The sequence below is a fragment of the Zonotrichia leucophrys genome, chromosome 5 (genome assembly GCF_028769735.1).
Source record: "Zonotrichia leucophrys gambelii isolate GWCS_2022_RI chromosome 5, RI_Zleu_2.0, whole genome shotgun sequence".
NCBI classification, from domain to species: domain Eukaryota; kingdom Metazoa; phylum Chordata; class Aves; order Passeriformes; family Passerellidae; genus Zonotrichia; species Zonotrichia leucophrys.
Window position 1 is genome coordinate 9,330,608 of NC_088175.1, and position 576,716 is coordinate 9,907,323.

The following is a 576,716-nucleotide window of genomic DNA, read 5'->3' on the forward strand; positions in this document are numbered from 1 at the left end:
CCTAAAATCAGAACCATCTTTTAAACACTTTCGGCTGATTCTAAAGTGCTATGCCTCTGCTAGCTTATAAATCTGAAATTAAGAGCAGTGGTAAGAAAACTTGTTTTATTTATTTTTTAATCCTTAAAAATAGTTTTAAAAATTAAAAAATCCACTAGTTGTATTAAAATATAGGGACTAAATGACATTGTAACTGAATTCTTCAGCACCGTCTTTCAAGTAGAAAATAAGTTTATTCTGAGACACTGCATTTCCCTCTTTAGCTCCTGTCTGTTCTAGCAGGGCTGGAGCTCTGACTGAGAGATGTGGTCTGACAATTGCTAGGGCTGCAATACACTCTTTTTCAAGTATCTTTCAGTATTGCTAAAATATGAGCATCTCCTCTAACTAGACAAATATTGTCATCTTGCACAATGACTTCTCTGTAAGGCAAAAATAAAACACACCCAGTTGTACCAGCTACTGAGGGAAACACAAACATTTAGATGACAGTGCACATGGGAGCATCTGGAAGCCCTTCTGTAAGGCATGGAAAGGACCTGGATGAGAGTGGTGGGTGTTAACCAGATTGTCACCATTTTAGCAGGGGTAAGGAAAGCCTGTAGAAGTAATGTTTATAAGTGTTGCCATTCTTTCTGACACTGATGTCTTTTTGTCACTTATTTAAGAGATAAGGGATCCTTTCTATTAAAATTGGAGATCTTACTTTATTTTTACATCATTCATTCATATTCTCAGAGGATGTAGTAATCCTTGTGGAGAAATAAACTACCAAATCAAGTAAAAGTCAGTTTTGGGAGGTGCCATTGCTGCTGAGAGAGTACTGCTAAAGGAAAGTCATTTTATCATTGGGGATAGTAGGATTTTCTCAAGTTGCACCCACTGCTGTGATATCTGTGATGTTTTGTGGTTTATTTCCCCACTGTGATTATAATCATGCATCTATTTTGTAATACAGGATTTTTCACTGATAGCTTCTGTAGCTTTTGCTGTGGAAGCAGGTGGAACTAAGCAGCAGGGGAGATGTTCTGAAAACACAGTGCAGAACAGCTTGTTTCCTAGGTGAAGTTATATTTGAACACTATTATTACCCTCTCTCTGCATTCACCTGAGCTCCAGGACAGCCAGGCCACTTAAGCAACCATGACAAACTATAGTGATCCTCTCTGAGCTTGTCTCTTCCTGCCAGCCATGAAAGAGCTGTGTCATTGATGATCCCTAGGCCAGACTGAGATAAGGATGCCCAGCAGGGCTAACTCATGTTTCAGCAGGTTTTGAAGTGCATGGACATCCCACAAATGTGGGGGAATGGCCTTACTCCTCCTTTGTTTCCTATGACCACAGTACTGCTCTTCAAGCAAAAATGACAATACCCCACCAAAGAAAGCCTTTTTGTAGTTAAAGCACTGCACTGTCTGAATCTACCGTAGGTCCTACAAGACAGTCATTAATTCTCTTACTCTTTGTATTTTTTTCCCTGTTGTAACATTCTGGATGATGCTGGATTTTGTAGAAAGACTGAATTTAACCCTGACAAAAGGTTGTGAAGTAGTTTAGAGGTGTCTCCTAACCATGTAAAGACTTATGACAGAGAAGTGGCAGGCTTGGCCTTGCACCGTTTGGCAATGGCAAAGAAAAATCTGAATGTGCAGTATCTGCCAATTGCCTGCTCAATGACCATTGGAGGCATGATTAAAAATGGGCAGAAAGCAAGTTCACAGGGATGCACTGGCTGTTGGCTACAGCCAACTGGTCTGAAACACTCATATTTCAGATAGACATCTGCTATGACTGAGATGCTCCAAAAAGTGGCTGCATTTCAAATAAAGATGTTTGATGTAGTAGTAACATCAGTTCTGGCATAGTTAATTTACCCTCCTACCATTGGATGCTAATTAGTGGGAGAAAAATAATGCCTGAAAAAATAACATCTGTTTAAGGACAAATAAAATACAGGTGTGTATTTTATTGTGTATGAGTGCTTCAGAAGGATGTTTGCATCCTTCCTCCAGCACCCCAGTAATGTGAGGTATGATAGCAAGCCCTGCTAGAGCACACTTTTAACTGCACACGCACACAGGGCTGAACAGATTTGTGTTTCCATTCAGCACATGGTGCTCATGCTGCTTGCTCTGCCTGTGCCACTCTCAGGAGACTGGAAAGTGTGCCTTTCTCATTGTTGCACAGATGCTTTTCAGTCTTGGGGGAAGAAGTTATTTTAGGACATGGCAGTTCACCAGGTGAGACTGAATGAATTTACTCACTGGTCATCTTGGCTTCCTCCTTCCCCTAGATGATTTTGACTAAATAATTTGTTTTTCCAGATCTTCACAATAGCTTTTAGACTCTTCATCATGCAAGGCTGTGATGAATTTGAAAGTTATAAGCAGTCAGTTCTTGTTACAAATAAGAGCAGCTTGAATCTAGGACAAATAAGAGCAGTTACTTGAATCTGGGGCAGCAAACACAATTGCAGAGTATGTGTGGGATACTTGAAACCTAGCAATTCCCTCCTAAAAAAAAAAAAATAAAAAAAAAATAATTCTCTTGGCTTCTGTTGATGTCAGTATTAAACTGGTTCATATTTCTGAGGCTGAGTGATTTATAATGACTGTAATAGTGCTGAGGGCAGAGATAGAGCAATAGAGCAATCTCCATCTAAGCTGAAGGCAGAACCTGGTAGAACAGATTTCTTCCTCTAATACAAAAAGGGTTTAAACAAACCCAGAAAAATTATACGACATTAAGGTAAAACAAGAACAAATTTATTTTTCTTCTAGCTATGTATGCAAATCTGTCCTTCCCACTTAATGGGCATGTGCTCAGGAAAAGGGTATTAGGTAAAATAAGGACAGACAGATAACAGTGGTAGAGTGAATGGTATTTGGAGGTGTATTTTATTATCCAGTGTATAATGACTTCCTTTAAATGCTATCAGTTTTGTTGGCTTAGTAAAGAATATGTGAGATTTAAAGTGCCCTGTCCTATATTATCATAATTTTAGCCATGTGTTAAGGAAGGTAATGAAATTTTGGATCTTTCAGGCTAATGTTTTATGCCTGAGGCCCCACAGATTTCAGGAACAAAATCTATTTCAGAGAAAAATCCCTTATCAAGGAAGGAAGCACGGGGGTGTGCGGGGGTGAGGATTGGATTGTTGGACTAGATGTCCTTCAAAAATCCCTTCTAACCAAATATATTCTATAACTCTGTGAAAATGAATCCTCATCTAAGCCTCATGATGGCCAGATCCTGGACCTGGCTGGCTGGGACATGTCTGCCCCAAGGCTGAGGTCTGACATCCCGCTACTTAACAGCTTATCAACCCTTCAAACATCCCTGTGCTTATTCCTGCTCTTTGTGCTGCCTTCCATCATTCAGGAAAGCTGTTTGCAGCAAGTATGACTGAGATATTTTGGAGAACTGGTCTGGTCAAAGGGCTACAAAACCCATAGATGGATACAATACTTCAATTCTGTCTCCACACTGCAGCATGAATGATCCAGCAGCATTTGCCATCCCCTCAGCTGCCTCAATGCAAAGAGTGCAGGGCAAGATGGAGACTCTGCCCCTCCTCCAGTTAGCAAGTTAGTTACTGCAAATATCTTGGAGGCATTTAAGATTATTAGGAGTGCAGATCAAGCTTGTAAAAAGCTATATGAGTGCTCCCTACAAGACATTGAAATAAACCATTGGCTCACCTGAAACCGCTGCTGCTACTAACTCCTCTGGTGCAAAGAGCTGTCAGGAGTTTGCCTTAATGCTCTTCTGATGGTTGTGATAACAGCACTAAACAACACCACCATGACAACCTGTAAATACAACTCTGAAGCAAACCCAGGTGGAATTTATTCACCTCACAGAAAGTACTGGCTCTCACATTACAATCTCAAATTACAAGGGCTGCTTTTCACACAGCTGGTATTAGTCTGAAAATTTGACAGCCTAAATCTCCATGTTGCTACTGTATGTGAATTTTTGAATTACCAAATTCATGGTTAACTGGCGTTTTTACTTCTGAATGTTCTTAAAACCAAGAATATATACAGATATATATTCTCATAATACAGATGTATCTGCATGTACATGCAGATCTGCATGTGTTTGTATATCTTCATAAGCAAAAATATAACATTAGATATAGGTTGCATTTTATAGCCAGAAATGTATGCATGCTCTCTTTTGCTCCTATCACTTTGCTTTTACCATTAATCTGATCTTATTCCTGTCTTCTTCTAGTTGGACTTGATGCACAAAATCTGAACATCTTTAAGAACTAGATCAAACTTCAGACTCTGAGTCTGCATGGAAAGTGATACTTCTGCCCACACCTTGTTCTGGTGACAAGTCTTGGAGCACAACTGCAGAAACTGCAGCTGAATCTGCACTTGCTAGCCCAGCTCTCAGCCAACTAAATTGCTTATACTGGTTAAAAAGTGCTACTGCTGAATTGCTGGGTCCTGCTAAGGTGGGAACTGCAGCTCCTGGTTTGCCTGCAGGTGTCTTCATTAACCACTGTGGTTTCAGTAGGTCTGAGCTAATTTAGGTGGGGGCGTTTGCCACAGCTATTTTTGAGAGTAGTGTCATCCACTGGCTTCCTTGTCATTTTCTGGACATGGGGGTTAGAGGTGGGTGAAGATAAATGTTTGAGTGAGAAGGACCAAGAGGGATTTCTTTTGTTTTTGTTTATATTGCTCATGTTTATACAGATGACATAACCTCCTTTTGAAATTCAGGGAGAGCATTAGTGCAATTTGTGTATGTGTACAAATGTTTTCAGCTACCTCCAAACAGTAATTCAGTACTGATGTTCTGAGATAATGGAAAGTTGAGGTTTGCAGGCAACAGGAGCTGGTGTCCTTGCCCCATCAAGCACTAATAGGTCATTAAAAGTTCAAGTTCTGAATGTGAGGGAGTAGCTTCCTAAGCAGCCTCTGCAGGAGCGAAGATCCACACCACCTTTTTCTCTCAGAGACACTGAGCTGCAGTCAGAACCTGTCCTTGCCTTTTGTTACTCAAACATCCTTCAGCATGAGTTTGCCAATTTCAAAGTAAAAGCAAGTAAGAATGTTATTGCCATTTTTGGTTTAATTTCTTGTGTTTAATTAATGAGATCTTGTGCTGGGAATATTTTTTTTTTGTTTGTGTATTGACAAATAGATAATTATTCTTCCTGGCTTCTGTTTTAAAATGGTACCATTGCAAAGGGAAAAAATTAAACAGTGAATCAAAATACGTTTTATTTACCCACAGGTGGGTTAAGAAAAAGAAAAATCTGGTAATTTTTTCATCTGAAGTGTCTGATTGAGAAGAAGTATATTAGTTTGAGAGGTGAGCATGCTGTACACCAGCCTTGTCTTGCCATCTGTGGGAGTATCTGAGTTCCTTTTGAGTCACAGGTGGAAGTGCTGCAGCTCATATCAGCTCCAGAGGTTAAGAAAAAAATTGGGTTAATAATAGGTTGACTAGTGTTTAATTAATTGTGGTCAGCTGTTATTTTAACCTTTGTTCCTCCAGTTTTAAAGATAGGCAGACAGGTGTTATCCATCACCACTGATGAGCATATCTAAGAGAAAACAGGTAATGACTTCTGTAAGAAGCTCTTGGCAGAAATACCAGGGTTTTTCCCAGTTTCAGCAACTGAATATTAGTAAAGCAATGATGTCTCTGCATGGAGAGCTCTGCTAAAGTAGTTTTTAGCTCACCAGGAGTATGAATAGCATTGGTAGGAAAGGGTCCTTTTATTGATTCTCTTGCTTCTCTGCCATCACGAAAGGCAGCTGATTATCAGAGCTCCATTAAATTTTTGCATCTCCTTTTGTTTTTTTAAGAGATGTTCTTTAACATTTGGGCCCCATTTAAAATTTCCACCATACACTTCATCAGCTGAGGAGCCAGCTGCACCTGACAGTTTCTCATGAGGTAAAAACCTGGGGTGCTGCACTGAAGAACATGCAAGGGATTAAGGGAAGCCAAAGAGTCATCATCTCTCTGTAACACAGGCTGAAATGTGATGTGTTCTGCATTAAAATCTAATCTCAATTGAAATCTACAACAGTGCCTGTGCTAGTTGGTTGTGTCCTGTGCTATTCAAACATGTCAGAGATTTGTTTTGCATTGTTTTGTCTCTTCCATTTGACCTCCATGCAAGTAGTCACAAACTGGAACAAGTCAGAGCTGTAAATTCTGTCCCACAGCTCTTGCTTCCCAGGCTAAAACTCTGAGGCACTCAGTCGTACCAAAACATTTATCTCAGAAATTATTGCTGATGTATCACTGGATAAACAAAATGTAGATTTTCCAAGGGGACATAATTTGCTCCTTTGAGGCTGAAACAATGTTTGTGTGGTTAGCGCTCACTCACAGCTGGAAGTGCATATTTGGTCACACACCTGGATGTCATTAAAAATACCAATGTAAATATTCCTCAGAGACATATTGTCAATGTAGAGTAATGAATAAATAATAAAATAAATAATAAATAAAGTACTAGCCTGTAGGCAGACTCTAAAGCTCACCTTGGATTTCTAATGCCTAGAATAGTGGTTGCTATAGAAAAGTGTGAGTTTAAGACAGAGTTTCACTAAAATTAATGTGCACTGACCAGAAGTGAGAAATGTGACAAAGCAGCAGCAGCTGGACATGAGCACCTTCCTGGGACAGTGGCAGCTGTGCTGAGGCCATGCACAGGCAGTGGCAGTGCCAGCTCAGGGCTCTGTCTGGGGCTCTGAACAGCTGCTCCGTCTCCTGGCCTTGTCTCTTTACTGACTGATGCCTCCTCTTAGGGCAAGGCCTTGAGTAACCTGCTTAGCAAGCCAAGGAGAAGGGAGAACTGCAGCTCAATTCAGGGCTGTAATTTTCACTGCTCCAGTGTTCTCCCTGTTTACAGTTAGTTTTTAGTACTTTGCAGGGCAGGCAATTTAACTCATCATTTGTCAAACAGAAAAGATCAGTTTCTCAGTAGCTCCTCCTTTTAAACTTTGCAGCTTCTGTGGGGGCTCCTGTTTGTTTTGCCGTTCTGGGCAGGGCTCTCCTTGCTGCACTAGCTGAGCTCTGTAGATGTCCATCCACATCTGCTGTAGGTGCTGTCTCTGGGGGAGCAGGAATTGCACATCTGGCAGATGCAAGCCTGGTGCTTGAGGTGCCTCTTTTGTCTGGGTTTGATGGAAGGTGGGTGGGAAAACAGCTGAGGAGGATTTGCATCAAGAAGACTGAAAATTGGGAAAATAGTATATAGTAATAGAAATAGTATAGTATAGTATAGTATAGAAATAGTGGGAAAATACTTTCTGTAAATGGGCATTTGTATTTTATGACATGTCCAGATTACCACTGCTTTCCACAGATTCTGTTCCAACCAGGAAAAAGGAGAACAAATGAGTTTTAAACTTCTCCAAATATATAAAGACACTAAACCAGAACTTTTAGTGGTACTTTCAGATTATGTCTATTTTCCAATTGAGTCAGGAGGCAAGTGTCTTACACAAGCTAAAATTTTATCAACATTTAAAAAGATATTATGCATTAAAAAAATCTACCTGATGGTATACTTAAAAATAAGAATTTTTTTCTTCTATTAGCATAAAACCTAGGTCTTGCTATTTTCAGTGTTGGGACAAACTGGCATTCTGCTCATCAAGTTTTTCATGGCAAGATTCTGTGATCACTTTAGAAATAAGACACACTGAAGTCTCTCTCCAGCTGAGAGCAGGCTTGTGTCCTGTTTAGCAGTTGGCAGTGCTCTCTTCCTTCTTGCAAATGCTTTTCACTGGTCCCTCAGGATGGGGATCAGCAAGCTTCAGTCACTTGGCACTTATCCCTACAGTGGAGCTGTGGCAATGTCCTGCTCCTGCCACAGCACCTGGCACTCAGTCTCCCCAACCCAAAGGACCTCAGGCATTTCTTCATTCTTTTACTATCACAAAAATTCTTTTGCTTACACTTAGTTCAAACACTTGTATAAAAGCAGGTTTAGTGAAGGCAAATTAGCTATTGTCCATTTTCTTGAAAATTTAGAGTGGAAGAACACAGAGCAGTTTTACAAGGATGTATGAGGATGTAATTATTCTGGGATAGAAGCAGAAATGTGAAAGTTAAAATTCTTGTGGTGTTGACAACTCTTGCCCTGGTTTCATAGTCACTAGCCTTTGCCTGAAAGCCTAGGGTCCTGGAAATAAGAGGAAAATATACACAAACTTGAAATTTCTTAAGACAAAAATGTTTCTAACTCCCCTGGAGACAGACCATATCTAGGTCAGATTTTATGGTGTAAAGTTCAGATGTGAAAAACCTGGAGACAAACAGAAAAGATGTCTCTTATTGCTTTAATCCAGATCTGTGACAGCTGCAGTGGACAGCACCATTTTTGTGTGAGGACAGGCCACCATAGGTACACAACCTGTGGGGAGGGAGGAAGCCCATTTTCCATTGGGATTGGCTCTGCCTTCATTTTGGATGTGTTCCCTCCTCTCACTGCCTTCAGCAACAGTCAGAACACGGTTCTGTAAGCTCATGGTTCTAAGTCAAATGAATGAATTCCTTGATATTATGCATTTAGTGCAGTAGCTCTTTCAAATAAATCTTGATAAAGTGAGAAAGCGCCACAGTAGCTTTGAAGATCAGGATACCAAGGCAAAGAGAGCTCAGCATGCCAAGGAAGTGCAAAGCCATTCTTATATTCATGCAAAGCAACAGAGAAATTTTTGATCTGGAAAAAAAGTTAACCTAAAATGATATAAAATGTCAGCCTACTTCATGGTAGGTTGCTCAGGATGAGTCACACAGAGCCCTTAGGGAGGGGGAAGTGGAATCCCCTACTAAGTTTAGGGTCCATAAACAGGCCCTTTGATTTTTATTACTTTTTTTCCTCTCACATTGGATTTGTTTGCAGTCATATTGGTGAACCACACACGTTTCCTTATTTAGGCTTCTTTTATTTATTAGTTTGCTGAGCTGCCCAGAACCCAAGATGGTTGTAGTTGAGACAACAATCTGTGCAAACTAGGAAAAAAAAAGCACAACCAAATGAAAAACAACTCCCCCTCCTTTCACAAAATGAAAAAGAAGTGGCTAAAAAGATAGTTAAAATGAGTAAGAGACAGATTGTGAATTCTTAAATCTGTGTATTGTTTTATAGGCAGTGAAATTGTATAGATGGAATGTTTAAGAGCTAAGAGATGGACTATAAACCAGATTCCTAATGCCACCATTATATTGTTTCAAGGCCTCTGGGAGAAGCAGACCTGGGGAATGAGCAAATTGCTTTTGAAAGGTTGATATGAGCTACATTACCTGAAGATTTTTAATAGTGTATCCTGTTATTTCTCATTTCCATGGCTACATGGGCTTCAGGCTGGATGCTGTAAAGGGGGCACCCCAAGTTTCAAAAAGATTCTCAAGGGCTCAGTTACTAGCAAAAGCAGGTAGAGGAAATGCCCTTTCTCCCACTGTTAGGACAGCAGTTACAGGACCTGTAGAATGGTGTTTTGTTTTTTCAAGCTAGGGACTTTCCCCACAGAACTAATCCAGAGAACTTCAGCAAAAGAAGCAGATGAAAATCTGAACACCTGGGTACCAAAAGAAGATGCCTCCTCTTTTTCAGGGAGATTGTACAAGATTTTACTTGAAAAGCCTGAGCTGGTTGATGCCATGAGCCAGGAAACATGGGGGCTGAAAGCACTCCCTACCTTCTGAAATCAGAGCTGAAAAGTTGCATATTTTACTTCCATTTTAATTCTGATCAGATAATTTAGATGCTTCTCTTCCTCTCTAAATGCTGTTTCAAAGAAATGAGCTGGTTTTCAAGGCAAACCATTTCTGATTATGCATTAGAAAAGCAGGATCTCAGCTCCCAGAAACTTGTGGAAAGTAATCAATGAATTGAGGATACAGAATTGCTCATTAGCAGCTGTAGACTTAGAACAGCAATTTTCATTACCTTTATTTGTCTCACCCCCTCCTTTTGTGCTACTGCCTTACTTTTCAAGGCATACATGATGAGGGCAGTGAAAGAAGATATGAGGTAAAGAAACAAGCCTTAAAATTTGAGTTGTTCATGCCAAATAATAGGGACTAGAATTAAAACAGAAAGGAAAAGGGAAATCAGCTTATATGTTATTATAATTAATTGGCCTCATGTAAGACTAGAGCAACTGGTATACATCTCCTTCAGCAGTTTTAATTTGATTTCTCCCCCCATCTGCTAGTATTCCAGGTCAGAGAGGAATGATGGCACTGCACTGTGACAATGCACTGTGACAATGTGCTCTGTGAATAAAGTTATAGGGAGTCCTGGCAAAGAGCTGTGGGGTCTGGAGAGACTTGTTAGTCTGGAAGAAAAACTAACTGGTTGTTTGGCTATACAGTAGCCAATGCTCAGCAATTCCAGGCAATTTATTCAAAAGGCAAGAACAGCAAGAAGAAAGAGAAATTTAAGATGATCTTAAGCAACTTTGAAGAAATGGAATGACACAGTATTTTGCATATACACTGTAGAAGCACCAAACCTGAGATTTGTTGTGTTGGTGAACTGTGTTCTCAGGGCAAGAGGATGATGAGCCACCTACTTGGTTTCAGCTGGCAAGTATTTGATAGTCAGGAGACTTCACACAGCTGATTTGCTACAGTTGGCCTGACTTCTTTGCTTCCTTCTCCCAGCTATGCAGAGCAGATCAAACAGCAAGATTTCAGCTTCAAACTCCAGCCTGGCTGAGATTCCTTTTGTGCTAGCCTGTGCTGACCATCCACAGCCTATCTAGAGTCCCTTGTGCAGCCTGTAACCTAATTACTTTCAGATGGGTTTGCTGCGTTTTCAGTGGACCAAGGGACTGAGTTACTTCATTAAAATTGACACTGCCTAAGCAATGATAAGAACAGAAATCTGATTTTGTGTCAAAAGAGGACACCATCATTGTGGCCACTCAGTGGCTTTGTTCATGACCCTATTAATTTTATCCAGACTAGGGTCACTTATATTAAATACAGGATCAAGCCAAATATTCAGTATTTACCTTAGATCTCCTAACTGTGGCTATTAAATACTCAGTAACACAACTTCAGTGCTGCTTTAAGATTCTGTACCCACTTAGCTGTTTCTAATGCCAAGGCCACAAGGTCCTTAACAGGGCTTCTGGATGGACCCTCAGCAGTCCATGGTAAGGTCACAGGGTTGTTTAGACCTGAAATGCTGCCCTGATCCTTGTGCTCAGGTCCCTCTGACGAGAGAAGCCACTGGAGAGTTTCTGTGCCCAGGGAGAGCCTGCAGAAGTGTGAGGGTGAATTCTGGCCTCTCTCTGTTGGCCTGTTCTCCTCTGTGTGTGATAACTGGCTGATAAAGGAGGGAGCTTCAGCTGTCTTATCACATTACAAGAGCTGCGCTTGAAAATGCTGCAGCGGGCAAACAATGAGAGGTTAGCATTACTTGGGGATAAGCAAGAAAGATGATTGCAGTTGAATATAGTCAAATTTGAAAGGTCAGTGAATAGTATTAAGCCTAGAGGGGGAAAAGAAAGCTGCTCCTAATGGAAATCAGTGGAGTGAAATTCCCATCACACTGAGCAGAGATACAGGACGGAAAACAGAGGTTAACAGGGAGCACAAAGCAACTGTGAAATATAATTGCATTTAATCAGACCAAAGTGAGTTTAATTAGACCAGCTAACTGCTCAATTTTACTTCTCATTCCTTTGAACATAGGACCTAGCACTGGAAATGAGTGACTAAATTTTTACACAGTGTCTTGGACTTTTGTTATCCTTTTGTTAAAGGGAAGATGGAGAGGGAAGTTGAATTTCTCTCCTCAAGTGGAATGAAGCCACGATCATTAAACCAGCAGTTATTGAGAATAACTAGGTGATAGAAGATAGGGGAATAGGTCCTTACAGAATAAACAGCTTTGCAAGGGGAAAATATTCTAATGTCTATGTTTATCACACCATTTTGTGGGAAAACAACCTCATTAATCACAGGGCTGCCAGAGAGAGGATTATGAGCAGGTGTGAGTGATCTAATATGAGTGGGGACTATCACAGTTCCTGCTCCAAAGAGCTCAAGGACCAGAGATGAGTGAAGTACTGGGCAAGAACAGGTGCAGGCTGAAGGAGCAATTAATTTCACTTTTGTTCTCTGTACTTTCAGGATTGGGAGTGGATCTGGAGTGTACTCCACCGAATTTATTTGGGAGGTGATGAGTGCAGGGTGGGGAGGAAGGTGAAGGACTGCCTTTCTTGAAATTGGTGTTAGAAGGCCAAACATGAGAGAAAAGTCTATGAGACTGGGAAATGTGTGTGTTTGTGTAAATGTGTTAGGGAATAGGTGGGTTTTTCCTTGTTTGATTTTTTCTACTTTTTATCATGATATATTTTTCTGATTTTAGATCTGTCATACTACATCACTTGATAGAAGCATGAGGTGAAACCAGCTTGTAACAAATTTATCAAATAAATCCAAAATTTCCATTAACCCAGGATTGCTCAAGGATGCTAATATTTGTAACTATGTTTTAAGAGTCTGCATGTGGGAGTTCTGACTCAGACATGTGCTTTCTTGACTTGGGCTTTTATTGCTGTGACTAATTTAAAAGCTGTTCTTGTGTGTCTCTATATCTGGACTTGCATTTAAAGTTCCTGTGATTAAGAGCTGACATCACATGTGCATGTAGTAGAAATTCACATTTGTTTACATACAGAGCTGGAGTTACATGGTGTGTGTGTGTGAAGATTTACCACAAGGCATTTCTCTGCTTTCTCTTTCAAAGAGTATAAGGCAAACAAAACACAGTGGGAAAACTGATTTCAGACTTTGAACAAAGCATGTTCTTCAGTTCTTTTCTGGTGTTAATTCTCTGTTCAGACACAAAACATAGAATATTTCCTTCTAGAAAGATGGAATCAGCTTAAGTCATTGATGCTGAATTCATTGGGAAGGACAGGAAACGAGTTAAAACTATATTTTACCTGAAAGAAAGATACTTGTCTGGCATTGCAGACATTCTAAATATTGATTAAAATATGCATTTCAAGTTCTTGATTATTTTCTTGGTCTCCTCCCTTATGCAACAATTGAATCCCAGCTAACAGGGTCTTTGAAGGAGAGTTCATTTGTTGATGAAACCTATTCATGAGTGTTTTGTCACAATAGACTGTTACAGCATGACTGTAATTCAAAGAAGTACATAAGTGGTGGCTTGACTTGCAGACAGTCTGATGAATATTGCTTGCTATTCCTCAGTTTAGTCTTGCTGTTTGGCTGTTCTCTAATCCATTGTGTAAAAGAAGGATTTTCTGCTGGAAACCCTTAGTAAGACCTATCGGTGTCCTGTTTGCTCAGCAGTTTGGCCTCCAAGGAATCTGCACCTTGAGCAGCTCACTGAAGAGTTCATTCACTCCCAAAGTGAAGCCAAAACCCTTTCACACACTGTCACAGCCATTGCTCCAGTGCCACAGCAGGGCTGGCTCACCTGGAGTGTGCACTGCTCTGGTGGTGCGTGGTACTGAGCAAAATACTCATAGTGTGGTGTACAAGCAAAAGCCCTGATTTGGAGCCAAGCAGTAAATATATGCCTGTTTAAGTTTATCCTCCACATTTCAGGCCAGTACATTTAGTAGAGTGAGCACCTGGATCTTAAGTAATTGAGATGAAACAATCTACAGTAGTAGAACTTGGAAACTAAATTTTTATTTAGGCTGCATTAGGGTGCAATCAAACCTTTAGATAAGATGCTCTCTGTAGGACAGCTGCATATGGTAGATCATAAGCAGAACTCAAGGCTGCTGAAGTTGTCTGAAGTTGAAAGCTGGATGATTGCCACCACTGAGTTTGGCTTTGCCTTTGAGTGAAACAGAAAAGTAATAATGCCCTGTGCTGTGCAGAACCTGACTTTAAGAAGTCAGGATGACCTCACGTCCAAATAGCTCATACCCTCAAGAAGCATTTTCTTATTTTCTTTTTGAGGTTTTATTTTGGACTGAGAATTGCTTCTAAAGGCTGAAGGGATTGTATTTTGTCTCCTATTATTTGGTATAAACTGCAAGTAAATTGTATATGTCCCAGCACTACAGTGCAAATGCTTTCAACTTACTGTCTGGTTTGTGGTTCTTTTATTTGGCTGGTTTGTTGGGATTTTGTGTGTGTGTGTGCTTTTAGGTTTTTTTATTTGTTTTGTTATGGTTTTTTCCTTTTCTTTCTTACTCTTATAAAGTAAATTGAATAGAAGTGGAGGCATTGTTTATTTATGTGTATTTATATGATGGTGCCCTGGTTCAGCTCAGTTTATGCCAAAAAAAAGGTAATTTTTTGTTTAACTATTTAACTTAGAATATATATAAGTTCTTTGTGTAGCACTAGTTCCAAGAAGTATCTGAATAAGGTATCTCTGGATGAAGTGGAAACACTTGACACTTGGAGGCATAGCAAGAAATGGGAGTTATTGTTGCTGACTTGCTGACATGGACTGTTCCCTTTGCTAACATTGCTACAGGCTCTTCATAATCTTCCTGGGCATCCATTACCACAGGTGGTGCAAAGATGCAGGGCCTGATTAAAATAAAGGGCTATTTGATTATAAGTCATTTTTGGGCTTAAGTCATTGCTGATTTAAGTGACCCTATGAGGCAAGAGCACCCCTGGTACACGGACTGGGCACCCTCAGGGGCTGGGGGCTCACATGGGCAGGTCAGGGAGGCAGCTGGGAGGGTCCAGTTCATCCTCTCTAGGTATAAATATCTACTGACACTTTCTGAGGCTCAGAAAACTGATTTGCAATTCAGTGTCTCACTGCCTGCATCTAAACTACTTGTTTTCCTGGGATAAGAAAATCTACTGCAAAACTTCTCTTATTGAGCACAAGGCTTTGAGAAATATGAAAGTTTAGCTCTTGGAGGTGAACTAGAAGAGAGTTCAGATTGTCTACCCTAGGCTCAGAAACATGAAACCTGCTACAGACAAAAATAGCAAATGCATTTTACTTCCACTAACTTTTGTCTAAAAAAACATACGTATAATGAACTCTTTCCAAATTCCAAAATAAAGCCAAATTTTTGCTTGTTTCTATTTGGACAGCAAGTTGTTTGCTGGAAGCAAAATGGAAATCCATTTGCCATATAAATAGGAGGAAAAAAATCACAAGCTTTTCACTTTTCAGTCAATGTGGAAGAGAACACATTTTCCCAATGCTGTTGTACGTGAATCTTGGCCAAGAGATGTATACAGCAAAAAGACAGAGTGCTCTGAAAATGCTCTAGAGAACAGAAAAAAAAGGGATTGGCATAAAGGAATTTGTTTTATAGTTAATTTCTTTTCTTATTTGTTCAAACCACTGTAATGGGCATATTAGTACTTGGGCAGAGAGCATCAGATTTGATATATACCAGAGGAGGAATGGCAAATTAATCCCTAAGGTGTAATGCAGCAGTTCCTGTTGGTGGAAGGCAAATCAGCTCTCACCCTGATTATGGGGAGAATTATAGTTTTACAGGATGCAGCCTGGTTTTTCCTGACTTCTTGCACAGAACAGCAAATGAGGAAACTGCCCTTGGTGGGGTAGTGGTGATGGAGCATATCTGTAATGTGCAGGGAGGAAGTGAAAAAGGTGGGATCATTCCTTCCCATTTGAACCCTGAACAGGGAACATAGTCCTTATAAAAAAAAATTGAGAGGCCTTGTTGACAGCTCTGTTTAGAAAAGGTCCACTGTGAAGCAAAGGATATAATTTCAGAAACCTCTGGATCTTGCAAAAAAAAATTTCTCCAGCACATAGTTGCATGCTGTAAACTTACCCATGGAAAGCTTTCGACTAAGAAATTATCTTCTCTCTTGAAGACTATAACAAACTGAGAAAAAAAAAATTGTGCCAAGTCCTCATGTTTTGGAAAAATCGTGCATTTACGTTTAGCGTATCTCCTGTATTGGTACTTGGGGTACTCCCAGTCAAGTCTCTGCTCACTGTGAAAATGTAAAACTTTCTTTCCCTGGCCCAGGTTGTAAATGTGATCCTACAGCCACCACAGAAAGGAAGGTTGGGCAAGGCTTCCTGTGTTCATGTGCTGTCTCTGAATGTACACAGGCACATCCTATTTGGTGTAAAGCAACTTAAGGGTTATGCTAATTTTTGGCATTTTATGAATCCCTGCTTTTAAAAGATTGATGTTATTTTAGCGAGAATGGGTTAACCTCTGCCTCACAGTTCTGTAAGTTTCTAAAAGCTTCTTGTACCCATTTGGACAACCACAGGGCCTAGAAACACTTGTGGTTAGTGAGCAAAACAAATAAGTGCTCTGACTATAACAAATTTCAGAACAAGTGATAAATTAGCAGACTGATTTCTCAGCTATTTTAATACTATCTGAAGAAGGTGCATAAATAAATAACAGCTGAATATACTTACTTTAACAAATTAAAATTGTCTGTGATATTTCCAAGTGCCACTTAATAGAACTCAGGAAATTAATAGCAGTAGTAAAAATAAAACTCTGTTCAGGAAGCATCTGGAAAGTCACCTACTCTTTGTTCATGAGCCCCCTTTCTTTGCTTTTCTGACACAAGGAGTTAATCAGAGTCAAGAGTGGTACTTGTGCACTTAAATCAGGGGCATGGTCATTTCCAAATTAGTGCAGACACAACCTTCTCCTCTGCTGTGCATGTCTGAGCTTGACTGGCTCCATCACTGCATTTCTGATCCTGTTACCACATGTAAATATTAAAATATGGGTAACTGATCCAATCTCTAGAGTCTATACTGTGCCTTTATGTTGCTGGATGGAAATGTACCTGCTTGGGCAGCTTGGTTTCTGTGTTTCCCTCTCTACCATCCTTGCCTTGGGCTGGATCTAAAAGCCCATAAGAGAAAAAGAAGTGACATGCACAAGGTCTGTGAATGGGGCTTGGAGAATCTTGCTCTGGTTGAAGCAGCTCTTGCTCCTTGCAGTGGGGTTGGATCAGTTGTCCTTCAAAGGTCCCTTCCAACCCAAATTGTCCCATGATTCTGTGAAAAGTTAAGAAATTTTTATCTCCATTACAAGCCACTGTGTGTTCCTCAAATGCTGAAGCAAAGCACAGATACACAGGAGAAAATGGTTCAGGTTTCTGTCAAACAAAAGATCCAAACAGAACTGGGCTTTAGCTGACATGATATAAGTGACTGATGGTCCTACACTAATTTCTTCTCATAATCAGAATTTTTATGAGGAGGGCCATATCTGTCTGGCTGTTGTGTCTGATGAGCTTATTTTGGGAAAACTATTATATGATGGAACCACTAGTGACTGAGCAAAAGGTCTCAGGAGGAATTTAGATTCCTGTTTTCACTTTGTTTTTCTTCTCCTTCCCTCCAACATGTTTATTTATGGAACAGTTGAATCTGGGTAACACATGAAGCGCCATGGAAGGGCTGGAGATGCTTTGCTGTTCTGAAAGAAAAGTTAATTTCTTCAGGCAAAGAGTCCCTCTTGAGAGGCCTGAAATTGTACTGAATGGCTTTAACATCTTACTCTCCCCTGCTTTATGGCTTAGTTTGTTTCTTTTTTTTTTTTGTTGCCAGCTTTCTTCAAGTAGAATGTGATAAAAAATAATTCCTGTCCTGTTAATAGGAGAATGATCTCTAGTGCAGAGTTAAATGGAAATATACCCACACTTCTCCATTAATTTAATCTGCTTTCATTAACTGTAGGGTAGGTCTGCTTATTATTTTCTAATTCACGGGGTTTTATTTTCAGCATCCTTCTCTTCCTGTCTCTGGGGCCCAGATCAGATAGATAAAATCAGATTTTTTTTCTTATTTAATAAGCATTTCCTGTAAAACAGTAAGTCCTGAGTGATTGTACCAAACAATTGAGAGAGTGGAAAGGGAGGATGTAACAAAGCAGGGTTGGGGTGTGTGCAGCACAGTCATCAGATGCAGGGATATTCTCTTTATCCCAGCACTTGGAAGCTGCATCTGGAGTGTTGGTTTGTGGTATTACAAAGACATTCGCACACTTGAGAGAGCTTAATGGAGGGCCAGTAAGATGGAGCACAGAATGATGATAATAAATTTAAAAGGTAAGCTGGACAAAGCCCTGAGCAATGTGATAGAGTAAGATGATTCCTAGACATGAGTTTGAAGATGATTTGTTATATAATTCTATGATTGATGCAATCCAGATAAACAGGATATTTTTTATATATTCTGTTGTTCAAAATGTTTACAATAAATGGTGAGGTAGAAGAAATGGGATTAAGGCTTCAATCATTTTAAGGAAACTGTGAGAGACTAGCTAAAATGACCTCCAAGATAAAAAATCAGAGATTTTGGCTTGGTGCCATGTAAAGACAAGACAAAAGCTGTTAGAGAAGAGCAGCTGTCCTGAGAACATGCTTTTAGGATGTTTCATGGGGGGATTTGATAGGTGGAGATGAGTGAGTGTCATGGTCTGTAGAAAAGGAGTCTTAGAAACTACAAAGAAATGAATTGAAATGTTAAAATGTTTGGGTGTTGTATTATGTCTTCTGATGTCCAAATACAAACACATTACCCAACAAATTAGCTATTCACCCTTTTAATTGTATGTACATCTATGTCCACATGCATGTAAATCTATGTACAAATATAACTCAAATATATAAATACATATATATATATATATATATATGTATATAACTAGTATTTCTGATCATACTGCTAGTGATTTAATGTGATGCAATGTTAAATGGGCCTTTTCTAGGTGTGTATTTTACTTTATTCCCCAGTTTGGTTTGCATTTATGCAAACTAGGCCATGAAGAAATTGTTGTGATGAACTACCCGGCCACTTTATCATCAGACATCTTTTTAACTAGCAAGGTAACTAAATGAAGAAAGCAATATCTGGCAGTGGTGCCAATTGCCATAACTCTCAGCATAAATCTAGGAATGCTAACGATCCCATTAGCCTGGTTCAGTAAATCATTGATTGGAAGCAGCCTGAAGTTTGGATTCCAACTTCTATTTCCCATGTCATATCTGCTGAGATGAAGCAACCCCTGGAACAGTCTGTTCCCTTGCATTCTGGAAATGGTAGTTCATCTTCAAATTCCAGTGCCCAGTACTGATCTAAACAAACACTCCAATTTTCCTTAGAAAAAAAGCTTGATCTATGCCTCCCTCATCTTCTTGTCAGGATTTTCTTGTCAAATAATGGATCATGACAAAGTTAAGGCCTATTACACACACTAGACATTGTGTTCCTTTCTTTTTGTCCTTGTTTTGGCACAAGAATTGGGGTATTTCTAAATGCTGGAAATCCCTTCATGTCTCAGTTTTATTATGATGTCTAAAAATTAATGAGTAAGGCTGATCTTGGAGCAGCATCAGCATATGTTTCACCCACAAGCTATCTGCAAGTTTAGAGGGGGTGCTTTTTTTTGTTTATTTCTTTCTCACCCGACCTTTCTTATACTGAAAACTGTGTAGCTGTTGGAAGGCATCAAATAGCATCAAAAACCCCCAAGCCAAGCCAAAACATAAATCAAAAAAAACGCAATTGGATTTCCAAAATTTCAAGCCACATCCAGGCAGTAGCTCAAGCACAGTTCAGTGAAGTGATGATGACTTGCTGTGGGTTCAGGGGGATGGCACTGGGGCACAGGCAGTAGAAATCTGAGCTGGCTTCCAGGACAGCAGCCCCTGCCCCTACACCTGTGTGCCAGAGTGCACACATGTGCTTAACAGGGATTTGTAAGATGAAATTGGGAGCATTCCCAGCATGGAGGAGCTTGGGTGGAGTTGGCCCAGCCGTGGGGAGACTCTACTTTGTACCAGGGTGAGAGCCCCAGAATCTATAAAGTTTCACCAAATGGCTATACCAAAAGTACAAATTTGTGGTTCAGATGGAAATCTTGATGTGGGATTTCTTCAGGCTGCTTAATAGGGCTTGATGGAATGCTTATGTCTGTTTTTGGAGATGTGTTCTCAAGGGAAAGAAAAATTGGAAGATGAAAAATGCTCTTCAGCCTTAGAGATCGTAGAATTCTGGGAGGTGTAGTGTTCAGTGTTTGGACAAGGCACTTTTATTCAAAAATATTTAAATTTAAGGATGTGCTGCTCCCACAGGGAAAAATGCTGATGAGACTGGAGGATTAGAAGACTTGGAGTGCCAGGAAAGGGGAGCTATGACAAAGTGAAGGCAGTGCACAGAAAGTAGCCAAGTGTCCACTTGTCAGAGCTTTTCTCAATCACACACATCTTGCTGCTAGCATCTGGGAATGACAGCTGCCTAACCTGGAGTCCTTTGGCTGGAGTCAAGATAATGTTTAGCCACATGCTTCTCAGGACTGAAACAGCAACATGTGAGAATTTTAACCTCTAGGTTGCACATGGCTGGGTGCTGGAAAAGGACTGCTCCAGGACCTGTGCTCCTCTCACTGGTGACTTGTGCAGCCTCAGGGCAGGAGCTGCTTTTGCTGCTTGTGACTATGCAAGGTTTGAAATACTGAGGGGTCTGCTCTGTGCCAGGTTTCCAGCTGATTACTGGGTCAGCTGTGGACAGCATCAGATTATTAAACTTCTGAGAAAAGAATGGGCATTTCATAGGAATAAATCAGACACATCTTCTACTGGTCATAATACCTGTCTTTGGTAGTCTTCCAGCTTACTGGGATATTGGAGCTTGAAATGAGACAATCAGAATTCTTCAGGCCAGAAGGTCCTGAAGAGGGTGAAGTGACAAGTGAGTTACAAGACAAAACACTTTTCCCATTGAAGGTGTGCTCTGCAGGTACCTGTTGAATACAGGGCAATTGACTCCCAGGGCTCAGCTTCCCAAGAAATGGGCACCAGGCAATGTGCTGTGGTTGCTGAAAAGAAAATCAGAATCCCTGTGGACTTTCGTAACCTGTTTGTAATTTTTTCTTTTCTATCTGTGTGGAAAAATGAAAAAATGATTTGTGAATATGCTGAAGGTCTGGGGCTGGGGAGAGTTTGTCCCTGTTGGTGGCTGCATGGCAAGATCTTAGACACAGGCATTGGAAACAGTTCCTGGTGTGAGATAGCAGAGAAGGGGCTGAGGATTGCTGCTCAGTGTTTAAGTCAATGAATTTTCAGTCTGTTGGCTATTCCCTCTCTGCATCTGTCATTGCTGATGAGTGGTCTCTTTCCTGCAGAGAGCTTGTCTGCCTTTCCCTGTTTTTATTGCTCCCACTGTCCTTGTAGTAAAATGGGACAGGTTTCTGTACTGCAGGGGAAAAATAGTGATTGCAGCAAGTGAGGAATAAGCAGCAGCCATGGCCAAATGCTCCTTGACTTAATGTGAATATCCAAACAGAAACATTCTCAGTAAGCAGGAAGGAAAAAAGCTCCACAGCCACAAAGAGCAGAATCTAGAAACTGTGAGACTGGATGGGGTGGCAATTCTTTTATTGTCTATGTGGGCTTTGAGGGAGTGATTTTGAAATATGCATAAAAGGAATTAGTAGAATGCACAAATAATAACAAATGATATCTAAAATTTAATTTGTATGCAGTCTCTCACCTTTCACTCCAGGGAGCTCTGCAAATAAATTTTCATTTAATCTCTTATTTTATGTGTGAGGTGGTTAAGTGTTGTCTCTGTCTCACACATGAATAAATTATGATGCCTCAGGGTCCTGTTTCCTTGCAAACTCTGGCACCCTTGGATGCCAGCAGCCCAGGTGGCTGTGACTCCAAGGCTGGGAAGGGAGTGCAGCTTCTCTGAATTGCAGAGAAGCCACAAAGAATGGGGTAATTGAGGAAAGTTGAAAGAGATCCAACAGAAATGTTACAGCTGGGTTCTGGTATCTTTTATTTAATCCTCCTAGGTTTTGCTGTTTTGTTTTAAAGCAGACATTTACATTTTCAGTATGGAAGCTGAATTCCCCCTCTTCTTACAGTGTGATTTTTGCAGCAAGACTAGAAATTATGTCCCAGTTCTGGAACTTTCAAAGACTTGGCTACGTTTTTCTAGTAACACCATTCTTCATCTCCACAGCAAGCACAGGATGTGTGTAACAGGCTTTGCTGACCAGGTTCTGCATTGGATGAATAATTCTCCCTCAATTATTATTTGTCCCAGAGCCCCAGACCCCAGAGCTGTCTGGGGCAGGACTGAACAACACTGCACCAAAGACTGTGGTCAGGACAGAGGAGGGTGGCAGCTGCTGATTTTTACAGGAGCAACTGGGTCTACTAGCAGGATCCTTCTTCTTATTCTTCTGGATCTTTGAGTTGCTGAAGGCAACATCCAGCCTTTTTGCAATCCAGCTGGAGGCAAATGCACATCAGCAGCATTGCTGCTCCACTACCTGGGGTAACTGCTTACTTTGCCTGTGTCCAGAGCTGGCCTTGGTCTGATCAGAGGTGAATAAGAAGGGATGGTGCAGACCAGTTTCTCCTCAATAGCATGTGCTGTGAGGGTGTTTCATCTCAGGGCTAGAAATAAGCAAACTTCAACTGGAGTGTGGCTGTGTAATTGTGAGCTCAGATGAGGGCTGGCTGTGTCCCTGTGAGGGATGCACAAGCATTTTATTTTCCTTCTTTTTGTTGTACTTGAGTTTTTCCATAGCAGAAGTGATGCTGAGAAGGAGGTGAGCACTGAGCTAGCAACACAGCAGACTTACAGTGTGACTGCAGGCCTGGGAGAAACATCACAAACATCAGCAGCACCAAAGAAAAATATAGAGCAATTAGTAAATTCAATGTCCACAATATGTTAGATTCTTCAGCCCTTTCCATACAGGGTAGTGATTCTCCATTACACTGAAGAACAGGTGCTAAAGAGCAAATTGCTAAGGCTTTAGTGTTGTTGCTTGATTATTATTCCCAAAAACTGTCTTGGTACGTCATAGTTCAAGATGATAAAGGAACAAACCACATTGTAATTAATCTGGCTTCCATTTACTATTTACAGTAAAGAATATATCCAGCTTCCTTCTCTGATTTTGCGTGCATCTGATGGATGGATGTACTTTGCATTCATGGAACTGATGAGGCTTTTCCCTCTTACTGTGCTAAGACTTTTGGCAGAGACTGACAAGCCTTTTGCCTAATTTCCCTTATTTATTTACTTATTAAGGTTCATTTCTTTGAGTTTTTTTGTTTTGTTTCAAATTGGGGTTTCCCATTAGAAGGTCTGGCCCCTGCTGGCATAGTCCCATACAATTCCCACACCTGACTGCTATCCTGCACATCACAGCACTGTGGTTTCCAGAGACCATTAACCCTGAAGACTTATAGTCCAGCAAAATCAAACATGTTTCATGCCAGCCTTTTACTCTAACTGCCTAATTTTTCAGTGTTTCCTCATTATTGGAAAAAATTGGAATGGAATTAGAAAAATTCTTTAGTTTCACCATATGGCAACTTTCAGAAAGATGGGAATGATTTGAAATGGAAATACAAAGTAGGGAGTAAGTGTAAATAGGATGGAAGAGATTTTGAATATTCTTAAAAATATTTTTTATTCACAAATTTTGGTTAAATTTTCATGGAAAATCCCACTGCAGTTTGTCAACTGCTCTTAGGAAAAGAGAAGAGACCATGTGGGAGCCACATGAAGGATTCACTGATGATTCCACTGATTGTGGTTTGTTGTAAGAGGTTTGCCTGCAGTGTTGGATCTTGCTCAGAAAATAACTCATTCAGCACTAAAGACAGTTAAAACTAATCACCAGATAAGGGAAGGGAGAGTGATGCCATATGCCAGTAAGAAACAGATCCATGCTGATGAAATTTAAAGGTTAAGCACAGGTTTTTATTTAATAACAGATGACCATAGCAAATCATTACTGAAAGTGCATCTAGAATGCTCTGACAAAAGGCTTAACATTATCTACTACATTTTCCATGTTTGCAAATACATTTTAAAAGCAGTACATAGAAAAATGTCTCAGTGTTAATGGGGAAATAAATTAAGGAAACTAAATTACAATTATGAATTTTGCTGTGAAGCCATCCTCTGCTTTCCCTCAAGATACTGGAATCAGTAATGCTCCTTCTTTCGGTGCACATCTCCAAATCCCCACTGGCCACAGCATAAAGTTTTGCTGCTGGGCTTTTTGCTGTTGCTTTATGGGGAGGACCATGAACTTGATTAAACTTCTAAGTTTCCATGCTTACATTTGCACCTCCAGCACAACTGCATAGACATTTCAACCTGAAGATTTTTAGTAGTGTATCCTAAGAGTCCAAATATATCAAAAGATTTTGTAGCTAAAAAGGGTGAGGGCAAAACTTCCAGCAAAACTCCCATTGTTGTCTGGTGCTATTATGGAAGTGTTCTGACCTCAGAGGAAATAGCATTAGGTGTATTTGTTTCTAAAGCAGAAACAAACCCAGCCTGTTTTCTGTGTGCTCTACAATGCCTGAAGCCCACCACATTGTGAGTGATAAGCAGCTGCAAACATCACCAGTCACTTCAGCAAAGAAATCTCTATTAGTCTGATAATAGATTTTTATTCTGACCGCTTGCCAAATAAGCATCAACTCTGAGTACTCAGGGGGTTTTTACTGAATGTCAGCTGAGTAAAGCAAGATGACACCTTGGGAACTTCAGCCCTCGACAGTTGGTGATGTGATACTTCTGGAGGGACAGGAAGGCTGGGAGGTAATGAAGCAGAAGGGCTGAAGTGAAGATGGAGCTGGCCTTGACAGGATTGTTTGTCAGCATTTTCTTGCACAACCCACTGGGAAGGAAAGGGATGGCAAGGAGGATAGTAAGAGTCATAGCCAGAATTACTACCCTGCTTAACTGTGTCTTCTGTTGTGCTGCTTGATGCTTAGTGCAAGAATCAAGGGGGAAAACTCACACACAAAAACTTGTAATGCAAAGAGGTTGCTTCCCTTCCTTTTCCTACCAGCCTTGATTTTCTTCTCTGTATTCCACTCCTTTTCTAACCCCTTCACATCCCATGTCCTCTAGCTCTGTTCTCCCTCCCTCATCCTATCTACTGTGATTCTTCTGTTGAAACCCCATCTGTCCTCTAGCTTCCACTCCTCTACCTTTTGGTTCTTCTTCCATACCATCCTCTCATACACTGTTCCTCTGTAGGCTCTGTCCTGTTTGACAACTGAAATAGCTCAAAGGGGTCTGCAGCTGGGGGGAAAGGGAAGGATGTCTTCCAGCAAGGGCAAAGAGAAGGAAAATTAGGAGTGTTTAATACCCAACATTTCAAAAAATGAAGCCTAGTGACAAGGCCTCTCCAATTCCCTGCCTTCTTCTGCCAGTGTGTGACCATGGGAGCTGGCTATGAAAGCTGCAGCAATGAAGCCCTTCAGAAGCAGTTTAATGTGCGTGGGGGCCTGGCCCTGTGCTTGGGGTGCCACCCTCTGTATCCAGGGCATCACTGCTCTGCTGCTGCAGGGGTGAGGAAGGGAGGATGGAATGGATCAGACAGTGTGAGCACTCAAACATCCTCCCTGTACCTTTGCTCATGTGTGTTGCCATTAAAGTGCAAGAATTCTATTGTCATTACGTTGCAAAGTTCCACATTGCTGGAGTTTTGTACCTCCTTGATGTTTCTCGTGGGCAGCTCCTCCAGGCACTGACTCTTCCTCAGCCTCACAGCAGCCAACTGACTCCAGTTCCCTCAGCCAACCAACCCACTCTTGTATAACACTCTTCTTATTGGCTACAGCTGTGGCCTGGTAAAGTCTGTTCCCAATCTCTAATAATTGGCCCAGCTGCAACTCCTTAATGGGGTAAGATTACTTTCTATACTACCTTTAGATTCCTATATTGTATCCCCCTGCAGATGTGTGTGCTGTCCTGAGATGTTTTAGGAGGAGGGAGATCAGCCAAGCACTGGTACAGAACTGGGTACTAATCCTGGACTTCAGTTCCCTGGTCTGCCCCAGGCTGCCACAAGATTTTGTGTCTGAGAAAAGTGCTGAAGCCTCCAAACCCACTGGTGTAGTAGGACTTGAGGGTATTTTCCATTAAGGTTTTGTGTGTTGGCTTTTAAGTCACTGCTGCTTTTTCAGTGAATAATGGAAGCCTATACCCTTCCCCATACTTTAATGCTACACAGAAAATAAAACCCATGCAAGAACCATAACTTCTAATAAGCAGATCTGTTTGGTGGGGAAGGCTCATAAAAGATAGATTTTGAGAAAATACACAGTTCTAAATCAAGCTTATTTTTCAGAGTGGCATTTAAGTGATGGCTAACAACCCCATGAAAAGATTTTTCTGTAGCGCACTGTGAATATTAAATATTTATGGCTAATAGATGTGAAAGGTGTGTGCAAGGAAAAAAAGCAAGAGAGAGTATGTGTGTTGATGTGAAGGAGAAAAATAGGCTTTTGTTTGTTGTTCATCTGTCAAATAATTTTAACCTTATGTTAAATGCAAAATAGAAAAGAGAGCTCTCTCTTGTGAAGGAGAGTGATGGGAATGGAACAGGGAAGAAGAGCTGTCCACAGCTTTACTTGCCCAGTGACTACTCTTATTTTTGTGTGTGTCCTCTATGCCTTAATAATCCTAACATGACATTTAGTTCCCATTTAAGGAGGGAAAGAAAAATTAAAGAAAAATATTTTAGTCCTAAAAGTTTAAAATACCAAAGAGGTTTCCCTTCTAATTGATCTGTTTGTATTTTCTCATGGAACCTGAAGAACAGGGAACTATTGGCAGTTTTGGTCACATGTAAAAGTTCTGATTTCCCACCAAGCTGGGATAACTGGTGTCTACCTTGTTATGAAATATGACCCAGATTTCAGGATTCTACATTTGGATTGCTAAGGAGAGCACTTCCATGTGAAATTTCAGTCCTGGAAAATCAGCTTCCTGCTGTTTTGATGCAGCAGTTTTCCTTGCTGTGTTCAGAATGGTGCTTGCTGGCTTTTCTGCAATAAGTGGGGGACAGCAAGAGACAAAAACCTCTGTGTGACTTGTGAAGAAGCTAAGGATCACTGGTGGTGTTCTTTAAAATTTTTCTGTTTATTGTAAATAAATGTCAGGCTGCATTTTCATGTGCGTGCCTTATTCATTTTGTTTTCAAGTTAAATGAAAGAGTCTTTATGTTGTAGTTTTTGTTGCAAAATGGGAATGGTTTAAGGAAGAGGTTCCACATTAATTATTTGAGAAATCTGCCCAGTCCTCCATCTGTAAATATGTGTGCAAAGTATTTCTGACACTGAGAGTTAAACTAAATGGTCAGCTGATTTTATTGACATGGATTTTTTATTTTTTCTGGGTTGATACAAATGCTTCAGTGTACACAGGACACCAGGCAAGATATCCAGCTGCATGAAGATGCATCCACATTTAATAATAACCTTTCATTTCCAATTTTGGAATTCAGAACACTGCCAGGTTTCATCTGGAGTGAGGTTTTGTAACACAAAAATGGTTCTTGAAAGTCCTCTCTAATGGAGGAATTTTTAAAGGATAAGCTGGGATATCTTTCAGTGAAGAACCTGAGAAATGAAAATGAATGAGATGTACTTTAAGGTCCAACACAAATCATCCTATGATTCTATCATTCTGTCTGATCTGGATCAGGCATTTCAATGCCAAAGTATTCATACCTTGCGTGTAATTTATGGTGTCAGAAAATTTTTGGAGTGGTTACAGCTGGGAAGTCAAAATGATAAAGAAGTGCAATTTGTGTCTCACTGCCTCTCACTACTTCCTGGAGAAAAAAATATTTTTCCCTTTTTCTCCAAATATTTTGTTTCTTTGCTGGCTTGAATTAAAATGGATCCTGTCTTCAGGTTTTGTTTGATTTGTCTTTTTCAAGCTGCCAAAGAATTTTTGCTCAGAAGCTGTACCAGTGCTCCTGATGAGAAAAAATTTCCCCAACTGATAAATGCTTAAGACTATGAAATGGATCATTTATAAAATTTATTTATTTCTTTAACAGTTAGTGTCAATTTTTTGTATAGCATAAACAGGTGATGAAGACAAGATGAATATAAAAACCATCTCATCCAGACTGGTGCAGCTCTTGTTACTTATGCTAACTGCAAAACTAGCTCTGGTTATCCACTGTGCTTTCTGTTAAACTAAACCCTACAGAACACCTCCCCACTGGCTGACTCATTATTTCCCCCACTTCAGTATCAATTTGCAAACATGCACTCTTTATGACCAAGATTTTTCAGGCAACATTTCCCCATGTGGACAAGAAAAATGTTTCTAAAATGATTTATTGTCAGATTTAAATTTAATTGCTAAAGATTATTTTGTGCCTTGCACTTGGGAGTTGGTCTGCAGGGCATAGTTACTGATATCAACAAAAGTTAAATCAGAAACATTCTTTACCCAGTAGGTGCATTTTCAGTGCTTGTAGCTTCCAAACCAACAGATTGTACTTGTTGCTGCATTGTGTTTTCCATCAGTTCAGCACTGCAAGAATAGAATTTCTATATTCCAATGCTTGAATTTGTGATAGTTGGCTTAATCTAAGATAATGTAGTCCAAATCTTGGCACCAGCCATGGAGAATTGGTCATACTATCTTGTTTAAGATTAAGACACTAATTTTGGTGAGATTATTTCAGTCTTGGTTGTGACTTCCTCTACAAGCTATAATACATGTATGGATTAATTAATTAACCTATATACTTTGGGCAAGTATTTTCAAGCAGATATAGTCTAACCATAGGGAATATTTAGATTACGTGGAGGGCTGCCGTGTTCTAAAAGGAATGTGCAAGGCTTGCAAATGTCTTTCAGTTTTCTGCCATTTGACCCTGACAATGTACATCATCTGTTGTTGGTAGCAAATTGTGTCTGGAGCTTTCCTCAATGCTCTCCATATTCCTTGAGCGCATAGTAAAAACAAACAGTAAAACATCAGTATGTTCCTTCTCTGTCTTCCACAAGGCAAAACAGCCCAAAAGCAGAGAGTGAAGTCTTATGAATTGATATGATAATTTTGGCTCACTCTACAGTATTACCTTTTTGTTGTTGTTGTAGATTATCACTGAAGTACTTTGTGATGGGTATGGTATTTTATTATCCGGCTACTTGGTTAAATACATGATTATTGGTTCTTTCAGTTGCTTTTCTATTGAAAGTGATTTCTCCTTCTGAGATGGCTTTTGCGTGGTCTGTGTCACTGGAGGCTGAGCCTTAGTGTGCTGCAACTGAGCTCTGCTCTTTGCTGTACCCATTTTGCAGAACAGTCTCAGTAACTATTTTTAAGGAAAGCAACAACAGTGCCTGGAATGGTAGAGTGGTGTCTTGCTGTGACTCAGTCTGAGGTAGCACTCAAAGGCTTCTCTGCTTTGTTCTCACAGGATGAGGCACTTGAACTGTGCAGCAGTTTGCTTCAAAAGCAATGCTCAGGATAATCTGCCATAGTACTCCCTTGCATGCCTGTCATGGGAAGGGTGGGTACTGACTCTCCTAAAGATCACTTGGACAAATCTTCTCTTCCTTTCCACCCTCATAAGCAATGAGAAGAAAGGGTTTCCACTGCATAATTTAACTTAAAAGAAAATCAGTTTGCATGTATCGAAGTGGAAGTCTGACACAGGATTCCACTGAAATAATTCATCAGGCTACAAGCAAATAACAGCTAAGAAATCATTAATATTTTAATATTTCCATCAGAAACACGGAAAATAAATTTAAAGTTGATAATAGTTGATCTGCTGGAGCTGAGCCTGAGGACAAGGATATTCTTTCTGCACAGTTGAGCTAATTCTTCTATTTTCAATCCATCCTTTGTCTTAAAATCCTGATTTTCAGAAATCTCAGTGTGAGAAAAATGTAATGCACTAATGACTAAGTCTGTTAAAACTCTCTTTCAAAGAAGTTGTTTCCTATCTGGTACCAGTATTAAATCTGGTGCTTTTGGGCTGGACACATGCATGGCTTTTTGTGCCTGTGGAATGCAAAGTGAAGGACTTGGACATGCAAATTTCAGACTCCTTTGAGAACTGCTTGTACAGCTTGCAGCACTGAGGTCAACTCCAGTGTAGAAGTAGCCAAGGCAATGATTCTCTGTCTTTTGGGATCTGACCAATATGCATTTAATCATCTGAATGGGAAAATGTCTCGGATAGACAGTAAATGGTCTTCAAACTAAAAACTTAAAGCAAAGCTTTATTTATCACACTTCCTATAAAACTGTTTCTGCTCTCCCAAATAGCACTTTGTGTGGCTCTGGTCTGTGTCAGTGTCACAGCTGCACTCAGCAGCACAATAAATCATACAGTGTAAATCAAATTACACTTCAAATCTGGAAGTTCAGAAAAGTTCAAATGATTTTAAACTAAGAGATTTGCACCACTGATTTGAGTTCATGAACTTTTTTCTGTTACTTACTCATTTCTTTTTTTGAAGGAAGATCTGATTAAGAGCAAACTGTAAATGCTTTGCTGCTAAAAGGAAATGTGTGTTATAGCTACAACGTGTGCCTGACACAGAAAAAAAAACTGGTTGGTGTGTGTGTGCTTGTAATCCCTCTTACTGTGACATTGCTTCATAAAAGCAAAAGAGCATTTTAGACACATTATTTTTATTGATATCACTTTTGCTGAATAAATTAAGCTCCTATAGAAGAAACACTTTTACCATGATAGCTGCATTTCCTCATGTGCCTTTGCTGATCATGAATATCACCTTTCTACAGTTCTACAGAACTCTTCATGTCTTAGTAAGGATAATCAGAATTGAAATATGTCTTTCGTTTTGCCAAGTATTCCCCCCAAACTAGGATTTCTGATTTGACTTTCCTGCTTTATATATATATATATATATATATATATATATGTATATATAAAATTTTGCCTTCCTTTTGTCTTTGTGTGTGTTTGCCTGGTAGGCTGAAGTGCACTTTTATTTGTGTTAAGTACAGAAGTAGTGTAATATAAATATATTTCCTACCTTCCTTTGAAGTCACAGCTCTTGATGGCAGGGATGAAGGTCTCTGACTGCAGGTCCCTTCATGTTTTCTGTAGGTTCAGATCATTGTCTCAGTGCTGCTGCTTGCTGAGATGTTCTGCATCAACCTTACCTATCTCACACCCTGACAAAATGTGAAATCCAGGGAAATGGTGCTCCTAACTTCAGCACCACTTTGCACCAAGCTAGGGGGTGCCTCACCCAGGAAAGAAGAAAATACCTACAAAATACTGAAAAGTGTCTGGGTTTCTTACCATTCCCCTTTCCAAGTGTTATCTTCTCCCTGCTCCCTTACCCAGTTTGTTTTACTGATCCATCCTCCCACACTTAGGGTTTCCATCCAAGCAGAATACTTTTCCCTAGGGCTGTTGGAACAAAATGAAGATTTAGCTGCAGCTTAATCTTGTTTTATTCAGATATGGTTGGTCATAAGGGCAGATTTGATATTCTGCAATTGAAACTTTCTGACTCCTCTGTCATGGTGCTGAAAAATGGAGATGGTTCTTGGCCAACTCCGGCACACACTTGAGTTTTTCAAAATACTTTGATATTCTCCCATGCAAGCTGCTCTGCATCTGTGAGGAAGGGATGGAGCTGCTGTATCTCACAAGCACTGGGGAGCAGCCAGAGCAGGGGGTGCACACAGGAGCAGGAAAATGGTGTGCACCTTCAAATCAAAAGTCAATCTAGGCCTTTATCTGTCCACAGCACTGGCTGAAGGTCTGAACTTACAGAATAAAATAAGAACAGTCAATGTGTGGAAAATTCTTCTGAACTTAAGCAGTTCTAGGATTTCTTAAACTGATTTCTGTGTCTCTATAACCTTACTAAATACCTCTAAATAAATCTGTCCCCAAGACTATATCTGCTATAGGCACTGGTGGAAAATAACTATATCCAAGTAATGTATTTTTTTAAATTCAATCTATTTCTAAGAATTGTTTTGGGGTTGTTTTTTTTCTTTTTATTTATAATTCCAGCAATCCATATTTAGGCCAGACACTTAAAAAATACTATATATTTTATTGTCTTTGTGGACAAATCTAAAAAAAATCCATCCAAACTTTATCCTTTATTGCTTATTTTCACAGAAAATGGACATTTTGTGCTGAGCATTTTAACACTGAGAGATATCTGCCTGGGCTGGAAAGCACCTACAGTCATGGTTCTCAAGGTCTGAGATCCCTGCTCAGCTCAGTTATCCTGTGCATTTTGGTGCATTTTGGAAAGCAAAAGGCCATTTCTGCCATTTCTGTAACAGAGGAGGAGAACAGCAGTGATAAGAACCACAGCCCACACAGGGTCACTGAGGACATTCAGAGGGACAGAGCTTCAGGACAGCTGTAATGGAAAGCATTCCTGAGTAATTAGAAGCCTCAAATTTGTTTTAAATTATAAAAGGCTTATGTGAAAGTGAGCAGCAAGCAAGAAGCTGCTAGAAGAGTGTCTATCTAAACATCTGTGTTTAAATTCCCATTTCAAATAAGAACAAGAAGCGGTGTCTGTGTTTGTCGGGATCCAAGGCAGTGTTTTGCTCCCCTGTTGTTTGGAGAAGAGTTACCACATCACTGGCTCGAAGGAAGGGACTTTTCATGAAGCCCCATGTTGCTGACCCAGAGCGAACTCCTAACTAGATTGTGTCCAAATGGGCCACCAAATCACCATCTGAGGCTTCTCCTGTTGCCTTAATGGCTATGGAACCAGGGGTGTAAGGCTGTGTGACTCTGACTCCACCAGGCAGGTGTGCTCCCACTGCATGTTGGTGCTCTGGATTAGCCCAGGAAGGGGAGCAGCTTCCATCCCATCCCATCCCATCCCATCCCATCCCATCCCATCCCATCCCATCCCATCCCATCCCATCCCATCCCATCCCATCCCATCCCATCCCTTCAGGAAGCAACGTGGCTTCCATCTGGTCCTCTCCAATGGACAGAGGGTGGGAAAGCACACAACCCTACCAGGATCTTTCAGGTTTCTTTGACAGTAATAATCAGATTTAATAAATGTTGTGCTGCTGTACTCAACTGAGGGATGTTATAGATAAGTTTCCAAAGGGTGTTTCTGGAACTATGTGGCTTGTGCCTGACACCATCCCCGCAATGTGCAGCACAGATGTGACTGCAGGGTCTGGATGTGTCATGGCAGCCTCTTTTAGAGGGACTGCTGGGATGAATTAGCTTTTTGACAGTCCTTTAGTATGTATAAACTGTGCTAGGATTAGTTTCTGACACATAAAAATACCCAGTAGTCTGGCCATTCTCACTAAAACTGGACAAAACTAGGAATTTCCCCCAGGAAATTAAGAGTAACCAGCCCACTCTCCTGCCTCCTCTTGCTTAGAGAACTAAATTTAATTTTTCATGGACTCTAGCCAAGAAAAATACTTCTCAGGGCAGTTTCTCTATACAAGTAAGTAGAGATAGGTGTGCCTCACAAAAACCACTCTCATGTGTGACGGGTTTTTAGCCCAATACAGTGGTTAATGGTCTGATTTCTGCTTCTATTTACAAAGTGCTAAATAAAGCTCAGAAGTATCATAATTTTTGTCTTTGCAGCAATTGCTGGCACATGCATGTATATGTACACAGGTATTCATACAGGCTTCTTATTAGAAAAGGCCCTTGCATGCTTTTACCAAGTGCTCCAAGACAAGTGCCCAGGTTTTTGCAACTGCTTAGCTCACTAGATGCAGAGACCTTTCAAATATTTAGAGGAAAATACTTCTGTTGGATTGCTGAGAGCTTTGAGCACATGGTTGGAAATGCCCAGGTATGATCCAAACTCTCTTCAGTATCACACATACTATTAAATGTCATATCTGCATCTTTCTGCTATATTGGCCTCACTGAATTAAGAGAGGCAGGGTCCTGACTCCTCTTGAGAGCCACTGGCATTTCATTCCTCTTTAGAAAGTATTGGGAATGCAGGTACATTTTTTTTCAGCCTCACTGAATTCAAAACAACTACTGTGAATCACGACAGCTCCCTGTTTCTGGGAGTTCATACTGGGATCAGTAAACAGGATAGACTTTATTAATTGCCCTGGAAAAGCAGCAGGGGAAGAAATCCAGATGGACTAGCCAGCCTTCACTGCATCCAAGTGAGTATAAACAACATTCAGAGATGAGAGAGACAAATGCAATGCTGCTGTTTATGGCCAGATTAAAAGCATGGGATAAATTCCAAGCAGGGCTGAGAACACCCTTTGGCAGGAAGGGTGTTTCACTGCATGGAGAACCCGGGGATGTGCATTTGTGAGAAAGGTATTTGCTTCCCCTTGCCTTGCCCAGGGCCTGGGCAGCCTCGAGGTGTTTATAGCAACTACAAGCAAGTGTACAGAACTTGTTTCCCCCAAAGTGGCTTGGGATTTCAATGAGTTCTAATATTTCACCAGCTCATATTTTGATGTATTATTTCACCAGTTCATATTTTTAAGTATTCTAAGTGTTATTTATCACTAAATTGAAGAGTCAAGTTTTTTTAATCCTGATGCAGTCCAGACCTCTCTGTGCTGCCAGGAAACAGGAGTGCTTGGTTAGGGAGCAGCACACAGGGAGCAGAGGAAACCACTGACCCCACCTCTGCTTTCCCCAGGCTCTGGCATGGGCCCAGGCCTCTTCCCCTGGGGAAGGGACATTGTAGCAGGGGAGGGGTGTTTGTCACTCTCTGGGTGTTTGTCACTCTCTCTGGGTGTTTGTCGCTCTCTGGGTGTTTGTTGCTCTCTCTGGGTGTTTGTCGCTCTCTCTGGCAGCACAGGGCTGTGACCTGAGGCAGGTGAGGTGATTTGTGTGCATGTGGCAGGGCAGACACAGGGTGTGACCATCTGCCAGGGACAATGTGCAGCAGCAGGTTGGACACAGAAGCCAAGCACCAGGGAGGTGATGGCCTCCTCCTCCTCACCCCGCAGGGAGGTGAGCTCAAGGCCATCCTTTACATGCGAAATAAAAGCACTGCAAACACAACTTCCTGTCTGCAGTACTTGAAGTGAGTGAATAGCATTGCAGTGACATTCTTTTTCATAAATTTGTAAATTCTTTTTCTAATTTGTAAAGGAAGAACCAAACAGCTGGTAACTTATTTCTCATTTTCATGACGTACTTATGTCGTTGAGGGTCAGTGGTGTCTGAAACTTGCACAAAGCAGGCACAAATGTGCCCTGCTGGTGACCACCCTCATGATGCTCACTTATTATTTTCGCTCACACACCAGCAGGGCTGACCAGCCCATTTCTTAGTGCAGTCCAGCACATCTGCTCCTGGTTGTGAGATATGGTGGTGGCTCTGTGGGCAGTCCTGTCCCACTTACCCTCCCCTGAGCTCCAGCTCTGTGAAGAATTTCCCTGCTAGAGGACACCTTTTGGATGATATGCAGTTGTGGTATTCAGCTCCTTTGCTTCTTCCTCATCCAGGTTTAGCATGGAGGATTACACCAGGGTATGCTGCAGTGTCTGACCTTTTGTGAGCAATTTAGTCTGCAGATTTTGTCCCCAGCTGTAATGTATGTAAGGGTAACTGGTACTCCGGCCAAATCTCTTCTTTTGACAAGCAGTTTATTAAGGAGCTCAAAAATTGCTCGACAAATTTAATTAGCATCAGAATTTGCATTGGTAACAATGAAGAAGCCTCAGTATGCACTAGAATTTTGTAGAAAGATTTTTATCTCTGGGCTCAGAGTTTTAGGGACTCATACGTGTCTAAACTCTGTTCCTAAAAAAAATATTTTTATCTCAGCTTTCATTCTCAAAATATGTGGGGACCTAAGTAGTCTTTTGGGCAGTTCCATCCATATAATTAGGCACACTCAAAATTCCTTGGGCTGAAGACTTTCCCAGAACAGCCATTTCATCTGTGCTAACAAAATGTTTTCTTCATTTGGAGGGACCTTCATTCAACATGGCCAAAATTTCACTGTATAAGCAGGGAGAACTTAAGCAGAGACTTTCTGGGAAGTTTGGTGACAAAAGAAATCAAAGCCTTTTAAGAAAATTATAGAATTCTTTAAAAAGAAGCTAAAAATAAGCATTTATTTAATATATTAATATATCAATTTAATAAATTAATATATCTTTATATAATTATCTTAATAAATATATTAATAAATATATAAATGTATTATATTATATTATATTATATTATATTATATTATATTATATTATATTATATTACATTATATTATATTATATTGCGTTATCTATAATAAATATATTAGATTATAATTATATTATAAATTTTTAATATAATATAAAATTAATAAAATAGATATATATTAATAAATCAATATACTTATACTATATATTAATATATTAATATATTTATTTAATCTATTAATATATTTAATTTCCTGTTCTTTGATAGCTGTGACCTCCACCATCACCACAGAGTGTTCTCTTGGAGCTATTCATTACATCACTGAGCAGGCTTTGAAAAACTGTTTGCCAACTCTCTTCTTGTTTAAAATATGATGAAAACCTTGAACACTTTTTCCTCCCAGGCAGAGGCATGGCTTGGGAAGCAGTGTATAAACAGGGGATTCAATGTCTGCAAGGCCAAGGGCTCCCAGCACCCAGACTGCCCCTGCCTCTCTGGCAGACCAAACTTCCTCTCAGTCTGCCCTCAGCACAGACCTGAAGAACAATTGTCATTATTGCTCCCCTCCCTCATATTGCTGCACTTTTAAGTACTGCATTGCTATTGTGTGATTCTCCAGTTCCCTCCATGGTATTGAATTCTATTTTCTGTTACAAAGTTAGGACAAGACTGAGTGTTTATTTTCAGAAATCCAGCCCCAGAGGAAACAATTCTGATTTTCCTCTTTTTGGCCATCTGTCTTGCTGATAATTTGTTGTGTTGCAGACAAAACTTATTTTTAACTAATTCTGAGCTGCAGCATTTGGCTTTGTTGCCCAGCACTGTTTTGCCTGTTTCATGATAATTTACCAAGATGTTTCTGCATAATAAGGTTCCTACAGTAAATATCTCTCTGAAGAAGCTTGTCTCCCATTTCACTTAAGTTACACTTGACACTACGCAAAAAGTCTCAGATTTCTCATTGAGGGTGGAAATGGCAGTCTTGCTGACTCTGATATTACAATTTTTTATTTCATTTTTTATGCCCAACATATTTTATCACAGACTCATAGAATTGTTTGGATTTGAAAGGGACATTATAGAATATTTATTTCCAACCTTCCTCCCATAAGCAGGGGCATCTTCCACTAGATCAGGTTGCTCAAACCTCCATTCAGGCTGGCCCTGAACTTCCAGAGACTTGGCATCCAAGATTCTGAGCAACCTCTGCCAGTACCTCACCATCCTCACAGGGAAGATTTTTTTCCTAGTATCTATCTGATCTAAACCTACACTCTTTCAGTTTAGAGCCATTACCTCTCATCCCCTATCTGCCCTTGTAAAAATTCCCTTTCCTGCTTTCTTGTACATCCCTCTTTAGGGAGTGGAAAGTGCTATAAGGTCTCTCTGGAGCCTTCTCCAGGCTGAACAACTCCAACTTTCTCAATCTGTTTTCATAGGAGAGGTGATGGAAATGAAAAGAATGAAGATGAAAACAAAAGCCAACCCTGAACCAATAAACAAGAGATCCCAAAGCATAGAGTCTTCTTACTCTTTTTGAGATTTTAGAATGGATTATTTCATTTGGAAGGGACCTAAAATTGAAGGTTTGTTGTGGATGCTGTAGATTTAAGGAAAAGAAAATAAACAAAAAAACCCCAGATGCCTCAAAGTGGCTCTCAACATCTACAATGATCACTATAGATTTAAGATAAGAGCTTCTACTCACTGAGTTAAGATTCTGATGCTTCCTGAATGGTGACTCCCAAACTGTAGAATGAAACCTCACACATAGAAAGGGACCAAAATTAAAAGTAAACATCGTGTAAGAAGGTGACAAAAACTCCCTTGCAAACAGCAACTCCTCACCCCCTAAAAAAAACCCCAAAACAAAGAAACTGAAAACAAATGTAAGATTTGTTAACAAACAAAAAACAGAAGATGCACTGAGTATATTTTTAAAAGAAAATTTTAAAAGCAAGGAGAAAGTTTGATCAGAAATATAATGTCCACTAAGGTGCTATTTCTTTTGATGGGAAACACCAGAAAGAGGAAACCTTTTATTTTTATTTCTTGCCCTAGTGAGTCAGGATATCACTCATGGAAAAGTGGGAAAGCAGTGTCAAATAGTGGCGACAGGAAACATAATAGCCGCAAATTTCTTTCAAGGGCCACTGATCTTGGGGTGGGTTGTTTCAAAAATCTGAAGTGACTGAAGGACAATAGGCATCTATTTGTGAGCCAAGCAGCAGTTCTCATATCCTTATGCAGAGAATTTTCCTCCCATTACCTTCAGGGATGTAGGTTTCCATACCAAAGGAGGAAAAGTACTAGCAGGATGTGAGAAACAGATTCACTCTTTTAATATGTTGATTCAAAAGGGGAAAGCTGAGTCACTATTCTGCAAATAGAAACATTTACAGGTATCGTGGCAATGCAAAAAGGGAAGATTTCCTAATTTCCCTGGGTTTTGAGCTTGCTAAAGAATAACTTGGGAGAATCCTTTTCCTCTCAGTCATGCACTTAGAAATTTTCTGGGTGGTATGTCAAATAAAGGGTCTGACTTTGAGTTTCCTATTAGTAGCCCTAATCAAGAAGGACCCTGCTGAAGCCAGCATTGCACTGGGTACAATAATTTGAAATGTGTGTGGAGAAAATGAATAAGATCATCTTTTTCAGATATTATCTGCTGAAAATATTGCTCAATTTGCTCCAATCAGTAGATTATGATGCTGTTTTGAATAATAGAAACCAAATGCTCATGTCCTTGCTTTCAATGATTCTCAGCAAACTACAAAGGAAGCCACTGAAAAGAACTTTTCTGTGTTTCTAAACTGCAAAAGAGAGGAAAGCTTCAAGGCTGTATTATAGACATTCAACAATATTTCAAAGGAATCCTTAAAAGGATTCCAAAGCTAGAGGACACTGTGATTATTTTACTGGATCTTGTATATAAATAGAGCACAAATTTCCAAACAGTGCCGAATCTTTTCCGTAAGTGAGTGACATTTGTTGAGCAGGAACAGCTTTTCAAAGCAACACTGAGTTGAAAAATGAATCTAGGAGAAGAAAAGCAGTATATTTTTGTTTCAATATCTATTTCAAGTCTGTGATTCATCTCTACATAACTAACATGACTGTATCCTAGGTGACAGGATAAAGCAAGCAGTGAGGGGGGTGGCGAGTGCCTTCTGTGAATTCCTCATGTAGTGGTGAACAGATGGGATATAAATCATGTTTTCATAGCCTATAAAGAAAAAGACTCATCAGTCACTGCAACTGTGATGTGATATAAGGATTAGTTCATGGTAGATAATGCAGCATTCCAGCAGAGTGTTCTAATGCTGCCTCAAGGCTAAAATATTACATTGCACACTGTTGGTTACAGATGTGACAGAAGGGAAATACTTCGGTTAGGATTATCTCAAAGCTACTGGTCTCTCAAACAAGATAGGAAAAATATCACTTTAGATTTAGATTGTGCAGTCTAGATGGTTTTCATTAGGAATAAAACGTCAATCTCATGTCTCAGCTTTGCAGCTGTCCAGGAAAACCCATGTACTTTTCCAGGGTCAAATTATCTTTGAAGAATGGAAGGCATTTGTGGTGTGTGCAGTAACATAACTTAAAGAAGACAGGAGAGAAAAAAGAAGGTAAGTAAATATCATTATAGAATGAAAATAATTTTTATAAATTGTAATGTGTTGAGGTAATATTGTAGGTCAAGGGAAAAAAGAAACATGGATAGCCTTGCATCTGGAAATTAAGAAATAGAGGCTTAGAAGCTGCTCTTTCTTGGAAGCAGTTAAAGATTTGCCTCTGATTTCATAGCAAAGAAGAAATACCATTTCTAACTTCTATCAGTACCTCATAGCCAAGTTAACTTGTTTCTCAGACTAAGGAACTGGAGATACAGACACTGTAACGTTTACATGGAATGGAATGGAATTTTACAAATGAAAATCCAACAATCAGAAGAATTACTTCAGTCCTCATTAGAACAAGACATTTTTTACAGTTTCCTTTCAGAAATCTCCCTTAGTTTCTTTAAATTCCACTTACAGAAACCATGATGCCATCCTCTGACAGCCTGACAGATTGCACTAAGCCAATTAAATTAAACAAACCCTTTGCACAGACACTGAAATCTGTTACTCCAAAACCATATTGTCTTGAATCTTACTATTAGAAAGATTTCCATCTTGAACAGACAACATTGTTATAAATAATACAGTTTACTGGAAAAAAACATACAGCTGAATATCCTAACAGTGATAGAAATCAAACCAGTTGTGAAGATGTACTGATTTTTAATGAATTTCAAGTATAAATCTATCCATAGGTAAGACTTAGGCATCCAAGTGGCTTCAAAAGAGTTCCATAATAAAGCTAAGTTTCTGAATTCTGTCATCAGTGTTTCTATCTTAAAAAATCACAATCGACCAACCAAAAAGAACCCCAAAGCTCCAAATTCCCCAAAACTTCAAAATGTAAAACCTTTAAATCTCTCCTGGAACCTGGGAACTCTCCAAATATTTGTGGGTTCTTAAAGCCTGCTTTGGGATACCACCCAAGGGAAAGCTCTTCTGATGATCCCAAGTGTGCAGCTTGTGTTCCACGAAGGACAGATTTAATCTGTGAGATTCAATGCACCATAGAACTAATCAACCATGAAAAACTAATTTATTATATTCTTTCTCCTTCCTTCTCCTCCCCCAGCAATGTCCAGCAGTCATTGTCAGAGTCAGCACTTACCTGACTGTGGAGGAGAAAGCTCAGATTCCCCTTCTGCACATGGGGAGGCAAACACTGATGGTTCTGAGGCCAAGGCTGCACTCACTGAGCTGTAGAATACTGTTTGCTATACTCCCATCTTAGTGCTTTTAGGCCCTAAAGAGAGATTAATTGGACAAGAGAGCAAATGCAAGTGTTTTAGTGGTTAGGAAACTCAGCTGGGAGTAGACAAGTCAAACTATTTCTCCAATTGCATATTTTAAGAGGGATTAGACAAAAAGCACTAATATGCAGTTTTGCAGACAGAGTTTATTAATGCACCAGCTGTGATCATTTCAAATTTCCTAGAAAATGCTGTGCAGATTTCCAGCTGATGAATAGACAACTGAAGTTATTTAAAGGTTTTCATGTCTTCTCCTAGCCAGTTTTTTTCTATAATGGTAAGTGGGATGGATGCTAACTCTTCAATACCTCCCCTGAGATGAAGTGAGGATCGAAATCAGAAGGAGGCAGAGAAGGTGAGAGCTATTTTGCATGAAAAATCTTATTGCCTTCAAATATCCCCAGCCAAGTGATTACACTCTTCAAGTTGGTCAGGAGAGAGAAATCTCAAAATGACACTGTGGTAACCAGTAAGACCAGCTAAGAATTTTCCAGCTGACTTGGCCTCAAGTTTCAAGAAATGCTTCAGAAATTATTACATTTTTAATTTAACCTGAGCTGTTAACCACATGCATCCTATCATTAGCTGAACCTATGCTACCAAAAATTTCAGCTGCAAAAACTTCAAGGTGAACAAGTAATAATCAGTCTTTAGGTTGCATTAGATTTCACAGTGGAGACTTGAGATATTTTTGGCAGTTTTTCAGTGAAATCCTAACACTGATGTGAGGCAAACACATCAGGATAAACTATCATGGTTGTAGGCATGCTAAATAAAGTGGGAGAAATGTGTGCAATGACATGATCATTAACTGGTTATGAAAATACAATCTTATTTTACAATCTTTGTTATGAAAAACTTGTAACATGAAGTGGGAGATGCAAGAGGAATGGGAAGTGATGTCCCTTGGAAGGTGCAGTCCATCAAGGGTGTCCAGAGGGTAAGTCAAAGTCATGGCCAAGTCGCTCTTGCCATTGAAGTGTCAGTCACAGGATTGCTCCTGGACTTGTCAGAGTTGCCCTTCCAGCAGCCTACAAAAAGTACAGTCTATCCTTCAAGGGGACAGTCAGAATAAAGCCTCCAGGCAAAATCTGCCTTTCTGTGCTCAGAAACTGCCTAGGGTTTTTTAGTGGGTTTTTTTCCTGTTTGTATTTCTTTTGTTTTCTTTTGTGTTTTGAGCTGGCTTGCTTGTTTGTTTGTTTTTTCCGTATTAAATCTTGTTATTGTGCTATTATTTTGTAACTGGGATGTGCATGGAATAGGCATTTGATAGCTGCAGTACAGGAAAAAGACTCCTGATATTTGGATTTTTAATTTCCAGTTGTGGAATGGCCCTGCATTCTAGTTCTGATTATCTGATGTGATAGCATTTTCCATGGCTTGTATTATAGCATGGAGGAAATGGTCAAGTGGCTTGAGAGACATTATCCTCATTTCTATGCCAAATTTGCTTTGTTGTTTTTTTGATGGGGATTTTTGGTGCTGCTTTATTTTAATATAAAACATTGTTCCACCACTTGATTTAACAGATATTCTTTTCCCGCAGTCCTTTCCTGTTACAATGGATGTGCTGCAGTGGAAGTCTCTTACCAGGCTGGTTTAAAGGAGGCACTTCCTATTTCCCTGGAGTGAGTCATGGGGTTTATGAGGGCAGGGAAGATGGGGTGACTTCCAGGCAAGTCCCAGGCCAGCTGTGAGAGGCTGCCCAGAGCCTGCCCTTGCCCAGCCCCAGCCAGGAGCCAGCACTGAGCCCTCACTGCCAGCCCCAGGCTGAGCACAAACCCGCAGCAGCCCTTTGTCAGAGCAGCCCTGCTGGGCTTTTGTGAGCACTTGTGACAATTTCCTGTGCTCATCAGATAATCAGTCAGTTCAGAAGCAGAACTTCGTGGATCCCTACTTAATTTTTTCATGGTGCATCAGGTTTCTGAGACAGCTCTTCCCTTCTTAGCAAGAATTAAAGCGGAGGAAGTACAGAAGCACTGAGGATTGCTGTCAAGCTATAAAGTATGGATGGTTCTCATCTAACTTAAATCAGCCTCACTGCAGAAAGCATTCTTAACTGGGCACTTGAACACACATTAAAACACATCCCATGAGCTGTTTTTATCACAGAACAGATAATGGATTATAAAAAATACAGCATAATTTGTCACAGTGTGCTGTTCACTTACTGATATATATAAAAATTGTTTCAGTGGCAAGATTATATTGAAAATTTTAGCATGTGAACATCCAAAGCTGTTTGCAGTTATGATGTCCCATTGTACTCCACTAAAAATGCTCGGATTGTTGTCATATCAGAGGTCTCAAATCTTATGGATAAAATCAAAGCTCAACAAAACTATTCTGAAATAGGACAAAATGTTGTTAAGTTTTATGTTTCTTTATTTTGTTTTTTCACATTTAGAATATAATTTTCCCAAATTTGCTTGAAGAACAGAAATTCTTGATTGTGATTGGAAGATGAAAAAATTAAGGATTCATCTAGAATATCCTCAGAAGCGAGGCAAGGGGGACAACAACTTTAAGAATTCAGTCCTACATATCCTTGAACTTTAAAGAAATAGGAAGGTAAGGAAAATTCTTACAAGGTCAAAGTTTGAGTTTGATTTTAGGAAAGTCCAGTTAAGATGTACTTCAAAAGATAGGACTTGCCTGAAACAAAATCAAGTAAATAGTAAGCAGAAATTATTAGGGAAAGTTGCACAGAGGATAGAAATGAGTTTGCTACGAGCAGCTGGTAGTGGTCACAAAAATTATTTAAATAACACAGAAGCATGAGACTTTCAAAGGAATGAGTGGGTGCTTAGATTTACCCAAAGGTGAAAGAAATAAGTACTTTGTAAGCATTTTGTTTCCATCAGCTGTTATTGTAGAGGACTTTGAGGTATATTTACTCAGTCTTTTCAAGTAATAAATATTGATAAGGATCAAAAGAGATTGGGTATTCACACTAGGTAAGAAATGAAAGAGTAGAGAGATTAAAAAAAAATAAATTAAAAGCACCAGGTACTTGGAAGAAGAGCTGAGCTGCTAAGAAAATAGAACTCTGTTTAAAATTGTTTGCTACACTGAAGGCCCTGGGAATCATAAATCACTTTACCTATCCTTTAAGGAGTCACTAGGGAAATTCAGAGAGCAGTAAGCCTTTTTTTCTATACCCAACTAACATCTGTAGGCATCAAAACTTTGTAATACCCAACAGAAATCACAAAAACATCTTTATAAAAGGAGTGTCTTTCTTGCCTCTAATGAGCAAGGATTGTCTGAATATACAAGGGAAATACAGAAATTATTTGATCTCATAGATTCAGAATCACAAGGTCTGTCTTTACAAAATGTACTACAAATTTTGTGGGTGATTTGCTTAGGTCAGAACAATGCCTTTGCAAGCAATAGCAAAAGGCAAGCTCCTGTTTGAATCCAATGTTTCTGTTAAGACAGGAGGCAGGGGAACAGATAGCAGGTTGTTTATAGAAGAGCTTCACCTATACCCAGGTAAGATATGTGCCTGCTGCAGTTAAAGCCATCTGGTCTGATTTGAATTAATTATTTTTATCCTAAAGAAACCTGTAATGTAGCATTAGACACAGCAAAACATGTCAGTTGAAATGCCACAGTGGACAGGCTCTCTTGGGCTAAAAGAATGATGTTCTCTGTTAGTGTCACTACAGAGCAATTTGCATTAGCAGGCAGCTTGTTTATATTGATAATGCTGTGCAAAAACCAGTGCTGGCAATTTCAATTGGTTTTATCAGTCTGAACACACATAGCTGGATTTTTAAATGACTGTTGAACAGAACATTCTCTTCCATTCCTAGATTATACTCATTTCTTAATATTTTGCAGAATGCAGAAATGAACAGAAATGTGATCTGCATGATTCCATAGTTGCAATGGAAAAATGAATTATAATTAGATATTGCTGTAGTGTAGCAATTACACTGCCCTGCATTCTGATGGGTAAATTCTGGAATATGTAATGTTGCTAGATTGATAAAGACTGGGACTAGATAAAACATCCCTTTTTTTTAAATTTATTTTTGTATTTTTTAATTAATTTTTTTTCAGACTTGCTATCAGGATTAGTTCACGTATCTTCACGAACCAAGTTTGCTACATTCAAAGGTAAATAAGTTCCTTTATTTTAAATTGTGCTTAAGAGGTCCTTAGCATGTCCTTTTGCCATGCTTTCAGCAGATCTAAACTCAACTTGCCTCATTGAATCCCTTTAGGAGAATCATAAGGAAAGGCCCATAATAATCTGTATGCTGCAATGCATTAGCAAAGTGAAATGTTTTCCGTTCTTCTTATTGCCTCTATCTGCCTTGGTGAGGCTTGCTGGACATCCTGCAGCAAGGTCTGGTATCCCCTTAATTCCCCAGAAGCCTTTCGTCAGGATTTTGGAGCCACAAGGCCCCTGCACAGCTCTGGGGGTCAGGATGGCCAAGCTCAGCTGGGGAGAGAACCGGCAGAGAGCAGTGACACGAGGGCTCGGGGGTAAGGGCTGATGAGCTAAAGTTTGAAGAAAACAAGATTTTTTTTGGCTCCCAGATGTGTTGAAGCACTTCTCGAACTTTGAGAGCTGGTAAATACATTTCTATATAAATAGCCACAGTGCTATTCCATGCCATTCAATAGAGATCATTTCCCAAGGGTACCAAATCAGGCAGATTGTGGGATCTCAGCACCTCAGGACTGAGGTGCCGAGCCACCGAGACCACCCTTGGGGGGCTCGGGAGTCCTGGAATGTTGCCAGAAGTGTCTGGTGGCTGGACTTTGATCCTACACGGGAGACGACACCTGTATGAGGATAGGAGGACTCCACTGGGGTGAATGGTGAAGGGATTAGTTAATTAGAGGGTGAGACACAGGGTTTAAGATTGCTGTACAGGGGGGTTTAGAGAAGTAAGATGGAGGAATTGGGGCGTGTCCTGTCCTTCTTCTTCTTCTTCTTCTCCTCCATCTTCTTTGGTGATGGTGGCACTTTGGGATTGGTCATTACTAAAAGTGCACCGGGCAATAAGAATAAATGGTATTGGGGAAAAATGATAAATATTGTACACGTAACAATGGGTATAAAGATAGGTGACTGTCCGGAGGGCAGCAGAGTGTGCTCATGGCTGGCTGCTGAGCAGACCTCTGTCGGGCCGAAAGAAAATCTTTTAGATAAACATTTAATAAACATAAAGACCGAAAGAAGAACTGAAGCCTCTTCTCGTCCTTTGATACGCGGGCTGCCCCAAGGCCACTCCGGGCCTTTCCAGGCCCTTCAAACAGCCGAAAACCGGACAGCAGATTTGTAAACTGCATGAAGTAACTAGTGTCAGAGTACCACTGGAGGTAATAATCAAATAATGCAATTCCAGACTTCTAAATACTCTCAAGTGAACTGAGAAAAAATTGAAAAATCACACACTATTATCAATTTGAAGAACTTTATCCAAAACCACAATTTCCATCTGATATTAACAAAACTTGTCATTTTCACCATAGTAAAGGAATAAACCAGTACTAAGTACACATATAGTGAAAGCAGTCAATAACTGGAAAAGAACATATCAGGAGCTTAAAAGAATACATTTCTCTTAACTAAATTTGCTAATTACAGTAAACTTGGAGAAAGCAGAGGGCATTTTTAAAGTTGTTTTTGTCTTTACAGATAGAGCTCCACAATCCAAGAACAATGATTACAACAGTAAAGGTTTTTCTAGAAACCAACCCATGTATTACAAAAACAATACACAGAATCCCTGCAAACCTGATAGTGTACAAAACAGGATAGATAGCAGAGAGAAAGCACAAGAGAATTAAATTGTTCAGGATTATTAAGAAAAAGTAACAGTGCATACTAAAGGGCTCCTGTAAAGCTGCTTTACATGAACTGAAGAATATAATTTTCATATGACTGTGATTTTGTGTGAAGCACAGATGCTTTCAGAAGTGTCACTATTTAGCTTTTTTTGGGAGAAAAAGCCCCAAATAATTAGACAGCATTTGAGATAACTGAAAAACAAACGTAATAGGCTATCTCACAAAGCTAACAACCAGATTTATTTACATAAGCTTCACACTTCACTGAGACTTTGTACTCCACTCCTTCTGAACTTCCAAACTTCAGAACTGGAAGAGGACTTAGAGAAAGAACAAATATTTCTCAGGTTGGGTACTCATACTAGGAAAAAATAGTGCAACTGTTTGCTACATTATATACCCTTCCAGCATATCTATCAAAATATTCAGACTTGGTTTTATTACCTTCTCATTTAAAAAAATACAGCATTCTGCTTTCTTTCTTGCTTTTGATTAGGAAATTACAGACATTTTTACATTTAAAATAAAAACCCCAGCAATCCACAGCGAGTCCTGCAAACTGATCCAGTGAAGCAGATGTCAGAAGTACAGCAGAAGTGTTATTAATGCAGTTAACTCCAGGTGGAGGCAAAGGTCCCTCTGGATGGAGCAGCATGCAGGCTCAGGAACTTCAATCATCCTTATGAAGGCAGCAGCTGAGATGGGTTTTGGGCCTAGACTTGAAAGAGTTCAATGTTATTTGTTCATTGGTGGGAGTGAACTCCTCAGGAAATGCGATATCGGTAATGGCTGCAGCTCAGGAAGCTCCCAGAACACCAGGCTGCAGAGCTCCCTCAGTTCTGGCAGAAGAATGTGCTTTCCTTTGGGTACAATGGCATTTCTAAATGCTCAATCTGGCTGTAGCAGCTTGGCTGTGTGTCTGAGAACTGCAGGTGTGATTAGATTTGAAATAGCTTAGTACATTGTGCCTGTTTTTCTTTACTGAATAGGCTGCTCTTTAATGGCCCTGACCCCACAGTAAATCTCATGGAGCTTTTCTGTTCTCCTCAGGGCCCACTCCCACTGCCCTCACCTGACCCCAGGAGCATTTCCACCGATTCTGATCTGCTAACAAAACAAAGGACTTTGGGTTGGGAAAAGCTCAGTTAAGTGCTGGCTGCAAAACTGTGCAGTGTATCCCTACAGTCTGAATTTTTGAAAGGTAACTTTGCATTGTATGGATACTGACAACACAGTTACCAAGCTTCACAGCCACATCTTGCCCTTCTGCTTAGGGCAAACAATGTGGTTTGCTAAGGCAGATAATGATTAAGATTTTCTCCCAGAAGAGGCCTTGTGTCACTGCTCCTTGCCCTCACTGTGGAAGGTCCTTTCTTTCTCATCACTAACCTTACTCTCAGAGGTCAGCCAAGGAGCTGGCTACAAAGGGCTGAAGAACACTGCTGGCTTCCAAATGCTCACATGCTCTGACACCAAGGAATGAAAAAAATACAGCAAAGACAAGGGGAGAAATAAAATGAAGGCATAGAGACTATGTGATGGTGGCAATGAGTTCAAAGAGATGGATGTGAGTTCAAGGGTAATATGGGGAGGAATGAGGAATGATAGAGACTAAAGGATTGGGCAGTGACTTTGGAGACATTCTGTGATTCTCTTGCTTGTTTCTTTTCTCAGCATCTTTAAAGTCTGGATAATAGGAAAACTGAAGATTAAAATGAGACAATGCTACTGTACAGATGATACTTGACTCCTTAACGTTCCATGCTTAAGAAAATAGGGTTGGTTTTGCTTTTGCAGGACTAAGCAGAGCTTTGGGAGGTAAATCCTACATGTATCCTACTAACACAGGAATGTTTTAGAGTATTTTCTACAACAGAAAATAGCAGCCTGGGAAGGATAGAATGGGTGGCACAATGAATTCCAGAAGAGGGGGAGACTGTGCTCACACAAAAGGGCTTTGCTACCAACAGCTCAAGTCTGCCTGTGTTACTCAGGAAAAACTGCCTTAGAGACATGTCCTTGAGATGATTGTGACATGTTTGTCTTATCAGGGTTTTCTTTTCCAGTTCATGGCTGTGTTGGTGTAATTTCCAAACCAGCAAAAGTAGTTCTGCCCATGTTGTTTCAGCGTAAATGCTCTGGGACAGGCCAGAATGAGATAAAATTGTCATATATTTTGTTCTGCAAAGGCAAATATTTCCCTGGAACTGCTTATGTAGGTAATTGGACACTTTCTTCTTTCTTTGTGCCTGAAGAACCACAAACTAAAATGGGACATGGCTGGTCCATAGCTGTTAGGAGTTCCCTACATGTCCAGAGAAGAGCAGAGTGGTGACTTCATTTTCCCTGTTTTTGTGCTGGAAAAATGAGGTAAAAAGCAAAGATGGGTTGTAAGAGGAAACACAAAAAGTGTCAGATTAAGGGCAGTAGAGACTTTAAGGTTCAGGATGCCTTGACTGCTTTAGGATGTTCTCAGACAAGGGGTAAAGGGCTAAAGGCACGTTAAACCACCCCTCTTTTGACCTTATGGTTACTGAACAATGTACCAGGAACAATGCAGCTAACAGAATATTGATCTCTGGCTCTTCTGTGATTAGAACAAATGCTTGTTTCCCTGAGGACCAGCAGGCTGCGAGGGGAGGAGGGACAGGCTATACCTGGAGGTTCAGCTCCCTCTCAGCCCTGGCTGTGTGTCCAGGGAGCCAGCAGGGCTCAGAGGGACGCAGCAGCAGCTAACGAAGCACTCAGCCCTGCCTGTCAGAACCCTCGTGGCTGACATTATCACTAGGGACCTCACTGCCCTTTCCTTCCTGCACATTAATCACATGAAATCCAATTCTCCAGAGCTCTGAATGTTCCAAAGGCACAGATACATTTTGATCTGGGATTCTGATCTTTAGTCCATTTACCTCAAATGGAAATCACGCCTAAAAAGAGCAAATTTCCAGATTCTACTCTGTGATTAGCCACATGAAACTCAGTCAAATTACCTTGGATAAATGGACAGTGCTACATGAAATTAATAACTCTCAGCAGCCTACAGAGAAATGTGAAAAGGATATTACCAACTGGAATTGCCTGAGTATAGCAAAATGAAAGCTTTTAATAATAGACAAAATACAGAACAACCCAGAGACTGGAGGCTCCTGTTTTCACTTGGTCCCAGAAACAAAGGTGTATTTTTTTTTATGTTCAAAGGGTGTACAGGGCAAGATAATAATGGCTGGATGCTTCTCTTCACTCTTGATTTGGGGCTGATTGTTACAGTCTGCTTAGCAGCTGGGTGGGATGCTGACTGCCCTCAAGTCCTATTGCAAGTGAGGATTTTGGAGCAGGGATCTCATTACTTCTGAGATATTTATGACCTCATCTGCCCACAAAAAGGCTAAATGCCTTATTTGTAGCAGATGAGTCTTCCTGCTACTACTGTTGCATCCATTTCGAAATTGGTTTTTCAGCTTTGCAAGTGTGCTGACACAGAAATACAGGTTGTTAATGCTGTGGGCAAACACAGACTCCTACTTGCAGATAAAAATATGATAGGAATAGCTCTAGTGGGTTTGCTCACTCAGTTCTCCTTTCTAATGTGCCATTGTACCCATCTGAATAATTGTTCAGCCTTTAGTCTCTTTGCTGTGGTGGCTGCACAGCTGCTGTGTCGAGCAGGTGGCAGAAAAAAAATCCTTTAGAGGGAGTTTGATTATTTGGTATGTTGCCATAGATCCCTAGATCCATGGCTAAAAGGGAATTATTAGGGCACCCCAGTTTGTCTTCCTTGGCTCATTGATAACTTTGCAGGGCAAAGTTGCTTCTTGTGTTTGGATGATGAGGTTGCACAAGAGAGCTGAAGGTAAAACACACCTAGAGGTAGAGCATATAGAAAGTGGTTTGCTTCACCTCTCACAGAATGAACTGCAGTCGGGATTTCCTAACTGCTATCTGTGCTACACATTTTTAACTGAAGCACTGTTCAAGTGGAACCTTTTCTCAGGCTCATACACAAAGTGCTCAGCAAAGCACAGAACCCTGTTCTTTTAAAGAAAGGCTTCAGAAAACAGCTCTGGGGAATGTGTCTGGGCTTGGCTTCTTCATCACTCCTCAGTGAGTGACATCAATTATCCAGCTCCTGGCTCCAAGGAACAGAGAAACTACAGTGCTCCAAGTCAAGCTGTGTTGAGAGCTCAAGAGGCAACATATTTCACAGGACCATAACTGTGAAACATCCTCCACTCAGCCACTGCTCCATTCCCTTCTGCAGCTTCTCTGAACTTATTGATGAATTAGTCCCCTTATTTCAATGGTCTAATTTAAACCTTCGCTAACCTCCCAGAAGAGAGAAGTGGTTGTAGTGCACAAAGCCAGAACACAACATCCAGAAATACAGTGTGCATATTGTCACTATCAAAGCAGAGCAGAGCTGGAACCAGCTCTGCAATTTGGGGATCTTCAATACACCTGACAATATTCCACACTCACATGCAGTATCCTTGTACCTGCATCCTAGAAGTAATTTTTTCTCCCAACAGAGAAGTCATACAGTTAGTGTGCAGCTTAACTATGAGGCAGGAATTGCCTGCACTTGCTGCTTGCACCCAGCTTGCCATGTCACCCTGTCAAGCCAATTACTTAAATTAAAGTTTTGTCTGGCCCTTCTTGACAACACAGCCTCTAACAATGAAAATATGTATGATGATGATCTGGATGCAGGAGGTGGAACTCATTGTTTTCCAAGGCTCCTGCTATTACTATCAGTTTCACATGAAAGTAGGGCATTTTCTTTGGGAAAAGCAACAAAAAAGTGTCACTTGGTTTCACTAGCAGAATAGTGGGTTTTTTTGCTGTTCCCTCTCTAATGCTTTTCTTCATGGTTGAAGAGTTCAGTCCAGTGCTCTGGGAGAGAGATGCAAACATTGCTAATTGCACTAAGATTAATATTCTAAGAAATTTAAGCAAAGCACTCCACTGGCAAATTCATTAGGCAGCAGAATAATCCCACTGGGCAAGTACCATTGTGTCAAACTGGTTTTAGTCATGGTGGAAATGTTTTGCTCTTTATGCCAAAATGCTTGCAGGATCTGGCCTAACTAGACAGCCTGCAGTAACAATGAAGACAAGTCCATGAGTAACTGATACAATTACAAAGGCAACAGAGTATCAGAAAATGGTTGGGGACAGTACCTTACACTAAGCAACATTTTCACAGATCCTACATGTTTACACACCCGACCTTGTCCTGCTGAATTCTTCATTGGAAACTTCTCTGCAGCTTTCCAACATTTTCCTTTCTGCTCAGCAAGAATAAGGAGGGATGCAAAAACAAACAAGGTAGATAATTTATGCCGCTCCTCTGCTTTTTGTTGTCCTGTGGCTATGAAGGAATTAATAGCTATTTTAAGAAATGAAAATCATAATTTTTCTATCATCCTTAAGACTACAGTTATTTTATTGGACAGAATTTGCTTTCTTTCCCTCTGATATTCCAGAACTGGACTTCTCAAACTTTTTCCCAGTATAGGTCTTGTCTGTCCTCAACCATCTTCACAAAATCCTGCCTCCAAAAAGGGAAATAACAACACACACAGAAGCTCATAATTGTTTTTCTCAGCTTCAAAATAACCTAATTTATTTTCTTCCCACTGCTAGCTCTGTTTGCCTCTTTCTTAGCTTTAAAGGACAGTTCATAGAGAGGGAAAAAATATACACAGTGACTGCTGAGTGGTTATAAAGACTGATTTGGGGCATGCTGCTTTGATTCAAGTAACTGTCCACCAGCCCTGCAGGAAAATGGGTTTAAAGAGAAAAGTGGGAAATCCAAAGCTCTCTATACATTCAGCAGCTCATAGCCCAGCCTCAAGCTCAGTAGCAGGCAAGTGTCAAAAATAGTCTCTGTTCCTGCAGACAAGGCTTTCTGGAATTAGGGTATTAGCTGTGTGAGACAGAAAACCTAGACAGTACATGCAGACACAGAGGAAGAATTTGTCTGCTGCTCTCAAAGTGCATACATTTTGTGTATTGTTGCTTAATTTTTATGGGGGTGAAGGAAGATTTCCAACAGTGGTAATTTTTTTTTTTCTCTCAAGATTTTACAATTTCTCAAGCACAGAAAGCTACAGCTTGTCTCAAAAAGATACACTCTTGAAAATGAAATGCCCGTGGAAAAAATGCAGTAAAAATGTTGCCTCTCAGAGGAACAAATCCAAAGGATAATCAGTCATTACCTAAAGCCAGTTCTAAAAAAAATCTCATCCAAGACCCTCACAAGAACCCAGAGATATATTAATATACTGAGATACAAGCACTTGCACATCTGACACTTATTACTTTTCTTGTGTTGTTTCTACCCCAGGACATATGTGACTCTTGAATTCACCCCTGCATAAGCACAGAAGTGAGCAACCTTTCTTTCAATTCTATCTTTCTCATAGACATATTCACTATTAATTAGGCTTTACAATTTTTCCATCATTCTTTCAGTACATCAATAACCTTATGAAAGCACACAGCTGCTGTAAGAAATCTGGATTGCAGTCTAGTGAGATGAGAAGTGTGGTATTAGGCTTTTGTTTCCTGGAAGGAATGCATATACAAACTGCTGCAAACCAGTACCTCTAGACAGAAATGGGAACTTGTGCTGCTACTCTGTTTAGCATTTTCTCCTCTGAAATTCAGAGCAGAGCAGGAGTAGCTGTGCCTCCTCCTGAACAGCAGGCAGGTTCAGCATAAATGTATTGATTACCAGCTCCAGTTACTGAAACTGGAAGGCAGGTAACAGACAGCCTGCATCTGCCTGTCATGGCTGTGAGACTGATGATTTTGAATACAGCCCAGGAGTCTGCAGCCATGCTGAAGACACACACATGATGAACTTGGTCTTCATCAGAACTGAGCCAATGCCAACCAGGGTCCGTCAAGGAAATTAAGATGTCCAGAAAACACAACCTGGAACAATTCCATATAATGTTATACCACAGTAAAAAATGCACACACAAAAAGAAAAAAAAAAAAAGCTGACAAATTGCAGAAGAGCTGCTAGAAAAATCTACAGTAAAAAATAAGCACTTTCTATATAAATATCTCTCTGTATTTACTATACCCAAGTTGATCTCTCTTTTATTACATTTCTATACAAAACTGCTATCGGCTCTGTTCTCAAATAAAGCTCTCACCTCCACACAATTTGCATCCAAACTTTCTGGCCTCAAGACTTAAGATGATTAACTTGCATTTCATTTCCATGACTGTGGCAGCACTTAATCAACAAAGTCTCTAGTTATATGTATTTATATAGATATACATGTATATATACACACATACATACATACATACACATGACAAATACTGTTGAAGATTTCCTTTCTTCCAGTGTTTGTACTGACAGTCATCCTAGAAGGTGAAGGCATACACAACTCCCACAACCACAATATTTCCAATTGTTGCTATTATTGCAATCCATAACAATATGGCATCATTTGAAGAACGGGATGTCTCTTCTGGTGGATTCTGCATGGAAGAAGCTGCATGGACGTTGGCTGATGAGTTGAACAGGGAGTACTCTGTACTAAAGTCCTCGTTGGGTGAGTCCATAAAGGCTCCTCCCATAACAGGAAGCTGTGAAGAAAAACATGGCAGAATCAGACTGAATGCTAATATCTGCTTTTGCATTGTCTCAAAGTCATTATCAAAGACTAACCATTAGCTAACTTGCAAAATTACTGAGATTTTGTGTACATGGTGCTAACCTCTCAGGAATGTCACAGATTATAATATTTCTGCCATTTCTGTTGGAATCACTATTATTGAAGAAAACCTGTATATAATACATGCAATATACAAAAGACCTCACATGCAGGCTTCAAGTCAGCCTAAGTAATCATATGTATTTAGAAGAGATACCCATATACACAAAGCACTCACATACCAGAATTTGAATTGGTAGCAACAGGATTGTTTTGTGACTACCAGCAAAGGTATCATGTCACTGCAAGACATTGCACAAGCACAGAGAGGATCTGATGCAGAGAATTTGTGCTCCTCTTATGCATCACTCAGAAGCAAACTCTTGGTTTATGTAGAGATCATGTAAAAAGTTCTTACTGTAAAAGAGCTGGAGTGTAGTCAGAACTTCACTTGCAAAACATAGCACTGCAACAATCCAGGATTTATAAATCAATACAACAGAAAACTTCAAAATGGATTTTGAAAGGCTCCATCACAGTGCAGTAAATGGCAGATTTCTAAAAGTTTTTCCACACCAGAAAATGTTCTGGGTAAGATAACAGTTACTCAATACACTTTGCAAAAGATAAAGGAAGAAGAAACTGTTTAACCATGTCCTTTTACATGTTCCAGTTGTCTTTCCAACTTCATCCTAGATCACAACACATATTCTTCAGGGTTCAAGAACTATTTTATCTCTACATAATGTTATAAAATGACATCCTTCTGCAAATGAATGGATTCCTCATTCAGGCAAGAGAAGGATACCTACTACAGTACAAAGACCATTTACAACTAAAAAAGGTTCACACAAAAGCTTTTTGCTTCTATCCTTGTCCCTTGTATGTTTAGGAATGCAGAACCGTAAGAATCTCCCCTGACTCACTGAGTGCAGGCTCCAATTCTCATGTAAGTATAGGACAATGTTTCAGAAAAAGCTGCAGAACATCTATTTCACATATCTATAAATGCTCAGGACACAGGTTTCTGAATACCCTGTAAAAAACCATGAGCAGTGGGGGTATGGAAAAGCCCAAGTCTCTGCAGTACTCTCTAACCAAACTCTGTCAGGACTGTAGCACACAGGTAGACCAAAACCACGTATTTATGGGATAAAAAAACCCCAGAGTCATATGTCTAAATTTCTCCACCAAAATTCCATCATGGCATCGATGATTGGTTTGATCTTGAGCAATTAGTAAAACCTAGACATCAGTGCATCTTACCTACATCTCCCTGTGAGTCCAGGGCTTCAGGAAAAGCTGAAAACATCTGTGAATATTGTCCTTAGGAACACCCTCACTGCAACACCAGCCAACCTTTCCTCCCTCATAGTGGTTTCCATGCTGCTGCTGTCATCCAATCTTTAGACACAATCTCCTGTTTTACACCCTATGAGTAAGTGCCTTTGGGGTTTTGGTATTAATTTTCACCTTTCTCAATAGGGCTCTCTTCTACTCTCACGTCAGCACTACTGCTGCTGAAGTCACCACAGCCTGTGAATAACAGAGGAACAAGCCTTGCCTTCATTCAGCCATATCACAGGAGGCTGCTATACCTTCAGCCCTAAACTTCCCTGTCAATACTCACTGGGTTGAAAAATCATCTCTTTCAGCACTGTGTCCTTCCTCTCCTGCATCACATTTTGATTCCCTCAGCAACCTCTCCCTTTGTAACCAAACTACACCCATTCTGGCTGTGTGCAGCTGTGCTATGGAGGCTGCTGAAATGGACAGCATGTGAGGATAAACCACCTCTGCTCTCTATACTGGCTGAAATCTACAGACAGCACTAAAGACTTTGATAGTCTGAGAATGAAGTAATTTTTTTTGCTTGCCATGCGTAACGTTTTAGAGAGACATAAAAGACGGGCTCTTTTTCAAAGCTGACTGCTGAACAAATTTCATCTGTACTAGAAAATATCATGTCACATTCAAAATTAAACAGAGAATGATGAAAGACCACAGTGGATATGTCATGCTACCTTATCCACATTAAATAAAATTATCTTTGATATCAGATATGATTAGACAAAAGCAGTTTACAAGAAACCAAGCAGGAAATTGCAAAAGTAATGTCTGATACGTTCTCCCTGCATCACAGATTTTTGCTGGCCATTTCAACACAGTGCAGTTTAAAAGAGAGCAAAAGCTTCCATTTCAAAATCCCAGCTTGATCTCTTGATTCAAATTCCACCGGCCTTTTTTTATGTCTTGGGATTTGATAAGGAAAGCATTTTTCAGTTTTATCAAAATTTCTTTTTATGTAGAGATTGCCATAAAAGGCAGCTCTGACTTCAAACAGAAGTGTATTTATGCAACAATGATGCCATGTAACAGCTACAGAGACTCTAATTAAAGATCTCTGCTCCAAATGACAGTAATACATTTACCATACTGGCAGCAAAATGCTCAACCAGAGGTGCTTGCCTCCTTAACAAACCACTTTAAGGCTATCAGCATTTAGGACAGTCAATTCTGCAAAATCTTTCAACTGAATCATCCCAAGTATAGAGGTACACACACAAGTGTATGTGTCCAATATGGTGGGAGGTCATAAACACAGTTCTGGTGATTGATACCTGGATTTTGGGCCAAAAATTCTGTGCTCCCAAGCAGTTATTTGAAATGACAGGTTTCCACCCTGTTAGTTCCCCTGCTGCTGTCACAAAGGCAGGGAGCATCCATGTAGCAGCACAGCTACACAGCACGCTGTAAATTATGTCAAATCCGAATCTCCTTGTACTGTCTAAGGCTCAAACAAGCTGTCTGCACCATCTGAGGGGAGCACATGGTGAAACAGCTCATCTGAATCTCTGAAAGGCTTGAGGTGACCTGGTGTAAAGGACTGACATTCAGCATCTGGCACAGCCTCTCTCTGTAAGACTGAATTCCAGTTTTTCTGTTTGTAGGTCAGTAGCACTTCACCACAAATCTGGAAATAAACCTTCCTGCCAATTTCCCATTTGCAAAAATCATCTCTTGCTAAATGTGCATTCCCCCTTCTGACTGCTCCAGCAGCCTCACATGAGAGCAGGAGGAACTGCCATATGGTGTCCGAGAGAAAGTCCATCTCCCTTGGGTGGGAGTGGCTCCAACAGTGGCCATAAATAGATGCTTGGAGAGTAACAGCACAACAGGAGAAACATGTCTGATACTACCCCTTCATAACTCACAGCCTCTGACTGTTTTCAGCTTAGGAAGATCATAAGCCAGACACCATTGCTATGGACTTAATAACTTGCAAAGAATTTTGCTACCATGAACTTGTCCAGACTATATCTGATCTCATCTGAAGCTGAGCATCCTTCTCAATCTGGCCTCTTGGTGTGCCACTTAACAGTCAGGGTTGCTCAGTGATTAGAGTCATGTAAATCATCCTTGGGAGATATGCTATCTCTCCACAGGAGAGAGGGATGATTAGTATCAGTGGCAATCTATCTTTTTGGTAGATTAAATTCAGTGAAATGAATCTCATCCTCAGTCTTTATGTCTTCATTCTCCCATAAGGTACAGTATCTTCCCTCTGCAGTCTAATTTGAGATTTTACTTATTTGATACCTCCAGACCTGACACTAAGGGGAGTTGTGAAGTGCTTGTGATTAACAGTAGGCGAAGGACAGAAACCTGCAATTCTCTCTGTGACTGCTCTACTTTTCTGCCTGTGCCTCTGCAAAGCAAATACATGCCAATTTACATCATCCAGAACCTTCACCCATGTCACAGCCATTACAGTGACCTGCAGTCTGTTTAGCCCCAGAGGGTATTTATAGTTCAGGCAAGGCTGCCACCCTCCCCAGGAGCACAGGATGAGGAGGCCAGGGCAAAGGGTTAACTGGGAAACAGGACAGTGAGGGACAGGACAGGAGCAGACCAAGGGGTAACCCTGTAGCACACTGTTTGGAAATGAAACTCCTTTCCTAGAGACTGTGTTGACATTGTTAAGTAGCAGTAATAGTACATTGCTTGCTAAATGGCTTCTGGGACTGGCAAAGAAAGAATTGAAATCATTAAATAGCAACAGGCAGAAAACCAAACAGCAAAATGTCAAGTGGTAATGAGAACACCCACTGTGCTGAATACCTCCCACTGGCATGCTCTGGGGTCACGAGGGGAGCAGCCCTTGAACAGTTCTGTGATGCACTTCTAGTTAGCAGAAAAATCCTATTTTATAACCAGAGTGATCCACAGGAATGAAAACCAGCATGTCAGGTACCAGTCACTGATGCTGTAAGTATGACAGCATTCTTAAGCAGCAGCATATAAAATCCATCCCTTAGTAATAATATTGTTCCATTTCTTTGAGAATCAGGTGTCTGACATTTTTTCATAGTCAGATAGAGAATTGTGACACTTGGCTGCTGCCACCTTGTTGGGAACCCAGGTTAGGCATAGATATTTGAAAGCACAGCTGAATCTTCTGGTGAGAAACTAAGAAACCTCAGCAGCACCTTTAACAGCTCTGCTGTACCTTTGCCGTGGTCTCCCCAAGCATCACTCCAGGAATGGGATGTTAACAGGTGAAATGTCACCACAGCTCAGGTGTTGTTTTGTAAAATCCATGTTGCTACTTCAGAATATCTAACTTTCCAGTGTTTCTTTTTTGTTAAATTTGAGATATCATCTTTTTACAAGATGGCATGATTTGAATACATAAAGTGAAATTATTATTTCCTTCTGCCCTGGTAGGATGTCATCACTGCAGTGCATATTTGTGTCTGAAAACATTCCACCTGCACTCATAAATTAATCTAACACAGTTGCCAAAGGCACTAGCAATGTATGGGTTCACAAATTCATCATAACAACATCTTGATTCTTAAGCTCTTTTTAAATGAATGTTTTTTACTACGGAGACACCCCACATGACCAGTACTCTCTCCACAGTAATTCTGTCTCACAGAAAAATGCATATATAGTCTCCTTACCTAAAGCACGCATTGTAAATGAAGATGTGCTATTGGCTATTATTGATTTACAGGTAATATCTGGAGAACCAAGTTCTTCTGTTCACTGTTTGCCAGAATATCACCCTGCTGTTTAGAATGCAGGCTGGGTGCACAGTGACAATCAGGACTTGTTCTATGTTCACTGCAAGTGGATCCATTTGAACACATTAAAACTACACACAAAATTAACCACTGCCTAAGGCAATCCTCTTTAATTTAATTAAATATGTCTAATTCTGAAGAGGAAGAAAATGTTTTATGCACTTAGCTTCACATTCTCATTTTAATTGATTCAGATTCCTGCTTCACCCTGAAATCACAGTCTTAGATTGACAAGCTTAGAAAAAACAGCTGCTTATTTTCAAAATACAGTTGTCAAAATGTTCACCCTACCAGTGGCAATGGAAAATTTTCACTCTGACATGGAGGCATCAGGATTTCACCTGTTATTTTAATCCTGTTAAAAACTTTCAACTTTATAAATCTCTGCTTTTCTTCCAATCCATTCTATTCCTAGGACCTGTGCATTACTTCCTTCACTGCTTTCCAATCCATGCTAGGCTAGATACAGGTCTTTGTCCTTGTAGCTTATAGCACTATTCAGAGTTGTTCCATACCAGCAGTATCTCAGATGCTGGAGGTCTGAGCCTTGCTGTTGAATCACACACTCTAGGAGCTGCCTTGATCAACAGATGTCTGGATGTTTAGGAAGGAACAACCCAAGATGTTCCAAGATGCTGCAGCAGACACACCAACTCTGAGTTGCTTCTGGCTGTAAAACTGGTTTCCCTTAACTGAGGTATCCCCACAAGGAACTGAGCTCAGCTAGATCAGCTGGCCCTAAGCTACTGCTTTTATGAGCACAGGTCCTGGGCAGGCAGGCTGCAGCACCTCTCTGTGGAAAGTTCCCCCGCTGAATTAGCTGCAAAAAGCAGTGTAGACACCTGGCATGAAGACAAGTGAAATTTTCACTCTCATATTTCTGCATAGGTAGCATCCAAGATATCCTAATGATAAACATGCTGTGATTCCACTCCTGCAATTTACATCTGCCTAGTGCCTCGTTGAAATAGCTTTTTTATTTCAAAGATCCCTACTGCTTTTAAACTATTATTTTCAACCAACTGCTGCTGGATTTCATCTTCCAAGTGCATAAGACTCAGAACAAACAAAAGCCTTTTTAATAAAAAAGTTGACAGTAGCTGACAAGTCTCAAAAGGATACAGAGAAGTTTCTCATACCACCCCTGGCCCCAAAAGTTCCTCCTCTCTTTCCAGCCAATGCCAGCAATGATGCATCAAGGAAAAGAGCAAGCTTTGTCAGCATTGAACAAAAATTCAAATTGCTGTGAAGAAGCCACAACTCTAAGTCACCCATAATTTATATTGTGAATCTGTATACCTTAAATTGGAGGGAATTGTGAATATAACGAAAGAGTGCATGGCAGCCAAGCAGACTGTGCTTCATACTACCTGAATGTCTGTGGAACAACTCAAAAAAAGCAGCACTAGCTGACCTTCTATATCTAATCCAACTGATGTCAATGTCCTATTGTGGACACCACGGTGGGGGAAAAGATGCCTGGCCCCCATGTACAGTTACAACTTTAATGCTTCCAGGAGAACATGAACATAAAAGAAAAATATATAAACAGAGGGAGCCTGAAAGGCAAGCATTTATCAAAATGGAAAACCTCAGTGGGAGGGTATAAAACTGACCATCAATGTTATCATCAGGAGGAGCTATTAAAATCTGTTTACAATTTCCCAAAGTGGAAAACCAGAGGACACTTCACATCATGTGTAGTCACACTGGGAAACTCACGGAGAACAGGAATTCCTTTAGAGATAAGAGCAATTTGCAGAGTTGGAACAGTTTAACACAGAACATCATTCTGGAAGACCTTCAAACAACAAGCCTCAGAGTTTAAACTCTACTAATACATGAAAAGAAAGAGGTCGTGATTATCTCACTGCTTCCAAAATTTTGGCATTGGTGACTTCAAAGCCAAACTGCAGGATTTAAGTGGACTTAATTGTCTCCTGTTTTGATCCAGGCTGGCAATTCCTTTCTGGCATCAAGTTCCTCTATTACAAAAACCACCCTGAATTAAATAAACAAGCAAGCAAGCAACCAAGCAAAAAATAATCCTGGGAGGAGAAAAGGAATAGTACCTTTGTGTAATGTTTTGATGTCCCAAGGGACAGCTTTTGGGGCAGCAGGCTGTATCACTGACAGGAAGCAAGCACATGGCTGCACAGTGGCAGGTTCAGTTCTTATGCACAGAGTAAGTGGCATGTGCCAGAGGGTAAAGAGGAAAATAAGAGTAACACAAGCTGATTGTAATGGCACTTCATATCTGCTGAGAAAAAGGCATTCCTACCATAAACAGAAAAGCCACATTATGGGCTGTAAGTAGAAAGCCAAATAGCAGAACTCAAGAAAAAATGTATTGGAAAATAATTGAACAAATCCTAATCATATTTCTCAGAGTGAAAAAGGGCTACTCAGATCCTTCCTCCACTGTAATCTTTGCAGCCCTGTTCATCTCTAAAAAAATGGTGATGGCTCATTATCAATTTGGTGATGTGGCCAAGATTCTGGGTAGCAAAGAAAGAGACTGGCCCTCATATTATTTCGGTTTTCCTTCTGCTCCCTCTCCTCTAGCCTAGCAAGATGCTCAGGCTGTTCTCCAGGAGGGTGGGGGGATGTGTGGAGAGATGGGAATTGGCAGCCATTCACAACAAGGGAAGCAGAGACAATTTCAAAAGTAGAACTACTTTGAGATGAAAAATTGTTTAAACCATCAGACTTCAGGCATGGGCAAAAGTAACAATTTTGTAATTTGCTGTATCCTTCAGTATTTTGTAATCAGGATGCTTTTCATAAACACTAAAAATAATTTTAAGGGGCAGGTGTTAGGAGCTGGAACTAGGAGGATGCAGCATTTTGGACATCATGTTATTCCTCTAGAGGAAAAAAATAACTGCACAGAAATTCCTCTATGTTGCATATGCTGACCACTGCTCAAACCAAAACCCAAGAGCAATAAAAAAATCTTGCATGTTCCTCCAATCCCTGCTACACGGCCCATGAAAAATTAATTGGCTGAGATTTAACTAAGCCATACTAACAGGCTTAGCTCTATTTCATCACAGAAATTACTTACTATTCCATGTAGACTCAAAAGCTTTCAGACCTTCCAAACTATAAATCTCATGTATCTTATGTTACACAGCAATGGCTGTACCGCAAAGACAAGTTGAGATACATTTATCTATTGAGAGAAACAATTACTACCATTGCAGCTCAGATGTATCTAATGATGTAACATAAATGCCTCATTTTCAGCATCTTTGGGATAGCCACCTTGAACCTATCTTCAAATATGATAAGAGTTAGGTCACTGTAATAATGCAAACACACTGGGAAGAATTTTATTCTATGACGACTTCCAGAGATTAATTCTCTCATGGAAAATACTTGCAGGCATCCAATAAAAACCCTCAGAATGGAAATTAAGACAATTTAAGGGATTCAACTTATTCCATAAAGATTATTTTCCTTAAGCCTATATATTCTATCAGAGTCTCTGAAAAAACAGCAGAGAGAGAAAACTGGTAACGATGTCTGAAATATTATTTTGGCTATGCAGCATTTTTATCCAACATTTTTTCCTATTTATTTTTTCTTTCCCTTTCATTCTCATGTTGCATTACATCCTCACAAACAAAGCAGTGGGGAGGCCTGAGGTATGCTGAGAGAATATTTGAGGTATCTCTCCTATGCCTTACGTAAGGCTATTTTTGTAAATATTTTTGCTTGTGTACTTGGCACCTAGTTCAGGACACACAACAAGCCTGAGAGGCAAAAAAACAAGGTATTCCAATTGAGATGGACAAAAAATGGAGAAAAAACTGACACTATGCTATTCCTCTTTATGTCTGGAGATGCTTAGGGTAGCAGGCAGCATGAAGAACAAGCAAAATAGAGAGCTGCTTCCAGGAAGAAAGGAGGACTGCCAAATGCCCCTACTGCATACACTTCATTTGATGGAATACCAACATGTGTCAGGCTGGCATCCATCGTGATCCCATCAGGCATATTAGCCTCAACATATGGCTTGAGCAGCCTACAGACTACACATTCCTCTCAACTCATTCTGTAAGTAGCAGTTTATAACTAAAGAGGCACAATTTGCTTAAAAATTAATCCTATTCCCTTGCATTTTTTGTCTTGTGAATGAGCCAATCACACATTACACAGGAGAATAAAAGCTGGAAGTTGAAACCATGTTGATGATTTCCTAATTTCGGGTATTTGAAGAGTAGTATTCACTGGGCTTAGAAAAGTTCCATCCAACATTAACTTTTTGTTGAATATTATGAAGAAATAAATGCTTGATCAAATGTCAATCTTGAGTGCTTAAGAGCTCAGTGCCACCAAGCAATCAGTTCAATCATCTAGGATTTACTGTTCCTATAGCAGAGCCCAAGGAAGAGAAGCAACATGTATTTCTCTTCCCCTTTGGTGCAAGATCAGCAGGCATGACAGGAACAGAACTCACAATGACTTAAAATAAGCCTGGCTCACTTTGCTTTGAAGCAAAAGAGAAGAATCCATACAGGACATTTCACTGTCTCTTTGGAAGGGCAGGAACCTTCATCAAAGTGTGAGAACAGCCAGCATCAGAGCCAAATATTCCATATGTTCTCACCAACCCAGATAGTCACAACCCAGGTTTTGCTTGTGTACCAGGACCATCAAGGGATGATTAAGTGTGGCTGAACTAGACAGCAGCTGATGACAGCTTGATCACGCCAAACAAACACAGAACAGCCAAGCCATCTGTGTTTGTGTGCTTATGTTTGAGATTGTTCAAACAGTTCAGAGCACATTACAGAAAAATATAATAAATTATGCATTGATTCTCTCTAGATAAGCCTGTCTATATATGTATAGGCAAAATAGCAGTCAGTGCCTGAGATACTTAGGATGGGTACAAAACAATGTTTAATTTATTATACAACTGTTTGTAATTCAATACTTGTGCTTGGAACTCTTGGGGCTGCTCAGGATAATTAAAGCCATAGATATGTAACAGTTTTCCTCAGGAAGTAATGTTTTCCGACCCAAAAGTGATTTCTGTAAAAGCTTGTTCAGTTATTCTTGTGTTATGGAAGGCTGAGCAGGGAACAAAGAAAATAAAGTCAAAATGTATTGTATTTGCATTTTCTTCTCATTTCACTCAGTGGAATATGAATTATGGAATCACTGCTGGCCTGGAGAACTGGAACAGTTGAGAGCGAAGTGATTTGGTATTCTCACATGCCTGATGGAAGATGCAAGTTCACACTCCCCTGGAGTCTTAGGATCTCAGGATATTTGAGGAAATGTTTTGAAAGTACATAAACAGGAGAGAGATGTTATTGTCCCTGAAGTTGACAGCTGTTCCTGAGTATGCTGCAGTTTAGGTACTGAAGAAATCCCCCCACCAGAAGAGAGCACCAGTTGAAAATCTTTCAGGTAAAAGGTTTTGAAAAGTAATCAGGAAATGAGCTGGCTCCAAGGTCAGGCAGGCTTCCTCCACAGCCTGAGAGCCAGAGTAAATGCAGAGTCCTCTGCAAGCTGAAGGTCAGAGCCTTCTGAACCTCAGATTGGCAAAGGAGCAAAGCAGCAAAACAGCTACAGGATACCTTTAAGGTGCTTTAAGAGACAGGTTCACACTGAAGCAAGACACATACACCCATGTAACTTCCGACATTTACACATGCAATTTTGTGATGGTATCTTGCACCTACAGATCCAATTAAAACACAACACATCTGGCCAAAAGCAGTCTAAGACTGAGAATAATTATCAGCTATGGGAACACAAAAAGTAAGGTGTAGTACCAAGCAAGTGAATGGCACCAAAATCCAAAACTCTTGCTTTTTTAAACTCTTAGTACAAGCCCTACAAAAACAGTTGGGGAAAAAAATAAATAAAGCCTGGCAGAAGCACAACATTCTCAGCCCCAGGAGATGTGCACATGCATGGCAGTGCAGCTCCCAGCCCTTGGCTGGGTTCTTCAGTCCAATCTTATATATTCAAATAATGAACTCCCTCATCTAGATTATAATACTCTTACCCATGCTGAGGTTTTATTTATGATCCCTCTGAACTCAACTTAATTAAAATACCACCATCTCATTTTATCAAGGCAGCAATGAGTGCACCATAAAAAGATTAAATGATGGAGGAGACAAAAATTGGAGCATCCACACAGATTTTCACCAAGGAGCCACTAGCTCTGAGACAGGTGCAGATCAGTTAACAACAGAGTTTGGTATCCCTGCATCATTGCATCATTCAGTGCAGCCTTAGAGCTTAATGCAGCCCCTGATAAGGGAGAATTTTTAAAGAAAAGTAACAGGCAAAGGAAATGTCATTGGACATAGCCCTGTAACACTCTGAAGGTTTCTGCATGCTGGGGAGAAAGAGGGCTCTCCCTCACCCAGTGGCCTGACAGGTTCCCATCTGCCATAGAGGGACCTTCCCCAGCCACAGGGAACCTGAATTGCAGCTCAAGCCTTTTTCAAGCTGAGCATCACTCATCAAAAATCCAGAACAGAAATATTAAAAAGCAGCATGGGAGTAGTTCAGTAAAACAGTGCAAATATGTAGTACTTGCAAAAATGCAAGCATTCCTCTCATCTTTAATCATTTCTATTTTGAAATGCTGGATTGAAGATCTTCATTTCAAAAATATCTCCAAGAGACTTGTGCATCCCACACCACCATTCTGTGTCTTGCATGAATAAATCCAAAACACAATGAGGCACTGAGAGCTCAGGAAGAAAATTCACAAAGAAGAATTATTACAGTGGATGCCACAAGAAACAATTAAAGCCATCAGCAAAAAAACCTACAGAAGGGCCTAATTCCACCTGGTTTGCCCCCTCAGAGATGCCTCTTCAAAAATATTCTCAAAATTACCATCCAGTCAAAAGAAGGTAAATTTAGGGATTTAAATTGGACATGAAGAGATCTCTTGAGAAGACATTTATTGCTCTCCATTGGCAATGTATGGGAAGCTAAGTACCTAATCCTAAGGCAGTGCACACAGTGCTTATTTGAAAATCGGTACAAAACCTCAAAAATGTATCTCATTACATGCTGGAATGGGAACTTATTATCTATTCCTATTTAAGGATATTTCCTTACTTATTTCCTACTCATTTAAAGTTTCAGAGTTGCAGTAAAATTGAAACATATATCTAAAATTAACTACACAGAACCATTTTAAATGTAACTAAATCAATAAACTAGTAGTAAAAGGAATAGCAGATAAAAATGAAAGATTTTTCAAAAGTAATTGCAATTTCTCCAAATCAGTTTTGCATTTTGGAAGTGCCCTGCAAATCATGAGTGTAATATGAATGACTGTACTTGGAAAGCACAGTCAGAGGGAAAAAGACACATTAGGTGACACAGAGGTGACCATAATAAAAAGATTACCACGTTCACTCAAGATAAAACGAAATCAAGTCAGAAAGTTTAAAACATTTGAAAAAACCAAAGTTTTCTATGTATTTGTTGGTAGGGCTGAACTAAAGATTTTACAGAGCTTTTCTAAGGCCTGAGTAAGATCTTTGCAACATGGATGCTGCTTTGAGTGTTCTCCTCCTAGCACAATTCAATACCTGATCAATTGTCCCATGAAAATAAACTGGAATCCATGCTGCGAGACATTTCCTGACTAGGAAGGCTACATCACTGATCCCTGCATTACATCCTACCAAGTACCACTTACCAAGTTAAGGCATTACATATTTATTGTTGTGTGTATAGAATTAATTACAGAATAAAACCACATTTAATCCATCTTGTTGCTCAAAGAGCATCGTGGAAATATAACTGATAAAATGCAATACATCAGTGCAAGATGTCCAGATTCAGAACAACCTGAAACCAGAAAGTATTCCCCTTGGAAAGAACTTGAACATATTCAAGAAGGTAGTTTCATTATCCTGAAGGGAATCTCTGAACAAACTTGTTTGATCCAGCCTGTAATACAAGACACATTTATATGAAACACACATACAATGATAAAATGTAGCAAGTCAAAGCCCTCAGAAGGACCTCAAGAAATGTCCCTGTGATCCCTAAGAAGGACTGGGTGCCAGTAAATAAAAGAGCAAATGCAGCATGGTTAAACTTTAATTATATTTGGCTCCCTCAAAACAGATGCTCCCAGACAGATTTCTGTTTCACCCACTAATGACTGTCATACACAATCATGTCACTGATTTCAGAGGGCTGCAGGGTTTGCACGCTTGCAGGCAAAACCAACAAGACACAGCCAAAGAATATTCACAAAATCCAACACCCTGCTTCAACCAACAGGGATATTCAGCCACTGCAACAGAGGGAAGAGAACCAGACTGTGCTGTGCTTTTTCAGGAAGGGGAACAATTGTCAGACTGCTGGTGTCTGTCACAACCTCTGCCTGCAGGAGCAGTGCCCTCCTGACTGTGCTTGGGAGGCAGCAGTGTGCTGCTCCTGCTCACCCTCCGGTCTGGGCTCCTGCATCATCACTCACTGCTGAAAGGATAACACAGGAGTGAGATGAAAAGACAAACACAGCTAGGCAGGGGGGCAGAAGGAAGAGCAGCATCACAAATATGTGCAGGGGAAGGCAAGCTGTTAGGACATCATATATGCATCGGGTATTTCCCATTGTCCCAGAGCAAACCCCTCCCAAGAAATCTGTTTTTCTGATTACTTCAGATATGACCCCCATAAGATTTAGAATGGGTCTTGGTCAACTTCAGCTTTCTGTTTAAAGATCTACAAAGAATGTGATGGGAAAGGGAAGCACTCATTCCCAGTCTGAGGGTGTCTCTCACGCTTGGGTCTTACCAGCTTGGATGAGAACTCCTTAAAGTGGAGTTTGAGTGTGGAGCCTGAGTCTGGTGCTCTGCAGCACTGCTGTCATGAAGCTCATTTCATTAATTTTTATTAAAGTCAGCTTGTTTTTCTTGCAGCTTAAATAGAGAAGTAATAGGAAACAGAAACAAACACTTCTGTCCCACTCCTTTGGTTCTGGGGGTGGACAGAGCCCTGGTGTGACTACACACCAATTCCTACATTAGGGACACATTAGGGACACATTAGGGACACCACTGAGTTTAAACATGTTCTTCAAATACCAGGTAGAGATCAGATCCCACCTGTGTATCCCAGCTCTGCCCACAGCAGCACTTTTTCCCCACAAGGCACTAAATTACTCCAGCACTGAGGTAACAAAACCAGTGCCACCACCTCCAAGGTGAAAGCAGAGCCTGGATTTTGCAGAAGAGTAAGATTCCACCTCTCACCTTCCATCATAACCCCCTTCCTTCTGTAATCCTGTAGTGCAAGCACCATCTGTTTCCCCAAAGGGAAGGTGCTTGCTCTTTGAGGAATGTATAAAAACTGAGGATTTAAGAACACCACAAGTACCCCTTGTCCATATAGTTATACTCCCTGTAAATCTCACCAATACCCATCCTTTCTATTTCAAGCTTCTTACAGTTGTACCATAAGAAAAAAAGAAGGAAAATTAACAATTCATCCAATTCTTGATGATCTGATGGAAAAAAAAATAATAAAATTTCTAGAAAGCATTAGAGTGCACAACTCATTACTGAGGAAATATCATTGGGTCACTCTGGCCTTTAGAATAAACCACTACCTTTCAATGGAAAGTATAGTCCAGATTGTGTTGATAAAACCCTTATCTATTACTTGGAACCAAGCCCTGGCTGCCAATTGACTGTGGCCTGTGAAGGCTTATAACAAGATGGGCCCTGAGCCAGAATCTGTTCACATGCAGAGAAACATCAGCAAAAACATCAGCCAGTCAGGATTTGTGTCACAACAAGATCTGTGTTACAAATCTGATTATTTGCACAATGAAGGAGGAAGAAAAAGGAAAAGTGGAACTAATTTTCTTTATGGACTTTAATCTTCTCCTTTTATTCATATTTAAAGTTCCTTCTTGCCTTATCTTGTCTGCTTTGATTGTAAGCTCTTCAGGAGTTTTTGCACATTTTCAGTGTCCACCACAAGATCAGCGAATGAGTTTAAAATATTACTAGGGTTCATCTCACTTCCAATTCCAAAACTGCCTTAATCCTTAATGGACTAGTGATATTCTGATGTTAATTTTTAATCATGCTCATCTACAGCCTGTTTCACTAATCCTAATGAACCAATGGCTTCACAACACTGAACAAAATCCAAATACAGCAAGCTATTCTCCTGCTGGAAGAATACAAGTAAAGCCAAAAGCTGATCTTGAACAACTTTCACCAAGAGAATAAAATACAGGGGCATGCTCATTCTTCTTTTCAGAAAACACAGTGGCTTTGGTCAAAGGCTGCTTGGCATTCTGGGGCTGAAAAGTGCACAGCTGACCCCTGCTGATCTCTTGTTATGACAGCAGAAAAGCAAAAAAATGCAGCATTGGCATCTGCCAACTGTACTTGGGCATCCACAGACAGAACAAGATGAACCAATATGATTTGACAGCCTTAAAATATTTATCTGATCCATATTATTTTCATCTTGGGCCTTCATTTAAACCTGAAATTTAGATGATGACATGTTTCTTTCCTTTGCAGAAATGCAAAGATATTTTACACGTGAAAAGTTTAACATTAGCAGAGTGAATTATAGGGACATTGATGTACTCTGATTTCTCAAAAGGTTACTGTGATCTTTTGTTGATTAAGAGACATGATGTCACTGAGATAAATGCTTCAGTTGCTATTAACAACATCTCCCAGTGACACATCAAACATTTTTACACAAAGTGCTGGATAACATAAGGAAAGGTTACTTTTCATGTCAAAGAACAAAGTCTGTGACCTTAATGATTTTGCTTTGCATTACAGTAGAAATGTAAATGCTTGGTTTAAGCAATACTGATGCATTATTCTTCACAGTTCAGAAATCAAGCATTAAAAGACACATGTAAGAAAGCTTTTTCCAGGTGATAGCCTTTGCATCTGCTGGCCATCTTGTTCTTTCAAGTGAAAAAGATATGAAGGAAAAGAAGCTACCAGGAAGACTAAATCTATTTTTAATAAAAAATGAACTGCTGTTTTCTATCATGATTTCAGATGATTATATCATGGCACAAAGTGATGAATGGTAGATTCATGATGAATCTGCCTCATTTTCCCATAAAGATACTCAAAGTGAAAAGAAATTGTTCTAAATCAGACAACTACTAACTGGACCCAAACCACTTCAAGCCTATCTGACATAAAACACAGAGGTGGTGACTTCAGTTCAAGGTGACAGCTCCCTCTTCCTAGACATCCTCATCCATACCTCCCACACAAGCTTTTTCTACCCTCTCCAAAATCATGGAGTCAGCATAGAATGAAATACTTGTCTTCAGGGCTCATGCATTTGTTGGAAAGATACAAGACAACCTCATCTTTCACACGGCCTACAAACTCCTACTGGGTAACCTGAACTTGTTGCTCAAAGGATTTGGTTAAAAAGATGGAGTGAGGGGGTGCAGAAAAGGTACAACCAATTATCATTTGATCATGGAAGGCCTGGAAAGAAGAAAATACATATTTAGTCCACCTTGCTTTTAAAGACATCATTTCAGTGACAGGGTGAAAATCTAATCAGATTAACCTGAAATGGACTATGCAAATGGAGTCCTTGTAACGCAGTGATGCTGAAAACCGGATCTGAACGCGTGCTTTGGAATCCAGATCTGAGAGCAGATGCATGTGTGATGGCACAAGAATGTTTTTATCTCAATTACTAAAAATGCTGCACTGAGGGAAGAGGAGGGGCATGCTGGCAGGCAGCTGCAAACAGCTGTGAACAAGCTGCCCTTCCCCACTCACAGGGTGCTCAGCAGGACTGCCCAACCAGCAAACGAAGAAGCAGGGGAACTCAGACTGCTTCAGTGAAAGGAAATTTGCACGAATAAGGATATCCACAAAGCAATGATTCCTTTCTGTCAGCTTCACTGCATTGCTGCTGAGGTGAGAGCATTAAAACTGAAGGGCTAACAGGATTTATCAGCACTGTAAGCAGCTTTCGGAATTGCTCTCTAGTTATCTCTGTTACTTAAACTAATTAATAAACTAATGACAGTCTCTTTATTGATTGTCATTTTAATTGGTTGTTCTTTTATTTGTTTCAGGCTAAACCCCTGATATGAAGTCACTGAAAAGGCTGCCCAAAATGAGATATACACAGGCTGCTGTTAGGCTCCTCTGTAACCCAGTTCATTGCTTGGAAGAAAAGGGCACTGCTATCTGGAATACAGCAGCTGGGTGATAAACAGCCAGTGACTATGGAGCATTTTTGGGAGAATCACTGTCAGACTGACAGCTTCAGACATATATGGCTTTATGTATGGGAATAAAATTATGCTTAAAAAATCCTTCAAAATGGTGTCAGTGGGCTGAATATTCAAATATCTGTGATTTGAAATGTCTTAATTTTTTTACTCTATCTAGGTAGTAACAATTCTAGTTAAATATAAGGATCTCATAGAACCTGTGAAAATAGAGAAAAAGGTCTTGATAAAAACCCAAGAATAAAGGAATGGGAACAGGACAAAGATGGAAATGAAACAGAAGTCCAGCTGTTGTGACTGTTACACACATCAGCAGTCCAGCCATGGCCCAGTATTTTACCAACTTTAAAAAAGGACAGTTTTCAGCAGGTATTGTGGAAAAGACCCCATAAAGCAGCTTTGCTGTTTGTGTGAAACTAAATACAAGGCTGAGGACATATTTGGGAAAAGGCAGCTCTGAAATATAAAAAGTGATTAATGGATGAGACTATGGCAGCTGGAATTAGATGAGATTTGGAAGGGAAATACAGAAGAATGGATGAGATGATTGATACAAATGTTCATTTATTATATAAATAGTCCTCATTTGAGACAGATGAAGAAAATGCCAAACATGACCTAACAAAACAATTGTTTGTTTTTTTGGTTAATATTTTCAAGTTTCCAAATCTTCACAGCACTTCCAGTTTGCTCTGCATTCAGTGAAGCGCAGAGTACGCATCACTCGCTTGTTATTTCCTCAGCTTATATTTTTCTCTCCACAGGTCTGTGCAAAGCTAATTTGCCTTTTACTTATGGATTCTGAGCAGTTTGTGGGCACTGCACTCAGGCTGCCTGCTCTGCTGCAGAAGCAGCTATCACCAAAACACCCCTGACACTGCCTGCAAGACATATTAGTGAGCGGATTTACATCTGCTTGTGACTCCTGTGTGGCTTTTTTCAGTTCTGCTGTATGTGTCCCACATGTGACAGCTGTAACACAATGTTTTCAGCATTGTTTCCTCTGGATCATGCCTATATCATGCAGGCAAAGCCTGTGTTTGTTCCCACCGATGATTCACAGCTGCTCTGAGCATTGAGCATTCAGTGCACAGAGTCACAGACCTGGCAGCAAATGTGTCACAAACACCCCTCTCCTGGATTGCCCTTTTGCTCTTCAGTGAAAGGCACTTCTGCTCTGGCAGACAGGGGCATTCATGCTGGTGGGCAGTGGCAGATGGGCAGCAGAAGAGCAGTGCCAGCCCCCAGTGCTGCTTGCCCACGTGCCCCTCAGGATGCAGGGACCCTGCTCTGCCCAAGGCTCACAAACAGGGGCCACCCACTCCTGCACGCTGGCACCATGGCCAGGGCTCACCCTGTCCTTGTGTGGCAACAGGGTAAGGTGGCATCCTGTCGCTGGGAGGCTTTCCTGGGCAGGGAGGAAGGTGAGGGCTGGCTCCCTCTGGTCAGCATCGGGTTTATATGACGTGAATGCACATATGCCCCCACTGCTGCTTTGCTTCCTGCTTTTTAACCACAATTGTTCCCATCAACCTGTCTCCTTGAGAATGTATCAGGTTTTTCAAAAAATACATGTGGATGCTACCTAGTGGCTTCTGTAAAATAGATTAAAAAGGAAAAAAAAATCCAGTACTGGAGGATTCAGGTTTTTGCTGATGGCTCCCACAACATAAATCCAGTGCATGGTTTGGGCAGTATAGGCCACAGTTAAATTTGACCTACAAAAATAAATGTAGCTCAGACTGTATATGAAATAAATAGTCCAAAACCAGTTCACATCACATTTGAAAGATGACTTGGAATTGTGCTGCTTGAAGCACTGGTTCCAGTAATTCCAGGCATCACAAAAGCCTACTTTCTGATTAATTAGAAAAAAATTAAGTGGGAGGAGAAAAAAAGGAAGACCAAATATGCTGACTGCTGACTTTTATGCTTTGGAAGTTACAACCCGGTGTCTCCAGGGAAAGGCAGAGCTCTCCTAATGCTGAACTAGTGAGACTGACATCACTGACATACACATCCAGGTATGAGACCCTACAGAGAATATAAGTTACTGAATAAATACATCCTTAGTGGTTCTCAGAAATCAGCACTCACATTATTTGATACTAGGCAAAAAAGGAACAGTACCATCACACAGAACCATGGCAAAGGAGGGTCAGGTGGCAGCAGAGATACTCAAACTCTGCCACATGTTGCTGTGACTCAGGTGCAAGGCTGCAGCAGCCTGTTAAAGCAGGGTGGCAGTGAGAGAGATGAACAAAGAACAAAGGGTAAAATATTTCATCACAGCCCTGAAGTCAGGCCCCTGAAAGCACCATCCATGTTGAGCTTTTAAGCACACACAGCCACACTGTTTCCCACACACTTCAAAGACAGAGGGCTAGGTAAGTCCCACTTAGGAACACTGACAGCAGGCCTGATTACAAAGGCCCTCTGTAGCTGCCCCTGTGCTGACGTGTCTCTCCAAGAGAGCTGCTAAGGGGCAATTAGCACTGATCAGACCATGTAACCAATCTGGTACACTCAAGGGATGATGGCACTCAACTCCAAGCCAAACATACAGATCCTGACATGAGATGCTTTTTCTGTGTGGTCCCCTCCACAGCTTTGAGGAGGAGGAAAGCAGTGACAACAGGAAAACCAGAGCACAACATCCATGTCCCTGTGTCTTCATGGGATATTATGGACTCGCCCTCCTTCTGTTTATCTGGGATTGCTCCACTTCAACCCCCAAAACAGATCACAGATTTTAATCCTATAAACTCTCTTGACTTACTGTTTTTTTTATATATCTATTGTCAGCCACTGTTTGACTTCAATAAAGATTTACTGACTAAATACAACAAGTTTCATGCCCACATTTCTGGGGATGCAATGATGGAAAATATGAACTTCTCCATTTGTTTCTTGGATATCCAAGACAAAGTGTTTATATTTTCAATTTCTTTCCTCCTCCACATTTTCAAATGAAATAGGAAAGCAATCTCTAATTGTTATTTCTTTAAATGTTTGCTCAACTATGAATTTACTTGGCCTTTCTTACAGTAAATATCACTTGCTTACATGTGAGAATTACTCATCACTACTAAGCAGGTAATAAAATCAGTGAATACAATGGCAACAGCAGACAGGAATCAGCATGTTCCTGCATTTGATGAGCCACTGCTCTTCTTGATACCACTTCACTCAGAAGAGAAATGTGTGCTTTCACCAGGTAAGTATGTGGCCTTGACCTTAGCTCTTCTATTAAGTTAACAGAGTGAGATTCTCAGGTCAAGCAGTAGGTTGCAAAACACACAGAAAGTGCTGACAGAGCTATTTTACCTGTGCCTCAATATTTTTCAAGTGACTGATTTTAAAAATAAATTGCTAACAATGCAACTGCAGGAATATCATGTTTGTTTATTCTCACATCAGTGACTGAGAAACTGTAAATAGGTGTGACAGCTGCTGCATCTCCTCTGTTGTCACCACTCTGCTGCTCCTGTGAGGCAGGCAGTGAACAGGATGACTACTAGGACTGACAGGAGCATAGTATGATCCTGAGGCAAAGAGCTGTACATGAGCTCTATTACTCCTAAACTGATGGCAGGGTTTCTGTCAAAATCAGCACGCAGAAAGATGCTGCTTATTTTTGGGGAAGAGCACACTCTGTTCTGCTTGTTGGCCAAACTTTACTGCAATGGTCCAGAGTCTGAAAGTCCCAGTTTTCTAAACTTCTGTGCAATCACCTGCCAGATTCATTTTGAAGGAAATGACACCACAGTTTAAGAAAACCAAACAACAAAACAAAACAACATAAAAATCAGAGCTTGATAGTCATGAGCCCAGTACCAAAAGACAGAGCTACAAGCTTCAAGCATAACTTCATTAACATCTGGAAAAACTCAAGGGATGCTCTGAGCATCCCTGATGGACCACCTGACTGCACATGTGGAGGAAGAAGGATTTGCTGCTTTGCCTCTGCAACCAATGGCCAGTTTGAGGTTCAACACTAAAGAGCACCAAACTGGGAATAAATGCTCACTGAGACCCTTATCTCCTCTGTGGCCTCATGGGACAGTCCAGCCTTTCTCTCTGTATCCTTTAATTTCAGATGAAACTTCACACTTTTCATGAGAAGTTTTGATGTTTATGAGAATGAAAATCACATTAGAGGTTTAACTCTGTAAGCTGTAGGTCACTGCCGGATGCAGCAGGTGGACAACAACCCTAAAATACAGTGAGCAACAGACACAGCTCTATCGTGTGTGTCTGGCTGCCACCCTACTTGTGCTTGCCCATGCTGGCCCAGCCTGTGGTCCCTCACCTCCCTGGCCATGCCACATTCCTATGGGACAGAGCAGAGGCTCCACAGATCATCAGTGTGTTGGGGTGCAATGTCCTTATCATGTCTCACACAAATTTACAGTATATGCCTGATGGCTACTTATATTGTAGTGCCCCTGAGATCTCTAGAGTAAGTATGGAGATGCACACATATCCTAAATGCTACATGTTTCTGCAAAAAAAATATCATGGATGTGGTGGAGTCCAGTTGAATTACCATCATAATCTATGGGCAGTACAAGACATTGATCTTTTTTTAATAATTAAAAAATCTAACACTAAGAAATTATTGAATCTGTTTGCATTAATGAACTTATATCCTTGATTAGGCAAGGCTAGAGTGTAAAACTATGTGATTAGTTTTCTAACAGCAAAGATCAGGCGGCAAAACAAGACCAACTGTCATTACAGAAGAGACTCTCCTATTTATTGTTCTCTAGAACTGAGTTTTGAGATTTTTAGTAACACTTGACTTTGCCATTTCCAAAGCCAAGGGTCACAGAAATAATGAGCTGGCTCCTGGGAGCTGGTCGGCATTCTCTACACCAGTTCAAATTAGACCATGTTGTGTCCTCAAGGAAGACAGCAGTCTGGCCAAACCTACCTTTGCTTCCTCCTCCCATTTCCCTTGACTCATCAGCATGACCCATGGCATATGCTGGCACCTGAAGGCTTTAAGGCACAGCAAGGGATCATTATCATGGCAGCCCAGACTGCAGCTCACATCAGCACATTGTTCTCTGCCTTCTCCATGCCCTCCCTTCTCCAGACATGCACCGTGCAGAGCAGAGGTCAGGAGACAAATGTTTTAGAGGCAGCAATGTTTATTTAGTCATCCAAACACCAATCTTTAAAGTGTGTTAAGGGTATTATGTACACTAAAGTGATAAGCAAGATGTGCACCATGAAAACCACCCATGCTGAAAACTGCAGCTGGCTGGGTAAAGAAGGTTACCTGTGAAAGTGTTAAGGACAGTTGTAAGAGAAGTCAGGAGGTTCATGTCTCTTCTCTCACTTGATAAGATTACAGGAGAAATGAGTTGCAAAACTACCTTGGAGAACAAGGGAGAGAGCAAGCACAGCAATTCAATTTCTTCTGCTTCTGTTTCATGTCCTTGAGAAATGCCAGAGAACACACCAGGAGAATAAAACATCTGCCACCCTGACAACAAATTTCACTGCCTTGCTCATCTGCACGGTTTCACCGCATGCTCAGTCAGACTGCTCAGAGACCAACACAGAATGAACCATTTCACAGCCTGGATCCTATCACAGAATAACCATTTGGCATGTCTTTATGTTAATAACCACATATTTAATGAAGGTGACCCTTAGGTCTGTAGGGGAAGGGTATCATAGCACAGGCAAAGAGAGAAGAGTGTTTGTGAATGAATTTTCAGCATCTTCTGCACAAGTGACTGCTGGGCTCAGCATCTAGAGGAGAATTCAGAACTCTTCAGATTGAGATCTAAGCTACTCTGCTCTAGCTGAAGAACAACCAAAATACAGAACAGAGCAAATGAGGTGACATTTCCATTCCTGATATTTAGATTCTATGTCAAGTACCACCAATTTTTTACTAACCTGCAGCCCAATAAAGACATACTAACAGGCTTCTGTCTTTAGTAAGGCAACTGGAAAGTTTCTGCCCTGTTGCTTACAGTTTCAGTGATTACAGCATTTTAGTTGCTCCTCTGATGCATTTGGATCTCTTGTCCCTCAGCAGGAGAATTTTTACACTTTCATCCCCATCTTCCAGAACTAAAAGATTTCTGTAGGACTTGGACTGGACCTAGTGCAACTATAGCATCTGAAATAATTTTCAGAAGGTAAGGATGGAGGATATGAGAGACAAAGGAAGAAGGTACCCAAAGAGGAGAGTATACCTGAGTTGGAAGGAAAAATTCTACACAGACAAACAAGAGAAAAGTTGTGAGGAAGCCCCTGAGAAAGATCCATAAAAAACTTATGTGGTGCATCAAGGAGGGTAAGTTAGAAAGCCAAAAGGAGAAACCCAACATATTTCAAGTGGAGCTCACTTTTAAAGAAGATCCATTATAACACCTCAAAATGCTTTGGCACTTATAGCAGATTACCAAGACATTTAATTATACACTTCATTTAAGCAGAAGGGGAGTTCAGAGAATTACACATTTCAGGCATACACTTAATTAGGGTCCAGATATTTAAAGGAGATCAGTTGCTCCATGTCCTTGGGTTCAGCTGACATCTTAGAAATCCTTTAAAACTTTTAATTTTAATATTTTTGTTTCTGCATTAGTCCTATTGTTACTTTTTCTCTCTGAAAAAAACCCTCTACACATCAGTCAAAGAGACACAGGTGTCTTTTTTCCTTCCATGCAGCAACTCTGGTATTGGTCTCTTTTACCAGTCACAGAACCCAGCACACCATCCCACATTTTGCAAATGCTCTTCCAGCTGTTTTGGCAGGAAAAAAAAAGCCACAGTGGAAGTTTGTTTTGTTTTAGTTACGCAGGCTCATTTCTAGGGTGTTCCACCTTTTGTAATATTAGAAAAGCTTACAAACAAAATTACAACAAACAGAACCAGCTGAGGTTAACAGCTTTTAATATTATTATTTTTTAAGACATTTCCACACGAGAGACAATCACTTTGTAAAACAAAAGGAAATGGCCCTGCATCCAGCAGCTTGCTTCATAGAGGGGCTGAGCTTTTCTGAAGTGACCATAATAGTAATGATTTCTAATTAGCTGCTGCTTGGCAGGTTTGGGCTCTGGCAGCTACCAGGAGAGTGGAATTCAGCTAAGACCAAAGATTCAGTGTCAGAGTAGATGTCATTTCAAAAGGCTGGTGCTGTGAGACAGACTGAGAGCACCGTGTGGGTGTGTGAGCCAGCGGGGAACGGGCGGGCAGCGAGCACCGATCACAGCTCCAGTTCTGGCTGCTGTGTGCTCGTGGTTGTACTCACAGGGAGAGATTGTCACCCTGCTGCTCCCTGTAGTCCTGCCAGCATGGAATGAACACAGTCAGTAAGTGCTCAGCTCCTGGTCTTTGTGTCACAGCTGGCCATGTCTTCTGTGCCTAATCAGTGCCCAGGCCTTCCTCACTGCAGCACCAGAGGCGACAGGACTGCACACCCTGACCACACAGCACCTTCAAAAAAGATGTCAAGCAGTTCACACTTCATTCTGCCCCTTTTTTGCTCCAAAGTGCTCATAACTTGCATATGAAATGTCAGGATCCTGTTTGCCAAAGGCTTCCATTCCACGGAAATGGAACAATCCCAACATGTTAACCAGCACATGAAGTAAATCAAGCCACTGATCAAGCCACACAACTATCATCAGTTTATAACCAATTTTCAAGGATCTTCCTTTCATACTTCAGCATGTATCTGCTGGAAAAAAAAATGTTTATACCAATCACAGAGAGCCATCAGATTTTCAAAAGATACCTTTAAAACTCATCACTCCTGTGAGAAGAGGATGGGTAATAGCAATTCTGTGTAGGATACTATACTCATCAAACCAAGATGTCTGCTGAAACAACAGACAGAGGACTACAACAGACCTCACTAGCTCAGGCAGAAAATGCAAGTCATGACCAAAAACACTTCCAAAGAAACTAAAGTCCAGCAGATTGGATTGCTGCTGTAATTTTCTGCTTTCCACATCACTGCATTCCATTGAAATGATCTAATCTTTTATCAATGATTTAATTTGATGGTGTATGGTCACCAAAGGATCACACTGCTTTTCTTAATCCTATATAACCCTTTGAATAATTTGGATATTTTTGCTTTTGTCTGTTATGAGAATGAGGTTAGGAAGATGGTGAAACTAGCTTCCTAATGGCCAGCATCCATTCAATTTTCAACAAAACTTAAATCAGAATTTTCACCCTCATGTTTGTAGCTCATCAATGAATTGAGAAATTCATCTGAAATTAGCCAAAACCAAGATTACACCACCACCTCCATCCAATCTATAACCAGTTAAGATTTTCCAGCCTATGGATTCTGAGGACTCAACTGGGCTATTCAGCTGCTGCCCAGAAACTCCATTCTCATCATGTCTCCCAAGAGAATCATTGCTCAATGTAGGACAGGGTTGGGTTCTTACTGTTCCAGAAAAAACAGGCACCTCACCAAGCAATTGGCATGAATGTAGTGCTGCTTCAGTCTTCATTCCTCTTACCTGCCGTCTCTAGCTATTCTTTGTGTACAACAGGACCACAGCTACTGCTGCAATAAAGAGTTGTGAAATGCTTTATGTCTGTAAAACATGTAAATGTCTTTGCTATTATATTACAACCCTCCTTTCCACATTCAACAAAGATGGAAATATGTGACGTCTGCTCTGTGGAGTTTTTAGCATATAACTGCTGAAAACCATGTAAATTTTTTCAAAAAATATTAAGTGTCACAGAATTACTCTCACAGTTAATGGGCACATGAAACACAAATTATTTCCAGTTTCTTCTAATCCTTGTTAGGTGCACAAATACGTGTGCCACATCCTCCTTTCCCTTTCCCATCACCCACCTCCTACCACATCCTCCTCTTCCAACATGTAAGAGCTCCTATGAGAAATTAATCATGCTATTAATTGAGGAAAGCACAGTCACTCCCAAAACACTTAGTCTCAGGCTTCCCTGAATTAATAACATGACCAACAGTAGGTTTTCTCTTGCTCTCCTAGGATATTTTTCTATGAATTGCAAAGCATTCTCTCTCCATCAGTGCCAGGCTCTAAGATGCCTCATTTTCAGCAAGTGGACAGTCCTGCTGATGTTACTGGAACAATATACACGTGTTCCAAGTGCAGTAAATGTTTAAGTGTTTTGCTGGATTGGAATCACTGCTTTTAACATCTTTTGACAGCAATTACAAGCAGAATCCTGGAACAACAGCCTCCTCCAAAGTGCAGTATCAACACTTTATAAAAACAGTACGCCCAAATCTCCAATGAATTTTCAAAAGCTTTGCTGGAACAGAAATTTCTACTATACAAGACTTGGAAATGTAGTCTGCAGTGTTACTGCAGTGATAAGAAAAGTGAAGGGATTCCTCTTGTTCCCCACACTAATAAAAATCTAATGCAATTGTGCCAAGCAGCCAGCAGAAAGAAAATGATTCTCACCTCAACTGTTGGCAACATCCTGGATGAGGGCACTGATTTCTGCACACAAACCAGGATTTGGGCAACATCTGGATTATACAGCTGGACCCTTTGGCTGTGCTGTACCACAGCAAGACATCAGGACTTAAGATTGAACCAAAGCATCCGGGAACTCCTTAGTTAAATTCACATCTGCTGGTTTGATTCTATTTATTATAAGTCAGGACATTCTGGAAGAATCAAAGAATGCCAGAGAAAATGACTTTAACCTTTGGAAGAAAGTGGAGCTGGTAGAGCAATGGCCAGTGCCCTATTATGCAGATAAGTGAGCACTGAACTGGTTATATAAAAGAATGACTACAAGCTCCTAGCTAATATTATTAATGTTTAATGATACAGATCAAAGAGGTTTTGTCTTAGACTATAATCAAGGCAGTTTTTGACAAGGAGTTGTTCATGCATCTTTTAATCCCAACTCTCCATTATTTTGGCAAAGAGATTGCTTTTTGGTGATACCACTTTTTACAGAAAAAAAACAGTCCTAAGCAAATGTCCCAAACCAGTAATGTGAAAGCTTCCAAATGGCCACCATTCAGCACTGTCAAAAACAGACTCCCCAAGTGCAAGCATGGCTGAAAGGTCTGTCTGTCTTTCTCTGGAGCTTTCTTGGCAGCAGAGAATGGACACACAGACACCTGCAGCTCATGTTGAGCAAGCAGCCTGGATTCTGTTTTGAGCTGGTGGGAATAACCTACCCAAACCACAAATCTAAACTCTCTTTTTTAATACCTTCAGATTACCTTGCTGTAAGAAAGAGTACAAGCTAATAAAGGCTCTCAACCCCTCAGAGGGAGAATAGATAAAGAAACAGCGGGAAAACAAATGCAGTTATTATCCTGCACTCTGGTTCCTCTGTGCTGATGCAGCAGAGTACAGCAGATCCTAATTGTGTATCCTCTAACATCCAGAAATCTCATTAGAAAGGAATTAAGGGATACTGGACCTATGTCTGGGATTTCTGGAAATGCAGCAGCTCTGTTCAGGTGGCTGGGTGTCCAAGAATGCCAAGCACACCCTCTGTGCACACACTGGCCTTGCAGCACACACATGGGCTGTCCTTGTCAGCTGGAAAATGTGAGTATAAAGCTAGTGAAGGGTCTGAAGCACAAGTCTGATAAGGACTGGCTGAGGGAGCTGGGAATGTTGGCCCTGAAGAAAAAGGAGGCTTGGGGGAACCTCACTGCTCTCTACATCCACCTGGAAGAAGATAATAGCCAGGTGGAGGTTGGCCTCTTCCTCCAAGCAACAAGTGACATGGCAAATTTGAAACAGCCTCAGGCTGGGCCAGGGGAGGTTTAGATTGGATATTAGGAAACATTTCTTCATGCACAGTGTTGCTACATGTTGGAACAGGCTACCCAGGGAAGTGGTTGAGTCACCACCCCTGGAGGTAGCTAATAAATGTGTAGATGTGGCAGTTAAGGACATGGTGTAGAGGTGGACTTGGCAGTGCTATGTTAGTGGCTGAAACAGATTTTAAAAGTGTTTTCCAATCTTTAAGTGATATAATGACAATGACGTTATGATTCCATAAGTCAAAATGAAAGGATATTTTAAATCAAAGCTTGCAGAATCTGCTATTATAGTATTTTCTCAATAAATAACTTGCATGATATTATTGACCCTACAGGAACTGAGTTCATCCTGTGTATTCCAGGGCTTTTCAGAAGCTATATAGCTTTTAATAATGTATGTTTCATGTGGAACCAGGGATTGTTATTCTCCCAATATGGTTTCTTCAAGATGCAGCAATGACCACCTCCCTGTTGTGGGGAAGGTGATCTGGATTACTGTCAATGCAATGAAAGGCTTCAAGTGACTCAAATGATCACTGACTGGACGTGAAATCCTAGAAGAGTAATAGAGAACACAAAAGCAATGACATTATCTTTATTTTATAATGGTTTTGCTTTCTGTACCCAACTTGCTCATTTGTTTCTCTAGCTCTTGAAGCATGGTATCACTTTTCATGTTTAAAACAAACCCCTATTATTCCAATTGAAATGAAAGATTATTAAAATACAACTTTTAATTATTAAACTATACACAAACAATTCAACTTCTTGCACTTCAGATCCTCAGAACCTGTTAACAAAGAGGTTTTGAACATGGAGAATCATCAACTATGTGTTATTTACTCAAAAAAAATCCACAGAAATACCCATACTCCCAAGACTCTTGCTACCTTTTCCCTGTTCTAAACATAAAAGAAGAAAAGACCATTTATCTGACAATTAAAATTATATTTTTACTGTAGGGAGACATACCCGACCATAAAAACACTGCAAATTAAGGAAATTAAGACTTCATTTTCAATATGAAACAGAAAACACAGGAAACGGTTCAGGAAAATTAAATTGCAAACATAAATCTTAAAAACGTATCAGTAACATTATGGCTGCAGGTGCTGCCCAGCTTATATCAATTTGGACCATACTAAAGACCATGACATCATTTTTTATTTCTCTGTCTTCCTTCCCATTTTTTTCCCACTAAAAGCTTCTATTTTTTTTCAGGTTGAAGACATTTCAACCCTGCTCCCATTAACATTTTTTCCTCAGCTGGCTGTTAAATCAATATTAATTGTAGCCTGTCAGAAGCAGGGAGGGGGCAGCTCATCCCTGGGCATCTGGCAGCAACCCCCTAACCCCTGATACAAGCAGGGAGTGCTCTTAGCCTGGATGCAGCACTCAGCACCTCCCAAAACCAGGCTTTTGTGCTGCAAGCAAAAGTCTCTACCTATGAGAAGTGGCTATTTCTGAGGTTACCTAGACTACAAGAGCGCTCTCAAATCACTGAACAACACAGAAATGAGGCTGTCACACAGCTCAGCAGTGGCTGAACATCTCTGGCACAGCATCCTGAGATGTACAGCACTACTTTAACTAAAATAGGGATTTAAAATGGAAACCCAGTGCTAACAAGCTTTGACTAGGTGTGATCCTGCTCATTAGCACAAGGGACCTTAAACCAAAGCCAATTAGAGCACCAGCAGAACAGAGGACACCCAAGCCTGCTCAATCAGCTACTGACTGGAGATGAACACACTGATGCAAAAGGGCTCATTTAACAACAGATTTAATAGTTACAGTCAAAAGCTGTTCTTCATGGCACAGCTAATAAATACAATATAGCTGAGGTGCTCAGCTGGTTGCTCAAGCTGCACTTAGGAGGAGGTCAGATTTTAACTGTTCATAACACACTGAGGCTGCCAGTGGTGACCAAACTTACACTCTGCTCCTGTGTTTACATCAGAGGGGCTCTGACATACAGGTCATTTATGCTGTCTCACAAGACATCCAGCAAAGCCAACTTGGGTCCACAATGAGCAGTGCAAAGGTGTGAAAACACACAAAAGCAATTTATAGGAACACAAATACTCTTCAGTATCCTGTAAAAAGAAACTAACTTGAGAGGTAACCACTGCTTGTACGCCTTTAAGCATCTCAGTTTAGGTATTACCTACTTTTCTACAAAATATGAATGTGTGTGGTATTCATCAGGTAAAATGTGATACCTGCTGCAGGTGGATGATAATGAGAGTGATAGCAGAGTATCTTTAAAAGTGATTATGAGCAGGAAGCACAAGCCAATAATTCTCTTGTATTCTCACTCATTTGTTATTGAAGATATCTCACTGGACCACACCACCAGAGATGCTACAGAAATGATTCAAACAAAAAACCCGAGAAGATATAGCAGCGAAAAGAAAGTTGAAGAAAAGCAGTATCTAAATTAAAGAAGTGTCACACTGGGGTTAAATGCCACTATGGTGACAGGAGTGGAAAGGGCTGACAGTTCAGAAAGGTACAAGAGGCCTGTGATGGGGAGTAACAGGGGTAACTGCAGCCTCTGCTGTACACAGGGACCTAAGAACTGAGATAATTTCCTTCAGTAGAAAAGGAGCCCAGGAAATCCTCTTTTACAGCTCATCAAAGGTTAATAATTACACAAATACCCCCTGGAGGAATCTCCCACATGCCCTGTGCAGACCCCATGAGCTCTATGGCCCTACTGGGAGGGATCTGACAGCCCTGACTGCTTCCCACCATCCTCATCCAAAGGGCTTTGAGGCACACAGCTCCAAGGTATTCCAGCCTTTCTTCCTGAGGTGTACTGCCTTGCCTTCACCTCACACTGAAACAAAAACTATCAATTCACACTTGTGACAAAGGAAAACAACAAATTAACCCAAAGGATCAGGGAGAAAAGCACATTGCATTAATAACCTTAGGAAGTGTAAGACAAATCTGCACTGGGAACTGTTGAGAGAAGCAAAGCAACAGTGCTTTGTGACTCTTGCAACACACAGAATTATCACAGAAGTTATGTAGAATATGGGACAACATGAATAAGGGAGAGTATAAAAAAGAGAATGGGCAGCACTTTGGCACACTCCACTCTGATTATGGGTAAAACCTGCTGCTGTGCTGCACCCCTGCTTCTGTGCTGTGGGGGCATTCCCCTTCAGCTCAGGGCTTAGGGAACAAAAGATGGACACAGGGAGCTCACTGACTGTGCTGGGAAGGACCATAGAAGGAAAATGGTCTGACACCTGCAAAATTTCTTTTGAATACTCCAGTTACCAGGAGGATCTCATATCAATACAAATTATGCTTTCCTCCCCACTGTGGTTTTCCTTAAAAAAATTCTTAGAAATACATCCAAAAGGAAGAGATTGGACAGCCAAGTGCTACCTTCAGAAAGGCAGAGCCTGACACCCCCTCAGAAGTAGACTTTAGGAAGAGAACAAGACAAAACAGCCATTGCATTAAAGAAGCAGAACAACAGCTCTGGGATTAGACTTGATTTCCAGCTGAAGTTAGCACTCAGGCAGCAACAGTGCAGAAAGGCATTCCTGGCCCTACTCCCCCTCTAAATGGTGGGTGATGTTTTTTGGCAAAATCACAAATTATTGGATCCAAATTATTCTTGAAAAAGGCCAGTTACACTTAGGTACCCACATTAATAGAAGAATGTATCCTGGAAAAGGTAATGGATGGTCAGTGAGTGTGGCTTTGTCTCAAGCACAGCACTTTCTGTTAAAAACCCAATTCACCTGGATTCACCATGATGATTTTTGGCTTTGGGTGGCTTATAGCCACTACATACTTCTCTGTATATTAAGCATGAGTACACTGAACACCAACACCCACAATCACGCCTCGAGCTGGAATCAGAACTAAGCTGCAATTTAAAAAATTTGTTCATGCGAACAGAGGAGTATTTCTATACACGCCAAGCTGCATTCTGTATGCGTAGACAACAACTTAAAAAAAAACCCCAAAACCACAGCTGCACATACAGTCGCAGTATGGAATGGGGAAAAAGAACCGAGAAATCACATCTCCGATTTCCATTTACAGGCGGTCTGGGAGGATGGAGAGATGGTTCCCCGCCTCGCCCAGCCCGGAGGCGGGCGGGGAGCGGCAGCCGGGCCGGGCCCGCCGCCGGCCGCTAACAGGTGCTGCGCCCCGAGCTGCGCCGCCAACTTCTCCTCAGCAGCGCCAAGCCGCCTCATTTTCCCCCTTTTTTCCCTCCTCCTCGCCCCTTCCCTAAGATGCGGGGCCACTGAGGTTTACACCCGCGCCACGCAACTTTGGAGCAGAGGGGACCGGAGCTGAAAGCAGAGGAGGGGATGCGCGCCCGCCGCCCCCGCCCGGGCTCCCGTCCCGCCCCGTCCCGTGCCACCGTCGCGCACCACCTGCGCGGCCATGAAGGAGAGGTCCATGGTGCTGCTGCTGGAGCTGCTGGCGGAGCTGGCGGAGGTGCTGAGGCTGCCGCTGCCGCTGCTGCTGCTGCCGGGGGCGGGCGGGGCGCGGGGGCGCGGCGCGGGCACCGCCTCCCCCAGCAGCGGCGGGCGCGGCCGCGGCAGCGGAGCCGACACCGGTACCAGTTCCAGCTCCGGCGGCTCCCGGCACGGCCCGGCCCGGCCCGGCCCGGCGCGGCTGGCGGGCGGCTCGACAGGGGGCGGGGGCGGCGGCGACCCGGCCCCCGCGCTGGGCTGGGCTCGGCCCGCCCCCGCGGCGGGGGGAGGCCGGGGCGGCTCCGCCTGCCCGCCTGCCGGCACCTGTGGGGCGGCCCCGCTCCCCTTCACGGCCGGCGGCGCCTGTGGGGCGGCCCCGCTCCCCCCACGGCCCGGCAGGAGCCCCTGGGCCCCGGGGCTGTTTGCCTACGCGGAGCGGCTCCGCAGCCCGAGCCTGGGTGCGCGGGCACGGCCGCGGGCCCCGGGCTGGCTCCCGCCGCTCGGAGCCGATGGCGGGCCGGTGCTGGGGAGCGAAGCGAGGGGCGAGTAAAGCAGCGAGGGCAGATGCGGCTCGGGCGGCTTGTGCCGCTCCTCTGCATCACTCGCGCCTCTGGGGATGCACACCTGGCGGCCACACTGCCAATCCATCCTGCTAACCCTGCCCAGCTTGCCGATCCATCAGCCTGGTTTTAAAATACTCGGTTTCCCCTCTCACCACGGCTAAAAAGAGCTCCCGACGGCTCAGTGTTACGCCTTTCCATGGCTAAGCTGTTGGAACTTTATTTTCAGCTTCTCTCCTCCTTGTTCCCAGAACTTACTGTTCATCAATACACAACAAACACATTTTGTCCCTTTTCTTATGCTTTTCTCTATTCCTCACAGACACTGTTATCACTTTTAACATGAAAAATTCAGTGTATTCCTTCACAGGTTGCTTCTGAAAAACCTTTGACCCCAACACAAAAAATTAGGATAATAAAAAAGTGCATCTTAATGCATTAAAAGCATTTTTGTGTGTGTGGTTTTTTGTTTGTTTTTTAACCTTTTGACATGTCCATGTTAGTTTCATCTGCTAGGTTGAAATCTTTGACCATGTTTTTACTACTTCAGCCTGTTGCAAGGGTCTGAACCAGGGCTGATGAGAATACAAGTGTATGCCACCATCAGAAGTACATGGAAAGTCAGCTTTGCAGTGGGATTTTAAAGTCTGGAGGAAAAAATAGACCCTGCTTCACCATGTGTGCTGTGAGCTCCATGCTATTTTGCCTGCTGTTGCACTGCTGCAGCAGGAGGTGATGGAAAGAAAATAAGTTGTTTTAAATCAGTCCTTTACTTGAGTGACAATTAATGTGTCTGCCAAAAATGCTTTTATGTCAAGAGGCCCATTAAGTAAACAAGTAAAATCCCAAAGAGGCAATGTAATTTTAAGATTTTTTAATTCAGTTGTGTAAATAATGGAATTGTCTCTTTGTAGAGTCTCTCCAAAGTTTTGAAAGGATATTGATGTGTGTGTCAGAAGCCATAAATTAACTTCAAAACAGTGTTAATCTTTCATCATCCAAATAAATTTTAAATGTGCTGGGTAAACATCTCGTCATAGCAAACATGGCCTGGTCAGTCACAGCATCTGCAGCAACAGAGAATAATAAAATAGTTCATGAGAATAAAAACATAGTTGAAGTTTCAAAATCAGTGATTTCTGCACTCATTTAATTCTGAAGAGGATGAGAATTTTAGAACAACAGAGCTGGAAAGAACCTCAGGAAATAATCTAGTCCATGCATCTGCTTAAAATGCAACCAGTGACCCTCCAAACAGGGTGTTTCTCTTTACCCAATCTCTTCTTTAAAGTATCTAAAGAGGAATGTTCTATTCCCTACCAGGCAGTGCACAGATTTATTCCACTGACCATTCTCTAAGGTTGTGTCAAATGGGAACATGAAGAAGAAATTACTTCATTTGGAACAACAACATCTGAGAACTGCTCTTTGTCTTTTTCTTTTACCAGTCATATGGTATTTTGGCCTTTCCATGAAAGTGCTCAAGAAGGACTTCTAATGGTACAAAGATTTGCCAGTCATGTTTCCAAATATTTTACTGTGATGTTCAACAAGTTTAAGAAATTAACACTAATTCATATTTCTTAAGCCTGACAAAGGAAATAAAAAAAAAATCACTGTTCAGTTTTCACTTTTGATTTTCCTCTGGTTTACTGCCATGTTTGTGGAACAGCATGGTTTGTACTGTTTAAGATACAAATAACTTCTGAGGAACACCAAATTATTTGTGTTTGTAGAATCATAAAGGTTCATTAAGGTTCATAAAGGAGCCATTAAGGTTCAAAAGACCTCTAAGATCATCAAGTCCAATTGTTAACCTGACATTGCCCTGTTCACCACTAAATTATGTCCCCAGGTGCCTTGTCCAGATGCTTTTTGAACAATTCCAGGGATGGTAATTTCACTAATTCCCTGGGCAGACTGTTCCATTGCCTGACCACCCTTATAGTGAAAAAAATTTTCCTAATATGCAATCAAAACCTCCTGTATTGCAGCTTGAGGCCATTTCCTCTTGTCCTGTTACTTGCTACTTGGGAGAAGAGAATGACCACCAGTCTATTAAAACCTCCTTTCAGGCAGTTGTAGAGTACAATGAGCTCCTCCCTGAGCCTCCTTTTCTTCAGGACAAACAGACCCAGCTCCTTCAGCTGCTCCTCATTAGGAGCTCCTGCTCTGTTGCCCTTCTCCAGACTCACTCCACTGAACACAGCATTTGAGGTGTGGCCTCACCAGTGCTGAGTACAGGGGGACAATCCCTGCCCTGGTCCTGCTGGCCACACCAGTGCTGGCCCTGGCCAGGATGGCATTGGCCTTCTTGGCCACCTGGGCACAGCTGGCTCATGTTCAGCTGTTATTGACCAGCACCCCCAGGTCCTTTTCCACTGTGCAGTTTCCCAGACATTGCCCCCCAGCCTGCCCAGACCCATCTGAAGAATTTTCCCACCCTCTGGTAGATCCCACCCAGCTTGGTGTCATCTGCAAACTGCCTGAATGCTATCAATCCCCTCATCAGATCATTGATAAAGATGGTTAACAGGACTGGCCCTAGCACTGAGCCCTGGGGAACACCACTGGTGACCAGCCACCAGCTGGATGTAGCTCCCTTTGCCACCACTCTTCAAGCTTTTAACTATGATACTGCAAAATACAAAGCTTTGTTTCTTCATCTTCCCCCAAAATACATTTTTGGGGTATATAAATTTGTGTGGATATAATTTTTTTTAATATAAATTTTGGATATAAATTGCTTTATCATAGCTCTGTATGTTCTGTAAAACAAATATTTTGGATGTGCGTCTGTCTTTCAGTAATGATAATGCAGAGCTTGAATGAGATCTGCCAGCTGTCCTGCCCACCTTGTGTCTGGCTTTATCATCAAAATATCTAGACCACTTAAAAAGATTATGTCACAATTTGCTATTTCTGTGGACAAACATTGTAGCACCCAGCTAAAAATGCAGACATGATTGTATAACATGATTCTTAAAAACAAGCAAAGATGCTCTTTAATTAGCATTAAAGCTGTTTGCTAAAAAGACCACATTTTTCAGTACAGTGGAACACAACTCAATTAGAGAATAGTTTGGTTTGTGAGTTTTCCTGGGGCATAGTAGGAAATCCTTTCTTGCACTGCATGTGCACATAAGCTCTGCCTTTGCTTCACAAAACAGACCTAACAAAATATGACAATTGAGTCTTGCTGCCAAAAAGGATTTTAAATGGGTTTGTATCTGTACAGCCCCACTTACCATATGCTGTATTTAGATACCCTAGGCAATGCAGTACCAATTTTTAGCTTTGCATCCTGATATCACATTTAAATCTTTCATCTATGCAAAGGGAGACTAAGTTCCCATTTTAAGGAGAGAAGGTAATATTGGTTTTTTGCTGCATTTTAATATAGTTTTATGCTATTTTCTCTGAGTCCCATTTTAAACCTACTGTTGCAATCACACATTAAGGCAATTAATTCCCTTAATGAAGAATCAGCCACAGCGACATGTTGTTATCTATTCTTAGGACAGAGTTCATTCTCTGTGATGGACTCTTGCTGCTCAGCATATCATAAAGGAGGCAAAGGATGCTGAATTTTGCACATGAAGTCTGGCTGGACTGAATCACCAAAAGGGAATTCACTCAGAATCTTCCTTCCTTCCTTCCTTCCTTCCTTCCTTCCTTCCTTCCTTCCTTCCTTCCTTCCTTCCTTCCTGCCTTCCTGCCTTCCTGCCTTCCTTCCTTCCTTCCTTCCTTCCTTCCTTCCTTCCTTCCTTCCTGCCTTCCTGCCTGCCTTCCTGCCTTCCTGCCTTCCTCCCTTCCTCCCTTCCTCCCTTCCTCCCTCCCTCCCTCTTTTCATTCAGGAGCTGAACATTGATTTTATTTGCATTTGGTCTTTCAACAGAAAACGTTGACACCAGGAAATTAACACAGTACAGCCCTTAAATTTCAAGCAGCCAATTTCCCTTCATGGAATGCAAATGCCCCATCTTGCTTCCTGGGTCTCCTGGGCAGCACTGGGACAGTTACTCAGGGGGTCACTGTCGAAGTGGGAATGGAGGTGGTTTGAACTGCTCATTAATAACAAGTAAGATCAGATGTGTGCTTAAATACTCCTTTACAAAGCTCAAGTGCTTGAAGCCATGTTGCAGACTGGTGCTTCCTCTAGCTCCAGGTCCAGCATCGCCTCTTTAGAATATGTCATTCATCTTTAGAATATGTCAGAAGGGGCTCACTGTTTAAAAGGATAAACCCAGAAGAGGGAAACTTTGGTTCTGTGGCCTGCCAACCCCAAGATGAACCAAGTAGGTCCTGGTTCCCTGGGTGCATATCTTCTACTCAAGTGTGGCACTGGGAAGCAGATCTGCTCCCCAAACCACATTGGAGGCAGATGTCTCTGTAGAAGGACATGCAAGTCACCGCAGAAGAGAGAAAGAGCTTGGGGGACTCTGCCTGTACCCAGTGTTCCAGCACCCCTGTGCAAGCAAAGCAGTCTGATAAAGAACTGGGAGGAGAGTTGGCTTTCATGTTAGGTAGTGCTGGGCAAAGAAGTACAGAAATGACTGCAGGAGAAGACAGGCACTGCAGTGCTATCTGTCCAGCCAGAGATATCCAGACCTAGTGAGATGTAGCATGTGAGCTCATACTTTCTCCTCCTTTACTGTGGCAAATGAGATTACAATAACAAAGTTTCATTTTTTTACACAGTAATGTTTGTTAACTTCCATGTCAACATATTTAAGTTATCAAATGGTCAGGATGAGGCTGGGATTCTTCCTTTTATTTTTCTTCCTCCATGGCTGGAAATGGATCTGGCTGCATCAGCGTTGGGAGCTTGGAGGTCAGATCTATACCTACCAATTTCTATGGCTTGGCAAACAGCAGTGTCTTTGTAAGTCAAGGCTGCATCATCCCTGCTGACTTTCTGATATATCACAGTAATCTCAAGAGGGAGCAACACTGCCTGACAAATTTGGTGTGGATTACATCCCTTTTGATTGCTATAAAATTCCACTATCAGCAGCTGTTACATATTGAAGGGCTCACTCACACATAACATAATGAAACTGGTTAGTGCCAAGTAATTCAGGGACAAATTAAATTTGTAACTTTCTGTGTGACTCCTTGATCCCCACAGCTGCTCACACAACAATAGTAATAGTCAGATATTACTCTCAAAAGACTTGTGGGCAAAATATTCCTCACAAAAGAGATTTAGACTTAAAACTCTTCTTAAAACTCAAAGCAGTATCGTTAGCACACAGAGAAGCCATAATACTGCTCAAATTCCTAAGACCTCAGGTTTTTAACTTCATGTAGGATTTAATTCTAACAGGCAAGAACACTTCTGAAGTTCAAGGAACTTCTCCTTGTACTGCTGGCATTGCAGCTTTAAGAGCAGACAATCCAAATTCCTGTGGTACAGGGGACAAACAGAGAAGAGCTTGAGCATAGATAGAGGGAACAGCATTGCCTTCTACTTCACTCCCAGTCTCCACCAAGGGCAGGATGGGCACTCATCCCTGTTGGGGCTCAGCCCTATCCAGCTCCTTGGCTGCTCCAAGTCTTGAAAAAATTGTCATTGCTTTTTCTCATTTATGAGAGCTGAAAATGCAACAGAAGGGGCAGCAAAAGCAAAATCTGGCTCCTCAAACTAGGTCAGTCTGCCTGGCCCACCCCTGAGCCCAGCCATAGGGTGCCTCTTCCTGAGGGAAGGCTGGGGCTGCTCTCTGTGTTTGCAGCCTGGCCCACACCAGGCACTCTCAGCTAGAAAGAAGCTGGGAGAGAAAAGGTGCCAGAGAGGTGGGGAAGTAACCAGCAGGGAGTTACCTCCCCTCAGTGGAGACACACATTTATTACAGACAGATAGCAAATATCTCTTGCAGCCCTGGGGCTGACCCCTCATGGCAGTAGTGGTTGATAAGAGTAAGGGATGTATTGTACAGCCTTCCTTCTCAATTACAGTCTTCTAGGTACTTCGCTACAGAACCATTTGTCTTGGAGATTGCATGTTCAGGTAATGGCTTCAAATCAGTTCATTTCATGTTACATGACAGAAAGATTCATAATGGATCTGGAAATTGGCACTAATTTAAGAGGCACTATTTTGAGATGAAGGCAAAACAGGAAATGCTTCATACTTATACATTATTAAAAACTTGAGAAGTGTCTTGGCTTTTGAAAACATTCATTCCCACCCCAAATTTACATTAGCTGGTACAAAGGAATGAATAAAAGATTGCTGCCAGCAAGGCTGGAATTCCCAGTCCAGGGCAGATTTTCCCTGCAGTAGCCTCCTCTAACCCTGAAGGAAAATCTGTCTCTACCAGTTCTGTTTGTCATTGAGTTAAATGTCTATAAAAAAGCTTTTAACAGTGTAAAACATTCCTAGTGGAAATAAACACTACTTTTTTACTCCATTGAAACAGGCTTTTCACCTGTCCTTAGATCATCCAATCTGTTCAAGGAGAGCAATGAGCTCTGCAGTGTGTTTCCTGTCACAACACATTTCATTTCTTGACATTGACACGCTCTGGACTCATTGAAACAATATATTCATCAACCATAATGTGAATTCAGTTCTGAGTAAGAAATGTCAACATACATTTAAGAATCAAATTCCATGACATAATTACAAAGATGCTAATGAAAAATATTGGAAAGAGGACATATGGCCTTTAGAAGGAGAATTTTATGGTCCCCACTGCAGTTCTCAAGAGAATTAGTTTGCAAAAGGGACTCCTCCACAAAACTGTAAGCATGTGTGGACTTTGTTAAGATAATCAAATATACAGGAGAAGACAGCACTGCACAGAACTTTAAGAAATTATCTACATCAGTCCTCTGCCTTGAATGGGGATGAATTATTATTCACCAGCCCTGGCCAAAGAGGCTTCATCTTCAAGGATATCCCCTGGAAGAGCTGGGCTGCCATTCAGATCCCTGGTACCCCACCTCCTCTCCAAAATAAAAACCACAAACAGACACTTTCAATGGTAGATGGTAGAAGGTAGAGTGCAGAGTTGTAATTGCATCAGGAAGTGAAATTTTAAAAATTATTAAATTAGGTGTGATTGGCTTCTGACAGTTGGGTTGGGTTTTTTTAATAAGACTTGGAGTGAGAGGACAGGGAAAAGCTCTGTGTTCATTGCATAAAGATTTATATTTTCCCCCTCTTTTCCTGGAACACTATGCTCATGAAACACTCAAATTGAATTTCAATGTTTCTGTCACCTGGCAGTTTTCTGATACAATGTGAATTTTTCCATGGTATTCAAGCTGAGCTGAATTTGGGTCACCATCAGCCACTTAATTTTGCTTACCAGTGAGGCAAAGCTAATGAAGATATCTTTCAGAGCAATGTAATATGTGTTCAATGTGTCAGCACTTGTGAAATTGAGTTCATTTCTTCAAAAGATGCAAGGAGCTTTTAAATGCAAGGAGGTAACATAATGAATAAAATGTGAACATTGTGACATTGAACTTTGTTTGGAGCCATTAAACATTTATACCACATTTCAAACATTCCAGCAGGTTACCCTACAGTCATAGGGTATCACAAGAAGATACATCTTGCTTCTCATCTCTGTTTGAATATTGCTGAAGTGAAGCTGCTAAAGAAACTTCAAAAGGAGTGTAAATTATTTACAGGCTCTGGGACTTCCACATTAGAAAATACAATTGGAAAAAAATAATGAGATTTCAGCTCCCCAAACACTCAAAGACAAAAATGCTACATCAAAGATTCACCTTCTTTTAGCTTTAGATGGCATAATACAAACAAGAATTAAAAATATGGTGAGAAGAAGACACCTAGGGAGCCAAATTAATTCCTGATGTCTTTCATGAAGTGTCTTAAAATAGTTTTTCTTTTAAATATGTTGAAGCATTATTTTCACTTCTAGGGCATCTACATAGTTTTTTACTTCTACATATCTTGAAATATTTCACAAAGACAATGACACTGAAAGCTGGAAGACAGGATCATCTCACTAATCACTCTGTAGGACAATGCCCAGCATTCTATTATGTATATCACCCTTTTTTGAGACAATATTCCATAAGCTAATGATTTTCAAGAAGCTTTTCTTGAATTTAAGCCTGTGAAAATACATAAGAATGTTTTTCCCCTGCACATTATCTACCTTTTCCCCACAATGTCCAATAGTTTTTGCCCTTCCAAAATGTAAGGCAGCCCCATATGGCCTTGATGAAGCAGAAAACTTTAGAACTTTATGAGACAAGTGCAGGGACCCCAGTCCAGTCCTCATCAGGGACTTTCCCACATCTCAGAGAACATCAGTGCATCTGGTACTGAGTGGGAAATGAAGTAGAAAGATCCAGCTCTGATTAACATCTGCAGATACTGACAGGTCAGTATGTTCTTCCCATCTGAAGGCAAATTCTGTCTGATTTGGCAGCAGTAATTGTGCTGGGTTTTGTGGCAGCTGTTTTCTGATGCTGATCCTCTTCTGATTTGTCATGATTAAGGCATTGTTCAGCCTGTCTTCCTCAGACATTCCACACAAAGGAAAATAACAACCAGGCACCCCTGTGCAGAGGCTTCCACTGGCAGACAGAAGGTGCTTGGCACCAGTGAGAGGCAGGAAGAGAAATATTCTCTGTCACTGCTGGTGCTGCATCTGTGGACAGGGTGTCACTGTCTGTGCATTGTAATGATCTCAGAAACAACCAGAAACTTTTTCTTTCTTTGTTTAAAAATGAAATTATACAAACAGAAGAAGTAAGGCAATCTCATATGCAGATATCACAGTAACAAATACCTCAGTTTATTGGAGAACCAGTTGCTGTTCCTGACACATCAATGCCTCCCACTGCATTTTATGAGTGAGGCACTTCAGTGGTGATGTATGTAAATAATACAAAATAACTTACAAGAGAAGACATCCGTTTTTTCCTTCCTCCCACTTGCCAATGCTTGTCATGCCCAGCTTCATTAACTTTAATTAAAAGACCATGAAGTCATTAAAGGGAGATGATAGTGAAGTGCAGGATTGCATGATGGAATTCACAATGATGTAAGCAAAGCTAATACTTTTTTCCTTGTTGAAAAAGAAAGCTACTAATATGATCAGCAAGGATTACACTTTGTTTGCTGTCCCCAGTATTTTAGGTCACAAAGCATATTGCTCCCTGAATGCCAAAGCTGACCCTAGGGCTAAAATCAGTGGAAAATGAATGGAAGAAATTGGTTTTTTTGTTTCCTCCCTTCTCTTGGATGTAAAGTAATGAATGCTGAACAGACAACAAAACAAATAATACTTTCCTGGAGTAGAGCAACAAGAATCCTCCTTAAAATAGGACAGGGATGAATCTGGAAAAGGCAAATTTTCCTAAAGGCACTGACCAAAGAGAACTGACCAAGTTCACACATTTCTGGTTGCTGCCAGCTGCAGAATCCATTTGAATGTCTCACATCCCTTTTCTCTCTGGTACAGAGACACTGCTGTTCACCCTCCCTGGTTTGCACCTTCTTCAGAAGCTGACATTGCGAGATTGGTAGAAAAGGGTCTCTCTTCTTTCAGATAGATTGTGAGGTAATGTTTTTGTCTTCCCAAGTAGAATTCATTGCAACTGTATTAATGCCAGATGAAGAAAGGCAAAAAAATGTCAGAAGAAATATAGATATTGAGATTATATATTGATGTATCATTTTGGGAACACTAAAGCAAAGGTCCTGAAATAGGGAAAATTGGTCCTTTTTCCTTCTTCCCCTTGCCAGAGCTATGCCAGTCTTTCACCTTTGAAGTCTCTGTGAGCTACTGCATCAGGCATTATTAGACCTTGTGAGACAGAAATTCTTCAGTAATAAGCTGGTGAGGCACTGGAACAGGCTCCCATAGAAGTTTAAGATGTCCCATCCCAGAAAAGGTTCAAGGCCAGGTTGGATGGGGCACTAAGCAACCTGGTCTAGTGGAAGGTGTCCCTGCTGGCAGGGGGGTTGGAACTAGATCATCTTCAAGGTCTCTTCCAACCCAACCCAAACTGCTATATTATCCTATGGAGAGCAAAATCTTCAAAAGATGCAAACTCCTTTTCTGGTGGCATATGTCAGAGCTTTTTGCTTTATAACAATATTAACTTATTTCATTATCTGTTTTGGGTTGTCATTGTGTTTTACTTTAATAATAGACCGAATTTGCCATAAACAATTAGACTTGGACTGGTTTTGGCAGAAGTTCCAATTGACTCTTTGATTGGTTTTGGCAGAAGGGTCCCAGTGGAATCATTGCAAATATTTTTTTGAGGTGTTTAAGCCCCAGGCAGCTGCTCTCTCACTCCCCCACCAGCAGGACCAGGAAGAGAATCGGAAGGGTAAAAGTTGGAAATCCTGTGGGCTGAGATAAAGACAGCTTAATAGGGAAAGCAAAAGCCTCACACACAAGGAAAAGCAAAAACTTCTTCCCACAGGCAGGCAGATGTTCAGCCATCTCCAGGAGAGCAGAGCCTCATCTCAGGTAATGGTTACTTGGGAAAATGAAATCCATCACCCTAAATGTCTTCCCCTTTCTCCTTCCTCCCTGCACTTTATATTCTGTGCATGATGCCTCATGGTCTGGAGTATCCCTTTGGTCAGTTTGGGTCACTCAGCCCAGCTATGTCTCCCCCCAGCTTCACAGGCCACCCCAATTTCCTGGCCAGCAGGGCAGTGCAGAAAGCAGAAAAGGCCTTGGATCTTCCTAGTTCACATGCTGCTGTCAAGGGTATGTACCCACCAGCAGCTGAGAAGTCCAGGGATAAACCCAGGCTAGATAAATACTACAAACAATACTGTCTGTCTGGTTGCAACAGGAATAACACAGAGCTGCCACCAAGATCAATGTCAATCATTGTTACAGCAGGTAGCATTTGAGGTATACAGAGAAAGTGAGTTTACTGAGCAAGGAGTCAGCTCCAGAGAATGTGATCCAGAGTCATCTCACATGCTCACGTCTCGGAGCTCTTGTATTCAGAAGGGAGCTGCTCTCTGATGTTCCTAAGGTGTCCCAGGTTCTTCTGCTTTCTGGGAGAAGGAGAGGCTCTATCTTAGAATTAACAACTTGGCCCCAAACTGAAGCATATAATGAAGAAAAAACCAAAACACAACAGACCTAACAGATAGAGGGCTGGCCTGCAGGATGCAGTCCTCCCTCAGACTTTTGTCTGATTTCCCATCCTTTTTTTGACAATCTACATTCAGCTTAGTCTCTTGGTATATTAATTATAAACTTTAAACAGGCTACTCGAAATGACTGTCCTTAAAATCCTTCCTTTGTTTGAGATGCAAAATATTCACAGGTATCACTAAATAGTTTTTTACACTTCACAAGGAAAGCAGCTATGGTTGCAAGCATTTGAGTCTGCTCCATCTGTGGTGGCTGCAAAAACTGCAGCGCACAAATTGTCCCAGTAAAATATTTTGTGGGGAACAAAATGTGTACCTGTAGCTGTACTGATGGAGCTGATGGAACTGTTAGAGACACAGAAGATTAAAAAGGGCCTGAAGAGACCATTCTGTTAATTTTTCCAACCTTGGCACAGAATTCAGTGTTCTCCTGAGATGTTTAAAAACATCCAGTGATGAAGACATGGTGGAGATCTGCAAACTGCCCAGGGATATATTTCAGTGTTAACTACTGAATTAATTGTTAGAAAGACTTTCCTAATACCAAACTTTACATTTTCCTTTTTCCTCTTTAAGATGATTGCTTTGCTCTCATCCTCAGTTGAAATGAAGTGTAATTTATTGCCTTCCTTTTCATAGCAAACATTCAGAGATATAAAGACTGCTCTGATTTTTCCTTTATTTTTCTTCTTTCCTGTAGATCAACAACAAATGTTTCAGCATTTCTACACAATTTACATTCTCTAGACCTCACAGGCTTTTCTTGACCTCTTTTCATTTTCCTACACTCTTGAAAACAAGACAGTGTCTAGAATGACATTTTATACATCAAGGATGGACTTAGAAGTGACACCCTAAAACTTTTTTGCTTTAGCTTTACAAATAATGAAAAAAAAAAGTTTGTATTGAAAAAGAGAGCAGATTATCTGAGCCTGTACACCATCAAGACAGTGAAAGCTTCTCCTAAAGAGTCCACAAACATGGCACAGTGACATAGGCAAGAAACAACACTAAAAAAATTAATAACCAAAAAGAGAAACACAGTACTGTAATTGATAATAGATGCTACATACTCTACTTGTCAGTAAACCTAAACCAAAGATAATGAGGAAAACAATTTGTTTCTTCAAAATTTGAGAAAAAGTTTTGAGAAAAAAAAAATCGAATTTGTGATTAGATACTGACAATACACCTGTATTTGTTAATGCATGCAGCCCCTTGGTAAGGGGAATGGCCCATGCCTATCCAAAGTGAGCATCTCACAGAGCAGCTCACAGAAGTATCAATGGTTTTGGCTGAGCTCCAAGCCATGTCACCTGTCCAAACTGATCCATCTTTTGTAGACCCATACGTAATACCCATCAAGTCAAATAAACTATGATCTAATCAAACCAGATACAATGACTATACAATGAAAGAAATCACCTATGAAGGAAGTCAGAATCTGAATGAGCCTGAAGATGCATTCAGGACAGAAATTATTTTGCTGTGGCAAGTGTCCTACTCCAAGGTTTAATATTTTGTTCTAATCTTGAGGAAAGTTTCCCTTGCTTTATTGAAAATTTAGTGAGGTTAGGCTCAAGTTGGTGAAAAAAAAAATCCATTTTTTATCTCTTGTGCAATGAAAAATGCTTTTCATACCTTTTGAAAAAGTCTTCCATAAAGCAAGATGGTGCAGTTTTTAATACAAAGTCAGTGTTTTTCCATGAGGAGTTGTGGAGAGCAGTAAGATCCCTTAATCTTCTGGCTGAGCAATTCCAGGTCTCACAGTCTATTTTCATATATCTTGTGCTCCATTCCCTCAATTATCCTACAAACCCTCTGCTGATCTTGCTCTGTTCCATTGTGTTCCCATCTCTCTTGCACTGGGGAGCCCCAATCTGGGTGCAGTGCTCCACTGCAATAAACCCTACATGTGTAAATTTTCAAACATGGGTCATTGAGTGTTATTTCACTCTAATCCACCCCAGTGGGTCTATTAAGAACCTGAATTACCCTCTTCTAGGGTGGGCTGTACCTGTGAGCCTGAACTATTTTCACAAACCATTTTGCAACAATTGTTTAGCTCTCACATATGTAGGCATGTTCATTTATATCCAAGGGTTTGACCCTCAGCCTGTTCATTCATACAACCCATGTAATTTGCTTTAAACATGGGAAACATTTTTGCAACAGTCAGAGTGTATTTGAATATATTATATCTGAAAAAGAAAAGGTATAGATCAATTCTTCTACTTGCTGTGACTTTGGACACCTTTCCCAGAATCTGGCAGGTATTTATTGTGACATTTCATTTTAGGGGCTGTGATGTTAAATAGTCAAGTACCTAAATTTAACAATTTACTGATGTAGAAACTAGGGAATATATCTCTGCTTCCCTTAGTTGGTGCTATAGCTACTAAATACTTGGTCTCTAAAGGGCAGTGCACTCCATGGGAACCAGAAGTAACAGTCAGGTCCCCAGTAAACCAGTCATGATGATCAGGAGAGGTCAGGAACAGTCAGGTCCCCAGTAAACCAGTCATGATGATCAGGAAACTCTCCAAAGAGAGGCATAATATGTGCTTACTTGGACAGCAGAGGAAGGATGAGTATTTTAGGTGGCTTTCAGGGGAGAAAAGGCTCACTGCTGTTCCAGAGAGTGTTTTATCTGGCAGCGTGGGCTGAGACAATTATGAGTTTGAGCTGTCACTGAAAGAGATGGCCACAGAAATGTCTGTGAGCCTCTACAGCAACTGGGCAGATTTGTTTGTGGGATAATTGCTCATGCTGCCAAAATGAAGGTGGGTCTTCACCTTCCAGAATGAGAGATTCAGGGAATCTGCCCACAGCAAACATTGAAGCATTTGTAGAAATTAAGCAGGGTTTTAAAGGTGTAAGTATTGGGCATAGGATAGCATCAGATAATTCTTTATTCAAGTCTATCCCTTCCTGATTTTTAATTGTCTCGTAAATACTAAACTAGATTATTTTGTATAGTTATTCTCTACTCTTCCTCTTGAACATGATATATGGAATAGGGTAGATGTAGGTTAGCTATGAAAAATTCTTTACTGTGAGGGTGGGTGAGGGACTGGAACAGGCTGCCCAGAGAAATTGTGGATGCCCCATCTCTGGGAGTGTTCAAGGCCAGGTTAGATGAGGCTTTGAACAATATTCCAGTGAAAGGTGTCCCTGCCCATGGAAAGGGGGTTGGAGATGGATAAACTTTAAGATCCCTTCCAACCCAAACCATTCCATAATTCTGTGTAAAAAGAACTCCACACAGAGAGATGGAGAGCCCAATAAGGTGCTTTAACCATGTTCAGATGGCAGGAACACGGCCTTGCAGGCCATGATTTCTGTTGTCAGACTAAGGAATTCTGCTACATTTTATGGGACAGCCCCTCAGAGCAAGACACCAGGGCCTCAGGGCGGTGGGTTCTAGGCATCCCTTAAATATCTTGACCAAGTGTTACTGTAGATGGTCACACACATCTATTCCAGGCAGAAATTGGGATATTATTGTTCTTAGAGTCTTTGAAGAATGGATTATCACCAGTACTTTTTTTCAAAAAGTGACTGGGATGTTGAAATTTTGAAAGGCAGGACAGGGCAGTCATTCATTCAATGGATATTATATGCACTTCATATTCTCACACATGTAAAAATTATAGTTTTTGAAATTCAGACCCCCAAATCAGCTACGGAGATTAAATCCAGGGTTTTCAAAAAGTAAGAACAAGAATATGTATGCATCGATAGTATATTATATAAAATATAACATTACTAGGATATGCTACACACATATATATTATATTTATTAGTTTATGTGCTTCTTGGGAAGGTGATAAATGATTTTGTGCATCCACCTTTGAAGAATTCAGGTCTGGTTTTGGGTGCCTCAGGCAGATATCTTTACATCCTTGATTTCTTCTAGCAAATAGGGCATGATAAACAAGGGGACTTCAATGTGCCAGTGCAATTTTTAAAGCAGTTCTTTTCAAGAAGACCCAAAGCTGAGAGCCTTTTAAAGAAAAGTGTCCTGGAGATACAGACTTGAGATACTGTCAGATTTAACAAACCAGCTTTTATCACTTGTCACATACTGTTGTAGGGAAGCCCATTTAGAAATGTCATGCGGTAGAGCAGCTGTGTAGGTGTACACTGGATGTCAGAGCCTGTTCCATTTGCTGTCTTTCCTCAGAGTGCTCATTAAGGGACTATAGTCACATCTTCCAACATTGTAATTCCGAGTATTAAAGGCATTTATGCATCCAAATAAAATATTTTTATGCCGTGTCAGATGACAATATATCTTGTGCTCCATTCCCTCAAGTATCCTACAAACTGCAAATTTAAATGGTGGTTACTGATTTCATTACTGAGTCCTAAGTGGAATCATTTCATCCAGAAAAAAAAACAGTGGACATAAGAAAACTGGTATGAGTGTAAATTTTTGTCATATATAGCATGACTAAATATTCACCATGTAGTCAGTATGTGATCAGATTAAATTTCTTATTTTTGCATGGGACTTGCAGAGAAAGTGTTGTTTTCTGCACCACCAAAAGCTCAGTCCCACAACACCGTGCACCATTCTTGCCCTCATTGCTGGTGTTTGCTCTGGGTGTTCCCAGGGAAGCAACAACAGCCCAGCAACACCTAAACTCAACTCTTCCCGTTCCTCCAGTGGTTTTAATTCAGCTGGGGGGCTGATCAGTGTGCCCTAGCAGGTTATATGTAGCAGGATTTAAAGCATCTGTCTCTCAGATGGCTACAGATTCTCATGTCTTAGACAGCCTTTCAAAAGTCAGTGTTGGGTGCTGCCAATATGCTAAAAGTTTTTAATGCTGATTTTCTCCTACTTCTGCACACACCAGTCTTAGCAAGCTTGAGGTTGGGACCAGCAGGTGTGCCTTAAGACTCAAAATGGCTCACCTTTTTTAGGCCAAATTCTGTTACATTCTGCTTCCCCTAAAAGAAAAAGCAAGTGGCAGATGCCTTTAGATCTTCAAACACCAAAAGTGTGGTCATTATTAAAATTGAGACAGGAAAGTTTTTGTCAATCTGCCTAAAGCTAGAGAGTCAGGACAGTTTTCCAAAATACCTTCTTCTTTCCCTCCCAGTAATGTGGTTTCATTCCCTAATACTAACACAAATAGAAAGTGCACTACCTTCTCTTCATGGCTTGAGGGGGGTTCATTAGTTTATTACAGATGTTCCAAATTAACCTTCTACCCCAATACAGCAGCTGTGGTTTTACCCTGTGCAACTTCAGCATGATAATATTTGCTTTCTAAAACCCAGAATGTTTTCCAAAGTAAATTATCATCTTGATTGCATCATCATGTGTTGGGAAACCTTCGTGAGTGTTTATGAAAAGGGCAGGAAATGAGAGGTAAAATTGCCTGTGTTTCAGAAAAGTTTATAGTTTATCTAAATTTCCTGGCCTGGAGGAATTCAGTGACTCTAATGCAGCACTGCAGTAGAATTAATTGCCTTGGATATTCTTTTTAATGTGAATGTAATGCTCAGACAAATACAGCTATGGAGAAACCTTGTAATATTTGGTTCACTTGTGTAACCAGAGTGCCTGTAGATGCCAGGCACGGGCTGGGGCTGTGCTGCACCCACCAAGGCTCAGGGGCTGTGCAGGGGCTGCCAGGCTGGCATTTATGCATCACATTCAGCACTCCTGGCTCTCTGCTGCAGGCTGGAAACCCTCCCACCTTTTTCCTGTGCTCCCAGAGGTGCTAGGGTAGGGAAAGAGGTAGGGGCTGGCTTGGTATGGGGGATGTGCTAGTGGTGTGGGGTATGTGCCCTCTTGGGGGTTTGCATGGGATCCCACAGAGGCACCCCAGGACATGAGCAGCAGAGATGCTCCCCTCTGACACCACAGCACTGCACTGAGAGCAAAATGCCTTCCCTGCTTCACAGAGCTGACAGCCTGGGTGTCTTGGGAGCAGAGTTAAATATTTACTTGCTATTACACCATCCACAGATTGCTCTTCTCTGGGGAGTTGTCATCAAGCCTTTAATGCAATATTCAAGCTCATTAACAGCCTGTGAAGACAGACTAAAAGAAAGAGGTCAGAACCCAGTATTTGACTGTATGATGTCTGCACCTGAGGAAAAATGCAATAACCAGAAAATATCCACTCTCAGAAACAGTCTGCTTGTTAACAAGAGCCATGCTGATGGCACAAACTGAACATAAATGAATATGTTCTACATTTTAAAGGGCAGACCCCAAAGCAGAATTTTTTAGCCAGAAAGCAAAAGAAAGCCAAGAACTTTATGAAGTCTGATAGAAGCAGCTACTGCTATCAATATAATTCAGTAAAAACTAAACTAGAATGGTAATAGACATGGACAGCTCTATAAAACCTCCAAACTTCCAGAGAGACAGATAATAGCTTACAAGTAAAAGACTACACAAAGACAAAAGCTTAAAGTAAGAAAGAAGGGGCAAAAAAATCCTCAAAGAAATTAGAACAAAATACTAAATATGCAAATATCAGTCAACTAAAGTCGAGGATCACGGCTTTGCTCCTAGAGCAAATTTACCTTATGTGGCATCAATTAACTAATTCTTTCAACCTGACAAGATCACGGAATTAGTAGGGACTTCAAAAGACTCTCTCTTCTACAATCATTTTGATAGGATGTTTTTCACTCTGTTCCGTAATTAAAATTCCATATCCTTCCCATGAAATCGTTCTGTTTCACTGGCCTCACCACATGGCTGGCTGATGTTTATCTTCCTTATGACCGTTTAATCTCATGCTCCTCATGCTCTTCAAAGCCCACACTGGAGCAGGATGTTCCTGAAGGACTGCAGCCCTGGAGGGACCCAGCCAGGACTGTGCCTGGGGAAAGAGCCCTGAAATGGAGTAGGGATACAAAGGGAGGATCACAGGGCAGCTGAGGTGAAAGGATATGAACTGACCACTCACCCAATTCCTACCCCTGTGCAGCCCAAGGCAGAGCCAGGACTGAGGTCTAGCCTGGGAAGAACAAGTGGGAGGGGGTAGAGGAAGTTTTGTCTTTTCTTCTCACTATCTTAATCTATTTTTAATTGGCAATAAATTGATATAATCCTCCTCCTCTTTTGCCCATGCCAGTAATTGCTAAGCAATCTCTCATCTCTATCTCAGCTCACAAGTCCTTTCATCAAAGCTTCTCCTCCATTCACTGAGAGGCGAGTGCTTGGTAGGCATCTGGCAGCCAGACAAGGTCACACCACCACAACTCCTCACAGCCATCTCTTCAGCATTTAGAGAACATTATGATGCCATTTTATAGAGCACATGTACAGTATCTATCCTCTTCAGTCTTAAATGAAGTACATTTTAACTAAAGGAAGCTTTAGGAATAGAAAACAGAGAGCAATGACAATTATAGATCGCCTAAGCCTTTCCTTGGCATTATTTAGCATAAGAAAAGCTTCTCAGAGAAGAACAGGAAAAAACTCTTCAGAAATAAGAGATGAGCTTGAATTTTCTAGAAGCCTAGTTCATAAAATGAGTTTAATTGCAAATAACAATGTTATTAGACCCACTTATATTGCAAAAACTCAAACAGTTTTATGTGACTGGAGTGGTAGGCAGGAAGAGCTTCCCTCTGAAGCAGCACTGCTTTGGGGCTGAGTTCATCATGGCATGGCTGGCCTCAGAAATTATTAAGTCTTCTCAGAAGCTTTAGTTTTTGAGTATCAGGCAAGCTAGTGAAACTTTAATCTCCAAAGTACTAAGCATCATTTAGTGATTTTTAAAATACAGATACAACCCTTTATTTTAATTACTTCTTAGCATCTTAATGTGTACACATTTGTTTATTAATCTATTGTATCATACTGGTCTTCCCTTTTTTGTGTTGGAGTTTCTTATCAGAATCTTAAGATAAGGTTGCTGGGGTTTTTTAAATTGCACAGTCATAAAAGCCCAGCTTTGAGGGTGGGTCTCCTTGAATTCTCCTGCATCTCACATCCATAGCAGGGAGTCAAGACTCTTTTATATTCTCAGTTCTTTAAACTATTGATACAGTTTAAAGTTTTAATATTTTATATAGTTAAAATTTATGAAATTATATGTTTATATCTATATCTATATCTATATCTATATCTATATCTATATCTATATCTATATAATATAATATAATATATTTATATATCCCATTGGTCTGTATCTTGCATGGCCACGCTCAAGAGTGAATAATGTACCTGAGCTGAATCTTTACCAATGAGAAGTACACTGGAAGGAATTATTTGACATACTTTACAAGTTTTACCCCTGGCAATGCAACCTCGGATGACATTTCCCATTTTTGTAATATGACATGGTTGACCAGTCCATACTTGTCCAGAGCTTTCTCTTCAAAACTGCTGAAGAAAGTTCCTCCCCGTCCTGTACCAATAGGGATGATTCATCCCACTCATATAGCATGCCTTTGGATAATTTTAATTCCAGCTTCCTTTTAATTTAATCTTATTTTTAATTCCATTTTCAACTTTGCCAGGAACATTTTTGAGCTCTATTTTTGTCATCAAAAGAATTTCTGGCTTTAGTGGCATTTGCAATTTTAATTTAAGAATTAATTACTAGAAACTAGAAACCATCATCATTAGTGCATTACAAGATGAACCAGTTTTAAATCCCTGAAAAAAAATTAAGATTTCATGTCATGCCACCTCTAAATTGTAATAAAGGTCACACAGATGTGAACTCAAATTCACTTTAGACTGATGAAAGAATAAGTTATTTTCTTGTCTCCAGATTTTCTGGTGTCTCAGGCTACCCAGGGGTCTGGCCTGTACAAAGATCTGTCCCTTAACACCAGGGGAACATGCAAATTACACCAAAACAGAAGGGTTTACTCCTGATTCTGTTCACCTTTCATGCTCTTGTCTATGGGTTTTAATTTTTTACATTATTGTATTACTAAATTATTAGTATTGCTATTATTCAATTCACCAATAAATTAATTTCTCTGTTACAATAAGGGTTTGATTCAGCAGGCATGCATTACATTAAGGAAGGAATTCAGCTAAGTTCTTCAGGGGCTCTGTCTGTCCTTTGCATTACATGATAAATGAAATTGTTTCTAAAAATTGTTCTAAATTTTTAGAATTTTTTTTCTAAACAAAACAAGTTTTGTTTGTAATATATATTTTGACATAGTTATTGAGCATTATGGGAAAAAATCAGTGACTGTTGAGACCTCTGAAGGAAAGGCCTGTTTGTTCACTGAGACGTTCTGGAGCCGTTTGGGGTGGCTCAGCCTCTGTGCCCAGGGTTCCTGCTGGAGCCCATCTGCCAGCAGAGCAGGGCTCTGGAGAGCAGCAGTGCACAGGGGGCTGGGCTGTGTGCCTGCCACATCCAGAGCTGCTGGCTGGAAGGAGCAGACTCACATTTGGATTTCAGCTTTAAAACCAGAGATTTATGTAATTTGATGGAAAGAGAACAATTTTGTCATGCTGCTTTGAAGTAATTAGAAACAATTTTGGAGCTAATTTCTGTGCGTAGATAGATTTGCAGGACTGATGTTATTTGTGTGTTAAAAATATTATGCCATAGAGCCATAATCCCAAAAATTCTTGTATCTTTGCTTTAGTATTCTGGCCTCAGTGATGTTAACAAAGATACTTGCATAACTAAATTCAACTACATAAAAACAACCTCTTGGTATCAGAACCAAAAGATGAATAAACAAAGAGTGGCAAGGGCAGATAATGTTTTAAAGACTATTGCATTTGAAGAAATTAGCATATTTTCTTGATTTTCTCTTTTCTCTAGTGACAGAACTTGACCTGCAACTGGATATTAAGAGAAATGTGAGAGAAAAAGCAAGGATGCTGTTAAGACCCTAGTGTCCCTGAAGCCCCTCATTCCCAAGAAAACTGATCTTTCCATCAGACCATAAAAATACCATCTCAGAGTTGTAGGGTTTTTTGTAAGTGTTTTTTTTCTTTTTTTAGGACTGAGATAATAATAGAGCTGGTCATAATTGCATTAAGTCATATGCTTACATTTTTGTTCAAAGAGGATTTTATGAATTTGAATGTAAAAGAAATCCAGGGAAGGGAAAGCTACCTAGGAGCTGCAGACCTAATTTTGGGATGCTTCTGCCCTCTTGTGACCATTGTGAGACGCTTTCTGTAGCTCTGTGCTGTGTAGAATAAATGTGCATCACATTTATTCTCATTCACACCCTCGACCTTTCTCAAAACAGCTCTCACTGTGCCAGCAGGTGGCTGTGCCTGCACAAGCTGAGATCCCCATCCATGCCTGACCTCTCTGCCCAGAGGAAAGCAGAACTCTTTGGCCCTGTAATTTTACTTACAGAGGGAAGAGAGGGGACCCAACCAAAAAACCCCAATCCACCACATAAAACAGGTTTCTGATACACTTGTTTTTCTCCAGCTGCAAAATGGAGATTTCGCATTATAATTATCAAGGTCATTGTTAACCTAATGTAACCATAAGTCTTGGAGAAGGGTTGAGTAGAAATTATTATGGGAAATTTTGTTACATTTTTGGGTGCATGCTTTATTTTAGGAGAATTGGCAGTTGTGTCCAATTCTTTTTATATTATTATGGGTTGTTAGGTTTAGTATTGGCATCTGTGGCTGGGTGTGGGTGGCTGATGAGTCCAGGTACCTGTTTTGTGCTGCTGGTGCTGTTTGTAGTGCACTTGGGCAGAATATCATGGGCTATTTTTACTCTGTCTTTCCAGAAATATGGGGGCATGGAAGAGTTGTTGGGTGTGGCATGTGGCAAACTTTGGTTGTGGTTATGGGAGTAGCTCTGAGTGTTATTTTTTGTGCAGACACTGTTGATAATTCGTTGTCTCCTCTGTGTGATGGGGTTTTAGTGGGGTAGCTCTATTCTACCCATGGGCACCAGGCTGGCTTTTGGTTGCAGGCTTGGAGTTGTTGCTAAGATTTTTTGTCACCTTAGAACTTTTATGGGGGCTATCTTGTGCAGTTTAGGGTAGAGAGGAGTCAAAAAGTAGTTTAATTTAAAATAGCAGCTTTGGGAGTTTTAGATAAAGGTTTTCTTTCCAGAGGGAAAGAACTCCAAGAAGAGGTATAATCTTCAATCTTTGGTTTTACAAGACCAAAGTTTCTATGAACTATTAGAGTAGTTTTAGAGGTTAAGTAATTTTCTAAAGCTCCAACAACAGGCATAGGATTAAGAGGATTATGAAGTGAGTGAGGGAGGGAAATTATCTGATGATAATGAATGGGTGTTGTACTGCTTGGCTGCCTGCTCATCTGAGAATGCAGAGAATGGCTGAAAGGGTTTAGCACGAGTTTGTGATGGGGTTTAAAGGTTATTCTACATAGTTTTGACTTCTGTTTGAGGGGGACAAGGAAAGACTGCTACAGAGGTGGCAGGAGATGTGTCAGGATACACTGCAAGAGCTACACAGCCACCAAGGCAGAGGCATGGGCTGCCTGTAAGCTACTGCCACTGTTCCTAACACCATCTCCGGCCTCAAGAGACACATTTTGTGCTGACGTGGTACCCAAGATGGAATCAGGTCAGACAAGGTGACTGATTTTAGAAATAACATTATAAGCTCTTGGGCAACGTGGTATAAGTGCATACATTGCATCCCTTATCACCCCCAGCCCTCTGGAAAGGGGGAGATTTAAAGGACTGCTGAAGACTGTGTAAAGAGCATTGAGTAATGAGGTTGGAAGCACCGGGATGCAAACTCAGTGTTAAACATGTGACCAACAGTCATCCTTTTGAGACATCTGCAGGTACTTGAACAACCTTGTTCCATGTTTTCTCCTCATGTGTGAAATGATTACAAAAATATGAAGAATGTTGATGGAAACAGCAGCATTATTTTCCTGTATTGTCACAGAAGAATTGTGTATTAATTGTGTTTTTTATATAGCATAACTCACTGCAGCTGGGGAGGATTAAGGTCTATATTTTGTCCATGCCGTAAATAAGTGCAGTTATAAAATGATAATGAGTTTTCTTAATTATTAAAAATTATAGCAATTAACATTTTAAATTAATTTCCATTACAAATTGTTATTTTGCCTCTGCAAACAAAGAGTACCCGAGGAGCTGATGGCTGCTTCTGCCCATTCTGGCCCGTTCCCTCCTGCCCTGCATCACCCCTGCCCTGCACTGCACCCAGAGGGCACCCTGGGATCAGCTGGATGCTCTGCAGGACTCCTTTAGCACCACCAGGTGTCCCTACCATGTAAGAAATCACCATCCGAAGCCTAACTTAGAAGCCAAAACACTTTTTTCTTTTTTTTTTCTTTTTTTTTTTTTTTTGTTTGTTTGTTTGGGTTTTTTAATCAACAGGGCTAGTGTTTCCAGAATGGGCAAAAATACGCGCAGCATCCATCCTCCCTGCCTCCCTCACTCTCTCCCTCCATCCCCAAGCACAGAACCAAGATGATTTATGTCCATGAGTATAGAGGCTTCCCAGCTTTCCAGCAGCACTGCAGTTCACTCACTGCCTCTGCTCTTGTCACATAAATATGAATATGAGAACATATCTGACATGACTGTGATACATTTTGCAAAGCAAAGTAGCCTGGTACTCATCTGCCCACCTTCAGGGGTGGCTCTGAGTGTGTGTAGCAACTCTGCTGGGAATTCCATGGTTCCTGCACACCTTCTTTGGTCCTTGACCCTGGGAATGAGCATTCAAACCCAGGCACATGGAGTCACTGCAGAGCTCCTTCCAGCCTTGTGGACCATCTCAGAGTCTCCAGTAGCAAATGTCTGAGGAAGAAATATAATAATAGAGGAATACAAAATAATCATTTCTCCTTCCTTCTTCCTTTTCTCCTTCTCCCAGACTCCAATTCTCAGAAAAGTCCTTCCCATGCCTTCAGAAATGCCCTTTCTGCCTTATGTTTTTATATTACAAAACATTTGGTTTTATATAATCAAATATTTGAAACTACTGTCTTTGACTGACCTGTGCAGTGCCACACCACAGGCACCAATGGATTTAATGAAATAACCTATATTCAGTACTGATTGGATCTGTTAAGTTTCCTGTTCTCAGCTCTGCTCCTCTTTTCTTCTCCCTGTGTTTGGACAGAGGTATGCATACAGGTCACACAAAAACCTCAAGGCAATGATGAAAATAAAACATCAGAATCAGCCAAGAGTTTCCTCACTTGGGGCAGCTGCTGCAACTCTGTGGCTGAGGTGGATTTTTCCTGCTCACCTCCCTCTTCCTGCTGGAACTCTGGGGCACACACAGTTAAAACAGCCACAATCCAATTAATAGGGCAGAATTAATAGGCCTTTTCCATCATGGAGAAAAGACTCCTGAATCACTAACATGTATCCAGTATGGGATATTGTGCCAATTCTTTAAACTGTTCACTTCTGTATTCCTGATTTCCATATGAATTTATTTATATATGCCTATCTCCAACTCTTTCTTTCACAAGCATTGATAAAGCTAACTGCTAACACACATCCTACAAATCAACTTAGATCAATTTTAGAATTAAGAAATAGTTTAGCACATCATAAAATATAAAATCTAAAAATATAAATATGGCAAATATAAATCTTACCACTATGAAATAATTATTCTATTATAGGAGATTTCTGCAATGTATATACCAAAGTATTTACAGTTAAAAAAACCCTAGTCCAGAGTTGCTATTAATAGACCCTGATTCAGTATATTTAGATGTGAAAGATGCATTAAATCTCTAAATCTGGCAGTTAAAAATAAATTTACTCATGTGAGGCCTTAAAAGGAAGACAAGTTTTTAATTTAATACTACACAAGTGAGGCAGAGACATTTAATAACAAATCATTATAAAAAGTTTTCTTCTCTAAAATGATCATTTGGATTTCTTTATCATTTTCTGCCTGGGAATTTCATAGTAAAGGGTAGCTGTAGTTCTGTGGAGACTGAGCAGTGCCAACTGGAAGGATCACTTGGTGTTACACTGTTTTTGTTTCTTTGACAAACAAATTAATAACCAAATAGATAAGCACAGCCTATTGATGCATTTACTGAAACATGGCCATGTTTTCTAAATTTCCACCAGCCACCCCTCCAGTGCTTCAGCAGATGATAATCCCCTGAGTGAATTTGATGCCTCATGGTAAGCACAGAACTGCTGCCATGGATTAAGCCAGAGTTGCTCTGTTTGCAGCCCTTTACACTGTTCCAAGGGAAGGATGAATCAAGCAGGTTTAAAAATCAGCTGGAACTCATGTCCCAGTGGTAAAGGGCTCACAAACAAGACAGAGAAAAAATAAACACTTTCATTAATTCTTACTTCTTTAGGATTTAACATATTCCTTCTGTCTTTAGGCTTTTAGAAGGGCTTCCAGACCACAATCTTCCTTTGGTGCTGTAATGGCATTTCTGGAGGCCAGAAGGAAGCACCAATGTATAAAACTTTCAGCAAGTGTTTAAAAACACAGACCAGATTCTGTGCCATTTGAAAAGAATTTAATAGGAGAAATCAAGGCATTTTTCTACAGAGGAGTAATTTGTAAATAAGAAAATGTCATTATTTCTTTGCATTGATGTATTGCACAAACATTGCCATAACCAAAGTATCTGCAAACAGGCTGATTCCAAGATACCATTGCAGGTTAGAATTACTTTTTATGTGGAGCAAATCCCCAGACAGAGAAAGGCTTAGCAAGGAGATACTTGGAAACAACACTCCTTAAATGTTTTAGGCACATCCTCAATGCTCACTAAATAAGGGAATCAGACAGGCAGCAAAATTAAAAAACATTGCAAAAAGAAAATTGGAAAATCAAGGGGTTTTTTTATTGAAGTAGTTCTAGAGAAAATTTTCAGTCCGGAATACCCTGTCAGGTACACAGATAGCAAAATGCTCACAATTGCAGGTTAATCACAGAAGCACCATGAAGACACATCAGGCAGGAGAAAAAGCCCTCTGTTCATGTCAAAGGGAACACAAATGTTGGAGAGTCCTGGGCTGGGCAGTCCTGTGTGTAATCTTTCAATTTTAGTTAAATTTTGAGTCACAGTGATTTGGACATAAGGGAACAAAACTTTCTCTCAATCACAGACAGAGACCTCAGTGAAACTCAGAGATCTGTCAAAGACAAATGCAAAATTAAATTAGGAGCTGGGTTTACAATAGATTATTACTATTATATAATATAATGTATTATTAAATAATATCAAAAGATTTTGCAAGGGCCATCTGCCAAATGAAATTCTCCACTGTAGTAAGAGCTCAGCAACCACAGAAACAACAAGAGAATCTATGTGAGAGAGACACATTGTTAATGGCACAGCTACAGGAAATGTCTCTGACCAAGCTGGCATCCTTTTAGTTACTCCTAGTTCCATCAAAAAATAGGAAACTGTAAAGTTCATGCAATTACTTGTTTTGTGTTGCTGTGGCTAAGGGAAAAGAAAACACGTGGGTGGATTTTATGGTGGATGCATAGCACAAGCAAGATAAAAATTCTGATTAAATTTTTAAACTCAGGGAAATCAGAGGTGATTTGGGACATAAACTGAGCTGTGGTCTTGATTAATAAGGAAATGGTAATGCTTCCTTCATCGAGTAGATGGCAGCAGTGCCATTTGCTGCATAAATACTCTCTTGTTGACTGTGCTTTTGTAATAGGTGGACAGAGAAGAATGGGAGTCCCTGTTCTGGAACAGACAGCTAGAGGCAAAGGAAAGAAAGAAAGCAAATAAGTGCAGTTCCTCTAGCAAATTCAGTTCAATGAACTCATAATATTGCATTTAGTATACAAACAAATATCCATGGAAAAAAACTCCACATTTTTTCTTCCAAATAGGACTTAATTATATTCTGTGCATGAAGAGAATGAATTCTGCCTCAGGTCTGTCAAAAACATTCTGACCATTATGAACCTCTCCAGAGCCAAGGGGAGCACACACAGTGCATAGGGGAGGCAATTACCAGGCTGCCTGCACGTGTGTGATACTCTGCCTAGAACAGGGGTGAGAACATGGCTGGCAACCTTCAGCCTGTGCACAGGGCTCTGTGTGCTCGTGGGGCAGAATCAGAGTTAGTTATTGGATATTCTGCCAGGTCTGAGAGTTTGCCCTGCCTTCCTTTCTCCAAACGTTGTCCCTGCTGTCTATATGTGAATGCTTTTTCTGTTTTAACAGCCAGGAAATAAAAAGCCCCCAGGGGTTGGAGCCTGATTGCTGCCTTCCTCTGAATTTGGACAAGGGAAGCTGCAGCCCCTGTCCCCAGCTGTCAGCCCTGCCACACACAGCAGAGGGGAGGAGATGGTAGCCAAGCACTCAGAACAGCCAAATAACAACTGGGAGGACCTGCCTGTATTAATCTGGCACAAAGCAGTGACGCCTTTGGTTGTTTAACAAGTTTGAATATCGTGGTTTATACCACACTTTGATGCCCCTGTGTTTTTCTATGGACATCGAAGTCTTACACAGGATATGACTGCCAGAGGTCCACAGGAACAGAGCAGACACATCTGCACCTACAGGTACAGCATCAGCCGGTGTGGGCTCGTGGAGAGACAGTGGCTGGGCTGGGTGAACACCACCAACACATCCACTGGGAATGGGAAGGACTCTCTCCATGAACAGGGGCATGAGGCAAAATGAGGCACAATGCACTCCCCACTTGTTACTTTTTTTTTTTTTTTTCTAGCAGAAAAAGAATTACTAATGTAGTTAATCAGGATTGCTCTGAGGTCTGGAAATGGAATTTTTCAACTTTTTCCCCAGGAAAGTTTTCCATACTTTTTCTTTTTATTTTTTTCTTTTTAAATTTTTTTAAGAGCTAAATCTACCAAAAGATTAGCATATGGACAGTCCAGTCATGCCAAAGGGTCGAAGCAGATAATTTGTTCATAAATATATAAGAGGATTCCCATAATTTCTTTCATAATACTTTCCTTGATTTTTTTTCTTCCAGTGTTTGTAATGGAAATGGGGAAGTACTGACAATTGCTTAATTTAAATCTAACAAAAAGGTTCTATCACAACCATTCAGCACCCACTGATGCTGGGCTGCTGTTTAAGGCTGATCTTAGCTGAACATAGCAGAGGGATAATTTGAGGATATTAATGATTTGGAGGTCTGCACTGTCACACAGAAGGAGGGAAGATCTTGCAGAAATCTATGTTTTCAGCCATTGTTTTACCACATATCAGCATAATCAACGTTATCAGTTTATGTAAGCTTATCCTGGCTCACACACAAGGTAAGCAGTTGCCTCAGGACTGACATGGGACACCTTCTCTGAGCTGGCCAGAATTCTTTCCTAATTCTAAAAGTTTTTGTTGTTGATGAGGCATAGCAGTGAGAATGGCAACCATTTAAGACTGACCAATGCCTTCTGGTAATTATTCATTAATTGACTTCTGGACTGCATGGTGATTGCTAGGTCATGGAATTTTGAGTGATCTAAGCAAGATAATGAAATTCAAAAAGGGAAAGACTCATAGCTTCCCTGTTGCTTACAAATTCAGATCAGTCTGAATTCAGATCAGAAATTACAAAAGACAGAGCTTTTCACTACCTCTTTCCCAGAATTTCAATTTCTTCTTAAAAACGTTACTGCATCATTTGTTTTATTTAATCTCAATAGAAAATACAGCGGCAATGCATGACATGCTTACAAACTGTAGCCATGCATTTGGTAGGGCATGATGAGATGAAATTTATGCTGAAAGGATATCTACCATATTTACAGAACAGCCTGAACACCACAGGCATCACTATGAGCTAAAAGAAAACAGAAGAGTACATAGAAAGTTGCACAATGAATTTCAGGTGAGGGATGCTGAGAACCAATGGGTGCAGCAAAAGAGGTTTCAGGCAGGGAGGGGTGGAGAATTTGGCTTCTGGAGGGACCTAATTTGGTGTTCTACTTGACACTCAGAAATGCAAACTGTTGGAAAATTTGCTACAGTCTTCAAGTTCCTTACAGTCCTCTTAACATTCACATAATGAAAACAGACCCTGTGTGTCTGCCTGGAACATTGCAGCACTTTGCTACCAGCCACCTCTGAATGATCATGTCAGATTTAGGTGAGGAAGACACTCATGTTCCTGTTAAAATCTACCCTTGCTCCCTTCTCCCACACATTCTTTACACATTTGTATTTACTTCCCTCTGCATTAAACCATACTATTTAAGTACTATTTGCAGTACTCAGAGATTTGAAACACAATGATAGTAAATTATTTAGCAAACAATTAGAGAAAGGAGAGCAAACAAAACCACTAATTTCCAAAAGTATCTTTAATCGCTTAGAGCAGGCTCAGAACCCCAAGCAAATATTAAGATAATTAATTGCTGTCAACCTGTCACTCACATGAAAAGCACCTTCAGTCAATTATGCAAACGTGTCCCTCATACTTCAGGAGGTGTGAGCACAGCTACCTGCTGTTTCTGCCAAGGTCACACTGACTTCACAACACTCCTCCCATGGTGTAGAAGTTCAAATCTATTCTGGTAGTTCCTTTAGAATTGCCAAGCCTTTGTTCAGCAATCACTATCAATGAATGAAACGCTTGCTTTATATCTCCGGTGAGTACTTCAAACATAACCTTTGAATAACCTCCAATAATTGGATGACAGATGATGTACATATGAGTTTGGATGTAAAAATTGTTCTAACAAAATCCAGACAAGCACAGAGATGTGAAATTCATGATCAAAAAGGCAAAACAAGGCACCTTTCCAGAACTCGGCTGTTCCCATTCTTTGTTTTGCAGGAAAGATTTTGGCTTATAGGACTTAGAAGTGCTTTATCACTTGATAGCAACATATTCATGACTTCAATAACTACTTAAAGTATTAAATATAGTTGCAAATTGCTTGTGTTGTGGATCTTTGGGATTCCTAACATCCTGTGAGGTGTGCTTTCCCCCAGCCCTTTTAAGCAATAGCCGCTGGTGGAGGATGTGATGGCTGCCTCCACCTTATCCTGGATTTTGGGGGCAGATGGCAACATGGCAGCCAAGGGCTGTCTGGAGTGGTGTCCCAGACGTCTTGCTGGTATGCAAATGTGACCATAAGTCACTCATTTTCCCCTATAAATAGCAGACAGCCCAGGGCCCGTGGAGCTCTCCTGCACGGCAGCGGGCGGCACGCCAGGATCTCTCCTTGAGCAGGGACACCTCTCAAGGTCACTCCTCCAGGCTGAGAGATCCTGTCCCAAACAGACCCTCACTGAGTGGTTACAGCATGATAAACTTTGGCTTCTGAGCTGAGTGCTATAAAGGATTCATTGTGCATGTACAATCCTTTCAACCTAAACTGTTGACCAAGTCTAGGAATGGACCCAGCTGTGCCCAGCCTGCTCTCTGAGAAGGGCTTCAGAAAGCAGGACAGTCTATTCTGAGCCCCATGATTCAGTGGGAGGGTCTTCCTGACAGTTTTGTCTGAACTTTCCCCTATGCAGTAGCAAATCCAGTATACCTTGCCAAGAAATCCTGTTAAATCATTGTCACATTTACCATTGAACATTAACTCACAACTTTCTATTAATACAGTATGTGGTGGCTTCTTTCTTGTGAGTGAAGGGCATCATACCAAGACATAAAGCATATCAGTCTGTCTATCTATCTATCTATCTATCTATCTATCTATCTATCTATCTATCTATCTATCTATCCATCCATATGAGAAAAAAAACCAGAAGGAATGTTGTTGGGGGTATGCCAATACCTCCACCAAGAAAGCACTCTCCAGGAGGAGTGCAACTCTGAACACCCTTCTTCATTTTAGTACACCCTCATAAACCTCACAGGAGGCAGAAAGTACCCATACTTTTTTTCCCCATTACTATCAGTTTTGCTAACTTAATATTATAAATCCTCTTCAGTTCTTTTGCTGAGCATTGTTGAAGATTACATATTTGTACTTAACCATTGTTGCTCCTGTATACAATGTAAGTGTGCTTTAGTGCTTTTCTGTGAGATTTCATTGCTCTGACTTAGTGAAGGAAAGCAGCTTTATTGAGATGGAGCAGGACAGTTTGTCTTCTGGTACAGGACTGTACAGAAATCCTGGCACAGTTATTTGCATGTGGAATGCTTCATGTATCAATGCTAAATAAAGGCAGGCACAGAGTGCCTCACTACCTTTCTGAAGAATAGCCTGTCTGTGTGGGTGCTGCGTTAATCCTGTGACCCACAAAGAGAGAGTGCAAGGATTAGGTTTCCAAAGAAATTAGGCACCCCAAACCTATTTTAGTGTGTTACTTCAGCTGCTTTTATCACATGAAATCTTCAACCTCCAATGCTGAGGCACTGCCTAGCATCTCGATGGCCAGCTCTGTAGATTCAGACTCCTTGTCTCTGAGCAACTAATTTCCATCTCTGACAGAAGGAATTAAAGAAAAAAAAAAGAAAAGGGAGAAGAAAAGGGAAAAAAAGGGAAAAATCCTTAAAGTGTCTAAGTTTAAATAGCTCAGAGATATTTCAAAGGGCTCTGAAATAATCCTGTATTTTCCAGCCCTGGAGGAGCAGGCACTGGGAAGCAGAGTTTGGCCCCCCCTCACTGCCAGGCCATCAGGCTGGAAGAGTCAGCAGCACATCTGTGGGTCCCGTGGATCAGTTTCCCAGTCCTCTAAAAATGTGCTGAAAATGGGCTGTCCTTTGAAAGTTAGCTTAATCTCTTGTTTGCTCAGGACTCCTGTATGCTCTGCATGGCAGGCCAGCCCTGGGAGTGCAGCTTTGGGGTCTCACTTGTGCTCTGTTTGCATATTCTTGTGAGTCTTGCTTGAATGCTTTACACTTGCATCCTCAGAGTCTGGAGGCCTCCCAAAAGGAACCAGCACTGAACCTAAACTCATTTTAGTCTCTGGAGCTGATGCTGCATTCTGGGAGCTAGCTCATGCCATGGGCAATGAATGGTGATTTTATGGCCCAGAGCAGATTTACTGCAAGATCCCTTTCTCAGGGTGAGAAACAGCCTTTGGCTTTTGGCTTTAAACAAGGGGACACAGGTTTTCAGCATCTGGATGCTTCTAACATCAAGTGTGGTAAGGGCTCTCTGGAGACAGTTTTCACTGTCCATTAACTTTTGCAGTGTGTCAGCTTTCCAGTGTAGTTGGAGAAGTCACTATGGAGTTCAGGATGCTAGGACAAAACACACCAATAAGACGATAAAATTCTCTGGACTAGCAAATGTGAGCCAGAAATCTTGGTTGATTCTTCTCTTGCAAAGTAATCCTGCATGTTTACAGCTCACAACAACTTAAAACCAATTCTCTGAAAGAAGTGCATTTTGCCCAGAGCCAAGCTGGAGCTCCCTGTCGCTGGACCGCAGCAGAGGCAGCAGCTGGGACAGATGGAAAGTCAGGCTATGAGTGCAATGCTGATCCACGAGAAATGATTTTGCACATTCTGCAGCATAGTCAAGGGGTTTTGCAACTTTTTAGAAGACTAGAGAAAAGATCAAGAATAAAACTTGAGCTGAGGTTTGAGGCTGGCCATGACTAGTACAGTGAGGTGATCTTTTTGTTTCTTATCCTTTGAAGAAGGAAGAAGGCTGTTCTCACTGTAGGACCAGGCTGTAGACTTGGGGCCTTGGCATAGACCTCTAGCAGATAAAGTGGGATATTGCCTAAACATTGTCTTGGTTTAAGACAATTCAAGTGGGCAGACACTCCAAAATGAATTACATCCCTTTTTAGTTTTAACCTTTCCCTTTCCATCTACAAATGCAAGTAGATACAAGTGAAAAAGTAGCTGTTTACTAAAAAAAAAAAAAGAAATAGCAGCAAGAAAAAGAACATTAGTTAGTGGATCCAAGGTTGCTGTATCTGACAGGCAATGCCCTCTCCTTCTCTCCAGCAGTGGCAGCTTCACTGACAGAAGCAGCTGAAAGACTGTGGTGGTGGGGAAGCTCTGGAGCCAGAGAACTCAGCAAACTTGCAGAGTCCATTTCTGTGCCTCCTGCTGGCTGGCTGGAGCTGGCTGGTGCCAGCACTGCAGTTTCTGAGCCATCCATTGGTGTTGCCACAAGTGGTGTCCCCAGGCACTGGAACCAGCCCCTCCCAGCCCATGGCTCTGGCTGGGCACCGTGGCTGTACACAGGTGCTGTGAAACTTTCCTTGAAGCAGTTTAGCACTGCAAAATGCAGCTTCTTGCAAGCAGGCAGCTCAGAGAGAACAAAAGCAACCTCCTGCCTTGCTCTGTCCCAGCTTCCCCTCAAGAAAGAAAGGGAAAGGGGAAGAGAATTCTGCCTGCGAGAGCCTGACCTCAAAAGGACCTGGCACGCTGACCTCTGTCGCAGACAACTTTTATAAAAAATCCTTTCCTTAGGACTTTTCCTCCTGAGAAGCTGAGAGGCTTCAGGAACAAAATGTAAACATTAGTTTTCTGCTGCTGTGGAATGCAACAGGTGGATCTGTGATTGGTCTCATGTGGTTGTTTGTAATTAATGGCCAATCACAGTCAGCTGGCTCGGACTCTCTGTTAGAGACACAAGCTTTTGTTATTCTTTCTTTTTCTGTTCTTAGCTAGCCTTCTGATGAAACCTTTGCTTCTATTCTTTTAGTATAGTTTTAAGGTAATATGTATATCATAAAATAATAAATCAAGCCTTCTGAAACATGGAGTCAGATCCTCATCTCTTCCCTCAACCTGAGACCCCTGTGAGCACCATCACAGACCTCTGTGGTTCTGTGTCCAGCTGACAGCTCTTAGAGAGACAGTAATATTTTTGGGCACAGGTAGATATGGAACACAATAACACTTTGGGTTGCTCAGGACAGTGTTGTATAATCTGGTGCTCTTGTAGAAAGATGAAAAGTAGTTATAGCCAGATTACTGTTCAGTAAGACCTCATTCCTCATATGTGCTCTTAAATGACTTTTCAATTCACTAAGAAAATTGCTGCAGTTGGATGAGCCCTCAAAAATTGTCTTTGTCCCTTTTTTCACTGTCCAGAGAAGTGGACAATTTCAAAACAAGTGGAACTCAGGAAGTATTTAAAGTAGAACAGTGATCTCCAAAACTGCACATGCATCATTATGCACTTCCCACTCTTGTGCACAGAATTCAACATTCATTTGTGTTTAGATCTTGTATTTAAACTACATTTGCATTGTCACTGAAGAGAAATGATTTTGTAAGGGCACTGAAATCTCTGCACCTGCTTTTTCTTCCTTCCTTGAACAAGCCAGAATGGTGCAAAGAACACCAGTGTACACTAAGTTAAATCTGTGCTAAGATGTCCATCTTCCTCAGAGGAGAAGATAGATTGCTCTAATATGCAAGGTTTTGTAATAACAAAATGTCTCACCTAAAATTGTAGCTTAGCTGCTAGATTAGGCAGAAAGAATTATTCCCATGTAGATTCTAACGTTGTATTTTAATAAATGTTTTAAATAAAGGGAAGGCTACTTCCCATGCAGTTTTGCTTTGTTCTAATGAAATATTTACCATGCTGTAATTGCAGTCCATCCGTCAGGCAGAAGAATACTGCCAGCCATGTAATAAATATTCTACTATGCCTAAGCTAGGCTTTTTTAAAAAGACATTTCTTTTAGTAGGTAAGAGTTGTTTGATAATGGTTTGTTCTGAGATGACCACTAAGGAATTTGTTCATTAAATGGATTTCAGAAACAGCAGGAGTGTAAGATTCTTCACACATCATCACATTTAGCTAATCATTTATACATTCAAGAAACTTTACTAACTATGCCTCACAGAGGAGAAACAAACCACATGAGTCAAATCACCAAGTTACTTCTCAATTGCAAAGGCATTTCATAAAATCACCTCTAAAAATAAAGAAAGCTCTTTTAAAAACAGAAAAAATGGAAATTCTAGAAAGGGCAATATGCAGATTCAGCTAGCTCCCCACTACCATAACTCTGCTGCTCAGCTTAAATCAGCTGAGACCCTAGATCTCCCTTCAGTCAATGCCAGAGTATTTTTTTTTCCCCTTCCAAAACTATTCTAAAGGAAAAAAAATCCAATTTAATCATAACAAAGGACATCAAAACAGGCCTGGATTTATTTCCACACTGGTCAATGTCCAAGGACAAGGATCATGTACTCACTTTTGTGTCACATCCACTGGTGTTTCTCACCTCTTTGGCCACAGCTGCCCTCTTCCACTAGAGCTGATATGGGCTCAGCATCTTCAGGCTCATGCCAATACTTAATTTCAATTTACAAAAAATAACTGCAAGTACTCCCGTAAAACCAAATTACTTGGAATAGTGGAAGTTCAGGTGGTGCTGTAGAGAGGGCAGAAAACATCACAGGAACTCCCATACTGCTTCCTACCTCTATTACTGTTCACAGCTTCTCTGTCAGGAAAAAACCAGGGTGGGGACAGGCAGGGAGAGAGAATGCAGCAGGACAAAGAGTGAAACTGCTCATTTCTCTCAGTTCCCTCTCTCCCTCTTTCCTTTCTTTTCTTTCATCTAATACTTGGATCTGACAAATGGAAAAGAGCAGAGGATCGCCAGGAGGTAGCAATAAATATGCAGCAGTACTTTTCTGCCTTTAGTTTTCACCTTCATTCATAGCAGAAAAATTGCCTCAACGTATTCTTCCTTACAGAATGGGGAGGAGGACACTTTATGCCAAACAGAGATGTATTTATTTCCTCTTAAAAGAAAAGATCAGCCTCTTACTTCTGTATTCAGAAGCGTGTATTTACAGAGTTGTTACATCGCCTACAACCAGACTTTAAATATTTATTGCCTGTGTGGTTGAAAAATAATACAATCAGATGACAAGCACTCCTCCTCAGATTCTCCCTCTGACAATATTTCAAGCCATGGGGGAGCACACACCACAGCTAGCCAGCAACTTACTCCTCGAGCAGCTCTGCAGGGACAGATCCTTCTGGAATGCTGGGTTCCTCCGCAGCTGGGAGGGGAACACAAGCCTGAGGAGACCAGGGCTCCACATCTCACAGAAAAGATCCAGACTCCCAAAGCAAAACAGAGGGAAAGGATCATCAGAATAGTAATGCTCAGCTTTGAATACTCCTGATGCACCACACAGAGAATTACCCTGGGTTTTGGACTGCACAATCCATGCCAGCCATTCCCAGCCTGAGTCTCCCCATGCATGCACAGGGGAGGCATCTTGAGCAGCAATGAAAACAGAAATCACAACAAATGGGAAACTCTCCTTAGGACAGACCAAGCCTACAATTTGAAAAATATTCTCCTGCTCAGGAGGAGCCACCAGTGTCACTGCAATAGGGAGCAATATCCCAGGGAGCTGCAGCATGTCTTAAAGGATGATCCCAGATTTTCAAACACCTTATGTGTCACCAGTGCTCAGCATGCCCCTGCAGGACACCACTGATGTGTTCATCTCTATTAAAAGAACCACTGCTAAATCAGGCAAGTCTTAAAGGACCAATAAAACCTTTGCTCACTGTACAGTGTGGGCTTGGTATGATCTGGGAAATGTGAAATACTTTCTGCCCATTCTGTTAACTTTATGGAAGATGGAGTCCAATGCAAAATGCTCTTAAAAGTTTCAATTACAAATATTGATGAGCTTTTAGATCAAGGCCTCTAGCTTTTAGTCATCTTTGTGGGAAATAGCAAAGCTTTGACTTTTCCTTGTTCATGGTGTTTCAGCAGTACCTCACACTTAGCTCGATAAGAGTGTCCAGTGTCTACTGAATTGTCCACAGTGCATTGTACAATTGTATAATTGCTGCATTGTATAATTTTTTTCTGAAGTGGAAACTCTGAACTACACAAGTTCTGTTACACACAGGAAATTTTTTCTTCTTTTTCTTAAAAAGATAAGAAGTACCTGATGAAAAGTGCGAATGCATAAGTAACATCTTAACATATATGACAAGTCAGGAAGTTTTCCTGCTACTAAACTGATGATTTCTCTTGTGAATACAGACAAAATAAATTTATTTTATTTTTGCCATTTCCAATTTTTCTTGTCTGGGCCCTGCAGTTACAAAACTCTTGATTAACTTTCATGTAGAGTGAGAGTAGGGAACTTTCCATGCAGCACTTGGGTTGCCAAAGGATTGTTGGCTTATTCCAGGAAAGGCGAAGTCATTGCCTGTGATACTCTGTAAATACAAAGAGATGAGATGAAAGCACGCCCATTCCTTCTCTCACATGGGTGCAGATGGACCAGGTGAAGTTACTGTGAAGAATATGAGCATCTTTGTCAGCACTGATGCAGCACCCACATCTCACATCCCTAGCTGTAAGTACAGGGATACTGAAGTAAATGACAGAATTGTTCCTTGCCTCTCCTGCCCTAATACAGAACAGAAGAAATGCATTTTCCAATGCATTTTCACTCTTAGAAAATATGCAAGAATGCAGAAGTGTTATTTATGGCTTTCAAAAGGCTAGAAAAAGCAAAATGTTGGCAAAGATTTTGCACAGAAAAGGTCAAACCCATGTTATGAGGTAGCCATAAAGAATGGAAATAAAAGCATCATGCCTTTCTTTAAAGGCCCAATATCAAAATTTAATTTCCAAATACTGCAAAAGAAGAAAATATATAAGAAAAAATTTATGTTTCAAAGCACAAAGGCTAAACACACACCAAAATTACAAACACTCAAGAGGATGGCAAAATTTCACATCGCTTATGAATGAAAGGCTAAACTAGCCAGCAAAAAAGGGTTGAAAAAAGCAATGCAAATCTTGAAATAATACCAATGAGATGGTAGAGAGAGGACAAGGGGAGATGGCCAGCAGTGAGCATCCTGTGCTCAGAAGACATGCTGGGAAAATGCCAGAAACAAGTGGCAAACAGGATTTCCATTCTGCTTAAACTTGCTTCATTCCTTGAGAGACTCTGCTGTGCTGAACAGGGTTATTTCAGTTTTACCCCTGAGAGCAGGAGCATTCTCAAAAAACTTTTTATGCCACTGACAGAAGGCACTCCTTAATTTGCCCAGTTTTGTCAGATGTTATCTGGGTTTTACAGCCCTGGATATTATCTAGGTGAGATAAGGGAGCTCACAGCCTTGGCCTTGGCCAGAGATTCCCTCATGCCTTAGTTCCATTGGCATCTCAGCCTGGCAGAGCAGGCTCCCTCCCATTTGTTACCCACCACGTGCCCAGAGGGCAGCTGGCACAGGGCAATCCAGGGGTACATGGTTATATAAACAAGGAAAAGCCAAAGATTTTCATGAGTTAAACTCCTATGTAGCAGCAATAAGTATATTAATAGGTAAATCCAGCACTGATGTTTTTACAGGAAGATTTCCTCTCTCCTTCATGTCCTGGGCTCTATGGCACAGGAGAGCCATGGGCTGCTTTCACCTTGCATGAGCAAATCAAATCTTCAGGGAGCAGCTTTAACCACTTCCCCTGAAAAGTCAGAGCCCTTTTCTCATGGGTAAAGGGATAAGAAAAACCCCATAAAAACAACAAATGTCCAATGCCCTAAGATACAGCCTTTCTCCTGATGGCAAGGGTAAATCTACTGGCTTTTTCTTTTTGGACAAAACACTTTTTTTTCTTCCCAGTCTAAACCTTTGCCTCAGGTTTATTCCTGTGGAAATGAAGGAACAGGGAGAGCAGAGAAATTGCCATTGCCCCTTCTTCAGCTGCTACATCACACGCCCATCTCTCCTCCTCTGAGATCACTTGCTAGAAGCTGGTTCTGTACCTCTTGTTTTCCCAAGCACTCCTTGCTCCATTGGCACAGGGGCTTCCTCAGCATCTCAGTTGTGCCCCAAATGTTCTCCCTTCCTTCCCCAGGCTTCCCTGCTGGGCAGGGGGCTCATGGCACAGGATTCTGTCTCTCTGCAGCCAGGGCCAGCACAGCCAGTCCCAAAGCTGAAACGTCTCTGCCTCTGCCCTGACCATGAGCTTTGGACCTAGACACAGGTGTAGGACAGAGTTGTGCAGCAGAACATGTAATTTTCATCACAGAACACCTTCAGGCTGTTGTCTCCAGCTCAGATTGCTTTTGGGGGCAGCCACACTCATTTCTAGGGTTTCCCACTGCCAAAGCAGTCATTGACAGCGAGGAGTGTGTTGCTATACCCAGCAAGGAGAATGACAACAAATATCAGAGGAAACAGGAAGAAAAATTAATTAAACATGTGCATAAAAATAATTACATTCTGCAAAAGGACACATGCAATCTGACATTCCACGGATGATTCATGCTTCCCTGCTTTTTCTCCCATGCTCCCTTGAGGTCAGCTCTTAGTCATCCTGAGGAGGGTGTGTGCGCTCACAGAGCCATGCTGCCTTCATGGGGACCGCTCTCCTCATCCTCACCACCAGCACAGCCACATCTGCTGGAACAGAGCACATGAGATCTCCAGGAACAACCACAGATCTGCTGTGTCTTCCAGGCTTTTCCAAACCCCTGGAACAAAAAAAGCTCAAAACCCACACAGAATCACTGACAGGCAGATTATTAGCCCCTCAGCTTTGTTACAGACTGCTGCAAAGGTTCTGTTAGATTAGCTGGGACCTGGTGAGCATGGAGTCAGCTTGATCCCCATCACTGGTTCTGTAGGACTAGCAGGAAGAATGAGATTGTGCCAGACAATAAACTGTTTTTTATTTTCTAGGCAGCTTTATCAAAAACCTCAGAGGCCTCATTACAAGAGACCCTGACATCTCCACCCCTCAGCTCTTTCTCTATTAACCAAAGTGTGTAAGGAAGGAATTTTAGATGTCCTTGCAATGCAGCACTGACTGCAGCATGCAGTTTCCTGTACTGTGATCTTCCTTTGTGGCTCACAGTGCTTCACCACAGGCTCTGATGGCTGCACTTCAGCCCAAGCAGTTCTGGTAGCTTACACCCCCTGCAGGGCCCTCTCTGCTGCTGCCCTGGCACTGGGTCGCACCCACCAGCCCTTTTTGCTCCCAGAACAGCTCTGCTGAGGGGTAACTCTGTTATCACCATGTGGTGGTGATGTATTTCTGGCAGGCTTTAAATGAGGCAAGGAGCAGAGCTGGTAGGAAAGGCAAAGCATGGCAGGTATACAGTAGGAACAGCCCACAGCTGATCTGGGTGTGGGCAATGGTGATGCTCAGCACAGCTGGTGACATTGCTGGATGAAATGGGATCAGAAGATAAAACAGAGCCTTGGGCAAGGAAGAGGTTCTCAATTTAAATCTGAGGCACATAAAGCAGAGAGAGCTGGCCATTTAAGCATTTTTTTTTTGTAAGGAATGGACAAGGCTGATGTTATGAGCCAGGAAACAAGAAGGGAGTTGCAGAAAGAAGAAAAGGGACTGAGAGGGAAATGAATGAGTGCTCTGGGGCATTTGTTCCCTTCTATTTCAGAGAAATACCTCTTTCAAGCAGTAATAACCTCCCTGAAAAGCAAAATGGACTGAGTGTTTCAGTGCAGCTGCAGGACTCTGCCCTGCTCCAGTGAAGCACTTAAGCACATCCTGACTTTCAGGCTTATGGGCAGCCCAGAAAGCCAACAGGACCATGCACTTTCTTGGACAGAATTCTGAATATAAATGCTCTGCTGGATTCAGACCTGGGAGCTAGAATCTGCCTTCAGCTCGAGTCATGTAATTTCAACAAAGGCTGGACTGACAACTGGGAAACACCACCCTGTGTGTGTGTGAATGTAAGGGAAATGATCTTACCAAAGAAGAGACGCTGAATTGAACTAATATATTTAACTTTTACATAATAAAGTTATAATTTTCAAGGTAGTTTTCAAATAGTGTCATCGTTTGAGCCTGGCACAGAGCCAGTGCCCCATGAAAATGCCTCACCCTGGTGTCTGCTGTGAGATGTGACCAGGAATAAGCAAAACAGGCTCTAACTTAAACATAAAGACCACTTTATTACTTAAACTACAGGGAAATAGGGAGAGACTATAAGGAAAAAGAAGAAAAAGAATTGAAAACCTTACAAAAAAAACCATTTTCCTCCTCCCCACCACCTGACTTTCCCAATCCAATACATTCTCTCAAAACAACTGCCCAGCCTTGGCCCCACACGTTAGTATACTCAAACTGCAGTTCATGAAGAGGAAAGGAGTCCTTCTTGTTCCATAGGCTTCTCCTGGAAACACACTGAAATCCCGGATGCTTCCTTGTCACTTCGGCACCGCCCGGGGAAAAAAAAAGTCCTTTTGCCGCTTGTGACATGTTCCTTCCATGCCCAGTGCTCTCACCACCGAGACATGGATCAGAGCTGCTTTTAGGGTGGTCTTTCAAGGATGCCTTGTCTCACTCCAAAAAGGCACAGTCTCTGCTTTTGGGACAACTGTCCCCCCCATATTTTTCCAACCCCCTGGGGCCGGGGGGTCCTCACAAATGAACCCTCCTGGTTTTGAGGCACTGCCTCCCCCTAAATGCAGTCTGTGTCACAGGAACAACTGAGTCCATGGCTACAAGAAAAAGTCCAGCCAAAAGGCCACTCCAAATCATCTCTCCCCATCCAATCATCTCCACAATCTCCGGGCCAAGTCATCTCATCTCTCATCTCCCTTCTTATTCAGCTTCGAGGAGGATTAGCATTTTTGTAAGGCCCCAATCATGCAAGAAAGGGTTAAAAGTTTTCAGTCTCTCTGCTGTCGGTCCCGGAGCAACTCCCACGCACGCTGCCCACACGCTGCCGCTGCGGCCGGGCAGTCTCCCTCCTTCTCCTCCTGCCTGGCTGCTCTCCTGGGGAGGGGGGAAGGGGGGGCTGGCTGCCCGAGGGCTGACTCTCTGGGACCTTCCACCCTTCCATCCTCGAAGCCCCCCCGAAGCCCCCTCAACCCCATCTCTGTCCAGGCCCCGGGCCTACCACGTGGCTGCCCCTCCCCCGCCCAGCAGCAGCGGGCCGGACGGGGGAGAGATCTGACCTCTTCGCCCGACGATGTCCAAAAGAGGAAGTGCCAGGGCAGTGCCCTGCTTTTAACCCCTGTGTATTCTCGGAGGTGTGTCCAAACCCCACTGGCTACACCAGGTGTCAGTATGAAACCCAAAACCTTCATTGGTTTGACCACAGCTTCCCAGAATTCCCACTTCTTCCTGGTCAAACCATGACAAATAGCCTTTGGGTATATGCTGTATATCCTTCTGCTTCTACCACTCCTCTGGAAATTATGGCTTCTAAAAAGTATTTTTTTCTTATAGGATTCTATGCATTTTGGTCTGTGGAGCTTGAATTGATTGATACAAACAGATGTGTTTCATTTTTACAGCTGGACTATTTAACTATTTATTTTCTTTTGCTAAAACTACTTCTCAGCAATGACATGTCAGCAATGTAATCGTGCAGGACTTGATGAGTAAAAGACACACAGGAGGAGGAAACCATCTGGTTGAAAGGAGAGTATCCATCCTCTGCACAGGGGACAAGACTATAAATAAAACCTTACTGATCTGAAAGGGTATTGGAAAGCACCAGTCAGATTCTGTTTTACTGTTAAGCCACACTTCAGTACATCCTTCTGGAAACCAAGCATGGACTACTGGAGGAACACTCTGCATGCCTATTGATTTCTTTATTTAGTTTGCAGGCAGTGGAATTGGAGCACAAGGATCACTGTTTTCAGACCTTTCACTTCATTCTGCAAAATGACAAAAAAGTTATACAAAATTTTTGAGCTCATTTGACAATTGTAGAGATGTCTCAGAACTAAAAGTGGGTTTCAGCTGATATTAATTGTGATATTTTAATAACATGAGATCTTTATCCTCTTCAGGTTTCATGGCATCATTCTACTTTTGCCACTAATTTTGTAAAGACCCTTTATTTTCAGACAAGCAAAAATGTTTGAATCAATTCAAATTATTAACCTCTACTAATGAAAGTCAAATAAGGTGTCATCCCCCTGATAAGCCATGCTGGATGAGGATCAGGCTGAGTATTTAACAACTTTTTCCCCTCAATCTTCAATGGCAACCTCTCTTCCCACACCTCTGGAGTGGATGGACAGCAGGGTGGGGACTGGGGAGCTAAGTGAAAACTGAAAACTGAAAAGGGCAAGTTTTAAATCAGATAGGAAGGAATTCTTTACTGTGAGAGTGGTAAAGAAGTGGAACAAGTTGCCTAGAGAAGCTGTGGATGATCCATCCCTGGAAAGGCTCAAGGCCAGGTTGGATGGGGCTCTGAGCAACCTGCTCTAGTTAAAAGTGTCACTGCCCATGGCAGGGGGAGTTGGAATGAAATGACTTTACAACCCAAACCATCCTATGATTCTATTATAATTTTTAATTTTGTATCTGATTTGGTCTCTGAGATGATGGGAATATCCCAGCAACTCCATGAAGAATTTGTGAGCCCTCCAAGTACTGTGGATAAAACATGCCATCACTGCAATTCTTACACCAGCATTTAATGGAAGTGCTCTCAACGCAAGTAAGACTCATAAACAATTTGAGAATTTGAAACCAAACAGAGTGAAATTTTAGAGAGGAAGATTCTCAGCTGGATACCCAGGCATTCATCAGTGGTCCTCCCACCCACCCTGTCCATGGAGGTGGCAGGATTCTGAGGAATACAGATACAGAAATCTGCTCCCTTTTCAAACTCTATCATGAAGTGAGGCAGCTCATGTTAGGACTGGATAGGGACTTTGTGATTGTCTGGTTTCTAGAAAAGGAAGCTGAGGGAGGATCACATTGTTCTCTACAGCTTCCTGAGGAAGGAAAGTAGAGAGGAAGGCACTAAGCATTTCTCCCTGGGACACAGGGATATATGTTCTGGGAATAGTCCAAAGTTGCATCAGAGGAGATCCAGAGATGGCATTAGGAAACATTTCTTTACCAAGAGTGTGGTCTGGAATAGGTCTGCAATAGGCTTTCTAGAGAGGTGGTTGATATCCCAAACCAGTCAGTACTTCAAAGGCATTTGGACAGTGCCCTTAGTAATGTGCTCTGGCTTTTGGACAGTCCAGATGGTTGTTGTAGGTCCTTTCCAAATAAAGTATTCTATTCTATTCTATTCTATTCTATTCTATTCTATTCTATTCTATTCTATTCTATTCTATTCTATTCTATTCTATTCAAGTGCACATACAGGAAAACATGGAGAGTAAGGGATTGCAGCATGACACAAATCCTCTGAGGAATTAGCTTGGTCCCATTTTGGAAGATGCCTTTTCAGGCCACTTGAGTCAAAGCAGTGGTGAATTCTGGGGATGAGGATGGCACCAGGTGCTGCCAAGGGCCCCTCACAGCTCCTGAGAGCCTCTTCTCTAAAGATGTATTTTGAAGAGAGACATTCAGGAGCCCTTTAAGAAATCACTGGCTGCTGTTTGATGGTGGTTTTTTTTCTCAAGACCAATGAAACCAGACAGAAAATGGTGACATTTCAAATTTTGGGATGTTAATGACTTGACTATTATTGCCTTTCATCAAGTGTAGAGGGCACTGAACACTTGGTCTGTCAGGGTACACCAAGGGCTGCTGCCCCATGGGAGAAGGTCAGCCAGGAGCTGAGCACTGTCTGTGCTCATCAGAATTTTTGCCTTGCTCTGTAAATTGCAAACACACTGCAATGCACTGTTTCAAGGAGTTTCACAGCTGGACTCTTTTTTTTCTAAAACCAAAGGAATCTAATATTGTATGTAGCACCATATCAGGGTCTCTGGAGCCATATGAACAGTCTCAAGAAATAACACTCCTGTTTTGGGTAAATGGTCATATACTTTCAATCTAAGCTTGTAGTGAGGTTTGCATAATTGAGTGGCACTTTTGGATGTGATATATTTCTCCTTGTGATCTTTAAAACAGGAGATGGGTATGTACTGGAAAGAGGCTTATAAAACTTAAAAAGCAACAAAGGATGCAAAATCCATTTGCTGGTGTTTTCACAGTTCAGTGAAACTGTACATAAATATTATTATACAATCAAATAGAAATAGTGTGCTGGCTGACAGTGAAACAGAAAGGAAAATGTAAAACATTCAGCACTGAGATTTTTTTAAAGCCATTTAGGGAAATGCTTAATTTCTGCTGGAAAATGTAGATTTCATATTCCTCTATGGTATTTATTCTTTCATTGGTTAGGAAGGCTTTAGCACCATTCTCATCAATCACACAGTCTGAAAAATATCAGCTAAAAATAAGGTCAATGAGACAAAGAGAAATAGCTCATTGTACAGGAAATTTCTTATTTTTCCCTGTCTGATTAGCTGTATGTTTGCTAGAGCTGAATTGCCAGCTAACTATTAACTAATGCCCCAAACCTGCAAATACATATTCATATTCATATTAATTGTAAAGGAACTTAGCCCCTTAATCTGAGTTATGTACATGAATAGTTTCAGCAGAGTGAGCTTCTAAATTATGTCCTGGTGTGTATTATACAATGTCAGCAGGGTACAAGAATGATAGTTGTGTGGTCTCACTTTGAGTTTGAATCTGCTGAAAATGTATATGTCTGACATGGTTTTCTTTTAGCTAATGCAAACATTTCAAATACTTCTCAGTTTGCTGACATTTGTCTGAATATGCACTGCTCTAAGTGATGGAACTTTGTCCCACAGAATACCAGAAATAATGGTATCAAATTATAAAAACACTGCTAACTATGTGCACTGTATGCAAAGAAAACCACTGACTAGCTTTTCCTGCTCACAAGAAGGGAATAATTTAACACTGACAATATAATCTTCATTCCTTTCTTTGTTATCCAGTACCAATGCTTTTGCATTAGCTATCATTATTACAAAAAAAGAATAGCATCTGCAAAACTAAAATTGAATTCTTTGGTAGGGGGGGAAAAAGAAGCAGCACATTAAAATTTGAAAACATATATTGTGGGATCTCAGGATTTGAGTCCTGGCATGCCGAGCCCCCGGGACCACCCTTGGGGGGCCCGGGAGTCCTGGAATGTTGCCAGAAGTGTCTGGTGGCAGGACTTTGACCCTACACGGGAGACGACACCTTTATGAAGATAAGAGGGCCTCACCGGGGTGAAGGGTGGAAAGATTAGCTAATTAGAGGGTGAGAAACAGGGTTTAGGATTTATGTACAGGGGGGTTTAGAGGAGTAAGATGGAGGAATTGGGGTGTGTCCTACCCTCCTTCTTCTTCCTTCTCTCCTCCATCTTCTTTGGCCACGGTGGCACCTTTGGATTGGTTATTACTAAGAGTACACCGAGTTATAAGAATAGATGGTATTGGGGAAAAATGATAAATATTGTATACGTAACTGGGGGTATAAAGATACGTGGCGGTCCGTGGGACGGCACAGTGTGCCCATGGCTGACTGCTGTGCGGATCTCTGTTGAGCTGGAAGAACATCTTTTAGATAAACAATTAATAAACATAAAACCAGAAAGAAGAACTGAAGCCTCTTCTCGTCCTTTGACACGCGGGTGCCCGGGCCACCTCCGGGCCTCCCAGGCCCCTCAAACAGCCGAGATAAACCTGACATATTGGCGTCCCTGGGTGGGCACGAACCACCAACCTTTCGGGGGAAGATAAACCGGACACTATATAGTCAATTTTAATCCATATTTTAAATTGACAAAGCCAGAATTATTTATAAAGACTTTCCCATCAAGTTTGCAGGAAATAAAGGTGAGAAATCACGCTCTGCTGCACAAACATTTTATTACATTTACCCACCACCAATATCAATCCCCCATAACAGCACTGCTCCTCAAGAAGGGAAGTGTTGGGGAAAGCAGCCACAGTGCATTAACCTCTGGCTGCCCGTGGCTCCCACATGGTGTCCCTTGCTTGTCCCTTAACACCCTGATGGCAGAGACTGACAACACCCAAGGCTTGTTATGGTGACAGCTTCATGATATCAAGGCCAGATGAAAGTATCATGACATTTAATATGTTCCTGAAGACTTGGCTTCAGGAGCTATTGAGTTTCACAAAGTCTCAGCATCATAAAAGAAGTCTGCCTCAGTCTGAATGGTGACTGAGTGTGGAGAAGAACCTGGAGTGCAGGAAATAAACTTGCATTTGCCAGACTGTGAGGAATGATGGGTGGGAAAAGGGTTCCATCAGTGCCCTAGGCAGGTGGCCTTGTCATTGTCAGCCAGAAATGGATGCTCCTGATGCTGTTCCTGCCCTGCAAGAGTGACCTGGTTCCTTATCCTAGGAGACTGGGAAAGTCCAGAGCTGTTTATTTCCCTCACGGGGAAAAGGTTCTGCAGCTGCCACAAGAGGCTCAGGGTGGTGCATGGGTCACCTTCAGCTGACCTGGGACTGCTTGCAGAAGAAAGGGTCCCAGTGGGGATAGCAAAGTGCCTTTCCATCAACAAGGAGGGATGTCCTTTCACTCTGCAGAGCTTGACTTGGGATCCAGGCTTTTGCACAGAACACTTTTTGGGCTGTGTGGGCCAGTTGGAGCCCAGCCCCATCCCTGGGTGTCACAGAGGCTGTGTCAGTGTCAGACCACACCAGGAGGATGGTGTGTGGTGTGCCATGCACGTGAGCAGGCACTCTCCAGGTGACAGCTCCATTATTTACAGCTGGATCATTGGGAACAGTTGGGTACTTTCAGCTCTACAAATTGCCTTTCACAACCTGAGCCCCCAGTGAAATGCAGATAAGCAAACCTAATGCCTGAGACAAGGAAATTCTTATTGGACACCAGATGGTTCATATGCAGATAAATGCATAGGGAAGCATGTGGGATTTCAGTCTGGTGTGGAGGTTTCCACACTGAATAACAGGTTTTGTTTCTCTTGGATCAGTGGTGGGGAAAGAAAGCTGCACTGAGTTTATAAGATCTTCTGGGATGAGCCTCCAAAACATACAGCCAGGTATGGAAGCAGTGCAGGGTCTGCAGCACATCTGCTGGAAATAAAGGTAAACAGATTTTTTTATTTGTTGATGTTGCATTATGCACTATTTCATAAATTTGTAAATCTTTGTAAATCTGTGCATTCTGTTCTAGAGAAGACAAAGCCTCTCAGTAAACAAGAGGTGCTTACATTTATGTGCACTGTGTTCCTGGGCTGCCAAACAGTTCTCTTGGGAAGCAAGGCACTCAGAGTCCTGGTCAGTGTTTTCTTTGGAGGACGGCTGCTGAAATATTTTCAATGAGGTTCTTTCTTTCAGTTAGGCATATTTCTTCCACAAACTTTCCAAGGAACAATAATATTTTTTCTCCAAAATATTGGTTATCCAGAAACAAAGTACTCCAGCTAGACCTCAAACTAATTAGTAAATTCTGCAGTGCTGCCTCCTTGTAGTTCTAATTCAGTTAATGTTTATCATTTCCCTCTATGGGCCAAGTTCTCTGCATATGCCATAATTCACACAGAAATGGTAATTCTGACTCAGAAGAGATGAGACCTCTTGACACAGATGAGATCTTGGGGTATTTGGGGTGAGCTTCAGTGTATAGATTAATGGAAGTATAAGACACATTAAGCAATGCTTGAAGTTTGGTTGTGATGTAATTGAAGCTTTCTTTTGTATTTTGATACCTGCTGAATCAAAATTTTACCTGTAGGCCAGAGGTGGGATTTATCTGGGCATTCACAGAGTGAAGTATCCTCTGGATTATCAGACAGTAACATGATGATGACTGTCCTTAAAATAATAAAACTCAGGCCCATAGTAGATTGTTACACCTCAGTAAAACAAAACAACTGCTTCCAGAGGCTGCCAAGCTGCGTTTGTGTTCAAGCTCTCCTCAGGCACAATGAGGCACACACTACACTGCTGCAGAGTGCAGGTGGAAGGAGCAGAAGGTACAGAACTGCAAGGGCTGCCCTGAGAGCCAACACACAGGATGATACATTCCTCTATAAAGATGTGGTGGTTCCCAAGATGTTGAGTTTTCAATGCAGTTGTAGGAAACAGATTGGAGGGCAGTAACCTGTCTGTTTTCTTTCTCCTAATCCTGCTGTGTGCATAATAAATAGTTTTATCTTCTCCCTCCTTGAAAGTCTTTCTGTATCCACCAGCCAACACAACAGATAATAATGGGGACAGTGTCATCTTTCTGTCACCTCATGAAAATATTTTTCATTCCCATTACAGACACCATCAAACTACATAATATAACTGTATTCTTAGTTGCCTGATGCAAAAGGTGATGCTTTAATATCTTATTATGATATTGGATATTAATTTCCTTTTTCAGTAGAAGGAAAGATCCTGTCACTAATGGACTAATACTTAATTTTTTAAAATTTATTTTGGAAATTGTTTGCATTACGTACAAGTCAAGCCAAAAATGAGACTGTTGGATTTTTCCTTGCCAAAGCAGATTTACCATTCAACTCTTGTAATGAGAAGTTTTATTCAACTGTTTATAGAGCAGTTGCTGACTATAAGGTATCCATGACATTTATATTACCTAGTCGAATATTTCTTATAGGCGCATGCTGAAAACTGCTCACATAAAAAAAAGCATGAGGGTAATTTGGCTCCAGCTGTCACTGAGCCAAGAGCAGGCCTGCCCACAGCTGCCTGGGTAGGCACACCTTCAGATACTTGTATAAAATATTCCTCTTCCACTGTCATTCTTGAAAACATACTTTTCCCCTATCACTGTTCATGAATACCAAATAAAAGGTAAAGAAATTGCCCTCAAAGGAAACTCTTCATTTTTATTTAAATGAGTACTTAATGAATCTACTTAAGAAGAAATTGCCCCAGGATATTTCTAGAACAATCTGTGAACAGAAACCTGTAAAATTAAAATATTAAATGTTAAACTTTTTATGGAATGGGATAAACCTTTCTTCCTCTTTCAGAGGAATAGAAGTCCTGTGGCAAAGCACACTGCACACAGCTGCTGCTGGTGAGGGGTGATGGTGCACCTGGACAAACTGCCTCCATCAGGACTAACATGCAAAGCACAGCAGGGAAAGCATGGATTCCTTGGGCCCTTGATCCACCATTTCAGCTTATTTGGGCTGTTTGCCATACCTGACTTGCTGGAGGTGCTGGCCCAGGTCTGAATAAGTGCAGCTGTGCTGAGCAGCAAAAGCTCCCACTTTGCTTCAGTGGGTGAGGTGTCCTAGGCTGTTTTCCAATTTAATTTGTAGTAATAGTAGAACCCCTCATGAAATTTCATTCATTAAGCATCTTCCTGTCCCCAAGAAGATATATTAGCATTTGAGGCAGAGGGAGGCAAAGACATATCTGGCATGAGACTTTTGAGTCAGAGGATGTTCCTCTAGAAGATGAGCATGAGCCTTGGGCAGGTTGCTGTGGTGTTTGTTGGAAAAGGAGAAGTTCAAGAGAAACATCTGCAGAGAAGATCCTGGCAGGGAAGGGGCTGGCTGAGGTTCCACTGGTGCCTGGAGCATGTGCAGGTGCTCAGAGTCACAGGCTGTGAGCAGCAGTAGTTTAAACAGAAGAAAAAAATGCCTAGTGGAGTGAAATATATTGTAGCCATCAGGATGATCAAAAGCAGAGTTTGCTGATTCCTTAGAATTATCAATAAATAGGTATAAATTAAAAAACAAGATCACCTTCACTGAGCTACACTGTCCTGCACCACTACTGTTTCTTGTCCTCCCTGAGAGCTGCAGCACTACCAGCACTGTGCAAACACAAATGTTTCCTCAGCCATGCTGGCATGCATGGCACTGCCTTTCTCTGCTGTTTTCTACTTCAAATCTCTGCTCATTTTCTCACCTCTCTCACCCTGTCATGTTTTCATTAACATGAAATTATTCTTGCTTTGCTTTCCTTCAGCCTTCATATTGGATTTCATTGTAATTTATTTACTGACCTTTTTTCTACTCTTAATGGTTTTTGTTATTGACTGTATGATACCATAAGAGACTAAACACCTCTGTTTATAAGAGGTGCCCCTCAGGACTTTCCAGGCTTTCTTTTATATCCTGCACTGAAATGCTCTATTTTTGAGATCATTCCTAGACCCTGGAAAATGGTGAAAAAGTCATTATTGATTCCACAGGGACAGGTCTGATCACTAAAATTAATAAGACTCTAAGGTGAAAATTTTCACAGCTGTAGCTTACTTCAATACCAATCCTTCTTGTGCATCTGAGAATGCAATCCAAACCACAAGTCAGTAAACAATTAATTGACCTGGTTTTTAAGAGGATATATCAGAGTTAGTAGGCAATGTACTTAGGCAGCTTGAGGCAGAATTGAAGTCTCATATTTTTAATGCTTTGTATATTTATAGGTACTGAACTCTGAAGAAAAATGGTGATCATCATCATTGTACATTCCTGTCAAAAACACAAGTCAGAGAATTTCACTGCACCAATTCAGTTAAAGCACATGTCAGAGAAGCATAAAGAGTTAATGATCCTCACATTTAAAATACACTCTGTATTTACAGTCTGGATTTCACTTCAGCCCCTCACTTTAGGCTCTATAAATTTCTCTTTTCAACTGTATAAACCTCTGCTCACTTCTCTCAGCACAAGTACTTAGAGAGCGTGACCAGATACTGAAAGCCATAAATTCTATGAATTTTGCAATATTTTGTGAGATGCCTCAGTGTTCCTTTCATTTTTTTCTTTTTTTAACTATAAATAGAGCCTTCTTTCTGCAACCAGTCTCCAAAGGTCACCTTACAATGTTTTGCTATTTCCCATATTAAGCAGCAATGCTTTTCAGCTGACATTCCAACTTCAAGTCATGCATGTGAGCATGATGCGAGCTTGCTTCAGACCTCAGTGAGAGGGCTGCAAACAAGACTGCTGTATAATTGCCGAGGAAAATAACATCCATTGTCAAAAGGGGCACTTAATCAAACAAAATTTAGCTGCATGAATACAAGTGTCTCCAAATATTTGGTTCATGCTAAAAATATAGCACATTTATTAAAAATATATATTTATAAACATTGGTATGAACAGACACAGATGTTAAGCAAATGAGAAAGGAAAAATAACCATGTAATGTATTTCTCCCAACATTTTATCAGGTTTAGGCAGACCTTGCTCAACAGAATTGTTTTTTTCATGATTGCACCATATGTTCATTCTAAATAAAAAGCTTGTCAGATTCAATGTAAGTAAAAGCAAAAACCAAGAGAAAAAACCATTTGACCTAACAGACACGTGATCTGTGCTATGAAGCTATCTTTGAGTTCAATCTTTGCGGGTATACAGCATACATTTCTAATTATATATAGTTTACAGTTTCTTTCTTTTCCTTTTTTTTTTTTTCCTTTCTTGTATTTTATTTTATTTTCCTTTTTTTTTTTATTGTTTTAAAACAACATATCCCTGGTGGATTTCTTCAAAGCTACAACTTATATAACTGCAGTCATTCTCCCCCAAACTGAAAACCAAACAGAAAGGGAGAGGGCAGGAAGAAGAGTTAAGCTTATTACTGTGTGAAAAAGTCTTGTTAAATTAATTGTGCTTCAGTCTTCGCTGCCTTCAGGCAGTGCTTTTATGATGTGTTAATATAATACAGAGTCAATTCTGATTAAAGAACTTGTCAATAGTCAGCAATGTTTGTTGTCACTCTTAATGGCCATTTTATCTGGTCTATTTGCATGCCTTCTAGTTTACAACGTTGTATAAATATACACAAAAATGATCACAATGAGGTTCAGAATTGTCCCAATTATTCCAAGCATTGCCAAGATGGTTTCTTCTTTGCTTTCCTTTTCTTGACTGCCTTTATCTTCTTCATTTCCACTAGTGATTACCATCTTGGTGGCCAGTTTCTTTATCCTTCCCTTCAGAATAACCTAGATTTAGGAACAAAAACATCAAAATGGATTATTAATTGGAGTACAGAAGCTCATATTAATAGTGGAACCAATGGCAGAATTTTTGCCCCATAACATATTTTATTAAGAATTCATTTGAAAAGAATTAGTATTTCTGTTAGCTGTTCAGTAAATAATTAAAATTACAGTTCAGCTATTCTGTGGTTTACTTATAACCCTCTGCTTATGTGCCAGGAACCACTCCTAGCACACATAACAGCTGCTATAACATAATAAAACTGGTCAGAAATGTACCATGAGGTGAGACTCCTCCAGCATCAGGGGGGACTTTGCCTGCACTGGGATCTTGCCATGTGGTGGAGACCCCATATTTACATTTCAGCCAAGAAGCGAGTGAGGGAAATAAAACTGGAAAGACCTTGCTTCTTTTTTTACTAGGAAAGAATCATTAAAGAGAAAGGCATTTTGTCTCCCGATGAGAAGGAAGACAGCAGTGACTTCTTAATAAATAATTCAAAATAAAAGCAAAACCAAAATAACATCCATCTTGGCTTTTATTTTCCTCGTTCTTAATGTATGATGAAAAGTTACTTGCAGTGCAGTGAGCTGAAATGTATCGATCTGCCTGTAGGGAGAATACAGCCATTTCCCAAGCAACAGCCCCAGCCTAAAAAAAGCAGATTCCTCAAATGTGGGACGAGCCCTGACTCCCAGCACAGCTGAAGCCACAAACAAAGATTCTTCCTTGGTCTTCCCACCATCGGATTGTTCAAATTAGAAATGGATAAATTCTTACCCGTGTTTATCTAACACTGCAAATTTTAATCACATGGGCAAGCCAGAGTGTCCCAGAAAACTGAAAAAGGTTGGCTGATCTCCCAATGCCAAATGATCTGCCAAGATCTGGGTTCAGGCAAAGCCCTGCTGCTGTCTTCCAGGCTACAAGCCATATCCCATCGTATTTCTGCAGCAGAAAGCAGTGGTAGGATGTAGGAAAAAAAAAATCCCCAAAAGCTCCTGCCTTAAAGAGGGATTTGATTTGGTCCTTTAGTGGACCCTCATTCCTCCCTCCACTAATTCACAGAGCAAAAGCAGTACCTCCCAAGCAGTGCATATATTCAGGGGGGTGAGGGCTCCCCAAAAACTGCCCACCACCTCTGTGGGCACCTCCCCTCCAGCAGGAATCATCAGAGAGGAGCCCTGACCTGCAGCTCCTCTGAGCTGCTCCTGCACTGCACAGCCACAGAGCAGCAGCCGCGGCACTGAAAGGATGGAAAAGACTGGGAGAGGTAAGGAAATCTTGCAATGGAGAGACTGAGAGGAAGAACCTGTATTTTTGTCACACCTGCAAGTGGTTCATATATAGGACAGAGAGTAACTGCTGGCAGTAACAGTTCCTAGAAGTGTTTGATTCCCAGCAGGTATAAGGGATTAGTGGCAAGTAAGGCAGAAGTTGGGTTCTGCAGAGGCCTCTGTACTTACACTTGCATTAGCATTTATGTGTTTTGTCTTGTTGTAACCAGTGGATCAGAGGAAAAAAATAACAAGGGAGTGAGAAACCTGAGAGTTCCTACAGCAGACAGCTATCAGTGGGAGCAGGGGGCACCAAGGAGAAGGGCATCAAACAACAGAGCATCAAAAGTCAGAGCATGATCATCCAGAAGATCTTTGGATAACCTGCTCCAGGAAAGCAAAACTTCACAGGCACCAGGTACCTCACAGAGATATGGCTCCAGCCCTCAGAAACTGTCCCCAGAGTTCCTTCAGCCACAGCCATCTCCAGCTCTTCCTGCAGCACCTACCTCTTCCAGCAGCAGAAGGCTTTTGTAATATTTGCCCCAGCTGGTGGCCAGAGGAGGGTTTGGCTGCACCTGGTGCATGTCCTTCCTATCTTGTTAATTGCCACTGAGCAGTCAGTGGTATCTTAACAAACAACTTGTCTCTGGGAAATCACAGGAGAGTTCCTACCAGTGCCATTTTCACACACGTCACAACCTGAGTGTATCCACTCCGTGTGCCATCGGACCACAAACCCACATCCCAGGCTATGACATGCAGCCATTACTTCACCCACAGAGCCATGAGTCATCTGGATATTCTGTTCTTTTCCCCTTCAGTAACTGGAAGGTTTTCCCTCTGGCCAACTGTTTTCATTTCACTGTTTATTTGAGAAATCAAGTAGGATTAAAAATATAGTCTGATAAAATCCCAGGCCTAGAATGGAAGGATTTGAGGGGAGAGTGAAGTTCTTTCTGGCTGGTTCCCACAAGAGCTGAACACTCTTGATTCAGCACACTGGTTCCCACAGAAATATGATCATATCCAAGCACCCTGTGGGTCAAGCCTTTCTGGCTTGAAAAAAGCCAGAGAAGGTACAATTTGACTCTGCATCCTGTGCTTTGGGCAGTTTCCCATTCACACCAAAAAACCCACAGAGAGTGGGGCAGAGCCCCAGCTCTCAAGGGGCAGCTTGGCTCTGCAGCCACTGGCGCTCTTAATTTTGGTACAGTGATCCTGCACCACATGTGCTAGGAAATCCTGACTCCAGGATTAGTGTGAACAGAGGCAGCATGGGGCTCAGACAGCATCTGATCTCCTATTATTAACATTCCCATTCTTTTCTTAATAAACTGTGCAGCAAGAAGTCAATATCAAATTCTCTCCTGCAGAACGTTAGATCCTAAAATTAACATCCATCTAAAAAGTAGCTAAATAATTCACACATGAAGGAGACATATCAAAGGCTGTTAGATATAAAGACAAAGCCTCTGGCTTAGCAAATCCTTGAGTTATGAATTTTTTGTAAGCTATGAAATTATTCTGGGGAAGTACCACCACACCTTTGCCTTATTATTAAAGTCTCTCCCAGGCACCCATTACTGGCTAATGGGAAAGGCAGAGATCCTTGGGCTGCACAATCTCTCATCTGAGGCTGCACAATCACGTTTTTCCTCTTTGCAAGTTGTACTTATTAGCAAGGAGATAGTGGGTGGTTTCAGGTGACATGGATCAGCCTGCCAGGTTATTTCTGTCCCATTAAGAGGCCTTACCTGAGGGAGAAGTGCTCAGTGTGATGCAACAAAATATGCACAGAGAAGCTGGTGGCTGCACCATGATGAACAGCAAGGGGGCATCAGCAGCTGAGAGTTTGCAGAGGGGCTGATGCACAGTGTGATTTGTTGGAGGTTGTGTCTATGTGCCTATGCGCTGTATTTGGATCACACTATGGTGATCCTGGGACTGCATAAACTGCATCTTTCTTGGACAAAACTACACCCAAAAAAGTACTTTCAGCCCATGGCAGCAGGGATCCAGACAAAAGCTGGTGTGAAGTATAACCCCCAGAAAACACACAGTGTGGGCACTGGCAGCACGGGTTTCCCTGGAGGGATTGCTCCAGCAGGTCTGCACTGCTCTCCATTTTATACAGCACCTAAGGAACAAGAGGCAGCACACAAAGGCTTGGTCTTAAGAGGAGTTTAACATTCAAACAGGACATGACTGGGACCAAACACAATTATATTAATACTTTGCCAAATATAGCACTGTTGAAATCAAGGTAAGCGTTGACTTTGTACAGGGAGGAGAGCAGAATGAAAATTACTTCTCCATATATAAGGACTGACCTTGGGAGAAGAGTAGCACTCTCCTAATGGCAGACTCAAGCCTTTAACCTTCACAGGTCTCATGCTCAGAGTGGTATTTTTGCTGCCTGAGGTTTGGGGGTGGTTTTTTCTACTGGGGAAATACTTGCTGTCAGTTTTAGTATAATTACCCCAATTAAGAAAATAGAAAAGTCATCTGGCTTTCTGGGTATCTCTTCTCAGTCTTTATTATTCTCTTCTAGAAATGGATTTCATTTATTTGACATTATTTAATATTTTTATGATTCTTATGACACATTTTTCCTTTTGTATTTTTCTGGTGGTACTTCAAGCTTGACAGAAACATTTCTTTTCCTTACCCAGAACCACGGCTAGAACTGCTCAGATAGGAGGGCTAGAGAACACTAAATTTACCATTTCTTTTAATAACTATCCTTCTTATTTAATTGCTATCTCATTAGGAAAGCACTTTCCTGCCACATCAAAATTAATGTCTTTCCTACTTCATTTTGTAAGATTCATCATTAACCCAACATCAGCCTTTGTACGGATACATATTCCAAAAAGCTATCAATTAAAAGATAAATATTCTGTGTATTCTGCACTGCACATGGGAGACAAGGACAGTTCAGTGGTTAGGAAACTCCTTGCACTATTCATCTCCTTGCACTTCTGCTGGCTTCATTCCTTATATCTACAGGAAATTCACTTATTCTCTCTGCCTCAGTTTTTCATCTGTGGGATTCTTTGAAGAATGGGTTATTCAGCCTACAGCAGAAAATGGTTCATAAAAAAGGTGGGGCCTTGCAAATATTTTGTTTCCATATTCATTCCAAAACAGGAACACACTAACATGAAAAGTTTTACGTCCAGCTGTGCTATGAAATACACCCACTACCATCTCCCCAAATCTGGGGAACATTCTGCACATCACTACTCCCATTGCAAACAATCCAATGAACCAGGAAAAGCATTCCTAGCAAAAGATCTTTTTGCATCTTTTCACCCAGCATGGCTGATCTAAAGGTGATGGCTTGATGGCAGGGCTTTGGAAAAGGCAGTAGCAAGTGCATGTTTGAGAATTTACTGCAGTGTGTTTGTCACATCAAACATACAAAGCACATCCCTCACAAAGCACCTGCCCTGACATATCTGACAGTTTTTGAATATTCTGGCACCTTGACTTGATCTTGAAAAACTTTTGTAATATTAAATCATTTCTCCTCTAAGTCATTATTTATGAGCTCCCCAAAGAGGCTGCCAAGTGGAGGGCTCAGCCTGCAGAATCTGAGCTCCTGGGAACTCAGAGAAGGGGAGGATCATCCAGGCCCTCAGTGCTCCTCCTGATCAGCCCTGTGCTGTCATGTGTTATCTGGCACCTTGAAAAACAAGAATGGAAACTTCTGAAAACCTCCCAGGGTCAGATGCTCAGCTAGTACAGAGCAGTCTTCCTCCCCCAGCTCAGCTCAGCCACCTCCATTTACATCAGTGAGAATATGGCTCCTTGTTTTCAATCTACCTTGAATATCAGTGAGCACAAATTTTGTATTCTTAATCCATAATCACAGACAATCACCAGCTAAATTGTTTTGATATTTAAACTTGTTTACAGTCCCCAGGCTATTAGTTGTGATGACACATTAAGAGATAAGAGAGCTTTAATTTTCTGAGGATAGTTCCACCCTCTGGGGATAAGAAACACGCAGCGGAATCTTGTTTTGATTAGCAAACTGAAGAGGGCACAGAAATCACACACAGCAGAGTGGGAGTGCAGATGCTGCTGGAGCTGACACCTTCCCTTATCTCACAAACAAGAGCTCAAATTACCAAACAGGGAGGAGAGGCTCCTCGAGGATTTAACCTCACTTGAACATCACAGTCAAATGCGGTTTTGTTCCTTTCCTCCTAGTAACAACTTAAAACCTCCTTTTCCTCCAAGGGCAAACTTGGGAAGTTGGGTGCTTGGCTTAAAACCTGGACAGCCCCCAAGCAAGATGCTGAGCAGGGCATTAAGTTTTGCTGCTTGTGATGTATGGGAGGAAGGCACGCTTGGCACACACATTTTTGCTTGTTTGCTGTATTACATTGTCACATTCTCACTTCTGCGATGATTTTTTATCTGCTCTTGATCCTTGAGCTGTTTTTGCCAAACAGTCCTCTCCTAAACTCCAGTAACCCAGGGTACTTGTCAGCTATCAAGATCCTGCTCAGAGAAGCACTGGTAGGTGCAGGGAACCACATTTGCATTTCTTCTTAGAGTTGTATTTCTTCTTTCAGTTGGGAACTCAAAGGCACCATGGAAATGCAAGATGAGGCCAAGAGAAGCTCTGGGGTTGTAAGAAGCTTGACTAAAAGCTCATCCAGGCACAGCAGTGTGCACAGGCACTGCACAGTATGTATGAACAACAGAGGAATCAAAGTGGAATGAGCAGAAATTAATAAACAGCAGAAAACAGTATACCCAAGAGAAGCAAAGACCTGCCATAAGAGAAGGGAGAGGGGAAACTAGGAAAGGTGCCCATGGGGAGGTCTTTCATTAGAGAAAAGAAGATCAGAAGGAACAGGAATGTGAGCCAGGTTCAATAACACTCCCCAGCAGTGAGCAGAGACCAGTGCCTAAAGCAAAGGGATGTCTCAGTGGAGAGAGGACACAAGCACTTATGTAGTCCTCAAGCAGGAAAATAAACCCACATCAGACTGCTGGTATGCTGCAGCTTTTAGTCAGTGGGAAATACTTGCTATTTATAGCACCACAGGATATTTCCAAAGGTCTCAGCAATGTGAGACCCCCTCTAGAATAAAGGGAAGCACTCAGCAGCAAAGAGGTTACTCTGAGAGGGCAGAATTTAAATAAGTAATGTATTACAGGGCTCATCCTGCTCTTCACCTTGGGTCTGATCCAGTTTGTTCTGGCAGCAGCTTTTGTCCCCCAGGCAGCTTAGAACTCAGGGGAGGAAAAGGACTTGCAGCCAGTTTCACAGTTCTTCCTTCTCCTCCTTTATGTCTCTGGGACTACTCACAGCCGTGATATACTCAGGATACCTAAGCTCTAATGTAAAGAAGTCAAATATTTTCCATACAAATATCCTTATCTTAGAAACAAAGCTCTAATCCATAGCAGAATAATGATCCTCAAGCACCAGGCTGTTAGCACTGTGCAGGCACTGCCATCCCCAGCCTCACTGACAGCCTTTGGTTCCCCCACCTACAGCAAGGCTTCCCACGTCAGGGTCCATAAGGTTTCATGAGTCCCAGGTTCCTGGGTTGTGGAAGATACAAACCTGCCCAAAGGGAGGGAAAATTACCCTTTAACCCACAGTCCTTTCCCTTTTGGTATGAGATGCACTATGAAGAATGAATGAATTGTTACAGATCAAAATTAAGTCTATATAAAACACAACTGGAGGAAACATTTATAATTAAAAGTCCAAATTTAACAAGCCCAGAGGTTAGCAATTTTCTGGTTCAGTCTGAAGAGTGGTGAAAATTCAGTGTGTTTCTGTTTGGTTTGGACTGGCCTATTTTGTGTTCACAACCCATTTTCCTGATACACAGCACTTTGCTGGGTTGCTCAGTGCTAATGCTCAGGAGCAGAAGCATTTGACTCTCAGTGGGGCTGTAGCACACACTTGCCATTTTCCTCCTTTTAAGTACTCATTATTTCTTTTCAGACCTTTAGATTTCCACAGTAATACTGGTGCAAGTATTGCTCAGTTTTATTAGAAAAAGTCAGATGGTCCAACTTCTGCTTGTTTGTTGCTGACATAGAGGAAAATTAAATCCTGGCTTGGAATTTGCAAGTTAGTGACAATAATACCTCACATTTGCTGAAATCAGAGTTCATGGGGTGTCTTTCCCTTTACGAGGCAACAAGAAAGTCTTTAAGCTGAATAAATAGAAAAAATGGTTGAATGAATGAAAAGCAAAGAACAACTTTATCCCAGAAGTAGTCAGTTGTTAAATTAGTGCATGGATGCAGCTATTTTTTAGTAGCATCTTATTCCTTGATGCTACTAAAAGCTTGACAAGGACCCAATATTGTTTTCTTTCTATTTTGCGGTCTTCAGTGAACTTGTCACTGCACTGTCCTCTAGCAATGATGTCAAGAGATAATTAAGGGACTTCTGAAAAAGTATCCATTTATTATTTGAATTTATTTTTCACTCCTCATTAGGCAATTTGGGACAAAATGAGTAATTGGCTTTATTCTTCAGGCCACCTAGAATGTTGTAAGTCTCTTACCATATCCCTGTAGCCATCTTTTTTCAAGAATGACAAATCCCAGTCTGTCTGGTGCCATCCTCATACAGAGCCTATTCCATGCTTTTGGTTTTGTTCTTGTTTTGCCCTTCTCTCTGGCTTTTCTGTTAATATGAAGGAGTTTTAAGCAGCAGATGGCAAAACCTTTCTGGGCTTCAGGTATTAATGTCCAGCCTGTGAGCTGAAGCTGTACTGTGCTTACCCCAAATATTTTGTCATTTACACATATCAAGATTGGCAGAAAGAAGACTTTTCATGCAAAGATGAAAAAAAGAAAAAGAAAAAGAAAAAGAAAAAGAAAAAGAAAAAGAAAAAGAAAAAGAAAAAGAAAAAGAAAAAGAAAAAGAAAAAGAAAAAGAAAAAGAAAAAGAAAAAGAAAAAGAAAAAGAAAAAGAAAAAGAAAAAGACTTCTCCATACCACACACTAGAAATTATGATAAAGATTTGAAGTTTGAAGCCACAGCTCTCTCTTCCAGTCTTTTGCTCATCTTCCCTGGTTTAACAAAGCAGAACAATAAAAATCTATCATGAGCACATCTGAATGCTGAAAAATTCCAATATAGAAAAATAAATAAACAAACCAACAAATAAATCTGTAGAATTCCTCAAATTTTCAATTTTTTTCCAGATAAATGCAGTATTAGCTAAAAAAGCTTTGTGAAAGAATGAGATGCTAAAGTATCACTATCATTTCAGACCTATTTTTCTATTTCAAGGGCATCTCCAGGCTTCTCTTTTAGGAGCAAAAATACATTGAAAGCCCTGTACAAGGAAAAAATGCAATATCCAAGTCTCAGAGAAAGACAGGTCTCCGTTATCTGCCAGAAGGCACATAACCTCTGTCATAAGCAATTTGAAGATCTGCCCTCACCACTGCATGTTGGAATGGAAACTGAGCTGCTTCAAAGACATTAAAGAAATATTAAGAGAAGGGAAAGTGACATAAATTTATATTAATTTGTTGCTATATAATATCCCCAAGTTCAGCTAAGGCCAGGAGATAATTTGGCCTGTAATGGATCAAACTACCTTTAGCTCAGATGTGACCCCTCCTTACAAAATAAATGTGCACCAGAAGAGCATTCAGAAGCCTGAGGGATATAGAAGTAGAGTTTCTCTAGGAAATGCCTTTTAGTGTGCAGGTAAAACAACAATATATAAAGCATAAAATCTCCACTTTTACTTCCATCTATATCTTTATTCCAAAATTAATTTTTAATTATGGATACTTTAAGGGAAACTACAAATACATCTAACCAACTGATACTTTCTGATTTAGGAGAGTTGTGTTCAGGGTTTTTAAAAATAATTTTAAAATTATAACTGTTTGGTTTGAAATTATAGTTACCAGCCATTTGTCTCAGGAAAAATAATTTTTTGGAAAAAAAATCACCTAGTTTTGCTGTTTATAGGAATGATACTTGTAAACCAATTTTTTTATCCACATAAAAACCTGACAATCATTTCTGTGAAATACTCAAATACCTTCATTTTGAAGCAAGGACTGTATTTTCAATTTTACTGTGGCTGAGATGGTTTGATATAAGTGCTGAAGAAGGTTTTGTGTGTCTGAAAAGATGTTTACTTTTAAGTGAAAGGTATTTTAAAAGAATTTACTTATCTTGTAATTTCTTTTCATGTTTAATTACTTTCCTAGCCTGGTGTATCCTTGCAGCACTCCAATAGGTTGAAATGACATTGATAGTTTTCCATAAGAAAATCTGAACAGCAGAAAGTTTTCATTTTGCTCTTAAAAATAAATTCTTTGGGTTTTTTGTTATTAATTTTCAAAAACCACCCAAAAATGCCACAATTAAAGGTGATCCAGAAAGAATTTAGCCTCCATCTGTTCATGCGTTATCAGGTAGGCTTTAGAAAGCACCGAATTCCAGCTTCAGTCAGAGCACCACACATTTCCCATAGAAAAGGAGAAAAAGAAAGCTTTTTCTTGTAGAGTGTTTCAATTTTTTTTTTTTTCTGTGTCAGAATTTTGAGGTGTCAGGAGAATCTGAGAAGAGGAACAACAGTCTTTTGTCTGTAAGCCTGAGATGCTGCTCTGAGGACCAGGACAAGCTGCTCACACAGTGCTTTTCACACCTGTTCCCTGGTCTGTGTTTCTGGGAGCCTGCCTCGGGCCTGGGGGTTGGAATATCTGAAAGTGGCAACTACTGGCCAGCAGTGTAGGGGAAGGTAATAGGAGCTGCAGGATGTGCTGCCGGGTCCTCTGAAAAATTTACATTAGACACCCACAGTTATGGATACCTGTAATTTTGCTCTTTATTTGCCTTAGGTTATCAGCTGTACCAGGGAGCAATGGCACTCAGAATTGCTATTAAGATGCAATAAATGGAAATTAGTCAGCGTTTGCACGTGGCAAGGACCTGCATGGTGGAACACCCTGGAATGTCCCAGAGGGAAATAATTTTGCCTTCACAGCAGAGTCTGAACTATGCCTGGAAAAGAAAATCAAGTATTGAACTCACAAACGGAGTCATTTATTATGGGCACCGAGTGAGACTCAGATCCTGCGCAAAAATAGTCTGTGACTGATGCACCTGTGCAAGGTGGCAAATTAATGGAGTAGAGACAATTGTGCTTACAGCATTTCTTAGCTTCAAGTGCTGAGCTGCACAACCTTGATAATGTTCTTTTCACATACTGTTTTGTGTGCAATTATTACCTGTATCAGTCCAAATTTAAAAATAGAGCATTTCCCTATTGAATGCCTCTTTTAGGATGCATTTGTGGCTGAATTTTAGAGGTTCCAATACGCTGAAACTCACACTGAAGGCTATTGGCACTGTCACAGCAACACCATCCAAACCGTGGAAATTTCAGAGCCTCTTTCAAAGCCCTGGGATGAGCACTCCAAAATGGAGGCAGCCAAAAATCCCTTGCCACTTGTAAAACATTAGATGTAATAAGATAAAATAGCAGATAATTTGAGGAAGAAGCTAGTTTCTAAACCAAAGTTGTCAAAGTAGGGTAACACTCCAGGCAACCAACTCCCACACCTTTTATCATCATCATTAGTCATTTATATTGCAGCAGCATGCAGCAACCCCTGCTGACGTCTGGGCTAGAAACCAGACACAGATAGGGAGAATGATACCTAGCCCAAGCAGCTTGCAAAATTACAACAGTATGAAGTGTAGGAAAGGGAGGGAGGAAGAACAGAAGGTTGAAGTGGGTTTCTGAAGGTCAATTTGCACAAACTGGCACAGCCAGGACAGTCAGGGCTTCGATCCATGGGAGCAGCTGCCCCTCTGGCTCGTGCTCTGAGTGAGCATGGCATGGGAGAGAGATGGCAGCTTGACTTGTGCATGTCCCCTGCCCCTGGGAAAACAAGCTGGTTGTGCCAGGAGTAACACATTTGGGAAAACACAAGGGCAAGGTGACACATCTCCCCTTCTTGGGGTAGAGCTCTGTGGCAGAGCAGAGAGCTGGGATTTGGGAGAGAAAATGTCACAATTAACTCACAAAATGCTCTGGCAAGGCCATTGGACAGGCAGTGAAGAAAAGAGCATGGGAAGAGCTGGTTCTCCTATCCCCTGTGCACTGGTGCATTGCTGTAGCAAGTGTTTGCTGTAGGGAGTTGTGGGTATCACAGGCTGAGGTTGGCAGGGACCTCTGCTGGTCACCTGCCCCAACCCCCTGGTCATGCAGGATCACCTACAGCTGACTGCCCAGGACCATGTGTTGGAGAATTTTGGTCAGACATGGCTTGAAAGAAAAAAAGGCCATGAAAATATACACCTGATGGAAAAGTAAAAGGCAGTTGTAAGCAGCAGTTCCCAAGCCTGTTTCTGTAAATAATAAGGTTCTCAGGCACATTTCTATAAACAGCAGAGTTCTCAGGCTGTTTTTTCATAACGGGTAAATATTCTGTCCTTGGCTGGTATGGGAAAGCAAAAATAACAAACCACAGGTATTGAAAACAAAAGGAGGGGTTGGTGTTTAATCTGTAACCAATGATGAGCTCGGGTTTTGCAATATGTATGAACTTAATTAACACCGTTATAAAAATGTGCATGGTTGATCAATAAATCGGAGTTCGATGCTGATCAAAGGATGGGTCGTCTCCTTTCGCTTTCCACAACCATGTCCAGGGAGTTTTTCAATATCTCAAAGATGGAGACTGCACAACCTCCTGTTCCCTGCTTGCTCACCCTCATGGTTATGTGCTTCCTGAGGTGCAGAGGTTTCCATGGGGTAGCAAAAGATTTCACCTTGCCAGTGGAGCAGAGCCTCTTGGATTCAGTTACTTTTTCCTATCACTTATTCTCTTTAAAAAGATCCAACTTATGTGGCCACAGATCGAGAGAGATGATTTGCATGTGTCTCCCAACTGCACAGAATGCCTAACAACCCAATCCTCTGTCTGCAGTGGGCACTGTGCTATATAAGGAACACACTTTGATAGCGAATGTAATGCAACGTACACATCATGTTGCCTCAAGGTCATGGGAAATTGTATCTGTTTATATGATGCATCTAGACATACTCTAATGTAGTGCTAGTAATTTAAAACACTGACCACATAAAATGTGAATAAGACCAAGAACATAGCCACAAATTCCACTGATTTTCTGTATTAGAGGATTCAGCAGCATATTGGTGATTCTTCACAAAGATTTCAAGAAAAGAATGTATATTTTGCCACTTTTTTCTTCAATGGACACCAAGTCAAACTTCATTCACAAAATCTTGAGTAAAATTTCTGCTAAAAAGAAATCTAATCTGGATTTATGACCCCAGAACAGAGAGCCAAGTTTAATCCTGTTTTTTTTTTTTTTTTTAACATATAATGCACTCATTAAAAATACTGCTTGCAATAAAGATGCTGCTAACAATAAATAAAATATTCATAGTATCTGAATTATGCAAAACTGATCATTGGAAATTATTTTGTGCAGGTCCCAGAAGCCTTATAACACATAGGGAGTGCCACTGAACTGGTGTGATAAGTAAATAAATGCAACTTGCCTGGAAACAGTAGATTGGATAACGTTTCTTTAAAGTTTGTTTTCAAAACTAATTGTTTATGTGTTATGAATTGTTGCCCAAGATGTCCTGCACGTTCACACAGACCTGGGTTTTATTCTAGCTGCTGTCATACCATGTATATAGGACTGATGCTTTCTCTGTTAAAATACTTTGCTCACATTTGTAAATTTGTATCCATTTGGCTTTAACTGTATTTTTAAAGCCAGGTGATCTTCCAGGGAGATTTTGATCCATTTATTTCCCTTTCATGCTCTAAGGCATCAAGGAGTGCTGGGATGAGCTAATTTGAAGAACTGACCATACTAGTGGAAAAAATGCTTATGGTCACAGACCATCTAAAACCCAAGGAAAACAGTAGCCCTGTTCTTCAGGCTCTGATGAGAAAAATCATTTTCCTCAGGAAACAAAGCTGGGAAGTGAACATTAATCATAGCAGAAATATTCAGGTATTTTCAGTTCATGACATTTGAAGAAATTCTAACAAATAGAAAAAAAATCTAAGATTTTAAAAAACGTGACCACTTAGGCCAAACTTCTCCAAAGGCTATTTGAAGGCTGAACTAAATATTAATTCAGGTTAACCTGAAAATTCTGATCAAAATAATTCATACTGTAAGAGAATGTTTGGATTTTCTTCACTATGTAGGAAAGAAATGGAAGGCTGCTTAATGGACAAAAGTCAGTGCTGCTCCAAATCTGGACTGAGAAATGGCACCTTCTAGTGAATACTCACAGACAATGGTAAACATAATTAACCTATTCCAGGATACCACAGAATTTCCAGATATTATGATTTTAAGACCTATCTGTAATGTAGATTAAACAGGTAATCATATTGATAAATGTTCGACGTGAAAGAAAAAAGTGTACATGACTGAAAAATTGAATGTGCAAAGTGCTTAAAAAATACAGTGTCACTCTACCACCCATTCAGAAAACCTGAGTCAGAGGAAGATGAACAATTTTATCTAAATTCATGAAACTGCCCACTGCTCCAGAGAACCAAACCCTTTTTCTTGGTTTCCAGATCAGCACCCTGTTCTTTGCACCACATTTTGTCTCTGCACCCTCTGCACCCTTTAAACTGATGCAGCTCATCTTCAGTTTATGCTGGTTGAAGAATTGCAGCATAAGCTTTTTAAGAAGTCACTTTGCAGCACCAACAATTTAATTCAGCTTAACAGAAACATAGAAATAGAAACAGTAAAATGTCTTTTGACCTTTGCTGTTGGCTACAATCAAACCCATGCAACAAAGAGAGCAGAGAGGAAATGTTGGACATACACTCAAGATGAAAAAAAAACGTTTGGGCATGTAACACAGTACACTGGAGAAAACATTCAAGAACATTGTGCTGAGAATATTATTTCTATAAGGCTGAAAGGGTCAGTGTCATCTTAGATCATGCACTGTACAAGTGCCAGCCATAGAAAAAGACCCACCCACAGGCCCTACACTCTGGGCAGAAGGTCACTAAACACTGGCAATTGATCTGTGGCTCTACAGACTCCAAGGAGGGGAATAAAAAAACCACCAAATAAAACATGCAGGTTTCTTTTTGTCATATACCAACTACTTTGCTAAAGATTATTAGTACAGCCTGAATAATGGCATTGTCTTGTCAATCCAGTGTTAATTAATGCCAATGATGAATGAAAATAAATTAACACAAGTCATAAAAACATCCTTAAACAAGATTCCTCTCTATTTCCTCCTGACACAAAAACAACCTGCCAAAGATTTCTCTTTGTTTGAAGTAATTTTTCTCCAAAGAATTCCCAGCTGCTTAATTGCTTTCACACAAACCTGTCTAGCTTAAGAACTGTCCTACTTTGCTCGTCCTTTCAGTCCTTAGCTCCACCCAAACTTCCCTCCCACAGGTGGCATTTCCAGTCCTTGTGCTCCTCACAGGGATTTTGTGTCACCCTCTAAGCCACTCTCTTTTAAGCTGATACCAAAAGCCATGTTGTGCATGCCATGGGTCCAATGTGGGACAGTTTTTGTCACCCAGTGACTTGTTCTGTTGAGTTTGGCATGGCCTCCGCCAGACCACAGCCCTGGCTCTGATCTCTGTTAGCCTTTCTGAGGTTTGAACCATACTCCTCATTTCCTCAGAACTCCAGATGTCAAGCACACACTCCCATAATTCACCCAGAAACTCGGCACAGTGAGTGGTGACTGAAGTGCAGCCAGCTCTGGAGGAAGCACAGGCAGTGACAAACCACACAGCCAAGCCAAATGGTCCAGAGGAGAGGAACTGATGCAGATTTTCTTCTGAAGAGAAAGACTATGGCAAATTTATACTGGGAAATATCTTATTCCATGAATCAAGAGATGCAATCCTTCTTTGCCAAAAACTGGGGAGCCTAAAAGCTCATAACTCTACATTAATGCAGCAATCATATTAGCTTTCCTGTACTTTAAAAACCTGAGACAAAAGTTTAATATTTCTGGCTTTGCTTTCTAAATAGAAAGTGAGAGTTACACTAGACAAACTCCAATTTAAAATCTCAGCAGGGCTGACAGTGGTATTGAAGAAAAAAGCTTTTCACAGTACTAGCTCGTGGACTGATTTTAATAATGGACATTTTCTTTCCATAGATCCAATATTTATACTCTTGTTGTTATTTTAAAACCTGCCTGGGGACACATAAATCTGCCTGTATCATAATTACACTTACCTACATTTCATGCCTGTAATCAAACTAGGACCTATGGCAGAAGCCATGGGAATATTGGGCAATCTATTCTGCATGGATAAGAAAGACTCCAGGTATTTTTCTAAAAGGATAATCTATTTTATGGATAATAAATTAAATTTGTCAATTTTTTTGGAAGCTAATGTTTTGTCAGGAGAATTTTTTTTTTTTGCTTATTTCTGAAAGTGTACATTCAAAGGACTCCTGAGTCTTTTTTCTTGAGTTCATGTGTCTCTTTCTTCCAGTTGCTTCCAAATTCTGGTTCCTTTCTCCAGCCCTTGCTTCTCTGGAGCTTGCAGCACTGTTTGGCAGGGGTGGAAAGGAAGACAGATGCAGGCTGGTCGAGTCCTTCCCAGAGAAAGCTTAGGGTGGTACAGCTCATAGCTCCACTGAAACCCCCAGAAATAATCCAAGAATCAGGCTTTTTATGGAAACCCACTGGCAGTGTTTTACTTTTAGTACTGCTGCTTCTTGAACTACAAATGTCAGAAGCGTATCTGTAGTGATGCACTGCTGCAGGCTGGCTTTGGGAAACCCTTCATAAAATCTGTCAGTGAGGCTGGGTAAGTTCCCTCCTCTTATGAAGTCATCCATTCTGGTCACAGCTACACTCTGCACTGTCCCTGGGGCTAAAGTAAACATTACTGAGGAGAAAATGCCTTACAAATCCACAGCACTTCACCACATGCAGATATTTGCTAATATTTAAGAACAGAACAGCTTTCTCATAGGTGCCTGCATGTACACCATGCTTAACCAACATGTGCCACCTTCTGTACACTGCACAACCAGCTAAGAACAAACTCTCCTACATTGCACATGGATTACAGTTTTGGTGGATGCTGTTGCCTGTCACAGGAAGGATGTCTGAGGGGCCAGAGCACCGGGTGGGGACTGAGGAGTCTGGGCCTCTGGGGTTCTAAGGGCACCTTCATGAACACCCTTTGCAGTTGGGACCTGGTCAGCATGAACAATTCTGGCTCTGAGAAACAATATCTTTGCCCTCCCTTCATATTAGCACTCTCCCCCCAGTCATATGCTGCTGGGACAATGCTGTGCAGAGCTACTAAACATTTTATTAAAGAACATGATTGCCATCTTGTCAAAGCAGTGTATGGGCTGCCGCTTCCTCACTGTTGCCAGGTGGTAATTGCTAAGAAGGAAAACAGGGATTTACAAAAATGATTGTGCTATATAGATGGCACATTGCCCTTTCTTGAAAGCCATAATCCCTCTGTTAGCACAATCTCTGCTGTCTTCCTTCTGTTTTCTCATTCCTGACTTCTTGTAAATGCTAATTTTAATTTTTTTTCTAGTGTCATTTTGATGTCAAAACTGTAAACACTAGAATATCACCAGGCATCCCATCAAAGGAAGATTTACAGATGATTGGTCTTCATTGTTTTTTAACATTTTACCTTTCTTTTTTTAACAGCATGGTAAACAAGATATTTAAAACTTTCCAAACAAGGCTTATAAATTCATCCCATTCCAACTTTTCCAGCTTGCAGTCATTTATAATTGACATCAGCTATTTCTCTGCTACAGTGGCAGGACTGCTGCACACATAACTGTGCCCAACATAGCTGCCACCAAATCAGGTGGGAGCAGAAGTCTCCTAGAAAATAAAAGGCTTGGACCCCCCATGAGGAGCAGCCATCTGAAACCACAGCCACATTCCTGCTACCCCCTGGAGATGCACTCTGAAGCCCATGCCCTGCCACCTCTCCCCTGCCTTAGCTTAATCCAGCTAAACCAATGCCAGATGGGTACATTTATACACATTGCTTAGTGCAAGTGTAAACAAAGACCCAAAATGGAGTTGTGCTATCATTTTACAAGGAGAAAGAAGAAATCAGTTCCTTTCATTATCAATTTGCAGCTGACAAAGAGGCTGCTTGAGAGAAACAAAACAGGAGGTGTGCTAACTCTTGGAGATAGCCAGCTGTGGAGCAGCAATTCCCATACTAGTGGAGATGTGTGTGCAAAGGCATTGTGCAGAGACACAGAGATATGCCCTGAACATTTGCTAAAGGCTCAAGTATATGACCCCAAGTATATAGTATAAATATCTAAAAGAGGAAAGGAATGAAAAGTAAGTTCCAGATAAAGAAACAAAGTGCAAAGCCAAGGTATATTTCTATTTTCTACCACAGCAACTTGTACCAGTGGTGAAGATGAAGCAAGCCAGTGATTTGATCCAGCTGTGGAAGAAATCAGTGGCACAATTCTCACTGACCATCAGGTACTGGATTAGGCTTTGAAATCAAAAGTTGCCCAGATGAGTAACAGTGGGAGAAACAAAATATACTTTGTAGTAACCTGGTCACCCAAATTGCTAGAGTATGTATAGACTCTACATCCCTGTGTGAGTCCCTGAAAATGAGCCAACTAGTAAGCTATCACTTCCAGTAACCTCAAAGAAGACCATGCAACCATGAAGATTCACAGAAAGTCCCATTCTTTCATTGATCCTAATCTTGTTTAGTAACAGTTTATAAGGAGAACAGCCCCTGCATCATGCTGCAGCATGGCTTTCTAGCTTAGGTAGTTAAGGAAAAGTACAGTTACACCCAGAGAGACATCTGTAAAGATCCTCTTTTGCAAGTGATCCTCTCTGCAAAAGGCTTTAAAGATAATGAAAATATTAATCATTAATACCAAAAATCAACATAAAGTTCCACATGTAATTCTGATAACTGGGACCAAGTATGTAGTCAAGCAGACAGTGAAATTAGTTACTATCTTTTTGACATTCTGTGTGCTTGAAGCCTTAGTTATGGGAGTTGCATTCACTTAGAATTTAATTCTCTAGAAGAGGCTGTTTCGCTTATCATTTTTTCAATATCTACCCCTGTCAGACCCTGATCTCAATAACTGATATTAGCTGCAATCTATGTGATAAGCACAGAACAAAAAGGTTCCCAAATTTCAAGCACACCCTCCTCTTGGTAGGATTCACATTCTTGGATGAGTTTTGCTGAGCCTTGCAGCTGTTCTGAGCTTCTGCAGCTCCTGCAGGTGCAGCAGGGCCAAATCCTGCCAGGGGCTCACAAAAGCAGCTTCTGCTGCTGCTGCCTCCTGCCCACAGCCAAGGACAGCCCTGAGCTCTGCTTGGCTCACTGCTTTCCACTGTCCTTCAGGACCTGAACTGCACATGTACTGTAAGAGAGCCAAGAGGTTTCCTTTGAGCCCATGGTCCTGTGCAAGCATAAATCAATGTCTGTATTGAATTCTAGGTTACGTGAAAAGCACCAGCTTTGCATATTTGTGCTTTATCATCCAATCAGTAGGCTAGGAGCAGTCAGTCCAAATCCTGAGAGGGTTAAGCCAGTCAAACTACATCAGTGAACATGGTCTGAAAGAGCAGGCATTGTTTGGCATGTATCTTAAGCTGTCAGGAGGAGCAGCCAGTGAGCAATGCAGTACTTGACCTGTCAGCATGATACAGATCATTTACATAGCTTTTTACAAACATTAACAGATTAATCCTCACCTTGGGACACACAAGCAAGGTTCAGTAGTCCTGACAAACAGATCTGGAAGCTGTCTCCCACAGTGATGGTAACCTGATTTCCAAGAGGATCAGCATCTTTACATCTTGTAAAAGCAAAGAGGATGGGACTTCATACCTCCAGACCAGGAGAAAAAGAAGTGTGAAGCAGACAGCAGCTTTGGCCCAACCTCTTGTGTTTGTGGGGAACTGGGGCTGTGGGGACTTTCTTAAGTGCTCTGTCCTGGCTCCTGTTCAATTCACAGCAGCTGTGACAGTCACAAGCAGCTCTCACCCCGGCACTGAGGACACGGCGTGTTCATGTGCAAAGTGCTGCACTTCACACCCAAAGCCTAGAGCAGAGCAAGCAGCTGAAGTGGAAGGGTTCTACCTGGGTGTGATTTCCCTACCCTAACAGCTACCCAAAGCATCTCAACTCATCTCAATGGGATCGTCTTATAACGGAGTAGCAGTCATCATATGAGAGAAAACTGAATTCTGAGCACAGAGCTTGGGCCTTGCATTGAGGAGCAGGGAGGGTCTGTGATAGATATGGCCCACAAGATCATACTGACAGAGCTCATAGACCTGGAGACAAAGTGGCACATGGCCATGGCCCATGAGGCCATGCTGGCTGGCTTTTGAATTACATGAGAGATGTGATTTGTGCACACATCATTTATGCAGTTGAGGAATGTGGTCTTAGCAGTATTACTGAGGGCTGGGGAGCTGTCTGTAAGGCACAGGGGACTGGGAGATCAGGTCCCTGGTGAGGCAGGACAGGGTGTGATCCCACAGGTGTGACCCCTCACAGGAGGGACACGTGCATGTATGCACTGAGGGGATGAGAATCCTGGTTTATACCCACACACAATGCATGGATGTACCCAGGTGCACTGGCATGGGGTTTAACCATGTATGTCCACATGGACTGGCATAAACACAAAAAAGAACAAGGGAAGATGAATCTGTACAAGCACCTGCTAGAGACATATGGGCAAGGAGGAGAGGATGCCAGATTCCTTAGATATACAGTAATTCATGTGCTGTAACTTGGCAAAAAATTTTAACCAATTTTAACTGAAGGTCTCTGTTTTATGAAGGAAATTGCTTATTGATCCTGTCTGTTTGCATCATATTCCCACTGTGCTATTCACATGCTTAACCTGGAGGGATTCAGAAAGGTTGTTTCTCTCTTCACACACAACTTGACTTCTTCAGAGAGATGCTGCACCTCCATGGGAGGTGCTGTAGGTTGGAAGAGTTTGTGAGGTAAGGAACATGAGTGTTCCTGACATTAAACCCCTGTGATGCCCATTTGGTGTACCTTTTTCATGTACTCATAATCTGCTGAAAGCCAGATGAGAGGTCACAAATGGATATGGAGATAAATTCAGCAAAACCATTGTAGTATTCTCTCTGCACCATTACACATGGTCTGCTCATGGATTTTTGGGGTTTTTTTATAGTGATGCTTTTGATCTATCTCCCCTTTTGAAACATTGCAGATGTGATTTGTGGTCTTTTACTAGTTTACTAAAATTCAGTGGGGAATGGAGCAGATACTTGAGACCTTTCAGCATTAAACATCCATTGCATGGTTTTCAGGGTGGGGCCAACAAATAAACTGAAAGGCAACAGTGATCCCTTAAAATTCCTTTTGAAAACACATGAAGAGAGGCAGAATTTGTAGCACAGCAATTAGGAACAGAAGTAATAGACCAGCCCTTCCTCAATCTCCTCTAAAGAGCTTGTGTATTAAAACATGCAATGAGGTACATCATGTTAGTCAGGGTGGTCCCAGTGAAATGAGACATTAAAACATGCTGAACATTATATTAATTAATGTCAAAGATGCCTTTACCTTTATGCTAAGCCAATAACACCTCAGAATGGCTCCAGAGGAGCAGGTACAGTGTGGATTGTCATGCATTTCCACAGCAGTGTTTTTAGAACTCATCCATCTGTGCCAGGCTTCAGAGCACTTTGGTGCAACCTTCCATTTGCTATGGAATGAGGTCACAGGACTCCAAACCAAATGGGCATGACATTACTGAGAACCTTCCTTATAGAAAGGTTTGTTTTCTACCTTTCATTAATACATAGAGAGGACAAGGACTGTGTTCAGCAGCACAGAAACAATACTATCCTAAGGCCCATTGTGGTCATCCATTAAGAGCCACTTTCAAGAATTATTTAAAAGCCTTTCTGAAATCCTGCCTTCCTCTGCTAGGTATTTTGTAATGCTTCTGAATTCAGTGAAAAGTTACATTTACTGTGAACACCTGAACAAAAAACCTTTTTACCCAGTGTTTTGTTTAGATGCAAGGTAAAAAAAGGAATTCCAACACACAGCTCTTAGACAGTCTTGTCATCAGATTTCCCATTCAAAAAGTTAGATGGTTTTGTTTTCAAATATTGGGCTTGTCTTTCTTAAAAGAAATTTTCTGGTATTCTTAACACAGTTCAGTAAAATCTCATTTTGCAGACAGTATTGCTATATTTTGGGATGTGTCAAAATAAAGTCCTAATTTTTCTCATCAAATGTATCACTGTTTCACATGGAGGAGAAAGTGTTGCTTTTCAGTATCTAAAGACATGCATAAAATGATAAATCAAAAATTTTCAGAATTCAGAAGTTAAGAATATGGATTGCATTAATATCCTCTGAGACTCTTACAATGAAAGAAATTAATTATTTATTTTTCATTTTTTATGTTGAGGGACTTCAGTTGTTCTCCAATATTTCTCAGCTAAATAAAAAACACTTTACCTGTCAAGTTTCAGTAATTAACCAACTACAATAATTAGATTTACTTTCCTGACTCCTATTTTGGAAAATAAACAAATATTATAAACCCCATGGTCAGATCCTCAAAGGTATTTGGATACCTTGCTCCCTCTGGCTTAAAAAATAAGTACAGTCCATGTGACATATTAAGTCTTTAAGCACCAGCATGTGCTTGAACTTAAACACCTTTATGTACTCTAATATCTAAGATTCCATGGCAAAAATTGCCAGCTTAGCTAGAAAAGAGTTTCAGAACTTCTTTTATGATATTTACAGGTAACATTAGGTCTAGTTAAGTGTGGAAGGCTGAGGCAGGCTGGAGATGACCTTCTGCATCAGTGTGGATGAAATCAGAGTGCAGGTGATCCTCCTGGCTGCTGAGCTCTCTGCACTGGAGAACATTATTTTGAAGCAAGTTATGTAATTCCTTACTACAGTGGAGTATGTATTGACAAAAGCATTCCTTGCTAACATTTTTCCATTATAAACCTGTAAGAAGTTTATGTCAGAAAAAATAAAAGATTATACTTGGTGCAGTAAGGTTCCATTTTTAAGTTCTCATCTTAACATTTTTCAGGAATAAAACCAAAGTGAGATGAGGTTTCCAGTAAAGTACTGTTTTTAATCAGACTTTCATATTCTTCTACATTAATATGTCACTGGGTAATTGGGCAAGTCCTGTACTTGTCAGCATCCAGAGGCATTTAACACCAGGAGCTGCACAAATAGACTGATGTGAAGCAGATTTCTGAGATATTCTTCTGCAGAACTCATTCCAAAACTCTGGCATACTTGCAAAAAGCTATTTTTCCTTCTTGACATGTAGAAAATTTTTCTGAGTTTGTATTAAGATGACAAGTCAGATTTTTTTCCCCCAACTTGCGATATAATTTTAGCTACTAAGTACTTTCCATGCAAACCATCTTTTCATTTCTCATAAAGAGAATACAAAACTTGATTACCTTGGACAGAGGAGGCATACCAGGGTTAATAATGATAATAATCACTGTTAGGTATCATATTCTCTCTTTCACCTATTTTTCCCACAAGTGCTGGATTCATAATGACCTGTGTGGATTCTAGACATCAGTCTTTTTAGCTGGATTTTTTTCTGTGTTGAAATTTGATTAATTTGCCAAAAGCCTTCAAAACCATTGCATAGCCCCACAGCTGTCCCTAAACCCTGACAGCATAAATAGGTACATATGTACACCCCCCAGAACCTGTATGGCAGGTTTAGGATGTTTATATTTAGTAACTTTCTGTTTAATATAGGAACTACTTCCCCCGTGTAGCAAAGCAATTACATAATTAATGGTTACATTCAAACAGAATGGCTCAGGAGAGAAGAAAGAATTTTTAGGACAACTGTGTCAGACTGGAAAGGAAGTATGCATCAGTAATTCCCTTTCACATTTGATACTTCAGCTAGTATTAACTTAAAAGTCCAAATATAAGCCATTAAGCAAAGAAATGAACAAAATGAAGACCAACCTTGCAGGGACAGTGATGAACTGAGAATAAGGACATTTGGGTTCAATTCCGAACTCTTCCCTTGCCAGTATAGCTTTGGGCACTTTCTTTGTTGCTCCCTTCCTTATCTATTTAATAAGGATATTAATACTAGATTAATTCTAATCTTTCCTGCATGCCTTTTGAAGGCCTCTTGAAGGCTTTTGTAGTAAAAACCACTACTTCTGGTATCTGTAAAACTCAGAAAAATACAGGCCTGCTTTTTTGGAAGACACAAGAAGAATTAAAGGAGGGAATTGCCATCAGAAATTTGTTCTACCATGGGCCTGGTGAGAACTGCTGCTCAGTGTCAGTAATGTGGGGCTAGGCAATAAGAAATGCTAAAGATGACCCTTCAGAAAGTCTCCAGTTAAAGGAATGACTTGCGAGAGACAATAAATATTGGGACAACTATAAAAGGTCTAGTGAAAAAAATCACAACAAAACACTTTTCTGCAAAAAAAAAAAAAGTTGCTAAATTTCACTGAGAGAAACTGAAAAACATATATCAGTACAACTTCTTGTAACAAATGGAAGTCTGATTTGAAATGTCAACATGAAATCTTGTGTCATTCTGACATCAGCATTTCCAAACATATTGATTTTTAGAACTTTTCATTTTTTAAAAAAATTCAATTTTTTGATCCTGGTTTATGTAAAACATAGATGCTGATCTGTAGAAATTACTTGACCAAGAAACATTTTTTTTTCTGTGGACATTTACAACTTAAATGACAAAACTTCAAGTTTCATTTGAGATTTGTTTTGGGATTTTTTCAGGCCTTTCAAAAATTAGGTTTCTGCTGGACCTTGAATGAAGACAGCTCAAGGCATTCAGGAATAGAGGGAATACTTATGTGACACATTTTTCTTGACTGGAAATAGTTACTGCAGGTGTGGGAAATATTTCCACTGCTCAGTATAACTTCCCTGACAATGCAGATGGTTCAAGCTTTAATTAATACTGTTTATCTAAAATGAACTGAAATGAAATACAGGTGTTCTCAGCATCAAACCTTTACTATAAGTATCTTAAAAGAAAAGGAATTTCTTAATTTTACTTGGTTTAGAATTGACAGAGAAAGCCAAATGCAGCTGTTGTGCAGGTTTTTAAATTATTTAAAATGTCACTAAAGTGTCTTAAGTCACAGCAAATCATGGGCAGTAATGTATTCTAAAGAAAATTAACATCCTGCATCATGTAAACCCTTCTCTCTCAAAATACTCTTTAGAAAAGAATCCACTATTATCATGATGTATATTACAGGGATAAAATAAAAAAATGAACCCATTACTGCATTAGTGTACTGGATACATATTAAGCTGCTATGCTTGTTTTTAAAATATTTTTCTTTCTACCATAATGCATAACCTTGTGGAATAAAAAATCCTATGCAAAAAGGAACTATTCTTTACAAATGACAATTAATTAAATATTGCCTGTTATGCAATATATATCCTAATAATATAGACATTTATAAGCATGCAAAATTGCACAGAGAAACGAAACCCAGATGATTTTATCCTTCCTATTTCAATATATATCTATATTCTGTAGGAAGTTTACTATAATTATGATTTCATATTATGTTTCTATACTGTAAAGATAAATGTTCCTGGATCAACTAAAGAGCTAAACATCATGTATTAACTAAAAAATGAACATATTTAATGTAGCAAAAAGCTGGGTAAGTATCCTTGAACCTAATAATAAAAGAGTATTTTGTAATATCAGTGATGTTTCAAACGAACCCAGGATGGGTTCCTGGAAAAATTGACAATACCCAGTAGCAATGTTAATACTGTCAGAAAAATAATAAGGCAATGAATGTTTCCAATAACAATACACTTTGCTTCATTTTGGAGGCCACTAATAAAGGTACATTTTTGCATACTCTGATAAATTTTCTCTAACAATGTATCTGTACAGTTACATGATCTTTAAGAATGTAATTAACCTATTTTTTCTTGCTCTAATTACAAGGCAAAAGATTGGCACAGGTAAAAAGAAAAATTATTTTGTTTAGAGGGAAAATCCAAATTATGCCTGAAGCCTAATAAATCTGTTGCCATGACAATCAAAGAGCCTGGTCTTACAAAACCTTTTAGAATTTATCCACATGAGTAGTTCTTACTCACTGTGCTAGTTCTGACCTCTCCCGTTCTGAGTGACCACCCTAAGAGATGGAGCCCAAAGTCATGGGCTAAATGAACTCAACAGAGATTTTGTGGACATTTCTGGATATTTTACAAGGGTGGTCCATGGACTAAGGAAGTGATATCTGCATGTTATATGTAAAGATGGAAAGTGGGATTGGTTAATGAGGATGTATTGGATAGTGCGGTACCTGAGCATGATGTAAATGGTGTAGAATAAGGAATAGAGAATGTGCTGGGTTTATCTGGAAGACAGTTGGTTTTCTTTCTAGTAATTTGTTTGAGGTTATGTTTTGTGCTAGAAGCATACTCATAATATAAAGATGTTTTAGCTCTTGCTGAGCAGAGCTTCCACAGCGCCAAGGCTGGGGCTGCACAAGGAATTGGGAGGGAACACAGCTGGTAGAGACGGCCCCAACTGACCCAAGGGATATTCTGTACTATATGGTGTCATATAAAACACGTAAAACAGTATATAAAACAGGGGAAAGACAAAGGAAAAGGGGAGAAGGAATGTTCAAAATTATAGCATTTGTCCTCCCAAGTAACCATTAGACACAATGGAGCCTGGCTCTCCCAGAGATGACTGAACCATGGGAAGTGGTGAATGAATTCCTTGTTTTGCTTTGCTTGAGTGTGTGTGGCCTTTGCTTTGTCTCACCCATGAGTTTTCTCACTTGTACTTTTCAGGTTCTCTCTCCTATCCCACCAGGGGGGAGTGAGCAAGCAGCCCTGCAGTGCTTAGCTTCCAGCTGGGGTTAAACAACAATATTCATGCAAGTTGTTCCACTGATTGGCATAGAACTGCTGATGTGAGGACAGGTTTGCAATGGGCAACTTGAATTTAGGATGCAGTCCTTGTTCACATTGAGAATTGAGGGGATGACTTCTGCAAGTAAGAGATTCTTTCTGACAGTGAAGATGACATTTGTGGGTTGTGTTCTTCCTCAGTTTTGCTTATTGGTTCTTACAGTAGTCACACATTTTAGATAGTAAAATACACAAAAATTCTGCTTCAATGCACAAGTATATGTGATTTGAACCTTTACTCCTAAAGTCAAGGCTGATTCCTCTGAACCCTGTTGAAATATTGTCACACTACAATGTGTTTTTTCCTCTGTGCTTCTTCCTGCTGCAGTGATTTGAAGAAGTTGCATTGCTGTTCTCTCTTTAAAAACTGCCTTATGGAGTCTTCCATCATATAAGGAGGAAATTTATTGGGAAATACTACAAAATTAAATCTTTTGAATAGTATTTAAGCTCTGATTCTTCTTCTTGAGTCCTGCTGTGGCCTGGATTTTGTATTTTTGGCTTTATTTATCCTTCCCGTGCTTAAAACCTGCTGCCAGGAACCTGTCCTCTCCATACCCCGCTGCACAGTCCGTGGCAGCTGCCACACAAACCTGCTCCTGATCTTTTTCCAGCTCCATCAAAAGCAGTCAGATTTCTAAGGGTTTCCCCTCAGAGTGGAGGCAGGCCCTTACCACAGTTTACTCAAGAACCACTCAACTTTCCAAACTCAGTGATCAACCAGGATGCATAAGAAAATACATGTTTCACATTACCACTATATCACCTTTTAGTTCTCCCTAATTTCTAAAACAGAGATCCAAATAAACCAACCTTCCTGGAAAAGAAATCTGCTCTTCCATCCCAGTTTATTAATTGTACAATTCCTGATCTGCTAGGCAATTTCTTGACAATGACCCTAAGTATTTGTAAGTCAGGTAGTTACACCTCCTTGCACTCCTCTAGCACCCTTCATCCAGGAAGACAAAACCACATTACAGCTATTAACAAAAAGTACCTTCCAATGCCCACTGAAGGTATTTCAAATAATTCTCAACACTCCTCTAATACACAGCAAAAGTTACTTGATGTGAGAACATCCCATACTGGATTTGTTTATTTTATGACCTGGGTAATAATTCACATTTTCGGCTTCCTGACTTGCGTAAGAGGATCTCTCTCCCACTGTTTCTAAAACACAGCATCCAAGTCTGCACTTGGTAGTTTCCCATGGAAACAAAATAGAATAAATCTTTTGTACCTGCCGGTATTGCAGACATTCAAAACCTTTCCGTAGCTTTCATTTACTAAAATATTCATTCTTGCATGATACAGAATTTCTTTTAGCTCCCATTTTTGCCTTCTAGTGATGAGTGCACGACTGAGGTGCAGGGAAGGTACAGAACCATGACCCCAGAGAAACAGACAGAGCAAGAAAAGGAGGAAGCAGGAGGAGGGGAATGGAGGGAAGGAGGGAGGGAAAAAGAGAGAGAAATGTCAAAGCCAATTCCTAAACATCCTCCTTAGCATGGAAATATGTACAGTGCAGCTGCAGATGTTCCAGTGCAAGTGCAAATGACAGCACAGGTGTGCACAGACACACACACACACACACACACACATACATACTGTCACAAAGCAAGGGAGAAAAACAGAAATGATCTTACAAAGCTGCTGCAGTAATCAGGACACTTGCTCCTGAAAACAACCATGCAAGCAAACATTCTTTTGTTACGTTTCTACATTTTTTTCAATTTTCATTTCACTATTGCTATTATTTTATACCTCTGACCACATCATATAGTTATTAAAAGACAGGAAAAGGGCCTTACCATGCAGTGCATCAGGAAGAGATGAGAAGCACAGAGCATGCTGCAGAGATTAAGCTCAGCATGGCATTCAGATATCCTTTGGAATTGAAGAAAATTGTCCAACCCATTCTTCCTAACAAAGCGGACAAGTTTTCTCTAGGCTTGAATTTTTCACCAGAAGACAGATCCTTACAGTGCATTATATTTTCTTCTTCAGGAGATATATTTCCTCCAGTTAAGTTTCAGCTCCGCAATGCCATTTCCAATCAGCTCTAAGAAGTTCTTCATTCCCAGATTCGCGGTGTCATCAGAGGGACTCCAAAGAAAATCAAAGAAAGAAAGAAAGAAAAAAAGAAAATAATACCTTACCAAAATCCTGAAATTACTACACTGAAAAGGAGAAGATATAAAAATCCCACAACATCCCCTCATTTACTCTATTATCTAGGTGTTTCACAACAATCAGTACTACCTCTTTGGTCTCATATATGCAGTGCTGATCATCTGTAACAAAGGAAGAAGCAAAAACTTTCCCAATTTACACATGATGCATTTTCATTGCTGCTGCTCAACTGTGTACTACCAAACAACCCTTTTCATCCTGAGGCATCTTTAAAACCATCTGACAAAAACAACAGCTATCCCTTTCCCTTCCCAAAGAACATGAATATTAGAATTTCTAGAAAAGTATTGAAGAAAATCTAACAAATAACCAAAAAATACAGATCAGACTCCAAAAGCAAAACCCTTGAAGCAGGAGGTTTCTGGAGCAACGAGGTAGTCTGCCTGAAGAATCTGGGGGCACACACATTAAGCACCCTAGGGAAGGGGAAAGGGGAAAAGAACAGGGTGTTTGGAGAAGATGGGGTGGGACCAAATGGGTCTCAGGCAGGAGTGGGATCCTGAGTCACCCTCAGCCTCCTGCCTGCTGGCTGACAGCAGCTCGGGCTTTCCCTGCACTTTCTGCAAAGCATATTAATTGATTCTGGTTGCTGAGCAACTAACTCTGGGGAGCCACATCGAGGGCTCCGGCTCCAGCCCAGCTCCAGCAGCAGCAGAGAGAGAGGGGATGGGTCTCCTCTCCTCTCCTCTCCTCTCCTCTCCTCTCCTCTCCTCTCCTCTCCTCTCCTCTCCTCTCCTCTCCTCTCCTCTCCTCTCCTCCTCCTCTCCTCTCCTCTCCTCTCCTCTCCTCTCCTCTCCTCTCCTCTCTCTCTCTCCTCTCCTCTCCTCCTCTCTCTCCTCTTCCTCTCCTCTCCTCTCTCTCCTCTCCTCTCCTCTCCTCTCCTCTCCTCCTCTCCTCTCCTCTCCTCTCCTCTCCTCTCCTCTCCTCTCCTCTCCTCCTCCTCTCCTCTCCTCTCCTCTCCTCTCCTCTCCTCTCCTCTCCTCTCCTCTCCTCTCCTCTCCTCTCCTCTCCTCTCCTCTCCTCTCCTCTCCTCTCCTCTCCTCTCCTCTCCTCCCCCAGGAGTCTGTCCCCCCACCCAGCTGTCCTTAGCGTCCCTGCAGGGCAGCTGTGCAAGGCAGAAGCCCTCAGCAGGGCAGCAGGGAGGAGCTGGGGTGCCCCCCAGCCTGTGCTGCGCTGGCAGGACTCAGGAGAGCCGCCTGACCTCACCCTGACAGCAATGCCCCTCTGCCACACTGCCTGGGAGCCTGCGCCAGTGGGACTGGTAGCCACGAGAAACCCAACCAGCTGTGTTGACAGGTAGGTGAATCAGGGTGGTGCAGCCACCTTCTGAAAAGCAAAAATAATCTCAAAGATGTTAAAATGACAAGAAAGTTCCACGGTTATCATAGAAACATAGAATATCCTGAATAGGAGGGGACCCATAGGGATCATCCAAGTCCAACTCCTGGTCCTGAAGAAGGACATCCTCAAGAATCCCACCATGTGCCTGAGAATCTTGTCCAAATGCTTCTTGAACTCTGTCAGGCTGGCACTGTGATCACTGACCTGGGGGTCCTGTTCCAGTGCCCAGCCACCTTCTGGGTGAAAAACTTCCTAATATCCAATCTAAACCTCCTCTGGCACAGCTTCATGTCATTTGGTCCGCTTTTATGTGAGTTTCTAGTTGAACACGTGGCCACTTAAGCTCTGTCCCTGCAGTAACAGCAACTATTGCTTATTCCTGATCTCTTTATCATGTTGAACTTCAGACAGAGAAGACACTTGTCTGGCTGAAAGGGTGCACTCTAAACCAGAACCACCATGCAGAGGAATTGCCTAGGCATCTTTGGTGTTTTTGATGCAAAAAGGATGCCTCTGACAAAACCTTCTAATTGCTTTAACTGATACATTTGAGTTCCATGGAAGAGCGAAGCAGCAAAAAGGCCATTTAGTTTTGGTCCACAAAAGAGATGGGATAAGTGAATAACTGGAGCTGGCTCAAAGGGGTTTCTTCTAAAGTGCCTCTACTGATGGCCCAGGAGGAGCAACACAGGATTTCTGCAAGGTTGATGCCAAGGGAATGGACCCTGCAATTTGTGGCAGGGATTCCACCGACTTCTGTGTCTCTAGAGTCTGAAAGAACTCCCCAAAACACCACAGCATCTGAAAGAGGACATTTCCCTTGTGGTGTATAAATCCTTAGTCAGATCATGGCATTTGTTCAGCACTGACTAAGCTGTCTTTCTGTTGCACAGGTAAGATGTAAGAAATGAAAAGACCTCAAGGTTTCTCTCCCTGTGACCTGGCAGAAAGTACAACACTAGATCTTGGCCAAACTGCTCACGCACGATTACTGTCAAAGATCTGAGCCAGGTCAGCTCTTTATTCAGTCATAGTGATAGGATAAGTTAAAGGGTAAAGCTCTGAGAACTGCCTTAGCTTGCAGTCACGGAGCAGAATTATTGAATTCTCCCCTTGAAAAACTCCAACCTGTATCTAGTAAGCCCTATCTAAGCGGCAAACAGCAGGTCTTTGTGAAAAGGGACAGGTTATCTTAAAGAAGAGAGTTACTTTTCTGACAGTAGCTTAGCTGCACCACACTGCTTTCATGCTTTATAAAGAAACATCTACAGTTTAGCCTCATTTTCTTAGCAAAGCCAGATGCTCACATATCTTCAGAGCTCAGGAAACCATGAGATCCTGTTAGCAAAACTGCTGTATGAAGCAGATTACAGAATATATTCCGTTCATCCAATATGTTTATTGATATGAGCATATACTGGGAATTCTTTATTCCCCAAGTACAATATCCAGAGAAATATGAGAACATTTATACTAAGGGAACAAAGAGAGGTGGAGAGATTTCACAAATTCTTGCAAAGGAATTATTAAGTCTATATGAAAGGATTTCACCAAGCACATAGTAAAGAAACATTTCTTTCAGCATGATAAGTTGTTCTGGTTTTATCTTTCCACTATTACTTCTTTACATTCATGCTGGTGCCTGTTTTTATCCCCAACAGTACAATCTTTAAAAGTGTGACAACAAAGTATTAATATTTTAATGTGCTTTGTTTTGTACTTTATTTTTTACAAGGCAGAATGCCAAACAGTGTTGAAGTTTTTTGTAGTGGAGAAAATATCTTTAGAAGTTTTAGGGAAGGGCAGTTTGAAGGGCAAAACAATAAAACAAAACAACCATAGAAAGAAAGAAAGTCAACAACAGGTGATTTCAAAATGAAAGCAAACTAGTGTTTAAGAAGGAGGTATCAGATTATTAAAAAAATTTAGAAGAGCCGCTTTGGAGATGTCAACATTTGTGCAACTTTTTAGTGTTTTTTTTAGAGAATGCAAGGCTGCTTAGATAAAATTCAATATCTTACAGAAAGCAAGAAGAGTATCCCTCTTTCACTTACAGAAGACTTGGATTTAATCTCATAAAAATGCTTTTTATTATTCATTGAAAAGGCTGACTAATGCATATGTTCTATTCCTATTCCATTTTTTATGTGTCTTTTCTCTTCTCACCTTTATATCCTTTCAATAGCAACATTATCCTCTTTGTGAAAATAGGTGTCCAGTGAGCCTAAGGACCAGAGCAAGCTGGGACTGAGTCAGCCCTCATTTCCTGAGGGACTGGTACAGCTGGTGTCCCATCAAAATCTCCATGGCAAAGCCCAGACAGGACCCCTCCTGCACGACCTTGGGCACCAAAGTAACAGGGACATGAAACAAGCCATGGCACCGGCTTGGGCAGAGCCCATTTCTGAGCTTAGACTCTACTGCCAGGACCTCATAGTGAGAGAAAGTCCCCAGGGAGACAAATGGGAAGAAAAAGACACTTCTGGTGATATGTTCTAGTCCAGAGTGTAGGTAAGGGCCAAGTGGGAAGGTGGCATTTGAAAAAGGCAAGGGAGTGCTGCAGCAAGCACAGCGTGGTGGCTGAGGCCAGGGAAATAGGGAAACTCCTTTTCTCTGGAGGGAGTGGAGCCTGTGCTGCAGGGACAGAGGGCACTCAGGGTGGATGAGCTCCTTACTGTGCTGGGTAATTCCTCTCCTCTGCCCTGAATCACAGCACAGGCCCCTGGCAGCTCGGGAGATGGGGCCACAGACAGTCAGACATTGAAGAATTTGAAGCAGAAAAATCTCTGGGGAATTCTCCCTGCAAGCCAGGAGCAGGGAAAACCAGAGAGCTGGAATCAGAGGTGCACCAGCCTTGCTCTTTGTGTGCTCAGACTGCTTCTGCAGTGCCTGTCAGCAGCAGGTGCCTTCCACAGCACAGTGCAGAGGCCCCAAGTGACACAGAGAGCCTCCCTCCTCCCAGCCTGACCCTGCTGCCTGACACAGCACGGACCAGGCACTGAAAGCAGATGAAACAGCTTGCTTCCCAAAACATTAGCCTTCCTCACAACCATAGCTTCATCCTATAAAGACCATCATTTTATTCCTTGCACGCCACACCTTTCCAGAATCTGTGATTTGAGAAGTGAATTAGATTTTTAAATGCAGTATTGTATGTAAAAGATACAGTGATTTTAACAGAAATACAAAGATGTGCCCAGATAATGAAAATTATTTAACATATGAAAAAATGGTATAATTCAATTAGTAACCAAATTTAGATTAAAAACTGGTGAAAATTATTTACAAATAAGTGTTCTAGGCATGTTTCTCATTTTGACCTTTCAAGATCTGTTGTCACATTTGCTATTCAGTCAATTACAGCACAAACAACTGAATTGATTTCTTGCCTTTTTAGTTTAAATGCCATAATACATGCAAGAGAGTCTGAGCTTCAGTAAGTGTATTTCCAGGTCATCAGCAATTAATTGAAAAATTTAACCACAAGAGATAGACCTTTATAAAAAAAATTCCAAAGCATCACAGAGGATGTACACATAGTTCCATCTATCTGCAGAATATTTAGCATTCCTAAACCCCATTTTTAACATATTTTAAATATATTATTAGTTTAATAATTATTTTCCATATTCTATATGGCAGCTGGTCTCTTTCTTTTCTGTTTTCCATCAATGCAAATCAGACTAGGATACCATAGTTGTCAAAAAATTGCAACACTAAGAAAATGGTATGTGGTAAGTAAATGGTAAGTAAAGCCAGTAAAATGAAAAACATTTATGATTTTTTTATTCTCTTTCTTTTGAAATAAATGCTTTACTATGACTTAACTGCCAACTGACTAAAGAATGATAAAAGGTTACAGCTTATGTTAGATAATTGTTGGGTTTGTTCATACTTTCACAATCTAGTCTGAAATAAATATTAGTGGATCTGACTTGACATTTAAGGAAAAGTAAAACTCTTACATTTACTGATTTCAATGAAATCACCCTTAATTCCATCAGTGTAGCAAGTATAATTGATTGCAGTACTAATTTTTGTTCATTGCAGAGTTAGCTTCAGTTTACATTTGTTATGTACCAGTAATATAGCACTGCTTCCTTACATCACCCTGGCTCTAAAAATAACATTTCAATACTGCTGAATCAAAAATGTATGCACAAAAAATGTGACTACCTGGCTAGCAGTGCAGCCATTTTCATTGCATACACTAAGCATCTTTGTTTCCTTCGAAAAAGAAAATCTCTTTCGAAATTAACTTCTTAGCATACAAATAAAATACAAATGAGTGATTTCAACCCATTTAAAAACTGATATCTTGAGCTAGACTTCTATTTTCTATAAGCAGTATGCAGTGGCAGTTGTATTTTTGAGGGGAAATCATGGATATTGAACACAAGTTAGATGTCAAAACAGAGAGTTTTACCCTAATCCTGAGAGAGGTAGAAAAGCACTCCCTGATTTCCATGGGAAGATGACTGAGCTGTGTTCTTAGGAGACTCCTCCAGTCTCAGACAGAAACTGCTTAGCCTGTTGCACCAAACAGAGGCAGCCTTGCCCCTCTAAAGCTGCTGAAATGGTCTAGTACTGTGCTCACATTGAAACACTCCAGAAGACAAGCACTGTGTTCTGAGAGGTGATGATGTGTTTGCAGTGTCTGTGCTCAAAGTGGAATCTCATTAGAAAAACAGAAATCTTGCTGTAGCGCTGTGTAGTAAGATAGGACATGCAACGCATGAATTCATTGAATCCCAAGGGTGATCATCTGCCTGAAATTCTTCTCCAGATAAGCATGTTCACACATGGCAAAAAAAGCTCTCAAGCAGCAACAGTTATTACTGCTTAATAAATATTCACATTATTTCTCAACAGGCAATGTACCCACTGGGCAAAAAAAATAATAGTATGCTAATGAAGGATTAGACAGACATGGGCTAAATTAGTCTTACTACAGTTCTGTTAAGCTTTTGGGTGTGTATTACATGACATTACTGTTTAATACCATAAAACAAAAATTTCTCTCTCTCTCTCTCCTCTCTTTTTTAAATTTTTTTTCCCCTTTCTTCTTTTTCTTTATTGTTTGTTTGGTTTTTGTTTTCTTCTCCTTTAGCAAAAGAAGTAGAGGTTTTCTGTCCTAGGTTAACTTCCAAGCATTAAGAAAAGTAACATAACCTGAATATTTATATGATTCACACCTAGAGCTCTTAATTGCTAGACAAGATGCTGCTAGAATTAATGTAGCATAGCAGCCAAAGTAGTCCTGAACATTATTCAGTACTCCAAAGTATACAGTATGGGTGTTGTCATGATACTGCACAGTATTTGAATAAATGTACCTAGAGGAATGTGACAGAAGCCAGATTTAAGCAGCTGCTGGCATTTCTATTCTGAATACAGCTGATCTCCAGAATACCACTATTCTGACTCCTAAAACCTCTCCTATGCCTGTTCATTCTTTGTTTCACAGAAGACTCAGCAGCTGGTTTGGTTTTCTTTTCACCATTAGCAGAGGTGTCTTTGTAAGGATCCTTCCAGTGAAAATCGCTTGGAACAGCTCAGAAAGTCTCAAGTTTAACAGAGAATGCCCCTTAGCTGGAAGGGGAAAAATCTCCATCAGCAATCTCCTGCTAGGCTCTTTCAAGTCCTCCCTAAACAGTCACTCAATTGATTGGTATTTTTAAAGCTTTACTGATGAATAAGGTCCTGGTATTCAGAAGGATTTCACAGAGTTAAATGATACCAGCAAAATACACAAATATAGATCCACAAGGTACTCTGAGCTATCTCCTCTTAAAAAACAACCAAAAACCAGCAAAACAAGACAAATCAAAACCAACCTGAACATGTTAACTCTTTATGATATATCTGTTTCTTAAATATCCCAATTGCTTTCAAACTTTTCCTTGGAGCTGGTCTCTCTGTTTAATTAATTAATCACAGTATTTGCACATCTTGAATGTTTTGTTTTAATGTCTCACTCCCTTCTGTGGATTTCTCAGCTGTGAGATTTTAATGAGAGCCATTTCTCATGTTTTTATGCAGAATTATTATACGGAGGAGAAAGTGATAATAACTCAGTCTTCTCTTAATTACACTTCTAATTATTCTTAGAAGTTTATTTATAATTGTGTCTGCCAGCAGGATTTGTTTCAATTATCATAGCCAGATTGGAAATGGAGCTGAAATGAATTCTTTCTGTAAACAACCATATTTTAATACATGCAAACAAGAAGTATAAATATTTATTTTTAACTCAAAATTCTTCCTTCTCTGATAGTCACTCCTATAAACAAAAATCTTAGAGAATCATGTAAAATTTTTGCCCTTCAAAACTAATAATACTTAAGGTAGCAAATGTTCTCAGAGGACAAAAAAAAACTTAATTAAGACAAAATCTATTTATGGTCAAAGAGTCTTTTTTTCTTTCCGTAAATGGTAATAAGGGCTTTTATGTTAAAAGTCTTCAGATAGGAAGCTTCACCTCTAGAGGCACAGCAATGCCATTACTCAAAGAGAATAAGTGTTCTTTCAAGGGTGAATGGGAAAGAAATATCTATTTTTGATGCTGTTAGATTCCCACTTGCAAGATAGGAAACCCCTTGTTTACCACAGTATTTCTACCATGATGCAGATCTCCTCTGAAAAGTAAGCTCCCAAAGATCTCAGATCAGGAAACCCTGTTTTCAGGGAGAAACTGTTCAACAAAAATCATCTTTAGAAAGTACAATCCTATACATATTATTTCATTTTTCATATGAAATAACATTATTTTAACCACAGTAATCAATCTAGAAGTAATTACAGGACAACTGAAAGAGATTTAGAAATGGCTATTTCAGTATGCACAGATGGTTGATACACACATTCTCTTTCAATTGTATTAAATGTATAAAAGTTAGGGATTAATTTGGAGTGAGATTAATTTGCAGTGAGATTCATATCTTTGCTATGGAAAGAAATAATAGCTATTGTTAGGCAATGGATTTGTAACCCGACAGAAAATGACAATGTGCTATACTGCTAGTTTAAAATCCAGAGACAAACAGCTTGCCTTCATATCAAACACATTTCCCTTCGACACCAGTCCCCTGCAAGCCCCTGCTCCCTCAGCAAAATGAGCACGGGAGGAGAAGCCTGTGAGACTTACCTGCTTGCCTTCAGAGGATGAAGAAGTTTAAAGCATCAAAGTTCTCATGATAATCAGTCACTAACACTTAGCTTATGCGGAAATAATTACATTCTTCCATCTTTTAGCTTTCTCACTGACTGAAAGCTGGTGATGGATGCAGCAGCCTTGTTAAAGTATCACTGTAATCCGTTCAAGCTCTGGAGATTGCTTAGAAAACCAAGTCATAAACATGCAGTGTAGCTTCACAAGCAGCTCAGCATTTTCCAAGCGTGCCCATGGCTTCCTTTTCCAGTGCTGTACTTCACAGAGCACTCGACCTATCTTCCTTTGGGTAAGAGAACACGGTTGTTCAAAGCAAATCCTATGTGAACAGAAGAGTTCTGTGGGTTTGTTTTCTCACATCAAATAGTTATTATTTTAGGAAAGGAGACACCCTTTATGGTTCTGCTTGCTGCTGTTCCCTCGTCAAGAAAAAAAAAAGAATAAAAAAATCTTCAAATAGAAAAGCAAGAAGCAAAGAAGAGGATACAGCAGTTCAAGAAGCAGCAGGCAAGGATGGGTGTCTTGTGATTGCTTTGAGTTAATACTCCTCAGGGGGAGTTGAAAAAAGCACAAATACAGCAAAATCTGTCTTACAGAGTAAAAATCTGTTGTATAAGCCAGTCTCTGGCAAAGTAAAACAGCATGTGCATTTACCCCATTAATTTCTAGCATGGCAGAGTGCAAAGGAAATTGGTAGCTTTCTGTTTACTAACTGCAAACAGGTAGGAAGGAGGAAAGAAAATTCAGTATGCATAACTTCTCTAATTGTTTCTGCTCTCCTGAGAAATGTATCAGATCTATTGTGAAAGCTGTATTTATCAGTACCACAGAACATTTTATCATTATCAATATTTTCTGGAGCATATGTGGAGAATGAGCAATTAAGAGTGCAGCATCCCCTAGATGCAAACAGCACATTTGTGACTGGTCTTCCAGTAGCTTAAATGTAACAGGTCTTTGGGCTCTCTGGAAAATACGAATATGAAGAACAAGCATCATAAGTACTAAACACTTTGGAGTAACTGACCTAATTACTGGCACCAAGTGATGGGAACTTCAGCCTAAAAACCTTAATTCAAATCTCCCTGAAGCCCATTAAAATACATTTTGAGAGGCTGTGGATGAGGACCTTTGCCAGCTGGCTCCTTTGTCCCTGGGCATCAAAACACAGCTAGATCACAAAATCACCAAAAACAACTTGGAAGGAGCTGGTTGAAACCCTGCTCTGACCTGAAGTTGTCCTGGATGTGACAGTGTGATGCTGGGTTTGAATCTGCTCAGATAATATATGCAGCACAAACACATGCCTGTTCCTTCAGGGCCAAGAAGAAAACAGTCCATTTATTTGTATGATGAACCCAGTCACAGACCAAAATGCCACTGAGCCAAATGTTATTCAAGCAGAAAACAAAGAAACTCCTCAGCTGCATGAATTTACTGTCCAGCTGTCACCTTTCATACTTTCCACACATACTACCCACCTGCAGTGCCACCAAATCTTGCAGAACACAGCGTTCTTGACTTTAAAGCTTTCTAGTTATTAACCCAAGATACTTTGGGTCATTTTTTCCCCATAGCAGAGCTTGATCTCACCCTTTCCAATCAGTGAAAACATCATATTTTGAAAAAAACAATTATCTTCTCTTTCCATTGCGCCTTGTTGTTAGAGAGGTTGGAGTCAAAGTGCATCTGTGTTATCCACTGAAAATATGGGGGAAAAGAAACAGAGCCATGTTTCATATTCAAGCTCTGAGGAACTGCACATGCCAGATACAGCAAATACCACATCCTTGGCACAGAACAAATCACTGATAGCTCAGGGCTTTGCCTCAAAATGCTGTAGCACTTAGTTTGTGTATTCCTCTTTTCCATAGTCACAATTCTGCATTCTGCTGCAATCTGACTATTCTAGGCTTCCATGTTCATGGCAAACTGTCTTCCTTTTGAGGGAGCTTTGGGGCTGATCCTGTAGGGAAAGCATTTGCTCTTATGTCCCTGAGCATTAGATATGCTGACTACTCTCTTTCTATATCTGATGCCCAGGTGGAGGGCAAATACTCTCTAGATGGACAGAAACCCCACTGCCTCTGGAATAGCCACAGATAGGAAGGTGAGAACACAGCTTTTTGAGCACTGAAGAGAAAATCCTAGCCCACCGCCCAGTCCAGCAACTTTCAGTAACGTCTTGAGTTGTATCAACTCCATTCAGACCCTACTGGGTCCCTAAGAAAATTTCCCTCTTGTCAGCTTTGCAATTTGGTTGGGTGTCTGAGCCCTCCCACTGGCCCAGGGCTGCTTTCCAGAGCACCACGTGCAGCACCCCTAAGATGAAAAGGCAGAAAAGCAGCAATTGCATCACCTAACACAGCACATGCAAGCAAAGTGCACTTCCACCACAGAGAAGCTCCACTGGTGCAGCTTGCAGTGCTTTGTGCAAACACTGGCCTGAAACCACAGATGAGGGGCTGCTCCAGCACTGCCCCTGCATTAAAGCCTCTGCTGTTACATGGCAGAAATCTCAATGCACCTCCTCTTTTCAACTCACATTTGACTTCTAAATATGCTTGCAATGCATTGTGTATTTTTAGCATGCCCAGGGTACCTATTTTGGGTTACCAGCCTGAGAAATCATTGAAGAGGTCTGATGTTGAATGAACCTTTGAAAACTGGTGCATTTAAACATTGGGCAATAGGGGAAGAAAAAAATTAGAAAGACAGGTATAAGATATCAGTAGCTTCTTCCAGAAACAGAGGTCAGTGGCCATGAAATTTGTCACTATCTTGTTAAGCATCAAGAACTTCAATGTTTTGACACTACAAAGTGCACCTGCCTCTGGAAATTATTTTGAATGTCTGAATTATCCCTCTTCCATCAGCTACAATAATCTTAGTGCAAAAATATTTGCTTTATATTCTGTAAAGATACTTCCAGCACTCAAAGATACATTTTGGGAATAGAGGTCAATGTGTGTATGTCCCAAAGGTAGGATATTAATAACACTGGAAGATCTATAGTTTTCCATAAGACATGGCATTTCAGCTACTGACTGTGAAAAATTGAATTTGTTCCAAGGGTTGTTTTTGCATAGGAAGGTGACACTACCCTTGCAGAGGACTTGTGGGTATTCCCCTCTCATCCTGGGAAAGTCTGGCTGTCCCAGAAAGGACTCTGAGCATCTTTAGTGCTTTATGAAGGTCAGAAGGAACAGTAAGGGTATACAAGCTCCTCAAGGAGCCAGGATCCTAACAAGCATAATATAATGCTGTATTGTGTCATCTAGATTTTCTTACATACTATTCCAACATGAAAAAAGCCTTGGACAGACTGGGAACAATTAATTTTATGAAATACATGCATCTCCCCAAGCACAAAAGACCTCCAAATATTCTTTTTTGTGTATCCTGCCGAGAGAATCCTCATCAAAGCAATTCTTTCTCTGTATCTTGGCAAGTTGTCTTCATTAAAGAGTATATCCTGCATTATTTCCTTGCTGAAATATAATCAAATGGTGAAACAGTCCCAAGACCAAAAACAAAATACTAAAAAATATAGCTACTAAAAGTTAGCACTGTCCAGGGTGCAAAGCCTTGAGAGAAGAACAATAAACAAGAAACACAAAGATAAACAGAGGTGGAAATTGGTGTCTTTAACATTACTTTTATTTCTAGCCAGAAACATAAATCCTGATGCATTCTGTGCATATCCATATTCAGATCTGGAATAAATTTATTTGCGCTTAAAGAACAAGTCTCAGTCCATGAAATTGAGGAAGCTGAGTCTACAGCTCAAGATTCAGTTGTGCCTTAATTTCAGCCATATTTTAAAAAAAAATCTGTGATCACTTCTACTTGTAGCTGCAGCAGCAAGAAATTAGAGAACTGTGTTTAATTTTGGTTAAGCTCAAACAGTTCTTTTATGTCAGATATGAGATTAATTCTAACACTGCAGAGCTGGACATGCTGCCATTGGGCTATCTGGTGTTCCCTGTAAAAGAGTAGAACCTGTAATTAAACATGCCCATATCATGCCAACACATGTGCCAACATGAATCTAAACTGACAAACAGCTTTTTATTTATCGCCCTGTGCTCAGTGTAAGTGCCCAAATATGAGAAAGTAAGTGCCAAGCTTGAGAAAGAGGCAGAATTTTCTTCATGGTTCAGAAAGAGAAACCCTTTATCAAAGGAAAATTATTCTGGTCTTTCAGCTGCTTTAAGAGAAGGTTACAACACATTCCTTTCAGGCACCATGCATGTGATGGATGGGGGAATACTGTAATAAGCTGCCAGGATATATCGATATAATGCCATTTTTTCCCTCAGACTTTCATGAACTCTATAGGGTCCACTCTGAAGTGAGCCAGGTCCATTAGCTCTTGAAAAAGAAAAAGTTCTAAACTGCTCAATCCTCAGAACCCTAAAAACAAAAGATAAATTACAAAATGGAGGTGAAACAGAAAGAGGATGATTGAAGGCCAAATCAAGAATAAAACTAGTGGTGGAAAGGCTAAGGGCAGGGCTAAAAAATAGACATGTTGGGGAAAAAATGATCTGTGGGAAGAGAGTTACAGGTACAGGCTGAGGAGGCAAATGTATGACAGCATTGAAACTCATGGTAAAAGGAGAAAGGTGTGAAGCAAACAGCCTGGGATCATGAATTCAGGTAAGAAGGCAGAAGACATCCCAGACTGCAACTTGATCTTGTCATGGAATTCACTGCTCAGTTCAAATTCCCTTCTGATCCAATCCCTGGCAAAAATTGGGGGGAAAAACAAGGTGAGAATTATTTTAATTTGATTGCTTTTCTTAAACAGTTTTAGCTGGTCTTTCTGCACTAAGATTTTAGTAAGATTTTTTACTGAAGTCAGTTCTTTCAGCTATTCTGTGTTTGCTACATGCCATAGAGGTGCCTGGGATCTGGATAACCAGAACCAAACTACTTTATCACTGAGGACTGGGTCAAGTTCTTGAAATCTGAGCTGAAGCAATTTCAGCAAATACTGCTTCACCCTTTCAATGCCATTTTCAAATTAAAAGTCACCACCACCAAGCTGCCAAAGGAGCTGTTTAAGCTATGTAGTTCTGCAGGGCACTGATATGCATTAGCTATGATCTTATGGATGCTTACACTGTCTCCTCTGACCAGAACAGCAATTTCCAGCTCAAAAGTATGCAAAAGTTGAGAGTGCTTGCTTTTAACTCCTTTTGACTCCCCAAACCACACCAGTTTATATTTTTCCTGGTTTCATTTTTAATAACATGCATTGTTTTCCACCAGGTCCTAGTCATTCAGTGAGTGTAAGAGATGCCCAACTAGAATCCCAAAGAGATCACAACCATGGATGTAATGGCAACAGGTGTGGGACTATTATATTTTACAAATATAAGCTTATAGGTTGATTCAGGTAGGAAGGAACCTCAGGAGGTCATCTAGTGAATGACCCAGTTTCTCTTGCTTATCAGAAGTACCCAACTTGTTCCCAACTTAGCTGTAAGAGAACATTTTTACTTTTGCACCTCCTGAACAGAAGGGAAAGACTTTGTTTCATTTCTTCTCAGTTTTTTCTCTGACTGCATTCCTTCAGGAAAAGACAGTGCTTATTATGAAGGTATTACAATCATTCTCACTGCATGCTAGACTGTAAAGTTCATAAAACAAAAAATAAATGAACCACAGTAATCTTATATCAGTTTCTGTCTTGATTCATGCATGGCATGAGGATGATTTTTGGGGTTGTAAAGAAAAAATCACATATGGAAGACTCAGTCCAGTCATCCATTCATACAACATTTGCATTATAGAGCACCTGTGATCAGTTCTTTCTCCAGAGCACTTAAAAGAGTATGTGCAGTGATATTTTTAAACTTTGAACAAAAAGAATGTTTGCATCCCATGTGACTCATTAACTCGACAGAGCCATAAAATATCAATCAAGCTACATGTAAAGAGGACTATAATGGCACAATGAGTCTGTAGTCCTGTTTCTAATTAACATGGCTTAACTAGACACAATGAGCAATCTCACAGTGTAAGCACACTCCTGTGACAGTCCTACGAAAAATAATCTGGAAAGGTTCAAAGGATTTCAGTCCAAAAACCTGGTTATTTTTTCCCCTCATCACAACTCAATTTCATTTCAACTTGTAGCTTTTGAAGGGAATAGTCAAGAGCAATACTGGAAGATGAGAGCCAGTATCATCATTACCCATATGCAAAACAGGGATAACATTTACTTCTCACAAAAAGACAATGTGATGTTTTCATTATCGTTAATAAAATGCCTTGCAATCCACAGATGGAAAACAGTGTCTAAAGTCAGGCAGTTCCATCCATAAGAAAGGTTTTGCTTTTCAGTCCACAGACAGCCACTGATTGTTTTGGTCTTTCTTTGTCCTAGAGAATATTCTGTTGTTTGGTCTTTGGTTTGTGGTCTTTGGAATCAGATAACACTGGGTTCCAGCACAATGCTTTGCACATTTGCCATACTGAATTTTAAAGAGCCCCACCATTTTATGAAATCATGAAGAAAAATTCCAGTTAGGGAAATGCCAGTACCATATACATTACAAAATGGGAGGTTTTAGGTCTGCAGACTCACAATCTTCACCAAAAAGTAATACTACTCATCTCTAGTGATCAGATTTTTTTAATAGTTATTCTATTTTTTTCATACCTCTTGTATTTATCCAAGAACAACAAAATCAGGGACTTAAGCAAGGAATAAATAGTACTGTTACCCAAATCTATACTGTACCAGCACTTTGTCAGGAGCAGCTATTCTGAATCTGCTGTCCTGAGGCATTAAAGCAAAGGTCATGGTTACTCGTGCTCATGAAAGATTGTGTGGTCTTTCCCATAAGCTTCAGGTGACAAATGCAGAACCTTGGACAAAATCCAACTCAGGAAATTGCCTCCTAACTACATACAATAATTTCTACTATTTCAATTGAGTAATGTATTTTTCTCCACACTCCATCTTAAGCTCCTATTCTTGGGCAGCCTTTAGTAACATGAACATTTTACACAAGAGTTGTTTTGAATTCTAAATACTCCTAAATAGTTAAATTTAATTAAACATTTTAGCAACTGGTTTCACAGGAACCATAAGAGCTCAAGTTTTCTATTGCCATTTTATGTTGAAGAATTAACTTCTTGCGTGAATGCAGCATTTTTCTTAACTCTGTATTTAACTTCACAATTGGCAATTTCTGATTATTTTTTATTTATTTTTCTCCTACATATTTTGGAAAAAAACCCTTCTTTTATAACCTATCTTGTTAGAATCTGATTGGGAATTCTTAGCATATGGAAAGAAGACTTGTTTCTTTTATTCTTTTAGAATATCAGATCTAATGGGCAACATGTATTTAGTTGTTTACCATAAAGCTGAATTAGTTAGAGAAGGACAATGGTCAAAGGCTAGATACTTTCAGCTGGTTGAAATTGTAAGCAGAATCCCTGAATTAGCTTGTAATGCCATTATGAGCCTGAAATTTATGGGAAACATTAGGGCTAAGGTTCTGTGAATATTATGGTTGAAGGTTTTGGAAAACCTTAACTCAGCAAAGATACCAGAGAGCATAATCCAGGCTTGCTGGTCCACAGTAATTTCCCAGCTGAACGTTATCTGTCAGTAATTTCCCAGCTGAACATTATTATCTGCTTCTCTCCAAGAGCAGCCCCGGGCAGTGACCCCTCTGAGGAGGCCCTGGGTCTCAGCTGGCTCTGCTCCAGCAGCTTGAGCAGGGTGAGGTTTATAGCCAGCGAAGGGGGGTGGCTGTCTTGGGGCACAAGGAGTGTCACACTAAATCACTTTTAACAGGTTTTGTTTTGTAGACACACGCTGTTTCCACAGGTTTCCACACCTGTTGGAAATCTCAAACAATTTTATAAATGTTGAATGACTTTCTTCTAGAAGGTGTATATTTAAAGGTTACGCCTTTTGTAAAAGCATAATTCCCACACTTCACTTTGCGAGTTTTCCTCTGTATTATAACACCCAATATTGAATGAAAAATATATTTTTATTCTGTGAAGAAAAATTATCTCCTATGAAGACATAGCCTGTAAAGTTCTTCTCATCTACTTAGGCTTATTGCCTTCCAACTGCATATGTTTTTTCTGCAGTCAGTTTTAGATAATCATATTATTCTCAGCTAAGTTTTTCAAATGATATATGAAGTACTTATTTTATCAAACAGCTGCTACCAAATAGTCTTAAAATGGAAGATTAAAATCCTCAAAGTCAGTCAGTGGCAGCATTATACTTGCATATACAATCTTAAAATAGCCATGGGTGTAGCAGCTGTGAATGCCATTTGCATATACTATTACCTCAACATAGTATCTTCTCATGTTCTTAAAAATATATGTGAAACTCAGCAGAAAATGAAGAGCAGGTCAATTTTCACAGATAAATTACAGGGAATGGAAAAATGTTTGTCCATGTGTTTGGAAACCCATACCTTTAATACATTACAGTTTCTATTATGTGCAGGTGTAGTTGGGGTATGGGGAGGAAGGGAGAACTGGAGGGGTCATGGGATAATCCTGCTTTAGAGGATCAATCATCTATGAGGAAGGTGTCATTTAACAGAAAACATCAGCCTGTAATTGCAACCCTAATATGATACACGATAAATTGCATGCTCAGCAGTGCTCTTTGAGGCTATCAGGGAGTGCAATACTCTGGATGTTTACACGTTCTTTCAATACTCTTCTATATTCAAGTTTGTGGTTCTTTTATTTGTTTACAGCTTTAATGGTCTTCTAATACTGTTTTCTGTTGTTTTGTTTTGTAATTTAATGTATTATACACAAACTCATGAGGATGAAGAGAACCAGCTAGGAATAATTTCACAAAGATATATTTTGGTTTATAGAGTGAGGAATACACATAAAGTGAGGTATGAACACATACTATGAACAAATACTTAGACCTGTAATTTATTTAATCTCTGGCATTGTATTTCTCTTTCTAAATATCTACTGTACAAACTTTTCCCAACCAGTTCTCATAAAGTACACCACCATTGCATGGGTGATCATTAAAGTTCTGATTTCAAGCTGAACAAAATGAAGCAAATTGTTTTCTCATTTGTACTGTTATGCAAAATTTCTTTAATAAGTTATTTTTTAGTGTAATTTTACAAATATTTTGTGATGAAATCCAGAACAAGGAAAGAATCCTCACTCATATTGAATGTACAGAAATGTTTCCTCCAATATGCCCATTTCTTAGAATGCTGTTCATCTCATAGACCTTACACTTTCAAGTACATAAATATCAGAAAGAATAGTGGTATTTATAACCAAACCAAAGGAAATAGATATTTTTCTGCTTTTTTTTTTTTTTTTTTAATTTCAGCTTTGTCCATCAGCTAGTTATTTAAAACTTCAAATTTTCTTCCCAAAGAACTTATTTATTCTTGTCTCTCCCTGGTGAAGATATAGGCCTAATTTATATGCAGCAAACACATAAAAATTCCACAAGATTCTGCATAAATATTTCTCTATTCTTTCATACAATATTTCATTGTTACAGAACTTGATTTCTCTGCAGTTTTAACTGAATACATGTTCTATACCTTTTAATAAATCATAAGAGAATACCTATTAGATAAAAAGAAAGAAAAGTTAAAAATGCTGATATGGATTTCCTATATTGAAAAAGATTTGCTATTTTTCCTGTAGCAAAAGAAAAAAAGAAAAAAGGAATAGCTCCTAAAAAAGAAAAAAAAATCCCCTCTATCAATCTAACAATTTAAGAGCCCATTTTATGCATAGCCTAATTCAACACACAGCACAGATGCCTTGCCCATTGTCCTGGGGTGACTGTATGCTCCAGTATTACCATTATCTGGTTTTTTTCTGATCAGGAATGGGACCTGTAGCTTTAAAAACTGTAAAACTGTATGGTTTTCCCCTAAAAGAGCATGTTACAAGGATTAAGGCAACAAAAAAATTCATCTTAGCAGTTTTGTTGGCCTATGCTGGAGGAAAATTATAGACAATAAATATTTTTTCCTCTATTCTGATATTTACCATGCTCTCAAAAATGATTATAAAGATCTTTTTAGGTTCAGGTTAGGAAAAAAAAAAAGAAAAAAAAATATAATTTCTCAATTTAGGGAAGTATATCAACTTCTAAATTATTTTAAAGTAGGGCAGATCCACCAAAAACACTTTTAGAATGGTAACTTTTCATTTTCCTGTTTCAGCATTAAAATTTAGAGATTAAATTCTGTTCTATTTCTCTCTAGTGACTACTTTCACTGAAACAGGATTTCATTCAGATTTATTGTGAAGTAGCAGAATGGGAGATGACCCCTTAAGGCAGCCACTCATTACTCTTGTAGCAAATTATATAATTTCTGAATTTGATTTCCTGCGCACATGAGGCATAAGACATGCTGTAGTTAACAAGAACAGTGATGAGGATCTAGCATACAGAAGGGCTTTATTCAAGTTCTCTAAAATGGATTTTGAAGATGCTTTTTGTTTTGGTATCTGCTGCTCTGTGAACATGTGTTTTGAGATCAACTTCCATGAATTCGAGTGAGACTTACTATTTTTTCTCTTGTTAGGACAGGTTTTAGATAGTATGAACCAATTACTTCTACATAAAAAGCCGAATGCCTATTTGACACATATCTGGGCAGGCACTGGAAATTTGCAGGCATTGGAAATTTTGCTCCAGGTTTATGACCTTTGAGAAATTTTACCTATTATTCATTCTCTAGTGTTAAGAACTTCTATGTCAAAGCAGAAGGGGAAAAAAAACAATTCTAAGAAAAGCATTGCCAGAATTCTTCCTTTTATAGCCCCAAATTCTATTTAAATAAATTAAAAAAATAAAAAAAAGTAGTAGTGGGGAAAGCTTTTACAAGAAAACAAAGGTTTTTTTTTTCCTTTTCTAACAGCAAGAAGAAACATTTAGCAATTCCCACATGGAGTAATACGAGGGAACACAAGTTATTGTGTGTTCAGGCCTACTACCATCACGAAAGATGATCTCTTGTATTTCTTGAGAAAAATTTTTGACATCGTCATTGAATTTTAAAAACGAATCTTCATCTATAATTTGCACAAACCCCTGATGCTGTGCAAACCCTCAAGCCCAGCCACCAGCAGCGAGTGTGAATGTCTCAAAGCCATGGTAAGATGTGGATGATTCCTAGGTCATCCTTTCCATGTGTTTCCCAGATTTCCAGTCAACAGATCACCTTAAACCATGAAAGCTTCTGCCTGGCACCATGCTTTCTTTTCCAGAAAATATGTTTGAAACAGTGTAAAGGTAATATGGAACAAAACACGGCTTTGCACAACTTTCCTGATGACATTTGAGACCCAGAAGAAACAATGGATTGATCTTTGTAGGTGTTATGCCTCTAATCACTGTGACTGAATGATATTTCCCCTTTAGCTAAATAAGTTAAATCAAAACTAAAGCACTGTAAGTCAGTTCTGGAGGTTTTTCTTGGTTTCTTTGGCTCTGTACCAACCAGGAAACAGCACTCCAGGTCAGACAAGGAATTTTCCATCCGTCCAACCCTCACTGCATTTGCTTTGCCTACAGCCCTAATACATCTTCAGCTACCAGTGAACAAAACCATGATGTATCCACATGCATCTCTGCCTGTCTCTTGTCAGGTACTCCACTGAAAACAGAATTATAGGAAGTACTTAACAGAAGACCCTTTTGTAGTGAACCCATTATCTTCTGAAATGTCTTTATTTCAGTGCAACTGCCTTTCCATTCACTTGATTTGTATTTCCTGTCACAGTCTAAGGAATTTCTATATTATTTTCATTTCATAAATCCATCATATGAGATTGGTTTAAGAAAGTCAATAATATTATGTCTTTTGCTTCATTCATCTTGAGCAAGAACATTTTTTTTAACTTCTGCATTAATGATGAAAAATTGACTGCAGTTTTGCAGAAGAATTTACTTATTGAAATCTGAATTAATCATATAAAAGGGAAATCCTCATTGCCTTATAATATAGTATCCACAAGATCTGAAAAGCGAGTTTCTTTGTCTTGGGTTTTGTCTTTACTCTCATAATCTTGTTTAGTTTTCTCTGCAATAATACTACCTCTGGTCTATGAACTATCCTGGATATAATATTTAAAGTAATAATTACGTGGTTCAGAAAATTAGTCCAAATGTTTTATGATTTGCTAAATTAAAATCAAAACTTAATTTCAGATTTTAAGAAAATACATGTAATTTTTGTTCATTTTCAAGGAGAAAATATAGGTCATTTTCTGCTTAAGAACCCATACTGAAAGCATGGGATTTATACCAACAGATAATTTGACTGAGAAGGTACCAGACTTTGCTTCCATATTGCCTAATTTAATTATTTAGCAGACATACGTCTATATATTTTGTTAGGCTCTCACTGAAAAATAAAACAAAGGACATATTCTCTGTGTATCAAGGATTACTGATATTATTCTGAATCCTAGGTGATGTAGGAAAAAAACCTGCTAAAATGTTGAAGATGAAAGAAAATTGTCATGTTTTGGTCACAAAGACAAGGTGAACAATGCCTTTTCTGGGCAACCAGCAAAAATATGAAGAGCACAGGGCAGGTTTGGGGTGGACTCTTCCATCATGCAGACCACTGGGAAAACAGGGAAGCAGGAACATATTGGTAACAAAGTCTTATGGTGATGTATTCATTTCTACAAAAGCTACAGAAAGCAAGTAAAGGAAAAGGCCCCTGACTGTGCTTCTGGCCAGCCTGGAAGAACAGGTTGAGATTGTGCAGATGCAAAGTAACCTGTCAGAGTGACCATGAAATAGATGACAGAATTAACAAGCCTCAGATGGCTAGAAGGGAGAACACAAACATCATAAATCATGGAACTCAGGACAGCAGACTGCAATAAACACTTGGAGGTGGAAGTGCTAGATTTTTACATAATGTCAGTAAAAAGGGGAGTAGGAGTTGAAGAGAGCCGGTAGTGCTGTTAAAACAAACAGAAACAAAAGGAACAAAAAATAGGACAATTCATAGTATACTGAACAAACTATCCATCCTAGAGTGTCAACAGTCTAGGAATAAAATGAAAGGTGAAAGATAACTAGCGACAAAGTAAAACATAGGAGAAAACTTATTACTATTATAATATTAAGAAAAATGCCAGTCTTTTTCTCAACAGGAATCTTGAGAAGGTCACAGTGTTAATGTCATCTTTGCTTCTGTCTTCAGTAAAATGTCAACTCTGATCTTACAGCTAAGAAAATGAGCTGCAGAGATAGAGATGAGTAATAAAACCAGAACAACAGATTGGAAAATAGGTAAATGAGAGGTTCCAAGATAGGCTCAGTGGAAATTCTCCATAGGTATTTTCCTTAAGCCTGCCTTTTGTCCCATGGATGATAAATCACTATGTTTTGAAAACCAGTCAAAAATAAATTAGGCTCCACAGAACTCAGAAAAACCACATCTAATTAAACTACATCTAATTAAAACTACATCTAATTTAAAAAAAAAAAGGCTAGAGGAGAGAAAACTACTTAGACTACCTTCAATTTTAGAAAAATCTTGAAATTAAGAGTCAAACAAACCATTCACAAACACCTAGAAGACAGAAAAGTCATGACTGTCTGCATAGACCTTTCAATATCAAATACTTTCAATAGTAAATGAATCTAATTCTTTGTATGAGATCAGATTTGCTAAGGTGTAACAATGAGAAATAAGTAAGACAAAAATAACCAGTGACAGGAGGAGTTGTTGGTCACAAGATAACACGAAGTTGGGTGGCAGCTGTTCTGCTGAAAGGTGGGAAGGTTCTGGAGAGGGAACTGGACAGGCTGGATCCATGGGTCAAGGCCAGTGATGTGAGATTCAACAAGACCAAGTGCCAGTTCTGCACTTGGGTCACAACAACCCCACACAGCACTACAGGCTGGGACAGAGGGGCTGCAAAGCTGCCTGGTGCAAAAGGAGCTGGGGGTGCCCTCTGACAGCAGCTGAACAGGAGCCAGCTGTGCCCAGGTGGCCAAGAAGGCCAATGCCATCCTGGCCTGTGCCAGCCATGGTGTGGCCAGCAGGACCAGGGCAGGGATTGTCCCCCTGTACCCAGTACCTCAAATGCTTTATTCTGTGTTCCTCGCCGCAAGAGAGACATTGAGGGGCTGGAGCATTGAGGGCAACAGAGCTGGGGAAGGCTCTGGAGCACAAGTCTTGTGAGGAGCAGCTGAAGCTGTTTATTCTGAAGAAAAGGAGCTTTACGGAGGGCCTTTTATCTCTCAACAACCACTTGAAAGAAGCTGTAACCAGGTGGGAACTGGTCTTCTCTCCCAAGCAAAAAGCAACAGGATGAGAGGAAATGGCCTCAAGCTGGAGTAGGTGAGATTTAGATTGGATATTAGGAAAAGCTTCTTCACTGCAAGGGTGGTCAAGCGTTGGAACAGGGAAGGGAACATGCTGCCAAGGGAAGTGGTGTAATCACCATTCCTGGAAGCATTTAAAAGACATAGACTGGCACTTATGGAATGGTTCAGGGGAGGGCTTGGCAGTGCTAGGCTGATGGCTGAACTTAATGATCTCAGGAGTCTTTACTATTGCAAATGATGCTCTGATTGTAAAGTCAAAATTAAACTTCACTGATTTGAGTATCCTTTCCACGACAGAAGCCACTAGCAGGTGTCAAGGAAGAACATGAAAAAAGCATGGTAAGAATGTATTTAAATTTTGTGTGGTAGGTTGGTTTCAACAAATATGCAACTTAATGACTTTCAGAGCTGGAAGTTGCATCAACAACTATTCTTGGATATTCCATTCAAAATTAAAGTATAATAAAGACAATATTTCAGAATCTGATATATTTTTAAAAATCACTTATATAACATGATTAATTATATTATATAATTGTTATATACAGAGATCCTACCAAAATTGAAGAAGTTTTGAGTACTGAAAGATCTAGGAATAAAACTCCAAGTAATCTTAAAAGGCTAAAGAACAATCCTGAAAAACCAGGATTCATATTAGAGGGAAAAGAAAAAAAGTTATGCATTTAGATTACACTACACAGATAGAGGATAGAGGATAGAGAATGACAGATCTGCTCTGTTGTGAAAGATCTGAGGATTAAAATGGATCAGATCAGAGCACGTGCCAATAACATTGCCAAAAGCAAACACAGTGCCTAAATTAAAGGCTGGCTGTAAGAGCTGCTGCAGCATCCACTGGAGTAGGTTTTCAGTTACAAGCACTGCTCCTCCAGAATAGTCTAGGTCATCTGAAAGGAGCTAAGAGAGAGGAATGAATGATAGAATTCAATAAAATATTGTTCAAGAAGGGTTGAATGGGTCATATAATCTAAATGAGAGACATTTGATAGGAACTTTAACAGTTTTCAGATGTGAAAAAAGCAGCTATAAGGAAGAGACTAAGCAATTCTCCATGAACACTACACATAAAGCAAGAAGTTTCTTACATATATACCAACAAGGAAAATTCAAAGCCAGGCCTTGGAAAAATTTGTGGACAACCAACGTTATTCACAAAGCTCAGTCACCAGCACTGGAGTTTATCTAGGAAAAGACAGACAAACACCTATCAAAAAAAGCTTAGGCATAAATGACACAGCTTCTTGTTAAGGGAGTTGCCATCCTGGGTTTTTTTTTGGTTTTTTTTTTTTGTGTCCTTTTAGTTTCTTTTCTATCTGTTTTTGCAGAGGCAAAAAAACTACTTGAACAAATCACCAGTGGATGTTATAAAGTCTCAATTACTTCTAGTTGCATTTGAAAATACAAGTCCTTCCTTCTGAAATACACTGTCTTGCAAAATTTAGTATATGTGGCTTTATACAGAAATGACTGACAAGGTCTTTCCTTATTTTTTTTCTGAAGGAGATTAAATTACATGCTTTTAGTGCTTTCTTCTGGCCTTACTATCTAGATGTTATGAATAGATTAACTGAATACTGTTGAGTACTGCAACACATTGCCCAGAGGTGTTATAGAATCTTCAGCCCTGGGCAATATGCTGTAATTGACCCTGCTTTCAGCACCAGTTTGGACTGCACAGTCTCCCGAGGCCCCTTCCAGCTTCAGCTCTTCTGATTCTGTGAGATCCTGTGATTTCTAGATTGCAACTACATTAAGTGCATCTTATCACCATGAATCAAGTGAAAACTCTGAAGCATTCAAGAATGAAAAGAAGAAAAATCGATGTGATGAGCATTTTCTCTCCTGTCATGATCCACATGGCTTTTTTTTAAGTGATGTATCTTAATTATTTTTGTTCCAACTGGATTGCTTTTCTAATGAAAATTAGGCTGTTTTCTGCTGTTATGAGTGTGGGAAATGAATCTGGTGCAAGTTACAGAGCTTGTGAGATGCCACCCTGTATGTATGTGATAAGCAGTGATACAAAAATGTAGAAGGAGGTTTGGTAAAATAGAGAACATGATGAGATGCTCTGTATGAATTGGGAACTATAAAGACCAATTTAGCACAAGAGTTTAGAATGGATAATATGAAATTTTAAATGAGAAAAAGGTAAGTTTTCAATGGAATTTGCTTAAAAGAAAAATAGACAAAATACTGGAAGATGTTAAGTGTGCAAAGAAAGGGAATGGAGGCAAAACCAGCAGGAGTCAGCTTCCACAGTTCAGTGAGGCCTGCTGTCTGATTCTAGGCCCTCTCCACTGAAATCTGGAGTTGTGTCATATGCAAGTCACATCTTTGACTGATACAAAGCCGACCTTTCTGAATGAGGGTTTTTCAGTAATGGTTCTTTTTAAAGGCTCACAGAGAAGGTTTACCTTTCTCCCCAGGACAGCAGAAGCAGAACCAATCTAACCCACTTCTCTGTTAAGCCCATACTTTCAGAACAAGATTTACCTCCTTTGATTTATCTGATCCCTCAGCAGCAACCACAGACATGGGTAGTGGAAACAAATCCTTCTCATGATGCAAAGAAGAGAGAGATGCTTCTGAGTGGGAGTGAGAATCACAAGTAAACCAGCAAGCACTAAGCTAACCAGAGGTGTGACATGGTATGACATGGTGTCCCCTTACTGAAACTCTGAGCTAAAAGCTTGTGCAAGCCTGACAATTAGAGACTCCAACCATGTCCTGGATGTTGGCACTTATGCCAAGTACTTTGGAAACAGAACATCCTTAATTCCTTTAAATGGCTGAAAAATGGAAGTGGTGATTATAATTTATGTTATAGATTAGAAGTTAAGTGCTCTTATGCAGGAAATAGAAACTCTGAATATGAGACCTTCCCCAGCCTGGTGGTTCACACTCAAAATTTCCATCTTCCATCAGCACAGCTTATCAATTTTAGAAGGAAGCTTTGGATGAGAATTGCTTTCCTGCAGAAGCTGTGTCATCATGCAATAAAGAATTCACTGTTCCCATATACTAAGAAATTTACTACCCAAATTTACTAACAAATTGAGAATGTAATTTCATTTTAAAATGAAAAATAAAGGCAAAGTCACTGTTAAAGAGAATTCATCTGTGAATGGCAAATTGCCTCCCGAAGCAAATGCACTCATTATGCTCAAAGAAAGGATGAGATCTCCCACAGTTAAATAAAACTAGTAGGAAAAATAATTGCTTGATAAATCAGAGTAATTAAATTTTGCACATCTGAACGCTACTGCACCTCTGTCTCCAGTACAACAAGGCCAGCCCTGTAGCAGAGAAACAGCACATAAAGCTCAGCCTTCACTCCCTGAAAAATGTACCGCTGAAAGAAATAGCCCACCTTTTCCCTTTTAGCTCTTCACTAATGAGGAATGGGAAATCCTGCCCCACAAAGCTACTGGGATCAGAGCAGCCAAAAACTGTGATGATGCTATCTAGTTCCAGTTCACCTCCTGCAAACATTCCACTGATCATTAGTGTGTCTTCTAACATTTAAAAAACACAAAGCAATAGACTCTGCTTGTCTTTGGGAACCTGTCTGACAGGTCATTTGTTAGCTGGTCTGTCTTATGTGTTAATTTTTGTGTGCCAGGTAAACAGCTGTTTCCCCAGATAAACTTCCACAGGAAAAACAAACTTCTGCCACTATCCTTTCAAATTTCAAAAGTTAATTCCTGACCATTTAAACAATTTTTGTGTTTAGGCTACTTAAACACAGTTATCTACATCTAGGCATGCACACATTCATCAGTTGTTCACGTGCCTGCTGCAGTCAGCAGAAATCCAGCCAATGCAACCTGGAGCACAACTGAGTTCACCCCAACCAAGGGAAGCAGCAGCTGCTGAGCTGAATCACTCACTCAGCTCCAGGGGCTCCAGCCTTGATCTTTATTGACTCTAACAATGGCTTTGATACTGAGGGCTCAATCCATTGCCCACACAGAAGGAGCCAGTGCCATTTGAGATGGACAGCATAACCTGCCTGTCCTGTTGGCAATACATCTTGCAGAGCTATCAAGGAGCCTTGCACATTGCAGGGCATCTGAAATGCCAGCAGTTCCTGTGTGAGGGTGACTGAACTGAGCCTTTAGGCCACAAACAGACTCCTGCAGGGAGGCATAGCAAATTTAGGTATCTCCGTTGTCAGCTGAATCTCTGGAATTCAGGAATTTGAACAGCTTTATCTGCAAAGGCCACTGCCACAGGAGCAGTAGCACTCATAAGAAGTGGCTTATTATGGTTTCCCTCCTATTCAACAGGCTAACAGGAGGGAAGCACAGCACAAGCTCATTCATATCTGTTCCTCAGGAGTACAAGCATGCCTTGCATACTCTGTCTTCAGAACCAGTCAAGCAGAAATCACCAGCAATTACTTTCACAAGACTTACAGAAGAATGATTTTGGGCTTAGGGTCATTTTAAGGCATAGCTATATGATCAGATTTAGATGGTCATAAGTTAACTCCACATTTTATGTCACCTCAGGTTCACATTGCATTTAGACAGAATAACCTTATTACAGAATAACATGTGAACTAAAAATTCACACCTCTCAGTTTATTCATGCAGGCTCAGTAAATGGCAAACTGGGCTATGATCCAAGCTGGAACTGGCCTGTGCTGCAGAATCTTGGGCAGAGAGGGCATCAGATACCAACCTTTGTGTATTTAGGTATACTCAGATACTTTGGTGCTGACCCCCTCACTGCAAGATCACCAGGAATTTGGTATATTGGAACATCAGGCAACAAAAGACTGATGAAGCACTGAGAGAGCATATCTACACAGAAACCTTTTGGCAGTCCATTTTTGACAAAAGAGAAGTTGCCTTTTATTAAGAGAATCTAAACAAAAAGTAGTAATTTTCCCAAAAGCTTAATGTTCTGTAAATATCAGTTCCCTGAGCAATTTCCTTAAAAAAATTCAGATAATCTTATTACTCATGTGATCTGTGCATTAAGTCTCCTTTTAACTTCTCCACTACAGCACTTCTGTAGGAATTGACCGTAATAAATGTGATTATGGATGCAGTTTACACAGGTGTAGCTCCTGATATAACTTATCCATTTGGTAGTTAGCTATTCTTTTAGTCTAGATACTGCCAGATGACTGAGCAAGTTCTTTGAGCTTCTTCCCAACGTGCCTCCTGTGTGTATGTGTCGTGTCTGGCAAAATCTGTAGTGTCCACTGAGAGAAAGCAGACATGGAGCAGATGCTCGACTGCATTTCTTTCCCTGCTTGACTGCAGTGACTGCTCTGAGAAATAAACAATCCACTCGGTAAAACAAACTGCTGCAAATGCTCACTATGGCTTCTATCATTTGATTATTACCTTGTTTATACTCTTTTCCTAAACAGGTTTATTCAAATTCCCCTAACAATCTATACACTCCTGAATTTTTATCAGCTATATCTCTTCCCTCCAGGCAGAGCCCACACTTCCATTTTGCTACAAGACTTTTTTATCTACACGTAGGATTGGATTTTGTGTTTGATTTTGTAAGGTACTTATTCTTGGAATTAGTTCCAGCTTTTTTATTAAGGGATGGCATGTTCTATAAAGTATTCCATCTTTAAATCAGACAGTGAGAGAAAAAAAATGTGATGTCTCCCATTTTCAGATTTGAAAGAGCAGCTGATGTCAGAAAGGAAGATAAAAAAGTTGACCTTATAACACTCTGGTTCATGATGATGCTGCCTCTTAGTCTCAATGTCCAATTTATCTCAGAACACATGCAGGGTGAAGACTGCAAAGTAAGACTAATGGCAATGGCAGAAACATGTGCAGTAATTCATCATCATAACAAAGCATAGCACAATTATCAGGAATTTCCTGTAGACTTGCCATGATTACATGGAAACAAATTGTTTCTTTGGAAACAAATCTGCTCAGTTAGAAGTGCAAGAATACTGAACCAAAACCCAGAAAGGGATTGTTGCCACCTACATACACAAATTATCCTTTTAGGAAATGACAAATGTACAATTTGGCTTTCTTTTTGGGTTTGTACACTGAAATAGTATTCATTCAGTGCCTGGCCAAATGGGTTTCTATGTTCTGCAGCAGGACACATCACAAAAAACAGGAAGAAGAGGCAGCTGGCTGCAGGGTTTGAGGAGTTAATGGATGCTATCACAACATCTTTTTCCTGCTTGCCAAAGCCTTTATTGCAGAAAAAAATTCAAATAGAATGAAGGAAGGGAAACCTTTAATTAGTTGGAATTTACTTGTTAAAAAAAAAAACAACAAAACAACGTGTCTCTGCTTGGCATATCTTCCTGAGAAAAGACTAACATCAGCATCACTTTGTGACTAATTTGGTTTGGTCCTGTTCCTGGTGTTCAGCTACCTGGAGTACAGTTTAGGCTGCTGTTTATTTGACTCTCCTCCCTGAGGACCACTCTTCTGTAGGAAAATTAAAGCTATGCAATGCTTACACAGACATTTCTTGCACTTCTGCTGGAGAACAAGACCATTCTGAGTAAGCACTAATAATAGACAACACTGCAAGTAGCTGCTTGGGGCTCACATGCTTGAGAGACAAAATATTAAAGGAGAAGTCACTGCTGAAAGGAGCAGATAGATTGCATTTGCTATCACAGATCTCTACTGTGTTTCAGTGATCATGCCACTTAGGTAAAGTGGGACTTTGAGAGCTAAAGTCTAATTAAAATAAGTGGGCGTTATATAACCATGCTCAGAAGGCAATTTTTCTGCAATATTCCTTGGTGACTAGAAGCTGCCTTTCTTTAAAGCATTTACACAACTCAGCTCTAGCAATTTAATGGTTGGAAGATGATAAGGAAATAAATTAGATTTTGGTACACAGCAGTCAAATTAATTTCAGGGGTGTATGTAAGGCTTAGCACTTAAGTCCCATAACCACATCATGACCCATATCAACTGGAAGGCCCCAGTTTTTCAGGGAAGGCTGGATAGCACACATCACACTATTGCTTTTTAGAAGATGTCATCATGCATCATGACCAAAGTCATGTTTCAGGGAATGCCTTCACTCCACCAGGGTATCCATTATGGTCAGGGCTGCATTGCTGAGGTTCCAAGAATACTTGAGTGTATTGAACACTCAAGGCCCAGGGAGGGAATGTAACCTTCCTGCATCTTCTTTTGTTTTAATTGGTTTGCTTTTGTTGTTTTCTTGATCTTTTTCCTCAAATAATTTCCTTTATTGAACTTGTCTTTTTCTCATTTTTGTCTCTTTCCTGGTTACTTCCAGATTAGCACCAGGATGCAAGTCCCATGGGGAGCCCCACTTGGCCCCTTTCTGCTAAGTCCAACAGCCAGCCTTGGCAAAGTGAAAACATTCTGATCAGAAGCAATGGGGGGGATCATTGGTGGGGGGTCTATTTTGGGTGTCACAGGTTGGTGATAATGTGTCACACTACTGCAGCCCAGGTAATGGTGCAGCCACTGTGCTCTGCCAGCCCTTCTCCGAATTACAGCCATGAAGGAGCCATGTAAGGTGCAAAGACACCTAGGTTCACTCACTCTGTCTGAGCCTGGTTTGCCAGAATTGCTTCCTTAAGGAATGCTGCACAGAACTCAGTCTCCAGGGAGGGGGAGCCTGCTGCAATCAACCTCATGAAGGAAAATATATCAGCCTCAAATTAATTTCACTGTAGGGATGAATTCTGCCAAGTTCCTGGAATTTTCAGAGACCAGTTTCATCTACCCTAAATTTACTGATCTACTTTTTAAAATGTAAACAACTTTCAAATAAGATTTTATTGCATTTGGATATAATTCTTGTCATGTTCCGTGCTTTTCTGCTTCGTTTCCAAAGAATGTTGTGATGATTAACTCATGCATTATGTGATGTCATGTGTAATGCTCCCTTGTGACAATAACTCAAATTGCTATTTTCATGCTATCTTCCTGTCTCTCACTCTTGTTTTATTTTTACTCTATCCTCTTACTCATTTGAATAGAAATATTTTCAAGAATATATTTCTGTCTCCTTTTGCCAATTGACTGCCAGCTCACAGTCTAGAAAAACATCCAGCTCCCTCAACTTTGCTTCCAGATGCTACAGAGCTCACTTTCCCAGGAATTCTCCTGGACCTTCATCTGCAGAGCTCAGTCACTCATCAAAACATCAGCAAGTTGTGTGGGAACTCTTTGAATGCCTGGGTAGCCAATGAGGCATACAGCAAGGGTTCAGCTCAAGCAATCTCACAGCTTTACAACTTTTTTATATTCAAAAAAGGATTCAGTACTTTTAAACCTTCATTCTGGATATCAATAGAAAAAGAGAGCTTCTGGTCATTAACTGATCATGGATGAAATGGAATTATTATTTTGAATATTAATTATTCTTAACCTGAATAAAGATGCAGATAAATCCATTTCATTTTACCATTTGAATAGAAGAAACAGGACTAAAATTTAAAGTCCCATAATTCTGACAGTGATGTAGGAACTCATATAACATGCGTGGAGAACCTACAGCAGTTGAAAATCCTGAAAAACCTAGCAGAGAAGAAAGTGACAGCAGAAGACATGCAATCAAGAGAAATTTGAGGTTTCTCTTGAATTCTAGTTGTCCTTGATCACATCAGTAATAACCTGTTGCTGTTCACAAACTCCATATCCCAAATCTGTGTAGAAAATGGTAAGAAAACTAAGGACAGGAAAACTCAGCTTTCAGGAGCAAGCATAATTTAATCACCTATTTTCCACCAAGTGTTCTGTGTACAATTGTCCCAACAAAGGAGAAACCAGAATAAAACCAGAAAAGTCCATGCAAATAGATGTTTGAGGTTAATAACCCTTGTGAGCCTATCCAGGGCTGGCACCAGAAAACTCTATCATTCCATAACAAGAAGTACAGCCTAAAAAGATTGATTTAGATTTTAAGTCCACCTCCTTGTGAGAACAGGACAGTTCTCAAAATACTCTAAGCAGTAGTTTCTAGTCTAGCTTTTAATACACAAAGCAATGGCTTTGCTGTTTCTTGAAATCTACGCAAGTTTGGAATTCAGTATCCACTCCTCAGTGGCTTTTGCTGTTCTCCACTTTCAGTTGCTATATATACAACAGAAAACTGCAATTTGCATTAGATGACCCTGTATGAGTGTGCTCAATCAGTAAAAATGTTTCCTGCATATAGGGGCTATACGGATGCAGCCTCAATAGCTGCCAGACATTGGGATGGAAAAGGTGCGTGTGTCTTTCACATCACAACTTGATCACCTGTTCTTTAATCCTCTCACTCCCACAGAGGGAGCACCCCAAGGAACATCTCCAGCCAGGCTGCTCCTCCTTGCTGTCAAGGTCACTTACAGACATTAGGAAATATTCATCTATCCTTAGCCAGTAAACTGAAAGACATTTCACTTTCTTTGTACATCTCATCTAATAATGTTTCTCTCTGAATTGCCTCCAGTTCACTGCACTGTTAATTAACTTTTATGCACTACCAGAGACAAATGCATCTCAGCAGTGACTTAAGTGATTTCTCTACAGCTTGTGTTTCAGTTTCCATTCATAAAACACTTCAACCTATATTAGTCAAAATTGTCCCCCTTTGTAGTATTTTTGCATTTCCATAGTGTCTCTCATTGTAAAGTAAAAAAGAACAGAGGAACAGAGGAAGTAAAATTTTAAATACCAATATTTGTCTTTGCCTGAAATACTCAACTTGGTTAGGGGAAAAAAACTCCATTCTCTGAGTGTTTGTCAGCTCTGTACATTCTACATGCCATTTCCATTATTAAACAACAATATCTGAGCCTTGCCTTAAATATCAATATAATAAGGCCTTAGTTGTTTAGCAATATTGTTTTAAGTTGAAGTTTCATACAAAAAAAACCAACCCAAAAAAACCCCACATAAGCACTACAAAATGTGTCACTGTAGCAAGGTTTTCTTTAACAGCCTGCAAACAGCACACAGCTTTTCCTGCACATTTTAAGGACATATCCAGAGTTCACAAGCACTTTCAATTTTATCACCTAATTATTAGAGAGACAATTTGCAAGAGTAAAAAGTTCATACACCATCTGAAGCTCTTAGCATCACAATGAACATGGATATAAAATTATTTTGTTACATAATAGCAGAACGTGTGTGACTTACACAAATGTTGAATCATTTAGAGCTTAAAGCTGAGGTTTCCCACACTGATGGTCCACAGATTTCTGTCAGTGGTCTGCAGCTGAAGGTTTACTGTTGTCTGGGTACACAGTATTCATTCCCTATGGATAGAGGGGTGAGAAGAGATTAATAACAAACAAACTGACCAAGAAAAAAGACTTCAGTTTATCAACAGCAGTAAAATATTTTTTGCACACTCAGTGTTAGGGGCTCCTTTGGCTGCCCACAGAGGTGTCCAACACCCCTGTGAGGTGACTGCTCATCACGTGGGAGAAACTGCACTCAGGGGGGACATAATGAGTAGAAACAAGGCTAACATACATCCATTTTAGGGGAATGATGGCTACAACAGATACCAGGCCACAACCCAATACCTAGGGACCATAATAAACTCAGGAAGTAGAACTGCAGAAACCTCATGAAGTTCATCAAAGTATCAACTTGGAGTTCTAAGCAAAATAAATACATATCTTTTGGATCCATTTTGGGAAAAAATGTGATTTATTTTAGGATAGGCTGAAGTATGTTTTTTAAATAAATAACATGTTCAACAGTTTTGGTTTGTCCTACTCCAGGTAAACCACGTCATATTTCAGTATACATCATTTCCATAAACAGTTGCTGAATTTGCACAGTGTTATATATATGTAGAAAACATTTGGCCATGGTTTTGTCAGAACTGCCTCTGTGACTGTCACAGCTCCCCTTTATTCTTCTGTCACTGTTTGCTCATCTTATTTAACATCATTCATTCTAATTTCCATACTAATAAACTCAAATTAAAAGCCACAGATAAAAAGAGAAACCAACATATACTACTACACAGAAAATAGACCTTCAAATTGCTATCTCAAAAACACATTTCAAATTACTTTTTTTTTTTTTTAACCAGTGGTGGCTAAAATCAAGTTCAGGAATACATTCAAGAATATTTGTTTATTTAACATAAAAACTTTCCACTGTCACAAAGTGGAGATTCAATTGCTCAACAATCACAACCAATTCCAAACTTTCTCAGGTCTAATGAAACCATTGCTTTAACTGTATTAGTTATCCAAGTAGTACAACTTGCACTGCAGGATATAAAAGATTCATGTCAGTAGAGATTTAAGCTCAGAAAAGTAGAACAATACTTAATGGTTAGTGAACTGCATTGGAATATTCCTTAAAGCAATTTCTCTTTTTCTATGTCTGTGTTACACTGGGTTTTATTTCATCCAAGGCAAGTGAACACTTCAAATACTTAAACAAGTTAAGGGTTTACTGTGGTCATCCACATTTGTTTCATAGAGAAACTACTTTCAGAAAAGCAAGAAATTTTGAGACTTCCTGGTTAGCCCTAAACTTAAAAGCAGTAATGAAAAACAATAACTCTAATGAAAGCAGCAGATTAAGCAGGAAGAACCTTTCCAGAAGTGTAATTCTGGATGCTGAAATACACTGTAGTGAGAAGCAACCTGCATGAAAGATACACTGCAGTTCTTCCTAAAGCCTCTGTTTTGGATTTCACTTAATGAGACAACAGTGAACAATGGAACAATGGAAACAATAATTATGCTGGCATCCTATATTTCTGCTTTTTTAATAGTATTTAATTTCAAATATTTAATTCCACAGCTGCATTCTCTGAATATTTTAAGCTTGATTATAGAGTTCCTGCAACCTGTTTTATACAGTTTTTGCCAGGCAATAACCCAAAAGAATGAAAACAAGCTAATACTTGGATAGCTGCTGTGAGCATACTCACATGCCACAGGTATCTAACAGAATTCACAGTGCCTTCTATGAAATCTAATGCTTGGGAAAGTACAAGAAAATTGATTTAGCCATCAGTCTTTTGTCTGAGTTCACCACAAATTTTCAATTTCCTCCAGTTACCTTAATGTCCACAGGAAAAATCTTGTATTCAATTGACACCTTTCATATTTTAGTCTCAGATTGTGCAGCGCTTGGCTTACATGCACTGGGATCAGGTAGCTCAAACCTGGCAAAATTGTGGGTTCCTGCCAGATTTGATGGACAACATCATTCCTTTCAGAGCAAACAATTCTGTCTTCTCTAGCCTGTGGATTTCCTTTCACTGTGTCTCATTTTGCTTTTCACACATACCACACTCATCTATGTATGTTTTCACCTACGCATACTTGCATGGGCTACAAGCACATGTCCTGCTTCAACCTCACTCTACTTTTATCCCTATTCCATATTGTCAGCAGCTGCCTGTTGGAACTACTGCTCCCACTGTAACTCCAAACTTGTTTAGGTGCACACAGCTCCCTGTCTCTGCCACCTTCAAAAATCCAGCATGTTTCTGTGCTGGTTTATGCTGCCACAGGGATTTATGCAACCCCACACCAAACCATGTCAGGGAATCAGTGTAGATGAAACTTTAACAAGCAGAAAAGCAATGAGCCCCTTTATTCAACACTGCTGGATTATGTCATCTTCAGGTACTTGTATTACTATGGGATCAGCATTAAAACTCTAGCTTCAGGAATTCTGACCAGCCCTGAAGTATCAACAATAAATGATCTAAATATCCCTTAACACAGCAATCTTGTTAGAGATCACAGTGTCTGGAACAGGAAAGCTCAATCCTCCCCAGCTTCAGCTTATCTGCATGCAGTCCAGTTTTTTACTCCCAGAACATGTCCTGGAAGCATCACAAGCATGTTATCTCAGAGAGAGCAACATCTCTGTCAGTGCCTTCTCCAGTGGGGAGTGTGATGCATCCAAGACTTGGGATAAGTCTTAACCCAAGGTGTTCAGCTTAACCTGAAACACCTCAGGAGCTTTTCCCATGGATTCTCTTCTTTCTTATACATCCCTTATGCTCTCTGTTTTCCTTCTGTGAGCTGCAATTTTTAGACATTGTTGGGACAGACAAGAATCACAGGCCATTTTATTTTTTGATACTGGTGTAGATGGACAGAAGAGAGACATATTTTGATCTTTCTCTAGACTTCATTTTTGTTCTTTAACAGTTTAAATAGACAGACAGGCAATTTGAACTTGAAGGGTCTGTTGTCTCAAGAAAAACATGACCACCCCTCTAAGTATTCAGCTCATGTGCAGTGATTCATACCAGGCCTTATGCTTTGGAAGGTTTGCAGTTCGAAATGTTAATTAACAGACATAGTCCATTTCCATATGTCTTCCTCTAAAGGTTACTGCAACAACATTTCCTGAATATTCTTTAACAATTTAATGGCAGCCTGGCGGTAGTATCATGACAAATAAATTTAAGTGACATACAGGTTGCAGTGGAGAATACAAAGTATAAGAAAGAAATGTACTTTTTATAGAGATGTGACATGAAAAACATTGACCTGTGGTCCCAAGTAATTTTCATAAGACAAAAGCTTTCATGGTAATAAAAACAAATCAGTCAATGTTCTGAAAGACTAATATAATAAACCATCAGGGAAGCTATTCAGCTGTGTTAACTCCATTTAACAAAAGAGGAGTCATTATTATTCAAACTTTAAGTACAAAGTTTGGTGACAACTTTAGCTGCACTATGACAAAGTGATTCTTGATTAATGAGAGATACCTCCAGAACTGGCAGTGGGACTCACCATGGAAGCACATGCTACCGTGCTGGTCATACTGAACAAAACCAGTTTGAAATTAGGACTGGACTTAAATGACAGCACAGAATTACAGAGAAGCTGAAAATAGTGCATGAAATATTACCATACCCAAGAATTTATATACTGACAAGTGACTAGAACATGAGGAAGATGGAATAGGGGTCAGGAGTGCCAATATTTTTTTATGGGAAGGAGAAATAGAAAAGAAGAGGAAAAAAAGTACTTTTAGTGTAAACTGATTCTCAACAAATGGATACTACACTGTTTTTCAAGAGAAACAAAATTATGCTTTATAATTTTATTTTTGAGGTCGAATTGCTATAGCCACTGAATAAGGGAGAAATTAAATGAATTACAAGCAATTTGGGGTACAGGTAGAAAAAGAATCACAGGTTATGATTACAAACTGTACTTTCTAACTCTGAGTTCATCCTTACACACACACACTCAGCAGACATCATTTCTTGAGGAGCTGAAATGTTGTAATGATTCTTTTCTTTATGAACCTCACTTAGTTGCAAGTATCTTTGCAGTTCTGGTTTATAAATGAGACAGTATTTGGAAATATCAAGGTACCAAATAACTAGCTGGAATTTTTTCAAAATACTAAGAAAATCTCGATTTTTATCCACTCCTTTCCTTATCCTACACTGAATTTTGGAGACTTTACACACTTGACAAACCAGTTTGGTCCTTATCTATGCCACAAGCAACTCCACCCAAACCCAGTTGGGAATTTTTTTCCAATTGCACAAGGTCCACTCATTTATGCCAAACACAAACTATCAGCCGGGACTCTGTGGAATATGCCACAAAAAGTTGTGAACTATTTCTTTGAGACAGGATAAATAGACATGCAGAGCAGAATATTCAGAATAGCAGAATAGCGGAAAAGGTAGAAAAAAGGAAGATAAATAAAAGGAATGAGTTGTACAGGTAGAGCTGAAAAAGACATTACAGATAAAGATATGCAACATCTCTACCTGATTAACAAAATATAAGATAGTCAGTCTATGACTGAAAAGGTTGCAAGAAATAGGAGTGTTTGAAAGTTGTTCAGAAGTCTTGCTCCTGCTGATGCAACATGAATGGCTAATTGTGATGAATATAATACTGAGGTATTTCACTTGAATTCAGGTCTACCAGGTACCACACAAAAAAAAATGGTAGACAATTTAATACCCTGTCATCTTAAGCTATGAAATGATAGGGGTAAACAATGAAACAGATCTGAGAAGAAAAAAAATCAGACAATACCCCTGTTATTTGATCTGTGTTTAAAACTAGATTGTGAATAAGTCTTCCAAGACTTCCAAGAACAGCAGCAGGTGCCACATTAAAATATATCATAGTAAGAAAAAAAGGACTTCATTCTCACAGAAGACAAAGCACTCAAGTATTCTGGACTGCAGGAAAAAATCCAGTCTCAGCAAAGATGAAAATCTACTATCCATCTTTAACCAGGTGTAATATTTAATAGTGACTGCTCTTTAAAATCTGAATGCCTTTTCAAGGGGAAATTTTAAATACTCTGGTATTTTTCACATCAGATGCCTTCAAAAAATAAAATTAAACCACCATTGTAAAGCTGAATTTACATAATGTAGATAAAAACAGTAGTTTCTTTATCAGTACTGCCATAGTAATTTAGAGAAACTATAGACAAACAGAATTTAGACTAACAGCTTTGCTCTAGAAGGCATTACTTTCTCTTGATACCACCTTAATTTGCCTTGAATGGAAGGAGAGGCAAAAAGGTCTCATAAAGTCAGATAATCAAAAATAAACTTAATGAGAAAGAGTAGATGGATATTTGTCTTGCCATTTTATTGATTTAGCTTTTAACTTCTGCACAAAGACCTCTGCAAAACCTCAAAAACTTCAGCCTACGATGGTATGGCTGTTGACCCCATTAAAGGAGTAAAAGGACTGCAATGCATTGAAGAATTTCAAATCCCCTGGATGATTTGCAGCTAGGGAGAGCAGCAGTGGGACATCCTCTCTCCAGGTAGTAGCTCCTAGAAGGAGGATCACAGTACCATGACCCCAGTCACAGCCATTCTGCGGAGATGACTTCCACTGCTTCTCCAAAAACACTTCTCCAAAAAACCATTCTTCTTTGCCATAATAGAAGCCTTTGTAAGAACACATAAGTGACTTAATCAAAACTACCCCCGGTTATAGCATAGACGCTCTGCACCTTTGTGAAGTGCAACAGGAAAGAAGTAGCCACTGCAGTAATTAATATATTTATCTAATGTAATATGTCCCAACAGCATCATCCCAACTCTACTTTTTCCACCACAATATTCTCCATGACCAGGACAAAGCAGGAGCCTCCTTGTGCCATATAACTTCCTCAGCCCAGCCTACTTTATGCCCAAATTCAAAACATACTATTTTTTTCCCAGTTCAAACACCATGAAAAATTAAAACTAACAAACAAACAAACAAACAAACCTTTTCCAAATCAATCATAGCTATTCTACTGAATAATTTGACCTAATAACCAGCCTGATTGATTCCTGTACAGGGTGTCTGTGACATTGAGATGTTTTGAATTACCCTTATTATAGAAGGGGATAACTGTTTACAGGATATTATGTATATAAGCAGTTTTTCTCTTTTAGTCTTAGCTCTGTGAACAGGGCTAGCCCTAAGGCAAAGCCTAAGGCAGAAAGTGAAATACATTTTTCAAAGGCTGTTTGTTAATTGAGCCCTAAACTGCTTTCCTGTTCCTTGCCAGTTTTATCCTAACATAAGAACAAATCAATGTTAAGGCAGTCTGCCAGATGCTGGCCAACTCAGACTACTTTGAGCGTCCTCTCTCTTCCTTGGCAGCTGAAATCTCTCAGCACTATTCAAATTTTGCTCAGCATCTAGCAGCATTCAACCCTAAATGGGCTGCAATCTGCATATGAATATTTTAATTACATGCTGCTATGCAGAAAGAAAACAACCAGCTATGCACAGGCAAGTCAACTAAGAACTTGTAAGCTCTGTGACAGCAATGGATTTATAATTTCAGCCTGTTTATTATGCCTTGGGCATCATTCTATAAAAGATGTGTGTAAGGTTAGGTGTCTTGTTTGAAAAAAAGGAGTGCAGTTCTTTTGTTGCTCTTCTGCAGTCAGTGCAGAAAGTGAAGAGAAATGAAGGATTTTTTCACACCACATGCATGAAATTCAGAGTTTTCCTGAAGGCCATCGGACCGAAGGAGGATGATCAGTAGCTTTCAAGAAAGAGAAACACTACATTTGGCAGCAAGAAGAAGAGGAGGGCAGAGAAGAGGTTGAGTGCCAGCCAAGTTCTGGTTTCAGACCTGGATCAAATGTACTGGACTGACATGAAGCACCCAACTCCTGCCTATTTTCCATGGCGAGACTGCCCAAAAACAGTTTCTGATGGGGATGGAGCCATTCTCAAAAGCATCAACTAACCTGGCATCCTATTTTTGCATTTCACTTCCCCTTTAGGACTCTGTGATTCACTGTCTAGAGATTTGGACAACAAGAAGATAAAAGAGGAAGAGCCAGGAGTGAAATAGCTTGGAGGAGCTTTGTTGAACAGACAGAACCTGAAGGGCTAAAGGTGAGAGACAGGCAGTTATGGGGAGTCTGCATGGAGATTTGAGCTGCAGTAGGATGCAGGGGGATGGTGAAGCTGCTAGGACAAAAGTGAAAATGAAGTGAGGTGACCCTGGCAGAGACATCCCTAAACTGCTATCAAATGGCCTCTAAGAAAGAGCTGCCCACATACCTGTACTGAAAAGAAAGAAGATCAGTAATCCAAGAGGCCTAAACAGCCTAAAAGAAATTTTCAGTGTTTTCTCCTTCAGTCTCACTCTGCAGAAGTTATTCTTTTAAACATCCTTCATCACTTTACCAGCCTACAAACAGTGAGGTAAAGCTGGAAAATAAGCCTGTTTAGAACATCAGACATCAAGGTGATTTAGGAGCAAAGAGAACTGCTTGGCTAGTATTTTTTTGTCTTTATTTTTAAATTCACAGTGAAAGGGAGGGAAAGTTTCTTGATAACAAAAATAAAAACATCAATTCAGAGCCATCACTATCTCATGCAAAGGGCTAGGCCAGACTGTAGGTAAAAGCTGTGGGACACCTCAAAAGAGGACAAATTTGACACTTGCATGACATTTCCAGTTTAATGCTGAACTTCTACTTCCCCACTAGAATGAAAGGTTCATCAGCTACCAGATGCTTTTAAGAGCTTGGGGGAATGAAAAGAAATATACTTTTTCCTCTCTGGATGCTCTACTTTAAACTGTCTACAATCACACTTTTTTCTTTTTTCTGGTGTTAAAAGCCACTGCACTTTGTTTTAAAAAAACTTCAGGATTGCAAAAAAAAATCAAAATTCAGTATCATCCTGCAGTCCTAATCTGCTTTTCATCAAAAAGCTTCTGTACCTTCTGAAAGCTTTGATGAACCTGGTAAGAGACAAAAGTTGAGACAGAGACCAAGTGAATTTCAAGCACTTAGTAAAGTTTTGCTCTCACACTGAACAAACTGTGAGAGAATTGTACTGAAGTTTGTTTTAAGTTTGATGCTTGTTCATGTCCCTAAATCAAAGAAAATTTCAGAATGTTTGGTCAGAGACTTTAGGGGGTCATTAATTTTACTAGACTTTATTGCATGCACTCTATAAAAATAGCTAACAAGATTGAAAGAGCTTCCACACTTAACATAAATATGGTCAAACATAGGAAAACAAAATACACCTGAATGTTAGGATTTCCAGTCTAATGGACAATTCATGAGCTTGAACTGTGTCCCCATAGTCTTAGTAAATCTATGCCTGATAATCTTTACAATAGACAAAATATCATTATCAATTCAATTCAATTCAATTCTTCCCATCTATGGATAATACATTCCTCCTAGTCTTGGATGTCTTTATATAAATATGAACAACAGGTTGCCACAGATTCTCTATGCTGTTTAAGAAAACACTTATTAAAATATTTGGTAACAACATCCCCTTACAGCCTTACAGGGGGCAGAATGGCTGGTACGTTTTCTGTTGGAAAAGGAGCTGGGGGTGCCCTCTGGCAACAGCTGAACACGACCCAGCTGTGCCCAGGGGGCCAAGAAGGCCAATGCCATCCTGGCCTGTGCCAGCAATGGTGTGGCCAGCAGGACCAGGGCAGGGATTGTCCCCATGATTGTCAGCACTGGTGAGGCCACACCTTGAATCCTGTGTTCAGCTCTGGGGCCCTCAGGACAAGACATTGAGGGGCTGGAGCATTGAGGGCAACAGAGCTGGGGAAGGGTCCAGAACACAAGACTTGTGAGGAGCAGCTGAGGGAGCTGGGGGTGTTTAGCCAGGAGAAGAGGAGGCTCAAGGGACTTTATATTCTCTCTACAGTCACCCGAAAAGACACTGTAGCAAGGTGGGGGTCAGACTCTCCTAACGCATATGAAGTGAAGGGACAAGAAGAAGTAGACTTAAATTGTGCTTAGGTGAGATTCAGATTAGATAGCAGATTTTATTTTTTTTCCACTGAGAAGGCTTAGGCACTGAAATTAGTTGCCTAAGGAGGTGGTGGAGTCACTGTCTCTGGAAGTTTTCAAAGAGGCATCTGGATGTGGTACTTGGGGATATTGTTTAGGGGTGGTTACAGCGGTGCTGGGTCAACAGTTGGGCAAGATAGTTTTGAAGGCCTCTTTCAACACTGATGATTCTGTGATTTAAAGAGGTGGGGTTTTGAAATTATAGTAAATAGCAATAGATGGCCCTGACATGAGTACATGGCTGAATTAATTCCAAGGATTCTCTTTTCAAGATGCCAGTGTTAAGCCCCTTGAGCAAATTATCACCTTTATCCTCACTCTATGGCCATTAGTAAAGCCCTTATAGTTATCAGCACTAGTAATCAAAAATCATTAAGTACAGTCAGAGACAAGCAGACTTAATCTCTGGATTCAGAAGTGTTTGAAATCCTTGCCAAGAAAGGCCTCTCCCTCCTGATTTAGCATTAAGTTGCAAAATAAACAATCCCACTAAATTGCATTTCTCAGCTTGAGCACCACAAACAAAACCCAAGTAAATGAGTGTTTATTAGAATGAGCTTGACAAATAATGACTTCCCACCACCAGGCTATCCATGATGTATCTATAGATTGCTATCTATGACATCTCCATAATAATGTATTTTGTTACATGGAGATGGTTGACTGGTGATGACATGGATTTTCATCAGAAAGGACTTGAAAATTAAAACTGTGCTGTACATATTCATTTTCCAAAAAGTCCAGCTTGCAGAGATTGAATTAGGCACACGAGTTATTTTGGTTTTGTTTGAGGAGTTTTTGGCAGAACTACCTGGATACAGAACAGTTTCTGTTTCTTGAAAATTGGCCTAGACCTGAAGAAAAGCAGCCTAAAGCTATGCAGCAATAGGCATGCAGGGCTGAAATCCCTCTATCAGCACACACATTTGTAATTTTTTGATGGTACAGTCAGCATCTTCCAGCATTTGAAGTGAAGCTTGATCACCTCAAAGTTTTCTCTTTGACACAACTTATCAACTAGTTTATTTCTTTATATTTGATGTTTATTTTGTAAATGTTATGGGTTTCCAAGACATCCAGCATCTTGCAACGTATCATTGCATTTTTCCATTAAGAATGCTGGAAAATAAAACTGCCAGCTCAAATATGCTTTAGAGTCAAATTAACTGGTCACATCTCACTGATCAACGTCAAGGTCAATTAACTGTGAGTTCACTAGGTCCAAGGAACAAGTCCCAAAACCCAGAACATTCAGAATGCAGATGAACAGTGGATGTGGAGAAGCAAAAAAATAAAGAATTACGTGAATATCAGTTTCTCTGTGATTATACTATGCTCAGAATTTACAAGGGGGAATCTGGTTCCAACACAAACAACATGAGAATGAACTTCAGAAAAGGGGACTAGGAAAAACACATAAAAATCTTCCCAAAAAGTTGATCTAACTCCAACTGACTTAGAATTATTAATTCTCTTCATTGAGCCCTTTTAGAAAAGCAAAATAGAAGACATGCAGGCTTCCAGACTGAGCCTTACAAAAAGGTCAATAACAAAACATAACTCATTTTCTGGTTATCTCCATAGGACAACTGATGATAGTTGAGTATAATTTCTGTAAATTTTAAAGAAGCCTGAGACAGAGAAGCAGAAGGAGACAGGAAGCAGTGTCTATTTCTCACCCTCTATTACCTCCTTCAATGACTTTTAGATGTGGGAGACCTTGAAATCTAGAGAGGGATTTATCTTATATGGATGTCACTGATATGCATGCTTCTCTCTAGAAGTGTATCTTTAGCTAGTTACCTGAAGCTCTCTAGAGGAAAGAAATAAGTATTTATAGGCAGGACTCATCCAGCCTATTTTGCACATCTGCTTTACAATACAATAAGACTTTGTTCATGATAGTCCTGTTCCTTGCTGTCTGTAAAGGAAATCTCAATTATTCACTCAGAAGCTGAAGTTTACACTAGAGATCTCTAAGATTAGATAGGCCAAGGCTTAGCCCTAGGGTCTATGGAAAAGCATACAAACTTGTCTGGTGTAGAGGAAAGTGAAATCTTTGCCAGAGGAGATGGCAGGAGTGTGTCAAAAAAAGAACTATGAAGTTTTCTGTTTGATGCCTGCAATCAAGGTGACATCTGGCTCACGTTGTGCAATTTGCCTGTTTGACCTGAAGAACACAGATCTACTTCTTACAAAGCCCAGGTAGTTGGCCTGCAAGACATAAATCTGAAAAATAAAATTTTGGAAGGCTGATTTCCAGACCAGTCACAACCTATAAATAATCCCTTAAGGTGGTCATGACAGGGACAGCACTCTTAGTCATGTAAATGGAAAGAGCCAAGATTTTTTGAAAGAACAAAGCAATGTCCTGGCTCATCAGTCTATGACACATACTAGGATGGTGCCATCAGCACTGAAAGGACAGCTTTCAGAAAGTCCCTGCACTTACTATTACTACTGGGAGTTCCTCTTAGTGTATTTCATTTTGGATTGTTGTGCCTTCCCAGGAAAGCCACTATGAATCACACTCTGCAAGCCCTTCACTTTGCCAGGTATGTCCTGTGAGACCCAAAACCTTTTGTGGATGTAGCCCAAACACTCATCTGTGGCTTGGACCATCCCTCCAATGAGTTTTGGAAATAAAATGTCTATAGATTTTTTCAAAAATGCATCTTTATATACATTATGAATTTCAGAATTTCTATCAGTAGGTAAACAAAGAAATTACTACCATCAAAGTTTTATTCCCATGCTCTTTACTCCCACACAGTACACTTAAATATTCCCCCAAGTACATTATCAAATACACAATAAAACCCTAGCCAATCATAATGAGTGATGAGAGAAAAGTGTCCTGGCAGGTGTCTAACAGAACATAGTCACTCAACAGGAAGTGTCTGGTGCCATTTAGTATCAATTTCTCTAAAGCTCATTAATTTCTTTTCAGATTTCAATATCCAGAAGTCATCAATTCCATTTTTTTTCCAGTTAATAAAATTTTTCTTCCTTTTGTCCACAATTATTGACAAGACTATTATCTAAATGAGTATTAGCTCTTTCTTAATTAGCAGGCAATTCAGCTGTGACTTGCACACAAAACCTTGTCTATTTTAATAAATGGTTACATTGCTTTACCAGTGCTGAGCAATTAATTAACTCAGAAACCACATTTGGGTTTTTTTTGCATTTTCCTGGCATTTGTTTTGTGTACTAACCCCTGCCACTGTCACATTGTGTACTAACCCATGCCACTGTCACATTGACTAAGAGTTCTATTCCCAATCTACATTACTTAGGAAATATCAAAAAAAAAAAGAGTCAATTGTTGGCTTGGAACAGGAATTCTTCTCTGACACCTATTTTTCCTACTCTTCAAGAGCAGCCAGCTGACTTCTATCTGCCTAAGTCACCTGCTCACATGTCTAGAAATCTGTATAACTCAAAACAGTACTTTGCTTTCAGATCATTCCCCCTGATTTCCTATGCTTGTTTAGTAGGTATAAACAAGGCCTGGGACCTCAGACCTGATTCCTTACAGTCACTCACAGCAGTGAATACAATGCAGGTCTAAGCCTTCACAGAAACTGCCCATGGTATTTGTCATCTTCCACAGGCCTGTACTAACTTACACCAGCTTCAAACCTTGCTTAGGGTATTTTACATTCACTTTGCCATAGCATGCATGATTACACAAGCTGCAGGGCAGAAAAGTGAATAATTCAGCCCTGTCTCCTCCTCCGCCCACATCTTTTATTTGTATGTAAAGCACCTACTCCATTCCCAGAGATATATAGCTAGGTAACACAAGCAAACTAATGAGGTGTAGCCTTGGGGCGTGTCAGCTCTATGTGCCTTAAAAGTGCCTACCTTTCCAAACATAGAATTGCTATTCAAATATTGTTCCTGGCTTTGTTAACTAATAATAAAACCACATGAAAATATAGCACCATGTCACCCACTGTTTATAAGCTCCATACAAGATGAATAGGTAGCTCGAGCGGGCAGCCTGCACACTCTGTCCTGCCTATTAAGGTTTTTAAGATCAGTTTTTTATTATGCATCTCAGGAAATGTTTGTCTTATCAATGAGCACTGTGCATAGGCTGTCAGAGCATATTGCAGTCCCTTCTCCTGTGGGGTTGTTTTGACTTGTCAACTCAAGTAGAAGAATGCATGTAATTTATATGAGCATTTTGCATTAGACTATTGAATGCATTCTGGTTTTAATTAGGAGGAACAAAAATTGGTTGCAACAAGATCTAAATGCCTGTTGCAGCTCAAAGGATATCAAGAGTTCTCACATTAAAAGTGGCACATTGCAGCTGATTCTGATTCATGGCTGTCTACTCTTCAGTGGATGCTTCAGATATTTCATCTGTGCACTTCTCTTTTATCACTGTGGGCCCGTCTTTCCCCTCTCTACATCCATATGCATTCTGTTGGCCTTGAAGCTTGCTCTGAATCATTCTGCTCTGTGATTTTAAGGAAATTCACACAGCTCTTCAAAAGACACAAAGTGCTTACCTCTATTCCAAACTCTGAGCATCAAATAGAAAGATTTAACATGGGATGTACCCATGCCAATGCCAGAATTGTCCCAGCAGCAAGGGCTGTCTTGTAATGGAGCTGCTCTGTCTATATCAATGTCACATAACAAAACAGTAACAGGCCTTCAAAGAGTGTCTTTCCACTAGGCATTTAAGGGGGCTTTATAAATGGCAGCTTATTCACAGATGCATAGACATGCCTGTGACAGTTATCAATGTTCAGATAACAATTCCACGAGTTACGAGGTTTAGTGAGATGTTTAAAGTTACACAGCAAGAGAGCTGGAAATAGAGCACATACATTCAACTCCTGGCATGGTGTTTGCTACTTAACAATCTTGTCTTACACCCACAACTTGACTGGAACAGCAGCAGGATGCAATTTCAGTGCATAGACCCACATTTGCTATATTCCATGGGGCTAGATCCTCATCAGGGATAAACCACCTGAGCTCCATTACAAACAGCTTGCTTGGTCTTCAGCATAAGTAAAAGATTATTATTATATTTTTCTATCAAGCACTTAAATATAATTTAGAGCTGGTGTAGAATGCTCTCTTTTAGTACGATGACAAGGTCTCTATATAGATGAAGTCTCTTTCAGTAAACTCTCAGTTTTTTACTTTACACGCATTCTTATCTGACTGTTAAAAGGTTGATCAAATTTTTTTTTCTACTTAACCCTACTATTTTTATTCATATGGTAAATACTGTTTCAACGACAATACATTTTCAGAATCACAGAATATTTTGAGTTGGAAGGGACTCACATGGATCATCCAAGTCCAACTCCTGGTTCTATTTTACACACAGAGAAACCACTATTTATTGTCTGAACAAGCTTTTCTAGAAGATTGATCTACCATACTTCATGAACAGGTAGGTTTGATGGCTTGTAAAGTGAATAACCTTAGAAATTGGATGGCATTCCCCACTAAGCCTCACTAAAGTTCTAGTATTATCATGCAGGCACATGTGTGCCTTAACTCCACAGTTGCCACTCAAAGGCAATCCCATTGAAATAATGATAGCTGCAGTGTTCCATCAAAATGTAAATTCCACGGCAAAAGGCTGCTGTGACAAATGACGGGAGCCAAGGAGGAAAGTCCGTGTGGGATCAGGCCAAGGAGCCCTGACTCTCTCATTTGTAGCTGCTATCAGTGCCCAAGGAGCGGTGCCAGGGCTCCTTGTCCCTGTTGTTGGCATAGTCCAGCAGAGACCGAGCAGTCACTTGTTCGCCCAAGTTGGAGAGGCACTGTGGGTTTACCTAGCACCTTCGTTTCCCGGGCCTGCACTGAAATAAACATAGCTATAAACTCGGACACATGAGGCGAAGCCTCTGGAGCGGTCACGTTGCTTCGGTGCCAGGCGCTCTTTCCAGCGCGGGCTGTGGCTGCTGTTGTGAAGGCGGCCAAGAGAGGGCAGCCGGCCCTTGGCCGCTCCGCTCCCGCTGTCCGGGCTGCCCTGTACCCCCTCCCCGGCACTCCCCGCAGCCGGCCCTTGGCCGCTCCGCTCCCGCTGCCCGGGCTGGGCTGTGCCCGATCCCCGGCACTCCCCGCAGCCGGCCCTTGGCTGCTCCGCTCCCCCCTGCCCGGGCTGCCCCGTGCCCCATCCCCGGTACTCCCCGCAGCCGGCCCTTGGCTGCTCCGCTCCCCTCTGCCCAGCCGAGCCCCGATGGAGCGGGCTGGCCTGTGCCCGATCCGCGGCCCTCACCGGGCACCGCGCCCCAGCTGTGCCCCAGAAGAAGGGCATTTCTGGCCTGGCTGCACAGGTGTCCCTCATGAACTGGGTCTCATGCACGGATGAACGGGCACACGAATTACTTTGTCCAGAAATACCTGTTTTTATTTAAAAGCGAGATGTATCAGAAATAGCCCTGGTGGATTTCACGCCTCAGGTGCTCAAGGAAGCAGCGTGTGTGCTAGTGCTGAGGCTGACAGGACACGACAGGTTTATTTGCTTGCCCTTCTTGATATAGTAAGTGGCATTTGATAAATCGTTGTCAGACCACTGAAATCTAATAACATGGATCACTACAAGATGATTACAGCCCCCGAACATTACTGGCACTATATGAGTGAATAATAACCTTGCTGTTTTTGACAAGGGGATACGTAATCCTCAGGGTATTCAGGGACAAGGTGTGATTTCCAAAACTTGGTCAGGAAAGGCATTAAAAATTATAACGTCATTGGCTGAGAAGCCTTCCCTGTGGATTTTAAAGATTTGTGACTATGATAAATAAAATCACTCTCTTAATCAACCCTTTCCAATATAATTTATGAATGCTCTGTTCAAAATAGCATATCATAACAGTATGGAAGAAGGTTAGTGTAGACACACTGATGCATACATACATACTAAAATACAGATATTGCCAGTACAAGGATAAGATAAAAGCAAACTGACATAAATAAAATCCCTGTAAGGACATTTTAAAATTACAGTTTCTTAACACAATGTACCTGCCAAAGTATTCAACTGATTTTACATCATGTCAGGTAATAGCTAGCAATGCTTTCAGTAAAAAAAGGAAAGCTAGTAATCAATGGGTAGAAACACAATTCACCATGCTTGATAGGTGAGCTAGCAAGGCAGTAATACCTCTGAGAAAATGTCAGGAGTGATATGTGCACACTCATTCTGTCTTTACTGCTGAAGCCAGGCCTGCTTTCAAAGGCAAACTGACACTATAATTACAAGATTTTTTAAGCTTTTTCTATTGACATCAGGCAGAAATTATCAAGCACAGTCCAGCAGAAGGCAGGTAATACTGACCAGTATTTGTCTTCATATTTTGCACTGCAAAAAACGGATCTTAAAGTTAGACTGGATTTCAAACCTCAAAAAGCTTTTCATCAATTGAAAGTAAGAGAAGACATACACATATATAGATATCTCCTTCAAAAGAAGCATGCTGAAAAATGCTACTAGATCCAATTTAAAATCCTCTTATTTTTAAATAACCTTCATATCAGAAAACCACAACACATTTAAGACCTGGAATAATCACTAATCTGTACAAGATGAAGTGCAGGAATTCGTGATGCAAAAACTCAACTGGGGGTTAAGTTTTGCCTGAAGCAATACCTGCCAGTAGTCCCACTGAAAGCAGAGCACACTCTCAGTGAAATGCTATTAGGGGGAATGACAGGAGGAGAAGAAAATCTTAAAGCATCCAGTTTAAAATTCTCATAATGCGTTTTGCAGGTGGCCCTGACTGCTGCCCCAAGTTCCCACCACTTGTGCCAGCACCTTATGCCCTTGTTAGCAAAGCCACTTCTCCTCCCATGCCTGAGGTTTGGCTCCCATACTATATCAGCACCCACCCTGAATCCTCACACCATTCCCCCTGGAACCAGCCCCAGCACCAGCTGCCCAAGCTGAGCTCTAATTGGGCTCAGCAGAACACAGCAGGCAGTGGCCTGCCCTACAGGTATGGTCCCAGCACCTCTCCTGAGAAGAAAGAGCCAGGATGAAGGCATTCATGAGGTTCCTGTCCAGATTCAAGCTGGACCTGAGGACAAATGCCCTGGGAACTGGTGGAGAGCAGCAGATCCTTCCTGGCAGTGTTTTCGGGCGCTGGAAGGAAGCAGGTGCAACCTTGGGCAGCCTCTGAAGCTCCAGTGGTGCTTCCTGTCAAGGAGGATGCCCTGATGGCTTGTTGGGCATTGGCCTACTCACTGAGGCTGAAAAAAGGTCCCTGTCTGTTCAAATCAGGTGTCCCCATACATCTGCCATTCTACTGTGGATGTATCTGAACCCCTTCATATAAAAATACCTTGGGTACTGAAAAAAAACTCACCTTAGAACCCCTCTGTTTTCAGACAGGAGAACAAACTGAGTGACAGTCAGCTGCTCAGAGTCAGACCTTTGTGACAGGAGGGCAGACAGACACTGTTCTCATGACAAAGTTGAAAATCTAAAAAGAAAAAGGCAGCCACATACTGCAAAGTGATATGTGAAATGATATCTGAAACACACTCAATTTCTCTATAACTATTAACATGGGGCAATTATTACAAAGGAGTTTATCCAGGTGCCAAGACTGTGCTAAAATCAGTAATGAAGACAATACAAGCAAGTAGATGTTGAGATCTCCAAGGACAGGAGTAGAGATGCTTAGGAATGTCATGGAAAAATGTCAGAAACTACAGCTGCAAGAGCAGGATAAACATAGCTATCTACATTTTGCTTTTATGTTTTCCTAGATAAACATATCTGTAAGAATGTGTCAAAAATCATCTGCAAACTCATGGCAGGTACGTCCTTGTCATACCCATATGACACAAACAGGTTTGTAAGGTTTGCCTTTCATTTTCACTGGCATTGAGACAAAAGCTGCAACCTGCCTTATTGTGGAGTTAATCACAGCCAGGCCTAGAGAGACACCTTCTGCATTGCCAATGACTGACAGGTATCTAATACATCAGGAGAGGGAAGGGATGCTGGCTGAAAAGCTCAATGTGACCCAACAACCTTCCCCTTCACCCCAAAAAAATCAGTCATATCCTGCACTGCATCTGAAGGAGACCCCACCTGGAGGGCTGCATCGAGGTCTGGGTGCCTGATAGAGACATGGATGTGTCAGAACAAGTCCAATGGCTTCCAGAAAAGGGTCAGGTTGAGCTCACATAGGAGGAAACTCATTTCTGTGAGGGTGCTGAGACACTTTTCCAGTGTCTGACCAGGGAAGCTGGGGCTGCACCATTCCTAGAAGTGTTCAGGGCCAGGTTGGATGGGGCTTGGAGCAACCTGGTCTAGTGGAAGCTGTCCCTGTCCATGGCAGGGGGTAGAATTAGATGATCTCAAGGCTAAGATTAGCTTTGGTGTAGCCAGGGGCTTTAAATTGAACGAGTGAAGACTGCTGCTGTATTGGCTACATCCAGCTACTGATCTACAGTGCTATTTCGGAGTACTTTAAAGGAAAAAGAAGATGAGAAAAAAGGAAAAATAAATATTCCTACAGAAATTTTGGTTGTCTGCAGCACCAGCACAAGTCATTTGAGTAGAAGCAATAAAAGAACAAAGTCATTAATGGGAAAGAGGCAACATGCATAACCAGAACTTTGTCTCTGGCCCTCAAAATGCTTCCCCCATGTGCAGCTGCTTCCCTTCAGCACCTATGTGGAAAACATGATGTGGCTAACTCTGCTGTGCAAAACTGCACTGCAGTTTAATGCCTAATAAAAGCAGTGTAAAATTTCCACACAGAGCTGAACAGATTCTTGCAGACCACAGAGGATGGGGGTCTATCCACTGGGGCCACTCTAGCTGAGTTACTGAGGAACTTTTAGATTTGTTGCAATTACTGCTCATCCTAGAGACAGCAGAATAGCATCCTCAAGAGAAAATTATTCCATTTTTCTTTCAGAGTATTTTACCTTAAAGACCTGCTGCTGTATATCCTAGGTGTGAAATGAGAGAACCCACAGTGTTCTCTGAAGTTTAATTTGAAGAGTATAAGGGGAAAAGAGAACAGCTTTATGTCTGACTTGAAAAACATTCCTCCACAGTGTAGCCCAGTTCAGCACAGCTGGAATATTTTATTCAGGGACTAAACTAAAGAAGCTGATTTTTTGCCCAGGAGAGTTTCTGGAGATAAGCATGGAACAACAACAACAAAAAATTTAAAGTACTTTTGGTTTGAGTCATAGATGAAATACTTTTGATAACAAAGATGTGTGGGGTGTGTGTCCTGATCCCTTATCACACCCAGTCTTGGCTGGCAGCTGATAGGAGCCCCACTCCTACAGCTGGTTTGTGTCAGCCTGAGGCTGTCCCAGGGTGGGGTCACCATGTACAGATAGCCAGGTGCAAGTCAGAGCTGTACAGATCAGAGCAAGATAAAACCCTTCAATAGTGCTCCGAATCTCAAAGAAAAATCTCTTTTCCATTCAACAGACACTGGGGAACAGCAGGGAAAGTGTGAGTTTCATGATTTTAGTCTAGCTATATCCACTTCGTAAAAAAAGGCAGGGAGGTGATTTGTGAACAGACTACCTAATTTCACTCATATAATAATATAATAACTTCTTCATCTTTGTTTGACCCAGACAGTTACTTCAGCTTAAAAAGAGACAGAGAGAGTTCTCAGGGTTATTAAATTTTATATCTATGTCAAGCAAGCTGTAGTTTCTGGTTTTCCTTATATCTTTTACTAGTTCTTGAAAGCACTTAAAAAAATAGGGTCATACATGTGGAAGGAGGCAATATGCCACGAACGGGATGGAGTAGTGCTTATGCACAGTAGTGCTGTTTACAATGGTTTTTGTTTTCATTGAACAATGCACAAGGACCTCTCATATCTCAGTGAGTCAGAGCACACGAGTGTTGCCTGCCTGTTCTACCACTTCACTTTTCCGTTGTTTCCCATCAGGTCTCATGCTTCTGGAGGTAAAGCCATGGCACAGAAATCCAGTCAAGGTTCATTCCACTACAGCAATAGAGCTGGGGTTGCACATGTCCTCAGCTGAAGTCCCTGAGCCCACATTCTTCACATTTGACCAGAAAAAAGAGTACTTTTCCCTTAAAAGATATTAACCATACAGGACCAGTTATTATTTCTCTAAGCTTGCCTGTAGTTTACTAGGCTGTGTGAGGTATGACATTTGTTTCCTTAGAGAACGGGGGTGCATATATTGCACTGATCTCAACTCCACTGCTAAGATCCCTTTAACCAGCTTTCTGTGTCCTTTGGCACAGTTGCATAACCAGGTGTGACAAGCTATATGAGGAGGTTTCCATTCACAAATCTGACTTTGGCACAGAAATTGTGTTCAGGCAGGCTGTTCCATTTGTCCACAGCTTTTTTTTCAGAAGCTTTTGCATCTGTTTTGCAGAATAATTCATTGAATGTGATGCTAGCAGCAAACAGGAAAAAAACCAAACTAACTAAAAAAATTAAAGCATGATGGACATATTCATTTTCAACACAATACTTGAGCTTGTGCTGTGAAATCTAAATTCTACCATGGAGATGTGGTGGTAGCAGCCACAGACATAGCAAGCATGTTCTCTAAGTCTATTAAAATATTATGAAAGCCAGACATATTTAAAGAAGCTTTTAACACACTAGCTGCTATACATTGCAGGAAACATTTGTAAAATATTAACTGCTTTATTGCTAATTTTGTTTTGAGTCATATATTGTTTAATTAGGATTTTACTCAGGAGCAGATGGTTTTCTTCATTAAATCATAACATATTCTACCCAAATGGAAGCAGCTGGTTTTTTGAATACACTATAATTTATTTCCTACATGCCAGAAACCACTCTGAAGGGAATCCAGACTATAATCATTCAGTTTGTTTTCACTGGAGCTTATTTACAATAAACTTGGAAAATTTTTAGAAAACAGAAGTCAAGTATAGGGGACATTTGTCAGCAATAGCAATTTTCTATTATTGAACTTGGTACTAAATCTATATTGATGGAAGTACTTCCAGATGTGCATAAATGATAGTCATAGCATGCTATGTGTTGTATACAGATATTGGTACAAGAAAACAGCATGCAAAGAGTTTCCAAAATATATTACAGAACAGAAAATGACAAGAAAAAATGCTGGGTTTTGTTTTCCCATTTGATGACGAAAAACAGAAAAAGAAGCTTTGATGATAAGAAACATCATCAGAGTCCCATCTCTCTGGCAGCCAGAATGAATCCCTTACAATTTCTCTGGACTGAGCTGCAAATGCCACATGCACGAAAATGCTTTGTAATTCTTTTCAGTGCATTTAACAAAACATTTTTCTTAGGAAGGCTTTTTCTTAAATCATTGGGTTCCAGTCCTCTCTCTACAAAGCAGAGCAGAGTTGAAGATCCCAGATTACATTCTTGTTCCTTTACTTACCATGAACTGGCATGCGGAATCATCAGAGAGCTCAATTGTACAGGTAAGGATCAAAAGCTCCTGCTCTCCTATGCTGACAGATTTCTGATAGATTCAGCCATAGAACCTATGATCTCTCTATGCTTATGAAATTTTAGATGTTCCTCAAAGCCTCTGGAATTACTGAGGGAGAGCAGGACTCCAGATGATAAGTTCTAAAAATGTACAGTTTAAATGTGCGTTGACACTTCGGCAATTATCTTGCATTCTGTGTAAAGTTTTACACCTTTTGGATCCTTCTTCATCCTTCTCTTCCCCCTACCTCCACTGCTCAGCTTTTCTGCACCCCTTCTCACATCTCTTGATTTTTCCCTTCTTTTTTGACTGAGACTTTTTTGATCTTCTTGTCTGAGTTCAAATAAATTCTTCTACATACTGTTTCATGTTAAGTTATATATTATAAACACACAAACTACTCAATAAACATCTAAGCAGGCATCGTACATGTATATGTGTGTGCATTAAATTTAAAAATTAGAAAGTTACAGCATTTGTAAATATCCTATACAACCCTTGTTAAGAGAGCAATAGAAGGTCTGGTTTTACTAATGAAAAATTCCATTTAGATTCCACATTCCTTCTTTAGATTTGAAAAGAAAGTAACAGTAGACAAGCCTTACCATAATTTGTCTAATTTTCCAGAAATATAACTCAATATAAAAGTATAGTTTTATTTAGGTGAAGCCAGGGTATCTATACAAAAGAGCATGTCAGAACAATATATTGCTGTGATTCAATGCAGAGACAACCTCTGAAACTGGGAGAGGCATATCAAGATATATTTATCCATCAAAAGTTTTCCACATAGAACCCTGTACTGAGTTGCCTTCTATTTTCTATTTTCGACTCAAATTCAGTTTAGAGAGAAAATGTTTCAACTGATGCTCTTGTTCACAAATTGCCTAAGCCAAGAGCTAGAAATTCAGTGACTGACATCTAAGTCAACATTCAGAAAAGGGCTTTCAAAAGAATTAGATTTTCTTTTGGAAACAAATTTGATTTGTAAAAAGTTATAGGACAGGAAAGCCTATTAATCTAAATTAAAGGACAGTAATTATTTTGAGAAAAAAAAAGTGTAGTTCTCAAAACACTGTATGACCATGCTAGAAGTTCACTGAGCCTTTCATCACTTTGTCACTGATTCCATTAATGTGTACATTTTACCATTCCTTTTCTACAAAAATCTGAGAACAACATTTTTCAGATTTGTGTACAAAGCAGGTTTCTGTACCATCCCTTGGATGGAAGGGAACAGCTCAGATAGACTATGGCACCTTAATTTGGTATGGATGGGAATAACAGAAAGCAAGAGTGAGGTCAGAGGATTATGATTGAGAAATACTTCTGGGAAAAGGAGACATACTGAGTGTTCAGCAAACGAGCAAGCATCCTATTACACCCTCCTTGTTGTCTGCACCAGGGCTCTGCACAAGCTTTCTCACCTAGTAAGAAAATCCTGCTTTCCTCCATCCCTGTCTAAACAGCAGAATTGTCTTTCTCTACCTTGCTTTTAAAACAGTTCTTAAAGGAAAGTATTACCTCAGGAAAGGTACCAAGCTCTGGAAATTTCTGTTCCCAAGATGACAGTTTTATATATTTACAAACAACTTAAAAGCAGAGGGCTGTTCTTTGCAACTGTAACCATAGGAACAGAGACCAGCACCTGCATTAATAGGGGACTGGGATTCCACTCTGCATAAATTACCTCAGCCAAAAAATGCTTACCTACTGAGGCTGTGCAATTAAAGAAACATTATTTCAGTATCTCTTTACATCAGTGATGTGGAGCAATCTCTTGCTGTCAGGGACAGAACTAGAGCCCCACAAACTTGTGGTTGTTAAAGCCCCCAGGTTTGTTTAGTTTTACAGAGAAGCCACCTCCCAGCTGTTCTTCCCATTTTGTTTTCACTTGCCTTTCTCTTTTTGATGCTCTTCATCTTTTACAGCCATATTCTTCACACTCCCCTTTCCTGCATTTCTCCTGCTTCTCTGCAAGTAATGCCAAGGAGAAATCAACCTTAAGGTTGCTGATTGTGGGGAGGGGTCTTTTAAGGTGACTTTCCTTCTCAGAATTGCTGCTGTTCATGTGCACTATCCTCTGCTAGAAAACAAAGGATGATACAGTGTGCTGTGTCCTGACATGTATCCCCCATACTTTAGGGTTTTCCATCTCCACTACTGGCTGAGACACCAGACTGCCAGTTTTCATCCCTAAAAGTGAAATGGCACCACATGCCCTAAAGCTAAGGGCTCTATTCATGAAAAAAATGCACTATGTGGTATCTGCAGCAGAACAACATTTGGCTCACTAGAAAAAGTGTTTATTTTGGATTACTCTTTTTAATGGAGGATGGGCATGAAAATAAATAAGCCCCACTGACTTCTTTCAGAGATAAATTTTCTTGTAATTCATAGTAATAAAGATGTAACTGCATTTTTGAATGCATCTGGCAAACACAGATAGAGCAATAGTAAAACTGACATGCTGAAGTAGCAGTGATATGCTAAATTTGACATCTTCCTCTCGCTAACGCATCTGGACACCAGAACCAATCATTCATAAAGTCTCCTTTGAGATTTGTGGAGATCAAGTTGAAGCAAGAGTCAATGGTTGTTGTTTTACATCTATTGGAATGTAAAGCCAAAAAAAAAAAATCTAAGTATGCAAGTACAAAGAATCTACTAAGCAAATTGTGTTGCAATGTTAGGCCAAGAAAAGCAAAGAAAGATTTAAAATATCATTCCTATAATCCTATGTCCAAATAATCAGAACATTCACAAAACATTCATCTTTTGAGCTATTTTTCATGCAGCCAAATATAATTTCCAGCTATCGGTCATGAAATTATTAGCTGATATAACTTTTTGCATTTTACATTTTATCTCAGTTTTTACTGCTGGAAAGTCAGAGAGGGGTGGGTAAATGCTGTTAAACAGCATCTACTTTCTCAGATAAAAAGTTCAGTCTTCAGTCCCAAGTCTCTGCCTGATCACCTTGCTGAAATTGTATTAATTTACTCCAGGACTTTCTTGTGGTGTGAACCAACTACTTCTATCCAGGACAAAACTGGAGCATAATCTGGAGACTGTTTCACTCCAGGGACTGGTTGCTTCAGGCAGGAGGAGCAGAACTCTGCCCAGCTGGGGTCCCTCCATCCTAAAGAGTCATTCAGTCATTTCCCACCAGGATTTCAATCCCCTGTACTTTCCTGCCACCTCCAAGGGCAGGCAACATACACTTTGGTCTTAAAACTACAGGAACATGCCTCTGGCACACTGAGACACTCCTTAGAGTATTTGAGGAACTGCAGAAAAATTAACTCCAACACCCTTCTTTCCATCTTTCCTCAAAAAAAAAATTAAAAAAAGAGAAATTTTGGAACAACAAGGAACATAAAGAAAACTGCTGTGGTAGGAACTGCAGCTATTCATAGTGAACAAACAGCATCAGGTGCCATTCACCCCCAACACCTCCTCTCTAGCTGTCAAATAAGCTTGTGAAAAGATATTTTGAAGTGTGTGTGTATATTACTGGGAACAGCAGGGGATGTAGACTGTGCATTATGCTTGCACAGTGCTCAGAAAAACAGAGGCTCAGTTCTCCCATTATTTCTGAAAGCTGTCTTCATTCACCCATTCTTCAAGTCTCACAACAACCACAGACCCACTGCACAGCAGATGCCCATTCCTCTCTGTATCACAGGCAAACTCTTCTCCCCACATTGAACGTATGACACACTTATAAAAGCTGTTCTTCCACACACAAGCTTCAGATCTTGTACTTTTATACAAGTGGCTCTTAATAGGTCTTTATGAGAAAGTGGTTTTTTAGGACTTTTTTTTTCCTGAGAAATGGTAATTTTCTAGTTACCATTGGTTACCTTCTATTCTTGTGATATGACAACTCTTGGAACGGGATGGTTATGATTAGTGTCTAATCATAGTGTCTCCCACAAGCTCTTGATCCAGATTTAATATAGATTCATAGATTGTTATGGTTTAGAAAGGACGTTAAAGATCATCTAGATCCAACCTCCCCTGCCATGGGCAGGCAGACCTCCCACACCCTCCCATGTTGTTCGAGGATTTATCCAACCTGGCCTTGAATATCACCAGGATTGGGGCATCCCAAACCTCCCTGTGCAAGCTGTCCAGTGTCTCATCAGCCTCTTGGTAAAGAATTTCTTCCTAATATCTAATCTAAACATCTCCTCTTTCAGTTTGTGCCCACTGCTCTTGGTCCCATCACTACAGTTCCTGACAAAGAACCCCTCTTTGGCTTCCCTGTAGGCCCCCTTCTGGTACTGGAAGGTTGCTGTGAGTTCTCCATGCAGCCTTCTCTTCTTCAGGCTGACCAGCCCCAATTTTCTCAGCCTCTCTTTGGAGGGGAGGTGCTCCAGTCCTCTTATCAACTTCACAGCCTCCTCTGGACTTGCTCCAACAGTTCCATGTCCTTCTCCTGTTGGGGACACCAGAACTGTACACAGCACTCCAGGTGGGGTCTCACAAGAGCAGGGTAGAGGGGAAAGGTCCCCTCCCTCAACCTACTGCCCAGAGCCCTTTGGCTGCAGCCCAGGGCACGCTTGGCTGTCTGGGCTGTGAGCACATTGGCCAGCTCATGTTGAGTTTTTCATCAATCATGGCCCCCAAGTCTTTGTCCTCAGGGACTTTGTCTCAGTCCCTTCTCTGCCCAGCCTGTGGGGGTGCCTGGGTTTGCCACAACCCAGCCACAGGACCTTGCACTCACTGTATTGAACTTCAAGAGGTTTGCATTGACCCACCTGTCCAGCCTGTCCAGGTGCCTCTGGATGGCATCCTGTCCCTCCAGTGTGTCAGCTGCACCACACAGCCTGGTGTCACCAGTGAACTTGCTCAGGGGGCACTCAATCCCACTGCCCATGTCACCAGCAAAGATGGTGAATAGCACTGGCCCCAGCACCAGCCCCTGAGGGACACCACTCATCAGTGGTCTCCATGTGGACAATGACCCACCAACCACAGCTCTTTGCCTGTGACCATCCAGCCAGTTCTTTATCTACTGAGTAGCCCACCCATCAAATCCCTGTGTCTCCAATTTAGAGACAAGGACATCATGAGGGACAGTATCAAATACTTTGCATGTGAAAGAGCACATGCAGGGGCAAACAAAGCAAAAAAAAGATCAACTCTGTCTTTATGTTAAACTGCTTCCATAGCTGGAGGAAAATTACCAGAAAAAGACTAGACCAAAAAGATCTCCAGAGCTGACACCACTCTGTTCTTTGGACACACACTGATCTAACTCATATTAAGCAAACTAAAGTAATAAGGAATGACCCCAGTGGAACAGTGTAATCAGATCACTAGCAAGAATTTGGATTTTTTTTAAATTACTATATTTATTATGTTGGTTATCTGATCTCTCTCCAAGCTAATGATGCAAATGCATTGCAGTTCGATGCAACACAGGGACTATCCCAATTGGAAAGGCCTCATTTAAAATATGCTGGCTAAGATCTTGTGGCCCTTGGTTGCATTGGGAATGCACAGCTTCAAATTAGCTCCAAAAATGCTGTACAAGAAAACCATAGTCATCATGTTTACCACACTTTGCTGAGGGTTGGAGTGACTTTGTGCTTGCTGTTGCATTTCAAAGTATATCTAGTGGTTTTAAGTCCTCTTTCCTGAACTGACTTCCAGGTATTTTCCATGCTGTTGGCAAGCCCAAGGATATGAGAATTAAGAGATATTTATTATCTTGTGGAACACCTAACTTTACCTCAGGCTTTTACAAAAAGAAGATGAGAGCTGAGTTCCTACATAACATTTCCAAAGGCTGCTGACAATTTGTTTAATATTTCTGAATTGACTTTTAAAAGGCAGTTCTTGAAAGTAATAGTCTCTTTTCCTTGAAATCTCAGCAAAAGTTCATAAGAGCAGCAATACCAAAAGAAATGATTGAGCAGGATACTGCTTGATGTCTTTACTCCCTGCATCACAACCAAATTTTTAATAAGTGCAAGTTTATTTTGGTATAGAAAGCCACTGCTCTGGCTGATCAGGGTTGCAGACTGAGGATGAATATGGATATCCTTTACTGTTTGAAATTAAGGGCAGTGGCTACAAGAAATCACCTTACCTCTTCCCAACCACTTAATGCATCAGCTAAACCTTGGTAACTGCCCAATTGAGTGTCTCTCATTTGCCTCAGATGCAAATAAAATACATTGTGAAGGATTAATTACATACTGCTTGTCACATCAGCTGGTATCTGACTATGCATGTGATCTCATGTGCACATTAATTGTGAATCAAATCATCACATCGCCTTAACCCACCACGTATCTTCTGACTGCATCAGGCCAGGGTGAGGACCGTGGTGGATTCTGTAGCTCAGCTGATGTGGGGTAAATCATCAAGTAATGGCAACAAAATCATTTTTGTCAATACTTTCAGAGTCTATGAAGGCCCTGTCAGAATAATTTATTCCACATAACATTGCATATAATACTCAAGCTGTGTTTCAGCTCAAATTCTGCAAATGAAAATAGTTGTGTAAGAGGCATTGCCAACACAATCTGCTCAAATTTCATGGACCAGGCTCAAGATAAATTAAAATATTGCCAAAAAGTTCTTGGTTTTCTTACTTGCCTCCTGGATTTGTTTAGCTTTTGGGTTTTTTCTAAATCCTCCTAAAATATTTTCACTTTTTTTCCCCCTTAAACCCTACATACTGAAGTCATGCTCTTTAATGTAAGAACACTGAGATGCTTGAATTTTCATTCAACAGTGATTAGCAAAAAGCTATTCATTATCATGGGGCTTAAGGTGAAAGTGTAGAAGCTATAAATGCAACAAACAAGGCAAAATTTTAGTAGCATGTAATTCACCAAAGTCATATATGAATGGGCAATAGAAATAGTAGCACTTTAGAACAACAGCAGAGGATTAAAATCCACAAACAAGCATGACATCTTCTTGCCTGGGATTAAGGGATTAAGAAAGTAAAAGCAAGGCTGGTTTTAAAAAGTTGAGATTCCAGTTTACAGAAAATCTCCAAAAAAACTTTGAGTGAACATTATCAATTTGTATTGCCACAGAAATAGATGGCAAATCAGTGATAAAATGCTGTCATTATAGTGCAAGAGTTCTATTGTCATTACGTTGCAAAGGTTCCACATTGCTAGAGTTTCACACCTCCTTTATGTTTCTCGTGGGCAGCTCCTCCAGGCACTGCCTCTTCCTCATCCCCACAGCAGCCAACTGACTCCAATTCCCTCAGCCAACCAACCCACTCTTGTATAACACTCTTCTTATCAGCTACAGGTGCAGCCTGATAAACTCAGGCCTGCTCCTAATCTCTAGTAATTGGCTTAGCTGTAACTCTTTAGGTGGTAAGATTACTTTCTATACTACCTTTATTTACTTAAATTCTATCCCCCTACAATAAAAGACAAACTGCAGTTACCCAAGGAGAAAAGACAGTCTCAAACTCTGGGACAGAACCTGAATTTACATCCATGAACATTCACAAAAGCCAGGTTTAGCATTGTGAATTTGACTTCCCAGGTACGAAGACACAGAGGCAGGCTCTACCAGCATGATCTAACTTAGCAACTCTTTTCAGGCCCTTGGAAATCTTTTTCTTTCAGGAAGGAAGTCTTAAATTACACTTAAAAGACAATTAATGACCATGAACTTCTAAGTGGCCTGAGATAACCCTGTTAAAAAACACCAGCTATTTAACATTGTTGCTTTAATGGAGTCACTGGTTATATGTCAGCATAATCAATGTTCTGTCACTTTAACTTAATAAATAGTGTCATTGATGCATTATTACTTTAATTCTTCTTCATTATGAAGGTTATTAAGGTGCACTGTAAGTTAGAGTAATTGGAGAATTCAATTGAATGGCTAAGGAGTTTGGAAATAAATAGCTCTAGGATCTAGCACTGATGCTTATCTTTGAAATGTGCACCACATTTATATGCATAAAAAATGGATTGGCTTTGTCAGGGGTGGAGAGGTGTGGAGAGGTGAAAAAATATGAAAATAAGATGGTGTTTAACCTTTTGGATTCTATTTCATTTTAAGTTTGCCATCCATCTCATTTGTTCTTTTGTAAACCTGCAGGAGTTTCTAGGCACTTTAGAGATCCTGCACATCTGAAAGACTGACATGGGACGTACCTTTCCATTTTCACAGATGGCTCTGCACTGCAGGAATGAAGTACTGCAGAGACAAGGATCTGCCTCCCTTTGCACTGCAAGGAAAGATGACCTTGTCCTGTCCACACTCTGCCTGACCAAAAGCAGTGACCATGGGTTGCACACCCAAGGCACCTCACTAATGCAGGTAAAACTAGCTGCATCCAGAGCTGATCACTTGTAGCTCCACAACTTACCTACACTGCACTATGGTCTCAAATATTTACATTCCTCTGCAACACGTGGGAGACCAGATCAGTCGTGTTTGAAATTACATCCTCAAAAAAGCAGCAGTCTGTGGTGGGAGCAGAATGAGAGTGCTGCACAAACCTGATGAGTGCCATGCATCAGTCCAGCCATAACTGGTCCATCACACCAGCTGCATATTGAAGCCACTAGGTTTCCACAATTAATTGTAACAACTTTTATGGCAAACCAGAATGAAGCAGCAGTTGTAGAATGAGAGACTGTCAGTAACAGTATTCTTACTGAAAACTTTCATGCTTAATCCCATTTCATTTGGTAAAGGAGATTTTACAGGTTGATTCTTATTTGAAGAGACAACCCTGCCATGGGGGATTTCAGCGGCAGCATTGAAGAACTGGAAGACAGGAAACAATGAAAGAATCTTCTTGATTGAGAGATGAAAGACTTTCAAATTAATCATCTTCTGTTGCTAACATTGAACTGGAAGGACTTTCCTGGTATCTGTGGGAAAGAAAAGCAGTGTCTTTTCACTGCCCTCTGGTTTTTTAATACCCCACTAGTCTTCCTAGACTTTAAGAAAGAACACAGAAGACAGCTTATGCAGCTAAAGGGCACTGATCATTGTACTGAGAGAAGGCTACCTCTCAAAATGATCTCAAAAAATGATTTGGAACAAATAAATAATAGGATTTGATCCCACAGGTAAGACTCTTTGTAAGTTACTTTACAATACCAAATGATATATCTCCATCTATTGCTCTGTGGCAAGACAATGAGGAAGTGGCACAACCATTTATCAGAGGATGCAGTGAGACTGGATGAGATAAATTAGTCCATACCATAATGCTAATGAAGTCACTGATGAGTCAGGAATTAAGCTGAACAAATGATTATTTTTCATTCTTCATGCTAAAGTAATTGGCATGTTAAATCACATATGCAGAGAAAATATTGCAGACAATCTTCACAGCCATAAATGTGGTTCTTGATAACTAAACTGTCATAAATGTTACTTTTGTACATGACTGAACTCACAATTTTGCAAAATTTGAGTCAGGCCATCCAACAATCTTAGAGCCATCATATAATAAATAAGAAGAGTATATATTGTACAGTATTTCTGTCCACTGCAAGATTAATATTCCTGGTGAAGCAATAATTCATAGGAAGGTACAACACAATGGGGACAGCAGACCATAAGTGCAGAAGATGGGCTACATGTAGGATAACCAGGTCTTCCCACAAAGCTTGCTCATCATCGCTACAAAAGGTTCCATAATTCTTTTATGTGCTTTTTACTATGATTGCTAATCCTTTACAGACTATAAATATAATTTTTCATCTGCATAGCTTACAGAAGCACATCTACCTCTTTAAAATAAACTCATTTCAAGGTCTTTCATCAGCCTGTACTCCATCTTTTGCAATTGTGAATTTGCATTAATATACACCAGCAAATACATTTCAAGACCAATTGACACCAGTTCTTAAGCCATTTTTTAGGTGTGTCCCCTACACCTATTTTTCTGACAGCCAAAAGAGCTTTCCCTATTCCTGCCCTCTCAGAAACTAATTCCCAAACACCCCTTGATGCAAGTAGGGAGGTTGAGGAATACTCCAGTTCAGTTACAAATAACTTGAATCACATCCTTGTATCACAGGTCCCTGAGCTTGCCAGAAGACTCTTTAGTCTAATTGATAAATGGCAGAGATAACTAGCTCTCTGTGGCAATGGCTTCCTTTCATGGACAGATTTATTTGATGTGCCTGAAACAGCCTAACTCAATCTGTGCTGGATGGCCAAGCAGAGTGCAATAGCTTTCAATTCCCCAATAGACATGGCTGAATCTGAAAATTGCTTCAACGGGAAAGATCCTTTTTCAAATTTCTTGGCTTAATATTCAGCTTGCATGGTCTAGGTCTCTGCAGCCATCATGGCTGGGGATACAAAGGAACATTCCTATTGCTGAGATGAAGAGATCCCCTTTTCCATCTCGGTTCTCTTGCCAAGGTTATCTCAGTACATCTCATTCTGTGACTTTATATGGGCAATGGACATTGGTGACAGATATTTTTTTCAAGTGATGACTCTGTGTAAGAATATATTTCAGGAAAACTGTAGGATGTGGCTTAAAAGGGATATCTGCAGTACTACCACCAAATCACCTTCAGATGATCAAACAGACCTGAAAGAATGTGTAACTTTATGAATATTTTGGTGCATAATTTCTGCAAAAGTAGAAAGTAACTATTGGCCAAACCCTGTCAATCTGCTAAGGAATTCAGAGAAGTTGAAATGTCTCTTCCAGCAATGCATGGAGCAATCACAGGTTATAATTATACTAGAATCAGATTGCATAAAAACAAGAATATATAAACATTGTAAGAGTCTAAGTCAGCTCAAAAACTTACTCATTCTATTCTAGTCAGACTTGTTCTGAGGGCTTTTGAAAACAGCGAGATGATGTTACTTTTTGTTCCCCCAAGACAAAGCATACCAAGGGGTGTAATTAATTTCATTCTAGAATTAACAATAATTAAATAATTTCATTCTAGAATTAACATCTCCCACTAAGTATTTTGGGAAGAATCCTACTACAAAAAGTAGTACAACAGTAATAAGAACTGGTGGTTGACTCCAGCTTTTTGTAGTCTCATTGCTCTTATTGGGTCATTTTACATCTTCTGTATGCCACAGGAATATTGAGTGAGTGAAAGAAAAATTCAACTTTCCAGGAACAGTGATTTACTCTGTGCATGTATTATAGGATCTGAACCACTGAATTTACACCATAGGATAATATCAATCCTAGAGTTACATAAAGCTGGAGTTAGGGAGCTGCCCACTTGCAACAAGAAGGATGCAGCTGGAGGTATCCTCCCCAGTAAAGGCCAAAGACTTGTTTGGATCATTCAGGAAAGGTTCTTCAAAATACTGTTTCTTACATTGCTCTGCAGGTAATTGTACAAGGAAAGAGGGACATAAAAGCTATTAACTGTTTATGTCTAAACCAGACGAATACATCATAAATATTAGAGGGGGGGGGAAAAATAGATGGTGGTCAAGAGAGTACATAACAAGATAGTAAAAATATTTCCATCTGTGAAATTATAGAGCTACAAGAGCTTTAATTTTAGTGTGGGGGCATTTTCCTCCAGTATTTCTATAGCAAGTTTCAGATTTTCCCTGAAAACTACATTTTTAAGTTAAACATAATTTTGGTTTATAGTCAGTTTGCCTGAAGTCTGTCTTATTTCGTGCCTCAGAGGGGCTTTGGGAACAGTGGAATCTAAGCACAGACCCAAGCCCTCAGCAAGAACTGGGCCAGTGTAGGAGGAAGTGGGGAGCACTGGGAAAAGCATTCTCAGAAACACACTCTGCCTTGTTTTTACAGGGTTTTAAATTTTCTGTTGATGAGGGTTTGAAACCACTGTAGTTTTCCAGCATGCACATATAAGCATAACCCTGTGGTTCAAGATAAAATGCTTCAAACAAGATTTCATGTCATTTCTTGCTGAAGGGTAAAGGACCAGCAAAACCTTCCAGCATGAGTCAAGTCTGGTTTTATAAATGCAGCTAACAAAGGAGTGAATCCCCTCTGACAAGTGCGTGAGGTGTTTGTGCTAGACAAATTAGAGGTACAAAGCTGTGTGTTTAATTCTGAGTGAAAGCAATTGAGAGGTACAAATTGTACCAGAGGAACTTCCTAAATTGAAGGGAATGCAGGAAAGAGACTCAAAAAAACAACACTAAAATGACCTCCACACAATGACAGTTGAGAGATGACAAAAACTTAGCAATTTGGAAAGGGGAAAAGGAACAAGGCAGACAGGAGGACAGGCAAAGAAGTAGGCTGGAAGTTTTTAATGGATAACTTGGTTCTGAGAACACAAAAGCCCTGCTGCCATGCCTTCTCGGATTATTTCCAGTGTTACAGATGAACCCACACTCTGTAAACACAAAAGCCAGGACTTTTTTTTTTTTTTTTTGTTCCCCCTCTTCTTTTTAGTACAAAGAAAGACAGCAATCATGTCAGGAAAGATTTGGTGGCTTTAATTGAGCTGCAGTTGTATCCTTTTCTGTGTTTTCTATCATGTCAATTTTCCAAGTGGCCATCAAGTTTTTGTCAGCTGAAACAACCCAAGTATACAAGGGTGACATTTAGAATAGCTCCAGGATTTGCCTCCCTCCTGGCAGCACTATCAAGAAAGGGCTTTAAGCATGCTTAAGTTGACTTTAAATCAAGATGTCAGTTTTGAAATCAGGCTGTCTTTGGTGTTCTTGTCAATAATGGTGACTCTGACTTAAGCCCCATACACCTTCATGCATTAACCAGCCAGTATTTGAAGCTATGTTTCTCTAATATACAGCATACTATTTTGTCCTTAATTCAGGATTTGGGACATTTACAGTTTGATACAATGAAATTGTTTTCCCCTACTCTTGTAATGGGAAAGCCAAATCCTTGCCCTTGCAAGGGCAAGCAGTGGTAGGACAATGGGGAATAGCTTTATGATGAAAGAGGCTAGGTTTAGATTTAGACTGGATATTAGGAAGAAATTATTTAGAGTGAGGGTGCTGAACAACCTGTCTGGAACAGGTTGCCCAGAGAAGCTATGGATGCTCCATCCCTGCAATTTCTCAAGGCCAGGCTGCATGAGGCTCTGAGCAACCTGGTCTAGTGGAATGTGTCCCTGCCCTTGGCAGGAGAATCTGAATGAAATTCTTTTTACAGTCCCTTCCAACCTAAATCATTCTGTCATTCTATGAAACATTTTTGAGCTTGAATTTCGGGGGAAGGAGGGAGCACAGAGGGGGGAAAGATGTTGGATCAGAACGAGGTCATAACAAAAAGTGAAGATATATGAGTCTTTGCAGACCTGTGTTTATGTATCTTTGTGTCTATTTTGTGTCAGAATTGAATGCAAAATGGCTTCCCATGACCAAACACCTCTGGACATTTTATGTTCTATTGTGAGATGCTCACAATGCATAAAGGCCCAAGAAATGAGTCCAAGAGTTCTCTGTAGCAAATAGCTGCCAGCTGGATAGAGAATGCAAAGGTACAGAATTATTCCTTTTTCCTCTTTAATTAGTTCAGGGCTGTTGTATTATAGAATCACCAAAGTAGTTTGTCATCATAGGAGTTTTGGGAGAAAGTCCAAAACCCAGTATTAATATTTAGCTTTCTAGGTCATAATGAAAGCCATGACCAGAACTCCTCTTTGGGGGTTCTCCTTCAGCCCACAAGGAATACAGCAGCACCTGTGAAATGTGGTTTCTGAGTTACATTGCAGAAGTCAGACATGTGAAGACCTCAGCTGTCCAACGGAGGATTTTGGCTTATATTAAAGACTATGAAGAAATATTTCAAAGTTTCTCCGTTGTCATAAGCTGGCACTGAAGTCAATGAAACCAAGAAAATTCAGCCTGAATACACAAACTGCATTTTTAACTAGTGTATAAGAGATAATTAATCCAGATTAAGGGGCAATAAAGGGGGACAAACAGTAGCTATTGCAGAATCTCTGCCACCCAGAGGCAGGAAGAGCCTTTACAGGGGAGCTGCTCCAGGACAGCCATCATTCTATACATTTATATATATATACTTTCTATACATTTGTACTGCAACAACTTCTGCAGTTCATCACACGGTACAGACAAACTTCTAAAGGAAGACACTAGCAATCATTGTGAACAGCACTTGAACATTGTTTCTGTTCTTTACTGAAAACAATGAACTAAGAATATTTGCTTTTCTACACATTTGTCTCATTTCAGAATACCCAGGAATATTTTAGAATATATGGAAACTTAGATACAGACATGTACTCTGAGAAAACTTCCTTAGAAAGCAAAGAACACCCCACAAAAGCATCAAGAGGTAAATTTCATAGAACTAAAATCTAATTATTGATTAGATTTATTCAAATCTATAAAAACACTATTTTACCCTCATTTGTAAGGAAGAGAAGTTCTAGTCTTTCCCTACCATAAAGCAGAATATGAATAGGAAGAATCTGTAGTCAAATGGAAGAAATTGGGTAATAATATACAAGATAATACTTTTAAATAGCAAACAGCATAGCTGTGACAAAAAAAAAATCATCACAGCTTCATGGAAATATTAGATGATGTCTCCAGTCACTTTATTTAGCAAATTCACATTAATGTCAGTTTTCTCATCACAATTGTTTATGGCAGCTTCTTCCAAAATGACCTCTCAGTATTCTGCAGGAGTTCTGATCTAAATATAATTCCAAATGAGCCCTGAAATAAGTCATAAGACCCAAAGTGACATTATTATTAGGAAAATGCATTTTAAAAAATATGTTTCCAACATCCTAAGAAGACAAAAGCTAAGGCAAAGGAATGAAAGATTAAACCATCAATTAACACCATGCAGCACAAGTCAGCACATCAGCCTGAACTGAGCCCTCCAATAGACTCGTGAGTTAATAAACAGAGGGTTAAATTATCCCAGTTCTGTTCCTTGCTGCAGTGGGACCACAAAAAAAAACAGAGAATAAAGATTTGTTGAACAACTCACATAATTGGTGCTTGGAGATAGGCAGATTCAGAGTAATGATTGCAATGTGGTGCTCTATGTACAGAAACAGTCTTAGGATGGAAAGTTATACCCAAGGCAGAGTCAAATGGAAGGATTTATTTTCTTGTTGCTTTGCTGTGTTGTAATTTACTTAAGAACTTCAAGTTTTCTCTAATGAAGGTCAGTGGAGATGGGAGCTGGAGTGAAATGGTGAATGGTTGAATCTCTGGGGAGGCAGGAATGCAGCTGATGCAAGCAATGTTTTTACTTGCCAACAGGTGTAAAGGAAATTCTTCTGTGTCTGTTGCTGCACAGAAAATTCTCCTTTGTAATAGAACAAGGTTTGACAGTAAAGAGTAGCTTGTGCCAGGGTGGAGTTTGTGTTCTCCTTGCATTTATCACTCACATGGCGAATAGCACCACACACAAAGATTTTTTTTCTTTTTTTGCTGTATAAAACCATGAAACTTCACTAAACCAGCCCTATGTTCCATATTTAAAGCAATATATCTTTCATTTGACTGAAATGAAGTTTTTTTGGTGGTCAGATACTGTATTTAATACTCCACTAAGTAAACTGAAATTTTAGCAAGTATACAAATCTGAAAGTTGTTTCTGGCAGTGTGAGAGCACAAAGTCTTCACCAAATCAGAGGCAATTATGGCCCAAAGAAGAATGCATGAAGTGGGCATTCACATCTCATAAAATCATAGAAAAGTGGCAGGCAAAGACCTCCAGACATAGCTAAGCACACACAAGGGTGGAATATAAACTGTCAATTATATTAAAACAAACAGAAGTGTGTTTACCTTGTACCTGAAGTTCTCCAGAGATGGAGATTCTGCTGTACTCAGCCACCTACCTCAAAACCCTGCATTAGAAGGTGGTCAAACCTAGAAGGAACTTAAATATCTCATTGTATCTCATCATCAAAACGCATTCCATTTTTTATCCCTCATATATAAAGCCTGCTGAAATCTTTAAAGCTCATTCCTGTTGTGAGGCAGCCCTCTGCCCACCTTCCAAAGAGAAGCCACCTCTCCTCACTGTGAACTGATGTCCCATCTCATATTCTCCCAAGGGCAGGAGTTTGGCTTTTTTTGCTAATTGCAAGGCATCATGTGAGCTGGTGGCCCTTTTCCAAATAATAATAATAATAATAATAATAATAATAATAATAATAATAATAATGCATTCTCTTTAGCATTTTTTAACAGATTTTCAAAGTACATGGTGTCCTTCTGAGCCATGTCAGGTACAGCACAGTGAAAACTTTCCTGGCAGAATATAAAGCTGTGTGCTTTTCTATTGTAAAATCCTGATCCTGCAAATGCCTCCACATTCTGCCTCACTACTGGGAAAAGTATATTTATTGCTAATGTGTTTCATTTGGACCATGTGAGCAGCACTTTTGTAATCTCTTGCATGCATATGAGTCCTTTTAAGTGCATTAACTTGATTTATAATAAGCAATAACATAATAGGGATATGAGATTCTGAAGTTAAATCAAGGTTTCTTAATAAAGTAAATATTAACTCTGATCATAGATGGGGAGAACTGAAGCACAAGATAACTCATCTGAAATGACATAATCAATGCAAGCACTAGAAAAATGTGTAATTCTCCAGACTCCTGTTTGCACATCTCCCTGGTGTGGCGTTCTCCCTTTTAAATTAAGAAAATAAGTCTTTTTAAAATACTGGATTAAGGATTCCTAGCATGCACTTTCATGAGGTAAGAGAAAAATTTGGACTTTAAATTTCAAATGCACTTTAAAAATAGCTGAAGTGCTTTCACAGTTTTGCAAAAAAGAAAAAAAGTTCTAAAACATCCGTTTTCATTAGTTGAGATCCATTTTGACTGGAAATTAAATATAGTTCTAATTCTTGTTTCTTAAGGATTTTAATATGACCCTTCAAAATGCAGAAAGCTCCAAGATTAAGCTATCATTTAATCTCATGATTGTACAGCTGGGACAAAAATATCAATGTACTCCCACATAAAGATAGAGTAAGGAAAAAGCATAGCACAGAATTATGTACGGCTGGGTAAACAGAAGTTATATTAGTTCTCCAAAGCAATCCAAAAATCCCAGGAACAAACACAAAAGCAAAGCAGCGCAGTCCTTAGGGCATAATTGTATTTACTGGTTCCCACTGGAAGGTGCTGCACGCCCTCCCCTGCTCCTGCCTGAGCCTTGCAAGGCTGCCCCATGGAATGGATCCCATTGGGCTTCTCCACACCTGCAGGTGAAGGCTCTCCCTGCACAGCAGGCAGGCAGCAGCCAGCATTCCTGACAAACTAGTCCCACAAGGGGCCAGCTGCACATCATACAGCATGAATCAGCCACTTCTCACTCCTCCCCTCATCCCTGTTTATCATAAACCACAAATATCTGAACTGAAGTCTTGGTAAGTGTGAGATGAAGTGACCAATGCAGGAGGGAAACAAGCTGATGTTTCAGAGGACAGCTCAAATGAGTCAAACCAGCATGGCAAATTCATTCAGAACTCGAACATAGAGCAGAAGCCATTGCCAGGGGAGGGAGAAATAGTTAAAGGATGCTTCCAAAAAATGCCTGGCTATAATATCATGTTTTGGAAAATGTTACTGCCCCAGGAGAATTATGAAACTGGATTGTCACAGGACCAGTTGACACTCAAGTCAGAGAAACCTAGGAAAAAATTAATGAAGGCCTTGGTTGCAATTAATGACAGAGAACAGTCTGACAAGAGAAAAACTCAGCTGAAAGAATGGAGTATTAGGACTGATCATTTAACTCAAAAATACTGAAAAAAAAACAAACCAAAACCAAACATTTTCACTGTGCAGAAATAAAACTTCATTCTAAACTGAGATCATCTAGGAAACCAGATTGCTTCTGACCCACATAGTGGCAAACAGTGAAATATCTTGGGGACCTTTGTCAGGAAAGAGATAAAATCCCTGCCCAGGGACAGTTTACTGCAACAGCAAAAGGCATGTAGCAGAGAGTTACTACAAGGAACAGAATCTCTGCCAAATGCCCCCTGCCAGTCACACGTGCCAGGGCTGGGGCAGACACGTGCACATCAGTGCAAATGTAATGGTGTAAAGCAACTCAAGGCTCCAGGAGCTGGGGAAGGAGTGACAACCAGTGCTGGCCACAGGTGCTGTGGTCTAAAATGCATGGTGAATGAAAGCTGCTTTTGCCTTCTGCAAGATTAGATTCTGTGAATCTCAGGGGGATGCTCATGAGGATCTACTTTATGCAAATTGCAAAAAACCAAATTCCTTGTTCAAATCCCAACCCAGGGTCCTTATTGAAGGTAGAACTACCACAATGGCTTTCAAACAACAATGTGAAGAAAGATGGTTTCACCAAAAACCTTGGTTATATCCAAAACTGTTCCCATCAGAAATGCAAAGGCTAGAAACATTTTGTTCCGTATACAGTCTGATTTGGGAAGGAACTCTGTAAATTCTAGGTGTTAATGAGCATTAAAGGTAGGATATGATTATCTGTTTTCACAGATTTGCAGCAGCAAGTTTCTAGTGATGTATGAAATGAGAAATCCCCACCTCATGCACAGGCAGAATTATACAGAAATTTCTATTCACTCAGTGGTATTCCACACTCAGGTTAGCTTCACACATACTGATCAACTCATAGAAATGTAGACACACACAAATACAATGGGCCCAGACATCTCTGAAAGTTTTAAAAAGATGTCATTAGAAGACTTTAAAAATAAATTAAAATTTTTAATTGAAATGAATTAAAATATTCTTTAACATCCATGTGGCCCTTTCAAACTATTTTGTTTCTGCTTCTCTAGGATACCTATACTGTCTTTAAAAGCCTAAGAAAGACACTGGCTCAGGGTAGATTTTAAGAAAAAAACTATACACAATGGTAAGCTGCTTACGAAAGAAAATTGGGTGTTAGAACGAACAAGATGTTAGAGTGTTCCAATTTCATGCTGGAAAGAAATTATTATCAGTTGATGCTATTGTATTTTCTCCAGACCCACATGTCTTTATTCATGAGAAAGCAGTGGCAGCTTGAACTCTGATTCTCTCAGTGTCTGCTGCACTGGAGCCCAAAAGCCACAACTGTGAGGGCACTGCAAACCCTCTTGCACAGCACTGTGTGCTGCTTCCAAGCACACAGGGAGCCACATGGCAGCCCCTAGCTAATTCCTGGCCAAGGTTTTCATACAGTTTTAATTCTTTTGAAAAAACCTTGAAACAAAGAAGGCTGCTTTGTGAGGCCATTAGACTTTCTCTAGGATAAACCATTTATCCTCCAAATCCTTGTACATTACTCATATTTGCCCTACAAACAAATATGTTGGCTCTTCTACCCTTGAGGGTCTGATTCTCAATTTTCAGTTAATTGTAATGCTTTACAACAGTACAAAGTGGGTGAAAAGAAAAACAGAATAACTGTTTCCCTTGGCCTGCATTTTTCAGTATTAGCAGTCAGCCCATACCTGACACTCCTGGTTTTTACTCAAGCTGCCTGGTCTTAATTTTTCCTCTTCTTATATCTGTATCATGTACCAGAAAGACATTTGTTTGTAATGACAGTCCTTTGTCATGCCTATATTTTTCTTTCTTTTTACATTTCCAAACAGAACTGGATAATATTTTTCACGTCCATATTTTCCCCACCAAAAGCACAAATTTAGTAACATCCATAAAACCTTTACATTCAAGTTGTCTCCCTAAACTCCATAAAAATAAATTACAGAAATTTCAAAACTTAGCACAGTTTGACATTTTCAAACTTCCTTGCTACAGCTACTGCTCTTTTCAGCATGTCCTTCCAATTTGAACACACTAAAACCCCTTTTCCAATTTTCCCATTCAAATTCAAATGCTCCATCCACCTCATACACACAAACACACACACTTTCACACAACTCCCAGTGAATTGAAACATCAATTACTCCTGTGCAGGACTTGTCACCATCACCCTCACACAAGAGGGGTCTAAGGAAGGGGCTCTGCTGAAGGCAGGCAGGGTGGCAGCAGTGCCAGGGGAGCTGCAGCAGAGCTTGTGAGCCAGCAGAGATCTGATCTGATCACCACAGCCTCACGGTGCCCCTCGGAGCTACCCAGCCCTGGTTTGAGCAAGGCTTATCAGCACAGGCAGACCCTGGTGCAGCTGAGGCTGTGCCATTTCCCACCCCTGCATGGCAAGAGCTCTGTGATGGCTGGAAATCACAGCAAATTAAGGCAAAACCTCCCAGCATGGTGTGGAGGTCTGGTGGCTCTGATGAAGCGAGTGCTGACTGAGCTTTGCTCGCTGCTCTGCATGTACCACCCTTATCTGCCTCCAGCCCTTTCATACAAAGTCTTTTTTCAGGTGGAAATCCCAGAAGGCCAGACATTGATGTTTTGAATTATACAACCAGTCTCTGCCTTCCACAGTGAGGGGTCAGTTCCCTGCCAGCAAACTCATTTGTAACGCTGCACTTGTAAACTCCTGATAAAAGGCTCTGATGGAACCACGCTTCGCTGGGTAGTAGCAATAAAACTGCACAGCCTCCTTTACATCATAAAAAGCTTTCAAAACCCTGCCATTTCAGACTGAAGCTCCAGTGAGGCAGTGGGTATAAACCCAGAGAGGGGAGATTTACTACAAAACCTGAACTATTTTTAGGTGTTTTCAGCCTAAAGGAAAACGTCTTCAGAAGTAAATCTACAGGAGAACCTCAGTGATAGAATGAAATGCTAAGTTCATGTTTCTTTCCATGTTTTTTGTGGGATTTCAATGCATTGATTCTGACCACAGGGGTCAAGAATATCAAAAGAACAGTATGAGGGGAAAGAAAAAAAGTTGTCTTATTCCAGGGGCTTGCCTTAAATACATGACAGAAGTTATCACAAATAATTAGGCTGATATTTGCTTCGAGTTACAATTGCCTTTTTAAAATTTCTAGTCTTGTTGTAGACTATTTAATGGGGTGACATATACCACAAAACTGCCTCTGGGACATGTGAGATTGTTTACATTCAGGTGCCAATGCCACCCTGGTAGCAATCAAATAGATGGTAGATAAAGACTGATTTTCTAAAGAAAAGAAAAAAAAAACAAACAAACAAACAAAAAAACCCAAACCAGTAAAATAATTCTGACAAAATTTGAGATGAATCACTGAGTGGGTGAAGAATCAATGATTTTGGAGCACTTCTCTTGAAATCAGTAGGCACTGGCCACACCAAGTCTCTATGCTGAGTGCCAAGGGAGACCCTCGATACATTATTTGAGATTGGGCACCCCAGATCTGTGATCAGCACAGCTTGGGTGCTGCAGGAGCAGGGCTCCTGGACACTGCCAGCACCACCAGGGTTTCTAAGTCAGCTCACAGCAGCTGCCTGCCAGCAGGGCCAGCCCATGCCCAAGAGTGAACAGAGTGCTTGGATTTGCACTCAGTGATTGTGAAGGCAGATCTTGGCTTAAGCTTTTACTTCTTATTTCTCCACAAAAATAGATTTGGTAATTGTATAGATAGAAAAACACACCCTTCCTTCTAGACACTGTCATCATTTCCCCACCAGACAGTCTGTCTCTCCTGAGCAGTCAAATAATTTTCCTGAGTGCAGGAAACTGGTACAACTGTACACAAAGAAGAAAAAGATAAAAACAGCATAGCAACACAGCCAGAAGACATTTATAATGCATATATTTTGCTTCAAGAAACGTGTTTTATGGAAGAGAAGGGGTAAGAGACAGGCCCTAGAGACAATGTCTCCCTATTCCTTATTTGTAAGCACATGCTCTTAAACAGACCCTAAGAAACCTCAGGGTTTGACTACATGGAATTCTGCACTGCCTGATCAGACCAAGTGCTTATCTTGTCCTCAAAGCAATATCCCAATGGGAAGACTCCTGCTCCAGCCTAACAAAAGGGTTTCCTCCTATTTCCAGAGCCCTGCTAGGAGCACTGGCACTCAGATCCTCACACGCTGGCCCAGCTGTCTGCAGGGTAACCCTGGATCCACAAGCCACGTTCCCACAGATGCACAAAGAGAAAGCAGCTCAGCAGCACACCCAGGTTTATCCTCTGCCTGCCCAGCTCCCACTGCAAGCCCAGGGCAGCTCCTTGCTGCTCCTTACACCCAGCGGTGCAATCCAGACTGCCAGCATGGCACAGGGATGCCCATCGGTCTCACCCAGGATGGCAACAAAACTGCATCACACAGCAGCTCTCCCATTGTGCTCCAGGTGGCACACAGAGGTCTGGTCTGTGTCAGTGCACTGAGACACATAAAACATTTATAAACACCAGCTGCCTCAAGATCTGCTAAAGATCGTTCTTTTAGGGGTGTTCCTGCATGTCTGCATTTACAACTTGTACATTTTTAAAAGATCAGGACTGGTTTGGGAGATGCCAGCAGGAGAAATACAAGTATTATATGTCAGCAGCATAAATACAAGTATTTATGCATACTTGTATTTATGCTTACTTGTATTTATGCATATGAGCACACAGTGATGGCTGTGTCTATAGCAGAAAGTCCTCAAAGCCCTATTTCCTGGGGGTGAACCTGCATCCTGCAGAATGAAACTCAAGCTCTCATGGCTCTCATGGTTCTCTAGGAAAACTTAGCAGTAGAAGATCCATGCAACTCCAGAGTCAATATCACCATCATATAAACAGTGCTGCTTGTGCTGCCTATATCCCAAATGTCCTTTTTTGCAACCTGCTTTGAGAGTTTATTTGGGCCATGGAAATTTCCTGCTGGACATCTGCCTCAGGGTAAATTTTGGAAAATTCCCAACAAATTTGTACGACATTTTTATTGTCCATAAAAGAAATCCTACAAAATAAACAAAAACCACCAAAAATCAACAAAATAAAGACTAACAAACAAAAAACCCACAAACACACAAAAAGGAAAAAAGAAAATAAATTAAAAAAAACATTCAACCAACCAAAACCTGAAACTCTTTCTATCTCTAACTATCTCTAAAAAATTTAAAAAATAAATCTGCCCACTTTTAAGAAGGAGCTTGGTTTGGTTTTGGAAGGGTATTGAATTTTCTTGTTTCCAGGAAAATATGCCAAAGTTTACACAATCTCAGAACAGAGAAAAATCCTGTTTTACACATGACCACTAAAGGCTTATTTGAGTTTGGCAGCTGAATGGTTTGCAGATTCCATCTGGACTGAGCATCTCCAGCCCAGAGCTGCAAAGGTTGAGCAAGGCTTCTGCCCAAATCTCTTTCACCAGCTGCTCAGGGTCACTTCTAACATTGGCAAAGATCCTGTAGGCATCCAACATGCAGCCTTTTGCCTAAAAAGTGAAGGTATTTGATCTAAAAAATTGGCAATATGACACACCACTCTTGGTCATGCCTCCAACTGTAACTTTAAAGCTGAGCAGAAAAAACAACTTTGTGCCTGGCTATGAGAGCTATTTATTAACACCCCACAAGGCCTTTGTGATATCTGGATAGCAAAAATAGCAATCTATACCTAGACTGGACATGGAGATGAAGAGGAATTAAAGGAAATGTGGTACAGCTTTAGCCTATGACATTGTTTTAACATAGATAAACACCTGCTTAAAATGATTACTTTAATTGGGCCAAATCACTAAGCTGAATCCAAATAAAAGACTATCCAAATAAAGGCTGAAACTCTGAGTGGGACAGGGATGACAGACCTGGACTCCCTCAACAGCCAGGGATGGGACACAGGAAGTGCTAGAACACAGCACATCCCACCTGAGGGCAGGCAGAACAGGTAAGGGTCTGTTGGGTCTTTTCCATGGACTCTGCAGAAAGCTGCTCTGAGTGAGCAGCTAAGTAACAGCTTGTAATACACACATCTGAATATTGTGAAAAATTCACCAAAGCAGACAAAAGAAATGGGGTAAAATTGGCAGAAATTTTTAAGATAACTGAGGTAGGAATATTTACTCACCTTTAATCAAAAGAAAAATACGGCATTGAATTTTTAAAGCACTCAAGACTTTCCCACTTCTGTCCTCTACCCTTTAGGTGTCCCAATTCAAGTCCCCTTGGAAACTTTTCCATCTGTGCTGTTCAGCAAGTGCTGGGGAGTTTTGACTCAGGGAAGATACTTGTGTTGATTTTTTTTTCTTTGGGGGGGTGTTTGTACATAATTACCTAGATGAAAGAGCTTGCTCAGGATCCTGTAAACATCTAGCTCCCTCAGGGTATGCTTGGAAGCTCAGCAAGGTATCAACATCATCATTCTTCATACTGGTAATTTGATATGTTTCCCCTTCCCAATTTCGTTAATTCCCTTCAAAAGCATTTACAGTTTTTCAACTTAAAACTGTAATCAATCAAATGATTATTTTAAAACTTTCCAGTTACTATTTTTTCCCATTTGTGTACATGTCTGGCTTTCACCATGATTCACTACTCCATGCCTGACCATCACCAGGTTTCAACTGATTGATGAACAGTCACACCACTGTGCTGCCTGGCAGGGAGCACTGCAGCACTCAGGTTTGGCAAATGGTCATGATGGAATCTATGGAAAGCACCAAATCTTAAGGAAAGTATGAAATTCCTGTTCCAACTTCAGCATTTTTCAAGTTCCCTGAAGCCAAAGAGAGAGTGGTCTCTATCACCACTCTTATATAAGTGTTGAGTCTGCTACCACACCATATATGTAAATTAAACTCCTGTTTATTATGTTTAATTTTTCCTGGGAAAATTCAGAGTAGGCATCACGTTTGGAAAACTGGCCTATTTCAATTTCATCAGCTGACATTCTCACCTTAGAAAAACACCTTTAGTGATTCAGATAAGTGTCAGTGTAAGCGCCAAGCATTCTGCCTGTCAAACTTACTTATCCTAGTCTAAAGGAGCAAACTTATTTGAGCATACTGTATATACAGCACGTTCAATGCATCTCAAAATGTGTGAATTTGTCACCAAATTGTTTTCTTTTTAATAGTCTCTCCTTCACACATAACTGTTCTTATTGTAGGAGAATGTTACATAGCTTATCACACATATTTTCTTAGAGTTTCAATCAGGCTAAACTAAAAGAACGATCTCTATGCAAGATTTCTCACTGAAGCCAGATAAGTATTTCAGAGATATCTTAGATTCATAGGTCAGGAAGAGTGCAGATACTTGTGAAGACTGTGAACCCATTTTCTAATGACCTCTCCATCAAAATCTGATCAAAGAGGTAAACAGGCAAGAGCTGGAAGTCCTGTTTAACTGATGTGTGTTCTGACTTGTCAGTATGGGAGAAAGTGTGGGACATGAAAGCAGGGGCCATATCAGAGACAATATCTTATCTATATCCTATTAGCAGGAAAGAAAGATAGACTGAGAACAAATTCCCCTTATCTATGAGAAAAAAAAATACCAGGAGATAAGAAAGAGGGGCTTCGATAAGGTTCTGAAAGAAAAAATAACCAAATGCAAAGCTTATTTGATGTTGATCTCTTCATACTGTGAACACAGAAATGAAAAATTAGAACTTCAAGTTCTTGGGGTTGCTTCATCTATGACCCTGAGCATGACTTACAATATCTGTGCTTTCCCTTTACAATTTATAAAATACAACAGTAATGAAAACAGTTCCTTCCTGCACAAAGATAGTATAAGATTTTAAATTTAAAGGTTTTTAAGTCCCATGCATTACTTGATAGGATTAAACATGAATAATTATCCAATCTCTAAACCTCTCAGGATTCATGTATTGGTAGTCACTAAAATGCTTGGGGAAAAAACTATTAATCTACAACATTTCCAGGTAGGGGAAAATTTATGGCTTTTTTTCCCTAAGAATTTTATTATTGGAAGGGCACTGAAACACAGATTTAAGTTACAACCCTCCCCCACTCTGGATATATTCAAACTTGATACTCCACTTCTACTAGAAATCAACCTATAGTGTCATAAGTGGCATAATAGCTGAGATACTTGCATATCCCCTGGACCTGATGAGGTTAGACATGCATTAAAGCCCCAGAGCAATATTCTTTAGAAGAAAAGCAATTTCAGACACACCATATCAATCTACCCATGTGTATTTGTGCTGTGACAAGCTCAGCACCAGCAAGGTAGTCATATCAAGAGCTGGTATTCAACAGGTGACTCGATTTATTTGACTCACTGGGTCTCTCCTTACAAAAAGGACTTGAATGTTAAATTTGCACTTCATGAAAAATTCAGGCATGTAAGACAAGCTATAACAACATGCTTACTAACAACAGGCCTCCGAGTAACCATAGATCCTTATGTAAAGTGGAGTATAAAACAAATATCTAGAATATTATCTAGAAATTAATCTAAAATATTTCCACATTTCCTCTACAAAAGCCCTCAGAGAACATCAACAAATAGAAAGAATTGTGAAAAGATTTGGATGTGAGACTTGATTGCCAAACAAATCTCAGAGGGATATGAAGATAAAAGTTAGAAGCAGAGATCTGCTGGAGATGAGAAAACTGTTACAAGAATAGAGTCACCTTGTTCTTGTCAGATCCCAGATCCCAGACCAAGCTTTGTGCACTGATTAGCATACAGAAAGATAAAATAACACAAAACAATTCAATGAGGATTTAGTATCTGTCAGGGTCTTGCTTGTTCACCATAGACATGAATACTCTATGTAATAGGGAAGTTACCTACCACACACAGGTAAAGCATCCTGGACAATCTACATCCACTGATTTACCCCAAACTAGTCAATGTAGCCCTTTATTAATCTGACCACAAGAAGGTATGATCATAAGTTATGATTAATCAAGGCTAAGCAATTCAAGGTTAAGTCACTACATAAAGATTTTTCTATGAATTTGCCTACCTATTTAGCTGGTACCTCTTCAAAATGAAGGTGTAGATCTTATTACAGACCACAACAGATGAGAAAGAACAGGGCCCATACACACCTTAGAAGTGTGAGAGGGAGTAGAGGGAGAAGCCAAAAAGGCTCTCAAGCCCAATTTGTAAGTCTATGTTTCTAATTTGCAGGTGAGAGTTTCCCAGCTAAAAACAGGCAGCATCTCTCCTTCCTTACTTGGATCAGCTGGATACTGCCTGCTTGGTTTTACCTGGAAAGTTTCTACAAGAACACATGATGGATCCAAGAAAGTATTTTGCAGTCAGGAATGCACAGGCATAGGATTTGAGTGTTTGGGCAGTGGGAGATTCTGTGGACACACCAGCAATTTTTTTCCCAATTATATTGCATCATGCCTCAGAGCCTGGCCAGAATATAATTTAATAATTTCACTGAACACTAGAAGAACCTTTCTTTGATGAAATTTTCACAGAATTTCCTAGACTTCAAATGCCACATGCTTCACTGGACTCCATGTCACAAGTTAACTCAGTGGGCTCTAATGGGCACCAAAAATATTCTGCCCACACCTGAACAAGAAGCATAAAGCTTACCAATATAGCTCAGTTATTATTAACACACATCCCATCAGAACAGATCCATCAAACTTTCTGCTATACTGACTGTACTTGCATTTATTCCAAAGTGAACTCAATTTCCACCCACCCCATATTAAGTATCAGTGGGTTGGAATCTGCCTACTTTGTACAGCTGAAGCTGGAATTCTTCCCCAGCTGCATTCAAAACAAGCTGCATTAGTGTTAATGGACCTTTTCTAGTACATCTTCCTTCAGAAGGTTCTTTTATACATCTGTAAACTTCATCTTTGCATTGAGACTGCAAATACTTCTCTTCAGCCACTGAAATTCAGTTAGACTCATCATTGTCTTTGCAGATGCAGCATGTATATTAAAGTAGAAAAAAAATAATAGACTAACTGGAATCTGACTTGCCAGATTAATTCCATTAATGTCCACATGTGCTGCTGGCCTATTGTGGTAAATTAAGTCAATAATTGGTTTTGTAATAATTTGTCCCAATGTATCCAGCCTTTTGGGTCATTCCCCTTTCTGCTGCAGTCAGTGCTGTATCCCCCTTCAAATAGCAGAGCAAACTCAGGACCTCTGAACACCACTTGTTGAGCATAGATATTCTAGGATATTCTTTTCAAAAGAATAGTCTCTAACTATTCTTTTAGTCAGTCTCTAACTACTATTTCTAAGTGGAAATGCAAGACAGCATTTGACCACACTTAAATGAAGTGGTTTAGGCATGGAAAAGATCCCTGCCATTTTCACTTGAGTTATAGCTAGAAGAAAACCCCTGGCTGTTGCACGTATGAAGGTTATTCCCTTAGTGATTACTGAACAAGGAAATAAATACTTGAGAACACTTTATTCTTTTCCTGGCACAAGCTATGCTTCAAACAGAAAACTATTTGTACCATTTTTCCATTTGGTGCCTGTTTTTATTAGTCTGTGTCAGCTTTTCAGAGAGTAAACCCAGTAGAGATCATTGTCTCTTCTATATTTCTGCATTGCCTAATGTAACATCAGCCTTGAGAGAAGCCCTTAGCTATATAATAACTTTAAATTATTAAGTGCCATGACAAACATTTCAAGAGAAAAATATTTACTGAGAACAGAAAAGATGACCACAGAAACTGCAAATCATTATCTGGCACTTACATTTATGGGCTTATGTGTCTTCTTTATTTTTTAAGGATTGCATCTGTCAACAGCACATAGCTAGAAGTACAGAAGCAGAAGGCTTCCTTAATAGACTAGCTTGTTCTTAATAAAGCTATTTTTACAACTTTATCTCTTGTTTCACCCACCTACCTCCATCCTTGAAGTTAATTTTTCATTTTTCAACTGCTGAGATTGTCAAGATGGGTTCGTCTAGAGTTTAAGAACATAAATGAAACGGTGTACTTCTTTTCTACTGTTTTTAACCACTCCTTGGTCTCTTGTGATTGAAGCCTGGAAACTTGTTTGTGTTTGGAGTCATACTCATGCACAATAGATGAAGAACTGTGTCCTGGGATGCTTCAGGCCCAGCATCCCCAGCCAGGCCAGGGAGGGGATTGTCCTGCTCTGCTCTGACCTGGGGCAGCCTCACCTCGAGCCCTGGGGACAGTTCTGGGTGCCACAATATAAAACAGACACAAAGCTGTCAGAGTGTCCAAAGGAGGGCCAGGAGGACCTTGAAGGGCCTTGAGGGGAAGCCGTGTGAGGAGCAGCTGAGGGCACTTGGTCTGTTCAGCCTGGGGGACACTGAGGGGAGACCCCACTGCAGTTGGAGCTTCCTGTGAGGGGCAGAGGAGGGACAGACACTGATCTGCTCCCTGTGGTGCCCGGACTGAGGGAATGGCCTGAACTTGTGCCAGGGGAGGTTCAGGTTGGACATCAGAGAAAGGTTCTTCACCCAGAGGGTGGCTGAGCACTGAACAGGCTCCCCAGGGCAGCGGTCACAGCACCAGCCTGACAGAGTTCAAGAGTTTGAACGATGCTCTCAGGCACATGGTGTGACTCCTTGTGGGTCTTTTGAAGGGCCAGGGGGTTGCACTTCCATGATTCCTGTGGGTCCCTTCCAATGCCAGATATTCTGATTTTTTGTTAAGAAACTCTTTGAGCTTCTACTGTCCTTGGATTTGTAATTCCAAGCAATGGTAGGGCTTGGAATTAACCACTCCATTCAAAGCCAACATCTGTGCAACAAAACAAAGGCCCTATACATCTTAGGGGTTCAGACATATAAAAGAAACTCTGCATTTAGCCCAATGTTAGTATGATCTCTTTTTGATGAAAACATGTATAATATTTACTCAGAAGTAGAGATCTGTGTTCATTCCTCCATACCTAAAAGGAGCAAAGGAGTTGAGGAGACCACAGGGGGCCAAAGTCCCAACACTACTCATGAGCACAAGAATTGGTCCATTTTAAAAAACAGAAGCAGGAATTATCATTCAGAGGATCACCCTCCTTCCTCCAGCACCACAACATTCCAGAACAACCAGCCCTAAGGGGAATTTCCAGACACAAGAGAACTTATTCAAAAATGAAAAGCACGGAAGATTAAAGATCTTTCATCCAAATTTGATGTTAGGAATTTAACAAACAAACCTAAAACCCCAAAGTTGAACAAAACCAAAATAAAACCAACCCAAAGCCTACGAAAATAAGTAGGCAGCTCATGTTCTGACTGAGAAGGACTGCAGGAAGTCAAGACCCACACAGCAGAATGATGAATGACCAGAAAACACATTCTGATAAGTTTGACCCCATATCACTGTAATGTAGGATAGTTTCCATATCAAAATTGAACTCTTAGGAAGAAAACAGGGGAAAAAAGTAATTGGCTTTTGTGAAAGTGGCAATTTTAGCAGACAGCAATTGTTTCTGGTATGTAAATCTGTTGCTCTCTCCAGATAACAAGGAAAACAATTACTCACAGAGAAAATGCTTTTAAACATGTATCTTTGGCAGGATAGCTCTCAAGAATAGCTTATTGCATTGAGTCCTGGTCGTGAGAGAAGCTAATTATTTCCATCAGGAATCTGTAGGATAATAAACCAACTTCTCATTTAGCAACAACCTTTAGAAATTCAATTGAGTATTAAAAATAGAAAGCAATTTATGTTTTATTCAATTGCACACAATAATCTTGAGATAATTCTGACTTTAAGGTTATTTTGCACATAGCTTCTCTGGTTACAGAAGTTGTGCAAAGATACTTGGAGACTGACTTCCACGAGGGAAAAGCTTGGCAAGTAAGGAACAGGTTGGAGCAGAGGCAGACTCCCCTTCAGTTCATCTTGCTGCTAACAGACAGAAAAATGCAAAAGCTCATATCTCATCTTATCCAATATTCAAGGTATATTTGGGCAAAGGAAAGTCTACTGGGCACTTAGTTCAGCTGCTCTGGGAGACTGTTGAGCTCAAAAGACAACTGTGAAAGAGTTGCACACAAACTCTAGAGTGCAGCTCTCAGGAACCTTCATGAGGAATAAATTTCATTGCACAAGTGCAGTGTGCTCTGTGTTATAATGGAAAGGGAAAAACTTTTGTTTCACCACTTACTTTAAGGATGCTGGCCACCTTTGATGCAGTGAGGTGTGCTAAGTGTCCTTAACTTTCACTACATGCTCACATAAGGATTTTTTCCCCATTTTGATTTCTTTTTTTAAGCTTTAGTAATAAAGAAAAAAGCCACAGCCGAAGACTACAGAGTCAAACAAACACAGACACAGGCAGGCAAGCAGGATTTACATCTCATAAAGTGTCACAGAAACATGGTTATACTGAGTCCCTGCAGCACTCACCACTGTTGTTGTCACTGTTTGACCAAAGCACAATGTATTTCTCACCTTGTGGTCTACTACCCCACATTCCATAATGCATTTATTTGCAGATCAGGACTTTTCACCATCACAGCAGCTCAGAGGCAAAGCTGTAAAATAGCTGCTACATATCAGTGTCCTCAAGTTTCCTTGTTCACTTTTCTTGACTATGTTGTTGTTTTTCCTGCAGGAAAAATGCATTGAAGCCACAGCCACACCATTTGGTTTTAAGTTAATTCCTTCCCTATATTCATCCACAGTTCTTCGGCACCTTAGGAAAGGGTTATTGGGACACTTCACTGCAGGAAAGGAGGGCTCATGCTGCAGCCAGACATTGTTCAGTGTGGGCTAAGGTAGCACAAGGAACAGCTTGCCCTGTACCAGAAAAAAACCTTGTGTTGTTAAGTTCCTAATCTTAGGTTTTCAGAAAAAGAGAATCCCTCATGGGCATGTGAAAGAACAAATCTGTGAATGCACTAGAAAAGTTTGTGTGGTGGGGTTTGGTTTTTAGTTTTTGTTGTTGTTTAATTGTTTTGTTTTTCAAGGTGCAAAAGCTGCTCCATTACCATTTGTTTTAAACAGTATTTCACTAGATAGTTGGCTGATAAAAAAGCATTGCACCAGCTGCAAAAGCTTCTTCTTTTCCTGCCAGTACCAATTTCTTGTGCGGTTAAGAGCAAGTGGTGGTGGAGTGAAGAACCTATGAGAACCTGGAGACACCTTAAGACATTTTAGACACCTTCTGCCAGCAGATTCAGTCCAAGGAGAGAAGAGGATTTAAGGGGCGACTTGTTTTTCCTCACCTTTCCATTAAGAATTTCAGAAGATCTGTATGCCCTGTTACAAGGCATTTAACAAAAATAAGCCTTGAGTAATTTCACAAAATTCATTCAAATTACTGGAGAAAGTATCCCTTAACACCAGGAGGTTATTAAAGCAATGTCTGATTTCAAATTCTGTCACATTGCTGAATCCCAGCTTCAATACAGTTACACATTTAAAATGCAATTTAAATAAACATTGAGGATTCAAAAATCCCACAGCATCCACTTAGCTCATTTAGCCCACCCTTCATGCTTATCCATCAGCAATTAAAGGCAAGATACCACAGTGACTAAAAGAGATTTCACAGGTTTTATAAGCAACTGCATTTTCTTTCAGTACTTCTGTGTTTTATAATGTATTTTCATTTCAAATGAGGGAAATTTGAGACCAAATGTGTTTCAAGTCCATTCTACTGTACTGGAGCATTTTGTTCTGCTCCTTAAGTAGTATCAAAGGACCCTGCAGTTATCTCGATTCCTGTCTATCAATTAAATAATTGCAAAAGTCCAGAAGTTGAGTACGTGCTTCGGATTGCAGCCAACACAAGATCCATTTGTTTCTCATGAGCAGTGCGCATTTACATCTAGAAGAAAAATATTGTGTGATGAAAAAGGGAGCAACATTTTCTTGCATTGCTTAGTCTGATTTCTTCTTTGTACTGCAGATAGAAATAAATCTTTGAAGCTGGAGGAGAATAAATTTGGATGCAAAGAACAGCTCTCAAAGTAACTAGAAAGCAAATAACACTCCAGATGCAATTGGGGATGCAAGATGCACAAAACTAGAGGCAGGGTGATACCATCCAAGAGAAAGTTTAAGAAAGGATGTTTCAGCAAAGCTGGACAGATTAAGTGGAAAGAAAAAAGAAAGGGAAAGGGAAGGAACTTTACTAAAAACTATACCCTGATAATGCCTCCAATCATGCATATAAAGATGCTTTTAATTTGTAACACTATAGCATTTCAAACACTTCATGAGTTGTGAAATTTAGCAAGAGCTATCATGCTTTAGGCTGAATCTGCTTTGTTTTTGCCTAGATTACTGAGCCAAACACAATGAGTTTCAACTCAATGCAGCACTCATGTACTAACATTTTCCCTGGTTTATGTTTTCTTATGTATGGACAGACAATCAATGGGAAGTGATTAAAAAACCAATTAATTATCTGCTACATTTGACTGCTTCTCCTCACCCTTCAGGAAATACACCAAGTCTGATGCAACATCTCCTTTGTGAAATATCTCAGTCATTTCTGCATGCACACTTCTCCCATGTGGCTCAGTCAAAGGAGACTGAATGCCACCAAACTGCTGCCTTCATGTATGGACTTGACAAGGGATGTCTCAAAACCACTTAAGACATCAGAAAGTGGTATCATGATATATTTGGATTTTACTCAACAGAAGCAACAAGCTTTGCAACAGGAAATCACACAAAATCAAAGTATTTATATGCCTGAGTATAAATCATTAAAGTTGGAAAAGACCCTTAAGATAACCAAATCCAACTGCCCACCCAGTGTCACCACCCTGATCACAATTAAACCATGGTCAAGTGCCAAATCCACACTTCTTTTGAACACTTCCAGGAATGGTGACTCTACCACTTCCATGGGCTGCCTGTTCCATGCTTGACAATCCTTTCTGTGAAAAAAAAAATTCTAATATCTAATGTTTCTATCAACAGAGTTTCGGAAATATAATTTCAGTCTATATAAAAAGTAAAGGCAAAATATCTAAAAAATGCTAATGAAAAATGTATTTAAATCCCTTTCTATGTATTTTGTCACACATTGGAACATAAAACATATAATAAGAGAGAGTCCTGTTAAGTTCAGTTTTACAGCTGAGGCTTTAGACTAATGACTATTATCAGGCAACTGATACGACCTTCAACGCTTATACAAGATGCTGTTAACACAAACTATTCTTGCTTAGGCAGTCAGAGGAGAAGCCTGCCTGGAAACCCAAACAATTCTAGAAATAAATGCTGGTAAAGCAATATTCTTAACAGATTGGTATAAATATAGTAACACATCACTCCTCCAGAGAGCAAGCTGGGGACCATAAAATTGCAGAGCAGCATCCCTGCCAGAAAGATCAGGGAATTGCTCCCATGTTGTCCTGTTGGTAACTCTCACTCCCTGGCCTATTTTAAATCATGTCTGAATGTTATTCTAGTATTAGTGTTACTACTAAAGCCACAGAGATTTAATTTATTGGCAGCAGGAAGGAAAAAAAAAAAAGCTAAAAATATTAAGACAACATAAGGCCAGATTCTGATTGGAGCTATAGTGAACACATGCATTAACCCCAGTGACTTCAGAGTAATTACACAAGGTTGCTAAAATTAGCATCTTGCCCATAGCACCGAGCAAATTAGAAATGCATAGACACAGATGAAAGGAGAAACAGCAAATGAGAGCAGCAAGACACTGCCCGCATGAAGTCTTTGCTGTGTTGCTGACAAGCAAAGGGAATCTGGGAGAAAAACCCATTCCATCCTAACTTCTCCCCAGGAACCGAGCAGGAGGGTGCTGGGCTGAAGGTACTTAACAAGAGAGGGAGGCGTAGTGGAGAGCTCAGGAAGCCTTCCAAAAGGAAAGGCAGGGAGTTTGCCTGCCAGGCAGGTTTTTGCAAGATCTCATCATTCTATTTATAACACCACATGCCATGTTACATTACATCACACCACGGCAGATGCACACCACATGCAACAAAACGCATTAGAAACACTGTGGGTTCTCTCCAGAATAAATGCCCACAGCTCTCAGCAGCAGCTTAAAGGCAAGTTTCCCAGGAAGGATTTGAAATTCCTTGGCAAAAATTTGTAACCTACGGAGTTAACTTTCACATTCTGCCAGCTCAGCACTCGAGAACACAGAGCATCTATCAACACCCCCCTGTTTTACATCCTCACGATTTTAATTTGTTCAGGGTGTATTCTTGCCTTTTTCTCCAAGAACAAACTGCAGTGTAATTTTTCTTACATTTAACTGAGTTTTATTCCTCTATCTATTCAGAAGCTCATCCAGGCATCCCGTTTCATGCCATTAAAGCAAACAGTCACTGGTAACACTGCAGCAAATCTGGGATGTCCCAGATGTTCTGAGGCAATCTATAGGCTTCACTACACTCAGGATGGCGATTGGACATAACTCTGGACAGCCTTATGTAGTCAGACCTCTTCTGAAGTGAGGGTTGTATCGGAATGGATGACCTCTGGAGATCCCCTCCAGACTGAATTAAGGTTTTATGATTCTCAATGTATTTCCTAGTGATGTAGGTACTATTTGCCACTAATACAAAAACCACATGTATCACCTAAATTATTTACAGTATTTGCTTTGATTTGATCTATTGGGTTCAGAGTTCTCTTAAAGTAGAACAGGCAACACTAGCTGATTGACTTGACCAAGTCTTTGCCCTTCACAGGAGCACATTGATAAAAATGAGTCCAGTGGCTTATTTCAACTTCTGAAACCTGCAAATATCAATTGTAAAACAGCAAGATGAGAAATTTTATGAAGGCAGGGAACAATTCCAAAATATGCATCCCGCTGGTACAGAAGTGAGATGAGGTCAGAAGCAACAACTGAAGGAGAGAGGTGCCATCTCCTTCTAAGGCCTATCCAGATATAAACAGCTTTGCACTGGTACCAGTTATGTCCTTAGAAAGAAAGATAAACATGCAGTTTAAAAAAAATTATCACTTTGAAATCCCTAGGAGATTATGCATGAAAATCCTTATTAAATGCATATGATCATGTTTTGCAAAAAGGGCTATGTGAACACAAAATTTATTGAAGACTGCATCACAGCAAATGTGCACAGTGGCACTGAGGAAAGATTGCAAAGGACTCTCAGTTGTTATTCCTCACATTCTGTAAGCTTGATGTTGTAAATGTGTTGGTGTTTGTTTACTACAGCATTTTTTTACAGAAATACTATTTTCTGTAGTATGTCAAAGCTCATCCCTAAGCAGGTTCTCCATTTTATTTAAGAGATGAAAAACATGGAAGTAGTAGTTTTGGCATGAATTTAACAAGTGTCACAAGGTTGCTGATACTGCAACATTGTCCTGGTTTGGGACAAATTTGGAAGGGAACTTCCAAAGGGATGATTTTCTAAAGTGCAAAATTCAGCAGCCCTTTCCTCCACCTGTCCGGGAGAAAAATCTCCCTTGAGAGAAGTGGAGAAAACTGTTTATTTAGCAAGCAAAGTACTCACAAACATGAAAAAATGAGTAATATTAAACAATGAAACCTCCCATTGTTCTGAAGAGATGGCAAATTGTGGGGGCCAGAGAAAGAGAGTCCTGTCCTTGGGGCTGTCCTCCACAGAGCAGCTCAGAGAGCCCCCGGATCATAGTCCTGGTGTTCCCAAACCAAACAACAGCTGAACAGTTCCAAAAAATTTCTGGCCTCAGCTACCTAAAAACTAACTAAAAGCAGAGGAGAGCTCTCTCCTGCTGTCTGTGCTGCAGACAAGTGTGGGAGCAGGAAAGTGCAGGCGTGCAGCTTCCTCTGCCCCCTTCACTCTCAGAACCTGCCTTAAAGGTGCACAACTTGATACCCAACATAAACAGAACAGAGGATTGGGAATACAAGCGTCATTTAGAAAATTTAATGAGAATTAAGTAAAAACAAGCAAGCCAGAAGTTATGCAAGGAAAAACAAACAAACAGGTTTTAGAGATATTTTGGAAAAAGCAGCCAGCATGATTTCATTCTAGTATTTTTGGAACATGTGGTATTATCTGTATTTGCTCTGGTGAGTCAGGGAGCCAACCACCAGTCTCAGTTCTCGGTGCCTATTTAGTGTCTGAGATAAGCAGTGTTTAGTGTGCAGTGTTTGTTGATTCTAAGCATAAAAGGATCTCATCCCTCCACTCCAGTTAATAGGATTATATATGCCAGGCAATTTGTGGTGTGTCAAATGCCACATTAAAATCTTTACTGAAGTAATTGTTTAGTCTCCAGATTTTGAGTCACAATCATAGATAGTTTTTGCCCAGAGCTTGTCTTATGGAAAAAATAAGTAATATCTTAGGCTACAAAGAGAGCAAGTGAAAGTAGGTTTTTAATCAGTTTTAAACTTAAAGCATCTAAAGCTATACCTGCTTCCATTTAATCTTGCCCAAAAGTGTATCCAAAGAAAGTAAGTGGTGTCCCATGACAGCAGACAGGATCATGACAGCTTTTGTGAGGAACTGCCCTGGCTCAGTGCCAATTGCCTGGACCTTTCCATCATATCAGGCCTAATACTACGAGTTCACTGGAGTGGAAGAGCCTCAAGGAAGAGATGATTCATTTCTGGGAAAGCACTAGACAATCGTGGAAATTCAAAAAAGGGTATTGGGTCAAGACTGATGCTTTCCCTTTCTCTAGTTCTCTACACCTTACAAGTGTTTTGGAGGAAGACATGGGGTGTTCTGGACTAAAGGCTGGTGTTTGAATCCTACTGTATCTCCCCCGTTGCTTGTGCAGTAAATGTTACAGCAATTTGCTGCCATTTAAAGATGGTATTCAGGATCCTAAATTACTGCCTGTGTTTGCATTCACAACAGTACTTAAACTTGAGAGACTCTTCCAAAAAAATAAATCTGTAATCTTCAAGCAGAGATGAAGGAGATTGCATATATGGCTGCTGCATTTTCAGAGCTCCACTCTTACTTCACTGATAGGTGGATGAATGAAGATGCCTCCTGCTCCTCCCAATACCAGTTTCACCCTAAGCACACACTGCACCCTGCAAGCATGGTGACAGAGTGGTCCCCAGCAAGACTTCCCATCCCTCTTGCTTTCTCTGCACTTCTCTCTGAAACAGGGTCCTGCAGACAGAGCACTGAGCATCCCTGACCTGCTTCCTGCAGGCTGACCCAGTGCCACACTAACTCACTGCTGAAATTTGTAACCAGATAAAGAGACCATGAGCAACACTCGAGCACTGCTTCTTGGCTCACAGAGCTTTCCTGAAGGACAGTGAAATTTACCTGTAAATCGTTGGGGAGTTCTTTGTTTCAATGTTTAAGGGAAAGGGAAGTGTCCAGCAAAACACAATACAGTCCCCTACTAGCTATTCTTTTCCTTAGTTTAAAAAATTAAGTAGGATTGCTTCTTTTTAATCATATCACCATCAACAAAAACTTGCTTGCAGAAAAATGCCCTAAAAATTCATGTGTTTCTCTGTTTACATTCCTCTTATTCAGCCACATCTAGTCCTTCCACTGAGATCTGTCTGGAGGTAAACCAGAAGTTTGTTTGATTCTAAAACACTGGCTGAAGCCTCTATCCAGAGACCCCAAGTTAAAAAGACAAGTAATTAACTCTCCAATCACTATTTTAAAAAAAAAGTAGCACTAGCAGTGTAGATAAGCAGAATGGCATACAATACCTCCTTCTCAAACTATAATATTAATTTCACAACCCTTTCATCCCAATATTTAAGAGATCCACCAACTTAATTCAACTTGTCATTTCATAACCCCTCTTAAAATATCACTGGACTCATCATTTTAGGTTGCTGAGTCTTGCAGCATGGAGATGATTGAAGTGGATGGCCAGCAGTCTGGTGAGAGGAGCCTCCTCAGCCCCAGGAACCATTCCAGGCTCACCAGCAGCCTCTGCTCTGGCACAGGCACTACAGCCCTAAGCTATGGAGGAAATTCCTGAAGGGCCTCCACAACACAGGATCTCTGCAGAAGGCCTCCTATCTCCAAATTCCTTCAGGTTCTAACTATTTTGTCCTGATAAAGGCTGCTACTGCTGTGTGTTTAAATAACAACTGACCTCACACACGTGAGCTCAGCTAGGCTGGACTTCACACGTTCACATGCTCCTCACTCTGTAGCTCACTGCTCTCAGCCAGGCAGCTGGAACAGCTCAAGCACAATGAAACAGCATACTTAAAATGCACATTTCCACTCTCTGTCTCTTCCCCTTGCCCCTTCTCCATGACATCCCTTAGACCAAGTCCCACACAGGCTCCTGTTCCATGGGAGGGTGTGACAGAGGGAATATTGCACTGGGTTTTAGCCTGAATCAGGGCTCTGAATAGGGCTCTGAGACCTTGTACTGGTTGCTTTCATACCCTTCCTCCACACATGTGAAAAGAGAGCATACAGCATGCTGTCCAAATGGAGGGAGGGAGCGACAAAACACAGCCTCTGCAGTGAAGATCACCAGCAAAACTCACATCAGAGTAAGGAGCTGGAAGGTGTCTGGTGTACAGGCTCTCAAAAAGCATCCTCCTACTAGGCAAGGCCAAAGCAACCTCCTACTTCACTCTCATATATGATACGACAAAAGCCTAATAAATCTGTTGTTGCTGAGGTCAGTAACTTTGCCTGAGCTCTCTCCCTCTGATGGGATGCTTGTACAACTGGTGGACACCTGCTTACCATTGCCATGTCTCTCTCAGCAGAGGATATCAGGAGAAGTCATTGGACTGTTTATTTTGATGGAAAGCCAGTTTGCCACTGCTTACATTTAACAGTTGCCAAGATTTGCATTTCTGTCAGCTTGAAGTGACAATGAGTCAGAAATACACAAAAAAAGTCAAAGAATCAACACAGGCTTTCTCTACATCCACAAAGTCCTGAAGTGTAAATTAAAAACTTCTGTTCATATTACTCTTGCATAACAGAATCTGCTGAGCTAATACTCACTGGCCACAAATTAATTTATAATATTGTCCAGGTTTAGAGCAAATTTGGAGAAGAATCCCCCCAAAGGAGCTCCGGTGGGAAAAGCAGATCCAATCGGCCCCTCCCCCCAACTGGTCCGGGAGGAAAGAAAAATACCTCCTTGGAGAAAGGTGGAAAAAAAACCCTGTTTATTAAACAATAAGACCAAAACAGTATCAAAACAATGAGACCCCTTGCCACTCTAAAAGAGATGACAAACTGAGAAAACCCCGGGTTCAAGCAGCAGCTCACTCAGTCTCTGATCAGTCTCTCAGTGCTGGAATTGTCGCAGGCCAGGGCCGGCCCAGTGGGCCACAGCTGCAGCTGCCGGTGCTCTCCTGGGTGTTCAGTCCAGAGCAGTTCCAAGAGGTCCAAAGAAAAGGGAAAAAAAAACAGTCCAGGGAACTTCTTTGCCCCAGCTAGCTAACACTAACTAAAAAGCAAAAGAAGAGCTCTCTGTCCCGCTGTCTGTCCGCAGACAACACAGTCAGGAGCAGGAATGTGGAGGAGTGAGTGCAGTGTCTGAAAACAAACTGCGCGCTTCTTCTCTCTCCCCCTTCACTCTCTGTAACACTCTTAAAGGTACAAAACTTATTATTATTCAACATAAACAGAATGAGACGATTGGGGATAAAAGCATCATATAGTCAACCAACAACATAGGACAAATATATGTAAGTGAACACCTATGTTATTTTTAGTTATTGCAAATGCCATGGAAATTTTATTGGCAATAACTCTTTGGGGGAAATGCTAAGACAAAAAGGATTTCAAAATTTTTTAGGTATCATCCACAGCTGGAGAAAGAATACACCAAATGTTTTAACACATCTTTGCCAGTCAATGGATAAGCTGTGACAAGTTAAGAGAACAGGCCATTTGAGTTGTTGGAATGCTTTTCCCTGTGATCAAACCCAGCTACATCTCTGTCAGTAGCAACATTTTTCCCCAGTAGCACCTGCAGGTACACCTGTAATTTAATCCCAAGTCTCCCCTTCACAGTAATTCCCCTTCAATAACCTTCTAACAACTGTACCCCTGTCTCATGAGCAGTAGAACCAGAGGAGAGCCAAGGCTGGATGTTCAGTGGGTGTGGAAACCCAGAGCACTGGGAATATTTCTCTGGTTGCTCTGGGGTGCCCTGACCCCCAGAGGATCACTGACTTTGACCCTCATTCATGGAGAAAGTTTCCTAGACTTCAAGATAGACAAGAATCCACAAAAGTGTGATATAGATTATAGAAAGTAGTGTAGGTGTATCACTTGGTGAGAAATTTAGGTTTTGGGATTTTTAGTATGTTGTGGATGAAAGCAAGATGGAGGGCACAAGATGTCGTCCTGGGTTTCCCCCTCGTGCTTCTTCCTTCTTCTTCATGGGTTTGGGTGGCATTTTGTAATTGGGCAGAAAGGTCAGCCTTGCAGGCTCTTTGGGATCAGTAATTGGGTTAATAGGGAAAATAATCCAGGTGTCAGCTCTTAATTGGATAGTTTAGTCTTAAAATACCTTGTAACAAGAGATTGTTGGCCAGCTTTCTAATGGAAAGCTGCTGAACTCACAGTAGTGAGACTGTTTTCTGGTAAGAAATAATAAACACTTGAGTACAAACATGAGCTACTGTCTCAGGTGCCTTCGATCCAGACCCAGAGAAACCCACAGCTGGTACCCCAGCATCTGGGACCCCCACAAGTGGGAATGCCCTGCAAAGGCAGAGCTGTGGGAGAGCTTTGGCTGCTGCCACTGCAGCGGCTCTGCCTCTGGTCAGGGAGATGTGGCCACAGGCACAAACCAGCGAATGCTCCAAGCAGGGACTCACAGCATGCTGAACTCCAGCTAGAAAATCTCTTGCATGACTAAGTACTACTTCAGTAGGAAAATAAACCTTTATCCAGAACCACCCAAAAACACTTGTCTCCAGTACAATGTGGTTACTATCATCAGTACAAGTGGGTCTCATTTTGGGACACAGTCAAGCTGTCAGTACTTGACAAAGTCCTGTTTGCCAGCAAAGCTGTGTGCACTTGTCACACATGCAAAATAAAAAATACATAAGGTCTGATCTTTTTTAATTGAAGCTGATACTATTAACCTCGTGCAAGTGTGAAATAAAAAGCCTGCACTCACTTGGTTGACAGATGGTAACCTCAGGAAGCAGCAGTTCAGCTGGAACTCTGAGCCAGCATTCACAGAGACAGACCATTGGTCACATGGAAAATACACAGGCAAAGAGAGGAACCAGCATAAATTTCTCACATCTTCAGTCATTATTCTAACTATATGGTCACAGCTTCAGGTTTGAAGGCACCTTTTAAACAATTATGGCACTGGCAGTTTTTATTACATTGTTTATTACTCTGAGGGGTTTATGTTGCACATTTTACTGAATCAGTCTTTTCAATATTGTTCTTCTGGACAGCAACTGATGTTTTCATAATCAACAATAGCTCTCAAAGTCTTCTAAAAGCATAAGTATTTATTGATATATAAATTTATAGTTACCTAGTATTTTTTACTCTTTCATGATCCAAATATTCCACAAGCTTTTTCTTATTTGCTAAAATACATAACCACAATATAAACATGAGATATATTTGTAGAATTTTGGGAATGAAGACCTTTTCATTACTTTTATGTTATCTAATTTCAGTGCATTTGTTTTAGATTTAATCCTACTGTAAACATACATGATGTGTACTTGTTCCCTGTAACAAATTGTGTCTGGGACTTGGAACAGTCTAGCCCTGCAATCTCTGGCAAAACATTTGCCATTTTTTCACAATTTCCACTCTAACCTCCTTTTACAAATTATCAACACCTGAAGGCAAAAAAGTTCATAAACTAGGGAAAATGTATCCTGGATGATTTTCTGCCCTGAAACATTGAAGTGAACATAGATAGCACAGAAAATATTCAGTGTCACAAAATAAACTTCCCAGAGTAGGGTTAGAGATGTGGGTTCCAAATACTAAACCCATGGGCATTTAAGTATGAGGACCAAAAAAATAATATTGATTAGCATTTGAGATGGACCATCTACTGCTGGCTGTGTAAAACCTTAGAACCCATCCATGTAGAGATAACAACTTTCCACACAGCAAACCTGCTTTGGCATTTTCATTGTTTGATGTCTTTCCTGTTTAAGCTTTAACCCAGGCCCCTGGGTATTCAGCCCAATGATCTACCACAGGAGAAATTCCAACTTGCAAAAGGGTAAACAGGCAATTTAAGATTGTACATGTCAGGCATTTTCAGAAATGCTCAAAATCACCCTGGATATATTTTTAACTTTAAAGTCACTATGTAATCCCACACTGACATTTTCCTCTCTGATATTTTTAGATCTGGAGCTTTTCAGGTGAAAACAGAGGTTGCATAAGGGCTGACAAAAGGGGATTCTTGGCTCAGTTTAAACTGCACTGTAGATTTCTTTGTAAGTGCCAAGATTACCTCTAACCTCTCACACTCTACAGTTCTCAGAAGTCATAATCCTTGTGCAATTTCTGCAGGTAACAATACATCAGAGGAATAGTCAAAAGCCACATGCTGGTGTGTCCCAGACATACACATTGTCCCAAATCTTTGGATCATTAAAGCAAATAGCACAAGTTAGACAAAAAAGGTAGCTAAAGACATGAAAGGGAGATCTGAGAACACTGCAGCCTTTTGCTGAGGTGTCAAACACATGGGTGGGGCCAGGCAGAAAGATGTGGAGAGAGCAATTCTGGGGCAGTGCTGCTTTCCCCTTGGTGTGCCTTTTGGAGTTGCAGCGTCCCTGGAGCTCTGTGGCTTTTTCACCTAACCCTAAGTGGAGCAGTAAAAGCAGCTTTTTGCTGAGGTGCCCAGCACATGGGTGGTGCTGAGCAGAAAGATGTGGAGGGAGCAATCTTTGGGCAGTGGGGTGCTCTTTTGTTGCAGTGAAATGGACCAAACCTTGCCAAATAATACTCATTGAAATTGCCAGATTTCCTTTCCTTGCGAGGAAATAAAATCTCAAAGTCAGAGAACAAAGTGGAACAAACTGACTGGGGCTTCCACAATTACGCACCTGGGTAATCCAAATACCAATGTATTTGCATGTTCAATTCTAACAAAAGATGTTAAGCACATGGAAAATATTGATTATTGAACTTAATCCAGAGCTTCAGCATGAGATGGGTTTATCCTACAGTCCTGGTCTCCAGGTTCATGCCATCTCCGTGCCCTACCCTTAAGTGAGGAAATACTGTCACCTCTCCTTGCAACCACTGCATGTCCTCCCTAGAGGAGACTCAGGTACATGGGGAGGGATGGTGCTCCCCCATGGCTGAGGCAGAAGGGAGTGTGGGGATCAGGGAGGAGAGCTGTCCCAGCCAGAAACCAGCCCATCATGATTGCAACCCACTTTGGCTTTATGTGGGCTGATCAAACAAGGGACAACCTGGTCCACCATGGCACTGAAGGAAGTTCTTTTCAAAGTGACACTTTAGGCACTCATTAATGAAGTGAACACAAGTGTTCAACCCAAACTGTCTCAAGTCTGAGCTTACTTTTAATTAGGCTACAAAGACTTCAGTACCACAGTGGTTATGACTGCTAATGTTTTGTTCCCCAATCAGATCTTAACAAAGTTGAGAAACAAAGTTCTCTGAAAAAGAAAGAAATTTTTAAAAAATGTAAAGATTATAAAAACTCTTTGAAGAATCCCTTAAGGAAGGCTCAAAAAAGACTCAGACACTGTTTTAAAAAATCCTGCATCAGAGAACAAACTGCAAGGTGAATAATAACTATACTGTGTTCAGAAATTAAAGGTTGGATATCACTCTAGGGCTGTATTTGGAAGTTCAGGCAGAAAGCAAGTGCTGACAGCAAGGAGCTATAACTCGGATGAGATGGTTTCAAATGGGCCATCTGGCCAGCAAAGGAACAGAAGTGGCAATTGGAAAACCTGAAAACTCCTCATTACAGCACATCACAGCTGAGACTATGACTCTGTTTCCAGCTCTCCTTTAGAAAGCTTGCCCAGACACACAGAACCCAGGCAACAGCTTTCCTTGGCAGTTTGGGGAAAGAGAAGGAGGGAGGGAAAAGGGAAGGAATGAAGGGTTTCTGCTGTGGAGTCACATAACAAACCATCCTGGACTATACTTAATCACACAACATCGAATGGAGCCTAGAGAAGTGATATCATACTGTTCCCAAATACCAAATCTTAAAGAAGATGGAGATAAACTCCTTTTTGTTCAGCACTGAGAACCAGTTTGTAGCACCTGCAGAAGGATGTTTCCAACACCATTTATTTCCCATGTTTGATGAATACATCAGATCTCTGCTCCCACCCTCACTGAAGTATAAATAAGCATTTTGAAAAAGGTGGATCAGCATGCATTTTAATAATTGCCACTCCTATATCCTCTCACCTTGGGAATGAGAAATCTGTTTCTGCTGGGCTGTGGGGCAGCCTGTAGCTCAGCCCTCCAGCAGGCTCTTCCCTGCCACAGCAGGCAGCCTGGTGCAGGGGACATCAGCACTCCCAATCCTCTTTGGAAGCCACAACGTGCACCTTGCTGTTTATCAGTGGCAGTGAGGGCTGCAATTACCCAGACATTGGCCCTGTTTCTGGTTTCCTGCAAGTAGATGATTTAGCTTTTACTTTGTGGATTGACTTTAGCCAGTGGGAAAAGTGTATCCTAAACATCTTTGAGCAATCTTGTGATGAAATTCCCAGTTGTTCTTTTTTGTAAGGTTTACTTTGTCTCCACTGTTCTTTCTTTACATGATTTAATCTCCTTGAATGCTCTTCATAATTTATTTTTAAATTCCAGGCATTTTTATGCTTCCATCAATTTTTATTATATGTAGAATTTACACTTCTCTCTGTCCAATTCAGATGCATAATGCATTACTTTGGTTGAAAACTTCTGCAAGTTCTCCAAGACTGCACAATGTTTAAAATAAAATTATTTCCCACACTAGTCAGACCAGCAAATTTAATGCCTCGAGCACTTTAATAACATGGTTTTAAATAGACTGCTGAAATATTAATCTTAGTGTTCATTTTTCTTTCATTCTGCCTTTATTGTTTGACTTTTCTTCCTCCTGTCTCTGTTTCAATATCCTCTGGACATCATCATATCCACAGGATGATTCAGATGTTGGGAGAGCTGTATGTTTCAAGCCACACTGTGTTCCAAAGGAACACATTCCTTATTCTTCACATGGAGCCAGTTTTCTTTGAAACATCTCACCTGGCTTTCAAACATTGCTTCTTCAAGTTTAAAGATCTATTTGTATTAAACTTTGTAATACTGTAGATACCTTAGGTGACCAAACTGTAGAACTACCTTTTTTCTTTGGGCTTGTTATTATGCTAGCTGTTCTGCAAAGTCACCAAAAAAAAGTAAAAAAGTCCCCTAGGAATCCCCTAGGTGCAGGAAAGGCATCAGACTGAAGTGATGTTGTGAAATTGGATAGCAAGAACAAGCAGCAATTTTGAACCTGTAGCATTGGAAATCAAGAAAGATGGTATTGAAAGAAAGACTCAGTTCAGGCAATCTTCTGGAAAAGTTTTATATTACATCTCAAGATGGACTGACATTCAGACTCAGCTTAAATTGGTATTTATTTTCAATATGCAATTATTCAATGCATAGATTTTTTTTAATGTTAATAACTTAAAGCATTTTTGTAGCTACGATTTTGTGTCATCTACCTGATTTAGTCAGAGGTTGTAAACTGCCCATGAATGTCTTAAGGCTAGAAATGGGAAGTCTTCAAATCACCCAAGGACACAGGTTTGGGAACAAAGCCACAATTGCAGAAATGGGAGGAAACATTTTCAATAATTAACTTCCAAGTAAAGACACTTTGGCAAGAGGAATGGCAGCTGCCTCCAGCAGCAGGACCACAGCTCTGGTAAGCAGTAAAGCCCTCCTGTGCCGGCTCTTAGCCAGAATATCTTAGTCTGGCAGAGACAGAAGGTGCAAGGCTGTGTCCCTTTGGATGTACTGTGTACCTGTCAGGCACACAGGCTTCACTTTGCTATTAGGAGAGACAATTCTTCACTCCTGAGTGCTACTGGCAAGTGTCCTTTGGCTCACTTGTTGAGCCTCCACCAATTCATCCAGCACAAGCCCTGTGCCCTGCTCCAGACACATTTCCTGGGTGTAAGAACACAGTGGCCATCCCAGACTTCTATGAAAAACTGGATTTTATCCAAACTAAGTGTGCAAGGCCTGACCTTGGCCGTAAATTTGATCCCCACAACAAAGGAGATATTTGGTGCTGTTTGTTTGGCTGTCTCTCTAGCTGTTCCTCCCTTGCCACAAAGGCTGTTTGATGATTGTCAATTGAAAAAACACTTTTGGCTACTAAAAGGGATCCTTAAGATTATACCATGCCTTGGTGAGGCATATGAAAATATTTCCTTCTTTCCTTGGGGTTTTATGCCCTACTCAGGAGGGATAAGATTAACACAGCGATTAATATAGTTGAATATAATTTTTTACTTAGTTACTCCACACTGCAGTCAGGTGCCTGGGAACAGAAATCAAATATATTAACCCATAGCCAAAAGTATCTTCTAAATTGAGCCACCCAACCTCAGGCATGGCCAGACCAAGTAGGGAGACTCAGCCTGTGACATTCCATTTTACTTTTTCTTAGAGAAAAGGGAATAATGTGACTGCATTAGATTATTTTGTCCAAAGGGATTCACATTCATATTCTCCTCAAAGCAATTTTATTACCTCTGCATACAGGTTTCATAATAACCAACAGAGGAGAAAAGAAAGGCACCAGAAACGTTCCAGGTCCAAAATAGTCACAACTGGATAACATAAGGGCTCTTTATTTCATTTCATAGATTCTCCTAATGGGTCGAAGGAGGAAAAAAAGTAAAAAACTCTTTTAAAAAAGTTTAAAAATTTGAGGTAGAAAGGTACACTTAAAATTTCTAGCCATGAGCAGTCCAGTTCAGTTTTACTTTCAGCCTGAAATTATCCGAGACCTCATCTCATTTATATGGTAATAACTTGTCTCCTGTCGGCTGCAGGAGCAGCGAGCGCAGCTCCGTGAGGGCTCCGGTCCCGCTCCGTGAGGGCTCGGGGCTCCGCTCCGTGAGGGCTCCGGCCCCGCTCCGTGAGGGCTCGGGGCCGCGCTCCATGAGGGCCCCGGCCCCGCCGCGCTCGCAGCGCCGCCCGAATCGGCAACGAGCGCGGCCTCCGGGCTCTCACTGCCCGCACCCGGCAACGAGCGCGGTCTCCGGGCTCTCGGCACCCCGCAAATCGGGGGAATTCTCCTCGCTATGCGCCCAACGCAGCTCTCCTCTGGCTGCTGCTCATGCTCGGCGTGAAAACGTTCCCATAGATAATTGCCCAAGGAAGAGGAGGCTTGCTGCGGCAGTACTGCTCAATAAGGAGCAGCAAAACTCATAGCAAGGTTCAGAAATTATTCCTGGATGATTATTACCAAACCTTTCCTGCCCTGGGTGGGCAGGAAGTCTGTACTTCATGATTGCGGTTGGTATTACAGCCATAAAGCTGCGTTTTCTTTAAAGTTCTAATTAAATCTAGACAAAGTGAGAAAAATAAGTCAAAAGAGATCTGGACATTAGTGAGAGATAAAGGCTTTGGCCTTTTGCAATTTCAATGGTAATTACTAAGGGGTGTCTTATCCCCTCTCCACAGCAGAGGAGGAACACAGAGACCTCTAGATACCAACTAACCCTATTGTTCTCAGATAAAATAATTTAATATTAGACAGGTAGCAAACTAGCAAACATCAAGACAGAACAAGGAGCTGGAATAAAAGAAGTCCATACGGATAACAAACCCCTCCATCATTCTCCTTACTGACAGTTCAGTTACTCTAACAAGGTGTTTCTCAAAGAAATTTTCTATAGGTTTGCCAATAACTCATCATTCACTTTGGGGCACAACAGAACATTTTCTTTCAGCACGTGATTTCTCATCACAAACTAGACAGTGAGGTGTGGTGATTGTATGTGCTGGAACTCTGATCACGTCACAGAGAATTGTGTTTTACCAACTGCAATCATCAAGTATAGACTTCCAGCCCACCCAGGTCAGAAAAGGTTTGGTTTAAGGTGAGGGGTTTCATCAGAGTGTATCTTTAATAAAAACCAGGCAGCATATGGTTTGCTGGCTTTGCTTTCTAAAAGGGTTCTGTGCCTCTCACTAGAAGAAAGTGTATTTTGAAGGCAATTTGGGGACAAGAAAACAACTTATGTTATTTGTGAGAAAAGAAATCAGACGGGAAGACCAGGCTTTGGCTTATACCCCTGTAATATTATTACACATTATGCTGTTTTTCTTCTCTTCTAGATGAGACAGGTGGATTTGAGAAGGATCAAGTCTCTGCCCACTCTCTCATCCTCTGCAGGTTATAGGAAGACAAACCCTGCTCAGATCACACTGCTGATGGAGCACTGGGAGTTGTTTTAGAAACACTGACTTAAAATGCTTTGCATTCAGAACAAAGAGTTTTATGTGGAATTTACTTACTGTATTTAAAGGCAACAAGCAATTTGTACTGAAATGCAATTATATACCTAGGATTGCCAATGTAAAACAAAAGATTTAACATCAATGTGTTTGAGGACTGTTATCCTTTTATACAGAGAATGTTTCACACAAATGCCTTAATCCCTACCACATCATGGTGAGCCCTGAGCCCCACAGTCTGGAGTCTTTAAGATGACACTTAAGAGTTTCTGACCACCAGGAAGGGTAAGCTTTGCACTGCTTAATCTCTACAAGGGTCCCTTTAGCCACAGGTGCTTCAAATGCATGATAAGAATGTAAAATTGAGATAAATTCAGAGAGGGATCTGGTTTTCCTGGAAAAGAAGCTCTGCCCACCATCACAGCAGTAACAAAACCCGTGTATTTCCATCCCATGTATTTCCACCCCAGCAAAATTCCAATGCCCCTAATCTCAGTCATGTCATGCACCACTGGAAATGCTGGATCATGGACTGCTGTACTGGGACACAGGGAACTGAATGGCAGAGGCATAGGCAGAGGGGATGGAGATACTTCTGTGAAGTTTTGGTATTAAGATGCAAACCATAAAAAGATAATTCAGATCTGGACAATCAGAAGCAGCCTTGAGAGAAATATGTGAACAGCAGTTTAAATAAATTGTTTTCCCTTAGCTGATACAAGCAGAGCTGAGTTTATAGGCACAGGTCAGGAGATTTGGCTGTTAACCCTAAACACAGAGGATTCAGTCTTGTGCCAGCTCAGGAGCAGAGAAAGTTTTTTGATAGTGAGCTGTTGCAAGCTATGTCACCTTTTAGAAAGCAAAAATATAACATACAGAGGCATAAAACCTGTTATCAGTTGAGAACAACAGCATCAGTAATGAATTTTCACTATTAATAAATCCTGCCTCCAGAGCTTCTCCAGAAAGCTTAATAAATATTTCATTGTGTTCCATTCTGAGAAGTAATCCAAAACAAGACTCTGAATATCTTGAGGAAATGGGAAGGAACTGTTTGAAGTGTAAGATTTTGAAATGCTAATAGCTATGAGGAAGCATTAGCACTGTTTATCTCTGATTGCACCAGGAGCAGAATATCTACAGGAGTGATTTAATGAGCAACACATCCAGTGCAGTGCTATTATATGCTTCTCAAGTATAGTAGGATAATATTCCAAAGCCACTGCAACCATGGCACTGCAGCCTTAAACAGAAGGAGAATTAGAATTTCCTCCCCCCTCAATGGAATTCCCCTCCATCATCCAACATGGATAAATTCAAGCCTAAAATACCACACACCATATCCACATAAATTGATCTTATAGATAACATCTTGCTTCTGATACCTTCAGCACAAAACAAAAAGCCACACACTCAGGGCAGAGCAAAAAGCCAAGACAAGCCTCTGGAAAGTTAAAAAACAGTTAGGGTAAACCTCATTTGAAGTTGTAATGAACAAGCTAGTCTCTAAAGGCTTTAAATGAATATCCTCAAGCACACTAGTAAACATTTTAAATATGTATTCACAGTCCTGTTGGATTCTAATGCTCCTCTGATGAATAAAGCTGATTCTCCTTCTCAGTAAATAATTCAGTAGCAAAGAATTGCTTGGCCTGGAAAAGACATGAACAATGGGCCAAGACTTAAGATAATTGCTCTTTTCTGAGACATTTTGGCCTCAATTTTGACTTTGTGGGTAGAGGTTTCTGCAAAAGAGACAGTCATACAAATAAAGTTTGTGTTTGTATTCACAACTGCAATTTAGTATCCACTTTTCTGACCTTTATTTTTTATTGTGTTAGTGGAAGGAAGAGTTGATGGCATGAAAAGAGAACCAGGAAACATATTTTATATAAGCTTCTGCCACAGAGGAATAATTTTCATATTCAAGGACGAAAAGTGCAGTTTTGTTCTACCTGGGGTCAGGTGCATTCATCTTGTGGTGCAGTGTTGCTGGTATTAGATACCTGGGAGTGCAAGGTACCCAAGAACTTTCATCCTTTTATCCTTTATGTGGAGTGGGATCCAGAAAGCAATATACTATCTTTGTTTCCAAGTGAGGTTTTATGTTTATTTAATGTCAGCACAAAGATGCAGCTAAATACTGAAGAGCAATCTGATTAGCAATGAGGGTAATTATAAAGCACTCCTAAAAAACAGGCAACTCCAGTTTCCTCCCTACTAAAAGTAAGTATTTTTAAACCAGAGACTTAAAAGCAGACTAAAACCTTCCCAGGTTAATTCCATTACCTCTATGAGTCAGAACATGGTTTGTCCTACAACACCTGATCTAAACCCCAGGAGAACCTTCTGGATCAGACCAAAAGGCACAAACAAAATGTATTCATTTTTGATATTAAAAAATGCAGGAATTTGAGCCACACATATTCTAAATATTGCTTTTGTGAGATAGTTATGTAGATCAAGGAAAGACTACAGTGAGTCTGAAACAGTCACAAGGCAGAAACCTTTTGGTATGCACATGAGCCTTCCTTTTCAAGAAGCAAAATTCCAACCCAACAAGTTTCTCTGAAAAATGGAGATATTCACAGGCATTGGCAAACTATTAGCTCAAGATCCTGCAAAATCCTAAAGCTAGCCTGGGAGACCCACTGCTTAGATTTAAAAAAAAAAAAAAAAAAAAAAAAAAAGAGGAGAGTTATAACAGAAATGAGATGTACAGAGGCATGTTTAAAGACTAAAACTTCTAGCAGCCCGTTTGGAGCTCTGCTTTATATCTTCCCCAAAAAATGAAGCTTTGTGTACCTGTAAAGTTAGGAGGAAGCCAAAAGACTAGATATACCAGAACCTGATATCATTCATCTCACTTTTTTTTTCAAGTTTAAGTGTGTTTGGGTCCAGCTTGTTTCTAGACAACTTGAGGAAAAGCCTTATTTCTATACAGTATTTTCTGCACATAGCAAAAAGCAAACAAAAATTCTTTTTGTATTATTTCACAAAGTCAGAAAACTAAACCTAAGTCAGAAAACTAAACATAAACAAAATTACATATGTAAAACTGACCTTTTCTGTTTTGAACTTTATCCATGGAAGTCAGCTTAGCTGCATGAACAAATCTTCATGGGTGACTCCCTTCTGACTGTGATCTTGGCACTAGAAACAAGGAGTGACACAACAAAATGCTTCAATCTGGAGACATAATGCTAGCATCCTAAAGTCTAAACCAGATCAGTTCACAAGCTGTAAGTGCAAAATAAACTTTAGAAAAAAAGTAAATCAGAGCAGCAATCACTGGGCAGTGTCTTTTAGTGAAGCAGTTATTTTGCACAGAGACTGAGTGCAGTTGCTCACAGCTGTTGCATTTTGTGTATCCTCAGTTAAATCCCAGGAGCATCAGCCATCTGTGAAGCCCCCTCTGACAACTTCTGTCCCTGACATTTCCCCTTCATCCCAGCCCCACATCACACCTGCAGCAAGGTGGGTCATGCCTGTCTCTTGGGGACTGCAGTTTGCTCCAGACCAGAACTATCAGTTCTGCCCTGCTAACTGCATTGAGGTGCATCCCCTCAGGTGTCCCCTGCACAGAGCAGGCTCACAGAGCCAGGGGCACCCAGCAGAGCTGGGGCTGCAGGCGGGCAGCCCTTCACACCAGCTGTGCCTTCATCCTGCTCCTCCTCAGCAGCCTCCTGCTTTCATGGATTGGCCCTGTCTCTGCCAGGATGCCATGAAGGGCTGCTCCCTCCAGCCCTAGGGTGAGCCAGTTTTGCATCTACTGAGTGCATTCCTGCAGGCAGCAGCTACTGGGGAGCAGAACATGGACAGGGGGACAAGGACAGAGGGGAGAGCAACGCAAAAAAGGTGTCCCATGCTCAAACCACAAAATGCTTTCAAGCGTTTTCTTGCTTAACACTAGCTCTACAGCAACTCACACACACTTCTGTTTTGGCTTTGGTTTTTTGTTTTGGTTGTTTTTTTTTTCCATACTGTTTGATTTTGTATTTTACTTAGGCTGTGCCCCAAGAAATGCTGGCTGTTCAGCTGGACCTTCCTTGTGTGTTGGGAGTAAAGGACAGACTGACAGACATGGTGTTGGGATACCACAAGCACATGTCCTATGTATTTTTATAAGAGAACAGGCTCAGAAAGAGGGTTTTTTTGAGAGGACCAGCATTTCTGCAAAATTTCCTACTGGAACTTCTTACACAAAACAGAGAGAAATCCCATCTGGATACTGCACACAAGAGCTCACATCAAGAGAGAGGTGTGGAGGGGCTTATGGAGGTGATCAGAGGAGCATTTTCTCATGACAGAAAGCTGGAAATCTTGTCTGCACAGTGAAACACAGACTGAAAGAGGAGACAATTGCAGTCACTAAAGCATCCAAGAACTAACTACCATGAGAGGAAAAGAATTGTTTAATTTAATAGAGATATTTAGATTAAGATATTGTGTGAAAACTTGCCACAATCACATCCATCCTGTAAACTAGAAGAAGAATTCCAGCTATTAGGAGGATGAAGCTTGGGGAACTCTCTTACCAAAAGTCATATTTTATGAAAAAGACAATGAAGGCCCCAAATTCATACACAAGGTTTGTGTCAGAGAAGGGAATCAGATACTGTAGACTTAAATGCCAGGCCAGGTTCCTAAAACAAAATCAATGCTCTTATCAGTGAGGGTCAAATATGTTGAAAAGATGGTTTGCTGGGCCAAATTTTGCAATCCAATGTAGGTGAAGTTAGTAAAGAAAACAAATGTGAAAAAACAGATTAGATTTTTCTAATGTTAATAAACTGTTAATAAATAATAAAGAAATTTTAATGGTAAATCAGTACCATTGAATAATCTTCAGAGTGATTAGAAAAATATTTTCCTCTGAGGAAAATATTTACATTTCTGACACAGAGCATTACCTTAGGATGCTACAGAATTAAAAATCAAAAAGGTTTTGGGCAGTCTTTTCCTTCTTTTCCTTCTTTTCCTTCTTTTGTATGGCAAAGAAAACAATCTATTGATAACTCAGTGTATATGTTCTCCTGGGTTGTTTTTTTTTTTCCTTTTAAATTTAATGATTGAAATTATCAATACAGTCATGTCCTTAGGGAATGACATCCATGATTGTAAATTTCAGTTACAAACAAGAAGGCTTAGACACTTCTCTTTTTCTGAGCTCCTTTTGATTTGGGATTATCACCTGAGTGTAATCTAATTTTTTTTCCTCACATAGTGCTTGTCAATCTGTAGACCTGCATTTTTCTTTCTCAGTGCCAGAAGAGATCAATGAGAAGTTCTATTCCAGGATTCCCAAGGGTGTTTCTCTTATCAGTTTCATTACCAGGCCTATTTTATGTCAAGCCCTATACACTACTTGCTTCATCAGATTTCTCTAAACTCTAATTCCAGTACCAAAATCCCACATTTTCCAGATAATCCTCAGATGCTCACTTTATGCAAACAGGGAGATGTATTTGCTGTTGAGGAGTAAAAGTGGTGTTTGTTTGGTTCCTCAGGTCCCCATTGCCTCACCCCAGCCTGGGAGCAGGGACTGTGTTCCTGCTACAAACATGTTGTCACCGTCTCCAGCAGGGAAACGGTGACACGGGGTCACACACTCTCCTCGCTGCTCACAAGGATGTGCATTGCCTGTCTTGGGAACCTGGATTCCCAAACAGTATTAAAAATGCAGTGCCAACCTTCCTTCCCCCTTGGCCTTACATGAGGCAGAATCTCTCAGATTTTGGGCAGCCCTACTTTGTAAAATGTTTAGTTTCTGATCACACTCGAGTTAGAATATCACCTTTGGTAAGAGCGAGCGACTCAGTGCTCTCATCTTGAACTCCTACCACTGGAACCAGAGGGAACTCAATTTATCCAGTCAACATGCTGGACAAGACTTGAAAGAGAAGCAGGAGGACATGCAGGAATCTTTTACAGGAAAGGCTGGGCACAACCACACTATTTACATTCCTGCTTCTCTGCAGGCATTTCTGTTCTCTGGCAATTTCTTTCTGCAACATTTCCTTCCTTCCATAGGAGCTTGATCTGAATTATGCCATCTTACCAGTTTTTCTCTGTTGTTTCAAACAACAAACCCCTTCATTTTCCTATTTTCCATTGAAATTGAAAGACCAGTTTCTCACATGCAGTCAGTGGGATTGGAATGGAATTTCCCCAATGCAATGCAGTCTTAAACAAAGATATGCAGGGATGCAGAGGTGAAGGTTATTCCTTTCTTAAGAGTTGATGTTGTCTCCTGTCTCCCTGGGGAGAGACAACTTCCCTCTCTCTACTTGTCTATCCAAGTGCTGCCATTAACACCCAAATGTCTTGGTTCATCCCCTGTGAGCTCCAATGAGTTAATAACCACAGCAGCTTTGCAGAGAAAGCAGCTGAGAAGAAATACACCAGCAAAATGTAAGGGTTTATTTATTGGTGTGAGCCATGGAAACATTCCTGTAGGATTTTCACAGCACCTCCCTGCATCACTATACACATACACAGTTTACATACATTTCTGCCTAAATATCTTCAGAGAGCTGGGGCAGAAAGCTTTAAGCATGTCTTGCAGTAAGTTCTTAGGTGATTTGGGGCATTTCCTGATACAGCAATGCTGAATTGGACTTTCCAAATCAACATGTGGCACTGCCAGGCATCTTGGCATGCTGTACTGCTTGATCCCAGCACAGGACAGAAGCTACTGGGGACTGCTTGGGGCCTCCCATGCAGAAGCTGAAGCATCTTCTACAGAAACAGACTGCCCTGGGAGGCACAGGACTTGTGTGTGTGTGTGTGTGTGTGTGTGTGATGGCAGGAGGCACAGCAGGAGTTCCCGCCAAGGCACCAAGGTAAGGAAGAGCCCCACATCCTCTGCCAGCCCCTGGTCCCACAAGCTGTGAAGCCACCACGGTGCTGTTCTCACAGGTGCACTGTGCAGGTGTGGAGGAAAACTTCACATTTCTGCCTGCAAAACTCGGTGTGATGCTGGTGCAGGGCCACAGAGGCAGAGCTCCCCTGCTCAGGTGAACTGAGAATTGAGTGCTGTGCTGGGAGCTGCCACTGGGCACGCTGAGCTGTCACTCTTCAAAGGGCTTGGTTGTGTAAGCAGACCAAGGGAATCACTAAACCACAGACAATGAAAACAATTTTAAATGAGAGACTAAATGAAAGGAAAAAAGTTGTCAAAATGTCAAGGTTAATGTTTTCATAAAACTAACCTGGGAATGGCTAGACAGTGTAAGTGTAAACCTTAATTAAAACTTTTAAAATGTGAATACAAAACTACCTTTGGTCTAGACAGTCAATAAATCTATCCTCCTTAATGAAATACTGGTCCTTTTGGTATTTCTGGTCAATTTTTGTCCTCATCTTTGCAACTGTGTGTAACATTAATACTCAGATCCCTGTCTATCAAAACCAGAGGAGCCATGCAGAGCAGCACCACAACTTTCTGCTTGGCTCCAGCTCCACGTCCTCCTGCAGCCCTGGCTGGGCCAGTGCTTCTGGCTGTAGCTCTGGGATGGGCAGCAGTGTTTGAACACACACAGCCAGCTGGGCAGTGATACATCTCTGCCCCCACCCCTTTGCTGGACCATGATGGTCTCTGCAGAGGATGTCAGAGGCAGCCTCCTCTGTCTGCACAGCACCTGGGATCTTGAGGCAGTCTGGGGGAAAAGCATTTCTATGTCTTACAGCCTGGCACTGCTGATTGGATAGCCAGAGATGGCAGAAATGGAATCTGCAGTGCCTCTGAGAAGGCCTGACGCCAGCACATCTCCAGCAGATTTTAAGAGATCACTCTGAAGAGCTCTGGAATCTTATTTTCTTGCACTTTGTTGTTAGTGGGCATCATCATCCAGAGCTATAGTTCTCTATAAATTGTCGTCTAATGTTCTTGAAATAAAATTAAATTTTGATTTTAAGAAATGAAAGAGAAATAGTAAAACTTCACATGATATCAAATTGTTTGGTTATTACTGTCATAGTGCATACCATATTTTATGTACTATGGCTCTACATGAATTTTATAAAGAATGTGTGTGCTATCTGAAGACTCACAGAGCAGTTGTTCTTTCTTTCGTCTTTCAATTGTTGTTCATACTTGTGTGCACAAGCACACAGGTATTGTGTTGGCACACAATTTGGTTAAATTATCAAGATTTAGTGGAATCACCACACTGTGCTTAGACACTCAAAGCTCTCTTAGCCCATTTTCCTTATTTTTTCTATCCTTTGTCAAATTTATCATTGCTTTCCTTAAACAAAAATTCCAATTTTGTGACCAAAGGGTGCTCTTTTTTAAAACACACCTTATTAAGACACAGCTTGCAGCTCATGCTGCCAGTACACTGCAGATTTCCCCTGGGCAGGATCTGGCCTTGCACTGTGATAAAAACCAACAAAGTCAGGAAAAAGATGCAGGGACAACCAGCATGTTGATAACAAAGATTGAAATAACCAGCTCTGCCATCTGCTCCACCTTATAGTCTTAAACTTGCATTAAAATGTGCCTTAATTTGTCTGACTCTACCCCAGCACGAGCTCCATAGCTGGACTCCTACTAAGTCCATCAATATCATCACAGCACATGAATAACAGAATGCTAAACAAGTATTATGGCCCTGTAACAAAATAAGGATATTGGAATCTTACATGAAAGCAATTTTGTTAGAGGGCCATAATATTAATTCAGCATTCTGTTATTCCTAGTGCTAAAACAAGGCTTTCACATGTTCCAATCAACAGGGAGCAAACACAAGCAGTACTTCAGCAGCCCATGAGCAAATATGGTTGTGGATATTTAGTGAGAATAAGTATAACAAGGAAGATGACAGTTTTCTTCAGGAAGGTCACTAATCAAACAGATTAGATCAGACGCTCCTATCTTTTCTGTACAGAAAAGACAATCTGGAGTTTAATTTCTTTTTCATAAGACAAAACAAGAAAGTTATTGTAGCATATAAAGCCATGAGCATATTACAAATATTCCAACAGAAGAAAAGCATAAGCTGAGAGTCAGATACTCCAGATGAATGTCAAAATATTTTGACTTATGTATAGATTGCAAATTGCCAAAGCTACCCCAATTAAAACAATGTAAGAACTTACTTTCTTTCCAAAGAGATTTCAATGCAAGCCTTTTTTTTTTCTTTTTTTTCTCCAGTACAAAAAATAATGGATTTAATGTGAGTAAACCCTTTCTGCCTTTGCTCATTTGCTAGTGAGGAATCTCAGACATGAAACAATGTGTGACAGAACAGTAGAGAAAAATAATAATCTAACTCTACAGGAGATATGTCCTGGCATAGTAAATCAGCCCTGAATGCTCCCAGGGCTGCTGCCTGCATTCATGGTTTTCTTTTATTTTACAGTGTTTTGTTAAATTGAAACCTGATGATGCTTTGAAATAAAAACCTTTTCTCAAAAAGGTGTTTTGTTTTTTCTTCTGCGGTTATGGAGTTGTTTTGTTGTTGGGGTTTGGGTTTGTTTTTTTTTTATTTTTGTTGGTTTTGGGTTGGTTGGTTTGGGGGGGTTTTCTTACTTTTTTTGGTTTTTGGGGGGGCTTGGGTTGGTTTTGTTTGTTGGGTTTTTTTTTTTTTTAATAAAGATAACTATATGCTTTTCCTAGTTCTGAAGGCAAATCCTTACTGTGTAATCTGCCTGGATCTGCAGAGTTGAAAATTTCACCTCTGCCATTGAGACAAATTTCTAAAGATAGAGGTCTAGAAATTCAGAGATGCCTGTGAAGGTGATGTACTCCAATCCAAATGCACTGGTACAGGCAAGAGCAGCCTCAGAACTACAGAAATATCAGTAGCTCCTAGAAATTTCAGTAAGAAGGAAACAAGACAGAGAGCCTGTACTCCAGTGAGGGACAAGCAGCCCAGTGTAAGTGAATGAACAGTTTTGGGCAGAAGACAGCCTGGAGGGTTACAGCCACTGGTTTTTAGTTGCCTTTGGCATGGGGTCATAGCTCATCCTAGAGAGGAGATCCAAGCACTGATAGGGAAGATCACTACCCCAGGCCTTGGAAATGCCCAGTGCCTGCCAGTGCTACTGCAGTGGGTGCTCCATCACCCTGTGCAGCAGGACAGATTCCAGGGCCCTGCCCTCTGGCCCCAAGGCTCGGTTTAACAAAGGGCTGGAGCCACTAAAAGCCAGGGCAGCTTCCTCAGGAGCTGCTGCTGCAGCAACACCAGACAGCAGCACTTTGGACCAGCCTACCATGAGCTTAGCCCCCTTGCCAGGAGCGTGAGCAGTGAAACACCACTGGCCCCTGGGAGACTGGAAACTCTTGACTCCCCATCACTGACATCTCCTGCCCCACAGGACCTGGGCACAGAGGTGTCATCAGCTCAGCTTTTGGGCATCACACACACACAAAGCCATCTCCAGACCTTCCCTGGGGTGTGGGCAAGGAGCCAGTGCAAGGCAACAAGTGAGGCAAAGCGCTGGGGAAGGGAGGGAAGGCTCACAAGAGATGCCCCAGCCCATTTGTGCCTCCTGGCATAGCTGAGACAATCAGGGCTGTTCCATCACTTTCAGCTTCCTGCCATCAAAAAACTTCCTGTGCTCAGACCCCACCTGGATACGCGGTCACTTGCTGGACAGAGTTTTGCATTTGGTTTTACTAAGAATCGCTTGGCTTGGGAGAATTTATACTTGGGTATTAGAGAGACATAAACAGCCATAAAAATTCGAGCTCTGCTTGTACAAATGATCCACTGATGTGTGTTAAATGCACTCTATTGCTGCACCGAAGTCAATTTGCAATTGATCATATTGCATTTCTGGTGTCAGCAGATATGAAAACATGTCATTTACCGATGCTTAATGAACCTCTACGCTGACAAGACATAAATAACAATAAGCAGCTCTCCAGTTAAGGAGGTTAACCAGCAAAGTACTCAGTGAAAACATTAAAGAGGTAATCATCTGGCAATTGCTGTATACTTGGAGCAGCTGCCCTCAAGGATGACTAAACCTATGCAAAGGACCATTACAAGAAAAAAGGAGGGAAAAAAAAGGAGGCAATTAACTCCATGTTAGAAGCTGAAAAATTCTATCTGAATGAAGAAAAATAAAAAGTAATTGCCTTTCTGGATTGCATTTGTAGTCTTTTCCACAAGAAGTTGAGGTAATCTGCTTAGTGGGACTCTTTGACCAAGCTCTTTGACCGCTTTTTTCCTTTGGAAAGGAAAAGGCAAAAGAGCAAGTTGCTTCAGTGTTGTTCCTCTAATTCTTCCAGGTAATGTTCCTCCTTTCTTCTCTCCTTTTTGAACCTTCTTGTTTCTTCCATGGGTATTTTAATCCTTTTTTTCCTTTTTTTTTTTTAAATTAGGACAAAGTTTTCAGATTTCTACAAAGTCAAAGGAACACAATAAAAAGGAACATTACCAGTGCTTAGAAGCATTTTACAAAAGTAAAACACAGCAGATTAAACTTTGCTTTATACTTAATGGAGCAATTTAGCAGTAGCTACATTCACCACTGGACTGAACAGAAATTTCAAGTTCAATTCAGATTTTAAGTAGATGTAAATGGTGTTTATATTTCATCTATGAAGCTCAGAGCAGCCAGAGTTTTCTGAGCAACCAAAGGAGCCAAAAAGAGTTTAACATCTCATGGCTCAGATATAGCCACTACTCACAGGGCAGAGTACACACAATACCAAACAAACAAATAGACAAAAAAAGCAGTCATGTATTGCTATTAAATGCAGCCCTGAAGGCCAGAGGGGTTGGAGTGGGATGACCTTTAAGGTCCCTTCCAAGCCCACCCATTCTGTGACCCTTAGCAGCAGCAGGTCAGCTGGCTTTGGCAGTGCATCATTGTGAGCCAGCACCTCACAACCTGCAGCTGCTTCAGAAAACCACCCACATTATAAGCAATTACCCCAGCCAAAAGGAACAGTCTAGTGAAGATGAAGGAGGAAAGGGAGCCTTCCCTTCCTGCAGAGGAAGCACAGAGATGCTCAGAGATAGCAGAGGTAGTAAGGAAGGTGATGCCTTTTGGGTAGCAGTAATGACTATTCTAGTGACAAAAATTCCCTGATATTTCCATGCTAATGTAATACTTGCTGTGCAAAATCACCACATGTCTGGGACAGGAAAGGGGGTTGTACATCATAAGAAAAGCAATTAGCAGGAAATTGCCTGTGTTCTTGTATGGCCTTTGCCAAAAATGCTATCAGGTACCACATAAATCCTTCTAACTTCAGGTATAGTCTACAGTAAAAAAAGCCATCACACAGTCCCAATCCTCCTCTCTCCTGAATACATCCTATCCTATTTCAATGCAAACATGTTGAACCTTGACCACAAGAATCACCCACTCCCATACCACATTTTTCGCCTGTAAATGCAAAAGTAAACCTCAGACTAACAGAGGTCAGTTCATTAACCCCAATTTGCAGCTTCAGGAAGTGGGGAATGGGAGATGTCCCTGCTGACATTTAGACAGTGATGCTCCCAAGTATGCTCAAAGGAGCCTGTCTGGTTTTCCCTGTGGTTACTGACAGCGTCCACAAAAACCTGGACTGATTTGCCTCTACTTACATCTTTCAACATGCAGATGCCATTTTTTAATAGACAATTCAGGTGAAAAGTTTTAAAAATTGAGTAAAACCTCAAACCATTAGCATGGCTATTTTTAAACTTTCTCCTTTTTTTTAAGCATTCTGATAACTTCTTGATGGCCAAGTTCCAAACCTCAAGTGCCAAACAGAAGACATTAGGGAGAAGAGGCAGGGGTTTCCAACATCCCTATTACTGTATACATCAACATTTAGTGATGAAATTTAGGAAGGGTAATTGCAGAAACACTTCTCAAAGAGTGTCAAAATGTGCTGAAAAAGGCAGTATGCAATGAAGCAAGATGTCACAGAAGCCTTGATTTTTATTGCCAACAGTTAAATGGAACCCAGCTGCTGTTTGGCCAACTACAATTTGAACCAAACGTGAAGGAGAATGAAATTGCAATCAATAACACAATCTTAATGCCAAATTAAATATATCCTTCACAACAAACATAGTTTTACACAAATAACTCAGGAGCATTCCATGTCCCACAGCAATACTCTAAAAATACATTTGCTTTCAGATGGGATTATATATGGCCAAGAAGTTTCTTCATAGCTCACACCTGAATTTAGAGGCTTTGCCCAGTACTGAAAGCTTCAATCAAATTAAAAACTTTCTCCCAGGTAGGATTATATCTCAACCTTATACAGATACCCTATTATTCTTGCTGCTTTGTAGAGAGAAGAAAAAAAAAAACTTTTGTGTAACTCTGTTTGATTTTTGAGAAATTAAATAAAAGAGAAAGTTTTGTTTGCACTGAAGGATGAGATTTCCCTCTGGATTTGCTGCCCTCTAGATATCTTTCAGTATAAAACTGCTGTGTTTTTTTAATGGATTTTGCAATAATCTGCTTTAGCTGAGGATGTAATGGGGGGACAGGTGAATGAGTACAAATGCAGGGAAGAGGCAGTGTTTGAAGAGTTTGTCAAGATGCTTTTTACAAGGATAAGGTGTCTCCAGACCATGCCAGTTGTCCAAAGGAAGGGGGCAGTTACCTGTGTCTGTGGGGAAGGTAAATCAGTGCTGAAGTGCTGAGTGGTGGCTGTGCTGGGACAATGTGCTCCATTTGCTCTGCAGAAGGAGCAGTGAGATTATCACACACCATTCCCACATACTGCTCCACCACTGAGTGGTAGTGCTGCTGTGAGAAAACCCATGTGGAGCCAGATTTCTTTCCCCAGAATTCCTCCCTACACATCTCTTGGATAATACAGAACTGCAAAGCTTTCCTCAGTGATGCCAAGCTCTGAGCTGGGAGTGCCACTTCACACATTCCAGATCTGTTTGATTTTCTCTGCAGCAGAGAATAAAAATATTTCAAAGACTTTTGCAGAATCTTTTTTGCTACATTCTCTGTTTCCAGGCCTGCAGTGGCTCTGATCCCTCTGTTAGGGATCCCAGCAGGGGGAAATGCTCAAGCAAAAAGGCACATAATGCAGCAGGAGACTAAGAAAAAAATGTCATACAAAACAGGAGCAGTGCTGTTGATTCATTATCAGATCATACTAGTAAGATGAGGATTAGGTAAGCAGGGGAGCCTATTAGTAAAAGATAACCATAAATAAATTCTTCAGTTTGTTCAAGGTAATTGGGAAAAAGATGTTGTTCAGATTACCCAGAGCAAAAAGACTTCTAAGGGTCTCTCCAAATGAGATGAGATAAATTGCCTCAATTATCTGTGTCTTAACCAGGGTGCTTACTATGGGAAAGGATTTTTTGGGAAAAACAGAAACACTTTATCATTAGATGAAGAAAAATATCACATAATTATTTGATGGAGAAAATAAGGCCTGACTTTTGGAGCCTCAAATCTTTGTGCAGGTATCCTACATGGATTTCAAGTAATTTGGCTATTACACAAGTATTTGTATAGGCTTCCCCCAGGCAAAATCCTGTAAAAATAAAAATGTACTTCTTTTTCTCAGCCTAGACATAAATATTCTTATTGGTTCCAAAGAAAATAACATTGCAGAAAGCACTGCTTTTGCATTTCAGTGTCTGCAGGATCTGACACCTTGACAAAATTATAAGTTGGCATGTAGAAAACACCATTCATCAAGGGAAACTAAGGGAAAAAACAGTTATTAACTCTCAAGGTCAGTGTAGGGTGATCAATATTATTAATTGCATGTGGATAAGTTGAGACAGCAGTTCAGCACTCTAGCAATTATCTGAGATTCAATACAAGTATTAAATACAGGCAGTATTCAATCATGGGTGGTTAAGAAAAGAAGCTCCCCATTCTGCTCCCCTTTAGCAGGTGAAAGAAGGTTCCTGCACAGCTGGGCACCTTCAGCCCTGTGCTCACACCAGGTGTGATGGAGGCACAAACAGACATTGTGTCTGTCCTGTCTTTCTTTACGCTGGAAACAGAATCCTCCAACTAGCAAAAAATGCCCTGCCTTGGTGATATTTCTGACTCTGCTCTAAGGTGAGAATTCCCAAGTCCAGCCAGACCTTGTGTTACCAAGTGATTGCAGCATGACTTTATCTGTGTTGGAACAGGAATCAGCAAACACGATTTCGGGGAAGAGCGAGTGCAGTAAGCACACAGCTTGCTTACACAGCACACAATACCACAGACATTTCTACCCACAGTCCCACCAATTAGTCAGAAAAAATCCCTGCTGAGTTACCTAATTTTGTCTTATACAAAATCCTAAATCCAGATTTCACTTACCTGTTCAATGTCATTTCTAAATCCTAATCAAGACAGCAAGAAAACATAAATTCCTAATTTCTAAATGCATGAACATTTTAACTTATACAATTTTATCATAACTAAAGTGTTAATCCTATCCTATTGTCATGCCTTCAGCTGATTTATCACTCCAATTTATCTTATTTGATCACTTTGTTCCCAGGCACTGACTTCTGTGGTTAAATACTTGTTATAGACTCTCACTCACCCTGTGGTTTTGGGGAATGGGAAGGATCCTGAACCTGTTCCCTCTACTTGGTTAATCTGGGTCAGATGAGAGCAGACAAACTCCCAAACAAAAATAATTTGTATTAAAATTTGCAAGAGTCCTCAAAAATATATTTTTTTAAAGTCCTTGGCTGGAATGGCCAGGCCTTGGCTGTTCTCACTGCAGCTGCTGGGAAGAAAGAATGAGCCCTACAAGGTTGTTAGTCATACCACTTGTTGCTTGCCTGAAAGGGCCTAATTTGCTTTAGTGATAAGCAGAGATGAGGAACCTGAACAGAATAAAAGTCTTGCTCTTGCTTTGGACCAGAATCTCAGGTGGATATTATTATTTATAAATTCAAAGACTGTCACTGGTTCAGAGCTAAATTTCAGGCATTCATCCAAATTAAACCCAAAGCTTAAACCTTTTGACATGAGCATTGCTCTCCACCAAGCATTTGTGTAATTAATATATCTTTTTTTTAAAAACCTTAAAAAAAACCTCCAACAACCCACAATTCAAAACTGTATCAAATGAGCTGGAAAAGTACAGAGAAAAAGAGGCATTCAGTGAGAGCCCAGAAGCCATAGCTCTGACTTACATAAGCAAAGGACAAGAAGTGTCTCTTATGTAGGAGTTTCTTTTCCTGTCATGATTCAAACTAATGGTGAAGGTGTGTTCACTTACAAGATGGATTCCAAAAGAGGGAGATTTTCCACTGACAGCATTAGCCAACCCCAATGTGCATGGGACCATCATTTTCCTCCAGTCCCACTGCCAACATCAGCTGTTCTTCCCATCAGCCTAACCCAAGTGAAATCTCTCCTTCCAGCAAATGACACCTGCTGAGGCCCCTGCTGCCCCGAGGCAGGGTTACTGACTGGTGAGGCTGCCTAAGATTTGTACTGATCTATTAAAGCTGTGACAGCATCTCGAGGAGCAAAGGGAGGGTAAAAATCAACTCAAACAATCACAAGAAACAATAGAAGTGGATGTGAAGGCAGAGGTCCTTGATTTCTGGTTATTTTAATCAAATTTTCCTATGAAAATTTGCAAGTAAGCGATGTTGGTGCTGGTTCAAAAAAGAGAGAAGTACAGAGAGCTGAGCTGAAGGAGGCACATGGATGGAGGAATTCACTTGAAGTATCCCGCTTCCAATTACACTGCAAAACCTTTTTAAGTTACCTCCCACTTCAGGATGCCAAAAGTATCCCTGTCTCCTTCCTCTGGGGGAAGTATCCCTGTCCCATCCTAGGAAGCTTGCCTTCAGCAGCTTCCCTAGGATGGGACACCCTCCCAGGTGTTTCCCCAAAGAACACTGGGTACTATTCATCCAGCAAAATAATCTCTGCTCTGTTCCAAGCTCCAGGGCAGGACAGTGAGAGACAGGGAACACAGCTGGGTCCCTCACTAGGTGTGGCTGAGCACAGGGTGCCAGGGCCTCTCCCAGGAGCACATGGCATCCAACAGGAGAGGATTCCTCAGAGGAACAGGAGTGCAGCAGCTGGCTGGCCCCAGTGGAGTGCAGTTCACTTCTGAGCTCATGCTGCAGTCGTGCCCCAAGCCCAGCAGATCAAGCAGTGATGGAACTGCAGTTTGTTTGCACAGAGCAATGACAGCTTCATGCAGCACCCCTGATGCTGCAGCCAGTATGTGGGAAGGGAAACCTGCAGTGTTTAGGGGGAGCCTTGTCTTTGTGGAGAGGAGAGACCCAGGGATCTCAACTCAACTCAATCTCAACTGCTTTTGTTCCTGTGCAAATCCCCTGCCTGTGCTGGACTGCAGCACCCTGGAGCTGTTCCTGGCTCTACTTGATATATAAGTGTGCATTTTTTCATATGGAAATCAAGAATAAATAAGTGGACTCTGTTCAAAGTTTCAGTTATTCACACTATCTAGATACAGATATCTAATTCTAATCAAAATAGCTGCAAAATATGAGATTTTCAACAATTATAGAGACAAAATATTGTTCAATGATATAGCAAGTTGACACTACTACCTTCTCACCAGAGCCATCAACCCACACTGGTGAGAGTTGGATTCTCATTGATGTAAGTAAAATTAATCCCACTGGAAGTAACTTAGTCAACATCCATTGAAGACTTACCTTTTACTTTTCTACAATTACTTCCACTTTCAAATGTCCCCAGGGTGATGAATTGTGGATTTATACAGAGTCCATTGCACTTCTCAGACTTTCACTGTTGCTGCACTTTTTTAGTTGTCCCAGTTTTTCCCCTCACATCTCCTTTTAAAACTTTGGCCATATAATTCACTTAAGCTTCTAAATGAGATACCTCTATAAAGAGCATCTGGGTCAGCCAGCCTTAATTTGAAAATGTCATTACTCCCACACTAAACTTCTCCAATCAATCCCATAGCAGCCATCATGGTTTGTATACCTCCCAGAACAATCCAAGTGAAACTGTGGGCTTTCCATCTTTCAAAAAGAATGAAATATGAGAAAGGGGAAAGAAAACACCACCCAGGTGGTGAAGACTCAAATTGCACAGGGAAATAGAATGAGAAACTATGCTCATTTCCACAGATTTTTTGGGCTGCAAAGGTGCAAAATGTTATCTGGAAAAAGGAAAAAAACAATAAGTTTTTAGCTTGTGCATGGCTCAGTTCCAACTCAACATCATTTTGCAAAGCTCAGAAATATTCAAGATGCTCCTGAGGTTCAGAGTATCATTACTGTGTCTCCCATATGGCCTCTCCTGCAGGTAACTGGAGAAAACTGTTTCTGGGTCAGTGGAGTTAACAGGATAACATCTCATCTAAAGGTGGGATGCTTTTCACTTTCTTAACCTGAAAGTTAAACAGCTGCATGCCTAGTGTCCCTCTGCAGCCAGTTTGATGAAGGCATTTTCAGAGGACACTTCTTTTGCTCCTGTAGCAGCTATTAAAATAAGCTGAATCCCTTGCCCTCAGGAGCTGCTCACCTACAATTTTAACTCCAAATGTCTCTGGGAGCCAGAGCTGTACCTTCAGCCACAGGGGACTGGGTGCAGCTGGAGATGAAGGTGTTTCCATCCAGGTGTCTGCATGTGAGTCCTGGGTGCAGGGTGCAATCTCTGGCAGAGTTTGCTGATACAGTGAGCAGACCCTGGAGAGCATTTCAGCCTGCCCTCAAGCAGACAGCTAGGTCTGACTGTGTGCAGGTGCCTGGTGTGGCCTGCAGCTTCCAGGACAGCAAAAGTCCTGTGCTAAATCTGCAGCTCTCTGGGGATGTCCAAACAACTCCAGGATATCTCAAATGGCACCAGACAGGTTTAAGCAACTGAACTGAGCCCCTGATGCTTGGACACCTCTCTGGACCACTCTGGCAGGACTGACAGACCATCATTGACTACAAACCAAGCACAGACAGCCATTTCACAGGTAGACAACTCCATGCAGATGTCAGTGTTTGCCTGAGTCCTGTTAAAACCTACCCAGGTGTTGCACACTAGTTGGGACATAGCAGCACCACAGCAAAATGCTTTTTAGCATGTGGATCCTGTAGGGGGATACAGTATGGGTAAATGAAGGTGGTATAGAATGTAATCATATCCCCTAAAGAGTTGCAGCTGAACCAATTGCTAAAGATTAGGGGCAGGCCTGATCTTAACAGGCCACACCTGTAGCCAAGAAGAACAGTGGTATAAAAGAGTGGATTGGTGGGATCTGAAGTCAGGTGGCTGCTGCAAGGATCAGGAACAGTCAGTGCTTAGAGGGGCTGCCTGTGAGAAACATTGAGGAGGTATGAAACTCTGGTGATATGGAATCCTTGCACTATAATGATAATAGAACTCTTGATATATAAGACAACATATATCCCACCACTTGCTCCCCATTTTCCCAAGGAGGACACACAGCACAAGCAAACCCCGTGTCTCTGGTCACTTGTCACTGACACTGCAGAAACAGGCCTGAGGACAAACCCTGCTCTGTGGGTTAATTAGTGTTAGCTCATTGTTTAAAAAAATTCGGTTAAGTCATTGATATAAGGGGAGCAGAACCTGAGCCCTGGAGGAAGCATCTCCAGCAGAGTCATTAACAAAGCTTAAAGAGTCTCACAGTTCCTGCTCTGGCATCATGACCACAGCCCCTGTACAAACTGATATAAAAGGTCAGGGTCTCCTCCTGTCTGCTCTGCCCTAATTACAAGCAGAAGAGAAATGTAAATGCCTCTTTGCATTTCATCAGAAAGCACATGGACTTGTGCTATCATGGTAATAAAGGTAATGCACATTTGCTGAGCTCCAGTGGGCTATATCAACAAAAGCAGCATGTTTGGAGCAGTGTATTTTCTCAACAGCTACACCAGACTCTGGATACTCTGAGCTGTGCTTCAATGTGGTAAAGAAAATAAGTACTTTTGGTTCAAACTCAGTATCATTCAACTGGCTGTTTATAAAGAAATGGCAGGAGATGTTTAAAATATGAGTGCAAGGACAGGCTCTTCAATCTCATGAACCAATCTAGAGTTAAGTGAGTGAATCACTCATCTGCTCTGTGAGCTAATAAGAGGAGAAAATCAACTCTGAGAAACCAATTATAGTTCAACACCACCATCCTCCAGGATGTGATCTCAATGTCAAGTAAGTCTCCCAAAATCAATCTCTGGGACTCGCTGGGAAAGTTCTCCATGCCAGAATAGAGTAAATTTGTTTTCAGAAGATCTAAATGGACACATCCAAATCAAAAAAGCAAAATGGCAACACAGCATGGTCAACTAGAAGCAGACATCTAAAAACCAGGAGTTAAAATTACAGCAGTCAGATGAGATTCAGCATTTGAAATGCCAACCAAAGCAGGAGAGTGAGCAGAATGAAGTATTAACCCCACTACACTACAATGAAACATGGATTTGGTTACCTCATAAACCTCAAGGTTTATCTATGAGAGGTTCCTGTCATATTCTCAGGATACCAGCTCCCAGTATTCTTTAGAAAATATGTGGTAGGGCTTCATTGTGCACTCTTTATGATCTCCACAAGAAAAAATAATAATGTCAAACAATAATCTAGAGGGGGTTCAGAAGCAGTGTTCTATTTGGGATTGCTCATTTTGTGCTGAATTTGGAGACTGCACTCCCTGGTGGAATACCTCAAAGCAGAAAGGACTTTAAACAGCCAGGGCTCAGTACTCACAGTCCCTGAAGTCCTTGCAGTAAGAAGATCCCTCTGAAAGAGAGAGGCTGTATTTCATCCTCTGTGCCAGTTGCTATATAAACCACCATGGCCCTTTGCCTGCATTTGGAAGCCCCAGGCCTGATTTTCAAAGAGACCAAGCACCTAAAGTTCCAGCTGAACTCAGCAGTTCAGGAAAACAAACTCGCAATAGCTGACCAGACAAAATTATATCCCTCTTCTGAGAAAAATTTGATTTAATTTTCTTTTAACTTTGGCTTCTCCAAACAGAAAACTATATAGTAAATTCTCCTCAACATGAGATTTGAAGTCATACTCTCCTATTACAGCTTTTTTTGTGAGGTAAAAGATTAAAAACAACTTTTCCACCAGACTGAAGACCCTTTAGCCTTGGGGGAAGGGGACAGGAAGAAAACAAGTAACCACAAGCTGTATAGTGACAGTTTGCCTTATGCTGGCAAGATGATCAGGAAACATGTAGGCATTCTTCTGCTAGGTGGAGCCCAGATGAACAGTCACAACTTGGTCATCTTAGAGGAGTTCACAAGACATTAACAATAATTAACACAAAGCTTTTCCCCAAGATTGTATCTGTAATCTCTATTTCCTACTCCTTACTCCTGCGACTGAGGACAATTTTCTTTGTCTTAATGATGAATAAAGTGGTTTTGAGAACTGCTCTGGGCAACCATCACTGAGATCTTATTGTTTTATCTAGCCCAAAGTAGTTTTGGGTGAGGGAAGAAATGTCAGAGCTGTCTGCTATCCTGCTGATGTTGAAATAACAAGATCACGACATGTTGGTCTGAGTCTCAGACATGAAAACCAGCTCAAAGAAGCTTCTGCTGATGGCATTGGTGTGCAGGTGGCTCAGGTTTTTCGTAGGGTCTTACTTCTCTTGAGCTTTGACAGTTGTGGGTGTTTTCATGAATGGGAAGAAAGGACCCAAACCTACTGACCCTGAAGCATTAGCCATTCAATTCTGCTGTGGATCTTGCATCTGGAGAAGCCCACAAGCCTGTAAATCAGCAAACTGTCACATCAAGCAGCTGAATTACTGTGTGATGACATGAGCCACAGCATCCCATGGCATCAGAGAGGGGAGATTTTCTTGCAGAAAAGAGCATTGAAAAGGCTGAGCAGTGGGACCCAGGGGACTGCTGGGGAGCTGAGTGAATCAGCCATGCTGCTCTGCTCCATGCTGCCGTGGCAAAACTGACTTTGCATCTAAATTAGCTCATTTAAAAGTGTCCTGGGCACCTCTGCACCATCCTTTCCTCCCTTATGTGACTGCATAAGAAAATTTAAAGGAAAAGGTAAAACACAGTCTTTCTAAAATCTACAGCCTAGTTTATCATCCATAAATACAGCACTTCTCCAGGCATTTCCTGGCTGATGCTGTTCCCCACCAAATACCCAGAGAAATCCTCAAGTGCTGTATACTAGAGGTTATTAATACAAAAATAATTGCACAGAACAGACCAAAGAGAAAAAGGTTATTCCATAGCAGGTTATTCCATAAGCCTAGAAAAACTTAAATAGTTTTTGTTATAGTTTTTGTTACTATAAATCAGTATTTCCTGATCAGCAGAGCACACTGAGGTGGTGAGCTGTACAAATCTCAAGAATGAGGCACAGCATCTTGTGCCTTCTAATTAGTTCTGCTGGCATAATTGACTCTGGCTGGGCACCAGAGCTGGCACAGCTGTGAGCTGACAAGGCTGTGAGGAGGCAGGAGCAGGTACAGAAGAAGATGGGCAACAGCAGCATCACACACCTGTGAGAGCAAGGGAAGACACTAGGGCTGAGGGAAGAATACATAGAAAAGATGAGAAGAAATAGAGAAGGACTGACAGGCAAAAACAAGTGAGAAAGAAGGAGGTAGTAGTTCTGATGTCTGCCTGAAAGAGCAAAGAACCTCTGGTTGAAGTTGATGAAAACTGTGCATTTGTATGAATACTCGTTAAAGATTTGGTGGTTGGTTGTTTGGGGTTTTTAAGCTGTTGCACAAAATCCTACTGATTTTTTTTTTCATGGTGACATGGTCAGTTTGTCAACCTTCACTGACAGAACAGAAGCAGGGAAATACCTCTGAAACAGGATATGGGAACAAAGAACACAATAAGGAGTCCACAAATGGTCTCAATTTGCATAAAATTAAGATAGGAAAAAACTATGTTTTTAAGGGTAAAGGTATGGATTCTTATGGATTCCCTCTAAGGGAAAAGGTATGGATTTTTCTCTCAGTGCATCCAGAGTATTCTCTATAAACATGCAGGGTTTTTGTTAAACAATGTTGACATTGATATTGTATCTAATTAATTCACACATAGCACTGGGAGGGAAAAGTAACACATTCCCTCTTATTTCTTCTTCTGAAATTAGATGCTTTGTTGTATTCATTTTCTATTTTGCTATAACCAAATTCCTTCTTTAATTTTTTTTAAATAGTACCAGACCTGCTTCTAGTGAGTGACAGTAGTAAAAAGCATTCTGCCAGCCAGCCCCTGCCTTTACCTAACAATTCAGAAGGTCTTAAATGTTTTGTTCATATTTTTCTGTCCCCATGAATGCCTTCACCACAAAGATGCTGCCTTGGTGCTACCCCCAGGAAGAGCTTCCCACCACAGCTGGCACTGATGCTCCTCAGCTGCTGGCCTCCTGCAGTTCCCCACAGCAACCTCTCTGTCCTCTGTAGGACTTCAAATTTAAAAGAATTGTGTAACCTTCTCACCAGTGTTCACCTTTTCAGACCCATGAGCCTGACAGACACACAGAAACAAGCTCTGCTCTGCTTTCTCAGGGGCTGGAAAGGGGTCACTCATCCCCTCGTTGGTGTCTCACCTCCCAGGACAGCTGAAGGCAGGGTTTGGCATCACAGGGGGGGATGTCACTGTTGCACAGCAGGAACAAGTCATAGGCCTGATGCACCATGGAGATGTCAAGGGTGGTCTGGGCTCCTTTGGGCATGCAGCCCAGCACAGTCTCATCAGACAAGAGATTTGCAGCAAGCTCTCCTCTCTTTGTTTCACAGTATCCTGCCTAGGCCAAAGAGCCTTTGAGGTTTATCTAAATTACAGTGGTCCCTTCTTATTTGCCCACTATGAGTGTGTCCCTGTTGGAGTTAAAACAGATTAATGTGATGAGGCATGACTCCTTCCCGCAGAAACTTTGCTCTTTAGATACTACCCTTTTTCTTTTTTTTCCCCTACTTTATATTCTGTCTTCAACCAGCTTATAAAACAGAATTGTATATCTGGGTATAGAGAGTGTGTGCTTTCTCAAATTATCTCAATCCTGTTTTCAACTCTGGGTACAACTGTTACCTTCCACTTCTCCAGCAAAATAGCTGCTTTTAATTAAGGAAGGCATATTTTTGCTGCAGATCAGCTATTTCATACTAAGCTCCTTCAAAACTTTTCAATATACCATCTGGAGCTGATGATTTGCTGCTTTTTAAATTATCGATTTGTTCCAGCTCTTCCTTCTGACACATCTTGATTACCAGAAAGGAGCAAGTCCCAGTAGGTATCACTCTGATATTCTCTGTGCTGAGGAGAGCTGCAAACAAATCATTTAGATTCTCAGCAATGTCCTTATCTTCTTTAATTTCTGCCTTTAATTTTCGATGATCCAGTTTCTGAACCAGCAGTTAATTATTCCAGCTCTCCTGACTGACACACCTGAAGCACTCTTATTTTATAACTCTAGTATTTTGTAGTGCACCATGCTTCCTTTTTATTTCCCTTTCATCTAGCCTTTACACTTATTAATAAACCAATGTATTGGAAAGCTTAGGTTAGATTTTCAGGTTGGGAAGGGTTCCCTGACACTCAGTTGTACTGATTTCCTCTTTGTTTGCCCAGTGTTACTGTTGTTGGCAACATACATGTCCTCCAGACTCTATTATTGTTCTTAAGTGGAATTCATGGCATCTTCCTCTACTCTTCCCTCAGGAGCTTTTGTGACAAATCCTCTCAACACAACCAGAGCCCAGATGCTCTGAAATTTCAGACAGTTTTTTTTGTATTTATTTCCCACTAAGCAACAGGACTACAGGCACCTACTCCTTTTGTAATCCTTTCCAAAGGCAGTATTTGGACAGTACCTGGCAAACCTGGGGTGTGTAATCCATACCAGCAGCAAGATGGTGTTGGAAACTGCTTGTCTGCAATAGTGCAGTGATTAGGGTACTTCCTTCCAGACATGGAAAGGCTGCATGGCAGGGAGGTCAAGCCATCATTGCCCATCTCAAGTGAAGCACTTGGGCACCTGGCAGGGGGAAGAGGGCACACCCTTCCTCTTGCTGGGACAGGGTTCCTGGCTCAGAGAGACCTGCAAAGCTGCTGCGGTGAGAGGAGGCCTGGCACTGCAGCTTGGTGCTCTGGGGTCTCAGAGCAGAGAGGTCTCCCATGTTTGAGTCAGTGCTTCATTTCATCCAAGAGCTCCGTGCAAAATGGTCCCTAAAACAAGGTGCGTCAATTACTGTCTGGTGGCTGCTGAGACTCCTCAATATGCAGGAAGAGCTTGTCTTTCTGAGACAGAGGTGTTTGGGATGATGTTAAAGCTGTGGCCTGAGCCCTGAGCCATCTCCTGCTCAGAGCTCTCACTCCTCAGCCCCAAGGAACACCCAGCTCCTGCCTGAAAACTTGACAGTTTGGCAGAGTGAGCTGAACTGTACCTCAAGTTCACATGAAAAGCAAAGAAATTTGAACAGGCTTGCTTTGGGCTTGTTAAACTCCTTCCTGAATTGCTGTTCTTTAGTATTTTCTTCTGGTTTCCTTCTGCTGGCACACCTAAACATGGCTAGACAGCAGACTGCTTCCCTATCCAGCTCATGCCAAATCATTACTCATGTAGCAAAAGCCCCCACAAAATGTCAGCTGAGCTTTAAATCATTCATTGTTAAGGAAAAAAAAAATAGAACCCTACCAATGGCTATTGAATTGCTGTTAATGATTTAAAAAGAAAGGACTAGAATGCAGCACAACAGACATAATCCTCAAGTGGTTCTACTGCAAAGGAGGTTTGGCCATCCTCTCTCTGGTGGCTCTTTCCTCACCAGCCACTTCACCTCCACCCCTGGCCATGCTCACTTCAGCCACAGAGCAGTGGGTGCCACAAACCCAAAATGGCTCACTCACAGCACAGGGGTGGCTGCAAGCAGGGAGCCCTCGTAACCCACCCAGACACCTGCAGGAGGTTTGCTTTTGGCCTCTCTGCCTGTCAAGAAAAAGATCTTATTTTGGTTATACCCATTCAGATAAAAACCTCAGGCTGAAGAAGTGGGGAGTTACATTTATATCACATTTAAAACCCTGGTCACTGCCTGGTTACACATGCAGATTACTCAAAGACAGAAGCAACTGGGGAAAGGCCTTTGACGTTCCCTTCCATTAAATATTCCTCAAGTCCCCAGCCTGGTGACTTCATGTTGCTACAGCTACTCCCAGGGCATCCACAAACCTGTTCCAGCTCCTGCTCATCTTTCCTGGCCACGTTTGAAGCCTCTGAACCCAATGAGCTGAGAGGATGCTAACAAAACATTAAATCGACAAGAAAATGTCACCACAACCCTCTGACCCCCTGCTCTGCCGAGAGACCGAAAGAACCCCAAATTCCCCTTTGCCACCTCCGATCTTCCCACCCCGATCCGCCCTCAGGCTCGGCGCTCGCAGGGCCCACAGGTGCCCGGCCGTGAGGCGGGTCCGTGTGGGGCACGGCCGGGGCTGCCCCGGGCCCCGCTGGCGCTTACCTTGGCGAGCGGGCACGTGTGCGGGACCTGGGGCCGCCTGCCCCGGGGATGGCGCAGGGAAGCGGCAGGGAAGCGGCCGGGAAGCGGCAGGGAAGCGGCAGGGAAGAGGCCGGGAAGCGGCAGGGAGCCAGCGGGTCCCCGAGGAGCCCCGGAGCGGGCGCGCTGCTCCCCGGAGAGGCAGCGGGGCTGCGGGAGCCCGGCTGGGGCACAGCGCTGCTCAGGCGGCGGCTCCGGGCAGGGCAGCGCGCTGTGGAGCTGCTCCCCGCCGCGGCGTTACCATCTCTCGGTCCCGGCGAGCAGCAGCGCCCTCAGGCACGGCCGGCATCTCCGGCGAGGGCTGGGAGCGGCATCGCGGTGTGTGCCTGGGTCGGTAACACCGGCACCGGCTTCTCCCAAGGAAAACGAGCACCCCAAAGAGTAAAATGCAACACAGATGGAAAACAGGCAGGACTGCATTGAAAGATGCTTCTGGGTCAGGGCTGTGCCGCTTCCCCGGTCCAACAGCACCATCTCCTGGGTGGCCGTGGCCGCTCGCCCCAGAGCGTCTGCCCGGGAAGAACCTGGGCGGCTTTCCTCGGCCATCAGCGTGTCTCGTTTATTTGCAGACACTATCAATATTTTTGCAATTGTTTCCTTTCACATCCTATTGCTTGTCTCTCATGAAGTATCACAGATGGATGAGTAAATAAATGGAATACTGAAGAATACTAGAATGTGTATATTTTCTTTTTAATCAGCAGTACAAAGCATTCTTGAATACCAGCCCTAAATCTGCTCTTTTCCTGAGCTGTGAAGGTTTAAATGTGTATCCAGTCTTCATAGAGCACATCATGTGCTGCTTCTCAGAGAATGCCTATCCTTTCTTCAAGGAAAAAAATCTTCTTGAAGAGCTGTTTAGAATTTAGACAAGTGAAATTATGAAAAAGAGTAGAAATGGTAGATTTCATAGTATTACCATTCAATGGGGAAATCCTATCTGACAAGTAGTACTTCAAAGATACTCCTTGTAGTGTGTATTTGAAAGATACACTAATGATAAGTGTAAGATAAAATGCTTCTTGAGATGCACCCTGTAAAAGCATGTGGTTTTCACTCACTAGATCATAGGTTTAAGACTAAAGGCTCCAAAAATTTATTCTCTCTATAGCTATTATCATACCAGTAACAAATAACTTTTGTATTTCAGTTTTCATTAGTCTACAAAGTGAAGATTTCTTTCACTATTCTGAGGCTAAATTGTACATAAAATCCTTCATGCTTTGAAGGCTGTGCTTATATAAGTCAAAAACTTTATGATTTCTTTTAATTCAATATTCATCCAAAGATACTCATCCAAAGCCCCTTTTAACTTAATTTACTGTTAAATGCCTGGCAAAATTTTACAGAAGCTTACCTTTAAAAGATTCTAAGTAGGTCCCTCATGCAAGTTTTAAGTTAGGAGGGACAATATGTAACTACAAATACAGACATACATGCCTGCACCTAGGCAGGAACAGTCTCGTGGCTTTTTATATAAAATTGTTGCAAAAATGTAAAGAAAAAATAATTTTCCCTGTTGTTTGCTAAATTAACATCTTGTTGATTACATACAGCCCTGTGCATTCATCTCAGTTACACCCTATGACTACCATGGATTTTATGGAGTATCATGGTCTTTCCTTTGCTCCTGGCCTACTCCCTTACTTCCAGAAATACAAGGCATAACAAGAAGCTGGATGATTGGAAAAAATTGTTGAAACTAAAGCCTGAATCCACTTAGCCATTTCAGTCCTATTTTCTGTGTAACTAAAACCTGCTTTCCCTGGGAGATTCTAGGAAAGGCCTCAAGTAGTTAAATCAGCAAGGCCATGATCAGGTCACATCAGAGACAGCACTGCTTTGACAGAGCTACTAAATGAAACAAGCAGCATCCCAAAGGAAAATCCAAAACCAGATAATGAACCACAGCCCCTTACAGAGCAGTGTGTTCACCTCAACTCTTTTAGCCAAAAAGCAAGCTTGGCCTACCACCCAGCACCAGTAACAATCCAAACTCTTTCCCTTTCCTTCTTGTCTTTCCACCTTTTCTCACAGATTCCTTAACTCACAGGTGACATGTATCTTGTAACTCATGAGTGCTTTTTTCTTCCACAGTCCTGTAATATGGATATTGAACAAACCTGTGTAAGAAGATCTGGTTTGATCTTCTGGCAGAAGATCTGGCAGAAGGGACATGCAAATCAGATTGGACAGGGATTTATTGATCAGGCTGCCAGCTCTGCTTTTTAATATTGCCCTTCTTCGAGGCAGGCACTGCCAGGGTCTTGCTGGGATTCTTGGTGACAGCTCAGGAGAGATTTTCTTTGCTACAATTCTTCGATTTCATGTTCTCAAGCTTGGTTGTTTTCTCTGCACTTTGTTAGTATTGACAGGCTCCCAGAAAACTCCTGCCAAAGATTTCTAGCCTACTTTTTAAAGAGAACCAGAGAACTCAGTGAGAACATGAAAATATTTGTCAGACCTAATATAAAGTCACTTAAGTATTTCAGGGCATTTAGATGGTATAAAGTTATTTTTTTCAGAGCAGACAAGCAATGAAGAATAATGACCATGTCCAAACATTTGGTGGCAAAATTAAGGCAAGTCATTAAAGCTGAGAAACACACTTGCTGTGTAACCCCTTGATATGCCCTGAGCTGTTAACAGCTGTTTTCTCAGGAAAACAACCTTTGTGGTAATTGATTTTAATGCTCCTAACACAAAATTTGCAGCACAATAGCATGTGTTTGCAACCTGTTCCCTTTTGCTCCTTACAGGACCAGGTCAAGAAGAGCAAAGAAACATTGGTGAAACTTTGGTGAAGGTTTAAAACAGTAGATCAGCTTTGGAATATGAACAATCTCATTTCCTTAAACCAAAGCACCTTGTTTCATGTCAAAGAGGTAAGAAGTGCTAACAAGTACAAAATATTAATGTATGATCTGATGGATAAGTTGGTCCACTCAGTTCAGCCTTTCAGCACAGCAGCAACACCAAGAATATCCTCAGAATAAAATGTAAATAATTACAGTAATGGTTTCCAGTTTGGTAAACACTCATACTGCGACCCTATATTAGAGTAACAATCCCACATAAGTTCATGTGCATTCACAAGTGTGTCCCTGCAAGCTCTCAGCAGGGCAATCCAACCAAGAGGGATCCAGCAGCATCTCACCAGAGGAGCAGGCAGCCAGAATTCCTGCCTGGCACAACACACAAGAGCACAAAGAGCAGGAATGGGACTGGCAGCTCCACACACCCACCCCTGATCCTGCAATGCTCCCACCCAGCCCTGCCCCCTGCCCTATCCACCAGAGCAGACCCAGCTCACAACCAGGCAGTTTTGCCTCTCTCTTCACTGGAGATAGCCAGGGCAGGTCCCCATTTTGCTCTTGGCTGTCCTCAGCAACTTCAGTTGGCCTTCCCAAGGCCCACTCCTGACCGCTGGTTACCTCTTTGGTCTTCACTCTACAGCAGAGGAACCCAGGATGAGCAAGCAGCTGCAGCAGCTTCTCCATCCCCTCCCTCACCTCCTGAGACAAGCTGCTCCTCCTGGGGAGAGAAGAAGTCACCCTTCATTCCACAGAACCTGTCACATCCTCCTGGCCAAGGATTCCTCATGGAGCTTCCAGCTGGCACCAGGCCCCCAGTGTGAGCTCAGCACACTCACTGGTACTCACCCCATACTCCAGTATTATGAGTTGCCTTCTCCCACTGCCTAAGAGCATGAGAAAAGCAGGTGCAAATGTCTCCTCGAGAGAGGCATGGGTATTTTCCTCAAAAAGAAAAATCACTTTCTCTGTAGCATCCCTTAGGGATTGGAAATACGTGTCTCTAGTTTGAGGACAGCAGAGGATGACGAGCAGAGTGCACAATACTGTCCATCTTCTAAAATGATCCCCTAGAACTAGTTTCTTGGGGAAAATACTGTCAGTCAACAACAAAATAAAGCTCTTTGTGAGCATCTGAAGTTTACAATTTAAGAAGATGGTAATTATTTTTATTGCAGCTGGTTTAACATGATCATTTTTATTAATGTCGACCAACTGCTCATGCACGCATTGGCTGGAAATGTACAGCTTGCACAGGAATGCAGGCAGAAATCCCACTTTCATTCCCCAGTGTGGGTTTGTCACACATACTTCATGGAATTCCTGCTACTCACTGAATAACATGTTCCAGTCAGGTAGAGATTGATATAAACACTACTGTGTGTATGTTATGCAAAGGATTAATCAAGTAATTAAAATCTGAAGAGGGGAAGAAAGTAGAAAAAATAGAAAAACTTCCATGGTTTTTAAAAGCAGGAATTCATGCTGGGAGAAAAAATTTGCTGCATAGAGAATAAAGACTACCTAACAATGCTGAAATTTTCTTTATGTTAAATTGCTGGCAGATATTACTGAAAAATAGTCAGTTTGTGCAGAAAACTAGAGAGCTATTAAAAAAAGCAATTATGGGGGATTATTTTTTAATAGATTTATTTAGTAGTCAGACTAAGAGTTAACTACTGAAGCAGAAAATAATTAAATTTTCTTCATTACCTTTTTGTTTACTGGGTACATTCATTTCAATAGGTCAACACAAAGACTTTTGAAATTTACTCTATTTTTAAACATCGTTTTACATTCAGAATGGCAAAAACTACTTGTGATTAGCCATAAGAAAGTTCATTTAATCTGAATTCAAATGCTCAGAACAAACCTTCTCTGGTACCCTAAGCTTTGCATGATGTGGTGTGGCACATGCACAGAACAAATCCTGCACTCACACCTCGGTGCCTCACAGCCCCAGGTGGAAGCTCCTGCTACACAGCGGCCACACAGGGACGGGCACAGAGCTGCTGTGAGTACCCACAACACACACACTGCACCGACCCCTGCTGACCCTGACTGCATCAGTTATACAGGGAGCTTACTGTTGGCAGTTTGGCAAATCCTGTGCAGAACGTTCTAGAATATCATCTCCACTGCTAGCTCAAGTGGGCAGGAGAGATTTAGAACCAGAACTTACATCAAATCTCTCCTGACTACAGGTTCCAGTCCTGTTCTCATCTTTCACTGACCATTTAGAATTTCTTCTTTCTCCAGAACACATTTTATATCCCATGCAGTGGAAAACATCCTAGGCTTCCAATCAAAAGTAGTATCAGTTTCATTAGACATTTAAAATAAAGAGCAACTACTGCAGACAATCAACATAAAACACAGTTTATTTCCAACCATTTGCCTAATTCACATGCAGACTGGTTTATATTAATTACACTGCATTTAAAAATAGCTTGGTTAGCTTTTAACCTTAGCAGTATTGCTATAGAGCTGAAGCTACACTGGTTAATATAATTTCTTTTCATTTAGAGAAATGTGGTTAGGTAGGTACTGAACACTTCAGAGACTTTCCACAAAGCAATATTTATCCATTCAGTAACCTTTCTGCTGCACTCACCTTACCCACATGAACATTTCATCTGTAAATCCCATGTTTGAAGACTTATTCTCCTGAGCACATCAGTCAGGAGAAAACACTTGGAAACACAACAAATATAAAAACATAGCAAGCAAATAATACAAGATTACAGTAATAACTGAAGTATTCTCCTGTACTATTTCAAGCTAGAATACTGAAGCCTTAAATAATTCCCACATTTTAGCACTGACACAGAACTCCCATACACAGAGTATATAAGCACGGGGAAAAGCTGTTTTGCAAGAGGTAGAAAAGGTTTTATAAAATATTCAGGCACAATTCTTAGCAGTGTTAAAAGCCATCAGAAAGTTACAAAGTAATAATGACCACTATACATGTATTTGTACAAGTTCTGTTTATTTTTACCCTTCAGAATAAAAGTATATTTCATGCACACTCATATAATCTTTTTTCTCCTATATTGTTGGAAAACTGTTTTTCTCCTATACTGTGTGTGATTACACAGGTTTTACAGGCTCTCAGGAAGTATTATCACCAGAAGTTAAACAGAAAAACAGATGCACTATTACTTAATGCTTTTTCAAGAGAAGCAAGGGAATGCAAATGCTGTTTGTATAGGTTCATGTATCAAAGAACAGACAATCATACATGTAAAACCCATAAAAATATTATTAGTTCTTTTGGTTTACTCCCACCTCAATGAAGAAGAGCGCTTTTAGAAGTGAACTTTTTTAAAACACAGATTTTCACAAACATTTGCTTTACAGTGCAGTGGTTATACTCAAATTTTCACAATACCCATAAATCAAAATACCAAGATCACTACATATACCATGAGCTAAGAGACATTCACTTAGTGTCAGCTCACACAGATGCTTTCCTTGACCTAAAGTATGTAAGGCTTTATGGGCAACAAGTTCTTATCAAAGATTTGCTTTATTCGTGTCACAGCATTTTGTTTTTCTCATGTTACTTTTTCTCTTGGTCTTTTTCTGCATCCAGCAGCGCTGAACGGATTCCCAGTTTCTTCAGCTCTTCTACAAGATCTCCATTCTGGTGCATCTGGAGGAGTATATCACAGCCACCAACAAATTCACCATTGAGGTACACTTGTGGGATGGTAGGCCAGTTGGAGTAGTTTTTTATTCCTGAATAAGAAAAAACAAAATGATTAGTGGTTTCCCTCCCTCTCTTAATAGAATGGTATTTTAAAAGGAAAGCATGACTTCCACCTGACTCCACCGCAGACATTCCAATTTCTTTCCCATAAAGGCAAAAAGATAACAAGAGCACTATCAGAAAAAAAAAACCTGTATTAAAGTTAGGTTTGTTTCTCACCACGACTCAAAGATATAGGTTGAAAGATATGGAGTCAGCCCCTGTACTGACTTCAGCAGGAACTGGAGAAACACATCTCTCTTTACTCCCAACAAGAAAACATGACTTTAAAACAATTACAGAAATGAGAAGTATTGAAAAATATTGAGAACTGTTTACTTTCTGTTGTATTTCCCAGAGGGACTTTAAAATACTTTATACTCTTACTGAACTCCTACAGTTATACTTATTCCTGCAATTTCAGCTGCAAGATACATTTGCCCCTGTAGAGGCCTTATGAATTTCAAATTGCTTTATCTTTGAATGCCAGACCTTCCAGCACATGGGAGGGGCACAAAGGCTGAAGCCTTTTTAAAAGTGCTCATTTAACAAAACACAGCTCAAGTCACAATTATGAAGTACAGAACTAAAGTTTAAAACTATACTTCACAAAAGGCAAATGTAAGACCACCCAAAAATACACAGTGATCAGCTGATACACACTGGAACAGCTTGCACTTAGACATCACAAGAAATTACACAAGAATCCTTGTATCTAAATTGCCACTTATTTAAATGATCCTTCACACAAAGCCATCATTTCTGTAGCAAAGGAAATAGCTAAAACCTACTGTGCCTATTTTTATAACACAACCACAAGTATTTGATTAGATGACAAGTTTTGAATTCAACATTTTTATGTATTTTCAACATGCAGTGCCTGGATTTTTTCCAACAAAGGCATGAAAACAAACTTAAGCCTACAGAGGCACCTTTTCAGAACAACAGAGCCCACTCACCTTGGAAGCCAACCCCCCACCAACAAATATTAGACCTGAATAGCTGATAGCACAAGAGAACTTGTTTTCCCCTAAGAAAACATTTTAGCCTCTAGAGACTAAAAAGACAAAACTCAAAATACTCAAGGTAAAAAAAAAAAAACATGTAAAGAAATTATGCTCACTTTATTGGAGCTTAAACCACTTTATTTTTTAGTAAATATGTATAAGTGGAAATATATACAGTGTATATACTTTTATACTTAATGTATAAAAGATGCAATATAGCTAATAATTAATTCCCCTTAGCAAAATACAACATGCTTTAAAAATCCACTAACACAAATCAACCTAGAAAAAAAGGGTGTTGTGACTAAGGGTTTCTAACCACTACATAGGTCAGCTAAGATATTTCACTCTGACTTCAGATTTTGTGCATGGACAACCCATGTTTCATAAGCCCAAAACATAAAGCTTAGCATATAAACCAAGGCCAAAGGGAACCCATAACCATCCAACCTCCATCATTACCACTTGTAATTTTTTCCTTAGTATGCAACATTTTTAAGCTTTGATGTCAACTTCCACTTAGCAATACTTTTCTTAAATCCTCTTTGGCTTTTGAGTACTCCAAACTGCTTAAACTGCTCTAAATATCTTTTAACCCACCAAAGTTTTAATTAAAAACCACGTTCCATGATTAAGACATGCCTAAAGATGACTCTCATCAAAGAGCCACTGCAGATATGAAATAGAGCTCATTTTTCTTAAGATACTGCGATGCTAAACATGAACTGAGAACCAAGGGTTCTGCATTATAAACCTTCTGCTAAGAAGCATTCCAAGGTAATATTTACACCAACAATTCTTTCATAGAAATATTTTCTTCAAGGACCCAACTGCACACACATACAAGCACTGATAGTACTTTCAAGGATCTAACCAGCTTCAGATAAAAACAAGAATACCATGAAGCTCATTTGCTCTGTGTGCTGCATTTCTTGTGCTGGACAAGCTGCTTTAAATGCCTCAGAGCTGGGGCTCTCCAGGTCACAAACTGAACCCTCCCTCCCCTGGGCACCCTCCTCCCCCAGGGCAGCACCCCCTGACCCTGCTGCACTGGGCTTACAGCAAGTCAGGGCTGCAATTGCTGCACTCGGGGTGCACATCTGGGATGATTCTTCTGGACATCCCAAAGGATCTCCATCCCCTCTCTGCAGACTGGCTCCTTGCTGTACTTCAGAAGCTGCAGCTTCTGCTCTGAACCTCTGTTTACTTTGGAAAAACACTCCACAGGTCAGGGTGTCAGTCTGACAGCTCTGGCAGCACATTTAAGGTAACTGAGAAACCAGGATTGGTGCAAAGAGCTACAGAAACGGGTACCCAGCACATTCCCAGCCCTCTCCCCAGCTCCAGGTACCAATTCTCAGCCTCCCTTGGCAGCATTAGCACTAATGAAGGATGGGCCATGTCAAAGAACTGAATCAAGCAACTCTCATTCCTAACATACTTGCTCCAGAAAAGCAACACATTTTCATGGATATCACAGAATCATTAAGGCTGGAAAAGACCTCTAAGATCACCAAATCCAACTGTTATCTCAGCACCATCATGTACCAGTAAACCATACCACAAAGTGTCATATCCACATGCCTTTGAAACACTTCCAGGGATGGAGATTCCAACACTTCCCTGTGCAGCCTGTTCCAAAGCCTAAGTACCATTAGCACTGATACAAGCTTTACTGAGGGAAGGCTAGCCAAGGGTGGGAGAAAGGATCAGCAACACCTGCTTGGCAGCATCCCATGCTTAGATAGAGACAGCAATGAAATAATCTGAGGGTGAACTACCCCAACAGTTTAAACCATCGATTTTCCAGTATCTAATCCCAAATGTCTCTGCCTCAGTGACTGGAACCAGTCTAACACTGTCCATCAGCTGAGAGCTGACTGAAACCTGAATTGCCATGGAGCCCAAGAGAGTGCCAAGGTCTCTCAGACCAGCTTTGATAAGGATTTGTGTCAGAGATCTGTATCTTCAGCTCAAGTTCAGACAGATCACATGAAGTACCAATAACTTTAGTTTCACAGATCTGAGTTTTTAGGTAAAGAGGCAAGCAGGGGAGTTGTTCTAGCCTTACAGCTTGCCATATTTTAGCACGGTGTATGTTTCACCAATTGAACTATAACTAGCTAAAAATAAGGTGTTTCAATAGATACAGGCAAGAAACCAACAAGCAATCCAGACATGCCTGAACTACTCTTTCTCCAACAGCCTGCCCCTACTACAAATGTATAAACACACATTTATTCAAACATTGAAGTTAGGTTCAGGTGAACACAAAGCTGGTGGCCAGCTCTCTGATACAGAGATTTCCTTGCAGATCAGTCCTTTGCTGATTTATTTGATACTTGCACAGCTAAAGGTTCCACGCCCCCTGACCAGCCCCCATGCAGAGCAGATCAGGCTCCCAGGGAGAGCCTAGCAAGGCTCACATGGTGCATATCTAAATGTTTGGCACTGAGGCCAGATCCTGCCCTTCAGGCAGTCACTGATAGAATACAGTTGGCAACTTAGACAACTGCAACTTTGAGCAGCCCTGTCCTCTCCTCTGTCAGAGACTGCCACCCACAGAAGCAGGCACATCCTCACATCCTGGCTTTTAGGGTGCAGTAGGTGATACAGCTGAAGCAGTACAACAATTCTGCTGTGGCTGTGCCATTCTCCAACTCCTCAGAGCTCCATTCTTCATGCTGGCTCTGGCACTCAGCTCACTGTGCAAACTGCTGCTTCAACTTGCAGGCCCAGTGATCCAGTTAATATAATGAGCTGGCCCTCTGCACAGCTGGACAGGTGCCAACGCTGGTGCATGGAAAGGACCAGAACAACTCCTTTAAGCACCTGAGAACCAGCAGGATATTGTGTAAGGGCACACTCTGTGACTGCATTCTGTGTAGCTTAGACACTGGAGGGCCTGATCAGGACACTAATTTCAATTTAAAGCCCCGGTAGCCAGGAGGGCAATAACCTCTCTCCTTGCCTAGCACAAGCCCAAGTTCATGTGGAGGAAAAATGTAAGTTACATAAAAAGAAAATACTATCTACTCACATGGTCAAGTGCTCAGGGCATAAAGGCACTGCCCATTCAGAGGCTCACTAAAGTCCCCTCAACCAAAAGTGAAATGCTGATGGTTTGATTTCAGGGTTTTGTTTCCTCCTTTTTAGTTTATGAATTGTTAGAAGAGACAAGAGTTTGTACTAGCAAACTGTACAATTAATAAATTCAGATATGTAAACAAAGTTTAGACAATTACCATGACTCACTTGCAAAGGCAGAGGAAGATTTACTTGAACAAAACCAACCCTCGTAAAAGATGCCATTACACAGAAATTCCAGTATCTAAGCTTTTATACCATACCAACTATTATAGTTGTGAACTGAAAAGCAAACAAGGACTGGAAAAATCAGCCTTTTAGCAAAGAGCTAAAAAAAAACTGAGTTAGTCAGATGACACCAAAAACAAAGGAGAACAAAGTCACCTGATACATGCCAGCACGTGGCTTTACATCTCAATTTAGTGTATTCTGGGCAAGAACTGTTAATGCCACACACATACAAGACTAATTACTATGTACTTGCATGTATTTTTTTTTAACTTTCTCAAATAACCACATAAAACTTCAACAATCAGCTACGCTCACTGAAGAGGGAAACATGAAAAGCATTACCAGAACAGATTACTAGCTTTCCTCAATGGCAAAAAACCTTATATAGAATAGCTACTACCACCTGTGCAGTAATGGTGAAACTATTACTAAGTATTTGTTGTGCAAATGATTAACATAAATTTGCACTTTATCAGGAGAATCCCAGCAGGCAGTGCCAGCTGGGAATCAAGTGGTGCAAGTCCAAGCCATACGTGAAATTTCACCATACTGTTCACAGGAAAGACAAAACCTGATAATGCAGTATTTCAGGGTCTCTAATGCAGCTCTCTATCTCTGACCCAGGCAGGGCAGGGTGGCACAAAGAGCCCGATCTCCAATCATCACCCTGCACCCACAACTGCGCTCTGCTGATAACTGAGACCTCCTCAACACTACGAGGGTCACAAAAACCAAACCAGGGCGTCTGGGCAGCAACCTCAATGGCACATCTCTGCGATACACTCCCAGTTCCACCAACACCAAACAGAATCACAGAATTAATTAGGTTAGAAAAGACCTCTGAGATCATCGAATCCAACCCATGACGGAACAGACTGAACCCCATCCTGTCAACCGGACCATGCACTGTGTGCCACGTCCAGCCCTTCCTCAAACACCTCCAGGGTCGGTGCCTCCAACACCTCCCTGGGCAGCCCATCCCAATGCCTGATCCCCCTTTCTGAGAAGAAATTCCTCTTAGTATCCAACCTAAGGCTCCCCTGGCACAACTTATAACTGTCCTGTTGTTGCCTGGGAGAAGAGGCCGATCCCCGCCTGGCTACAGCCTCGTTCATGCAGTTATAGAGTAATAAGGCGGCCGGTCCCATGCACCATGGACTCCTGCCGGTGAAGCACCGCCAAACCCCCCTGCCGCTCCTCACAGGACACGGGCTCCAGCCCCTTCCCCAGCTTCGCTGCCCTTCTCCCCACCATCTACCCTCGTTAAAAAACAACAGAGCCCAACCCAGCCCAGGCAACAAAGCCAGAAGAGCCAAGTTACAGGTGGCCCAAGCGGGCAGGGCCGCTCCCGCAGCGCCCGAGGGCACTAAGCCAAGCCCGCCCTGCCGGCAGCTCCCGAGGGCCCTTCCCCAGGACAGCCGGCCCGGCTCTGCCCGCCAGGCCCCGCAGAGGCGGCACCCAGAGGTGACCCGGACGCTGACCTTGGCGGAGGTCGGGGTCCTGCAGCACGTCGTGGGCGCGGTAATCCTCCACGCCGTGCAGCCGCAGGATCTGCACCACGGCGTTGCTGAAGCCGCAGAGCGGCTGCGCCGGGCTGCCCTTCATGAACACCACCACCGGGTGCTCCCGCACCAGCCGCTCCACCGCCTCCCGCGACCCCGAGCCGCCGCCGCCCTCAGCGCCGCCGCCGTCCCCGGCCGCCTGGCTGAGCGGGCGCCCGGCCCGGCCCCGCAGAGCGACGCCGGTTCCGATCCGCCATGCCGCCCGCACCGCCGCTCTCATCGCCCCGCCGCCGGCACCGCCGCACAGCACCCGCACCGCCCGCCCATTGGCGCACGGCGCGACGGGCCGCCGGAGAGCTTCCTCCGATAGGCGCAGGCACCCGCCAATCATCGCCCACAGCCAATAGGGCTGAGAGACAGCGAAACCCATCCCGCCCAGCAACCCTGAGGTGGCTCCGCTTTCCTAGTGGAGGGAACAGAACGGCTGCAGCTGCATTGGGAGAGGGGTCTGTCAATCAACCGTGGATCGATTAATCCCGCCCCCTTCCCAGACGCGATTGGTCAGACTGCCCCAGGGTGGGGCTTTTCTCGGGATGTTCGGGGGGCGATTGGCGTAACGTTCCTTCCGTTTCCGGGTAGTGGCCTCACGCGGGGCCTGGTCCCAGTCTGAGCGCCGTCCCCAGCGTGGACGGGCCGCGCTTCCCCCATTCCTGGCATGGACGGGCCGCGCTTCCCCGCTTTCCAGGGTGGACGGGCCTTGCTTCCCCTCATGCACCCCTGTCGGCTCCGCGGGGAGCGCCAAGCCGCACGGCGGGGAGCCGCTGCTGGGCGGCCGCTGCTGGGCTCAGCCTCTGCCTTCGGAGACTCCCGGGCCGTGCCGGCGCCGCCGGCCCTCGGGCGGGCTCTGGGATTTATCTCGCCGGCCCTTTGGTGGTGGAGCTCCCTCGGGCCGGGGCTGGCTGAGGGTCAGGGCAGATGCCTGCAGAGGGGCCGATGGAGCCGGTCTGCGCTGCAGGGCCGCCGGCCGTGCGGGGTGAAGCCGCGGGGCTGGAGCGTGCTCGGTGGCAGCGGAGAGGCCGCTCTGGGACCAGCAGCGCCGTTCGGTCGGCACCTTCTGCCCCCGTAGGCGGCTGGGGCTGTGTGTGGGCAGCCGGTAAGCTGCTGCATGGGGCTGTCGCCTTCCTGGCTTTGGCCGTGTCCAGGGAGCGATTGGACTGCGTTCATCTGCCCGGGTTTGGTAGATTTTTGATGGGATAAAGCAGGCGGCTTGTCCCTGAGAAAGCAGCGGTGCCGTGCGTGCTCAGGCTTGGTGCTGATGGTGGAGACCGGAGCGGTTTTGCAGAGTTTGACCTTTTCTCCCGCGCACCTGGCAGGGGTGGCAGCGGGGTGGGAAAATGGGAGCGAGATCGGGCTGGTGCCTGCGCAGCGGGATGGTTCAGTCGGTGCTGGAGCAAGGGCAGAACTGCCTGATGTAGCCAGAGAAGGGCTGGGTTTGGAGCGTGTCCTGCAGCCTGGCCTGTGCCGCCAGCTGTGCTCGGGCTCCTGGGCAGATGCCGAATTCTTTCCAAGAACTTGGCGCAGAGCGTGGCGGTCTCCTAAAGCAACAGGGCCTATCCTGTAAGTAGAAGAACATGTTGATGATTTTTCCTCTCTACTGAAATACAGTCTCTCGCAAATAACAAGCCACATTGTATTTTGAGTGCTAATTTATATTGCAGCTGCAGTAGCTGGACTTTTGTTATATTCATGACCATTTGTCTTATTTATATCTGTAAGGAAAAGAACTTTTACTATCCAGTTCTGTTCTTGTGAGAGCTTTGCAGACCAGCTTGTTTTCAGCATTCAGAAGAGTGCTCACCTAATTCTTGTTTTTTATGGAATCCAGCTGATGCTTGAGTGATAACTTTGTTTTAGTTTTTTTGAAGCCACCCTCAGGATCGTTTCTCTTGAATTTTATTTAACTTTATTAGGAACAGATTCCAAAGGGAATTGTTGCAAACTTGCCCCTGCCATCCCATGTGAATAGGTTATGAATAAGTACAGTGTTGCTGCAGTATTTAAAAGTAGATGTATTTATGAGGAAACACTTTTAATCTGAGGGCAAAGTTGATATGTTGTGTTGCTGATGAGCACCATGTATGTTGTGAGTTGATATGTTCTGCTTTCAACAAAACATCACGAGCTGTGGTGATCAAGACACAGAGCAGTGTTTGCTTTCTGTGGTTAATACGTTGTGATTGACATGGTGAAGGTTGTGAAGTATAAAAAAAATGTCCTGTCCATGGTAGATGGAACTGCAGTAACTTATGCAGAGCAAAAGTATGTTTCCCTATTTGTTGGACTGTTTCTATATGGGAAGACATAAAAAGTGCTAAGTGTAATATCCCAAGGGGTCTCCTTTGTTATTTTAATCCAGTATAAAGATTCCTTGGAAGTGAGAGTGGAATTAAATAAAAATTGATGACAAGAAAGATAACTTTTTATTTTTAAAGACAACTAAGTGTTTTCTTTCAATGAAATATTGGGCTAAGAACAGAATACTGTGGTATCTGCCTTCCTTAATTTTGTCCTAGCTATTCCTACAAAGCTCATTAAAAATAAGTAACACAAAGACATCAGACTCAAGTGTAACAAACCCTTGTGAGTATACATCCTTTCAGAAACCACGTAGGGCTGCAGTTTAATCCTCTGTAGTCCAAGAGGTGCCCCTGGTTGCTGTACCCTGGGCACACCAGGCTTGCAGAGAGAGCGGCAGGAGGAAGCCGAGGCACGGCTGCCGGAGCAGCAGCAGCGTGCGCAATGTTCCTCCCACAGCTGCCACCCTGTTGCCACGGAGGTAATGACTTCTCCCGTGTCATTATTAGTCTATCAACAGTCAGAGCAATTTGGCAGTCTGATATTGTTCAGCAAATAGAGTGATGTCTGCTGAACACTGAAAAAACTGCTATAAAATGCTGGGAAGCTTCTCAGAAGTCTTGTGCACTAGGTTAAATAGAAGTACTGGATTTGTAGTTACTGTAGTTTTATGAGATTGGCCTATGAGATATTAAGCTTAACAGAATGCCTTTTCATAAAATATTTAGTATGGTTAAATACTTTTGGATTATGCAATATGCAGCACTCAATTAGAGGATAATTGAGTACTGATAAGACTTAAAACAATTTGCCCATGTACACTCTAGAAACAAATAATTATGTCACCAGATTCCACCTTCTATTAGTCTAAGTGAAGTTTTTTGTGTTTTCCAGATAATTATTTAAATCATCTGTTCAGAAGAAACACTAATGGGATTTGCAAAGACTCCTGACATTTTGCTGATGCTCCTGTTAGAAGACCTCTCACCGCATTTTGGAAACACTAATAAAAGCACCAGTATTCAAACTGCAGGGTTTAAATGCTCACAGTGAGTCATAACCTGGGTTAACATCAGGCATTCTGCTGCAGAACAGAATTATGATTTATAAGTTTGTGGTTTGTTCTCAAATGGTGTACAAGGAGGTGGACATCCGAGAATGGTACTGTCAGCAAAAGGGTTTTTATTTGTTTTTTAAAATGCTAGGGCTAAGTTAGCTGGGGAGAAAGAAAAGTCTCATTTCAGCTTATCAGAACAGGACATGTCTTCATGTTCAAGTCTGATATCTGTGTCATTCTGAGTTGTGATAGTGACTGAAAATGAAGTTCCTTCTTGTGCCCTAACAATTGAGCTCTATTTAGCTGGGGTTTTTTTTTGTTTATTGAAGTTTTTAAGTGGGATAGCTTGAGCTCCACGTGTTTTGCATGCCAGGTAAATCATCTCTGTGTACCATCATGGTATCATCTGGCAGCACCAACATATCCTCAGTTTTGAGAGCATTATGAGTTTTTAAAATGTGCTTACAATTCTGAGCTGCCTAAATAGTGAACACTGAAAACACATCTGTGAAATGTTCCTGGTTATTTTGGAAATGTGCTTGTTTTAAAAAGTTGTGCAACAAACAGCAGAAATATAAAAATGCTGTGGGGGTTTTACAGGGAAACTGACATTTTGAAATCTGAACTGTACCTAACTTCCTGTTTTGGGTCTGACCTGGAGATCTATAAGCAAGTTTGTTTCTGAACTGGATTAAGTTATATCCATAGATCAATGAAATAATATCCATGGATTTTTGGCACATTCCTAAGAGTGTTTTCATTAGCCTTAAAATACAATGTTCCATTCCATAAATGAGATCAGTGAAGAATATTTACAAAGTGACCTGTGTCAGTTTAACTGATGGGGATAAACATGACCTAAGGCTTGATTTAAACCATGTAAAGAGCTTTGGCAGAGAGGGGTCGTGGTAATCATCCAAGGAGAAATGTCTGAGCCCCACATTTAAGAAATAGAATGGAAGGTCATGTTCAGGCTTGAATGTGGACCTTTAAAAGAGGCACTCTTGAGACTTCATTTATTCTTAATGACACTGATGTCACTGTGTGCCTCTTTGCACTGAGCTTTGTGAGTTGTGACACTGTCTTGAAACAAGGACAAGTAGTATGGCCTCTGTAATAGAGGAGCAGATTTGTTCTTTGGGACAAGCAAGCTGCTTGCAACTGTTCTGGCATATGAAAATGTGTTAGATCCCAGTTTCTGATTTGCAGATGGTAGTGATTGAGTCTTTCAGTATTACAGAGGAAGCATAACTTTGTATGTATCTATTTCCATGCAGAACTAAGAAATACTGCCTCTAATGGGAACACCTCTGGCCTCTTTTCATCCAGGAATTAGGAGTGCTAAAATCTTTGATGGACCTTAGAAAAAGATTGGGCAAGCTCAAGAAAAAATCAATCTGCCAAATATAAAGATGCCATTATGGTATCAAGTCCTGAGCCATAGAAGGCCAGGTGTCAGAGCCTATGCCACAGCATGTGCTGCAGTGGAGAGGGCCAGGATATACAGAGTATCATCATACAATTTCAGGAAGCTTCAACCCCATACAGAGTAACCCCCATACCACTGTAGAAGGCTTCAAGCATGTACCCATGCAGAGTAGTAACACAATATCACTTCAGAGGGCTGCAAGTGTCTGCTCATCTTGTTCTTTAGCCCAGCCTTTTATTCCCTCATGTTGATGCACTGCACCTGTGTGCCTCTGTTCCCTTTGTGGTTGCTCAGTGCCCCTGGGCCCTCCAGGGCTCATTGCTGTCAGTGCTGCTCACCTGCTGCTCACAGCTGTGCCCACTGGGGATGGGCTGGGGCTGCCCCACTCCCAATCACCACAAACTGTTCCTACAGCTGGGGAGTGGGACTGAACTATGTGCATGTCCTGTTCTTTGTTTCCTGTGTGCTCACTTGTATCCAGTGTCACAGAAACAGAGTCTTGGTGTCTGGTATGGTAATTTGTACAACTATATTTTATTTGAAGTGCTGGAAGTGTCTTGGCTTTTAGTAAGGCTGGGAAAACCCCATGGCACTCATTGCTTGTAAGAATGCTTCTTGTGCCCCAGTTAAGGTTTGCCAGCAGGCTCTGTCACAGCAGTGGTGACAGGGACGCTTTCATTGGCTCAGTTTATTTTAAAAACGTGCAGGTGCCGTGAGGCACAAGAGCATCTGCAATTATCGTGCATGTCGTGACCACGAGGGGGCCCTGGCAGCTCCGGTCAGAATTACACACTGACCACAGGAGCAGGGCTGATTGCTTGGTGCCTCAGTGGTTACATCCCTTCTTGTTCAGCACTTCTGAATTACCTTACCTCTTAATATGTGTATATATATATATATATTTTAGTTACAGTATTTTGCTAAGTAATTTTGAGAAATGCATCATTACAAAAAATCTAAACTGGCTATTTGATCTCCTCTGTGGCAGAAGACAGTACCAAGCATGTCATCACACATGAGTTTTCATCTGTATGGACAATTTCCCCAAGTAGAAGTTCAGGAGTTTTGCACACATCGCTGTATTTGTAAAGTAGAAAGAATTGGTATGAAGAATCTTAAATATAAGGTTTTTTGTATATCTTAAGAGGTTTTAAGCTTGGTACTACAATATTTCAATAAAGATTTTATTTCTTTGCACACCCTTTATTCTTTCATTTTTTTCTAGGAATATGTGTTAGTGAAATCAGCAGCTGCTTTGAACTTGCTGTGCTTTGAATCCCTGCTTGCTGACCACAGATACTGATGTGTGTATGTTAAAAGTGGCCATGAGTACAGTAGGACTGTTTTTGTACCTGGTCTGTAGAGTTTTTATGTGATGTGAAGAAAAACAGAAATGCAGAAACTTAAAATGGGAGAGGAGGAGTGGGTGTGTTGGGCATGCTTGTATTTGTAATGTGTGGACTCAAACATGAAGCACAGAGTAAAAGTATCTCTTGTGGGAGGCAAACTCCTAAAGGGGAGCCCAGAAACTTGAATTTTTAGATTGATACAGTTAATTAAAAAGAAAAACTTGTAAAACCAGAAATAACAATATACAGATAAAGGAGGTTTGGGGGGGTTTTGATGTTCTAAAATGTTTTTATTCTCTGTTTCTGAAGTATAAATATGTGTATATTTTGAAAATCTGACTTTTCAAAGAGTACTTCCAAATGCTGCATAGAGATACAGTGATTTTCATTACTCTCACTGTGTACATGCAGTGGTTTTATAACTGCATCACACAAACAGGTTTTTTGGGGGACAGTTTTTAACTATGTGCTTTAGAGGGCAAGCAGTTCTTTCATGGAACAAGCAGCTTCTCCACAAATGCAAGCATATGCATCTTTCCTAAATTTCCTTTAAAATGATTGCATGCTTTCTCATGCTTCCCTTTAAGTAAATTTCTTGCAATTCAGTGATTGAAGTTTCCATCCTGCAGTGCTTTCATGTTTCCTCTGAAGTTCATAGTAGCCTTCTTCCCTTGCTAATATCCATGGCAGCTGGGATTGCTCCCCAGCCTCAACATAGCTGGCAACTTGCAGGGTAAAGAACTGGGCCCTGAAAGTTGTGTGTCATTTAATTGTAGCAGTTCTGGGGCTTGTATAAAGGCCTGCTTTATAATCAGCTTGACTTCATTTTAAACAGACAAACAAAAGCATTTTCAGCCTGGGAAAAAGCTCTGAGTTTCAGAACAATCACTTTCCTTGTCACAGTGATGCTCGGATCACTCTGAATCATCCTTAGACTCCCTTTCTTATCAGTAGGACTTGTGCTCTTTGTTCACATGCTACTTTTCCATCCTTGCTAGTCCTGGGAGACAGGAGGAGACAAAAGTGTACCCTCACAGCTGCTTTCTGTCACTGTACTTTAGTTTGAGACAATCAGAGTAAGTAGATCTGTGCTGTTTTAGTTTCATGCTTGACTACTGTGGTGAATTATTTAAAGGTCTGTGTGCCATGGAAGGACGAAAATAAAACTAAAAACTTCCTAGATGGAAAGTCCTTCAAACACTGGCATACAGCAGTTGTTTGGTGCAGTATGTATTTCCAATCCCTTAAAAGACTAGATCTGAACAAATTGTTCTACAAACCTATCATGTCTAGGAAAAGGGAGACTAATATTGGTGAAAGTGTAGCTCCAGACTACTGTGAGTCTCAGAGAAATTGGTATAACAAAATTGTATTTGTGTGGGAAGGGAAGCAAGGAATAACTAATTATGGAATGTCATATATCAACAGTTGTCGTTCTTCTCTCTTCAGGGGACTTCAGAGAATATTTTCTTAAAGTAGTTGTCAACAGCTTCTATAATTAAAAAAAAAAAATTGTGGAGAGTAGAAAGGAAGAAAACCTAATGCAGTCGAATTGCACACAGGAGATTTGATTTCAAATCCTGATTTTCATGGAGTCTTGGCTTCCCCTGGCTCATTTGCTGAGTGCCAATGGGGGCATTGCTGTTAGCACTGCATCTTCCTAAACCTCCAGCCTTCCATTTTGCTGCTGCTCCCTTCACACTTTCAAAGCACATCAAAGAGGCCCCTTCAGGTACTGGAAGGTGCTCTAAGTTCTGCCTGGAACCTTCTCTTCCCTTGTGACCCTGCCTGTGTGTTGCTCAGTAAACTGCAGTGTGTTGCACCAGGCTGTCAGGGTAATTGATCAGGACTGGACTTCTAGGCCAGCACTGAGAGTTCACAGGATGTGACCAGACTTTGAGTGTATCACAGCATTTGTGAATTTGAAAATGGGGTAGTTCTTATTGAGCGTAATTGGAATTACAGTGTCCCATTTGCCCTGCATTTCTGTTCCTTAGTGTTGAATTTGCTCTCACTCAGAATAAGACCAGTTTTCCCCAGCCCCTCTTGATATCTGAGGTGAGTTGGGATGAAAAGGGTGTTATTTTTCTGCCAAATTTAATGCAACAAAAAAATTGGCTGAACTCTGAAAGTGACAGGGTGTTGGGACTGATCCAATAGCACAAAGTTGTACTTTCCTGTGGAGGTAGTCAGCCTGTGCTCAGGTGTGGAGCCAAATTTGACAAAAGGTAGAGTCCAGCATATGCAACAGGGAGAATACAAAATGCTGGGTTTAAGTCCGTGTGGTCTCTGGGTGAAGAAAAAACGGGAAGTTCCCCTGGTTTACCAGTGTGGTCCTTGGCCTGGTGCTCCTGAGGATCTGTTTCTTTGTCATCAGCATTAAGAGTTCTTGATTCCTCACTAACTGAGGAGAAGTTCTTGTGCAGCAACTCCCACCACCACCCACAAAAGCTTTCTGTCAAGCAATGTGAAATGTCTTGTAGCCATAACACAACACACAAAAAATGCTGAGAAGCTCCAATATTGAAACCTCTCCTCTCAGGCTAAAGACATGTCATGGTATGCTGCACAGAAATGTTACTCTGCCAACAAATGCTGTCCCTCCCACCCTGACATAGCAATGTGACTCATTATTTGAGTATATTGCTCTACCCAAGCAAACATAAAGGAAAACATCCTAATATCTTGTAATAGTAGCTTGTCATCAGTCATGAGCATGAATCAATGGGTGTGTTACACTAATAAGAGAGAGCAGCTACCCTGCAGCATTTTAAGTGGTTCTCTGATACCCTGCAGACATCATGCAGGCCCTCCTGTGCAGTAATCCATGCCAACACTTTTGTAGCATTTGGTGCTTTCCACCCAATCTCTTGGGCATTCTGCTCATCACAGGAAATGCCTGAAAATGCTATATATTCACTGACTAAATACTTGTGGTTTGGTTTATAGGCCAGGCTAACTGCTTCTAAAAATATATTCCTTTCTTCCAAAGCAAGAGATCTAGGGCTGCTGTTTGCTACTTTTCAAAGCCCCTCTACTATTCCACACTGCTTGCAGTCATTCTAACCTCTCCTTTGTCATTTAGGTGTGGTTTGTGGGCAGCTTTTTATTGTTTGAGTAATGCACTGAATGCTCCTTTACTTAATGCCTGCTGTTTGCCTGTGTGTAGGGATTTTTCTAACTCAGCATGTACAAGCTGTTTGAGGAGTAGAATCAGAGCCATGAAAGCCTCCACATGGGGAATTGCAGAAAAGGAGCTTAATTCAAGCAATTTTTAGATACAGTGATGTATTGTCCCCCACCAGCAAGCTTTCTGAATACAAGAGGTTTAAAAGGTCTGGGTTTGCAAAGTAACTTCCTAAGGGGTGGTTTCCTAAGGAATTAATCTTTGTCATTAACAGCGTTCATCTACTCACCATGATAACTGAACCTGCTTTCTTAAGGCGAACTCACAAGTAAGATTTTATATTCTCTGTCATCTACCTATTCTAGACACATTCCTTTGTAGTGTAACCCTTTTGGACTGTATCCATTTCCTCACACTATTCCAAAGGTCATTGAGAGATAGTCAGCTCTGAATTACCATGGGCAAGGGCAGTTGCATAGGCATAGATTCAATTTTACACATTGATAAAGATATGAACTTCCTCAAGTAAATAGTCTGTCAAAGGCAAGACGTGTGTGGTGTTCACAGGGGTCCCCGGATGAGGGAAGAGACAAGAATCTTGACTCCATGTTTCAGAAGGCTGATTTATTATTTTATGATATATATATTATATTAAAACTATACTGAAAGAATAGAAGAAATGATTTAATCAGAAAGCTTGAAAGGAAAGGAATGGAATATGGAATGATAACAAAATCCTGTGACTGAGCAGGCAGTCTGAGACAGCTGGACTGTGATTGGCCATTAATTAGAAACAACCACATGAGACCAATCAAAGATCCACCTGTTGCATTCCACAGCAGTAGATAATCATTGTTTACATTTCATTTCTGAGGCATCAGCTTCTCAGGAAAAAAAAATCCTGGCAAAGGGATTTTTCAGAAAATATCATGGCTACACAAACCAGCGAATGAATTATTTTCCAAGTTAGTTGAAAGGCTTGCCGAGTAACACAAGGAGATTACAGCACTCAGTTGCCCTCTCAGTGCCAATTTAAAAGGTCAGTCACCCCAAATACTGTACCACTACAGTATATATTGAGGGCAGTTGAAGCTTCAAGGTCAGAACCAGCTGTAAAAGTGCAATCCTTACCATGAAGTTCTGACAAAATTTCCTGTGACCTTTATCACTGCTGGTGAGGGATAGGGATTCCTGATGCTTTGGGAGCAATATAAGTACGGAGCCATTGCAGTTAAGAGCGTGTCGGCACACGGATGGCAGATCACCTGGCTGGCTGTAGGCAGAAGGGAGCCCACGAAAGCCCAGGGAACGCTGCTGGTGAAGCAGCCATGCCCCCCGGCCTGAGAGCTGACATCCCCTGCCTCTCGCAGGACTGGGGAGCTCACCCTTCACTTTTGAACTATGTATCTCGAGGCCCTTGGCCACAGAACTGTTATGTGTAATCAGAGATTTTTATCGCAAATAGCCCGTTTTTCTGCTCGTTAGGCAGATGAACCACCCAACTTCCCAGCAGCAGAGGGCAGCAATATAACCCCTGCCAAAGAGGACGGTTTAGTGCTTTATGAAATACAAGCTTTTCACAGGCTCATTCACTTTGTTTACATTATATTGTTGTTGAAATATGAAGAAGCTGTTCATTCTTTCCTCCTTCCCTCCCAGTGGTTCAGCACACAGGCTCATATGATTACAACTTTCTGATGCTGCGGATGGAGCACACGATGTTAATGACTGGCTTCTCTCGCTGGGCTACAGAACGGACGCTGTGGCTGGCAATACATCTCCACTGCTGCTCCTTTTGCTTCGGGTCTTTTTGCATAATTGAGCACACGCAGTAGACTTTGTGCCTGAATCAGTACTGCAGTGGAAACAGGTTTTGTTTCCTAAGTTTTCATTGATTTTTTCCCCAAAATACCACTTCGTGTATCCAAATAAATGCATGCTGGCAGTTGGCACTGCCAGTGATGAGCGGGTGTTGTTTCATGCACATGTAAGTGCTGAAGTGCAGGCTGCCTGCCTGCTCGCTGGCCATTCAAAGAAACATTAACGCACATCCCCACTTGTTGGCACGGAGCCACCGGCACATGCAGGGATCGCCCGGGGCTTGTCGCCGGTCGCCTGGTGTTGGGTGACTCCCGGAGCTCCGAGTCCTCCAGAACGCGACACTGTGAGAGATTCAGCCTCTTCTGCTGCATTTAATCTGCTAAAAATAGCAGAGTGCGGTGCTCGCCCGCCGCTGCCACCGCCGTGCAAGGACAGCCCGGCCCCTCTGCCCTCGGCGGGGGCTCCGCGGCCGGCGGCGCTGGCAGGGCAGGGCGGGCCGGCTTACATAACACCGCCCGCCGGGCCGGGCCGCGGCGGCGAGGGCGGGCCCTCCGCGCAGCCCCCGCAGCGGCGGGGCCGGTGCCGGGCGGCCCCGCCAGGCTCAGCGAGCGCCCGAGCGGCCGCAGCGCGGTGGGGGAGCGGCAGCGCGGCCCGGGGCTGCCCGCGGGGGAAGCGGCGGCGGCGGTGCCGCTCGGTGAGTGCCACGGGCCCGGCTGCGCTGCTCGGGGCCTGTTGCCGGCGCTGGGGGGCTGCGGGGGGGAGAAGCGACGAGGCGGCGGCGCCTGGGACTACACCGTCCCGTGTCCTGCCGTCCTATGCCGTGCCGTCCCGTCCCGTGTCCTGCTGTCCCGTCCCGTCCCGCCGTCGGGAGCGCGGTGCGGCACGGCGCGGCACGGGGCAGGCGGGCTCGGCGGGGCTCGCTGTCAGCCCGCCCGGCTCCAGACCCGCCTCCTGTTGCTCGGCGCGCCGGGCAAAACGCGGCCGGGACAGCGCGGTCCCCGCTCGGCCCCGGGCCGCCCGTCCGTGTAACGGGGAGAGCGGGCACCGCCGGGGCTGCAGAGCGGGAGCGCTGGCGGGGCTTGTCCTTGCCAGGACGGCTCCGTGGGTACTACGAGAGCTCCCTGTCTGCTCCTGCTACACCAAATACCGTAGCTGCAGTAACTGCAGCATATCTCCCTAAGTAATGTACGCTGAACGGGCAAAGCCTTTTATTTAGCTTCTTTCAGAAAATCGCACCTGCCAGCCTGGTTCAGCACTTAGCTACGTTCTGCAACTTTTCTTCAGATAGATGTCAGGCTCTTGCCAAAGCCAGTTGCTCAGAGTTACAGTCACATTTCTTCATCTGTAGGTTCCCACTGCCAGGACTCTCACTGCGGTTTGCAAGGTCCTTGTTCCTCTTCTCAAAGGAACACTTCCCACTTCTCTCCCCTTCAAACCTATCGGATACATCCCAGCTTGGCTCTGGTTCCCCTTAAGGGGGTCTGACCTTGTCTCACATTTTCTTCCTAAGCAGGAAATTTCCCAGTTTTTCTGTTATAAGAGCAACTAACATTCTGTGTAACTTCTGTATGTAAAGTTCCCCCACACCCTAAGGTATACTGAGGCTTTCGTTTTTCATGTACTGTTCTCTGCCATCTGTTTTATGTTTTATTTGCACATCCTTATTGGCTTGGCCTTGTATGAGTTTAGATCTTTGTCCAGGAAAATTTTATTCTACTCAAATAGGTTAACAGACTGAACTCTGCAGGAATTATGCATTACATGATGACTAATTGTGAAAATTATGGTTGCAAGATGCTGCTTTATTTTGTGAGTTTATCAGAGCAAGGATGCCTGTCTTCCCCTTTGCCTCAAATCTATGCCTGCCTGTCTTGAATCATTAATGAAAAATAAAATCACTATGCTTCTCTTGCCACTTCCTTGCTGCTAGTTTTGGTTGTTACTTTTTAGCCCTTGGCATGGTGTATGTCATCTGAAAATCTTTGTACGCAGTGTTTGTTTTCTGGGGAAAGAATTTTAAAAATGCCACAAAACTTTAAAAGCTGATTGGTTGCCTTCAAGTGTTTTTCTTCTTTTCCTGGAAGTGCCTCAAATCTGCAGCTGTTGAAATGCACATCAGCTTGGCACAGTCTCTGTGGCTGCCAAATGTGTGAGCCAGTTGGATCTCAAGGAAATGTAACTTATTGCAGTTGGTCTTGTGGCGACTCCTTGTTCCACAAGAAACAAACATCTTTTGGTGAGTCACAGCAGCATTGTTCCCTGCAAACTAGTTGTCAGGAAATGGAGTCTGACAGTCCCAGTGGTCCCTCTATAAAAGCAGCTTTCCCCTACACCCAGTGCTGTTTCCATGTTGTTTGTGAATCATCAGAGCCGGAGTCCCCTCAGATTCCCAAGGAAGACAGAACTAGCTGCTGTTCAGGGTGTGGTATTGTGGTGCTTGCCTCTCTTGTTGTATTTCTTCTCATAGTTCCAGTTGTTCCCTTCAGCCATATTTCACTGCTCCTCCTTTCCCTCTCCCCTTGGCCAGGGCTTGTACCCTACCTCCAAGTCTGTTTCTGGCACGTGTCCTCTGTGTGGCCTTTGTGCACTGACCTCACTGGACTAACCTCACTGGCTTTTCTTTGGGAATAAGCCTTTTTTTCTGCTCTATCTGTGGCTTACAAATCATCCTTAAAACTGTTGTATGCACTTGTGGATGCTTGGCTTCAGAATGTGGCTGTACCTGCATGCACATGACTTTGGAGAGCAATTCTACTGCCTCAGGGGATGCTCCACACCTGCGCTGCAGCTTCAGAAAGATAACTGGCATCTGTTGGAAACAAGGTTTTTTGCCAGGATTTAATATATGTATACACATGAGTCTTGGTGTGTGTCCCTTATGTAATATTTTTTGCCATTTCTCAGTTTCAGCCAAGTATGACATAAGGAGAACAGCTCCAAGGTAATTAAGTTCCTGCAAATTTTGTAGAAACAGGCCAACAGGGAAAAGCAAGTCTAAAATCAGACACTTGCTAGTTTTCCCAAGTTTTTAGATCAGTGACTGAGTGATACATTCATATTTGACAGCCTCCATTTGGGAATAATGTGTTTGTTGCAAATGAAGCTGTGAAGAGAAGGGGAGAAGGATTTTGTGAGTAAATGCCCCTGAACTGGCATCTCCCTTAAAACTTCAAAGAATACAAGTAACACTGATATGATACATTTCATTTTGAACATGGGAACAGAAAATTTTGGTACAATTCAGTGTATACTCTTAATCAATCAAGGAACACAGCTCTGCAGATCTGATTTCCTGAGTTGACCTAGTCACAGAGTGCTTTGTTTTTGCATCCCTGCATCTCCAGGGCACAACTCGTGTCTTTGTTCTGCCAGGCACACATTTGCACAATTACAGAAGGGTTGTGATCTCACTATGATGACACTCTCTAGTGTCTTTAGATTTATTTTAGTTTGCCAAAATTGGCCAACAGTTTCAAGACTGCCATCATATAAACATAATTCCTATGAAACCAAGCAAAAGCAGTGACCATTCATCCTGATCCAAAATAATGTGTTCTGGCAGGACAAATCCCAGATCATTGGTAGCAATGACAAGATACTGCATTTCTGTTTTGATTTGGGGTTTTTCACTGTTAGTCCTTGTCAGTTGCAGATGGATTTTGTGGCACAGCTTTGTTCTATCCTCTCAAACATGTTCTGCCATAGACAGGTGCAGTAGTGTCCTTAGAAAGGGCCCCCTTATAACTGGGTTGTGTATGTCTGTGTAAGAATTGTGGGGCAAGTGTGAATCCTGGTAATTCAGGCATGTGAAATGAAAAGATCACATTGTAGCAGGAAAAATTCTTGAGCTCCAGGAATGTTAACAGAGGGTGCAACTGGCAAGGGAGTTTTTGCTCGGCATGTTTTCTGTATGAAGACAAAGGTATCATGTACCTGAGATCAACAGGAATAAATACCAGGTCCTTTAATACCTCTTTGAGTCTGGCTGAAAAAACCTTTTTATTGTCTTTGGAGTGCAGAAAGTGGAATACTTTTAAAGGAAAATATCTCTTAGGGTAGTGCTTACTGATGGTCAGTAACACCTCAGCTTCTTCAGGCTGTAATTCCATGAAATTAAAACATGCAAAACAGGTGGTCAGGGTCCCTTTTGATGATGCAGGTCTGCTCTGCAAACAAGTGAATGATAGAAAATTAGTGTCTTCAGTTAATATTAGTTAAAGTAGTCTGAAATGTCATGACAAAAACTGAAAAGTGTCATTTGTGTCATCAGTTGCTATCAAATGCAATCTTTAAAGTTCAAAACAGCCTGATAATGATTATTTAGAGGGCCCAAATATCACAGCTTTAAATTTTGCTTACATTTTGGTCTGAAATAGAGTTTTATTACCTGAGGCTGATATTGGCATATGCAGACTTATAATATTTCCATGACTAGCTGCAGTGTTGTCAGTATCAACTTAGTCTTGTTCTTTAGTTTGAAAGTTTACTCTTCTTGTTTGTTTTCCAGTGTTTGTTGAGGGTATAACAGTTGAAGTATCAAGGAAATGGAGTCTTTTAAACTGAAAGTGGAGATCCTTACATAAGGATTGCTCCTTACACACTCTTCTGCAGAGCTGGAGCTCCAAGTCAGTCCTTGCCCTCCACAAGGAGGACTGATGATTCTGCAACAATGTCTGTTAGACATTGCTGTGGATTCACTGCTTTGTAGACATAAAGTAGCCTGAACTGTTGCTTATCATATGTTCCTGTATTGCTAATAAATTGTATAACAGGATGGTACTGCCTGAATTACAGAAAAACTACTCAGAGAGTAGAGCCCTGGGGTATTTAACTTCAGGTATCTGAAGTGGCCCCTCCTCAATGCTGAGGAAAGAATGGTAGGTCAAACAGGGATGGTGGTTCTCACTGACACCCCATGTCAGGTTAATAAGCAATCTTTGATGTCTCTGTCTATGTACACAGCTTAATTGCATTTCAAGGAAAGTTCATTGATTTAATTTCTTTTCCTTAGACAGAAGTGACTTTTAATGTCTCTGCTATTACAAGCTTTTTTTCTATGTTACATTTAAATAAAAGACATGGACTTGATATAAAGTCCTTCATATCAAGCAATTTGAAGAGAATTTCTGCTTTGACTATAACAGACTGAGGATTACAGGGCAGTCAGCCTTGGGATAACACTGAGCAGGTGCATAAAAAAACACTGGAAGAAATTAAAGAGATAGCAGGAAACTAGGAGAACCATGAGATTGTAATTTGATTGGAATTCAGGTATCAAGCTGTGGCTTGTTTGTTTTGTTCTTGATTAGTGTTTATTTAGTGGCACTGAAAGGTGAAATACCTGCTGTTACAGTTGTGCTATGCAGAAAGCCTTTTGAGAAACATGACAGTAATACTTGGGAGTGCAAGCTGAGTGAGAGCCTCACGTGGGACAGCTTGTGCTGGGGAACTTGCTGTTATATGTAGTAGATTTAGTGCCTGTCACCAGGGAATCCTAGACACACTTTACATAAGGCTGCCTGCTGCTCCCCTTGTGGCTGATTATGATTATAATAAGAATAAAAGGGATCAACAACAATCACCTGGTGCAACTGCCTGACCACTTCGAGGCTGAGTAAGAATTGAATCACATTATTAAGGGCACTGAATGCCTCAAACACTGACAGGCTTGGGGCACGGACCACCTCTCTAGGATACCTATTGCAGTGTTTGACCACACTGTTAGGCAGGAAGTGCTTCCTAACCTCCAGTCTAAACCTCCTAATGCGTCTTTGCCTGCCACAGATTTGTTCTGTGATCTTGAAGGAGCATGTACAGTCAGAGGTTTAAAATGGGACCAGTGATGTTGGATGCTTTGTGTGTTCCTGGGTCTGTCAAAGGCTGCATTTGAAAGATAGATGCTGCTGAGAGCACCAGTATCTTCATCTGTGAACTGGGACACTAACATCTATTCCCACAGGGTACTCTTGATGTGTGTGGCAGCTGTGTTGTAGGTGCCAGGTGGGAGGGTGTCACAGGTGTGACAGAGTAAACCACCCACAGTGTATCTGGGTACTATTTTATTTAAAAACCAAGACTGGAGTTTTCACCCTAAAAGATTCTCACACACTGACTCGCCTACTCACTCATCTGGACCAACAGAACAACAATAATAAATTAAACAGTGAAAAAAGTGTAGAGGTTACTTTTGGCTGTGTTTTATCTCCATCTCACATAGAAGTGATATGTTATTTAAAGCATTAGATGCTTGTGTTATTTTCCTGCCATTATAATGAGGCAATTGTATCATAAGAACATGTGTTGTTGCTGACTTTGGAGCAGTTTGAGAGATGTAACAGCTGGTCTTTATCCAGGCTCTGTGCCCCATTGTGGGTGCAGCCTGAAGGAGTTCAGGGAAGCTGAAGGTGGAAAATGTACAAGCACTGATGTACTCACTGCATTTTCAAATCAGTTACATGCAAAGACTGGGTCATGTGAGAAAATATCCTGCTATCTTAAAGTCTCTGTGACTAAATAAAAGAAATAATTTCTGTCAGTTCTGAAGCTGTCAGTTCTTCCCCAGGCTGTGCATTTCCTTTAGCTTAGATGACTTATTTTTCTTAATCCAAGAGTCTTTTCATGAGCACTTGAGTCTTTGGTAGTGGTTATATGAGTGGCAGATGACTGCAGCTGGCAAATGTAGGTGATGTTTCTTATGTAAGTCAGCAGAATTGGTCTGTAGGTGCAGCAGGGTAAGCACAGGCTTTGTGTGAAGTACAAGACTTTAACCCTGGCTAATAACACCGCCTCAGTAAACACTGCAGACACGCATTAATTTAGATCTCCAGATTAAGAGAGCACCCAAGGAAAAATGTACTTCTTGCCATGTCTTTTAAGTCCACAGGAGTCAGAGTAGAAATCTTGGCTCTGTGACAGTATTGCCTTTGGCTTTTCCAGAGCCTGGGATTTTCTCTTGTCTCCTCAGATTATAAACCTTCTCACTCCATTAGTTGAGCTGCTGGTGTGAAATGCCAATATACAGAACATGTCTGCAGCCTAACAAAAAGGAAAATATTTCAAGCATCTTTGGGTTATTTTTTGTTTGTTTAGGTTGTTGTTGCTTGTTTGTTTGTTTGGGGGTGTTCTTTTAGTTGATTGGTTTGGTTTTGTTTGGTTTTTTTCTACAAAGAGAAATTCCTGTTTGGGATGGAGCTACCAGCCACCCTAATGGTATTTTTGCCTTCAGTGTTACTTTATTTCTCCCTTCAGATCTTTGCTTGTCCAGATATTGCATATTGTGATAATATAGAGACTCAAAAGCCATCTGGACACAGTCCTGAGTAACATTCTTTACTAGGTGACCCAGACTGAGCAGGGAGATGGATTAGATGAGCTCCAGTGGTCCTTTCCAAGCTCAGCCATTCCATGATTCTGTGAATACCTCATGATGGAGGAGAGCTGGTGCTGTCATTCTGGTCTGCAGAGTGAAGTAGTATTTGCAGTCTGATGAAAGACCTGAAGGTGTTTATTAAAACCACTTTTATAAGTAATTATGTCGGCACATTTAATCCCAATACTTAAAGTGTCACAGCCCCCACCTTTTTTTTTTAAGTCCTTTTATTGTTGAATTGTTAGTTAGTTATTTTAGTTAGTCATTGCTGAGGAATCTGCCTGGATGTGCTTCAGTGCTCTGCAGGTTATTGTTTTCTATAGTGCCCTTCCTGTGTCAGCTATCACTGGTATTTGTGAAGTGCTGTTATTGCTACTAGCAGGTTACACCTTAGTTTGGGGATTTGCAAATAGATGTTTTTCTCAGTTAAGCAACTGTATCAGCAGCTAACCTACTTCTTGGTTCTTTTAGTCTTGTTCAGATCAGATCTGACATTTTTCAGGGTTTGGTGTGTGAGTTGAAATTTTTTTTTGTTTGTTTCTTTTAATGCTAACTGGTTAATCAAAATACTTTTTTTGGTTGGTTTTCCTTGCTGAATGGAACAGAGCATAATGATGGAGCCAGAGCCAAACCTTTAAGATGCTCAGCTTGCCAGGTGGGACACCTGAATCATTAGGCTCTGCATAATGATTAGGTTCTTCATAACAATTCATGATTTACACAGAGCGAAACTGTGTAAAACCAGAAAGAGAGATCAAGAGCTTGACACCTGTCTGTGCTATCCCTGCCAGTACCTCTGAGCCCAGTACTCAGGACAGCCTGATTGCTTGATGTGTTTCTTTTCTGGAAAGTCCTTTCACAGCAATTCCAAACCAGATTCTTTGGTGAGAAGCACTTGCTCTGACAGTCCTTTTACACACCATATTATTCTAATTCACAACTAAAACATAGTTAGAAATATGTTCTGCGGAGTAGTAAGAATATATAACACAGTTGCTATGGTTGAAGAAAGGAAACAGAGCAGCAGTATAAAAATCTATCTAAGGGGTTTCATAGCTCTTTGTCAGAGCTCAGACAACACTGTAATTTATAACCCTTGCAGCCCTGCTGGGGTGATGAAGTCTGTCTCCTGAGCAGTTAGAGGACAAATACATCCCTGCCTGCTTGAAGATGCAGACTGTTAGTGGGCAATGAGGCCACCCTGCCCCGAGTATCACTTACAGGAGATTAATCGGTGGGGCAGTGTAGTCATTTAACTCGGTGGGTTGCACTGGGTTTGCAGAAATGTTTCCTTCTCAGTGCCCACGGGCTGCCAGGTAATCTGAGATCATCCAACAGATGTGTTACAAGAGTTACAGCTGCAGCAGATGTTACCACAGTTACAGATGTAACAGAATCCCTCTTTGAATTTAGACATGTCAGCCCGAAGGAGGGGCCATTCAAATGCTTTCTGCTACCGCAACAGAAATGATAGCTGGCCAGAAGAGTGGGGAAAAGTTTCATCCCTTGCTGAAACTGAAAATGGACTTCTTCATGTGGGAAAAAAGAGAATGGGAGATCAGATGCTGTGAGGACATTTGGAATATTTTGCTGAACCTGGTTTCCTTAAAAAATACGAAAAAATGAAGTTCACTCTAAAGGAAATCATGCTCAAGTGGTAATGTGGTATTTATATATTTTAAACATGTTGTGATACTAACTTACAGAAAGTTTTGTGGGAATGCTGCATTTTTCACTGTTAGTTTGGTCCTCTCATTGCTGCCTCTAGCTTGTGGCTGTCTGTGCTCACCAGGGGAGCTCCTTTGCCTTCTGAATCAGTCATCCAAAGGGACTGATTCTTACCTTGCCTTAGGAGCTGCTGTGCATAGCTGATGTAAGGCACATATGCTCTGCTTCTTCAGTACTACTAGTTTCAGTGCTTTTTTTAAAAATATTAATTTAATTTTTCTTGTGGGACTATGGCAAAGTTTCAGTGACTGTGGATATACCACAAGAGAGAGAGAGCAAGGGAAAAGTGATAAAGGGGTTCCCTTATAGGCATTTAAAACCCCCTATTCAAACAACACAATTCTAAAACAACCATGATTTGACTTTCAGATAAGTGGACCAATCTCCAGTTTACATCCCCTAGGCATCATATAGTTTAGTCTGCATGTCCTTTGAGATGTTCTTATCCTGATTTGAGGTATTCATATAGTTCGAAGGATCATTCATGTTAGCAAAAGGCTAACAAGAGAGTTGGAAATAGCTGATATATCAGTTCCCTCTCTAGAGGTACAATCAGCACTGCTAACTCTTAAGATGTTCCTCCTCTTCTGTCTCTTGGGTTTTTTTTACTGAAATGTTGTTTGGTTGGCTGAGCTGAGGTCACTGCTGCACATGGGGGTCACAGCCTCTCTGAGGCTACTGGTCTTCAGTTAATTCTCTGTATTAGAAACTTCACAGGTTAGCTTGATAAACATTTTCTATTCCACTGTTCTTCTTCCACTAGGTTTTCATTAATCTTTGTTCCTCTCTTCAGTTTTTCCCCATGCTCTTCCCTTGTGCTTCCTGGTTCCAAAATGGATGAAGAGGCTCACAGCTTTATCCCTGTTTTTATCTGTAGCTTCTAATTTGGAGGTAGAATTCAAACCAACTTTTTCCCCCCATGTTTTGCTTTCACTGATTTCTCCACCTCTCCTCCATATTAGTTGTAATTCTAGAAATGCTGCTCAGTGTAATATAAAGTATGGCATACAGCAACTAAAAAGGTTGAGAGATTGTGGCCTTATGGACCTGCTTTGCATTTGCACCAACTTGAGTAAGTGGCCCCTGTTTTGGTCCTGGAGTGTGTTAGATGTACACCATTAGGATGATGCAAATGGTAGTGGGCTAGATAGACCAAACCAGTGGGTTTTATTGAATGTCTAAAAGCAGGATCTTAATTAATCAAGGGAGAATGCTGCTTTATATTTTCCAATAGTTTTAGGGAATTAGGGAAGGAAAATTCATCATGTGCTCCATCATGAGGGACAGGTAATGCCTGCAAAGTATATTCCATTCAGCCAAATTGTGCAGCAGAGGTATTTCCTGGAAATATCAGCTAACCTCCTTTTTGTCTTGCGTGATTGTAACTGAGAGCAGAATCTAGATTAGTGTGTCAGTTTGTGAAGGGAATTTCCTGCTAGAGACCTTGAGAGTAAAAAAGAAGTGGAAGATAAGGAAAATTATTATTATATTAGAGCACGAGTTAATGATTTGTAAAATCGCAGCTCTGACGTACCTGTCTGCACTTTTACTTCTTGCTGGCTTCCATCCTGTGTATTCAGTTGCCATTCAGCAAACATCTGTCAGGCATAATAATTTCAAGCATTAATCCTTACAGGAATTAACCAGCTTGTTAGTTGATGACCTGAACTAGATAGTTTCTGGGGATTATTGCTATTTAAGTCTCACCTACGTTTTAAACAGTGGCAGCATGCCCTGCTCTGGGTTTCTTTTCTTTCTCTTTTTATTTTTTTTCCTGCACTGATATATCTTTGGGTTGCCATCTCCTCTTTCACTCCCGCAGCACGGGAGGAGGCAGAGAGGAAGTTCTGTGCTTCCTCTACATTAGTAAGGAGGAAGCCACTGGTTTCTCTTCGTGCCACACTTGCTTGTGCTGCCAACTGTGCTGAATTGCTGTTCTAACAGCCAGTGGAGGCCAGGCTGGGTTGGGGCTGCCATGCTGGGAAGCCATCAGGAAACTTTGATGGAATCACCACAGACTTTCACCTACCCTTTTTACCAGATTTCCCAGGATTTTGGTAAGGCTTTTACAAGGTTACTTTCATTTCATAATGTAGTGAGATGGTTGTGACAGGCAATGTGTCTGTATCTTCTGGCTCTTAATAACTTTTGCACTCATTTTCTGCTTTGCATTAAATTTCTCAGAGACATGGAAGTGTTAGAGATATCAAATGTCTTGAAATTTCACAGATTTGAACTCTAGTGAAAGGGGAACTAGAAGTCAGTGGCCTGCTGCAGGAGAGCCATGACAGAGGGTTCTGGCAGCAGCCAGCTGTGAAGGGTGCCAAGATCAGCCCATTCGCGCGCTTTTCTCCAGAGCCAGCCCACGCCTCCCTCCTGCCTGCTGCCACAGTGCTGGGGGAAAGGGTGGGGGCCCAAGGGTGAGGGCCCAGTGCAGTGAAATGAGGCCTGATAAATTGTTCTGTGAGCAGCAGCCTGGATGGGGAGCTCCTTGATGTAAGGCAGGAGAAAGGAAGCCAAAATATCCCAACTTCGGTGTGCAGCAGAAGGGTTGGAGATAAGGGACAGTTGGTGAAGCTACCAGAGAGAGTCTGTTGGGAGCTGGGAGTGTGGCTGGCACTCAAGACATGATATCAGCTTGTACAGCCCCAAAATGCTTGCTGAACTGGGACTGCTGAGATCCCTGAGGTTTCAGTTTAAGATCACGTAACTGTTGAAACATGACCTGGGGGTATGCAATAGGTAAAAAAGGGGACTAAAGAAATTCAGATTTATTTTTTAGCTAGGGAGCATAGTTTGCACAAACCCTGTTGCTTGTGTTGTGCTCATTGAACCCAAACAAGGTCATTGGAGGTTCTGCTCTGTGGTGCTCCAGCAATTGTCCTCATCAGAGCTGGACATATTTTCCTTCAGGAAGAGGATAACTGGCTTCTCCTGTTTTATTAATCAACCTTTTGCAAGGTACCTGCTGAGCCCTGATCTGTAAATTGAAAGGGAAATACTGGAGAAAAATTTCAGTGATATGAAATGCCTTTAAAGTACAGCAGGTGTTTGTGTTATCTTTAGAAGATAGCTTTGGAGACTAGAGGGGAGATATTTTTATTTCTTTTAGACTAAAGTTGAGGTGCCATGATGTCTATTGCTTCTTGCAGAAGAATTCTGTTATTACTTGGGTTAAACAAGTCTATAGCTTTATACCTCTTCCTTCTTTCAAATATTTGAGAATGCATAGTGCTATGTCTGCCTGTGTGTGTACCAACCCTTGGCTGATAGGGACCCCTGTTGCTCTAAATATATCTCTGTGTTAGCTCTCTGACAGCCCCAGGGTGTCACAGACATCTTTTATGAAAAATCCTTTCCTTAGGATTTTTCCTCCTGAGAAGCTGAGGCGCCTCAGGAACAAAATGTAAACATTGATTATCTGCTGCTGTGGAATGCAACAGGTGGATCCGTGATTGGTGTCATGTGGTTGTTTGTAATTAATGGCCAATCATCGTCAGCTGGCTGGGACTCTCCGTCTGAGACAGAAGTCTTTGTTATTCATTCTTTCTTTTTCTATTCTTAGCTAGCCTTCTGACAAAATCCTTTCTTCTATTCTTTTAGTATATTTTTAATATAATATATATAAAAAAATAATAAATCAAGCCTTCTGAAACATGGAGTCAGATCCTCATCTCTTCCCTCATCCCTGGACCCCTGTGAAGGTTGTCACACCAGGGATATGTCCCATAATATTTAGGGTGGAATTTTCAAACTTGCTGAGGAGCAGCACGCCCTGAGGCCCCCTTGGGGTCCGAATGGAGCACAGCCGCCTGATCTCTTCAGGCGTTTGTGAGGAAAAGAAGAGCTTTGGTCTCTCGTAGTACTCCATTTCTGAAAGGCAGTTGCTGTGAATGACAGGAGTGAGAAGCAGCAGCAATGGCTTTACTCGTGAGGAGCAGCAGCAGCAATGGCTTTGCTCGTGAGAAGCAGCAGCAGCAAAGGCTTTACTCGTGAGGAGCAGCAGCAGCAATGGCTTTGCTCGTGAGGGGCAGCAGCATTGGCTTTACTCGTGCTGCTCAGCGCTGTCAGTGTCTGCGATCGCAGCTTTAACTCTCCGGTTCCCCTGGCTGGGGGCCGGCTGCCGACAAACGCGGCTCACTGCTGGCTCCTGCTGCCGGCTCACTCTGCCTGAGGGTTGATGAATCTCAGCAGGAGGAGGTTCAGACCCCTCTGGGTTTACAGACCCCAGGGTTTCAGTCCCGATCAGCCATAAAGGATTGTTAACACGGCGTTCTCCTCCCCGCCACCAGTCCCGGCCGGCTGCAGGCCCAGTGAGGCCGAGCCCAGATGTGGCCACAGCGCCTGGGCAGCTCCCACTGTGGGAGGGGGACAGAGACGGGAAACTGCAACTCTTCAGGCAAAAATGAGTCACGAGAACACAGCCTGTTTAATTCAATTCCAAAAATGTTCTCAACCACTCACAATTAATTCATAACCAACGTTTTGCAGTGGTCTACTTTGTTTCTGGGATGAGGTTGCTGACAGTTCCAATAGTGTGTTTTGTTTGGGACACAGGCAGGCCTTGTTTGCCTGTGGGTTTCTCTGAACACAAACCAGTGCTGTTTTGCAATATAAAGCCTGATATTATCAGATTAATGCAAATAGTACTTTTAATTATGTACAGAGTGCTGACTGTTTAGGTATGGCTATTTACTGTTTCGGTATAGCCTCCTGTATGTTGTTGACAGCATTGCAAGTGTTCATCTCTTTCAGGGGTGATTTTTCTCCTTCTTTATATAAATGGATCTTTCTGTTCCATGCAAATTAAAATCTGCTAATTTTTCCTTAACCATATGCTTTGATCCCAAGAAAATAGCTCTTAATCAACAGCTTTAGTATCTAAAATTAGTATTGTCCTACTTGCTAATTTTTTTCCAACTCCATAAGTCTCACTTTCGCTGTATAAATCATTAGCATAACTGAACTGATAATGTTTTGAAAGATATAGCTGAGAAATCTTGTTTTAGAGAGTTAGTCCTTCAGCTGTTCTAAATGGGACAAAAGACCAGTGCCCTTAGAGCATTCTTGCAAAATACTTGCAAGTTTCTAAGAAATATTTCCGGTATATACTTGACTCTAAAGATTTATGAGTTTAAAAGCCCTGTGCTTATTGCTCCAAGTTACACACTCAGAGGTGGAATAGTCAAATGATAGTCAAAAAATATTTTAGCACTGATCTTGTAAGGGGAAAAAATTGCATGTTTAAACCCCCTCCAGATCCAGATGTGGAAACAGTGGTGAGGAATAGGAAAGAATACAGACTTGCAGACAGATTGACATCCTGTAGCCCTGAGCATTCATATTACAACTGTGGGCCACTTCAGAACAGAGAATTCCTGAAGAAGGTGAATTATCCCACCTCTGGTATGGCTCCTTGCCTGGAAGTGCCCCCTCTCTTGCATGACTGGCTGTGGAATTGCAGGGCTCCTACCCAGGCTGTCCCACCACAGCCTGTGGGTCAGGGCAGTGAATCCTCTTTCCTGGTGGGAGATCCAGCCCATGCTGAGGCCACATGCTCCAGCTGGGCTTGAGAGTCTCTTCCTGAGTATCTCTGCTTCCAGGGTGGAGGGCATAGGGGGTAGAAGCACTGCAGTTTGCACAGAGCAGTGGCAATGCAGCCGAAGTCTGTGACAGCCCTTTCTTCCCTCCATCACTCCATGTCCCTGAGTACATACTGATACCTTCTTTCATTGCCAAACCCCTTCTGTCTTGTCCTCTGTAATCTCTTTGGGACAGAGGTATTATCCTTTTAATTGTAGGGCACTTCTGCTCAGCCAGGGTGCTGTGACAGCTCACCGGTCCTATGTGGCCTAACACTCTGGAGTCCTGATTGTGGCACTGGCCCTTGGGAGCTGCCATGTGACAAACTGCACTCAAACAGGGAGAGCTGTTCCCAGCCAACCAGGGAAGATGGGCAATTTCTCATTGGGGTTCTGATGCCAAACCAAAGCTAAGCAGCACAGCTGGAGTATGAAGGATTGCCAGGAAGAGTTACTTGGGAATAGTCTGCAGAGCAAAACTAATTTGCAAAGTATATTTGGCCAATAGGGATAACCACGCCTCTGAGAAAATGGGGTTGTCTGTACACAATAATATGATCAGCAAAAGAGGAATGATTTATCATTCCTGAATTGTTCCCTGATCTCTGGCAAGGAGCAGATACCACAAGGGTTTATTATCAGTATATCAGTGCTGTGACTGGCGCCCAGTACTGAGGGATCATGCAGTTCTCTGGAGGACAAGTGGGAGATAATTGAATACATAAATTCTAGTCTCCAGAGACTGTGAAACTAATGCTGTTGGCTTGCAGGGCTTTTTTGTCAGCTGACTGATGGTAAAACTTAGGGAGCTGACAAAAGTTGAAACCAAATCTACTCAAGAACTTGTCCCCAGCTGCTCAAGATGCAGATTGCTGGTAAACCCACAGATATCTCTTGGGTAATCTTCCCATCAGATTCCCTGGACCTGAAGAACCTTTCCTGAAGTTGTAGAGCAGAGGTGTTAAACCTGTGATTTCCCAGACTAAAGTGTCTGTGAATGGTAACTAGGAAAATGAAGGCTCTTGTCATTAAGTTTAAAGTCACTAAAAAGATATCTGCTTCTCAGCAGACACTTGAAGTGGTACAGATTAGAAGAAGCTGAAAATCACCCTCTGCAGCATTGATTAACAGAATCTTCGACTTTGTTCTTGTCCTTTCAAGTATTTCCTTATTGCTCAGAGGCAAGAAACAAAGTGTCTTTGAACCCAAGTTGTTATCTGTAAAAGGGAAAGGATAGTCTTACTTTCCAAGAGGGCTGACTGAATAAATGTTCTAAAGACTGTTTATACCTCAATAATGTGGGAATAGAAAAGCAGAATCTAAACCAGACAGCTATCTAATGCAGATACTCTGTCTCCTTGATGGTAAAAAAAGGTTGTAGACCAGAACTAAACCCTGCATGTTACTTATCTAATGGAATCATCGCAGACCAACCTGTCTCCTAGAGTGACCTGGAAATGCAGAAGTTTGTGTGTGGAGTGTATGGAAATGGGGACAGACTTGTAATTAAGAGTCCTCACTGTTTTTACTTCCAAATGACTTGAAGACTGAAATAAAAAATAAAAATGCTGTGATCAGATCTATTGATTATCATTCCCTAGAAGGGAAGATGGCCCCAGGACTCAATTCTGTCTTACTTGTGTGCTATGATTCTATTCAAGTATAAAACTATTTTTAAATTTCAATCCCCTTTTTTTAAGGAAATGGCTTTTTAGACATGGGAATTACATTTTCCCCCCAGCAATCTTAGGAAGCAAAAAGATATCCCACTTGGACTGGCTCTCACCAAAGTCTGAAATCAGTTTTTAAACAAATGGCTGGAAAAAATCAGGCATTTTTTTGAGAGTTAGCCTGCACAGAACATGTCTCTGCTTTTCAGTTTTTGGTAACAAAGAGAATATTGTCAGGTGTGACCGTGTCGTGGCAGAATGCCTTGCAGTAGCCATAGGTTTCCTGGGGATTGTTTTGTGAGGGAGAGAAAGAGGCTGTGATATGGATGGTGCTGTATGTGCTCAGAGTGATGCATTCCTTGGGTGAAGGGGATGCTTGTAATGAGGATATGGATGTGTTTATTCCAAAAGCCCCTATTCACAATCTAGCTCCTTAATTAGGACAAGCAATTGCTGACTGTCATAAGCATTCACTGTCAGCAACACAGGAGAGGGCTGTGTTGGAAGATGGCCAAAGTGATGGGATTATGTTTTGAGCCTCTCAAAGATTATGCTGGAAATAACTACATCTTTTATTTGAAACCTTGAGAACTTCTGTACCTACTTGGGCAGGTTAGCTGGGCTCTGCATGAGTGCAGCTGCTGTCCTGGAGGCTTTCAGAAGGCTGGTAAGGCTGGCTGCATTCAAAATTCACAGTAGCTCCTCCTGGAGTAGACCAAGAATATTCAGCTTTGGAAAGGCCAGGGTCAGTGCTCTGTGGTCTGTGCCAGCTCCTGACCTCTGCTCCAATCTGAAGCAGACAGAGCTCCCAGCTCTGTGCCTCCTCAGAGCTCCCTTTACAGTGTCTAGGGAAGCTGAAAAGTTACTAAATTATCCCAGATACAATTCCCAGAACCAAAATTGCTTCCACACTCATACATTTGTCTAAAATTTGATACAGTTCAGTGGGCTTTTTTAAATCTTTTTTTTTTCCACATTCAATCCCAGAACCAAATGAAAAGGGTTATGAAAAGTTGGAAGTATTTCAATAATTGGAAAATAGTCTCCCTAATGGTGAGTGGTTTGAATTTTCCTGGAGCATTTTTGTACTTTTATTTTTGTAAGAACTGGGTTCTGGAAACCAGTCAAGTAGTACATGCATATAAGAATCCAAGATATATTGAAACAATTTTAAAGCCTGTGTTCTATAAATGTAGGGCTTAAAAGAATGTGTAAAATGGGAGTGGTTGTAAGAAATGTTTTAAGAGATTTAAATTTAAAAAAAACACCAAAAAACAGAACCCCCAGTATGACTGGCAGAGAGAAAATAGTACATTAAGAAACATTGCAAAATAATAGGACAATCCTAAGAAAAAGACACTACACTTGCAAAATAACTTTGAAAGCTCTCAGTAGTGTATTACAAATATTAAATAAGTCTTGCCATGTCCCAGAAGAGTTATCAGATGCACTAGCATGGCTCTTGCAGTGGCTGTACTTAAGGGAGAACTGCTCAGAGAAGTTGCCCAGTGAGTGCCACATGGGTTACATGAAGGGTGACCTCTGCCTGTGTCTGTGTCTGGGTCTGCAGTGGAAACCCAGAGATGTCCCTGGCTCCCAGAGCTATGATGCAGGGCAGTCAGCTACTTCATTTCTCTGCTCCTTCAGCAAGATGGTTCCAGGACCACAGCTGAAATAAAGCTGCCTCTGCATCTCTTCAGCCCAGCCCAGCACTATTGGAGCAGATTTTAAAAGCAAAACCCAGCTTGCTGTTGCTTGGATCTCATTAATTCATGCTGTGGTGTTCAGCCTGTGGGCAACCTGGGGGTACAGTGTGTGTGCCCCCCAGCATCCTTCCAGCTGCCCCTTCCTTCTCCAGGATTTGGGGAGAGGTGGTGGGAGTACTCTGACTTCCCTCCTTGCTAAAAGGTTTTGTGCTTGGGTGAGAGAGGGGAGAGGAGTGATGCTGACTTGAGACAAGGGTGGGCTGTGTCAGGTGTTCACCTTTCCCTCCTCCAAAGGTGCAGCTGTCCTGTGCATGTAACTGAGCCTCAGACAAAGCAGAGCAAGCCCTGGGTGTGCTGTGGGTGTGCAGTGGGTCTGGCAGAGCTGGACAAAGGCTGAGCCATGGTCCCTTTGTGGCACTGAAATGTGTGTGTGCCTACCCAGACACTGCCATGTTCTGGGGGTCACAGGGATGATTCAGGGAAAGCAGGAAGAGTACTTTTGTGGGAGAAGTTCAACTACAGTTTTCTGCAGGTAACCTGTCTTACATTTTCCTGTTGCTAAAAACAGGAAAGTGTGCTTTTTGTAACCTGTGGATATACTGGAGAAGCTGTCCTGGGTCAGTTCTGTTTCACACCCTGAAATATGCTTCTTCATTACCTCTGCCAAGAAACTGTTCCTGCATCTGGACAAATAAACCTTGGTTTTGCTCAGCATCTCATTATCTATGCCAGAATTTCTTACACACTGTTATTGCCCTCATTTAGTAACATGTATAGAGATGCCAAGTGATTTCTGCAGTGTGAATGTGCTTTCCCCAGTATGAATTAATACACTGATTCAAGTGGCATTAAATGGAAGGAGGTTTTGAACAGCTGGATGCGTTTGAAAATAACTGTGAGAAAAACAATTTTGTACAAATTGCTCAGAGGATCTCGCTGGTGATTAAGGGAAGACTTTCCATGGCACAGTGGGTTCCAGAGGCTGAGCCTGGGACAGGGGCTGTACAGGTACCACTCTACAGGTGTCCCAAATGGGCTGCTGCTGTTACAGGTTGGTGTGTGAATGGTGGCCTTGCCCAGCTCCACAGCTTAGCTCTGTTCCAGGAGCCACTATGTCTCCTTTGTCCTTTTTGTGCTGATCAGGGTCCAGAAGTATTGCTCAATCTCTTAGTTCCAATGATGCAAGAGAAATGGGGTGAATGCTCTTGAATGCTTAACTTTTATCCACTAATCATTAGTCCCAGCTTTAGAAGAATTTGCAAAGGAGTTACAGATCTTGCCATATCTCAAAAACACAGCAGTTGTTCTTCCTCCCAAGCAGAGAGTAAGTCAGAAATCATACTTTTACCTTGCAGGTATAAACCATGCTGTTAGTGCTTGGGAAGGGTTCCAGAGCAAAAGTCAGGCACTGTAGCTGATTGCTTCAGCCAGCATCTGGCTGCCCTGCACGGAGGGAGGACAGGAGGTCTCAAAGGCACCCCAAACCCATGTCAGATATTGCAGATTGTAACCACTATGAAATCCATCTGGGCATTGAGTCCATGCTAAAATTAATAATCTTTTTGGTACTAGATACAGGAATTGCTTGGTCAAAATCAGTCAATGACATTTTATTGCCTGTAGTTGGAGTAGCAAAGTGTTTCTCTTCCTTTGCAAGCTGGTGCTCTTAATATTGAAATAACTTTTTTTGTGGTTTCCTGTGTTGACTGCTTACGTGGATTGACTGTGTGTGGGTTGGGGGAGGCTGTGTTACTGTGAGGTTTTGACAGAAATTCCTTGTGCTCAGAGAGCAGCAGCATGAGGGCAGAGTGTGAGTGGGGTTTTCTTCCTGTTGGATGACAGCAGGTTTTCCACTGCTTCTTAACCATGTTAGATTGCCCTCAACTTTTTGTAAAAAATAGGACTAGGATAACATTATGTTCTGTATTGGCTACTCCATGACTGGAGTACTGAAGCCAGTTTTAAATATGATATGGAAGTTGCCAGGAATAGAAACCTCTCCTAGGAAATGACTGCCACTTCTTGTCAGGGTCTATCCAGCAAAGGCCCTGTGAGTTTTTGTTTCACAATAGCATAATTTGGAACCACCACAGCTCATACTTGAGCATTCAGAAACTGTTTGCCTAGAAATGTATGTATGTATGTAAGTAACTAGGGGAGTTTTAGGGGACAGTCCCTCTACAACTGCCAGATATAGTGAGAAATGTCAATGTGAAAATGAGTTGGTTTTTCAGCTGCAATGAGATATGTGCTCCTTTCCAAGAACTGGATTATTGTAGTTCAGAAATGTCAGTTTTGAACTACTCATAGTTGGAGAAGGACACAGCTATCTAACAATCCACTGAAAATAACATTGCTCCATTAGCTGGCTTCCTCTTTAGCACTGTTGTGATGTAAGTCAATGATTTTAGCTTTAATTATATATCCTGTCATGTTTTTATATTGGAGAGAGGGAGTAGCTGTCCATGCCACACCACCCTCACTAAATCCAGTACATCCTGTTTTATTTTTAAAAACTTTTCAAGGTGAGGTCACTCCTTCTAAAGCTACTCTCAGGTTCTGAGAGCTACAGCCTTAGATGCTGACCTGTCTGACAGGTCTCACTTAGGGAGGAATTCCATCTTTCATGAAAATGCAACTCTGCTGACCTGCACAGGAGCTCTGACCCCATCCTCTGCTCCAGCTGTCCCCATGAGTGGTGCAGTAGCTGCTCTGCAATTCTTTTGTTCTGTTCTGGGACCTGTTGAGTAGAAAGCCTGCTGAGAGCCAGGAAGCAACAGTTCAGACTGTTGTGAATGCTGACATTTTGTTTTCTCTGGTCCAGTGTGGAAGAAAACTGACTGGGAGCTGCAGGGAAGGACCTCTAATATTGCATGAATCCTTTTACCTTGTGGAGAGGAACATTGGCAGGCTGGTGGGGAGCTTTCTGCTTGTGAGCAGGTGATGGCTCTCTCTTGTAAAGACTGAGCTGCTGAGAGCTGTGGTGGTTGCAAAGCACCATTGGCCCAGCTTCACCAGGAGCCATGCTCTGCCTCTCACACTGAGCACTTCTTCCACATGAATTGTTTCATGGAAGCTGAGGGGCTCTGTGGAACTGAATTCTGCACAAAAAACTTGGGTTCAGTAATTAAGTCTCAAACTTTGTCCTGAAAAAATCTTTCAGTGATAAATAACAAAGAGGAAGATTATTTTATTTTCCACAAAATACTGGCTGCTTGGCTGGCAGTATTGTAGGATGTGATCCAAACCCATTGAATGGCAGTGGCTCTTATTCTGTTCACTTCAGTGGAGCTGACCTACAGGGTGCTCTGTTATGGCTCATCCTTATTAGTGAAGTTTAGTCCAGCAGTCCTAGGGGTGAGCTTAGGATGGCTCTGCTCTATTGTACAGGCACAAAGGAGCTGTCTGGGCAGTGGAGAGCTTGTGCTCTGAACAGAGACATCAACAGAGCAACCAAGCATCACACATTTCTGCTGATTGGGAATGGGCAACAGGAGAGAGGGAGAGCAAAATGAAAAGCTTGGAGCCTGGTATGGAGTAAAAGAGATGGCAAAAGAGGACGTCCACCAGGGCTGATAATCCCCTGTGAAGGCATGTTTGTGGTTTGTCTTGGATGTTGCTGGCCAGTTCCCATTGCCTGCGTATCCCAGACTCACTGCATGTGCATTCAGGTAAGCCTGAATGGTCTCAGCACAAGAAGTTAACTGAGAGTCTAAGCATCTGATCCTGTTCTCAGCAGCTTTACACCTCTACAACAGCAGTTTATACACCTCTAAGTTAAGCATGTGCCAAAGTACTTCATTACTGTGGTGTCAGGTGCTCAGTACATGAGCCTGGAAGGGCATTGGGAGAGTTTTACACTGACATGGCTCTGGAAGGAAAAATAAGGTGTTTGTGTTTGGTGCAGCTAATCTGGAATACACACAAACACCAAATTAATCTCATTTAAAAGCTTTGAATTAAGTCTGTTTACTGTAAAGGATCCTCCCACACTTCTCCACCTTCTTTTTGTTTCCTGGTGTATTTTCATTTGGGAAAGCAGCAGTGTGGATATGTTCTCTGTGCTCAACTGAACGGCGATCCTGCTGCAGCTTTTGGTATTGCTGTTCAAAAAGGAAAGCCACAACATCGTTAGCTTTTCTCCCTTTTTCCTTTGGATTACCTTTCATTCCTGCTCAGGTCTTACCCAAAACCTGCTTATCTCCCTGTTTCCTGTCCTTTCAGCTTCCTCAAATGCGATGACTCAGCAGCTCCAGGATGAATTTGACAGCAGTGTGGAGAATGCAGAAGCTTGGATGAAGGCCATCCAAGAGAGACTGAGGATCAATGACAACACCAAAGGACCTCGATCTGCCCTGGAAGCCAGACTGAGAGAGACTGAGGTAAGGGGAGGCAATGGGATTCAGAGGTGGCTCTCACTCAGGAGTTTTCCATCAGGATATTGTCACTGCCCCTGCTTGTTGGAGCATTGGGCCTGTGTGGATGGGTTCACATCAGTATTCTTTTAAATTTTTTATTTGCAAATTGTTTACAGATGTAGAAAAAGAGGATGGCAATTTTCTATCACTGGCTTCCAAGCTTTTCAGATTGATTTGGAACACTAGCAGCAGGTTTGGCAGGTTCAAATGTTTACACTCTCCTCAAGCCTGGAACAATTTGGTTGCTGCTTGCAATTACCATAGCAATTTGCAGACAACCAGCATATAGTATAAAAGAATCAGATCATGTTAGTGTTCCACCCCCTCCAGGACTCTGGCGCTGATAGAAAAAGATTGCAGTATCCTGGTAAAGGGCTATTTTAGAGTAATTCCTTTGTCCTTTTCCATAACCCTGATGATAACAGGGTTTACAGATCCCCTTTATGATCTGTTCAATGAAAAGGTAAAAGTTCTCTTTTTTTTTTTCCTGGTTTTACTTAATCTGTTTTATAACTCTTCTCAGTGAGATCCTGTTGCAGATTGTGCCTGCTCTCTTACAATGATTTCACATTCATTAACTTCAGTTTCATTAGATGTTATCTAGGTCTTGTAATCTCAGAGAAGGAAACACTCCTGTTTGTCCCATTTGTACCATTGGAGGGAGTGATGATCTTTCTATGACTAACATTTAAACTATTTTTATACTTTTATTACCTGTAATTCCAAGTAATCTGTTCTTTAATTTAGATGGCAAGATATTTCCCATTGTTACTTACCCCAAAGTCTCTCCTTTTGTGTGTCTACTTATATTTGGTCTGCCTCTTCTGAAGTTTGACAAAAAATGTTGCAGGCTTACATGAGGGTAGGATGATGAGGTAGTTTAGAGTGATGTCTTCAGCCTTTTTCTTAACTGTGGTTTATTGGAGGCTGGATCTTGCCTGTGGCATAATACAGAGACTGTTCATGGAGTGATGGATGGTGGCTAGACTTGCATGTCAGTCATAAAAATCTGAAGCATTTTATCTTGGTCTATAGTTTTATTTTTCTGACCTTAAATTGTTTTCACCCTTTTCTTTTGTCTGGAAAGCTATAATGTGTACAGTCTCAAGAAACACACAAGAGACACAGGAACTCGAGTAGAAGAGTGGTAGATTGGCAAAGAGGGGACATTCATGGCAGAGATAACAAGTAATAGGGTCTAGAGATTTGTGGTAATGTGATATGGCCTGAACTGTTGAAGCCTGTTTACTTCTGTGGGCTTTACAGGAGGTCTGTAACATGCAAAAAGTCATATTAAGAAATTCTTTCAACTCACGCTTTGGAGGTTCATCATTCTAAAGATTGACAAGTTCTTTCTTCCTGTGTGTACCTTAACCCTGTCCTGCTCCTTCATCCTGCCTCCTTTCTGGGCCTGGCTTCTGTCTCCTGCTCAGATGTCCTCATGATGTGCTCACTGCTTCACCTATTGGCTGTGTTCAAATCCACTGTTTGGTTTTCAGTTCTTTTTTTGCACCTGGCTTGCCAGGTTTTTTTCATGCTTCCTTCCTGTGGTTTATTTTCTTTTAATTTGTTAATGAAAATGTCAGCCAATGAGAGAAGTCATGTAAAAAACAGATTTGAAAAAGAAAAATGACTGTACAGCAGCTGCTTTCTCTCCAGCTGTTGTTTGCTTCTAATTGCTGGAAGAATACAGGCTTAGAATACAGCTTTACTCTTACACTTCACCTGTTAAATGATAGCTGTGGCTTGTATTTTCTTGCTTTTCTCTGCCCTGTGTCCTGCTTCCCTGGATTCTATTAATCACACCTTTCTTAGTAAATAATTTCTGCAAACAACTGTTGATACATCACAGGCAGGTGTGCTGCCTACATGTCAAAAGAACAGGCTTTGCTTTTCCAGAATGTGGGACTGGAGATCCAAAGCCCTTCTACTTGTCTCACCTTTGCAATAACTGACATGATCAAATCCCAAAGGCCTAATTTTTACCAAAAGTAATGGCTGATTTTGGGAATCTTGGTGTTTTCATTGTAAAAGCCTTTTTCTTCAAACTGGAAAGTCTGAAGTTTGCCAGGAGTTTATGGAAGAGCAGCAAGAAAAGCTATTTTGATAGTATCAGAAGTTTGGATAAAGTAATGTTGAAAGCTGACATCTGAATTGGGGGATAATTAATCTGTTAAATTGTACAGAACTTGTGCTGATTTTTCCATCTCTGGATACTTAAAATTCGATGACTCCACTTTCAGTTCCTGGCATTCCTATTTGTGTAAGATACACATTTTCACCAATTCATAAATTAGCATTTTAGGGTTGAAGCAAAGTTTGGTAGCAGGCAGAAAATTCCACTGGTTAATTTCTCTTGGCTGCTTTTTTAGCCAACTTTTATTTGCACGAGGAAGCCTTTTTAATATGCTTGATGATTTCTTATAGCATAGCTTAAGATGGAGAGGTTGCAGTGTAGCCTGTGGAGGTTGCCTCTTTGTGCTTTGGCAGGTGGGGAAGAGCAGCTGGCCTGTGCTGTAACCTTATAACAGCAATGGAAACAGCCACAGGCATTTCATAGAGGATGGTCTGGTTTTGTAGCTAACTTAAAAGGTTTTCAACTGCTGTGTGGTATTCAATAAATTTAGTCCTTTAGGATGTTTAAGAATAAACATTCTTTTCCTTTCAGGAGAAACTGCAGCAGGGAGTTAGGTGGGAAGGGTTAATTGTCTGTGCTGTAGAGAAACGTTTCCATCCCATGGTAGTGTGGTGTTAACAACTGGACTTGGTGATTGTGAGGGTCTTTTCCAACCTAAATGATTCTATGAGTTCATGATTCCTGGGAAAAACAAAGTTAACATTTCATTAATTATCCTTGTTTTCTTTCCATGCTTTCAGTATCATTTGTTTTTCTCACAGAAAATACGTGCCCTGGAACCAGAAGGCAGCTTGAAAATGGACTTGATTCTTGTGAAGGCGGATGCTGCTCTTCGCAGCATCAGTGAGGAGAAGAAGCGTGAGGTGCTCTCTAAACTGAAAGACATTAAAGCCCTGTGGGAAGAGACAGCCATATACATCACTCATTGTCACAGGTAAGGCAAACACGTCTTGGCTGTGTTGAGGCAGCTGTTTCCTCCAGCGCTTTCATAAAGTGCTTCCTGCCTCTCTCTGCTCCCTGGATTGTAGATAGCAATTCTCTGCTAATTCCAGTCCCATAAGCATTTTGGTGACTGTGTGCAGAGAAAGGATCAGTGAGACCTCAGTGCTCTGCCTTCACAACCTGGCTCACCCACCCCATGGTCTGCAATGATGACTTTGGACAGGACCTTGTACAGAATATTTCCTCCCCAAAGCAGAGAGGACCTGGGAAGTGAATCTAAACCCTGAGAAGTCAGAGCAAGTTAAAACTGCTGAGAACCTTGTACACTGCTTTGAAGGCCTTTTGGAATTGTTGGTCTCCACTCTCCCATCATCATTTCATCTAACTCCTCTCTCTTCCCTCCCCAACAGCCGCATTGAGTGGGTCTGGCTGCACTGGAGCGAGTACCTGAAAGCCCAGAATGAGTTTTACACATGGATTCACAACATGAGGGTCACCTTGGAGCCTGACATTGAGTTGCAGCTTGGCTTAAAGGAGAAGCAGTGGCAGCTGAGCCACGCTCAGGTTTTGCAGAATGATGTCCTAAATCAGTCAGTCCTGCTGGAAAGGCTGCTGGAGGAAGCTGCTTCGTTGTTCAGCAGGATAGGTGACCCCAGCGTGGATGAGGATGCTCAGAAGAAAATGAGAGTGGAATATGAAGGAATCAGGCAAGAAGCTCAGGTACACTTATAGAGAGTGGGAGGGGTTCAAATTCCTCCCATCTATGGTGTTGTTTGCTACTTGCCCTTGAGTGATGGGGCTTACCTGGTAGGGCTGCAAAAGGAAGCAGAGCTGAGGACCCCTGTGCTTTCAGTCAATGGACTGTTTGAAACAATTGTCCAGTCCCAAGATGAGCTGTTGTCCTGGGGTGATGTTAATTGGGATGCTCTTACATGGTGCTTTATAGTGTGTTGCTGCAGGCTGCTTGCTGTGACCTAGTGAATATTGCTTTAGGTCATCTCTGTATAAAGTTTGAATTGTTCCTCATCTTTCAGCACATTAGTGGTTCATGTATAACCAGATGCAGAGTACCCATGCCAGGAGCCAGGGAATATTACATGGACACAGCCTTGCTGGAGGAAGTAGGGGTAGTTGAGACCCAGAGCTGCCCTCCTGCCTGCAGAACTGGGAAACACAGAGGTGGGAGTCAGCTCTGGCCTAACGCTTTGCTCAGTGGCCACTATCTGAAAGATTTTCATGCACACAGATACTAATTCTTGTCCAATACTGATCTTCCAGCTTGAGTAGTTGTTGGATAGGCTGGTGTAAGGCATTCTGCTTCATCTTTTAATACCAGGGATTTCCTTTCACCTGTTTTTGCGTAGAGATTTCAGAAAATGCTTGTACTTTTCACTTCTGAAATTCAAATAAAGACAGGATTGGACCATGTGGTATGGCTAAGGGGCAGACATCTGTGAATAGGCAGAAGAATTCAATTTCTTACAATCAAATAAATTTTGATTGTAAGAAATACTTAAAGGGATATTTTATAAATATATATATATATAGATACATCTATAGCAAACATAGAAATTAAAACCTAGTTTTTACTCATAGTGACTACCAGAATTTCATAGGCTGGAATTACCTGGTGCAAATAATTTTCATCACACTGGTTCTGCTGTCTGCCTCTGTTATAATGCTGCCTTCTATTAATTCCCACACCTACACACCAATCCAGAACTGGAGCCTGACAGTGATGGATGTGCTTTCGGATCACACTGGAGGAACAACAACATTCCATTTCACTGCTTGCCCCACAGATACATTTTCTCTTTTGAAGTAAAATCCCCAAGCCTCCAAAGTGACAAAAAAACCCCTTAGTTGGCATCTTTTGTGAGCATGTAGTACAGGTACTTTTCTAGCCATGTATATACAACTACTGCTAATGTCCCTCCAAAATGTAGAGCATGTTTGGAAATTCTGTAGCTGCAGCTGCCACAGAGAAGCCACCAGCAGACTTGGGCCTCAACATTGTTATTTATTCTTAAAGGTAGATCCCTTGATTACAAGGCATCTGGATATACATCCAAGAAGGTTCCTGGAAATTCAGGTGTTGTCTGTCTAGATTGCCATTTAAAATTATCATTCACTCCCTCTTCACCAAAATTCTCTTTGGTTTTGAAGCCGGAGACAGTCATTAGTTATTTTAATAAAGCTGTTCTTTTAGACAAGTAATTTGAATACTCAAAGCCAGGATGTGACCTCTGTGAGACTGATTTTACATGGTGTGATTTCTCTAACTGACTTGGATATGTGCTGGTGTAAATGAGATCAGGAAGTGGCTCATACTAGTTGGACAAAATATGTCTTTATGTTTCCAGCCAACTGAGACACTAGAAAAAGCTTTTCTTTGGCATTGGTTATAAATACCACATTTCATAGAAGGATGGAGTGAGAGAATCCAGCTAAGAAATCCCTTTTTCAGGAGGTATGGAACAAAGAAGGGAGTTGGAAAGCCTTGGATTTCACAACTGTAGTAAATGAGGAGTTTATTATCTAATGCCAAGGTGACAGGCACCTTGGGAATTGTGTTGGAAAGTATAACACTTGTTAGGGAATCCTGCCACCTCTTCCAGTGGGCAGGAGGCATGAATGAATGGAAGAGACACAGGAGTTGTAAGGGGATTGCTCGGGCCCCTCACATGATGAGAGCCAGACTAAAAGTGACTTGCAGATGCCAGCTGAATGCCTGAGCACAGGAGGCTCGCTGGTGTTTGTAGATTACTCTGGTGCTTGAAGGGCATTTTTAGACCCTGTGCAGTTGTCCAGCTCTATCAGAAGGCAGGCTCTTGGACAGTGTTTCTTAAATGGTTTGCCTGTGATATTGCTTCTTTGGTATGAGCAAATGGTGGGAGGTAATTTTTTTTTCTTAGTGCTAACATGTGTCTTTAACATTCCCAAATTTTAAAAGCATCTCTTTTAATTACATCAATGGGAATATTTTTAGATGTGGCAGCCATTTCCTACGTGCTTTCCCTTGCCCAGTAAATTAAAAATATGCAGAGGTAAATGGTTGTATGTTTCAGCATAAATGATGATTGAAGATGGTAAGAAAAGTTATGATATGTGGGAAGTTGATATTTAGGAAATACATTAAATACTTCTGAGCACATCAGATTAATTTCTGTCCATGTTGTCTCTGTTAGCTGAAACCTAGATACTTACAGTAGTTTGCAAAGGTACCCTAAGTGTAAGACCAAAAGCACCAGGAAGGGCTACAGGAGCTTTCTGTACTCTCCTTGAGACACTGCAGAGGGATTTAAAGTAGGAGCTTCCTCTATGTGCTCTAGATTGCCTTCCAGAGGAGACTTATTTGCCTTCCCTGACTGTGAAGGGAGCTTAGGGGAGGGGGCTTCCTAAGCCTCTGCCCACCTTCCTTGAGTACCCAGGGCTGGCCATGTCTCCTCACTTCAGCCTAGTCAATGTGGATGTTGAATTTCACACTGTGCTGCTCCCCAAGCTGCTAACCTAACAGGGGCAGGTGATACCTTATTTTTCATCATTGGAAAGTTTTCCTGCTTAACCTCTTGTGAGGGGAGGGTTCAGCCAACTCTTTGTAAGCCTTTTGTCTGACAACTGGCACAGTTTGTCCAGATCTATGGCATCTATTTCTTGACCTCACAGACCAACCCAAACTGCTTATTCCTTTATTTTAGCTGGCCAAGGGTAGGTTGTTTTGACTTCCTTTGAACCCCCTGTATATCAGCCTAAGATTTTTGAGCTTAATTTGTTATTCTGATTTATGCCCTTTGGAGCTTCTGCCAGTAAAATAATCTAATTCCCTGGAGTCACTAAGCTTAGCCTGGATTGGGTCACTTTGATGTGTGGCTCTTTTACACTGCTATAAGGTTGTCTTCTTCAGATCCTTGACTTGAGGTTGAAGCATGAACTGTTTAGCCTCTGCAGATTTGAGAATTGACACATGGGGATTTAGCAAGTAGGGTGTTCTGCTGGACACAGAGGTCTGCAGTCATAATTCTACCCTTTGGTTTCATCCAAACCTGTGTATGGCTGGTGCTACTAAAGATCATGCTCTAATAAATGGGCAGCATTTCATCCTCCATGGGAAACAAGTGTCCCTTAGCTGTCCCTCTTTTGTCCCACAGCAGGTCAGCTAACTGGAGGGGAGTCACTCAGGATTTGCAAAAGTCAGCAGGGCCTGAAGTGGCAGTGTGAAAAACAGGCTGATGGTGTTCCACTTGCAGGGTGGTGGCTTTGTAGTGCACCATGGGCATGCCCTGTCCCAAGGGTGAAGGGCAGAGTCCCAGAGGATCTGCCACCCCTGTGCCACCCCCAGCACATGGGGGATCCTGCTGGCCTGGCTGGAGAGCAGGCTGGCAGAATGGACATGGCTCACTGCCACCTCAGGCAGCTGGGCAGGTGTGGGGACCTGTCCAGAGCCTCACAGGGACAAGGGAAATGCAAAGGGGGTTTTTCAGCTCTACCCACCATTGCAGCTGTCACTCTGCTTGCCCTGGAGGGCAGCTGCTCAGAGGCCAGTGCTGTGTCCTGTATTACACAAAATGGAAATTGGCCTGTTGTCTGTGAGAGCAAAGGGTGCTTTCAAGCTTGCTGCAAGCTCTAAAAGGATTGCACAAGGAGGGATTTTTTTTTTTAAATCTAATGTAACCACAGTGTACCTCAGTTGCTCTCCATGCCAACTGGAGAAGGGCAAGAAAAAATCAGTCTCGTTTTGCAGAAGATAATACTTAGGGAAACAACAGAGCAAGTGTTTGTATCAAAATCAAAAAGGCCTGAACTTGGGCTGGCAAACAAGGCCCGTCTGAGCAAAAGTGGCTCTGACTTGTGAGGAGTGCCAGACTGGATCAGCTCATGATGTGCAGGCCCCTGTAAATTCAGGGATTGTTAGTTATAGCGTGCACAGGTAGTAACTTGAAAAATGAAGCCTGCTTTCCATTGGCTTGAATTTGCTTCCAGAGTCTGTGATAGCACTACAGAATAGTTTGTGACCTGCTAAGTAAGTACAAAAGTGCCTGGACCACACAATTGAAGGTGATGGTAATTTTCAATGCAGTCTGTTTAAATAATGAAAACTATTTAAAACAATTTTCATGCCTCTACTGCATTCTTTTATTTTCATTTTGAGAGATAAGATGTGCTCATCTTTATTTTTAACCCACAAGAGGAATGTAACTGCTTGTCTCTCAAAGGGAAAACCAGAAACAAACTTCTGTCTCTTTTATTTTTCTAATGAGAGAATAGGAAGTTTTGGAAAGCCAGAAATTCAGCTGGCAGGGCCTTGCAATTTCTGTTCTTGGAGACTTAGACATTGTGAGCCTGCAGCAAAATCCAGACAGGAGCAAGCCTTTGTGTACTTTTGTGTTCTGTTTCTCGAGGTAAACTTTGAATTCCTGTGGAGGCCAAGTGTTATCAGGGCTTGTGAAAAGGGAGTCTTGTTTATAAATTCTGGGTTACAATGTAAAGGAAAAAGAGCCAGATAAGCACAGTTCTCACCACTTCTGATGTCTCTTGTTACAGAACAGAGTGAAACTGCTTGAAACGATAACCAAGGAACACGAGCAGTACAGCGCCAGTGTCAACCAGTTTCAGTCGTGGCTGAATGGTGTCACAGAGAAATTAAACTGCTGCATTGGAGGAGCAACCAAGACTTCAGCAGAGGACAAGCTAAAGGCACTGAAGGTCCTTGAACAATATAGCTCCAACAAGGAGCTAGTATTGTGTGTTTTTCATGGCCCTATGTGTTGCTCAAACCATACAAGGGTGTTCTTGAGAAAAGAATTACACATACAAAATAGATGGTGATTTTAGCATAGGCTAGGGCAGATGAGTTGTATGAGGTCCTGAAACTGTTTGTGTGTATGGTTCTTCCAGTATGAGTCACAAACTGGTCTGGTTTGTTTTTCTTAAAGCCTGAGCTCCAACGGTTATGTGATTGTTTGAGAATCTTGTTTAAATAAAACAGATTTGGTAAACATGATCCAATTAGACCCTGAAGGTTCACAGTTTTTGAGAGTTTAGAGCTGGTGATGAAAATACCAGTTTTGAGAACAATAGCCTTTATTTTGGTGCTAATGCTTTTAATGTTTAGCTTAAAATCTCTGAGATCCAACTATTAATATATGTCTAGTGCCTGCAGCTCCTGTTCCTTTTGTCAGGGATCTCAAGTTATAAGCATTAATGAAAACCAATATTTTCAGAAGCAATGACAATTAGTATTACTCAGAAGGCAGTCAGATGACTAACCCTGGCTTCAGGTCACTTGAAAAGAGACATATTTGGAAATAATAAGTGAAAACCAAAATATGTACAACGAGGAGGGGTGGTCTTTTTTCCTACTGATTTCAGCTTTTTCCCCAGCTTCCCATTCCTGCAGATAATCTTTACTTCTTTTTGCAGGAAATTGCCAAAGACATTAGGAGTGGTGGAAAGAAATGGAAGCGCCTTGAAAATCAGTGTGCAGAGGTAATTCAAAATACCTCTCCACTTGGATCTGCAAGACTGAAGGATGAACTTGAAGAGCTCAGAAAAGCCTTGGAGAAGTTGAAAGTGCTGAGTAGTGAGGAGGAGGAGAGATTGCTCAAGATCCAACAGTCTGAAAGTGCCTATGAGTCCCAAGCCAGACAATTGGAAGCAGACATCCAGCAGCTGAGGAAAGATCTACAGAGACTAGAAAATGACCTGGACCCTGGGGAAGGGGAAAAGACTGAAGATGAGTTTGTAACTCTGTGGAAAAAATGCAATGTAAGTTGTTATCCTTTGTGTGGAGGATCAAGTGCAACCAGAGACTGAACATGCATAGTCACATCCAACAGATGCCTGTCCCATTGGTTAGAGATGATAAGGAAGGAGTATGAATGTGTGTGAAACAACTGAGGAAAATGTGACTGCCAACAATGGAATCAACAGCCCCAGCCTTCATCTTACACTGCACAGGAGGAGCAGGCTTGGAGGATGTGCTGCATGCAGTTTGTGCCTAGAGTTCAAAGGGATCATATGCAAAAAGAGCACAATACAGAGCAAGCAACACAATTTGCTCCACTTAAAAAGAAGCAGGAAATTAATGTCTCACTGAATGTATATATATACACAGACACAAGTGCATTCACAGATACCAGTACACATTTTTGAGATATTTGGTAAGACCATTGCTATGTCATATCCATCACCTCTGTAAGATAAGTACCTCTCTTCCTTTACTAGCAGACACATCATCATTTCTAAGAAGTCCCAAGATTGTAACAATCCAGTATTTACCCCAAAACCAATCTGCTGCAAAAATGAGTGCAAAAAAATCATCACACATTAAGTAGATAAGAATTTTTACTACTCGTTTTCTCTCAAGGGCTGGTTTTGTATTTATTATCTGTTCTCAAAATGCCTTTCACTGCTGTTTGTATGTCTAGAGCTGTGCAGGACTAACTGGGAAAAATATATGCAACAAGGATCAGAAAAATTTAGACTGGTTCAATCCAGCTACATTTCCATGGGTTTTAGTTGTTTTTGTTTCCCTGAGTCACCCCAGAATTAACATTCTCTATATGTGAGTCCCTGAGAAAGATGTGTTCCGGCAAACAGATGCTTTTAAGACTGCTCCAGAAATGCAGCTCATGTTATATACTGCAATCAGTGAACTGAAACCAGGCCTGTTTGGGATTCACTCTGTTCAAGTAGTGAACCCTGCAGATCAGATGCAGAGGCTGGGCAGTGTGAGGGGAGGAGAGAGATCCTGCTGGAATAAAACTGTTGCTGAGAATGTTTTCTGTCTTAGCAAAGACCGTATTCCTTATAACCAGGAAAAAAACACTGGAAGGGGATTTTTGCATACCCTGAGACAGAGCCTTACTTCTTATTTCATATGGCAGATACTACATAAGGTGTGATCTATTCATTATTTTTATAATTAAGGCAACAAGAGCAGCTCTGGCTGCAGAAGAGTCAAAGATTGAGAGGCTGAAGGCTCAGCTTAAGGAACTGCTACGGTTTTCCCAAGATGTGCAGCCACACGCTGAGAGTGTTGTCTCTGCAATACAGCAGTATCAAAGGTACTGGGAAGTCTGATTATGGTGGGGGGAATCTTCTCTCAGGGATTGTCAGGGGCCTAAGAAAAAAGTGATATGCCATCCAATTGTAGGTGATGGCTAGAAAAAAAAAAGCTTTTGATAATTACATTCGCCTCCCTGTTTCAGTCAAGCTGTAATTTTAGCCATTTGCAGGGAGCCGCAGGCTCCTGGTCATTTTCAAGCAATGCTCTTACATCATTAATGTTGTGTATGGTTTGAAGAAAATTAGATTGCTGGCAGCTAATTTGATCTAATTAGCATTTTATAATAATAATTTATGTATTTTGCTTGCCTTTCATGCCAGCAACTAGAAAATCAGGACAGGAGCTGTGGTAGTAAACGGTTCAGAAGAATTATGGCCCTCCCTTGTTGAGTTTGTTGCAGTGACTCACCAGCCTTAGCAATTATTTGGCAGAGCTTATTCCCCTTCTCCTGGCAGCTCATATGCATGTTCCTGTTTTCAACTTGCCTTGGGTTGGAAACTCTGAAAGTTTAGCCTCTCCCAGACTTCAGTGTTTCCGTTTCCAGGCTGCCTGGAATCAGGAAGTAAAGAAGCTGCAGCAAAATTTTGCAAACTAGAAGAAAGGATCATTTTTTTAAGGGAAAAAAGAAGGTCAGTTCTCTTCCTGTATCCCAGCTTATTTCCCTCTGTGCACAGTATGCTGTCCTGCTGGAAGGGTTACAGGTCATTGTGGGAAAGGATTGCAGTTTAAAAACTAGCAAGTAAACAAAGCTGAAAGAGGAGCAAAGGAGGCAGGGACTTCTCTGAGTAGAAAATGGCAGCTGCTTCTTTGCCAGCTTCTCTCCAAGGCTTCTTTGGGAAATCTGGCAGCTTCCCACTGAGCCTGGCAGGGGCAGCAGAGCAAATGGCAGAGGACATGTAAGTCAGAACTTTCTATTTGCGGAGCTTTTGGCCTCTGCAAACTTGCCTTTGTTCAGCCCTGTCACGGCCCAGTGACACAGGTAAGATTTCTGTGTTTGTGGAAAGGCAGTATTGATCCTGCTTGGCATTGCTCTCACCTGCTTCTCTTGTGAGTCTGCAAGATACTGTTCCCCTGTGAACATAAAGTTTGGGCTGCATTTTGCCATGTCAGGCAGGCTGAGAAAAACAGGAGGCAGCTGCATGGGGTGTGTCACTGCTGGGCCTTGTCACTTGGCTGTGTTTGGGCTGTGCTCTTTTTAAGAGAAGCCTGGATATTCATTGAAGGTTTGCTGATTTAATTTTTTTCCCTCAATAATAGAGCTGTGTATGCATGTAGATACATATACATAAATACAAATACTTTTTTATCAGAATCGCATCTGTGTACTAATATAAACTCAAGTAGTTCCGCAAAATATAAAATAATTCTATCTGAATACATAAATTCATAAAAATGTATTTTTCACTTTTTGTGTTCACATAAGGTTATCAAAGACTTTTTAATGTAATTTTTTTAAGAAAAAACACTTGTTTTTTCCAGGTAACTGTAGTTACATCCTAGACACTCTTGACTTGTTCCTCCCATGAGTCAGTGAGACTGCTTGGATAGTATGATTTGTTAAATCACACTGGTGACAGCAGCTAACAAAGTTCACATACAAGGGAAGACTGCTGGCTACTAGAAACGCAAAGTAGCTCCTGATACACAGTTGCACAGAAGACAAATGTGTTCTGAGACATCTAAATAAAGTTTTGTCAGATGTCTCTGACTGACAGAGCAGCTGTTGGTATGCCACAGCAGGCTCAGGCAGTAAAACAGATTGAGGCTTTTGTGTTGTGTATGGTTTACACCCCAGTATTGTGTTAATTCATGCCTTGAAGAATAGAATGTTTGGGCTTGGATTTCTTCATAATCCTTCTCTTGGTTGTCACTTTATTCCTACAGTGTTAGAAGCAAGACTTCTAAAATGAGCACTGACACAGAAGCCCAGCTGTGGAGACTCATCCAACATCCCCTGCAAAGTTTTGAGCAGTGGAAGCCATCGGTCCAGATGCTGCTGGAGACTCCAGAGCCAGAGCTGGCTCACATTGAGGTAGCAAAGCTGTTGCTAAGTTCAGAAATGTGGGTTTGACCAAGTCTGGAAGGTGCTGCCAGTGTGGCAGGAAACCCCCCAGAAGGGATGGAGCTCTTTGCTTGGCTCCAGCTGTAGCACATTGCCTTATTTTGTGCCTTCCATTTGGTTGACTGGAGTGTCAGTTGAGCAGGCTGCAGAAAGTGCTAGATATCTTTAACAATGATGATAATATTGTTTAGCATTAGCCCAGATCTCCCTGGATGGGAAGTTTGTGGACTCTGTTAAAGAATTATGTGGTGATATAGATGTGGGATTAAAATGCACGATTAGAGCATGTTCCCAGCAAGGTGTGTTTGTTACTTTGTCATCCCTGTGATCTGCAGAATAAATGTGTCTGTGAACAGGGATGGAATTTATCCTCAGGATGAGCATTCAGGCTGTCCTTTCTGTTGGTTGTTTAGGCCTCTCCTCTGCACAGACAACTCTTTCCATAGTACAGCTTACTTCTCTTTCTGTTCACAAAATGGATGCAGCCCTGGTGCCTCTAACATTATCAGGAAGATTTTTCCTTTAACTGGGCACTGTCCAGGTACCTTCTGTTACCCCTTGTTGGCCCAGCATGCTGTTTTTACCTGGCTTTGTTGTACTGCTTTGGTTGTGTGACTTGTGTGAGAATAATATGGTTATATGATTTTTTTTTTGTATGATCTCACTGGAAGAACTTTTCTCCTTCAGGCTGCTCTAGCTGAAAGCTCCCAGTTCAAAGAAAAGTTGATGACATTACAGGTAAAGAAAGATCTGCTAAACAATGTCCTTGGTGAGGAAAAAGCAGAGTCTTTGCTTCAAGAAGTAGCTGAAGCTTCAAAGGAGAGAGAAATTCTACACAAAAGTCTGCTGCAAAGCAAGAGCAAACTCCAGGTGAACTACAAAACCCATATACTGTCTTTGCATGTGATAAAGACAAAGATGAAATCTTGACTATGCCAGTTTTATACATATAAATTTAGTACTAATCCCTTTTCCTAGGTTGATCAAATATTCAAATAAATTTGTGGTCTGTTGCATAGTATAGCTCAGTGTTTGTCCTGAATATGAAGCAGATATTGACAAAACACAATGCCAAGGCATATATGTTAAATGCTGGACCTGTTTTCTGATTTCTCCATCTAGAATTTGATGTTGCAACATAAGAACTTTGATGCTGGTTTTGCACCATTGCAGAAGAAATTATCTGCCATCAAAGCCAAATTAGATCTGGAGAAGGAACCACGGCCTGACCTCTTGGGTAAAAAGACACAACTCCAGAGACTCCAGGTACATTACAGTATTGTTTGGCCATGTTATCCTCAGCTAACTGTGGTTCCTATTTGTTCATATTTTCCTAGCATTGAGAATTCAGTACCTTTCCCCTCGATTGTTAGATAATTTCATTTGGTCCAGTTTATAGCATGAGTGAATGAAATTAAAGCAGTGCAGATGAAGCACTGGCAAACTGAGCTGGAGGGAAGGAAGAAGCAGCTGGAGCTGTTGGTGATACACCTTCTTGGGCTACTTTAATTGCTAAAGAAAGTGTGTCCTGACACTTCCCACTAGCAGTGAAAATACACAAGATAGTTTGGAAACTCTTCCTCAAAAGAGTTTCCACTGTTCCTTTTCCTTCTGTATCCTCCTCTTTCTGCTCTTTACCTTGTCATTTAGCTGTGACCCATGCTGGATTTACTCCACAGCTGATTCGGCTGTCAAAGATAAGGAAAAAAATTAATGGGAAAAGATGAGAATTTTTTGGTTAGGGTTTTGAAGTGGTTCAGCAAAGGGTCCAACATGCAGTAGAGCCTGTTGAAGGCATACAGTGGGATTACATACTGGGAGAGGGGAAAGAGGAGCAGGAGGAGAGGGAAGAGGGGATGTGCCTGCCATGGTGAGCTGTGACAGCTCACCTGAACTGTGGCACTTCATCCTTGGTGACCACAGGGTGTTACTACCATAGTTCTTTGCTGGTTATACTGTGGCTCCTTTGCCACTTCTCAGCAACTTATCTTCCTTGTTAGCTCCCAGTAACATGTAAATGGCATCCAGCTATTTTTTTCAGAAACATTTACTCCTAGGCATCAAAGCAATTCATTTTCTCTAATGACAGTGGTTGTTGCTATGGCTTTTTTCTCCTCACACTGTCAATGAAGCTACCTTTGGTGTATGTTTTTGAAAGTCCATGCCATACCTAGCACACTGCACACATGGAATCTGTCTTTTCCTCTGCAGATGATCCAAGATGACTTGGCAGAGCTTGCAATTCACATGGAGGAGGTAGAGAAGCTTGTGCAGTCAAATACCACACACAGGCATGAAATGAACCAACTCTCATCTGATTCTCAGGCCCTGAAGAGATCACTGGAGGTAACATAAGGAAGTTTTTAGTTGCCTGGGGAGTTATCAGTTGCCTCTATTTAAAAATATTTTAAAACATCTTTGAACATATGACATTACATGCTTTGAGTGACAGATGCTTTTATTTCAGTGAAAGAAAGCACTGAATTCTTAAGACTTTGATAACTCTTCCAGGATTCTCTGATTAATGTGTTTTCCCTTGGGAATAGGATGCCATTCACATGGATTTTGTCTGTATAAACTGTTTCTGGAGTGGGCCTGAGATTCCTGAGCAAGAGAACTCACATTATCATTCACAGATTACAGGGAAGGGGGTTTGTACCAAAGTGTTTGGGGGTTTTATGGCTTTGTGATCTAGAAGTTAATGAGAGAAAAGTGCAGCAATTGTATAAATACTTGCTTTGTCCTGAGGCATTTTGTAGCTTGCAAACATACCAATAAAGTGACCTCCAGAGCAATCTCAGGAGATTCTCAGAATAAGAGCTCATGAAGTTACCTTAGCTATGCAGTTCACTATAAAATTGTGTGTGTTAAAGTGTTACCTGAACATGCACTGTGTAATTCTAGTTTCAATTTCAGTCATCCCGTTTATCACTGAACTGAACTTTTGCCAAACAAGTCTGTGCAATAATTTCTGATTCAGGGAGTGTAAGATGTATTTGATATTGACTCTAAAAACCCCAGACATGTAAGCTGAGAAGGAAGGGAGCTATTCTAGTTCTTAATACCCCCCCGTGTGGTTGAATTCAGGCCTGCAGGAACTTGGGGATGTTTTCCACACCACTGATGCTAAAAGGATAGGTTTTTTGTCTCTCATTAATAGCTGCTTTTTTCCTTTTTCCCCATGAGGTTCTGTGCTCATCATAGTGTTAGAGCCAGTAAAGAAAGTGCTTTTGTTTTGTCTTTGGTTCTGACATATTTTTATCATTTGTAGCTGATGATACAGCAGAGTGAAGACCACGTTCAGAAGCACTGGGCATATAATGACAAACTGTCTGACCTCCAGCAGTGGATCTCAGTAACCAGGGAGAGGATTGGCTCCTGCCAGGATGCTGATGGAGAGCAGAACACTGAGGGCAGGCTGGAAGACCTGGAGGTGAGAAAAACATCTTAGATTAAGATGTTAATTATTCACTTTGCAGCGTTCAGACATTAAGAGTGGGGGTTTCTTGTGAGGATTTGTTGGTTCAGGAGAGGAATGATGTGTGTTTCTCCTGCAATAACTGTTGGCTGCTGTTGCCTCTCTGCTTTGCCCTGTGCTGTGGGATGTGGGGCCATGTAACAGACAAGAGCAGGGAAAATGAGTAAGCAGTGTTGAGATGGATAAATTATTATCCAAGGATAGGTGGTCTGTTCCTGTCAGGGTGATCTCTCTGAACAATACCTGCCTTTGCCTGTGTGTACTCATCAATATACTGAACATTCTGCCATTTGAGCTGGCCTTCTACTTGTTGAACTGAGCTGTTCCAAAGCTGCCAGCTTTTCCTGTGTAGCAGTACTTTGCATGTTAAATTCATTCCAGCAGGATACTTCAGCTGGCAGCTGTTGCCTTCATGTGGGAGACCAAAATCTTTCATGGGAAGGCTACAGAAGGAAGTGCATTGACATCTTGCACCCTCAAAGTCCTCCCATCAGCCCTTTGACCTATGTGGGGATCTTTGGAAGCATGCACAGCATATTTTTTTCCCTCTAGATATGTTCTAGCTAGTGCCAACAAAACCAGCATAGTCCTGGACTGAACATGGCCTTCAGTCTGACATAGCCTCCACTTTACCCAGGATACCTAGGAGTAATTTCAGGGCTTTGCATTTCAGAGATTGCTGGCTGAGTTTCCAGATAAGGAGATCCAGCTGAACCTTGTAGAAGCTCATGGCCAGCTGGTCATGGAGAATTCTTCTCCAGAGGAGGCTGCCCATGTCCAGGCAGAGCTGGATCAGCTGAGGGAGTCGTGGAAATCACTGAAGGAGATGGCAACTGGGTAAGTGTTTGTGTAGGTGTTCCTTATGTCCCTTCCACAGGCCTCTTTTTACTGCAGTAAGAACAGACACACTTGAGACTTTATGCTCTGTGCTGTGAAACTGAACAGCCATACCATCATGCTAGAAGCAAGATCAGATTTTATTGAATTGTCTGTAAACTGAAAATCATTACTTTTAAGAAAACTATTTTAAGACTCTGTGAACCACAATGTCTGTAAATCTTCCTTTACCTCGTGTTGGAGTAGGCAGTGTCTTGTGGCCTGGCTCACTCTTGTTCTGCCAGTCTGTGGCAGAGGAAATTTGGCACAGACTGGGTGTCCTGTGCTGTTCTGTCTCATCTTCCTGTTCTCCTTGGAGATGCCTCCAAGGAGGGTGTATCTGCAATGGGATTTGTGCCTTTTGCAAACCTGCAGAACTATAAGCAGAGCTAAAAATCTTCTCTTTAGCTAGGAAATTAAGACTTAATTTATTTTGCCTCCACTGTGTAGTGCTGAAATGCTGCTCATATTTGCTAGTCTGTATTAATATGTAATGGTGTGCTGCATGTATGATTGTATTCATACATACTGTCAGAATATGTCAGGCACAAAAAATAAATTACAAAATTGAGGAAGGCTTGATTGTACTGCCTCCTGTAACCAGAAAGAAATGTATATTGCCAAGGTATTATTTTTAGTCCCCTAACTAAAAGTAAACAGAACACTTAGAAATGTCAGAACTAGAGTCCTGGTGCAGCTGTGAGACATTCTGGTTGGGAATAACTTCAATAGTAATAGTGTTATTAGTATTAATAATGATATAATAATAACAACAACAGTGCTGTTTCCCCAGAGCTGTCTCCCATAGCCCCAGTCAAAATGTGGATGTTCACTGCACTGATATCTCTGGTTTTGTGTTTCCAAGCCTCCTCAAAAAGTGGCAGTTAAGTAGACCAGTGGCTGACAAGAAGAAGAAAAGAGCATTTGTGGGCAGCAGATGGGTGTCTAGACCTGCTTTCCACCTTTTTGATGTCGATCCCAACCATAAGCAGGTGAGATGGAGACTCTGTGTTTTCCCTCATGTCAGCTCCACAAGAAGTTTCATTGCCTTCATCTGATATGTGGGTTACATAGCTGGAGGTTAAGATTTCACAGTCAGGCCTTCAGAGGAAATGTCTGACATAACAGTGAGGGCTTTTTTGTTCCTGTTGTTCTGTGTCCCAGGAGAAGATGGGAGAAGGGCAAACTGCAAGCAGCCACTTGAAACTCCTACATGACTTTGAAGAGTGGCTCCAAGGAGAAAACACCAAACTGACCAAAATTCTTGCTGGGACTCCATCTTCTGCAGAGGAAATTAAGGCACACCAGAGCAAACTTGAGGTTAGTTTTCAGGGGGTGAATGGAGAAAAATACATCAATAAGCGTGAATTCTTTCAGAATTAAAAAAATCCAAACAACAACAACAAAACCCAGAACCACTCTTCCTACAAACCAAAAACCCACCACCTCCCAAAAAACCACAAAAAATCCTCAAGAATAAAAAATTCAAACACTATACACTCTGCTGTATGAGACACTAGAGTAGATGAAGCTCAGGAATTTAGGACAATTTTCATCCTTTCTACTAGGAAAGGGCTGGCAGAACCAGAGTAGAAGTGAAAGGAACACCTGGCATTTAGCTGTTGGGCTGGACATTTCCAGTGTGCTATGCCAAAGGTGTTCATTAAAAGAAGCTGATTAAAATCACTGTTAAATCAGTATTTGGTCTCATTCTTCCTGTATAGAGTACAGTTTGGAGTATAGCCAAATGCCATGGCAATTTGTTAGATTTTTTGGATTGTTAGAAACTAAACACAGGAATATCCAAGACTAGAGGAGTCCTGCAGGTGAGTTTCATATTATTTCAGGCCAAAAAAGCAACAACAAAAATAAACGTGTGTGTAAACCACTGTTTTATCAAATGCTGATTTAAAAAGTGGGGAATTCATGAATCCTGAATTGCCGCTGAGCCTTGTCTTTGCCTTTAGGAGCTGCAGTCTCGTGTGCCTCATGGTCAGCAACTCTTTGAGGACCTCCTTCATCTTCATCCTGTGGTGGGAAGTTCTGAGGACCTGGAGGAGCTGCGCTACCGATGGATGCTCTACAAATCCAAGCTGAGAGAGGCCCTGAGCTCACCAGTAAGTGACAGCTGCTGAGCTCTGCCATTGCTCTCTCAGGCTGCTTCACATTGCTAGTCTTACTTCAGTGGTATTCATGTGTAATCTGCTTAATTAAGAGTTGTGTGCTTTTCCCCTTTGTACACTGTGCTCAAGATATTTCTTGAGATGGAAGTTTCAAACCAGAATAGTAAATGGCAAAGAGGCATGCAGCTGTGTGTGTGAATACTTCGGGTGTGTGCCTGGTTCTGGGCACATGGATTTCTATTTTCTGCCCTTTCTCCACCCAACATTCTCCATAGAGTTATTTTTTGACAGTTCATGCAGTAAAAATATATTCACTGTTCATTATTTGTGTCTCCTGCTGTGAGACAGAATAGTCACTGACTGAACGGATTCAAAGTAACTGCACAGAAGGACCTAGTCCCTTTTAAAACTGTCCTTATAGGTTAATGATTTGGAATGAAATAAAGATGAGAAATTTTAATTCAAAAACCAAATTATTGAAGAAGTTACCTAGTTGTTATATATAATACACGCTAAGGGTGGCAAAATTCATCATCATTTATAAGATATTCCAGGGCATGCTAAAGATACTCCCATGTTCTTAGCATTAACATATAAAATTATTAACTAATATTTTTCTAGTTTTACTACTCAAACATTATCTGAGCAGCTTCAAGATCCCATAATCAAAGGAATTTACAGGTTTGCATTCAGTACTTTCTGTACATGAGGGCTTTTAAAATTGAACACCTAAAATTTGAGACATTTTAAAATTTTCTGCCTTGAGAAACCTTTTCTTGAAATCCAGAGCTTTTTTAGAACATGAATCCTTTAAAATGCATGGAAAGTAAGCATGACTTCTATTAACAAAGAGCATATTTCTGTAAGCATTAACATAGTCAATAGGTGTCAGTAAAGTCAAAGCTATTGCTGGGAGAACTGCTTATCTGATTCAAGTAGTCAAGAACCTAAAAACATGTCATCTTTCTGCCTAATGTTGGTAAAAACCCCATTAAAAAAAATCTCCTGCTGGTTCACTCTGTCCAGGTGACCATGAGTATGAAAGAAACATCCCCTGTGTGGTGAATACTCATTTACAGGCTCTTCTGGGATCTTAACTTCATGCTTCTTTTTTTTCTTTTCTTTTTCTTTTCTTTCTTTTAAACAGAGTGCTGGATCTTTGGAGGAAACAGACAGATTCAGAAAGGCAAGACAGTTTCTTATTATTAAGCTAAAAAAATATTTGACTGGACATTTTGCAGAAAATGGTTTTAAACTTTTCTGAAGATTCCTGAAATCAATTAGCTTATTAAGAGCCACTCTTAAAGAATTTGTTGATTCTTTGCAGATTTTTAAATGGAAAATTATTCCAGAGTTTTTACTCTTGAAGTAGGCTTACTATATCTCTAGAAGCTAAATATCCATTTAGAGAGGATATTTAGGAGAGGAGGGAAACTCAGTTTTTATACATCTACACGCTACATGAATTTAATTCATTTTTCAAAAGAGACTAAGGAAGAGCCAAAATATCTATCTAAAGGATTTAGTGGTTAAGTGCCTAGAATAATTTTGAAAATGGGAATTGTAATTCTTTAGACATTCTGAAAAAAAATGCTTTGGATCAATCAGCCCACCTTCTTTCTAATGCAGAAAGCCAGAGAAAGTCAAGAGATTTGTCTAATGCTATTAGACTAAATCCTTATTCTAAGCAGCAGAATTCCTCCTGTGATGGATTTTATTTTTGAAGTGATGACATTAGAAACAGAGGCAGTACAGGAGATGATAAGGAGAAGCTAAAAGAAAACAAAATACTGCCAGTTTCTTATTAAACCAAGCAGCACTTTTGATCCCATTTTCATAAAGTCAGCAAATTTTTCTGTCACAATTTGCTTTGTTTATAAAAGCTGTTCTGCTTTGTACTGTCATCTCACTTTCCATTTGTGTTTAGAAGGAATAGAATAAGGCTTTATTTGCCCACACAAAGGAATTGAATGAGTAATGTGTTGCAGGATCATAATCACATAGTCATTCCAAGGTAAATCAAACCCTTGATTTCTCCTGGTGCAACACCTCTGTAGAAGAGACCAATATTTAAAGGGTGCAGTACGGTGCACTTCAAGCATGGCCAGAAATCAATACTTTGCTCATTCTGATGAGATATTCTTCTTATTCTCAAATGTGGAGTAGCAGCTCCAATATTTTTACCCAGCAAAGTACTGACCAGTTTTAAGGCAGTTCTCACACCTTCCTCAATGGTTTTGGCTGCAGTTCAGCCTTGCTGAAGACCCCCAAAGACTTTCTCTTCTTGCCTGTCTGGCTCAGCATTAATTGTTTCAGCCAGTAAGGTCACCAGAATTTTTCAGGCTGGAAAAACAGTATGACATTTTAATACTTGGTGTAGAGGCAGCCAAAACATTTAGTAGTGCTTCTTTTCCCTAGAAGAGGCTCACAGGGATATTCCAGAAGACTGACCAGGGAATTCTCTGATTTCATGTTGTTTGATTGGTAAAGTTGTTTGTAGGGAAAGCAAAACAAAAGCTTTAGGCATAAGCATGTCTCCAGTACAGTTAGATGCCATTTTTAATTTATCTGCCTCATGTGCCTTGGGGTACATGGTATTTATTCACCCTTACATTCACCAAATTAGACTAAAGTCTTCAGTTAATTTTCAGAGATACTGGCTTAACATAATGGCAGGCAGCAAACATTTGTCAATTAGGCCTACAGCAAGAGCACAAAAAAACCCCATTCTCTGAGTTTTTAATAGCTACTGAACACAAAGAGAAACAGCTCAGGGTGGAAAGGACTGAAGAACTGAAATACCTCATAAGCATGAGGGACATGGCTCCCATTGCACTAACAAGTGATTTGCAGTTGCCCTTCAGCCAGTACAGATGTTGCTGTAAGTTATACCCTGCTCACTTCAGTGCGATTTCACTGACCTCAGGGCTTTTATTCTCTGTTTAAACAGTAACACTACAAGAATCCAAGTGCTGGAAGCAGTAATGTCTTTTTTTTTTTCATTCAAGTTTTATCAGGATGTGAGACAGTGTTGCCATAAGAATTTTTAGCACCACTTAAGAGAGCCAGAAAATAATGCTGATCCCTTTTGGGTGTATCACTGTTTGGCCTAAGAAAAGAGGAAAACCAGGCCAACTGCAGAATTCTAGGCTATACAGTTTACTTTAAATTTAAATCTAACACCTAAAATGTGGCTGGAAACGAAAGAAAGATTAAGGAAAATATTTTTGTATGCATGAATATCTTTTGAATGCTATGGTAAAGGAAGCCAACTGCCTCGAAGGAAATGGCTGATCTCAGGAGTTGGTATCTGCAGGAAGTGCAGATGGCTGCATCACTGTGCTTGCAACAACCAGTGAGTTTGCATAAAATAGGCTCAGGTCATCTCTAATTTGTCAGCTCCCTCATGTTCTTGAGTCACACAAAATCAGCAGAAGTGGCAGAAGTTGTGGTATTTTTGGAGTGCTCTCTGCTTTTTGCAGCACAAGGTCCCCAGTGACTCTGCTTGTCTCTCCTGCTGGAGCTGTGAATATTTTGCAGCAGCAGAGATCAACATGGAGAAGGGAAGACCCAGCTAGAACCATTCTCATTTGACTGCCTTCTGATTTTATTCTATTTCTAGCCTACATGGCCAGATGTTGGGCAGAATAGAGCCTGCTCCATGTATAGTAATGTGCTTTTTCTCCTGATCATTCATCCATTGCTGAGGACATGCCCCTGCCACTGGTGCCCTTAGGAGCAGAACAGCCTAATGATTGTGATGTGAGTGACTTCTTGTTGATTAACAAAAAGCAGTTGCAGGAAATTGCACTGGCTGCAGTGAATTTTTAGCAGGTGCCAGTGACAGCCAACGCAGATGGATATTTCTGCAGGGTACCTAGCACACTCAAGAACATAATCAAGCAAGTGCTCAATAATAACTATGATAAATGTTACTTTCAAAGGTTGGCTCCCAGCTACCTGAAAATATTCCATGAGCATTCTTAGCATAAATGGGAAGTAGAAGGTTCATTATTTACAGGTCTAGGTAGCACTGTTTGATTTATTTTCTCAAGTTCTCAGAGTAATTACTTCCTTGCTAAACAAACGATCTGGCTTTATTGTTTGTACAAACAAAATAATTAGAATTCATTACATCAGTGGTCAGCTAATTGCTTCCTTTGAGATTCTGCTAAGAGTAATCTCCTGTAACATACAGGCAGAAGGAACATGTAATTTAATCTTATTTAGAGACACCATTGATCTGGAGTCAATCAAATTAATGCAGTCATTCAGGAAACTGCAAAGCAAGAACTGCCACAGCTTGCCAGGAAGAAAACAGTGCTGTGCTCTGCTCTGCCCAAGTGCAGATATGATGGGAGCTCCTTGTGGCAGAAAAGCACAGAATTCTGTGGTAGTGCCTGTGGTACTGGTGCCTCTCTACTGAAAGGGTTTTCCTCAGGTCCTGCTGGTGTTATCCACTTGAAATCTTCTGTACAATTACAGTCTTAGTAAAATGAAAAAGACCTCTTAGAAAGTATCTTTTAATATCTCTCTTTTTTTTTCCATCACTCTGCCTATAAGGCTGTGCTTACCTGTTGTAGGAATTATACCATGACCCAAACACAGGATGAAGGGCACCTTAGCATTAAAAATTAGCAGATAGACTTGTTTTCTTACTACAGTGATATTTGCTCAGAAAGAAAACTTAGTCAAAAAAAAAAAAAACAAACCCACCTCCAGAAAAATTCTACTTGCCCATTCCTAACTCATACCCATTGTAAAGTATGCTAAGCCAGGAGCAGCATCCCCTTCCTTTTCCAGCAGGCTTACAAGCTTCCCTTCACATTACTGCACCTGGGAGACTCCCTGTCCGTGTGCTCTTTTTTCTGGAGGTTTCATGCCATTTTCCAATTTACATTGCAGTGTCCCCAAATGTTAGATATCTGGGGCTCTTTGTTTGTTTTTTATCTGGTCCTGCCACACCTGTGCCTTGCCAGTGCTCTGCCTGCAGCAGTGCTGGTGCAAGAGGTGCCATCCTGCTCCCCAGGACACCTGGTTCTTTCTTTCCTTTCATGCTTATGTGGTGTTAGTTAGGCAGGTGGTTGGTGCTCCTTGCTTTATGTGAAGAGATCTGTCCTTTAGCTGCAGATTTTCACCAAGGAGATAGCTTAGAATGATTTTCTCAGCAGATATAATTTCATGTCCTAACTGAAAGGTAAGGACAGAGAGAGATTTGTTGAGCAATAGCAGAATGCAACCAATTTTCAGTATACACCTGAAAAAACAGGTTTTTAACACAGCTGTAAAAGGCACTGTAAGAAAAACACTTCTAATCATTACCTCTAATCTTTATACCTATTATTTATTTAAAAGCAAGCCGTCGCATTTTTGAAGTATTTAAATGAAATGCAAGTATAATTAAATTATGTATAGTGACTGCTGAAGTTTAAGAAAAGTTTGATCTTGACTTGAGAGAAGTCACTGGCAAAACAGCTGGAAACACATTATTGACATAATAAACCAGCTTTTTGATGTCAATAATTTCTTCTGCAAGTTCCAGAACATTTTGTCTTTCTTTCAATTTTTATTCTTTCTATGCTTATTTTAATTAGTTTATTTCAACTTGCAAGGATGAGTGGAAGCTGGAAATTGGGAAAAGTTGTTTTACTTGCCTGCCTTCTTGAATATAGAAGACTAAGGTCTTTTTCTGCTTGCTTAGGTCTGGAGAATGATAGAAATCAGTGCTACTTTAACAGATCAGGCTGTAGCTCTTGTCCTGTGATATGCTGGAAACATGTCATGCTGTATGTGCACACAGAAGCTAACCTTTATAAATCCATTTGTGTCACAGTAGCATATGGCACAGTGCTTGGTTCTAAGTGACTTTGCAGCAGAAATTCTGAAATACCCACCATATGTGGCTGCTGAAACCTCAGATACAAACTGCTGGCTTGCTTTCTGCTTCTTTTAAATGAAGCCTCCCTGGAAGATTCTAGATTGTCCCCCAGCCATGGGGAATCTTCCCTGAGGAAGAAAACAGTCTTTAATTTGCCTGTACACTTACCTATTTACATGCATATGCTTATGCATTTCAGAAATGAAAGGAAAATTAAGGTTGCAAAGTCAAGCAGTCTGAAGATGGAAAATGTCAGAGCTAAAATTGTTTCTATAGCTGCAGTTAACCTCTCTTCAGCATTCTGGTTCATTCTGGTAGCTCTTTATGCAAAGGAAAATGGTAAGCACAGGGATCAATGGGGTCCCAGGCCCCCCCTAGTTATTCCTCAGTGCTGGTTGCCTACCCTGGGCAGTGTTTGCTGGTAGGAAAATACAGCTCTGAACTCAGGGTCTCACTGTCCTTCTGCAGAGGCCACGTAACCTCTAATCAACAGAGGCTGATCTCAGTTCCTAATGTGGTTTATGGGATTGTGCCTTGCTCAGGAGCATGTTGGATGCTCAATTGTGTGGTGACAGTAGTATCCAACTGCCCTGAATAATTTCCTTCTTGAGAAGGCCAGCTGTGATTTGCAGTGTGTTGTTTATCTTGGAGAGGGACATTCATGGCTGATGGGAAGCCCAGCTCCAAACGATCTCATACTGAGGTAAAAATGCCCAATTTCCTTTGGTTTGAGAGAGCAGCCTGTGATCCCCCTGGAACTGATCTCTTGTTGTCAATAACCTGCCTCTGTGAGTGACAGCTGAGGAAATACCCAGTGGGATCTCAAGTGGCAGAAGCACAGGGCCTCTCAGAGACAGAATGGCACTGATAAGGCAGCTGCTTCACCAAAACAAGTGGTGCTGCTTAATACTCCTGTCCAGGCATACTCCACTTCATCTCCAGGATGAAAGATTCCTTTCAGTATGGCAGGCTGTTGTTTCAGCCTTCCTGGCAGCTCTAGTTATTCTCAGAGGAATAATGAAGTGGTAGAATCCTTACCTATGTAGGTGATCCTTTCCAAGGCCTAGTTATTCTTCCTGTTAGGAAGTTCTTCCTCTGTCCCTGTTGCTGTAGTTTGAGCCCAATATGTTGTGACCTTCCCACTGTGGAAGTAGGCCTAGATTCATCCTGCCTAGGCATTTAATTTAGGGTGTCACATCATCACAATTTTTTCTGAGAGCATAGATGATGGGTGACTCTCCATCTCTTGTAGAATGAGCCAGGAGCCAGGTTCAAAACTAACAAAAATTACTTGTTCTTCATGCCAGCTGGATCTCCTTGCTAAAGAACATTGAGGACTCTGTGTAGTTTGTGTAGGTTTAAGGGGAAACTGGACAAGTATCTGGAAGAAAGATTCCCTGAATGTTAAACAGATGAGCAAGTCCTGTCAGGCTCAGGAAACTGCCTGAACTGAAAGTAGCTGGAGGCTGAGAATATTAAGGAGAAATTATTTGTGCTTGCCTTACTACCCATGCATCTGTGCCAGCTGCTGTAGAACAGAGGATACCTGGGCTGGGTACAGCCCTGGCACAAAGTGGAATGGCTGCTGGTGTCTGTGTGTCATGCCTGTAGGACACTAAGGCACTCTTTATCCCTAGGTAGAGCAGGAGTTTTCAGGCAGCAGGAAATACTCTGAGGTAAGAGGAATAAATCCAGACTAAATATTTTCTCTCTGCTGGATGACTGACTCAGTGGTGCAGGTATGATTTTTGTCAGGCACGCTGGTGACACACAAGCAGCAGCAAAACTCTGCTAATGAGGCTGGTATGAGATGCTATATTGCTCTGCTCTCTCAAATAACCAGATTAACTGTGTGTTTTCTTATATCCTGGAATGTGGTCAATAGCAAACCAGGGAGGGCACTGATTTGTAGTAAAACACTTCAGCAACTTCCACAAGAATATTCTGTAGCAAGTTCTAAAGTGCTTTTCTGCTGTTTCCCATCCAAGTGATTTTCCACAGTGCGCTTGGCTGGGAGTTATTAACTGCAAACAGACTGAGCTGCTGAGCACTCCCTGATCCAAACCCATGCTTGTCACTCAAACGCCCCAGCATGAATCAAGTACAAATGTGAATTTTCACAGCCAGTGCAGTTCATTTGGAGCAAGCATCCATTTAGCATTACACAAAACACAGCCGTCCACCCCTTGACAGTCCTTGCTTGTCCTGGTGTTTTGAGGGAGAAGGGGGAGGACATTTACTCCTGATGGTGAACTTGAAAAGTATATTTTCCTTTTAAATGCCAACCTATTCCTTTTCCATATGTGTTTCAGAAATATCTCTGACACTTTGGCTCAATACCCAGGTATTCCAACTGTTATTCTAAGATGGTGGAAATTAAAATTCTGTTGACTTCACTGGAGCTTTGCCAGTTTTTCTCAGAGGAAGATTTGATTTCAGAATATTTAGTGGAGTCTATATCTGACACATGCACTGCAGACACTGTGGGTGCTGGGTGGCAGCTGTACTGATGCCAGTAGCTGGAGTGATTGGGAAAGTGAAATTCCACTGTGTAGCAAGGGCTGTGGTTCCAGCCTTCTCATCTTTCTCATCATCAACCTTCCATCTCATATGGAAATGATATATTCAAACTGTCTCTTGCAAAGGTAGAACTGTGTTAGGCTGTCCTTTTCTAACCCTGAGTGATGTGCTGAATGCTTGGAAGTGTGTCCTGACTCCAGGACCCTGAGCACTTTGAGTCCAGCAGAGCAGAGGTTTGTACCTTGGCTTCCTGAATTTCCTGTGGGGGCCATGGTCTCAGGTCACTACATCCTGAAAGCATCTCTTTTTCACATCACAGATCTCAAAGAATATCTTGACGTAGTAAAATTGAAGTGCTGTTTTTTTCATCCTCTGAAAGGGAGTCAGTGCCTCAAATTTTTCATGCTTTTTCCAAATGTATCATCTTTTCTATTAAAATTTACTGTGTCTCCTTCAATTTTCTTTTATCCTTTAACACCTCTCATAGTTTCACAAAAAAAACCATAAAAACCCCCACAAAAACCACAAAAAAAAAAATCATTGTTCCAGCAAGCACAAAGCAATGGAACTAATGTAGGTTTCATGTCACAACAACTTGGGCATATAACTAATGAATCCATTTGTAAGATACCTGCTGACCTCCACAGAGAAGTAGTTCCTGATCCTGACTTTATTTGGTTGTTCCTGTGCATAATCCCACTGCAGACACTGAAATTAATGATAAATCTCCTGTGGATTTCAGTGTGTGCAGGTTGAGGCCCTCATTTATTAAGGGTTTATCATTGCAAATTTACTGAAAACACCAAACCCTCACAGCTCCTGTGGGCCTCATTTTCAGTCCTGCAGAGGCATCATAATACTATGTTTGCTATAGCTGAGTCATTCCCATGACAACAAATGGAGTCAAAAATACAACATTCTGACCTTGCTGTGTGATCAAACAAAACAGAGAAACTTGACATTGAAGACAAAAGTTCATTGAACACAAATACCTATAAACCCAGCAAGAAGGTGGGAGAGAAGCAGCAGATAAGGGCAAAATGTTTCCCCTTCTCTGAAGTTCTGCCCCAAGATAAGTCTCTCTCCACAGATTTTTCTAATGCTAGGAGCTGCTGTGGTTAGCTTGAGTATCCTCCTCTGCAGAAAGCTCAGAGGAGAGCAAATGAGAGCTTGTTAATAAATCCATTTTGCATTAATTCTTTCTGGAGGATGAGCTGTGAAAAGCAATACTATTTTACAGCTTCTTCCAGTGTATCTAAGAGCACTTTGAGAAATGATGAGATTGAAATGTTATTTGGGTTATTAATAGTCTTTGCTATAGAAATCAAGGCAGAGTCAGTGAACTGCTCTGAATCAAATGCTGATTGGTAGAAGAATCAGGGTAGGAAAAATAGTGGCTGACTGGCAGTGTGGCCATCACAGGAAAGCAGTGCCTGAGTGACCATATGATATCTGCTGCCTGGGCTGTGGCAGGAACAGAGACAAGGCACAACTGGAAATGCTCACATTTCCCACCAGTTCACAGGCAGAAAGATGTAACAGGGAAGAGAGCTGTTGCAGCTGGCCTGGCAATGAAAGAACAGTTTCAGATTGAAGTAGCTTTCAAAATAAATTCTAAAGGATTGACAGCAGTAAAACAGAAGTTTTAGGTGTTGCTAGGAAGACTGGTGGTCCTCACAACTGTGTCAGTGAGAGGTGGGTTTCTGTCCCAGTTTGAGTTTGTGAGAACATTTTTGAGGATTCCAGTTGGAATAAACTACTGAACTCTCAGGATCTTTCCCTGTGACATCAGCATTAAGACTTACTGTGCCTTAGTGGTAGGACAAAGAGCATGGTTTGAATTGTCCCAGTGCAGAATTAACTCAAATTGCATCTTCCACTGACAGGACTCCAGCTGTTAATATCTACAAACAAGCTTGTTCATGCATTCTGGAACCTGGCAAGAGTCTTTTTCCTTACAGATAGGGCACTCTGAAAAATGTATTTGTCATATTGCTGGGTATTATGGATGCAATGAAGAATGAAGAATGAGAAATCCTTGTCAATGAAAACAGAACTGTGGATGACAGTGCACTGATTTACACTGAACACACCAATAAGAGGCTGATCCATGGCATTACAGAGACAAGCCCAGAGAGCTCCAGCCAATTGTTGGGGCTGCTGCTCTTGTGCATAATAGATTTAGCATTGAGTGTAAACACAGAAGACCCTCCAGGCTTTGTTCAGCCCTTAGGTAGATGATATCGAGGGGATGAGAGGGATTTCAGGTCAGGACTAGAGAAGGGAAAGTCTCATTAGTACAGCTATTTATGCCTTGTACTCTGAGAACAGGTCACAGTAGGAGCAGATGATACCTGTGAGGCAGCCAGCTTGGTGAAGCTTTGATTTCAAGGTAAATAATCACTGTACCCAGGGAACTTGCCCAGTGGTGCTCAAAGTCAGTCCCACTCACACCCTGGCGTGTAGACTTTATCCACTGACAGTTCCAGTGCCCAGGGACCTGAGTTTTCCTTGGCCTCAGGGAACAAATTACAGCCCAGGTACTGTGGGCCAGAAATGATAGAGCAAGCAGCTGTTGCTCTGCTGCCTCTACATCTGCCTGACACAATAATTAAATCTCAGCAGCCACTCAATATAATGGAAGCAAACCAACTACAACAGAAGGATTTTGCAGCACACCTGTCTCATGATGTGTAACTGCAGCTGTGTATTTACCTTTGTAATTAATTCTGTAGGCATTTATATGGAGTTATAAGGGACTGAGTAATTTAGAAAGCAGTGGAAGAGATCATTAAAAAAAGTGAAAGCCATAATTACTTTCTTCTACCATCAATCTCCTCCATATCTTCTTTGCTGATGCTTCCCATGGATAGTTTATGTTCATTATATTACCTTCTTATCAAAATTATCTCAAATTTCATTTCCAGGTTGGGAAAAAGGTAACGGTGCTATAGTGGGACAAAGGCATTGCCTGTTAAACACCCCACAGTGAGCAGAAGCCCTAATTTTGCTGTGGGACTGACATTGCCTGTGACTTGAACACAATAAATTAATTTTCTTTTGTGGAAAGTGTGGGCCCTACTCCAGTGGATGTTCTGTGCTGACATTTATGATGTAGGCTGGTACCTAATATAGCTGATTAAGTACTGTATTTATGTTCATTGTATAAATCCTAGTTTGATAAAATAAGTGGGTTATTGAGCCTTTTTAATCAGATTTCTTTTCAAGAGAGTTGATTTTTTTTTTTTTTTGGAAACTCACACAGTTCAGCTCATTGGCAGGAGTTACCCAGGAATCTTGCCAGTGGAAATCTCCCTTCTTAATTAATCTTTTCTGAATTCTGTAGCCATAGATATATTCTCTCCTGGTCATGCTAAACCAGGTTACATTTATGAGATTAACTGACCTACTCTAGGTTTGCACTACTGTAGAGCAAGGTGTTCTGGGACTCCTTTTGTGTGTCCCCTAGGGCTGCACAGAAATAAACTTAGCTTTAATGTCTCCTTCACTACCAATGTTGTCTTTCTCTCATTGTTTTGCATCACATAAAGTTTTGAGCAGGGCCTGGTAAGGTATAAGGTAGGCTGAGGCAGGCTGCACTGTGGGGCCTTTATTCTGACCTCCAGTCTTGCAGACCCCAAAGCCAGTGCATGGTGCTGCTGGGCAGATGACTTGGGGCTGGATGAGCTGCAAATGCAGTTCCTTTGTGCTGATGGAGAGCAGAAGCTGCTCCTCTCTTCCAGGCACCAGCACTGTCATTGTACTGACTGGAGAGCAGCAAACACAGACCTTCTGTGCTGTATGGTGGCTGTGAGGGGACCGCTCTGCGCATTGGGCATGAGCATGTGTGACCACCACTTGGGAAAATGGGCTTGGAAGCAATTCTAGAAAATTTCTAGAAAGTCAGCAGTGTTTTCCTTCTAGAAAACAACAGTTTCCAGTAGGGAATTCTTGAAAATACTGAAATATTCTCCTAAAAGACACAATTTAACTTCAGTCACCTTCAGTGTGCCCAGCACCCAGGATGGGTCCTAGGCCAAGGACAACAGGGCCTGTTCTGACCTTCTCCCTGGCAGTTTGATGTGTTTGAAGTAGACCTCCCCAGCAATGTATTTGCATTTGAAGTAGACCTCCCCAGCAATGTGTTTGTATTTGAAGTAGACCTCCCCAGCAATGTCTTTTCCTGAGCTGCTCTTTGCTTTGTGTTTCCTAGGAGCGCTCTGGAGGCGTGTGCTCGTTCCTGCATCGCGTGCGCCGGGCCGCGCTTCCCCTGCAGCTGCTGCTGCTGCTGCTGCTGCTCCTGGCCTTCCTGCTGCCCCTGGCAGAGAGAGAGAGCCACAGCTGCACCCTGGCCAACAACTTTGCTCGCTCCTTCAAGCTGATGCTGAGATACGATGGCCCACCCCCAACGTAACCGCTGGCACGGCACCAGGTGACGGCAGAAGGGCAGAACTCTGGTTTTAACTGCAGCTCACATAGGTTTTTAGGGCTTCTAACACATGCCAACGGGATGCATCACATAATGCAACTTATGATTAATCACTTTAATCAGGTATTTGAGTAAAATTAATATTTTTACAATTTTTTTATTATTGTACTTCTGTATATGTGTATGTATGTGTATATATATATATATATAAATGCATATCTGTGGTCAAACTAGCAACCACCATCCACTCATCCACTGTTTAAAGATAATTCTGCAATGTTTCTGCCATCTTTCAGCAAGGAAAAAACTGAAGGATGGTGTTGTGGAATTTTCTGGGTGATTTTTAACATCAGATTTTGGTTTACAACTGAAGTCAGAGCAAGTATGAGAACATGTGGTCATGTTCCAGAGTGTAAACTGGAGACACAGTAGAATCATAAGTGGTTGACATTCAGCCCAAGGAAGATCTGGACTTTTCTCTTTGAAATCTTGAGCTGATTTTTCAGTATCTGGATACAGGGATTGCAGAAGCTAATAGAAATGTTTCTACTGACTTCAGTAGGAGTGGGAGTGGATCTCCTCTTGTTCTTATTTTTTACAAGATTTCTTTTCCAATTACTGTATTTTCCAGCCCACCTGAATCAGGAGAGGTGGAATACAGTGGGAAGAAAGCTAGAAAAAAAAGAATATATTTTTTTAGCATCTCTCTATCAGGAGAACTTTTAAAATCAGATCATAATTTTCTGAACAAATTTATGAGCACTGAACAAAACCTTGTATCACCAATCTTGTGTATAACAAAGAGTAGGTTTTTTGTTAGATTTTTGTGTTTGTGGGGTTTCATGGTTTGGTTTGTTGGGTTTTTTACTTTATAAAGAAGCATTTGGCAACGGATTATAAAGCCTGAACAGTGGGATGCAGCCTGGCTTGGTGTCAGTAAAGCAAAAGTTGGAAGTACTTTAATAATACCACCCTGGAAAGAAGATTCCTACCTAGGATTCTTTTGTATTAATGGTTTATTGAAATTGTGTAAACTGATTGTATCAACGACAGTCAAGCATAATCTAAATCTTTGTAATCTAAACTCTAAAATTATGGCAACTTGTCATTTATTTACCTAAGCCTATGTCTGATTTATCAAATTTTTGAATGTACATTATACATTGCCTTTAATGTAAAAGCAGTTCTCACTTCAGAGGGATGAAGCCATTCTTATTGGTGTTTTACCTAACTGACTCCTGGGAGGAAAGGAAATTTCTAAAAATTTATGCCATTTCTGAGAGCTGTCCCTTCTTGTCTCATGTTTTAGCTGCAGTAGTAATCATGAAAAAATTAACATAAGAAACAGTTACTTTCCCTCTCCTGGCTTTGTTGCAGGAGAAATTTCTCTTCTGTGTATCAGTATGGGGTACTTGGTGTGGTTTTCTGCATGAGGTCTAAAATAATATTGCAGCTGACAGACTGAAGGAGGAAGGCACTTATTTAACAAAATCACTGAAGTTCTGTTCAAGAAGCAAAATTGTGTAGAATCAGGAGGCATAACAGCATGGAGCTCAGTTTGGGCACAGGATTAGGAGAGCAGACAGTGTGAAATAGGAGCAGTAAAACATAGAGAGGAGAGGTGTCCATCAATTTGTAAAGCCTTAGAAAAGGAGTCACAATTAAGCCACAGAACAAGTGCACAGACCCTATGGAGGAAAAAAGTCTCAGAATCCTTTTGGCTCCCCTTCCCTTCTACACTGTTGGTAATATTACATATTATACAGCTTTTCTTCAGTTTTCAAGGTTTAAAATGGGGTGAGTAACAGGACTTCTACGTGTTCTGAGGAGACTCTCCCACCAGCAGGACTCTGTCACTGTGTTCCTAATAATGTTTCTGACTATACTGGATTTGCTAGAGTTGGATTAAAATGACAAAAGTCTTCTAAAAATGTAAAAGAGTGGAAATTAAAGGAGAGACAGCAGGGATGGTGCAGGTATCAGTCAAAGTGCCAGGGGAGCATGGAGCAGAGCTGAGCTGATGTGGGTTAAAACCTGGCTGTCAGGAGGCAGCAGAAGAGCTCTCAGAGCAGGCAGAAGGGACTGGAAGCAGAAAGGTGAGCAGAGTCCATGTATGCTGAGCAGTAAGACAATCACTTTGGGGAGTGAAGGAAGGCCTGTGATTTCTTTCCTGTGATTTCTTTCCCGAAGGAGCCAGATGGAGGGGAGCTATAATTTGTCAGAGAATGGGGCATATTAATTCCTTCCTTGCAGCCATTCTTTCTGGTGGCTCCCCCTTCCTGACATAGCTCCTGCTCTCCTGATTAGCAGTGCAAGTGCCATGCACATTCCTCTAAAAATTGCTGCCAGCCCTGGGGGAAGAAACCCCTGTGGCTGCCCAGCAGGGAGTTAATCATCACACACATCTCCAGTCAAATTAAATCTTCCTTTAGAAAAGAACTGTGGGGAAGAGGGGCAGTAACAAAACCTGCTCTGTGTGGTTGTGGATGTGCGTAGGTGTGCACACACCTTTCTGTGATGTAGCTACATTGCAGTTCTCTGGGTTTTGCTGAGCTGATCCAGGTGATGAAAGTAAAATACCAGTGAGAAAGTAAAAATAATGAGGAAAAATAAAGCTGCAAATGGAAGTCAGTAGGGAGATGGAAATTTTTTTTTTCTATGAAAGCACAAAATCTCACATCAGATTTCTTTCTGCCAAGCCCTTCTGATCTGGGTGATTTGTATGGGTTCACAAATGCATTTGACACCATTGGAGTGTGTAACAGGGAGAAAAAAATTCTGCACAGAAGATCTTACAAGAACAACTGCATCATCACCTTGATGTTTCAGTGTGGTGGCAGGTTAAAAAAAAATAACCAAACAACTAAATTAGAAACACACTTTTGCTTCTGGATTTGCAATCAGTTTATTCTGTAAGTCCCCTGTCTGTAATCTTGGAAAGTTTTGCTTTAAATCTCAGTCAATCCATTCTCATTAACTTAAATAATCTGAATATCTCACAGAAGTGATGAATATTTCTACTTCTTTGCAATGAAAACTATCCAAAGCACAGGACTTTAATGTTCTTATCACTGAAAACAATTTAAGTCTTCCATAATGTCATTTACCTCACCTGTTCAAGGCAGGTGTGAGATTTTTCTGGCAAAGAAAGAAGAAAATTACAAAAGCTTGAGATGTAAATGCAAAATTTAATTTTGTTTTCATTCTCTTGTGGGTTTTTTATTTCTGAAAAGCTTGCAATACTGATTCCTGGAAGTGTGTGTAAATATTAATCAAGTCAGTAATTGGAATAATGAGTCCAGCTTCCAGGAAACTGTACAAAGATCAGATTCCTCAAAACACAAATTAAATCCAAAGGATTTCGTTTTTAAGGACTGGTTTCCAAACCAGTCCTTAAAGTCTTGAGCACAGTTCCTCATCTTTGCTCACAGATGATTTGGTGGTGATATGCTCACTTTTGTGCCTGTAAAATCCCCAGCTCATCCATCTCTGACATGCAGATGTAACTGAGATGTGTTACAGCTCAGGTTCAGACTGGGGCCACTGCCTTAAGCCTTCCCTTGCCAAGCTTGGGATGCACAGAGCCCTGGATGTGTCTGCAGCTGAGGACTTGCACTGTTTTGCCCCAATGCAGTTGCAGCCACAGGCAAAGGGTGCTAAAAGCCTCTGAAACATACGGAGTGTGTCTGGGGTTGTGAGTGGTGTGTGCAGCTGGCCGGCACTCCCTGCAGCCCCCAGCCTGTTCACAGAGCTCTGTCCCTGCACTCTGGCACCCAGGAGCTGCTGCACCACAGTAATGGCCCTGAGGTGCAAAATCCTGCACTCCACCACTGCCCATGCATCACAGCAAGGCATTACCCAAAGGCACGCTCCACACCCCACCTCTGGCATGGGAGCAAGGCTCATTTGTAAACTGTAATTCATTCTGAAGCCTGATGCTTTCCAGAGAGTTTTCATGGCAGCAATACATTGAGGTAGAAAATTGCTATTGTGCCCCATGTCTGTTTTAACAGCCCTTTCTCTCATTCCAGCCAGCAATTTAAGTGGTATTAAATATTATTTATATATGCCCTCTCCAGAAATTTCTGTATGAAAAGCATCTTCAGTTCTAAGCACATACATTAGAAATGTTGTATTCCTCTGCTAGCACTCAATCTCCAGAGCAGTCACGATTTCTACCAAGTGCTACTTTATTTGTGCCGACGACTTAGAAGACTCAAATATTTGAGGCTGTAAATAAAGCTACTAGACTAACTAACTAAACCACCTAGTGATCACTGAATAACTTGGACAGCTTTTAGAATGGCTCTATGCTTCTCCTTAATCCTTTTGTTGGAGTATTTGTGGACCTCGGAGAGAAGAAATGTCTCCAAAAATTGGCCATTCCGAGACAGACAGATGGTGATCTCTGCACATCAGAAGAAACAGTATTTTCTCTTTAGCTGCTCTAGACCTCAGGAGTTTGCTACATCTGATGTCCTTTTCAATATTAAATAGGGAATGTTTTACTTTGATGTGTGTGCATACACATCTCATTAGCACTAAAGAGATTTGAAGAGTGAATTCATGTACAATAATTCTTTTAACTTGTATTGAAACAAGAGAGTATATTTCCTCTTTTCTTTAGGGAAAAAACCAACCAAAACTGCTGTGACAGATTCCCAGACCAAACAAAGCCTTTTGGAATAACAGAATATTACAGACTGAAACTAAATTATCCACCATAGGAAACTGGAAAAATAGTTTTGCCTTTCAAGAAATGCTGATATAAAACCCCCAATAAACATGTCTTTGCCAGGCATCATAGATGTCTCTCAATTCATAGGTTATGTACCCACCTGGGTGTAAGAGCTGCTTTTGGAGAGTTGACTACCCCATGGACAGCATCATTTGCTAGGGTGCGGCTGAAAACACATTTGTCCAGAGAACCTATACCAACTTCTTCCAGAATTGCTGGGGGCTGTTGAGGATGTTCTTAGCAGCTCCCAGACACTGGCCTGCTGTGAGCCATTACAGATTTATTGCATTAATTTATCTGTCAGAGGTTGGCAACTCTCAGAAATCAGTTTATTAAAATACTAAAGATAATATTTCTGGTGCAGGCAAAATGATTCATTGAGAAATCAATCTTGTTACTTTTACCATACCTAAAAGAAGATATCTATTGGTTATACTGGAATATAAACAGGTTATTTGTAGGTGTTGGGTAAGTGCAGTACGTTTTAGGCACGAGGCATTTTGACTTGTCCATTTAAGAATTGTGGGATCATGTTGCACTTGTTAAATGATAAAACAAAACAAAGATTCTTGAATAAAAAACCCACAAAACCAACAAAAACCCCAAACAAACAAACAAACCACCGAACAGAACACCCCCCCCCCCCCGCCCCCAAACAAAAAAAAAGTAGGAGGGAATAATCTGTCACACAATTGGGTTTTTTATTACCCGTTTTCTATCCAATTTAAAATATGAATATGTGTCTACCAGAGAGTTATCAGTAGATCTGGAAAAGAAGGAATATATATCAGGAATATACCAGTTCAAACTGTAGCCTAAGTGGCACTTCTGTTCCCTAACCTGCTTCAGCTAATGCTAGATTTTGCCTCATTGTACCTGTGAGATAAGAACCCTCCTCCTAGTAGAGTGTGAGTAAGGTGAAACTGGTGGAAACATTAGTTTTTCCAAAGGCAGCCTGATATCTCCATGCAAGAGGAGCTCACAGGCCTGGCACAATGAGAACAGCCCAGGACTGATGACACAGGCACAAGGACTTTGCCATCCCAGGGCTCTGCCACACAGAATTTTGACAGCGGCCATCAGCACAGTTCAGTTTCATGTCCCTGGCTGTGGAAGGAGGCTCCCCTCAGGGTGATTCACTTGAGCTGAGATTTGAGCACTGGAAGTGGTTTTTTCTCTTCATTAAATGCAGAAGAAACTGCTAAATTAAACCCCTCAGTGACAGGTTAATGGTAGGTGGTGGGTGCTGATGCTCCAGAAAAAGATACAGGAAATGCTGTTATAGATGGAAAGCCACTCATGATGGTCTCTGCTCAATCCCCAGGAGGCAGAAATGCATTGTAAAACTGAGATGGGACTTTTTCTGTTCCTTTTCAAGTAAATGTCAGGTTGTCTTCAGTCCTCTGGATTTTAGGGGCAAGCCTATTCAGTGCCTTACTGAATGCTGGTGGCTTTCTGGCTTCAGAGCCATTTACACCAGCCAGTTCCACATTATTCCAAGTTGTGTGATAAAGGTATTCCCCTGAACTGGTTTTGGATCACAAACCTTTTGTTTGGGGAGTGGGGATGGTTTGATGTTCCTTCTTTTGGCCACTTTGTGCTAAGTCCAAGGAAGCAGAAAGACCAGCACTACCCTTTCCAGGCCATGTTTTGTCTTTCCTTCTTTTATAAGAGCAGACGAGATTTGGCTTTGCTTCCTTTCCAAAGTAAATTATCCCAATATTTTTTTCTTCTTTTCCTGTTGCAGTTCTTCCACAGCCTAGGTCATTCCTATCAGCTTAAGTGTTTCCAGTGGCTGTTCTTCCTCAATACCTAGGGAAAAAATCTGGTCCAGTTTCAATGAGTTTAAAATCCAGTAATTTCTTCCCCCATTGCAGTTCCTCCTGCAGATGATCTGTCTGTTTCTGCTGTCCCCTGTGTCAAACCAGCCTTCATCACTACCTGGAGGGACTCCAATCCTGGCCAGCCATTTCTTCCAAGTCTCCTGTCCATGTCCTGCCCACATCTGCCCACATCTGCCTTCAGTTTTGGCTCAGGGATGCCCGTAATAGTCACATCGGCAGACAGGAGTGTGGGGCTGCCACTGAACAAACAATTATTAATAATGAAAGCCTCACTGTTAGCATTGTTCATAGCCTGCCCAGAGCCTTTTTCCCTTCGCCTCTCTAAGCAGGTTTTGATGTGTAATCCAATTTCTGTGTGCAGAAAATTGCCCCTCAGTCAGCACAGAGGGCTGGTGGTTCAGCTGCAGCTCTGTTACCCTCTCATTGTCACTGCTGAGGTAAGCACTCCCAGGTGCTGCTCAGCCAGGCTCTGTGCCCTTGAGCTGCCATGAGTGTTCCACTGTCATTGTTATACACCCTAAATAAGCCAGAACCCCCTTTTCTGACCTGGGAGGAAAGAAAAGAAAGAAAAGGAAAATGATGGCTTTTAACAAACTGATTTCACAACTCATTTATCAAGCCCTATAGCAAGCCACTTATTTGAGCTCCTTTTTGCTCCATGAAAAGCTGTGTGTTAAAAGGGAGAGGGAGTTTGGAGAGCAGTGCCACTGCCCTCAGCAGCACTTTGCTGGGAGGCCTCCCTCTGGAGCTCGGGGGTTGGAGCTGCTATTTCTCCTGAAGTGATTCCCACCTAAATCAAATTATTTCTTTTGTCAAGTCTAATAAGCACTGAACACCACAGAGTTTGTTTCACTGCAGATATGAATGAATGCCTCTGTACGGTACTTTCTGTTGCCATGAAATATATGCATATATATATATGTGTGTATGTATATATATATATGTGTGTGTGTATATATATATATATATATATATATGTAGGTAATGGGGAGCATAATTATTGCTCTACTTAAGGTCACATTCCACTTCAATGTAACTTTTAAGTGCAGCTTTTAAGAGAAACCATGTCTTAAAGGGAAGCTGGAAGAGTTTAGAGGTACATGTTGTAAAGAGCTTTGTTGAGATTTAATAAGCTTTGAGTTTGGGTTTCAGTCTTTAGGGTGAAAAGCACCCAAGATGATTTTTCCATCCCATTCCCAGATCAAACCCTGTAAGAATTTAACCTGGGGGGCATTGCTTGAGCACTGGCTGCTCCTTAAGGTGTTTGCATGTGCTATGTGTGTGTCTGTACTCAAACTCCAGCCTCCATTTTGTACATGAGCTTGACTGGAAGGCAAAAGACACACCCTTGTCTTGCTCCAAGACTCTGATGGTGATTTTTGCCTCAGTAAATGTCTTCCCTTTGATCAGTGTGACTCTTTCAACTTTTTTTCCCTTTTAAGTTGTGTTAACTGAGTGTATCGGGTGATTCCAGGAGGGCACACTCCATCTGCCCAGCCTCAGAGCTTCCCTTTCAGCAGCAGGCCTTCTTCTCATTTGTTTACTGGACTGTATTGGACCACTGTGAAGCAATTACATGAGCAATAATGCAGGTGTTGCATTTTCTGTCATTGCCTTTCGTGAGAAATAACCCTGCACTGACACTGAGAAGGGATGGGAGACCCAGAAGCTGCATTGTGGTTTACTGGCAATATAACCCACGTCCAGTGCCCCTGCAGAGGTCCTCCCTCCTCAGAGCAGTGGGCTGTCTTGGGCCCAATTGAATTCCTAAGCCTGGATTTTAAATAGTTTTGGATCCTTTCACCAACACTCCATCAATCTTGCTTCCATCAGTTTTTGTGCTTTTGTTTAGTTTCAAGCTAGAAGAAAGTGTAAAGAAATGTGCTAAGACTCCCATGTAGGGTGAGTAAATATCCCATATATTTCACAACAATTATGACAAAATGAAGGGATTTGCTCTCACATTGAACAGAATTAATAAAAGTTCTAACTGATAAATTAAATAGTTTTTAAGAACAGCCTGGAGCAAAGTTTCTGCAATCAAACTGTTCTCTGTTTTTAATTTAAAAATCAGCAGATATTGAGGTGCATTTTCCCACCTTCTTTTAGAAGTGACCTGAAACTAAAATGTGAATTCTCCTTAACAGGAGGTTTATTGATGTGAATCTAAATTTCACCAGCATGTCCCATGTTAGATCACCTGCGTGTGGGCACAGGGAAAACCAAAGGCTGTTCACAAGACAAACTGATATTATGAATGGTTTTACAATTCTTCAGAGCTCCTATCCACTTCCAAATGTCAGTAATGGGGAGGATCCAAAACCTTCCTGTGAACCCTGTCATTTTGCATGCTGAAATCCTGGCTTGAATTCAGGTCTCCACTTCAGTTTTTGTAAATGTTAATATTCAAGTAGGACAAAAACCTTAGAGGCAATTACAGCATGAACATCTCTTCTAGTTTATGTATAGTAGCTGATAGCAAAGTCTGCAATAATAATCTGTGTTTATACATGTGCTGTACAGTGTAACAGTTGAGTACAAAATACCTTTTATCTGTCACAAGAAACCAACTGGATTGATGTCACTTTTTGCTTGTATGAATATAATTATTTGCCTTGTGGGGACCAGTTCCACTTTAGTTATGTTATTTATGATTTTTGAATAAAATTGTGATAAATTAGGCTCGTTTCTAAGGTAAACAATACTGGAGCCAAGCAGCTGTCTCTGGACATGTGCATGTTATCACAGCTGATATCAAGTCCAAGTCCAACTCCTTGCTTTGCTTGGACCTTTCTTTAACCTTTCAGGCTTATTCAGGGAAATGTGGACCACTCTATTTTCTTATTAAAAATATGGCTTTGTGAAAAGCTGAACTTATTTTTTAAATCCTTTCTTTTCTGGTTCAGAAAGACTGTAACAATCATATTTTTCTAAACTGCCTATTGCTTGTGTTGGGAAATTATACAGAGATATATATTTTGCTCTACAGATTTCCATGTACTTTTGGAACTCTTTGTTTTCATAAATAAATCCTCCTGTTTGCTAGAATTAGCTCAAAAAGCTGTAAGCTTCTGTATACTGACTCTGTGTAATTCTATAAAAATGCAGCTGCATCAAAAGACTGACTTTATGTTTTATGTAAATTGTTGGAGCTAAGTCATCCTGAGTGTTATGCCATGCAAGAGGTACAGAAAGAAATCAGGTCATTGTTTTGAAAGGCTGGACAGTGTTATGTCACACTCCTCAAAGTCCCAGATGAAAGTCAGGAGAGTTTCTGCTAGAAATGGTGCCATTTTGGGCCATGAGTCTGCAGGTTTTTTACACTGTTTAGAACATTATTTGAAAATTAGTCCCATGAAACTTCATGGGAAATATTAAAAATAAGAGCCTGTGGTGTGTGAATAGCTATGATAGAATAAGGACCTTTTCTAATGTAGAGCAGGGCCTTTTAAGTAGTTAAGAGGCTATGATTTGAGTATTTCAGGACAACTTTTTGTGTTCTTTTCTGAGCTGTGGACTCCTCCTGTGTATTGTGGATTTATTCCATAGCTGAAATGCCAGATTAAATTGATTTAAGCCCCATGAGCAGATGAAAATAATAGAAAGCTGCAGTGAAATATTGCAGAAAATGGCCTGATTTCATTCTTCAGAGCAATAGTTAAAGTAACTCACAGCCTTGGCTTCTCTGCACCTGTGAAGCAGAGGCCCTTGTTCTGTACCTCAGCTGTGGTATAACATGGAAGGATTTCTGCTCTCTGCTTGGAAAATACTGTCTATTCCTCATCCTTGTCAAAGCATAATATTTCCCAAATAAAAAAAAAAAAATCTGATTCTTCAAGACACTTAAGGGAGTTAAGGGGCAGCTGGAACCTTCTGTGATCCAGCCACATTATTCCAAAAGTTTATCCCTCGATGACAAATAAAATATGATGTGACTTTGCTGTTTGCAAGTAGGATCAAGAGACTGGAAATTCATCACCCCAAGCCCTTGCCTGTTCTGTGATGCTTCAGTGTTACCAATGAAGTGTGTTGAATTGGATTATAAAATCAGAGTATTTTATTGCATGTGTCCTTTCTTGAAATGAAAATATAGTTGTATTTGATGTTGTAGTTATAGTGCAGTAAATAAACACGTGCATTTCTTTTTAAGGACTTTTAGTTTTTTTTGGGGGGTGGCTACACACTTTTGCTGTGCTTTTTTCATACCATCAGAATATTTGAGCTGACCTAGAAACAACCAGAACAAGTGAAGCAAGGATAAAATTTGCTGCTTCCTGCCTCTCTGCTCAGGTATCACTGGAAGATGGCTCTGCTAAATGTAGCTGCTTCATTCTAGTCCTTTGAGATTTAACAGAAAGTGTCAGCTTTTCTGTAAGTTATTTAAATAGCATTCTGCTGGACCTGAAGAAGATGTGAATTTGCTAAATCATATTCCGATTCAGTGTGATTTCTTATGGCATTGGCCCCTGACACTCTCTGTGGGTTTCTTCCCAATCCCAAATCTGGTAAGACAAAGGGGAGGTTTTTGTGAACCTTGGGTTTGAAGTTAACACCAATCACATTTGGTGAGCTAACAGTTTGTTAGTGTAAGCTCTGCTGATCTCTCTGAAGAGCAATCACTGCAGCGTGTGTGTATGGATGCACAACTCTCATTAGCTCCAGGTAATTGCTGCTTTCTTTTCTTAGTCTTCATGAGAAAAAGTCTGGCAGTATCCCTGATATCAAAGGGCTCCACAGGCAGTTCTTTCTGGACAAGTAGAAAACCACTACAATATTTTGGTGAACCTGTGGGTTAGGTTCCCTGTTGCCTTTATGAACATATGGGGCTTTATGCAGGTTTTGACTTCTCTCAGGCATTTGAACCATGTGATCTTGTGCCTTCCTATGCGCTGTCTCCTGCTAAGCCCCCAAAAGTACAAATGCAGACACTTGGCTGGCCACAGCTGGGTCAAGGTTGGAGCAGAGCCTGAATTCCTCCTAGGAGAGAGCAGGGTGAAACAAGGCCAGGGCTGTAGGGAGAGCAGAGTGTCGTGGTGGGACAGTCACATTCCCATCAGGGCTACAGTTAGTGCACAAAATAAATTTCTGGTTTTACAGGTTTTTGTTTCTCCTTTTCAATGCATTTTTTCATCTTGCAGTTTGTTTTTTGTGGAGCCAGCCTGCTATGTGTATATCAGACCTCTTCTTCTGGAACCAGCAAAAAACTTGGGGCTTCATTTTGTCCCAGACACTGTACAGAGACCAGGAAAGGCCTTTGTCCAGCATGGAGGAAAAGTGCCTGTGAACAGATAAAACACCTCATGCTTGCATGGGGAATTAATATTTTGTTGATCGGATTCAGCCTGCAAACAACTTTACAGCTGATTGGTGGGAGCTGGGACAGTCAACGAGAATTATTATAAACACTTTTAGAAGACAATGAAATACTCCAGGTAGTTATAAATCTCTGAAGTCATATATTACTGCAGAAACACCTGTTTTAGATAGCAACCCTGCTGCTAGGGGATGGAAGTTTAGGTTGTAGCAGCAAAAGGTGGCAAGTTCAATAAATAAGAATAATAGGGTAAGACCCTCAAGTGGAGTAAATCAGTGTAGCTTCATTGAAGCTGTTGGAACTAAGTCAATTTACAGCAGTTAGAACCTGGCTTGTAGTCAACAGGGATTTTACAGAATGTTTAAAAACTCTTCATTTAGAGAGTTCTCTGCCTTATGTCTGTGCACTAAATCGTATCCACACAAAGTCCTTGCTGGTATAATGAGGTCATTTCGGATGTGAGCGTTCATTATGTGCTTAGGTAAATTAAGGGGAAAAAAATACATCATTAGCAAAGTCTTAAATAAAGGATGGAGCAAGGTTAGCGAGTGAGAACTATTTAAATAAAATCAATCTCAGCCCTGGAGAGTTAATGGGGAGTGGCTTTCTCTGGAAAAAGGCTGATGGTGTGTTGATGCTGCACATGGAGGCTGAGCACTACAGCCAGGAGAGATTAAAAGCAGAGACTGAGGTTTTTTCCTAGGCTAATATTTCAAGCTTTCTAAACTTCACTCTGTGACATACCACGAATGCAGCCCAGGTTTCCAGCTTCAGAAAAACGCTCTGATAAACACATATTGCTGGGGCAAATGAAACTGAAGGCTCATCCAGTTTTACTGTAGCACTCGTAGTATTAAGAGGGATTGTAATATAATCCTCTTCAATGAATAACCCTAACAGATGTTATCAGGGTTGCTCTGTACGAGCTGTGGACCTCTTGCTAGAACTCCCTCTGTGGAAGTCCAGTTCATAAATTGTCCTAATGGGCTGCCTGCCTCGTCCTGCTGCTGCCGTGGCATGAAAGGAGGTGCTTACCAGCGGCCTTGAAAGGAGCATTATTCCCATCTGCTTTTCATTACAGCGCTGCTAAATATTTCATGCTTTTTGTTTCACAAACAAATAAGAGCAGAACTAATCTTTTTGTTTAATGTTCGTTGATTGACATCTCAGGGAGGAAAAAAAGTTTTGGGTTTGTTTTGATTTTTTTCTTTACTTCAGATCTCTGCAAAAGCTTTTAATGGAAGATAGAGCAGATTTCCGTCGACTTTTCTGGTGGGCTTTTTATGGCACCATTGATACAGGAAAAGATATGGGGGAAATCCAGATGATGGATGTGCTGTTCAATCAGCTGGGATTTCTTTGCTTGCAAGGAGATAACTCGATGAAGTGCAAACAGAGACAGGGAGCAGACGTTGACTGCCTGTCAGCCATGCACAGAGCTATCTCTGGCTGGGGCTGCTGGAAAGCACAGCAGCTATTAGTCCCCCTTTGCCCTTTCACAGCGCCCTGTCACAGGGTCCCCAAGCACTGCAGCCAGAGCCATCCATTAAACCTCAGGGCAGCAAGTCTGCTAAATTGCTGCTTCTTTACAAGGAGGGGGAGGGCAGCCCTGGGAGGATTCAGCCTGCACTTTAACCCCCTGGTTCCCTGAACTCCCACTGAAGGAGGTGAGTGAAGGCATTCCCGTGGGCACTCTGCATCTCCAGCAGCAGGTGCTGTCTCTGTCCAGAGGGATGGATGTAGGTGACCCAGCTCCACACAGGGACCTCCATCCCCAGGGCAGAGGTGGGGAGGGGGTCAGGAGTCCCCTGGGGGATGTGCAGTCTCCCTCAGGCCTGTGGCCATGCTGGAAGAAGGTTTTGAGAGGTTTCTTTCCAACCCCAAGCATTGTCAGGCACAGAGTGAGGGCTCTTGGCCGATGCTGTTCCACTCGAGTGGCTGTGCTGGCTGGTTTGTCTGGCATTTGGACAAATATCTTCATTAGAGCACCCAGTGGGCTGTGTCAGCTCTGAGGCCTAATTGCAGGGTGAGATGAAAATGTGAAATGGCCCTCAGAAAGAGCTAAATACTCTCAGAGTCAGAGGATGGTTTGGGTTGGAAGGGACTTTTAAAGATCACCTCAATCCAGCCCCCGCTCCTGCCATGAGCAGACACACTTTCCATTAGACCAGGCTGCTAAAACCCCATCTGGCCTGGCCTTGAATGCTTTCAGGGACGGGGCATCCACAACTCTGGGAAACCTGTTTCTGTGCCTCACCACTCTCAGAGTAAAGAATTTCTTTCTAACATCTCATCTACCCTCGTTCAGTTTAAAATCACTACCTTTTATTCTACTGCTGTCTCTCCCTATAAAAAGTCCCTTTCCCTCTTTTTTATAAGCCCCCTTTAGGTACTGGGAATTGCCAAAAGGTCTCCCTGGAGCCTTCTCTTCTCCAGCTGAACAAGCCCAGCACTCTCAACCTTCTGGGAGAGGTGCTCCAGCCCTCAGATCACCTTTGTGTCCCTCCTCTGGACTCGCTCCAGAGCACAGTCCTGGGCATCGGACTCCAGGTGGGGCCTCGTGAGAGCAGAGGAAATATCAAGAAAACATAAATGGTCCCTTCTTCCAGCCTGCTGCAGCCTGACCCTGCAGTGGAGTGGCAGTGTGTCAGTGCAGATGGTTAAATCACCATGCTGCATTTGACCACATAGCAGTATTTTTATATCATTGCACAAACAGGAATGAGTTTGTCTGATCCACTCTTGAGGCACGTTCTTTGCATTTATTGCAGGATTAATTTTTCCCTGATGGCTGATGCATCAACCACCCCATCCCTTTCTCCCATAGCTGCTGGCCTGAATTCAGAGGCAGAACTGAGTCCTGGGGCCTGACCCTGATGCTTGCCTGCAAATAGGCTTTATGACTTACAATGAACAACACACCCCAGCAGTAACATTATATACTGGCTTCTATATCATATTTCTTGCTCTTCTAGCATTTTCCTTATGAGGATCTCAGTTCTCACTGCAAGGTTTGACTAAATCTCAACAGTCATCTGTGCATTAAGTTCTTTTAGCTGAAATGCTATTGCCAGGGCTGAAGATTGCTGTTCTTGAACACCTCTCTACAACAGCATACAATGGTTTCACTCAGGACTGTAAAAACAAATTGTAATGGCCGCAGTTCCTTGCATTTTATCATTTCATCATTTCATTATCATTTTGACGTTTGTCTTAAAAATGTTCAAATCCAGGAATAGTAAATGCCGAGTCAGAAAAGCTTAGGAAATGGGTCAAATCCAGAGTGCAGGGCAGCATTACAGTGTCTGATCTGCTGTCTCTGATAATACCCTCATAAGACAAGGGTCTCTTTTTTTTTTCTCCATTCCTGAATAAATGAATTGCAGCATGTATGAAATCTCCAGAGGCCATCTGTGACTGTAATTCATTTACCCACCGTATTATGGAACAGATTTTCCAGTGAGTTCAAAACTCAGGAAAGGGGGGAAGGGAATAGTATGATGAGAAGGATCTGTGATCCATATCTAAAAGTAAAAATATTATTCAATTGTCATATTTGATGGATAAAGTGTCTGACACACCAGGCAAAGCCATAGCAACTAGATAAATATGTTTAAAACATTTAATTTTGATACATTAAGAATGAGTTGGAGCAGGGGCTTATCGACCCTGAAATTAAGCAGACATTTCTAAGTTCCTAAAAGCCTCTGATTTTGTTTAGTTTGGAAGAAAATTTGCTGTAGATAACTTGGAAGTGTAAGGGGAAGTTGGACTTGGTGCACAAAGGAGCAACTCTGACAGGTCAGGACCAGCAATTACCTTTCTTCTTCATCTGTCATTTTCCAAGTGCCAGCAGCCCCTACTTCATTTGTGTTAGACCACAAGAGGCCTCTCAGCAAGCCTGCAGACCCTTGGCTTCTGCTTTTAAATTGAAATTAGCCCATTCATTTACGACTTTAGCTGCTACAAAAATATTTTTATATATAGGGCACTCTCAATAATTCTGTAGTGCTGTTAACATTCGGTAATTGTAATTAGTAACACATCCTCATGAACAGCCATTTGGTTGTGTGGCTGTAAGCATCAGATTTCCTCCCTGAGTAATTCCAAGGATGTCACTGAAGCTGCAGCAGGAATGAATTTGGTCCATGGCAGCTGGCAGTGTTTGTGTTTGCTCTGCAGGTTGTGCTGGTACCCACAGAAAGGTTTTCATTCTGCACCAGGTCGTGTGTTTCTTCATAAAGTGATCCTGTGCAGAGGAGGGAAATGATGCAAACTTCTAAAAATTGTTTTCTGTAGACATCTGATTGAGATTTCTGGCAGAGGCAGGAAAATGTTCTCCTCCACACAGTAATTAGGGGGCTCTGTTGGAGCAGAGAGAAGTGAAAAGGAGGCGAGAGAAGGAGCAAGGCTCTGGAGGAGAAGCTTACCTTGCCATCAGCCTGAAATCAATGGAATGTGCTGCACCCAGCCCTTCACCTGCAGATATATCTATCTATCTATCTATCTATCTATCTATCTATCTATCTATCTATCTATCTATCTATCCATCTATCTATCTATCTATCTATCTATATATATATATATGCATATATATATATCTGTATATATATCTATATATATATACACACACATGTATATATATCTGTGTGTATACACACACACACATATATATATATTTATGTGTATATATATATATAAAATGATACCCATGATGACCAAAATTTGTAGTGCCAGACTTGTCTTGGTGAATGCAGACTCTAGGCAAGAGCTTAGTAAGTAAAACCAGTGTAGGCTCCTCTGTCTCAGCCCTTCTTGCTGTTCTTCAAAAAATAAGATGATGGTGAGAAGTGTGGCTGATTGCTTTGGCATCGTTGCTTAATTTACGCAGGAATTAATTTAATTGCCAATTTGGTCCCAGAAAACTAAAATCAAATTCAAAGAAAACCAAAAATTATTCAAACCTCAAATTTCCATGGCTAAATGAGAAAATAGAAATGAAGGAAAGATGCAGCAGTAAGGTTAAAAGAAAAGAATAATATCATTTATGTACAGAAAACAAAAAACCATAAATGACAAATGAAGTGGCAGTTTTCTAAAAAATGAGAAGAGGAAAGCAGGGTGAGCTGCAGATGAAAATGCTGCTCCAGGAGGAAGAGGAGGGACCTGGCAGGGAGTTGGCAGGGAGAGGGGAGTGGGCAGGAAGGATAGGGCTGTGCATGACTCTGAGCACAGGGCAGTGGCAGGGTGGCACAGAGGTGACAGCCTGGGGACACAGCACACTCTTGGTGTTGGCACCAGACAGGGCTGGGATTGCTGTTCTGCTTCCAGCTGGGTCATGGGAGTCTTCTCATCCTTCCTTCATTTCACAGTGCAGTGGCAATTTCACACTTTGGGAATCTGGCTTAAAATAAGTGGAGAGGAACTGCGGGAAACTTGATGTTTTCCATGGCCAGCTGTGGGTGCCTGATATGCAGGAGACCCATGAGTAAAGGCACAGTGTCAGTCACAGCCATGTGTCCCACTGGACATGGGAACTGCCTCTGGGTGCTGCTGATGCCATCCATCCATCCATCCATCCATCCATCCATCCATCCATCCATCCATCCATCCATCCATCCATCCATCCATCCATCCATCCATCCATCCATCCTGTACAGCTGAGGTGAGCCCTCCAGGAGCCGATGTGCACAAAGGGGATGAGCAGGGCTCTGCAGTCAGACCTGCCTGTGGATCTCATGAAGTTCCCAACCCCTGAAGCCATGCTGGGTTTCCAGGGCAGAGGAGGCAGCAAGGCAGCATCTCAGGCAGTGAGGATGCAGTCTGGGCACAGCCAGCAGCCTGGAGGGGCACAGCCATGCCAGGGATCTGCTGCCCACACCTCAGCACTGACCAGAAAGGCAAGTGCCTTCTGCTAATAATCACATCTAGAGATACTTTTTCATATCACTTCAATCAAGAGTCACATTCCTTAGAGTAAATTCCAAACTGATCTTCTTCCACGTTGTCTCTCTTGCTGTGCCTGGCTCTCCAGCTCTCTTATGGCACTGGCAGGGACAAAGTGCTCCTGGCACAGGGAATGCTCAGTTCCCTGCAGAGGAGCCAGAGGCTGCACAGCTGTCCCCAGCCCCGTGTGCAGGCAGGCTGGCAGGGAACCTGTGAGCATGGTCTCCATCAGGTGTTTGGGCAGAACTAACCCCCACCCAGGGGTCTCATAACCAGCACTCACACCCCTTTTCCCTCCAAAACCACCTCAGCAGTTGTACTGAAGAAAGAAACCAACCAAAATCAGCCACAGGGCACCCACACTGTGTGTCTCTGCCTCCTGGGCTGCCTCCAGCCTCCTTGGGCAGTGCTGGCAATGCAGCTGCCTGCCAGCAGCGCAGTCCTCTCCAGGGCACCTGGCAAAGCTTCAGGAGAGCTACAGGGCAAGCTCTGATGGAGAGTGAGGGTAAATTTCTGTATCAAAGTAGTTATCCACAGCTAGTGCCTGCCTGCTGTGCTGGAGGGGCAGCTGGGGAATCTGGCTATCTCCTACTGCTTCAGAGCAGTCCCAAAACACAAGGCTTCATCCCAGAATGGGCAATCTTGGCCAAAGCTGTCTTCCTGGGGCCACATTCTGAGAAGGGCTCTTCCTGCTCTTGTGCGCAGTGCCCTTTCAGACAGTGACAAATGGTTTGTATTTGTCTTTGACAGAAGCCACGCCCTGTCTGAGTTATTTTTACAGCATTTTAACCACTAGTCAATCACCTTGGTGGGAAGAGCTAAATGCAGCAATTAGAAAGAACCAGACAATATTTAGTGGTGAGTTTGGCACTGCTGTGCTGTGCTCACCTCACAGGGCAGAGTGCAGGACCCTGTGGGCTGGCAGATGCAGGGGGGGAATGGCTGATGTGTGCTCTGCTGGGTGATTCCTCCAGCACAGCAAAAAGGGCTTAATCTATTATGACAAGAACAGGGTCAAGAGGGAAAGATTTGTGATGAGCAGGAGGAGAAATGTAAGTGCTTTTTTTGGTACCACTTTCTTCCCAGCCTTGGAAAATGGAAACCACCATCCTGGAGAGCTGTGTTGGATCAAGCTGGTAACTCAGGGTAGCTACCATGAACACAGGTGTCCTGTTATTGCTGTCTGGATGTCACATTGCCCTGGATTTCTTTGCCTATATTGAAGAAAAACTTGGGTTCCATAAAAATGCACACCAGCTGTGTTAGAGCACAGACAGCTGTTGCATTTCTGCAATTTTTTTGATGTTGGAGAGAGAAGAAAGCCAGAACTTACCTGCTGGCACCTAAACCATCCCTGAAATCTGACAGAAATCACAGCCAGGCATGCATGCCATGCTGCTCTCTCTGTCAGAGCGCAGGGGGGAATGCCAGCAGCTGGCAGAAGAAGGATCACTTCTGGTTTTACACCATTTGTGTCAGCTCTCACCCGTGAGGAGCCTGGCAGGCACAGCAGAGGGAAAAGCTGGGCAGTTCCTCAGGCAGGGGAGTCCCTGGGCTCTGGGGCTCCTGCCTGGGAGCCCAGATCCCCCAGAAAGGGGCAACCCCAGAGTGCTGGGCATGCACTCAGTAAAAGGCTGCCAAATGAGAGCAGCTGGGACTGGACTGTGATCTGCAGAACAAGAGATGATCTGATTTTTAAAGTATTTTTGTTTGGAGGACTTGTCTGATAGGACCCTCTGAAGGCCCCATGTGCTGACCTTGGATGCAATTGAGTTCCCAGTTTACATCTCCAATTTGCACTGCTGCCATGGGAAACCCTTTTGGGGCACATGTGTGTGCATGCACACGAGGCTGACCTTGCTTCCCAAGGGAAGGGGGCAGACTCCATTTCCTCTGCCCCTTTTACACCACAGCCTGCAACGTTTGTGTTTAAATTCCATTACATGGTGAAAAACCTCTTCTGTTTCAACCAGCCAAAACCAGCTGCTATTTCTTCCTTTGTTTGAAATAGCAAAGCAAAACAGTGTTTACTTTAATTCTTGAGAGTGTCACAGATAATCTGTGGGATGGAGTCCTCATTTTCCATGCACTCCAAAACCACGGAGTGTCACGCACAGCTGTCAGGAGCACAAAAAATGAAATCAAGTTGCTCAGCTCAGACAAAAGCAGATAAAAGTTCTGTGCGCATTGCCCTGTAAGAAAAAACATGGAAGGGATGAGGAGAAGAATCTTAATATGGAAGAAATGTGAGGATATTAGGCACTCACAAGAGGATAAAAGAATCTGAAATCTGCCAGTAAAGAGGGATCTGTTGCCTTCCTGAAGCATGGGGATCTAATTACTCTTTTCTTCCCCCTCTTCATTATGAAGCAACTATTGCAGAACATAAATGACCTTGTAGACTCATGAGGCATTCCTGCCAAAAAGCGTGTCCATTATCAAGTAATACATTTTCTGCTTGTGTAGTTCCTGTGTGCTCTTTTGAAAAGCAGTAAGTTCTCTTCTGTCTCCCTTATCACATTTCAGGATGCCTTTAGTCATAGGACTCTGCTTATTCAGTAGTTCATGTCAATTTTACTTCAGTAAGAAAAACTTAAGAGTTCTTTCAGAATTACTCTCCTGTTCCCCAGTGAGGGAAGTGTTAGGCTTGCTCCTTCTCTCACTAAAATGCATTTGAGCTTTGCTGTTGATTTCATTGAGGCCATGCAGGCATGAGACAAGACTTTTTGAGCCTAAGTCTCTCCAGAGCTATTCTAATTCACACCATCTGAAGTGTCTTTTTGCACAAAATCAACAGTGAAAAGCAAATAAGCTTTTGGGACAAGCACTTCAAAAAGGCAGAAACTAATTTAAAAGTTCATCATAGCTCCAGTTCTCCTGTCCAGCAGCACTGTAGAGCATGAAACCTGGGTCTTTGATAGGTCTTGTCTGAAATCAAACAATAATTCCTGATGGACAATAACCCCCAGATGCCAGAAGCACTCTGAAATGGGAGGCTGCTCCCAGTGCCTTTGGGGACAGCTGGGACCAGTCCTGCCTGTGGCCCAGCTACACAATGCTGGTTGGCATCAATACAGCCAGGCCATGGACTATCCCAACCAGTTATCCATGCAGTGGGAATGACCACTGAAAAGGTAGTACTGTAAATTCATATCAGAATCCCAAATTCAGGTAAGCACGTTGGCCTCTGATGTCAAAACTGGGTTTTAAGGGCTTTGCTTCATGATACATTTAGTAATACAATAATAAAACATCATGGTTTTGTTAAGAGTAAGCAAGTATCCACTGTTGTGGCTAAGAGAGTGAGCCTTTTGTTTGCTCAAAATAACTCATAAATTGGAGTTGTGCCCTTAATAATACAGCTACTTGCTTTCATTTAAGGGAAAATTTAAATTGCTACTGTTATTGTGTCCCTAATTTTATTCAGTCACAATGGTACTCAGGTTTTTATTGTTGCTGTAAAACATTCAGGCATTTCTATGAATGGAACACCAACCATTGTGGTGTGGTGCATTTTCTATCAGACAACAAAAGAAAATTTAAAAAAAGAAACAGAGTTTGCAATAAAAGAGTCCAAGAAATGCAGGAAAATATTCTGATTTTTTAAAGCAATGTTTCTTGCTGGGAACTGAGTTACAGTCACCTCTCCAGCCTGCTGAAACACTGAGTGCCCCCCATTCACATCAGGATCATCAATGGCTGTCCCACAAGCACCACGCTCCAGAGACAATCATGGTGTCACTGTCATCTTGTGCTTTCCCCACATGCTGACACTAAGAGAGCTGAACTTCTGCATGTGCTCACATTAGATGTTTCAGGCTTTTATTAGCCTAAGAAGTCCAGTGTCATCACCAGGCTGAGGTTCATGGCCCTTCCCAGCTCCAGCCTCAACTCCCACCCATCCTTCTGACACATTGAAAGAGGGAAAAATCTGAGTATGTTTTAGTACAAGTCAAGGCTGTTGTTCAACATGCTGGACAAATGAAGGTGGACATGGACAAACAGTCCACTTCAGCAGCAAATAATTTGGCTTTGGCATGATTTAGGCTGCCCTTAAGTTCTCACTGCAGATGGGGACAGAAAGTTCTTTTGCAGAACTTGGAGTGACCCAAACCTAGCTCCTTGTGTCCCTGGCAATAATCATGAATACTTGAGAGAAGATCCCCTTCAAGGATTGTGTTGCTACCCCCAAAGCCATGAGCTGCCTTGCAGGGGTTACCTGGCCTCAGAATGACAAGCTGGTGTGATGGAGCCTTCCCAAGAAATCCAGTTTTTGACATGGGAGAGCTTTACCCGAGCCCAGCACCCCTTAGAGGCCAATGCTGCCCCAGGGAGATGGGCAGTGCATGCTCCAGGGAGATGCCAGATGTGCCCCTGGATGCCAAATCCTCCTGCCCCCCGTGCTGCACTGCAGCCTGCATCTCCCCAGCCATGGGCAAAACAAACCTGGTGTCTGACTCTCTTAAAGGGATTAAAAGGCAATCCCCAGGGCTTCTGCAGGACCAGGCAGGTTTCTGGCAAAACATGGAAGAACCACTGATTTAATGGGCCAAGCAAGTCTCCAACAGCGCATCACAAAGTTCTCCCTGTTGATCTGAATTCAGTGGATAAAAATTAGGAATTTACAGCTTCGTTTTCATTGCTTTTGTTCAGTTCAAGTTTTAGTTCTTGTGTCCAAAACAGGCAAATAAATGGGGGTTTTTTATGGCCTTCTTCCCTACTAATAATGTCCCACTAGCTTTGTCTGTGTGGATGTGACTCACAGGGTCTTTCCAGTCTCACTGCTGACCTGGGAAAGGTTCGGTCAGATCTCCTGTACACTCCAGACAAGTCAAGGCTATCAGTCTCATTGTGTCCCAGTTTTCTTTATCTGAGGTAAAATATAGTGTGGAATTAGATAGTTCCACCTTTCTCTATGCCTGGAAAACAGCTTCATGCTGAAGGAAAAATTCTTCCAAGGTAAGACAGTGGACTTGTTTGATATGAACTGTCCTAATTTCTTTGCCATCAATGTCTAATTGTTCTGAGACAAATCCTCTGGTCCCAAAATACAAATACTCCCTCTAAATATCAGGCTATTAATGTGTGTGTCACATTAAATGAAAAATACCTATTGATATTTTCTAGAGTACTGACAAAATAAATGCCACAGAACAGCTTTATAACTACCTCTAAGCAAATATCTACATCCATCTGTATCATAAGGAGCAGATCCTGGTTTCAAATGAATTTGCATCTTGTAGTTGATTCGCTTTTAAAAACTGCAGCATGTGGTTGCGAGAGAAAGCTTTATGAATGTCCATAGCACCAGAAAAAGCTCAATCAGAATTACACACTACACACATGATATGTTCTTCATCCAGGAAAGACAACTTGAATGATTGGTGGATTTTTATGCCTAATAAAGCATTAACTGTGATCTAGACTTTTCTTGCAGTTAAAGTATTTAGACTGGCTCTTTCCTGTGTGGATTCTCTGATACTCTCTCCTCTACCCAGCTGTTTATTTAAGACAGAAATTGCAGGAGCATCCTATTTTTGTGATTTCTCCTTCTCAGTCAAATCTGGTTGAAACTGGTCCATAAATTCAAAAGTTACTATGGGAAGAGCAGTTAGAGATGCACAAACACACACATACACATTGACCACATGGGCCTTTTCACCCAAGTTAAATATAGAAAACCAATGAAATACACAAAAACTGATTTAAAAGATGAAGGCTTAGGCTTAGGCTGGAGAGAGGCCTTTTTCCCCTCTCCAGTATTACCCATCAGTGTTTTGCTGTCTGGGCCCAGCGCACTGGTGGGTGCAGGGTAACCCAGCAGCCCTGGCGGGGATTTCTCTGATGAGAGCACCAGGCACTTGTACCACAACCCCATTCCGGAAAGGACAAGGACAGGGGTGCAACTGTTGCCTCTGGGGAGGAAAAGCTGCAAATCCTGCCCTTGTATCCAGGCTGCCACCTCATCCTTTCCATGGACTGTCTCCAGGGAATGCCACTGCCCCCTAACTTATATATATTGATATCACAAATAACCATGGAAATGGGACTAAACCAAGACTCAGCGTAGAGCTTCTGCAAAAGTTTGGATCAAGATCCTCATGGCAGGGCCCTGAGAGCCTCCAGCTTTGGGACTCTGCTGATGTGCCTGCAAGGGCTTGTCAGTCTTTCCCAGGACAGCAAACCCACCCTCCTGCAGGGTACCAAATCCATCTCTCCTAATGAAGATGATGCACCCTCATGTACCTCAGTGAAGCACAGTTTACCCAAGCAAAAACCATCAGGTCAATTTAGCAAACAGCAGATTTTGCAGGAATGTGACCTGCTTGTCTTTGTTTACCCAAATCCTGGGATTTCTCAGCTTTGCAGAGAACTGTTTCCATTCCACCTGCTGCCTGCCACAAAGGTGCAGTTGTGCTGCCAGGTAAAATGGAGACGGCTGCAGAAAAGCACCCAGACTGCATCAACAAAAGGTCTTAAACATGAGGGAAATATCAGAAAAAAAAAAAAAAAAGCAGGACATGTAGCTCAGCCAATGCAAACATGTAAGAAACTCTGCAAGGGCTCAGAAGAGAAACCAGATTGCTGTTGAAATAGCTGGTTAACATTTTGTCTGGAAGCACAGCTTCAATAAAAATAGGTAAGGAAACCAGCTAAGGACCCCCAATGGCAAACATATTTATTGAGAATCCAATAAAAGTCTCAGAACAAATAGCCTGAAGGACCTGTAGACACAGCCTCTGCTGTAATAAAAATGCAATACAAGGCATCAGGGAAATAGTAAGGGAAAAGGGCTGCTCCATGAGAAAACCAAACAGGAATCCCAGAGCATGAGGCCTGGAGACACAGGCTGGGATGTAATAAAATAGCTGCCATTGGGGAAAAAGAAAGAAAAACAAAACATCTAACAAAGGCACAAAGAAGCCCCAGATACCCCAGCTAGTCTAGAAAATCACCACAAGTTGCCGTAAAAACACATGGGAAAATAGGAAAAGGGTAATGGCTACAAAGTGATCGACTCCTGCAGGTACCTGAGGGCAGGGCATGGGTGAAGGCCCACAGGAAGCCATGTCAGCTGCAGTAAACTCTGAGGGTGCCTAGGAGACAAGGCTGTAAAAGGTGACAAAACAGCAGCCTCAGAGGGGCTAAATCTCTGCATGGGAGAAAGATTTACTTTAAATCCAAACCCCATATTGCACGGGGTTTGTTTTGTTTATCTTGGTCAGCAAAACTTCTGGGTAAGTACAAAAAATGCTAGAGAATTTCTAAATGCACAGGAAAAATAGTTTTCAGAGACATCTGCTAGCTCAAAGGTTCAATCTATACCCACTTATTGTGAATTTTCATGTACCACAAAAGCAGCCAGAAAAATGGGCAATTATCGTCAAAGTCATTGTCATGTTAAGCACTGCTAATGAAAATTATATAAAAGAAGGGCTCCTAAGAACAAGCACAATTTTTTAAAAGGCAAGTGAGTAAATTGGGAAAAGGAGGTGATTTTCATTTCCTGGCTTCAGTCACACGCTGCAGGTCTCAGGCATTAAAGAGCAGAAAGGTGAAAATCTGGGGCTGTGCAATGAGAGCTGCATGGGGAGCACGGGGGACAGCACAGGGGACAGGGGACAGCACAGGACAGGGGACAGGAGGGGAGAGCACAGGGGAGAGCACAGGGGACAGGAGGGAACAGGGGACAGGAGGGGACAGGACAGCACAAGGGACAGGACAGGACCTCTCAGCTGCAGGCAATCCAGCACACCCTGCTGCAGAGGGGCAGGTCTGCACACACTCTTTTCTGCACTGCCCCTCGTTCTACCATCAGTGGGCGAGGGCAGCATTTGACAGCTCTGCCTGAGCTCTGCAGGGACGCCCTCAGGACAGCCCAAGGTGCAGAATTCCCCTGGTTTTCTCCAGGTAAATGCCAGCCTCAGAGGAGCTGTGGCACACATAACAACACAGGTCTGCAGCAGCACACAAATAAATTTGTGTGTGTCTTCACAAATTTATTCAATCCAAATTTAGGGGTTTTGCTTCTTTCAAAAGAAAAAAATATACATATATACACAGACACAGACACACAGATGCACAGACACACACACACACATATATATATATATATAGATGCTTTTTCTGAAACAGCTGCAGAATTAATTTGCTTTCATATGTGCTAGAAGTTTGCAGTAACAAAGCAATTTTTTACAAGCCTCTGAATTAAGATACCTAAAGCTGATGGTGCTTTGGATCCACTTGTCAAGTTTATTTTTTATTGCTGACAAAGAATTGTGTGCTTTTTCAGCAACACTTCTTCCACCTGCTTGTCAGCTCTGCCCCTTGCACCAACCACTTTAAACCACCCACACTTTTGAAATTGTCCTTCCTGAGCTGGGCTGCACAGTCCTAGGGTTTCCTAGGCACAGGGTTCAGTGGCAGAGGATGTGGGATGTGGGATTTGTGAATGAATCCCCAGCCAAGCTGCTCCTCACAGCTTTGATCTCTCCAGTTCCCATCGATACTTTGGGGTAGAATTTGCCCTTATTGTGTAATTTCCAGTGTTGCTCCCTTTCAAGGACACTTCGAGTCACAGACACCTCTCCCAGCCCACCTGAGGTGGATTTATCCATGGTATCCATGAAGTCTCCATGTGCTCTGTGCCAGGAGGAGCTGCAGGGACACAGCTCTCTGCAGTTCACCCAGCCACACGTGCAGGGGTGCTCTCATCACGTGCAGGTCTGGAAGGAGGAAAGCCCAAAAAGACCAGGAACAGCAGAAAGGGGAAAGCTCAGAAAGGTTAAGCTGTTCTGTCTGTGGTCCAAAAGAGCGGTGAGCTGAGCTCATTCCACCAAGCCTCTTGCTAATCTGGTGCTCTCATGGGTGTGAAATATTATCAGCTGTTAGAGTTATTAACCAGTGTTAACCAGGTAGTGTGTGCACTGAGCTATGTTTAAGGTTAACTGTGCCATTAAGGGCTTACAAACTCAATTAGAGATTTTAGTGCTCAACAGCTAATGGTTAATTTCTGCAGATGTCCTGTTTCCAATTACTATTCATATATAATGTAAGCAGCATGGCATCACACTTAACTCAGACAGACCCATTTTTTTAATATATATTTTAGACCAGCAGAAGGTTTCACTTAATTGTGTAATACCAATATTTAGTATTCCTGGAGTGTCTTTGAAACCCCTTTTAAATCCCAACTATTTTCACCTTTCTTTTTCTATTATTATCACTGTTCCCCATGTCACTTCTGCTCATCTGACCTCACAGAGATGGTCTCTGTATTGTGCCACGACCCTGCTGCCCAACAGGAAAAAGGACTCCTGCAAAGTGCTCCTGCTTCACAGAGTCACAGGGAGGGACTCAGAGGTTTTCTTTTTTATCTCTCACTGGAGATGATGTGGGAAGCTCACAGCCCCCAAAGTGTATGGAGGAGCTCAAATGCAGATTTAAAAGCCTACATTTGATCCTGCTGAGTTTGGAAATTTTTAAGTAGCAAAAACCCTCTTGTAAGACCAACTCTGATAAGAGAGAGTTTGGCTAAATCTGCAGAGGGAGTTAAGTGGAAAGTTCTGAGTCCTGGAGTTACACCCAGGTGGAAGGAAACTTGCTGCTGTCAGTAAAGAGCAAGAGTGAATAAATCAGCTCTCAACTAATGAGCCAAATAAATTCATAACTGGAATCACCCATTAGGAAAAATCAATTACTTTCCATACAGGCAATTGTGATATTCCTCCTGAGAAGGACATGAACACATACCTAGCTCTGCACATATGAGTAAATCTATGCTTAAATCTGAGTTAAGAATACAATTAAATTGAAATTAAATATGAAATGCCTTGGGAACTACTCATGAGCTTGAAATTCAGTCATTTAACTGCAATGTTGAACTGGGCCTTTGGGAGTAAAGGACCCCAGGGAGATGCACACCACACTAGGCTTGCAAAACCCTGTGAGAGGTTTTCACAAGCCCTTCCAGCCCTCTAAAGACTGTGCTGTTATTAAAAAGGCATGTCCCACCTCTGCTCCCTGCCATGCTTCCCCAGCACAGCAACCAACCACATTGTTTGGCCAACTGCATCAGCAAACTGATCTAGACAAAACCCAATCCTCCAAAAAGCCCAGTAATTTTCAGATGGGTGTGTTCCTTGACTCATATGACTGCAGGTGCTGTCCCACAAAATGGAAGGGTGGGAGGACAGGGTGATCCCATCCCTTGTGGTGGCTGCAGAGCCATCAGCTGGTCAAGCTGGTGAGGAAACTCTTGTGCTCTGAGGGCCTGTTACAAAGGTCCCATTGTTAAGAAAGTATTTGCTGTGCCTTCTGACCAGTTCCATTGTGTATGAAATTGTGGCTGTTTGAGTCATTCTTTCAGGTACAAGAGCTTTTTGGATGATATCTAAGGAGATGTTGTTGTGTGACATTTATAGAGGTGCAGTGTCAGTGCCTGTTAAGGATATTCAGGTTAATGGTAGTCTACAGAAAAGGTGTGAGCCACCCAATGATAGAGATCTGCTTTTTTCTGTGAGAAACACCAACAGGAGTAATTAACCCAGTGATGCAAGTGTGCTCAGCCATTTTAAATTGGGAAAGACTTGAGCAAGAGATTAACAGAAGAGAGATACAATTTCAGCTATTAATTACAAAATAGGCAATACTAAGTTCATACAATGGGTAATAAAAACATTATTGTGGATGGGAATAACAGATGGTTGGGACTCAGAATTTTTCTAGATGTCTCTGAAGTTTTGGGGTGAGATCCATCCTTCTCAGGTGTGTAGGGAATTTACACTGTGCATAAAGCTACTCTGGGCAGGGGTCTCCACTCTGGAGGCTGTTCAGAAGCTGTGGGAGGAGCTCCAGCAAGATGTTAGACCCATCTAATGCTCAGTGCTTCTTGCTCCACATCTCCCACAGAAATACAGACTATTGAGCACCTCTAAATGCCCCCCACAAAGTCCCCAAAGGGGAGAGACTCACCCACACAAGCCTGTAAATGGAAGGCAAGAGAGAGGAGGAATAAGGCATGCATGACAGATACTCATCACATTCCTCAAAGCATCACTGGATGAGGTTCACATCCAAACCAAAGGATTCATCTATTAAAAGACAATGTGTGGCTAAGTTTTTCTTTCATTTAAATTCGTGGAAAAGAACAGACAATCCTGCTTAAGGAGTGATTTTCAGCTAGCACTTTCACCTTGAAGATATTCATTTATATCAGGCATTTACTTTAAAATGACAGAGGCACCTCTAACCAAGACCAGGCCATCAGAGCAGAGAATAACTCCAGCTCCCTACAAAGAGACAAAATCAGGAGGAGTTGAAAGGGTTTATCGGACCTCATAGGATTTTTCCTTGCCTTTTCTTTTTTCTCTCAGTAGAAACTCAGAAAAGCACTGAACTGAGTGGCAAAGTGTCTCACAAATATTTTGAATAATTTGGCAACCGCAGTGTTCCACATCTAATTTCATTACAGCACATTGAATGTTTTGGGGGGTTTTACAATGGTTTTTGCACCTTTAACAACATGTTGATTATTGCATTTTGAAATAGCTCACTTCTTTAAGAATAACTTAAGTGAAAATTTCATTTAGGGTTGCAACACCTGGAGAAAATCAACATCATGTGACTTGTAGGCACTTCTAAACAGGAAATACTCCATTTATTTTTTTAGCTGTGTTTGTGTAATAAAGTCTAGCATCCAAGTGTGAGCAACACATTTTCTCGTTTTATTAAACAGCATGAAAGGATTTATTACTTCTCCATTGAATGCACTTCTGGCACCAAATGGAGCTGGACAATAATTGTCAGGCACTGAGTTTAACATTACGAGAAAACACCTTTGGTGGAGTTCAGAGTTTATTGTATAATGAAAAATACACCTAGATGGTGAGGCTTCCTTTGAGAATTTGTTTGGTGAGTATAATCTTAGGTACTGCTGCTAATAAATTGGATTCTTTGAAACAGAAATTAAAGTACTGAAATAATATCTAAGACAGTTATTTTTCTTTTCCTCCTCCAGCTACGCAAAGTTCCCTGAGAAGGAAAATAAAAACAGAGGGGATGGAGAACATTTCTTTTACAACTCAGCAGGTTAGGGCTGGGAGGTGCTTGCAAGAGCCATGCACCACATTTGGAATTTTCCCCCCTCTCTCCTCTGATCTTTCTTAAATGCTCTGGCTGCTCATCCTCCTGAGAATGGAAAAAAAGAAAAAAAGTCTTTCCAGAGAAAGGCTTGAAGGACTTTCCTCTCTCTTTTTGTTTTATTCCCTGTATTGCAAGGGAAAGTTGCCCCAGCCAGGGTAGGAACCTCAAACATGGGCTTGGCTGGAGAGAAAGTCAATGAGTGTTGTGCAGTGTGCAGCATTCTCGTACCCTCAGGAGTTCCCCAGGAATGGAGACAGATGAGAAAAGGGAGAGATGTGGTAAAAAAGTTGTGATAAAAATGGAAATCCTGCACTTCAGAGGATGAGCAGCAGGGACTGATCTGCAGCAGCCTGCTCTGAGTTCACAGCATTGTGAACAGGCAAAGTGCCTGCGAAATGTGGCAGTTTTATGCTCTCTTGACTCAGTCACAAATGACTGCTCAAAGTTGAAATAACAAAAAGGCCCTGTGTATCTCCAGGGTCCAGGGCTGACAAATTCTCCCCGATGTCTCTGTGGAGCACTGCAACACTCAACATTTGATTTGTTTTCCACTGAGACTGGCAGCACATGTGTTAGAGGTTTCAGGTTAACTACAGGAATGGGAATAAACTTTACACAATCCCCACATTCGGGGCTCTAACTAATGAAAAGCTCTCCCATTTACTGCCTTCCTCGGTGCAGGACAGCAGGCTGCAGGCACCCCGGCATGTCCCGCTGGGGAGTGCGAGAAGGCGGGGAAGGGAGCAGGGGTGGGACCGGTCCCATAAGGCAGGGAAGCACTGGAACCATCGTTATTGCCAGAGTCTTTCACACCCCCTTGGAGTGACCTGTAAATTGGGTTATATCCAGGAAACCTCATCCTGTTCTGCACAGCGGTGCGGCTGTCGCGGTTCCCCCATCCCAGAGCTGCCCGGCTGCTCCCGAGATGCGGGCGGGCGCCAGGAGAGGGCAGCGGTGCCCAGCGCTCAGCGCTGCCCAGCGCTCAGCGGTGCCCAGAGCTCAGCGGTGCCCAGAGCTCAGCGCTTCCCGGAGCTCAGCGATGCCCGGAGCTCAGCGGTGCCCGGCACTCAGCCCTGCCCGCCCGGAGCTCAGCACTGCCCGGAACTCAGCGGTGCCCAGAGCTCAGCACTGCCCAGAGCTCAGCCCTGCCCAGCGCTCAGCGGTGCCCAGCGCTCAGCAATGCCCAGAGCTCAGCGATGCCCGGAGCTCAGCGGTGACCGGAGCTCATCGCTGCCCGGAGCTCAGTGGTGCCCAGAGCTCAGCACTGCCCAGAGCTCAGCGGTGCCCAGCACTCAGCCCTGCTCGCCCGGAGCTCAGCACTGCCCGGAGCTCAGCGGTGCCCAGCGCTCAGCAATGCCCAGAGCTCAGCGATGCCCGGAGCTCAGCGGTGCCCAGCGCTCAGCGGTGCCCGGAGCTCATCGCTGCCCAGAGCTCAGCGGTGCCCAGCACTCAGCCCTGCCCGCCCGGAGCTCAGCACTGTCCAGAGCTCAGCACTGCCCGGAGCTCAGCGGTGTCCAGAGCTCAGCGGTGCCCGGAGCTCAGCTCTGTCCGGCGCTCAGCCCTGCCCAGAGCTCAGCTCTGCCCGCCCGGCGCTCAGCCCTGCACCGCAGGCGGCTCCGCGGAGCCCCGACCCTCGGAGGGCAGTACAGAACATTTTCTGTATCAACCATCGCCACTCGGACGTGCTGCTCGGCTGCGGTTCAGATTGCCGTGCCGGTCAGACGGCACAGGAGCCGCCGGACACGCAGGCATTCATTCCTCTGCAATTCCCGAGTGCAGGGCAAGGCATTGCTTAAGGGGATGCAGGTTTTAAGGCCAGAAAGCACCTTTATGGTGAGGCACAACAGTTTTAATAGGGCCTGTTGCAAGAGAACAATGAGTAATGGTTTCAACCCAAAAGAAGGTAGATTTAGACTAGCTATAAAAAAATAAACTTTTTCAATGAGTGTGGTGAAACACTGGCACAGGTTGCCCAGAGAGGTGGGTGGATGCCCCATTCCTGGAAACAGTCAAGGCTAAATTGGACTGGACTCTGAGCAACCTGATCCAGTTGAAGTTGTCCCTGCTCATTGCAGAGAGTTGGGACTAAATGACCTTTAAAGGTCACTTCCAATCCAAATTATTCTAAGTCACTCTTACTTGGTTACTTTCAATTGCTCCCAATTTTAAATGATCCTTTTCAATTGTGTATACTGCAGATCTCATTGGCAATGCAGGAGAACCACAGGTGAAGCAAACTGGCAACAAAAGAAAAACTTGTCTACTGGTCTATGGTTCTCCCAGAAGGAATATAGTAAATGCATTTAAAAGTAAGATAAATCTTGAAAGTTGTTTGTGCTTTTACACATTAATGTCTGGATGCAGAAAACAGTTATGCATATAATTGATGTTACCACCCTGATAATCCCATCGTGGCAGATTAGCTGTGGGTATTTGCATTTTTATAGAAAGCCACAACAAGAAAACACAACAAGGTCTTTCAGCTCTACCTTAGGCAAGTTGCAGGATTTTTTGTCCTTATGAACATGTGGAGAAATGACATTTTGAGGGAAATTATTATAATTAATAGATATTCTAGGATCGAGACCTGGTTATAAATAACAAGGTCATTGCTAAATTGGGGATACTTTCCAACCAGTTTTAAAGTTTGTCTAGCAAAAATAGGTCAGGCCATACTAAATGGTGTTTAAGGCAATTATAAAATCAGTTTGGAGGAATTGATTCAGATCTTGTGTGAGATGTATCATGAAATTTTACAACTTCAGGGAGCTCAGATCACATTTATATGGTTCTACTCTAAACGTGAAACTTTGGTTTCAAAAAGCAGAATAATAAGTGAACCTCAGAAATCAAATGCAAGAAAGAGGTGGTGAGAAAATGTCCTGAAAACAGTCTTTTTCTTATGGGATAGGTATGTATGGCATGAATGAATGGGAAACTTCTGGGGCAGATCTTAGGGGCATCTTAATTGCCTTCATAATCCTGACTCCTCACAGATCATAGATGTCTCCTTGGCAATCAGGCCCTGGAGTCACTGATAAAGGCTTCATTTGGCTGGGAAATGACTCCTGAGTACTGCAGTTGTACACACAAAGGTACATACTGTATGAAGGCCTGTTCCTATGGAAAAGTGCTGCTGGGATTCCAGCCATTGCTTGTGTTTGTACTTGGTCTGTTTTTTCATGAAGTCTCTCCAGTGTGATAGTGATAATTCCTGCCTGGCTAGACAGCTCCGTGCCTGCACTCTGTTCCCAGAGACAGAAAAACCCAGCCTGGTAACTCATATTGGTGAGACTGAACTGTGATAGGAGTAAAAATAATAACAGGTATTTTTCAGTATGTGTCTCCTTCCAAGGTTCTACACAGAAATCTAGAGCTGGCACTCCTATAACATTTTTACAGAATGGACATTGTTCCTGTCTGATGATTTCAGCAAAGCAGCTGAGCATGTGTTTAGATGTGAATGACAGCAGGGATGAAGGGAGAGAGAAAACATGATCAGATGTGGCTATTCTTCCTAGGTAGGCCTGGACCATGGAGATATTGGGATGAGGAGGTGATCCTTAGAAATTGGGCATTTATATTAGGGTTAGCCAGAAAAATGTTATCTCTCAAGAGGGAATTGGAAAGACTTATCTTGTACTGGTAAAATATATAACAGTACATATATAAAAACAAAGCCAGCCTCCAAGTCAAGTCCTCTCCAGCACCATCCCCATGGAATGCATGCACATGTCAATAATTTCATCATGCCAGTGCCTAGTACTTGTGCAGGAAGAGGTTAATTCCACCTCAGCCTTTACAAAGTAAAAGCTCTTGTTATTTTTGTTTTGGTTTGGTTTGGTTTTTTTAATCTGTGTGAAGAAAGAGGCAGGCTTTAAATATTTGTGTAGGCTGCTTGGCAACAGATTGCATGCGATCTTTACAAAAACAATGAGCTCCCATAGAATTTACATTGTTGGAGCTGGGTGCTGATGGCTCCTGAGCAGGGCTCAGTGGCTGCTCTGTGGGAAGAAGCAGGGAGGAGAGGTGTTATATTGTGCATTGTGTGCTGCTGCTCCAGCTCCCTGAGAAAGAGGACCAGGGCAGGAATAAAGCTGGGGCTTTTACAGCGCATGAAATGCATGAGGTGAGAGCTGACAGTGCCTGCACTTGTGAGGTTAAGTCTGCACACACGACATGTGGCTCCCAGACAGAACCTGTGGCTGCAGCCCTGTCTCCTTTGGCTCAGGAAACAGCAGCATTCCCAATATTCTTCCTTCAGAAATGACATCTACTCATCTGCAGCAACAACACTATTAAGCAGATTGCAATCCTTTCCCTATCAGCTGGGAACTGATTTAAAACTGATATATCATCCGTTCAGCTGTTCAGGAAAGGCAGAGCATCCCTGTGCCTGCAGCTGTTCAAAAATAATTGAAATCAGCTCTGAAATTATGAGATGTCTCAGAGCAATAAGCACTACTTTGCTTGTTTGTTTGTTTGTTTGATTGTCCCTTTCACCTCTAGGATACAACTGCAGCATGTTTTCTTAGGTTTCATTAATATTATTGGATCAAAACCAACAACCATCTCTCCTCAAAATTTTCTTCCTGACAGGGGAAGGAACTTTTAAGCAAATATCCTTTGCAACAGCAGAGAGAAGAAATCTGAGAATTTCTGGTACTGGGTTTGTAACCCTTTCCATAATCTAGAGTGATTACACCATTTCCCTGCACTGACAGCCTTAGGTTAAGAACTTTGGAACCATTCAGTGATCACGGAGGGGTTAAGCACATGCAGTACCAACTGAGATACTTGAAGACATAAAAGAGAACTGAACAAGGGTATATCTGATACCCTACCTTAAAACATGCACAAATAAAAACTCTGATCACTGTTGCTTCACTGTTATCAGCCAAAATACAGGCATTGCTTCTCTGTTTATACAGGCAATAATGAAACCACAAAGCTTTCCTGAAACTACCTCCACATGAAGAAACATGAATATAGCAGTTCACAAGAACTGGGAGAAAGAGGGCACAGTAAACCAAGAGCATCCAGTCCTATACATAAGATAATATGAATTCAGAGAAATTAGGTGACTTACATATGATCATATATGCCCTAAGCCACAGCCAAAGCCAAACTAATATCCAGACTTTTCCAATTCAGATGCTCTCAATTGAGTGAATGATGCTGATAACATTCTGTAGGTGTGTCAATATTTGTGTTTTAATTCTCAGAACATATCTGAATGGGGAAGATGAGCTCTTGACAAGGATCACCTGGTAACGGGCACCCACTGACTCTCTGATCCTCTCTTTGCAGATGCCATGTCAATGTATTATGAGTCTTTATGAAGTTACATAAGAGGAGCAGGAGGCAGTAGCTTCTTGTGCACAGATGTGTATGACTCGCACAAACAGTGCTGAGTAAACCAGACATTCACATGCTCATATTCCACCAACAACACTTCTATTTACCCCCATATTTATTAATTCCATACACCTGTATATACAGGTACATACATGATAATTTTATACACACCTTTGGCAGAGAGGCGGTTCAGGTCAGGTACGCACATGGACATGAACTGTGCTGTAACAACTATCCAGCAACACGTATTTTCAAATGTCGTGGCATTTACTAAAAATTCAGGATAACCTCACAAAAATGGGCTGTGTGATTTAGTGACTGTCTTGCTGAATTGATAGAAGAGGATTAAATTATGACTATCAAACCATTCACCTTTGTCAGTGGATCTAATCACAATCCGTGTGATAGCGACCAAAAAATGCGTCTGGCGGCAGCTTTGTAGCTTTGTGAATGAGTGAATTAGTTCCCACTGGCTGAGCACTAACTGCAAACTGTTATCACTTCACAGCTGCTGTTATGACTTTTGCTTTGCTCCATGGCTTCATTTTCCAAGGCAGAAACCTGTAAGGAATGGAATTAAAATACTTTAACTTAGTCAATGCAAGAGCTGGAAAAATGAAAAGAAAAGCAATACTCTTTTAAGATAAACCTCACAAAAATAAAGGCAAAGGACCATTAGGCAGATCCTCTGATACAGCTTTTATTTTACAAGTCATTATACTTCACACAATTAACCCACTTTTGAATAAACTGTACTGTTAGTATGGAACATCTTCTAGAAAGGCACGCTCTCTCTCTGAAGAAATTAAGAGTTGGCAAATCATCATTTCTCTGGATGACTGACTCACTATTAAATCCTCCTCATTTGGATTCATCTTGGCTTCGGCTTCTGGCCATTGGTTTTTGTCTTTCTTGTCCCCAGTGCATTTTAAAACCCCTTAAGGCCTGGTGTTTTCCTCTTAGGAAGAAAATTAACTGTGTATGTGAAGAGTCCTGAACAGTTTGCCTCTACATCAAACACTTCAGGGATGTTTCTCACCAATGATCATAGGAAAGAGCTCCTGGACATATTTTAAAATTAGTTGTGCAATAAAATGCAACAAGTTTTGTAAGATTTTTTACCACTGGTAAAAAGCCACTGAATACAAAAGGCAGAGCTCTCCAGCGTGCCTACATGTGGTCACAATTTTACCTCATCCTGAAATCTCAAAATGCTCCCATAATAGCTCCATACTAGTTCTTCTTCTTTTGGATAAATGGGATAAGCCACTGACTTGTATAAAAACACGAGAAAGAAAATCTTTGATTTTCAAGTTTTGCACCTTTTGGCAGTCTTACCAGAACTTAACAAAACTGGGAAATTTGTCAGATTTTTATCTCAACAGTTCTGCAGTACTGGCGATAAATATTGCTGTTGGGACTTCCATTCAAACCCATCACTTGCAACTGTGTTGGTTTTGAGAGGTAGGAGATGGCTCCAAATGCCTTTTCTGGGCTCTTCAAAGGGGAGAATTAAAGGGCATTTTCAATCTCCAAAATTTCTACTCAAATTAGACCAGCTGAATTTTGTACTGTGGTATCTATGATCATCTGCCACTTCAAGTCAAGGGAGCTGCAACATAAATAGATCTATTCCTAAGCCTCTCTCAGAAGCAAAGTACAAACATTTCCATCAAAGCTGACTTAAGTGAGGATGGCTCATACTTTTGCCTTCCTCGTTAACTGTTGTTCATTTTTTGCAAAGAAGTTACTATAAGAGGGAAAACAATGCATAAATACATACAAATCCATCCCTTTTTATCCCCTCAACCCAGCTCTGTGATACAGGAGGGACTGGGTGTTGCAGAGGGAGGTTGGACATGGGGAAAGGCAACATTAATAGAACCCCTATACTGAACTCCAGGCAAGTCATCATTTCTATCCTCATTTCTATCCATCATTTCTATCCTGCATTGCTATCTTCATGCACACACCAACACCTACAAACTGAGCACAGAAAGTTCTTTTTGGTACTCCATACCCACAAGATATTGCTAGTTTTTTTCTCTCCAGATTCTAGATTTTTCTGTTTAAAGGATGGGTTTGAAATCCAGAGCTCGATTTGGAAAATGTATTTGGCAAAGAGGACAAGAACAGGTCAGAAGGAACCAGGCAGCCTTCTCTCCCTGGACACACTTCCTGGCTGGGTGCTACTCCCCAAACCAGCCCTGCTGACCACAGCCAAGCAAGGACATCAACACCTGCCTAAGTAAAGGCTCCACTGTGTGATCTCTAACATGACTTGGAAGGTTGATCTGTTGATCTAGAACTGTCACATTCACTTCCTTAGTCTTTAAGGGCATATTGGTTAGAGGATGACAAACCCTGACAGATGCTTGCAGTTAACTGTGCTCAGGTGAAATACCACCAACCAGGACTTCTAAACTGCCTCTATAGGCACCACAAGGACATTCCTAGCACTTCTCAAGGTCACACTTTGAAACATGATAAAGAGAAACTTTCTAAATCATCAACTTCCTTCTGCTAAGGAATGACTGATGGGTTCTAATTCTCCTTATTTTCAGAGGCTTCTGGCAGAACTGCAACATTAAATATTCAGTGAAATATAAGTAAGGTTTGAAAATGCCTGCTCTGAAAGAGCTTGGAATCATTAGTGAGTGCATCTCATACTGCAAAAGCCTCTGTCTGGCAGGTTATGCATCGGAATCATCAATTTCTTACCTCAAAAAATTATCAGTTTATTTATCAGCTACAGGGTACAGCCCCTCCACTTGAAGCATTTATATATTTCTGTTACTTTCCAAGCTAATAATGTTTGGGAAGGTCAGGGAAGGAAGCTCTTCTCACATTTCTTTCACAATCAAGCTGACTTTACATCGGATGTAAAATTGAAACCCCTTCTTCAAACAGAAACAAACAAATAGGGAAAGGTTGAATTGCTTCAGAAGGGTGCTGCATTGACAGGCAGTTTAGCTGAATGTTGCATTTGAAGAATATTTGACATCTCCAGTGCTGTGAAAGAGGTCAGGCAGTTCAAAAGAAGCCTTCTTGCCTGCTGGCTTCTAAGAAACCAATTCATTTTGTTACTATGGTGAAGTACGCAGAATAGATCACACATAATTCATTCCCCCACAAACATTTTATTGCAAAAATATACTGGTTGTTTTCTGTAATATCAAATATTATTTCAGGGCTTGTAGATTTTGTTTCAGACAGGTTATGCCAGGCAATTACAGAAAATTGTAATATACAAGAGATTTGAAATCTGCAGATGGAAAGCAGTGTATAAAAGTCAGCAATGTTAGCATTGTTTATACAGCAACTGCAGTGCTTGAACACTAATAATTACCTGATGCCATGTTTCCAATGCTAATATTGATGGGGTAAAAAGCAGACCAGGCAATCTCCATTTTCACTTGAAGCATTCATTTTCAGTTGGTGTTGGAGAAGGCTGATTTATAATTTACCCCACATTAAATATTTGTAGTTGTGTCCAGAAATAGTCTTTGCCAGAAAGTACGATTGCAGAGGCCTTGACTTGTATCTCTGGGATCTAAAATGAATGAACCACAAGTTTATCTAACCAAGGTAATTCAGCAGAAGAAGGTAACCAGGCCAGCCAGGGTGACCTGCAGCTGAACATTGTGCAGGGATGGCCACTCCTGAGCAGCATCCAGCTGGATTGCTTCTTCCTGCACAGCTTCACCAGCTCACACTGCTCTGCAGGACCCTTCTGCCACCACCCCATCTGCAGACACATCCCCACACCAATTCTCTGCTTGCTGTCCCTCTCTCCCTCCGTGCAGGAAGCCCTGACACAGAATTGGCCCCTGCGTTTCCTTATTGTTTAAGGCACTGCTTGCACCAGGCTGGCCTCTCTACCTTTGCATGGAGACCAGACAGAATGAAACCATGAAAATCATGTTAGAGGAGTGAATTCTGAAGAGATGGAAGCTCCTAGGAGATGCTCAGATGCTGTCAAGGTGAAAGCTTTGCTTCTTTGGTCTTTTCCTGCCTTTAGGGTGGTACACAACCTCTAGAGCTGGACAAATGATCCCTTTACTGGTAAACATTGCAACCTTTGTTCAGCATCTACTGGGGAAACAAACCTTCATGGTGTGCTGGAGCACACAGAAGGGAATCTGAAGGTCCTGAATTCAGCTGGTCACAGATGAGTAAGAGCAAGTCAGGCTCAAAGGGGCAGAATTACACAATACTGTCACATGGATGAGACAAGCGCATCCCGCATCCATCGGAAACAGAAGGAAAATAGAGGCAGAATAAAATGGGAAAAATAACAAACAAGTTTCCAAAACCTAGATAGAACTTCTTCTGTGTCAATTCCTCCCTGAATCAAGGATGGGTTTTGTCCTAGTAAGGGGAGATTTTGAATGAAAGGCTCATGGCAACAGAAAAGAAATCAGCTCCACAAGTACATAATATTCAAATGAGTTTTACATAACTACTCTCCTTTTCTTCCAACTTTCATCTGCATGGAAGAACAGCAGAAAACCAAACTGAATGTAGGAAAACCAGCCTGAAGACCAGAGAACAGCCTTTCCCACTGCCTCTGTCAAGTACAGCACATATGTTCTGAATATGTCACACCTTAAAATAAACCACATTTACCAAAGAAAATGAAAAACCAAAAGAGGGAGGACTGAGAGTGACCCACACAACCCTGACTGAGAGTGACCCACACACCCTGCTCCCACCACACCAGCTGTCCTGATGAAGAATCAGAAGGAACTCACCTCTACAGCTCCAGCACATGAAAGCTGTCCCTGTCATCCCTCCCCACCACTCCAAAAGACCCAGACTTGGAAATAACCAAATTATTTTGTTACTAAGTCGGTCCAAACAAGATTTACCTTGGTAGCAAGCAAACAAAACAAATTCACCTTCCAAGTCAGAAGCCACTGTAATTCCTGGCATTATTCATGGACTGTGTGATGAAACTCATGCAGAGCACATGAAGACCTTCAAGCAATTTCCATAGTCTGTTTATTGCCAGAATGTGGCACCAGTTGTTGTGAATCACTGTGGCTCATCAGGGTGGCCTACATGGTGGACTTCTGGGGGTCAGGGAAGGAGGAGACACAGCAGAGGGAGGCTGCTCAACATCCAGAGTTTGTAGTGGTGGTACACTGAGGCAGGGCCAAGTGTCATCACCTCTCCATCTGAAAGGGACTAAGAGGAAGATGGGTCTAGTGGGGCACAACACTCCTATTTCTTAGCTGGTATTCATTTTATTCATTTATATTATTTCAGTGTCTCCTCTTGACTTGGTTGAATTAGACTGTCTTTTCTTCTCCTTTTTTTGTGTTTTGCTTTGAAAGTCTGTTTTACATGGTACCCCTCCCATTGTTTACATGTGTGTGGGCAGAAGAGCCAGACTATGGGGTGGCTGCTGTCAGACAGGATAATAGGAAATAAATCTTTGCTTACCTATTCATCTGGGAGAGCTAATGACTCTTTTCTCTGCACTGGCCCTGCTTGGTATTTCAGATATGGGCTAAGGAAGGAAAATAAAATCTTGATGAGACCTACAGGGGCATGATTATTGCCTTAAAATGGAGTGACCATTCAAGTCAGGTTGCAATGTATCTGTAAAATACAAGAGTTAAATAAGAATGTGGATTAGTTTCCTGTGTTACACACTTCAAATTTCCTCCTTTTTTCTCATTCAGCAATAGGGTAAGACAGCATCCATTTTCAGTCTTCTTCCTTCAGTAAGCCTACAGAAAAAGAGTTAAAAGTTGAGTGATATCCTCACACACTCTGCTGCCCCTTTAACAAGGCAGAAGTACAGGCAAGGACTCAAGGACAATGCCAGAAGTGCAGAAGCAGGACACAAATGCTAACCACCCTTCCCAAAACAATTTGTCATGGGCAGAGAAACATCTTGCAGATCATGGCACTCAACAAGGATGTTTTGGGTATGTAGACAGAGGGAAGTCTAGAAAGGATCTGTGGAAAGTTGGTTTTGTAGCTCTGTGGTCTGAGCAGCCATGGATGGCTGAGGCATGGCTGGATAGGAAGTTACACTTCTCTGAGGTCTGGGTTGAAATGCAAGATATTTTCACCTATTTCAAGATAGACAACACCTTTTTCTGGTGACCATTGTTCTGGAACTATTTTAAACAAAAGCAGGAAAAAATCCATTCCTAGAATGACTGTTCATATGGAGAACTCTGTTTATTAAGGCTAAACAAAGTAGCTACAATGGCAGAAATATTTCCTTGATTTCAGAAATCGCTTCCTTTGTGTCAGATAGCTTCCCTTGCCATTTTATCAGGAATCACAAGGATTCTCCATCTGGACAGGCACAAAGCTGAGCTGTAGAATTTGATGGCTTTGTCCCTACTATTACACAACCTTCAAGGGTAAACTTTCTTCTCAAACTGAGAATTCAACTCATTAAATCACTCACTGGTAAGATAGGCAAAGGATAGGAAACTAAAAGCTTTTTAACATCCTTATTCTGCATACACTAAAAAAAAGACAAAGGCAATGCAGAAGAGTGGTGGGTTCCCCATGAACTTCATATCAGACTCTCTGCCTTCTCATATGTGACAAAACTCTTTTTTTAATAAACCAGCTACTATAGTTCAGAGCCTCTGCCAAGTGTTTACAGTATTGCCCTAAGTAACAAGTCTGAGCCAAGGGACTTAATTAAATCTAACCTGCTTTTTCAGTTATAGAATAGTCCTTTAACATCAAAAGGCAAGTGGACTTTGTTAATAAAATCTAAAATCACTTTTTGTTTAAGAGAAGTTCTTTACTCCTCACTGCATACAATCAGTTACTTCTTAGAAGGCATATAGTATTTTCACAGATAATTTTCACAAGCCTTTACAGAGTTTACAACAATTAACATAAGATTTGGTGTTCTAGATTTATATGAGAATTTCAGATTTCATACTTTCTTGCTGAGCTGGTTCACAGACCCCAAGTTGCAGGGAAGAACTTAAAAACTTAAAAAAAAAAGTTTCTACACAATGCCCTGTTGATCTTACAATTTTTAAATGTTATTACAACTTCAGAGGCTTACCTTTCTACTTTGGAGCACTTGGCTCTGCATATATGGCAATGTTTTTGATAATTATCTCAAAGGAGGTTCTACATACGAGGGCTTGTGCTAACCACAAAGCTGATTTGGGAAAGGTGCTGGAGAGCCATCTGAAAGTCTGGTATGGATAAACACATATCTGGTATGGAGGTGACATGGCTGCTGCCTCCCTGCCCACCTTCTAAGTGAAACTGGATCAGGCTTTTCCTCCACAGCACCTCATGGTCCATGGTGTTCACGTGCCATGAGGTTGATGCAGCTTGTATTGATGTGCTGGGCTGAAAGTGGAGTGATCAGACCTGGCAGACGGGCTGAAGCCCAGGCTGAAGTGCTGCCTGACGCTGGCAGGGGCAGGGCAGGCTGCTGTGTGATGGCTTTGCCTCCACTGGCACAGGAGGAGCTGGCAGCCCCAGCCTGTGCTGCTGCCTGACCACACCAACCTCTGCTACTGCACATGGCAACACAGAGCAGGTGTTTTCCCAGCTAAGCATGGTCTAATGACTTTCTCCTCTCTCTAAGCGGAAGTTTTAACTTCCCTGTGTTCACAGTGTTAATCATTTACATCTTAAACCCAGCCTGACTCTGAGACCCAGACTGAGCAGGTCAAGTGCAGCCACCTGGCAGGCCTGGAGATGTCAGTGACGTGGCTGCACCCTCAAACACCGTGAGAGTGGAGGTGGGCAGCTCTTGCAGGAGGACAAGGAGGAGGGTGAAGGCAGTAATTAGCTCTAGGGACATCTGCAAGAACAGTGAATCACAGCTGTAACATCACAGGTCAGCCAGGGCTGGCAGAGAGGAGTTACAGCAGAAAGAGTGTGGCCAGCAGGAGCAGGGCAGTGACTGTCCTCCTGTACCTGGCACTGGGGCAGCTGCACCTTGAATCCTTTTCAGTTTGGGGACTTCATTGCAAGGAAGACAGTGAGGTGATTGTGGAGATGGAGCACTTCCAGAGACAGGCAAAGAAGGTGGTGACAGGTCTGAAGCACAGGTCTTGTGCTTCAGAGGAGCTGCTGAGAGAGCTGGTAGGGTTAGCCTGGAGAAAAGGAGGCTCGGGAAGGATCTTATTGCTCTCCACAACCACCTGAAAGCCAGGGGTGGGTTATTCTCTTCTCACAAGTAACAGGTGACAGCACAAGAGGAAATAGTCCCAGGTTGTGCCAGGGGAGGTTTAGATTGGATATTAGGAAAAAGTTTTTCACTGTACGAGTTGTCAAGCATTGGAAAAGGTTGCCCAGGGAAATGGTGGGATCTCCATCCTTGGAGGTATTTAACAGACTTGTAGGTGTGCCACTCAGGGACATGTCTTAGTGGTGGCCTGACAGTATTAGTTTCACAGCTGAGCTTGATGATGTTAAAGGTCTTTTCCATCCCAAACAATTCCAGATCTGTGAGTCTATGATTCTGCAGCAGAAGGCTGCAGGTTGGTTTCCTTCTCCTCATTTATTTGTGGCGTGCTGACCATAGCAAATGGCCACTCAGAGGTCTCACAAGCAGGCCAGTGCAGAATGGAAAGCACTATTTAGAGAGCTCATGGCACCCCAACTCCAGGAGGATGCTCACGCACAATGGGACAAAGCCTCAGCTGTCCCCATCTGGCTCTGGGAGTAATCCTGCTTTGAGCTGCAGTGTGGGTGAGGGATCTCCAGGCACCCCTGGCAGTATTTCCACAGATGCTGTGAAGTCATTCACCTGTTTTTCCCACAGCCACACTTGCTCAGTTTTCAGCTCCACCTCTAAATGTGGTACTGATGCATTCAGCCCACTTGGATAATGCCTGGAAAAAAAACAGGTCCTCCCAGTGTAAAATGAAGGCAAAGCCTGGCATTGTGATTCGAGCAAATCTATTTGAGTTCACACACTTTTTCTTTTCCACAAGCTGTTTTTTCTGCTCCTTACATTCAGGTTTATAAACTCTTTGTCATGGCATTCATGTGTCCTTACATCTGCGCAAAACTTTCCAGTCTTGATATGTAAACAGCTGAAGACTGCCTCAGACTCTTGAACACTGCATTTTGGGAGAGCTGACTGCTGCATGTTCCAGTGGTGACGAATCCTTAGGAGATGCTTAAAGGATGACTTTGCTTTCTCACCATCTCCATCTGATTTTGAGCCGTAATGGCAAAATCACCAGAGCAGGCTGTGGGAAGAGTGATGCATTCCTGAGCTGGGTGAAACAACTGGTTGTGTGGAGTGTTTGCTTGGGATCACATAAACACTTCAGACTTTAAAGAACCACAATTTCTAGATCCCCGTTTGTTTATATTTAACTTTGTAGATTTCGCTTACATGTTTTGCTAGTCTAACTCTTGATGCTATACTGGTCTGACTGGATCATGCCAAAATTTGCTGTTTACCTGCACGAAGGTACAAATAGTGGTATATTGCAATGAAATGCTTTGTATGCAAATGAAATGCTCAAGCTGTTCATCAGGTTTGTAGAGAACAAATCTCAGTGACACTGAAGGGCCTTGGTAACAATTACTGTACTAGGTGGATGAAAAACGGTGTACGTGAAGACAGTCAATGTGAGAATTCACGTCAAAGGAAATTTGAGAGCCTGAACAGACTACCAAGAGCAAGCTAAATCCGAATGCAACTGTGTTTTTAATGTGTAGTGGCACTGATTTCATGCCCTCGAGTAAAACCCCTCTGCTGCTCATACTTTTGTTCTTCCACTGCTGCCGTGGGTGCATGACACTTATTTTGGGGACAGCGCTCCTTCTGTCCCCAGATACGGCAAGAGGGCTCGGCGTTGCCGGCTGCCCCCTTGTCTCGGCAATAAACGCGTTCATATGGGGCGGGCTGCGGCGGGACGGGCGGGGGTCCCGGCCTGCGCCCGAGGGGGCGGCCGGAGCGGGGCCAGGCCGGGCCGGGCTGAGGGCGGGAAGGGGCGGCTGAGGGCAGGGAGTGCAGGAAGGAGAGGAAGGGGCGGCTGAGGGCAGGCAGGGCAAGGAGGGCAAGAAGGGGCGGCTGAGGGCAGGGAGAGCAGGAAAGGGCTGCTGAGGGCAGGAAGGGGCGGTGGGCATGTCGCTGCCCATGGCAGGGGCTCGGCCGGACACCCGCCCGCTCGGCCCCGCCGCCCCCGGCCGGGCGGGCAGAGGGAGGGAGGCAGTGGCAGCGGAGGAAGGAGGAGGGATGAGGGAGGGACGCGGGGCGGGGCGCAGCCGGCGCGGAGAGGGGCCGCCCCCCCGCCCGCTCCGCTCCGCTCCGCGCCCGCCGTCGGTGCCGGTGAAGACGGCGGTGGCGGTGCCGCCGGCTCCCGCCGCCCCCCTGGCCCCGGCCCCGCGCCCCTATGGCCGGGCAGGAGTGGGACTGGTTCCAGCGCGAGGAGCTCATCGGGCACATCAGCGACATCCGAGTGCAGAACCTCCAAGGTAAACCAACACCCCCGCAGAAACCCCTCCCTCCGCCCCCGCCCGCCCGCTCCGGCCCCGGCTGCGCCCCCGCCGCTCCTTCCTCTCCTCACGCCGCCCCCGGGCCGCCGGCGCGGGCTCCCGCAGCTCCGCGGAGCGGGGGCGGTGCGGGCGAGGGTGCCGGGCCGGGGGAGGAGGGCGGGCGGCGGGGCCAAAGTTTCCCCCGAACGCGGCTCCTGCCCGTCCGGCCGCGGAGATCCCGGCGCTGGGACGGGGAGCGGCGCCGGGGCAGGGACGGGGCGCGGGGGCTCCGGTGCCGGGGATGCTGCGGGGGCGGCACTGTCGTGTCTCCCGGGCGCTGCTGCCACCCACAGCCTCCCCCGAGGGCCGTCGGGGCGGGGGTGCGGGCTCAGGCTGGGCTCGGGGGAGATCTGGGGGCTCCGGGGCTCACCGGGCCGTGGGGTCCCCGCGGGGCCCGGCCGGGGCGCCCCGGGTACGGGCACAGCCCGCCCGCCGCTCCCCTGCGACACCTGGGGTCACCCGGCCGCGGTCAGGGCACGGCTCGGGGCCGCGATTGGAAGCGAAGCCGCTATCAGAGGACTCAATGTATCTTCTAATATGCTACTGTTGAATAAACATGGACAGAGCTTTTGGATAAATCATCTGCGAGATGCTCTCCTGTTCTGCTACAGGCTCTGCCGGCGGAAGGGATGCAAATACCTGGCTCTGAATGTAGATTGGTGTCAATGTAGCCGTAGTAGTAGTTCCTCCCAAGTTATGTTTGCCCCTCACCAGGTAACTCCTCGTGACTGGAAAGGACAGCAAGACTCGATGGAAGAGGAAAAAAACAGCAGTGGTTTATGGGAGAACAACTTGTTCAGTGTAACATACTGATCTTAATCAATAGCTCACATAATACTGTGATGTATCTTCATGTTCCATAAAAATAATAGACTTGAATCAGAGGTCATTATCTCTTCCTGTCTGTGCATAATTATATTAAGGCACTGTCTACTGGCAGAGCAGTAGACTTGCTGGAAATTAGTTTTGGTTTGGATTGATTATAGAAGATGTATAATTTATCAGAAAAGAGAGTCAAATTAGCTGTTCTTTCAGCTCTGGTATATTAATGCAGTTTGCTACTGCTGGGGTCACTCCACATCATTTTGACCTGCATCATCCTGCCCTCTGAAATTCAGATTTTGAGCACAGTCAGGGCTGTTGATTCCAGGTTGCATTCCCCTTGGGTTTTGAGAGTCTCTCATTACATTGTAGCTCAATGTTCCTGGCTTCTGTCTCAGTCTCTTTCTATTCTCTGTGTGAACATGGCTGGCCTGCCTCTGATCTCTTGCTGCTCAAAACTGTAGTCATTAAGCCAAGTTTAATCCTTAATTCATGGGCATTTTTGAGAAGGAATACAAAAGCAATCTGTTCCTAGAAAGAGTGGTATGTTTTTGGCTTTGCCTCCCATTTGTGAGAGAATAGTTAATTTCTCTTTCTGGAATTTAAAATGCAGATGCACACAGTACAAATGCACACAGCCCCATCTAAAATTCCTGTAGTTGTGTAGGAGAATGTCATCCTACAGAGCAAATTCCTTTGAATGACATTATGTTCATGAAAAAAAACCTCCTGTTCTCTTCCTATCATCCAAGAGAAATTTTGAAACATGTATGGATTATCACCTTGCTTGCACTGCTAAATAGGTTTTTAAGAAGGTTCATGCCTCATGTGAGCTCTTATAGGGCAGAAAAAGCATTTGTTCTAAGGTGCTGCTCCAAAGCAAGTGATAATAGCTGTCACAAAAGATATGATTTGTAACACATAGTTCTCACATTATCTTCTAGAGATGAAAAACATTTTACAGATGGCGAGTCTGATACTCGTGAGAGTGTGATTTTTGTCGCTTGGGAGCTTGGTGGCAGAGCATGGTGCTTCTCTTCAGAACAGTTTCTTGTAAAATAGCAGCATATGCTCTATGCTCATATGTGGTAATTAAACTTTCTTCTGCTTCATAATTCAAAAATCACTCTCCCCTCTCAAAACAATGCCATCTGAATAAGTGCTAGTATCATTGTCTATCAGTTGTAGAATCAATAACAGCTTTGATGTTCTACAAAGTCAAAAGTTTGGGATGAAAACTAGGTGAGGACAACAGAGCATTTCCATCAGCACCATCAGACCCCCCAGGCCCTGCTGCCCAGAGCCTCATGAAGGACCTGTGCAGTGGAGATCCCCGTCTGCTGCTGCATCTCCAGCTCCTGCAGCACTCTCTTGTAACTCCAGCTGTGCTTAGAGTGTCAAGGGGATGGTTTGTCTGATTCCAGAATGCTTCCATTCACTGGGACATTTTGCATATGTGGAGGTCCCTCCTGGTCTCTGGGGGACCCATCATGTTTATTCAGACCCAAGAAGGAGTAAGGAGGGGATGGGAGGCAGCAGCTCAATATTTGCAGATATGACGAACACGTGCAAACACTGGCATGTGTGATGCAGGGTGGAGGTTTCTGGGCTGATGCACAGAGAGGTGTGAGGTGTGCAAGGCAGGCAGAGGCAGTGCAGCCACGCTGTGTCTGAGCCATCCTGCCCAACTTGGAAGTGCTGCAAGAGCCCAAGAGCTGATGGCTCAAAGGGTCTCAGGCAGCCTAGCTGATATTAAGGTTTCTGCAGGAATCACACAGACATCTGCTGTAGTAGTTCTCCACACCCTTTCTGGCTCTGATTTAAAAAGTGAAAATTGTTTATTTCTCTTGCAAATTTCTTCATTATGTCTTAGCTGAGCTATTGAGCACTGCTGACATGAATTCTATTTGAAGACAGCATATGTTGTTTCAGTCTGTTGCATCTTCCCTCTAGTTTGGTTGTTCCACACCCAGGAAGAATCCAAGATGCCAGTTACTGGGAAGCGTCTGATCTCATGAAGATGCTTTTGCAGTGGTATGATCCCACCAAACTGAGATGTTGTAGGTGCATGTGCTGGCTGCAGAAGTAGCTTCAGGAGCTATATGTTCTGTCATGTGTGAAATTATGGCCGCTGTGGATTTTTCAGCTCTTTCACAGGGAAACTAAAACTGACAGCAAGGGGCAAAATTTACTAAATGGGCAGGACTTGGGGGTGGAAAAAAAAGAGTTTAAAAATGGAATTACATCTTGATATTTAGGTATGTAATGATGGGCTTCTATTTTCCTTTTCCATCAAGAGATTTTCCATTTGATTTTTTAAAAGTAGGAAGTGACATTTCAAAACTGTGTCAGCTAAGTGATGCTAAAAGCCAGGCACAATTCTTCCATTCTCAGCAGAGGTGATTTCAGAGAACAGAAGCAGAAGTGACAATCTAATGGAGAAGAGGAGAGAGGAATATAAAGAAGGAATAAACACTAGGTGTGGTGATGCACAAACCAAGTTCCTCCCTCTCAGTGTGTTTAGTTTCTAAATGTATTTAATAAACTGATACCCTCGTGCTCTTTGTTCTGATTGTATATTCTCCGTAGTGAATTTCTCCACATACTGAGAGAGAAAAATGGAAAGCCTTCACAGAATGTAGGAGCGCATTGTCAAGCAGGGGAATGCTCAATAATTAATTTCCTGCCAGGAGATGGTTTTTTTCCTCTTTCTTTCTTCCATTACAACACCATTGGGAACATTTCGTTACAATACAAGAATATTTTAAAATTTTCCCTACTGGAAGCTTGATTTAGGACTATCAAAAATATACTTCCTTGTGTGGGGAATTGCACTTGCTAGAAAGAAGCAACATCCTCATCCTCATTTAGATGATATGTTGGTTATGTGCTTTGCAATAGTCTAAATGTGTATTGAGCAGTACATATCTTTCCTTACATTCCTTGAAATGAAATATATAGAGATGAATAATTGTGCAGTCAGATGTATCATCTCTGGCAAACAAGTGCTGCTACCACAACTTTAAAATAATTATGGTTTGAATGTTCATTTTGTATATTTCTACTAGAGTAGATGGGCTGGGATGGTAGAACTCTGTATTTCTGCTGTCAGAGGACAAGTCAAGGTCCTGCTGCTTGTTATGTCACTACTCACTAAGGGTTTGATCCAAAACTCACAGAAACCTGTACGTGTTTATTCCTTGGTTTCTGTAGATTTCAGTGTTTTCTTGAGTCTCATTCTTGCTCTGCTGAGGGGATACATGGCCTTCAAAACTATTTGGAGGGCTACACAGGAGTGTATTGTAGCATTGACAGAAATAATGGAGAAAAAGAAGAGTGACAGACTGGAAGAAATAACCTGAACAATATCAGCCCCATTGGTTCCCCATCCTTGCCGTAGTTTATATCTCTGGGTGGATCACTCAGGCATAGAGTCCCAGCCCTCTCTGATTTTGCTTGGCTTCCTGTTCCTAGATCCTTGAGATCTAGGCTTCATAAGCTTTGGACAGTAATAGTAACTATAATTGTCACTAACGTGAATCTCAGCATCTTATGAGGTAACAGATTCTGAAGCCTCTGTCTCAAGAAGTAATACAAATTAACTCACACGAGTTAACTCTGGCAGTGAGGATATCTAGATATCTTTACTTTGTGGGGGCTTAAGCATCACTGATGGATGACCAAAGGCAGGTGCTATAGTCAGTCTTGAAAATGTTCCTCTCTTTACTTTTCTTTTTATTTATGTATGAGGCCTATTTTTAATGACTTTTGCACTTAGCTACAGAGAGTAATAATTTTCCTTTAATTACAAGATACAGCAGCATTTAACTTGTTTGCTGTAGTTTGACATGCTTTTCAAATACATGGAAATTTCACAAGTAGAAGGAAACCTTTTTAATGTATCCATTCCTTCTGACAAAAGTAAGGTGCTGTAGCTGTTCATTACTTTAACTCTTCTATAACTTGTCACCATACTCAGCAAGATTTCATTCTGCCTGGAGGCATATTCATTTAGTGGAGATCTTTGTAGATTCAAGTGACATTTGGAAAGATTAAATTGTCTGGAGAACCTTAGGCAAAGCACTGTACAACTACAAAGTGATCCTATTCTATATAAAATTTAAGTTAAATAGGTCTGAGAGTGATAAATGTGAATCCCCAAAATAAAGATTCAGATCCAGGTATGAGAAGCCAGAGTTAATGCTGGAACCCAAGTGTCCTAGTGGGCATGGTCTGTGTAAGGGCAGTATCTGTCAGCCATGGAGGGAAGACTTGCCCTGCTCCAGATGTAGGAAACCCTGGACTGAAATAAAGGAGCAGCAAGAGGTGAGACAAAGTGCAGATTGCCTGTTTCAGCCTGCAATTTTAACAATTAACAAGGTCAATGCCTAATTTCTCTAACAAATTAGAAGTCTGGGCTCTCTGTCCCATTGAATGGATGAAATGACACCGAATTCAAATCATGCCCAGTAGCTCCCCAGTACATGAACTCACTGGTGTGCTGACACTTTGTCTTAAGAGAGGCTCTGCTTGGCAGCTGCATGGACCTGACTCAAGGCATGGGGTAGATGTGCTGTCACTTGCCAGCATCACCTTCTCTGTCTTTCCTGGTGAGCTGTTGTTCAAGTGCTCACCAGTCTCAGCACTGGGAGAGCTGGTGAGATCTCAGAACATGTCACTTGCCTGAAGTCATAGTTTGAAAATGACAGTCCTCAAAACACTGTGTTAAAACTAGTGATGATTTAAAAATATAATAGTTGTCCTGCCTGTTTTTTGTTTTGCCCACTTGACTTGGACAGAAATTCAAACAATTTTCTTTCTCCTAAGGACAATTTCAAGGTTATATCACTTGCCTTCTGAAGAATGTGTAGCATTTATTTTGAAAGTATCACAAAGAGATTACTTGATTTCATTTTTTACTTTTAAAGACAGACTTCTGTTGGACTAGAAGAAGCAACCTTGGGCATTTTGGCTTGTCAGTGTCCATTTAGACATGATTTGTTTGTGTCCTAAGTTGTTGGACCTTACTGTTGTTTCAGAATGATTCTTAAGGGCAAATGTCTAAAGGGAAAGAGCCAAATATCTGTCTTGTCCTGTAGAGTCAAAATGATCTCCAAAATGTATTCAGGAGTAGAAATTACCAGATAGGCAGTGAGATGTATGTCAGGGCTGGGGTGGTGAAGGGCATCACAGCACCTTATAAGAAATAAGTGTCTTTTTCTACATGTCTCTGTACCTGATATTCTATTTTAATATCTCCCCGGCCAGTTAAATACAGGGACTGTAGGTGGAGGATTGCAGGATGAATTTTACTTCATTATAATCGCTGCATATTTCTGTGCAAAGAGCTGAGCTATATTTTAGCTGTATAGCCATGAACAAAAGTTTAAATTGGCATCTTCTAGGATGGTTGTAATAGCAACAGCCTGGATAGCTACAGAGGGAATGCCTGTGGACCTGTAAGCTTTAAGCAGAAGATTTCTTTATAAAACCAGAAATCCCACTGAATCTGAATAGATGTTATCAAAAAACATTTTAAAGATAACTCTAATCCTGTGCCCATTACTTAATTTGATAGCATGATTCAAGACATGTTTGTTATAATAATGTAATACTTTGAGGGATTCTATTGCTTTTCCAGTAATTAATTTCAGACATAAATTAAAATGTATTTTATGCCTTAATATCTTGAAAGTTACTCCTGATGTTGGTCAATGTAATTCAGACCTAGTGTATTTGTGAAGAATGAGTTACCTTGTTTTTTATACTTTTTATATTAGCATCTCTTACTGTTAGCAGTCAGAAATAAGACCCTTCTAGACTTTGAGCAAATCTAGTGTTGATTTGCTCCATTATGTTTTTCCTCTTTTGTAGTGTAATTGGTAATATAACTCCAGTTGTTTAAAAAATAAATGTTCATTAAATATGTTGTCACAGAGTTCATTTTAAAAACAAAGATTTATATACCAGTCCTTTTTATATTTAATGCATTCATCCTTTTGGATCTTCATTTTATCATAATTTAGACTGTGGAGAAGAGTGCATTTTGTAGTGTCCAAAGCTGCTCTTCCATACTGTCCATTACCAGGACACACATCTATTTAGATGCTCCATATGTCTGAGTTCCTCTTGAGCCCTGCTAAGGTCAGAGATGCTTTACCCATACCCAAGGAATGCCCCAGATCCATTTTTACTCTTCCAGCCTGTTTCTCCTAAGTTTTCTTCAAGAGATGCCCTTAACAGTGCACTAAACCCCTGACAACTGGGAGGCCATGTGTTATTCATATGTTGTGAGAGCCGTATCACAGCCTGAAGTGTCCATTTCACAGGACTCCAGCTGAAGCTCTGAACTGCAGCCAAAGCAGAGGGAGCAGTGATGTGCACAGGCTGTCTTTCTGCTGTGCACCAATGGCCAGATAGAAATACTTTGCCATTTTGTGTCAGTCCTTTTGAAGAGCCCCCTAATGCAAGTCAAAAGGTGTGGGGTGTATGCAGTCAGGGTAGCTCACAGCTGAGGGCTGATTATGCTTCTCTTGGCTCAGTGAGAAATAGGAAGGGCTAGAGAGACCTGGCTCTGTGACAAATGGAAGCAGTGCCAATGAAGATAACTTCAAATCTGATCCTTCATATGACTGCATCTGGACACATGATTAAAGTTTTCTGGCTCTTACTGATGTTCATGATAAACATGAACTGCAGCTGTAACTTAATAAAGATATAGCATTTATAAATAAAGTGGTATGAAATGTCCACTTCAGACTTATTGTCTTAAACACAAGGAATGAAACATAAATCTGTCTGGGCTGTTTGCCCAGGGAGAGTAACAAGGCAAACAGGAGCAGGCCCATGGGGAAGAGTGTGCTCCTCAGAAACCTAGATAGTGCAGGAGGGACTCTGGCTGGTATTTGCATGTCATACTTCAACTTAGTGAAACATAAAAATCCTGCCCAAATGAGAAGATGATCTTCCAGGGACAAAATTCCCATTGACTCTCCCTTTTTGATAAGGTACTCCCTAGGCCTGTTTCTGGTACAAAACCTGAGTGATTTCAAGAGTAACTGGTAAGAGTAGCTGGGAAACTTTTGGACCCTCTCCTTGTTCTCAGATTTCAGGCTGTGGAGGGGACTTCCTGGCCTGATGATTAGTGCCACTGAACAGCATTAAATTCCTGTTACTCTCATTTTTTTCTTTTTCTTTTCTTTGTTTGCTTTTTTGTTTGGTTGCTGTTTTTGGTTTGATTTTTGTTTGTTTGGGTTTTTAAGATCTCTCTGGATACAAAAAGGGTGATAAAAGGGTGATTTGAAGTTTTAGACTCTTGCCTGAGTTCATCTGTTTCTTGCCATCATAGAGAAAAAAGTTGTCAAGGGAGTTGATGTTGGTTAAAATCACTTGTGCTCAGCCTTCTTGCAGAAGTTGTTTGGTTATTGACATTGGAAAGAAGACAGAGTATGAATTTTTACTGGCTAAACTGCATTTCTTCTTGTGAAGGTAGAAAGTCTTTTTGACGTACTAAGTGTTGGCCTTTCAAAACTTCGAAACATTATGTGTTTCCTTATCCTTATCAGAAGGAATAAAGAAGATAGGAGGTTTTCATTCAACAACTGTGTGTATGAAGAGAGGAAGCACCATCTTCTAGCGCAGCTAAAGGATGCTGTAAAATCCTTGGTCTAAGCTGCAGCTGACAGTATCAGTCATCATGAGTTTATTTTAATTTAAGAATTTGAAGGTTGCACCAGTGTGACTCCTGTGAAGTCAGGAAGGGGTGGATGGGTTGGGCCTGGTGATGGAAGCCCATTTCTGCAGAAGAAGGACAATGCATGCTTCCTGTCCCCACCCAGCCAAGAGGGGCTGTTTTCAGGTGCTGAGAGAGGCCAGCGTAGCTGAGGAGGCCTGGGGAGCTGATATCCATCTGTCTCAAAACTGGAAACTAATGAACACAGCAAATTATATTCAGATTTTGTTTTAACTGGTCAGATCTTAGTACTTTTCAAGTCCTTGACACCCTTTAATTTGGGGAAAGGTCGAAGCATTATTTCATTGCCCATCCCACAGATGGCTGTAGAGCAGTGTTTTTTTCCTGCAGGATCTCAGTTCTGTTCATGCACAGTGAGTCCTTTGCTTTTCTGTTGGGGCTGATTAGGAAAGCCAGTTGCAGAAGCAGCCTGGATGCCCACAGCAAGCGCTGATGAGACCCCCTTGCTGCGTCACTCAAGCCAGTAAACAGCTTTGTCATTTAGGCACTTAATTATGAACTGGATGTTCACTTGATCTCTTATATTCTCATTTCACTAATGAACCAAAGCTTAGGAAGAGTGACTGACTTCAGAGCTGCTGCAGTTTGGGCTCTTTGAGCCAAAGTTTCCACTCATTTAATTTATCATACTAATGATCAGTTTTGGAGCCTAAACACAGGAGGTGCATGGAAAATACAGCGCAATGTGCTAATGTGATGGCCCCGTGACAGAAAGATTGGTGGGGGCTGCCCACTTCTTCTTGGCTTTCTGTTCCTGCTACATATGTGTATTCTTGCATGCAGCATCCTTAAAGAATGAAGGGGCTGTTATGGATGTGGAAGTAGCATTTAGGAATTCTGGTTTTACAGAGGGGTCAAACTTGAGTTACGATACTTAGATAATATTGATGCCCATAGGCTTTCTTTCTTACTGCTTTGTGTTTGAGTTGACTGAAACTGAAATGTGTTCCTACTGCATTCTAGCAGGGATTTACTTATATTTTTTTTAGTGTTTGAGTGTCTCATGGTTTTAATGTATTTTTCTAGATGACACCCTTAAGTTAGGCTTGAGGATAAAAGACGCATGAAAGCCAGAGGATTGATTTAAGTTATCCATAGAATCTAATGACATGATTTTCTATGTATGAACATGGAAAATTTTGGTGGAGTAGGCCTTGAATCTTGGTATTCTCTTTTCAAGGTGACCATTGGAATTACCTGACCAAATTCCTTCACACCTTCTTCTCTCCTTCACTGTGTTACAGCAAAAGCCAACAATGTCCCCTAACAATTCATGTGACTTCTCCATAGAAACCTTTACAAGCTGGTAATTGCCATGAAGCTCCAGAGCCATCTTTCAGCCCAGTGTGTGGTGTTCTCATGCTGGTGGCAGGTGGTTCCCCTCTGGGTTTGCACGTGCTTGCTGGTGTTCTGTGCAGTGCACACCAGCTGGTGTGAAGTTTAACTGCAGTCAGATTTCAGTTTGGCTCAACTTGGGGTTTTTTAAAGAAAGAAGAACAAAATATTTGTAGAATGAAATAAACCTGCTTTGTTCTACTTTTTCCCTTTTTGTGAAGATGTATTTTTTGATTTCTCATTTTGATCATCTCTATGAGTTACTAGTTATCATCTTCAGGTAGAAACTCTTTTTTCCACCAAGGGCTTTGGAGTTACCTCAGTTAAGATCCAAATTACCTGTACTCCCTCTAGCTCTTTGTACTATGATTTCAGTTCACTGAGTTTGTTACGGAAGTTTTGTTTATTTTGTTTTGAGTATGTGTTTCTAGAAAGAAGACAAAGTAAAGCTGGGGAAGGAAGAAAACTTCCTGCTAGATGGAAGAGGGTAATTAATGATGAACATCTCCAGGAACTATAATTTGTTTTCTTTGAGAAATGTATGCTAATAAAAGCTTTCTGCTTGCATGCATAAATGAATCAGATTAAATTTTGTCCCAGCATGAACTTGCTTTCAATTCATGCTCTTCAGTTCTCAGAATCATCCAAATGTTATTTTAACAGAGAGCAGTGCTATATCCATTGTCCTGAAACCCTGTCTGCCTTGTGCACAAGTCTGAAAGAGCTCAGTGGGGTAGAGAGGAAGACCAAGGAAGAGCTTGCCAAGGGCATGGATGAGGCGTTTTTATCTTATGTGTGTCTGCCCTGCATGATCACAGGAATATGTTCTGCAAGAGAAAGAAATCAGAGAGTTAATAAAAACAAAATTAGAAATAGGACAGCAATCAGATTCTGAGTTTTCTTACTGCAAAGGTCACAGAGGATGAGGCAATTAATTGCCTAACCTTTAGAAGTGGTTTATTATGGAAGCTCTGTGATATCTGAGAGCAAAAGCTGCCTTGAACTGAAGCAAATTGCAGCTGGTGTCTTGTGGAGTTACAGCTTGATGAATAAGCCATTCTGGCCTTCTCCTGGAGGATTCCTTTCCTTCTTTGTCCTCTATTCCCAGTTTCTCAAGCTCTTTGGTGTTTGTTTGGCCATCTCCATCTAGGCTTGGTTTCATTGCATGAGCAGAGGAAAGCATTACTGTTTTAGTCTCGTTCTTAGAGATGAGTTATGAATACTATGAGGAATGAATAAATGACAGGTGCTTTGCTGGGCACCTTCCCCCACCTTCTCAATCTGTTTTCCACCAGAGCATGGGAGGTGCTGGGGCCTGGTAAGTCCTGAAATAGCCCCGAGTCTTCCCTGGGCAGGTCCTTCCCACTGCTCACGGGCACTGGCTTGCGACCAGCGTGTGCGTAGGAGCTGATCCATCACTTAAGGCTTCTTTGGGAACCCCAAAGAACAATAATATCCTGTTGACTAGGATTTTACTATTTATATCCCTCAGCTGAGCAGCCACCTCCTCTGTCTGCTCCTTGGTTACCAGTCTGTAAATCTGTCTTTGGACCACATTGTCTACTGCATGGTTGACAGCGTGATTTTTCATTTCACGATGAATTTGCTTGAGACACTTTGAAGAGCAAATACATTGATGAAGAAAGGTGTCAGGTTTTTTTGCTTTGTTACCCTGTTCACTTTTTGGACATCAGACAAAGAGACTGGCAGGAAACTAACCTAAAAAACAAGGGCTTTCATTAGGAAACAGTACAATAACAAGAGGAAAACAATCAGATCCCTTATAGGTATCTGGCTGGGAGGAAGTGCTGACATACACCTGTCAGATTAAAGACTGAATCCTGCCACCCACATGCTGTCCTGGCAGTTTAGTTATTTCTTTTTTTTTTTCCACTATTTTTTTTTCTGCAGCAGATTTTCAGTCTTCTTGAGTAGAAAAGATATCAGTTTCTTCCAGAAAAAACCCTTCCCTGGCTTTGAAACATAAGGAAAACCTGTCAAATTTAGCCTGGTATTTTCTAGGCTTTTTTTTTCTAGGCTATTTTCTATTTTCTGTTTTTTCAAATGTGAGCTTTTTAAGAGAAGCTGCACAATTTACTTTGAAGAGAAAAAATACAGTCTAACCTGTGGGAGTCAGCTAGAGTGAAGTGAAAATAAAGCAGTGATTTCGCTGCAAGCTTTTATGAAGATTTTTGAGGCTCCTATCAGAAAATAAAGTGTGCTAATAATGGAACTTAGTTACAAAATCCAGCTGCTTTTGTTCCAGTATGGATAAACCTGTGGACAGAGAGGGTTAAACCTGATCTGAATCAGAATGGGCCGCTGCTCCTCCTTGGAGCTAATTTTAACAGTTTGAATGTGGAACACTTAACTCTGTAATTCTGCTTTTTTGCCATCCTGCATGACCAGAGACCAGTTCTTTTCTGAAGACCTTGCCAGTATATCCAGCAAGGAAACACCAACAAGCTCTTGGCTTCTTGGCTCCTTCTTTCCTGCACTTTGGAATGTGATGCCTCTGCCCATCTCCCTTCTCCTGTGCCATCACTCTCCAGCTCTGCCTTTTGAGGTTCTCCAATGCATATTTGTCCTTCTTGTTAAAGTACTGCAAGCAGAATATATGGCAAGTTCAGCACTTAAAAGTGAATTAGGAATACTCAGAGAAACCAGTATATTTTCTGAAACCATTTTTTAATTATAGTGAAAGCTTTGTGCTTATAGAAAGTTTGGAGTATTTTTGGTACCATCTGGACACCTAAGCTTGGACAACAAATCACTTTTGACATAATGACGACAGTGTATAATACTGTGTTCTTCTAACCCATGTGTCATTAATGTGGAAGCACATGGATTTTCCTGCAAAATGTGGATTCACCATCTGTGCTAGTATTCTTTGCATGAAGTGAAAGCCTGTTCTTTGTGTTGTGATTGCAATGGACCCATTCTGATTTTACTGCCTTCTCCCTTGGACCAAATGGATGGGTCACAGAACAAAATACATCTCACCAAACACCTATTACTGCTAATGCTTATTTACCTTACATCCAGTGTGGGAGCTACCAACATTTATTAAAGGTGGAACTCACAGATTAAGTGACATTTTGCTGTTATTCCCAGTTTCACTTCTGTATGTTTTGACATTCATTTGCGCTGGAACCTCTGGACTTGGTGTGAATTCCTTGTATGCCCCTTGCAGATGTCAAAATCTAAGAGACAGTAGCATTAAGAGATAAAATGTTACAGGCAGGTTTATAAAAGGTGTAGGAGACAGTTGCCCATTGAGTGTGTTGCAGCTTGGTTTGAATGACCTTGCACACCAATTATACAGTAGCTTGGAGGTTATTTGCCTGTAGAGCTAGGAATGGTGTTCTAGTCTGATCCAGGGCTGGGGATCCTCAGCTTCCCTGTACTTCACCATTGATGTCTGAACTGCTATTTAAATTCTCCTGCCTTCATTGTGACTCCTTTTAAATTTATGGAATAAAAGTTAAGGTTCTTATATAGAAGGTATTGCAAAGCAATTTGTCTTTTTACCATTATGAAATTTGAAGTATTACAAAAAAAGTGGTTTGTGTGCTCTGAAACTTTATACCACTAACTGATAGCTTCATTCATACTCACAAGCTGGTACTGATGGTTTCCCCATGAAACCTGTCAAGCCCAGGGATCTTTCATCATCTTATTCTTTCTTCATCTCTGTCAAGTTCTTTTTTTTTTTCATACTCCTGGCACTGAGAAATAGATGGAACATCTTTAAGTAATAAATCAAGTATATTAGCAGTAAAAATTTAATCTGCTTCCGTAAATTAATTGATGTAGTATGACTGAGCAAAGTACAATTAAGGGACAGATTTTATTTTCTTGTGCTTTCAGTAGTTTTACTTCTGCAATCTCCTGGAGATATGTTGCTTTATGGAAGATACAGATCTGTGCTTTATTAATGAGTTTTTATGGTAATTTTGATACATAAGTAAATAATACCAAAGAGGCAGGAAAGGGCAAAAAAAGGGTTTTTTTTTTTGTAAATGCATTCAGAGTATCAGTTGAGGGGTTAGACTTCTCTAAGGACATTGTGAGGGAAGACAGTTCAAACAGGACAGCAAGAAGCTGCTGGGGCTGGAAGCTGGACAAGCTGGTGTAGAAGGAAGGTGCCTGATCCCTGTGCTTTGGGACCAAGTCCATCTTTCTTCAGACACAGCAAATTACTTACTGGGTTTGGTAACAAATTGGAAACAGCAATAGCAAAGCCTTTCTTAGGTCCTTAAGGCAAAATTCTGGTGAGGTTTAACAAAGAAGAGCAGTGGCTGGTGGTGGTCAGCAGCATATTATCACTGAATTGGCTGAAGCAGTGTTTTCTGAAATGAGAGAATATCAGTAGGAGAGCCTTGAACATGTAGGTAGACAAAATCCTATGATTTTGCCTGCTGGGATGAAAAAATCCAAATCTGCTCACTGGGAACATGGAGGAGGAAGTAGTTATAATGTAGGAAGCTAAAAGATTTTGATGCTTTGTTCATGACTTAAATCCACCAAATCATGTACTTGGGCAAACCTCAGCAACTATAAGCTTTTAAGCTTGCCTTCATCCTTCCTACTTGTCATATCAGTTTATTTGCCTGCAACTGGGATCTGATCTTGCACCCACTGAATTTTTTGCCATTGAGCTCAGTGAGGCTAAATCTGGCTCCTGCAGTGGGGGAACTGCTCATCTCTGCCCGTCTCACGTGCACAGAGCTGCATGCTAGGGCTCTGAGCACACAGTGAGGGTCCTCCAAGGGCTGCAGAGTGCCTGGAGCCAGTTTATATAAATGTATCTGCCTGCAGTTCAAAATCCTGGAGGCACAGAACTACATAGCAGAATTACACCCAGATCCTGGGATCAGCCCGATATCCCACACGCTTGTCCTGGGTTGGCATGCTGCCAGGTGAGCCAGCAGCACACCTGTGCAGGAGGGGTGCTGTGGAAGCCCCTGGGTGGATGGTGCAATGCTTTATGCAATCATTTGCCTGGCTCTAGGAGTCATTTTTATGGCTTCTGGCCTATTTCTCAGCAAAGCAATTAGCAAGTCCGAAAGGTCTTGCCTCAAGGCTTTCACAAGTCATGAATTATGCATTTTATTCTGTGTCCTGCTTTTCCTTTCTCTAACATGCTCTTTCTGATCATGTAATATCTTATTTTGCCCTCCCATAAAATCTGACAGCCTGGTGCCCAGAGCAGGGGCACAGGAAAGCCTTTTCACCATCTATTTCCAGCACACAACTTCTTTAGTTGGTTTCCAACATATAACTTCTTTAGTTGGTTGGCTGCTTGATTTTTTTTTTCAGGTGGTTTTTATGAAAGTGCTTGTTGCAGACAATGATATCTTTAGGCTATTCAGTGCCTTCCCTTGTGAGAGCAATGCCAATCTGCAGGGCATTCAGCAGCAACAGCTGCTGCCCTCCTGCCACCATTAAAACCCAGGTTCAGTGTTTATTTACAGCACATGGAGCCATAAACATGGCCAGTGCCACTGCTGCAGCTAAGGAATAGCACAGGCTGTGTCAACATGAGTACCCTCAACAGTTAATGAGAGTCAGCTTTCCTGACAGCCAGCCTGGGTGCTGGTGCAGTGGTTCCCCTGAAGAATGAAGGAGGCTCTGTCTCAGCTGCTCATAGTTAAATGGGAACTGAATTAAGGATACTTTTTCCCTCTGCTGGTGTTCTACATGAGGCAAGGTGTTAGCAGTGTGAATCTGCCATTGCATGCTTGAAGCCGGCCCAAGTGCTGGCAACAGAAGTGGTTGCAGAGAAAGCAGGGAGGGTGGCAGAGGAGAGGACCCTGAATGCAGAGAGTTGGGCAAGCATGTGCTTGGTACCAGGATCAGTTCCTGGGCTCGTTCCCAGCTGCTGCAGGTGCTGGAGGCTGTGCTGGGAGGGGCAGGCACAGGAGCACTCAGGCTGGAGAGGCTGAGCACAGAGCCCTGTCCTGCTGGAGCACCCGGGCTGAGGCTCATTAGTCTGTAATTCCGGTTTTTGCTTTTGACATCGCCTTGAGGCAGGGAGGAGGAGTTGTGTGGCTACTCTAAACAAAAATAGGCTAGGAATTAATTTCAAGAGTATTTTCCTGCTTTTCTGTCTCAACAAGAAGCTCGCTGGGGATGCCTGAGCTGCTGTTAACGACAAGGATGCTGGAAAGTGACCACATGGGTGTGGGTTTGTTTACTCTACAGCTGACCAAGCAGGGTTATATACCTGATAGCTGTATACCTATAGTGCTTCCTGTAAGCAGTTTATTAGGCCTCTCCAGACTTGGAGGATGCTCCAGGGAAAATGCCTACACGGCCCCTTAGCTATACATTACCTGTTCATCTGCTGATCCATGGGATGCAATTATTCCTCCAGGCTCACAGAAAATGCTCTCCTAATTCAGTGCTGTGGCAGGGAGTGTGGAATGAAAGATGACTTTCAGCCACTTGAGGAGCTTGCTGCTGCCTCCTCTCAGGAGTCCCCAAGGAATCCTGCACGCCTGCAAGGGAGCCAGCTCATCTCTCCAATCAGTTATTTGGGATGCAGCCCCACCCACTCTAGATGGTAATTCTGGGCAGTGTCAGCTGGAAGGTAATTTGGTCCCCAGGCCCCTCGTTTGCTGCTGGGGATTCTCCATGGATGCTGGGATTGCAGCAGGTGGGGGTGGGGGAGCTCACAGGCAGATCCAGAGCCTGTGCTGGCCAAATGACACAAGCTGTGTTTCCAGTACCAGTGTTCTCATGCTTTCCTTGCCCTCCTGCACTGAAAATCTTGTTCAGTTAACAAAATCAGTTATAAGCTGAGGCTGCTCTTGGACTTATAGTAAATGCAAAGTTTAATTGCTAGGATGAGAAATATTTGAGTAGTGAATTTAGTGCCATGGTATAAGCAAGGCAAGGTTTGTAGTGAGAGGTAATGCCTTTTTTAGGCTGGCTGATAAGTTACTTTGTTGTTTTTCCTGATCCTGTTTGTTGGCCTAATAAAAGCTCCCACCTCACATCAGACTTTTTTTGGTGGCATGCTTATCTGAGCAACAGAAATCAATGACATTAGCATAGTGCAAGTGGTCATGTTTCCAGACTGGGCTATGAAGCAAACAAATTAATTCAATGTTAATTTGTATAAACCCAGTTTATTTATTGTCTTATATTGCTTTTCTAAAATCTAATTTGTGACCATTAAGAAAAAAAATTAAGTTCTTTCCTTTTTACAGGGTAATCTCTTGAATCAATACAATGAATACATCATTGTATTTTCAACAGCCTGGCTACAAATAAGTGAGGCTACAGCAGTGACTGACTGAGAATGACAAGTAACAGTACAGCCAAGGCCCAGCCTGGCTGCAGATGGAAAATGTGAAATTTGGCCTTGAGAGGTAGTAAGTGGGTAAATTAAACTGCACTTGTAAGCAGGACAGCACTGTTTAGCTCTACTGCCATAACCTGAGTGTTCCCAGGGATGCCCAGTCCCTGAACAAAGTCAACCATCTGTGCTTCATGGTAAAAAAGGAACACAAAAAACACCTATCCAGTCTGCAGCTTGCTAGTAATCCCAGCATGTATAATGTATCAAAACAAGAAGTTTCACTGCTTGAAATGCAAATCTAACAAATCATATAGACTTTTCCCTAGTTTATTTGACTGTGTAGGGCGAGGCCTATTTAAAGTTCATCCTACCTTAGCTTATTTATGCATGGAAAGTCCTTGAGGAGTACTTCAGGGAGGAGGCTGGGAGATGCCTGAGTGTTTCCTCAGCCCTTGCCAGGCTGTTGACGTGTTCCTGGGATCATTCATTCCCAAAAACACTGTTAGGATTTAATTCACCTTTTCTCTTCTTGCAATGGCTAGCAGAGCAAAGTTGTAATAGATTTGAATTTACTAAAGCAATATTTGAGATACTAACAAAAGCCCCGTGTCTGGGAGGACGCTGGTGTAAACAGCAGGGAGATTGTTTGAGCTGCTCACTCCCAAACTACTTCAGCAAATGTTTCCTTGATCAGTACAGTCCTCTCCTACCTGCAGCCACCCCAGCTGATGGCATTACACGCCTGGAAGGTCCCTCCTGTTGATTTAGCCCTCATTAAAGCTGTGCCTTTCTCACAGCTGTGACTCAACACAAACACTGAGTTGTGGCGCTTTGCAGGGGCTGGATGTGATCCCTGAACCTTGCTGCCCTGTCTAACAAGAGTCCTGGGACCCTCTTTACAGTTTTGGCTCACTGGGTGGCATTTCTCTTAAGCCCTAAGTGGAAGCTGGACCTTCTCAGCTGGTCATGTAGATTTCCCCTGCAGCCTGACTTTTCCCTGGGTTTGATGCTTCTTTGCAGTACATGAGGATTGGAAATGTTGAATGCCAGGCTGGGAAAGCACTCTCCTTTGCTGTGAGAGAATCAGGCTCAATTTCAGCCTCTGCTGTAACTCTGCAGACACAGAAGAAGGTCTGGGGCCAGCGATGCCAGCCCTGCAGGCTGCAGTGAGAGCCCTGCAGCTACCGAGGTGGCAGGACTGACAGGGGGAGACAGAGGTGGCCCCATTTCCTTCTGACAGGGTCAGCAAACACTGATCCTTCCCTGCCAGGGGAAAGCTGCTCCCCTGGCTCACAGGCAGCCCTTGGTCACGTCAGCCCATGTTTATGCTCCCAACACAGCATGAGAGCACATAAAAGAGCAGTGTTGTCAGCTGAGCCCCCCCCGCCCTGCACAAACACTGCCCTGTTTAGCCAGCTTGGCTCGTCACTTTTATTTCATTTTGGTGGGGTAGACTCCTTTTCTTTTTCTTCTGTGGTGTTGGTAGAAGACTGTGCTCCATCTATTAGTTGTATTTAGTACTTGCTCGTTGTGTCTGCCTTAGGAACCTCCAGGTTTGTACATCTGCACCCTCCCAGGTGAAGGCTGCAAGAAGTGATTCTGCCCTGTCACTGTGTATTTGAACTCAGCCTGATCTGCTTACCCACTCTCCTGGTTTTCTTACTGAATGCAGATTGAATACCAAGTGCTTATGCACAGGTAAAACTATTTGTTATAACTGAATCCATCAGGTTAATGCTGAATTAACAGGACAATTAGGTGAAAAAAACCCTTGGTTGGGATTGCTCATGTAAGCCCGAAGAGCATTTTGCAGTGGAAAAAGATCAACTCTTCCAAATCTGAGTTTCTGTTACTCTACAAAATAAACTTGTCAGATGATTGCAGTTTTTGATTATTGCTTCATTCTCTTGGCCTTCCCCATCCCACCAGCTTGAGTTCACTATTAAATATCACTAAATAATCTCTACAAATCAGAGTGCTGATATTTGCAAACCTGTCCTTGCAGAGAGGTCATTGCTTTTCATTGTAAAAGCTGCATGTGTGGAGCAGAAGCTAACTCCAGTCTTTTCTCCCTGAAAAAAAAATTTCCAAGGTCAAGGAGAGAATTTTTGTGTGCAGAACTTACAAATAATACTCAAAATGTAACTTTGTTGTGGTCATGCTAACTGTTTTTAAAGAACCATTGAAGTGGTATTGCAGAGAAAACCAACCAGTGGAAAGCCCCCCAGCACCCATTCCTGTAGGTGCTGACTCCTCAAGAGGTGCCTGGCTGCATTTTCCCTGCCACTGCTACCTTGGCATGGTGTGCCACCTGGGACGTGTCTAAACTATGCTGAGCTTGTCTGGAGAGAGAAGGGAAGTGCTTCAGGGTACAAGCTGTGTGTGTGTGTCTGTGTGTGTGTGTGTGTGTGTAGCTATGCAGGCTGGATCAAACTCTCTTTAAGTTGTGCTAATAATTAACCCTCAGCTTGTAGTAACTATCGAGCATGATAGCCACGCTGCTGGCTCCTGTCCACAAGGTTATTGGGAATGTACTGCACAGCAGATCCCTTCCACTCTGTGTCTGGGAGCTGATCTCTGTGAATGGGAATGGATGTGAAAGATTCTAAATTAGCCACGCTTGCCAGTATCTTTTTCCAGATTCTAATACTTTATAGGCAGAATCCAGTTCATCTGTCCTTTGACCTGTTTTGTCAGACTGGAAGAGAATTCTTCTTGCAGAGACTTCATTAAAGCTGGTGAGCACACACTGTGGGCTGTGCTCCCATGTTTGTGTTAGCAGTGGTGCTTTTTCATGTTAAACTGGTTTGACCATAAACTGGCTGAGATTAAGTCCACGTCTCTTTTATCTGCATTGTTTTTTCCTTCTTCTGTGTTACGTGAGGATGGGTAAGCAAAGCAGCAGTTAGGTCTCTGTTGCTAATCACCCTTTCTGTCCAATTCCTTGGGGTATGAAGGATGCAAACAGGCAGTGAGTGTGTTTATGGCTGCCAATCACTGATGCTTTGGCAGCTCATATAGAAAATATTACTAAGAGGTACAGGAATTAATGTAACTTTTTTTTAATGCTTAAAATATCACTTGCTTTAAATATCATCTGCTTCTTCTTGTCAGATGCTTTGCCCTAACTGCGTTCCCTCACCTGATTGTTGTGAAAGCTGAAATCCTGGCACAGGCAATGTGGCTGCAGGGCTCCATGACTGAACCTCATCCTGGTGGCTAAAATTCAGCAATGAGAAACTTTTCACTGCAAACCAGAGGGAGCTCAGGCAGCCTGGGAAGGGGAGCAGAAAACATGCTCTCCTCCCTGTGTGACCCTGCACAGTGACCCTGTGTGCTGACCCTGCCTCTCACCCCGCAGACCAGCCATCCTGAGCCTCCCACCAAGCTGATTTACAGCCTCTCCTTAAGTGCCTGTGTGAAGGAAAGGGAAACTGAGCTGTGGTTAATCTCATGTTTCTAAGCAACCAGGTAATTCTCTGCAGCCGATCCCTAAAGGGAAATTCCTGTTTTCCTGCACCCCTGCTCAGAGGATGCCTTCCTCTTTGCCTTCTCCAGCTCCTGGGCAGCGGGCAGTGGAGTCTGAGGAGGGTCACAGCTCTGCAGCATTTCTCCAAATGCTGTGGGGGAGGGCGAGGAAACACAAAATGGGCACTTTATTAATGTCTGTGACAGGTAAGGAGGTGTTCCTTGCAAAATCAGTAGAATAGAGGGAATGTGGAAACTTTAAATGTTTTTCCCAGAGCTAAACTGAAAATCACAATCAGAAGTGTGGAGGGGAGGGGGTCCTGTGCTTCAAGAAGCTTAAAAATGTCTGAATAGTGTATTGCCAATTCTGTTTAGAGTGAAACCTGTTTGCTGTAAAGTTTTTGTGATAGAAGTGACTGAATTATATTTTGAGTCTGTTTGAGCCTCTTGCACAGACTATAAGGAACTAGCTTTTATTGATAAAAGGCTCCTGAGCCTCAGACCTCTGACTATAGACATAGGAGTTACAGGAAATTGAGCTGAAATGAGATCTCTGATCTTCTCCACTTTGGGAAGAATGGAGGCTGGGCTCAGGCTTCATAAAAATAATTATTTTTAGGGCCTTTTTTTAAAAAAGTCACATGACCCTTACCCAAGCAGTTACACTGTAGGAACCTCAATTTGCTCAGCTCCACCATTGAAGGTGATGTGTGCTGAACCCAGAGATGTGCTGGAATGGTGACAGGAGTTGGGCAATGAACTCTAGTCACAGCTCCCAGTGGGGAAGGTCAGTACCTGACCCTGGAATTAGCTCATTTGGTTGGAGCATGGTGCTAATAATGCCAAGGTCACAGATTTGATCCCTGAACAGGCAATTCAGAGAAGAGTTGGACTCAGTGATCCTCATCAGTCCCTTCCAGTGCAGAATATTTTGTGATTCTGCTCAGGAAGCAGTGGTGGGTAAGTTGAGAAATGATTCTGTTGGTTGAAGGCAGCCTATTTGACCAAACAAAAGTTCTGGTTGGAGTGGGGGGAAAAATGCTAGAAATTCAACAGTAGTCAACAGGAGAAAATATAGTTAATAGAAATGGACATGCCATATAGGACAGTACATCACTGACTTGAGGTTTGGGGTTTTTTGCCTTGCCTGGTCTTTTATAAACTGAATCTCAGCTGAGAAACTGTCCCTTTTGGCCTTTGTCCTGTTTGTTGACAAATATGTGCTATTGGCCACTGTTGAGAACATCAAGTCCACTTCCATTTAACCCAGATAAGATTCTGTGTCAAATGGACATTTAGGTGTGACCCAACATTCTGTCCAGAAATATGTGTATTAAACCCCTCTGCACAAAGGTTTTATAGCTTGGGTAACCAGATGCTGGGAGCACAATTCACTGGAACAAGTCTACAAGCCTGATGCATTTAAGCCTGTAACAGGCAAGTGCTTTTACAGAGTGAAGTACGGAAATAACTTTTGAAAATATGACTTCAAAGTTATATCCTTGAGTTATAACTAATGGGAGGAGCACTCATGGGATGGATTTGGCTGAAGTGCTGACCAGGCAGGGCGCCTTGTGCCATTACCTCCTCACAGACCTCAGGAGAGCCGCAGAGCCACACCTCTGCAATGGCCAAGGAACTTGTCCAGCACCACCCTGGCCCTTCACTGGCTTGCCCTGGATGCACAAGGTTCACCTGAGTGAGGCTGGCCCACGGGCTGTCCTGCCCATCCTGTGGCCTGGGCATGGGCTTGCCTCTGTGGTGATATGCACAGGAACACAACCAGGGCTGCCTGGGGCCGGACAGACTTCATTTCCAGGCAGGAAACGCTGTCAGGGCAAATTATGAGGAAATCTTCCAGCAGACTCATTTTAGTTTTAAATCTTGGCTATGTTTATCTCTTCCTGTGGCAGTAGAAGAGCATGGCAGGGCAGTGTGGCTGACAGGCCTGCCTTGGAGCTCAGGGGTGCAGCTCACACGGCATGGCAGGCACAGTGCCACAGAGGGACATCTGGCTGATACCTGGCAACCTGTGCACAATGAGTTTCTTCCTCTGTGGTACTTTTGTAGAAGATCTGACCATGGTTAAGGGAAAGGATTAGTGGGCAGGAATTGCCTGAGAAGACAGAGAGATTAAAGCTGTTGGTGTAATTTTGGTTTGGGAACACACAAGAAATATTCTAGTTGACAACCACCAGCACTGCATATGAGGTAGCTGCTTTCTGTCAGGCGTGCCTACTCTCAGCACCAACATGGGCTTTCATCTCTTTTTAAATTAAGGTTAATTACAAGTTATTAATACTTTTTTAAGCAGGAAAATGCAGCTGAAAGCAATTACCCCTAATTGCTAATTTGTGTATGTACATCCAAAATTATAATCTCTTCATCTGAACACCCAGTTCTCACTGGAATCAGTCAGTGTGGTTTTGCTTCCATTTTTTACTTCAGTTCTGGATTGTATGATAGTCTTTCTTTTAAATGGCTTCACTGAAAGCTACAAGATCTCTTCTCACAAGTTCTGTGATCTTCTGGAAAGCATGATCTTGTTAATTGTTAAGGAAGCCTAACTAAAGAGATGTTCTTTGGTTTTGGAGGAGTGCTTAAAACACAGTCACTGACATTGGGAATTAATCAGTTCTTGCAAGTTGTGCATAACATGCACTTGAATTTGTGCTGGATGTCAATTTCATCTGTGAACATCATCATCCATTTCCAGAAGCTGATGGCCACAAAGGCAGCTTGTGCTGATGAATTTGTGGTACAGTTCAATGCTGACCTTTGCAATCCCGGGTCTCAGATGGTTTCGGATTTTAGAATTTTAATTCAGAGATACCATGGCTTCTCTTTCCATCTGCATATTTTCATCCTTGCCAACACAGGAAAGGTTCAAAGCTGCCAAATTCTGCCAGTGGGAAATGGCCTTTCTGGTATTGCAGTCACAATCTGGTAGAACAGATTGTTAGATGGGTTGAAATCTGCTGGGACCACCTTGAGCTGGACTCCAGGAGACCAGAGGGCTGACATCCAGCTGGCACCAAGCAGTGAGCACCATACTCTGCTGGAATCCATGTTGCTGGACATTTTCATCAGTACAGAGTGTGCCTTCCTCAAATGGGGGAATTACACTAAATTAGGGGTGGCAACAGCCAGTGAGAGAGCCTAAATCCACAGGGATAAATAAACTTGATCACTAGGCCAACGTGAAGCTCGTGGAATTCAGAAAACAAAACAGTCTGCACCTTGGTGAGACCAACCCCTTGCAGTGGCTGGGAAGCAGCTGTGTGACTTGTGGTCCTGCTGATTTGGACGTGGGTATTACTGTGAACACCAAAACATTCCAGTAGATCTTGAAGTTGAAAATAACCCAACAATGCACCTTGACTGTGAATGAGTGAAGCCATCTTCTGGGTTACACTGGGAAGGTCATTGCCTTCTGTGCTTCAGTGTTAGTCAGAGCCAGTCTTCTCCAAGGAGCTGTCATATTGCAGTTGGCATTTACAGGCTGTGGAAGGGTGCTTGCCTGAGAGATGGTGCATTCCTGAACACTTGCATTTGTCTGAGCACTTGCATTTTGTGCAACATGCCTTTGTCCTAAAGTTTTACCTGAAATATACTTGTTTGTACTTCCACAGGAGACCTGAAAAAAGATAAATATGCCAAGGCAGGAGAAATGTTGTTGGGTATTGACCAATTGTTAAGACAGTGGCTTTTCTTTATCTAAAATAGCCCAGCTTTTAAAAAGAACTGAAGGAGGAAATAAAAGTGATTTTTATGCCACCTATTCTTAGTGTTACAGAACTGCCTGCCCATTTTGGAAGATATGCAGTACTGCTCAGGAGTTTCTTTCCAGAAGCCAAGACCTGCAGCTGAGCCCTGTGCCCACTGCCCTTTGGGCTGCCCTTCCACAGCCAGCAAATGCTAACTGCAATGTGGTCACTCCTTGGAGAATATTGGTGACTGATGCTGAAACACTTCATCCTGCAGCAGTGAGGACTCCCAAGTGGAGGCAGGACTCTGCCATGATCAGCCTTCAGCTGTTTTAGTTCTGTTTAGCAAGCTGAGTATTCAAAGAGACTTCGTCATCAAAAGTTGTTCTCTTATTTTTCTTGGGTTTGCATGCCTACCTCAAATGATGGATTCACCTCTTGGCCTGATGTATATCCATAGTACTTTTCCTGCACTAATGAGGGTCAGAGGACTTCTGACTGTGCCACTGGCACTTCAGAGCTGTCAGGCTGTGAAGGAGGAGCGTGCAGCTGCCAGCTCTACTACAGACCTCACACGTGTCTGTGGGCAGCAGAGCCAGCCCCCATCGTGGGGCTGTGCAGAAATCTCTTCTCCAGAGATTTCTGCACTGGAAAAGCATTTGTTGCACTTTCCATCCTACCTGGGTAGGTGGGATCATGCCATGTGTGCCCACTCCATCCCGCTGTGCCCAACACAGCTGGCAGCACCAAGCCCCCTTGGAGAAGCTGCCAGGGCTGTCAGCTAGCAGCAAGCTTTGCTGAGAGCAGGGATTTTAGTGGGCTTCACCTATGGAAAATGATTCTTCAGCCGTGGTCTATATTTAACTAGCTTCTGTTTGTGCAGCATTAAGTCACTGGAACAAGATGAGTTTGTTTTATTTCCACTGATATGGCATCTTGCAGCTAATGCCAGTTCAAACCCCACACCCTGAGCCCAGCTCTTGATTAACCAGGTGGCACATTTCATCCTGGAGCAGCTTGTAAAATTAAACTGGAAGAAAGGCAATCTTCACCTGCCTGTAGTGTGCCACCAGCAGTGAAAACAGGACAGCTGTGTGAGTCCTGCAGAAGGCAGGGATGCCTGTGTGAGGAGCACATTCCCCAGCTGAGAGCCAGAGTGTCTCAGGATCAGTCAGGATGTCTCAGGATCAGTGGGTGTGTGCTCTGCAGTCAGACCTCTGCTGCCTGCCTGCTCTGCCTGTGTCCGAGGGGCCTTTGGCTCCTCTGAGCTCTTTCTTATATCTGAAACTCTGGATCTGCTGGATGTTGTTCTGCTCCTAACTAAAGATTTAGTTCTGGTGAAGAATACCTGCTGCCTTTTAATTATTCATTCCTTCAGCTATGAAATAACCAACAGAGAGGATCCTTTTATGGTGAGCTGGATTTAAAAGGCAGCAGCCCCTTGTGATTGTGATATTTAATGCATGAGCAAAGACTGAATGCTGCTATCAGGCCTCCTGAGATGGTGCATCAGCTGCTGCCTTTGGGCAGCATAATGCAGAGATGCCTGGGGGGTGTTGTGTTGTCTTGTGCAGGCCTGAAATGTTATAGCTGGAGTGACTAGGTGTGTGTCATGCTCCTGTAACCACAGCTATCACTGAGCAGCATCACAAGTGGGTTATGATTGCTCTGGCTTTCCAAATTGTTGTCTGGTAGGGAAAGGAACTACCTCTACAGAGCTGCACTATTTTATCAGCTGTGAGATGGAAAGAATGAGCAGGGAAGGGAAGAGGAAGAGATAACCCTGTGCCAAGATTACAGCCAAGATCAAAGACTGAATGGGAAAATCAGCACCAGCAAAACAGGGAGGTAGGAATGATAAATGCAAAGCAGGCAGGGAGGAAGATTGTTATTGATCCTTATGTCTCCAACCACTTGTGCAAAACAAAGTCCTCCATTCACATCACTGGGAGTAGGACTGGGACAAGCAGCTAACAAAGTATGTCATTTAAATATTGTAAATCAGCAGTATGTGTGCTTTTTTCTGTGGCTTATGACTGGATAGCTAAAGGTACATATTAGGGAGAGAGAAAATGAAGAAACTGTTAAGATAAGGACTTTTCTTGTAGTGCAACCGTGCAAATACACAGGAGAGAATGGACAGTCAGCCTGTTGACAGACATTACACATTCCTGGTTTTTATCACAGCTCTATGTTGCATTTTTGAATGCTTTTAAGAATCTTGAGAATCTAAAGGTTTTGTCAGCTGGTTTTTTTCATAGACACAATCAAAATGTTAGTTCTCATGCTGAGACCTTACAAAGTGCTTATGGAAGGTGGGAGACTAGGGCATGAAAACAAATTTCATTTGTTTGCTTCTCTGATGTTGGTGGCATAGCTCAGCAATCCTTGGCTTTAACTACCAAACTGCAACTATTTCTGAAAATGCAGCCATTGTATGCAGCCAGTGGATCACTCAGTATTTGGTTAGACATGCCATAATTTTCCCTCCTATATGGGGGCTCATGCTTTGTTTATGAAGTGTCTCCAGTCTGGACAGCAGCAAAAATCTCTGTGATGTGTGTGTGACTCAAGAGACTAAATAAAATGGCTCAAGGGCTGTTAAGACATACTTTAACATACAGTTTAAATAGAAATAAGCCAGTGCTGCTGCCAAGACAGGCAGAGCTATAACACACCCTTTTCCCCCTTGGCTCATACAGGCACAAGTGTTTGTGTGACTGTGCAGTGAATTGGATCGAGTGACCAAGTTAAAATAAACCCTTTTGTCCATCAGGTTAACTTTAGCTGGCATCAAATCCTGCATCTGGTTTCCCATAGAATTACAGAAGGATTTACACAGCTCTTCCCTATCCCTCACTCCCAGCCATTTGAGCTGATGGAGAACATTAGGCAAATCTTTGCACAAGAGCATGCTCTCAGTGGGTATGTAAACAGTGAATCTGTGATAAAGGTAGGGGAAAACAGGTATGCACTACACGTCACCTTGGGATGTACCACTAAGGGATGAAGAAAAAAGCAAATTGTCATTCAGGGTCTTTTCTACCTGATGTGGCATTGCAGACTTGCAGCTCTGTCATGAGATACATGTTATGTGGCTGATGAAGCTTCCTCTAGGCAGGCATTTCCCCATTGCTGCATTTCTGCTTTTGATTGCTTCCTAGGATGGAATTTGAATCCAGCTACATGAAGGCTTCTAAGTTAAAGAAGTAGTATTTTAGTTACAACCTCTGTTTCCACAAATAGGCTGTAACAAATTACCTGACTGAGTTATAAACATATTCAAATGTGACACTCACATTAAAAGTAGCAAACAAAACTTTTTTGCTTTTGAAGACTGTGAGAATATCCCTTCCCTTGCAAATAAGCTCTGATCCAGGCATTCCACAGCCACCCTATTTATAGGCATAAAGGCTTTAGTTTGCTTCCAGACCCTCATGGGGAAAGAATTGAGGGCAAAATGGGATGGGCAGAATCTGCTCTTGGTGTGCATTCAGGTCCCCTCAATGGGTGTAAAAGGAAATCTGAGGCTCTCCTGGGTTGGATGCAACTGGCTGTGCCAAAATACAAGGTGAGCCAAGAAGAGACTTGTCATTAAGTGTTTCCGTCTGATGCCTTAAGTTTCAGCTTTTATATTTTCCAGATTCTGTAGTGCATTAGTGTATAACTCTAAACTTCATATGAAGTGTTAGCAAGCTCTCTTCACCATTCAATTAGGCAAAACAATCCTTTTCCAGCCTGAGAACCAAGGACACTGTTCAGCTTCAGGCCCAAAAAGTAAAAACAAAGGCGAACTGGGGAAAGTGATCTGGGAGGATGGGACTTCATAACCTGAAGCTCTAACTGGACAATTAACCCCAATATGTAAATGGACCAAAACTTACAAAAGTGTGAAAACTCATGACTTGGGATCCATCCTGGGTGGAGCCATGGCTGGGTGCTTGTACTGCCCAAGGTGTATCCTCTGAAGGCATTTTAATAAATCCTTTACTTTATTTCTTTTAATAAATCCCTGCTTTATTCCTTTAATGCTGTCTAGCCTCTGTTCTAGGTGTCCTCTCAAGGCATCACCTCCTTTCAGTATGTGCCAGGATGTGATGCACAGGCTGATGGGTGACAGCCTAGCTCATGAGGGAAGTGCATCCTACTGCTCCAGCTCATTAAAACCAGGAGTTATTTTAACACTACCTAGCCCATTGCTGTTAATATTTATATTAACAATATATATTGTTGCTGCACAAGAAAACAATGTGGAGGTAATCAAGAGTACACGTGGGCTCATGTTTACTTCTCTCCTGCACATGCCAGAACGTGCAATGAAGAGTTTGACAGCTCTGCACTGACCTGCTGGCTGCAGAGCACCAGACAATAACTGATGTAATCCAAAACTTGGAGATATGAAGTTAACTTCCAACTTTTTTACATAATAAAGCTGCTAGGTTAAGATTATATTAGTTCGACATTTTGTATGATGTGGGTTTAAAAAAAAATTGGTTCCAACAATTTAGGATGGATTTACTGTACTGTTGAATTACAGTGTTGTTCTTTGCTGCTTACGTTATTAAGTTATTATGTTTATCTCTAAAGATAATGAAAATGAACAAAAAATTGACTTTGCTTTGCAAAGGTTTTAGGAGGCAAACTCTTGGCTAGGGAAAACAGCCTCAACCCAGCATTAAGAGTATCTTTTTGAATGATTTTCTGGGAAAATAACACACAATTGGGATCCAAGCTACCATGGGGAATAGAGAAATTGAATGCATATGGGGAAAATCACAGTGTCTCTAATTGTGTTTCTTGTCATGAGTCTTGGAACATCAATAAACGTTTAAAAAATGACCTTTTTGAAAGGGTAGGAGTGCATTTTTCTGCAAGCTTTAGGCAAGTTCTGAAAAAGCTTCAGCTTTTTCAGAATGCAGCATAAAAGCTAAACTGACAAAGGAATAGAAGATCATGAAAGTAATTATATTTTAAAAAATTAAATAAACACATCCAGAAAACACTGGCAGCTTACTGAAGAAATACCCAGTGAGTAATTTCAATGGTTTGCTAGGCAACAGGTACCTTGCTTGTGCTGCTAATGTGTAGGTGACCTGAAGTCTTCAAATAATGCCTTTGGCTCCAGAGGTGCACCAGGATATCTGTGCCTTCCTGGTAGCACCCCCTGTCTCCCTGTGGCCCCTCCTTATCCTTTTCCTGCTTCTGTGCCAGGAGAGAATCTCAGGTGTCTCTCTGCAGATGTGGCTGCAGGTCTTACATCCTAGTCACAGTTTAAGGGTATTTTGCACGTAACAGTATTAGATTTGGGGGTTTGTAATAAAAAAGTTCATTCTGATATGTAGAGAGAATGGACTAGTTTAAAAAAATCAACAGATCTAATGGATTATGATTCAGTAAAACTCAGTACACTTTGCATTTTCAAAAAACAATTGACAGCTCAGTGCAACTTTAACAAAACTTACAGAAGCTTAATGCTTCAGTGAATTGAATTGGATAGTCATATTAGGAGCTACAAAAATATCTGAGGTGCTGACATTACTCCAATGATAAAATCTACACACTGATCTTTACTTAATAATTTGCAGAATTCCTTCCTTTTCTTTCTTCCTTCCTTTCACCCATGGCAATGGAAAGTACTAATTTTCCATCACACTGCAGTTGCATGGTTCTTTTTGATGTATCACACTTGCACACTTCCCACAAGCTCTGAGCTGCTGATTAATTTTATTAAGGAGTCGTACCCAAATTATACAACAGGAGTCAGTGGTCCTTTTGGAAATCCTAACAAACAGCATTTACTCACAGAGGAACACTGTGTTATTGATGAGAGTGATGCTTTTAAAAGAAAGTGGCCTGCACAGCTGTTTCTTAATTGTTGAAAACATTTAAACTGAAAGCACTTTAAAATATAATGATGCTTCTGTAGAGGAACCTTTCGTGTCCCTGAATTATTTACAATATTGGTCTGCTGTGCTTGCTTTTCCATCTGCCTTTAATATGCATGAAGAAAAATGAAAGTGCCTGTGATTTGCACCTACATTTTTCCTTGCTCCTGAAAATGTTCCTACTGAGGGTCAAATTATCAAACCTGGTGAAGAGACAGAGATGCAGCATGTTTATGAGGAAATACAAGAACTGCTCAAAAGTATCATGGAGCAATTTACATTCAAATTTGAGGAAGAAGCTCAGATTACAGGGGGCAGGAATTTGGAGAGCCCCACAAGGGTTTGTGAGCACCTAGTGAGACACAAGATAAGCTGCTCTTGGAATTAGCTGAGGTGTTTCTGAAACCAGCCTTTTCTGATCTTTTCTGAAACATTATATTTGCTGGTACTTGGTGTGTGTAATAGAATCAAATAATCAATCTAACAAGTAAAGAATAGTGCAGGAAAGCAAAGTAACAATAACAAGAAGGGCTGTACATCCAGCAGAAACTGCCTGGAAAAAGGGGCTCCTTGGCAAATAATGCTTGGTTGCATGTGGAAAAAGCACAGAGCCTGAGTGCAGAGAGGACCATAGGAAAAAAGAAAATTAAAAAACCTTACTTAATATTGTTGTCTAGTGATAGCATGGGGGAGCAAATGACAAGCTGGTGAATCTGCAGGATTTATTTCTGCTCTTCAAAAGTACATGGTGCATCAATTCTTAATGGGATAGAATGTACTTTTTGGGGAGAGAGAAGTATGCATATTGGTTTTTTTCTCTGACTTGACTCAAGAAGCAGAAGGAGGGTGGATGGTGGGATAATCTGTGGAACATGTGACTTCATACCCCAGGAAAAATTGAAATTCAACCCCTAGATAAATGCCTGTAAATTGCAAAGGCAGATGAACTGTTCAGGGAAAGGATAAAATAATGCCAGCCTCTAGTCTGGAAAAAGCTTCCAGGCTGCAATTAAAGGAGCTCGAAGAGATTAACGAAGACGTAAAAAGTAGCATCTTATCCAGAGTGCATATGTTAGACAGAGGCACGCGAGGTATGGAGCAAAACTCCTCCTTGCAGGTTGGGGCAAAGCAGGGGGAAGGGAGGGCAGTGTGCCATGGCCAGGCTGGCAGAGGGGCCCTGGGGCAGCCCTGAGGGCAGTGCCCATGGCCAGGCTGGCAGAGGGGCCCTGGGGCATCCCTGAGGGCAGTGCCCATGGCCAGGCTGGCAGGGGGGCCCTGGGGCAGCCCTGAGGGCAGTGCCCATGGCCAGGCTGGCAGGGGGGCCCTGGGGCAGCCCAGCAGGCTTGGGGGTGCAGGGCTGGGGCAGGCATTGCTGCAGCCACGGCATTGCTGCATTGGAGCTGCTGTGATGCTGCACCCTGGGACCTCCAGCACTGGGGATTCAGCAAATGGAGATCATTCTAACAGAGGCTGTGGGCACCTCTGCAAATGGGGATCATTCTGACAGAGCTGGGCTGGCTGTGAACACCTCTAACTGAGCAGTTTTTTGCTCTAAATCTCTGCAGTTCTGAGAGGAATTGGCAGGAGGGTACAAATCTGGGACGGGGATGTGGGACACTGACAGGGGCCATGTGGAGCACAAGGATGTGCCTCTGCAAAGGGGCACCCAGGGGATGTGTGGGTTTGAATTAGGGCTCACTGCACCTGTAACTTCCTAGTGAGGAAGGAACTCCCTTTTTTTCCTAAAGCAGCAGAGTAGAGGACAAAAATGATCCATTTCCAAGGACTGATATGTCTGATACCACTCATACCACCAACTCCATTCAGGGCAGAGGGTTTCACTGGAATGAGCATTCACCCAGAAAGAGCACACTGGTGTGCAGAGCTAGGTAGAACACCTGTGAACCTCTTCAGTACAGACAACTGCAGACAGTGTAACTTGGTTTCAGGGACATTATTGTACTATTTCGAGCAAGAACCAGAAAGGCATTTAAAGGTAAGCATGAGTTGGTGCTTCCAAACTGAAGGCAAAAATTCAGGTGTGCCATAATTGGCCATCAAATTCTCATTGATCCATGTTTCAACTTGGGAAACTATAAACTTTTAAAGAAAGGTCTTTCCCAAAACTGGATTGCTGACAGCATTCCTTAATGCAAAACAATTCTACCTTCTCACTTCTATGTCTGAAGTTAATACAAAGTCTCCAAGCCATAAGAAACTGCTGATGAGTGTGTCCAGACCAGTGCAGATCATTTGAGGTTTAAGGACTGCAGTGTGAGAAGTTCCTGCCCAGGAACTGCACAGGGTGGCAGATAGAGTGAAGGGAATGTGTCCTTGAGAGTGCAGCACAGGTGGCTTTGTGGGAAAGGTGCTGGGATATGCACTTTGTGCAGGGGTCATGAGTAGTCACAGCACTTGGGGACTGAGATGCTTCCTCAGTAAGAACACAGAGGCCTTTTTGATAACTGTGGCATTCTCTTTTGCTCCAGGCACAATTCCTGAAAAAAAGTACCAGTTAAGAAACACCTTTTTTCCCCCCTCAGAAAAGAACAGAGGCAGCAGTGAGATGCTTTGGATTGAAAGAACATTCTCAAAAATCACCACACCCACAGAATTTATCAGAGTCAAATTCTTTGCTTAAAATTCTTCCTTCTTGTCTTTGACTGATAACTTTTCTGCCCAGAGCTTCTTCCAGAAGTGCCAGGATGCTCTTACAGGCCCAAGGCAAGGACATTGGACAGTAGATGCTGACATGCCTGGAAGCACCAGTTTTCTTTACAAACACTCAGTTGATGTTGTAGTGTTTACTTTTTAAAACAAATAAATACAATGGTGACCTTGTCTGTCAAGCAGTTGCATTGTTAGGGAAACCTTTAATAGCAGCATTTTCTGTATCCCTGGCTGCTCAGCAAACCTGCTTCTCTGCAAAATGCTCTCCTCATGCCAGGAGAGAAGGAAGAGGGGTGTTCATACAACCTAGTCAGCCCAAGGGAGAGCAGGGACAGCCCTAGGCAAAGCAGGCAGAAGTGTCGTTTTCTGATCTCCGTGGAGGAACTAGGGGTCTGCAAAGATAAACAGATCTGCAAGGAGATGGAGAAATAAATCTCCAGAAGATGTTGGCATCAGTGAAATAGTGCTCACTGTGAGGGTAAGAGAAAGTAACTGCTCTTTGCTTCTAGCCCACATTGAGCAGACTGTTTCTGGTTTAAAAATATTCTCTGTGGTGACCTGTCTGAGAATAATTTTGTGTTACTTTCCTGACTTTATTTCTGGCTTTTGATTTCCCACAGAGATCTGGAGTCTGATGGATTAGACCTGTTTCTGGGAGTAATTGTGGCAGTCAGGAAGGGCCCTGTATCTGGAATGTGCTTTCCTTGGCAAGCACTGGGAGGTGGCAACCTTCAGGGTGTGACAGGAGACCTATTTATTTGCTTTGGTTCTTATGCTTACTGTAGGGGATTTTCTGTGTGTCCAGCTTGGGATTACAATACTTGTTTCCCACCCATGGGCTCTGTGATAGCTACACTGTCTAAGACACTGCAGAGTTTTATCACAGCTGTTTCATTACCAGACAGCTGCTTTAACAAGGCCAGTTGTTTTAGAAATAGGTTAGTACATTTTAAATTAATAAAGTAATTTGTTAAAGCAGTTGACTTTAACAAGGTGTATTAGTTTTTACCAGTAAAAGTGAATGGAAGGCTCTTGGAGCAGGAAGCCAAAAGGGTTGTTTTATCCAGGTCCTTCCTTCTCCCTGATTTGTTTTTTAATATTGCAGTCCATCTAAGGGTGGGACCATACAAGGTCATGCAAAGAAGACTTTAAATTGATGTCATCTATTTGTCCACATCTATTTATCATCTGTTTATCCACAGTGGTGAAAGTCCTGCTGTAGACTGGACAGAGCAGGCAATAGTGAAAGGAAAACCAAACCCAAGGCTCTTCCTTGCTATACAAGTGTGAAAAAGCAAAGGTTTTTCACTTTACCTCTCAGGGCCTTTTATCCTTAGTGGTCCTTTTTCTTCAGCCTAGAATATGTCAGCTTGCCTTCAGCCCAGATTTTCTCTGCCCTTTCCCACAGCTGAGACTCATCCATTGCAGTACCTGACAGGGACTGTGCTGGAGGCACATTCACACAAACGGCTGCCCAGCCAAGTATCTCTGACAATGCCAGAGGGGGTGCCTAGTTAGTATGAGATAAGGGCAAGAGTTTTCACAATTTCCTCATCTAGTCTGCAACCATTTGCAAAACAGCGACTTCCAGAGTCAGGAGGGGATTTGCTGGTGAACAATATGGGTGAATTTTCCTTCAGTGACTGTGCCTCCCTATAAGCTCTCACTAAACGTGTTGAATCCTCAGTGTCTGTCTGTGAGGACTTCAACAGTGCAACTGTGTGAAGAGGCAATTCCCTTAGTTTTGTTTTTGAACCTGTGTCCTGGTGTTTTCATTTGATGTTCCTTAGTTTTTTTGCTGGGAAAGACAGCAAATTAGTCTCTCGGTGCCACTCATGAGACACCTCACACAAAGAGAAAAAATTATTCTGTCAAATTCTAAGTCTTCGTTTCTTCAGATCAAATAATCTTACTCTTGCCACCACTCTTGTATCAAAAGGTCAAAGAATTGTTTCTCACCAGAAATATCCATCTGCCAGGTAAGCAGTCACTAGAGATTAGCATGAGGTGTTCCAGCACCTCTGTTCTGGTAAAGCATACAGATGACAGGGCAAAGGCTGGTATCACCCATAGACTTTTTTCAGAGCCAGCTCTTCCTAGGCAGAGACACAAGACAGCACTCTGCCAAACCCACTGCACTTGGAGATCTTGTTAGGAAACAGGCCAGGACCCGCACTGCCTCCTAGTTGTAGGTGGATATTGGCAAGAAGTTCAGTGCAGGGTAACCAGAAGGAGTGCTGGAAATAGGCAGCTCCTTCTTCTTGCACTCTAGAAGTGAAATATTCACCAGCATTTATGCTTTATCCATGAGGAAACGGGGACTAATGCTTACATTAGTGCCTGGATAAGGAGGGAAACCAGACACCACGATGACTTCACAGATTTCTTCCACTGGTTCCCAGGAGCTCCTGAGAAATGTGTAATTCATCATAGCTTAACTGGTGCAGCTTAACTGGATCTTGCTTCTGCAAGTGATTGCTGCTCCAATGTGCCAGGCGTGATATGAAGTCAGGATACTTTTCCTTTTCCTGGAGTGCCTCTGGTACCTGGCTGGGCACCAGCTGTCTCAGACTTGAGGAGTAATTAGTAGTGCATCTCTATTTTTGTGCCAGAGCTTAAAAATGTTTTAGGGCTACTGCTAAAGTATGAGATGAGGACTTGCATGCATTGACTTTTGGAAGTAACTTGAACCACAGGTTAGGTTTGTTACATAATGTTGTTACATTAAGTTATTAAGAATAGGTGGATCCTGAGAAACTGTGGGATTTAATTCGAGTGGGCAAGTTTCAGGGATACTAACTCAGCATTGATTAGCCCATCTCTGTTCTTGAAGAACAAACTGTTAGTACAAGATGTGAGTGGAGCAACTGTATTTAGAAACATGTTTCCAGGGAAACATTAGTTTCCCTGGAAGACAACCCTGAGACATGAAATTTTATGTGACTCTTGGGACAAATGTGAAGTTTGAAGACTTTTTCTTCCCCTTGCTTTTTATAGCAAGTACATTCTGCTCCAAATTCATTCGCTTCAAACCTGTATGGAAAAACCTATTTTAACTGTGGAGTTCAGTATCTCAGTGGATTTCATTAAGAAAAGGGCCCACGCAAGCTGCATTTCAAAGATCCATCTCTTGCATAGCAACTCAACTCAAATCAGAGCTTTCCAAGCATATCCTGGCATACCATGCCAAGTGTGACTTAAAAGAGCAAGGCTTGAGACGTAACTTGGCTTCTTGTATGACATCAGACAAATCAATCAAATGTAACTTGTTTGTAAAATCAGTACAGTGATAATTTCTTATGTTTGACCCTGAAATTGCATGGATCAATTTTATAAGTGTCTAAAAACGCAGAGGAAAAGGGTCAGTTTATACCAGCAGAAGGTTTTTCCTTTGACTGACAATTCCTTCTGAAACCAGATGATTTCATCTCTTATCCCCTTGGCAGCTTCTTTACCGGAGAAGTTCCCTAGAAGACTGCTGTATTGCTGTAGTGGGCAAAGTTTATGTTCTTTATGCAAGGAGATCTCTATTGAAATTGTAAATACTATGAACTTGTCTAAGTACTTTTTGCCATTATTTTGAAAATTTTAATGTGTTCATAAAATCCAAGTTTTTATTTCTCTTCATGTTGTCTGTGACAAAAATATATCCTTTGGTATATAATTGTACTTCTATACCTGATTGTATCTTTTTAAATTTTTTTAATGGAGAAAGTTGGCTGAAAGTGTATAAGTGGAAGGATTTCTAGAATTAAGCTTTTAAATCCTATGTTTAATGGTCATAGAAGTAAATAAATTGATTATTGTTTTTCCAGTGGAGATATATGAGCCAATACTGGTATTCATAAAAGCCACCACTTACCTCCATTTTTTAATTTTCTGGCCAATGTAGGAGAGGAAGACAAGATTTGCCTTGGGAATTTGAATGACCCATGGTCCTTTCTTCTCATCTCTTAGTGTCAAAGTGTCTTTGTTTGCTTACACATGTGAGTTTTAGTGTGACCACCCTACAAAAACAGCTATAAAATTAAACCTTTTCAATGTTGAAAGAACAGAGTAACTATTATTTATTATTTTATTTATAATGAAATGATCTACAGATTAAATCTGTTTGTTTTAGAAGACAAGTAAAAGCTAAATCCTGATGCTTATCTTGGGCTGTGGGTGATGTCAAGGAGAGCCTCTGAGGTGACACAGCTGTGGCCAGAACGCTGCAGGATGTGAGATGAGTGAGGAATGAAGGCTCTGCAGCCCTTAAAGAGGTGTGCTGCATGTTGTGGTGTCATAGCATCAAATCCTGATTAAATTATGTGCTTAGGGATTTCTGACAAGCTTTTTGTACTTAATTGCTACCCACGTGTTTCATCTGGCATGGAATTGTAAGTAATTACATTGCTGTCTTTGGTCCATGCATGCTTTCTTTGTGTTTATCAGCTGTGGATCTCCAGCAGAGCAGCAAAGCCCTCTCCTGACAATGTGTCTCCACTTAGAGGATTCCCACCTACTCTGCACACACCACAGAAAATGAAGAGTGTTCATGACATTGGTGTGGCTGTTGCTGACCATTTGAAAACAAACAAAAAGTGAAATTACTGGTCTGTCAGCCAGATGCAGCTGTAGGCAATAGTGTGAGCTGACTGGCAGTAAAGCAACATGGAGCAAAGTTATTTTTCAATCAAGTTAGGCTTTACCTTACTAATCCACTGAAACTGCAAAGGCTGTTTTCAGTAAACTCGTCACTTTGTTAAATGGGAGCCAAAGCCAAAGGAAATCCACTTAAGAAAGAAATGTTAAACAATGTAATTCTGCAGCTGTAGAAATAAATTGAAATAGAGAAGGTATATTTTCAAAGCCATTCTTACAGCTAAATTGCAGTCAAAATTATTAATGGAAAAAATAAACTAAAGGGTAACCATGAAAAGTGTCTGTGCAGTTACACTAAAACAAAATTCCCATCCTGCCATTTCTGGTGACTTTCTTATGAATGTCATGTTGGTGAGCAAGGGAGGAATGGCCTGGTGGTGAGGTTCAGTTGTAACATTTTCTCCTCTGTTACTTCCAGTATCAGTAACTTCCAAGGTTAGTAGGTAAAAGGTGTTTCTGTCTTTACAACTTTACTGCACTGGGGTCAATATACAGGTGCAAACAAAGTCAGCACAGGAGAGGCACACTGGTGTATCAACTCCTGTTGGCATTCCTTCCTTGGCTGGGCAAATGATGTTATTGATCAGCAGTTTTGGTGTTGTTGGATAGATGAATGATGAAAGTAATCCTATGAATTCCTTATTTACTAAACATTAGGGCCTAACTTTGCTGTCAGTGTTTGTGGGTTCAGTTTCAAGTTAGCTTCAAAGCATGAATGATTGCACTGTTACAGATGAGAAGCACAGAGCATGAAAATTTACCTGAGGCCTGAAAGGAATTCCCACAGGCATTTAAGATTTTGGGCCTTCTCCTTGACATACCTTACATAGGATTTTTTGATAGAGGTCATACTCTGGTATCCATGACCTTCCCAGAAATATTTTGTAGCAGAGTCTAAATGCTGTTTTGCATTGAGAGTAGTTTTATTTTTTTTTTAATGATACCTCAGTTTCAAAGTAGCATCTGCTTAAAGACTTTCCCTGTTGCCATGCAAGAGGCTGCAATCAGGTTGTTGCATTCCTGATTTTTTTTTTTTTCTCCATGAAGATTTCATTTTGTTTCTAATCCTGAGGGGAGCTGACTGTATGATCATATTTTAGTCATGATTACTCAACTCTCTGATCTGACTTTGCTTTTACTATGAGTGCTGCAAGTGCTTTGGTGGTGCTCATTGCCATGCACACTTCAAGCCTGCCAGAGTCCTTGGAATACTTAATAATGTCTTTCCATGATCTCAAAATGACACACAATGGGGATATGTGAACTCTGGCTCTCAAAATCCATGAGTCATGGCTCATATTTCTGAAATGTTTTGTTTGTTTTAAATCATTTCATACAGCTGTAAAGAGTAGAAACTCCTCACAAGAGTTAAGCTTCTCAGCTTAAAACCAGGCTCTCACAATGAAGCAGTTGCTGGATGGCATCAGCCAGGCAAGGCACAGGACCATGACCATCTGCAAAACCTTCTCAGCTGGAAGCACATGCAAAGGCAGAATAGGCAGAATGGCTCTGTCCTGGCTCTAACACAGCTCTGTGAGATAACTGGCCTTCTTATAAAAGAATCTTGTATAAGTCATATACAAACAGGCTTAAAACAGCTTTGAAATCTCTGGGTCTGAGCACAGGCAGGGCCTGAGTGAGGAGATTTTGTCATCCCATTCACCCACAGTGCCAGTGCCCGTGCTGGTACCAACTCACCTCATCTCAGTGCTGGTTACAAGGTGTCCAGACACCAGGGTCTGTGTGCAGTGCAGCCTTCCTTGTGCTTTTGGTGTCTTTTCCTATTTTACTTGATTGTCAAGCTCCTTATGGATTGCCATAAGGAACTGGAGTGTGTAGTCCTGACAGCATCAGTGTCGTCTTTGGCTGTCCGTCCATCCATCCATCCATCCATCCATCCATTCATCCATCCATCCATCTCATTTCCTATGGTTGAAGAAAAACAGAGGCTAAGGTGCTGATTTTTTCCTGTTGGGGAGCATGCATGTTCCAGCTCTAAAGGTAACTGGAGGCCTAAAGAAGATGGAAGTATCACCTATTAACCATATCCAGCACATACCAGCATTCCTCTGGGCTGAAATTGCCAGGTGTGCCTGTCAGAGAGGGGAAAAAGAGGCAGAACAGAAGCTGACTGATTAGAGCTCTTCTGACTCCTCCAGCAGCAGGAATGCTGTCAGCCCTCATGCTCTGCATTATTCCCATTGCACAACATTCCTTATTTGATATGGCAAATGGATAAAAAACCAGGAGGAACATGCACTAGCCATAATCCTGTTGTTAGGGCTTGGGGTGAGATGCAAGGCAGTGCAACAAGGGGAGCAAGAGTGAGCTCATGTGATGGTGTTTGTAAATGTAAGTGCTCTTGTGCCAAGGGCTGCTGTACACACTGGGCCAGCTCTGCTGCCAAAATGTGGCTTGACCCTGCCCTTGTGCTGGCCCTCCCTCCCATGCCAAAATTCCTCTGCTAGGGACTATGACATATATTGGAAGGTCTGCCTTTCTCTGGAATATCAGATTAAATTCTTCTGAGTACAAGCTAATAAAACAAATAGATGGCTTAGGTCCCGTTGTGAAGTGTATCTCTTAACACATCTCAGGAGGGATCATTACACATGCTGGACACAGATCAAAGCAACGAAATACCTGTTCTTTCCATCAGTTTGTTGGTTTTTTTTTTTTTAATTTTAAACTTGGTTTTTGGAAAGATGTGATGATGCCATATGAGCACTGCAGGTTGTATTAAAGGAAGGGCTTGTTGCATGTGTGATAATTGGTCTCTGAAGTTCTTGCTGACTCCATTTGCTTCTTTGTAACAGAAGACACTGCTGTGTCTTGTCCCCAGGGATGAAAAAGTCTGAAAAGGAGGATGACAGAGCTGATGAGGTTAAAGGTACAGTGCAAACACAGAGTATAGTTATGTACAGTGCAAACACACAGTATAGTTATGTAGTAATGGGGGTTTTACTTGAAAGAAGATTTTCTTGCTATGGGCAAAATTGTACATGAGGAATGTCTCTCTGGTAGATTTTGTTTTTGAAAATGTCCATAAACAACACAGATACTTGCTTGGCACTAAAATCCAAATTTTTTTACGTTTGCCTTTCCTTCTGAGTGTATGTTCCATGTTTTGGCTATGAAGGACAGAGTGTGAATTTTCATGGTTCCTGCCATGTTCTCATTTGAAATTTGGAAAGTAGTTGCAGAAATTAGCAAGGTAGAGAGGTGGTGGCTGTCCTGGAAGCTACAGGTGAGCTATTTAATAGCAAAGTAAGGAGGCATGTCAGTGTCAGTGTTGAAGATGCATGAAGTGTCTACAGCTCACTGTGCTGTGGTTTTTGATGGCATTGGTTTAATGCTATAAAATGGTTATATTTTACTGTTGGATCCTCAGAACAAGAGAGCTCATACACACATTGCTCTTCCTTGGGTTTTCATCCTGGCAGATTTGTTCAAGCCTGCCTTCAGGCACATAACTAAAAATGTGGAGCTTCATCAAGAGTATCAGTGAGTCATTTGAGGGCTGCATTTCCACATTCTGCGAGACTCAGGGAAAATTGGGATTCTGAGTGTTACTGCAGGCCTTAATCCAAACCCAGTCCAAGATTTTGTCTGACACCTTCCAGTTTTGATTAATTGGTAAGATGTGCCAATATTATTTCTGAACTATGTTCATACATTATAACCTGGTCTTATAACCTGGAGCAAAGGAAAGAGTGCTGCTGATTTCAGAAAAGTAATTTCTCTGCTCACTTTTGAATAATACTCAGGACTTTGAGCTCACAATTCCCTGTGCTACCTGCAGCAGTGCTCACCAGGGTGCAGAGGGGACCAGGCTTTCTGCTGTGTCTCCTACACAGCCTGTGTTAGTGCTAGAGGGGCGAGGCTTGGGATCTTGAGGGGGAGACTGCATGGTTAACTTCACTGAACACTTAGAATTTTGCCATCCTTAGTCTGCCTTTAACTTCTTCTGAGGCAGCCACCCTTTCTAGAAAAGCAGGAGTAACTCTCTTGAAGCCTCCCAGAATACCTCCCAACAGGTCATTTAAGTCAAATGGCAACTCCTCAGGTGTAGGTACTGGTGCTGCATACTGAGTATGCTAGGCTCTTGCATTTTTTAAAATTCATCTTAAAAAGGATTTCTACCGTAGTTCAGCTTTTTATCCATTTTAACCTAACTTTGGCAGTCTGTGGTCTGCCTTCATCCATTTTAGAATGGTGGCTGCCTTGCACTGCAATACAGCACCTTATATAATGTAGCTCCCACCTCTTACACTGTTTTGGTTTTGTGTTCCTCTCTGTCCCTCCAAAAGAGGCTTGTACCCTCTACTTCAGATCACATGTCTGGCCCACAATGAACAAAGCATCTGCTTATTCCTCCAAAGCCAGAGGATTTTTCTCTAGTAAATATTAATCTCCATAAATCTCTTCAATCTTTTGCTCTTAGATTTGCATGTATTTCTGCATGTCTCTAATATTCACCTGATTACCGTGCTCCTCACTCTGTTTCTTTTGTGCTGCTTATTGGCTTTGATAAGAGACATTAAAAGGAAGAATGAGTAGGACAGAGGCAGTAGGCAGTGTGGCTCTGGGTTCTGCACATCCATACGAGGTTGCTGCATTTCTTGAGCACACCAGTAGGTTTTGGTGGTCCCTGCACTGGGTTACTCTTTCTGGCTTTTACTACTGTCTTTCAGTTCTGCAAATATATAACTAAGTTTTACTTCTGAACCTCTTCTAGTTCTGTGGTGTCCAGAAGGCTTTGTAAGCATTCCTTGGTTTGGATGATGTATTGGTCAGGTAATCTCGAGTTGTCTGGGGGCAGTGGGGGATGCAGAAAAGAGAAATCCAGAACCACCAGTACCCCAACAAACAATTCTTTGTGATTTCAGAGCTTTTGCAAGGTAGTTCTGTGACATGTTCATGGTTGCCTTTCCTTACCTGATTTTAGAAAATGAAATTACTGTCTTTTAAGTTTCCCCCCGGTAAAGGCAAATTCCAAAGAAGATGATATGTCTCTGGCAGTTGTCTTCTCAACCTTTCTGTACCATCCTGTGGTGCTTTAAAGATCCTGGTTAATAACAGGGAGAGTTAAAGACTGATTTGTCTAAAGAAGCTCATGAAACTGCCTGGGACTCTTCTGTGGAAAGTGGATGTGTTGCCAGTGCCCTGCTCTGTGTTTTCTTCATTCTACTTGCAGATTTAATTACAACGGTTTCAAATGCATAAAAATACAGTTAAACACCAACCTGTTAACATTAGCTGACAAATATAGGAAACAGTGGGACTCTGGGCACGTGCTAGTTCTCATCTGATTCTGAGTGTCAAGAAATATCCCTGACACATAATGCGGATTTTGTTTGGATTCTTTGCTCATTTCAAATTATTCAGGCTTTAGCACTATCATCAGATATGATGTATAGCAGAATATCTTATTGCATTTCAGATTTTGATGTCTCAACAAAGTTAACTAGCCAAAAGGAATTTTTTTCCTCTCTAGAAATGCAAAAATGTGAAGAATAAGGAATGCTTCAAAGTTTAAGCTTTCTAGGTTTGCCATAACAAGTAAAGGTAAATGCAAAGTGGAGACGGAATGGACTGGACTCTGTGACTAACTTACTTGCACAATGTGGGATGGTTTCTGGAGGATGATGTATTTTTCATTTTAGATGCCACAAGATGAGAATGGAGATCTTTCCAGGGATCACTTAGAAGTGATACATAGAATACTGATATAGATGCTGATATGGCTGTGGGACCTCCTTCTCCATGTGGGAGGGAAAGGTCTGTGCTGGTGAAACCATGTCAATGTGAGCTTTATTCAAGAGCCATTTCTCTAACTGATAAGAAGGTAGTGCTAACTGGTACCTGGTTGAACGTGGCAACTATGATTTTGTTAGTTTCAGAGGGGTGCTCCTGATCTTATTTTTGAGCAAGTACAGAGAATCTGACTGAATATACTCAAGCAGTAGAAAAGGTGCAAGAAGTTGAAATTGAAGTTAAGCATTGTGCTTTAAAGCAGAGTTCAATATGCCAGCAGTGACAGGGGTAGGATATTTTGCCCACTGCAGAGCTGGGGACCTCAGTCCCAAGATGTGAACCATTTGGAGAAGCCAGTACCAGTGCAGCAAGCAGCACTGGAACATCATGAACTCTGGGTGAGGAACAACTCTTGAACCACAACGTTATTGGTTGTTGTTGCATTTCTCCTAATGGCACCTGCTGGTAACAGCAAATCCTGTTTCATTTCATACACAGAAGGAGGTGTCATGGTCCTTGAACAGTGTGTAACAAACCACAAGAGGTGCTCTGCACAGCCGGGAAACCCCTTGCTGTATCAACACTTAAGTCACTTTTTAGATCAATATCAAACCTGTTGAATTTAACCTAGTTAATACTTTATTTGGGTCCAGCAATTTTCACGGTATCCACTGATGTCTGTTTCATTCAGTGTCCAGAACAGAATTGCATTTCTCTTTTTTAACCTTGTCAGATTTTATTTCATAACATTCCTGGTATGTAAATGAGAAATTTTGTTATTCTGTTCAATAACATTTCCCATGTATATAAAGAGTAATGTGAACAAAGATATTTGTTCTGTGGTTGAAGGGTACATGGAGGGGAATCTTTACCATCTGCCATTACTAAATTAGTTTTCAAGGGAAAATATAAATCCCTCTTATTGGAAGCTATTTTGATCAGCTTTAATAGTAATATTTTATGTAGGATTTCTCTTCCAAAGCCCAATAGAATTTACAAGTAAATTCATCTAATTCTTTGGCAAGAGAAACATCTGTCTCAGACATTATGAGGATTGAAGCACTAAGAGTTTTTTAGAAATCTCATATTCATCTTGTAGTGTTTGTCTGGTGCATGTAATCTTAATATGCCAATTGCAGCAGTAAGTATTTTGCTATAACCAGACACTGAAGTCCAAAAGAAACCTGTTTAGCTGCAGCTAATGAAAATGTAGTGCTTGGGATCTTACAATGTTTGTGTTCTACAGCACCAATTGAGTTTTAAAGAATTTTGAACCAATAAGACTTGGAGTCTGCAACTTTGATGGAATGAAAAAGCCTCCAGCTTTCAACACCTGCCATAGAAATTTAATAAGGACCCTAATAAATGGGTCAGTTTCAACAAAAAATTAACTTAACAACTTCATCTGGAGGGCTTAGAGGCCCTGTTCATAAGAGGTAACTTGAGAGCGGACTCATGTTATATAGTGTAGTTAATGTTTGCTTTAGAAAACCAGGGTTTTTAAGATTTAATATTTCATGTGCTCCAGATTACATCAAATTGGCATATGGTACACAACAAAGCCTCCAACCCCTGTATAGATCAAACAGAAAATTTATATTAATCTTCTAAGCTGTTTGGGGATTTCTTAAGCACAAGGAAAATATAGAATTCACAGGAATTCATAAGCTTATAAAATTAATTTTGTGGGCAATTTGGCTAAAATTTTTCCTTATGTTTTGATTATGCCTTTAAAATTCACACTCCTACAAATATGGAGATTTTTATGTGCAAGTACTGAGTGTTCACAGAGCAGTGTTGCTGAACTGCACCACATACACGAGAGGAATGTTTTGAGCTGTTTTTTCATCCTCTTGTGAAAACATGTAATAGAAATTATGTCTCTGAGCATTCGTAGTTCAGTGTGTTTAATGTAACTCTGTGTTGACATGAAACAAAAGTACAAACTTTAATTGCACTTTTCCCTGCCCTACTTTACACATTTAAACTCTCCAGTTTTTTTGCCGTCAGTTGCTACTCCCGCACCCAGTCTCTCCTGCTCACCCCTCTTTTCCTTCTGTTACAGTACACCTTTAATCATCCTCCCCATGCCAGATGTGTTGCTTCCATGTGCTCTGTCCTTGGGCTGTGCACCTGAACTTTGTCCCATGTGTTGTGTTTGAACAGTAGAAGGTCTCTTGGACAAGGATCCGTACTCCCCATGGGTTGTCTGTATCCGGTATCTGTCATCAGCATCCTGCATCCAGTGCCTGACCACGTACTCTAACTAATGGCCTGGTCTTTATTTGCCTGTAGGCAATTACTTGCATCTATCATTATCTCAAATGAGCATTTTTAGGTAAAATCCATTTTCTAAGATGTCAGTCTGGCTTCCTTTGGGAACACTGTTTGCAGAGAAAGAAGTATTCAGGTCTGTTAGTATGTTCTAGTAATCAGAAATACCTAAGCTGTGTCACAGTGCAGGAACACCCAGTTTAAATCCAGTTCTCATTTTATTTAGTGGCCTGGAGTTCAAAAGTGGGTTGTTCAATGTGTGTTCATTAGAGACTGATTGATTGCTTAACTCTATGAACATGAGTTTGGGGGTGAGGAAGGCAGAAGAAGAGGAATTTGCATTTCCCAAGACTTAGGGTGTCTGAACCATGTTCCACTTTGGAGTTAGGCTGTAGTATTTAATTATCATATATTTCCCCATCTGTTTTTGTTGTGTAATAAGAAGTGTCATTTTCTCCTGATCAAAGACATTGGCAAATGCTGGGATATGTCCAGAGCCATGCACATTATGAACTGGTTCTGTGGTGGCCAATGGGTACTTACAGAGTGAATATGGGGAGATTACCCTGGCAGGTTATTGCCTCTGCAGCCAAGGGTGGTTAAAGCATCCTCTGTCACAGTTAGATGGCCAACACCAGCATTTCCATCTGGACAACTTGCTTCTTGTTAATAGTGAGTGTATCTATAGAGGCTGAGCTTGTGGTAGAAAGAAGGAAGGTGGATTTTGTGCTAATTACAAAACTGGAACTTGGCAAGATGTCTGGAAGGTAAGTTGTAAGTGGATCTGCAAGCCAGCTTGGCCTGTTGTGAAGGTTTTAACGTCATTTGATGATGATATCCTAGATGAAATGCTAATAGGTTTGGAAGCAAATTTAAGTGACCTTCTGCTTTGCTTTGGGAGTAATATCCATACATGCAAATCAAGTAGTTTCCTGAAACTATGTAATTATACACCGACAAGTGTTCTACTCAAATCAGCTTCCATATTTCATAGTTCCTTGAAGTGCCCAGCCCCATGGTGGTGTGCCTCAGAGGATTATTTATAACTGGTTCTACAACAACAGAATAAATAGTATTTAAAGCAAATCAATATTTGCTATCTCCAATTTGCTGTTGAACATAGAGGCTCTTAAGGATTGGCTTCCTGCAGGTGATGCAAACAGTAGTGACCTTTGAGGACATTTGGGAGGGGGAGAAATGGCGTTAGCAAATGCCCATGGAATTTCTAGGCTGATGGGGAAGGAAATAGTGCCACACAGGAAAGCAGCAGAACTCCCTTGTGCATTAGCAGCTTAACCTTGAATTTTGCCCAAGTGGTTTTTGAACTAGCTTAGTTTTACTCTTTGAGGAATTAGTTGCCTTTGCCATAAGATTTTATGAAGCAATATATCTTTGTGAATATGGGATACTGACCAGGGTGCAGTTACTGGGGCTGAGCCAAATGCTGCCAAATTCTGCTGTCCTCCAGGACACAGCTGTGGGGCAGAGAACGGTGTGGGTTATACAATAGGGTACACCCAATCCTAAGAGTACACCTTTTTCCTCTCCACTGGCTTCTTTCCCTCTAAATTATTGCAGTTAATGTCTGCCAGTGCCCTACCCATGCACTTTGATAAAAATGTTGTGCCTCTTACACCCTCCTTACTGGAAGAGCGGGGAAGACCCAGCTTCTGTGAGTGGTCAGAATTTGTATCTATAATTTTTCTCTTATATCAAGGTCTGAGCTGAGCTGAATCAAAAAGGCAATTCCTGACTTTTTACCTTCCAACATTACATCTTTCAATTCAACCCTCACAGCAGGCATCCTTCTTTCCCAGTATAGGATTTGTTTAGAGGCCAGCCATATGGTGGGTGTAATTATTATTTTATAATAGTGTTATTGCTCTCTAGCTGCCCAGTAAACACAGTGCAGTTTCAGTAAACTATATACGTAAGCATAGGAACTTTGGACTTGAATGATTTTCTTCACTTTCATATAATATTAGGTGTGAAAGAGAAAAAAAGATTCCATTTAATTTATAGCAACTGCATAAAGTTTATAGAGTCTCTACAATCGTCTTAAATGAAAGGATTGTGGAGAGGAGGGGCTGTACTGAAACTGGGAGGTCCCCAATGCTGGAGCAGAATAGCAGTTAAAGGCACACACCAGTAAATACCTGTGCTGAACTTTTCCCATTAAATCTGCCATCGAGCATATGGACTGCATTAGGGGGTTGTGTGCCTTAGGGATTTTATAAACACATTTCCTCTCCTTTCCTCTTCCCCTTCCAGTTACTGTTGCTTTAGAATTTAACTGAATCAAATAGTGCCTGTTCTGGGGTCATCACTTCCTGGAAAGAAGCTGTTTGTCATAGAGACAAATTCACCTCAGAAACCTGTCTATGTATGCAAGTGCTTTCCTGAATGTGCCTTTTTTTAATGTTTGGTGTGTGAGCTTTCCAAAGCAGTAATACCAGCTTGGCTCACCCATCCTTTGAGGCATATGTGCAACTCCTGATTTGCATCATGGCAGAATTTCTGCAGCAAAATTAGGAGCCAGTGTGTGCTCAGTTTTATGGATGATCTGTAAATAAACACAGCTCTCTTTTGCATCTTTATTTACACTGAAAGTGAAGGTTGCCAAAGTGACTGGTGAAAAATATGACAAGAAACCAAGCCTCTGATGAGACCAGAAAACACTGCATTTGCTTCTGTGAACCTTTCTGTGTTTCCTTTTTGATTTTGGTTGACATTGGAAATCTGTGTATCCAGCCCATTTGATAAGGTCTCCTTTTTCTTTTCTGAAGCCTGGCACAGCTGCCCATCCAGGCATTCCTCAACATTTTGGACAAGTTTAATGGGTGGCCCTGCTGCCTACTGCTAGCTCCTCTGCCTGTTCTGTACACCTGTATTTGAACAGAAAGAAGCATATCTGGGAATAATTCTGTCTTAATCTCCACCCACTGTCAAAGGTTAATTTTATCAGCTCGGTTGTCGGAGTTACACCCTGGGTGACACACAGCACTTCTGCTGCTCAGCCCTGGCTGTGGGAGTGAGTGCATGGAAACCCAGTTCTGAAGCTGAGGTGCTGAAGAAAGCAAAGCCCAAGAAATATGACACATCTCTCAGTTTATTGTACTTTGAGATTTGTAGGTGGTAAATGCTGTGGGTGTTTTTTACAGACACTCCGGAGTCCTAATATAATTTACAGTTTCATTTGGAAAGAGCTGTTTCAAGTCTTTGCACATTCTTCTAAGATATTTTAAAAGAAAAGCCAACAGCAATAATTAGTTTGGCATTTTCTATGTTTTCTATAGCACTTAAAGGGTAATGACTTTTTGTAACCAATCCTGGAGAAAATCAGGTTTTATGGAATAAGACGACTTAAAAGGCCTGAATGGACATCAGTGACAGATGTACGTCATGCTGAAAAGCTCTATTCCACTGCATCAAAATAAGGAAAACAGTTATACACATGATTAGAGGCTGTGACCCTTTGGTTCGAATGATCAAAAAGAACAATATTAAAATTTGATTTACAGAAGCTACTGCTTGGCCTGTAATCAGTCTGACCAATAAAAGCAACCCAGACTTTTTCAGAATGTGATTTCCCAGTAGATAGGTTAGCTGTTTTTGTAGGGCTGAAGAAACACAAAATGGTTTTAAAATATATTTGATATGCTCTATGAGTAAATTGAAATACTAGCATATAACTAGTTTTAATGGGTTTTGTTCATAAATTGCCAGATTTTCTTAATTCAAGTGAAACTTGGTAACCACTTGAGAATAATTGTCTTTAAAGTGAAATATTGTTTTGACATTCTACTTCATTTATATTAAATATATGGTTTACTCTTTTATATTAGAAGGTAAATGAAAGCTGGTCAGTAATATGATTCCCCTTACACTCTTGCCATAGTTCACTATGGAAATGGATTCAGGAAATGGCAGATGTGATTAAAAACTCTTCAGCTGGCCCAAGAGCTGTTTGTACAGCACAGTTTTGGCAAGGACAAGTGCTCCTAGTTGTATTGCAATATAAATAAAATGATTCTTCAGTCTGGGGACTTGGAATTTTGATTCTAAATCACTGGTTAGGAGACTGGGAAGATGGGATTTCATGAGGCTTTTCCATTCATAAGAATGAAGACAGAATTGCTGTGTTGGTCCTGTTTCCCTGTGCATGCAAATATATTGGAATCCACACCAGCCCAATTTGCATGAGGGTGTCAGAGCAATAATCCTATAAATTGACACAGAAGGGTCAAGCTCAGAGAGTGACAACACTGGAGAGCTGTGCACAGCACATAAATGTTCACCTCGCAGAAGCTGAAGATTGCAAAACTCAGAAATTCCTTCCTCCTGTCTTTTAAATGCATCAACAAGTGTACAGCTGATGTCTGGTCAAAGAAATTGAATAAAACAGTGAAACTGGACCTTATATCTCCTGACTTAGAAAATATTCATTTTATTCACCAAGTTCTCACGAATTCTAACTCTTTTGTGCGTCAGTTTTTGAAATTTACTACCAGTTTTCCCTCTTCTGGAAAGTTAAGTGCTGTTTTTTGTTTCTGATATTTCCAGTCGAACGCGAAAATGTCCAGAAGAGGACCTTTACCAGATGGATAAACCTGCACTTGGGAAAGGTAAGACTGACAAACAGTCTTGATATTGAGATACAAGGACCTAGCCATAGACAGATTGCAGTTAACTCCTCTAAAGTAGTTAAATTCTAGAAACAAAGTTGACATCTGTGCACATTTTGGGGGAGAATGAGTGGAAGTTCAAAGCCTGTTTCTATATTAATTAAACTTCATCTCCAGGCACAATGAAAGCTTGACTGGCTTTTATCATCTCAGGTGCATTTAAATCTTTAATGCCATTGCCTGTTACCGTGAGGGTAGAATTTTCCCATAGAATGCACCCACTTAAAATCAAATACGGCTGAGGCTCTGAGATGATGTCTGTGTTCTTCCCTGAACTGGAAGTTTGAACATCTAAGGAATCATGGCTAAAGAAAGCTGTTCTTCAGAACCTGTCTTCATCTGAAGATGGAAAACAGTAATTCCTTATCAGTCACGTTATTGGGGGCAATATGATGGGATCGTCACACATCCACTTACATCAGAGAGCTAATGTTTGGACATCATATCTTTAAGTTGTAATTGTTTCTTAATGGCACCATAGTATGGCTCTTAAACCTAAGATACTGTTCTTATTGATAGTAGATAAGTACTACCTCTCCTGAGTAGTTTGTCATGCAGAGAATTTTTTTTTTTTGATGTTTAGATTGAAAAGAGAAAAAAAATTCCTAATATTACTGAGACAGCAGCAATGCTTAGTGCAGGATCAAGGAATGAGACCAGCTTCCTGATCTACTCAGACTGGTGATTGAGCTTCACAATGCTTTAGTATGTGCAGCTAAATTTCAAAAAGTACAGAGTGGGACTAGGTTTGGACTGACTCTGAGTTTAGTAGTTCTTGAAAAGTGATTGCACTCCAGACACAGTAAAGGGTTTTAGAAGAAAGGCATCACATATATAGTTGCTTAAGTCCACTACTCTGCAGTGAGTGTTTTTGAAGGCATAAAGGGATCCTCCTAAATCTCACTGAAAAATCAGAATAAGGCCAGTTGGAAATGTTTTGACTAGCAATTGCTCCCAAGGGCCTCTCAGAACGAAGACAGTGTTACATGATGCCTTTGTGAATCAGGCTCTAGGGCTTTAAACTAACTGCAGGTTTGGAACTTGTCAGAAAGGGTTGTCAAATATGTGACTGCAAAGAAGGTCTTTGATTTACTGAAGGAAAAAGGCTGAAAGGGTGCTGTTAATTCTGGTGTGCCAGGCATATGAAGTCTTAGAACCTTTGTGGGCAGGTCAGATTTCTCTGGAGCGCATACAAATTTCTTTTCCTCTCTGATTCAACAAATAAAAATGCTCTTGTGAAGAAAGGGTGAAAGCCTTTTGCTTTATTAATGCATTTCCTAGAAGTGGCGTAATAAACATAACCATGTAAACAATGACAACTTCACTGGAGCTGTCTCTAATTTCAGGTGATTCTCTGAGGAGACTCACTGAGAAAGAAAGGTGTCTTCTGCCTTTATCCTCAAAGAGGGACTTCTTACAGAGTGGGTTCTCTTTTTCAGAGGCAGCAATGAAGTCTTCTTGTACTTCTTCAGGAAACTTTTAGTGTGATCCTACTTGGATCATCTCTTGAGAGGATCTGGCTCTGCTGATCATGGGATAATTTGGAGTAGTCTGAATTTCTGAGTTCTGTTTGTTCTTGCTTTAAGTACTGAAAGAATAGAAAGTGTTTGGGATTTAGTCTTTCAGATAAGTTATTTAATTTTGAAAGGAAAGATACTTTGCTTTCTTTCATGGTGCATTGTTTAGTCTCTTGGCTAGATTAAAGACCAGTGATGAAAATTCGTGGTCCCAGTTTGCCAGGAGCAGTGCTGAATCAAACAGAAATGCATTGCCCCACCAAAGATGAAAAGATTGGGCTCTTTAGGGGCACGTGAGTGAGTGGCACTCACTGAGCAGACAGCAATTGCTGCAGCTGGGACTACCCCTAAGGGCTGAGCTTGGCTGTGTGCCTGAAGTGCACACATCTACCAACACCGCAGTGAAGTGAGGAGATGGTTCCCTTTGGAGGAGTTTGCTGAGAAAAGAGAGACACAATACAAGAAGTTGCTTTTTAAAGTGGTTAGAAAATGCTGGGAGACAGAATGCACCACCAGAAGCCTTTCACATGAGAAAGGGACATTGTGACTGGCTGGATCATGGGCTTATTTCTGCACAAAGTGGTATCTGCTTCTGCTGGACATGTCTTAGTCTGAGGGATCAGCACCCAAGGCCTGGGTGGTTATTTCTCAGGCAGAGTATTTAGGGTTAGAGTCTGTTATGGGAAATCCTGAATCAGTCCTTGTCTGATTTCAGTTTTAGCTCCAACATTCATAGGTCAGAATTGCCACCAATGTGAAGAACAATCAGCTGTCTCTTACAGCAGGCTATGATTTACTTCTTGTATCTCTCTTTTGTAAAGTTCTCCTTCCATCTCTCTGAAATCATGATGATTTATCAAAGAGCAGTGTTTTAATAACTACCTCGTTTCTTTTCTTCACAGTGCAAGCCTCCTTTGAAAGTGAAAGACTTGTTTATTGATATACAAGATGGCAAAATCTTGATGGCACTCCTGGAAGTCCTGTCAGGACAAAAGCTGGTATGTACAGAGAGGGAGAAGCCTCCATACCTAGGAGCTGGGTATGTTACAAGCAACAGTGCCTGGATATCCAAGGAATAAGGGTGAATTTGGGCCCATGTCTTGCATAATGTAGTAAGAATTTCAGCAACTTTGTTGTAATTTCCTTGTGTTACAGGTGGGTGCCCTGAGCTACAAGGTAGATTTCAAGGAAATATGACAATGAGGTGTAAATGGTGTGTGATCAGTGTTAATGTTTCTACCCCTGAGGGTTTTTAAGGCTTTAATACTTTAATGCTCACACATTCCATTTGGAGATTACCCAAGTTACATTACCAACAAAACACATATTTGCTGTATCATTTTTTTAATCCCTAAGTTCTGTTTCTATTTTGTCTAAGATCATTATGACGCTCAGTAGCTTTTCTGATGCCTGCTGTAGGTCTGAGTTTCATTCATTGATTAGATGAATCAATGAATTAAATTCATTGATTTAGACCATATTAGTAAGACTAATGAAACCTGAGTTTCATTCTGGTATCCTGACTCAGGTTTCTTTAGTCTTACTAATACAGTCTAAATCAACAGGGCAAAGCTTTACTAATCAGAAACTTCTTCTCTCCTCCTTTCTTTGTAAGAGCTGTGTAAAGTTCCACATACCAGAAATGGAACACCCAATGCAAACATAAATTCCCAGTTGACTTTAATGTTTTCTTTCTCCATCAATCTTGTCATCAGAGCTCTCCTGTGTGTGGCTACCACACTTGGGTAAGAGGAGCAGGTGCCTCACCACTGCAGATGCACCTGGTGATGCTCTGTAGTGACTGCCCACCTGCACAGCCTGCAGAGGAATACCCCCTGAATGTGTGCTCACACATTCAGAGTCAAGAATATTTTTTAATATTCTTGAAGGTTGCCAGAGCTGCAGCAGAAGTAGCAGTGTCTCTCTGTGCATTCTTACAGGCTTGAAATGAATTGAAGGGGGAGATACATCATGGTAAACCCTAGGCTATGCTTCCACAGGCCAGGGAGGAGGTGAGAGAAGGGGGTAAAGTCAGCTGGCTGCATTTCTTGTTAGCTGTTTCTGCACATATGGGATAAAAACACTGTGCCAAAGTGGAATTGCAGGGAGACAGGCATGCAAAATCTTTCATTTTCTCCCAAACTGAAGGTTTTTGCCTCGCACCTGCCTGTGCCTGCTATTTAAACTGCTCATGCTTCCTAATTAGGAAAATTAAATTTAATTCAAGACAAAAAAAAAATCTTTTATTATGAATTTTCAGGCAAACCTGATCGTGTGACTGAGCATGGCTGGGGAGTGATTACATAAATAATCAGTGTGGCAGGTCCAAGAGAGTGGTAACATCTGGGGAGCAGGAAAGTTGGTTGCTCACCCTGTTTTGCTACCCTTGTGTAGTTGAAGCATTCTACTGCTCACAAAAATGGCAATAATTTTTCATAGATAGATTTCCTTAGCTTTATTTTGCCTCAGTGCTTTTAAGCTTTGTATGATGTGGTGAATTATTCCACCAGTTTTAAAGACTGTGGCAATTCTTTTTTCTAGATGCACGAATACAAATCTTCAACCCATCGCATTTTTCGTTTGAACAACATAGCCAAAGCACTTAAGTTCTTGGAGGACAGTAACGTGAGTATTTTCAAAGACTGGTCTTAGTATTTTCTCTTGATGTGTGCTGCAAGTTGTAATTGTTGCTAATCTGATGTGCTGCATATATGCAAGAGGAGTGTACTGTTCAGGAAGCTGTGACTTACCTTAGCAGCAAGGCTGAAAAGCCACATAAAAATGCACAACAAGAACACCTACAGAGTCTAAAGCAAGGATTATTTGCTCATTTTATATGTTAAAGTTCAACAGGATTAAAGGATCAGGAACCCAATATTAAAAGAAAATAAAAAGAAATGCAAGTAAGTTTTATGATCTGGGTCTTAGTGGCATTACTTCAGTTACACTGATGGTAGATGACTTTCTTTTCTCAGAAGTACTTTCAGTTATAGAAATCATGTATTTTTCTGGTAAACTGATTGCTGTAGCAGCTGATCATGAGTTAAAAGCAAGAGAAAGTGAAACTGGGAACATGATATAAATGCACAGTTCCAGGAATCAACGCCTTACAGGGATTTAATTTCTCTCATAGTGAGTGTTGTACTACCACACAGCATCACTTCCTGCAGTTACAAGTGACCAAGTGTGATTAGACTCTGTAGCTGGAAATGATTCATTCCTTCTGTTTCTCCTGTGATGGGTTTATTCCAAAGCCCTGTGTAAGTGCCCAGTGTGTTGGTGAGAGCAGTGGGGTCAAGAGAAGTCCCAGCCATGTAACAATTCATATACATGGTATCCTTAGATCCTCCAGAAAGAGTAAACAGATATTGAGCTATTTCCTATAAAGGATTCAAGTAAGGTTAGACTTTATAGCTGAGCAGGGATCAGTGTGTGCAAAACCCTGCCTTGTATGGGATGCTCTAACAGCAACTGGTGTCACTGTGCTGCTTCCCTGCACTGAGCTTAGCTCCTGCTCCAGCAGCAGTGCTTGTCATGCAGGAGAGCTGCTGCACACCCCAGCGCAGGAATGAGCATGATATGAGGCCTCAGCACATCTCTTGTGACTTTGTAGGTGTGGGAGGTTTAACATCCTTTGCCTTTTTCCCCAGGAGAGGATGTGAAAGGTCAAGAAGTTGTCCAGTAACTTCCAGGTGTTCCAGGCTCCCTATGGAAACTCCATCAGTAGGGGCTGATCTGGCCCTAAATGTGTACGTCTACACGTCCTGCTGTAGAACTGCTAAGAAATATTTTACATATTCCCATATTTCTTAACAGTTTCCCAGTTGATGCTTTTTACCCAGATCCAGCTAAGGCCCACTGGCAGATGAGATTATTTCTCTCTGTTGGTACCAGCACTTGGCAGAGCTGCCGCTGAAGCACATCTGGTTGCCAGGACCTCACTAGGTCCTCAATCAGTAAGGCCAGGGAGGAGGAACCTTGAATTCAGGTGGCTTTTTAATTAGTAGTGCTAAAAACTACTTTCCTCTGGATTTCTTGTTCCCTTAAAAGTAAGCAGTCAATATCTTCTAGCAGAGTATCTCTTCTGGGCTGGGTGACAAACATAAGCAGCAGTAAGAGGACAGAGCTCACACTAAGCAGTGAAATGATAAATGTGACTTGCTCCCCATTTTGGAGAAATTGTTATTCAAATGTACTAAGTCCTAAAGGTTTCCCCATGCCAAATACCTTGGAGATAGCAAGAAATCTGATCCCTGAAACATGACAAGTAGAGGTGTCTTCTTGCTAAGACTGAAAACGTTGTGCAAACCACTAGATAAAAAGTTATTTTGCTTTCCTTTTTTCAGCTTAACCAAACCGGTTGGTGAAGGGCGGTGATGAAAGTGTTGGCAAAATGCCTTGGCTGCCAGGAGCTTCAGGGTTAGACATTAAAGCGCAGTGGGTGGAACCCGGCAGTGTCTGTGGAGCTGGGGCAGCAGGGTAGAGCCCTGCTGGGTGATTCACCGTGTCCGGGACTCTCAGAGATAAATGGGCTGCTGGTGCCATGTGCAGCCCTGACAGCTTCCTTGTCTCCTCCCTCCTCCGTGACCTTTGCCAAAACCAAATCTGTGTTGTCTGAGAGAATAACATCCTGGTGTTATCAGCTGGAAAAAACCTCAGTGTGGGAAAGTCTAGAGTTTGCTTGGACTAGGCAACCCTATCCGTTGCTAACTGATTTAATCAGAACTCTGTGATAAGCTGTGTAAGGTGGGATAAGGAAGGAGAAAGGAGAAGCATAGAAAAAAAGAAGTAAGCAGATCTTACTAGGATTTTAGATTTTTGTATGAGAAATTACTCTCCTTTTTATGAGTGGGGCCCCATCTTCCTCCATTTCTGTATGGAGGAAATGCATTTGTTGTCCCAAAAATGCAGAACTGAATTCACTTCTGTTCTGAAGACTGTGCTGGGGGTTTCAGAGAGGAGTTCCAGGAGAAGGGTGATTGTGATCAGGGCAAATTTTCATTAATACAAGATTGCAGCATTGCTTTTTTGCTGGCCTGTCAGTGGCAGCAGTGGTAGGGACATATCCAGTAGTCTCAGTGCATTTTTTGCATATACCTTCCTGCTTTGAATTTGGCTCTAAATTTATGATCTCTCCTACAGGTAAAGCTTGTTAGCATCGATGCAGCAGAAATAGCAGATGGAAATTCCTCTCTGGTACTTGGACTAATATGGAATATAATCTTGTTTTTTCAGGTAATAAAATTTGAATACTTTAACCATAAGTAATCAGTCTTCATGGTATCCATCTATTCCAGCTGAATACTGATTTTAAAATTGGTTTTTAATCCTAAAGAACATAATTAATCATGCTAAACCTGAGCTTTTCCCCTCCTAACATACACTAATTTTATACTTGCAGCTGCTTTCATTTTACTTCATTGGACCTATTTTGATGTAAATTGGAGACAATTTAAACCCTCATTTAACTTGGACCTGAATTAGAGCTTCAGATTACTACTTTCCCTTCTTTCCTGTGCCTTCTCAGGGTTCTGTTCCAGATTCCCTGGAACTGAACCAATGTCCTGGGTATGGTTCCAGGTCACAGTTTATTTTCAATAACCCTTACTGGATTTGGTCCAATGTGGTGGGAAATTCCATTTAGAATCACTGTTCTCTGGAGACTTACTCAACACAGCAAAAATTCCAAACTGATATATATGGTCATATGAAAGATCTCAAAGGACCTGGAACTGATAACATGTATTTGAGCCTGAAAATTGATTTATCCCCAGGCTGAGATTAAAACTGCTCCCTAACCTACCCATAGTTTGGAAATTACCTTCTAGACAATCCCAAATTCTAATGGACAGAGAGAGATGGAGGGAGGGTTCTGCAACTCTCATGAGACTGTGAGGCCCTTTCATTCTCTTGGTCTGATTTAAAAAATGGCTGTAAGGTTAAAAACATGATCTCAAAGTTGCACTGGGGCCTCTCTCCCTGGCTGAGCTCCTGAGGGTGAGCAGTGCTGCACAGAAGAGTTTGGCCAGGCAGACTCACAGGCAAAGATGGTGTGACCAGAACCTGCCACCCTGGCAGCAGAGGGCACAGGGGTGGGGGACCCAAAAGCAGCAGAGTCTCAAATGTCAGTGCTGGTCAAGGACAGGAGGGCTGCTGCAGGTCACCATTTCTCGATGAAAAATACTTCACTCAAGTAATTCCTGTGAAGAGAACAACTCATTTAAACTAACTTTTCTTTCAAGGACATGTTTCTTTGCATTTTGTTTAATTTGCACAGTTTGGCCTGAGCTGGGAGCTTGCTCTTTCTGTTGCCTGGGCTGCTGCTGGCTGTCATGCTTGTAAAATGCAAGTTGAGAGTTAAAATGAACAGGTTTATAATTATCACTTAAAATTCAGCAATGGCTGAATTTTATGGCTTTAAAGTTTGCATGAAAACAAGGGCACGATGCAGCCAGTGATAAAGCAGAACACTGTGTATTTCACCTTTTATTACAGATTAAGGAGCTTACAGGCAACCTCAACAGGAACTCCTCCTCCTCCAGCCTGTCCTCTGGGCCCAGTGGTCCAGAATCAGACACATCCCCCAGCACTCCCAGCGTGGAGAGAAACATGTCCATTACAGTGAAGGACCAGCGGAGAGCCATCAGGGCCCTTCTAATCTGGGTGCAGAGGAAAACCAGAAAGTAAGCTAACAAACCCTGAACAAAACAGTGTCTTGCCACCTGCCCCTCTGAAGCTGAGTCTCTTTTCTCTGTCCTGCCCCATGGGTGTGTTGCCATGTGCTGTGGCTTCTTCTGCTGTTGAATTTGGGGAGCACAGTGTCTCTGAGGGGGTTGTTTCACTATGACCATGTGTTCACAGCAGCCATCTGACCTTGAAGGCCGCTGCTGGCTCCACAGTTTGAGTGTTAAATGTTAACTTGCACTAACCTGCTTGGTGCTGTTTAAAACAGGATCATTCTCTACTCCCCAGACCCCAGCTTTCATGCAGTCTCTTTGACATCTCTTGCTGATTAAAGGTTAGGTATAAGCAGGGAGAGAACTGAAAAAATAAATGTACTGAAAGACTTTATCAGCAGCCTTTTAAATTAAGCAGTAGCCCAGAGGAAGCTTCTCTGTGTACTGCAGAGTGCCTTGAAGGACAGAGCCCCTACGAGAGTCCCTCCTTCCCCAGTATTAAAGAGGGGAAGGGGATGAAACTTAAGTCACTTCTCCTGAACTTGTAACATTTGAGTGGATTTCCAGTGCACAAGACATCTCTCTCTCCTTTAATAAAAAGTGGTTCTTTCACCAAAGCATTTTGTGTAGAAATGCTTTGTCTTGGCAGAGTTACTAACAGGTTAAAAATCTGTAGTGTAAGATGTCTCATGCTCATGCAAATGCTTGGGGTGTATTTTACATGTATTGTTATTTGAAGTAGTGACTGGCAGAGAGTTTTTATTAAAGAGGGCATGTGTCAAAGTTACCTATACAGGTTGGTTAGCTGAATATTTGGCTGTTTTGTCTCTGGATTTATATCTTGCCTTTGAACACAAATTTTCTAGTGTTGAAGACAAAAATTTACATCTTAAATACTTGGTCCTGTGGACTGCATCATCCCTTGGTTATCTCCAGTGAAGCTAAGGGTGCTTGCTGAGCAGATAAACTTGCCCCCTGTAGTTCACTGCTGCCAGTGCAGACCATAGAGAAAGTACAGTTTTAGTCCAAATTAATGCTGATGTGGTTATTAATAGGTGGAACAAAGAAAGTGAGGACCTGAGAAGAGAAGGCCACAGACTTTTCAGCCCAGTCAAAGAGTGCAAATTGAAAAGATCTAATAAGAGAAAATTATTCTTGCAACTGCAGTATTTAAAACATAATAGCATCATTGTAATCCTGTTATCTCATGATCTGTGCAGAATTTTCTATTTTGGGGCTGTATTCCATTGCAAGTTTGATGGCTGTTTTTCCTCCAAAACTTTGGGCATCTAACACTCTTGTGGTTTATGCATATGCTGACACCATTTGCATTTGGCAGATTTTCTGCTATAGAAGGCCAAGTACACAGGAATGTGAATCATTTATGCTTATGTGTTTAAATATTTAAATCTTGGAACTTTTCCCAAGCTATGGCATTAAAATGTTGGAGAGCAACAAAAACAGGAATCACAGAGACATTTGGTTTTGTGAATGTTAAATGTGGTTGCTGAATTCTTAAGGGCTTTGTTTTCACTAACTACTTCCTACAAGCAGGTTGGTGTCAGCTGTTAGCCACAGCAATTCAGTTTGTGAACCCATGTGTTTTCTGAATGTATCTCAAAAATGACAAGTGCTACTCAGCAACCTTACGTTTTAACTTTCAGGAGTCTGAAAATGATGATGCCTTTACTTTGGATTTTGTAACAAACCACCCATGTAAAATGGATGTAATTCTGTTTAGGTATGGCGTTGCAGTCCAGGACTTCACAAGTAGTTGGAGGAGTGGCCTTGCTTTCTTAGCTGTCATAAAAGCCATAGATTGTACTTTGGTAGACATGAAGCATGCACTGGAGAAATCAGCACGAGAAAACCTGGAGGATGCTTTCAGCATAGCACAGAATAAACTGGGTGTCCCTCGGCTCCTCGAACCTGAAGGTAAACACGTCAGCTTTTTTGGGTAACACTCAGTCTACACTGAATTAATGAATATTGCCTTGTGTTACATACCAAAAACCTCACAGTGATTAGGCTGCTGATGGGATCAGTGTGCTGAGCTTTTTAAGAAGAAAAATAAAAATGGTCAGTGGCTTGTAATTGTATGCTTCCAGTCATATTTGTAATTGTATGCTTCCATCATTTGTACGCTCCTTGAGGTCAAAGATCGTACTGTGGTTTTAGCTATGTACACACTATGCCTATGTTTAGCTATGTTTATAGCTGGTCCTGGTTCCTGCTTAGATGCTTTGTGACATCTGCACTCATAGAGGGCATCAATTGTTGTGCTGAGGGGTGTCTCAGTGCATTAGCAGTGTTCTGTAACACCGAGGCTGCAGACTAAATGTCGCTCCAGGATGAGCGATACGAGGCTCCTATACCAGGTACATGGAGAGATACCCATTCAAATGCATCTGCATCTCCCAGTTTTCCCTTTGCCATGCATATATACACATAAGCATTTATACCTGTAAAGCTAAGTGTGCATGTGTATATAAAATACATATAGATGGATTTCTTGTTGTTCTTTTTACTGAACTCTATGAGACCGGCACTAGGCCTTGATGTCATGATTGAAAGCACAATTGCACTTTCATCACCCTGGTAGAAGACTGGGCCATCCTGCTAAAAATAAACCTCTATATTATCGCTCAACAGCAGCCAACTGTCTACTGACAACAGCATGAATGGCAGTATAAAAGTGAATGAAAAGGGAGCCCTGATCGGGGTTCAGTATGTGTTTGGAAATAGGAAAAAGTGAATGTGAATGGGATGTTGAGAACTCTGTCAAGTGCCATCAGCAGTGAAGAGCATCTCTCTTATCTGTCAGAAAAAAGAGAAGTGTTTGTAGCTGTTATTTCTGTGCCCATAATGGCAGGATAAATGTCTGACAATCTGTTCCTCTGCGAGAGCGTTTCAAAGCTGTGTGTGCTCAAGCCCCTCACGTCTGTCTCCACAGATATCATGGTGGAGTCCCCCGATGAACAGTCAATTGTGACATATGTGGCACAATTCCTGGAGCACTTCCCGGAGCTGGAAGGGGTATGTGTTTACTGCTGTGTCATGTCATTTCTTTAATTTGCCTTGGTGTACGTAATAAAGTCAGATTTATTTTCTAGGTTTCTTTTTAGCTATTTAAAATAAACAACAAACCTGGTTTAATTTTTCACATTTTTGTTAAATCCAGTGGAATGGGCTTTCATTGGTGATTACTAAAATGCTTTAGGTAGAATTGTGCTTTTATACATTTATATCCAATTGTAACTTTCAGAGGTCAGAATTGGTTTCATAGGAATCCACTACTTTGCTATATTGGTTTTAAATAAGACTAAAATTTATTCCTTTATCTATAATGATTCATTGGACTTTGAATTTAATTTTTACTTCTATCCTCTCAAGTTTGAGGGCCATGATCAGTCTGAATTTAGCAAATATGAGACACAAGACCCCAAAAGCTGAATCTTGTCAATACAACAGTAAAAAGCAGTCATTATAAGCATGACACAAACTGCAGTTTAAATGACCAGGACTTTGATGCAAAAATAAAGAATTGAGGATTAACTAAGGGTTGACAGTGTCAAGAACTGGCAAAGGCTTTTTGAAAAAGCAGGCATTTTCTCTCATTTCTTGACTGAATGTTACAGTTGGCATATATTTTGTAGTTGATAAAATTGGTGGGCATTACTAAAGTAATTGGAATTAAAATTATTATAGTAATCTAATTATTATTAGATTAGATGAGTAATAAGATTGGTTGACATTAAAGCTTGTTGACATTTTTATGAACAAAGTTAAAAACTACCTTTCTTTTAATAGAGTCTGTTGGAAGGAAATAATCTGGTATATCAATGTATTTCACAGTGGATTTATTGGAGTTTTTGGATTTATGTTATTCCCAGGGTTTGGGATTGTGTCAAAAAGCCAAGTCAGTTGTCTCCACAGGTGCAGCGAGGAGAGATAAATACATTAACAATTGAGGAATAGGCTTGTCTGCATTCTGATCTTCCTGTACAATTGCCTTCTTGACACTGAGCTCTGTTCAAGACACTTGACTTGCCAAATTAGTTTTCCTACTTTCAAAATAAGTGAGTTATTAATTGGCAATTCAGAAAGTAATGGACTGAAAGACTAGGTATTTATTCTTTCCATTGTGTTTGGGAAATGTAAAATGGTATCTGAGCTAGGATTTGTCTTCTAATGGTGTATCATCACTTACAGGAAGACTTTACAGATCCTGACAGGGAGCTTCCAATTGAGTCCACATATGTCCACATCAAAGACACACCGTCAGAGAAGGAAGGCAAAATCTTGATTTTAAGTGAAAATGAAGAAAACATGTATACTGTTAATCATGAGAGGAGTCATCCGGCTCCTCCAAAAGTCCATATTCATGATATCCCTGAGAGAATCCCATCAGAAACCATTTCTGAAAATTGTAATGGGAAACTGAGTCAAGCGTCAGGCGATGTACAGGAAGCATCTGAAGAGGAGCCTCAAAGGCCTACCTCACTGAAAATTACAGGACCTGTCAGGTTTGAATCCAACTCCTCTTGGGAGGTTCCAAATGATAAATTCATGTCAGGTGAAGTGAGCATCTCTGATGATCCACCGAAACAAAATGATGAGCTTTCTCCAGCTGTTCTGACAGATCAGAAAAATTCTGTCGACTCTTTTGAAGAATACTCTGAAGAATTAACTAAGGAAACCCCTACTGAATATGACAATGAAACCAAGAGCCTTTCAGCCAATACTTCTTCTTTGAGTCCATTATCCTGGACTTCTGGTATACTTACAGATGATTCTATTAATAAAGTTGAAGACAGCAAACCCCAGTCTTCAATTATTTTACCAGAAGATTCATCAAAACAAGAAGATACACAGAAGTACATTCTCCACCTTCTAAATAAGGAACTAGAGACACTTCCACAAGATGAACATCCAGAGGAATCACCTGGCCTTGAGACAATAGAAACAAACACTTGCTCACTGAATGATTCTAATCTCAAAAGCCAAGAACTATCTACACAGCAGGAAACATCTGATGACTCTCTCTCAGATATACCTAAAACTCCAGAGGACCTGGACAGCTGTGATGAAGTTGAAGCTGAAGTGGTATCCAGTTCTTCAAAAGTATCTGTGATACCCCATGATCTCTTTTATTATCCACATTATAATGTTCCCATATCAGCAGTTCTGAACGCTTACCTCGAGCCTTGTATCGAAGGTTATGATACAGGAAATGAAAAAGCTTCTTCTGAAACAGTAACAGATGTTTTACATGACGAGAACTTACCAGAACAGGACCACAAGGAAGAGGCTCCAGAGCTAGACTTGGAGAATAAGCTACGTACCCCTCCATCAGAAACAGATACTGAGAACAGCGAGGAGGAAACTACAAAAACAAGCAGTCACGCAAACTCTTCGGATGAAAAAGAAGTGCCATTACTGGTAGATGAGTTAGAAATAGAAGAAGATGCCAATAAGGCCGCTGACCATGAAGATTCCACTATTCCACAACATCCTGAGGTATTTTATTTTATTACCAGCATTTCTTTATGTATATATGTGGACTTAGCATCAGATCCCAGTGGTTTTCATTTGCTTTCATTTTGCAATGTCTGGGAGAAATACTTAATATGTACCTAGTTTCCTGTTCCATTACACTGTTTGCCACAGCCCCCTACTGGAATGAATGGAATTGCAGATCCCTGAGAAGATATGACTGTAAAAGAGAAAATAAGTTTTAATACTAATGGTACTGCAGAAATGTGAATTTATATTATGTTTTAAAATAATTTGAGGCTTCTGTAATCCCTAGGCATAAAAGATTACCTTAAAGTACAGAAAAATGTGCCTTTTTATTATGTTTTAAAATAGAGGTTTCTGTAAAATTCTTAGGCATAACAGATTATCAGACAGGGTATTTCTAATAATCTGCTATGAGATTAACAGAAATTAATATTGCTTCTAAAGAAAGGATACAGGCAATGATAATTTTATCTCAATCAAAGTAAGTTTGCCTACAAAAACTTAGAAAAACAATTTGAGTAGGCTATGTTAGATGGATGAAATGAAGGCTTCTCTGCACTGGAGGAGGAGAAAGAAATGGGTGCTTTGGGGGTATTTGGTTTAGGCAGTTTGCTCCTGCATCTCTTGCAGACACCAGTTTGAAGTGCCTTACGTGTTTTCCAGCAGTAATTTTTGACAGCATTTTTCAGGAATGAATGTCCATTTAATGCTGCTCTACATGTTGCTTAGACAAATTGCTTGAACATGTTTTTGTCCTGACTCTGACTAAAGTAATGAAGTCAGTTTGCTGTTAACTTGAAGGACTAATTGGGGGTAGATTTTAACAAGTCTAGTGGATTGCTTCAAAGAGCCATGTCATGTCATGACTTCTTAATAGAAAGATCTGACTTTCCAACTGTGTGTATGTATGCTGAACTGATGATTCCATGTATCACTAAAGATTTTCAAGAAATTAATTTCTTTTTTATTTTCTTTAGTGAGACTTTCAGTCTCATACTATCTGCAATTGAGTGTCTTAAGTAGGCTGCACCACTAAGATATTTAGAAGGGTGGGGAATCAGTCATGTTGTCTAAAGCAAAACATTTCCTCATTTCAACAGGCCATAGTAGAACATCTAGAGGATTTACCAATAGCCATAAAGACACCAGAAGAAAATAGTAATACAGACGAGGAAGAGGAAAATATGATTGAAGAAGATTTGCAGATCTCAGATGTTGCCACTACTAGTCTATCACAAGATGACCTGGAAGAAAATGCTGAATTCCAAGAATTTACCAGGTATTTCACATTAACTTTGTCTCAAATACACTTTACTGGTCTTTTGAAATTGCCCTGTCCATTGGCTGTTTTTTGTAGTCTTGTTTTAGGAAGAAGTATTGGGATTCATTGGCTTCTTCCTGTGTTTCTCTTAAATATGTTGAGTAATTCAGTGGGACTTGATTTGACTGTGATACAAACTTTGCCACACAAAACCCAAGTGGAAGCCCAATGCATTTTGAACATGGAAGTGTTATTATTGCTTTCCTAACAGAGAGAGTATTTTGTACTGTCGATGAAATAGTCCATGTGCATTGTGACACTATGTGGAAGCATGACACTGACTGATTTCAGTAGATACTTGTTGGATGGTTTTTTCTGGTTATGAACAAGTAAATGAGGTGTTGGAGAGAAAATAAGATGAAGAACTCATGGTTCAAAGTAAAGGCATTTTAATGAAAAGACAAAGGCCACGTGTAGAAGAAAATTAGAAGAAGACTAAAAAAAATTTTATTTAGTCTCTACTTCCCATCAGCATGGCAGTGTCCAGCCACTTCCTGGGAAGCAGAGTGTTGTAGTGGTTGCTTCAGAAGACAGATATAAGAACAAGTGTGTGTGTGGGTCTCACTGCCCTTTGGTCAGTTTGGGTCAGCTCTCCTGGTTGGGTCCTCTTCAAGCCTCTTGCCCAGTCCCAGCCCACTGCTCTAGGGAATTTATCTGCAGCCCAGGCAGACCCTGTACAGAGACACTCAGCTAATTTTGCTTCATTTACTTCTGGTTTTTCTTATGTTCTAATTTATTCTTAGGTAATCTATCTATGGGACATGAACTGTAATTTGTTGATGCTTTTCACTGGAGCACTCTAATGAATTTGAGAGTTTGCTTAGAAAAACCCCTTGTCCCCTTCAAGCTTACTGTTCCCTGTCAGTCCAATTTTATATATCAATGGCCATAAAACTTGTGTATACTCTCAGTTAAATGTCAGTGATGTCAAAGGTGCAAAAATGCTCTCAGATACAATATTTTAGAAAGGATTCCTTTTTGAGAATATGAATTTTTTATTGTGGGTCAGATTTTCCCAAAGCCATTTTTTTCATGTTACTCATAAATTCCAGTCCATATTCTAATACATGCAGCAATGCATGTTTGTGGTTTTATGTAGCTTAAACCTGTCACATCCATTTGCAGTGTCTCTTTTAAACTTAACTTTATGAATTTAAAAACTTTGCTTTTACATACAGAAGCAGTGACAGTGATACCAACTTTCATCTCCGAAAAAGGTTTTCTCGTAATGCTTCTGAGGAGGTAAGTGTGGACATTTATTTATTGCTGTTTCTCTGGTTCTCTCAAACTCCAGAAGTTCACACACTGTAAAAAGGCCTCTAACTGTATCAAAGTCTTGTGGCTTCTAATAATTTTAGTGCTAAAACCAGGCATAGTTGCAAAGTTTTACTGAACTCTCCTAAAAACATACTAAACTTTACTGAACCTTAAGCAAATTCACAAAGGAGTACCTAATACTACAGGTAAATCTGTTGTAAATTTAAATCTTACTTCATCTATATACCTGTATAGCTGCAACATTTCGCCTGTTTGAAGCTGCTTTTGTTTGCTGCTCCAGTTTCTTTTAGTTTTTGTATTCTCTGTATAATGTTGAGGCCTTGGTCTCAACACTGCAAAAATGCTGGGTATCTCCTGAAGAGCAGTTTCTGAAAAACTGGGCTCTGTCCCTTTTCCTCACAGTAGCAGTGTACTATATTATCAGTAGCAGCAGCTAACCCTAAAAGAATTTCTTGAGAGCACACAATACAGCAGAAGTCTGGATTTTTATTTTTAAAGCTAAAAGGAAGGGACAGCATCAGCAATCTGGGCATGCTGAGCAAGGACAGGAATATGGCCTTTTTTCAACACAAAAATAAAATTCTGACCATCTTGGAGTTTTTAAAGAAATGCTGCTGCAAGTGTTCAGTGAAAGGGAGGTTTCACACAGATCCTTTAGTTTTGCAGTACTGTCAGAGCTACTAGAAACACATATGAACAAGGGGAATTTTATTCAACTAATGAAAGCAGTTGAAAGCAAAAAAATCTTATTTCACAACTTTTTTCCTTTTCTGTGTGTGCACCAGACTGCAGTGCTGGATCTGCTGATGGAAAACATGTTTATAAGCACACTTTCATTTTATTTGAGGAAACATTAGATGCAATTTGCATAAAATACACAGTTACCACCTTTGTGAGATGCTGAGTTTGGTTGTCTGATCTGTTTGTGATTTGTTTAAGGAAACCTATGGTGTAAACGAGCAGAAGATGACAGATATGGATGAAAATCCATTAATCATTGGGTGAGTGTTTCTGATTCAGACTGACTTTACAAGGAAGCCATAACTCCTAGGTACTACTAGCAGTGATACAAAAGGAGCTGGAAATTAATTACAATGGTAGCAACTGTCTTCTGTAATGGCTCAGAGACCACATTTCACATAGGTGTAAGACACAAAATTTCCTTATTGCTCAGTCTGTCCCTTGACTGAAATGCTTTTGATTGACTTGAAAGATTCAGCTGTCTCAGCAAGATTCTGAGCATTTTCCTCACATGGTGGATATTTCAGACTGAGAGAAGAGTGGAACAGCTTCAAATATTAGGCCCTCTGGCAGTGATGAGTCTTTCCAGGTTTGGAAGACTGTCAAAACAATGTTTAGTGAGATCAGTGCCAGGGAAAGTCAATTTCTTCAGTGGAGGACTGGCCTCTGTTGGAGCATCTGTAGTTTTGGTAATTTGTATGTGTGCTTAGTTTAGACTTAGGGTGATTGGTCATGAACACATGCATCCCTTTGGTATTAGGGTCTAAATATCTTTAAGAAACAAGGATCACTTTAGGTTTTGCCTCTTAGCTGATACTGAATAGTACCTCCCACAACTTCTAGGTAAAATGGCTGTTATATTTAGATGCAGAAAGCACACAAAATATTATCAGGATCCTTGGCCTCTCTCTCTCTCTGTTAAAAAAATTACACAAATAGCTGTTACAGTTGTATCAGTTGAACAATTTGCTGATATTTTGTGTAATGCTCAGGTATATATCCAGTAGGAGGCCCCAAGCAGAAAAACCATTTTTCTCCAAAAGTAGATTAAAAACAGTTTACTGAAGTGTTTTTCTTGCAGTACTAGAAAATTATAAAATGACTGTGCCTTTTTAAAAAAGACCTTTCCTTGTCTTTGTAAGAGCACAGTGGTGCTGGCAAAATCCATCAGCCTTTGCCCTTATGAACCACAGCTGGAAATTTTTGAAGTTGAAATTTTGGAGTTGTTCTGCAAACCCTCAACTGATAGCTGGTTTCTTGGTTGGAAGCCTTGGGCTTTATCTGTTTAATATTCTAGTGCTTAGCACGAGGGGCTCTGAAAGTAGATGATTTGGGGAAAGTATATCAAGTCATACCCAGTGTATAAGCAAAACTGTGGAAGTGTGAGATGTGTTGCCCAGTGCTATGTTTACTGTTCTGGAAATAAAAGGGCATCTTCTTGACTGGTGGAAATCTCCTTGCATCAGAGGACTGTGCTGTAGTGGCACTTACTTAAACTACCTGAGAATTTTTCTGAGTTTTCAGAAGATTGATTCTTACATTGTTGACTCTGGAAGGAACACACTGCTAAAGCCCAGCATGCCCCTCCTAGTCTAGCTGGGGCCCTCCAGGTGACTAGACTGAAAAGGTTCATTAAACTTCTGTCCTTTAGACCACCCCCTGATCTTCACAGTAATTATTAACTGAAGGTTTCTTCTTCCTTTCCTTGCCTCTTACTGAATTCTCTCCTATTTTCAGGGAGAAAATGGACTTGGAAGCAAGCGAGACTCCGGCACCAACTCATGAGATAACAATTTTTGAGCAGCCAGAGATATTCTACTTTGTAATTTTCTTTTGGGTGCTGGTCTACTGCCTTTTACTCCTTCCACAGCTGCTTAGCAACAAAGTTTGATCTGTGTGAGGTGTGAAAAATAAAGGGATGGTGGCTGGATTGCTTTGTGTATCTGCATATGAATATGTTCCTTCAGGTGAAGCACAAACAGAAATCCAGAACCTGGTATTTGTGTTTATTATCAGGTTGTTCTCAATTCCGCTACTGTTGTGCTATGACAGTGTCAAAGCACGTTTTATATTATGGTAATTGTGTAAATATATATAAAAATTATCTGATTTAGTAGATGCGATTTTGTACATTTGTGCCTTGCTTTATAAGATGCTAAATAAAACCAGATAATTATCAGTAGAAGTATGAACAATTCAGAGCTCTAGTCTTCAAAAATTATTCTGCTGGCTTCACTTTCTTATGTAGGGCCTGACAGCTATGGAAGAGGGATGGTGTTGACTTACCTTGGGGTCTGACCACCTGCAAGGGCAAGGCTAGAAATGCTTCTTCACATTTTCCATTTCAAAGAGTGGGGGGCAGAGCAGAGTTATAGGTAGTGAAACACACATCAGGAACTAATTACAGTTCCAGCAGCAAATCCAGTGGAGCAACAAAATCAGGTTGAGGGTTTATTGGGGTAGGGAAGTTAGAATTTTTTTAGGATTTAAGGTAATTTTTATCCTGCACCATTTGGTATGTTTGATTTGCAGGAAAAAGTTGGGTATGAAGAAGTGTGAAGAACATACATGCTAGCTGCTTCTTAGTAGACTTTATATGGGAAATCTCAGGCCAGAAACTAAAGTTTTTTAAAAGTACCTCAGTGCTTCTGAGTCTGCTTTTACTTCAATTTCTTTGCTGCTTTTATTAACAAATCACATAAAGATTTCTCTCTTTTGCATATACAAAAAATAATAGGTAAACAGCTTTGCTGAGGCTACTGTTAAGGCACTAGGGTGTGGTAAAAGAATTAGAAATACCTTTCAAGTGTCTATTTAAATTGAGAAAGAAATGATAGATGTAAAACTAAATACAGAAAAATGCTGACAACGAGTATTGACTTCCTAGTGCGACTAAAGAGATTCCTGCAGCTTATCCATGGGCACTGTTGAGCTACTTCTGCCTCTTGCAATTTTTGTCCACATCAGTGATCACTTTAGGATATTTCATATAGGATTTTTGCCAGAGAAGGTGTAATTCATGCTTTGTAGGACAAAAGAGAAGTCTTCAATTTCATAGCAGTAGCTTCTCTCCATGTGACTTTTAGTGAAGTCACTACTTCTCATTGGCACATTTTTAGTTTCATGGTGTGCTTTATGAGACTACATCACATTGCTGCTTCCATCTGAAAGTTCAGAAGGCTGACTGCAATATGCTTCCTAAAATGAAGGGGTTTAAAATTTTACTCTAAGTGAAAATTAAATAATGGCTGTAAGTTTTACATATTTTGTGGTAGCATAAGGTGTATCCCTGCCCTGGCTAAATTTTCAGATGAACTAATTGCACCTGGATCAAGATGCATCAAAATATTCAGCAATTTATTTGCAGGTATTTAAAACCTGTTTGTAATCATGTTATCTGCTGGGGCAATGCTACCCATTCGTCACACTTCATTCTTCTTCATAAGCTTTTTGTCCCCCTGAGATTTTTCTCCTGAGCTGCAGTTGGAATTCAATAGATGTAAGGAATGACAGGAGATCTTAAACATTGAAGATAAAATTCTTAACACCTTTTAACAAAGCTGAAATCTTTCCTATTCTGTCCTGCCACTGTTGACTAGAGCTGGATTCACCCCATGAACCTAGAAATAAGATCCATTGTTCTTGAGAAAGAGATGCAAATGTCCCAAATTAATTTGGTTTAAATCAGCTTAAGTAAAAAAAAATATTTCTTTCGTCTTGTTCAGGAAAGCAGTCAAGATTTTGAGTCAGCTGATTTTGTGATCAATGAACCTGTTTGTGCTTGTTGTAGAAGACAGTGATACCTTCTTCCAAAACAAAACCTATATAAGAATTTTTGAAGGTGCCTTCTGGAAGTAGACTAAAATAGACAGTTGAAGGGTTAGTGCTTTCTCCTCTGAAAGAATAAAACTTAGTACAAGAAACATTTTATGCTTATCCTGAAAACCAAGAATACCAAGCTGGGGTATGACATCTATTTAATAGCTGCAAGCAGCAGTGTACTACACTACTTCGGAGCAAAATGTTGGCAGCTTTTCATTATGTTCCACTCTTCATAGGCTTCTTTGGTTTATGATAACATTTTCTGACTCTTTGTATCTTCTTCCATGTTTATTAATCTGCAGCAGAGGCTATTTGGAGTTGGATTGCAGTCTCTTTATAGGGCTTTACAGCTATCAAAGTTCAATCAAGTATGCTCCCCTCTTCTTTCCTTCCTCCTAAGAAAATGAATCAGGATGAGGAACTCTTTGGATGTCTTAGCTAAGCAAGTGACATCCATGAAGAATGGAAAGGTGACCAGGAATGTGGTGATGCCAGAAATGTCATTACACAGTACTTTTGTCCAAGAAGGAGAAAACCCAAGGTTTTCTTTGTTACTTGTCACTGATGAAGAGTGACTGATACATTGCAATGAGCAGTTTAAATGTCAAACAGCATCCCACAGTTGTATTGGTCATCTTCACCAATGTCCCTCAATTGAGGGACATTTTCCAGCCTATCCCATTGAGAGACAGAGATTGCTTCTTCCATCCAAAACAGAAGAAAAAAAAATAACTAAGTCATTCCATGATACTTGGTATTACATTGCTTTCAATTTTGGGGTTTGTTTTGTTGTGGGTGTGCTATAACAGAAGCAGTGTACCTTACCCAGCCATTCCATGGGTGAGAAGACCCAGGGTGAAGCACTAAGAGTGATTACACTGATCAATTGTGCATTAAAAAACTGAATTCTTTAAGAGTTTTGCTTTTACCTCGAACTGTAAAGACTGACATCTGCATAAGCAGCAGCTTCCCCCAGTTAAACTGACTCGTGAGCCTGCATCTCTTCTTCCACAGCACAAGATCCAGTTCCTTAATGCAAGGGCCCTGTTCTGAAAACACTGCTTGGTTTTGGGGTTTGTGGTCTACTCTGAGCTATTGCCTAAAAGCCTGGTTATGAAACGTTTACTATGGCAAAGCCTATTTTAACTTGCTGCCCAGAGGGCTGGCTGGTGATAGTGGAGGGTTTAAACCCTGGTGGGCAATCATTGTCTGCCCATTTTCCAATAGATATGTGCACTGTCTGAATACAGAAGTTTTTGCTGAACTTTTGCCTGGGTTGAAAAATGCTAAGCTTGAACTGACCACACATGGTATATTGATTTGGCAGCTGAATTCAGATACACAGAGGTACTGATCTGTTAAGACTCTTTTTCTAAAACATGCTGGTTTTGAGCAAATGTGGGTAGCAGGGCATTGTGAAGTGTAAGTGTCAGGAAGTGCCTTGAGGATCACTGGATAAAGGATGTTTGGTGTTCACAGAAGCAGCATTAAAGACTGTAATAGGATGGTTCAATGTCATTGTAGTCATAACTGCAAAGTGTTTCATCATGATTTTATAGAAAGTGCAAGGAAAGATACACCATTAAAGACAGAGCCCCACTAAACATTTATGGGGCAGATGACTTAGAGTTGAAGAAGTGAGTTAAACAGTCACATAATCTACAAACTGACCAGAATATAGCTTTTGCCAAATTGTAGGAAATTATCAGTGCATCAGGAAATTTGCAGGGCAAACACAGACTACAGTAAAAAACGACAATCAATTTTCAACGCCATGAATATTTTTGAGAGATTGAGCTCTAAAATGTATTTTTATTGAGTTTCTAGATTGTAATGAATGTGTCTACAGAATTTTATGCAAAGCTTGAGAGTTCAGCTGTTTTAAAATGATTTTTTTATATAGCAGTGATTATTTTATCTATATATTTAATAGAATTGTAAAACCATTTTAAGAGTACCTGTAAAATTCTATGTATGTGATACGATTATTTATTAATTATGACTCATGAGAATGAACATTAAGCTATGCATTGGTTGTGTCATCTATTTGAAAACTGGAAACTGCAAACAGGAGAAGAGCTTTTAATGAACAGCAGATCTGAAAAGCAGAGGAAATAACTGAATACATTTGTGTGATTCTTAAAGCTGCATAGCAATATGTCATTTTGTGATGTTAAACTTTCAGCTAAAGTTGCAAAATATACTGAGTGATTGAGCTACTTTCTTCCATTAAAACTTCCCGAGGCTGAAATTTCTACATGTTGATATTTGGCGCCTAAACACACTTAAATCCCATACATTTTCTGGACACTCCCAGTTTACTCCTGTTCAGTATGACTGTAACTTCTTTATTCAAGTAGAGCTCCACTGACTTTAAAAGGGTACCATGCTGTACCCAGTAGGGGTTTTTAGGGTTCTCTGCACTAATCCTCAAAGAATTTGAGCTTTAGAAGATTCACTTGGCCAGTGTGTGTGGTATCACATTCAGCCATCTAACACAATAATAATTATAATTGTGCATTATCACTTATGCTAGCTTTAAATACTTGGGAGTCCCTTCTTGCCAAGCACAAACATGAATACATCCAGAGATGTGTTCAGTTCCTCTACTTCTGTGGAAGTCAGTGCAACACATCTGTGTGCTAAGCACACACTACAAGATCTGGCCCTGGGGGCACTTAAATCAACATCAGACACATAGGCCAGGAAGTCACTGGAGCCTATGCAATGCCCATGCAAATCCAATGTACACCAACCATGCACCACTCACTTCAGTTACCTCCATGTTACACAGAGCGTTTGTTTGCCTAAATTCTGCAGAATCAACCCTCCAAAGAGAGGGAGTTAACATCTACTTCTGTCTTCAATTAAGCGAACAGCAGCAGGGAACAAATAACTGGAAAGCAAGGGTGAGGTTTCAGGCTGGGGTATGGCCATGGAAGTTCCCAAACTGCTACAGCTGAAAGCTCATACCCTGACAATAGGTTGCCTGCTGTTTCCATTGAGCTAATAGGTAGCAGATCTGAATGGAGGTAAAAACCACAAAATCCTTTGTATTTCTGCATTGTGCAAGTTTTTGTCAAGTAAATAACTTCCCCTGGCACACCACTGATAACACTAATTTACAGCTGCCCCAATTTACCATTGTTCCCATTCCAGGTTTGTATATAAACAGGACACACAGTGTGGCTTGTCCTCTCCCATTCCAGCCCAAGACCATGAAGCCATTCATGCAGGAGGATGGGATGCATGTGCATTCAATGATATGGAAAAGTCATGTTCTTTGTGGAGTAGCTCGCTTGCTCTGTCCATTGCTTCACACAACTCCAGAGCTCACAAAGGGTGAAAAATTAATCCTTATTTTTGCAAGTGCCATAGTCACTTCAGGGTTATCTTAACTGAAATTGTAGAACATCAAAGTATTTCTTTCCTCCACTAAATGTAAGACATGGAAAACCTCCTCCCACCTTAGTGGCGCTTTTGACAATTCCTTTCCAAGCAGCTGCTACTGCTGATACTGGAAAATGAGACCCATGCAATTTCTCTCCATAGTGGGGGGAAATGTCTTAAGTTTGTGTCTCTGGAACATAAAATTGGCTCCTGAGTGATTAATATTTTCTTTTTTTTTAATTTCTTTTTCTCCATGAAGAGGTTAGAAGGACCAATAAAAATTATTTTATCTTAGTAAGAGATACTATAACCCTATCATTCCAAGAAAGGCTAGTTCCTGGTCATCACTGCTGTGTAAAGACCAGGTAATGTCTTATTCCCCAGTTTCCTTAATTTCATTGGGCCTTCCTGGAATCTCTTTGATTCACATAATAGATTTGCTGTAGTTTGTACAGGGGGGTCCTTGGTCCATGGCCATTATTAAAACTGTAACAGAAAATCACTCTTGTTTATTTCAAAATGAGTGGTCTGATGTGAATCAAGTAACTTTCAATGTATATGCTGCTGAGTTCTTGAGAGAAACAATGGAGTCACATTTTAATGCCAAATAAGTTACACAAGTCAAATAAGTATTTTTACTGTAATGAAAAATTCAATTTGTACTTTTGTCTTGAACAAAACATTTTAGTAGGCATACCACCTTGTGCTATTGTATACCGCTGTGTAAAAAGCTGAATAAACTGTTTTACCTTTCTTGTTAAATTCTCTAGTTTAAAGTGCTAGATGGCTAAAGAGTTAATGAGGGACTGCATCCTAAATAAATAATTTGTAAGTAAGGAATGTAATATTTAAAATACATGTTTCTCTTTGGCAAGTGAAATGAGGAATGATGATTTTTTTAAAAATGAGAACAAATGCTGGGAGGATTTGAGTGGTGTCCAGATATACTGAAGGAAATGCATTTTCATGTACTATCAAATACATTTCTTCTGAATACTTTCTGTCAGGGGCTTGTATTGGATGTTTGCACTAGTTGATCAAAGCTAATTTTTGTGAGACAGAACTAAATTCTTCTGTATAGCTGGTAAACAAAATGTTTTTAGAAACTGTAATGCTGTTATAAGAATAGTATTTACTAGTGAATAGCTCCAATTTATTTTACAGAATCTCCAATTTTGAAATAAATGGACAGGCTTCCTGTATCTAATCTGTTACCTGTGGGTTTGTCTTGTGGATTCTAATTGTTCAATTTATTAATAGTTATATATTGTATCTACTATATGTATTATTTTTTATCTATTATACATTTTCAAGCCCAGAAACTCTAGGAGAGAAGACCTCAGTAAAGACTGCAAACTCATAAAGTGCATTGTTTCCCATTTGCCCAAAAAGCGACTTTTCATTTTGGAGGAAGAATCTAAACTTTTTTCTGGTCAACAAACAAATGGATTTAAATTGTTTATAAAGGGGAAGAATTACTAATTTATTAATGCATAGAAAATGGCCTTATAAAGGGAAGCCATGGGAAAGCTTACAGAAACAGTTGTGCTTAATTGTTTATTATTCTTACAATTTATTTATCTGGGCTGTTTCTATATATATTTTTAGATTTGGGGATTAGTAAATTACTAGCTGCAGCACCATTTCATATTTACTATGTACCTCCCCCTACACCTTAACTCCCTTTGGAGTACTTGAGAAAAAGAAAATATAGTACAATAGAGTTGGAATACAGCAGAATCAGCCCCATGATGTGTGTCCTGAAAAATATATCTAAATTAGATAAACACACTGAAAGGAAATGGAATATGGGAAAGATATAGGAATGCTTCCTCTCTAAAGGGTTAATGGGTATCACGCTTTAGGACTTGTAAATGTTCCTCTAATCCTTCCACAAAAATCAAATCATCTCACGTTTTCAAAGTGCTTCTAACCACTCCTGCAGTAGTTGTACCCGCCTATTGAACCACCCTCCCCCAAACCCAAGTGTACAAAGCAAAAGAATATTCATGCTTCTGTTAAGAATTTGGGATATTTGGGTCCAGTCCTGTTAGCAATCTAGATTTCCAGAGTCATAGAACAGTTTGGGCTGGAAGAGACTTTTAAATGTTACCCAGTCTACCTGCTCTGCCATGAGCACCTCCATCAAAACAGGCTGCTCAGAGACCTGTCCAGTCTGGCCAAATGTTTCCAAGGACAGGGCATCTACCACTTTTCATTACCAAAACTTTAAAATTTCTAAGTACGCTTTGGTTTTTTTGTTTTGTTTTTGGGGGTTTTTTTTGTTTGTTGGTGTTTGGTGGGTTTTATTGTTTGTTTGTTTTTGGTTTGTTTTTTTTTTTTTGCTACTGACACTGTGGTTAGTGGAATTTGCAAATGCACTGGGGAGGGTGCAAGTGTGTGTGGAAGCAAAGTAAACTTTTACAATGGTATGAGATCCAAACTTTAGTTCAAATTCAAACATAGTAAGACAGGAACCGTTGGACTGATTTTCTTTTAACTACTCTGGGATAAAAGTAATTCTGACAGAAACTCAAAAATAATCTCCCTTATCCCTGCTCTGTAATCACAATTACTGTAGCTTGAAGATGATGCACATGGAGTGTTGGAAACACACTGGATCCATCTGGATTTTGGCAGCAACAAAGACAAGCACAGGGTTCATTTCAGATAAGGAGCCCTCCACACAGTGAGTATGCACTTGGCTTGTGCAGGAGCCCAGACCTCCCAGGGATCACCTGTGGCCATCACACATATTCTTGTTGGTAGTGTAAACTGAAACCTTCATCCTCTCTTCAGGGCTAATTTTTCCCACTTACTAAACAAAAGCCAGCAGGAGCAGGAGAACCTTCAAACTGGTGAGTGCAGAGAGCAAAGCCTTTGACTTGAGCTGTGCTCTCCATGACAACACCAATATTTGGCGGTAATCTTTTCTTGAGTTGCTATTTCTACTGATGCTACAAGGATTATTTCCAGGAGAGCTAATTGCACAATTTGTGAGATGCTTTCTGTGACTAACTCCATTCCTTGGTGAGACAGTACCACTGGCTTACCACAGTCCTTGGCAAACCACACTTTATCTTGGAATATCATATAACACATGATCAAAGCAAAATGCATAGCTCCATCTGCTGTAAATACTTTGAATTTATTAATTTTCATTTCTTTTTTATGGTTGCTCTGTACCCTGGGGAACAGATTTATCACTGCTGATATGTATTTTCTGCATGTTAACAAGAAAAGACACACATGTAGATTTATACATTGTAAAGTGGTATTTCTTGGTTCTCAGGCATAAATGAGCATTAACAAGGGTATATCTCAAGGGCATCAGGAACTTCTGTTAACTGTTGTATGACAGCTCTTTTGCATTGTGCCATTGCAGCTACTTGTGAAATTGCTCCCCTCTTTCAGTAAAAAAAAACATCAGGTGAAGTCCTAGGTGATTGGAAAAAGGAAACCCTGCAATCCATTTTTAGAAAAGGCAGAAAGGAAGAGCCTTTCCCCCTTGCTCCTCTAGTTCCCTACTGGCACAAACCTGAAAGGAAACAGTGCAGGCCTCAGTTCTTCACAGGCTAACATCATCAGTAAACCTGGGCAAAACTTTTCCTTCTTGCTACCCATGTTCAGGAGATGTTTTTAGTCACACCAAAATCTTTTGTGACTCCCTCCTTTTTCTACTTTTGATGTATTTCTAAATTTATAGGAAAAATTAATCACAGCATCCGAACCCATTGAAGGTTTGATGGCATCAAAAAAAGCCAAAAATTCTTTCTAGAGGAGTTGGGAGCCAATTTTGGTTTAAAAATATTCTCTCTTTGTGAGGCATTCCAGAACAGCTAACAGAATTCAAAGCTCAGAGTTGAATACAAATCTTGCAGTTGACAAATTTTGTTCTCCATCATTTTTTAGCCACTGATGGCTATAGGGGGTCAAAAATTGAGTTCTTTCCTAACAGAACACTTCTTTTTCTCCATCCTTCTTCCTTACCATTGATTTAAATTTGTTTAGTTTCTTTAGTGATGTGTCACTGTGATAGACATACTTTAGAGACTGTAAGTAGAAGATGATGGAGATCATCAGTCTGAAGAAATCCAAGGAAAAAGCAAGGAACTCTGCCTGGGAAATGTTGTCAGGAGACAGAGGAGTCAGTTTCCAAATGATGTCAGCTCATATGCTCATGTCAGTAATTTAAAGAGGTAAAAAAAGAAAATATTACTGAAGTTTCTCTTGCACTAAAGAAAATATCCCTGGAATTACAAAGTCTGGGTCACTGAAGTAGGAAAGCATGCCAATTTTTTTTAATGCATTCTAGGGTGAGACAAAGATTCATGCAACCTAACACCTTTTTAGAATTTAAGCTTCAGGTTTAGAAATGGAATGTTCTTTCTTTCTTCCAACTTCCTTCTCTATAATCATACCTGCAGCTTTTTCTCATGATACATTGCAGGTGTTATAATTAGCACCGTGGTTTAAAACGTTTTCAACGCTCTTTCCAGCAGTGATTCTCAGCTAGGAGCTGGAAAACCCGGTAGTCCCCAGACTGGGGACTTCTTGAGAGGAAAACCTCAAGGAAAAATTTCCCAAGTGGAGCGCAGAATAGACACATCCTATCCGGGCCAGAGAAACTAGAACGCAACACTTGGGCACGCAGTGCCTCGGTGACTGGCAGCTTGTGTCAGAGCCGCACTGAGCCGGGCTGTGACAGGAGGGGACACCGGGGCTGGTACCGGGAGCAGGGAACAACAGAGGTCACCATTGTCTCAGCAAGGAATCTCTCCAGAGCAAGGAATCTCTCCAGACCCTGATGTGAGTGGAGCTGAAATGCCTGGTTCCCACCAGCGTGATTGGAGAGCTCTGTAGCATGAACAAAGACAATTCGTTGTGACAAAGTGATTTTTAATGTCAGTTTTCCTCTTTTCTAACCCAAACAGAATCTTTCTTTAATCTTAGTCAATAGAAAAAAACAGAAAAGCCTCCACTCACCATCCATTACTAATTTATTAAAAAGGGAGATAAATGTCTCTATTTCCTTGCTGTCTAACAACAGTTACCCCATAGAGTAAATATCAATATTTATAGTACTAAAGATACGGGGAAGGCTGTTACTTGGTACATTGTGACTTATTCTTTCCCAGATTTTAATAGTTGGGCAGTGTGTCCCTTTCGTCCCACAGCCTGTTTGTTTTAGTTTTAGGGTTAGTTGTGTGTTTTTTTACCAAACTCTGAATCCCAACCAGTTGGAAATATGTGGAATTTTTCAGTTGCGTTTCACATCTCACAAGTTCATCTCACATCTTGCGAGTTTATCTCACTTTAAAAATCTCTGTAAGGAATTTGTGAAATAACATAAAAGATAAAAAACATAAATTTTTAATTTGGGGTTAAACTCTGAGGGTGAGGTCTGATTACACAAATATATGACATCAAATATCTGTTTCTTAGAATAGAGAGAGGGTAATGGGGACAGGATTGTAAGGAAGAGCACAGATTTTATCCTGTGCTTTTATATCAAAAACTCCTGTCAGCCAGCAGGCTCAAGGAGGAAATAGCTGTGGAGAAAGACACCCGATTTTATAAGAAAATAACTTCCAGAATTCTCCTGGTATTTGTCTATTTTGTTTTCTAAGTATTCTGCTTGCTTTCTCTTTGAACCTACTTGAAATGGATAAAATTAATTCTTTAACCATGGCCTGCACTAAGGAGGGTTTCTTTCTGCTCTATTTCATGTTAGAAGGAATCAAGAATGCCAATTTCCTTCAGTACTTCAGCTAAAATTGGAAAAATAGACCCATATGCTCTGACAGTTCCCACTGGATAAGACGGAACAGCTGCTCTTCTTCCTCAGCTTTTGTCATGGGATATAATTATTCTTCCATCCATAAAAAAACAGAAGGATGCCCTTTCAATCCTATAAAAATACCCAGTACTGTAACATTTAACAACAGAATGGCAGGCACTTGAGAAGTTGTGCTCTAAACAGCAGCAGAGGTTTGTGCCAAGAAAATACTTAATTTGATAATACCCCAGGCCTCTAGATCACTTTGAATCTGAAGTAATTTTACTCCGATTGTTTTAAATGAACCTTAGGAGCGCTCTAGTCAGCTTTATTTTTCACACTGATTTTGCAGGCATAGCTGTGTTAAAATGGTTGTGTTACAATGGCAAGTCCCTGGAAGAGAGCAGATGGAAGGAGGAAGCTGGACATCCAGCAACAGATCTTCCAGTGAAAACACACTGCCTTCCACACAGCTTACAAGGGCACTGGCTGGCCAGCAGTGGTATCGCATTTATGGCCATCTTCTTTATCAGGCATCAAGGTCGATCACCATCCAGTCCTTGGGCAAGCACATGAGATCACAGGAGACTCTCACTTGATCCCCTGGCTTAACACAAATGTAACTCATTCACCTCTGCCTGAAGGGTTTTGGTGGCGAGGAAACCTTACCCTACACCAGCTGTTTAATTCCAGATATTTCAGGGCACTTCTAAAAATATTTAGTAGTAACATCTACTAGATCAATGGAGTGTTGCCAAAGTACTGGAGTGAGACCAGTGCTCCAGGCAGGCAACAATCTGCCTCACGCAGTGACAGAAGGCAATGCTGTCTTGGGAGCCCACACAACCGAACCACATTCAGCCGTCCTTTCTTCCACCTTCTGGGCGCTGCACCAGCAAGGACTGAAGGCTCCCCAGTGGAAAAGTGGCTCTTTGCCCGTTGGCAGGGAGGTGACTTCTTATGGAAATGGCCACCAGTTGTGGAAAGGTGGGATTTTTGTTAGAGAGCAACTCAGCGCTGATGAGGGAGGGATCACCAAAAGGGATCACCTTTTCCCCCTAGGGCCTGTAGTGCGAAAGAACAACCCCATACCCCCACATCCGGCACTCCGTGACGCTCAATGGCACAAGGAGCGAAGGTCGGGCCCTCGGCCCCCCGCCTAAGATGGCGGGCACCGCCCTCGCCTCAGCGCCCCCCGCCCCAGCGCGCGAGACCCGCCCGCCGCGGGCACGGCCGAGCGCCCGCTCCGCTCCGCCGGGGGAGGGGCGGGAGCGCGCACGCACGTGAGCGCCGGCGGCTCTCCGGCAGTCACTGTATCCCGCCCTCCCATTGGCCGCCGGGCGAACCTTTCACCTTTTACCCGGCTGCGGCCGCCAATCGCCTGCGTCCTCTCATAGCGTGTGGGGATGCGGGGCGTGCGGACTGCGCAGGGCGGAATTCTCGGAGCGGGGTTGCGCCGCGGGCGCTGGGCGGCCCCCGTTGGTACGGGCGGGAGGGGCGGAGGCGGCGCTCTGTTTGCGTAGCGCCGGCCGTAGCGCAGGGGCAAGGGAGGGAGGGGGAGGCCGTCCCGGGCCCAGGTGAATGGAGGGACCTGACAGCTGCGGGGACTGAGGCGGCGGCGGGGAAATGGCGGCGGCGGGAGCACAATGAGACGCGGCCTGTTGTAGGGAGAAGCGCCAGGCTGGGTCCCGTCCGAGCAGGTAGGAGATGGCGCGCCGGGAGCTGCATGGCGGCCGAGCGCGGGTGTGTCGCGCCCGCTGGCCGCAGCTCCCGCGGCCCCGGCGCCGCCGCCAGCGGGGTGGGATGGCGGCAGCCCGTCCCTCCCTCCCGGGGCCCGGGCAGTGCTGCCCCGCCTCCGCCCCAGCGGCCGCCCGCGCCTGGGCCCCGCGATCGGCCTGGGCAGCTCCCCCGGCGCCGGCGGGGCCCGCTCGGCCGGGCCTTGCTGCGGCCCCGCTCGGCTTTGTCTGTGAGCGGCGCCCCCCGGGCAGCCGCGCCGGAGCCTCCTGGGGCTCGGGGCCCTCCCGCCGTGTCGGGGAAAGCAGTGGCGGGTGGTGAAGCAGATCAAACTCAGCAGTGCTGATGTTAAAGGCGGTATAAAAACGTCTTGGCTCTTCTTTGCTTCCTTTCCGTCCTTTTCCAGGGTAAATTAAGGCAGCGTGATTAAAGGCAGACCTTCTGCTATGTGGATGTGCGTGAAAAGTGCAAGGTTAAGAGACACATTTTTGCACGGGACTTTGTTGCTGTGTTAGGTGATATAGATGTAGCCCGCATGAGTAGAAAATAGGGGTGATACTCATATCTAATAAAAAAGAGGTATTTTTTTGTGTGCATTATGCTTAATAAGAATTTAGTGTTCAATAAAAGTGACTCTCAAAGTGAATAGTGAATCTCGGTTACCTGCTGACAGTCCAGAGGATGTTTGGCACTTCAGATCAGCTTTGAGTATTTTTGATGTTAAGATTTTGGTCTTCAAATTAGGTGGTTGGCTCAAGTGGTGAAAGTGTGTAGGTTGGAAGATTGTCTTCCGTTTTCTTTCCGTAAACGTGTTAATCAAAAGTTACCTTTGCAGACACTCAGTCTGCCCTGTATTTTATGTGTTTTCTTTAAATAAGCCACTCTGGATGCTCTGTTGAAATGCTGACTGCACGTGCGTGTTCTGTAGGTGGTGCTTGTTTTAGCAAGTTCATACAGACACTAACTGAAATTCATTTCATAACTATTCCTCTCTCAGAAGAGTCTTTCTTATTGTCTATCTCCACACTGTGGTCCATGAGCTTTGAAGATGCTACTAGCAGTTTTCAGCTGGAAGGTGCTTTTTTTGCATGTTTAATAATTGGATTGTTACTTTATTAATTGGTAGGGTTAGAAGTATGTATATATTTATTCAGAAGCGTTGACCCTGAATTAGCTGCTGCTGTTCTTCAAAGCATCCTGATAATTCAGTTCTGTGAAAGTGGCAGGTCAGTGCTTGGCAGCCACAAAGCAATTAATACGAGATTTAGCAATTAATTGAGAAGGCAGTGACATCAGTGTGTGATTGTATAAACCTGTTCTCAGCCCACGTGTTTAATATTAAACGCAGTTTGGGTATTTTCTCTTTATCTCCCTTCTAATTTAGAAAGGTTGTATTAGGCTAGGAGAAGCGTAGATGGAGAATTGGCTAGGGCTTTTCACATGAGGAAGGACGTACCAGTGAAGGGATAACAAACATCACAGAGGGAGTCATGAAGAAAGTAGAAGAGGGAAATGTTGATTGTTTGCTTGTTTCTCATGTTTTTGAAGGATCTCTGTATCCGACAGACTGAACACAAATGTGATACTCCTTTACACTGTGTGTAACTGACAGACGTGGTGCATCAGTCTATTTGGAATGCCAGAAGTTTACCAGACGGTTGAAACAATTAATTTGTAGTGAAATTCATCTCAGGCTCTAAAGAGCAGAGGATCTTTTCAGTCTTGGCACACACCAAGGTGGCTGGTCCTTGGAAGGTGCTTCTGCCTGCCCTGCAATTACACAGCTCCATACGTGTCCTCCACTGGTTACTGGTAGGAGGAAGCCAACCAAGCTGTTTTGTCTGTTATATTACACTAATGTTTTTCTAAAAGTTATACTTTTTTCTTTCTTTCTTCTTAAAAATACGTTGTTCATCTGTAGCATACAAATGGAAAAAAACCTAAAACCTACTGTTCAAAAACAGATGTATTTTCGTGTTTTTTGGGTTTTTTTTTTGTAGACAGTACCTATTTCTCCTTTCCCACCTCAAAAATGTGCCAAGTACTTTGCCACTTTTTCAGCAAGGTGTATGGATTTGCTTCAGCACAGGTGCTCAGAGTCTGAGTGTATCTGATCTATTCTGGCTTTCAGTATGAACTAATTAAATGTGCATTGATCTGTACTGAATGCAAATTACTGCAAACCAAATGAAAATACATGCATTCTTAAAAGAGCAAGGAGTTATTAAGCAGAATGGATAAAACACTGAAATAATTTGATTTCTCTTCAGATAAGCTCTAGAATAAAAGTGAGAGCAAGAATTCGGGAAGATTTTGAAAAGGATTCTAGGGCTTTAGGGTCGATGAGCATTACAGTAAGTGCAAAGACTACAGACAGGTTTTTTATTTTGGGGCATAGGTTAATCTATTGATACCAAAGGGGGTTTTCCCTTTTTTGCTTTTATATATTCTCTATATTCTTTACATATATATTTGTAGCTCTGTAGCCTTTTATTGCATTTGTAGCTAGTATTTTACCTACTCCTTTGGACAGAAAGACAAAAGAAATTCCCCAATGGCACCAAGCCCTGGGGGTCCAAGGCTAGGTCCTCCGGGAACTGCGGTCAAAATGACTTCTCCAGACACATTTTTATGAACAAAGTTTAGTTATTATCCTAGGGGGAGTTTCAGAAAAAGGTAGAACCAGGGGGGAGTTACCTCATCACCTATGTCTCTAGTTGGGGATTCTTGTAGATGATGTTTCTAAACATACAGAAATTGTATCTGCTTTATTTTATGTGTGCATCTTTGGCACTTTTCATCCAGCATGTTGTGCACCATAAGGACCCTTGTAGAGGTGACCCCTTTTTGTCACCTGTGTCTGGTTTGTGATTTTAGGGCCAGTGAAAAGGCATCACTATCAGGCAGCAAGTAGAGCTTCAGAACATTCTGAGATAGATTGTTGTGTTGTCCATAATTCTCTCTGACCTTTTTCCCTCTCATGTAGGTAATACAGACTAGGGACTGTGCTGAGCATGGTTGGTTGTTGGCAGAACAGCAAGGTGGCTCCAGTGCCCCAGTGCCTGACTGTGACCAGCCGCTGGCCATCTGTATCCCATCACCTTCATGTGTTCAAATAAATTCTTCAGACTGATAGAAGTTTGGTTTTATTTATATAGATACTTTTAGGAAGTGCTGCTTTTAAAGAAAATAAAAGTGTAATTAGAGTGTTGTGCAAAACAGGAGCTTCTGTAAAATGTTTGGAATGTGTTTTTAGAATGCTATGTCCTGAAGGCTAAGAATAGTTGGAGTAGAACAGAAAGCATGATTTTGCTTTATACCTTCCTCACATCTATTTTTTCATCCTTTTAGCCTTTTGTGAGTACCTTATGTATTGTGATAAACCAGAAGAGAAGAAACTTGTTATATAGTAAAAACTAAAAGTTCATTTTTTAGCTGAAGTTACAGTCTTTGTTGACATTTCAAGTTTTGGTGTCTAAACTGTATTGACTGGGGGGTATCGTGGCTTTAGGACTGTTACTAAAATAAACATTCTAGAAGACTTAATCTAGAGAACAAGGTAGTGCCCACTTTAATGTGTGCCATATAATAATATTAGGTAAACTCTTGGTTTTGATAGTTCTTGCATGCTTATCTAGTAACATAATGCATGTTCACTAGTATATTTGGAATTCCCTTCTTATTTCTGCTCTGTATTGCAGACTGCATTAGTTAATCAGTTTTCCATTATATTTGTTACCTTCAAAATCATGCAGTCAAGAAGCAGAGAACTGAAACTCGTGTCAAGGAATTTACTTGCTTTGTTTCACAGCTGGAAGTGTTGAAAGGCTGTTCTCTGATGGAAAAGAGAAGAAAGGGCAATATTTTGCAGTTTCTCCTGTTGTAAATACTCCTGGATCCAAGAGACTTCAGTGCTGCTTGTTGTGGCCCTTCCTTGAAGTGCAGTACACTTGCCTGTTTGTGATCTGTGTTTTGGTTGGCATAGGTGTTACTAGTGAGTTCCTTCTTACCAGGACAGAAAATCAAGAGTTCTCTCTTGATCTTTGGTAGTAGAAAATCTTGGTTTGCTGTGCGTTCTTCTCTTTATGTCAGTGACTCAGTACTTCTGTGCTGTAAGCTGGCGGGATCAGTTTCTGCCCATGTTTTAAATATTCTGTTATTCTTTATAAAGGATTCATTCCTTTGGGTTCATTGAATGAGTGTGAGAGATCTGAGGAGCACCAGGGTGGTTTCTGACTTGAAGGGTTGGTTGCTGGAAGCAGGTGGTCAGTTTGGGACTGACCCAAGCTGGCCTTGGGATTTCTTTGTTTGTTTTAAATATCAGTATCATTGTGTTTTTTCATTTGTTTAAATGCACACACAAACATAAAAAAAAAACCCGACCCCAAATGCATGTTTGAACCAACCCCTTATTGTTAGTTATTGAAACCTGATTTCTGGTGCCTGTGTCCTCTTTTGGATTCTGATTCTTGATAATTTATCAAGCCATGTAGCAGCCTTTTCCTCAGCTGAGATGCTAGTAAATAGCTGGGTAGCAGTAAAGAAATTGGTCTTAAATATAAGAATTTCAGGATTCTGTTTTTGAAAACTGAATTGGAGATTTAGGCCTGCCCACTTATTGATTGCATAAATCCCTTTTTCTTAGGAAGTGAGGTAAATACATTTTGCTTTTTAAAGTTCATTTTTTTGATTCCATTGAGGTGATTTAGCTATGCAAGCATGTCTGGGCTGGCTACCTTTGCAATTCATGTTTCTCTTTCATTTGCAAAGTCTGCTTGGTTTCTGATCTAGACCAAATTCCTTACAGCTTTCTTTGAACTGTTACTGGCCTTTATGATCTTTCTGCTCTATATTTTTTGTTCAAGCAGAAATTATTGAAAAAGGCTTAGCTATCTATCTAAAGATGAAGTTGCCTTGTAGTTTGTAGTAAAAACTTCTAGAGGTGGTCTGAATTCTAGACAGCACCCAAACCATAGAAGGCCCAGCTTTTCTCACTAAATTTTGGCAAGTTAATTCAGGTATTTTTGTTTTACCTCCTCTTTTGCGTTTAACTTTCAAGTGCATAAATAAAAGGCATTTTTCAGATACTTATATTCTGCATACCTTAAAACATTCAAATGTGTTGAATCTTACTTCTTAACTGGGGCTTTTTGAATTAATAATATTAATTTTTAGTATATCTTCTTTATTCAGGATATTAGTGTCTGGGATCAATCTTAAGTAAGACTTTTAATTCCTCACTGAAGCTGTGTCTTTCTGAGCAGGCAAACTTGTTCTTTGCTATATCTTCATGGTCAATGGCTACCAGGCTTTGTTTCTGGAAGAAGACATAAAATGAATGTGCTTACAATACAAGCAAAAGTCTGGTCAATTTTTTTTAGTGACCCACAACCTTTGCCATCTTTCAACTGAAATTAAATGCTCATATTGTCAACTTGCTACATAACAGAGGTCATATCCCTTCTTAACAACTTTAAAATTTGTTTTGGGGCAAAAAAAAACTATGCTTCTCCCTTTGCCCCCAGCTACTGAAGATAATTTTTCATGATTCTTGCTGTCTAACATAGTGCTATCTCAATGACCTCCAAGACTGTAGAAACTAAATTACTATTGGAGATAGATAATGGGCATAAAAAAATATACTGCTTCTTAAGACAAAAATACCCCAAACAAGCACACATGTAAACCTCTGTTTCTGGTGTGTGTTTTTTGAGTCCTCAGGATGACATGTGTGTTCTTGTCATTTGTTCTTCTTGCTGCTTATACTTTCCTTGTTTGTGTGAAACAAAGTAAGAGGAAAATTGGAATCTGAATGTTTTCTACCAGTTTAATGAACAGAGTCAGCATGAATGGCGGAGACTGTAAGGGGGAAGTGACAGAAGCTTGTTACTGAGAGCCATGGGATTATCTTTGTATCTTTTTCATTGTTTCTACAGTTACTGCCAGCAAGGTCTCGTGGACAGCCTCACAATTTTTTACAACTTGTAAAAAAAGCGTGTGAGGAAAGTTTTTCTTTTCGTCATTGTTCCTAAAGAATATTAAACTCTAAAGAGAGATAGCAAGCTGTGAGTGATAGGGCAGCAAGAAACTGTCTGTATACTTTCAAAGATTATAAATCAAAACATAAAAACATACCCAGGTATTTCCAGAAATGTATACCCAGTCTATCCATAGGTTTATATAGTGAATAGATAAGTTGATTTGTTTACTGTGCAATCAATCACAACGGCTCTGAGTTAATTAAATCTTCCACTGCAGAAGTGTGGCTGTACCACCTACTGAGGGATTTGAAAGCAATGGGTTTGAGGCATGATGGGTGATGAAGCTCTGGAGGAGAAAGTGTGTATTTTTTAGGAAAGTAATGCATTTTTATCTTCAAGTATTTAATTGAAAAAAGGATTGGAGGAATGCCAAAGACATTTATGAGCTCCCTGGGTCTTTGAAAGACATATGATCAACTTCCAGGAGATGAGCAATTTTCCCTGTTGTAGTCTTTGCATAGTTAATGCTTTGCTGTGTTGAAGTTAAGAAGGTAAACCTGCCTTGATTAATAGTAAGTTATCTGGAAAATGGTCTTCTAATGACTGTGGGTTGCCTAAACTGAGTACAGGATGAGTTTTTAGTGACAAAACTCATGATTCATTGAAACTGTCTACTGACCAGTTGTTATCTCAGCTGATGAGGGTCTGCAAGGAATTATTGGACAATTTTGGGGCATGTGGTGTCGGGCATAAGGATGAAGCAGGTGCTGATCTCTGACAGGCATTTGGAGTAGTGTGCCCCTAGTGCTACTAATGTATTCATTGCCAGCTGATAGGAGTTGGTCAAACCCTTTATCGGTTCATCCCCTCACTGCAGTCTGCTGCCTGTAGGTGTTTCCTCTGGCACCACTGAAATCATTTTGGACCACAGAGGAAGAAGTTTTGGGGTTGGAATTTTTACTGATCTCTGTAACACAGTTCAGCAGCAGTTGGCAATAGAGAAAAGAAGCTGGTGTCTGATTTTAAATTGCACAGTCAAAAACCTGTTGAATCCAATTTCCTTGTTTTCTGTAATGAAGGTGTTCAAGTGACTGTCAAAGTGGATGGCAACCTCCTCCTCATGGCAGCTCTAATTCTCCTCTGATCCATATCAACTACTTAATTCAGCTGGCTGAGCCAGTAGAAAACTTGCCGAGGTCAAGGGAAAAAAATTGCACTTGGTTGTATTGTCCTGAGCTATTTTTCTGCCAGAAAGTCAGACAAGTGTCAAAGCTGTTAGAGAAGGGAAGGAGCAGTGACAGTGGGGCTCCTTCATTGAGCACTAGGTTGTCATCAGACTGGATCTACAGTCTCATGAAAGCCAATCTCTAACTACTACTTCTCACCAATTAATTAAAATAATTGTATCATGTTTTTCTCAACTTTATACTTTCTCTCTTGCTGTTAATAGCTGCTGTTATAAACAAGTGTGTTATGATAGTAGTTTTGTGGGTTTGTGCTTGAAAATCATTAGTGGTAAATCCAGGATAGGCACAAAGTGAGGGGAAAACTATGCTATGAAAATTAAATTTAAAAAAATTGTATTAACAACTTCGTTTTTTTTACTAATAGTACTTCTTTAGCAAGTACTATTCTGAGATATGAACAACTTTTAAATAAAAGTAACTATAATCAGTGCAGTAATCAAGATGGAGCACTTAACGAGACTAATTCATCTAAGAAACACTTTATTCTGTGTGTTTTCTTTCATTCTGTTATGGTCTGACTCGGCTGTGGTCACAGATGACTTGGGAACAGTTGTGAGGGCAGCAGGTAGATGGAGGAGAGAGTGAGTGATGCTTTGGGGGTGTAACAGTGCTTGTACTAAATGCATGGTAAATGCAGGAAGCCTTTATTATACAGTGTTTTGTCTTGCTGCTGAGTGAAAATGAAAAAAAAGTGATAAAATGAAAAGAATATTTCCTGTGCTTTGTTTACATCAGGAATTTATTTTTCTCTGATTGTTTTGGAAACATTTGTACAACCAGCTGCAGATTTTTATAAGCATATTTGGGGAAGTAAAAGTGAAATACCAATCTGGTGAAATGATGGGATGTAAAACCTCTGCACATGCCACATTCTTAATCCTACTAAAAGAGGAGTAATAAGGTCACTCTTCTCGGTGACAGCTTGCTCATAAGGATTTAAGGCACTCTTCCTTTTCAATGTACTTCATTGCTTTAGTTTATTAGTCTCAGTTTCTCTCACGTCTTGTCTGTGCAACAAGGTCAAACTTAATTTTTAACTTAAAAATCACATACCTTTAAAACTTTATTTCAAAACTACTTTCCTATTACAAGTCTTAGAAGCCTAGATGTTGGTTTTTGGTTTTTTTTTTTTTTTTTTGCTTTAGTGGTTAGGGGTTTTTTTTTCACCAGTCTTAGTATGTATTTGAAGTAGCTTAAATTGTAAATTAGGAAATTATGAAAAAGGTAATTTCTTAAAATCATTAGTTAAAGAGAAGTGAGAGACTTCCTGTTCAGTGTTGAGAAAGCAGTGCTGAGGAAGAAGAGAGAAATCTCCATTGAAAGTTAGGCATGTAATCTGCTTAAGTCATTCTGGAAGTCATCAATTACCTGCCTCTTTAGGCATCTTAATGCATCTATGTATGCCTACTCAAATAAGCTGCTCATTAGCTGATGAAAGCAAATGATTAGTCAATGAAATTGAAAGTCACTTGTATTTAAATATTTATTCTGAATAATTTCAACTTTTATTATTATAAATGTAGTATAAGATTGCATTAATTGAGTTATAAATTCTTTTCAAATACACCAGAGTATGCAGGGGGAAAGTTGTTCTATGTAATTCAGTATAACAATTAATAAGGGTAATGGTGTGATTGCTGCAATGTTGATGGCTGTGATGCTATTCTTCTACTTAGTCAGATGCCTGTATAGTGAATCAGCCTAAATGTTACCAATATGGATGCAGTCGTTTCTAAGGAAAACTATAAAACCAATGTAATTTCCCAACTAATAGGGTAGTTTTGTAATAACCCTAGATTTAAGCTTTCCTAGTATAAATCTGGGATGCTTACCAGTATGCATCAAAATTGAGGATGTTAATACCTCTGATTTAATTTGACTTGCTGTGTTGACATGTTAATGGTGGAGTAATTAACTTTAAAATGCTTGATTATGCCTTCTTGATAAAAGAAATTATTTGGTATATAAAGAGTTATAGTAAGGTTTGGGGGTTTTATATTTTTTTTTTTAATCTGAGGTATCTCTGCTTTTCCAAATCTTTGATTGCATTCATGTCTTTTTTGGTTTGCTTCTAGAATCTTGCACCTTTGCTTTAATTCCCTCATAACTAATTCAAGTTCTTAGTCGCTTGCATGCTCCCAGTGTTTCTTCTGATCCCTGCAGTCTGACTGTGTGTTCATTACTGCTGCCCTTCACTCCTGTGCTGCTTCATGGATGTCTTCAGAGAGTCTGGACTTGCTTGATCTCTGGAGAGGCATAGTCTGACCTGCTGGAATTGGTCATCTGCAGGGTACTGTGAGAATAAATGTGGGTAAGAAAGTACTCTTAATGCAGTACTCATCATTAAGTGAAAGAGTTGATACATGTTCAGAGCTGCCCAGGCTGGAGGAGTGATACAGTGATAACTGTGTGAGTTGGGATGTGAATTTGAATTTTGTTTCCCCCATTCAGAATGGAGGAGATGAGTTCTACTGCTTATCTCATTCTTCTGTCCTTTCAGGTCATTCCTTGTCAGTCAGCAGGAATGTGCCTGCCAGGCTGTTACTGTGTTCTTCTGGTTGGCCTTAATAGATCCAAAGTAGGAGCTGAGCACAGCAGCAGCAGAAAGGGGAGGTAGTCCAGGCTCTGCCAATGCAGCTGCTAGGCAGCCTCACAATTTGGCTGCATTTTTTTCTGAAAATTGAGAACTACTGAATTAAGAAAACACCTCAGAGGTTTTGCTCATAGTTGCTTGATGTTGCTACTTAATGTTGCTGCAATCAAGCTGCTGTACTTCTGGTAATTAGATGATACCAGGCATAATAATTGGTGGTTTGGCAACATCAATGCAAACTGTAGCTAATGTGGTAAGTACAGGAAGGAATTCTTTCTTTCACTTTGTATTTTCTGGTTTTTAATAACCAGGATTTGTGGAGCCAGTAATCTTGAATACAGCAAAATCTGCACTGTTATTTTTGACAGGAGTCTCTACTCAAACTTGTATGTTTGTGTTCTGCTCTGAAATGCAGAATTACTGACTGAATTACAGGACTGTCTGTTAATATTACAGAAGTAAGGAACTCAATTCAACTAATGGCTGTGGACGAGGGTCCTGTACATATGTGTGTCTTTTTTAATGTAATATTGTGTCAATAATACAAACAGGGACTGGAATGGAAACCAGTTTAGGAATATATTAATTCTGAGTTGTGCTTAGCGGAAGAGTTAATTGACAGGTTTAGTACTAAAGTAACTTTGTTATATTGCTTCCAGAACCCAGCATAGTGTCAGAAACCTTCAGCTGCACTATTTACAGGGATTTAACTCCTTTAAAACATTATTTCTCAGGCCTGAGTAGTTTTAGATAATAAAATAAAAAATTGAATTAACAATAATTTAGTTTCTTTCCTTCTAAATTGCCTCTATAATAATTTTAAATGAGTATTCAGTAAATACTATATCCAGTATTTACAACTGCTTTAATGTCTGGAACAGTCCTGTCATTTGCATATCTGGGAATGCTTTTGTATATACGCAGGAATAACTCTCACTCCATTCTGGAAAATTAAAGGTAAAAAGTTACCTCTACCTTCATGCCTCCCAAATATTTTTTTTAATGATTGCTGTAGCAAAGCAGCTTATTTCAGGTTTTAGAGCTTTTGTTAGCATTCAGTCAGCAGGAACAACTTACATATATTTTTTTTAACCCACATAATTAAGAGTATCCATCACTATATTGTGTTAGCAGACCTAATGTAGAAAATTGGAGTAATACTGCCCTGAACTGTAATCTACATTTGGCATAAGGGAAGGATACCTATCAATATACATTCAGAGAACTCTCTCAAGGACACCTGTTTTCTCAATTTATTCTTTTTCATCCTGAATTTGTTCTGCTACTGAGCAAGATCGATGGATGAATCAGGGATGGGTCTGTTTTCTGATTTGGATCTCTGCAAGGTTTAGTGGTGCTTAGTTGCAGCAGGATTGGAGCTAAGGGACCTTTATGAACTGGTTAAACCACCTCCTCTTTTAGCAGTGAAGTATGTTTGACCTTGTTCCAGCTTTCATGGTTGATCATAATATGAAAAGCTCTCAAAGAAGGAAAGAAAATATAAAGTTTCTCAGTCAATATTTGGACACCTCTGACCCCACATATCGGGGAAAAGAAGCTGTCCACATTGCGTTTTGTAGAGCTTAAATATTTTTATTTTTCAAGTTCAGTTAGGATTCCATGTTTACTCCTAAACCTAAGAATTTGATTTAAGGCATCTATTAAAAAAGAAGCTTTAATTGAAGATAAAAACCTTTGGAGTTACTTAGCACAAGAGGAAATCCTCAAGTCTGTACAAATCATTCCAGTTTTTCCTACCAATAGCTCAGGGCTGACAGTGCACAGAACAAACATGTCTTATCTTGTAGGTATTTTTACCACTTTGCCTTAAATAAGGGCTTCAGCTCTTCTGTCACTACCTTTTTGCCAGGTAAATTGTTGAATATTTTTGATTCAGCTTCAGTGTTGTGTCAGTTGTTTTGAAAAGTCAACAGTGCTCCAGATAACCTGTGGTATGAAATTGCTACATGAGGCTTGAAGCATTTTACTGGTAAAATGTAATATTTATGGCTTCTCACCACTTTTCAACCCCAGCCAGCGTGCAAATATTTGCTTTATTGGACAATATTGAAAAATAAAGATTGCATTAAAAGATAAAAGCTGTTAATTGGTAAGATCTGCTGAAGTCTTATATTATTTTAACTGTAAAGAATATGAAGGAATGCTCTTGTTCTAGTCTAAATGTGTGTATTTACATAGAGGGAAATAACTATAGCTTCTCCACTTTGGAATTGAGTCACATTATTTTACATGAGGCACATTTATTCTGCTCGTGTCTTGTGTGAGAGCCCTTGCAACACTCTTGGTTTGCCACAGAGCATTTTCATAGGATTGTAGAATTCCATATGATTTAGGGAAAAGACCCCTAAAATTCAGTTATCAATGTAAGACTGTCCAGTCCACCCAAAACCATGTCCCTAAGGGCCACATGGACACATTTCATTAAACACCTCCAGGGGTGTTGACTCAACCTGGTTAGCATCTTCACCTTTACGTATTCTTACATATTCCAAAAGAAAAACAAAGACAAACCCAACAAGAAGCAAACAAAACACAAATAACAACCTAGTGGGCCTATGGAAATGTCTTTGAAAGTTAATTCACATATTTTCCTTCAATAAAATAATCAAGTGTGTTTTTTTGTTGTTGTGGGGTTTTTTTCTCTTTGATGAATTCTCGACAGCTGAGGAGCTTTGAATGTCCTCTAAATTTGGGAAGAAAAAGGTTTCTTTGTACTACCTATTTTTATTAATTTAATACTGACTTTATCCCAGCTTCTTTTCATTAGAGAAAATTTCAGTAGTGTGCCTACAAGTTCACTTCGGGGAAAGGCCACGTGAAGCCCAGTAGTCTAACTGGTGAGGAGTTGTTCTTTTTTAGGATGAAATTGAAAACAACAGAGCATAAAATGTGGAGTAAATAATGTGCTACCCAATATATAATACACATTTTAAGGTTGCACTAGGAAGAGTTGGTTTGATTCACCATTGATAAATACTTTTTTATTTTGTTAGTGTTTTTATTGAAACTAGGGCTAGCATTTGAGCGCCGGTTCTTGGGTGGTACATAAATTGATATGGCTAACTGCAGTAGATGTGATCACTCATTTTAGAATTGATACAAGTTTTAGAGCTTGATTTACAATCCAAATGTCTGCTGGCCTTGCATCATACAATTAAGGACTTCAGAGAAAGCCTTTTGTAATGTAGGGAACTTGGTAATTTTGGCTGTTGTGGCGCAGTGGTAACAGTGAACTGTTGAATACCCCTGTTTTGAGGAGCTTGACTTTCAGCCCCATGCAGAGAAAGGGTTTATGTTTATGCAAATAAAGGGATTGAAGTCTCCACATGGGGTTATATTCAGGGGGCAGCTGCTGCTTTTACTTATCCAAAGCAAGAATAATTAATGCTTTGGAACTGTACTTGCCTCACAGCTTGCCCCCAAATTGGGGAAGAGAGAAATCCCTGCTCTAATGTCTGCTTAATTGCCTTCTTGTAGAAAGACATAAGTGCCTGAAAAGCTTGAACATAACCTTTAAATTAACTAAATCGTTACAAGTAAATAATTTGGTACCCAACTAAATGACCAAATGATAAATAAATTCACAGATATGGTCAGTTATCCCTGCAAGTGATACTGATATTATAGTTACCCATAAATTAGAATGTACACATCGAGCTGCAGTTTTCCAATGCAGCAAAAACCCCTCAAATATGTGGCATAATTTAATTCTAATTGTTGTTAAAACCAACGCATGTGTTTCAGAGTGTTTGTATAGGTCAGATGCTTTTATATTTAGAGAGGTGTGTGTCCTGAGTATAATTCTTTTCCTGACTTCCATGAAGGCTTGGGTCCTTGGATGTCAAAGAATATTTTGCTTTCAAATTAATCTGAGGCAGTAGGGAGTTTGTACTATGGTTTCTGATGTAACTTTATTGTTTGTACCATAATAAACCAAAGAAAAATAGTTGAAATATTAAGTTGCTGAAATAACAAAAGGAAGAAAATGATAAGTCCTGTTCTGTAGTCACCCCTTCCCCCCTGCCCTCAGCAACCAGCTGTGATTATAGAGGCAAGATGCTAGCCCACATGTACTTTTTCTTCCCAATAATAAATGAAGTTTTTACCTTACCCCCTAAAGATCATGCAGGACTTTGTTCCTGCTGGAATTCAGTTGTATTGCCTAAGAATTATTTACTAAATAAACCGCGTGATTTTAAGAGTCCAGTTGCATAGAACTTACTACAAAATAACTTCATTTTCAAGTTGTTAACAGTCTGCATAATGACTGGATTGCTCTAGGTACTAGTTGTTTAATTTCAAATTGGCAAAGATGTTGAAGAGCAAGAACATTGATAGTCTTTCACTTTCACTGTTGCTTATAGCGTGACAGCAAGTGTTACCCTGTAAACTTCAGTTATCCTTTTCCTGACCATCCTTTTTTAATAGCAAGTTAGGTATCGTATGAATGTGATTATTTTCAAGGACTGAATTACACTCCCATGAAATTAAAATAAAACCTGTTGATAAATTTTGTTTTCTCTGATATGTTTGGATACTTGGTTTTTGCATTAGTAGTGTTCCAGTAGCAAATAGCCAAGATACCTGAAGATCTTGGCTGAGATTTGCAGAAGTAACTTGTGGTTGCTTGCAGATTTCTAGAGCGCTGGAGATTTGCACAAGTGCCTGCTGTGTCCCTTCTTGGATGCTTCTCTTGATGTCTTTATAGGAACTGATTTTTGTTTTTATGTTAATGCTTTGAGTATTTATTGTGTTTGTGGTGTGTTTCAGAGGAGTGTATGTCTGCTTATCTTAGAACTCTTTCCTTCTACCTGTTGATAAAATACGTGAATATTGAGCTCTTAAAAGGTGACATTTAAAAAAAGGGGGAGCCTTGCTATTTCACAGAAGAAATTGACATTGCTAAAAATTAGGTTTCTAAAATGTCGCTGATTTTTCCTTTTTTTGTTTTTTGCTTGTTTTTAACAAGATTCCCTGAAACCATAGAGCAAAATTAAACACACGCATATATGTATGTGTATATATATAATTTATATATTAGATAAAATTATAAAATAGATAATATAAAATTTATAAATAAAATATATCTAATATTTATGTATTATAAATTAATGATATATTATAATTAATCTATAATTACATGTAGTAAAATTATATAACATATTATATATAAATTATCTATAATATATAAAGTCTTTTTAATGCGGTGCGAGGTACTTTGAGGGCTGTGGCTGCAGCCCGGGGGACGCTGAGCGCCGGCAGCCCCGGCGGTGCCGCTGTCCCTGGGCAGTGCCCGCGGCCCGCCGGGCAAGGATCGCGCCCGGCTGTGTCTGGGCGGGTGCAGCAGCGCCATTGAGATGTTAATGGGACGGACGAGGCTGTTTTGCGCTAGACCTTGACTGCATCTCAGGAATGTGGCCTGTCTGGTTTTAGGTTGGCACTCAAACTCCTGCCCGCCGATCGATTGGTTCAAGCCCAGGTCTTTGGCTGTCGTGTGCCGAAGGAAGCGGTTGTGCTGGTGGAGAATTAGATTTATATTCTTTTTTGATTCTCAGATCTTACCTGCTGCTCTCTGTGCTTTGTGTTTGCCATCTGCCATTTGGCAGTAAAGTAAATTTGCTCTGTTAAGCCACACATGCGGCAGTAGCTTTACTGACAAGGGTTGAACCTTTCTTTCTGTTCGTATTTGCTTTTTGCTGGGGTGTCCAAATGCTGCATTGTTCCCTTCAGCTTTTCTTGCAAATATATAGAGAGTGGAGTATATTTCTATATTTTTACCGTGAATGTAGCAGTTTTCTGTTGTTAGGTTATTTTCTGATTCAGTGGAATATATATATTCTGCTTCATGTTTAGAGGCAGTGAATAGAAGAATAACCTAGACATAACAGGAACATGCTATAATAAATCTAAGTTCTGCTTACTACATCTTAGAAGCAGTTTGCTGTATTTTTTGCTGAAAATAAAAGATATATTTATGTATGCTGCAAGCACAAATTTTAAATGTAGTCCAGGGAATTCATTTTTTGTCAGTCTATTTTGTACATGAAGGCAATATCCATCAGATTTTCTGTGCTGCATTCCTTTTGTATTCTTGTAAAATAAAATAACTATTTACTTTGTTTTCTGGAAAACCATATGTTCTTTCAGATGTCTCTCTTAAATGTGTTGAATAATAATTTTCTTCTGGATTTCTCTACTGTGTTAGTTGAAACATGCATGGAGCACAGGGGAGAAAAGTGTGACTCTAATTGGCCTTAGCTAGCAATTACTTCAGCAGATAAAACAAAACATGCAAATATCTCCTGAGCACTTAAAGCTGATCTTTCAGACACTGACTGTATCTCTGGCCAAAAAGAGGAATATGATAATTAGATTTTGAAGGACCATGTGCTCTTGCTACAGAGCTAAATATTAAAATGCAAGAAAGCAGACTAACTACCACATGGCACAGTTGATTTTAATGGCAGTTCATGGTAAAATGCTCTCTCTTTATGTTACCTTTTAGGTTACCTAGGGTGAAACAAAATTACAGGATTGGAGACTCTGGAAAAGCTCAGCATCAGCGTTTGAGGTAAAAATGAACATACTGAACTAATCTTGGGAGTGTCGTCTTTGTTAACTTTATGGAATTGATTGGAGGAGAGATTTTCATCAAGATCCATTTTGTGTTTAAGTTTTCAGTATTGATTTTAAAAAATTGGGCTTCACAATCTCTTTTTAGGTCTGGCAAAACTCACACTTTCAGGTGTATGTATTGTGCAATTTCTTTGAATTTTTAGCTTTAAGAATGCTAGATCTGCTGAAATATGGTTTTTTTGCTTTAAATTCTAGTTTTATGTATGTGTGCATATATATATAATATGTTCATTATAAATATACAGTATTTATGTTCAGTATAAATATACAGTATTTGTGTTTGGCTAATATATCTAGAAATTCACTGTAATGAATATGTATCTTTCTGAATTTTACTTCCATGGTTAAATCACCATCTTAAGTGCACAGTATTTTGTCTTTTACTAAAATGACTGATATACGTCAAGAGAAATGGGTGCTGCTTTTTCATGAGTTGACTGTATTTCTTGCAGTTTTAAATTTAAATAGCTTAAAGAAGTTTGAACTCTGATTTTTTTAATGTTCTAACTCAAAGTGAAAATACATGTGGATAGAAAAAGCAGTACAATTATAAAAACAGCAAAATTGTATCACTCTACTCATGTATTTCCCACATGAGCTAGTAATTAATGAAAGTAACCTGGAAATAGGACTGGAGAAGGATGTGCACATTTAAACTAAATTATCTTTTAAATTTTAAGTTCTGATAGTAAATTAAAATAATTCATGTTCAGAGTGAACCTAAATGGTTTGTTTCTGTCAGCAAGTTGTGTTGTAGGCTAACACACAAAATGTTTTTAAGCAACTGAATTAACCACAATTAACCTTGCTATTGTAGTTCCCTTTTCAAATAATTTTTATAGTTCATAGGTTTTTGTTCTTGTTTTTTTTTTTAATAGTGAAGGCTTACAAATTATGTGATTACTCTACAAGCTGATATCATGATGTCAAAATGCAGTTCAGGAAGCATAAACACAGAGACTGCGGAAATTAAAACGGTAAGACTGCTTTGTGGTATGGGAGAAGCAGGTTTTGATGTGTCATGCACTGTGTTCTCCTGGTTTGTATTTAAAGATGCTTCAGAACCACAGAGTAAAGTAACTTCCATATGTGAGTTTATAGAAATTGAATGAATTTCTTTGGAAAGAAAAACGAATGCAGCTACTTCATTTTATTAGTAGAAGTTTAGATGTTTACCATGAAACTCTTGCCCTGATACTTCTTATGAAGTTAAATATAATCAGAAATCTATTCAGTTTTTTGTAAGGATGTTTGTGTGCTCTTCTTGTGGATCTTATATTCAAATGTGGTTGTGTTGGTGAAATATGATCAGCTTAAAAAAAAAAATACTTGGCACAAGGGGTTAGAATTGGAATTGAATTCATATGTTGTTCCAGATAGGAGATACAAAGTAAATGGTAAGGAAAAGATATGACAGGTAAATTAAGGTCTTAGTTTCAATAGTATGCTTCAGTTTGAAATATGAGTACAGCAAAAATAGGCAAAGAGGCTATCTGATTAAAACTACATAGCAGAAAAATGTGCTTTGATAACATAGGGAAGACAGAAATATATTTAGTTCTGCTGTGCTGGCCTTGCATCTTAGATCCATATACTTCATGTTTTATCTTTTGTCATCTGTGTTAGGGAGGTGAAAGGAGTCTGCATAGCACCAGTTCTACACTGCTGATTAAGCAACTGCATAGTTAGGGTTGTTGCACTGGCCTTGTACACATCATTTTAATAAATGAAAGTTTGTTCCAGAATCTGGCTGCAGGTCTGTATTCTTTAAAGCAGAAACATCCCCTTTCTGAATGTTTATTTTGAGTGCCTCATGCACTGGTATCACTGTAGATGTGCTACAAAACTGATTTTTGTTTTTACATTGCGTTGCTTTACTTGTAAATGCCCTGCAGCCTGTGTGTGTTATGCTGATAAACATTGGCATAATCCTTTTGCATTTGTGCAGCAGCACAACTTCCATGTGAATGCTGACTTTCTGGCTCTGTTGGTTGAGGTGGGCTGAATGCAACACAAAGTGTTTATTGGGCTTTTGCCCCAAGTCCAGGTTTGGTCATACTGAACACTTCATGAAGGACTTAAGGGGTTTTCTGAGTCTGCTGAGTGTCATGTTGTACTCCATTTCTGTCCTACAAGCAGACATTTAGGAGGTGTCTGCCAGGAATTTCACCTGTTAACTGTTGTACTGCTTGTAGAAGTGCTTCAGAATCAGCTCATCCAAATGTAGAGCCTCAATTTAACTTTTGTTTTAATAAGCTCTGTAATTAAACTTTTCCTGGACAACAGAAAGCAGCTGTTGTTGTGCTGGTATGCCTTGGTAGGCTGTTAAAGACCAATGTGTCACTGGTTATGTATCAGAAGAATAGAAAAAATAGAATTATTGCAGTCAAAATGAATATTCACAAAGTATATTTCTGATTGTGCTAGGGAAACCAGGGAAGATGGTCCTTAAAGGAATACTTATATTTGAGATTTGTAAGTGTCTACACATTCCCTTCTTGGAAAGGAGCACATCTGAAATACATTTTTTTTTTATTTAAGAGTATTGTAAGACCAAATGTAAAAATTGCTGTTAGGCAATGCATGGGATAAAGATCTTTGAAGGATGAGAGAGAAAGAATGTCTCATAAGATATGTTCTGTGTTAAAGAGAGCACAATACAAAAGAGATTCCTGATTCATCTTACTGAGTAATATTGACAGTTATTTGATGTTTGAGTTGTGGACTTTTTCTTTGGCATATAGAACTGAGGGAGTTTGGTTTGTTTTGTTTGTTTTTTTTTTAAGTTCTCTTAAGAGAACTAAAGTTGCAGGAGAAATAATAACAAAATAAACTGCATTTTTGGAAGAAGTAGTGTGCTCTTCTGGGTTGGCACTGAAAAAGTCAAATCCTTTTAAAAAGTACACTTTGTTTGAAAGAAAGCTTAGAAAGCAGACAACATAGAAATATTGCAAGTTCACCTAAATTTATGCAAAACCAATTCTTGCCTGTGAATGCTTACAGTGTAAGTTGGTATGGAACATTCTTAGTGACATTTTACATTTTGTGTATTAACATCTACATTTATTTTCTACTCTGTATTTTGTATTTGTAATATTTTACATTTTTTCTTTTTATTTGGTCCTCCTTTACCCAAGTAAGAATTCTCTGTGTTAGATCGTTCAGCAAGTTAATATTTCATGTAGCCAGTGCTACATATAACATAGAAAGTGCTATAAAGAAAATGCATTCAGACTCTTCAAGTGTTCATGGGAGAGAATTTTCAAGCAGCAAGGTACTATTAATATTTTTTTTATAAATTGTGGTTTGTTTCCTTTAGAGTAAGTGGTTTATTTTTACCTCTTGAGGCTAACTTGTTTTGGCTGATGCTGAGAATGTTTTTAGAGGATAAATTAGACATTCCAGGACAAAGATGAAATCTTAAAGCATCAGAAGTAATATTTGTATGACAAGGATTATATTGGGTACAAATTTACAAATCAGTATAGAAAGCAAATTAAATACACTGAAAATGGCAGTAAGAAATTTTTGTTGTTAATTGGAGATGATTATAGTTTGCAATAACTTGTGAATACAGCACAAGCTAAGCTCACAAATGGTGATAAAAACTTGAAAGTTGCATCCCCAGGATGCTGCTCTCTTCTCTGTGCACCTCAGTGCCATTCCACAAATGTTCTAAACTGGCCTCCAAGCAGGAGTGGATCCAGGATGTCTCATTGCAGGTGAGGCCTCTGGTTGGTTTGGCTTGTATTCCCTAGTGCAGTAAACCTTAAATTAAACCTTTCATGTGCCAGGGGATGGCTTCAAATTGGATATAGTCATGTGACTGAAAAACCTACAGTTCCAGATTGATTGAAGACTGGAAAAAATTGCTGTTGCATGTTGTTGACTTCATTTCCAACATTGTGTATTTTTCTGAAAAGCAGTTCTCTAAATGATGGAATAAGGGGTTAAATTTGGCTCTGCAGTTCACGATCTGTTCACATAAATGTGCATTAAAATAAGGACACTAGGTTGTGAATTCTGCTCTTAAAACTCTCAAGATTGGTGGCCATGAAACTGAAACTTTCTGTATTATTTAAGTAGAACAAATAAGCTTGAGCCTTACCCAGCTTCCATAACTAGTCTAGAGTCACAGGAAGTATGATTTGTTTCAGGTGTTTCTCACTCCAAGCTGAGCTTCAGCAAGTTCTTACAGTTTCTTGTTCTGTCAGATTTCAAAATAATGCAGTGAACAAAGATTGAACATCTTAAAAAGTATCTTTATTACCCAGCACTGGCTGAGCAGGACTAGTTTGACTTTTTGTTGTACTTCACTGTTTGTTAGTTTCGGTTAGCTCATGTTCAGTTTTCTGTCCATAGATTCTGAACATATGTGCTTGCATCTCAAATGTTTTCAATTTAAAATCTGTTCTTCAAGTAGATGTGCTCTTTCCCTTTTTATTTCTAGATGATCCTGTTCTGCTTTTCTTTTATTGAAGAACTTGATATTTTTCCTTGCTATTGAAATAGAGAGTCTAGAATGATACAATTACTGCATTATTCTGGCTTACTCCCATAATAATGTTGACATTGATCTTGTCAGATGTTATATACTTCCAATACAAATCATAGAAATGTTGGCCAGGACTAGGAAATCTTAGTATAGCAGAAAGAAACATTGATTTGGGTGGATAACTTTTTCTTTTTACCTGACTTTGCTTAAATTCCCTCTCTGTATATGTTCTTTCAAATATGTTGTGACTCATGCAGGCTCAGCCCAGGTATGGTTGCAGTGGCACACAGTGCTGTTTTGGTGCACAGAAACCTAAGTTGTAGTTTAGAGTATATCTTGTTTCACATCTTTCCAGATAAAGCTGGAGCCATAGGTGAGCATAAATCCTTTTGCTTCTTACAGCAGGGTAGATGAACTGTTATTAGGTTATTAGGTTCATAGCAAAAGAAGTGAATTATTTGTAATATTGGATCCTGTACTTGTTTTGTATTAGCAGCCTTTTAAAAAACGTTGGTTTTCTCTCTTAATTCCCTTCTGGTGTTGTGATATAGCTATTTTATATGTTCCCAAAGTTGTATTTATCATTTGAAAAAGAAACACATGAGAGATGGAGCAGTAAACAAAGAGGAGGAGCTGCTCATCTGAAGTGATTTATAAATAACTGAAGTGGCTGAGCTTATGTACAAGAATGATTGAGGAATCAGCTTCAGCTTTTACTGTGGAAAACGTTTGGTTACCTGGTTCATTCTAGCAATTATTATGACAGTGGGTCTCATTTTAATCAAAGCAAACATTAGTTGTTTTTCACCATTTACTCTGTGCAAGTAGAGAAGTATGATTGAGACTGTTTCAATGAATTCCTGTAGTCATGCAAAAGACCTTTGTGTTCTTCAGACACTGCAGGGGGTTTGAACTGTACCAGCCAAAACATCTTTAGTTGTGCCAGATTAGAACACTCTATAAAACTGTTGCTGTAGTTGCATTGTTAGAACCTCCATGTGCTTGTATGCATTCTTTGAAATGTTTAGAAACAATTTAAGAATCTACAGGAACCTTTTTTTGTATTACAACTGAAATGAATAATGACATAATACTGATTTTGTGATTTACGTAGACTGTTGTTCTTTATTTACAGCTAAATGAAGCAATATTGATCCATTTTATCTGTTTAGGCAATCTGAAATACTTGGGCTCAAATGGTAGCTTACATTACAGCAGTCAAAAGTAAATGAGGAGGTTGCCATGAGTTTGGAGATCATTCTAAAGCAACTGAAAAAACATAAAATGTCAGACATGTTCTTTACTATGTCCTATGGAAATGCACATTTGTTCCTTTTGAGTTTTTTTAGGATTTTAAAGCATTTTCTCACTATCACAGTTTTGGTGACCCCCCCAAATAAAAATATCAGACAATATTCCAGTGGTATCAACACACTTTGTACATTAAAGAGGAACATTTTGGATAGAGGGGCAAGTATGTTTATTGCTGATCCTAAATTCAAGAAGTTACATATATCCTTGTTCACTAAGTGTTACATATATCCTTGTTCACTAAGTAGCATTTACCTACTGAATGTTTGTCTATAAAAGATAAATATGTTTTTACAATGGAGCTGTGTGTATAATGTTATTTCAGCCTAACCACACTGTCCTTCAGGGCTTCCCCTGCCACTGAAATGAATTGAGACAAAGCTTTATCTGACCACTTACTGTAAAGTGAAATTACTTCTGACTGCAGGGGGAGTGATCATGTAGTTCAATGTTGCCTTCTCTTTATTTTACAATATTTACCTGAGATGGAAAGTGAGATCATTGGTTTAATCTCTTTTTTTAGGGCTTCCTATAATTATTTAATACTAGTTTAATATCAGTGTCTAGACATGGTCCAGATTATAATATTCAATGTAAAAATATTAACATAGAACAACAGTGTTATGAATACTTTTCGTAATTACAGAATTACATAATTACTAGGGTTGGAAGGGACCTCTGGAAATCTAGTCAGTGCCCCATTTTTTATTTAATTGTACTGCTTCCTTTTTTACTCTTTCTTCAGTTATTTCTGATAACCATTACTGGTTCTGTCTTAGATAGCATATTATACTTCTTTACTTATTTTATTCCTTACTGCACATCTGCAAAACTTTAGCAACTTTCCTATTGTATAGAAAAGCAAGAACATTTCAATGCAATAAAATGAAAATTAGCTTTTCCTCATGCCTTTTTAATGAGTTATTAAATATTAATGCATCATCAATTTTATGCATTTCTCAACCCATATTGATGCTAAAATTAAATAGAGCTTGTAGGAATTTTGAGGAAAACTAACTTCTGAAGATACTGGTTTTTTAATAGGATATGTATCCAATTTAAGGAGGGAGTATTCAACATTTCTTAGATTTCACATAATATGTTACTGTATACTTCAGCAGTATTTTTTCTATATCATCAGGCCATAATCACTTTCCCAGGCTAAAGGTTTTTATGTTGTGGGGTTTGTTTGTTTGTTTTACTGGCAATTGTTTTGGTTTTTTGTTTAGTCTTGTTTGTTGTAACCTTGATAATTCCTGACAAGTAGCAAATGTTTTTAGCACACACACACACACACACCCTGATGATGAGGACTTCATAGCCTCAATAGGAAAGTGTTTGCAGTGCTCAGTTGTAATGAAGTTCTGAATGCTTTGTTTGTTTATGAATTGCAGTGTCTTTATGGAGGTTGGTGGTTAACCTGGTAAGGATATCTTTCTCTATTAGTCCTTACTAGAGTCATCAGCAATTGCCTATAATTCTGCCAGTTCTTAAAAAGAATCTAATCAGAATCTGATTATTTGAAAATACTGACATTCTTGTATAGTTTCTGTTCTTTTCCTAGCAATTAGAATAAAATTCCTGTGTATTTAAAGCTTTAATTTGTCAAAGGCCTTTTTGGTTGGAAAGAAAAATGGAAAATCTGGTACCTGTGCCTGTGCTGTAAATGTTAGTGTTTTTCTTTCCTGAAATAAAGCTAAGACAGCTTTACTTTTTAAAGCTTAGATTTAAAATGAAATTCTGTCAGACCATAAATGGCTTCATGTTAAAATGTAAGTTGTAAATCCAAATGCCTGTAAAGAGCATTGTCCTGTAAAGTACAGCTCCTTTTGAATTTCTGGGGCACTTTGATAAGCATACATCTTCAAGTGGAGAATGCCTGTAAATTTAAAATTAACATTTTCTGCTGAAAATAGTATGAGAAGAAACACCTCTGTAAGTAAAATCAAGTAATGTCCTTTTCTTGATAAAGATTTTCTCTTATTGCTTGAGATTGCAAGTGTATCTAATGCCATTTCATTTTCTTCTCATAGTAGGCTGTGCTGGAACAAAAATGCAATGAAAGAAACACTGGATGAATGAATGAAAAGCCCTGCTTTGCAATCCCTCAGCATGGCAGGACTGCAGCTCATGACCCCTGCTTCCTCCCCAATGGGTCCATTTTTTGGACTACCATGGCAACAAGAAGCAATTCACGATAACATTTACACGCCAAGAAAATATCAGGTACTAGTGGTAGTACTAATACAGTAACATCCAAAAAAGTACAATTAAATCCATTAATTAATGGAAAAAGAACAAGAGCAGGTGGAGAATGTGGTGTGATGCAGACTGTCAGGATGTGTCTCTCAGCTCCACCTGTTAGGAGCTAATTCTTTAGTTTGGCTTTGTTTGACATTTGTTATATCCCCCCTTCCCTCTTCTAAGTTTGCTCTAATGAGCAGAACAGTTTTTAAGCTGAGTGTTCTCCTGCCACTCTCTGCAGAGTGCTGCTAGGTACAAATAAACTGTGCCTCTCAGTTGTATGCATAAATCATGTCTCCTTCCACCTCTCACTTTTTCTTCCATGTGGAATACTAATTTAGATTTTTGGTTCACATCCTGTTCAAAGCAGCCCTCTAAAGTCAGAGACCCCATCAGGGTACTCTGATTTTTCACTTTCAGGAAAATGAGTTCTAGAATTCCAGTTCTCTTTACACTGCAGAGGTGCCCAGAAGCATTTTGTTAGTGTTACTGAGAAACTTGGATCACCTTCAGCTGGTGTGCTTGCTTACTGGGCTGCATTGATGTGTGCAATTGGATTTAAAAGCTGTGGTTTCTTTCTTCATACCATGTATATAGCAACACAATCATCTATTAAAGAGATACATTCAGAAAGCTACCTGAGAGCAGACTGTGGTACTGAAGGATTTTAGATTTAAAAACTGGGCTAAATATAATGTGTTAGTATTTTTGAAGGATTGTGAGAACACGTTGTTGTGAAAGAGACGTATTAATTATATGGCCCTTGAAAGATTTCAAGTGATACTTCACTTTATTTATTGACTTTATTGAGTTTATTTATCACTTTTGTTATTTTCTTGTCAGCTTTTTCACTGCATTACTCTAAGTAAGGACATTCTTATTTTTTAACCTAGGTTGAACTGCTTGAAGCAGCTTTGGATCATAATACAATAGTCTGCTTAAACACTGGCTCAGGGAAGACTTTTATTGCAGTACTACTCACTAAAGAGCTGTCCTATCAGATCAGGGGAGATTTCAACAAAAATGGAAAAAGAACTGTGTTCTTGGTCAACTCGGGTAAGAGGAAACGTTCCTAAACACACTAATACTCCATGGAATATTCTGTAACAGAAGTTCTTTGAAAGCAAAGCTGGGAGAAACTTTTGTGTAAAGCCTTCAACAGCAAGGATGTGATACCTTTTATCTTTTGTTTCATTGTCTTTTTAATGTAATCTGTTTATGTATATAGCATGTTCTGTTTTCTAGTTTAAAGTTAAGACATTGAATCTGAAGTGCAATTTAGTTAGCACTCTGTTTCTTTGATATGGTTCTTCATAGAGGCAGTTGCCATGGGTACATGGTTTAACATTAGTCTAAGCTAAAGAACACATTATGAAATGTGATGCTAGGTTATGTGACACACATCTTACAAATTAAAGTATGAGAAGACCTTTATGTAAATGAGATTTTATTTTTTCTTTAAGCAAATCAAGTTGCTCAACAAGTGTCAGCTGTCAGGACACATTCAGACCTTAAAGTGGGAGAGTATTCGAGTTTGGAGATAACTGAATCATGGACAAAAGAGAAATGGAGTCAGGAATTCTCTAAGCATCAGGTAATGTATTAAGTAAAAACTAAGTAAAGCAACAGAGAGGCTGGATCAAAATTGATTCCTTCCAATTACGCATTTAGTCTTCTTTAAAGAGAAAGCATATTGGTATACTTGTATGTTAATCTTGAGGCAAATATATGTAGGTATTTTCAGGTTGTTATTACAAAGCCATCCTCTAAATCCTTTCTTTTCAATCTACCTGACTTGTTCATTATGTCGATTGCAGAACAAATTTTGAGTATGCATTCGATACTTTAAATACTATTAAAATTTTGTGAAGTGTTAGGGTTTTGGGGTTTACTTTCTGGTAAAAGCATTAGTAATGCTTTATGGAATACGTCTGAGGAACTCTGACAGAAGGAAGTGTTGCTGTACTTAGTGAAGTTCAAAATGAGTTTAAGAACTATGTCATTTTATCAACAAACTCGATTTTTATGTGTTAATGTACAAGAAATAAGTTTTTCTTTAACAAGAATTCTGATAATGTCCTGCTTGTATTACTGCTGCAATTAGTTAAGAGCTTATGAAGAGCTATCTTTCTTGCTGGAGACATGATGATGGGACACATATAAGGACACTATCTTAATTTATTGGGATTATTTAATGATACCTGTTCTGCGTGGTCTGATTGCTGTTGAGATTGTCTGTTGTATTCATTTTTTAACTAGGCATGTGCCTGTAGAGGTAGAGACATATATAAAAATACACCCCCATCCAGAGAGATGGCTTTCTCCAGTAGAGAATGTTTTAATCTCTCTTGTCCTTACCTGGTGTAGGTATATCAGTGGGGATTGGTATTTGCCAATGCTGTCTCACAAGACCTGCAGAAAACTTTTCCTCCTTCACCTTGACCTCTGATAGCTTGTATTTATCTTGTACTGACATTTTTTTCCTTTCAATCTAGGTTCTGGTTATGACATGTCATGTTGCTTTGACTGTTTTGAGAAATGAGTATTTATCCCTGTCAAATATAAATCTTCTGGTATTTGATGAGTGCCATCTTGCAATCCAGGATCATCCATACCGTGAGATTATGAAGGTGCATTTATTGCATGAATGTTTAATGTACTTGGTTGAGGAAGAAAAGTGAGTGGGAGAGCTGGAGAATTGGAAACCAAAAAAGATATTAGTGGAACTAATGTTAGCACATTCCTGGGACTGTGAAATTACTGTATTAAGATTTCAGTGATACTGTGCGGTAGAAGAATAATGTATTTACTGTATTTTTGCAGTGGGGATTAAAGACAAATCTGTCTTTAACAAAGAAGCTAAATTTTGTGAATTAGGGAAATTTTAAAAATTCATCAATAAAATATTTGAAAGAATGGAATATGCTAATCAGGTTTTATTATTTTTAAAAATGTTGATCTCTAAAGGTGTTACTAGGGCTCTTTCTAGAATATTATTGGCTCCATGTTGTTTTTGGCTTGTAAGTGAGAGATACCTGCATATTAAGTATCTTTCCAAATCTCTTTTTAAATGTATGTGCCTTTTTATATGGCATGGGAGTATTGTGTTATGTACTGTAGGCATGACAAGAGTATTCTGTTTAATGCTAACTGTTTCCATTTATCTGTAAGTATTTACAAGTGTTGTCAATACTTACCTTTAAATGTGATGGCTATTTAACTTCCAGCCAGTAGATCAGAAAATATTAATTCAATGTGTGGGTCCTTTTGCAACACCTGCTATTGAAATAAAAATTTCTAGCCTAAGCATCATCAATTTGCAGGTAAATTAACAGGATACCTTTTGTAATTAATTTAATTTAATTTGATTTGACAGATCTGTGAGGATTATCCATCATGTCCTCGAATTTTGGGATTAACAGCTTCCATTTTAAATGGGAAATGTGATCCTGCTGAGTTAGAGGAGAAGATCCAGAAACTGGAGAAAATTTTGAAGAGCAATGCTGAAACTGCAACTGATTTGGTGGTCTTGGACAGGTGTGTTTTATAATGATTGTTGGTAAATTGATGCCTGCATTTTCATTTTGGATAGAGGAGTAAACCAATAGCAGTATTTAGTCTTCTAAATTTTAGGAAAGTTTGTGTGTATATGATGCTGATATTCCATTTAGAGTGGAGATAGAATGTTAAATGGCTTTTGAGTATAAAGTTTGATTGGTCTTGGTAGGGAGCGATTTTCTGTTGTTAAAAAACAAAAGATGCAACAAAACAGATCCTCTAACAAAAAAACCCAACCCAAAACAACCAAAAAACCCCTCAACACACCACCAAACTGAAAACCTGACATTTCACAAAATACTTCTGAACTTGTAAAATGCGCTCTTTTGTGTGGAGTGTAACTGTTTCATGCCAAGTGTATGCCATAATGTCACTGTTTAGGAAAATGTGGCAACATCCCCAGTTCAATGTGCTCTTAATGTGCAAGAGAAGTTGCCTTTTTTTTTCTTTTCCCCCAAATGCATAGGCTGGGTTTTAAAGGCTAATGAAAGATAGAGGGAGAGGAGAGGAGCTAATAAATACTTAAATAACAGAGCCAAGTGAGTTACAGAATCTAGAGTCCTGTGAGTGTTGTTTAAACTAAAGGTGGTGATAATGCAACAACTTGTTGTAGGAGAAAGTAGGGTGAAATAATTGCTATGTAGCATGTTTTCTTCTACCACCTGTACTGCATTGTTGAGTTTCAAATAAAGTTAAAGGTTGAAAGTTATGGAACAGGTCTTTTGTCCATGCATAAGCATTTTAAATGCATTTTTGTTGAACTTGTCTGAACCATTTCCTTTTAAGCATTTCCTGCTGCCATTCAAGAATAAGAATTACTTTAATTGTGTAAATGTATTTAGAGACATAAATTTACATTATGTAGATTGCTTTTCTTTTGTGTAGCAAGAGAGTGCACTATTGAAAAACAAGTGAAGATGTTGGTGAAGTAATTAGAATTTGCTTAAATTTTCCATATTTGAAATGAGAATAGCAATATTAGCCTTCTTCTTAGGAGTGTATTAGAACAGTATCTAGAATTAAGTAGTTCAGCATTTTGGGAGGTGGAGGTTTTTCTGAAGTGTTTAACTGTATAATTTTTAATAATTATTGATTCTTGGTGGGGAAAGAAATGTTCTTGAATATGTGCCATGTTGCTGTTGAGTTTGCTGTTTAACCTTAAGAGCTGAAATAGCTCTGGCTTTCAGAAGCTGTGTTTAACTTGATCTTTGCCCTCATTCAGATATACTTCTCAGCCATGTGAGATTGTTGTAGACTGTGGACCATATACTGACAAAAGTGGGTTGTATGGAAGATTATTAAAGGAATTGGATGAAGCACTTGCTTTTCTGAATGACTGCAACATATCTGTACATTCAAAAGAAAGAGATTTTACCTTAATTCCTAAGCAGGTAAGGATATCAAGAAATGTGGGAAACCTGGGAATAGAAACCTTACTACTGTTTTTCTTTGCCATGTGTGTTACATAACTGAAACCTCCTTAGCTAGCCATCCTTAATTATCTGAAGCAAAAAGACTTCTGATTTTTGTGTTCATTAACATGCAGTTGTTTCCATTATGTGTGGGGCTTCAATATCAGGCATTGATTAGGATTCCATTTAGTTTGAGATGCAGATTTGCTTAAAGCACTAAAACAATTCTGCACCCTGATGTTGTAGGTCCTTACCTCTGGAGTCAAGAATTTGACATTTTCACAATCTCCTATGACCTTTGAATAATTCAGTACAGAGGAAATAAGGCTTCAGGAAGATTTTGGACTGTTCCCTGTTGTATTAAAAGTTGGTAAAGGAAGAATTTAGGCAAAAATTTCAGCCAGAGATGTACAGTGTCTGTAATTTATCTTAGAACAATGTTGCACTGGTGTCACACCTTGCTGGAACAGAATTTGAATCTCAAGTCTTGCTTGACTTTCTTTCTCTGTGTTTGCCCCTGTGTTGTCCTGACCTTTGGCAGAGGCTGGCCCAGAAGGTGTGGAGTGTTTAGCAGGGACCTCTCACACAAGGGGTCCAGGTACCTTTTTGAACAAGAAGTCAGTAGTGAGTCACTACTGTGATTATTCCTGTAATAGTCCATGAGAAATTTGGAGAATGTATTTCTTTCTTCAGCCCAAAATATTCCATTTTCCTTTAGCATTCTCAGAAACTGGGGACTCTGACACTGTCTATAAAATATTATTTGTGCCAGAGGGAAAGATGGTACATAAGGCAGCCCATCACAGTGCATGGGAATTGGGAGTCCTGGTTATTTTTGTGCTAAATTAAAGTAGGCTAAAATACGTAAGGAATGCTGGCTGGAGGCAATCTTCATGACTTGCAGAGTCCAGAACAGTGGATTAACTGCTCTGCATCTAAAGCTTGTAACCCTCTGTGCTTGTTTTAAACCAGTAGCTCTCTGGAAGATGGAGACACCCATATTAAGAAAAGAAACAAGTTTCAGACTGAGGTGCTTTATGTCTTGGCAGTGTAGAGTATCAGACCTCTGTGTGGCAGTTACAGCTAGTCTAGATAGTTTTGCCCTTAAGTCTTAGAACTAATAATCTCCACAGAGGATAGGATAGCATCAAGAGGATGATAGCCTGTTCTTTATTTCCTCACAGAAGGGAAGAAGGAAGGGAAAGCAACAGATGAAAACCAGTGTCCTGTTATGGTACCATTGTAGTTCTTCTGGTACAATATAGGGCATCCAAATGATAAGTCCTTTAAATAGTGTTATCAGTGTACCCCATTTCTGAATTCCTAGTTTATCTTCTGACAGCTTCACTCTTCTGGAGGAAACAATCTCATAAGATAAGATTATGATGGTACTTTACTGCCTATTCTGTTTCTATGAATAGGATATAGTTTTCTCTTTTTTACTATTCCACCCACACATACTGTATTCTGTTTTTCCTAGGCTAGAATTCCTAAGGCCACCGTGCAACTTTCTGATTAAATACTTCTGAAACCCTGCCAGCTATCAGTAGTAAATAAAGTAAAAATGTCCAGTAGACTGTTTATTCTATAAGTTCTGTGTTATGAAATAAAGATAAGAATTTTTACTTTGTTTATCTAGCTGCTTCAAAAAGTATTCTTTTTAGTATAGATTTCAAATTGCAGTTGTACAAAATGACAAAATTTTGATTAAGTTTGGGGTTTTTTGGAGATTCAGAAATGTACAGTTTGAAGTTGATTGGTACTAATTTTAAGGGGAAGGGGGGAGGGGAACTTGCTCCATTAGAAACACCAAATTTCCCAAGGTATCTAAACAAGAAAAGCAGACTTCTGCTTTCTTTTTAAGTAGAAAAATTGCCATAATCCTTACAAAGAATGTAAGAGAAAAAAAGCCCCTAGTCTTAAATGAATAGCTCATGAATGTACTCTTTGAACTGATACTTGAATTCATTTGTTGTAGATATTGTCAGACTGTCGAGCTGTGTTGGTTGTTCTGGGACCGTGGTGTGCAGATAAGGTAGCTGGGATGATGGTGAGAGAGCTGCAGAAGTATATCAAACATGAACAAGAGGAGCTGCACAGGAAATTTTTATTGTTTACAGACACTTTCCTAAGGAAAATACATGCACTCTGTGAAGAGCACTTCTCGCCTGCCTCACTTGACCTGAAATTTGTGACCCCAAAAGTAATAAAGCTGCTTGAAATCTTGCGCAAATACAAACCATATGAACGGCAGCAGTTTGAAAGTGTTGAATGGTATAACAATAGGAATCAGGATAATTACGTATCTTGGAGTGATTCTGAAGATGATGATGAGGATGAAGAAATTGAGGAGAAAGAGAAGCCAGAGACTAATTTCCCATCTCCCTTTACTAATATTTTATGTGGAATTATTTTTGTGGAAAGAAGATACACAGCAGTTGTTCTAAATAGGTAAAGCTTTTTATTTAACAAAAAAAATATTCTTATGGAAAAAGGCAGATTTAGCTGCCAGGATGTTAATATCATGAATATGTAGGGGATTTCTTTGTATTTTCAGAACTCTTTTCATAAAGTTGGTTTAGAAGATCATACACAATATTTCTAAAGCATATGAGAAGAGTTACGTCTTTGAAAGTTGTACTCAAGGATTTGTTTCAGACCTGAGTTTTTAATTTGATTCCTTTAGAAAGCAAATTGTTAAATACTGTACTAAACCTGTAAAATAAGCATACACTGATTTGTTATAATTGGCCTTTAGATTTATATTTTCAATGGATGTTGAAAATTTCTCTAGCCTACTGAGTTCAATACTTCTGGAAATCTCACCATTACCCTACTAAATCACAATATTATATGATCCAAGTCTAGGGAAAATCAAATTTACCCTTGCAGAAATATCTCTCAAGATTTACCAGTACTGCTTTCACAGTTGATGTTTATAAAGCACCTGTTTAGTCAAACACTGAGTGCTTTCTTAAAGTCTCCACCAAGAAAAATATGAATGTGGGAGTATTTGCCAACTGCCAGTATTGTAGTTCCTTATCAGTTCTTATTCTGGAATATGATACATGTTAGTTATGTATAGCACTTAATTTTTAAAAACCATTTGCCACAAACTGTGAATGACATGATTGATTCGCCTATCATGGTTTTGGTTTTCAGGTTTTTTCAGGTTTCTCTGATAGTGTAGCAAATGTCCTGTGCCAGGTGTTCATTGCATTCTGGATACCTCTCAATCTGACCCCTCTGTTGGTACATTTTTGCTCGAGTTAATAAGTGCATAAGACATTCTTTGATCTGCAGACTTGCCTATGTCAACTTTTGTCAACTTTTATCTTTTCTCTTTTCCTTTTTTGCATTTTAAATATGTTCTGATAAATCTGCAGTATGAGGCAAACCAAGCTGTTCAGCATAATGAACATACTCTGTTAATATGTCCTGAAGAAATGACATTAACAGTCTTTTGCTGAGCTGAAATGAGTATTTCATTACCCTATAGGGAATGAACAGAATTCTGAAAACTTTTTTCTTCTCTGTTCTGTTATGAATGTGATTTAAATCGTACTGGTTTTCCACTGTGCATTCATTCTTGTATTCTGTGATTTATACAATATCCTAACTGCTGTTGAACCTGACAGAATACAGAGTCTAGATTAAATAGATGATCAAATTCTGCCATCTTTGAGCTTTAGGCACCTTTTGTAGAGGTTATTGGCAGCAAAATATAAAACTGTATGTAACTTTTTGTCCCCTTCTGAAAGCTAGCTGCCAGACTCTCAGAATGCTCCTTTATCTCATGTAGCACCTGATTTCAGAACACCTGATGTTGTATTGACCATCAGACTGGAAGCCTTTGCTGGAGAAGCTCACTGTAGGCCACCTTCAGCAGAGTGCATTTGATTTCAAGGGCCTCTGCTGATGACAGCTATGCCTAGGCTATATACAGGGGAAGGACCCTCTACTGAATGAGAAGTTCATGAGTGTTTGAATTAATATATCACAGCTACTTCCAGTAATGGAACTGAGTTCAAACAGAAGTATAATTTTTCTTATAACACAATTATTATGGTATATTTAGAATACCATTTTATGAAATCTAGAATGGGCAAAATTGATGGCATGAGTTGTACTTTCTGTCTTTATTATTGCACTCGGTGGAGTGGCTCGCTCAGTGTTTAAGTTGATCTATACAGTTCAGTTCTGATGCCTATAAGCTTCTTTTCAGAATAGAAGACATTTTCTAAAGCCCAGTTCCCTTCCATTTGCATTGTAAGTGTCTCTTAGCTCCCTTAAGAGAGGGGTTTGAAAGCAGAAGTTTGAAAAGCAGAAGTTATGTGTTTGAAAAACACCACCTGTTACCTACCACAAATAGTTTTTTTTAATCATTAGTTTGGAGTCCTATATATTTCTCAGGAACTTGGCTAAGATTTGCAATGAGGTGTTTATTCAGATGCTTTTTATTGTCTATTTCTATACAAGTAAACTAAAGTAAGAATGTTTGAGATGTTAAGTAGGAGCTCCATTTGTACGACCTCACAGAAATGCCATATCCAAAAAGAAATAAAAACATATTTCTGTCCAGTTATTAATCCATACTTTCTTGGACTGTCTGTCTCAAGAGCCTGGACTGCATACAGAAGTGTAACTCCAAATACAGAAATGTAACTCCATTTGGCCTTGAACTAGCAAACCACATTTGCACTTCAGCACAGGAGGGTCCTTCTGGTCTTGTTTCCTTAAGGATGGCAAGTTGTATGCCTGTTTTCTGTCCTCTTGCCTATCTCTCTGTTCATTCCAGTTTTAACAGATTGCAAAAGAGGAAAACCTTCAAAGTGTTTTATGTTCCCATAAATTTTGTTTAAAATGGGGACTAGGAAAGGGGGCCAGACTTGAGTAGTTTCCCAAGGGTAGAAAGAGCAGGGAGAGCTTTGCATTTTCCCTCTGGTTTGGCAGCAGCTTGCTGGGCAGATGGTAGGCTTATAGCTGGGGGCTGGCACAGCATCCATCTACTTCTGTGTGAGACAGAAATGCTAGAGATTTTTTGGGGAAAGGTTTGAGTTACTGCTGGAGGTGTAGAGAGAGACAGTCTCTGGCTGTGGGGAGCATCTGGTAATGGACATGATGGATGTGCTTTGGGCAGAGTAGTAGTGGGATGGCTGTAGTGACACATGCAAGGGATTATTTGTTGTATATAATACCTTGATTTTTATTGGCTCTCCTGTTTACAAGCCTGTTGCAGTTAAGTAATTCCAAATTTTGTTCATCCTGAAAACTGATCAACTAATGATGCTTCAGCATACTTACTTTGATTGCACACTGTAATTGTGGTTCTGAATCCATAAATGCCTCATTTTTAGATTTCATGCATTATTTAGGTGAGCAGTCTTCTACCTTATGTGTGAAATCAGAACAATACAGAAGCCAGTGTTTTCTGCTTCTATAACACAAAGGATAAACTGAGTGGAAATAAAGTGAGAGCATGAGAGTTCCACACATCCCTGTCAATTACTCCTTTTAAAGAATTGTATTACATCCTCTATTTGGGTTAATTTCACAAGTAGTGAACATCTCACCGTGTAGACTGAGCATCACCCTTGAGAAAAACAGGTCAACATTTTGTCACCAATGTACTTGAACAGAATGTATATTCTAATAGTAAGTAGAATTACAATCTTACATTTTAACCTAGAAATTAACATTTTATACTGAAGAAACATACTTTTGTTGAGGAAGCAGATACAGGTCTTCTAAAATCAGCTGGAGCCTACAGAAAAAGATTAACAAAGTAATTTTGAGTAGAGTGCTTTAACAACAGAGAGCCTTAATAGATTGGTTTAAAAATATAGAGTTTTAGCATGATAGGTCTGAAATGTGTGTGAAGCACAAAATGCATGAGCTCTCCATGTGTTTCTGTATGCAGTCTATCTTGTGATAACCTTACAGTGGTTTTTGAGAAGACTGCAGTCAGTTTATGTGTTAACATGACTTAATTGTCGTGCTTCCACTTTTCCTTTTAACATAGGTCGTATAAATAATAGATTTTCCTCCATTTTGTAGGTTGTGTAACTTCTAAAAACATGTGTAATATTTTTAGGTTGATAAAAGAAGCTGGCAAGCAAGATCCAGAACTGGCTTACATCAGTAGCAATTTTATAACTGGACATGGCATTGGCAAGAACCAGCCTCGTAACAAGCAGATGGAAGTAGAATTTAGAAAACAGGAAGAGGTAACCTCAAGAAAAAAATTAAACTGGCCATACCCTTTTTGTGTGTGTGTGTGTGCCTTTGAAAACAAAATAAATCAACAGGCAGAGTCTGGGGCACAGTCACTAGAAGTTTATAGCTTTTTTTAACAGTAATGCTTACTTATTGGAGATACAGCTGTTTGTAAAACAATAAAAATATGTTTGGAGACACATTGCACAAACAAATTAAAACTTCACTTAAATTCATGTTTATATCTAGTCAGATCATTATCTAATTTTTCTGCATTGTGTTAGTGGTAATATAATAATATGTTACAAAGGTAAAGAATGTCAGGCTTACTGACATACTGACATTTTCAGTAGTTCAGCTGATTTTAATATTTATCTTTTCTAAATGTGAATTTGGTTAATTATTAAATGTTAAAATGTTTTAAAAAACCCCTGATTTTACATTATTAAAGCTCATCCTGGCTGGGTTGTGCTCCAGACACCACACTTTTCCTTAGTATTGTTTCATATATAGTATAAATATCAGAAGTGCCAGTTCTAGAATGAGCTCTATCCCCTGAAGGTGCTTCAGCCTCAGGAATGTTTGGGAAAAGATGGTGTCCTGAAAATACAATTTGTTTTTTCATTAATACCACAACTGAAAACTTGTAAGTAAATAAGGGGGATCCTCTCCATTCCTAGGGGTTATAGTAGCTTCTTAGACACCTGTGATACCTAATTTTATTCTTAGAAATCTGCTGGTTCAGGTAAACAGTCTTGTTATGTTTCTGAAAGGATTCTTTGTAATAGTTTTGTGTTTCCATGTCTGGACATGTTTTGGGGGTGTTTGAGCCACTCATTGTGGTTTTATTATCTTTTGTTGAATTTCATGATGGAAACACATCTTGTAAAATTTGCCTTCATTACTTTTGCAGGTTCTTAGAAAATTTCGAGCACATGAGACCAACCTGCTTATTGCTACTAGTATTGTAGAAGAGGGTGTTGACATACCCAAATGCAACTTGGTGGTGCGTTTTGATCTGCCCACAGAGTACCGTTCCTATGTGCAGTCAAAAGGAAGAGCTAGAGCACCAATTTCCAATTACATTATGCTAGCAGATACAGACAAAATCAAAAGTTTTGAAGAAGATCTGAAGACATACAAAGCAATTGAGAAGGTATGAGGTCAAAGGAATGGGCCTGGGGTCTTTTAAGTGTATCTTAGTACATTTTCAGGGGAAAACCTCTCATCATGTTCATTTCTTGAAATGTTCAGATCCTCCGAAACAAATGCTCAAAATCTGTTGATGCCAATGAAACTGAAACTGAACCCATTGTTGATGATGATGATGTCTTTCCACCCTATGTATTGAGGCCAGATGAGAACAGTCCAAGGGTTACTATTAACACTGCTATTGGACACATAAATAGGTAAGAGATATATTCACTTCTTACTTCATATCATTGACTGAAAGATTTCTTAGTCGATCTCGCAACATGGATGCATGGGGTATTATACACATTATACACATTTACTCTTAGGCAACCTGACAGGATCTTCTCTCCTAAAGAAAGTGGTCGCAGATTTAAAGGGATTATTTGCTTTCTTTATCTTTATCCTACCAGAGATTTTAGCTCTGATAATAAATGTAGTGATGTGGATTCCTGTTTAAATAAAAGCTTCTCTGAAAACATTCAGCTTCAAAATGTGTACTGAATTTGCATTTTTGCTCATGTCAAGCCAGTTCTAAAAATAAATAAACAAATTGTTAAAGCAGTATTTAATTATTCAGTTCTAATATTTACATTTGTGGTAGCAGTGTGTTGCCATCTTTACCAACAAAACCACAGTAACTAAAGTCCACTAGACAGGATGGGAGCTACTCAAATATCAACTCTGTAAGGGGATGGTAATTAGAGGAGGTTCTCAGTGATGGGAAGAGAAAAAAGATAAGGAAGAAGATCCAGGGAGCTGTGGACCAGTCAGTTTAACTATAGTCATCTGGAATGTCCTTGTGGCAATGGTTTTTAGGCCCATAAAGAAAAGGAGGTTGGCAGAAACCAACTAAGTTTTACTGAGGGATTTTTATCTCTGGTGTCATGAAGTGGTTGAGTATGAAAAGCAGTGAATGTCATTTACCTAAGTAAAGCTTGGATGCAATTGCCAAAGTACTACCTCAGTAGCTAAATTCTGGAGATGCAGACCATTTTGATGGACTGGCTGGTAAATAAATCCTCTCAAAGCAGTCAGGTTTGAAGCATGAATGGCAGATGGTAAATGGTTCAAAGGCTGTCTGGCAGCTGGGTGTATGTGGCATTGAACTGTTAAGAGATCTAGCACAGTTTAACATCAGGATGTTGTTATTTAATACCAAGCTGGGAGAGAGGGAAGTCAGTACAAGGGAGGAGAGGCAGGAGGGGGAAACCATGATAAACAGGAGGAGTAAGACAACAGTAAACTCAGGAGACATAATGGGAACCCTGGGACCTGGCAGGAAACAGCCTTGTGCATCATTACAAGCTGGAGTGACCTTTCTGGAGACCAGGTTAGTAATAAAGGACTTGGAGGTCTTCTGCTCAGAAGTTAGTTGACTATGAGTCAGTAGTGCACCTTTACAGTGTACATCATCTTCTCTAGCATTCATACCAGTAAGGTGAGGTTCCACTGAAATGTGTTTGGGTTTCAAGTTGCACGTTTTGGTGAGGTGTAAAATGTTTTGTCCCCTCAGGTACTGCGCTAGATTACCAAGTGATCCATTTACACACCTGGCTCCCAAGTGTAAGACCTGGGAACTGCCTGACCATACGTTTTACTCTACTCTCTACCTGCCAATCAACTCACCTCTTCGAGCTTCAATTGTTGTAGGTATTTGGGCAAGGAAGGGCATGGAAATACATAAATATGTTGGGCTAAGAATGGTCTGTGCCATTTCTAGATTTAGTTGCACTGTTGGTAATGAAAGCTAGACATTTCTGTATAGTACTCTCTAACTGGTTTTAGATCACTGTCTGTTTTTGTTATAATTCATTTTTCATCAGTTACTTTCTATGCCAAAGGCAAAAATATTTAGATATTCTCCCCTGTACATTGTTGTTTCATGCACTAGTCCTTTATTGGTTTTGATCAGTAGTATAGTTGAGTTCTTGTAATTTTGGTTTCTATGGAAAAATAAGCCTGAATATCTTCACAAAACTGCCATCAATGTGTTTTTTACAAAAATTTTGCTTGCTTGAAATGTTTGTGTTAGACTAAACACAATAAGTAACTTGCTAGTAAACCAGAGTTTTTACAAAGTGTTTAAATGTTTATAGGGCCCTCCAATGAGTTGTGCAAGACTGGCTGAGAGAGTTGTCGCTCTTATATGCTGTGAAAAACTGCACAAAATTGGTAAGACCTGGGAAAACAACCTCTTTGTTAAAGTGTATTTTATAGTTGAGAAGTTGCATATGATATAGATGTTGTATAGGTACATGCCCTTCTCCTGTAGCCATCTATTGCAGCTTGCTGTCGCTTGCCTTGTTTTGTGATGTGGTCATGCACTTACTAATTTAGCTTACAACTTATAATTTAATTTTTCCAGGGAAATATGGTTATTTAACAAATTTCATTTTAAACAGCAAAAGGAGCATTAGTAGAGACAAAGATTCTGACATTGAATATACTTAATAGGGGAGAGAAGTGTCTTAGGATACTGATTGTAGTTCAGGGATCACATCCTATGGCCAAAAGAGCATGGTTTTTTAAGTGAATTGTGACAAAATGTAAAATACACAACCCTAAATTTGTTTGTTCCTCTCTTCTAAGTCATGGTCCAAAAATAGAACATTTCAGGACTACTTCAGCTCTTTTATCTAGTAAGGATAATGGAGCATGTTCTTAATTGTGGAACATTTTAAGGATAATTCTGTGTTACTGTTTTTTTTTAGTGAAGTATGGAAGTATTTATGTATTTTTTAAGCAAAAAGTAATTGTAGGTCTGGGGTTTGTATTTTTTTTTCTGAGTTAAACCTTTTGAACAGTAATTCATACCAACAAATATACCCAAGAATGGCACCCTGATGGCAGCTCAACCCAGTGTTGGAAGTGCACATTCAACAGCAGTGATTTACTTTTTAGAATGATAGAGAAATATAAATTTTCTCTCTTCCTTTGTATTACTCCATATGAGTGATTTGAAAGTAAATGTGTCAGTCATAGATCACTTTTGGGCAAAAAGAATTATTGGATATTTTTGTTAAAGAATTCAATTTTTAAATTAAATATAAGACTTTTTTGTACTAAAAATAAGCATTTGTTTTTCTCAAAATTCAGTCTTTATCACTCTTTCCGCAAAGTTGCACTTTTGGAGCATTGCAGTAGTCCATGTATTTTAAAACCTTACATGTGAGGTGTTTTCACAAGCAGTTTCACTACTGTGTAGTATCTGAAGGAACCAAGATTTGGTTGTTCATAATGCTATTTCTTTGTACTCTCTTGTAATATTCAGGTGAACTGGATGATCATTTGATGCCAGTTGGTAAAGAAACGGTTAAATATGAGGAGGAACTCGATTTACATGATGAAGAAGAAACCAGTGTTCCAGGAAGGCCAGGCTCTACAAAACGAAGACAGTGCTATCCTAAAGCTGTTTGTATCACTTACTGCTGTCCAGATCTCTGATCTAATACTTTATGTACTAATAAGACAGAATTGCCAACTCTTAATTTAGCTGATCAGAAATTTTTACAAGTCTTATATTTACTTTGATGTTCTAATTCTGTGGAAGCCTGAGTGCTGCCTGAGTTTATGGTACCACATTCTTTGGAAGCATGCCTGTAAGCTCAGAAAACATTCACTTTCTGTAGGGCTTGTTGGCAAACACTTATTTGCCTAGTGTGAAAATAAGTGTGAAGAAAACAGACCTGCATTAATAATCTGTAAAATCTTTACCTTATTACTGGCTTTCAGGACAAATAATTGAGCACTAAGGATGTGCCCCGGGCTTAATGCAGAAATATGTTTGGGTTTTTTTTCCATGCCTGGTTTACTGGTTGAACACAGAATTTCATATTTCCTGGTTTAAATCTTAGAATATCAAATAAGTGTACCTGTATTTTTTTATTACTTTTAAAGTAGTTCTAAATATTATAATTTATAATATTATACTTGATCTGTTGAATGGGTCACACAAGAAAATACAGGTCTGTGTTAAGTAATGTATTCGCAGTCTGTTGCAACAGGTTTCAACTACACCAGCTTGTAAAATTGGACTTCTTACATGGTATTTGGTGGGGAATTGGAAATACTTTAGGAGAAAATGGAGAAAATAAGCTTTGTAAGAGTATTTTGCAACTACTCTGGAACCTTCCTTTTTCCTCTGCAGTTGTTACAGGTCCTAAGGTCCTTTGAATAGGACAGCTAACTTACAGAATCTGATAATCTTTGCATTTCACAAAGATGCACAGTTTGCATTTTTGCACAGTATTTCTTGTTACAAAGCTTTTCCCTGTCCTTTTACCTCACCAATGATTGGAGTTGGGATGATTCATAAAATGCAAGATTATGGTGTCTCATTCAGAGGAGTTGATTTGTCAAGTGATGCATCATTCTTTCTCAGTTATTTCTTTTTTAATAGGGAATCTAAGAATACATTCCTTTGCCTTTGTCCCAGCTTCTCACATCTGGAAAAGAAGCATTGGCAAATGTTTAAGGTCTGCAAGATCCTCTTGGGTTTAATGTAGTTATTAAATTTATGAGTAATTTTCCATTAAGCTAAGGCCATAGTTTTACAGCAGTGTAACTTTAAAATCCAGGACTACTTGTATTGCAATTTACTTTTAGATAAACAGGAGGATCATTTAGAGACCTGCAAAGTAATGAACTTCTACCAAACATGAAGCATGGTTTCTTAACGTCCATGACAAATATGAGCAACAGAATTAAAAGTGCTTGTGGCTGTTGCAGGTATTCACATCTGCCAGCTGCCACATCCGTCACCCCAGGACAAATTGTAATGAGAGAACTCATATAGTGTAGTACCTGGATGAAGGGGCAGTGTATTGAATTTTGCTTGTGTCTTTGTCCCAAGTGTATCAAAATATTTTTGATACTTTTAAATAATTCTGCTGGAAAAAGAATCTGTGTTAATGAAGATGTAAGTTCAGTCAAGCTTTTTTTTTCCTGAGTATGTACACTTTCCTTTTTTTTTCCTGTTCTACTGTTAAGTTCCAAAGGTCTTGGACATAAAATGTGCTCTAGTGTTGCTAGTTAAATGCAGACATTTGCATCACAGCTTGTTTCAGTCTGCCTAAAGTGAGGAGAGGCATGTTTTGCCTCCATCCACTACTGCAGAAAGGAAGGTTCTAAGCATACCTGAAAGCAGGATTAAAATACAAGCAAGCTTAAATGGTGTGATCCAAAGCCATAACACAACTTTATAAAAGAGGAAGGAAAGAGAAAATAGGAAAGTAGGAGGATGCCCAGAATAATTATGAGAGGCACAGGAAAGGGGCTGCCACTACCCTGGTGCTGGCTGACAGAGTGTGATGTGTCTCTCTGGTGAAGTCCCTCCCAGAGCCACGGCAGCAGGACCAGCACAGGGGGGAAGGGGGCACAAGCAGCCAGTGCCTTACCTTAGCAATCTTTTGAGGCTGGATGTGTCCAAATGCACCTACCACCAATATACCTTTATTTGAGGGAATGATTCCATGTGAAGAGGCATCTTCAACTTTGCGGGCAGACATTTGAGCTCCAGTATAGACTTGAAAAGTTACAGGAACTTTATGGGGACCGATAGGACAGGTTGTTAGTAATTCTCCTTTAGAATTTTTGGTAAGTCTTCTTATGAAAACCCAGCTCACCTACTGAGGACAAAGGAAATCTCATGGCTGTTATGCCAGGCTGCTGGCCAAACATTTTTGTTTAAGAAAGAAAACACTGCTTGAGCCCAGAATAAATTTTTTGTTCCTTATTTTTAGCAATGTGTTTCCAAATAAACCGAAGAGGACTTATTCAGAGAAAAACAACTAGGTGGACTTTGCTGATTTTTGTCATGTTAATGTTTTTATTTTTTTTATTTTTTTCAGATTCCAGAGTGTTTGAGGGATAGTTATCCCAAACCTGATCAGCCCTGTTACTTGTATGTAATAGGAATGGTGTTAACGACTCCTCTACCTGATGAGCTCAACTTCAGGAGACGAAAGCTATATCCTCCTGAGGATACTACAAGATGTTTTGGCATATTGACAGCCAAACCTATACCTCAAGTAAGGAACTGTTTCCTTGTTCTGCATGCCTTGCAACCTGTTATTTTCCATATATACTTACTCCCCACCCAACAGAGTGAAGAGTTGGAAATGACCATAAATTATGCTTGTAACAATTAATCCTCAGAAAATAAGCAACACTATCCATCCAGTCAAGTCACCACTTCTTTTTCTGCCTTTAGAGATGGAATAATCTATTTTTGCCAAACTTTTGGTTTAGAAATTTAGTATTTTGCATTGGCAAATCCAAAATTTCCGTCCTTTCTTGTATGAGATATGATAGGAGTAGACATACCAGCTATGGAGGTGGCCTGCACTGTACGACCTTATCTATACAAAAGCTAAGGTAACAAATTCTCTCAGCATTCCTAGTCTGCAGCAGCAGCAGAAAAAGTGGGCCATGTTAGTTGAAATTGGCATCTCTTGCTTCAGAAATTTTTTAGTAAGCATTTTCTCATGGTGAGACTCAGCTGAAGAAAATTTTTTCAAATGGTATTTTCTGCTGTCCACATAAGAAGATGTTACAGTAATATTCCTGGTTTTCCCATTTCTTACTTCATAATAGAAAATACTTCCTTTTCTGCTTAGCTTTAATAAAGAGAACAGCTGTAAAACACAAGGAGAACTATTGAGAAAACCAATTCAGTCATTCTTTAACATTGAGTCTCATCTGTAATTGAAGGATCATCATAGTTCAAAATTCTGATCCTATTTGTTCCGATTTGCTGTAGAGTCAGTCAAGCATTACCTCAGAATCTGCACTAAACAGACAGTACTCTGTAAAGGAATCCCACTTTGGATTCTCTTTTGTGATTTCTTTCAATTTTGTTCTTGTTTAGATTCCTCACTTTCCTGTGTATACTCGCTCTGGAGAGGTTACAATATCCATTGAGCTTAAGAAATCTGGTTTTACTCTGTCTCTGCAAATGCTTGAGCTGATAACACGACTCCACCAGTACATTTTTTCACATATTCTTCGTCTTGAGAAACCTGCACTAGAGTTCAAACCTACAGAAGCTGATTCAGCCTATTGTGTTCTACCTCTAAATGTTGGTAAGAACAAAAATTTTGAAATTTACAGCTTGTCAGTAAAGTTCAGCCTAGAAAACTGAGTTATGCATTTTCCTTTTTAAGTTGATGACTCCAGCACTTTGGACATTGACTTTAAGTTTATGGAAGACATTGAGAAATCTGAGGCACGTACAGGCATTCCCAGTACACAATATACAAAAGAAATGCCTTTTATTTTCAAGTTAGAAGATTACCAGGATGCAGTTATCATTCCACGGTGAGTATTCTACATAGTGTAGGTGTGTACCTATTGTATTTATACAAATACTTGTAACAAGGGCATATTAGTAGTATCTGCAGCAGAATTGCTTTTAAAGAACTGTATGCTGTTCGTCTGAAGGTATGTGGTAGCATATCATATAATTTAAAGATTTTTAAATCAGTAGTTAATTTTGTATTAGTAGGATATCCACAAAAAAGATGTTGCCATAGTCTGGCTTTAATTTTAATATTCTGCCTGTAATGCAAGAACTTCACTGTCCTTGAAAGGCTTGTAAATTTACCTTGTTATGTATTTGAGGTTTTGTATTTTAGCTTTATTTAGGGGATGACTTGGTTAAAATGCCAGTTTAGACATGAGGTAGTACAGTCTTTGTATGTAGAGGAACTCAGAGGAATTCTACTGATTCAGAATATCACATTGGAGACCAGATGCTAAAAATCCAAATTATCAAACTTTATTGTTAGGTGTTCTGAATTAAGAAATTATCATTTTCAGCATTACTGTTGTCCAGAGCTTGATTTTGTATTATATATTGAAGACCTAAATCCTCCATTTAATTTAAATGTTTATGTTGTAGAGGGAATTTCACAGATTATAGATTGACTTTATTATCTTTGTCTTAAAGCACATTTCTCATTTAGCATTTGAGTTAGCTAGATAAGTGGTTTCTACAACAAAAAGAACCCTCATTAACCAAAAAACTAAACTGTACTGTTCAACTGTTAATCTCTTGACTATGTTAGAACATGAATAACTTAACAAAAGCTTTACTTTAATGCCAATATATTATTTTTTTAGATACCGAAATTTTGATCAGCCTCATCGATTCTACGTAGCTGATGTATACACTGATCTTACTCCACTCAGTAAATTCCCTTCCCCTGAATATGAAACTTTTGCTGAATATTATAAAACAAAGTATAATCTTGACCTTACCAATCTTAACCAGCCACTGCTGGATGTGGACCACACATCTTCGAGGTAACAACAGTCATATTTTGAGTCTGATGTTTGTAGTTTGACAATAAAGTGCCTTTTTTTTTCTTTAAAATATGGGATAAAGCTGAGGATTTGTGTCTTCCAAAATAATTACCGGTTTGGTTTTTATTATTGAGAGATACTTAACTTGTGTAACAAGAACCATGAATTGAATCTGTTTTTTCCCAGAGATAATGGTGCTGTCACTTCACAGCGCTTTGAAGTTGAATACTAAGAAACTTAAGAAAATTTAGGCTAGAAAGTTCTAGTCATTATTTCTGTACTTACACCACAGTATTTTCACATGGTTTTTAGACTTAATCTTTTGACTCCTCGCCATTTGAATCAGAAGGGAAAAGCACTTCCACTAAGCAGTGCTGAGAAGAGGAAAGCAAAGTGGGAAAGTTTGCAGAATAAACAGGTAAAATAGAAGCATCTAATTCAAGTGGACTTTCTTTATACTTGTGTGATGGCTACCTTTACCAGGAATATTCTTTTCTTCCCCCTCCTCTCCCAGATACTGGTTCCTGAGCTCTGTGCTATACATCCTATTCCAGCATCGTTGTGGAGAAAAGCAGTTTGCCTCCCCAGCATCCTTTACCGCCTGCACTGCCTTTTGACAGCAGAGGAACTGAGAGCTCAAACAGCCACTGATGCTGGTGTAGGGGTTAAATCACTTCCTGCAGATTTCAGGCATGTATTTTCTCAATAGGTATTTTTCAATATGATCTGTAATTTGCAAGGTGGAAACAACTATTACTGCATGGATTATGAAACTGGCAACTCTTGTTTAGCACTTTTCAGTGAAACACAGTTTAAAAATATTTGATTGTGAGAAGTGAAGTTACATGTTGCAGTCACTGTTCTTTTCAAAAGCCTGTGGCTTTTTTTAAACATGCATGTGGACATAGAGTCTTCTTGTCTTCTGCTAATATTTTTTGTTAACAACTCTCCTGTTTATCTTTACAGATATCCTAACTTGGACTTTGGATGGAAAAAGTCTATTGACAGCAAGTCCTTCATCTCTCTTCCTAACTCCTCTGTAGTAGAGAATGAAAATTACTGTAAGCACAGCACAATTGTAGTCCCTGAAAATGCTGCACATCAAGGTGCTAATAGAACCTCTTCTGCAGAAAACCATGACCAAATGTCTGTGAGTTACAGAACATTGCTCAATGAGTCACCCAGTAAACTCCAAATTGATGTCTCGGTAGAACTTGCAGCAATTAATGGTGTTTCTTATAATAAAAATCTTGCCAATGGCAATTGTGATTTAGTTAACAGAGACTTTTGCCAAGGAAATCAGCTGAATTACTGCAGGCAGGACATACCTGTACAACCAACTACCTCATATCCCATTCAGAATTTATACAACAGTGAGAACCAGCCCAAGCCCAGCAATGAATGTACTCTGCCGAGTAATAAATACCTTGATGGAAATGCTAACAGATCTACCTCAGATGGATGCCCCATAATGGCAGTGACCACCAGTACTTCAAAAGCTATTAATCTTTCAAAAGACAGAGCAGATTCTGAAAAGAGCCCTTGCAGTGGGTACTCCTCAAAAACTCTTGGTCCTAATCCTGGTCTCATTCTTCAAGCTTTGACTCTCTCAAATGCTAGTGATGGGTTTAACCTGGAGCGGCTAGAGATGCTTGGTGATTCATTTTTAAAGCATGCCATCACTACATACTTGTTTTGCACTTACCCTGATGCTCACGAGGGACGGCTGTCATACATGAGAAGCAAAAAAGTGAGTAGAAACAATCCATTCATCCTGTGTAAAAGGCATGCTGTAACAAGCCATATAAATTACATTTTTGCTGGAAGTTTGAATGGGAGCAGGTTGATTTAATTCCACAGCTTTGTTCATTATACATTGAGTATCATGCACATGAGGAATAAAAATTCAGGTCTGTGGGCTTCATGTTGCCGTAACTATGATTGATTGAAACTGTTTTCTGCAGTTCAGTTTGAAATATGAACTATCTGATTACAAATTGAATGAAACTAAAAGTTCGGGATTAGTGAGAACATTTGGTGCACTGAACTTGTAGAGCTGTATTGAGTAGAAGCTCTTAAACAGCAGTGCTTGAATGAAGGATTGAATTAGCAGCACAGAGCCTTAGTTTGCTTCTTTACTTCAATTTTCCTTTGCTTCCTCAAGAAGATACTTCTCTTGAAATTTTTAGTGTCTTACTTAAAAATGAAACGACAAAGAAATCTTACAGAACTGTTGCAAAATAAAAGTTGTGGAAGTATTTTAGAGTAAATGTAAACAGTAGGGAGCAGAGTCTTTAGTTCTGCTGCTGCTAGAAATATCCACCATAAAAACTTTTCTTTGTTTTTTCTTCCAAATGAATGTGATAATTTCAATTAAATGTCAGAGCATTGACTATTGATCTCTAATAAAATGCATCACTCTGAAAATGAAATGATTGTATAGTTTAATCTTGGAAAATAAGGAGGGCTAAATAAGTTGCACTGTTCAAATAAAAGAAATGATTGAATATTCAAGTTCAAATTTCAAGAGTTTAAAACATGCGAAGTACATTTAAAAGAGAAAAAAAGAACAGTGGTTGACAGTTAAAAAAGAGAAGGAAATATATTTGTATCTGACAATGCTTTTTTCCCTTACCTTTAAAATAGTTATAATCATTTTAGAGGCTATTAAAATAACATCTGGATTATGACTCAATAAGTGTTATATGGAACTGTTTTAATACTTTCTACTGCCAAGGTTTAGGTGAATCTATGTATAAATAAAAATTTTTCATTTCAAATGTAGTCTGAATGATGATTATTTATACTGGTAATAAATGACACTTGTACAGGTTCTATTTACTATTATTTTAAAACTAGCAATCAATTTGTTTTGTGAGGAGAATGTAATATATTAAATTTCTTTTAACTGAAGTAGTCACACCTACTATGCTTGGCCTCAGGAAAAAAAAAGAAAGGAAGATGTGTATCTTGCTTTGAGTTGGCTCTACTGCATTACGAAAACTGAACTCCCTTTTAAGAGTTGGAGAAAATGCATAATAATATAAGATCCAGCTTGACTCATAACACTTTTTTGGTCCTTTTGCCTTTTAGCCTATTTATGTAAATGTATGTCCAAAGGTTTATCAGAATGTTCTTCTTAAAGGTCAGCAACTGTAACTTGTATCGCCTTGGAAAGAAGAAAGGACTGCCAAGTCGCATGGTGGTGTCGATTTTTGATCCCCCGGTCAATTGGCTTCCTCCTGGTTACATAGTAAATCAGGACAAGAGCAACACTGACAAGTGGGAGAAAGATGAAATGGTAAGAATTTATTTAACTGTGTTGACAAGTAATCTTTTGTGTGTCTGTATTCTTTTGGCCCTACCTCATCCCAGCACCCTCAGTTACTTTGCTGTTCTCAGCAAAGAGAAGATAAATCCAAATTTCTAAAACTTCTCTGTATGAAAATTAGAGGAAAACTGATGCTAACCAGAACCTGAAGTAAGGAAATTTATTACACATCATCCAGTATTGAGTGTAGGTATTAATGGAGAAGCAGAGAAGAAAAGCTTTTCTGCTGATATTTACCCTGCTCCCCAGGAGTTTTTCAGAAGTTTCTGTTGGAAATTTTAAGTGATATTACCACACTGCTTTAGCTGTAATATGTTCTGGCAGAACACTGTCTGCTTTTTAATAATGAGTTCACCTTTATAGAATATATGAAAAAGAGTTGGTGTTTTTCATAGTGCTGAAGCAGATTGAAGAGTAGAACTCCCTTGAGATGATGTTCAATATTGATGGCTGGTGGCTACACCATGGGTATGACTGAGAGCTGCTTCTCAGGTCAAATACAGCCCTGGCTTAAGCTCTCTCACTGTCTGACATCCTCAGTGTCTTGTCAAACTCTTCACAATGAGAAATCTTAATGAGGAAAGGTTCACACTATTTTCTGACATTCTAGGAGTAGGAGGCCATGTTCACATATACCAATGATCACAGAGTCAGTAATCAGTAACATGACCTTGAAGTGTTTCAGACTGGTTTGGAGTCCGGGGGAAGGAGGTGCAAGGACATCTTTCATTTTCCCAGTTCTGAAGGCCACGCTCAGGCTCTAGAACCAGCAGAGGGCACATGAGAGTGCTGTTAGGTGGATGTACTGTGCAAATAAATGTTTATTGCAGAATAAAAGAACCTGATTATTGTGGTTCTGTACTGTGCCAAGATTTCATTTCAGAGAGACTTCCTGCTGTACCTTTCTGGCAAATGAGATAGTACATTTGGGACTGGAGCTAATTGTTGGTTTCTAGAAGGTTTCAGTTTTCCACAAGTTTCAGTGACCGCTTCCCCTGTGATAGTCACTGTTTATTTGTAAATAAAACATATGATTTCAGACAAAAGTGCAGGGAGTGATGCAACTAAATATTGGGAGTGGGGGGTTTGTGACAAGTAGATATTTTGCTTTTCTGGTTGTAAATTTCATTCTCTATCCATGGGCTGATGGTCTATAATTGAAAATAGAGATCTCATTATGACAAATTATTACTAAAACATAGTAGACAAATGTTAGTACTTATCAAGCTTTATTAAGGGGAAGAATATTTTATCATTCATTTTATCAAATGGCTGATTTCCGAAAGAGCATTTAAAAAGCACTTAACCTGTATTTTGCGTCACCTTTGAATTGGCAATAACGTGCTGAAAATTAGTCAGGTATTGTTTAAGAAAAAAATCATTCTTCTGGGGTTCATAGTTGATTTTTTAAAAAATGCTAATGACAAAAGAATTAATGATCAGAATTGCTTTCTGTTTCCTTTAGCCATTGCTCATCCCTATCCCTTAGAATTTTTTTCTAATGTACAAGAAATAATGTACAGACAATGTTAAGATAGTTCATGTAGCTGTCTTGCTACTTACAATTTCATTTTAAGAAACTTGTGAATGAAACCACAGTAAAAATTTATAATTTATAATTTGTTCCATCTTTGTAAAAACAGATGCCAAAATCTGTTTTGGAGCATCCATATTGATGTGTCTCATTCAGAGATACGTCTGATTTATTTCAGTAGTAAATGTGACGGGTGGTGTGTAACAAGAAAAAAGCAGCACTTGTCCTTGTTGGGACTGGTTAAGTTAATCTTATTTTAAGTTTTATATTACTGCAAGTATCTATAGTAACTATCTCAAATCCAGTTTTGATATCTCTTTCTGAGCAGTTTAAGTTACAGAAGTCCCTGCTGTGTGTGTGAGAGATAAAGAATTACAGCAGCAGGAATTCTTTCAGTAGAATGTCTAAACTAAGAACTTATATAGCCACTTTTTTTACCTCTCCTCTGATAACTAAACCTGACTAAGCCTGGTCCATCCCAGTGAAGAACACTGTGATCTCTGTGATCCTTATGCAGTTGTAAGTGCTGCCCAGTGCCCCCTACAGCTGCCACCCATCCACACCTCTGGATGGGTGTGCATTTTGCCCAAAAGGTAAAATCCCCCGTGGCAGCATCTGGTTCACAGATTTGCAAGATTGGTGACTGAGCCCTGCAATATGGCATGCATAGGTTCAGGGCAGATAGAGGCTGTTTCACTTGATTCAAAATGTTGTTGGCTTTCAGAACCCAGTCCAGGAAAGTGCTTTGAATCTGATCTTGCTCCTATCAAATTCAGTGGCAGAATTCCTGCTGACATCAGTGCTGCTGTGTTGAGCCTGGTAATAGTCCTTTTGATGTTAGGGAGACTACCAGTGCATTTAGCTCAGCACATTTAAGTGCTTTCCTGGATAGAGGCCATGACAAATTGTAAAGAATTATATAGTTTGGGAATATTTGTGTTCAAGTTTTAATTTATGTCAGTCCATACCAATTTGTTCATTATGAGGAGGGAAAAGACATAAGATGTTATTGTTTTTGCTGTTGGGGGTGTATATGTAAGTATTAGAAAATTGATGACAATTTTTGCCTTCTCTTTTATTAGTTAGGGCTAGAGGTATAGTTTGTAAAAAAACCCAAAAAACTCAAGAAAGTCCCATTGAATTAACTTTCTGTGCAGAAAGTTGTAGGAAAAAAATCTTTAAAATTGTATTGATTCAACATTTGCAATAGCCTTATTTAGCAGCCCCAGAGAAGGATGCATCCAGAACTTTCTTATACTTCCTAAAGTTTGTTAATTTACAGTTTTCTGTTGTTTACTTTGGTGTGCATAATCTGTATAATGTTTAGTGGATATAAAATTCATTGTAGTAACAAAGAGTTTATTATTCCAGGACAATTATTCCAGTCCTTGTGAAGTTGAGGTTGTATTGTGCATCTGATCAGACAATGTACTTAGGAACATAAAATAAGCAGTACTATTGTTAGGAGATACTTCTCAAATCCTGCTTTTCTGATCTTTCTGCAGTAAAAGTGTCTCATTTCCCTCTTCAACACCCTCTTTTTCTTCTGTTTTTTCATAGACAAAGGAAAACATGTTGGCTAATGGTAAACTTGATGATTATAATGATGATGAAGAGAATGAAGACCTAATGTGGAGGTTGCCCAAGGAAGAAACAGACTTTGAAGATGATTTTCTGGAGTATGATCAGGAGCATATCAAATTCATTGATAATATGTTAATGGGATCAGGGGCTTTTGTGAAGAAAATTTCACTCTCACACTTTTCAACCACTGATTCAAACTATGAATGGAAAGCACCCAAAAAGTCATCCATGGGTAATGTTCAGTGTTCATCAGATTTTGATGATTTTGACTATAGCTCTTGGGATGCTATGTGCTATCTGGATCCTAGCAAGGCTGTTGAAGAGGATGATTTTGTAGTGGGCTTCTGGAATCCCTCAGAAGAAAACTGTGGTGTTGATGCAGGAAAGCAGTCCATCTCCTATGACCTGCATACAGAGCAGTGTATTGCTGACAAGAGCATTGCAGACTGTGTGGAAGCCCTGTTGGGCTGCTATCTGACCAGCTGTGGTGAAAGAGCTGCTCAGCTTTTCCTGTGTTCATTGGGGCTGAAGGTGCTCCCTGTAATTAAAAAGACTGATTGGGAAGGCACTCTGTGTGCTACCAGAGAGAATTGTAACAGTGAGCAGAAAAATCTTTCACCAAATTCTGTTGCTGCTTCTGTAGTTAATTCAGAGCCTTCTCTGTGTAAAGACCTGGAGTATGGCTGTTTGAAGATTCCACCAAGGTGTATGTTTGATCACCCAGATGCTGAAAAAACCCTGAATCACCTTATTTCTGGTTTTGAAAACTTTGAGAAGAAAATAAATTACAGTTTTAAGAACAAGGCTTATCTTCTTCAGGCATTTACTCATGCCTCTTACCATTATAATACCATTACTGGTAAGTTGTTTTCAAAAAGCTCTATAGTTTTTTCTCCATACTGCAAAAGCAAGAGAAGTAGTATCTTGTGTTCTCATGTATAGACTTTTTTTAGACATCACATGTTACAATAGTCTTGGAATACAATGTCTTAAAAATAGTATTTTGCCTACTCTTTCGAGGGGGATGCTTGTTCAATTTGTATCTCATTGATTATTCATATTTTGACTTGATGCAGATAAAGTAAATTTACTGGGGCTTCATCAAGATTTGAGAAACAGCATGAGTGATAAATGCTCTATCACTAGCTGTGTATGACTGACATTAGATCCTCATTTAATGGAAATAAATTCTTGTAGAACTCTGGAAAATTGCCATGTACTTCAGGAAATAGCAGTCATATTTTCCAAATATATTTAGCAAATTTGTTCTGTAATTGAATCCCAAGAATGTTACACTTTGTACTTCAGAAGATGAACTGTAGACTACAGCTTTTATTAGCTGATTAATCTGTAGGAGTGCAGAATGGGGAGACTTCCCCTTTGAAGCTGTGAATTCAAAGTCTTAATTTAAGTCTAGGCATTTTATTGAGTAAATATTTAAAGTCAAAATTTGAAGTAATTGTCTAAATCAGACTAAATATTAGTGTCAGATTAATGTTTAATGTTTCTGTACATGATCTCATAAAAGATTTTACAGCAGTAGAAGTTTGTATTTCTGTGATCTTTAATTGCTCTTGCTTATACTAATTGATGTAATATTTGTTCATTCTAAAACTTGCATGCATTTTTTTACAATAATATGCAATCAAAGGCAAACCATGGTAAAATTCCAACCCTATTTGTAGTGACTGGCAAATTTCTTTGCAGTCAGCAGTCTGAATTTTTCCCATAGTGAATTGGACCCTTATTCCAAAGAGTAAGAAAGCTCTGCTTTCATTAAAGAAATAAGTAATTTTTAAATGCTACTGCATTGAGAAACAATTCTGACAAAACACAGAAGCGCTCCTTTGGTTTTTAGTTGTAGGGGATATTACCCACATATGTATTTACTTTTTATAAATATTTCACAAAATGTATTGAAAGTAAATTATTTATTTATTTTTAGACATACACAATAAAATTATATACACTACCAGAAACCTTGAGGCATAGTGTCCAGTTAAAATTTCATTGTTGAAACTGTAGGAAAACTTCTGATTTAATTTCTGTTTACCAAGTGAGACTGCTGTGAATAGCTGTTACCTGTAGCTTTTTCTCTTTAAGGCATAGCTAGCAGTTGAAATCTGGCAGCATCACAGGTTCAGCTGCTATAAAAGCGACTTAGTGCTAGTCAGTTCACTCTCATGGTAACTTCTTACTAGTTTGTCTTCTTCCTTTTCAACCTACCTGCCTGTATTTGCATTCAAGAGGGTTTTTGCTTTTGTTTGTTTTAAAAATAGATGTCCTTAGCTCTCTATTCCCATGGCCTCTGTCAACTGTCAAAAAAGCAAAGACTTGACATTTTTAATTTCCAGTTTAAAAGACATATCCTAAAAAGGGACCTTTTTTGAAGGTGTCTTATGTGTGGCAAATCAGACCAAAAATTCAGATTTTGTGTTCCCCTGCTTTTAGTACATTGATTTTTATATTAATTGGGGTTATGTTTAATTTTTTTTTAAGTTTTAACTGTTACAGTGTTCAGATCAGCCTGCTGGCAGAATCTCTTAAATTTACTTTTTGATGTTTCTCAGCACTTGAGGATCTGGAGTAAAAACATTAATTGATTATAAACACAGCTATTTTTCTAGCCTACCAAATTAACATTTTGTTCAAAATTTTCTTTACTACGAAATACAGCTCCTGCTTTTCCTGATTTCTTTTTTTTAGTATTTCATTAGGAATCTCTTTAAACACAAGGATACTTCTTTTAAAAAACAAATTGTCCTCTCTGACCATTGGTTAGTTTGTGGAATTTACATGACACTGTACCAAACTTCTTATCCAGAAAGCCTGGAAAAAATGTGTGCGTTAAACTTAATTGTGGTGTTGTACATTCTTTTATTTCCAATGCTTTAAGATTGTTACCAGCGCTTAGAATTCCTGGGAGATGCAATTTTGGACTACCTCATAACCAAGCACCTTTATGAAGACCCACGACAACACTCTCCAGGAGTTCTCACTGACCTGCGATCTGCTCTAGTCAATAATACCATTTTTGCATCATTAGCTGTAAAGTATGACTACCACAAGTACTTCAAAGCTGTCTCTCCTGAACTGTTTCATGTTATTGATGACTTTGTGCAGTTTCAAATGGAAAAGAATGAAATGCAAGGAATGGATTCTGAGGTTAGTGGAAGTAGAAGAAATATGTTCAGTATCTGATTTGAAGCATGTTACTGGATTTCTTAACATTTTTGTAATGTTTTATGCATTCAGCAGCTAAACAAGCAGGCTCTCAGTAGTAAAAGGATGCAGTCTGCAAAGTAAAATACAGCCTTCAGAAAGTATAAAATCAGTTAGAATTTACAGCACTTAATTAATTTGAAAGCCATTTGCCTCTAGGTTTTTCTGTGGCACTTCATTTCAGTTGTTGTTTTTGCTCTTGTGGTGTTAGAACAATGTGGGGCACACACTTAGCTTGCTGCTTTCACCAGCTGATAGGAAGCACTACTACAAGGTGAAATTGTGGTGAAGAGTTGCTAAATCAAGTAGTGCTGACTCAGGGTAGAGTATCCCTACAACACCATGAACAAAACTACTCCATTGGACAACAAATCTGCCTTGACGAGATGTGGATTATTAATATTCCCCCTTATTCAGAAGAGACCACTTGTAACAAATAGTTTCACTCAAGACCTGCAAACACAGGTCATATTTTGTGCTGTGCAGGAAAGCTGATGATAAAGAACTTCTATTTTTGGGAGAATGTGGTAAAAGTAATTCATTTACATAAGCTGGTTAGGAAATCTGTGAGAACAAGGACCTTGTGAGTCAAGTTGTAATCCCTATCTGGAAGATAGGGACTACTCATTATCCTTCTTTAAAAGTGTCACCCAGTAGTAATAATTTGTCTTCTGAAAAACTGACCAGTCTTTTAAAAGCTATTCTGTCTGACAACATGCCAGCACTAAAAAAGCTTGCTCTTTTTTTTTTGTATTTAGTAGATTTTTTCCCCTGATAGACAATTTAAAACTTCAGGAATCAAAAGATTTCAGTCACATATGTGTTCACAGCCCTTGCACTCTGTTGCAAAGTGAAAACCATATTTTAAGGGAAAAACTCATTAAATATTGAGTAAGAAATATGCCACTGAAGTTCAGATAATAGAAATTACTTTACATTAGAAGATCAAACTCTTACCTCTCTTGTTTTATGAGTGAAAAGGCTAGGAACTTATTTTCAGAGCTTACTGTGTTGGTTTTTGCTTTCTTCAGTTCCTGCAAGTATGCAAAAAGAAACTTTCACCAAAGTTGCAACCAAATTGTGTGATAGCTGTTTCAAATAAAATCCTTGTTTCACTCTCCCTCCGCCTGCTCCCTATCTTGGTCTGGCACTGAATTACTGAAACTCTTATTTCATCGTTTCATGTAAGACTCTTTGTTTCTGCAGTTCATGCCAGCTAGACTGCTTTCCATGTGTATCTCCACGTCATCTGCTTTTCTATTTTTTCAAGTCTCACTCATGAAACATCTGTCCGTTGCCTTACAGCTCTTAGTTTTTCTCTTCTTCTGTTATTTCAGTATAATGCAAAAGTGCTTCAGTTTACACTTGGTATGAAGTGCCCTATTCAAAACAGTTGGACTTGGTTTTTAACATCAAAATTCCCGTTTGTATTGCTGTATGTGTCAGGTCTGACTACTTGTTTGATTTATTTCAGGTAGAAATATTGGGTGGAACACATTTATGAAGTATTATGGTCACTCTCTTAAGAGAACTGGATTGGATTTTAAGCCCCAAACTGAGTGAGAGTGTAGCTGCTGGGGAGAAAACTGACAGAAACTTATTTCTCTTCAGGCAGAGTAGCATAATGGTCAAATCTTTGTTTTCAAGTTACTTTGTTTGGAGTTAGGCAAATGTATATTACGTGTGTTTAAAGAGTTTTAGTAAAGGATTAGATTAGCTCAAGACCTTTAAGACATACACTGAAAGTTTATTTTTCATAATGAGAATAGATTATTGTCTTAAATTGGTAGCATAGAAGAATACACTGCCTGCTGCATTAAACACCTAAATGTGTCTTTTAGCTCAGTCTGGTGGTGATTTTCAGTTATTAATGTCTTATTTTACTAGTTATTGTTTCATGCTTGTCCTGAGGAGTAAATAAGGTAAGGAGAGGTACATGCAACTTTCATCCAGAGAGTGGACTTAAAGAGATTTTGAAAGTCTCTTTTTGGGATATATATGATGTGTTAACTCTTCCTTTGTTATGGGTAGCTTTCTAGTATTAACTGATGGAAGTCTGCTTCTAATTGGGAAGAACAGACCCAGGGTGAAATTCTGCAGAATTATCACAGAAGGAATTCACAAAGTATGAAAGTATCCTGTACACAATGGTGTTTGGGATTTTTTTTTTTCATATTTGAAAAATTATATAACCAGCAGCTTGGTTTCGCTGGGGAATAAAACAACAGTTTTGCTGTGGAAGGTTGTCAGTTAGAGAAACTTAAAGGAAGGAAGCATCACGGGATATAGGATGTAGATCTTACACTTCTGAAGATCTTTGTTTTACTGTAAGTGAAGCAATCATTTCTTTCTTTCCCCCTCCCCTTCTCTCTCCCTCCCACCCTTGTATTTTTTTTAATTGCCAACAGCTCAGAAGATCTGAAGAAGATGAAGAAAAAGAGGAAGACATTGAAGTACCAAAGGCCATGGGGGATATATTTGAGTCCCTTGCTGGTGCCATTTATATGGATAGTGGAATGTCTTTGGAAATGGTTTGGCAAGTGTACTATCCAATGATGAGGCCACTAATAGGTATTGCCCTTTCATAAAATTACTACTAATAAAGTGCCATCTGCTATGAAAAGAACAAAGCTAATCTTTGTTTTTCACTTTTTTTATCAAATAGAAAAATTTTCTGCTAATGTGCCCCGTTCCCCAGTGCGAGAGCTGCTGGAAATGGAGCCAGAGACAGCCAAATTTAGGTAAGAATATGCTTTCTAACATGCACACTGACAGAAAGTGTTTCTAAATTGTGCTTCTTGAACTACAGAGAATTTTTAAATGTCACAAAGTACTTGTAATTTCTTTTGCACCAAGCAGTTAACCTAATCATCATTGTGTGCACAGTTCTTTATTTTTTTTTCCTTGCATAGCTTTCTGAGAAATGTAATGATTTCTGTTTAATTTTACTGCTTTAACTTCTGTAGAAAAAAAGAATGTAGGTCTCTAATTTCACATTACCTTGCCTTGGCAGTAAGTAATTCTTGTGTATATTTTTGCAGTCCTGCGGAGAGAACTTACGATGGGAAGGTCAGAGTTACAGTGGAAGTTGTAGGAAAGGGAAAGTTTAAAGGTGTTGGCAGAAGCTACAGGATTGCCAAATCTGCAGCTGCGAGAAGAGCACTACGAAGCCTCAAAGCAAATCAACCTCAGGTCCCAAACAGCTGAGACTCCTCTTAAAAATAAATGAAATGGGGAAAAAATAACATACAAATAAAGCAAATTTTTAAAAGTTGATGTTGAGAGGAACAAATTGGAAGACAGAATTTAAAGTTTGTTTGATAACAGAATAAATAACAAAACATTTAACATGTATAAAATTTTGGAACTAATTGTAGTTATAGTTTTTTGCGCAAACACAATCTTGTCTTCTTTCCTCACTTCTGCTTTGTTTAATCACGAGAGTGCTTTAATGATGACATTTAGCAAGTGTTCAGAATAATTGTTGTCAGGTCTTTTTGGTTTACTTTTCTTGTCAGTACAGCTTTGCTTAGTATTAGAAGGCAGGGGAGCTTATGCCTAATGCAGTTGCTAGATTTATATATATAGTAATCTTGGAATTCTTCAATCTGTGCACTAGTGCCAGTCATAAAGCAGTTGATAAACTGTACTGGATGATTGGGTATAAGAAAGATTAAGTGTGCCAGTATTCTCCTTTTTATTTTCCTTTTTTTTTTCTCTCCATGTCATCTTTTTACATTAAGATGGCATTCCCAATCATTATTGCACTTATTTGTTAGGGACAGATTTTAATTGAAATGGCTGGCATACTGGTAGAGTGAAACTTCGGTTTCCTTATGCCACACAGTCTTGCATAAAAAAAAGGTTCTTGCCTTAAAAATAAATAAACCCTCATTAATAATCTTTAATTTCTGATCTTTTTTGGAGCAAACTGTTTTACATTCCCTTCATTTTCTTATGCATTTTACAATGATACAGCTCTATATTTACAGTACAACTCATTACTATAGCTGTGACTTATTACAGGATTATAATAGAAATTATATTCATATATATGTAATTAGGTTATTTTTAACAATTCTGAGGAGGTGGTTAGTCTACAGTTTTTTTTATACCATAAACAAAATATGGTCTTTGGCTAAAATTCCAATTTTACACAAACCTGCAAGCTAGATAGTTCCAATACTGGAAACAGCAACAAATAATTGCACAGTGCAAACTGTCACTAACAAAACAACCTTAGACATATCACACCTAAGATATGCTGCAGATTTTATAGTCAATTGGTTACGTATTTAACAAACAGAGCACCTTTACACTTAGAGATATTTCCACGTAAATTTCTTACTGTACTTTTCAGAATTGCATGCATATTTCATCTACCAAAGCTGTGCTGTTAAATAACATGAAAGTTGATGTTTGAGATATAACTGCCGTACTTTTGATACATCTGTGATTTAGGTCCTTAATTTAGAGAAACTAGCTCATTGATGTTTTGGTCTACTGGGAGCGTGGGGGGAAATCATACTTGTATTTTTTAGGCTTTGCCTATACTTCTTTAATTAGATTTTTGTAGGCACTCTTCACTTAAATACCTCAGTTCTTTTTTTCTCTTCTTTTCCTTTTTATTTTTGCATGCATTGGGTTTTTTTCTGTTTTGGTGCTATGTTTATATATTATGCTTGAAATTTTAATTTTTTGCACTGTAACTATAATACCTCTTAATTTACCTTTTAAAAAAAGCTGTGGGTCTTGTATTCCCACCAGTATCAGTAGAGGTTTGCTGCAATTTTGCCCTGTTAATTATGCTTGAAGTTTGAGAAAGCAGAGCAAGGTGTTTTAACGTTTTCCAGCACAATAGTTTGAACTTGATGCTGTGTCTTATGAACTAAATTACAAACAAATACTGTATTTCCTGCTTTTAAACCCTATTCCTTTCCTCACAAATGCACACTAAAACAAAACAAAAACTGTCAGCTCTTGCTTTCTTAACAAAAAAATAAAGTAAATGCCTTAGTGACAAGGGGCAGACATTAAGCTTTTCTGAAATACAGTTTTCAAAAGTTCATATATTTGCTATCTCAGTCACTTCTCAGTCTGTGAAAAAGACTGTTCTTGTATTTGAAAGCTGCTTGTTATAGGAGTCAAACCAAGAATTAAAATACTAGCTTATAAAAAAGTCTAGTATTTGGTACTTCAGTCATAAAAGGAGGTATAAGAACAGCAAGTAGATGACAATGGTGATATGGAACAATAAAAACATGCAGTCCTAATTCTCAAATGTAAATTGCTTTGCGTTAGCTGTTTAAAAAAGGTCACTGATTTAAGCTGTAGCTTGCTCTTTGTAGTAGGAATGAATTTTCTTAGTGAAAATACATGATTACTCATGTCAACAATTCTGTTTCTGGCCTCACATCAATCAGCAGATTAAATCAGACCATCTAGAAAGTCTTAAGTAGTTTTAGTTGCATTATGAAAAGCTAAAATTTCAGTTATTCTTTGAATGCCTAAAATTCTTACTGATTGTTACAAGGTTATAGATTCTCAGGGGTTTCAGGTAATTGTTAGCAGTGAAGTGGTTATGGAGTGTTTGGGTGCAGACAAAATCAGCTGAACCTACTCTGTGTTTCAGAACAGTTTAATGATCACTTTGTTACTAGATAAAGCGTATGAATTGGACATGTGAAATGTGTAGTGGCTGACTATAAAGTAGTTGCTGCTGCTGATGCATTTTTAAATGTGTTGTAAATGCCGCGATTTTTTCCAGTGTGACCTCATTGAAATACTTTTTATCCTTTGAGGCAGAAAATCCATATTAGTTTCCATGTTCCACATCTGTGTGTTTTACCCTACAGTTGATATGATTTTGATACTGGACAGTGTACGCTATTAAAGACCTAAATCTGATCATTTGAAGGTTGGGGTAGAAATCACTTGACATGCTATAAGCACAAGTGTAAGCGGACTGTTGCAGCCCATCTTCAAAAGCAACCACACAGGCTCATCATAAATGGTGTGGGGGTTAATTGGCATGAACCTTGGGGTTTTTTATCTAAGTCCTGTTATACTGTACTTTAAACAGTCCTCCTAACTATGCTGCGTTTTTATTTTTATGGCTTTTTTTTGCGCTGTTCTGTTCATGTAGCACAAATAAGCATTGCACTTGGTACCATGCTTTACCTCATTTCAAGGAAAAAATGCTTAACAGAGAGGAAAAATGTGGTTTGGCCTTGCTGCTGTTCTGATTTAATGACTTTGAAAAAGATAGTTTTTAATGCCTGCAATGTGTCATTTACTTGCACAATTTAAATAGGTCATTTGTAACGTCTGTGGCATTTTTACTGTACGTGGAAAAAATACAACAAAGATGTGCAACAACTCTTGATTGTATTTTAAAGCTGTTATTTTTCTACTGCATCATTTTACTGTTACGTGAAGTAATTAAAATTAGAATGACCTCTGACTGACACTCCAGTAATTATCTCTGAACAAACCAACATTTTACACATATAATGTAATTTTTGGGAGAAGACAGCCCCTAGTAATTTGGTCAACCTCAACTAAATCTGTCCAGTCTGAATACTCAGTGCTCAGTAGTGACTTCTGAAGTGTTTGTTCAGCTTGATGCTGCTAAAGTTCCATACAAAAAAAAAAAGCCTAGTATTTTTAAGTCTCATTACACAGTAGTGTGTTGCAACTGCCAAGTGCAGAACTTGAACAAGAACCAGTTTCAGTGCTGGGGGGGAATAGAGTGGTGGCCCAGGGAGGAGGTGCTGGATCCTCAGCTGGTGCAAATTGATGTTGTATCACTTTAGTCAATGGAACTGCATTCATTTACATATCTGAAGATCTTGTGCTTGTATGTATGTTTCAGAGTTTCATTTTTCCTCCTTGTGAGCAAATACGGAACCATCAACTGGAAAATGTGGGGGGTTTATGTTACTGCATATGACATGACATATGCTACATATTCTATGCATTTATCTGTACAGAACATGAACTCTTTGTATCCCGGTCACAGCAGCACGTGCAGTCCAAAAATGACAAATAGCATTGTGGTCTGCTGTGATACAGACTTGACTCTGACAGTATTCTGGGTTTGTTTTAGATGGGGCTCCCCATGAACACATTCTCACAGAAATCTCTGTATTTTTTATATGAATGAAGCAAGAAGCATTTTGATTTTTGGTACTTAATTACTGACATTGATCCTTTTTCAATTGCTCTAATATTCAAGAAGTTAATTTCTTTACTTTCATATTAGATTTTAAACTTTAAACACTACAGTTCATGACCATCAAATGTAATCTAAATATCAGTTGTAACTCAATATGAATTGTGTTAGCAAATATCTAGAGGTCATTGTAGTATACTCCACTAGCAGTTAAAATTAACTTCTATCAAAGCTAACTGCAATTCTTAAAAATAAATTTCATCCAATAAAGTCCTTGGGGTTTTTCCTCTTTTATTTGAATGGCAACCACAGACTACTTTAATTGCTTTGTAGATGCACTCAGAATTTACTGCAGCAGCAAGTTAGCGAGAAAAATGTTTGTGAACAATAATTGGAAATTGCAGGCATTTTTATTGTAAATAGTGTGACTGAAAAGATGGTTAAAATCAAGTAGAAAGAATAACAAATATAATTTGATGGACAATAAAATATTTACCATCACATGCTGCAGCTGTCTTTAAGGGACATAAAATGTAATTCATTCATACTGTAATCATGCTGCAGAAGTTTGCAATCTGCACCTTATGGATCACAATTACCTTTAATAGTTTTTTGTAATAATTGTAGCTGAGTATATCTCCAATAAAGTTATGGTCTGTTCACCTTGTATTGTCGTTTTGCTTTTTTTAAAATTCCTGTTAATATGTCCATAAATCTTCCAGAGTTTACAAAAAAATTGCTGTTCAGTCTAAATTTTTTTTTAAATGGGAAAACATTTGTGAAAACAATATTTCTTCACCTTGTTTAAAGACAAGTCTGCTTGTCTCTTTCCTCTGATGAATGAACTGTCTTCAGAGCTATGTGAAGACTCTTAAGGGACACTCAAGTTAAAAATGATGGTGTATGTGGTACAATTTGATCTCTGTGTTGACTATTATACCTGCAAAATGTCTGTTGGAGCTGGGAAGCCCCAGAGCACAAGGGTTCTGGAACACAGGTTTGCATGACTGCCACATGGTTTAAAAATGTTATGTTAATTTGACCTAACAATCTCAACATTAATAACGTCAATTTCATTATTTTTCATTGGTTTCTGTTAGTATGCTGCTTATCCTGAATATTGGCAGTGTGTTTGTAGAATGTTTTGACTGGCACAGCAGTGTCATGTATCTTTTATGGAGACAAGTCAGACCTACCAGACAAAGATCAGGAGTCTTCCTTTCTGAAATCTTCACAATGTAGCAGTCACTTGTTTGGCATCTGCAGTGAGCATCTTTTACTGCACATTTTGTCTCAAGTTACAGAGAAAAGCCTGCTAGGCTGCTGGTAGGCATGATGACAGCTTTTTTGGGATTTGGAAAAGGTGCCTTTAAGGGCCAGGCCCTTCAGGCTCCAGTGTGTGGGCTGGTAGGGATGACAACACAGCCCCCTCCTCCCAGTTCTAGCAAGTGAGTCAAATCAGAAAACTTCCCCCAAATTTTCTGCAGGAAAATTGGTTTAAAAGCAATAATATTAAAAATTGTTTGAGGATGCCATTATATCCTGTTAATTGTGGCAAAATGAGGTGAGGGATGGCCTTCTCATCTGGTGTCTGCAAGAAAGTGATCCATCCCTTGCTGAGTAGCACTGTGAAGCAGATGGAGTTCTCCAGAAAGTCAAGGTGCAAGAGCAGTAGAGGTTCTGCTTCAAAGGCATCTTTTTTAGTAGAAACTTCAGCATCCTTTCCAGTCCTGCATCCAAGACATTTATGAATTTGAAGAGCAGGGCCAAGGATGGAGCCCTGTGGAACCCAACTAGTCACAGCTCCCCATTCTGATGTCATCCCTTTGTACCTGATCTGTGGGCCAGTTGCTCACCCATCCCATGATGTGTTTATCCAGCTGTGTGCTGGACATTTTGTCCAGAAGAACTCTTTCGAGAGAGAGTATCAAAAGCTTTACTGAAATCCTAAAAGATTACATCTACTGGCTTTCCTGTATCAATTATGTAGGTTACATTGTCATAAAAGGAAATCAGGCTTGATAAGCAGGACTTCCCCTTTGTGGAGCTGTGCTGGCTGTGGCCAGTGAGTGACTGTGTTGCCTTTCAGGAGTTTTTCAATACCTCCCTGAATAATCTCCATAACTTTACCAGGCACTGAGTGAGACTGACAGGCCTGTAGTTTCCAGGATCCTCCTTGCCCTTCTGGAAAATGAGGACAACATGCACCAGCTTCCAGTCAGCTGGGACCTCTCTGGATTCCCAAGACTGCTAAAAATTATGAAATAGAGGTTTTGTGATGACATCAGCCAGCCCTTTGAGGATTCTTAGATTAATCCCATCAGGCCCCATAGATTTATAGGGATCCAGCTGGAGCAGCAGATCCCTCACAAATTCAAGGTTGACTGGGGTTTGGCCATTCTCAGTCATTGTCCTCCAGCTCAGGGCACCTGAGACTCCCTTAGTCCATCACTAATGCTGAGGACAGAGGTAAGGAATGCATTGAACACCTCTGCCTCATTTCTGTCCCTGTTTGTGAGGTGACCATCCTCATCCTGGAATGGGCTGATGCTGTTTCTACACTGACTATTGCCATGAATATATTTGAAAAAAACTTTATGTCCCCCGTATTTCTGTCAGCTTCAACTCCAGCTGAGCTTTGGCCCCAGGGATTCTCTCTGTTCCTCTGTCTCCTGACCTTGCTGCCACTGGGTATGCACCTTCATTTTTTTGGCTTTATTTCCAAGAGATTACTGTTTAAAAAATGACAAGCACTGATGGACCCCAGCACCTGCAGAGACATTGTCCCAGGAGATTTTACTTACTAGTAACGTGAGCATCCTGAAGTCTAGAGCTGAGGTTTTGCTGGCGCTTTTCCTCATGTCACCAGAGATTTCAAACTTGATCAGTTTTGGTCACCAGTCTCCACTTGGTTTCTGAGATCCTCTCTGCTGGCAAGCAGCAAATCAAGGAGGGTGCCTTTCTGAGTTGGCTCACTTAGGACCTGTTTCACAAAGTCATCCAGGTTTTTTAGGAATCTCCTGGCCTGGGTTGTACCAGCTGTGTGATGCTCCCGATTGATTCCTGGCAAGTTGAAGCTCCCACAAGGACAAAGGAAGTTGACTTGAAAATGACACTTTGTTGCTCAGAATAATTTGTCATTGCCATTGTCCTGGCTGGGAGGTTCATTAGAGACTCTCATGATGACATCCATGTTATTTGTTTGCTTCTTGATTCTTACCCAGAGGCTCTCAGCTGTGCCGTTGCCAGCTGTGATCTCCATACATTCTATTATTACCTGCAGTACCACTGCCTGCCTCTTCTGCCCTGCCTGTCCCTCCTGAAGAGCCTGGAACCCTCTAACAGGGCATTCCAGTCACAGGACTCATCCCACCAGTTTTCACTTACGTCAGTGATGTCAAATCTCTGGGACTAGGCCAAAGCCTTCAGCTCCTCCTTTGCTCCTCATGGTGTGTGCATTAGTGTAGAAACATTTCAGGTGTGGTGCAGCTTAGCCAATGCCTGGGGAAGCACATTGAGAGATCCCATTAGTGCTCCTTTCCTCAAGTTCTGGCAAATCATCCCATCACTCATCACTGATTGTTGCAGAAATGAGGCCTTTGTCGGGGATGAGCTATTTGTCGGTGAGGGGAGACTCAGACACTCAATATGAGTGATAAGCAAGTTCCGTTTATTGAAGAGAGCATCAGACACTTATACAGCAAATAATAAGCTTATGAATATTCTGTAAGCCAAGCAATCTATTGGTTAAACTATACTGTCAACTCTTCCTCATTCCTTAGGGGTTACATCTCTCTTTTCTCATGTCTCTTTCACTGTTTGTTATCCTACTGCAGCTAGGCCCAAGGACACGCTATCTAGCAGGTGCAGGACTTGGAATTAGCCACAGCTTTGTAATTTTACATTCTCTAGCAGCTAAACTCCCAACAACTGATGAGCCTGGTTTTGCCCCTTTCCTTCTTTAATGCCAGTTTAAAGCTCTGCTCTCTGTCCTTCTGACAATCCTCAGTGCTCACCTCATAGGAATTGAAGAGAGAACATACCTGTCTGTCTGTGGAAGAGTCTACAGGTACTGGTTTCTCATCTCCTTATTACAAGAAAAAATGTGTTTCATAATTGCAGCCATTGAAATAAGATGCATTTAGTTAGCTGTTATTACTCTCAACTAAGATCATACCAAAAAAAGGAGTTTGAAAACTGAGGGGATCAAGTTTTGGACAATGCTTGTCTGAAAAGAGGCAGTAACAAAGTTAATCATAACTCCAAATCCAAAAACACAGAGGAGTGGGTTTGGTGAATGTATGGGCTTCCCTTAGCACTGCTGCCAGAGTCCAGGTGCAGGATCTGTTCCTTAGAGGAAATCTCCATGTCAGTGGACACAGGCAGTACTGACATGTAAGCACGTTTTATTTTCCTCATAGCAGTGATTAGGTCTTTCCTTATTGTAGAATGTGAACAATAATTTCATTTTGGTGAGTAAAATAACCAAGAACCTTCCCAGTTTTATGGAAACAGTATCATTTACTTTGCTGCTTAGCCATCTCCACTTACCTGGCTTATACTATATTTTTAACATGACTTTTTATGTGTATTTTATTGGAAGTCTCATGCTAGCTTTTAAATTGAAGTAATTTTCTTCTGTTAGCTTGAAAATTTCCTGTAGTTCTGAGTTCCTGTCTGGCTCTCACTGAAGTCACTGGGAAGACATCCACTTGGGGTCTGTAACTTGTGTGCATTTGAATTTAACACAAAGGTCCTTCAGACATGATAAGTGTAAATTCCAGGTGTCAGGCACCAGGTGAGAGACACAGGGATGTGCAAAGGCAGCCTCTGCTGTTCTGCTTCTATTTTTTCAAGCTTTTCAATAAAATGTGGCACACTCCCTAGCTGCCTGCTTCTGAGATAACCCAGTCTCTTCTCCCAGGTAAAAAGTGACAGAACTAGAGGATACGGCCTTGAGCTGTGTGGGTTGTTGGATATTAGGGAAAAACTCTTTACTGAAAGAGTGGTCAGGCACTGAAACAGGCTGCTCAGGGAACTGGTAGAATCACCATCCCTGGAAGTGTTCAAAAGGCATGGATGTGGCACTTGGGACATGGTTTTGTAGTGAACACAGTGCTGCTGGGTTAATGGTTGGACTTGATGATCTTTGAGATCTTTTTTACCCTAAACAACTCAATGATTCTACGACAATTCAGGCATGCCCTCTGCAGACAGTGTTGGGGCTAATTCCCACCCATTTCTGTGCTGTCAGTGGAGCTGCAGGGCACCATTTGGTTTTCCTGGCTGAGATCACCCTCTCAAAATGAGGTGAGTTGAATGAGAATGAATCCTCTTCCTCCCTAACCTCAGGATGGCACTCAGGTGATGACATGGATCTCACAGAGTAGCCTGAAGCTGGAAACGTTCTTCCAGGGTAAGTGATGGAACAAAGAGAAAATATTTCATCAGAGGGCAGCATGGCCAGGAAATCACCTGTTACTCCAGGACCTCTCTCATCTCTCGCCAAAGTGAGGGTCATCCTCTCTTCTTTACAGCCACTTGGCCTGAAGCAGGGGAGATGAACTGCTGCAGCTGTGCCAGCATTTGTAATAAACTGGTGATAAGTTGCAGACTTACCTAACTGAGGCACTGAGTTCCATGAGGAGGCTGCAGAATCACCAGTCCAGTCCTCAACTGTATATTCCTTTAAAAAAGTAGTTTTCACAGAAGTGCTTGAGTGGCATTTTCACATCACTGGTAGGGTAAGACTTTTAACTTTACTTAGCTTCTCATCTATACAGCAACATCAAGAGAAGAGCAGAGCTATTTGTATGTGTTGCCTGTCTCACCACCATCATTAGACAAAAAGCAGCAAACACTTCTTGTTAAGCACAGACATCTGCTCCCATGTTCTTATACCACAGCCACTTAGATCAGTTATCTTTACTTTTGTGTATTCATTCTCCAGTTACCACCTGACTTTAGACAAGACCTGTCTGTCGAAAGTGTCTGAATGGAACCCTTAGAGCCTCAGGAGCTTGATGGTTAAGATTAGAGTCATAGTTTGGAATGAAAGGGATCTTAAAATGTAGTTTCACCCTGCCCCACAATGGTCAGGGACACCTTCCACCATCCCAGTTTGCTCAAAGCCCCATCCAGGCTGGCCTTCAACACTTCCAGGGACTGGGCATCCACAGCTTCTCTGCCTATTCCAAGATCTTCCCTATTCTCACACAACCATACCAATTTATGCTATTTTGCAGCACCAATTTCAAGTTAAGAAATTATTGCTTTCAGGGTGATTCTAGCTGAAATAGCAGGGCATTATGTCCCTGCCAGCAACACTCACCACCTTTTTCCCAGCTTTACATAGTACATGTGCTCTAGGCAAAAGAGAGCTCATTATACAAACAAGCATGGCATAGGCAGCTGTGCTCCCTGGTCTGGCTGCTGTGCAGGGCTCTGCCAGCAAAAACCTCACAGAGAACAAGGGCATACCTTCCTGGGACTCTGCCTCAACAATGGTGTGGAAATTGCTCCTGGTGGAGATGGGAAGGGATCCGTGGTAGATTTAGTAACCATTTTTAGCTGGACCAAATGCCTTTGTTGGGCTTTAAAAAGTTGCTCTTTCTGTGGAATCTGTCAGTAGGAGAGTTCCTGCACAGAGCACTGAATATACTGCCTGTCACAGAGGGCTGAATTCCCAAAGAATTCCCCTCTTCTCAGAAGGTACAACAAGGCAGAGAAAGGCAATGAGACCTTTCCCATCCACCTTGCAGGGCTGAATCAAACACACATCCTTGTGCATGCACATTGAGAAGGAAATCCTTATTTTCCTCAACATTTAATTGCAAGCTGTTCAATTTAGTGTAAAATAACCATACAGCAACCTCTGTGGAAGGTTTCTTGTAAAGTGATGTTGGTTTATTGGCAGGTTAGCTAAGGTGAAGGGTTACTTAATGCAGCAGCTGAATAAATCACAGCGGAGCCTTCTGGCACATAGGCTGTACTAAACTAGATGTGAGTACACAGTCCATGCTAGATATACAGCAGCTGCTTTTTCTATAGGATACTGTGTTGATGTGTGTCAGGAAATCCCAGAAACTGCAATCACTGAGGCAAGGAGTGATGGGGGACATGCATAAACACCTGAAATGTATCAACAAATAGGGAAAGGTGCAGACTGAAAATATGCTGGAAGAAACGCCAAGATTCAGAGACACTTCAAATATACAGAGGAAAGGAAACAGACCTGGGCAACCCAGCAGATAAATAACACCCCCAGAAAGGGGTGAGCATTGTGGGGAAGAGCTGGGCAGTGGTGGAAACAGGCAGAACCAGACTAATCTAGTAGACTGGAGTAAATCCATTGGTAGCGATTTTCAGTTTTAAGCCAGTTTTAAGCTTCTCACTTGATTTCCTTGTAAAGCTAAATCTAATGATTCGGAAGTTGATTCCTTGCCTGGATTGAAGAGGGTTAGAGAAGGTCCTGAATGAGAAGGAGCTGGAGAGATTTGGGGCTGACATGAAGGCACAAGAGACTACTTTGGCAATTATGGTAGGTATGAAGGAGATGAAGCTGCAGTTGGAGCCAGCTGAGGAGCACAAACATTTTGCCGTGGTGTAGGTAGCAGCAGTCTTTGACAGGCAACTTCTAACTGAGTAAACAGCCCAGCAAACATTCATGCATTTCCTGATCTCTTCTAATATTGCATTATTTTTGTACAATTTCATCCCGTTGCCCACCACAGAGATATCTATCAGCACGCTCCCATTTTCCTGTGGTTTCCTAGAAACACAGCTGGGGTTATCTCTGGGGGATCTGGGCACTGCAGGTGGTGATCCTGGAGACAGAGCCTTCAAACTTTCAGCTCAACCCCCTCACCAGCCTGAGCTGCACCACGGGGAGCTCATCCCTGTATCCCTGTCCATGGCCCACTGCCTGAGGGCTGGAGCTGAGGGCTGGCCCTGCAGTGGTGGTGGGATTGCTCACAGTGATGGTGGAATTGCTCACAGTGATGGCGGGATTGCTCACAGGGATGGTAGGATTGCTCACAGTGATGGCGGGATTGCTCACAGGGATGGTGGGATTGCTCACAGTGATGGCGGATTGCTCACAGTGATGGCGGGATTGCTCACAGTGATGGTGGGATTGCTCACAGTGATGGCAGGATTGCTCACCAGAGATGGCGGGATTGCTCACAGGGATGGCAGGATTGCTCAACAGAGATGCTGGGATTGCTCACAGTGATGGCAGGATTGCTCACCAGTGATGGCAGGATTGCTCACAGTGATGGTAGGATTTCCCCCAGTGATGGCTAGGGCAAGAATGCCCCAAACTGTGCTGAGCCCTGCCACAGCTGTCTGTGCACCTCCCTCACCTGCAATTGTGATCGTACCTTTTATACGATGCTCCTGAGACCTGGGTATGATTTTCTGTGCTCCCCATCCCCAGTCATCATCTCTGTGTGTCAGTGTTTATAGTGACTGAGCACAATGTGCACAATTCCTCTGCTCCCCTAACCCCGCTCCACCCCAGGGGCAGCTGTATTTCCACAGCGAATGAAGCAATTCCTGTATGCATGATTTTAAAGTGCTTTGGGACCCTTTGGGAGAGAAGGTGCAATTGTACAAGAACAAGATATTATTAAAACAGGAATCTGTGTAATAGGTGATAAATTTTGATACTGTATGTTTAATATAATATGACGGTTGTAAATCCAGTGAATTACCATAGGTATTTGCTGTGCTGTGTGTTTATGAATTGTTTGGGCAGGTGTTTTTCAAGTCCCAGTTTTTCACACAAAACGTGAGTTATAGGACAGTTTAATAATATTCCTTACTAGACTCCAATAAGCTACAATTAGCTGCAGAAATGTTATCACTTGATGGTTGAGCTTGGTGGCTGATTAAGTTCTTGTATAAGAAGGTAAATGAAAAAAGCAGCAGAGAGGAAAAGAGACCTGCACAAGTAAGCTTTTAGATCTGCCTTTGATCTCTTACAAGCAAATATCTTTTAAAGCTGCAGAAATCAATATTTTCAGTGTTGTTCAACCTGTATTTTACATGTGCTTTCACATAAGTTAGAAGCAGACTATTTGGATTGCAATAATGAAATAGTTCTCTAAAAGTTTATATTCAATAGTTAAACTATTTATATTTATTGATGTGAAGGGATATCTGTACTGCACATGTTACTTGGATCAAACCTCGTAGTATAGCTTTTAAATCAGATCCAAAATAATGTAATTCGGGATTACATACAGTCAGAATTTCTTATTTTTATTTTTTACTGACTTCCACATAAAAAGGCTTATAAGAACTTGAAAAATTTTTCCAATCTCTGAAGAAGAGAGAAGCTTTATTTCACTCTCCCCTCTGCATTTGTACCATGATCTAAATCTCAGCCTGAGCTGATGTTATGCCAAGCAGCACAGTATTAAACTATGGAGAGGCAGGGTTGAGGAGAGCTTTAGAGGCTGAAGAGCATCACCTCCATCACTGTAGGATTTTGTGAGTGTAAACCAGGCTGTCATTAGTTTTATGAATGCCTTTTGC

General features: G+C 40.9%; 6 protein-coding genes, 2 long non-coding RNA genes and 1 other non-coding gene across 23 annotated transcripts in view; 6 read left to right on the forward strand and 3 right to left on the reverse strand.

Moving 5' to 3' along the window:
* Positions 1-46,207: 46,207 nt before the first annotated feature.
* On the reverse strand, positions 46,208-87,062 carry C5H14orf132 (chromosome 5 C14orf132 homolog). 4 transcript variants are annotated; one of them, XR_010440637.1, is made up of 3 exons: positions 86,820-87,062; positions 53,923-54,204; positions 46,208-53,535 (listed from the first exon to the last, which is right to left on the reverse strand). XR_010440637.1 is itself a non-coding variant. In XM_064715574.1 (2 exons), the coding sequence occupies exons 1-2, from the start codon at positions 86,844-86,846 to the stop codon at positions 53,980-53,982; spliced, it is 252 nt and encodes an 83-aa protein (XP_064571644.1). In that variant the 5' UTR covers positions 86,847-87,062; the 3' UTR covers positions 46,208-53,979. The 4 variants fall into 4 exon arrangements, 2 of the variants coding, with proteins under 2 accessions (XP_064571644.1, XP_064571643.1); XR_010440636.1 differs by having other exon boundaries at positions 86,817-87,062; XM_064715574.1 differs by having other exon boundaries at positions 46,208-54,204.
* Positions 87,063-138,490: 51,428 nt separating this feature from the next.
* On the reverse strand, positions 138,491-299,079 carry TUNAR (TCL1 upstream neural differentiation-associated RNA). 8 transcript variants are annotated; one of them, XM_064715575.1, is made up of 5 exons: positions 298,625-299,071; positions 275,305-275,394; positions 201,587-201,705; positions 168,183-168,477; positions 138,491-140,055 (listed from the first exon to the last, which is right to left on the reverse strand). In XM_064715575.1, exons 4-5 carry the CDS (start codon positions 168,219-168,221, stop codon positions 139,870-139,872), a joined length of 225 nt encoding a protein of 74 aa, XP_064571645.1. In that variant the 5' UTR covers positions 168,222-168,477; positions 201,587-201,705; positions 275,305-275,394; positions 298,625-299,071; the 3' UTR covers positions 138,491-139,869. The 8 variants fall into 8 exon arrangements, with proteins under 8 accessions (XP_064571645.1, XP_064571650.1, XP_064571647.1 ...); XM_064715580.1 differs by lacking the exon at positions 168,183-168,477 and having other exon boundaries at positions 298,625-299,079; XM_064715577.1 differs by lacking the exon at positions 275,305-275,394.
* Positions 299,080-303,831: 4,752 nt separating this feature from the next.
* On the reverse strand, positions 303,832-311,366 carry GLRX5 (glutaredoxin 5). The gene is made up of 2 exons (XM_064715587.1): positions 311,034-311,366; positions 303,832-305,217 (listed from the first exon to the last, which is right to left on the reverse strand). Exons 1-2 carry the CDS (start codon positions 311,332-311,334, stop codon positions 305,039-305,041), a joined length of 480 nt encoding a protein of 159 aa, XP_064571657.1. The 5' UTR covers positions 311,335-311,366; the 3' UTR covers positions 303,832-305,038.
* A 341-nt stretch (positions 311,367-311,707) lies between these two features.
* Positions 311,708-317,092, forward strand: LOC135448815 (uncharacterized). The gene is made up of 2 exons (XR_010440587.1): positions 311,708-312,671; positions 314,304-317,092. It is a non-coding gene; the product is annotated as an uncharacterized LOC135448815 (long non-coding RNA).
* On the forward strand, positions 313,740-314,006 carry LOC135449276 (small Cajal body-specific RNA 13). The gene has a single exon (XR_010440702.1). It is a non-coding gene; the product is annotated as a small Cajal body-specific RNA 13 (non-coding RNA).
* A 5,686-nt stretch (positions 317,093-322,778) lies between the features above and the next one.
* On the forward strand, positions 322,779-384,645 carry SYNE3 (spectrin repeat containing nuclear envelope family member 3). 2 transcript variants are annotated; one of them, XM_064714090.1, is made up of 18 exons: positions 322,779-322,886; positions 344,472-344,629; positions 347,564-347,736; positions 348,155-348,464; positions 353,286-353,447; positions 354,165-354,509; positions 355,674-355,810; positions 357,697-357,844; positions 358,562-358,744; positions 358,997-359,140; positions 360,086-360,220; positions 361,146-361,307; positions 362,026-362,189; positions 363,094-363,220; positions 363,393-363,548; positions 364,196-364,345; positions 365,499-365,537; positions 376,963-384,645. In XM_064714090.1, exons 2-18 carry the CDS (start codon positions 344,486-344,488, stop codon positions 377,161-377,163), a joined length of 2,880 nt encoding a protein of 959 aa, XP_064570160.1. In that variant the 5' UTR covers positions 322,779-322,886; positions 344,472-344,485; the 3' UTR covers positions 377,164-384,645. The 2 variants fall into 2 exon arrangements, with proteins under 2 accessions (XP_064570160.1, XP_064570161.1); XM_064714091.1 differs by lacking the exon at positions 365,499-365,537.
* Positions 384,646-422,772: 38,127 nt separating this feature from the next.
* Positions 422,773-498,813, forward strand: CLMN (calmin). 2 transcript variants are annotated; one of them, XM_064714019.1, is made up of 13 exons: positions 422,773-422,968; positions 473,216-473,277; positions 475,757-475,852; positions 477,396-477,479; positions 479,997-480,089; positions 481,350-481,537; positions 483,273-483,466; positions 484,485-484,567; positions 485,744-487,051; positions 488,155-488,333; positions 489,554-489,617; positions 490,593-490,654; positions 492,132-498,813. In XM_064714019.1, exons 1-13 carry the CDS (start codon positions 422,887-422,889, stop codon positions 492,283-492,285), a joined length of 2,649 nt encoding a protein of 882 aa, XP_064570089.1. In that variant the 5' UTR covers positions 422,773-422,886; the 3' UTR covers positions 492,286-498,813. The 2 variants fall into 2 exon arrangements, with proteins under 2 accessions (XP_064570089.1, XP_064570090.1); XM_064714020.1 differs by having other exon boundaries at positions 489,557-489,617.
* A 5,984-nt stretch (positions 498,814-504,797) lies between these two features.
* DICER1 (dicer 1, ribonuclease III) lies at positions 504,798-567,843 on the forward strand. Of its 3 annotated transcripts, none has more exons than XM_064713675.1 (29): positions 504,798-504,867; positions 521,467-521,532; positions 522,476-522,574; positions 529,437-529,629; positions 530,541-530,703; positions 531,111-531,241; positions 532,143-532,277; positions 533,024-533,184; positions 534,428-534,596; positions 536,596-537,068; positions 540,712-540,844; positions 541,747-541,989; positions 542,088-542,242; positions 543,541-543,673; positions 544,124-544,199; positions 545,299-545,438; positions 547,877-548,056; positions 548,896-549,109; positions 549,191-549,344; positions 550,149-550,331; positions 550,644-550,749; positions 550,846-551,021; positions 551,298-552,081; positions 553,477-553,632; positions 556,757-557,639; positions 559,677-559,945; positions 562,411-562,573; positions 562,668-562,743; positions 563,044-567,843. In XM_064713675.1, the coding sequence occupies exons 4-29, from the start codon at positions 529,486-529,488 to the stop codon at positions 563,207-563,209; spliced, it is 5,766 nt and encodes a 1,921-aa protein (XP_064569745.1). In that variant the 5' UTR covers positions 504,798-504,867; positions 521,467-521,532; positions 522,476-522,574; positions 529,437-529,485; the 3' UTR covers positions 563,210-567,843. The 3 variants fall into 3 exon arrangements, with proteins under 3 accessions (XP_064569745.1, XP_064569744.1, XP_064569748.1); XM_064713674.1 differs by lacking the exon at positions 504,798-504,867 and adding an exon at positions 504,926-505,085; XM_064713678.1 differs by lacking the exon at positions 504,798-504,867 and adding an exon at positions 504,926-505,085 and having other exon boundaries at positions 529,440-529,629.
* A 3,224-nt stretch (positions 567,844-571,067) lies between these two features.
* The window catches only part of LOC135449177 (uncharacterized), a 16,024-nt gene continuing 10,375 nt past the window's right edge, over positions 571,068-576,716 (forward strand). Inside the window, exon 1 of the long non-coding RNA XR_010440680.1 lies at positions 571,068-571,245. This is a non-coding gene — a long non-coding RNA (uncharacterized LOC135449177). The remainder of the gene's footprint in view (positions 571,246-576,716) is intronic.

Excerpts from the sequence above, each read along its gene's own strand:
- GLRX5 (XM_064715587.1), bottom strand. The coding sequence starts at position 311,334 with ATGAGAGCGGCGGTGCGGGCGGCATGGCGGATCGGAACCGGCGTCGCT. Across the intron at positions 305,218-311,033 it reads GGACCCCGACCTCCGCCAAG|GAATAAAAAACTACTCCAAC; the intron begins GTCAGCGTCCGG and ends TTTCTTATTCAG.
- TUNAR (XM_064715577.1), bottom strand. The coding sequence starts at position 168,221 with ATGCTCTGTGCTTCTCATCTCTTCCTGATGCACTGCATG. Across the intron at positions 140,056-168,182 it reads TCTTCCTGATGCACTGCATG|GTTATTCTGAAGGGAAGGAT; the intron begins GTAAGGCCCTTT and ends TCCTAAATCTAG.
- DICER1 (XM_064713675.1), top strand. The coding sequence starts at position 529,486 with ATGAAAAGCCCTGCTTTGCAATCCCTCAGCATGGCAGGACTGCAGCTC. Across the intron at positions 541,990-542,087 it reads CATACAAAGCAATTGAGAAG|ATCCTCCGAAACAAATGCTC; the intron begins GTATGAGGTCAA and ends TGAAATGTTCAG. Across the intron at positions 557,640-559,676 it reads CCATTATAATACCATTACTG|ATTGTTACCAGCGCTTAGAA; the intron begins GTAAGTTGTTTT and ends CAATGCTTTAAG.
- C5H14orf132 (XM_064715573.1), bottom strand. The coding sequence starts at position 86,846 with ATGGACCTCTCCTTCATGGCCGCGCAGGTG. Across the intron at positions 54,205-86,816 it reads CCTTCATGGCCGCGCAGGTG|CTTCCTGTTATGGGAGGAGC; the intron begins GTGCGCGACGGT and ends TTTTCTTCACAG.
- SYNE3 (XM_064714090.1), top strand. The coding sequence starts at position 344,486 with ATGACTCAGCAGCTCCAGGATGAATTTGACAGCAGTGTGGAGAATGCA. Across the intron at positions 353,448-354,164 it reads ACAAGCTAAAGGCACTGAAG|GAAATTGCCAAAGACATTAG; the intron begins GTCCTTGAACAA and ends TTCTTTTTGCAG. Across the intron at positions 357,845-358,561 it reads CAGAGCTGGCTCACATTGAG|GCTGCTCTAGCTGAAAGCTC; the intron begins GTAGCAAAGCTG and ends TTTCTCCTTCAG.
- CLMN (XM_064714019.1), top strand. The coding sequence starts at position 422,887 with ATGGCCGGGCAGGAGTGGGACTGGTTCCAGCGCGAGGAGCTCATCGGG. Across the intron at positions 475,853-477,395 it reads TCCTGTCAGGACAAAAGCTG|ATGCACGAATACAAATCTTC; the intron begins GTATGTACAGAG and ends TCTTTTTTCTAG. Across the intron at positions 477,480-479,996 it reads AGTTCTTGGAGGACAGTAAC|GTAAAGCTTGTTAGCATCGA; the intron begins GTGAGTATTTTC and ends TCTCTCCTACAG.